The sequence below is a fragment of the Dendropsophus ebraccatus genome, chromosome 1 (genome assembly GCF_027789765.1).
Source record: "Dendropsophus ebraccatus isolate aDenEbr1 chromosome 1, aDenEbr1.pat, whole genome shotgun sequence".
NCBI lineage: Eukaryota > Metazoa > Chordata > Amphibia > Anura > Hylidae > Dendropsophus > Dendropsophus ebraccatus.
In genome coordinates this window covers 128046667-128623382 of record NC_091454.1, presented here as the reverse complement: position 1 = coordinate 128623382, position 576716 = coordinate 128046667, and the positions used below count along the sequence as shown (strand labels likewise).

At 40.2% G+C, this 576716-nt stretch overlaps 1 protein-coding gene across 14 annotated transcripts; it reads left to right on the top strand.

Annotated features, from left to right (window-relative positions):
• Positions 1-129414: 129414 nt before the first annotated feature.
• CELF2 (CUGBP Elav-like family member 2) lies at positions 129415-503995 on the top strand. 14 transcript variants are annotated; one of them, XM_069978742.1, is made up of 15 exons: positions 129415-129830; positions 265955-266151; positions 328425-328507; positions 384987-385035; positions 411547-411681; positions 428860-428871; positions 429042-429121; positions 452069-452227; positions 453615-453678; positions 468629-468763; positions 488130-488261; positions 492404-492601; positions 494938-495081; positions 499041-499212; positions 500681-503995. In XM_069978742.1, the coding sequence occupies exons 1-14, from the start codon at positions 129757-129759 to the stop codon at positions 499166-499168; spliced, it is 1590 nt and encodes a 529-aa protein (XP_069834843.1). In that variant the 5' UTR covers positions 129415-129756; the 3' UTR covers positions 499169-499212; positions 500681-503995. The 14 variants fall into 14 exon arrangements, with proteins under 14 accessions (XP_069834843.1, XP_069834847.1, XP_069834845.1 ...); XM_069978746.1 differs by having other exon boundaries at positions 129416-129830; positions 488130-488249; positions 492422-492601; XM_069978744.1 differs by having other exon boundaries at positions 129416-129830; positions 492422-492601.
• Positions 503996-576716: the final 72721 nt, after the last annotated feature.

Genomic DNA, 576716 nt, shown 5'->3' with positions numbered 1-576716 from the left:
CAACAACAACACAAGAACAAAGGGACACAATTTGATGTTATTGGGCGAAAGGTCAGAAACCATGTAAGAAAACATTACTGGGTAGTTGATGCTTGGACCAAACTTCCAGCAGAAGTGGTTGGTAAATCTACAATAACAGAATGTAAACCTACCTGGATAAACATATATCTATACTAAGGCTATGTTAATAGTACATTTAACACGGTTGGTCGGACGGTGTTAAGCTGACAGATGCCGGGCGGCGTTCAGCGCGTTCTTGCAGACGACACTGATATATCAGGTGCAAGAACATTATATTTTTACAATTGAATTGCTGCCACTGTTGGATGTGCCCGCAATTTAATTAACCTTTGACAAGAATCAGTACTAAGGGTGTTTTCACACCTACAGGATCCGCAGCAGATCTGCAGCAGATCCGCAGCAGATTTGATGGTGCAGATATGATGCTGTGTTCAGTTATTTAAATGAAATCTGCTGTTGATTTGCTACGGATCCACAGCAGAAAATCAGCTGCGGATCCGGTAAGTGGGAATGTACCCATATGATACACAGAGGCACTATACAGTCCAATAAGGTATTTAGAGCTGTGAGCATTGTGTACTTTTGTAATATGCATATGTTATACCTTAGGAATGGGTGGCTAAGGGATACTATATAAAACCTATTTAGATTTTATTGTAAAGGGAAAAACTGCATTTGCATTCAAAAGTGTGTCTAACATATTTATGTTGTAGGTAATATATGTAGTTTTAATACCATATGTGAATACCTCACAATATTATGCATTCATGCATGTAGCCCTCTTGTTACATAAAAAACAGTACTGTATGAAAATGTACACAGTCCAACATTTCCTATATTTCTACATGTGTTTAATGCCTAGCATGTCATAAATCCATGATGAAAGGGCGTATTACACGTAGCGATTATAGTTCCAAGATTCGCTATAACGATCGTTCACTAGTGATAACTAGCGATTTTTTAGCGAACAATTCGAAGGTTATTGCCTTCACTGATTACGTTTTTAACAATCGTTTTTACATTGCTATATGGTCGCCAATCGTTCTTTAGGACAGCCCACACAACATGTTTTATCAGCGAACGACTTATAACATGAACAAATATGTGAACGATCGGCGAACTACCAACAATAATTTTCCACATGTTGAAAGACCAAAATGAACGATTTTTCATTTGTCATTTCATCGTTAGGTGTTATTACACGGGCAGATAATCGGTCATTTCAATTGTTTTAGCAAATTTTTAAACTATAATCGCTCCGTGTAATAAGAATGCTTTGACACACCCAAAATGCAAAGTTTTTTTTATTGTGATGGAAAATTAAAGATATATTTTTACGGACCTGGAGAGTTTTTTTTTGTTTATGAGATAATCAATGTTTTCCAACTTACCTCTGACTGGTTTTAATTTTATACGTGTAACAGGCAGTACACTACCACTCCAAGATGCAGAAGCTGGACTTCTATGACTAGAGGACACCAGGTCCCAAGAACTATAAATTGGCAATACAAAGCAAAATGCAGACAAAATGAGCGTAGTCAGCAAGGTCAGACAGTCTGGGATGGCAGCAGGAGAGGCAAACAGTACAGAAAGGGTCAGATAGACAAGCGTAATCCAAGAAACAGGCATGGATCAGGATAAATAGGAAAGCAGACACAGGAACACACTTTAACTTAGGAACACAAGGATCCAACAATTCTTAGGCTAGAGAGAACAGGGGGAGGGATTTTAAAGGTGCAAGCAGAACAGTATTTTTGAAGGCAGAAATAAGTGGAGACACACAGGCCCTATAAATCCAAGATCAGCTGAAATGTGTGCACCCTAGTGACCAGAGGTGAACAGCCGGTGGATAGTAGCATTTCCAGGGGAGCCAGGGGTGCCAAGGAGGAGAGAGCAGGACCCAACCTGTGGCAGTGGGCAGCATGGGCAGGACCAGTACCAGGACAGTGGAGATTATGAGCATTTGGCTGTAATTATATTAAATCTGCAGATTTGACGTATTAGTCCAGTAATCTAGAAAGATACTGCCTAATTCCTTGTGAACGAATAAAATAGCATGTAAAAACTGTTAGCCTGTATGTATCTTGTTTAATCCCTCATTACCTAACATAAAATATATTTCCTATTAAACGTTACTGCCTTAATTATCAAATAACAGTTACTAGTTTTCTAGTATCTCATTATTCAATGGTAAATTGTCTTGGACATCCCTACTGAGGTTAAGAGCACACTTAGCGGTATTAAACCCATGGGGGGAGATTTATCAAAGGGTGTAAATTTTAGACGCATTTACCTATTCAGGTTGCATAGTTAATGTACACTTATGTCCTATCCCTCCAGGAACTCATAGTTAAAATTACACCTATGTATTTCTCCTAACAAGGGGCAAAGGGGTTAAGTTTCTCTTTGACGAGGGCATCATAAAGATTTTTAGAGACTTGGGGTCCTATTAAACAAAACCACTTTTAAAGGGAACCTGTCACCCCCGTGCTCGGGCAAAGCCCGGCCGACCCCAAGCTACAGACCCTTATACTTACCCCAGAGAATGAAGTCCCGCTCCTGGAGCCGCTCCCGCTGACGAGATATCACAGTCGGAAAACCAGTGCGCGCGCATCAGAGATGAGTCTGATGCCCATAGAGAATATAAATCAAAAAAAGAAGAAAGCTGGACACACCAAACAAGCGCACACCACAGGTATACAGTATGAAAAAATCTAAATTTTATTTAAACAAAACACCAAACACATGATTAAAAACATCTAAAACGTTCCCATGAGGAACACAAAGATAATCAAGGTTGACCCACATACATGATAAATAGTGGGTCTAAACCATACAGGGGGTTAGATGCACATAATAATGCAACCATGACAGGAGCTACCAAGCATGAAGACAAATAGTAAGCAGCACAAAACCTACAAATATATAAAAAATGTAAAATTACAAGGGAGAACCATGTAATGAACTACAATAATAAGTACTGAAATACTACCTGAAAATATATGCAAAATGCAAAGCAATTGATTATTGGCAATGGTAGCAAGAAGGTCTGTCGCCCAAATGGACTGAGACAGACCCCAGTGGCGCCTAAGGAAGCTCAGACAGTCATGGAATAATCACCCCTGGAAAAAGACTCCACGCGTATCGTCACCCTCCGGTGACTTCGTCAGGAGTGAGGATCTAAGTCCGGTGTTCCCATATATACCGTAATAAATTAGTGCCTAAATACATACATGATTATATGATTAAAGCGGCCCCATGATTTACCTGGCGGTTAGGAAGTGGTGCGACCCGTCACCAACATGGCCGCCGGTGGCGTGTGTAGATCTCGTCTGCGCATGACCAGTTGCTTTCGGTGTCGTCACGTGAACATACCAGTCACGTGCCCGATACGTCATAATACTAGCGCATGCGCGAGAACTTAGAGTAATGAAATAAAATAAAATAAAGTGAGGTGGACAAAAAAGAGGGGAATTACTAAATCTGGATGGAGTTTATAAAGAGACATCAAGCTACCAGGACCAACAGAGTTTATGTTCCAAAAAACATAGGCTAGATGGATCCATTACCGCGCATAACCTAAGGTTAGCGGTGTCGTCACGTGATCTATCAAATCACGTGTCAGACATGTCATAGTATCGGCACATGCGCGAGAACTTTAAAGCAGAAGGAAAGAAGAGAAAAGAGAAAATCGGCACATTCAAGCAATGAAAATTGGAGATAAGATATATAAAAAAAAAAAAAAAAAAAAAAAAAAAAAAAAAAACCGAGCTATACAACCTAGACATATAAACACCAGATAGGAAAAAGTATATGTATATCTTTGTCTGATCGATCATGTTCAAATGATATATGCAACACTGTCCAAATGGATGAAAAAGCTGATACTATCATACTGTAGTGAGGTAAAAATAAATATAAATATAAAAATAATAATACTAATTATCCATTCTATCATGAAATTAAGGTGAATTAAGATAAACTGAATAAACTAAAACAAAATGAAATACACAGCAATACCACATTCAAATAAATCCGTAAAATAAATAAATAGAATAAATACCAAAAAATAATCAATAAACCAAAGTGATATTATTCTTATTCATCATGATCATACTATATATACTGTGTAGACTAATAATAAATCTATCCTATTCTGTTGTATTAACATTACTTATTTATTAAAAAAAAAAAAAAAATTATTTTTACGTGTATATATACACCCATTAAATGATTATTTACAAATTTACCTTCATTAATTATACCTCTTATCAATTACTATATGTATATTCCTTATTATTTATTTTATTTTATATATATTTTATTTTGTTATTATTTAAATATTATATTTATTTATTTATATTTATTCATTATTATTATTAATTATTAATCATTTCTTATTATTTATTATGATATCAACCTTATATCCGATACTAATGAATAACATGACAGCGGGAAAATAGGGTATAGCCAAATCCAGTGCGCAAAGGATATATCTATGGGATATCACCCACGCGGTCAAATGACCACGTCAGAGAACCCAAAGTATAACGACCCAGCATATATAAATACTCAGAACAATACATAACAAGATGTCCCATATCAATAAACCCAATGTCATAAACATGAACCTAAAGTCCAACCTGAAAAGGAATATATATAGCATTAACAGTAAATGCTGAGTGGTATTGTTTCATCCCTAGACCAGTAAGTACATATCCTGATATCTAATACACACTAAAAAGGTGATAGTTGATAGTCCAGTTATGTTACATTAGTGACTATCATGGAACATACAGTCCAATACGTTAACCCATAAATAACGATCCAAGTCCAGGAATGATGTAGTCCCCTCTTGTATACGGGCTGTCATGTTATTCATTAGTATCGGATATAAGGTTGATATCATAATAAATAATAAGAAATGATTAATAATTAATAATAATAATGAATAAATATAAATAAATAAATATAATATTTAAATAATAACAAAATAAAATATATATAAAATAAAATAAATAATAAGGAATATACATATAGTAATTGATAAGAGGTATAATTAATGAAGGTAAATTTGTAAATAATCATTTAATGGGTGTATATATACACGTAAAAATATATATTTTTTTTTTTAATAAATAAGTAATGTTAATACAACAGAATAGGATAGATTTATTATTAGTCTACACAGTATATATAGTATGATCATGATGAATAAGAATAATATCACTTTGGTTTATTGATTATTTTTTGGTATTTATTCTATTTATTTATTTTACGGATTTATTTGAATGTGGTATTGCTGTGTATTTCATTTTGTTTTAGTTTATTCAGTTTATCTTAATTCACCTTAATTTCATGATAGAATGGATAATTAGTATTATTATTTTTATATTTATATTTATTTTTACCTCACTACAGTATGATAGTATCAGCTTTTTCATCCATTTGGACAGTGTTGCATATATCATTTGAACATGATCGATCAGACAAAGATATACATATACTTTTTCCTATCTGGTGTTTATATGTCTAGGTTGTATAGCTCGGTTTTTTTTTTTTTTTTTTTTATATATCTTATCTCCAATTTTCATTGCTTGAATGTGCCGATTTTCTCTTTTCTCTTCTTTCCTTCTGCTTTAAAGTTCTCGCGCATGTGCCGATACTATGACATGTCTGACACGTGATTTGATAGATCACGTGACGACACCGCTAACCTTAGGTTATGCGCGGTAATGGATCCATCTAGCCTATGTTTTTTGGAACATAAACTCTGTTGGTCCTGGTAGCTTGATGTCTCTTTATAAACTCCATCCAGATTTAGTAATTCCCCTCTTTTTTGTCCACCTCACTTTATTTTATTTTATTTCATTACTCTAAGTTCTCGCGCATGCGCTAGTATTATGACGTATCGGGCACGTGACTGGTATGTTCACGTGACGACACCGAAAGCAACTGGTCATGCGCAGACGAGATCTACACACGCCACCGGCGGCCATGTTGGTGACGGGTCGCACCACTTCCTAACCGCCAGGTAAATCATGGGGCCGCTTTAATCATATAATCATGTATGTATTTAGGCACTAATTTATTACGGTATATATGGGAACACCGGACTTAGATCCTCACTCCTGACGAAGTCACCGGAGGGTGACGATACGCGTGGAGTCTTTTTCCAGGGGTGATTATTCCATGACTGTCTGAGCTTCCTTAGGCGCCACTGGGGTCTGTCTCAGTCCATTTGGGCGACAGACCTTCTTGCTACCATTGCCAATAATCAATTGCTTTGCATTTTGCATATATTTTCAGGTAGTATTTCAGTACTTATTATTGTAGTTCATTACATGGTTCTCCCTTGTAATTTTACATTTTTTTATATATTTGTAGGTTTTGTGCTGCTTACTATTTGTCTTCATGCTTGGTAGCTCCTGTCATGGTTGCATTATTATGTGCATCTAACCCCCTGTATGGTTTAGACCCACTATTTATCATGTATGTGGGTCAACCTTGATTATCTTTGTGTTCCTCATGGGAACGTTTTAGATGTTTTTAATCATGTGTTTGGTGTTTTGTTTAAATAAAATTTAGATTTTTTCATACTGTATACCTGTGGTGTGCGCTTGTTTGGTGTGTCCAGCTTTCTTCTTTTTTTGATTTATAATTGATTCATTCTGGACATATAGTGGCACCCCCCATGGATTTATATTTGGGTAGAGCCTCCAAATTTGTTTGTTAGGTGATGCCCATAGAGAATGACTGTTCTATTCATTCTCTATGGGCATCGGACTCATCTCTGATGCGCACGCCAGTCTTCCAATGACTATATCTTGGCAGCGGGAGTGGCTCCAGGAGCGGGACTTCATTCTCCACGGTAAGTATTAGGGTCTCTAGCTGGGGGTCGGCCGGGCTCTGCCCTGTCCCGGGGGGTGACAGGTTTTCTTTAACGATTAGTGAGAAACTATCGCAAACTAGATTGTTTATTTCTAACCTGAAATTGTTCACCATATTACACAGATCAATAATCATTAGTTGCAATTAGAGATGAGAGAACCGGGTTCGGGTCGATCCGAACCCGAACGTGCGGTATTTGATTAGCTGGGGCTGCTGAAGTTGGATAAAGCTCTAAGGTTGTCTGGAAAACATGGATACAGCCAATGACTATATCCATGATTTCCACATAGCCTTAGGGCTTTATCCAAGTTCAGCAGCCACCGCTAATCAAATGCCAAAGCAAACAAATGTGGAATAACAGTAAATGATTAGCGAATGATTAGTGAACGATTAACAATGATTTTAGGGTGAGATTTAAATCAATGACAACGATCAACGACACATGAACGATTTTTCAATCGTTGCCTGTAATTACACAAGACAATTATTGTTTAAATTGGAATGAAAGAGAGATTTTCCATACGATAATTGCCCCCGTGTAATAGGGCCCTTATAGGCCATTTATGCTCTACTGGAAAGTTCAAGAAGAAAGGATATGCAAAACAGCAAGTTTATTTTCCCTTAATTGGGCACTGTCAATAAAAACAACTGCAGTTCTTGGATATTCTACATAATTTGCATCAAAATCACTACAAAAATTATGTTGTTTTAACACAATTACAGAAGTCCCAGTAAATGAATATAATTTTTGCAGTGGTTTTACTGCAAATGTTGTCCCGGAGGAGCGATCCACACATCCTACTCGGGCCGGGGTCTGCGTCGTAATGGTGCTGATCCGGGCTCGGCACTCGGTTGCTTCCGGCTGCAGCAGCCGGAAGCAATCGAGTGCCTATCTCATTGATCTACGCTGCATATCTATACAGCATAGATCTCAATGAAAGATCAGTGCACTTACTGTATATGAGAAGTCCCCCAGGGCGGCTTCTAGAAAGAAAAAAAGTGTTACTATTAATAAAAAGCCCTCTCCCCTAATAAAAGTTTGAATCACCCCCCTTTTTCCATGTTATAAATAAAAATAAACAAATAAATCAATAAATAAACATGTTTGGTATTGCCACGTGTGTAATCGCCCGAACTATTAATTTATCACATTCCTTGTCTTGCACGGTAAACGGTGTAAGCGCCAAAAAAATCCCAAAGTGGAAAATTGTGCATTTTTGATCACATCAAATCCAGATAAATTGTAATAAAAAGCAATCAAAAAGTCGCATATACGCAATCAAGGTACCGATAGAAAGAACACATCATGGCGCAAAATAAAACACCTCACACAGCCCCATAGACCAAAGGATAAAAGCGCTATAAGCCTGAGAATGGAGCAATTTTAAGGAACATATATTTGTTAACAATGGTTTGAATTTTTTACAAGCCATCAGATAAAAGAAAAGTTATACATGTTACATATCGTTGTAATTGTAATGACTTGAGGAACATATATATCAGTTTTATACATATATATCAGTTTTATACATATATAGTAAGTTTTATCCCAGGGTGAACGGCGTAAACAAATACCCCCCAAATAAACAGAATGCGTTGGGTTTTTTTTTCAATTTCACCACACATTTTTTTCTGTTTTTGCAGTGTACTTTATAAAAAAAATTCAGCCTGTCATTGCAAAGTACAATTATTGGCGCAAAAAATAAGGGCTAATGTGGGTTTCTAGGTGAAAAAATGCAACTGCTATGGCCTTCTAAGCACAAGGAGGAAAAAATTCTTGATATATAGATTGCTATTTATTGTTATATGAATTTCCTATCGTTGTAAGCGTACTTACTTGAATAACATAGATAACACGTCAGTTTAAGTGCAGGGTGAATAGCTAAAAGATTAACTTAGAGAAATTTAAAAGTGCTATGGCCTTTTAAACAATCGGAGACAAATACAAAAGTGAACAATAAAAAGTTGTTGAGGAGGGGAGAATGTGGTTATCATCTACAATATGCTTTTTGTGTGTTTTTCTCCCTATCTACAGCATGTGTGAGCTGCCCTCTATATATGATGTACTACCTCTCTACATATTCAGCTTTTTTGTCGTCAGTAAAAAAAAAAAGGATAATAAAATAACTAAATGTGACTAAATATTAAAATATTAAAAGTTTTTTTTGTTTTAAGAAATAATTATAATTAAAATTGCCATATTGTTACTCCTATAACAGTTTTATTTTTTAACCTATGGAGCTTTTTAGGAGCTCATTGCAATGATCTATAGTTTTTATTGGTACCATATTGGTGTATTTGGCAGTTATGAATAATTTTTTTATAAATGTTTTATTAAATGTGATTAGAAGAGATTATTACATTGCTTTTACCTATCAATGCTTGAGGCATACTTTATGAGAAGATTGCCGATTGGACCACATAGGTGTTACACCTCAGGCAGTCTAGGAAACTAGTCAACCTCCCAAAATACAAATAAACTAATGTTTTTCTCAGTGTTCAGGTGACAAATTGAAGATGACAACTGCATCCGATCAACTTATGCAGCCGTTCCCTGGTGTCGAGTGGGGTGGATCCACACGTTCGGCTCGGGCTAGGGTATGCGCCGTAATGGCTCTGATCCCGACTCGGCACTCGGTTGCTTAATCGAGTGCCTATTTCATTGATCTATGCTGTATTACTATACAGCATAGATCTCAATGAGAGATCAGTGTGCTTATACTAGAAGTCCCCCAGGGGGGCTTCTAGTATAAGTGTGTAAAAAGAAAAAAAAAAAGTGTTGTTAATAAAAAGCCCCCTCCCCTAATAAAAGTTGAATCACCCCCCTTTTCCCATGTTATAAATAAAAATAAATAAATAAACATGTTTGGTATCGCCGCATGGTATAGCCCCATAGACCAAAGGATAAAAGCGTTATAGGCATGGGAATAGAGCAATTTTAAGGAACATAAATTTGTTAAGAATGGTTTGAATTTTTTACAAGTGATCACGAAATATAAAAGTTATACATGTTATATATCGTTGTAATCGTAACGACTTGCGGAAAATATATAACAGTTTTACCCCAGGGTGAACGACGTTTCTGGTTTCGCAGTGTACTTTATGAAAAAATGCAGCCTGTCATTGCAAAGTACAATTAGTGGCGCAAAAAATAAGGGCTCATGTGGGTCTCTAGGTGGAAAAATGCAAGTGCTTTGGCCATTTAAGCACAAGGAGGAAAAAACGGAAATGCAAAAATTTTAATTGCCCCGGTCCTCTAAGGGTTAAAAGTTGTTTTTTAGGACAATAACTGCATCACCTGCCAAAAAGACCCCAGGACAGCTCTTGGATTAAAAGCAGCTATATGAAGGTACAAGTGGTTTGGAAGGCTCAGATTGTGGGTACAGAGTCACTTTAATATCATGTCTATGTTCACACTAAGTAAAAAAAAAAAAAAAAAGCGAAAAAGCATCCGCATTGAAGTAAATGTAATGAAGACTGCCCAATGCTCACAGTGCTTTAAATAACGGATGTTTTTGCAGACATCAAAATAATGGTCATGAAAATTATTTGATGACTTTGCAAAGAGCGGGCGGTAATTTTTGGTTGTTTACACACAGATTTTCCTTTTTCACCATCCTTTCACTGTCTTTACTTTTAGGCTATGTTCACATGCTGTACAAACAACGGCATGAATGGCCGCTGTTTAACACTACCTATGGCTGGAATTAATGACACTTCGCCGCACCTACTGATTGATTGAGTGAGACGTCAGGATGTCTGGAGCATGGACTTGTAATGTATACACCAAACCGTCGCAGGTTAAGGGGGCCAGCATTTACATACTTGCAGCAGGATTAAAATTCTGCTGTATGTAATCCTATGTAGGGTGACAGTAAGGGATTCGCAGCGGCTGGATTGACTGGATCTTGTTTTCAGCTCTGGCTGCAGTCCCTGAGTGATGTCACCATTTGTGACCCACCTCTTTACCCTAGTTCACCATACTCCTAATATATATATATATATATATATATATATATATATATATATATATATATATATATTAGGGAGTGTTGTGTGTTTAGAGCAAGGTCGGAGGCCTCTGATAAGCAGGCGATGCATTCTGAAACTTTAAATCCAAAAATAGTGCCACAAAGAACGCCTAACAGATAACCAACAAGATTCACTGAGATAGGGTATATAAAAGATCTAAAATGTAACTTTTAATAATCTTCATTAAAAATAACTAACCAAAAAATGAAAACCAGATATGAACCAAACAGTGCCGAAACTAGGAAAATATTTATCTTACCGCTCAACGGTGGCTGCTGAGTCGGGATAACTGGAGTGGCCGTGGATCATTCACATCGCCGTAGCTGTCCTAGATCTTGAATGAACTCCACGTAGGCGGCTGAGATCTCCCGGTGAGGTGAATGGGAGAAAACACAGTGAAGTGTATACAGAAATGGGAGATAGGGCAGCCGATCCCTGACACTGTCCTATTGCACCCTATTAGATCTGTCCCTCCAGACAGAGCTCCCGCCCTAAAAAGGGCGACTCCGCCACACTCACTCCTAGGGTCCCTAGTTAAACCCTATTAAAATACGTGGCTGCGTCCCAATGCATTTCATCTCCCGTAGGGGGAATCATCAGGGGATCCAAAAGATATTAAAGTGCCACTAAACAAAGAAGAAAAGGGAAGGGTAAAGACTGCACGTATGGTGCCAGCCGCGCGTATGGCGTCCCCTGATTTTCATTTTTTGGTTAGTTATTTTTAATGAAGATTATTAAAAGTTACATTTTAGATCTTTTATATACCCTATCTCAGTGAATCTCGCATTCTGAAACTTGTGGTACTGAGCTTTTGCTCATGAATTACAAAACTAAGAGCTCTAAACAAATTGTTGGTAGTTTCAGAACTGATATAGATAGGTAATCAATGTTATATGCTTCTGCAGCATGATTATTTTTTTTTTCCTGACGTCGGAGCACATCTTTTATCAAATTTCCTAAAGACTGTTGAATAATATTACACTGTAAATTGCTTGTCGAAAAGACGTATCATACATTAGAGTTTATAATATCCAAGTGACAGATACATTTCTTTCAATTTCTACTAAAATGTATTAACAAATGATCATAAAACAAATACAAAAATAAAATAAATTTAAAAATTAACTTATAAATATGGGCAAATGCTATTTTATTGGTATTTGTCACCCAAATGGAAACTGTTTTTAATGATAGAATAATGCAGTCATGGTTAAACGATAACTGAGCAATTAGTCATATGATAAGGAAATACATCATAGAGAAGTCAATTCTCATTATGATATATCATTATAATGGGCAATCTGCCCTGAGATCTTTTAGGCACTCCCATGCTAATGGACCTAAATGAAACATATTTGATTTTCTACACCACTGAGCACTGCATATACTGTCAGGCACATTATCTAATTATCAAGTAGCCAAAACTGTTCTAATACAAAGCTTTAAAACAATTTTGTGTTTGAGATGCTTCAAATATGTAAATGTGTTTGATAAATCATAGCATGCTTACTGAAGCAATGAATGTAACATGAAATATGCCTGTGATGTTTATGAAAAGGGCTAAAATTAACTATCGTATACTGTGTCAGCAAATAACATTCCCAAACATTGCCCAATCAGATCTGACATAAAAGGTTATCATGTTCTCTTGGGTTTAAATGATCAATATTAGTGATGAGTGATTACTAAAATGCTCGGGTGCTCATTACTCGAAAAGAATATCTCTCGATACTCCAGTGCTTGTTTCGAGTAACGAACCCCATTGAAGGCAATGGGAGACTCGAGCATTTTTACAGGGGACTCAGGTTCTGTAGAGGGAAGGTCGTGTGAAAACTTGTCAACCTCAGAAATTGATGGAAACACAACAGAAATGGACAGGAAACAGCAGGGGCAGCATGTATGCATGGCTCTGAGGCTGCCTAATAGCACCATTATGCCTAATTCTGTGCAACAGCCTGGTTAAAACAGAGGAAGGCATATGGACCACCCAAAAACTCAGCCTGACACAGCATGGCAGTGAGAACACAGGGAACCATTAAAACAGAGGTAGCATATCATGAACCAGCTAAAAATTCAGCCTGACACAGCATGGCGGTGAGGCCAGAGTGAACAAGGTAGAATCGGTAGCCAGTGAGCCTTCCAAAAATTATACCATACCTAGCATGGCAGTGAGCACACAGAGAACCATTAAAAGTGAGTGTGGAAGCAAGTGAGTCTTCCAAAAATTATACCAGACACAGCATGGCAGTGAGCACACAGAGAACCACTAAAAGTGAGTGAGGAAGCAAGTGAGCCTTCCAAAAATTATACCAGACACAGCATGGCAGTGAGCACACAGAGAACCATTAAGAAAAATAAATAAAAAAATTAAATTAAGAAAAAACTACAATATATATGTACATGGTGTCTTAGTAAGGGGTGGTGTGGTACATCATAGTGCAAATGTTTTTTTTGGGGGGAAGCATCCATCCTTCTAAACTATCAAAGTGGTAAAAGTGAACTCAAACTGTGCAATCAAACAACAACCAATGAAAAGTGAGATAAGTGCAGAACTTTAAACTTTTACAATGTGAACTATGAACTGAAAACAGTCACCCAACAATAGTGACATCCCATTCTCTAGTTGACTAATGTGACAATTCTAAGTGCTAACTGGTTTAAGTGCTAACAAACAAGCATGAGCACAGCTAGATAGATTTCTCTCTCATATGCTGCGTTTACACAAAATGATTATCGTGCGAATTTGCACGATAACGATCGAATTCGAACGATAATCGTACGTGTAAACGCAGCGAACAATCGAACGACGAGCAAGAAATCGCTCATTTTGATTTTTTTAACGTGTTCTTAAATCGTTGTTTGTCGTTCGCAAAAAATTCGCCAATCGTTCTGTGTAAACAGTCGTTGCGTGAAAGTCCGGCCGCCTGCAGCCCAGCCCCCCGCTCATCTGCAGCCCCCTGCGTCGGCTCGATCGCCACCCCCGCTGCCCCGATTGCCGCCGCCACTCTGATCACCACCCCCGCCGCTGCCGCTCCGATCGGCTGTCCATTTCTGTTGTGTTTCCATCAATTTCTGAGGTTGACAAGTTTTCACACAACCTTCAGCCAATCAATGCACGGCAGCACTGATTGGCTGAAGATGAGCTGTCTGAAATTCCCGGCTCCCCTCTTCAGCCAATCAACGCACGGCAGCACAGGTAAGGTATGCTCGTGGCCGGGCGGCGGTGGCGGGGGGCGATTCGAGCGGGGGTGGCGATCGGAGCGGCGGGGGTGGTGATTGGAGCGGCGGAGGTGGCGATCGGGCGGCGCAGGGGGCTGCGGATGAGCAGGGGGCTGGGCTGCAGGTGCGCGATCTTAAAACGATTGCAAAATGTTTTTTCCGTACGATATATCGTACCGTCTAAACGCTGATCATTTAGAAAAAACATCGTTAATCGGACGATCGGGCCAATTATCTTTTCGTGTAAACGTAGCAATACTGTGCAAACTTACAATATGTATATATCCCAACAAATTAAACTGAAGGGTAACCATAATTTCCAAATTTCTGACATGTCACCAAAATTGTTAAGGTCCAAGTGCTGACCCTAACCCTACTTGCTTAAAGGAAGGGGCAGAGGGCCCTCAACAGAGTGCGGCATCTGTTCCTTCCTGATCATCACTTCCCGGATAGACAAACAGAAACAAAAAGGTGACGACCTGACCACCTCTGCCCTATTTTGGCAACTGTTGGGGGCAAGGAGGCTGACATGTCAAAATGAAAGTTATAGTCGCGTCAGTTGTTCTATGAAGTGATAGTTACCCTCCCCTTTAAGGCACAAACAGCATTAACAAACTATTAACTGTGGTGGTGTGTATCCTAAACGTCATTTTTGTCAACTCCATTTCCTCACTCTTCTCCTCACTTTGAGTTACATCCATGACAACAACCTCACTGTCTGACAACCAGGTCTCATCGTCATCATCAGACACCTCTTCTAACCCCACTTGCAAGTCCCCACTCTCATCACCCACTCAGTGAGCTGCATAGTTTGGGCTTCAGGACAGATCGACTGCTCCGGTTGCTCCGAGTCAGGGAAGGGTCCAGAAAAGAGTTCCTGAGAACATGGTGGTGGATCTGAATCCCTTCTTTCCCTGGAGAGGCCAGGCTGTGGGGAAGGAGGCTAAGCTAATGGAGCAAGGGTTCCACTCCCTTGGGTAGCGTGGGTGGACTGCGTGGAAGACTGGGTGGTGGATAAGTTACTGGACACATTATCCGCTATCCACATTATCACCTGTTCACACTGCTGCGGTTTCAATATCGGTCTACCTTGAGACTCCGTAAGTTGGGCAAAGAAGCTAGGTCTGCGGTGTTCCACTGCTACCTCCTCAACAGGTGCTGTTGTGTCACCCTGCCCTGAACCATGGCCTCCGGCAACGGCATCGCTTGGAACCCCATGCCCACGCCCTCGGTCCTTACCCCCGGGATTCATAATTTTATGGACACCGCACAGTATGGAACTTAGATAGGCCTTGCGTATGAAATCAGAAATCAGGAAAAATACTTGTGCTTCCACAAGTTTTGGGGGGGCTGTACGGTACAATCTGGTAGTGGCTGGACCTATACACACTCTGTGACACCCCATTACAATGAGCAGTGAAGTGCTATGCAGGTGTACTATAAATGCCAGCAATACAGTGTAGTACCCACGAGTTTTGGGGGGACTCTACGGTACAATCTGGCTAGGCCAGCTGTCAGTCAGCATCAAGGGTACACCTGATGCTGCTCGACCGGGGGTGGTGAGGCCCCGGCCATGGCTAGACAAAAAAAAAATAGATAAAACAGCTGGTTGGCGGGGGCGCAATTGGCAGGCCCCCGCCAACCAGTCCCGCTCCTCCGCAGACGTAGTGTGACGTCAGAGCATGGCAGTGAGGACACAGAGAAGCATTATAAGTGAGTGAGGAAGCAATTGAGCCTCCCAACAATTAGGCCAGACACTGCATGGCGGAAGAAGACTTGGCTGTTGGCTGAGAATTGAAGGAAGAGGAGGAAGAGTAGGAGAGAAGATAAAAAGAATATTCATGTTGAGCTGCTTCTCCCGGGTGGACAGTTGAATTTAGGTGAAATGCAGGCTTTGTTAATTTTTATAAACATCAGCCTGTCAGCGCTGTCAGTTGACAGGCAGTTGGGCTTATCAGTGATGATGGCACCAGCTGCACTGAAGATACACTCTGAAAACATGCTAGCGGCAGGGCAGCCCAGCACCTTAAAGAAGCAGTTCACTTTTTATTTTTTTCGCCCCCCCCGGGTAGCCGCTGTCATGTATACTTACAGAAGATGATCGGTGTCCCGTTCCCGTCGGTCAGTTCCGTCCCGCGGTGCCGTTCACATCGGGCACGCGCTCACTTCCGCCGGCTGCTGCGAGTCCTCTTCTTTCCCCATTGATTATACGCCGGAAGTCACTCGCTTCCATGCATTCTCTATGGAAGCGCGTGACTTCCGGCGTTCAAATGACAAGGGAGAGAAGAGGAGTCACAGCGCTGGCGGAAGTGAGCGCGCGCCCGATGTGAACGGCACTGCGGGACGGAACTGACCGACGGGAACGGGACACCGATCATCTTCTGTAAGTATACTTGACAGCGGCTACCCGGGGGGGCGAAAAAAAAAAAAAAGTGAACTGCTTCTTTAAAGACGTAAAGCGCCAGTTTGGGCCACGTATCCAGCTTTGCAATCCAGTAGGTGTAGGTAGAGTGATCGGGAAGGACGTTGGCATGATCAGCAAGGTACTCCCTCACCATCTTCCTGAAGGCTTCCCCCCTACTCTGTCTAGACTGGGGACGGTTGACATAGTCTTGCTGGGGTGCCATGAAACTGTCAAAAGGCCTTGGAGAGTGTTCCCCTGCCCCTTGAAAAGCTGCCTGCTCCACCGCTCCTCTCCCCCGCTCTTTGGCCCACAGAACTATGTACTAGTGGTGTCAGATGGGAAGTACATTTCCGGCTTCTGCACCAGGGCCTGTTGATATTGATTCACTCTCATACTGCATTCCTCGGCAGGAATGACAGTGGAAAAGTTCGGTTTGTACCAAGGGTCCAGGAGGGTGAACACCCAGTAATCTGTGTTGTCCAAAACCAGTAGTCAACATGGATGCTAGTTAAGGTCCAGCCAAAAGGAGGCAAGGGCAGGCACACCAGTAGTCAACATGGATGCCCAGCAGTAGCCTTCTACCCCCAGCACCCTTTTGATTTTCAATTTGACTGTAGCAGTTGGGGTAACATTCCCTGCATATTATAACTACTCCCTTCTACCCCCACCACCCTTTCGATTTTCAATTTGACTGCAGCAGTTGGGGTAACATTCCCTGCATAATGGGACTCACCACCTCGCCCCCCACTAGTTTAGGGGGGGCTGTACCGTACAATGTGGTAGTGACTGGACCTAGATACACACTCTGTGATACCCCCTTACAATGAGCAGTGAAGTTTTATGCAGGTGTACTATAAATCCCAGCAATCCAAAGTAGTACAGAAGCACCATCAGCCCCAAAATCAAAAAAGGGTACACTGAGCACTTCTTAGGGGTCTGTATGCAACACCTAATGTCCCCTTTCTGCCAGCAGCCGATCACCACAATGTGCTGGTTAAATTGTGGTAGCAGCAAGTCCCAGCCAGCAGTCTGTAGTAATACTATTAAAAAACGCTTTAAGCCCTGAAAAGGGCTGTTTGTTTGTATTGCTAGTATTCCCTACCTACTGGAATGCTAAATCCTATACTGACGCTCTCCCTGAGAAGCAGCAGCTCTGTCACTAATCTCTCACAGCATGCATCTGAAGCGAGCACTGTCGGCTGCACGTTTTTTATGCCAGTGTCATCTGATCTGGCCAATCGCTGCTATCGAAATGTATGGGTCCCATGTGATCGCAGGATGTACCAAAGAGTCTCCTTCATGTTTATTGGCTGAGAAATAGCGTCCAAACTTACAGGAAATGGATGATGAGATTTTCTTGAGTATCGCGAGATGCTCGTCCGAGTAACGGGTACCATTGAGTACCCTAATACTCGATCGAGCACCAAGCTCGGACGAGCATGCTCGCTCATCACTAATGAACATATATTTAAGAACTTTACAGTCCCATCATGTAGTGCATGCTGCATGTGCATGTAGTACATGTATGTCATGTAGTATGTATGTCATGTAGTACATGCTGCATGCTGCATATGGTCCAGATCTACTTAAACTAATTCTTAATGCAAACAGTGCAGGATGGATAATCTTCAAATCCAGATTTATGGAGGTGATACATTGTAATTAATAAATCTGGGGTATCTTTAGGCTATTTTCACACACAGTATTTTTGCTCAATATTTTGCAACGAAAACCAGGAGCGGATAGAAAACACAGAAAGACTATGTTCACACAACGTAATATTTTAGTAAAGAACATAAACTGATTGCAATGGAATCAGCAACCATTTTTTTACCGCAGGGGCATTGAAGTGAATGACTTATTGATTTGTGGGCACACCCCACTGTCTTGGCAATTCAATGTTAAAAAAGAATGTTCCTGCAGCCAATAAAGAGGTATCGGCTGCAGGAAAGTCCTAAATGCAGCCCAGCGGTTTAACATAGCAAACGAACTCTGTTAAACCTAGTGTGAACATAGCCAAAGGCTATGTTCCCGCACTGTTGAAATTGATTGGATGGCCATCATTTAATCGCAAATAACATAAAAATGGTAGTTTTAAAATAACAACAAATATTTGTTATTAATTAGCGGCCATCTACTCAACAGTGTGTGAACATGGCCTTCCTGTGTTTTTGATCTACTTCTGGTTTTGGTTGCCAAATACTGACCAAAATACTGAGCAAAGATACTATGTGTGAAAATTGCCTTAGACTGTCTAGTCTAAGCTAAGACTAACTATTGACTTACTTTAACGCCATGTTCACACAATGTAAAATAATGACCACCATTTAAAAAAAAAAAAAAACGTTTTCATTCTTCAATGATTACCAATTTAAAATAATGTCTGTGGCATTATTTTGTGGCCGTTATTGCATGAACAGCGGCTATTATTTTCAGGTGTACTTTTTTTTTTAACCGTTCTTTCCTTTGTATTAAAATTAATAAACCTTCTTAATTAAATACACCCCCAAAAGGGCCAACTTTGACTGGTGTTTTTTTTTTTTTTTTAAATGCAGCATGGTGAGGGTTTGGCATTTTTTTCTCCAAACTATGGCATTTCTCTCCCATATTTCTCTCTCCAAATTCCATTGGAATTTCATCTATTAGGTTAACCCTTTCCAGACTGGTTTAGTGCACTAAGGACCAGAGCCCATTTTTGAGGTTATACCTCTGTGATGCTATAACTTATCCTAGCAATATTTTTCTTTAGGTGTTACACTTTGGTCGATATCTATACAATTTTTGTGTGGGAAAAATAGCTATATTTCATGGAAAAAAAACACAAAATTAGCATTTTTCTTTTTCTTTTTTTTTTTCTTTTCTGCAGTCACTGTGTGGGTTTAATCATGGGATAATTGTATTGCCAACGTCATTATGCACATGGTGATACTAAATATGGACTCAGGGAAGCCTCCTGTTGTCATGGCAACCATTGGAGCTGTGTGATCACTTTCATACAGCCCCAATGGTAAGCACAGGGGAATCCTTCCTCTCTTCTGCACCATAGCTGCTGCGATCACACTGATTGTAGCATCTATAGGGTTAACTGTCAGAATCAGAGCGCAACTCAAACCTGAAGTCAAACCATTCAAGCCTAAAGTCAAAAACACTTTTTTTTGAAGGCCAGAAAAACACCACAAAAACCTGTGTCTGAAGGTACCCTTAGTAACATGAGCTGCCTCTATATCGTGTGCCTCCAAGCTGCTATCATCCTGTTTTTCCGTGCCCCTGCAATGCAATAATGGGGGGCGGGGGGGGCGGGGTGAGGCATCATACTTACTGTCCCAGTTCTGTGAATGCCTGGAGAAATCAATCTCAGAAAACAATGATAAATGCAGTACATAGATACTGCATTGATCCCTATGAACAATCATGGTAATGCTCATAGGGGTTTCCTAGGGGGTCTGCAAAAAACTGCTAAACATAAAAGTGTGAATCACCCCCCTTTTCCCATTTTATAAATACAAAAATAAAAAAAGTAAACATGTGCTATCGTTGTGTACAAAATCGCCCAAACTGTTAAAATATCACATTTTTGATCTTGCGTGGCAAACAGTGTAATCACAAAAGTCCACGAAAGCACGAAAGTTTTTGGTCACATCACATCCAGAAAAACATAAGAAAAAAGTGATATAAAAGTCGCCTATATGCAAGCAAGCTACCAATAAAAAGTACAGATTACCTCAAATAGCCCAATAAACCAAAAAATAAAAGCGTTGTAAGGGTCAGAATAGGGCAATTTTAAGCACATTTAGTTTTTTTTTTTTTAAGGTTTACATTTTTTTAAAAAGAGTCAAATAAAATAAAAGTTATATAAGTTGCCTAGTGTTGCAATCATACTGATTTGAGGAGCATAGATAACATGTCAGATTTACCAGAGGATGAACAGCTTAAGGCTATGTTCACACTGTATGTTTCCAGTCGTAGTGTGAACCACGAATATACATACGTAGTTTTGAGGTTGATGCGTTCGCTTGAAAGTATACGATATACGCCCGCACAATGCACACTACGTATGAGCTTACGGCCGGATCGTATCCGGCGCAGTGAAAAATGAACAAGATCATTGTTTGAGGACGGAAATGTTGAAACTCACGGCCGTGGATTTTTATGCGGTCCCGTACGGAGTACTTATTTCAGCCAAATTGAACTTGATTTTTAGATCCAAAAGGTTCTGTGTGGTTTACAGGGCTGGGCAAAGATTTCCAAGTAAATGACCTGTTTCAGATCGCTTCGAAAAGCTAGGGAAGCATAACTGTACTACGGGCGTATGTTCGCGGTTCGTACGCATCCGGCCGCATGTCTATTTTTCCCACGCCTGTAGTTTCAGCCGCACATGTACGGCGGCGTACGAAATGCGGCCGGACTCATACGCAGTGTGAACATAGCCTCAGAATGAAACCCCAACCGCCCCCCACAAACACATTTAAAAAATGCCATTTCCTTGCACAAAATAAGTGCTCATATGGGACATTAGGTGAAAAAATGCAAGCAATATGGCCACTTATACTGTAGGTCCCTCTGCCTTTATCCCCATACTGCACGCTGACAGAGATCCGTGACTTGTCACAGGCAGCTCCCTGCCCAGACAACTAGTTGCCGCCCCTCTCCAGGTCTTGTACAGCATACTAAAACTTCTTTTTCACCTTTATAAAGCTACTGCTGCAGCTGCTCCTGGTATGCTCTGTGGGCTGCACAGTAGCTCTATACTGTGCTGCAAGGAACCATATCAGCACTGATCAGTTCTCTTTAATAGGCTATGTTCACACATTATTTCCGTCAGTCTTTTGGTCAGTCTTTTTTAAACAAAAACCAATAGTGGGTTGAAAACACATGAAACTGTGCACATCTTTCCATTTTAATTTTGCCCTGTCAGTTCCACTCCTGGTTTTGGTTGAAAAAAGACTGACCAAAAGACTGACAGAAATACTGTGTGTAAACATAGGGGGAGATTTATCAAAAATGGTGTAAAGTGAAACTGGCTCAGTTGCCCCTAGCAACCAATCAGATTCCACTTTTCATTCCTCACAGACTCTTTGAAAAATGAAAGGTGGAATCTGATTTGTTGCTAGGGGAAACTGAGCCAGTTTCACTTTACACCATGTTTGATAAATCTTCCCCATAGTCTTTAAGTGTTTGGTTTTTTTTTTTGGGTGTTACAGAACTGAAGTTAATACAGTGTTCATGTACAGTATATGGCTAAGTTCACATTCAACGGCCATCATTAACGCCAGTTATTTTGAAATTACTGACATTATTTAACCTTAAAATGACAGCTGACCAAAATGATGACTGTCAAACAGACAAAAATAGACAAGTATGTGAACCGATTCTATGTGTGAAACTGGCAAGAAATATGCCATTTGAAATAAATTATCCACTTTTACATATGCATCCTTGTGGTTACAACAATCAATTTCTGGGCATGTACAAATCAATACAATATATGCTTAATAAAGCAATGCTTTTTGTTTTTGTTTCTAATGTATAATACATTTGGATTTTCTTAGGGTCAATAGAAAGTGCTGCATCTAAAAACTAGCTGTGGGCTAATTAGAAAGATCTATTTTTCTCTCATGACAAGTACATTTGTTATTTTACATTTCTGTGCAAAGTAATAAATTTACATAAACAGTATTATATATATATATATATATATATATATATATATATATATATATATATATATATATATATATATATATATATTGTAGAAGTGTCACTGGGAAAGTGTTCGAGGGGAGGTACATCTCACCCAGGCTACTGAATATGGTGAGATGGTGAATCCATGAGAGATCAGTCACTCAGCAGTGTTATGCTGCTGAGTTGTTCTTCCTATTTTCTGGGCCTGGATTTACTGGAATGGTGGGTAGGTTGGTAGAGGGACCTGCCATTCCCTTCCCCCCGATCCAGTTCGGGTGTTGCAGTCAGGTGTGGCCTGATGAGCCTGCAACAAGTGAAAAGCTCCACAGAGCTACAGGGGATTGTTCTCAGCCAGGGGTGAACAGCCTGCATGCTGTGTCTCCTGGGAGCAAGGAATACTGCCACCGCTGGGGCCCTATTCATACCCTGCGATACAGCCTGTTGAAGCGTCAGATAGGAGACCTGTGTGTTAGTAAGCGCCCAGACGGGCAAGACCTTTTTGTTTTCGTTTTTGTTCCTAAACGCACAGTGTTGCTATATTTCTGTTATGATGGACTGTTTATGTTGCAAATAAACACCAAGCTGTTTTTATAAGGCCAAGTTGCTGCCTGAATTGTGTCCAAACACACGGTTGTGGGCAAATAAACCACGAGCGGTTGTGGGCAAATAAACCACGAGGCGGTTGTGGGCAAATAAACCACGAGTTTTTTTCACTATCTTTTGAGTGCCACAGAGATTCCTTTGATTATATTATTTAGCACCTATGGTCACAAAGGTGCTTTCTGTTTGGCACCAACCATATTTTTTTTAAAGGAGTGCTGCGCCACAGAATATATTTTTTGCTATATATATATATATATAGCACTCCACACAGAACTGTGAAGATGGTCGGCAGGAAAAGACCCCCAGGTACATCCAGTCTGCCTTTATATTATTTTCTTTCTTATTATCTTTGGATAGATGTTTTTCCCAGGCAGGTTTAAATTCAGTTACTGTCTTAACTAGATTTATTAACCACATCTGCTGGATGTTTGTTCCAAATATCTACTACTCTTTCAGTAAAATAATATTTTCCCATGTTCGGATCTTTTTTCCAACTTTTCTCAGATTGTGCCCTCTTGTTCTTGTGTTCATTTATTTAAAACTTCCCTCTTTAGGGTAAATTCACACGGGCGTCTCGCACAAGAAATCCGCAGCTAAACCGCAGCTAATCCGCAGCTAATCCGCAATACATTTATTATTCTTATTATTATTAATACGTGTATTGCGGATTAGGTGCGGATTAGGTGCGGATTAGCTGCGTTTTTTTTATGCGAGACACCCGTGTGAATTTACCCTTAAATTCATTTAGCAATTTACAGGTTTTAATCATGTCCATCTTTTCTTTCCTCTCCTTTCCTCCCGTACTATCTTATCATATACTATTGGATACAGTATTCCAGATGTGGTCTCATGAAGGTCCATACAGTGGGATCACAATCTCTCTCTTCATACTGTATGGCTAGGTTAACACTATATAAAAATGATTGCCGTCTTTTATAAAAATGTCAGTCATTGTGAGAATAACATCTGTTGTTTTAAAGGCCAGCAGGATATTGTCATGCATTAAAACAGGCATGGACTCTCAGGACAGGGATATAATATCACCGCTTTATAAAGCTTTGTTGCGGCCTCATCTGGAGTATGCTGTCCAGTTTTGGAACCCGATTCATAAAAAGGATGTTCTAGAGCTGGAGAGGGTACAAAGACGGGCAACTAAACTAATAAGGGGAATGGAAAATCTTATGAAGAGACTAAAATAATTAAATTTGTTTATTCTGGAGAAGAGACGTTTAACCCCTTTGTGCTGCAGCTAGTTTGGGCCTTAATGACCAGGCTAATTTTTCAAAATCTGACCTGTCTCACTTTATGCTCTCATAGCTCAGTGATGCTTTAACGTATGCTAGCGATTCTGAGACTGTTTTTTCGTGACATATGGCACTTTATGTTAGTGGCAAAATTTGGTCACTACTTTGTGTGTTTTTTGTGAAAAACATCAAAATATCATGAAAAATTTAAAAAATTTGCATTTTATGAACTTTGAAATTCTCTGCTTCTAAAAAAAGAAAGTCGTAGCACATAAATTAGTTACTAGGTCACATTAACAATATGTCTTCTTTATTCTGGCATAATTTGGTAAACATATTTTACTTTTTTAGGGTGTTATGGGGCTTAGAAATTTATCAGCAAATTATCACATTTTCGTGAAACTGATTTTTTTAGGGACCAGTTCTTTTTTTAAATGGATTTAGAAGTCTGGTATCCTGAAAACCCCCATAAGTGACCCCATTTTGGAAACTACACACCTTAAAGAATTAATCTAGGGGTATAATGAGCATTTTAACCCTACAGGGGCTGGAGGAAAGTATTCACAATTAGGCAGTAAAAAAATTGAAAATTTAAATTTTCCAATAATATATACGTTTAGATTAAAGTTTCTCATTTTCAAAAGGAATATGAGACAAAAAGCACCCCAAAATTTGTAATGCAGGTTCTCTTGAGTACAACAGTACCCCATATGTGGGCGTAAACCACTGTATGGGCACACAGCAGGGCTCAGAAGGAAGGGAGCGCCAATTAGCTTTTCCAATGCAGATTTTGCTGAAGAAGTTTCTGAGCACCAGGTGCGTTTGTAGTGCCCCTGTAGTGTCAGCAGAGAGAAAACCCCCCATAAGTCACCGCATTTTGGAAAGTACACCCCTCAAAGAATTCATCTTGGTGTGTGGTGACCATTTTGACCCCACAGGTATTACAGGAAAGTATTCAAAAGAAGACAGTAAAAATGAAAAACTTGAATTCTTCCAATATTATGTTCGTTTAGTTTGAAATTTCTCAATTTCACGAGGAACAAGAGGAAAAAAATACCCCAAAATTTGTAACGCAGGTTCTCCTGAGTACAATGGTACCCCATATGTGGGCATAAACCACTGCATGGGCACACAGGAGGGCTCAGAAGGGAAGGAGCGCCAATTAGCTTTTTCAATGCAGATTTTGCTGCAGAAGTTTCCGAGCGCCAGGTGCGTTTGCAGAGCCCCTGTAGTGTCCGTAGAAGAGAACCCCCCCAAAAGTCACTCCATTTTGGAAAGTGCACCCCTCAAAGTATTCATCTTGGTGTGTGGTGACCATTTTGACCCCACAGGTATTAGAGGAAAGTATTCAAAAGTAGACAGTAAAAATGAAAAACTCAAATTTTTCCAATATTATGTTCTTTTAGTTTGAAATTTCTCAATTTCACGAGGAACAAGAGGAAAAAAGTACCACAAAATTTGTAACGCAGGTTCTCCTGAGTACAATGGTACCCCATATGTGGGCGTAAACCACTGCATGGGCACACAGGAGGGCTCAAAAGGGAAGGAGCGCCAATTAGCTTTTTCAATGCAGATTTTGCTGAAGAAGTTTCTGAGCGCCAGGTGCGTTTGCAGCGCCCCTGTAGTGCTAGCGGAGTAAAATCTCGCCATAAGTCACTCCATTTTGGAAAGTGCACCCCTCATAGAATTTATTTTGGGGTGTGGTGAGCATTTTGACCCCACAGGTATTTGAGGAAAGTATTCAAAAGTAGACAGTAAAAATGAAAAACTCGAATTTTTCCAATAATATGTTCCTTTAGTTTGAAATTTCTCAATTTCACGAGGAACAGGAGAGAAATGTCACCCCAATATATGTAAAGCAGGTTCTCCTGAGTAGAACGGTACCCCATATGTGGGCATAAACCACTGCATGGGCACACAGCCGGGCTCAGAAGGGAAGGAGCGCCAATTAGCATTTTCAGTGCAGATTTTTCTGAAGAAGTTTCTGAGCGCCAGGTGCGTTTGCTGAGCCCCTGTAGTGTCAGCAGAATAGATTCCCCCCAAAAGTCACCCCATTTTGGAAAATGCACCCCTCAAAGAATTCATCTTGGGGTGTGGTGAGCATTTTTACCCCACAGGTATTAGAGGAAAGTATTCAAAATTGGCCAGTAAAAATGAAAAACTCGAATTTTTCCAATAATATGTTGGTTTAGTTTGAAATTTCTCAATTTGACGAGGAACAGGAGAGAAAACGTACCCCAAAATCTGTAACGCAGGTTCTCCTGAGTACAACGGTACCCCATATGTGGGCATAAACCACTGTATGGGCACACAGCAGGGCTCAGAAGGGAAGGAGCGCCGATTTACAGGAGCAAAACCGCAGCTAGTAATGGTTATTAGAATAGCGCAGTTACTAAAATAAGATAAAAAAAATTAGATTACAGGTAATGTGGGGTGGTTATGGGCAACCTGAGGTGGTTACAGGTAATCTGGGGTGGTTACGGACAACATGGGGTGGTCACGGGCAACCTGCTGTGGTTACAGGCAACGTGGGGTGGTTACAGGCAACGCGGGGTGGTTACGGGCAATGTGTGGTGGTTATGGGCAACGTGTGGTGGTCACGGGCAACCTGCTGTGGTTACGGCAACGTGGGGTGGTTACAGGCAACGTGGGGTGGTTACAGGCAACGTGGGGTGGTTACAGGCAACGTGGGGTGGTTACAGGCAACGTGGGCTGGTTACAGGCAACGTGGGCTGGTAACAGGCAACGTGGGCTGGTTACAGGCAACGTGGGCTGGTAACGGGCAACGTGGGCTGGTTACGGGCAACCTGCTGTGCTTACAGACAATCTGGGATGGTTACGGGAAACGTGGGGTGGTTACGGGCAACCTGCAGTGCTTACAGACAATCTGGGGTGGATACGGGCAACGTGGGGTGGTTACGGGCAACCTGCAATGCTTACAGACAATCTGGGGTGGTTACAGGCAACGTTGGCTGGTTACGGGCAACCTGCAGTGCTTACAGACAATCCGAGGTGGATACGGGCAACGTGGGGTGGTTACGCGCAACCTGCAGTGCTTACTGACAATCTGGGGTGGTTACGGGCAACGTGGGGTGGTTACGGGCAATGTGGGGTGGTTACTGATAAACTGAAGTTCTTATAGGCAATCTGGGGTGGGTACCTGTAATCTGACATGGGCACCGCAATCTGGAGGGGGTCATTGGCAATTTGGGGTGGTCAGAGGCGACGTGCGGTGGTCAGAGGCGACGTGCGGTGGTCAGAGGCGACGTGCGGTGGTCAGAGGCGACGTGCGGTGGTCAGAGGCGACGTGCGGTGGTCAGAGGCGACGTGCGGTGGTCAGAGGCGACGTGCGGTGGTCAGAGGCGACGTGCGGTGGTCAGAGGCATTGTGGCGTGGTCAGAGGCATTGTGGCGTGGTCAGAGGCATCGTGGCGTGGTCAGAGGCATCGTGGCGTGGTCAGAGGCAACGCGCAATCTGGGGGGGTTACATGTAATCTGGCATGATTACGGGGAACCTGGGGGGGTTATGTGCAACCTGGAAGGGTTACAGACAATCTGGGATTGTTACTGATAAACTGAAGTGCTTATAGGTAATCTGGGGTGGGTACATGTAATTTGGGGTGGTTACGGGCAATCTGGAGGGGGTCACTGGCAATTTGCGGTGGTTACGGGCAACGTGCGCTGGTTACGGGCAACGTGCGGTGGTTACGGACAACGTGCGGTGGTTACGGGCAACGTGCGGTGGTTACGGGCAACGTGCGGTGGTTACGGACAACGTGCGGTGGTTACGGGCAACGTGCGGTGGTTACGGGCAACGTGCGGTGGTTACGGGCAACGTGCAGTGGTTACGGGTAATCTGGGGAGGGGTTAGGGGTAATTTGGGAGTAAACTGCAATTATTACTATAATAAAAAGTGTGTGTTTTATTTTTTTGTATGTTTGTCACTTTTTGTACTTTACATATTCATTTTCACTGTATTACTATGATTACTGTGATATTTTCTATCTCAGTAATCATAGTTCAGTGACAGAGACCAAATTGGTCTCTGTCACTTTAAATTTTCAGAGTTGGCTGGTTGTGAAGCGCATGCGCACTTCATAACCAGCCAGGACGTCGAGGAGGAAGGAGCTCCGTCGATCCGGTGAGTATATGGGGAAGGGGGGGGTGACTGGGGGACGGGGGTGACAGGGGGGGTGGGGGGGCGACTTGGGGGGTGGGGGGACATCACTTTTTATCCCCTGTCACCAATCATTCATGGTGACAGGGGATAAAAAGTGCCGGGAGCACATGGCACAAGCGATCAGCGGTATATAGTATATACCGCTGATCGCTTGTACCGGGACCCCACAGGGGGGTCCCCGATGACTGCCCCATGCTCTCCGCTACCTCCGGTGGCGGAGAGCATGGGGCTTTCATTCATTTTAACCTTTTAATCGCTGTGAACCGACGTTAGTCGGTTCACAGCGATAGCGGCGGCCATCTTGGAAATGATGGCCGCCGGGGGAGGGGGGTTAGTTATCGGGGCACTAGGGGGGGCTGATCTGAGGTCTGGGGGATACTTATTTCATCTCCCCCCGCCGTAGATTCACGGCGGGGGGAGATGAAAGGTGGCGGCGGCACCGGTAATCTCCATTACCGACGGTCGCCGCTATAACGTTAATAGCGGCGATCGTCGGTAAGGGGGGGGGCCGGGACGGACCTCACACACTGCCCCAACCCCTCAGCTACCTCCGGTAGCCGGGGGGATGGGGTGGGGGCCGTCCCGGCCCCGCAGCCTTATTCTCTGCCATCGCCGTAAAAAGCTGATGGCAGCAGAATAAGGCCCATTAGTGACCGCCGTAGAAAGCCGTATCGGCGGTCACTAAGGGGTTAAGGGGAGATATGATTAACTTATTTAAATATATAAATGGCCCCTACAAGAAATATGGGGAAAAGCTGTTTCAGGTAAACCCCCTCAAAGGACAAGGGGGCACTGCCTCCGCCTGGAGAAAAGGTTCAATCTCCGGAGGCGACAAGCCTTCTTTACAATTAGAACTGTGAATCTGTGGAACAGTCTACCACAGGATCTGGTCACAGCAAAAACAGTAGAGGGCTTCAAAACCGGCCTAGACAAGTTCTTAGACCAAAATAATATAAATGCATATGTATAGAACCTATCATCATCCGCCCGCCTTCCCTGTATTTATCCCCTCCTTGTATACCCCCCTTCCCTGTATCCATCCCCTCCTTGGTTGAACTTGATGAACATGTGTCTTTCTTCAACCGTATTAACTATGTAACTATGTAAGTATTTGCATAATGATGCCCAATGTTATGAAAGACAGCTTTCATTTTTACATTGTGAGAACCTAGCCTATTGGTTATATCTATAGCTATACAGCCCAGCATTCAATTAGCTTTTCCTATTATCTGATACTGTTGACTCATATTGAATGTGCCAGAAATCACTACCACAAAATCCTTTGACTTTGAACTCTTTGCTAACACAGAGAATTCCTTTTTCCTCAAGTACTTTATTTTACATTTGCAAACATTGAACTGTAGTTTCTATCGTTTTCAGCACTTAAAAGTGTAGTTCACCAAACTATCTTTTTTTTAAATCAACTGGTACCGAAAGTGACAGAGATTTGTAATTTACTTCTATTAAGTCTTTGAAGACTCAAGATTTTTATCAACTGCTCTATGTCCTGCAGAAAGTGGTGTCTAATTTTTCGGTCTAAGGGCCTGTTCCCATTGTGCAAAGGAGGTTGAATTTTTGAGCGGAGTCAGCCCCTGTGGCCAAACAAGAAAGAGGAGTCAGCCCCTGTGGCCAAACAGGAAAGAGGAGTCAGCCCCTGTGGCCAAACAGGAAAGAGGAGTCAGCCCCTGTGGCCAAACAGGAAAGAGGAGTCAGCCCCTGAGGCCAAACAGGAAAGAGGAGTCAGCCCCTGAGGCCAAACAGGAAAGAGGAGTCAGCCCCTGAGGCCAAACAGGAAAGAGGAGTCAGCCCCTGTGGCCAAACAGGAAAGAGGAGTCAGCCCCTGTGGCCAAACAGGAAAGAGGAGTCAGCCCCTGTGGCCAAACAGGAAAGAGGAGTCAGCCCCTGAGGCCAAACAGGAAAGAGGAGTCAGCCCCTGAGGCCAAACAGGAAAGAGGAGTCAGCCCCTGAGGCCAATCAGGAAAGAGGAGTCAGCCCCTGAGGCCAAACAGGAAAGAGGAGTCAGCCCCTGAGGCCAAACAGGAAAGAGGAGTCAGCCCCTGAGGCCAAACAGGAAAGAGGAGTCAGCCCCTGAGGCCAAACAGGAAAGAGGAGACAGCCCCTGAGGGCAAACAGGAAAGAGGAGTCAGCCCCTGAGGCCAAACAGGAAAGAGGAGTCAGCCCCTGAGGCCAAACAGGAAAGAGGAGTCAGCCCCTGAGGACACTCTATACAGAGGTAGTACAAATTGTTAACAGATTAAAATGGCACTATATTATACCTAGAGTTTATTTCTTGTAACTAGTAAATGTTTGAGTCAACTATTTAAAGCAATTAAGAAATAAAAGCACCCGCTAGTCCAGTAGTGTCTATATATTGGAAAACACAAAACAGCTTTTTAAAATGAATTGTAAATTTTTAAGCATCATATAGTAATGCTCTGTTCTATTGTACTATTGAAAACAAATCTACATAGGAAACTTAGAAGTGTCTTTGCAGTGATTCTATGCTCCATTAATAAACATTCCCAAGACATGACACCATCTGATTAATAAATCCCTTTGTAGATCTTATATAATGATGTATGTGTGTGCACTTGTGTACATTCCTTTATTCAAGGTTTTCTCGCTAGTTTTGCCATTTTCTTTCCTTTAACTGTTTTCAATTACAAGCATACCAGTTAGGGATGGTCCGAACCAGATTCCCGCTGTCGGATACAGCGGGAGGAACACCTGGAAAACTGGGATACAGACTATGGCTATATCCCAGTTTTCCAGGCGGTCCTACCGCTGGATCCGCCCAATGCACGGAGCGGGCAGACATCGGAAATCATTGCAGAGGGTTCGGGTTCGGACCATCCCTAATACCAGTCATTAAAGGGGTTATCCAGCGTGGGGGCACTTTTTGGGGGGGACCGGGGAGGAGGTGGCTGAAATAAAAGACGTCCACTCAACACCCCGGTTCCAGCGGTGGGTCACTCATCGCGGCGCTCCGGTCCCCGGCTGCTTCCTGGTGTCTGACGCCGCCCGAGACGCTACGTCTCAGGGCCGCTCAGCCACTCAGTGAAGGAGGCGGGATCCGTTTAAAGTCCGCTCGGATCCCGCCTCCTTTACTGAGTGGCTGAGCCACCCTGAGAAGTAGCATCTCGGGCGGCGTCAGACACAAGGAAGCGTCCGGGAAACGGGGACCGGAGCACCGCAATGAGTGACCCGCCGCTGGAACCGGGGAGGTGAGTGGACGTCTTTTATTTCAGCCACCTCCTTCCCGGTCCCCCCCAAAAAGTGCCCCCCCGCTGGATAACCCCTTTAAGAATCTTCACACAATCAGTGTACAGTCGCTACTGTCACCCACCGGAAGATAGACGGCTGTGTTCACACAATGTTTTTTCAGTTCAGTTTAAAATGACGTCTGTCATTTTGAGTCTAAAATAACGGACGTTATTTAGCAGCCTGGAGAAAGTACGATGACAAAAGAAAAACTGTGTGAACAACTAATAAAAAAACATCCGCTGTTTGCAAAAGAAGTCCCAAAATAATGAACATGAACATTATTTTGACGTTTGTGGTAATAACGTCTGTTATACAATACATTGTGTGCCTTGGACATCTGTCTTTTCATTGACTTCAATGCATTGCCATTGCAGTCAGTTAAATCACAGCAAAAACAGACGTTATTTTAAATTGCAAAAGCGTCCGCCTTTTCTTTATTTTTAGCGTTATGTTTATTATTTTTAGCGTTTTGTAAACATAATTACACACACAGGTTTGGGATAAGGGAACGGGATAATCTGACAACTTAAGCTGCAGTAACAACCCTGCACCACAAAGATGTCACCTTATCAATAAAACAACCCACACCATATTTTTTAAACAAACAAACACTGGGCTTAGTTCATAAAAAGTATATATGATTTTTATTATGTATAAATATGTACCAAATACATATTACATTTCATCTGAATAAAGTTAAAAAAATGACCACAATAATTTAAAAAACAATATTAAAAAATGGTGTCAGCAGATATAATTTATCATGGATACTGCAGTTGTGATAATGTCTTGTATCTTAGCCTCTATCTTAGTATATTGTAAGGGGATATATATATATATATATATATATATATATATATATATATATATATATATAATCAGAGAGCTTAGAAGTTCCCCAATGTACCCTATATTTCAATCTAGTTTCAAAGACTATCACTACTACTACTATACAATGCTATTGCACTCACCCATGCTGCTAAAACACCAGAAGAGCCGTCGTGTGAACATAGCCTAACCTTGGATACAACCACCGAGTTTCGTTTATGATACTGAATCAAAATAGGGTTTATTTACAGAAACCCCCTGGCATGTTTGTATCAATAATTACCCGATCTTCAGGTGGCAGTATGGATGGTAAATATTTGGGTACAAATAAAAGTACTGTTTAACCCCTTAATGACCGACCTATTTTGGCCCTTAGTGACCAAGCAATTTTCTTTTTTTTATAGTGCTTGAAAAGCACTATATTGTAATCCATATTCTTCTTCTTCCGTTTCCTCTTCCAACTATTTTTCTGCGCGTAATACAGCCCGAACCGCTTTACACACAGACTCCTTTCAAACTGCGTTTCGAAGCCCTCGGCAGTGTGTGGTGTGCTATCTATTTTTTGTTTCGATCAGATTTGTCGTTTTTAAGAAATTTACGTTTAAAGACCCCAAATTTCCCATAGAAAATAATGGCCTATTGCAAATAATGGCCACACTCTAACCGCTAACAGCCAATCACAGCACATATGCAAATAGCTGAGATATAGCAGCCAATAGGAACTCTAAGGTCTCGTCAGGCAATGTCTCACACCATCCACAGTCACATGTCCACTATTGGCCAATAGAAGATGTAATACATGGAAGGTCCTTAACAATTTTGTCTCACTGACATGAGTAAGGTTGTCATGGTAACCGAGCAATGATCTTTACCATTATAAGTACCCAGATCGCTCTTAAAGGGACCCAGGTCGGCCTTAAAGGAACGCAAGTCGCTCTTAAAGGGACCCAAGTCGCTCTTAAAGGGACGGGAGCCATGTCGCTCTTAAAGGGACCCAAGTAGTTTTTAAAAGGGACCCAAGTCGCTCTTAAAGGGACGGGACCCAAGTCGCTCTTAAAGGGTCCCATGCAGCTCTTAAAGGGATCCAAGTCGCTCTTAAAGGGACGGGACCCAAGTTGCTCTTAAACGGACGGGACGCATGTTGCTCTTAAAGGGACCCAAGTCACTCCAAAAGGTATGGGACCCATGTTGCTCTTAAAGGGACCCAAGTCACTCCAAAAGGTATGGGACCCATGACGCTCTTAAAGAGACCAATGTCACTAGAGCGACCTGGGTCCCTTTAAGAGCGACCCAGGTCCCTTTAACCCCTTAACGACATCGGGCGTAAGTTTACACCCTGATGCCGGTAAGGGAGTTCAGAGCGGGGCCGTGCGGCGACCCCGCTCTGAACCGCGGCGGTCTCGGGTGCCACTTCTAGCCCGGGACCGTAGGTATTAGCGGGCACGGTCCGATCGCCGTGCCCGCTAATACAGTAATCAAATGCAGCTGTCAAACATGACAGCTGCATCCGATTACCGGACGCAGCGTCATCCCTGGTGTCTAGTGGGGAGATCGCTCCTCCGGGATGTTATCCCGGAGGAGCGATATCCGTTTCTGAAGCCAGCCGGGGACCGCTCCAAGATGGCGCCGTCCCCGGCTCGGCACTCGTTTATTTCCGGCTGCAGCAGCCGGAAGTAAACGAGTGCCGATCTCATGGATCTCTGCAGCATATCTATGCTGCAGAGATCTCAATGAGAGATCAAAGCACTTATACTAGAAGTCCCCTAGTATATATGTAAAAAAGTGTCATTATTAGTAAAAAGCCCCCTCCCCTAATAAAAGTCTGAATCACCCCCATTTTCCCAGGTTATAAATAAAAGTAAATAAATAAATAAACATGTTTGCTATCGCCGCGTGCGTAATCGCCCAAACTATTAATTAATCACATTTCTAATCTCGCATGGTAAACGGCGTCAGCGCAAAAAAATCCCAAAGTGCAAAATTGCGCATTTTTGGTCACATCAAATCCAGAAAAATTGTAATAAAAATCGATCAAAAAGTCGTATATGCGCAGTCAAGGTACCGATAGAAAGAACATATCATGGCGCAAAAAATGACACCTGACACAGCCCCATAGACCAAAGGATAAAAGCGTTATAAGCCTGGGAATGGAGCGGTTTTAAGTGACGTATATTTGTTGACAATGGTTTAAATTTTTTACAGGCCATCAGATACAATATAAGTTATACATGACATATCGTTTTAATCGTAACGACTTGAGGAACATATATAACAAGTCAGTTTTACCCCAGGGCGAATGGCGTAAAAACACATTTCCCCCAAATAAACAAAATGCGTTTTTTCTTTTCAATTTCACCACACTTTGAATTTTTTTCTGGTTTCGCAGTGTACTTTATGCAAAAATTCAGCCTGTCATTGCAAAGTACAATTAGTGACGCAAAACAAAAGGGCTCATGTGGGTCTCTAGGTGGAAAAATGCAAGTGCTATGGCCTTTTAAGCACAAGGAGGAAAAAATGAAAACACAAAAATCGAAATTGGCTCTGTCCTTAAGGGGTTAAGAGCGATCTGGGTCCTTTTAAGAGTTGAATATGTCCCTTCAAGAGCGAAATATGTCCCTTTAAGAGCGACCCGGGTCCCTTTAAGAGCGAAATGGGTCCCTTAAAGAGCGAAATGGGTCCCTTTAAGAGCGACCTAGGTCCCTTTAAGAGCGACCTGGGTCCCTTTGAGAGAAATGGGTCCCTTTACGAGCGAAATTAGTCCCTTTAAGAGCGACCTAGGTCCCTTTTTAAGAGCGATCTGAGTCCCTTTAAGAGTGAAATTGGTCCCTTTAAGAGCGACCTAGGTCCCTTTAAGAGCAAAATATGTCCCTTTAAGAGCAAAATTGGTCCCTTTAAGAGCGAAATTGGACACTTTAAGAGCGAAATTGGACCCTTTAAGAGCGACCTGGGTCCCTTTTAGGAGTGACCTAGGTCCCTTTTAGGAGCGACCTGGGTCCCTTTAAGAGCAAAATTGGTCCCTTTAAGAGCAAAATGGGTCCCTTTAGCGTGAAATGGGTCCCTTTAAGAGTGAAATTGGTCCCTTTAAGAGCGAAATATGTCCCTTTAAGAGCAAAATGGGTCCTTTTAAAAGCGACCTGGATCCCTTTAAGAGCGACCTGGGTCCCTTTAAAAGTGAAATGGGTCCCGTTAAGCGTGAAATTGGTCCCTTTAAGAGCGATATATGTCCCTTTAAGAGCAAAATGGGTTCTTTTAAGAGCGACCTGGGTCCCTTTAAGAGTGAAATTGGTCCCTTTAAGAGCGACCTGGGTCCCTTTAAGAGCGACCTGGGTTCCTTTTAAGAGCGATCTGGGTCCCTTTAAGCGTGAACTTGGTCCCTTTAACCCCTTGAGGAAGGGGCCCATTTTTGTTTTTGCGTTTTCGGTTTTTCCTCCTTGTGTTTAAAAGGCCATAGCGCTCGCATTTTTCCACCTAGAAACCCATATGAGCCCTTATTTTTTGCGACACTAATTGTACTTTGCAATGACAGGCTGAATTTTTGCATAAAGTACACTACGAAACCAGAAAAAAATTCAAAGTGTGGTGAAATTGAAAAAAAAAACGCATTTCTTTTATTTGGGGGAACTGTGTTTTTACGCCATTCGCCCTGGGGTAAAACTGACTTGTTATGCATGTTCCTCAAGTCGTTGCGAATAAAACGATATCTAACATGTATAACTTATATTGTATCTGATGGCCTATAAAAAATTCAAACCATTGTTAACAAATATACATTCCTTAAAATCGCTCCATTCCCAGGCTTATAACGCTTTTATTCTTGGGTCTATGGGGCTGTGTCAGATGTCATTTTTTGCGCCATGATGTGTTCTTTCTATCGGTATCTTGATTGCGCATATACGACTTTTTGATCGCTTTTTATTACATTTTTTCTGGATTTGATGTGACTAAAAATGAGCAATTTTGCATTTTGGGATTTTTTTGCGCTGACGCCGTTTACCGTGTGAGATCAGAAATGTGATTAATTAATAGTTTGGGCGATTACGCAAGCGGCGATACCAAACATGTTTGTTTGTTTGTTTGTTTATTTATTTATTTGCTTACTTTTATTTAAAACCTGGGAAAAGGGTGGTGATTCAGACTTTTATTAGGGGAGGGGGCTTTTTACTATAAACAACACTTTTTTTTTTTTTTTTTTTTTTTTTTTTTTACACTTATACTAGAAGCCCCCCTAGGGGACTTCTAGTATATATACTTTGATCTCTCATTGAGATCTTTGCTGTATAGATATACAGCAAAGATAGATGAGATAGGCGCTCGTTTACTTCCGGCTGCTGCAGCCGAAAGTAAACGAGTGCCGATCCGGGGACGGCGCCATCTTGGACGAGTCCCCGGACGGCATCAGTAACGGAGATCGCTCCTCTGGGACAACGTCCCGGAGGAGCGATCTCCCCCACTAGACACCAGGGAACGGTTGCCTCCGATTAGCTAATTAGCGGGCACGGCGATCAGACCGTGCCCACTAATAGTGGCGGTCCCGGGCTACACGCGGCACCCGGGACCGCCCCGCTTTGAAGTACTAATGCGGACATATGACGTACGGGTATGTTAAGAGTGAAATATGTCCCTTTAAGAGCGAAATATGTCCCTTTAAGAGCGAAATATGTCCCTTTAAGAGCAAAATTGGTCCCTTTAAGAGCGACCTGGGTCCCTTTAAGAGCGAAATGGGTCCCTTTAAGAGCAAAATTTGTCCCTTTAAGTGCAAAATAGGTCCCTTTTAAGAGTGAAATTGGTCCCTTTTAAGAGTGAAATTGGTCCCTTTAAGAGCGACCTGGGTCCCTTTTAGCGTGAAATTGGTCCCTTTAAGAGCAAAATAGGTCCTTTTAAGAGCAACCTGGGTCCCTTTAAGAGCGACCTGGGTCCCTTTAAGAGCGAAATGGGTCCCTTTAAGAGCAAAATTTGTCCCTTTAAGTGCAAAATAGGTCCCTTTTAAGAGTGAAATTGGTCCCTTTTAAGAGTGAAATTGGTCCCTTTAAGAGCGACCTGGGTCCCTTTTAGCGTGAAATTGGTCCCTTTAAGAGCAAAATAGGTCCTTTTAAGAGCAACCTGGGTCCCTTTTAGAGCAACCTGGGTCCCTTTAAGAGCGAAATAGGTCCCTTTAAGAGTGAAAATGGTCTCTTTAATAGCGACCTGGGTCCCTTTAAGAGCAAAATGGGTCCCTTTAGGAGCAACCTGGGTCCCTTTAAGAGCGATCTGGGTCCCTGTAAGAGTTTCCTGTGTATGGGGTCCTGGCCGGAGCTTATACACACAGTATACGCTCCGGGTAGGACCCCTAGCAGCATCGCAAACAACTGAAATGTCAGTTTTCTGCAGCAGCTATTCATAGCATTCAATAGCGGCCGCAGAAACCCATGTCAGTGCACAATGTGGAGCGAGCGGTTCCGTCCACTTGCTCCATAGTGTGCTGTGGGGAGTTCTGATGCAGGCACACTTATGCCCAGTCTCTTACGCTGTATGAAAATAGGCTAATAAAGTATTTTTACCACAATATAAATAACGCAATTTTTTGACGAGTGCATTTTTTTTCTACAATTGTGGAAAATAGGGATGGTCCGAACCTGCCGAGGTTGGGGTTCGTACGAACCCAAACTCTCGGCAATGATTCCCGCTGTCTTACTCCTCCGTGGAGAGGGTGGATACAGCGGGAGGACTGCCTGGAAAACTGGGATACAGCCATAGCCATAGGCTGTATCCCAGTTTTCCAGGCGGTCCTCCCGTCCTCCCACCTGCTGAACAGAGCAGCCAGACAGCGGGAATCTGAACCTCGGCAGGTTCGGACCATCCTTAGTGGAAAACACTGTAAAAATGTGGTATAATCACAATCTGTGAACACAACACTGTCCAGAGCAGGAGAGGCTTTCTATTGGGATTCTATCGGGAGTCGTAGTGCCTGCCATCTTCTTATTTGTTACTATTCCTATAGAAAGCCTCTACTACTCTGGAGAGTTCCTGTTTTGGCCAAAGATGTCAGCAGAGTGTCAGACTAAAAAGAAAACAAAATTTCCTGCAGGACACACAGCAGCTGATAAGTATGCGAAGACTTGAGATTTTTTTAATAGAATTAAACTACAAATCTACATCATTTTCAGACAGCAGTTTATTTGAAAGAAAAGGATTTCCGCTGGATAACCCCTTTAACTTTAGCTAAACCAATCTAAAATTCTTAGGCTATGTTCACACAATGTTTTTTCCTTTTCATTTAATAGGATGGTAAACAACTAAAAAATTATGTCCGCTGTTTGCAAAAGACGTCTGAAAATAATCATGATCATTATTTTGACATCCTTGCAGACAACATGCATCATTTGATACACTGTGGGCGCTGGACATCCGTCATTCCATTGACTTCAATGCATTGCATTTAAGTCAATTAAATCATGGCAATAACGGAAATCATTTTAAATCTTTTTTAGAGATTGTGTGAACATAGCCTTATCAGGTGTGTAGCTAAATTGAAGGATTATGCTAAAGATTGCCTGAATAAAATAAAGTAACAGCCAAAAAAACACTTGAAAATCATGCAATTTCTTTAATGCCCAGGTAAAAACACTACAAAAAAAAGTGTGAAGAAAGTCTTATGATTACAATGGGTTAATGATCTGAAAAAAGCAAATACAACTCAAAGGTAATTTCCATAAAATCTGCAAAAATCAGCAAGGGCTCTAGATCCAAGTGTATGCTTTTTTCCAATCATCACACGAATATTCTTTCATAATAACCTTATCCTAGCCATGAATATAAAAGTGAAATAAGCCCACAGGAGATTTGCGCTCATCTGACTCTGCATTCCTATTATGTTTAATAATGGCACTGATTTCTTGAAAAATATCTTTATTTTGTTCTCTAGATAGGAGCTAGTATTAGGAAAACTTTACATTCTGAATGAGCGTAAAACAATTACCAGTCTTATTAACAGAATTAGCTGCAGTAAATTACCAGAAGGAAACTGATGCTATTTAGCTCCTAATTACATGTCACTTTCTTTCACCAACCAAAGGATATAAAGAAAATAATTAAATTTATTGATACTGTGTGGAGAATTCCTATGGGCACCTGAATATTCTAACGCTTGTTAGTTTTGTTTAGTTTTTTTTTATTATTTTCAGGCATTCTAGAACGAGTATATAAAATTAGCCACACCAATTCTCTCCATTTTAATGAAAGCGTTCTTTATCTAATTACTCTACAGCAAAGTGAATTTTCAAAAATTTTTCGCAAAATGCCATAGGTGGGAGACGTGTTGTTGCTTTAAATAGTTTTGTGACAATTTAATTTATTGCTGCATATTTTCAATATCGCAACATCTAAGTTCTTAAATAAGTTAAATAACCACTGTTTAATCCATTCATTATTTATTTTATTTTTTTCATTTCTTCCTTCCGAAAACGGTGAATTATTTATTTTTCCATTAAAGTAGTTATATAAAGAGATTTGCTGTGGGAGTCGTTTTAAACATTATGGTTTTCTCTACTATATAATGTTTTGAAAAACATTTAGGCTATGTTGACACTACATTTTTTTTAGCTCAGTTTAAAATGACATTCGTCATTTTGAGTCTAAAATAACGGACGTCATTTAGCTGTCTGGCCTTCCCTTGTGCAATGACTGTTGGTACATTGTTCTAGTTTGGGATTACTAATTGGCCTTTGGGTGCGGCTTAATTGAAAAGTCCATTAAATTTAATAGTAAAAACGGAGAAAGAACAGTGACAAAAGAAAAACTGTGTGTGAACAACTAATAAAAAATGTCCGCTGTTTGCAAAAGACATCCAAAAACAATTTTCATGATCACTATTTTAATGTTCTCGGTAATAACGTCCGTTATTCAATACATTGTGTGCATTGGACATCCGTCTTTCCGCTGACTTCAATGCATTGCATTGCATTGCCCTGGGCTCCCGGCATGAGCATAGCAGCCGTTACTTTGTCAGGTGTTATAATATTTTGTATGTTTTTTTTTTTTTTTTGACTGGATAGTTCTATTATCATATTTTAATAGCCTCTGTCTATCTTTTTATTGCTTCTTTGGCTCCAGATCCCAACCTTAAAGCACCATCAGCACAGAAATTAAGAGCAACTATGTGTGAGTTGTGGGTAAAAGGATAAGCCCCTTTTCTATAGTATAGGAGCTCAACTTGGCCATTAGGAATGTGTCAGTTACTAAGCTTGTCATCTATTTTCAATAGCAGCCAGCAGACCTTTTCCTGCAGATTGTAGATTAAATGTAACCTGTCAAATGTTGTTGAGAGAAATACAGTATATATACCTTTAAAACATATGAAGGCTTAATAGCTGCATTAAGACTAGATCGGAGTCATTATTATTCATGAGCTAAATTCCTTATGTCACTCCTCTGACACACTTGTCTTAAAGGAATCATCTGAAGCACAACTGTTACTGTAAAAGCATTTTGGGCACAGGATTATTATTATTATTATTATATATATATTTTTTTTTAATAATCATATTTCCAATAGCACTTTTGATCATTTGTACTTCTGTTGCCTACATGAATTACCATAATTTGCAGATTGCTCTGTCTTGTGAGTGAAATCATTAAGAAGAGATATTGTCATATTGCAGAATCATAGCTTTCCAGACCATTCCAGCCTGCTTGAGGTGGCCTGGGTTGGCTGAGAAGCCAACCACGGCTGAAGTGGGTGAGTAACACAACTTTTTTAACTTCTATTGACATTACATAGATAGCTGGGAATGAAGACACCTAGTGGCCAAGACATCAAATTGAACCAGTGGTATTACAATCAACAGCTGTTACTACAACAGTAGTTGCACAGACTACTTCACAGGATTACTTCATTTAAAAAGTCGCCCAGATGTATTAAATTTTGTAAAATTTAAAACAGATACTGTTGTAAACCGCCCATAGCAGCCAATCACAGGTCAGCTGTCATTTTACCTGAACTGAAAGCTGAGTTGTGATTGGATGCTATAGGCATTTTACACCAGTTTTCTATTTTACAAACTTTGATACATCTGAGCAAATTATTGCCTTTTTTGCGTCAAGTTTATTCAGAGGAATGCTTGTTCCCTCTTACATTCTCCTCATAATTTGGAGGCGTTAGATTATCACAGCCCAAACTGACAAAGAAGTAGGAGCATCAAAGTCAATTAGTATTTTCTATATTTGCAATCTCTCTTTATCCGGACAGTTGGCACTGTGACCACAAATCACCTTAGCAAGTAAGCATGTGCCTGGAAAGACATGGTGGTGACCAATTCATGCTGGGGTTAAATGAAGCTCAAAAAGTAAATAACCCAAGGTAGGTTTGTCTTCATACCAGCTTAGGATAAAATGTTTTCAGTTCAGATCAACACATCATTGCATTCTGATTTGCTAAATAATTGAACGAAGCCATCTTTTGATCATGTCTTTTCATCTGGTCTCTGCCCTAGGTATAATTCACATTCTCAATTTCTTTACTTGTTGCCAGTGAAATACAGTTTCGTTTAATAATCAATGGAAACTAAATGCATTTAATATATAATAATATATAGATATTTATACACCAGGATTCACAAAATCCATGTTGCATGTTGTTCCATCTGTAGTTCCTTTAAGATTGAGTAAATCTTATTCACTCAGGACCCCTCCCCCTAGAATTTCTTAGTTAGGACATACATGATGCAGTAATCCAGGGGCATTGCTGACATCAGACATTAGCCCTGGATCTTTTTGCCCAATGACCTGGATCTCTGAGCGACTGTTTGCTTCGTATTGAAACTGCATTTTGAGAAAATGCAAGTCAAAAATGTTCATAATCGAGGGTCTGTATGCTGAAATCCCCAACAATTGAATACAATACAACAGTGAAACTGAGAACTGTCAGCTCCCTGCTACACCTTGTATACATGTAGGCCAAAGACACTTCAGGCCAGCAGCCTATGAGATGCTAGGACAGGGTCCCTGAACTAGCCAGTGATATGGCAGCAATGTACCTGTTCTTTGAGCTCTGTATGACATCTCACCAGTTTGCAGACATGAAAAGATGCAGAGTGGCATAGTTAGAATGGGGATAGGTGATTTTTATTTATTTATTTTTATTTTTATTTTATTTTTTTTTTGGGGGGGGGGGTTGGCCACAGTACATAAGGAGAACCATGGTGATAATAGTATTATGTTGAGGGCAATAAGTGGAACAATATTACTAAATGCGGGCAATAAGGGAGGCATTACTAAGTGGGAACACTGGGGAAGATCTTATTACCTAATGGGGGCACTAAATGGCTCATTATTACTAATAAGGGACCAGTTAAGGAGAAATTATTACTAAGTGGGGGCATCATTGCTACAGGGGCATCTTTACTAAGTGGGGACACTAAGAGAACCATCAGTTCAGAGGGGGCATCATAACTGGGTGTAAGTTCCACTCCCAGTATTGACAAAAAAAATAAAGCCCAAGAACATAGCCATAAAGGGCAGATTTATCATTCTGCCTGGAACCAAAACTGTCGGTTTTGCCTATAGCAACTGTAGACATGTCACTGGAGAAGTGCTCGAGGGGGTGTAGATCTCACCTAGGTTACTTCATAGTATGAGATGGTAAGTCCAGGAGGCATCTGTGCTCAGCAGTGTTATGCTGCTGAGCGATTATTTACTGTTGCCGGGCCTGGATTTACATGGAATGGCAGGTAGGTTTTGGTAGTGGGACTTGCCATTCCCTCCCCTCGATCCAGTTCAGGTGTTGGGATCAGGTGAGCTCTGACCCTAATCAGCCTGAGAAGTTAAAAGCTCACACAGTGTGCAGATGGTTGCTCTCAGCCAGGAGTGATCAGCCTGTGTGTTTGGTGGAAGCTGCGAATGCAGCCACTGTTGGAGCTTATATACACCCTGCGATATCAAGGTGAAAGACGCACTGTGATCAAGTGTCAGATAGGTGAAGAAACCTGTTAGTAAGCGCCCAGACGGGCAAGATCTTTTTGTTTGTTTTGTTCCTAAAAGCACAGTGTTGCTGTATTTATGTTTGCTGGACTGTTTATGCTGCAAATAAATGCCAAGCTGTTATTTTATAAGTCCAAGTCTGCTGTGAACTGTGTCCAAACACACCATCTCCGGGAAGATCCCTACACAACCAATCTTACCAATGAAGCTCTGGCAATATAAAAACTGAGTTGTGATGGATTGTTGTGGGCAAAAAAGACAGCTTGTTTAACATATTCCGCAGTGTTTTACAGCTCAGGGAATTATACTGTAAAAGACCAATTTATAGACTAGACTTAAGTTTTATAAAACAAGAGTGGACTCAAGAGTGCCTGAAAGCTTAAATTCTAGAATTTAGGCTAACAAACTGAAAACCGTTGAAAACTATGACAGATTTTTAGAATTTATAAAGCAACTGGACATTGAGCTTATCCAAAAATGAAAGGAAAAAAAGAGATCAGTGTGCTGAGGGCAAGAGGGCAAATCCCATCTAAATGCTAAGATCTCAGCAATTAATTTATGTAAACAGTGTACATCGAGAAAGACATTAAGCGAGAGACTTTTCACAACTAATTTCCTTCTAATTTATGTAAGAAATAAATTATTATTTAAATTCCCTAATAATAGAGCAAAAATCTTAAAGCAGATAAAATGACGGACCATGCTTAAATTAAACACATTGCATAATTTTTCATGTTTCATTGATTTGGTGGTCAGTGCCTGACAGGAAATGGCAAGTATATAAAAAGGCATCCCAATTAAATGTCAGGTATAGAAAACAGAGTTCATTACGTACTCACCTCAGCAATTATGCGGAACATGTGAGCTGCTGGATATTGGAAATCTAGTGACATGCTATAATTGGTGACAGCACAGTTTGTCTATTCACTTTTATATTGCAAAGTTTACTGCTGGATAAGAAAATAAAAGGAGTGGACCAGATGCCATCAAGCTCAATAGAGCTCAAAAAAGGGGAACCTGTTATCTTTTTCATGCAACCAAAACTGCAAGCCATTGGCTGGGCCTTGGTGGCTTCCCCTGCCCCAGCCTTGATTAATATATATCTTTCCCTGTTTGGGTATAAGAAAAGATATATCATTCAAGGTGGCCAATGGGACAGGCAGAATCCACCAGGTGCTGCCCAATGACAATGGTATTTTCATTTGTATTTTATTACCATTATTTCTAACAGTACAAATACACGCCGGATCCGCAGCGGATTTCAGGCTGCGAATTTACAGTACAATCCGCTGCAAATCCCTTGCCTGTGATTTCCAATAAGAAGACATCCCACTGCGAGTATGTGACAGCCCCCTTAACCCCCGCCGGCTGCAGCCTACTGTACCTGCTTCACAATCCGTCTTGCTCTGGATGCCCCATCAGGGGCTTATTTTGGGAACCCCCAAAGCAAGCCAGAGTGCGGAGCAGGTAATGCTCCAGCCGGCGGGGGTTAAGGGGGCTGTCACTTACATACTCGTATATCTTCTCAGTGTGTTTTGGTACTTTAACAGTGCATCTGCTGTCTTGGGGTCATGTAGATTGAGATAGGTCTTTCACTCTCTACATTCAATCACCGGCCGGAGCATTACCTGCTCCACGCTCTGGCTTGCTTTGGGGGTTCCCAAAACAAGCCCCTAATGGGGCGTCCAGAGCAAAACGGATTGTGGAGCAGGTACAGTAAGCTGCGGCCGGCGGGGGTTAAGGAGGCTGTCACTAACATACTCACAGCGGGATGTCAATCACGCTGTGCGTATGTCTTCTTAGTGTGTTTTGGTACTTTAACAGTGCATCTGCTATCTTGGGGTCATGTAGATTGAGAAAGCTCCCCAAAAAGACAAAAGCATATGCACAAAAAGGTAGCACATCATAATGAAACTTTATTGAGACAATAACAGAATATACAGAAAAATACCATAAACTATGCAGGGGTAAAGCAATAAGGGAGACAAACCCCAAACACTACCCTACATTAAAAACACTTAAAATGTCAACATAGGACCCGCCGGCGTACCAGCAAGGTCTAACAACCACTCTGACCCCGGACCATATGGGTTTAACAAAGCTGCCTAAGCAGTATCCCTATGACATATGACATCAAGAAAAATAATTAATATGAACAAAGGGTAGATTAATGAAACGATCACCATGTGTAGTCCAAAAAATAATAAGAAGCGGGTCAGATAGGCAATAGTCACCCCACGCGTTCCGCCGCCCAGCGGCTTCCTCATGGATGTGGGTAATGAGATAGGGACATATTTTATATACATGTGGAACATGTGAAAACAATTCCCAACCTTGATGAGACCATGTGCAGGAGAATCCGGCGTCCTGTAATGACGGGCGCCATCTTGGGGAGGCCGCGCATGCGCCGTAGGAACAAACAAATAAAGAAAAAAAAAATATATATATATATATATTTTGCGCAATAGAGAAATGGGCAACCAAGGACATGTACAGATAGCTGAAGACAATGGTGGGCGCCATCTTGGAGAGGCTGCACACGCGCAGTGGGTATAGACATCTAAGGACAGTGGATATGACCAAATAAAGAATTACAAAGATAAAAAATAATAAAGTGCAAACAGTCAATGAAGACCATATAATAGAAGAACATGTACATATCATGATATGCATATGATAGAATAAGTGCGCATCACAGTATACAGAAATTATAAAGTGGGAAATGCTATTGTAATAGCAACATCCACAACGACAATAATCCCCATGGGTAATGTCACAAAATAGCAGCAACCGCTGCTGTCCACTACTCCAACTATAGTGGGAAATGTCACAATATGGCAACATCCACTACTAGATCTAATGTAATAACAAGGTCCTATCGAATAGTATAGTATAGCACATCATAAAGCAGCCCACAAGTCACGAAACAAGTCCTAGCCGTTAGAATGCAATAAAGCACATAATATGCCGAGCATGCAGATTACAAATATGCAGGACATGCAGATACAATGTGCAGCATCTGTAGGACAACGCATACTAGAGCCTTAATTCAATGAAATGAAGTATCTTGTAGCGGTCTACAAAACCTATGCAAAGCGGCGTATAACAAGAGTATGAGTATGGCGTATGACAAGAGTATATATATAGCCCTAACATGCCGTGAACCACAATGCACAATATATAGTATGTGCAGAATGGCAGGTAGTCCATGGTCACAAAATTGGGGACAGAATACAGTGTATCATAAGATGACACCCAATACGGTCAGGTCAAGAAAGTGAGATATACATGCCTGAGGGTCAGAAAGTTCAGGCAATGTGAATAGCAATGGATAAAGGTACAGAGCTATATAAGCTCTATATAAACAGAGGCCAGATGATGAGAGATTACTGATGGTAAGTGGAGAGCACAAAAATATCCTGCTTAGTGCCAAAAGTTAATAATTACAAAGGGACAAAAAGAACCATAAAAAACAGCAACCAACACTGTGTCATCTACATGAAACCTATAAAATATGTATTATAAATGTGGATACCGAACGACAATGATATGAAAACAATCATGTAAAATGATTTTATTTTTTTTTATTTTTATTTTTATTTTTTTTCTTTCTTTGTTTGTTCCTACGGCGCATGCGCGGCCTCCCCAAGATGGCGCCCGTCATTACAGGACGCAGGATTCTCCTGCACATGGTCTCATCAAGGTTGGGAATTGTTTTCACATGTTCCACATGTATATATAATATGTCCCTATCTCATTACCCACATCCCTGAGGAAGCTGCTGGGCGGCGGAACGCGTGGGGTGACTGTTGCCTATCTGACCCGCTTCTTATTATTTTTTGGACTACACATGGTGATCGTTTCATTAATCTACCCTTTGTTCATATTAATTATTTTTCTTGATGTCATATGTCATAGGGATACTGCTTAGGCAGCTTTGTTAAACCTATATGGTCCGGGGTCAGAGTGGTTGTTAGACCTTGCTGGTACGCCGGCGGGTCCTATGTTGACATTTTAAGTGTTTTTAATGTTGGGTAGTGTTTGGGGTTTGTCTCCCTTATTGCTTTACCCCTGCATAGTTTATGGTATTTTTCTGTATATTCTGTTATTGTCTCAATAAAGTTTCATTATGATGTGCTACCTTTTTGTGCATATGCTTTTGTCTTTTTGGGGAGTTGTCTGTTACTTATATGCATTGGTTTAGCACTCCTTACTTTTAGCGGTGCCCACTATTCCTATGTAGATTGAGAAAGGTCTTTCACTCTCTACATTCAATCACCCGCACCCCAAAAACATCTTCAGTTTCTGACATTACGTTTATTCTGTGGGAACTGACAAAACTGTTGCTTTCATTTATTTAACCACTCGAATCTCTCACTGGTTGCTGTACCCTAAGCCAGTCACAGTACTGATTGCCCCTTTCTTGATAGAATATAATTTAACCCCTTTTTTTTATAATGACAACCATTAATAATAATAATCATGATCATTATCTATTGCCATCATTGTCCAAAAACACCCAGCAGATTTTACACAAGGAAATTCAGTGGTAAAATCTGCAGCATGTAATAAGCGAGGATTTCATCACAGACTGTTCTATGGATTTTACACCTTGTCCAATGGTTAAATTAAAATAAGATGAATATTAAACTTGCTAGTTACTGCAGATTTTACCTTGGGGCTATGTTTCCAAACAATCATAATGATGGTTGTTTAATTGTAGGGCTTCACTTCCTGGATAAAATGGTGACGACCCAACTCCCAGAGCTGTGGCTACTGGACAGGATGATGGCATAGGGATGCTTAGTGTCCCTCCAGTGCCCTGTGTCCCCCTGCCATCATCCTCTCCAGCAGCCACAGCCCGCACAGCTCTGGGAGTCGGGTTGTGACATCACCATTTTATCCAGGAAGTGAAGCCTTGATGCAGTAGTAAGTGCAGGGAAAAAAAAACTTTATGTGTATTTCCCGTAATAAATGTATATTGGTTATTTGTATAACTTTTGGGTGGGAAATACAAAACTTTAATTAAAAAATTTCGCTAGACTTCTTTAATAGTCCAAGCTATTTCACTTGCAGAAATACAAAATAGATATTTTTTTTTTATAAAACTTTAAAAAAAAACTGTAATTTGTAGCCCTATTGATTGCTCGTAGGGATTAATGCAGTACATATATACTGCATCAATCTATGCAATCGGCACTCGATTGCTTTAGGCTCCTGAAGCAATCGCCGAGTTGGGAACAGCATCAGAGCATTGCTGAGGCCCCGGCCAGAAAGTATGACAGATCACCTGCCTGTGATTATATTGCTGTGGTGTGGGAAGGGAATTCCATCACTAGACCACCAGACCACCATAAAATGCTTTTACAGGCCATTTAAATGCAACAACATTTGATTTAGCTGTGGTCCCTGAATGCTAATAAAGGCTGAAAGCAGCTAGGTACAGAGGGAGCTCACGCTGAGCCCTCTCTATAGCCTCTTAATGGCGGCATGACAGCTTTACCCTTATGTCATTAAGGGGTTAACCCTTTGAGGACCAGGCCCAAAATGACCCAGTGGACTGCGCAAATTTTGATCTTAGTGTTTCCGTTTTTCCCTCCTCCCCTTCTAAGAGCTCTAGCACTTTCAGTTTTCTATCTACAAGCCATGTAAGTGCTTATTTGTTACAGGAATAGTTGTACTTTGTAATGGCGTCATTCATTTTACCATAACATGTATGATGGAATGCCAAATATATTATTTATGAAGATATAAATTGGTGAAATCGCAAAAAAGAATGCAATATAGTAACGTGTGGGGGGGTTCCTGTGTCTACGTAATGCACTATATGGTAAAAGCGACATGATACAATTATTCTATAGGTCAGCCCGAACACAACCATATGCAGGTTACACAGATTCTCTAATGTTATAGATTTTTTTTAAAATGAAATCCTTTTTTTTGGCAATTAATTATAAATAAAATGGGACTATTGTGACGCTTATAACGGTTTTATTTTTTCACCTACGGGGCTGTATGGGGTGTAATTTTTTCCGCCATGATCTCTAGTTTTTATTAATACCATTTTTATAAATTTTTATATATAATGTAACATAAAATCGGTAATCCGCGCACTTTTTCCCTCTTTTCGTGCACGCTGTTTACCGTTCGCAATGACGCTTGTTATATTTTAATAGATCGGACAATTACGCACGCTACGGTATATTATATGTTTATTTGTTTATTTATTTTTATATGTTTTATTTATATAATGGGAAAGGGGGGTGATTTCAACTTTTATTGGGGGAGGGGTTTTGGGGTTGTGTGTTAGTGTTTTTAACTTTTTTTTTTTTTACACATTTGAAGTCCCTTTGGGGGACTTTTACATCCAGTACTTGGATTTCTACTCTGACCATTGCTATGCCATAGGCATAGCATTGATCAGTGTTATCGGCGATCTGCTCATTGAGCCTGCCTGTGCAGGCTCAGTGTAGCAGATCGCCGATCGGACCGCACGGAGGCAGGTAAGAGACCTCCGGCAGTCCGTTTTACCGATCGGGACCCCCGCAGTCACACTGCGGGGGTCCCGATCGGTAAGTGACAGGGGACTCCCCCTGTCACTTACACTTAAACGCCGCGGTCACGCCGCGATTGCGGCGTTTAAGGAGTTAATGACTTATTTTATAAGTATTCCTGGGCGTTAGAATAGTAGTGCACTCAGAGTATATATCCCCCAACACCTCCCATTTCCATAGTAGGGTGCAGCGAACATACACTGTACTGTACAAAATGACGGGCGTCATTTCAAATGGAGCTGTGAAAATGTTGTGTGAACATAGCCTATTAGTAAACATTGTAAACTTTGCAGATAATAAAAGTATCTGAGGATGTAATGTCTCTCTTTTGGTAGATTGTCAGGCAGTTAACAGTCTTCAGGAAGGCAAAAAGCAGTGACTTACTGTCATGATCGTACCTGAAAAGGCATCAGTGCTACCCTTTGCAGCGAAGATTCGACCTCTGCGTCAATGAATGCACTTTTGGCCTTTTTTGTTGTTTGCGGTTATCTTTGGTGATCCGTTCCCTGTTTCTTAGTTCTCCCTGCACCTTGCTGTAGCTTTCTCACTGATTTTCTCTGCTGTGTTCTGATGGACAGGTCTCTTCTCCGCTGGCTTTCTGTGTTTCTCTTGCTTAACCTACAGTATAAGCTTTGTGTCCGGGACTTGGTCTCCCTTATAAGCATCTCTCTCCTTTCAGTCTGGGCTCTTGATAGTATTGTGCAGCTTGCCTGTTCAGCTAGGTCCAGCCTTTTTGCCTTTCAGTCTGTATTCCTTATTTCCTGATCCCTTTGCCTGTTTCTTCCCATTCTTTGTCTTTTGGTTCCATGCCTCGCTTAGTCCTCAGTGTGCCTCATTTAGTCCTCAGTGTGCCTCGCTTAGTCCGCGGTGTACCTTGCTTTATCCTTAGTTCATCTTGCTACTATCTCTGGCATTTGGTTCTCTGTTTACCTTGTTGCATCTCTGTCTTTTGTCCTCCATTAGTTTGGTCCTCCATACTTCGCTCCCTTCTTGGTCCTGTCCTTCTGTGTGTCTTTGTGAGCTTGCCTTGTCTACTGCCAATGTACCTTGTTCACCCTCTCTGTTTTTATCTCTGGCTTTAGTACCTTGCTTATCTGGTATTCTCCTCAGCACATTTGTACATTCTATTTTGTGTCCTGTATTTTGTCCATCTGTGTTTTGCACTTATTTAACCCTTAGGTGACCCTAAACGTACCTGTACTTTCAGGGCCGCCTCCATGCGTTCAGAGCGGGGCCGCGCGGCGGCTGCCCTCTGAACTGCCGCGGTCCCGGGTGCCGCTCGAAGCCCGGGATCTCGGCTATTAGCGGGCACGGTCTGATCACCGTGCCCGCTTATACAATAATCTGATGCAGCTGTCAACTTTGATGCAGCCATTCCCTGGTGTCTAGTGGGGAGGATCGCTCCCCCAGGACGTTGTCCCGGAGGAGCGATCCACACATCTTACCCTGTCTGGGGTCAGCACTGTAATGGCGCTGATCCCGGCACGGTACTCTATTGCTTCTGGCTGCAGCAGCCCGAAGCAATCGATGTGCCTATCTCATCAATCTATGCTGCATATCTATGCAGCATAGATCTGTATGAGAGATCAGTGTACTTATACTAGAAGTCCCCCAGGGGGGCTTCTAGTATAAGTTTTAAAGTAAAAATAAAAGTGTTGTTTTTAATAAAAAAAGCCCCCTCCCCTAATAAAAGTTTGAATTACCCCCTTTTCCCATGTTATAAATAAATAAATAAATAAACATGTTTTGCATCGCCGCATGCGTAATCACCCAAACTATTAATCACATTCCTGATCTTGCACGGTAAATGACATAAGTGCTAAAAAATCCTGAAGTGAAAAATTGTGCATTTTTGGTCGCATCAAATTCAGAAAAATTGTAATAAAAAGCGATCAAAAAGTCGCAATCAAGGTACCGATAGAACACATCATGACGCAAAAAATGACACATCACATAGCCCCATAGACCAAAGGATAAAAGCGCTATAAGCCTGGGAATAGAACGATTTTAAGGAACATATATTTGTTAACAATGGATTGAATTTTTTACAGGCAATCAAATGCAATAAAAGTTATACATGTCACATATCGTTGTAATCGTAACAACTTGAGGAACATATATAACAAGTCAGTTAGGGTGAACGGCGTAAAAACGAAAAAAAAACAAATAAAAAAAAATGCGTTTTTTTTTTTTTTTTTTTCTATTTCACCACACTTTGAATTTTTTTCTGGTTTTGCAGTGTACTTTATGAAAAAATGCAGCCTGTCATTGCAAAGTACAATTAGTGGCGCAAAAAATAAGGGCTCATGTGGGTTTCTAGGTGGAAAAATGCAAGTGCTATGGCCTATTAAGCACAAGGAGGAAAAAAACGAAAACGCAAAAATTGAAATTAGCCCCGGTTCTCTAAGAGTTAAGAGCAGGGATTGCCACCCAGTTACAGACGGTCAGTAAGGACCTGCACTGCAAGTAGACAGGGACAGCGTGGGGGGTGCTAGCCATAGGGCCCAATTGTTCTGTGTCTCTTTGTTCCCTGGAGCCCTGACACTTACAGTATAGTTACCTCCAGTAGGTGACACTGAAATGCCAGGTTCTTTCTCGTCTTGTAACAAAGAAGGTAACGAAGAATGTAGTAAGAGGTGGCATACAGCTTTATACATAGAGTATAAATGTAACCTTAGCTAACAAAAAATGTTATTTAGAATCCAGCTTACTGATGAATGCAATAAAAAAAATTCTGGGCTCTCCAATATCATTAAGATATGTGCTAACTGTGCCCAGAGCTTCCAATAAAAATTTTGAGTTAAATAGTATCTTTATGGAAGTATGCTTTGAAGTATAAATGCAGAAACAGAGACAATATGAATTTCTTTTGACATAACTTGCTTGTGTCTCCACTACACATTCCTAATTTACTGGGGGCATTTGTCACAAAGCCCACAAATGTAATTTCATTAGTATTTAACTGGTTTCCATTATATTAACAGAATCAAGGATCCCACTGTTCATTTTGTTCTTTTAGTGACTACACAACAGTTTTTGAGAAGCAAGGTCAATTTAATTAAACCATGAGGTCATAGTCACAAGATTATGTAGAAACTTTGACTGGCGGATTTTTCTTTTTTACAGTAATATAAGTAGCTGACCTTCATGAAGAATCAATAATACAGCAGTTCCTGATTTTTTAATAAATTATTACCTGTAGAATTAAGGATGGTTGAATTAAAAATATAGTATTAAAACTCTTCATTAGTTACAATCAATACTTAGTTGGAATGTAACATTTCCACTGGAGATAATTGATGACTGTTTTTACCAGCTTTATTACACCAAGACTTTATCCTGTTAAGGGATGTTATTTTGTCACCAAAATGACTAAAATTGTAAATTACCTAACCATATTAGGTCCCCATTATAACAATTACCATATTCTTTGTCTTATTTCTGCAAATAACTACAAAGGTAAGTAAGTGGATCTTTTAAGCAAGGGGTGGGGATCCTCTGGCCCATGGACAGTGTATAGTTCTTCTCCTGCCCATCCCCTCAGGGCCTGCATGGTACATAGTATATGCCATACTGCATAATCCTGTGTGCTGTGCGTACGATAGCGGCCCACGATAGCGATAGGGGTAGCCACCCACCGTCCACATCTACCCTTCAGAAACATCCTCTGTAATGAGCCAATGATACATTATTAATGTACCTCTTGGACAGCTACACTGATTACAACCCTGACCGTGTTGCATTACATCTTATTTTATGGTGGGGGTTAAAATCCATGTAAGACATGTCCAAAAGTCTCATGTGGGATATAACCCCTACCATGCATTCATTTATCACAGACTGTGAATGATGTAAGTGTCCAAATGGCCCTTGGAGGAAAAAAAAAAGGTTACCCACAATTTCTGTAGGTCACAACTGTTCTGATGCTGACTAGACTGAAATGAAACTGTAAGACATCTACTTGTTCATTATTCATAATCACCCCTGCAACTGGTTTGACTATTTCAAGCAGTGTCGGACTGGCCCACCAGAGTACCAGCGGATCCTCCGGTGGGCCCCCAGCTTTTGAACCTGTAAAAACACTGAGTGACATATTGTTTCTCACTGGTTCTTCATTGATGGACCCCCAGGATCATTTTCTCTTGTGGGCCCCAGATACCCCAGTCCGACACTGATTCCAGGTAACACTTCTAGGCTGTGTTCCGAAGAATAGGCACTGATTTGAAGTGGTTGAGCAGAAAAGGAGTCAGGTGACATTACCTACTCGTAAGGCTCAACCCTAAAGGGGCTTCAGGAGTCTTCAAGGGATAGTTCAAATAGAATTCTTTGATAGAGGTGCATGAATGTAATCTTTAGCAAATAATAAATATTGGTTGCTGATGATGTTTGATGCAGCCCTATGGCACCCTGGATAACATGGATACAGCCTATGGCAGCCCTAACCAGAATCCAGCCCCCTATCCCTACTTATTTGCTGTACTGCCCTGGACGTCAGACCCACCAACTGGGTGACATTTCCTACGATGTTAAGTGCTGGGGTTCTTTGGGGAGTGAAGTTCATCAGTCTGCATCACAACTATAAGCCACAAATAAGAACCAGTCAGAAAACAAGCCAATGGTCAAAACTAAAATAGCAATTACTGTTAAACAAGCCAAGATCAGAAACACTGTGAGGAGCGAGGTACAAAGTCAAATTACAAGAAGAAGTCAGGAAACACAAGCAGAAGTCAGGAAAACAGGAGTCAGAACACAGTATAAACGTTGGTGATGCAAGGCAAGCAAAAACTATTATGGGCAGCTATGGAGCATCAGTTGCTGGTTTAAATCTCCCACCCTTAATTTGTATGGAACACCTGGCCGCTCCTGATTGGCCCAAAGCTCAACTGCTGCCCTGCCCCCCGCTGCTGATAGCCTGTTTATCTGCAGCAGAGAACCATTCCAACTCAAGTTATGTATGTAGTTAAGAGAAGCAAATTTTAAGGTTCAAAATGCTATCCAGTTTTATGTTAGGTTCAGGGGCCTCCTGAGAAAATTTTTTAAAAAAATGACAATGATAAATTAATAAGCCATGGAACTTTTGGACAACCATAGGACCTACTTTTCCAAGATTTATAGAAAGATCTCAGGAGATGACGTAGCTCAGAAATTGAAGTTCTGACATTTCTACAACCTTGTGGTGATGTCTGGTGTGGGTTTGCATTGTCCAAAGTGTGTTTATTGTTGGAGGCTTACTCCAAATAAAGGGTGAAGTTTTATGAAGGGTTTGCTAAGTCACTTCTTTTTCTCATTTATAAGGATTTATAAGGAACCATTAATGTTTAGATATAGCTATAGAGACATGCATTTATTCTACTGTTCTTACAACCCATAAGAGCTGTTTATGGTCTGTGAATAAAAATTACACACAATGTATATTATATTAGGTATTAAAATTTATTATTATTATTATTATTATTATTATTATTATTATTATTATTATTATTATTATTATTATTATTATTATTATTATTATTTATAGCTCATCAGAGCTGTGTGGGAATTTTTGCAGAGTGAGCTGACAAAAAAACAAACAAAAAAAAACACCTTTTTTAAAAAAAAATCACAGCGCTCACTGCGTAGGATAACTAATGGGGTATTTTAATTGTTCAGGCATTTCTATATACAAATACCAAATCCAGATTCCAATTATGTTTATTGATTTTATTTATATATATATATATATATATATATATATATATATATATATATATATATTGTGGACATGTCACTGGTAAAGTGCTCGAGGGGATGTACATCTCACCCAGGTTGATACATAGTGTGAGATGGTGAGTCCAGGAGGCATCTGTGCTCAGCAGTGTTATGCTGCTGAGCTATTATTTATTATTGCCGGGCCTGGACTTACATGGAATGGCAGGTAGGTTTTGGTAGTGGGACTTGCCATTCCCTCCCCCTCGATCCAGTGTGGGTTTTGGGATCAGGTGAGCTCTGATCCCAATCAGCCTGAGAAGGCAAAAGGTGGGCTCAGTGTACAGGTCCTTGCTCTCAGCCAGGGTGAACAGCCTGCATGCTGTGTTTCCTGGGAGCAAGGAGTTCTATCGCTGCTGGGGCCTGTTCACACCCCGCAATACTGCCGACTGAAGTGTCAGAGAGGTAACCTGCTGTGTTAGTTAGCGCCCAGACGGGCAAGACCTTTTTGTTTTGTTCTTAAAGCACAGTGTTGCTATATTTCTGTTATGGACTGTTTATGCTGCAAATAAACGCCAAGCTGTTATTTTACAAGTCCAAGTCTGCCGTGAACTGTGTCCAAACACACCATCCCCCGGGAAGATCCCTACAATTGGTGGAGGATGCGGGCAAAACGGTTGCTAGGGGCAACGGTGTGCATCAACTTGGCTACAGCTGCTTATGTCCTGGGTGAAGGCTGCGGCTTCACTCCAAAAACAGACAAGCAACATGGAGGAGATGATGAAGCAGTTAATGCAAGTGAGTTTGCAACAACAACAGGCATTGGCCGCACAAAAACAGGATCAGGCAGCCGCTAACCTTCGCCATGAGCAGGCTAATAGGCTGCAACAACAAGCTCTAACAGACGCTAACCTGCGCCATGAGCAAGCGATGGCTCAACAACAGAGACTTATTGAGCACCTGATAGCAAAGCAGGAGGCGTCTGCAGGTGCTAATCCCCAGCTGGTGGCAGTAGCCGCACCAGAGACTTTGTCTGTGAGAAGAGCTGTGCAGCGTGCGCTGCAAAAGATGACTGCTGATGACGATATTGAGGCCTACTTAACTGTCTTTGAGCGTGTGGCTGAGCGAGAAAAGTTACCTTCCACTGAGTGGGCAGAAGTGATTGCGCCTTATTTAACAGGCGAACCTCAAAAGGCCTACTATGACCTCAGTGAGCAAGAGGTCAAGGACTATGCTCGGCTAAGAGCAGAGATACTCGCCCGACTAGGAGTTACTGCGGCTGTCCGTGCCCGGAGGGTCCGCAACTGGAGCTACAGTCTGGACAAGTCAGCGAGGTCCCAGATGTATGACCTAATTCATCTGGCAAGAAAATGGTTGGAGCCAGACACTTCTACTCCTGCACAGATCCTAGAGAGGGTCGTGATGGACCGCTACCTCCGTGCACTTCCTGCCGATCTGCAACGCTTGGTGGGACAAGGCGACCCTAAGAGTGCCGGCGAACTTGTCAGCCTTGTGGAGAGGTTCCAGGCGACCGAGGACTACCTCCGTGATGTTCCTGTAGCACCGTCACCTCCCCGGAGTGCCAGACCTGTGCCGTCAGCTGGTAAGAGACTTCCATCTATTGGGGGAGTGTGGAGGGGTGCTGATAGAGGGAAGAGCGCTCAGGAGGCGTCTCAGGGGCAAAAGACTGGTGGTGGTCCCCGGTGGCTAAGTGGCCCTAAAAAGGACTCCCTGCCAAGGAGACCAGGCCCTATCCAGTGCTGGAGATGCCATGAGACAGGACATATGTCTGCCCATTGCCCTCTTACCACTGAGCCCATGGAGTGTGACGCTAGCCGGCGTCAGTCGCTATTTGCGGAGCCGTCTTTTGTTGCAGTCACTGGACTAGAGACTGAACCCCAAGTCTGCAACATTACTGTAAATGACTTCCCTGTTAAGGCGTTGCTGGACTCAGGAAGCCTTGTCACCCTGGTGCATGCCAGCCTGGTGACTGGGGACTTTGTGTCAAAAAGACATATGAGTGTGGTATGCATACATGGTGATACAAAGGTTTACCCTATAGTACTGGCTAATGTCGGGACTGAACTACGCACGGTACAATATGAAGTGGGTGTGGTTAAAAACCTTATGCATAATGTGATATTGGGGCGTGATTTTCCTTTGTTCTGGGCTCTATGGGGAAAACAACAATCCCCTGAAAGGAGTGAGGAGACCCCTAAGTCTATTGCATTACCCACGGTAAATGATAAAAATGTACAGGATGAAAATGATGCTTTTCCTTTGCAGGTCCTGGCTGGTGAGGAAGAGGCTCCTCCCACTGCGCAGAATGTTCCAGACTTAGAGGTGTCTAGGGATAATTTTGGTACTGCACAATTACAGGAACCCACTCTCAAAAATGCGAGAGAGCAGGTCACTGTTATGAATGGGGTACCTCAGGAACCAGAAGCTGAGAAAAAATTTCCACATTTTTCTATGACTAATGATCTCTTCTATAGAGTCACTAAGATTAATGATGAGGTGGTGGAACAGCTTCTGGTGCCTAAGTCGTACCGGCGTCAGGTACTCGACATGGCCCATAATCATGTCCTTGGGGGCCACTTGGGGACAGATAAAACACAGGAGAGAGTCCTCCAGAGGTTTTATTGGCCTGCGATTTATGCTGACATAAAAAAATACTGTGAGTCGTGCCCCACATGTCAGCTTAGCGCTCCATTGTCGCATTTTCGCAGTCCTTTGGTCCCACTCCCCATCATAGAGGTACCTTTTGACCGGATCGCAATGGACTTGGTGGGTCCCATTGTAAAGTCGGCTAGGGGACACCAGTACATTCTTGTGGTGTTGGACTACGCGACCCGCTATCCTGAGGCTGTACCCCTAAGAAACACTGCCTCTAAAACAATTGCACGGGAATTGTTTTATATGTTTTCCAGGGTGGGGATCCCCAAGGAAATCTTGACCGACCAAGGTACCCCATTTGTGTCAAAGGTAATGAAAGAGCTATGCAAACTGTTTAAAATCTCACACCTACGTACCTCTGTATATCACCCACAGACAGACGGGTTAGTGGAGAGGTTTAATAAAACCCTGAAACATATGTTAAAAAAAGTGGTGGAAAAGGATGGTCGTGATTGGGATCACTTACTACCTTACCTGATGTTTTCTATTAGGGAAGTACCCCAAGCGTCCACAGGGTTCTCTCCCTTCGAATTAGTCTATGGTCGTCACCCTAGGGGTTTGTTGGATATAGCGAAAGAGACATGGGAAAGTGAGTCCACCCCATACAAGAGTGTTATAGAGCATGTAGCACAAATGCAGGACCGTATAGCCACTGTAATGCCCCTAGTAAGGGAACACCTCCAGAGGGCGCAAGAGGGCCAAAGCAGAATTTACAATCGTTCTGCAAGAATCAGGACATTTGGCCCAGGTGACCGGGTACTCATACTTGTTCCCACGGTAGAAAGCAAATTCTTAGCAAAGTGGCAGGGTCCCTATGAAATTGTAGAGAAGATCAGTGAGGTCAACTACAAGGTACACCAACCAGGTAGAAGGAAGCCTTTCCAAGTTTATCACATAAACTTGATCAAGCCCTGGAAAGACAGGGAATCCTTTGTGGCGACAAAGCCTGTTGGTCATCTGTCACCACCAATCCCTCCGGTCAGGATTGGTGACACCCTATCAGTGTCCCAGAAGCAGGAAGCTAAGGAGTTCCTGCAGAGAAATAAAGACAAGTTTTCTGACCTCCCAGGGCGTACGCATCTCATTAGTCATCATATTGAAACTGAGCCTAGAAGCAGAGTAAACCTGAAGCCCTATAGGATACCAGAAGCACGGAGGGAGGCGGTATCATCCGAGGTAAAACGTATGCTTGACCTAGGAGTCATTGAGGTGTCCCAGAGCGAGTGGTCCAGCCCGATTGTGTTAATCCCAAAGCCCAATGGAACTTGGAGGTTCTGTAATGACTTTAGAAAGGTAAATGAGATCTCCAAGTTCGATGCCTACCCCATGCCCAGGGTAGATGAGTTGATAGAAAGGATGGGTAATGCCAGGTACATAACTACCCTCGATCTCACTAAGGGCTACTGGCAGATCCCACTCACTCCTAAGGCTAGAGAGAAGACTGCATTCTCCACCCCTGATGGGCTCTTCCAATACGTAGTGATGCCATTCGGGTTACATGGAGCCCCTGCCACTTTTCAGAGGTTGATGGACTTGATTCTGCGACCACATCGTGATTACTCCGCTGCCTACCTCGATGATGTGGTCATTTTTAGCCCGGATTGGGAAAGTCACCTCTGTAAGGTCCAGGCGGTGTTAGATGCCATAAGTGATGCGGGGTTAACCATCAATGCAGAGAAGTGTGCACTAGCCTTAGAGGAGGCCAAATACTTGGGCTACATTATTGGGAGGGGGTTAGTGAAACCACAACTAAATAAAATTGAGGCAATACAGAATTGGCCTCAACCCCTCACAAAGAAACAGGTCAGAGCTTTCCTGGGTATTACGGGCTATTACCGAAGGTTTGTGCCGAATTTTGCTTCAGTTGCAGCCCCACTAACTGACCTGACAAAGGGTGCGAAGTCCGCAATGGTGACATGGACTCCAGAGGCTGAGAAAGCTTTTCAAAGCCTTAAGTCTGCCCTGTGCCAACAGCCTGTGCTAGTTACCCCTGACTTTAGGCGAGAGTTTCTAGTACAGACAGATGCCTCTAACACAGGGTTAGGTGCCGTCCTCTCACAGGTCGTGAATGGCGAGGAGCACCCGGTGATGTACTTAAGCAGGAAACTATCCCCGGCCTAGAAAAACTACGCCATAGTTGAGCGAGAATGTCTGGCAGTGAAGTGGGCCCTAGAATCCCTGAAGTACTACTTACTAGGCAGGAGGTTTAAGTTAGTGACAGACCATGCCCCCCTAACATGGATGAAATTAAACAAGGAGAAAAATGCAAGGGTGACTAGGTGGTTTCTTTCCCTCCAAAACTTTAATTTCATGGTGGAACACCGGCCAGGGAAATTACAGGCAAATGCTGACGCCCTATCAAGGGTACACTGCCTGTGGGGACAATACGCTCAGCCCTCCGGTCTGAAGAAGAGGGGGGGGATATGTGGACATGTCACTGGTAAAGTGCTCGAGGGGATGTACATCTCACCCAGGTTGATACATAGTGTGAGATGGTGAGTCCAGGAGGCATCTGTGCTCAGCAGTGTTATGCTGCTGAGCTATTATTTATTATTGCCGGGCCTGGACTTACATGGAATGGCAGGTAGGTTTTGGTAGTGGGACTTGCCATTCCCTCCCCCTCGATCCAGTGTGGGTTTTGGGATCAGGTGAGCTCTGATCCCAATCAGCCTGAGAAGGCAAAAGGTGGGCTCAGTGTACAGGTCCTTGCTCTCAGCCAGGGTGAACAGCCTGCATGCTGTGTTTCCTGGGAGCAAGGAGTTCTATCGCTGCTGGGGCCTGTTCACACCCCGCAATACTGCCGACTGAAGTGTCAGAGAGGTAACCTGCTGTGTTAGTTAGCGCCCAGACGGGCAAGACCTTTTTGTTTTGTTCTTAAAGCACAGTGTTGCTATATTTCTGTTATGGACTGTTTATGCTGCAAATAAACGCCAAGCTGTTATTTTACAAGTCCAAGTCTGCCGTGAACTGTGTCCAAACACACCATCCCCCGGGAAGATCCCTACAATATATATATATATATATATATATATATATATATATATATATATATATATATATATATATATATATATATATGAAAGGTGGGTAGGACATACAATCACTTGTACAATACACTGCATCTGACTGGAAATTTAGCAGTATAAAGAATGAAAGAAATGGCTTACTATCATGGGCTCGCTGGCAAACTTTAGCCTGGGGGGCAGGCACACAGCAGTGGCCCATGAGTAGCCGACAATCGTCAGGGCAAATATGCTTAAAGGAGAACTGTTGCCAAACCTAAACATCCCAAGCAGGCAGAGGGGAACATAATAAAGAATCCATACTTACCTGTCCATGTGACCCCGCAGTGCTGCGTCTCTGCTCACAGACCAGTCTCCTGCAGCTTCTGGTCCTGCAACATCACATGCTGGGGCGAATGGGTACCTGCTGCCGGGACATGACAAGCAGCTGTAAGAGAGCTGGTGACCTTGTGCTGCAGGGGCACAGGGATGTGTAAGTATAGATTCTTTTTTATGTTCCCCCCACCCCTGCTTCCCCAGGATTTTTTATATAAGGCCAAAGTTTAATCTGCTCTGGATTGGATTGTACCTGGTATGGACATGGAGAACATACTATTACTGACCAAACCCTGTATACTAATATAACCAATAATACTAGTATACAAGGGACAAATAATACCCCCACACCATGACCACATACTATAATCACACAGTAACTACATTATAAATGGTTACTTAATAATACCATCACTCCACGAGCATTACTACTATACTAATACTACACTCCACCACACAGCGGACAATATTCCACCATACAGTAAACAAATAGAGGTGTAAGTTCAGTGTAGACACATCCAGTCACTCACAGGTGGCGTCTTCTCTGGTCAGGTTTCCTTTTCTTTTCCATCATGAAGACTTCTTCAAACCACAAATCATCACAGCAGTATCTGCCAGACAAACATCTTCAGCACCTTACTTTTACAGCACCTTTAACCACCTCCATACAAACTCTCCGTCAAAGTGCCCTTAAACAGTAACAGAGACTTCTATGAAGATCATTTTGTAGTCATTTCCCTTTTCTGTGCTTCTTTCTATACTTAGATCCCTTTTTATACCTGTATCTGTAGTTAGGATCCATCATTGTTTCCTCATCTGTAGTAAGACCCTTCTTTGTGCCCTTATCTGTTGTTTTGCCCCCTCTCTTTGCCCTCTGTAGTTAGCCCCCCCCCCCTTTAGCCCTCGTCACTAGTTGGGCCCCAACTTTGTGCCTCCACCTAAGGTTAGCCCCCCTTTTTGTGCTAAATAAATAGTACTCTTTTGTCCTAATAAACTGTACCACTGCCCCCTGGATAAACTGTGCCTCTTATGAACTGTGTTTATAATAAATAGTGCCACTGTCCCCGTATTATACTGTGCCCACAATGTTTGCCACTACCTACCTAATAGACTTTATTACTACTGCCCTTTAATGTACTTTACCACTGCCCTCTGTAATGTGCTGTAGCTCTGTCCCTTCTAATGTTCTGTACCACTGTCATCTCTAATGTACTGTACCACTAACCCCCCCAAATGTAATGTACCACTGTCCCCTCTAATGTACTGTACCACCGTCCTCTCTAATGTACTGTACCACTGCTCCCCTCTAATGTACTGTACCACTGTCCCCCTCTAATGTGCTGTACCACTGTCCCCCTCTAATGTACTGTACCACTGTCCCCCTCTAATGTGCTGTACCACTGTCCCCTCTAATGTTTTGTGCCACTGTCCTCTCTAATGTACTGTACCACTGTCCCCTCTAATGTACTGTGCCACTGTCCTCTCTAATGTACTGTACCACTGCTCCCCTCTAATGTACTGTACCACTGTCCTCTAATGTGCTGTACCACTGTCCCCTCTAATGTTTTGTGCCACTGTCCTCTCTAATGTACTGTACCACTGTCCCCTCTAATGTACAGTACCACTGTCCTCTAATGCAGTGCTTCTCAAACTTTTTCTACTGGAGCCTCACCCAACAGACCAAGGCAATGCCTGGGCCTCAACAGACTGACCAAGAGGGTGTCTGGGCCTCACTATCTGTGGTGAAAGTCCATTTAAAAGCTGAAAATAATGCTAGGGCTAGCTTTCACCTGTCTCCCAAGCTCTATTTACTAATAAAGTAAGTACAAAATAAATTAATAATGTTGCTAAAATGGAGATCTTTGCAAACAGCAAAAGGACTGTGCAGATCATAGTTACTTTTGTGAAAACTGGCTCCCCAGCTGGGCCTCACCAACAACTAGGGGGAGCCTCACTAGTGAGGCCCGCCTCACAGTTTGAGAAGCACTGCTCTAATGTAATGTACCACTGACCCCCGCTAATGTGCTGTACCACTGTCCCCTCTAATGTACTGTGGCACTGTCCTCTCTAATGTACTGTACCACTGTCCCCTCTAATGTACTGTACCACTGTCCTCTAATGTAATTTATCACTGACCCCCTAATTCATTGTTTTCCAATCAGTGGCTCCTCAGCTGTTCCTAAACTACAACCTCTATTATGCAAGCAGGACATGATGGGAGTTCTAGTCTTGTAGCGACTGGGGGATCACATGTTGGAGAACACTATAAGAAATAAACCTCCCCCCTAAATTATTGTTTCCCTACCAGTGGCAAAACTACAACTCCCATTGTACTCTGGTTACAGGACATGAGAGTTGTAGTTTGGTAACAGCTGGGGAGCAACTAGTTAGGAAGCAATAATTTATGGGCACCGTTTATTTAGTGTGTTTTTCTCCAACATGTGACCCTCCAGCTGTTCCTAAACTACAATCCTCATTATCTCCTGCCAGAAGGGCATAATGGGAGTTGTAGTTTGGTAACAGCTGAGGAGCCACTGTTGGGAAGCAATGATTTAGTGGTACAGTTTATTAAGTGAATTGTTCTCCAACATGAGACCCTCCTGCTGTTCCTAAACTACAATCCCCATTATCTCCTGCCAGAAGGGTATGATGGGATTTGTAGTTTTGCACTACAAAGGAGTCACAGGTTTGAAAACAATACTAAATAAACTGTATCCCTAAATCATGGCTCTCCAGCTGTTACCAAACTACAACCCTTATCATGTCCTGCCACTAGTGTACAATGAGAGTTGTAGTTCTGCAATAAATGGAGAGTGACAGGGTTTTCTGTGACCACTATTCATTGAATTGACATGTCAGTTTTCTACGGCGCCGCTATGGATCCCGGCCGGAGTGTATACTATGTGTATACACTCCGGCCGGGATTCCTTAGAAGGCAGCACAACGTACATGCTGTAGAAATCACGGCCGTTGTTACAACGGTCTTTATTACTACAGAACTTACGTAGTGTGAACATAGCCTTAAACATTAAGTTTTACTTATCTATTCTTACCTTACATCACATTACATGCACCCAGGACACACATATACATCTCATGCGCCCAGGACACACATGCACATTACATGCACCCAGAACACATATACACATTACTGTAACGCCTGGAGTCGTGGATCCACTGAATTGTCACTAGCGATGGCACTAACCTCACCAGGGAGCGGATTCTAAGGGGCCGCTGGTTTTCACCAGACCTCCAGGTCGCTACCCCTGGCTTGGTTGCTAGTGACGGCAGGCGAGGCGTAGCAGGAGCAGTAGGCAGGAGATAGTACAGGCAGAGGTCTGTAGGCGTAATCGCAGGTGGCGGACAGGTCTCAGGAACAATAGGAAGGCAGCGGGCAGGGACTAGGGACAAGGACAGCGGACAGGAACAAGGACTGAGGTCAGGAACAACAGGGAGCTGGGCCAAACGCTATGGGAAGCATGTAGAGATTCCAACACCTGTGGTGGGGCATGCTGGGATTAAATAGGGAGTGGTTGGTGCAACTACCAATTAAGGGCGGACTGGCCCTTTAAATCTGAGGCAGCCGGCGTGCGCGCGCCCTAGGAGGCGGGGACGTGCGCGCCGGCTGGGACAGACAGAGACAGGAGCGGGGCGAGGTAAGGCGTCCCCCGGGGCCGAACTAGTAGCAGCGCCGGGTCCCTGCACATGGACCCCGACGGCTGCATGGGGCAGGGGGAAGTTGCGGCGGCGGCCCGGAGCACGCCCGCAGCCATGACAATTACATGCACCCAGGACACATATAGACTTTACATGCACCGAGGACGTATATACACATTACATGCACCCAGGACACATATACACATTACATGCACCCAGGACACATATACACATTACATGCACCCAGGACACCACTAAACAGTCGCTTAGCAACCAATGGTGCATAGGTCGCCATGGTGACCGGGCCCGGCACCCAGTGGGTGCCCCGTCAGGCAACCACCCTCCCCTCCTACTCACCACTTCACTGCTCCTGCCCACTGTGTTTAATGATCTTCCCTCCTCTGCCGGAACTCTGCAGGACCCAGGCCCCTCCCTCAGGCTGGGGGGTGCAGGAGGAGAGGCTGGGGGGTGCAGGAGAAGAGGCTAGGGGGGTGCTTGGGGAGAGGCTGGGGGTGCTGGGCGAGCGGCTGGGGGGTGAAGGAGGAGAGGCTGGGGGTGCAAAAGGAGAGGCTGGGGGGTGCAGGAAGAGAGGCTGGGGGTTGCTGGGGGTGCAGAAGGAGAGGCTGGGGGGTGCAGGAGGAGAGGCTGGGGGGTGCAGGAGGAGAGGCTGGGGGGGTGCAGGAGGAGAGGCTGGGGGGGTGCTAAGGGAGAGGCTGGGGCGGGTGCTGGGGGAGCGGCTGGGGGGTGCTGGGGGTGCAGAAGGAGAGGCTGGGGGGTGCAGAAGGAGAGGCTGGGGGTGCGGGAGGAGAGGCTGGGGGGTGCTGGGGGAGCGGCTTGGGGTGCAGGATGAGAGGCTGGGGGGTGCAGGAGGAGCGGCTGGGGGGTGCAGAAGGAGAGGCTGGGGGTGCTGTGGGTGCAGGAGGAGAGGCAGGGGGTGTAGGAGGAGAGGCTGGGGGGTGCAGAGGGAGAGGCTGAGGGGTGCAGAGGGAGAGGCTAGGGGGTGCTGGGGGGTGCAGGAGGATCGGCTGGGGGTGCAGAAGGAGAGGCTGGGGGTGAAGGAGGAGAGGCTGGGGGGGTGCTGGGGGTGCAGAAGGAGAGGCAGGGGGTGTAGGAGAGGCTGTGGGGTGCTGGGGGGTGCAGAGGGAGAGGCTGGGGGGGTGCAGAGGGAGAGGCTGGGGGGTGCTAGGGGAGAGGCTGGGGGGGTGCTAGGGGAGAGGCTGGGGGGGGTGCTTGGGGAAGAGGAAGCGGCCGGGGAGCAGAGGCAGGTGAGGTAGGCCGGGCAGGTCCGCCCCCAATGCAGCTTTGGTTCTGGTGAGCTTCCGGCACACACTGCCACAGGCCGGAAGCTCACAGCTGCAGCACCGCGGTGCACGAACTTCTTTCCAGTTCGGCGCAATGACGTCATGTGCGTCGCTACCGAGCGGGAGAGAACCGCGGGGCTGCAGCTGTGAGCTTCCAGCCTGTGATAAAAGCAGTGTGTGCCCGCCGGAAGCTCACCGGACCCGAAGCTGCACGACCCCCGAACACCCCCCCCCCCCCCCCGGGGGCAGACTAGGCACCCGTGGTCTGGTGCCTACGGCGGCAGTGGTGAAAAATATATTTATTTTGTAATAAATAAAAAAACTTGTTCCCTGCGGGTGCCACCCCCCGGAGTGCGCCGCCCTAGGCACCGGACCACGGGTGCCTAGTGGCAAATACGGCCCTCTATATGTACAGTGAGGATAGCTCCCCCTCGGTATGATGGTATATGTACACTGAGGATAGATACCCCCCCTGGTATGATGGTATATGTACATTGAGGATAGACCCCCACCCCCGGTATGATGATATATGTACAGTTAGGATAGACCCCCCCCCCCGGTATGATGATATATGTACAGTTAGGATAGACCCCCCCCGGTATGATGATATATGTACAGTTAGGATAGACCCCCCCCCCCCGATATGATGGTATATGTACAGTGAGGATAGCTCCCCCCCCCGGGTATGATGGTATATGTACAGTGAGGATAGATAGCCCCCGATATGATGGTATATGTACAGTCCCCCCCCCGTATGATGGTATATGTACAGTGAGGATAGCCCCCGGTATGATGGTATATGTACAGTAAGGATAGATGCCCGCGGTATGATGGTATATGTACAGTGAGGATAGATGCCCCCTATATGATGGTATATGTACAAGGAGGATAGCTGCCCCCCCCCCCGTTATGATGGTATATGTACATTGAGGATAGACCCCCCCGGTATGATGATATATGTACAGTAAGGATACCCCCCCCCATATGATGGTATATGTATAGTGAGGATAAATACGCCCTGGTATGATGCTATATGTACGGTTAGGATAGCTCAAGCGCCCCCCCCCCGGTATGATGGTATATGTACAGTGAGGATAGATACACCCCCCCCCCCGGTATAATGGTATATGTACAGTGAGGATAGCTCCCCCGGTATGATGGTATATGTGCAGTTAGGATAGAATCTGTCTGGTACGATGGTATATGTACAGTGAGGATAGATACACCCCCCCCCCCCCCCGGTATAATGGTATATGTACAGTGAGGATAGCTTCCCCCCGGTATGATGGTATATGTGCAGTTAGAATAGAATCTGTCTGGTACGATGGTATATGTACAGTGAGGATAGATGCCCCCCGGTATGATGGTATATGTACAGTGACAATATTTGTTCCCTGCATAGTTTTCTGGCATCGCTATGCCTGTGTCTGTGTCTGTTAAAAACTTTTGAAAGGGCAGGGGTAACATTTAAACCATCATTACTTACCTCTCCCCATGCCTGCCCAGCGCTGGATCGACGCTCCAAGAACAACTTTTCAGCTGACATGACTTGGTTGATGGACTGCCTGCTCAGCCAGTCAGTCACTAGGATGGGACACAGCTTCAGTCATTGAATGGCTGAGCGGACAATCAATCAGCCGGGTCAACATTCCTCCCCACATAATGACATCAACAGAACCTGGGGAAAAATGTCTTCCGGCGGGCGTCCCAGGGCCTGTTATGTGGTGCTTTGAGGGCGCAGGGAGAGGTAAGTAATGACTGTTTATTATGTTCCCCCTGCCCCTGACGGCTGTCAGTTATTTAAAGTTGCTGAACTTCTCCTTTAAGCCTACAGCTTACCAGAGAGAAATAGGGACAGACTGAGATTGGGAGCCACAAGCCAGCCCAGCAGGGAGCAGACGGAAGGCAGGAAGCCATATCAGCCAGTCAGTGTATTGGGGACAGTCAGGTCAAATGTCCCCATTCCCCACCTATAGTAGTTCCAATTCCACATATTGATGGCCGGTCCTCAGGATAGGATATCAATATGTGATCAGGGTTCAAAAAACCCACTGATCAGCTGTTCTGCAGGGCTGCCGCAGGAGAGTCTGCACTGTGAAAAGGGCACTGCACTGCACTGTGAAAGGGCAAAAAGCAAATGATTTCCTTTCCTATATAGAGGCTATGCTGAGTTACTGCAGCATATATTGTATCAGGAGAGGATCTGCAGTAACTCAGCATGGCAATGAGTGGTGCTTGAAGTGGCATGGTATTGCTGGGGGGCCCAAGTTGACCTCTTGCACCATGGCCCATGAGACATTGGCTACGCCCCTGCCTATAAACATCACATGCACCCAGGACGCATACACATTGCATGCACCCAGGAGGCATACACATGACATGCACCCAGGGCGCATACACATCACAGGCAACCAGGAAACATATACACATCCCATGCACCCAGGACACACATACACATTCCATGCACCCATGATGCATTCACATAGAATGCACTCAGGACACCTATACATATTCCATGCACCCAGGAACACATCACATCACATGCACCCAGGAACACATCACATATCACATGCACCCAGATAAAACACATATACATATCACATGCACCAAGGACACATACATATCCCATGCACCCAGGGAAACATACACATTCCATGCATCCACGACATATATACACATTACATGCACCGAGGACACATATACATATTCCATGCACCCAGGAACACATCACATCACATGCACCCAGGAACACATCACATATCACATGCACCCAGAAAAAAACACATACAGATGTAGCCTGTGTTAACTTGATCACAATGACGCATTTAACTCGACACTCTAATTGACTTAACACAGCTCCCTGACACAATTGTTGCGTCAGGGATCATGTTAACCCTGGCTACATCTGTATACATATCACATGCACCCAGGACACATACACATCCCATGCACCCAGGGACACATACACATTCCATGCATCCAACACACATATACAGATTACATGCACCCAGGACACATATACACATTACATGCACCCAGGACACATATACATATTACATGCACACAGGACACATATACACATTACATGTACCCAGGACACATACACATCACATGCACCCAGGACACACATATACATCCCATGCACCCAGGACACACATACACACCCCATGCACCCAGGACACACATACACACCCCATGCACCCAGGACACATATAAACATCACATGCATCCAGGGCACACATACACATCACATGCACCTAGGAACACAGCACTTACTATAATTGCAGGGAAAATCTGTGGGGGGGGAGTGAAGGAATATGGTCCAAATCTCTGGTCCTCTCCTCACAGTCAGACTCTGGGCCTCTCCTCCTCTTCTGTCCCGACATCAGAGAACAGGAAGCAGCCAGAGGAGGTAGTGAGGGTGCGGGGGAGGGGCCTGGGCAGTAAGGACGGGGCCCTGCCTGTGTCTCTTCTGCCCTGGTATAAAGACAGTCAGCAGACAAACAGACAGGAAGCTGCCGGGCCCCTTACAATTCCGGGGACCCTTAAAGTGGCAGAGCGGCATAATTAACATCCGGCCTTTGCGGCTCTTGAGTGTACTGGGGGGACCGGCCCGTGGGGCATATGCCAACCGGCCCCCCGGCCCAGCCCGTCCCTGCTTACGATCCCAAGCATACCACATCATACAGTGTTATAACATTGGCATACATGGCCGCCAATGAAACTGTGTCATTATTGTTTATTAATAATGTTACTGTGAGTAGATGTACCAGGATGAATTCTGCAGTATTTACAGCTATAATTCCTGCTAAGATTAAGTCAGCAAACTGCTGCGGTTGTTGGTTGTTGAACCCCCGCCATTAAGATAATGATAGCCTATATTGAGGTGGGCCACCAATGTCCCAGAAAATCTTTTTTTTTAATACAAATAAAACATGCTGGGAGAAACTGAAAATGATAACTGAATCAACTTTTTAACGCGTATTCAAGTAAAATATCAATAGAACAATAATTTTAAATTTCTTTATATCGCTTGTTGAAAATGGTCTACTCAATAAAAACTATTTTTCTTTGGGGAAAAAAATCATGCTGATAAAGTTAGCCCCGCTAAATATTGTACTTCACATTTGTTAACATTTTCTACTGCTGTAAGTAAGTGTATTTGGATTGATTACTTTCTTCTAAAAAGAGAAAGTAATGCAGCCCTGGCTTAAAACATGCAGAGAAGTTATATGCATTTCATTGCTCACAATATGTGATAGTTAACCCACAGAAAGTATATAAGAAGTGATTAAATAATTATTTTATCTGTTTTCTTTTTTTCTTTGAGGAGGATGAGCGCAACATATTGTCTAAACAACGGTTAGATACCTTATAGAGATGAGCGAACCTCGAGCATGCTCGAGTCGATCCGATCCCGAACGTTCAGCATTTAATTAACGGTGGCTGCTGAACTTGGATAAAGCCCTAAGGCTATGTGGAAATCATGGATACAGTCATTGGCTGTATCCATGTTTTCCAGACAACCTTAGAGCTTTATCCAACTTCAGCAGCCACCGCTAATCAAATGCCGAACGTTCGGGTTCGGATCGACTCGAACCCGAACCCAGTTCGCTCATCTCTAATACCTTTCTAAGCAAAGAAAATTATAGATAACTCTGGATATGGAGTGGGGCTAGCTTCTGTGGTACTGGATATGGAGTGGGACAACGCTTTCCCTATGCACACTGCGTATATTGGAACACACATGTACGCTGATGCAAAGGATTTAATCACTCCCTTGAACACATGCCCCTAGATTGTATTCTATTATTATTTATTAGAGATGAGCGAATAGTATTCGATCGAATAGCTATTCGATCGAACACTGCACTATTCGTAAGATTCGAGTTTGATCGAATATGTGATTGAATATTCAAATCTAAATTAACTTTATTAAAACAGCTAAACAATTTTTTAGCTGTTTTAATAAAGTTTATGCTCCCTGGGAAAGCAGGGAAGCAGTATTACAGGGCAAGGTATTACCAGCAATTAGCAATTGCTGGCAATAATGCCAATCCCTGTAATAGTTAATATTTAATTAATAAAACAAAGTTTCGTTCTAAAAAAGCTATTTTCATTGTACAATAGCTTAATTAAAACGAATTAATGATTTTGCAATTAAATATACTATTAATAAAAAAATAAATATATATGTATAAAATAAATGTATATATTTTTATTTATTTACAGTATATTTAATTACAAAAGTATGTATTTATTTTAACTAAGCTATTGAACAACGAAAATAGCTTTATTAAAACGAAAATGTGCTTTACTAATTAAATATTAACTATTACAGGAAGCTGTATTCCTATTGCTGGTAATACACCTCAATGTAATAATTAATACTTTACTTTGATTAAAACAGCAAACGTTTCTTCTAATGATGCTAATTTTTAATCACAATAGCAACATTAGAATAAACATTTTGATTTATATGTCGGCCCAGCTGATTGGCTGAGCGAATATATAAAGAGCCGATCCCTGTCACACTGAGCTCAGTGTGTCGGGGACCGGTGAAGAGAGAGAATAGAAAAAAGAAGAGAGAAGATAGAAGACATCAGAGGGTGAGTAAAAAGCTCTGCCCAACCCCCTCCCCTGCACTGCACCCATCCCAGCAAGGAAGGGGGGTTACTCAACCCCTTCCTTGCTGGTACGGGTGCAGTCTGACGTCCGTCTGTCCCCCAAGGGGTTTATTGAGGACCCTTACTTAACCCCCTGGGGGCCAGATTGTTCAGTATGGCACCCAGAGGGCTAAGGGGGATGCAAAGCATCCTCCTTTAACCCCTTGGGTGCCACACTGTAAGCAGCGATCTGTAAAGATGCTGCATACTGTAAGTTGCACAACACCGCTCACAATGATGGCCCTCCCAAGCCTTAATAATACCAGCATGCTGCCGCCCAGTCCAGGGGCACCAATTTTGACTCTTCTGAACCAATGGCACCCGGCTCTTCCCAGAACCCCTGGTGGCATTGGGTACTGGGGTAATAATGGGGGGGTTAGTGTTAGCCATTTTATACCAGCTAAAACTAAGCTTTGACTTAGTAATAGATTCTGTCTATTAGACGGCTTCCACTACTAAGTCTATATAGTAAAGAAATAAAGACAAGACAAGTGAAAAATATTTTTTATTCAAATAAAAACACCCCCACATCCCTTGTTGACCATTTTATTAAAAATAAAAATACCAACAAGGAAAAAGGAAAAGTAAAAATACCAACAACCGTTGGTCATTGCTGTAAACCACCAAATCCGCTGTAATTTAAAGGATCCCGATATCTGAAAAAGAAAAAGGGAGAAACACAAAAAACACACAAACTAGAGCACAACACCCATCATTGTGAGTGGTGTTGTGCACCTTATAGTATGCAGCATCTTTACAGATCGCTGCTTACAGTTTGGCTCCCAAGGGGTTAAAAGAGGATGCAGTGCATCCCCCTTATCCCTTTGGGTGCCATATTGAACAATCTGGCCCCCAGGGGGTTAAGTAAGGGTCCCCACTTAACCCCTTGGGGGCCAGACTGATGTCAGACTGCACCCATACCAGCAAGGAAGGGGTTAAGTTCCTTGCTGGAATGGGTGCAGTGCTGGGGAGGGGAGGGGAGGGGGAGAGCTTTCTACTCACCCTCCAATGTCTTCTGCCTTCTCTCTTCATTTTTCTATCTTCTCTCTTTGCTGGTCCCCGGCTCCCTGAGCTCAGTGTGATGGGGACCGGCTCTTTATATGTCTGCTCAGCGAATCAGCTGGGCGGACATATAAATCAAAACGTTTCTTCTAATGTTGCTATTGTGATAAAAAAAATAGCATCATTAGAGGAAACATTTGCTTTTTTAATTAAAGCTTAACCCCTTAAGGTCAAAGCCCATTTTCATTTTTGCGCTTTTGCTTTTTCCACTTTATTTTTAAAAGGCCATAGCCAGTGGCATAGCTTCCATAGAAGCAGGGAAGGCATTTGCTATGGGGCCCGTGGAGGGAGGGGGCCCAGGGAAGATAAGAGCCTCCTGTGTCCTTTTGCTTAACCCCTTATTTACTGCAGTGTGTAAGTACCCAATGCTCTCTTACATGCTGCAAAACAAAAAGAAAGGGTTAATACAGAAGACAATTAGCTCTCTGCCTGACTACTCTGATAACCTCTGACCTCTGTTCTCTGAGTTCCTGCAGAGGTCAGGGGTTATCAGTGCAGGAGTAGCACTAGCTAATTGTCTTCTGTATTAACCCTTTTTTGTGTTGCAGCATGTAAGAGAACATTGGGTCACTTATACACTGCAGTAAATAAGAGATTAAGCAAAAGGTAGTCTGCTCCTGCACCTATGTATATAACCATAGGATTCCGCCTCTGGCCACAAGAGAGTTTTTTTTTTGCCACATCACTGAGTATATATATACATATGTATATTAGTGTGTAGGGGAGGGGGGGCCCCATACAGTTTTTTGCTATGGGGCCCCATGAATCCTAGCTACGCCCCTGGCCATAGTACTTGCATTTTTTCACCTAGAGACCTGAATGAGCCCTTATTTTTTGCGACACCAATTGAACTTTGCAATGACAGACTTTATTTTCCCATTAAATATGCTGCGAAACTGGAAAAAAATCATTTGTGCTGTCAAATCGGAAAAAAAAGGAATTCGTTTTTATTACAGGGAGTTTAGTGTTTACGCCGTTAACCCTGGGGTAAAACTGACTTGTTATGCATGTTCCTCAAGTTGTTACGATTACAATGATGTGTAACATGTATAACTTTTATATTATGTGATGGCTTTTAAAAAATTCAAACCATTGTTATTAACTATATGTTCCTTAAAATCGCTCTATTACCATGCTTATAGCACTTTTATCCTTTGGTCTATGGGGCTGGTTGAGGTGTTATTATTTGCGCCATGACGTACTTTCTATCGGTACCTTGATTGCGCATATGCGACTTTTTGATCGCTTTTTATTAATTTTTTTCTGGATTTGATGCGATACCAAACATGTTTATTTATTTATTTATATTTATAAAATGGGAAAAGGGGGAGATTTGGACTTTTATTAGGTGAGGGGATTTTTTATTAATTAAAAAAAAAATTTTACGTTTTTCTTTTTTTACATTATCTAGAAGTCCCCCTGGGGGACTTGTATATACACAGTACTGATCTCTCATAGAGATCAATGCTGTGTATGTACACAGCAATCATCAGGGAGATCGGTGATAGATTGCACTGGCCTGCTGCAGGCCACAGCAATCTATTGCCAAGCCGGGATCAGCGTCATTGCAACGCTGAGGCCCGGCACGGGCAGAAGGACAGATCTCCCCGCTGCGATCGCATCGTGGGGGGGGAATCCGACCCAGTAGACACCAGGGACGTGCCGCGCAAAACCTCTAAATGCAGCTGTCAGGTTTGACAGCTGCATTTAGAGGCTTAGTTAGCCGGCGCGGCAACAGGACCCAAGCCGGCTAATAGAGGCGCTCCTCGGCTGCAGATATCATCCGGGAGCGGTGCCGTTCAGAGCAGGGTCCCGGCGGTACCCCTCTGTGGACTCCCCCCGCGGCACCATGACGTATCAGATAGGGGTTAATACAACTTCCTGTAACAGTTAATATTTCATTTATAAAGAACATTTTTGTTCTAATAAAGTTATTTTCGTTGTTCAATAACTTAAAGGGGTAGTGCGGCGGTAAAAAATTATTCACAGAATAACACACATTACAAAGTTATACAACTTTGTAATGTATGTTATGTCTGTGAATGGCCCCCTTCCCCGTGTCCCACCACCCCCACCCATGTACCCGGAAGTGTATTGCTTTATACATACCTGATCCGTGCCGACACGCGTCCGCCATCTTGTGCCAAACGTCATCTTCGGCCGGCCGGCCCGAACACCTCTGATCTTCCCGAGTGCCGGCCGCGTCATCAGCTGCTCAGCTGCGATTGGCCGAAGATGACGTTTGGCACAAGATGGCGGACGCGTGTCGGCACGGATCAGGTTTGTATAATGCACTACACTTCCGGGTATACGGGTGGGGGGGGGGTGGAACACGGAGAAGGGGGCCATTCACAGACATAACATACATTACAAAGTTGTATAACTTTGTAATGTGTGTTATTCTGTGAATAATTTTTTTACTGCCGCACTACCCCTTTAATTAAAACCGATACATACTTTTGCAATTAAATATACTGTAAAAAAAAAATAAATATATATATATAAGCAAAGAAAAAATCCTGCAGCACTCCACGAATGTAATATAAGTTGGTGCCAAGCGGTAGGCACGAGAGACCAGTCGTGTCAAACGTATAGCAAAGTAGAAAACCGCAGCACTCCAGATAAATTCAAAAGAAAGTGGTATTTATTTTCACCCAAAAACTTGCGACGTTTCGCTCTCGCTGAGAGCTTTATCAAGCAGTGCTTGATAAAGCTCTCAGCGAGAGCGAAACGTCGCAAGTTTTTGGGTGAAAATAAATACCACTTTCTTTTGAATTTATCTGGAGTGCTGCGGTTTTCTACTTTGCTATATATATATATATATATATATATATATATACATTTATTTATATATTTATTTTTTTATTAACAGTATATTTAATTGCAAAAGCATGGATTTGTTTTAATTAAGCTATTGTACAATGAAAATGTTTTAGTATCTGGCTCTAATCAGTAAAATATATCCTAGGTGACACATTCCCTTTAAGGAATTACCTAAAGACAGCAAGTCTCAAGTATTCTTTCTCTTGTATGCCATCACCCTGCCCTGTGCATGCCCAATGGTGCCATGCCTATGTTCACACACTATTATAGAGCGGTCGTAGTTTACTATAAACAACGGCCACTGTTCCTGCAGCCAACTGTTATGCCTGCAGTGGTGTTCCCATGCTCCAAATTGCCGCCATATCCTCTCTTCCTGCCCAGCGCTGCTGTTGCTTCCCCCTCCTCCCAGCTCCTCACCTATCTACATCCTGCTCTGGCCGTTGCATGTGTCTGGCTCCTAGGGCTCTTGCAGATTTAAAGGGCCAGTGCACCCCTAATTGGTTACACCTTAAACACATCCTCACTATAAATATGTGGACCTGTCCTGCCCTCCTTTTTTAATACCTCTGCATTGCTATTCTTAGCATATGGTCCAAGCTCTACCTTGATTCCTCCCCTCTGTGACTCCTGCCCGTGATTCCTGATGTCCGTGACTGCTGCTATGGTATCAGCCTTGAGTCCTGCTCCTATCCTGCCAGCCTCCAGCTGTACCTGCCCACAGCCACTAGTAAGCCAAGCCAGGGGTAGTGACATGGGGGAACAGTGGATCCAAAACTCCCGTTGTTACACCAACACTGCCATTTCGGCTGCAGGAACATTATCTTCATCCCATTTGGATTGCAGGCACCTTTGGTTGTGTAATCCAATTAAACATTGAACAGAATGAGAAGTATGGCCGGCAGCTGTACTTTACATTGTGTGCACAGCTATTGTCTACAGCCGCTGTTCACCTAACTGTGACCATAGAAAAAAGACATGCTCATTATTAACTACAGTCGCAGTCCAACAACAGCCATAGTGTATACTGTGTGAATACACTTTGTCCGTTGTTGCATTGAAATCAATGCAAATGTATTAATTTAAAGGGGTATTCCCCCCAAGAGCTAAAAAATAAAATGCTCCTAAACCTAGCCAGTCTTATCAAGCCCCTCTGAGTATTTTGAGCCATCTCCCATCTTTCTAGCTGCTGCCTTTCCTAAGTTACAAGTTTTTCTAAAAAGCTGATTTATATCCAACATGGCCAACAACGGCCAGAAAACTACATTTCCCATTACCCAATGCTTTTTTCTGACTGGTCCATGATGTAGCAGAGCTGATATCCACAAGACATAGCAGAAGTGAGGTAGATGGGTAGCAGAGCTGAAGCAGTGAAAATAGCAGAGCTGAAGCAGTGAAATAGCAGAGAAAATAGCAGAGCTGAAGCAGAGAAAATAGCAGAGCTGAAGCAGTGAAAATAGCAGAGCTGAAGCAGAGAAATAGCAGAGCTGAAGCAGAGAAAATAGCAGAGCTGAAGCAGAGAAAATAGCAGAGCTGATAGAGAGAAAATAGCAGAGCTAAAGCAGGGAAATAGCAGAGCTGAAGAAGAGAAATAGCTACCTCAACTCTGCTACCTCACTAAGAGTTGACTTAGGTAGAAGAGTTGAGGGAGGGGGTTATTGGGGGGGGTTGCGGACCTGTGCGGGGTGAGGGGCACAGTAAGGGGGCTGAGCGCCGATGGGGATGCGGTTAGAACACCAGGGGGGCCGCAAGTGAGCACTAGGTGAGGGGGGGACCGGGGTGTTTGTGCGGCAGAGAGAGGTGAGCGCCGGAGGGGGAGCACAGTGCGGGCTTGTGGGAGGGGGGTATCCGCAGGTGAGCGCCGGAGGGGGGCGGTTAGAGCGCCAGACGGGAGGGGGGTTGGCTCCTGTGCTGTGACACTTCCAGCTCCACACACACAGCCGACGGTGACCGCTCCTGTGCTGTGATACCCACGCTGACATTGTGTAGCAGGGGCACAGCACAGGATCGGGCTGGCATGAAAGCTAGAGGGGGCACCGTCGGCTGTGTGTGTGGAGGAGGAAGTGTCACAGCATAGGAGCGGCCGTGGGATGACAGGAGCGGGCATGGTTGGATGGTGAGGGGGGATATCACAGAACAGGAGCAAGGCAGCTGAGAGGGACAGGCATTGTCGGGTGTGTGGGTCACAGCACCGGGAACAGGCACGGTTGGCTGTGGGGTAGAGGGTCCTAACACCACTGGAGGAAAGCTAAGGGAGACTGAAGCTATCCTTCTTCTCTTCAGTGGGCAGGGCCATAACAGCTAACCCAGGCCATTGAAGAGACGGAGGACACATGATGCCGACAAGGAGGGTGGGGGCCAGGAGCAGGGAGTGGAGACGGGTTGGACTGAGATTTGATGATTTGATGTGTTTGGTGGGGGTTAATGAACCTAGATAACAGCAAAACTAAGCAGAATGCATAATTAATTGATATTGGAAAGATGGAAAGCTGTGGGTGGGCAATGTATTAATGCAAAAAATATTTGGGGGGAATACCCCTTTAATTACCAACAAACAATCTTTTCACTAAAAAGACCAGCCGTTGTTAATTAAATTAATATGTTCTGTGAATATGGCCTGAAGGAGGTGCTGAAAGAAGGACCTCCACTAATCTCATACTTATGGCCATTCCTGGGGATAAGTTGTCAGCTTTGAAAACTTCAGATAGCCCTCTTACTGGTAACATACAGGTATGTCATCAGCGGTGTAGTCCCTGCAGCATGCAAAATCTCTTCATCGTTGTGATTGTACAGGAAATTTGTCCTTTGTCCATTAGAAAATGGCAGCGACTGTGCACATATTTTCTATTTTTATTTTGAGTTTATTTAAAAGTGTTGTTTTGTAAATGTGTTTAAAGATATAAAGTGTTGTTGTCCAAATCTACACAACTCCCTATGATAAAGTTAACCCATTTTTCAAACTGCATAGAATAGGTGACACAATTCCAAATGGAGGATTACTTACAACTAGGGCCCCACCATCACTCCACAGTCATATAGTGAAGTGGAATGAGGGGCTCATGACCCCTGTGTTAGTGATCACTAGGGGGCCTGTGAATAGGTGATACATGGGTTTAAAATATATTCCACTGAAAAAATTATGTAAATATTGGAACTGTGCACATTTTAATCCCTGAAATACCATGACATATTTGTATGTCTTCGATTACCCATATCAGACATTTAAAGCGACTCTGTACCCACAATCTGCAACCCCTCCCCCCCCCCCCCAAACCACTTGTACCTTCGGATAGCTGCTTTTAATTCAAGATCTGTCCTGGGGTCGGTTCGGCAGGTGATGCAGTTTTTGTCCTAAAAAACAGCTTTTAAACTTGCAGCCCTGTGCCAAACGGCCATGGCCTAAAGTATTTGTGCCCTAACCTTGCACCACCTCTCCGTCCCTTCTCCCCACCCTTCTCATCATTAGGAATGCCACTGGCAGGATTTTTACTATTCCTCTGCAGTGAGGAACAGGTGCCCTAATGATCCAGCCAATGTGCAGTGTTCACACAGCTGATAAATAGGAGAATACCTGCCTGGGGCATCCCTAATGATGTAGAGGGCGGGGAGAAGGGACAAAGAGGTTGAGCCAGCCTAATGCATAGTCACTCTAGGCCATGCCATTTTGACACAGGGCTGCAAGTTTAAAAGTTGTTTTTTAGGACAATAACTGCATCACTTGCCGAACGGACCCCAGAACAGATCTTGGATTAAAAGCAGCTATCTGAAGGTACAAGCGGTTTAAGGTAGGCAGATTTTGGGTACAGAGTCACTTTACGTATGAAGATTACATGGACACAGAAGCGGCACCTATGCGATCAACAATAACTGTGACTGTCAACAAGAGTTGTGCAATGACATCCAGGATAAGACAAACCTCTGATCCTAGTCCTTTAACCTCTTAGATGTTGCAGGAAATTGGGTGGTGGCACCCAAACAAAATACTGCACTGGATACTATCCAACCTAAGGCCATCCCTGGATGATGCCTAGGGGTTGGTGTGAGTTAATAGATGTCTATGTCTGTTCATGAGTTGAGGGCACACACTTTTAAAGTGATACCATCACCCCCTTATTCTAGCTTCATTTAATCGATTAACAACATCACCTAAAAAAAAAAAAAATATATATATATATATATATATATATATATATATATATATATATTTTTTTTTTTTTTTTTTGTTTGAATTTTCCATATTGGTATAGAATTGAAATTACATATTCATCTTGCAATGTTACAAGCATCAGTCATTGGAAGACAACAGTATAGTGACACAATAGCAGCTCTATACACACAGATGAACTATACTGTTATCAATATAAAAAGGTCATAAGGTTTTTGCTCATTATACTATCTTGCATTCTAAGGCCTCTTTTACATCATAAAGGATATGCTAAGGGCTTATATAGAGAAAAATATATAATGAACCTATAACTTTAGTGTACTAAGCATGCATAAAACCTATTGTAAAATATGTCATCCCTGTTGTCACAATGTGATGTTGCTGGGTCAGATTTAAAACATAAGGATGCTATGGATGGCTGAATTACAGCAATGTTTTATATAGTTCAACTAAATATCATGTTTATATGTACTAAGCTATTTTATTAGCATATACACAAAATATTTATCCTTAAACTGAATACATAAGTGAATATACTAAAGATTCAAACCAGGGCAAAAGAGTTTAAGAATAGCATTGGATTAGGCTAGAAATATTTAACTCGTTAATACCAAGATACAATGTCAAATTTGTTGTACAGAACATGCCCTAATGATTCAACAGCACTGAAGAAGTGAATTGTTGGCATAGTCCAACTACAAGGAAATAATTTATATGACAGCACCCTCAGATATAATGTAATAGAATGTGACATAACATTTTCTGCAAAAGCAGACCCATGACTGTTCTGAGAACTCAGATATTATATTAGAATAGTTTTCTGAAGGTCACTGCACTGCTGCCAAGCTTAACATGTTCAAAAATGCAATTATATGTACTTTATTGTTTGTTTGTTTGTTTTTTATTTAATTTAGATATCTTTCCAAAACATTAGGCACATTTATAAAAGTTATCTTAGACAGGATATTGTCATAAATGCCCTCATCAAATGGTACAGGCTTCTGTGACATATTCAGAACTCGTTTTAGTATTGCCGTGATTGGCTGGCAAGATCAAATGACCTGGGCATATAAGAATCAGGTCCCGCGATGCTCGCTACAGATGCAGGCTGGATGAGCATAGGCGTATTACATGCCATGGAGTACAGTGTCAGGGCCGTCTTACCCATTGGGAATGGTAGGCGGCTGCCCGGGGGCCCTTGCGTCCTAGGGGGCCCCTGCCCGCTGTGACATATTCCCTGTCCCCGGTCGCCAAGCAAGCTCCCTTGTAGGTATTGTGCCTGTGCTGCCATCAGCCGCTCCCTCCCCCCCCCCCCCCCCCCCGACATCTTCCTTGTCCCTGGTCTGTACGGCGCAATCTCCCCCTTGTAGGTGCTGTGCAGCGCCTGTGCTCTGAGTCCTGCCGTCAGCTGCATCCTTCCCCCCCGTGTGCGGTCCTCAGGCTCAGGACAGCAATAGGGAGAGGAGTCTGTGAATGTTGTACGCAGCAGCTCAGACTCCACCTCCTTCACGTATTAACTGAGGAGGACGACGTCAGGTCTCAGCCCATGAGGATGTCCGCCTGAGTACTGTGCAGTGAACAGGGAAACGTGGTGAATATATTTCATGCCCCAGATACAATATATTAGACATGTTGCTGTCCCTCTGCATATAAGCCCTGTTGTTTCCCTGTATACTGTATAATACAATATACAGGGAAACAACATGGCTTATATATAGAGAAGGCCAAAACAACATGTCTCATATAGACAGAGGGGCAACAACATGACTATTATATTATATATGAACCATGTTGTTTCCCTGTATACAGTATACAGGGAAACAACATGGTTCTTATATATAATAGTCATGTTGTTGCCCCTCTGTATATATGAAACATGTTGTTTTGCCCTTCTCTATATATAAGCCGTGTTGTTTCCCTGTATACTGTATAATACAGTATACACAGACTCCCTGTATTATACAGTATACAGGGAGACAACATGGCGTATATGCAGAGGGACAGCAACATGCAGTGGCGGATTAAATGTACCCTGGGCCCTGGGCTGTCCACCCAACCTGCCCCCCCCCCCAGTCAATCTGTCCACATTATGATCCGCTACTGCCCCCCCCCCCACGCTGTCCCCAAAAAACACTGCCTGCCTCCCCTCCCTGCTGACCCCAATAAACATAATGTTTGGTCCCTTGCTGCTACCCCCAGTAAGCATTGCCCACCCCACTTCCGCTGCCCCCAATAAACATATTGCCAACTCACCCTGATGTTGCCCCCCCCCCCAAGGTCACAGCAGCACAGAGGATGTCAGGAGAGGAGGGGACTGATCTTATAGGGGAGGTCACAGCAGCACAGAGGATGTCAGGAGAGGAGGGTGCTGATCTTATAGGGGAGGTCAAAGCAGCACAGAGGAGTTCAGGAGAGGAGGGTGGTGATCTTATAGGGGAGGTCACAGCAGCACAGAGGATGTCAGGAGAGGAGGGTGCTGATCTTATAGGGGAGGTTACAGCAGCACAGAGGATGTCAGGAGAGGAGGGTGCTGGTCTATAGGGGAGTTCCCAGCAGCACAGAGGATGTCAGGAGAGGAGGCTGCTGGTCTTATAGGGGAGGTCACAACAGCACAGAGGGTGTCAGGAGAGGAGGGTGCTGATCTATAGGGGAGGTCACAGCAGCACAGAGGATGTCAGGAGAGGAGGGTGCTGGTCTATAGGGGAGGTTACAGCACCACAGAGGATGTCAGAAGAGGAGGGGGCTGATCTTATAGGAGAAGTCACAGCAGCAGAGAGGATGTCAGGAGAGGAGGGGGCTGATCTTATAGGGGAGGACACAGCACCACAGAGGATGTCAGGAGAGGAGGGGGCTGATACTATAGGAGAGGACACAGCAGCACAGAGGATGTCAGGAGAGGAGGGGCTGATACTATAGGAGAGGACACAGCAGCACAGAGGATGTCAGGAGAGGAGGGTGCTGATCTTATAGGAGAGGACACAGCACCACAGAGGATGTCAAGAGAGGAGGGGGCTGATCTTATAGGAGAGGTCACAGCAGCACAGAGGATGTCAGGAGAGGAGGGGGCTGATCTTATAGGGGAGGACACAGCAGCACAGAGGATGTCAGGAGAGGAGGGTGCTAATCCTATAGGAGATGGCCCCCCCTTTCCCCCCCTTATAGATGACCCCCCTCTTTCCCCTTTATAGATGGTCCCCCTCTTTCCCCCTTATAGATGATCCCCCTCTCTCCCCCTTTATAGATGGTCCCCCTCTTTCCCCCTTATAGATGGTCCCCCTCTCTCCCCCTTTATAAATGGTCCCCCTCTTTCCCCTTTTATAGATGGTCCCCCTCTTTTCCCCTTTATAGATGGTCCCCCTCTTTCCCCCCTTTATAGATGGTCCCCCTCTTTCCCCCCTTATAGATGGTCCCCCTCTTTCCCCCCTTTATAGATGGTCCCCCTCTTTCCCCCCTTATAGATGGTCCCCCTCTTTCCCCCCTTATAGATGGTCCCCCTCTTTCCTCCCTTAATAGATGGTCCCGCTCTTTCCCTCTCTATAGATGGTCCCCCTCTTTCCCCCCTTATAGATGGTCCCCCTCTCCCCCCCTTATGGATGGTCCCCCTCTTTCCCCCCCCTTATAAATGGTCCCCCTCTTTCCCCCCCTTTATAGATGGTCCCCTTCTTTCCCCCTTATAGATGGTCCCCCTTTTTCCCTACTTATAGATGGTCCCCCTCTTTCCCCCCTTTATAGATGGTCCCCCTCTTTCCCTCTCTATAGATGGTCCCCCTCTTTCCCCCCTTATAGATGGTCCCCCTCTCCCCCCCTTATGGATGGTCCCCCTCTTTCCCCCCCCTTATAGATGGTCCCCCTCTTTCCCCCCTTTATAGATGGTCCCCTTCTTTTCCCCCTTATAGATGGTCCCCCTCTTTCCCTACTTATAGATGGTCCCCCTCTTTCCCCCCTTTATAGATGGTCCCCCTCTTTCCCTCTCTATAGATGGTCCCCCTCTTTCCTCCCTTAATAGATGGTCCCCCTCTTTCCCTCTCTATAGATGGTCCCCCTCTTTCCCCCCTTATAGATGGTCCCCCTCTCCCCCCCCTTATGGATGGTCCCCCTCTTTCCCCCCTTTATAGATGGTCCCCCTCTTCCCCCCCCCCCTATAGATGGTCCCCCTCTTTCCCCCCTTTATAGATGGTCCCCCTCTTTCCCCCCTTATAGATGGTCCCCCTCTTTCCCTACTTATAGATGGTCCCCCTCTTTCCCCCCTTTATAGATGGTCCCCCTCTTTCTCTCTCTATAGATGGTCCCCCTCTTTTCCCCTTTATAGATGGTCCCCCTCTTTCCCCCCTTTATAGATGGTCCCCCTCTTTTTCCCTTTATAGAGTGTCCCCCTCTTTATAGATGGTCCCCCTCTTTCCCCCCTTTATAGATGGTCCCCCTCTTTATAGATGGTACCCCTCTTTCCCTCCTTTATAGATGGTCCCCCTCTTTTTCCCTTTATAGATGGTCCCCCTCTTTATAGATGGTCCCCCTCTTTTTTCCCCTTTATAGATGGTCCCCCTCTGCCCCCCCCCCTTATAGATGCCCCCCCCCCTTTGCACAGCAGTCAGTAAATAGAAAAACAAAACACAACTCACCTGCCATCCGTTCCCCCGTCGATCCTCTCGGCTCCTGGTCTGTCCCCGGCTGCCTCCGGCTGATGTGCGGCTGCCGGGGGTGTCTCGTCCTCTCCCCGGCAGCGCGCGCATAACACAGCTCACTGTGCCGCCTGGGCCCTGACTTCCGGTACAGAGCGTCTCTAACGTGCGCTCTTAATACCGGAAGTCAGGGCTTAGGCCGCATCATCAGCCGGAGGCAGCCGGGGACTCCTGTGACCGCAAGCGAAATAATGCTTGCGGTCACAAGAGTGCAGTGGCGGGCCGGGCCGCAGCGGCGTGGGCGGATTATAATGTGGGCGGCGCGGCATGGGCCCCCCCCCCGGAGCCTCGGGCCCCGGGCGGCTGCCCAAACCGCCCACATTATAATCCGCCACTGGCAACATGTCTCATATATAGAGAGGGGCACCAATATATATTAATTAGAGCTGCTGTCTGTCAGGGAGAGTGTTAGGCAGCGAGTTAGTGTGAGGTTAGGCAGGAATCCGATACGAAGAACCCAACAGTCCTTCTAAGGGCTTAAAATTTTTAAAACATTTTTTGTTGCTACTATTGTCTGCTGGCTTGGACGTGCAGCTATCAGTAGTCAATTTGTCCTGTTGCTGACATTCTCTTGGCTGGCTTGGATCTGTAGTTCAGCTATACCTATCCTCACTGTGCATGCTGCCCCTGCAGTTTCCTGTCAATTTCCGTGTTGTTTCCATCATTTTCTGAGGTTTCCAGGTTTTCACGCAACCTTCCCTGTGCAGAGCTTTGGTCCCCAGTAATAATGCTCAAGTTTCCCATTGACTTCAATAGGGTTCGTTACTCAAAACGAGCACCAGAGCATTGGGAAATATTTGTCTCGAGTATCGAGCATCCAAGCATTTTAGCACTCGCTCATCTCTAGTTGTGTTTTATTAGACAGCTTGGCTATATGAATCATAATTTTGCCATATTCTAAAAGGTAGCTATAGCTCAGGCTGCACTAGACACTTAGCTTGAATACACCCTACATTACCCACCTAATGCCCTAGGTATGTCAAGGCAGCATTTAAGAAGTATGAAGTGGTTCAAAGGCTAAACCCACTCTATATATAGTGTGCGACAGCTGTTAACTGCAACTGGTATTGGAGAAAACTAATTACTCCCCTACAACACATTTACTATTTCTTGTGCTAGAAGCTGGAGGTCTACAGAAGAATACCTATTCTTCATTGTAAAATAGAAATATTTGACACTCAGTACTGTGTTAATATTAAGGTGTACCGGTCATCAAGGATGCTGCAGTTGTAAAATCAACTCTGCGACTGGAAGTTTGGATCTCCATGACTACAAACCCATCGAGACCCCCATTCTGTTCCAATGGGGGCTACATGCATTACATTCTCTCTGTGTTCATAGCCACATAGACCTGAACTTCTGGCTGCATGGCATGTGATTGCAAATAAATTGTAAAAAAAAGAGCTAATAAGTGTTTGGTCGTTTAAAAACATATATAATATTCAAAGCAAGAGGCTTAAAGACATACAGTAGCTGTGCAACATGATACACCTTTGCAAGGACATACTTAGCACTTAGAAACTCCTTTGGCAACAAGCATCTCAACACTTGCTTTCCTTATTAGTTTCTATCCTCATAAGTAAGTGCTTGTGTGAATAGATACCTATTATATATTGTATGTGAACCCAACTTTCTACTTGAGACTTAAAGGGGAACTCCAGGTAGAGGTTAAAAAAAATAAAACCTCTGCAGAAACATATAGCATTGATAACCTATCTATTCCATTTTTGAAACTACCCCACAGCACACTGTATTCTCTACCTGTAACACCACACATCACGCTGTATTCTCTACCTCTCTTCCGTTTAGCATCATTTACTTGTGTTACTGCATCATTTTTCTGAATACGTTACAGTACTGCAATGACACTCCAACATGTGTGAACACAGCCTTAATTTCACTGCACACTTCTGCACAATTAGAGATATAAGTGCAACACCTACTTCTAGTTGGTCAGAGATGGTGAATCACTCAGGGGATTGGGGGATCCAGCCAAGCCTCCTGGGATATCACACCCTGCCCCCTGTCTGCATCATCAGCCTGATCTCAGCAAACACACACAATGTGAGACAGAGGCATGGACGATTTGTCTCCTAAGCAGGGATAGCAGAAGGAGAAGGAGACATTTGCACAGGGGCCATTTTTTTCACTTCCTGGATTTCTATCAGCTAGATTTGGTAATACATTGTATAGACACATATATTTAACTTTTAATGTACTTTTAATAGAAAACAAGTTTTTCTTATCCGGAGTTCCCCTTTTATTATCCATGTGGTAATGCCAGTTGAATGTCCATCAAAATGTATCTAAAAGTAAACCCTTTTGTCAGTATCTCACAGCATTTTTCACTTAATGTTGAGATAAAGCTTTATAGGGTTAGTCTCATTTCAAATAACATAGTTAAAGCAGACCTCACTGAGTTTTAGATGGTTAAACTAAGTACATGGTTGTATAGTCTCATTTCATGCATACCTTGCTTTTACTGATTGAACCCTCCAGCACTAAGATAGCTATCTTTTTATTGATATGGAAATGAGCTCCAAAAGCCCAGAGGTAGTTGCCCCTGGGCACAAAGGCCTATCTATGTAAATCTCTTGGCTTGTCATGCTCAGAACATGCATGGTTCTATGAGCTTCTCCAAGCTGCCTACAGTGCTTGTCTGAACTGCCAAAGGCCCAAGCACATATCAGTCATTGTGGCTTCTAGGAGAAACTAAGAAAACCATTGGCCAAGCATGATTTGCAGAGTTATCACAGAGGGTTTCATCTCAGTCAATTTAAAAGTAGAGCCTAGTAAGAGCGTGCACAAGGGTGTTGCAGGCCAGCCGTCTGATGTACAAAGCTGGACTTTTGCGTTCAGTGAGAACACCCACGGTGTTCAAGGTATGCATGAAATTAGACTGAGAAGCCCTATATAACCATGCACTTAGTTTAACCACCTTAAACCCTGTGACAGATCCACTTTAAGTCTGGGTTCACACTATGTATATTTCAGGCAGTATTTGGTCCTCATGTCAGGTCCTCATAGCAACCAAAACCAAGAGTGGATTGAAAACACAGAAAGGATCTGTTCACACAATGTTGAAATTGAGTGGATGGCCGCCATATAACAGTAAATAACGGCCATTATTTCAATACCACAGCCGTTGTTTTAAAATAACAGCAAATATTTGCCATTAAATGATGGCCATCCACTCAATTACAACATTATGTGAACATAGCCTTTCTGTGTTTTCAATCCACTCCTGGTTTTGGTTGCTATACAGCCTCACAAATACAGCCTCAAATATACATAGTGTGAACCCAGCCTAAGAATGTAGGGCCGAACGAGTTAAATTTTTTTTGTACATACACATATGCATATTTATATTTACTATACAGTATATACACTATGGACCATCAAGGTATTTAAAATATACACTACTGTAAACTGCCCACAGCAACCAATCACAGCTCAGCTTTTATTTTACCAGAGCTGAAAGCTGAGCTGCGATTGCTTACTGTGGGCAACTTACACCAATTTTACACCCTTTGATAAATCTCCCTTATATCTCTCTATGTGTACACACTAGTGATGTCACATTACCAGAATTTTTATTTCGATATCGATACTAACTATCCAATTTCGACACCTGATACTAATTCGATACTTTAAAAAGTATTTTAAAAAATACACAAAATGACAAATTTTGGCCAGTTTTTCAACTAAAAGTGTTTATTGGCTTGAACCAAATAGGTTTCACGTTGGCAATAGTTGAATTAGAGTTTACTTTTCTAATACTTTCCAAAATGTTATTGCCTATGCAAAAAAAAAAAATAAAATCACCTATTGATGTGCAACTTACAAACAGGGGCCAGCTCTATGTGGGCTCCTCGCTGTGGGTTGCTGAAAAAAAAGTGATGGGTACAGGAACTGTGATAGAGCAGCACATGTGGGGCAGGGCTTACATGTGGGGTTGGTGTTGGAGCAGAGCATGCATGAGGATCACAACTTTCTGTCTGCTCCATTATCTCTATGCACACTCCGACTGCGACGGGGGGCGGAGGTTGGTGTTAGGTAGTTGGGCGTGTGAGCGATCTAGGTGAGAAGGACAAATCAGGGTGCATTTACATGACAGGCAGACACCGCCAATCCTCCTGAGGTCACTCAAGATGTAAGTATAAGTCTATGTTTGTATGTGAATGTGTCTGAATTGAAGTGATTGTTTTTTTTTTACAAATTGTATAAATGAGAGTGAGTTGTAGTGTGTGCTAGTTGAGAGAGTGTGGATGATGGGAGTTTGCATGGTGTGGATGATGAGAGTGTGCATGGTTTGGATGATGGGGGTGCCCATGGTGTGGATGATGAGAGTGTGCATGGTGTGCATAATGAGAGTGCGCATAGTGTGGATGATAAAAGTGCACATGATGTGGATGATAGGTGTGCGAATGTTGGGGATGATGAGTAATTGGCTGCAGGGACTGGAGAAGGCTGAAGACACAGGAGACCCAAAGGAAGACTCCGGGGGATTTCAGACAGATGAGAAAATCATGTTTTTTTTTACGTATGGCTGCCCTCTTGGCCACCATGTTTAAAAAAAACATTGTGATTCCAGCTTTGCTCATGCCTAAATAAAGGTATTTCTAAATCTGAATCAGCCTTCAAGTGCCAACTGAAACAGTTGATTCAACAGAATCAGCCTGGTAATCTATTTCAAAAGTTTTGCATATAGCGATGAGTGACCCTCAAGCATGTCCGCCTGAACCCGAACGGTTTGCATTTGATTGCAAGTGGCTGAAGAAGTTGGATGCAGCCTGAAGGAGAAAAACTCTGGAAAACATTGAATATTGAATATATATATATATATATATATATATATATACATATATATATATTTGATCACATTGCAAGTGTGCCAATTGGACCCTAGACCCTTGTGGCACTTGTCAATCAACCTCTTTTATGCCTTAAATTGTACCTGTCGTTATAACTTTTAAAATCTAAATCAACAGTAGATGTCATATAAAGCAAGTTTGGAATTTACATTCATTATTTTTTTTAGTTATGAAGAACACAGCACTTTCTGTTTTCTGACTTTTTTTCTCAACGAGTCAGAAAACAGGAAGTCCTGTGTTTTCCAGGCCATCTAAGCGCTTACAGAGAGAAGGCAGTCATGTAATTGATGGACACATTGAGCCGTGACTCCCTGTACTGGCTGTAATTCCTGTGTTTAGTCTGTTTTCTCAACCAGCACAAGTCAGAAAATCTGCCTTTAGGAGAATGGACCTCAGCTTTGTTTTACAGCATGACAAAAAAAAAAAAAATAATGAATGTATATTGCAAACTTGCTTCATATCTACTGTTGATTTAGATTTCGAAAGTTATAATGACAGGTACAATTTGAGGCTATGTTAAGACTATGTAAGAGAGCGGCCGTTCCGTGACCCGGCCGGGTCACAGAACGGCCGGTCTCTGAAAAGATCATCCCGGCCGGTATTGCAGTACCGTCTGGATGATTTTTAGCCCCGCAGAGTTCTGATGCTGGCTCATCCGTGCGCGCCCGCATCAGAACTCCCCACTGCACACTATGAAGCGTGCGGCCGGAGCCGCTCGCTCCATAGTGAGCACTGACAGGTTTTTCTGTGGCCACTATTCACTGAATAGCGGCCGCAGAAAACTGACATGTCAGTAGCTGGCACTTGCCATTTACTGTATGTAGTGAGCTTTGGCCCTGACTAGGGATGAGCGAACTTTTAAAAAGTTCGGTTCGATCCGGCGAATTTTCGTGTTTTCATACGGATTCATACGAACCGAACCTAAAACAAACCTTGCTATAACGGCTTAATAATTGCAGCAACAATAGTGGGAGTCTGATAGATATAGCTTTGTTTAGTTGCAGTTGGTATTACAACGAAAAAAATCAAATGCAATAATAGTGAAAAAAAATTAGCCAAGCTGTAAGTTATTACACGGGACATAGGACACAAAGTTTCTTGGACTCAGTAGGGTGGGAAACAAACATTTGACAGTGGAACCAGCAGCAGTAATAGTACTGTATTGAACCCAGAATGGTTGAGAACAGACAATTGATGGAGGAGGAGGAGGCAGTAGCACTTGATTGCACCCAGCCCAGTATGGTTGAAAAGAGACAATTGGAGGAGGCGGCACCACTTGATTGCACCCAGCCCAGTATGGTTGAGGAGAGACTATTTGAGGAGGAGGAGGAGGAGGAGACAGTACCTGATTGTACCCAGGCCATTATGGTTGAGAACAGACAATTGACAGAGGAGGAGGATGTTCAGCCTTGGAGTGGTGGCCTGGAAATCCTTGCTGATGATGTTGTTCAGCGCACTTTCTAGAACACGGATGAGTGGGATGATGACGTTGATCCCATAGTCTTGCCCGCTCACAGAGTCCTCAAAAGGGATCAACAATTGGCAGGACATGTTCACAGAAACCTGGGCACTATGAGGTTTATCACATGTGCCATACAAGGTGTATGACTCAGCCCTCCCTGCTGCACTGCAGAGAAAAGGTTCCTCCCTTTGTGGGCTACAACACTTCCCACCGTTAGTTGACCTTGGGTCAGCCATTCATATATCTCCTACCTGATGGTCCAGAGGACTCACAAAATGAAGGACAGCCTGGGAGCACCAGGCCTGACATCTTTGGTAAGACACCGGGGCAGGTTGGGCTGCAGTCAAAGTGGTGGATGGTTGCAAGCTGGTGGAGGCAGAACTTTTGCAGAACTGGCCCCCTAAAGCACCGGGGAGGTGATAGTGGCAAGAATGGGCTAACTTTCTGATGGTCTTCTGAGGGAATGTTGACCCAATGGGCAGTAACAGACTGTACTGCCTTTGTCCATGATTAAAGAACTAGACTTCAGCACTAGGGTGCACGGTCATGGACACCAAGAATCCCAAAGAGTCGCCAACATTTTTCTTCACAACTGTGCAGTGATGGGACAGCCGATGGGGCTTTTTTTTTCTGGAACAGTGATGGGACTTTTTTTGGACAGTTTTTTATTTTTTGTTGCGGCTAAACAGGGTTCTCGTATTTTTTGAACCTTTATTGTAAAGATATGAACTGAGATTTTGACTTAATAAAGTAGATCAGCTTGAACACTGAAGTTGCTTTCATGTGTCTTGGTTGATACTCACAGACAGCTGTCACATTACATTTTTGATTAGGCAGCACCCAGGTATATCTGAGGAGACTAATTTAAGGTCTCACTCTAACAGGGGTGATGGCACACATCTTGATATTCACAGAAAACCAGGATACAAGGGTTATTGTTATTTTAACCAGATTCGTTACAAACTTTCTCAAAGTTTGGTTCGGTGACGAACCAACATTTTTGCAAAGTTTGTAACGAATCGGGTTCATTACGGTTCGGTTATCCCTAGTCCTGACATACTCTACACATGTTGGATGTCATCAAGGTATTAAAACCACTGATAGATAAATTGGATAACACTGATTATCATGTTACTAGAAGTATGTTGAAAGCAAGGAAACTAGTCAGGCATAAGGATCTAAATTACTGTACTTTAACAAGGGCCAATATAATAGCTAAATAACTCGATTTGCAGGGGTAGTGTCAGGAATATGCAGTAGCCTGGTCTGAACTGGGCCTGGTGTTTTGCTTTTGTGTGCCACACCCAATTGCTTCTCAGCTTCCAGCAATGCAGGAGTTAAGCTGAGAAGCTTCTGGACTTGATTTTGCACCTGTCTGGTCTCTGTGATTGATGGGTCTCTCTGCCTGTCTGTAACCTGGAAGATCAGAGCGCTGGTCCAATAGGGATCCAGACCGGGCTCTTGGTCAGCATAAAATCAAAGCTGGGACTCAGTCCCAGCGCTGGCTATTTTGAGTTACATCCGGATCCCAGCTACCCTTGTCTATTCCTGCGCTCCCCATCCTAACTCCCTCTGCTTGCTCGTCTGTGTTACCTGACCTCTGGCTTTGACTTTTGACTATCCGACTGCTACTTGCTTTGTACTGCGCTGCCTGCTTGGTTTTTGACTTTACATGTTCGACTATTCTATATTGTGTTTGTATGTCTGTCTTGTTCTGTGTTGCACGTACTCAGTATAGGGAACGTCTTCGTGGTTGTCCACGGCCGCCTAGGGCCGATTGAGGCAAGTAGTAAGGGACAGTTGGTGGGTTCAGCATCAGGGCTCACTGTTGTGTCTGGTCCCTGCCTCCCCTGTCCTGACAGGGAGGTACCTAACACTGATGGTCCAAGAAAAGACAGGATGAGCTATCAAAAGCTTGTTAGTGGAACTCCAGCACCCATCACTCAAGCAAATCAGCTGTTTGGCAGAGCAGTAGCATCCACATACACAGTTATGCAGATAATCCTTATACATCTATGGTGGCTATGACAGGTTACTGCGTTAAAGCTCCCTTTTGTTTCAATAGCATGTGACAGCAAAAGGTTAGTGTCTGTGGTCAAATTCCAGAGGAACCTCTGTAGGACAAAACTGCTGAAAATAACTGGCTATGACAGAAATATGTCAGAAAACTCATTGCTTAGCATGTTGCATATGTGTAGGGCTGTGCAGCCACAGACCAGTCAGAGCTGTCCTTTGTCCAGCACCGAAAACATCTACTATGGTCAAAAGAATAGCATAACTGGCCAGTGGAGAACATGTTTTGTCTGTTTAACCATGTTTTCTTTCATGTCACCTCATTGGTCAGGTATAATGTATATGCATTACTTCTCAGGTTGGAGAGGGAACCAGGTGGGAAGAAGGCAAACCGGGGGAGGCAATTTGAGTTTTCGACAATACTCTGTAGGGAAACCTTGGGCCTACTATCCATAAGTACTTTGTTTTCGATGTGTACCACCTAACGAAACATTATTGCAGACAAAATTCATGGCAACAGTTATCCCTAATGGCAATGACAGCAGGATACGTGTGTATACATGGGGTTACATTGTGTAGGGTTGAACTGAGACATTTTAGACATTGAATAGTTGATCCGTTCACATGCTAAACCCATGAGATATATTATTTATTCCCAGAGAATCCGTTTTTGGTTAATCTGGCCAATAAAATTTCATGGGTCATTAAATCACCATGTGTTTTTTGTAAAATAACCCCTAAATACAACTAAATTTTTATGGGTAACTTTCATCAATGAATAAGTGAACTCAGATTGATAGTTCATAATAGGATAATACATAGCATGTTGATTCCATGAACTATGAGGCTTAGAAAGTAATAAGGATCTGGCACACAATATCTGCCAGGGAATGACTCCTCTGCAGATATATATTTGTATCTCTTATACTGTGGATCCACTGTTTAGATGTTACTGGTTTGTTTTATGTGAGGAAGAATAAATATTCATCATAATGGAAGAACTATTGCAGCTTTTTATGCTCGCGGAAGAAAGAGGTGTGAACTGTAGTTTAGTAAGAGACTTCATTACAAAACATCTTTTCAAGCTGAAGAGAGCTGTTAAAAACCTGTGAAAACTTTCATTCTATACAAGTGAAATAAAATGTCTCTTTCTTTAAGAACTGAAATTAGACATACAAACATATAGCAATTCTACATTAGAGCAGTATAAAGGGGACTCTTGACATTTAGCGAAGAGATTACAGTGCACTCTACAAGCTTATGGCTCCAAATGGAGGCTGATATTTTCCTGTACTGCTAGTTTGCTCCTACCATAATAACATATATACCTTAGGATATCATCTCTTGCCTGGGGGCATTTGGGATAAAATATAAGTGCCTCTGAGTCTGCTAAAAAGCTCCCCCAGCTGGTATCAGGCTAAGGTCCATAATGCCTGGCAGACAGATATAATGGAATTACAGTAGAAGATGTGACATAGCCATGATCCCAACATTCCGATCGATTCAAATGTCTGTCTAGTCTCCTGAGCACAGAACAATTGGGATACATAGTATATATAAATTACAGCTTAGTGCTCCTGCTCTAGGACAGCAATTATATAAAAAAAAGATCATAAATTGCCCAGGCTGCATGCAACACAAGAAGAATTTATTGCATTGCAAAGAACAATATATCATGAGGCTTATTAGGAGAGCATCACATAAACATAATTAACACATACTGAGCCTGTGATCAATAAAAAAGTCAGAGGTTCCAATTCTGTAACCATGACCTCCTTTCTGTTTCTTACATTTAACATATCCGAATGAAAATGATAAATGTCGCTTATTAGAACAAAAGCTGCACACAATTCCATAGGCATAAATATCCTCAGGACCCCCACATTCCTGCCATTGCTTTTCCGAATACATTTTGGGCTTATCAATGCTCTCCAATTACACAGACATATTGTATATTATATTGGAGCAATCATCTACATCATTTGTTATCGTTCCTATTTATTCCCTTATGGGTATTGGGAAAATTAGGACATGTAAAAACAATAAATACCAAAAGGAACCAAGGCCCCTATATGCAGCACACTGCACTAATGTAAATTATGGCCAGACAACATAACTTGTCACAGAGGATTATTTCTGCTTAGTGAGTCTGCAGGGGCCCCTTTGCTTCACCACTCAGCACTGACGAGAGAAAGCGAGAGAGAGAAAGAGGGAGAGGGACTAGCCATAGCCATTAGTAGCTACAGTGGCATTGATGTTTGAGCGCACTTCTGAACCGGCTTTTGTTGAGAATATCTGTGCAGAAAGCATGCGCTGTCCCAAATCTGCTGTTACTATGAGGAATGAAGAGCTGCTTTTAAGGTATGTTGTGCACTCCTTTGTTTTAACCGTTGCTTTTCACTTGTCCTGGATGGTGTTGTCCATACACATGCTGTGTAATAAGTAGCTCTGTTTGCTGTTGAGGGCTAAATTGTACTGCTTGCCTCCACAGCAAGAGCTGGTTTTATACCAGGGGCACAGAGGGCAGCATTAAAAGACCAGCTTCCTCTCCCTGTATCTTTCCATTAACATCTATTTGCTGTTTGTTATGCACCAAAATAATCCCAAAAAAGCTAAGGCTTCGTAATAGAGAGCTCTAAATACTGCTATAAGCTGGACTTAGCCTACCTAAACACCGTCATTAGGGTTCTGCCTTGTAAAGAGCACTATATCTCCATTAGGTCTATACTATGACTGGAGTTCAGCGAGAATAAAAATAGATTCTGGATAGATTCTGGAAATTCCTATTTAATTGGCTATAAATTGTATGTGATCTGGCAGCAGGCTGCGGAAAGAAAAACTGGCTTTTGTTTGTTTGTAACTAGACGTATCGTGAATGCATCTTTGGGGCTGACAATGGGACAGTCAAACAATGGAGCTGTCAAAGTAGCTTAATGCATGTCTGGGGCAGCTTTTTCTCCCCTCAACCCTCTTTTCATTATCTCACCACTTCTATAATCTTGTTTGTGCAGACTAAATGTCAGCACAGGCTATTAAGTATTGGCTGCTTGTTGTTATTATTTTTTTTTTTTTCTAATTTGCTCTCCTCTCTTAAACCATACTTTCTGTGTCGCATATTCATGTCTTGTGGAGTACACTACAGATTTATTGCTTACTTCTTCATTAACTACACGGAAAACTTATTGATTTCAAAGGTCTGTAAAAGAGGGGTATTAATCTGACAATTAGCTTGTTCTCTGAAATTACTCTGCCATTTCACATGGCCAGGATTTTAAGTTTGTCATGCTGTTAGGAGGACACAGAGTCTTCATTAATAATATGTTAGTGAACATAATGCATGGGTCATGTGTTTTATAGCTAGCAATATGTCAAGTCATACATCCGCTGTGCAAGGCTAATTTAGCATGGCACTACAAAAGTTATTTGGGAATCTGGTTTCCTAATAGTTAAGGGAAATGCTCATTCAGGCATCCTGTACCCATTTAAATAAAAAAATGCTTTGTGAAGAATCTGGAGCATTTATTTATGCTTCCGGCTTTTTCTAATCTGCACATTTTCACAGTGCAAGGAGACCAAGCATATACATAAAACACAGGAAATATAGATGAGAGTGTGTGATGACAAGTACAGCCTTCCAGTCCAACTGTATAACCCAGATTTCAGGAATTGCCACTTTAAGTAGGGAAGGAATTTATGGGCCTAATAAATAAAATATTCATCTAAAAATGTATTCATCTATTAAATAAATACAAGCGCTATCTATTGCAGAGATGGGTCAGGCTTGTAACATGTGTATATATTATGTGTGTATACTATGGTATCATGTGCATCAATTACATCCATTAGCAGGGACATATATTACTGCCATATATTTATTAATAGATATCCATCCATTGTCACACATCTTTCAGCTTTATTTCTAAACAGCTTTTTGAAGCTTAGCATTGTGTGCAATTTGAAAGATCTGACAGGGAAGCAGGGGAGCTTAAAACAATTCTGTCCCTGTATGACCCCAAAACAGTTCATGTTGTTGTCGTTGCTGAAATGACAGCTCCCTCGATACACAACTCAGACATTTCTTTCTTTCTTTCTTTCTTTCTTTCTTTCTTTCTTTCTTTCTTTCTTTCTTTCTTTCTTTCTTTCTTTCCATCAATATATATTTGTATTATTTTAGTGGTGTATGCATATATACTATGTGCACATGTATATGCTGTCTTATGTATGTCCTTATTTACACACCACTCCTCTTGGGAGTACAGCCAAAAATATATGAAAAATAATAATTATTTTAATACATTTTATCTGAATGAAATAATTTCTCTATGCATACATTGTGCCTTTTGTACAACTATACTGTATATATAGGCACACACACACACACACACACACACCAATACTCAATAGCTGTGATCTATATTGCTATAATTGCTTGTGTTTCCCTTGCACAGACAGTGCCTCATTTATTGCTAGCTAGCAGCTGCTATCATCCATACACCATTCCATTGCCACCTACTGAGAGGGCGTGCAAGGTGGCTCATTTTGAAGCCAAAGCAAATGCCACTTCATGAATCAGTCAAAAGATACTGCTGAGGAAGTGAGACAGCTGCAGATCTCTGCTAAAGACCAAAGTGTCACCTGTACCCCAGGCCTGTCTTACCCATTTGGAATAACCTGGACCTCAGCCCAAATCTAACTGCTTTACCATTGCACTGTGCATCTATTTAGCATCATTGTAAGGTTTTTGCAAGCAAATTTGTCTTAGTCAGGACTGATATCCATAAGGCCTGTGTGATTGAAGGAAATTTACACAATAGATGTTTGCAAGTGATGTGTTCACATAAAAGTGAGTATTCTCCAGGATGATAATGCAGTGACTGTTCTGCTGAATGCCATAGAAGTTTTTAGATGTCTAGGTGTCTCTATCCTTTTGTGCTCTTTTCTGTTCTTTCTCTCTTGAATGTGAAATCGTTCCATGAAGCTCTTAGCACATATCAGTTCATAGAAAGTACAGTTTTTATTGCTAAGCAGAGACGTGCACCCTTCTGCAATAACAAAGTGACCTTTCCAGCCATAAGGCGTGAATAGCAGAAATTGAAGAGCAAGGTGCTGGTCGGATGCTAGTAAGCTTGTCAATATCTGTTGTTATGAAGGCAATGAGTTATCCAGCTCAGAAATTGCAGGAAGTGCAGTGGTTGATCCTTCAATGATTAGGAGCGATGAAAAGTGAAAATAACAAACCTACCTGTGTCTGGGGGAGAGGGGAAATCGTCTTGTGTTAAACTAGGATTTAGGCTGCTGCACACACAAGCAATAACAGCAGTATTTACCATGGCACTTGTTAAATGGATGTGTCCAGCTCCGTTTTTCTTCTTTCCCTTCTTTTTATTTAAGTTTGCCCTCTCTGTGAGCTCTTGATCTCTTGTGGTTTATAGTGGACTAAATCTGAATGAGCAGTTGCTTTACATTTCGCCTCTAGCATATACCAAGGAGGAAAGCCAAGGCAATTTGGCAAGCCTCAGTAGTTTTTTAACCTCTTAAGAAACAGACATTTTGGAGATGTAAGCGGTTTAACATGTATAAAATAGGCTAATCATAGTTAACAAAAGAAATGTGCTTGATCGCTGACTATAGTGCTATAGGAGTTAATGACAAAAGGAACAATGCAACCTATCTATTCTTGTCATTCTATGGCTGGATTGATGGAAAATGACAGATTTAACCCATATTAACCCAACATAGTATTCAAAATGTCAAAATTCACACTGTCAATAATAAATTGTCATAAGTCACATTGTCTATAACAATTGAAATAAACACATTTTACCCAGCGATGTTCGGAATGATATGGAATCCTGTCTCAAGTTTTCATTCCCGTTTCTTTAAGTAATCTCCAATGCATCATGCTAGCAGTTTTCTATCATCCATAATCCAACATCATGCATTATTATCATCATGCCATAATGTATTCACACACTCATTGTTAAATTACAATAAAACTCAAGTGCGTCTGTTATCAAATTGAAGTGTATAAGATTGCAAACTATACCTTTGGGGCTCCCAAACAAAGAGGAACATCAAATTAATATTCATACCCAGAACTTTGCAGCCAGAGTAGATTGGGCTCGGATGCTTAGGAAGTCATTCAGGAGTGAATCAATACTAATTATTGTAATCAGCTGGGTTAATTAGCTGAAGATGTTGCTGATGGAAAGTTCATTGCTTATAGCCCGAAAATGCAGAACTTGACAAAACCTCAAATAAAATGGCAGGTGATATCATGATATAAAAAACAATAATAATGTCAATGTCCAAACCTGAAAATACTAGGTTCCTTCATGCTGCAGGTACATGGTGATATATGTGAACCACCACTTATGAATTACTCCCTTATTTTTCTTACATGTTTGGGATGCCAACTGAAACACTGTAGCACTTGATGCATAAAATGTCAAGCAATATTATAAATTACTCAAACGCTTACATCCACTGGCAGATTATGTGTCATCTAAGATCTGAATTTCTTTAGGAAAGGCATGTAATAAATAAAATAAAGAAGTATATCATAAAGGTAGCACAACTTAAGGAAAGAAAAGGCGTGCCATTTCTTTTTACATACTGTACTGCACATAGTGCCAGCTGTACCCACAGATGTCTACATTCAAGTGTGGCAGTCATGCCATTGCTGTGACATCCTGTTGAATTTGTAAGCAGCTTCCTCTCTGACCTACAGATATATTAACCCTTTCTTCTAGGTTTGAGGAAACTATTTCAATTCCATTTCCAAATCTCACACATTTTCCATTAGCAATAATGCTGTAGTAATTCAGCGATATGTCATCTTACTGCAAAATCAAAGCAACCTATAACCTTTATATAGTACACAATACTGAATGAAATGTACATGATAAAATTCACCAGGGATCCTGCTTTCTTAAAGAGTGAAAACAAATAAAAGTGCACGGAATTGTTGATCTTGTTTGCATCGAGGTATATGTCACGACCTGGTAAACCGATTTATACAATGCCATAAATATGTATAGCCATAGTTCCCATGGGAGAAGCCGCAAAAGTAAAACTGGGCCGTGTAAAACATTTTGTGATGTCTCTAGACGACAAAGCATCATTGTGTGCTCATTCAGTAAGGAGCCCTTTCACTATCCCAGTTTTTGTTCTATTGGGAGAAAGCCTCACTGTGAGTTCTCAATGGCCATCACAAACCACTGTTAAGTTAAAGCCTTTCTCATAACGTCCATTAGAATCCATGTGGCCAGACAGGAAGGAAATACCACTGTTATTATGTATGCAAACTGCATATATACTAATGGACATCTTTTCTTGTATTATTAGGATCTCGAGTTCTGATCAGACTGTGAAAACAGATTTTTAGGCCAATAAATATGACACAAAAGAGACCCTGCATTGCATCAATTTACATATCTATCGATATGTATCTATGGATATGTATTTTGCATGCCTTATATTGATCTATTTCAGATGCATGCCTAGTCCTTCTGCTTATATTCATCTGTCCTACCTGGCAAACATTGACATATTGTGTATCTCAATGGCTCTAGTGCAGGACTCCAAAAAATGGCGCAAATATGTAAAAATATGAAAATTAGCTATAGGCATTTCAACATGACATTATATAAAACCATAGTTATTCCTTTGCTTGAAAAAGAAACCTCTGAAAGCAGAAAGAAGACAATGTATTATTTTTTCCCCATAAATGATGGTTCCAAGGTTCTTAGTTTATTATTTAAGAGATACCAAAAGCTTTGCTGTTACACACATGCACAAGTACCTGTCTAAATGCACAAAAGAAAAATATGTCTCCCTTTTATAACATGATCATCCTAGAGAAATAGATGTTTTCATGGATATGGAGAAGAGATCATTTTTTAGTAGCACAGATATTGCCCATGCTAATATTATATACATTTTCTATTGTGTGAATTATTGCCCTGGTAATATGTCAGAGGTTTTGATCTGTAAGGTCCGCAGGCTGAGAATCATTTGATACCTGGCATAAGGGGTCATCTTTCATCTGTGATCTGATTTTCCGGTTCTCCTGGGAAAGTCAATCAGAGGGGTATACAGGCCAATGGAAAATGTATTGTTTATAAACCCCCAGAAGGAGCATAGTGCTAGGCTAAGTATTACCCCCACACACACACACACACACACACATCTTCTAGACATTTTCAGTGTGCACCTAAACTCTTATCAACAAAAACTTCTGAAGAACCAGGGAGATGTGTAAAAACTTTTACAAAATAGTATTAACTTTCTTGGCTACACAATTCCATACAAGCTTCTGTTTGTCTTCTTAAAGAGCAACTACAGGAAAACCTGCTTGCAATACAGCCTGCTATTGCTTGACAACTACAGTTCATAAAGGAAATGTCAAAATTTAGTGTCTGTATTTCTTTGTCCTTCCACAATTCTAAGCTTTGTAGTACTGTATCAACGATTATACTTTGTTTATAAAACCTATAAGATGGATCTGGAGACTTTATATATAGAATGGAGGAATTAAAGCGAATGTACCATTAGAATATACCAATGTACTACATTGATTTTAATACAGCCACATCACAGACCGGAGGAGATATGGTCCCACTGGGGGGCGGCGGGCCTGCCCCCAGTGCATAGAGCCAGGCCGGTGCACAGCAAACCGCAGGAACGGGCAGTGTTTTTAAAGAAAAGACCATGCCACTGCAATCCCAGCGCAAGAGCCGTACTGCTAATGTAAAAAAAAGGTGTACCTAATGGTACATTCGTACTTGTATTACATAGGAACCTAAGAGGCTTTAACTGACATTGTCTATAGGCAATGTAATAGCGGCTATTATGGTTGTCAAAAATACAAACAAGATCATTCACAAACAGTTTAATAAAACATGAGGAGGCTTCAAACAAAAGGACAAATCACAAAAGTCCAGGTCATATTTTTATTATTAATTATGTCCACTGGGGATCTATTCTACTAACACTTTATTTGATGTACTTCATAACATGAAAATATCAGGGTAGGTTGAATAGAATGACACATATATGTCTTGTCATATTTTAAAATACTCATTGGAAACATGCTTAAATTACAATAGGTTTTATATCTGGTTATATCTGATCTATAGGATAAGGAATGAGATGAATGTATTGCATGTTACTAGAGAATGCACATATACTTGGTGTTAAGGAAGTTGTAAAATGGGTTCTCATTTTGTTTACATACGAGATAAACTCCCTTTGAAACTGATATCACCCATCCCCATGCTGTCATGACAGATTATCAGCTGCAGGTGTTTCTTTCTGTGCAGTGTGTTCGCTGTTTACACATATTTATTTGTGTGTCAGTCCTATAATAGGTAAGTGAAAATGGCATCCAGTGAGAAAGCATGTCACCATGCTTGGAATGACATGTACTATATTATCAGGGCAGCATGGGTTTCTGGCACCTAGGCCCAGCTGTCCTTGACCTGTACAATGATGGGCTACATAGGACTGTGAAAAATCATTACAGATTATATGTCTGGGCTGGCAACTATACAAAAAGCTAAAACCTGGAAGCCTTTGCAATATGTCTGGAATGCACTTGCTTCAGTTTCTGGATGCTAAAGATAAGGCACTCGTCTGAATCGCCATAAATACATACATAGACCATGAATATATTTACCCTCTGTCTTGTAGACATGATGCAGTAGATAGATATATGATTTGGATTGCAGTGTCAAAGCTTGTCTTGGAGAGTAACGCTCATATAAGATTGGAGGAATCAGGATTTCATTCCTTTCATATATCTCCTAATTCTGCAAATGTAAATATGTCAATTTTTTTCCAATGTGGATGGAAAATGTATGGACCGATATGGTTTTTTTTTTTGTTTGTTTGTTTGTTTTTTGCATTAGCTATTAATTTCATTGAGTACATTGTTTCATTCACTGTTAAATGATGTCCGTCCAATAAAAATGGCATTTTATTCTTAAGTTGACATATCTGAGCAATCATTAAGAGAGTAAAAGGTTTCAAAATAAAGGGTAAAAAAGCATTAAAAATGATAGAACAAACCTAAAAACACAGTATACTTTATGGTTACAAATTCACATACGTCAAACTTGAATGGTACTCAATGTAACGGTTTTCTTAAGCAGTGCTTTATTAGGAGTGGGGACAATGCAATGCTTAACTTGTCCAACCAAAGTCAAGTTGCTCCCAGTGGCTCTGGATTTTCACTTTTCCTACTATACCATTGTGAGTCTCTGTGGAAGCTACCCCCTAACATTAGCCTGGGTGTCACTGAAAGCTACTTCCTAACCTCACCCCACATGAGTATCACTATAAGAGTTGTACTAGCAACTTTTTGTTGGTAGGCTTTGGCCTCCTTAAGGTTCTCTTGGCCATAAAGTCACTACCTGCTATAAAATTACTAACAACTGCACGACCTATGCCTCCAACTTGCAATAAGACCAATACAGAACAACTAAATTTCCTAAGGTCAATATCCACAGACCATAACAGCATAACACTGTATGGAGTAGCAATTTTTCTTCTCTAATTGCAGGTTCCTACCTCTCTGGTTAGCATCACAATGCATGCCACGTTCACACGGGACACACTCATGCCACTATACAGACCACAAGTTTTGCTGTCTTTTTTAATCCCACTTAGACTTTCCAGGCCCATTGACTCAAGTTTTGCCAGGATTTACTCAATCTACATACTCCCTCCCAGTCCTAGCTGTCTCTAGGGAAAAGCCTTTCCCATTATTTTGCGTTTTTTCCTAGATTCAGGGCTCCTGCTAGGCTCATAGGTAACTATAAACAGGTGTTATTTAGATGCTAGTCACTTGTTCTGACCTAAAGCCCAATGTCTTACAATGGACAAGCTGCTCTGGCCCCCAGTTTACCAACATTCTCACAATAGACAAGCTGCTCTACCCTCTAGTTCTCTATATTCTCATAATGAATAAACTCAACCCTTCTCTCTCAAGCCAAAGCAGGTTCTACTTAACATGGCTTCAAACATGGGGAGGAATTATGTTTCCCCCTCCCCGTTACAATCCTGGAATAATATATGTAGCACTATGTGGATTTTTTATGTCATTATGGTGAAATAATTAACAATGAAATAATGAAGAATAGTAAGAATTAAAAGACAAAGTAAAGATAGACAGTGACAAGAATGCAAAAATGTCAACTAATTAAGCTGAAAAAATGGCAACAGACAATTGTATTGTCTTTACAGGCTGATTTCTACAAAGGTTCTTATCTTTTTTTTAGGCAGTGAACAGATTATGGATAATCATTTTTTTTTAATTCATAACTCACACCCAATAACATGATTTGCAAATAACTAATACTAATTTGTCTCCTTTCTTTATTCCTGAATACAGAATTTACAGTTATTACACTAGTGGAACATGAAATGTAAAACCAATTCTTAGTTCATAGTTAGTTTATGTTCGCAACAGACATAATAATAAATGATAAAAAAATTTAAAAAAGGAGAATGTAACTTATTGACCCGTCCCTCCATTATTTTTTTTCTTGAAAAGTCATGTAACAACTCTATTTAACAATGCCCGATTATAGCATCTAACTAATCCCATCTTGTTTGTACTCCATGAAATACTATTACCTACTATTGGGTTATCTGCTTTATTTTTCTGGTTTATATACTTCTATGACAAATCAAATTTGCAGGGACATTTATAGGCACTACTAGCTTTTACTCCCCAATGTAAAACAATAACATTGTAAAAAGGCAACTAACAGCTCCCAAATATTTAAATGGATAGTTTGGCCAAGATCATTTATCATTTATATCATAGGTGATGAATTTTTGATTAATTCTTGCATTGCTCCTGAGACCACAATAAGGAGATCTGGTCCATATGCACACACTCTTGTAGTTTATGGTTCTATGTTACAGGGTAGGGTAGGGTTTACATCGGTTTACTTCTCTGAGCCCTGCACAAATGCAGTCAAGGCTATGTTCAGACATTTTTTTCTCTCTGTTTTTTAAAGAAAAAAAATTACGTCCATCATGGTGAGTTTTAAATGGCATTAGTCATTTCGTTGTTTGGCTGCCCGTCAGTGTAACGACGGCTGTTGGTACATTATTCTAGTTTAGGTAGACTAATTGGCCTTTGGGTGTGTCTTTAATTGAAAAGACCATTGAATTAATAATAAAACCAGTGAAAGGACGGTGACAAAAGAAAAACTATGAACAATTAAAAAATAACGTCCGGTGTTTGCAAAAGACATCAAAAAATAATTGTCATGATCATTAATTTGTTGTCTGCACAGACAACGTCCGTCATTTTATACACTGTGCGCATTTGACGTCCATCATTCCATTGACTTCCATCGATTCCAAGTCGATCACATTGTGGCAATAACTGACATTGTTTTAAATAGGAAAGGCGGCTGCCTTTTCTCTTTTTTTTTTTTTTTTACACTGGGTGAACATAGCCTTGGAGGGGTGAACTTTAGACCTGACTCTGCTTCAATACATTTACCATACCTGTGCTGCCAGAATGACAGACCCAACAAAGGAGTTTTCTTCCTATCCCTCTGTCAGTGCAGCAACTTTAGGAGTGTGAACTTAGATCAGAGCTTTATTATCTCACTATGACTTTATTATCTCATCGTTATTGTACATGAGCTAAGCATATTTCTGCACGCTTTTAAAAATTACTTAAAAAAATGAAATGCCCACCTGTGTACACTCCCCCGGTGTCCTCTTCTGTATCCCTGAGCCTCCAGCCTGCTCATCCAAATACTGGACTAACATGGGCCAGTGATTGGCTGTGTGCGCTGTCACTCTTCAGACAAGAGTGACAGACTGCTAAGTCACTGATTGGATGAGTGGGCTGTCATACTCATCTCTGGATTGGTTGTGTGGGCTGAAGGCATGGAGACACAGAAGAGGGCAGCAGGGAACGTGGACAGGTTACAAGTAGTACACCAAAACTGCACCAAAACAGCTAAATAATTGTTTATCTATTTCAGTACGGTTCATTAAGACTCAGCTCGCAAGTTTGCAAATTTTATGCCTCAAAATCGTGAACCTAGTGAACTGAATTTACCGAGCCCTGCATGGTCCTCATACTGCAAAAGGGCAAGCATATTGACTTTTATTCTGTTTAATTTCATGGAGGTGGAGCCACTCAGCTTAAAAGTCATGATGGATATTCCTAAAACACATCCATTCTAGCTTGATTGAATCATCACAAGCTCATTGTAAATACTGTGAGTTTCTAGTTCTGTGGATACCATACTGTGTTCTGTATGTGTGCAATTCCTCTATGTTGATTTTAGGCAATAGGGGTATACCTCAACTACACGTCCGGTAATACTCCTGAGTGAATTAGACGGTTTTAAAGTACCCTAAAATATTTTGGGACTCAACATTACTCTAATAAAATATCGTTTAAAAAAAACATTACTCTAGATCTAGAGTGAACTTATATTTGCCATTAAGAATTCCTCCCTTTTAGGAAAATATTCCAGCATCCATAACACCTAACATGTAATTAATTACTTCATTACCACAAATTCTTTAAATGCTCATTACACTACAGATATTGTCTAGTGGAATGGATTTCACAGGAAGATGTAGGAATCTATACATGTTAACAAGGAAAGAAAAGATTGTGTTAGAAAATCAAAACCACCTTTCTTATTTTATACCTTCTGTAATCAATGGTTTAGCTCATCACAACATTCATTACTCTGTGTACAGGTGCATTGACTTTTCTACTACTTATCAGTCTGGGTTGCACTGGTTAATTGTTTTCCTCTACTTGTAAAAAAAAATTTGACAACTCCTGGCTTGTTCTCCTGTGATAATATAACGCATTCAACGTTATGTATAGATTTGAATTGTCCATTTTTTTAAATAGTTGCATTTTTACGATAAAAGGAACATGTCTGTACTTAAAGGCTTTGGATATTACTACTGTATATAAGATATATTTAAATTAAAGATGAAAGGCTGGCATAGTCATAGAAGGCTGAACAGATGATCTACTTTTTTTTCTTGACAATTAAAAAAAATATGTTATATATAGTTTTATATACTATGAATTTAATTAGCATTCATTAATTCCATAGATTTTTCACCATTAGTCATTTTGTAGAGTCTTGCCACATTCAACTTTGTTTTTGCTTCTTCCATTGTCATATATATTATATATATTGTTATTACCTACACCTTTCACCAACATTGCTATGTATATTACAGAGAAATGGTCAAGAGAATCCAAGGGTCACGACTAAATATTACTACTGTAGATAGGTAAAACAAATCACCTTCCACCACCTTTTAAAATCACTCATAAAATACTGCCTTTTAAAAAAAACTCTCTTCAGTGATGTTTTCTGTCCTGTTCCACAATAAATATCTCAACATTTTCCCCATGAAAATTCCAATACTAAGTTAACCCTGGTATCCACCCTTCTCTTAAGTCACAGGAGTTCCAACGTTTATAGTTGACCCACACATTGCCCAGATAAATTACATGTTAAGACATTTTCTTTTGACATGAAGAATAAACTGTGGTTGCTGGTGATTACCCTTTCCTGATCAAATATTTGTCCCACCAGATCTAAATTCAGTTTTCTTATTCAAAAACTAATTATAATGAGCCACGTATTGTTAGTCAAATAAACTAAATTACATTGATGACAGTATTTCAGGAATGACCAAAGCAATAGAAGCAAAACCATCTATACAACACATGCGTGCCACCAAACAATGCTCTTTAAAACAGCTACCCAAAATTTTAATAAAAAAGATCTTCTAGAAGAAGGTGGTCCTGGGGAAGAAAATTCTATCATAGGAAAGCTGATCTGGGCAAAGAAGTAGACTTCATAAAGAGGTGGTTTTCTGAAAACGTTATCCTGTATCGCAGTTTTGTGGACTTGATTGTGATTGTGACATGGAAAAGATGGATATTGATACAAGCCATACATATAGAGGCTGGGTTCACACACAGTATATTTCAGACACTGTAAGTTTTATATGCTGTTCACCAGTGTAATCTCCATCTGGGCACACCTCCTATGTTTAGAGCAAGAACAAGACCTGTGTGTTTTAGTAAATAAATGTACTCCCCATTAAATAAAAAAATAAAAAATGTAACATCTATTCTTATATCTCTGGGATGTGCTATTTCTATGTTATTCTTACAAGAAATGTATGGCTGAATAGCCAACTAGGTGATATCAGTTGGGGGCATGTCCCTGGCACACTGTCAGCTCTGATTAGATAGTGACAGACTGTGTTGGGACATGTGTGTCAACTCAATGAAGTACAATAGGGAGGTTCTGTACTTTTTAATAACATCAAAATAAAGAAAAATCACTGACTGTTTAAACCTCAACCTTTACTAAAATTATGTTAAAAGTAAGGGGCCACATGAGACAAGCAAAACTACACCTGATGTCAAGGAATAGTGCAAGTTTTTAGATGTAAAATTAGTCATGGAGGTAGAGAAAGGGGTAGGAACCCCTGCCTTTTTGGGTGTCCATCCCCAAACAGGGTGGACCCAAACACAGTAGCGGTCCCTTACACCACTAAGTAAGGGACACTGAGTACATCAAGAAAATCAGACAGGCAAATCTGACCTACTATTCTCCTCTGTCACTTACAAATTTATTAAAAAGAACAAGACACAAAGAAGAACTTTGTGGTACACCACCTACTGTGTAACTAGTCCTTTCGTTATCTATTTAGACATCTAAGATTTCCTTACTAGAACTTGATAGATATATGTATTTTGTCGTCCATACTATGTAACTATGTAATTATCCAGTAACAAGCTATAAATCTACTGAACTATCCTATTAAGTTTACTTTTAACTATCTTATATATTAGCTCTTTATGTGGAGCCATATCGAAGGCTCCACATAGATAGATGATATCCACAACACCACCTTAATCCAGCATTTTTGTGACGTGTCAAGAAAATAAATGAGATTTCTCTGACATGATCTGCCCTTGCTGGTTTGGATCCATCAAAATGGTTGGTTTTTAGGTAATTTTTCAGGAGAGTTTAAATTATTTTACTATTACAGATGTCAAGCTAACTGGCCTGTAGTTACTAGTTCTTCTCAACTACCCTTCTTGTGAATGTGCACAACATCGGCCACTCTCCAATTATCAGGAACGTATCCTGTTAGATGGCTCTAGTTAAACAAATAATTTAGGGGCATACAATAACAAACTGGAATTCTTCAAGAACTAAGTGTTGTATTGCTTAGTTGTCCTTTTTAGATGAAAGATTCACCTAAAAAATTAGCCTCTATAACCACTAGAGGTGAACTAGTAAAAGAAATGCCGTGCCCAAACATACTATAATTTTAAAATACACCTTTTAAAATATTGATCAAGATGAAAAAGATTAATTAAGATGGTCAGCTACGGCCTGTTCCTTGACAATTTAGTTCTTTTCCCTATGGGTAATAAAGTTAAGTCCACATTTTTCTCTCCCTTTTTTATTTAACAATATACTTAACAAGGTTTTGTTCCCCTCCTCAGTAAAGGTGATAATTGCTTCTTCCTTCTGTTGCCTCTCTTTGTCTAATTGTATACAACTCTTTATTTGCTATACTTCCGATTTCTTTCTGTTGGTAATTTATTTGAAATTTTATTCAGTTTTCTTTAAGGAGCCCATAGGCCTACTGAGCACTCATTCTGCTGTTTTATTTGACACATTTAATACATTTTTCAAATGCCCCCCAATTTCCCTGAATATATATATATATATATATATATATATATATTTTTTTTTTTATTTTTATTTTTTTTTTTTTCTTTTCAAAATCTGTTCTTATGTCAAACCATGCATTTCAGTGCTCATTGGGACCCACTGAACCCAAATTTTCTTTCACCTAAACCCTAAATACCAGATCCTCATTTGTAAGTACTGAATCTAGAATGTTATCTCCTCTGGTTGATAACTTAACAGTTTTCTGAGCTATATTATTTAAATTTGTTAAAGCAGTGGGTTTGGTGCAGTCACATTGGCATGACTATTGGATAGATAGAACTCTATGTTTCACTTCCGAACTCATTTTCAAGATCATCACTCACATGATCCGTGAGACAAAATTTGTTCCACCTGAAGAAAGCTTCAATGCTGAAATTCATTTTTATACCATGAAATACAGTACATTTCTCAAGCTGCAATATAAATCACAAATCATTATGTAAAATGAATTTATGTTGAATTTGTGTAGGTCTTAGATCTTAAGGGAATATTCAAAGAGAGAATGATCATACAGTTCTGCCTGTTTAAAGGGCAAGGAACAACGTCCACTTATGAATCTACCACATATAAACCGCAAAAAACATAGCGTCTGACAGAAATCTAAAAGACTATTAACATTTTTGTTTTTGTTTTTTTCAGAATTCTGTTTTCCCCTGTACAATATTATGGTAGAAAATAGATTGTCTTGCCATTTAATTTTTTTCTCAAAGTGTTATTATTATTCATTTTCATTGGAATAGCCAGCTTTGCATCAGTGTCTTTCCATCTTTGAGTTCTATATATTTTTGTATCCTAACTTAGAAATATTCTTTAAAGCAGTAACCACAATAGGTTTATAAAGTTATCACCCATCTGTGGACATTCTGTAGAAGGTCAACATAGTTGATAATGGTTAATAGTATTCAATGTGTTTTATTCCCAAGGTTCATTTAGTAATGGAGTTCCTGCTGCTAGGCAACAGTAAGGAAAAAAAAAATATTTTCTGAGCACGATATCATCCCTTGGTTCTTTGTAAACCTTTTCCTTTTGACAGCCAACATTGTAAAACAACATATTATAATAATATATGTCATGGAAGTAACCCACTGCTGGAAAGTATTTAATACATTCTGTAAACATTTTACTTCATATAGTTGTCACTTGAAAATTTTAAAGGATGACAATAACATGTGACGTGTGATTATTAAACATCTAATAGCAATTTGGATAAAACAGTAGACATCAACAACAGATTTAGGCTAAGTTTTCACTACGTACTGATAGGCATTATCAATGGCCGTTGTAAAGCAACGGCCAGAATTAATGATTACGGACATTAATTCTGGCTGTTGTTTCACAATAATGGCCATTATTTGCATTTATTGGTATGTAGTGGCAACAGTTGACTTAAAATCCACCTTAGTATAGTGCCAATACTGTAGAATTGTGTGACCATATAATCAAAAAACATTCAATAAAGTAACATATTCAGGCATGCCCTAAAAAGTACATTGGAATGTGGCAACATTATTTTAGCTCATAAATCTGCTGTCCCTTTTGGCACAAAAAGGATTAGACTGCTTAGCTGAATACCTTTTCCATAATTACAGGTCAGTTACATGTGATGTAGCACAGTGATTTTCAACCTTTTTTGAGCCACGGCACACTTTTTATACTTTAAAAATCCCGGGCACAACACCAACCAAAATGGCACAAAATGACACTAAAACAGTACATATTATACATATAGTTAATAATATACATTCTAAATGTATTTATACTCACTCAGTGTGAAACCTGGGCCTGTTTTCTTTTCCCCCCTGTGCTTCTCTCCACCATACTTCTCCCCCCTACTTCTCTCCTGTGCTTCTCTCCACCATACTTCTCCCCCCCTACTTATCTCCTGTGCTTCTCTCCACCATACTTCTCCCCCCTGCTTTTCTCCTGTGCTTCTCTCCCCCCTGCTTCTCTCCACCATACTTCTCCCCCCTACTTCTCTCCACCATACTTCTCCCCTCTGCTTCTCTCCTGTGCTTCTCTCCTGTGCTTCTCTCCACCATACTTCTCTCCTCCTTGCTTCTCTCCACCATACTTCTCCCCCCTACTTCTCTCCACCATACTTCTCCCCCCTACTTCTCTCCTGTGCTTCTCTCCACCATACTTCTCCCCCCTGCTTCTCTCCTGTGCTTCTTTCCCCTATGCTTCTCTCCTGTGCTTCTCTCCACCATACTTCTCACCCCCCCGCGCTTCTCTCCCCCAAATGTCTCTCCCCCAAACTTCTCTCCCTCCTGCTTCTCTCCCCCATCCCCATGTTTCCCCCCCCCCTTGCTTCTCTCCCCTGTTTCTCCCCCATCCCCATGTTTCTCTACCCCATCCCCATGTTTCTCTCCCCCCTGTTTCTCCCCCATCCCCATGTTTCTCTCCCCCATCCCCAGGTTTCTCTCCCCCATGCTTCTCTCCCTGTCTCTCCCCCCCTGTTTCTCCCCCATGCTTCTCTCCTCCATCCCCATGTTTCTCTACCCCCTGATTCTCTCCCCTGTTTCTCTCCCCCATCCCCAGGTTTCTCTCCCCCATGCTTCTCTCCCTTTCTCCCCCCCCCTGTTTTTCCCCCATCCTTCTCTCCCACATCCCCAGGTTTCTCTCCCCCATCCCCATGTTTCTCTCCCCCATTGTTTTCTCCTTTTTCTCTCCCCCATCCCCAGGTTTCTCTCAACCCCTTCCTCCTCACCTCCTCCCACATGGTCGGCGCTGCTCTCCGCCTCACCTACTGGCCCCCCGTAGGGCCCAGACATGCTGCACCACGCTCCCAGTCTCCACTGATTGGATAGGAGGAGCACGTCCGGGCGCTACAGGCGGCCAGTAGGTGAGGCGGACAGCAGCAGCAGGGCCAGGGGCATAACTACCACTATAGCAGCCATAGTGGCTGCTATGGGGCCCGCCGCATCAGGGGGCCCCATGGCCTGCTCCTGCAATACACTGGGCCCCCTGAGCCGTCATCATTTGCAGCAACGGGTGGCCCTGCTGGTCTCCTGGGTTTTGCAGATGTCCCTTTAACTGCAAGCACTCCTGACCAGAGCTAGCAGTTATGTAGTTATGACTTCACTTGACCGTTTAGTGGTCAGTCGGGGGGGGGGGCAATCAAAAGTTTGCTATGGGGCCCAGCCATTTCTAGTTACGGCCCTGAACGGGGCGATCTGCAGGGGCACCATAGTTTGGGGAACTTTCACCGCGGCACACCCGACCATGTGTCGCGGCACACTAGTGTGCCGCGGCACACTGGTTGAAAATCACTGATGTAGCAGATAAAGAAAAAAAAATCATACATTTTCAAAGATTAAGTGTACTTTATATTTGTAACTCCTAACAATCTAAGAGCCATGACTCTTATTCTTCCATGTGTAAAGTCATAAGAGCTTGTTTTTTGCTGGATCATTAGTACTTTCTAAAGACACCTTCTTTAAAGAAACCCTTTAATGGTGCGTTCACACTTACAGGATCTGCAGCTGATTTTCTGCAGCAGATTTCTTTTAAATAACTGAACACAGCATCAAATCTGCTGCAGATCTGCTGCAGATCCTGTAGGTGTGAACGCACCCTTAGCGTACATTCACACTTACCGGATCCGCAGCTGATTTTCTGCTGCGGATCCACAGGGGATCCGCAGCAGATCCGCAGCAGATTTCATTTAAATAACTGAACACAGAATCAAATCTGCACCATCAAATCTGCCGCAGATCTGCTGCAGATCTGCTGCGGATCCTGTAGGTGAATCATCAGCTTATCCAGACCTAAAATCATCGGGCGCGGGCACGCATTGCTACATGTAATAGCGATACACTGCCAAGGCTGATGATTGCAGTATACAATAATAAAGTATTAACTTACCTTACCACATTCCCGGGTGTCGCCATGCCTTCCAGGGTGTCCTCGGAGGCCTTCCCTGGTCTCTTCAGCTTTGTCTTCTGCTCCCTTCTGTTCTGGTATCTGCACTGACAGGCCGCGACCGGTCAGCCAAATAATGACCCTGTCAGTGTGGAGACCGGAACAGAAGGCAGAGACCAACGAAGGGCTGAGGACACCAGAGAACATGGTAAGTTAATACTGAACAGACAAACGGACCTCACAGATAATTGGTAGTTTCAAAAGATAATACTATATAACAAGCTCAGTAAAACTTCCACACTAAAACTACAAAAAATATTGTTGGTCTCTTCCATGATTCCAGGCCCGAAAACATTGATCGTTTGTTGGTCTTTTTTTACATTCGAGATCAGATCATTTTATGTCTATTACTTCTCCAAATGCTCGATCTCAGCTCAATAAGATGTTTTACCTTTCTCAATATTCAAACAGTTCAGTATTATGATCCTAACCAGTGGCGTAGCTACCATGAAGGCAGAGAAGGCAACTGCTATGGGGTCTTTGCAAGAAGGGGGCCCCAGTAAGCCCTGCTCTGCCTTTATGTTAGGTATGCCATTGACAGCTGACCATCGCATCCCCCCTCCCGCAGAGGAAGAAGGACCCGCCACTGTACTCTTTAGCCCCGTCACTGTAGTGCAGGGTGAGCATGCTGCACATCAGAAGGAGAGGTACAGAGGAGCAGGACCTGGCAGGTCCTGTACGGCACAGAAGGAGAGGGATGAAGGACCTTATTACACTTGGGGGATGATTTCTCTGTATATGGTCTATTCATGGTGTATATGTTATCACTAGTGTAATCACATTCCAGTGTAAATGAGTATATGTCAGCAGTGTATTTGTATATATGTTAATGGTGCCTCTGTGTATGTATATATGTGCGTCATTGTGTGTGTTTGCGAGTTGGCTATGGGGGGTGGGGACGTACAGGATTCAGGGGCCCCATACTTTTTTTTGCTATGGGGCCCCATGAAGCCTAGCTACGCCCCTGATCATAACCTTTTGACAAGTACTAAAATATGAGGTGTAAAACAGAACCATGTGGGGCTACAACTGACCTTCTGTTACCCCTGAATTTGGTGATGTATGGCTATCAAATGTCTTACCCTTACTACGTAAGGTGTGTCAGTTAGTGTACTCGGCAGCCAAGCACATAATTCTCACAATAGCAATAGCAACATATTAAAAACTGCACTGAAATTAACAAATAAAACTTCAAAATAACAAGACTGAAATTATGTGTAGTGCTACGGTGCCCAACATTAAGGTTTCATGTATTTATCAAAGGCATTTAATATTCTTTAGAGATTAGCGAACCCCTAGAATGCTCGAGTCGATCCGAACCCTAACGTTCGGCATTTGATTAGCGGTGACTGCTGAAGTTGGATAAAGCTCTAAGGTTGTCTGGAAAACATGGATACAGCCAATGACTATATCCATGATTTCCACATAGCCTTAGGGCTTTATCCAACTTCAGCAGCCACCGCTAATCAAATGCTGAACAATCGGGTTCGGATGGACTCGAGCATGCTCAAGGTTCACTGATCTCTAATTCTTTTACTTTATTATTTTACACTTCTCTTTTGAGTCTATGTTCACACAACGTGAACGACCGGCTGTTCCGTGACCCCGGCCGAGTCACGGAACGGCCAGTCTCTGCACAGATCATCCCGGCCGGTACTGTAGTACCGGACAGATGATCTTTATGGCCGTAGTGTTCTGATGCGGGCGCATCAGCGCCCACCCGCATCAGAACTCCCCATAGGAAACAATGAAGCAAGCGGCCGGAGCCGCTCGCTTCATTGTGTGAACTGACAGGGTTTCCTACTGAATTCACTGAATTGCGGCCGCAGAAAACTGACATGTCAGTTCTTTGCAGCGCCGCACGGGATCCCGGCCGGAGCGTACACGATGTGTATACGCTCTGGCCGGGATCCCATAGAACAATAGGCTATGTTCCCTTTCGCACAAAGTACGGCCATTGTTGCCGTACCTTTACGTAGTGTGAACACAGCCTGACACTGTATGTATTTATAGTAAATCTGTGTATTTTAAATAATTTTGAACACCTTTTTATTATAAAAATTAGGATACTTTTTTTTTTTTGCAATTTAACTAATAACAACTCTGGACTACTAAATGTTCTCGTTTTACACTCAAAAGATGGCTTGTCCAAAGCTACAATAATACAAAACCTACAAAAAAGCTACAAAAGGACAATTTCAAACTGAAAATATATTACTTTATTGAATAACCATAAAATCATAACATATGGCAATGCATTGAAGTCAATGGAAAGATGGACGTCCAATGCACACAGTGTATTGAATAACGGACCTTTTTACCACGGACGTCTCAATAATGAACACGATCATTGTTTTCGGATATTTTTGCAAACAGTGGACATTTTTTATTCGTTGTTCACACAGTTTTTCTTTTGTCATTGTTCTTTCTCTGTTTTTACTAATACATTCAATGGACTTTTCAATTTAGTCGCACCCAAAGACCAATTAGTAACCTAAACTAGAATAATGTACCAACAGCCGTCATTGCACTAAGGGGAGCCCAGGCTGCAAAATGATGGACGTCATTTTAAACTGAGCTCAAAAAATGTTGTGTGAATATAGCCTAAACCTAAAAAAAATAGCAAAAAATGAGTTCCCACATAGCTCCATAGGTGGAATACATGGCTGTGCACAGATTTATTTATTTAGTATTTTATTATTACCTTGAAACTCCCCTGCACTAAATCATTGTACCTATGTTATTATAGCAAATAAAAAATAACAATATAGCTGGCCACATTGAGATTGGGAAGGTTATATCTGCTTTGAGCAGGTTCAAGGTTCAGCATTTCCTAGTATGGAATGCATGTTACCCATCCTTTCTATACTGCGAAGCTCAGTCTTTTCAGACCCTTTGCTGTGCCAAAGGCAACATATAGTTTTCCTAATACTGATTGGTGTTCGAGGGGAAAATCCAAGCAGTAATGTGAACTCTGGATGCACTGCCTTACAGGCTTCCTCTGAAATAAGCTTGTTCTGACACACTTCTCTGAAGTGACTCCACTTGCTTTTCAGTTAAATAATTAATACATGATTGATAATCAGAATGCCATCTATGGGGAAAGAGAATGTATCGTTCAAGGAAAATCCTAGTTTCTTTCCAGCAAGATGAATTGGAAAGAGATGGAATTCACTATGAATATTAGAATGTATGGAGAATATGTTTATTTCCAGCCTGGGTTATTATCTGTATTAAAATTCATGGCCCAGAATTAATACACGCTTCTGTACTACTACACCGACTGAAACAAACATTCACTGCAACAGAGAGCCATAGCTTTTGGAAAATCTGACTCCTTATACAATGTTAAATGTAAAAAGGCCTATTCATGTCTAGATCCACTCTTCAGAATATTATTTCTAAAGAATGTATTTCTCTTGTGTTGGGAAGTCAAGGAGTTTTTCTTTTTTAAATCCTCTTGCATTACCGTTTCCACAGTCTGAGATTTTTTTTTTCTCTTTCTGTTAATAACCACATCTGATCGGAGGCCTTTTAAAATTGACTGGTGCTGTATATCTGAACCTGACTCATGTTTATAATAGCCTGGAAAGTTAAAGAAATATGGTTAACGTTAGCATGCAAACACATATCAATTATATACAGTGCATGGATCTGTGTCTGTGAGGGTAAATGGGAATGATCCATGCATATACATCATGTGGTTGTATCCATTGCTATATATTTGCATATATATAGGTGCCCACTGTGTATTGTAACAGAGAACCGTTTTGCCAGATTTAAAAGGTATTCATTTCTTTGTTAGAATAGTGAATCAAATGTACCTTTTAAATAGAGCATTTCCATTCTATAAATCATATCCCATTGTGTTTGACCCTAGTCATACCATCTCCTTCAAATCTTAATAGCAAAGGTGAATTGAAAATGTGACACACTAGTTGTTAAATAAAACAGTAACCTATGCACTTGCAGTGCTTTCTATATGACCTACTTACATACTACTTCACCCTCCCTGTGGTATGATTAAAAGCTGCTTTGAATCCACCATTCCCTCAAGGGATTTGAGGCTAGAATTTAACAAACTGCTGAGAAGGCTTAAGTCAGTAAGAGCCTGGGCTTCCCTGCAGCTTCTTCCAGCTAATTCACATGTAATTAAAAATAAAATACATTTTTCAAAGAAACTCATGTTTTAATGTAGTATTTTAAATGTCCATATCTATTTCGGCATGGTAATCATTTCAGGTGTTCTCATTGGTACGACTGCTTTTTTATTGCTGGAGGTGCCATTCTGTCCAGCTACTTAGCTAATTTCTCTTTGCTACTTAGCAGGAAAGTAAACATTAATTAATCTCTAATAAGGCAATACAGAAAATGTAGAGAGCAGTAATATTAACTCCATGTTCATTAGAACTCTAATTTCCTATCATTTCCATCCCATCGATATTTTTAGAAAGACCTACATTTTTTTTTTTACCTACACATTACCTAATTGTTTATATAGTAACTATATAGTGAGAGGGACACTTTCACCAGCTATGTTCCTGAACTGAGAACATAGCCACAAACTGTACAGAGGCTTTATGATGTACTATTATTATTGTACTACTGTAGAGTAAAATTATGCATATACACAGCGAAACACTATGACACTCACCTAAAGTGTGAGAAATGGTTTTCTAGACAAGTGGTCCTTTGATACAGTCAATATAGGATATTAGGTGATTGAAAATCCATGACAATAAAATTTGGCCTAGGTATTCTAAAAGAGATGAACATTTAGGCTATGTTTACACACAATGGCTATGTTCACACAACCTTTTTTCCTGTCTGTTTAAAATGAAGTCCATTATTTGGCTGTTTGGCCGCCTGCCAGTCCAATGACTACTGTTGGTACATTATTCTAGTTTGGGGTTATTAATTGCCCTTTGGATGTGTCTTTAACTGAAAAGTCCATGTAATTTAATAGTAAAAACAGTGAAGAAGGTGAAAAAAGAAAAACTGTGCGTGAACAACTAAAAAATAACGTCCAGCGTTTGCAATAGGCGTTGGAAAATAATTAACATGATCATTTTTTTGTCGTCCGTGCAGACAACATCCGTCATTTTATACACTGGGTATAATGGACGTCCGTCATTCCATTGACTTCAATGCATTGTATTGAAGTCAATTATATTGTGGCAATAACGGATGTATTTTCCCTTTTTTAATGTTGTGTGACCATAGCCAATAAAACACCCACACTTACAATAGGAACACTTGTTTAAAACAATCACTATTATACATATGATACAAATGATATTCACCCATGAACTAGTACACCTACAAAAAATATCTGGTACCCCAAAAATTAAAGATAATACCAATTTGAAAACGATTTACAGATACTTTATTGTTACACCATCACAAAATACAAGATTAAAAACAAGACTTGGGGAAATGGGAGGCCATGCTACTGGGACTAGTCCTGTTAATACAGAGTGCTTGTGCATTAAACAAGTAAACCAATTCCCTCCAACAACATAAACGCATGTCAAAAACAACCATCATGCTAATAATATGCGGAACAGGGTTTTGAGAAATATTATAATACTGATACACTGATAATGTAAGCTGTTAGTATCAGTATAGAACCTTATGTCCCAGCCCAATGACCCCCTCATCTCACACTCCAAAGCTGTTTTGCTTCCTGATTCCTCGGGGAGTTTGTGTATAATAAAAGCTAATTGCAACTTTAAATAGGTTGTCCAAAAAACTTAATTTTCCCTTATTCACAATGTTTCCTACTGTAGGACAGTGCCCTAACCTAATCCTGGCCATACACCTGGAAAGCCGTACACCAAAAACACTCCGTCAGCCGACAGCCAAAAGACATGTTCACTCACCTCAGCAGAGCATGCATGTGTTTTTAATAGGGAAATGGATGTAAGTCAACTTTGGGAACATTGCCCTCTGCTGCAGCTAAACCGAAAGCCAGGGAACTCTAGTGTGGGTGGTCCCAGGGAACAGAGCATCTGTGCTCCTATGTATTGCCCTCAGAATTGTGTCCCCTTCCCCTAACTCCCGTGTCCCCGATCCCCAACACTCCCCACCGCCGTCTCTGTTCCTGTGTTTAGCACTGCACTGCATCATGGGAAATGTAGTTTCCTGGTCGGCTCCATCTTGGATATAGCTTTTAGAAAAACCTGTAACTCAGAAACGGTGTCAGCTGGAAAGATAAGAGACAGCTTAAAATACTCAGGCGGACTTGCTGAGCTAAGTTTGGGAGCATTGCATTTTTTAGCTCTTGGTGGGATACCCCTTTAAAACTTAAGTACTTTAAAAGTGGGTGTAATTTTTGACAGGTATTGCATTCTGAAAATCCACCACCACCACCACTAGTGTGGTGGTAAAGTTGGGTTTTAGTTTTGGCATGTGAAAAACCTATTAAATTTACTAAGGCTAACCAGACATTTTAATAAATCACGTTGGGAAGCTAAAAGCCCGATGTGTAGGATTTTTTCAGGTGGGGAGGTTCAGAGAGGGATCTCACCGCAATTCTGCTCTGAAATGCCTTGAGCCATGATCTCGGCTGCTTTCAGCAGCCCGGGACCGTCGCTATTAGCGGCTGCAGCAGATGGTCGCAGCTGCTAATTAGGACAGGTAAATGCAGTCATTAAACATGACAGCTGCATTTAAATGTCCTTTATAGCCCCTCCGCAGTGGTGTAGTGGCTGGACGCCCTTCCCCATACAAGGGGGAATCCATTGTACTGGCCATGTCGGGACTCAGCGTCGGAATAACTCGGTAATCTATAGATCTGGTCTGCAGCAGACCAGAGCAATAGAGCACTGATCTAATGGATCAGTGCTCTATTCAGTATATTACACTGATCTCTATTAGAGATCAGTGTAGTTGTATTAGAAAACCCTCAGAGGGACTTCTAATTTATGTGTATGTAAAAAAATAAAAAAATAAAAAGTTTTTTCATTAATAAAAAAATACCCTACCCTAATAAAAGTTTAAATTCCCTTTTCCTATTTTATAAATAAAAAAAATTTAAAATAAACATGTTTGTTATCGCTGTATGCATAATCACCAGACCTATTAAATTCTCACATTCCTGATCACGATAAACGGTGTAAGTGCCAATGAAATCCAAAGTGCAAAATTGCACATTTTTGGTCGCATCAAATACAGAAAAATAGTGATAAAAAAGGATCAAAAAGTCACATATATGCAAGTAAAGTACCAATAGAAAGAACAGATCATGGTGCAAAAAATGAGACCTCACACACCCCCATAGACCAAAAAATAAAAGCGTTATAATGATGGTAATAGAGGAATTTAAAGGAACATTTCATAAAATAAAATAAAAGTTATGCAAGTTGCCTATCATTTTAATCATAATAACTTGATGGACATAGATACCCATCCGTTTTCCCATAGGGCGAATGGCGTAAACACAAAATCACCCCAAATAAAAAATATTGCAGTTTATTTTAAATTTCACAGCACATATAATTTTTTTCTGCTTTCACAGGATATTTTATGCAGTCTGTCATTGCAAAGTACAATTAGTGACGCAAAAAATAAGGGCTCATGTGGGTCTGTAGGTGAAAAAATGCAAGCGCTATGGCCTTTTAAACATGAGGAGGAAAAAACGAAAATGCAGAAACGAAAATTAGCCCAGGAGGGAAGGGGTTAAATGAAGGCCTGTTTATATTACAGATGCAGCTGCAATTTTTACATTTGTTTGCTTGTTGTAGAGGAGTAACAGCCTATTGATTTTTTTACTGAACAAGTATAAGACTAGGGGGGAAATTTATTACGGGCTTTGCGCCTATTTTTAAGTGAATAATTGGGTGAATATTTTTTAGATACAACTTTTTTTAATCTGCCTGTTTTGAGTATTTAACAAAACTGGTGCAGGCTTACATCTGGTCAGTATCAAGTGATGCATTGAAGTCAATGGAATGACGGATGTCCAATGCCTATAGAGTATTAAATGACAGACATCTGTTGAGTCGGCAAAATAATGATCATGACAATTATTTTTGGACGTCTTTTGCAAACACCTGACGTTATTTTTTAGTTGTTCACAAACAGTGTTTTTTTTTTTTGACCGTCCTTTGACTATTTTTACTATTAAATTCAATGGACTTAGCACAAGTATACAATATATTTGTCTTTTCATAATTTAAATTTAAAATAAGCCATATATCTTAACAGTTCACATGTAAAAAACAAACAGGTAAGTAATCACTGTAGAGAAAAAAACAATAGGAGGCCCATAAAGTCTTGTATTTAAGTGACAGCCAAAGTCAGGAATGGAATTGAAAAGAGGTTTCAGTCTTTCCTTTATGACCTGTTCTCTGTTTACATACTGTTCCTGGCTTTGGCTTCAATGATCTGTCAGATAAATCTATGTGTTTGATGGACCCTGTGTGTGTTTGAGCCTTAATGATTCCTAGAAAGATAGTGGTTGGTGGTAGTCTACTGGGAAAGCCAATCAAATGCAAAATTTAAAATGGTCCATTAAAGAGGTAGTCCCATGAATGGTAAAAAATGGTAGGCATTGCCGCCAGCTGTTTCTGCTGGAAATCAGGAATGTCACGTACCAAGCTCCTGCAATAGCTATGTCACGGCCTGGCTATGCAATTGCCTGACCAGCCAGTGACTAGTCACTAATTGGCTGGGTGTGACAATCACTCATCCGAGGCTGTGCTATTGCAGCTAGCGGAGCTGAAGGACCCTGGCTGATGTGAACGTGACCCGGGAGTGACACTACAGAGGATGGGTGTTTATTTCTTCACCCACCCCCACCTGCCTGAAGTTTTTACAGTTTGTGTGTTTGATCTTTAGTGGACAATGTTTCAAAGCTAGTATCAGTGCTTTCACTACACAATGTGTTGTGGTAGTAAAGTCAGTACTGTCAGCTATGATGTCATCACCATTAGAGATGAGCGCAACTCGAGCATGTTTGAGTCTGATCGCTGAAATGCGTGGATACAGCCATAGGCCATGTTCCCACAGCATGAGACACCGGTGGTTCCGTGACCTGGCCAAGTCCTGCAACGGCCGGTGTCAGAGATCATCCCGGCCGGTATTGCAATACTGGCCGGATGATGTTCATTGCTGCTGAATTCTCCGCTGCACACAATGGAGCGTTCATTGTGTGCACTGACAGGTTCTCTGCGGCCGCTATTCAATGAATAGTGACTGCAGAAAACTGACATGTCAGTTTTTTGTGGCGCCGCTAGGGATCCGGGGTGTATACCATGTGTGTACACTCCGGCCAAGATTCCCTCAGCTGCAGCACAATATAAGTTCAGTAGTAATCACGGCCATTGTTGCAGATTTTCAACAACGGCCGTGATTACTACAGAGATTACATTGTGTGAACATAGCCATAAGCTGTATCCATGTTTTCCCAGACTTCCCGGGACTGCATTGATGTTTTTCAGCCACCAATATTAAAATGCTTAATGATCCGACTTGAGCATACTCAAGTTACGCTTATCACTAATCAGCATTATTGCACCATATGAACATATGTACTGTATAACAGAATACCATCAATCTGGTCTTTACCTCAACAGTGCTTTAATTCCCCCCCCCCTTCAAGATATAGAAAAGGGGCGGGGCTAAGTCACAATCATCACGGCAGGTGAAACACACCCTGTCAACCCTGTCAACACACAATGTCCAATAGCTGCTCAGTTTCTCCTCAATATTAAGGATACTGTGCAGCTATTTGACATTGTGGCGGGCATAGGTTTACTTCCAAGACGTAAGGAAGTGAGCGCCAGCTTGCAGAAAGCTTCAGGTGTCTTCTGCTCGCCAGACAACTTTTTAAAAGTCATTTCATACAATAAGGAAATTGTAGAATTGTAAATTTTTGGAAGAACATCTTGAATTAATCCTTTGTAAGGGTTATATCCTAACATTCATTTAAAAAAGAAACCGATGGTCACCAAGGCAAAATCCTATGTCAGATCAGCCAAATATAGATTAAAGGGGTGATCCAGCGTGGGGATCTGAAGGAGCAGACTTCAAACAGATCCCGCCTCCTTCACTGAGTGGCTGAGCCCCCCTGAGACGTAGCGTCTCGGGCGGCGTCAGACACCGGGAAGCGGACGGGAACCGGGCACTGATGCGCCATGATGCGGGACCCGCCGCTGGAAGGGGGAGGTAAGTGGACGTCTTTTATTTCAGCCACCTCCTCCCCGGTCCCCCCAAAAAAGTGCCCCCACGCTGGAGCACCCCTTTAAAAGTGATCAATAAACTGGTGCAGTAAATGAAAGCCAGAACAAGTGTTCTTACCTTTTAGTGTAGCCTAATTGACTATTAGAATATAGATCACACTAAATGGCTATGTTCCCACTACGGTTTTTTCTTCGCTGTTTTTGAAAAAAAAAAATGACGTCCGTCATTTTGAGGTAAAATGACGTCCCTCATTTAGCTGTCTTACCGCCCGTCAGTGCAATGATGGCTGTTGGTACATTATTCTAGTTTGGTTTGGGTGAGTCTTTACTTGAAAAGTCCATTGAATTTAATAGTAAAAACAGTGAAAGGACAGTGAAAAACATGGACGTGCGTGAACAACTAAAAAATAACGTCTGTTGTTTGCAAAAGACATCAGAAAATAATTGTCATGATCATTATTTTAAAATTTGCACAAACAACGTCCGTTATTTATTACACTGTGTGCATTGGACGTCCATCATTTTATTGACTTCAATGCATTGCAATGAAATCTATTAAATTGAATCAATAACTGATGTCCTTTTAAATAGAAAAAGCGGACACCTTTTCTGTATTTTAAACATACATAGCCAATGTCTCAAAATAGCTATGAAGGCTACGCTAGAGTCATTTTATCTGCATACATGTTTAATGTTATCATTATTAGTATTTACTTTCAACATAAATAGCCAAACCATAGTACAACGTAAGCCCTCATTTATTTAGTAGATTGACCTAAAATTCTTCCTCACCACTGTGTAAACTGCAAGCATTATTTTTGGGCCCAATGTGTTATTATGTTTAGACATGCAGTGTCTGGATAATAACCCTGGAGGGGAGATATTTCTTGTTGCATCAACTGGAGGTATGTCATAAAAACACTAATGGGAATAGAATTTTTATATGAAATGCCTTTAGCAAAATTTGTATTCCGCTGGAGTCTCAAATACTCAAATATTATCAGACAGTATAATTAATGTTATTTGACCCTTCACGCAGATATCTATTTTTAAGATTAGCAGTTAAAGGAGTAGTTCAGCAAAAAAAAAATTAAAAAATATTTCAGATAGACAGGTGCCAGAGATCTGTAATTTACTTCTATTAAAAATCTCAAGTCTTCCAGTAGTTATCAGCTGCTGTGTGTCCTGCCGGAAGTAGTATTCTTTCCAGTCTGGAGAGCAGAAGGGGTCTTCTATGGAGATTTGCTACTGATCTTGACAGTTCCTTTCATGAGCAGAGGTGTCAGAAGAGAGGACTGTGTCAAACTGGAGAGAATACACCACTTCCTGCAGGACATACAGCAGCTGATATGAACTGGAAGACTTAAGATTTTTTAATAGAAGTAAATTATAAATCTATGGCACTTTCTGACACCAGTTCATTTGAAAGATTTGTTGTTGTTGTTGTTGTTGTTGTTCAACTACCCCTTTCTCTTCAGTGACACAATATAAATAGGAATTGTATCCTACTTGATAGCAATCAATATAGCTATTGTAGTAGTGAAAGTATCCTACACTGCTTCAAAATGCCATGTTTCCAATGGATTACACACTATGCATTGTTGCTGTTTGTATGATATATGGTACAAAGTAGAAAGTAAAATGCAATCATAGCCCTGTAACCTATGTAATCTATGGTAGATGGCGTTTGGATATCTGTTCGTACAGTAGCTTGGACAGATTTGTTGGGAAGGATAATGTAGTAATCAACACTATTCATCTCATCAAAATGATAAATGTCACAATGGAATCCAACAGACCATGAGTCAACAGGGTCCATCCTGTGACCCTGACTTCCATCTTTTGAGTCTTTTGAGTCCAGCACTGCCGTATGGTTTACTTTATGGGTATAAACCCACACACCGTATACGCAGAGTATTTACTGCTGCGATACGCAGCAAATACGCAGCAAATACGCAGCAGATTAGATCTAAATAACTGAACACAGCATCAAATCTAAACCATCAAATCTGCTGCGTATTTGTTGCGTATCTGCTGCGTATATGGTGTGTGGGTTTGTACAAACACACACAGCAGATACGCAGCAGATACGCAGCAGATACGCAGCAGATTTGATACTGTGTTCAGTTATTTAGATCTAATCTGCTGCGTATCTGCTGCGTATCGCAGCAGTAAATACGCAGCGTATATGCCGTGTGTGTTTGTACCCTATAACAGAAAGCATGATGGTAGAGCAGACAGAGCTTACCTTTACCTGGTAGAGTTTATGTGTATAACCCAACTATTTGAATGGTTGTAGCAATAAGTAAGCAGTTTTACCTTTATCATCAATGTTGATATAACGGTCTTCAAGTAGGTCTGTGTGGAATTGCCAGAATGTATTATGTCTACTGAATTAGTTTCAAAGATTTCAACAAGCCATGTCTTGGGTCTTATCCCAAATCTATTTATCATTCAACTTTGACAGTAAAATAGATTCAGAAGTTGTTGAGGAATTCTCAGGGACATGACAGAGTCATTATACTGTTGTATCATGTGAAATGTGGGTAATTGCAAAGGACAAAGGTAACCATTGTCACTTTTATAAAGATAGGAGAAATATTTATTATTGTGAAAAGAATATGATACATGTGTTATTATTAGGACTATGTTGGTGAAACTACTGTATATGGAATGTAAAAGGTGCACCACCAACACATCTAAGACCCCGATGCAGCAGGTCTGGTTCCTTGGACTATGAATTGCATGTGCATAGTACTCTATAGGTAAGTAGAACGCTAAGTCTTAGGTTGTCAAAAAAATTAAGATTGTAGCTTAGGAGCACTGTAGCTGGCTAGGAATCCAATAATCTTTGATTTTTTTTTTTTTACTAAAAGTGAGTCTCCAATGTTAATGTTAAGGCATGATTTTGATGACAGCAATCTAATGCAATGTTTCCTAATTGGGTTTACATGAAACTCTGGAGTTTCATCACACCGATTTAGGGGTTTCCCCGAAAATAGTAACAGCAAGAGCTGTCTGTATAGCAGTAGGTTTGGTGTCATAAATACTGAAGGTAGGGATGTAAGTAGGTTGGGAAGTACTGATTTCAGGGATGGATGATAAGAGCTATAAGCAAAAAGGAGGAAGTAGGTAGGGCAGCCCTCCAAAATGCACATGTAGTGCAGGTGTGTTCTTCATGAAGAAGCTATTTTATGGACACAACCCACCTTAGATGCTCTAACTTCCAGACCAGCTATTAGCTGTTAATCGGTCTCCATAGATTTGTTAAAGCAGCGGCTACATGGGAAATACATCATTACATGCCGTCAGTAAGATTATTGGCCCACCCAGTAATATATAGATGTCTCAGGTCTGCCTTAGCATCTAACCGCTGCGGCTCATGCAGGAGAGCCCTTACTTTCATATGCCCCAATAACCCTAAGATGAGAAAAACCCCGTAGGCAAACAGTAGCCAGACATCAGTGGAGAGCTTCTGTCATGCAACACAAAGGCAGTACAAAGTTTTGGAGGAAATTTAGGTGCTAGAGTCCTTTTGAACCCTTTTAATACATAATTCCCCTTAGGTTCTATACATATAGTATTCAAAGCTCCTTTCAACTGTATCAGTCCCAATATGGTTGGATTTACTGATGTTTAGAGGTAAACTAAATCATGCGTACATCATTGGTGGTGGGGGTGGTAATTGGAGTTGCGTTGTCACACATTAAACATTATTTTGAGTTCTTGGTGCTTTTGACTTTAACCCCACACAAATATTAATGTACAGCACTGTGTAGGGTTATGTAAGCAATTTCTGTGTGTAATTCTTTGTGTATTTTCATCAATAACATTACATGCACCATGCTTAGAGAAACACCAACAGTGACTACTGCCCTGCTTACCACCACAATAATAGTGCCATAAAATTAGCATGTCATATTATCTAAAATACAACATTTAATCTCCTTAATTTTCTACACATGGTGTAGAAATTCTACTTGTCCACTCGGGAATAAGACATTGATGGAATGGTCTCATGGGGCTTTATACGGTTATGCTGCATAAATATCTTTATAACAGAATTATGGGTGACAGCAGAGTGTGATGTACTTGCAGGGCATAAGTACATGAATATATACACTTCTCCCTCTACTGGAAGGTACATACGTACATACATCATCCAGTGGATTGAGTCAACTTCAAAGCATGTACTAAACCAAGGCATCCATCTATCTACTACATAGGATGATGAGGCTCAATATATTGTATACATAGTAATAAAAGCGAGCACTAACAACACCTATATACTATACACTTACAATATATACACTTCTCCCTCTACTGGAAGATACATAGATGGGATGATCATCATCTAGTGGATTGAGTCAACTTCAAAGCATGTACTAAACCAAGGCATCCATCCATCTACTACATAGGATTATGAGGCTCAATATAATGTATAGATAGTAATAAAAGAAAGCGAGCACTAACAACACCTATATACTATACACTAACAATATATACACTTCTTCCTCTACTGGAAGATACATAGATGGGATGATCATCATCCAGTGTATTGAATAAACTTCTAAGCATGTAGATAAACAGGTTGATTAAACCAAGGTATCCATCAATCTACTACATAGCATGATGAGGCTCAATATAATGTATACATAGTAATAAAAGAAAGCGAGAACTAACGATACCTATATACTATACACTAACAATATATACACTTCTCCCTCTACTGGAAGATACATAGATTGGATGATCATCACCTATATACTATACACTTACAATATAGTCACGTAAACCTGACACTGGCATGTATGTTATATACTCTGCTATAATGCATGTATTCATTTGTGAATAGATAGATACATAAATATGTATATATTTATGTATCTATCATTCATCTGTACGCATATGTATATGTATCTATACACATACCAATCAAGTATACATGCACACACCCACACCTATAAATATATCATTTTAAAACCATATAAAGATATTCATATTTCCATAGAAACAGCGTATTATAGACTTTCATTGCAGTTATGCAACCTTCCCAAGCAGTTAAAGGCAATCTGTCTATGTAAATCTTCATCACAGTGCCTAATGGAAAAGTACTAAAGACTTCTATTGCATAATCCCAATGTATTGTAGAAAGCATGAAGAGAGCAGTGAGCTGGCCAGCATGTGCAGTGTGAGCTGAGAGAGCTCCCATAGCCCTGTCCTATCATAGCTAGGCACACAGCCCCCACACTGACCATGCCTGCTGCTGGAGGGGAGTGCTGCTGAATGCACTGGAGCTCCAGGGCGAGGATGCCAGGAGTGCAGGGGTTAAGTGGAGCTGCAGCAGGAGCGGAGCTCCTCCTCTCCTTTCAGCACCTGGTCCTCTATAGACAGTTGCCTCAGCAGTAGATTTCAGAAGGGATTGGAGGAAAACAAGAGGGGGAGAGAATGTGACAAGTGCCGGCTCTGGCTGCTGCTGCCTTGGGGAGGCCTCCTGCACCTGTCCCTGCCTGTCTTGTGGCCAGCACTGTTCTTCAGTCAGACAAGCAGAGAAACATTGTTATTTGCCAGAGCAGAGCGACGTGCAGCAGCAACACCATGACTTCTTCATTCAAGCTGGATTTCCTGCCTGATATGATGGTCGATAGCCGATTGCTAGTTTCTGACAGAATGTAAGTAGCCATGCAGTTCTTCTCCTGTGCCATGCAGTTCTTCTCCTGTGCCATGCATCTCTCCTCCTGTGCCATGCATCTCTCCTCCTGTGCCATGCATCATGCCCATCTGAGGGGGGCACCTCTACTTCCTCCAGGCTGCACACTTTTTTGTAGGAAGTCATCCATCCCACTTTGAATTTCTTCCTCATCTCCTCCTGCCTTCCTGTGATGATGTGATAAGACAGTGATCAGCAATGGATATGCTGCTGTATTCACTTCATGCTGTATCCCCCTAACCCATCTCCTTATTGTCTTTCTACATGATGCAGCTTGTGGATTGCACTAATGCAGTTTAATGAAATGAGAGGCTTCTTCCACCTTGTGATGGCTATGGAGACAAAGCTTAGGACAACACATGCTATTAAAGCCCATGCTCAAGTCATTTCATATTTATGTAAAGCTGAGAATCTGTGCTAGTTCCCCCACTGTTCTACTTGAATGGGATATGTGACTGTACTCAGAGTGACACTGAGTGCTGTGCTATGGGATATGATAAGCTAAACAGGGATTTCTGCTGGAATGTGTCAGCCGCCTGCATGTCTCATTAAGGTTTATGGGAAGAAATATATACATAGAATTTGTAATTGTTTTCTGCAAGTGTTATTCCAAGCAAGTTATTGCTATAAAAAGACACTTAGCTCACGCCGAGGGAAATAAATACAAGTATTTACCAAAGCCACATGTGCAAATTCACATCTGTTAACTTTTATACTGCTGTTCACTGTGGACTTGTAAGTTATGTTACCATAGCTCTATAGAGGAAAAAAACATCTAAATAGCAGACAGTTTGTAGGGTTAAAGTGTGACTATAAATAAAGGCAAGTATAGGCTCTAATAACCGCCAGCCATGATTCGTCTTTATGTCTTTGTGCAAAGAACCATTCTGAGTTTTATGATCAATTTTACTGGCAGCAAACTTTCCCCACCGGTGAAGCTGCTTTCCTAAGCACATTAGAAGTGGAGCCTCTGAGTGGAGAGGTTCAATACTAGTCTATTGTTTAAGCTGTTGAGCTATAGGGGGTGGGGAGCATAAGACTTTCATGTGCTGGCCAACTTGATTCATACAATTCTTCTGGTTAGTAAGGCGGTAAATTAAACCGCCTGTATAAAATGCACAGTTCACATCTAAGGGTGAGGAGTTCAAAACTTACTTATCTATTATAGTTCTGCCTTATGGGCATTAAAAAAAGCCCTGAAAGCTGTTATAGCAAGCCACATTGGGAGTTAGTCCACTAGAAGCACCTGAATGTGAAGGCCAGCAATGAAAAGGTTAAATGAATAAATAATTAGCGGCATGAGGTACATGGAGGTGAATATGAGGTCATGCTGGGTATTGTGTTTCCCCGTAACACTTCATTGTGTGTTCGTCATCTGGTCTTACACAGGTGTAACAAATACTGTACAACTGCAAGAACCTTAAGTTCAAAGTTCCCGAAAAGGGTCACCTGGTAGTCATAATATATCCTTGCCTTAGGTTATATCATAAAATTTTCAGTTTACTACCACATGGGTCCACATTATGGCTTATTTGCTACTATGTTTGACTATGATGGGCCATCACTGCAAATTATACCATCCAAAGTAGATGACTTGTATGTATTATTTCTGGATGGTTACATAATATTATCGCAATTGTCATGATTGCATCTTCTTAGCAAGAGATGCTGGAAAAAAAAATCTACCAGAAAAGAGAATAAAAAGCTTCAGCAGAGACTTACTAAACAGGTTAGACAAGGCTTATAGTGTTATCGATGCATTACAGCTTATAAGTACAGTTATTCTCCAAACCGTTATTTCTTTGGTAAAGGAGAGAGTTCTTTATAGCTGCAGAGTTGTAATGAGTATATCAGGAGGCATATGTATTATTAGTACTAGTCGTTTACTATGCCGACTTCTTCTAATGTTGTTTATCACGAAGGTTGTTATGCTACAGTGTACAGCTATGTTATTGTTAGCACGAGCATTAACATTTCATGAGCTTCTCGAGACATTCACACAATGGTGGCAAAATGTCTATTTCTGTTGTATTAAACAAACAATATAGATATACAGTAAATAGAAAGCTCATTGAGGTTACTATCCATAGATTTGGGGCCATACTGCTCTTAAAGGAGCCTTATCAAGAGTGTCTCTATTTTATTTGCTGTGTGTATAGGACCTTATGCTTTATATATGAAGAGTGGATAACCATCTGACACGTCCAGTTTAGTATGCCACATTGGAGAACTTCATCAAGTGACATTTGATGTAAATTATTAAAGCCACTATGTCATGAAATAGTGGAAATAAAATGACTTCATTGGAATGTTGTGGGCAAAGTGTGACATTGTCTATCTATCTGTATATTTCTATTCTATCTTCTATTTATCAACTATATATTGCAAGTTTCTATCTATAGTCTATAGCTACTGTATCTATCTATCTATCTATCTATCTATCTATCTAGATCTCTATGGATCTATCAACTGTCTTGACTATCCATTCATTCCTCCATCTATCAATTTATATTCTGTTGATCTATCTTTCTATTCATCTATTTATGTTTTATAGATCTACTATTTCTCTCTCTCTCTCCATCCATCTGAAGTCTACCTATACATCTACTGTATATACTTTTGGTCTACTATCTATCTTTCTATCTATCTATCTATCTATCTATCTATCTATCTATCGATCCATTTATATCAAATGGTCTATTTATCTATCTGTATCCTATCTATCTATCTATCTATCTATCTATCTATCTATCTATCTATGCATCAATATTCTGTTAGTTTACTATCTACCTATGCATCTCTCAAATCTATTTACCTATCTATAAAAGCATTATAGAGCTACACTCTGCATGTATGTTGGCTAAATGTAATAATGCAAATGAATAATACATACATAAAAGAAAAAATCTCAAATTATTCAGTGCACTCTAAAATGACACTTGTTTTCGTATAATTTATGGTAAAAAGTTTCCCATCTCCAGGATATCAGATATCACCCCTCCTTTCTAGAGTGATTAGTTTAGCAATAATTGGATTACATACTTAATGCTATAGACTTCACACTCATAGCCTTTAAACTGAAATGGTCACCTAAAATAAACCTCTCTAAAGAAGTTGTCCCGACACTAATGTGAACATTATACTTTGCTGATGATCTGAATTGCTGGGAAGATATATAGCTTCAAGGAAGGCTTCATTTGTCATCCGGACACACAACTGTGCTGACTACATTTGAAGCTTGGGATAATATACCCATATCATTAAAGGGAATATATATCGGTAGTTTTCTAGATTGTCTGTAGTGTTCCAGTGTTACCTTCTCATGACTTCCAATAAACTGGATGTTGAATGCATGTTAATATGCTATTATATGAGTGCTCTCTGAATCTGGTGGTGAGCGAGAGGTTTTAGGGATTAATTGTGGCATCAATGGGATGAGCATTGTTGACAGGAGTTGTCATCTGGATAAATGTAATTTGTTCTAGGTAGACACTGGTATGGATCATTAGATAGCTGAGCATTGGCCTTCGGATGTGACCTTTTTGGTATAGTTAGCAAGCAAAGTATAAGAAGTAATTATTTTTAGAATGTATTGACTGACAATTAGACCAACTAACAGAAATACTATATAAAGCCACATCATGTAATGTTAAGAAGTAGTAGGGATAAACGCCTAACTAATGGATATGTGTTCTGAATTACAAGACATTTTACGGTATTGGAAATTTCACTGAGCGTTCATAGGATCATATATGCCCTTCTTCAATATTTATTCACATTAACCAATGCTGAATAGCTTAAATAGAACATTCATTATGGTACCGCCTGATGCTATTGGGTTATTGACAGATGAATTTTACTTGACTTTGTTTCCTTATTACATAAAGCAAACATTGTGGCAAGACAGAAGAGAAAAATCTGTGTATTCATGCTAGTTAAAGAGGGAGCCTTCGGTAATTTGTGATCAATGATCAAATTATTAGAATTATTCTTTGTGTACATTTGCTTTAGTGTGTAATCGATCGGAATTTGCAACTTAAATCTTTGGGGTTGTTATGTTGCCATACACTAATATACTATGATTAAAAAATATATATATATCCTTAGGTTAGGTTTTGTTGTGTACTATGGAAAAGGTGAGACTGTGACATCATGATGAGCTGGGCCAAATGACCCTCAATCTGTATATATTGAATATATATTTCGACATGGTGTAAACAAAAGATGCTTTAACCTGCTATTTCTGACATACAGTATATATGTAAATGTGTATGGTCTCTGCTGAAATATTATGAGGCACTATTGAATTGGCAATAGTCTTAAAATAGCTACTGTTGATTGACTAATGCAATGCAGCTGATGCTCTGTATTATATGATTTGTTAGATGTTGCTTAAATTGCTTGCTTGGCATTAGAAGAAGTTGCATTGAGCTTGTGCAGGTGTTTACGTATGTATTCAGTTAAGCATTGTGAATCATTAGCTTATTTCTCTGGCCTTTCACTATCGGTTCTCAGACATGAGCGGGAATATCGAAGCTTTTTTACTTTCCTTTAGCAGGCGTAGTAAATTCAGTGGTATTGCAGGCAGCTGTTCCCTTCCCAAAAAGCCACAAATTATATGCCCCCTTGCTGATTTTCAAGCTTATATTTATGATGAGCAGGTTCAGAGATAAATATCATCGACTAAGCTTTGATTTACTACACAACAGCATGGCAAATTGTGGGAACAACGGATGTTTTTAATGGCCAGCTGTTCTTAGCGCTCATGTTCTATACTGTAGACAATATTTTTGTAATTGTTAGGGAGACATAATGAGGAAATAAGCGAATGCTCAAACATCGCTATAAATGATATGTGCTATTTTTCACATTGGCAACAGCCAGGGTGGAACAAAGCATAGGCCGAGTAGGCGGCCACATAGGGCAACATTAAGAAGCCAAAGCAAAGCTATGTCTTTAAATATATTTGTACAGCCAATTTGATACTTTGCCTATTCGGCTGATAATGATGCTGAAGACATTTGAATATGTATTTCTGACAGTAATCATGCCACACATCAGGGACCAAGAAGAGCAGTACTGAAAACCTTCCTTGTACACCTAGGAAGCCTGTCCCGCAACTGGAAACAGCCTTTTTTGATCAGGATAATGATTCCTGTTAAGCTATATTTTTTAGCCTTACTTAGTTTTTTTATCTATTCATAGAAATTTTCAGGCAGCTTTCATCGCACTTACAATTTATTTCACTATTTGGACCTTGAAACACGAGCAAACCAAGCGATTTGACCAAGGTTCCAAGATGATGATACTGGGCCTCCAGAACTCAGGATGAATCACTGAAATACAGTAGACCTCTTAAGACCTTCTGAGCTAATTCCTCATCTTTATGTTACCTTATTGTTTCTTGTTTGCTTGTTTTAAACATAAAAAACGTGTTGTTCCTCATCTATGACTCAAGGCAAGGATATTGTAGCATGTAAGGATAATCACAAACAGAGGTCTTTTCTGTTATGTAATTCTTCACTCAAGGGAAACTGTTGTAGTTTCCTCTCATTCCTTAAGGTAGTTCTGTTTTTATTTCTAGATAACATGTTGTAGAACGGTGATGATGGTTCTTGACTAACTCAAGTACATATCTGCTAAGTGCAAGTCTTTGTACCGCTGTATATAATAGAATGAAGGTAAAGATTAGGAAGGACAAAGATGTCATCAGGAATGTCCAGCTGAATGCGTTTTTAGAGACAAACATTTGATGGGTTCTACTAATTGGGATTTTTTTATTCTTTATCACTTATATATAGAGTGAGAGCCGTATATAGATAAAAGGCAAAAACAAGGTCTACCCATTGTTTTTCATTTTAAAATTATCATGACAGGTGTGTCAATGGATCATATATTTTTTCATTAATTTACATAATTTGTTATTAGTTCCCTTGTGATCGGGTTTATTAGAGGGGTAGTTGGGATCTGTTAATCCTTTATCCTTGACATGAGTGAGGATTGCATAAAGCTATGGAAGCTAATGTCATTTTATATTCAGTACTCACATGTGGGGGCTAAGATATATATATATAATATATATGCATTACATTTTTTTTGTACAGACCTTTTGTGATTTAATGCTTAACCATAGTCAGAGACGAGTCACTTACGGCTTTCTGTACATTAGTACCAGGCAGAACAGATTTTGAGTTGCATTACATTTACAATATGATGGATACACAACAGGTGGTGGTCACAAACAAGGTTTCCTGTGGCACTATAAAATATTATACTCTATTCCATTTAAAATAATTGCCTTTCAAATAATTTCACATGAACAGCTATGTTTTAATCTTTACTATTATTCTTATTATTTTCTATTTATTTTGATGTCACAAAATACCATTAGATCATTTTTATAATTAAATCATTAAAAAAAATTATTCAACCATGTTCTTTTATGATACCTGACTGGTTTCAATGGACATTATGGGGTCATTTATCAAGACCGAAATCTCATGCGGTGGTCCTAAATAATGTCCCACAGCACCAACTGCCTGTTCACTGGGCTAGTGTAGATTTCAGCAACATGCAGGCATTAATTGTGATAAATACGGTGTTAGCAGAGGCCACACCCCCTCAGCTTACAGCTTTGCCCAATCCCCCATCCCACCCCCTTCCTCACCTCCCTTAGTGTAGACATAAGGTTTTTCGCAATAATTGTGACTTTTTTGCCATCTGCTGCACAGCATGTTACCCCCCCCCAATATGGTAATTACTTCTGTAAAATAAAAAGTAATCACAGACAGTTCTTAGTGTTCTACTGTAACTGCATATGTGATGTAAAGCCATATTCTTTAACTTCAGTTCTCAAATTCCCCCACCAGCTCAAGTTTTAAGTTTCCTAAGGAGAGAACACCTGTGGCAGTTACTGATATATTGACCCCAATTAAATCTGCAATGCTCTATGACTTTGTAGGGCTACTTAGGTGCTGGAGTTTAAAAATGCAGTTACAAAGTATTTAACAGTATGTTCTAATATTCTTCAGAGCACTTAAATTTTCCAAATGCACATCCATTGGAGGCCTGCTTTAGTTTATATTGTTTATCTTGAACTGTATAGCAGACCATGCTAAGTTCAGAAATGTAATGGTAAACAGGACCCATAACCTCTCCTGAACTGTTTCAGTGCATACTTGTATTTCCTATGATCCCTATGAAAAAACAATTGTGAAACATCTTTTCTTAAAGTTGTGTTGTGCCATTCATATGGTATTCTTGGTAGAAATACATGACTAAATAGCCATCTGGATGTTAACAACTGGAACTGTCTTAGGGCCAGTTCACATTGAGTAAATTCGTCGGAATTCCACGGCGGAGCTCTCCACCGCAGAATCCCGCCTGCCTCAGTGTCGAGCGGAGACTCTATGGGAGGGCTAGCTCCTCTCAAAGAATTGACATGGTAGTTTGGTAGTGAGTCAGCTCTGGAAGTAGTTTTTTCAGAAGATACGGGAAGAAAAATCTAAATCAGAGCTGGTTGCAGTGTTTCTGTAGTTGCTTTAAGTAAACAAGACAAGCTTATAACATTAGTATATCACTTTAAGACTTGGCAAAGGGTGTAACTTCACATGCTATTTGGACACTTTCAAGAGCCAAAGTTTTAGAATTCTGAAGGATGAACTTTAATAACCTTAATGCTGTGGGATCAGACATGGAGTATACATTGCACTTCTTAGCGCAGATGGATACATCCATTGTGCTACCCCAGACAATATTTATGGCTTCTAATAAAATTATATAAAAGTTGGTCCATTATTTTTTACAAGCAGGCATGGTGGGCTATTTCTAGTATTAATGGGTTAGATATTTAAATAAGGGCATAGAGTCATGGCCAATTTGAGCCCAATGTAGACAGAAATCAATTATGCAACTTCTTTTTTTTAACTTGCTTTTGATGACTTGGCTTCAAAAATGCCAGAACCCTGATGGGACCCTGAGAGTTCGTATTAAAGTTAATGGGGTCTGTTAGGATTTAACTTCCGTTTAGGATGTTCCCATAACAGGTTTTATAGGGAAAAGGCGTCCGTATCAAATAATGATTATGATTGACCGCCACCTTTTCACGATAAAATCCCATTGTGTAAACATAGCCTGAAAGTGGATGTAGTGTAACAGTCACAGTATGGTTTTAAAAGTTTAGAAAAAGTAAATCTGGAACTTAATTTGTTCTGACAGGCTGCTCTAATGAAGATTTCCATCACTTGGACACTACTTTTGTCTTGTGGAGAAAAGAAATCTTAGGGACAAAAAAGAGTCTATACAGTACATGGATTTTTCATCGTAGGAAGATACTGGAAGTTTTTGGTGACCGGAAGTGCACAAGATCAAACATAGGGATTTTACAGCATAATGCAAAATTTCTTTTTGTTTAGAAAAAAAACAATGGATATTGTAGAAGAGAAGTATCCATGGAATGTTACCTCTCTAACTACTGGTGCTGGATATAGATCCATGTATGGATGATGTTATCTTATTCTATTCTCTATTGAAATACTTATATATTTTTGTTTGAGGTTAGTTCAGAAACCCCCATTGGAAAAATGAAGGTTATGTTGTTTTACAAGTGCATAATGTGGTTGTTCCAGTCTGCAGCATTACACGATTAGACTGAGCTTCCCCGAGGTATTTCAGAGGCTTTACCTATGTAGAAAAGTGTTCAATACTTCCATTGGGACTATAATTTCTTGGTTTTGTCACATAGGGTGGAGTAATTGTTTCTCACAAATGAAAGTGAGATAAAATGTGAAACCTAGGATCCAGGGAAACATACAGGGTAGATGTGACTGTATTATAAAATGTGTTAGTATATAATATAGTGGTGCAAAATATTATTGTGAGGGGGTTAGGCTATGTACAGTGTTCATAATTGAACTGTTATATAGATAATACTAGAAAATGTACCCGGCGCTGCCCGGGTATAAAGTGTCAGTGTGTTAATTAGATTTGTTCTAAGGTGCCCAGGAGGCCAAGCTAAAGGTATTGTTTCATCTGAGTTAATCAGTGGAATTAGTGTATACCTGTAGTGCATAGTTGGAGGGGTTCTGTATACCCACAATGTATAGTTTTTAGGGGTCTCGCATATCTGTAGTGCATAGTTGGTGGGGCTGTATACCTATAGTGTATAGTTGGGGGGTGGGTCCTGTATACCTGTAGTGTGCATTTGGGGGGGCTGTATACCTGTTGTGTATAGTTGAGGGAGGTCCTGTATACCTGCAGTGTACAGTTGGTGAAGGTCCTGTATACCTGTACTGTATAGTTCGGGGGTCCTGTATACCTGTAGTATATAGTTGGTGCTGTATACCTGTGATGTATAGTTGGTGGAGGTCTTGTATACCTGTAGTTTATAGTTTGAGGGTCCTGGATACCTGTAGTGTATAATTGGTGGAGGTCTTGTATACCTGTAGTATATAGTTCGGGGGTCCTGTATACCTGTAGTAAATAGTTTGAGGGTCCTGTATAACTATAGTATAGAGTTGGTGGAGGTCCTGTATACCTGTAGTGTATGGTTTGGGGTCCTATATACCTGTAGTATATAGCTGGTGGAGTTCCTGTATACCTGTGGTATATAGTTTTGGGTCCTATATACCTGTAGTATATAGTTGGTGGAGTTCCTGTATACCTGTAGTGTATAGTGTTGGGGTCCTGTATACCTGTAGTGTATAGTTTGAGGTCCTGTATACCTGTAGCATATAGTTGGTGGAGGTCCTGTATACCTGAAGTATATAGTTGTTGGAGGTCCTGTATACCTGTAGTATATAGTTTTGGGGTCCTGTATACCTGTAGTGTAAAGTTTGGGGTCCTGTATACCTGTAGTATATAGTTTTGTGGAGGTCCCGTGCATCTGTAGTGTATAGTTTTGGGGTCCTGTATACCTGTAGTGTCCTGTATACCTGCAGGGTTGTATTTACCCGTATGGCAGTGTTATTCAGTCACAGTGTGTCGGTATTGGTCATGTCTGGTATGGCGGTGTTATCCAGTCACAGTATGGCGGTATTGGTCAGGTCTAGTGTGGCGGTGTTATTCAGTCATGGTATGGTGGTATTGGTCAGGTCTGGTATAGCGGTGTTATCCAGTCACAGTATGGCAGTATTGGTCAGGTCTGATATGATGGTGTTATCCAGTCACAGTATGGCGGTATTGGTCAGGTCTGGTGTGGCGGTGTTACCCAGTCAGTTTGCCGGTATTGGTCAGGTCTGGTATGGCAGTGTTATCCAGTCACAGTATGGCGGTATTGGTCAGGTCTGGTATGACAGTGTTATCCAGCACAGTATGGCGGTATTGGTCAGGTCTGGTATGGCAGTGTTATCCAGTCACAGTATGGCGGTATTGGTCAGGTCTGGTATGACAGTGTTATCCAGCACAGTATAGCGGTATTGGTCAGGTCTGGTGTGGCGGTGTTATCCATTCACAGTATGGCGGTATTGGTCAGGTCTTATATGACAGTGTTATCCAGTCACAGTATGGCGGTATTGGTCAGGTCTGGTATGACAGTGTTATCCAGTCACAGTATGGCGGTATTGGTCAGGTCTGGTGTGGCAGTGTTATCCAGTCACAGTATGGCGGTATTGGTCAGGTCTGGTGTGGCAGTGTTATCCAGTCACAGTATGGTGGTATTGGTCAGGTCTGGAGGTGTTATTCAGTCACAGTATGGCGGTATTGGTCAGGTCTGGTGTGGCAGTGTTATCCAGTCACAGTTTGGTATACCTGTTGTGCCCTGTGTATACATGTACTGTATGGATGGAGTAGGGGGCCCTGTATATACATGTACTTTATAGATGAAGTAGGGGGCCCTGTATATACCTGTACTGTATGGATGGAGTAGGGGGTCCTGTATATACATGTACTGTATAGATGGAGTAGGAGGTCCTGTATATACATGTACTGTATAGATGGAGTAGGGGGTCCTGTATGTACATGTACTGTATAGATGGAGTAGGGGGCCCTGTATATACATGTACTGTATAGATGGAGTAGGGGGTCCTGTATATACATGTACTGTATAGATGGAGTAGGGGGTCCTGTATATACATTCACTGTATAGATGGAGTAGGGGGTCCTGTATATACATGTACTGTATAGATGGAGTAGGGGGTCTACCAGTTATTACTGTGGATGTTGTGAGGCAGCTTCCCTAGCAACCATTGCTCCCTGTGAAAATGAAAGCAGTAATCCTATTGGTTGCTAAGGCTCCAACTGCCGTGTCTGCTGCAGCTAATTATATCACCTGTGTTTGCAGTGAGGAGATTTTCCCATTCATCTCTATGGGGCGCCTCTCTTTCCCCTCCCCCTCCCCTCCTGTACATCTGGCGGGGACGGGACCTTCGCAATAACCTTCCCGGGCACCCAATGTATCTGTGTGCCAAATTTGGGGTCAAACGGTTCAGGCGTTTGGAAGTCTATAGAGGACAGACAGACAGAAGGACAGACAGACAGACAGACTTTGATTTTTATGATATAGATGTATTTTATTACACTTTCTATGTTTGAAAGACTAATTTTAGTCAATGTTGCTTTCAAAGTAGATTAGTCTTGCAAATGGGAAATCAGCTGTGACGTTTGGTAGAGCCGTACTATAATGAACCTTAATGAGACAACTAGGAATCCATTATATATTGTATATGGACTTACAAGTCAAGCTTTTTAAATTGAGCACTTGGTACTGAACAGGTACTGATCTAGCAAAGCTAACTACACTAATAGAGTAGTCATCATATATTAAAGCTGTTCCTAAAAATGACAGAAATGGTTTATCTTTAGAATAGGCCTAAATATGTGAAGTTTGTGTGTCACATCCCCCAAGACCCTTGCCAAACTGGTGGTGTGTCTCTCAAGTGAATGGGGCTGTGTCCAGTACTACTATGAAGCACTTGCAGTGCTCATCAAGGCAGTCATTTTGGTAAGTAGCTAGAGGGGCTGTCCTGGAATGACAAAACATAGCTGCACACGTTTTGTGTTGTATAGGAGCTCAGGAGCTTATCTCCGTTAAAGTGAACGAGTCTAAGCTACAGTACCAGGTACAACCCATAGGCCGGTGTGGAGCTATGAAGCAGCCATGTTTTTCCAATCTCGGAAAACCCTTTAAAAAGCAATCATTTGTCATAGACATAATGGAAAAACCTGTATTTTTAAAAACTGGACATAAAATATGGTGGGTTAAAATGCAAGGTCTGGTATGTCCCACAGAGGAGAATAAATAAAGGAGTTGTCCAAGATGGACTCTTTCAAGCAGTATACGGTGGGGAATAAAAAAATAAAAATAAGATGTCCTTATCTTCTGCACTGCCCCTGGTACTATTCTGCTTTGGTCTCCATTGTGTCCGCTTCTGGGTTCAGAGACATGACGTTGCAGGCCCACTCAGCCTGTTAGTAGCTGTAGTGGTGTCCCATCTTAGCCTCTGATTGGCTGAGCCAGCCTGCTACAATTCTTTATTGAACACGAATATACAATATACAAAATCAGCAAGACCCTAACCCAGTTAAAATATTTAAAACAATTCCATACTTAAGGGTCCCATTGTTTTAAATGTTGTTGATTGTGTATTTGTGTCCAATAAAGGATTTATTAACTTTCTACTCATTTTGGTATGCCTAGCGTTATATGACATATACGACAGCACTGGGCTGCATTCAGGATGTTCCTGCAGCAGATGTTTCTGTATCAGCTCCAGGAAGGTTCTTTTTTAGCATTGACTTGCGGGCACTATCGGGTGTGCAGGTACCATCTGGTGTGCCCACAAATCAATTAGCCATTCTCTTCAAATTAATGTGCAGCCACCACCGCACATTACATTGTGTGAAGAGGTATTATTTCCTGATGCTGTTCACTGAACAGCGTCCGGGAATAATAGGCAGGTACATTATTTTAATAACAATGTGTGGACACAACTGACGGCATTGCGTTGACTTTAATGCAATGCTGCCCCTACAGTAAAGAACAGATGCGGATTCCATTGCAATCAGCGTCCGTTCTTTGCTGAAAAAATATGTTGTGAGAACATAGCCATATACTGCCTTTTTCTTATAATATGTGCTAATTGGTGGTATGTCAGTCTAAGAGCCCCCATTACATGGTTGTGCAGTTCCTTTCGTACAGCTTTCTCAACGAGAACCCATCTACATAGCTTACTGGGTAGGAATTGTGATTCCTAGCCTGATATACAGGACATTATTGAAATAGATCACAGGACACACTGCTGAAGTGGAGAATGATGCATTTTGGAGGCAGTAAGTACATTACCTTTTACAATGAGAGGGGGGTAAATAGTAAAAAATAAATAAATCAGGCAACCGTTGCAATGCTGATTATTGATGAATGTGAAAACAATGCAACACATACTGTATGTAAATGATTTAGATTATTTTTCAGTTTTTTAGTTGTAAAAAAGCATATGCATTCATGGGATTTTAAATCCTTAAAAGCTAAAACTGTGTTTGTCAATTATTTCAATGATCTCGATCCGTTGCATGACATAGATTGGTTTAAAATGTCGTTCATATTCTTTAGTTCAGGGCTTTCTTTACCATCTATACAGATCTAATATTCTGTAAGTCAGGTTAAGATGATTAGAAAGTAGAAGTCATCTGTATTGAATTATCTGTGTGTCATTATGTATTGCTGAATGAACAATGCTATATAGATGTAATGTGATTAATTCTTCATTATGGCTTTATAAGAATGTAAGGACAGCAATTATTTGTTTGGTCATGGTCACTTCTCTAGATCAAGGCTTTTTCTATGTGAAGTCTGTGTTTCAGTTACAGGATAAGTCTACACAAGGGCCTGTCTGTCCAGCTGTATTCGCTGGTTTCTGAATATCTTGTCTGTCTTGCGGAGGCTGGAGTCACATGTTCACATGTGTATGCAGAGCACATGTTCTCATAAGTGCTCTGGTCACATGTATTTCTATGCATCCCAGTCACATGCTTTCACATGAATTTTGTTAAATAATAAGCATCACTCACTATACATGAGATATAAGAAACTTGAAATAGACTGGCATTCAGCTTGCTGCTATGGAAACACACATCTCCCACTTAATGTTAGTTGCTTCAGCGATAAAAATAAATAAATAAATAAAATAAATCCTCATTGTTTGGGGCATTGAATTACCCTTTCTTGTTGTTTTATTGTAAACTGCAACTCAAGGTTTTATTTCTTCCCATTGACTCTTGCAGTGTAATATTCCTATTTAATGTATCATTTTATATTCAATAAGATTACTGTCATTTCTTCCCTGTTCAGGAATATTTGCAGAGGTTATTACATGAAAAGTCGAGAATAACAATGGTAAAGATGGTATTGTCAGACTTTCTTCGATATTAGAATGGTACCAGTTATTTCCCCCCTTTTAACAGTTAAATGTGCCTCCTTTTCACATGCAGTTTATCAGAACTCACCTAGTGCTACATGCAGAATATTATCTGCTTGAATTGCCTTCACTTTAGCCAGAACATAAGCTTTGTTGTTTAAGGTGCGATTGGAGTGAATTTTCCATGCCCCATTTGTACATTGTTTTCTCGCTAGTCATGCAAGTATTATCTATAATTACATTTTCTAGCCAGTACAAATAGTAGGCTTTGTGGAAAAAAAACATACATAATGGAATGCAATTGCTTAAATTATACAATATGTATGTGCTCATGTCCCAAATCCTCATCAAAATGCCTCGCTTTAACTTCTAGCAGCCATGTTATTGTCATTTAAAATGCATTAAACATTACAATAATGATACCTCTCTATCATTGGGCACGGGTTGTCAGCATAGATAGATGACAGAGATCTCTTCATTACCTGGTTATGGTGACTATTCATGAAAGTGGGCAGGACAACTTTTCTATATTTCTTAAATTTAAATGAGGTGTTTTTTTTTTTTTAATAAATCCATAATCAAGATTTTCTATTACTTTTTAAATAATCAGTCTTCAAATAGTTCTGACATTTTTTGACCAAAGAGTAGCGTTTGGACATCCATAACTATTGTTATTACGAAATCTTTATCGGTTTTGGCCCCGTCTGATTGCACAAGGTAGGCAAGATGTAAATCAGTTTAAAGATACATTTGCAGGTGTTTTTACAAGTTGTATGTCTAAGAAAAAGTTTTAATCCTCCCACTCAGTGATGTCAAGTGTGCTCTGGGTGGTCCCATCTCTGCTGTTTCGGGGGCTCCTGGCAGTTAGTGCTCTGCAACTCCTCTCTTTTGCTTTGAGTATTGGCTGTAGTGGATGGATGCATGGATGGATGCCAAAGCTGGCACATAAGAGCTGAGAGGAGGGTTTGAAGATCATTCATTGTGGGGAGCCTGGTGCACTGTAGAAGAGCATCCACAATACATTTGCTGTTGTGCTAGTGGGATTAAAACTTTCCCACAATCTTTCCCCAACCTTCATGACTATCTGGACATAACTGATGTAATTGACTATTTAAACCCTCTAATCTTGTCATACTAAATTGTGACATCTTCCTTTACTGTCACCCATATGCCTGTTTAGAGGAGGGTAGGGTTTGAGCAGCATAGACTGGAGACTGTTATACTGCACAGTAAAAGACCATATAGAGATATAGAGGACTGTTGCTATTGCAATGCTATGGGGATTAAAACCCTTTACCCACAACTTTATGACTTGTGGGAGTGTAACTTGTGGGACATAACTGATTTAAAGGACTATTACCACCCCCCCCCCCCACACACACACACACACACACGCACACTCACCATTACATCATATCAACCTCTGCCTGCTTTACTGTTCCCTATATAGCTCTATTAGAAGTTTTGAGTAGTCAAATCAAACATGCACCCTTTAAGTTCAGCAAGTTTAGGTATTAGAGGATACAGCATCTGAGTAGATCCGACAGTAGAACATATATGTAGCTTACATTATGTATGTGGAGGGTTAGACCATAAAAGTTACCTTGGGGGATGACAGTACACTAATACAGTTGTTATAAGATCTAAAAAAAAATGTATTATTCGCTTTTGGCTGCAGCTACCAAGCCTCCTAGGGATGTTTTTTTCTCAGTTTATATTGTCCACACATTCCCCCCCCCCCCCCCCCGTACATCCTGCCTGTATCTGATGACCACCTTCTAATTAATGCACCAAGTGTGTGGCCACATTCCAGGAAGTGCTAAGATGTTTTGCGATAAACCTTAAGGAGTAAATGATAAAGAGGGTATCTATATCTCAGCAACTTGGTAATCAAGATTAGAGAAGCAACACCTACTTTGCAACATAGGTAGATTATAGCTGTTGTTTCGAGTGTCCCTTTTCCAGCATTAATTAGGATTATCATAGAGAAGCTTGGCTTGGGAATGTAGTTCTTTTATTGGATAGCTGCTAATGACATGTTGCCAATAAAGCTGCTCTTTCCACAAGCCTATGTGATTCTTTTAATAAGGAAAATAGGGAGAAGAAAAATGACAGTGCTTTCCACTAGACACCATCAGAGTCCGGTCTAAGTTTATTGCTGTTTTTGTTCTACGGATGCTGCAATATATCGACTGACATTGGAACGGCACCATACTAAGCCTACAGCACATACATGAAAGCTTTAGTGAATTAACCCAAGAATATTAGCAAAACCCTCTAGTATATAAAGGGAATAATTCCAATAGTAACATCACATTAGGCAATAGTTTCCTAAGAAATAGTTAATATGACTTCACTTTAAAGCTACAGATGATTACAAATTCTGTACAACATGGCAGCATGCTAGCATTTAGCTATATATCTTATAAAAGCAGTCTATGGAATTATGATAGAAGCCTATGAAGCATCTGGCAATTTTGTATACTGGAAGTTCCATAGGCTCCCATTATAACATACATTGCTTGTATTAGCAGTATATAGCAGATAAGAAGGGAAACGCTTCTGCACCTTTGTCCTAGCGATCGCCAGGGATCTCAGCACCCGAACCCCCATCAATACAAATTTTTTACATGTCAGAAGTTTTTATACATATTGGTTAAACTTTAAACTTTTAAGGATGTATTCACGATTTTATACCTTTTTTAATATCTACTCCAACAAACTTCAGTATAAAATTGATGTATGAAACTCCATTCTTAATACTTCTCCCCCATGGTATTTCAAAAATTCATTGTACATAGAGATACAGTTGAAAAATCTCGGGTCTTTTGCTCCTTTGCTTTTCTGTGAACTGTTTAGTTGTGATTAGGAAGCAGACATGCTGAGGGCTGTCATCTCAGTACGACAATTGCAGGCATAATTGTGATAAGTTATAGCTGCATTACTGTAGGATGAGGCACAATTGAGTAGCTCTCTCATAAATAAAAACATAAAGTTAAACTTCCCTTCTTTATTTTTGTAATGTATGAGTATATTTGCTTTGTGCTTTTCACTGGGAGTAGCTCGGTGCTATAACAGTCCAAGAAACTTTAAATGAATTCTTTAGATTTGTGCCTAACTGATTCTTATGCAGTTCAGCCACGAACATGTGTGTCTCAATAGACCATGTAATAGGCAGTGAAATCCAACGGAAGCACTTCCCTTTTCTAAATGCTTCTGTTAGGAGCTAGGAAAGGCAATCTAAACATATTTATAAAAGTGTTTCCTGGATTCACTTTGTCTTGGGAAAACCAGGCAATGTTTAGCAGTTGTGCATTAAAGTGTAGACAGGCCGCCAACACCAACAGCACAAAGCAGTGTTACACAGCTGCATTAATCCTATAACGTACCTGGCTTGCTGGTAAAAAGTCCAAAATAAACATGTACCAACCCTGTGCAAGTATTCTTCAAATGAAAAACTAGCATTGTTATAAAATATATGGAAGTGTTAAATTTTAGAGATTATTCCTTCGGTTGCACACACTAATCCTTACTAGACTTTCTAGCAGTATGTCTTTTAGGACGTTCCATTGTTTAGAGCAGTAGAGACCACAGGTGCTTGGCTAAGAGATGTTTGCCCTCCATTTGACAGAGGACCTGCTATTATGTCACTGTGTAGTGGATTGTGCTTTCATAACCTGGCACATTATTGTTTGCCAGAAGACAGGGAAATCATGTAGGACCAGGAAAGACGTATGCCAGGACGGCCATCAAGTTGACGAATAAGCGGTTGTCAGCCAAATACCTTCAAAGCGCAAAAAAAGTCTTCAGACTGATATCACCCACAGAAAATCATAGCATTCTGAAATTCACGCTGTGACATAAAGAAATGAGTGGGAAATCTTAAGTCTCACTGGTGTCTTCTTCTAGCTATGTATGCTACTGTCATAGACATAGCTTTCTTATCCAAACTTTTAATTAAAAAAATAGCATTAAAGGAAACTTCTATCTGTGGTCTCAATGCATTTTTATTTGCTATTAACTTTTCTTACATGGCCCAACAATAAATGACAATGTTTAAAATTGTATAACAAAACCAGAAATTTATCATTTCTATTCATTCTGCCCTGTGCAGAACGTATCTGGATTATGGCTGTGTGTATTTGCCAGATGATACCTACATATGGTAAAAAGGAGCTCAATACATTTGTATAGGCCATCAATAGCTGATAGAATGTAAGCATAGTGTATGGAGCTGGAAGCCTTAGCTCTATACATTGTATAGTGGCTGTGCCAGATTGCACTCACTTCAATGAAAGCTGAGCCGCAATAATATATAATAATTTATAGAGTTGTATTTTACCAGTATTGTACAGAGTGTGTACATCCAGGCACAATGGCTTGCCCCCTGCTGACCAGCTGTTCATGACCTGTCTAAAGTTTAGGCCATCAGTGATATTTGCCCAGAAGATGCAGGAGTAAATTTTAGCCATAATTTATGCCAAAGAGCAGCGGAAATTATGCAAAATTTTACACACTTTGAGGATATGCCTCGCCTCCCGCAATGATGTACCCCTCTCTGCCACATCCACATGGTGAATGACTTTTTTACAGTCTGCAGTAGGCACATATGGTCCTATACTGTATGTATAAAAGATGGGTTTTCCTTTTTCAATTGGAGTCATTCTTTAACATTTGATCATCTTGTTAAAATAAATTTAAATGTAACTATGTGCTACTTGTAACATCTGCTATAATGCTTATTGACAGACCAATGTTCAAAAAAAGATATTAACCACATATATTAACTGTTACATTTATAATATCTTGGTCCAAGCATAACTCATCACACTGCACTTGTTAGAGTCTATGGACCTTGACAGCTTTGTGTTGTTCTTAGACCAGGTGCCAATGTTCTCAATGTGCTAGTGAGTTCTGCAGTATGTCTTTCTCTTGATTTCAGAAAGATCAGTATTATTCTCATAGCTTGATGCAATTAACAATGAATTACTTTGGAGAAGTTCATGTTTGAAATGAATGCCATTAAATCTGTGCACAGACCATTACAAGTCAACAGTTTACAGACTGGTCATGACCGCTATCTTTTCCAAATGCATTAATGAGCTGTTTAATTAAGGGATAAGGAATTTTACAGCCACTGATCACCACTTTTGTTGTTTTAATAATGGCTAAATTTGAGATCTTTTATTTGAGCAACTTCATTAAAGATATGGCATCAGATAAGAATACAAAAATACTTTCCCCCTATCTTTCCATTTCAATTGAGGTATAATCATAAATTATTATATTTATTTCTTTATTTATATATTATTATTATTATGAATTAATATTGAATTTACCCATGACACTTTATCTAACATGTATAAAAGAAGGAAAATCCTCTCTTGGACAAATCTTGGTGGTAATAGTAGTATGGATAATTGACAGTCGCATTTTGCAGCCACACCCACTGTTAATAGGGGTACTGAGTGCGGGATATCATTTGTTTAATTGGGAGCAAAGGTTGTGATCATTTATTTGAGTAAATACATTTTTTTATTTAGACTCTCAAATCTTAACCCCTTAGTGACCGCCGATACGGCTTTCTACGGCGGTCACTAATGGGCCTTATTCTGCTGCCATCAGCTTTTTACGGCGATGGCAGAGAATAAGGCTGCGGGGCCGGGACGGCCCCCACCCCATCCCCCCGGCTACCGGAGGTAGCTGAGGGGTTGGGGCAGTGTGTGGGGTCCGTCCCGCCCCCCCCCCCTTACCGACGATCGCCGCTATTAACGTTATAGCGGCGGCCGTCGGTAAAGAGGATTACCGGTGCTGCCGCCGCCTTTCATCTCCCCCCGCCGTGAATCTACGGCGGGGGGAGATGAAATAAGTGTCCCCCAGACCTCAGATCAGACCCCCCTAGTGCCCCGATAACTAACCCCCCTCCGCCGGCGGCCATCATTTCCAAGATGGCCGCCGCCATCGCTGTGAACCGACTAACGTCGGTTCACAGCGATGAAAGAGTTAAAATGAATGAAAGCCCCATGCTCTCCGCCACCGGAGGTAGCGGAGAGCATGGGGCAGTCATCGGGGACCCCCCTGTGGGGTCCCGGTACAAGCGATCAGCGGTATATACTATATACCGCTGATCGCTTGTACCATGTGCTCCCGGCACTTTTTATCCCCTGTCACCATGAATGATTGGTGACAGGGGATAAAAAGTGATGTCCCCCCACCCCCCAAGTCGCCCCCCACCCCCCCTGTCACCCCCGTCCCCCCCCACCCCCCCTGTCACCCCCGTCCCCCAGTCACCCCCCCTTCCCCATTTACTCACCGGATCCACGGAGCTCCTTCCTCCTCGACGTCCTGGCTGGTTATGAAGTGCGCATGCGCTTCACAACCAGCCAAGCTCTGAAAATTTAAAGTGACAGAGACCAATTTGGTCTCTGTCACTGAACTATGATTACTGTGATAGAAAATATCACAGTAAACATAGTAATACAGTGAAAATGAATATGTAAAGTACAAAAAGTGACAAACATACAAAAAAATAAAACACACACTTTTTATTATAGTAATAATTGCAGTTTACTCCCAAATTACCCCTAACCCCTCCCCAGATTACCCGTAACCACCGCACGTTGCCCGTAACCACCGCACGTTGCCCGTAACCACCGCACGTTGCCCGTAACCACCGCAAATTGCCAGTGACCCCCTCCAGATTGCCCGTAACCACCGCACGTTGCCCGTAACCACCGCAAATTGCCAGTGACCCCCTCCAGATTGCCCGTAACCACCCCAAATTACATGTACCCACCCCAGATTACCTATAAGCACTTCAGTTTATCAGTAACAATCCCAGATTGTCTGTAACCCTTCCAGGTTGCACATAACCCCCCCAGGTTCCCCGTAATCATGCCAGATTACATGTAACCCCCCCCAGATTGCACGTAACCACCGCGCGTTGCCTCTGACCACGCCACGATGCCTCTGACCACGCCACGATGCCTCTGACCACGCCACAATGCCTCTGACCACGCCACGATGCCTCTGACCACCGCACGTCGCCTCTGACCTCCACACGTCGCCTCTGACCACCGCACGTCGCCTCTGACCACCGCACGTCGCCTCTGACCACCCCAAATTGCCAATGACCCCCTCCAGATTGCGGTGCCCATGTCAGATTACAGGTACCCACCCCAGATTGCCTATAAGAACTTCAGTTTATCCATAACCACCCCACATTGCCCGTAACAACCCCACGTTGCCCGTAACCACCCCAGATTGTCTGTAAGCACTGCAGGTTGCCCGTAACCAGCCCACGTTGCCCGTATCCACCCCAGATTGTCTGTAAGCACTGCAGGTTGCCCGTAACCAGCGCACGTTGCCTGTAACCACCCCAGATTGTCTGTAAGCATTGCAGGTTGCCCGTAACCACCCCACGTTGCCCGTATCCACCCCAGATTGTCTGTAAGCACTGCAGGTTGCCCGTAACCACCCCACGTTTCCCGTAACCATCCCAGATTGTCTGTAAGCACAGCAGGTTGCCCGTAACCAGCCCACGTTGCCTGTAACTAGCCCACGTTGCCTGTAACCAGCCCACGTTGCCTGTAACCAGCCCACGTTGCCTGTAACCACCCCACATTGCCGAAACCACAGCAGGTTGCCCGTGACCACCACAGGTTGCCCATAACCACCCCTCGTTGCCCGTAACCACCCCAGGTTGCCTGTAACCACCCCACGTTGCCTGTAACCACAGCAGGTTGCCCGTGACCACCCCATGTTGTCCGTAACCACCCCAGATTACCTGTAACCACCTCAGGTTGCCCATAACCACCCCTGGTTGCCCGTAACTACCCCACATTACCTGTAATCTCATTTTTTTTATTTTATTTTAGTAACTGCGCTATTCTAATAACTATTACTAGCTGCGGTTTTGCTCCTGTAAATTGGCGCTCCTTCCCTTCTGAGCCCTGCTGTGTGCCCATACAGTGGTTTATGCCCACATATGATGTACCGTTTTACTCAGGAGAACCTGCGTTACAGATTTTGGGGTACGTTTTCTCTCCTGTTCCTCGTCAAATTGAGAAATTTCAAACTAAACCAACATATTATTGGAAAAATTCGAGTTTTTCATTTTTACTGGCCAATTTTGAATACTTTCCTCTAATACCTGTGGGGTAAAAATGGTCACCACACCCCAAGATGAATTCTTTGAGGGGTGCTCTTTCCAAAATGTGGTGACTTTTGGGGGGAATCTATTCTGCTGACACTACAGGGGCTCAGCAAACGCACCTGGCGCTCAGAAACTTCTTCAGAAAAATCTGCACTGAAAATGCTAATTGGCGCTCCTTCCCTTCTGAGCCCGGCTGTGTGCCCATGCAGTGGTTTATGCCCACATATGGGGTACCGTTCTACTCAGGAGAACCTGCTTTACATATATTGGGGTGACATTTCTCTCCTGTTCCTCGTGAAATTGAGAAATTTCAAACTAAAGGAACATATTATTGGAAAAATTTGAGTTTTTCATTTTTACTGTCTACTTTTGAATACTTTCCTCAAATACCTGTGGGGTCAAAATGCTCACCACACCCCAAAATAAATTCTATGAGGGGTGCACTTTCCAAAATGGAGTGACTTATTGGGAGATTTTACTCCGCTGGCACTACAGGGGCTCTGCAAACGCACCTGGCACTCGGAAACTTCTTGAGCAAAATCTGCATTGAAAAAGCTAATTGGCGCTCCTTCCCTTTTGAGCCCTCCTGTGTGCCCATACAGTGGTTTACGCCCACATATGGGGTACCATTGTACTCAGGAGAACCTGCGTTACAAATTTTGTGGTACTTTTTTCCTCTTGTTCCTCGTGAAATTGAGAAATTTCAAACTAAAAGAACATAATATTGGAAACATTTTAGTTTTTCATTTTTACTGTCTACTTTTGAATACTTTCCTCTAATACCTGTGGGGTCAAAATGGTCACCACACACCAAGATGAATACTTTGAGGGGTGCACTTTCCAAAATGGAGTGACTTATGGCGAGATTTTACTCCGCTGGCACTACAGGGGCACTGCAAACGCACCTGGCGCTCGGAAACTTCTGCAGCAAAATCTGCATTGAAAAAGCTAATTGGCGCTCCTTCCCTTCTAAGCCCTCCTGTGTGCCCATGCAGTGGTTTATGCCCACATATGGGGTACCTTTTTACTCAGGAGAACCTGCGTTACAAATTTTGGGGTACTTTTTTCCTCTTGTTCCTCGTGAAATTGAGAAATTTCAAACTAAACGAACATATTATTGGAAGAATTCGAGTTTTTCATTTTTACTGTCTTCTTTTGAATACTTTCCTGTAATACCTGTGGGGTCAAAATGGTCACCACACACCAAGATGAATTCTTTGAGGGGTGTACTTTCCAAAATGGGGTGACTTATGGGGGGTTTTCTCTCTGCTGACACTACAGGGGCTCTGCAAACGCACCTGGCGCTCAGAAACTTCTTCAGCAAAATTTGCATTGGAAAAGCTAATTGGCGCTCCCTTCCTTCTGAGCCCTGCTGTGTGCCCATACAGTGGTTTACGCCCACATATGGGGTACCGTTGTACTCAAGAGAACCTGCATTACAAATTTTGGGGTGGTTTTTGTCTCATATTCCTTTTGAAAATGAGAAACTTTAATCTAAACGTATATATTATTGGAAAATTTAAATTTTCAATTTTTTTACTGCCTAATTGTGAATACTTTCCTCCAGCCCCTGTAGGGTTAAAATGCTCATTATACCCCTAGATTAATTCTTTAAGGTGTGTAGTTTCCAAAATGGGGTCACTTATGGGGGTTTTCAGGATACCAGACTTCTAAATCCATTTAAAAAAAGAACTGGTCCCTAAAAAAATCAGTTTCACGAAAATGTGATAATTTGCTGATAAATTTCTAAGCCCCATAACACCCTAAAAAAGTAAAATATGTTTCCCAAATTATGCCAGAATAAAGAAGACATATTGGTAATGTGACTTAGTAACTAATTTATGTGCTACGACTTTCTTTTTTTAGAAGCAGAGAATTTCAAAGTTCATAAAATGCAAATTTTTTTAATTTTTCATGATATTTTGATGTTTTTCACAAAAAACACACAAAGTAGTGACCAAATTTTGCCACTATCATAAAGTGCCATATGTCACGAAAAAACAATCTCAGAATCGCTAGCATACGTTAAAGCATCACTGAGCTATAAGAGCATAAAGTGAGACAGGTCAGATTTTGAAAAATTAGCCTGGTCATTAAGGCCAAAACTAGCTGCAGCACAAAGGGGTTAAATTGTTGTACATAAGTTTTCTTTCTGTACCGTAGACTTTTAATTAGAAGAAAAAGAACCATTTTCCATACTTTCTTATCTAAATCTTGAAGAGTCAGTGTATAGGATATTTTAAAGACTTAAATATCTCTAAAATGTTTATCTGTTATATCTATAACTGAACATATTACCTATTAGTAAAAATATACATGATGGTTTCTTATGGCACAGTCAGTTACATATTCGATAATAAAACACCCTCCAACTTTTTAGTATATTTTGTTTTTAGAAACTTTTTTTTAACTGTTTACTTGCATTCCATGAACGGAAAAGGTTTGACACCCGTGTAAGGGTGCAAGTGCAAAATTGAACACAAGACATTGACAACACACATCCTAAGTGATCTATTGCTGCTAAGCAGAAGTTTTAAGGAATAATTATAAGGTTCTTATAATTAGAAAATTTCTACCTATTAGAAGTTAAGAGTTACCTAGACTGATACACAGCAGCACTTATTTAGATCAGCGTAACTAAGATCAAGATAAAATAAAAACATTGAAAATATTGTAGAAATGAAACTCAAAATATATAATTTTTGATGACAATGGATAATCCTATATAGTATTTACATAGCGTAGAGCAATAAAATCCCCCAGTGCCCCAATATAGTAACAGTGCTCCTATAGAGTAGTAGTGGCCCCTGTGCCTCCATATAGCAATAATGCCCCCAGTGGATGCCACTTCTTCCACCTATACCTCCTTCCTTCATCCATCTTTTTCGCTCCCTTGCTTAAAGTTCATAGTCATGTGTCTTTTTTTTCAGCCATACTATGCCCCAATTCCCGAACAATGTTATATAGAAGCGGTAAGTTTGCCCATATAATTATTATGGTAATCTTGCACCTATCCACATTAGAAATGTCCTTGACAAAGGTAAATGTGTCCTTCTAAAGCTTAAGGTAAATATTGTATGCCATACTCGTAACTTTATACATTACAATGAATTTCCCCCTTGTACTTTTGAATGTTTATTTAACTTTGCTGCGCCATCGGGAGAGGAAACAATTCCCCTGAATGCCTTTTAACCTTTTACAATGAGAAAAGTCAAACAATGATTTTAAAAAGCTTTCTTTGAACAATGACCAAATTCAAACATATTCAGCTACAGCATTTTGCTTGGTAAATAGTAGGCCAAGAGGAGCATCCGATCATAGATATCCAATGAGGGAAGCAAACAGACTCTCTCTCTTTCTCTCTCTCTCTCTCTCTCTCTCTCTCTCTCTCTATATATATATATATATATATATATATATATATATATACACAGAATGTACAGGGCCAGTTACATCAAAAACTGCAATCCAGCAAACCACCCAAACTGTATAATTGTGTCTGTCTGTCCTAATGTTTCAGATCTATCTTATCTATCTATCTATCTATCTATCTATCTATCTATCTGTCTGTATGAAAGATTAGGACAGACAGACACACTAATACAGTTTGTGTGGTTTGCTGGATTGTAGTTTTACATTATTGACAAAATAAGGAAGAAAGCTATAAAGTTAATCTTCTGATCATTTCTGTAAATCTCCTCCAGTCTCCATTTTGGAAAAAAATAATAATAATAATAATAAATAACTTGCTCTGACTGATTTGTATGTTTACTATATTAGTATTAATACTATTATCAATTGGTGTATTATATTTATTATGCTGTTATGCTGATTAATTGTGCCATTTATTACCCTGTAGTAGTTATTTCACATTGAAATGTTCTATTCATTTTTATTGTTCACCCTCTTTCCAGAGAAATAGCTCAATGTTTATTTCTCATTAGCTCAATTTCAGTATCTGATTTTATAGTCTGGCAGAGTTCTGTGAAATATTATGATCATTCTTAAGATGTGTGAGTTGTTCTTAATCATGCACTATTTTGAGTCTTTATCTTTTATATGCTTTTAGATCTTGTGTGCTGATTGCTTTGTGATGATTTGTAATGGCTTTAATGGTTTATACAATGCGCCTGGAATGGACTTTCATTATTATAAAGTGTAATGTCATATCCCATTTAAAAATTATTATTGTACCATTACTTTGCCAGAATAATGTAGGTTTAGTGGAAAAAAAAAAAAAAAAAAAAATATATATATATATATATAACAATAGTAGTTGTCAGTAAAAACATTTTTAAAACAGCTTTTCATTCAAATATTGTTAGAAGGGAAACATGTTCATTCAAGAGAATGCAGTAAGGACCAGTTACACCTTTTGTCATCCTACACTTTTCATTGTTTCGCATTTATGCATTTCTGACATACAGAAAAGCATCGTCATAGAAACACTGGTATATTCTTCCATCTTAGGGTTCACTGAAAACCGTATGCACTGAGCTTGTATGGTAATGGACTAAAGCTGTATGGACAAATGGAGTTACTGTAAGAGTGCTTATACTTCTGTAGCTGCAATATTACGGCTGTGTACAACCCATAGGGATACTTTAGATGTCCTGGTCAGGTTTGAATCCAGGATCTCAGTATTGCAAGACAAGATTGCCCCTAACAAGTATGAGATATGCCCTAAGCAAAGCAGTCATATAAAAGTCATGCTCCCTACAATTCTCGCCAGTCAACAAAGGTTCTTTTACAGAAGCCTGTAACTGCTTTTCCATAGCGGGTTGACATACTGTAAATGTCAGCCTGCATTCTGCCATTCTGGAGACTGATTCATAGGAATGTGATTTCATCACCCCTTCCGTGCTTGTTTATGGGATCACTTCTGAATGTAAGGGGAGCTGTTTTGTTATTGGCTGCAAATACTGTACATGGGGTATATAGGGTAATTGTTATGGGTTGTTTAAACTGTTACTTTCTTTTAGAAAAACGTGAAGGAGACATGTCAAAAGTTGTGATCAGTCAGAGTCTTAATGTCGCCATTGAAAAAAAACTGCACTGCACATGCCTCACTCACCCACTTAGCACTCATTATGACTCAGGACTCTGCAAACCAGGGGGTAAAGTGTATATATCTAGAGATTATAGGCGTTTCAGTCCTGAAAACCCAACCGATAAAACCTTTTGTCATGTCCAAACTTTTTTTTAAATAACTTTTTAGCATCTTGTTTGTCTTCTACTGCTTCTTTATCTTTTTATTTTTGTCATTATCTTCTTATTTAGTATAATATTGTTATAAAAAAAGCCCCAGTATACTGTGTGACACTGAACCTTGCATAATAGATGGCCTCATAGATATACAAAGACAGAACGTGCTCATACATAAACCCGACAAACTTACTTTAAAAATTCCTGCACTGTATGCAAATGCGGGCCAACTAGTTATCTGGGCATTGTCTCTGGGCCAAGTAATCACAGTCACCAGGTGTACCAACACTGTAATCACACCCATGTGGTTATGATTAACAATGCTGAAGCAGCAATGTTACCAAGAGGTGGGTCTTCTAGTGCCTTATCATTCTGATGTCTTCATTGAGATGTACATGCACAGCATAGCGGTGTCCTATGCATGCTGTACTGTGCATGACCGCCGTAATGAAGACGTCAGAGTGCTGTCGCAATGGGAGGCCCATCTTTTGGTAACATTGATGATACACTGTCAATCGAGTCCATAAGTGCGTGATTACATTGTTGGCATGTCCAGTGACCGTTACTACTTGGACCACCAGATGACTAGTTGGTTTGCATTTATATACAGAACAGGAATTTTTTGAAGTAAGTTTTCAGTTCCTTTTAACAAGGTTTCTTAGCCATGCATTTCATCTTGCCTTCTCACTTGTTCTTCCCTGTAACACATGACTGCTATCCCATATGTCACTCACTTGATCCATAAATACCATCTCCTATTTCTAATCTGTACTAACACTTTCAAAGCGTGCTGTAATGTCTAAACTTCCCTTCTGCTAATTCCTATCATCAGTGTGACATATCCCCTTACTGGATCATTTAGCAACTGAAGCATATTTTCTTAGTGAACCACTAATTTGTCATGGTTTATGCATACAGCTAGCCAGAGATATCTTTCTATATATAAATAAAAAAAGGAAAAAGTAAAGTTCCCATTGATATGACATATATGGCAAATATTACATTTTATTAGCTGTATGTATATATTTGTCCAGAGAAAGAAAAGAGGTAGCCTTTTTGTCAGTACTTACAGTACAACACAAATGTGTAATTTCCCAAATCTTCCATCTCTAGTAAGGGTACCATGTCAAGAAGAATGAGTGTAGGTACTTCCAAAGTTTGACATGATATAACAAATAGCCACACTATAAGAATAGTTTCTTGGATTTGTTTCTCCTTGAAGTAACATGGAACCTAAAGGCGTATTTATGTAACATTTAGATGCATGCTTTTTTCAAATAAATTTGGTTCTCAGACATTATGGATAATTTAAATCTAATTGCTTACTCACTAAAGCTGTCGCTGCAATTGGCTGGCATGTAGTTTACCTCATAGAAGTAATTATACCTATTTCATGCCACTTGTCATTGCAATTTTGAAGCTTCATAAATTAATCTCTGACTGTTCAAGAGCCATTCTGAGTGCATTCTTGTTTCTAACTTTTTCAAACCGCTTACATTGTGCCCTTCAAAATATTATGACTCATAATATATGTATACTATATATTTATTGTATACATGTTATGTAATATCTATTGGTTAAAAAAAAATGTGGGTTTTTTTTGTTTAGAAATTAAATCAGCCTGTTCAAGTCAGAAACAGCATGCTCATCAGGGGAGATGCACAGAGCAGCTGGATACAGACACAGAGGTTATATTTGGTACATGTGTTTTTGGCTAATTTTCAAAGTGGTGCATTGACAATCCTATATCCTTTTAATTGCTAAGATTCAAAAGCAGCTAAAACCGTAGCCAGAGGATATTGTACTTTACGTGAAGATGAACCAATGTCATTATTATATCATTGGTTATTTGATACTATTAATATTCTTGTTTCCGCCCTACTATTGACAGTTGTTTTAGTTACTCTATACCTGGCTGGCTGCTACCTTCTATTTTGGAATATCTAGTCCTCACGAAAATAGGGGAGAAAATGGCACAGGAATACACCTACCGGAAAATGGTCTAAAGTACAAACCTATTTTGTAGTCCATTACTTCTTTTGCCGTTGTATTCATGCATAGAAGTAATGCTTCTAAGGCAAAATATACACATAACATACATTTTATTTACCCCCTCACCCATGAAAAAAACCCTGAGAGACCTTTCCATTCGCAGGACAGAAAACTTGAGATGATAAAAATGGATGCACTTCTCCATATCCCCAGTTCAGTTTTCCTGTCTTTGGAAGGGATAGCCTGTGAAACCCCAGTTCAGTTTTCCTGTCTTTGGAAGGGAAAGTCTGTGAAACCCCAGTTAATTTTTCCTGTCTTTGGACGGGATAGCCTGTGAAACCCCAGTCCAGTTTTCCCTGTCTTTGGAAGGGATAGCCTGTGAAACCCCAGTCCAGTTTTCCCTGTCTTTGGAAGGGATAGCCTGTGAAACCCCAGTTAATTTTCCATGTCTTTGGAAGGGATAGTCTGTGAAACCGCAGTTCAGTTTTCCCTGTCTTTGGAAGGGATAGCCTGTGAAACCCCAGTTAATTTTCCATGTCTTTGGAAGGGATAGTCTGTGAAACCCCAGTTCAGTTTTCCTGTCTCTGGAAGGTATAGCCTGTGAAACCCCAGTTCAGTTTTCCTGTCTCTGGAAGGTATAGCCTGTGAAACCCCAGTTCAGTTTCCCTGTCTTTGAAAGGGATAGCCTGTGAAACCCCAGTTCAGTTTTCCTGGCTCTGGAAGGGATAGCCTGTGAAACCCCAGTTCAGTTTTCCTGTCTTTGGGAGGGATATCCTGTGAAACCCTAGTTCAGTTTTCCTGTCTTTGGGAGGGATAGCCTGTGAAACCCCAGTTCAGTTTTCTTGTCTTTGGAAAGGATAGCCTGTGAAACCCCAGTTGAGGTTTCTTGTTTCTAGGAAGGGATAGCCTGTAAAACTGTAGTTCAGCTTTTCTGTCTTTGGGAAGGGATAGTCTTGGACAGTACCTTCCTCCTCTCCTGTTTTTTTCTTCCCTACACAGTGGAGGCTATGATCTAGCCATGTCTGGTTTTTATTATGCCTGTGTAAGCAGCTAAAATTTACTGTGTTTAGCCATTGTTAATCTATTGGAGACTTTTGGTCAGCTTCTGGTATGAATTTTAATAAAATTAAATTAGAAAATATAAAGCGCCTTTTCTAGCGCCTAACATTGGGCAAAGAGACTTGAAGCTCAAGAGGAGTCAGGGGTCTGCTTCAGTAAATTATAGCCTAGCCTAGACAGTAAAATAATACCAAATTACGGACATAATTTTGAGGTAAAAGTATGGATGTATTTTTAATGTGATAATGTGCTACGCTGAAGTCAATGGGAAGTTTGCCAGCAGTACATGCACAGTATAGAATAACGGCCGTAATTGATTGTGACCGTCAACTAATGAGCATGCTCATGCTTTGACCTACTTTAGCAAATAAAAATAAAAAAAAAATAAAAAAAAGGCATTAACACATTTCACTCAAAATTATGGCGATATTGAGGTATTATATTCATGTTTGTGAATATAGCCTTATTCTGATAGCTTTGGATGGTGAACTATATACATATCTGAATCTGACATACACATATGGGGGGCATTTCACTGGTAAGGCTAGTTTCACAGGTTTGGTTAATACTTTTGGCATTCATACTTCAAAAACACTGCCAAAGTATGGCCCAGACATGCAGCTGATAAATACCAGCCAAATATATGACAAAAGAACACTCAGGTGAATTTTTACTATACAGTACACAGAGATCACAGCACATCAGGCCAGATCCAAAAAGCCAAAGTCAGCACTTCTGTGTGTATATATCAATAAAAGGTGCAGTAAGGCACTGAATGAAAGGCTCCCAACTTTTTGGAAGTTGAGCATTTTCTGTTATCCTATATCTCTCTTTCTCTTTGTGTACAAAAGAGCTCTTTGGGAGATGGAAAAAATGCAGAGTTAGCCCCCAGCACAATGATTAACACTTCAGCAAATGTGTTTTTAATTCAGCAAGGACGACTGAGAATGTGTTTTTTTATGTCAGTGAGGAAAAAATGCTGCTTGGAAACTAGTGCAATAGAAAAACAGGGATGTGTATAATCTGGACATCCAAAGAGTTGTCAGAATGACTGTGATCATTAGACAAAAAATATAGCTAGTTCTCATCCCCTGAAGCCAAGAGACATTTTCCATGCAGCTGCGTATGTTGTCAGACTTTGAAAAATATGAAAAATGGAGAATTGCAAATTATGTAAGTAGATAAATAGGATTCCGAGAGCAGCATATTGTTTTTCAGATTTGGCACACAGGACCTGATTTAATTTTTTTCATATTATGTCTGTTAATGGTATGCTATTCAACTTTCCATATTTCATTCCTTTCTGCAAGCAGCATTTTTTTGAACATGTGGAGCAGCATTTTCTTATTGTGCAACTAATTTATATCAGGAGTCGTTTTATTTAGTTTTAAGACAATTAAAGGGAATCTGTGAGCTGCAATTCATGTTCCAAACTGCTGTTCTTGATAACTGTGGGGTCAAGGAGATACATGGTGCCTTTTATATATATGAGCCTGTGCTTTCAGAAAGTAGAAAATCTATTGATTCTCCTGTGCCAAGTGTCAAACAGGCTTTCCGAGGCTTCTGAAGCACTAAGGGCTGTAACGGGACAAGGCCGGAGCAGGAGTGGCCTCCTCCTGTGCCTAATTTATCAAGGTATAAACCAGGCAAAAATCTATACCTGCCCCAGAGCATGTCCCCCAATATGTATGCACAGTGCAGAAATGAGATTTAAAAGCAGGCCTCATCACTGGAATCTGACTGTCAATCAAACAGGGGTTAGGAACGAGAAGGCATTACAATCCTCAGTAGTTCAGGGGTTTGAGGGCTTTTATAAAGCCCCTATTCTGCAGCAAGATGGAGATTGCAGGGAGCCAGGGAGAGGAGCACTAAGCTGCATTGAATGATTCCGTATTTTTTTCAGCCAAAAAAAAAACAAAAACATTTGCCAATAAAGTCAATCTGTTAGATGCAATTCGCTTTTCAAACTGCTGACACTGTTAGATAGCTGTTAGTTTTAATATCTAGTGAAAGATATTCTGACACTTTTCACTGGAGAGTAAAAACATTTTTCTACATTCTGGAAGCACAGCTGGATGTATGAAAGGTACATTGGGTCTCCTTGACCTAACAGCTATCTAAGAGTGTGAATTGCAGCTGATAGATTCACTTAACTAAAAGTATTTACTTGTTTAAAGAGTGTTTCATGTTGCTAAAAGGTTCTGCAGATAGTCCGGCTATTAAACAAACATACCTGTCCTTCTAGGATTAAAGGCTCATGCATATTACAGCTCTGTACAACTTTTGAGATATACCGACCTGTAAAACAACACCCATTAAAATCTTTGGAAACCCACTGTCACCTACTATACCTCATATGGAGCCATGCCAAGTTATTTTTTATTGGATTTTAAATGAATGTGACAAAGAAAAAACATGGCCTACTCCATTAAATACCACATATTCTCCATTAGAGGCATTGCTTCACGGGGAAATTATGTTTGTAATACCATGTTGACTTGACCTGCAGCTGAGTGCTAATTCTAATTTACTGCCAGAATCATAAATACCCATTTGTATAGGAAGCAAATTAGTACACCACATTTTTCCATATGAGGGAACCTGATTACCCATAGGAAGCCCACATAAGAACAGAACAGAAGAAACATGTATGCACCAAACAGATGTAGCCTGATGAAATTCCAACTAAATGCTACAGAACTGCCAAAACATAATGCTAAGGGATATACAACCACCTTTGTCATGACTGTGGAATTTGCTGTTTGCTCTATATAATTTTGAAACTCGTAACTTTTTTTAACAAAGCAATGAGTTTTGAGGCTAACGGGCAAATCAGAAAATAGTAGAACTGGTTTTATGGACAAGGGATAGAACCAATATATGAACAGTACTTTCCGGCCTACCGCTGCATTTGTCTGATAAGCTTTAGTAAGAGGTTTAGAAACCAAGAAAATTTGAACAACTATAAGAAGGAAACACTCAAAGATGGAACAGCTGTCAGGGTTGAGAAGATGAAAATGCAAGGAAGTCTAAGATTAAAGAAGGCAAGGCCTTAGGCTTTATCTCTTATATTACAATGAAATTCCTTGGTCCTTTCCCCTCCATTTTGTGTATCCATTTGAGATGTGATTGCTTTGTCGTGGTATGTGAGTCTTGTTGTAGCTTGTTTATGGAAAGTGCACAAAGCTGATCTAATCTGATTAGATGTATTAGAGGATTTATCATAGTTTATTTGAACACAGAAGCATCAGGTTTATTGTTAAAAGGAAACACACACATTTTGAGAGATTTTTCTGAGCTACATGAACTTTTGAGCTTTCTTTTTTTTATTTTGTCGTCTCTTTAAATAAAAAACTTTTATATGGGTTGTCTGGATTAGTAAACACCCTTTTAAACACCTTATTAGCTACCCTAAAATGGGTATGAAGAGTGTCTTACACAGGAAAATTCCCATACATGAACGTCTCACTGATGGAAACTTTTCCACCTGTGGTGGAGCTGCAGAAGAATGTAGCACCTTGCTTCTGGGTTCCCACACAGACAAGGGCATAGCTAGGCTTTCATGTACCCGGGCCAAAGATTACATTTAGATACTATAGCTGCATGCAAGACTGGACACCTTCTGAGTATCTTGCAGGGATTCCTATTAGTGGGACCCACATACAATACTTACTGTGTATCAGACGCTTTTCTGGGCAACAGTACTACCCAGCATGCGTTACATTTCTCTGAATGTTTTAAACTGTACTTATGGTTTCATCCTGTGGGGTGGGGGTGTGTAATAACTCTATAGAGACCAGATTAGTCTCTAGCTGCTGAGGTCAAAGTAAGTGGGTGCCAGCCTGGCCCAACATATACTTTTATACGATGATATCAGTAAATTACTAGTGGCATCTTGTCTGCGTCATTTTTTTTTCTATTCACACCAGAGAATGAGCGGCACTCACTAGTAGATGCAAACTTTCTTTATTTCAGCATAAAACACAGGGCCTTACAGGACTGTTCCAATGAAGGGAGTGATGGCCATTTCAAAAGCTATCACATCATTCGGCTCACAGCAGAGCACTGCCCGGTTTGTTATTACATTCATCTGCTATTTGATGCACAAGTGCCTACAATCAAGTGTCCACCCTAACTAGTAGTGCCAGTGTTTCCCCACCTGTGTTGGATGTTGATTTATTTTTTTCTCTTTCTGGTAAAGGCTGTCATGACTTCTTCCATCTACTTCTCATCCCTGCACAGTTTGCTGCCCAGACATCTAAGACTTCCCACTTTTACAGCTTGTCCTCATCATTGAGATTAAAGGTCCCTTTACACAGTCACTGGCAGCAGAAAATGAGCTCCAATCGGCAAGATCAGACTATCTCGCGGCCCATTTAAAATCCGATACTGACTGAACATTGATAACGATAATTGACTCTATGTGTGTTGGCAGCGGTGGCCTTGTGTGAGGGCAACTGCTAGAGGTGTTAGCCATATGATTCACCCCTGCCCCAATTGCACCTGAGGAGACAGATGCCCCCCCTGCTCCATACAGCCTTCTTTTGCCTATGCTTATATCTAAGCCCAGTTTATACTTGCTAGGAGTTCCAGTAGTGAGACACCATATAATCAGTTATCATTATCCAACAAAAAAAGCATTTCCCAAAGTGGACAATCCCTGTTATTGCTTAAAATAATTTGTCTATCAAGCTATTCCTCCCATTAGACTTTTTGGGTGCTTTATTATGTTGTCACTCTTATTCTAGATTATTTTTTAAATTGCTACTGCCTTTTCTGTGACAGATCTACATACATCTTAAGATCTTTTGTGTAGCTATTTTTATTATTGATGCGTTGTTAGTTGTTAATGTATTTATGTGGATGGGAAGAATAAAACAGCAAGATGTGTATACAGGGTGAAGCCTCAACACCACAGCACATGTTTACATGTATGTGTACAGAGTGGCGGCCTAATCATATATGATACATGATAAGTCTACAAGTAAACACAATGAACCATTAACCTGATATTATCTTACAGTCTGCACAGACTTGTCATTAATGAGACTGTCACGATTCCTCACATTCCATGGATACCGTAACACAGGTAGATGCCTACATTGTGCCATTGATTAGACCCTCTCTGCCTCCTGATCAGAGATAGCTATTTATGGTAACAGCCACTCAGGGGAATGCAATCCAGAAAATGGAACAGTGAAAAAAAGATTCCAAATAGTCTTCTGATAATACATTGTCTAGATCTGTACTATATATCAACAAGGGGCGAGGGCTCTTATCTGTTTTTTTTTGTCATTGAAATATAGGGATACATAGCTTTCTCAATAAAAGCTTGTCACGTTAAAGCTGTATTCCTTTTTTCTCGTACCTTTCAGCATTATTTCACTGTCAGATGACATGATCTTTTTGTTTTAATCTCAATGTTAACAGTTTAATACTGCATAGATAATTATAGGAGGCTTTCAAGTCATTACCGTCTTACATTGTTAATGGAACTGGTAATTTCTGGTGAAATGCCCTTTCAATGTCTTTCCATATATTCATTTAAAGATGCAGAGATGTTATTTATTTTCAGCCCCGTACAAAGTACATGCATTTTGATTATGATCAGGTAAATGTTTTAAATAGATTATAACTGTCATATAAGGCTTGCGAGGAATGGACAGATACAGATCAGACCCTCCGCTCTCTGCCGAAAGAATTGACACAAATTGACAGAATTACATGAAAGTTCCTTAGGGGTACATTTTGTCCGATGTCCTTAAAATTTTCATGCCCCAATTTTATTGAAAAAATAGTAAAATTTGCATTTTTCTAACATTGAAATTCTCTGCATTTGCTGTGCAGGTTAAATCATGCAATTATTTTACTGCCTGCATTGTTACATACCTGATCGTCCTCCGTAGCCGAGACATTGGAGGCCTCAGTGAGGCCTCCAGTTTTCATGGTTAACATCGGGACTCTGATATCACTAGGCAGAGCCTTATTGGTCAACAGAGGGAGATTTCTCCCCATTTGAGCCCTGTTACATGCTGCGATCACACTGACCACAGCATCTATAGTGTAACTGGATCAGAGCACGGATCAGGTCCTGACAGTTGCATCGGGTGCCTGGCTTTCATTAATGGCTACAAATGGCATGGGCACACAAGTGTAAGCCCATGAGCAGGAATGCACCGCAAAAATAGAATCACACTCATTCCCTTGGTCCTGAATTGGTTAACATATTTATATATACTTTTTATTTACTGGATGGCTGTGACGGACACCTCTGATGGATGTTAACTATCTGCCATTCTGCACCCATAGGTGCCCATGTTAAAAAATGTATTTTGTTGAGGCACACCTGTATGTATTACAGGTGTGCCTCAACAAAAATACAAGTAAAGAATAAGAGTGATCACATCTGTATCTAGGCTTCAAGCTCTTCAAACAGTGTCATCCAGATCTAGAACAGGCACCTTAGAAAGAAGTAATTGGTAATAATTTTAGGGTATTTATCTGAGAAGTGACATTTTTGCCTTTCTTTTGCCGTCCACCCCATAGACCTGTCTCTGTGAATGTCCCTTGTAACAAAGGATTGAGTCACTCAACCAGATACATGCCCTTTTGGATATGGTATGCTATTTTGTATTCTTTATGCTGCATTTCAAGACCTTTCTGAAGGTGTTTGTGAAACTGTAGTTGTACATGACATAGAATGAAAAAAATAGGATAGTTAGTGTTATAAGAGTTGCTTACGTTCACATGTAGAAAAAAAGCTCTATATTAGAAATGATTTAAGGTAAAAAAAAAAGTCATATATTTTTCTAACTGGAACTATACTCCAAATTGTCAGAATTCATCAAGTGCTTTTTGTTCTCATTTCCCTACTTGTGTCTTCTACTTGTCAGTCTCATAGACAGGATCATGAAGGACAATCTCAATCATGTAAGGACTGGCTACTGGCTAGCTTCAGGGTTTTTTCTCGGTTTGCCTGAAATGACAGTCCAGTGACAGCAGAAGTTGTAAAGTGTCTCCTGAGATAGAACAGCAAGGCAGTTTTATCGAGGATTAAGTGTTACCCACTCTTTACTTCAGCAGCTCAACTCAGCATTACCTTTTATTACCAATAAGCTACTGGTGATTTTCTGTCTATGGGAGAGAGAAACAGCTATCAAGTAGTAGAGGGGTTCATTTAATTAGTCTCCGAGGACCTTTCTTCTTTCTCTAGTATAGTCTGTTCAGTTATAAGGCCAGAACTCCATTTATATAGCACAAATCCTCTTTAGTAGGTTTGTGCAGAGTTTAATAGTCGTAATACAAAATGATAATCAACTAATTTTATTTGTGATTATTTGTGATAAATAATAAAATTGCATTTTTCCTTGCAAGTTGAAGTGCCACAGAGTTAATGCTGTGCCACAGCATGCACGCCTCCTCCCCCACCTATCCCTTCCTTGACATACAAAGTTGGAGGCTCTTAAACATCAATCAGTCAAGACATGCAGATGAATCCATGCCCACATGAATGTACCCAATGGCTAAACCAATTTGGTGGTATTTTGTGCCACTACTGGCCACAGCATGCTGGCTTGGTTTTATCCCTGTGCAACAAATGCAACAATAGAATGCACCCTTTGGACAAGTAAGTGAAAAATAAAAAAAAACTCAGTAGTTATAGTTTCAGTTTGCAGAATTTCTTCAGAACATGCCTAATTTGCTTTACAGATGGCAGAACATTCAAAATTGTGTAAAATAAAAGCTGTCGCACAATGTACTTGTAGTGAAGAAAAAGGTATCATTTTACCTGCAGAGAAAAAATGTGCAAGTACTTGGAGCTCTTAAGTAAGATTGAATGTTTAATTGTATAATTGCTTACAGCTGCTAACATGCCGGGTTACTCTATTGGGACTGCAGGATCCTGACCATGAAGAGGAACAATACTGTACTCTCCGGTTTCCAATTTTCCCATTTGAGATTCCTCCTCTGTGCAATCAGAGATGATCTAGCACCCGCTTCAGTTTTTATTTTCCAGTGCATGTTTCTTAGTACACATTGCAGCTTTCTTCCTGTCAATCATTTTGATGGGGGAGTTATTCAGAGCACAGCGCTTCACATTTAAGAGCACTATGCGCGACATTTCTGCTGTATGAATATGCTGATCAGTTACTCACCTGCTGTTCATGGTTTCTTTCTCTTAAACTCATGTTCACGCAGGAAGGAGAGACATGTTTTCATTCTACATTTTTTAAATGGATCCTTATTAGAACAGAATCTACCATTACCATATCATTATTATACCATATTGTATATGTGTGTGCGTATTATATGTGTGTGTGTGTGTGTGTGTGTGTATATATATATATATATATATATATATAGTGTGTGCAAAAAATCTTTTACTGTACTGTTTTTCCCCGAAAATTAGACAGTGTCTTAAATTAATTTGTGCTCCCAAAGATGCGCTGTATCTTATTTTCAGGGGGTGTCTTATTTTAAAAGGAAGAAGAATATTCACCAAAGTCCTCAGTAGATGCTTGCTGTAGTGGGACCCCCAGGCTGACCTCGGGCATGCGGCATGATGCTTAGAGGGATATGTGGCCGGACATTCAGCGGGCCGTGACCTCAGGCATACGGAGTGACCTTGGGCATGTGACATGACATTCTGCGGGATGTGCAGCAGTACCTGACCTCAGGGGTGCAGCAGAACATTCGACGGTATGTGCGGCGTGACCCCAGGCGTGCGGCGGGGCCTCGGACGTGCGGCATGGCTTTTAGCGAGATGTGCAGCAGGACCATACCTCAGGCATCCAGCAGGATATTTGGCAGTATGTGCGGCAGAACATGGGGGCCATAGACCTGCAGCATGCCTGCGGAGGGGCTGGTGGTGAATGGTGGGGGATGCATGATTTTCAGGGGGGAGCCTTTTTTTCCACTATCCTGTAAATCCTCCCATGTGTCTTATTTTCAGGGAAACACGGTATCTAACAATGCAGTAGCGATTACATAGGTTGATCATTTCATCCTAATAGCATAACTGGACTAACATGGTTCTAATATCTGGGAGAAAGCACCCATCATCCTGGGCATATTAAAGTCACACTTGAGCCTCCATTACACTAGATTTCCGTGATAAGGATTACAGTTTTAAAGACTAAATCCATGGTGCTGCTAGGAGACATGTGTAGGGAACAGTGTAACCATCTTTTTTCCTGACATCTAGCTAAATAATTGATTGTACGAGTTGAAGTCTTATTGGATTCCATGGGTTACACCACTTTTTAAAATATACCATTTTATGTATGTGGTAAAATGTATATCAGGCAACATACCATGATAATAAATATAAATAGCCAAGAACTATTTTCTAGAGAAAAAAACAACAACCATAACTAAGTTTAATAGTAAACCAGACAGAAAAACTACAGTATACTTCTCAAAATGTACACTGTAGGCCATGGTTGCCATTGCCGTACATTGCTTCTAATTGTATACATTAAGTATATAGTAAATTGCAGTAGCTTGTATGTATTTATCCATTTTAGGCAGAATTGATACTAAAAAGTCTTTTTACTTTTCTGTGGGTAAGAAATGATATACTGTTCAGGAGTAATTACCTCTGTACCACTCTGGAGCTGTCATAATAGCTCAAGATGCTCACTATATAAAGGATAAATGTGTATGACAAAGGCTTGAAGATTATGAGTCATACAGGTCATTCAGTACTGGGCTATTCTATGCTATTTTTCTTCATGTTCAGTATTGCAGTACAACATTATTTAGACGCCTTGCTTTCTGTTTAACTAGGACTCAAGCACTTCCCAACGACTCTCGGGAGAGGGTTAATATAGAAACGCATGTGGGTCGAACTGGAACATTTATCTAGTATCTTGTGAAATTCAGTTATGCTGGCAAAGTACATTAGCTAGCACATACTTCTGCTATTCTGCCTCCCTTGTTTATTTTAAATATTAATGCTGTTCAGATTTTTTTTTCACATCATAGCATTATTGTTTTTCCTTTATTAAATTTTCACCTCTAAATGTTTTCTGAAAGAAAGATGGATGGAGATTAATAAAGTGCAATTGAAATATTAAGTATTATTTGTCAGGGAAACACACAATCAGTTACTTCCAAGCTAGTGCATTAATGTTGTTTATGGAAAATAGAAAAAAAAATGTTGTTAATCAGAAGCCCACATGCTGCGGTCCTTATGGTGAAGTATATGGATGAGTGGTTAGATGGATAGCTCAAATACAAATCCAGCATGGCTAGTTGTGCACAGTCTTTAAATGATAACATTTATTACTTTTAGGTTATGTTCACACACAGGAAAATAATACCAAGATAGGAGTGAAAACAAAACAGTGTGTGAAGAGGTGAAAAATGGCTGTTTTTTTTTTTGTAAAAGCAGGTCGTAAATACTGAGCATGTTGATTTTTTTGATGGTTGTAATCAACTATGGCATTCTCTACAGTGTGTGCGCTGCAAGCCAGTTTTCTATTGACTTAAATGGAGCTTGATTACATTGAAAATTAGGGCCATATTTTGGCATTATTTTACAATGTGTAAACATAGGCTTAAGAAATAGTCCTTAACTTTTTAACATGAAAAAAGCGTAACTTTATTGTAACTACCTCGTGGTAGTTCTCCTGGCAATGTGACCATTCTTACCCACTGGTATAGCTAAATTAAATGCACAGGGTGCCATGAAATGTATTTTTTGGTGCTGGCTGCCCAAAGACCCTTCTGTGTGTGTATACAGGAAAGTCCCTCCCAAATCTTTCTTTTTAGAAGAGCTTTCCTGATCACAACATATTATAGGGCACAAAACATACGGCTGCTCCATGGATGGAATAGCACAAGACATTGTAGGTCCTCACAGTACTCAGAAGTATTGTTGAGCAAAGAGGCCAAAGTGTTAAGGTTCTGCAACCATGTTCTCCAAACTCGAATGCTTGGCATTTGAACCCCCCCCCCCCCCCCCACACACACACACACACACCCTAGGGAGTTATGGAAAACATGGAATATAGACATAGTCCCTTTTCCAGGATTTCCTAGGGCTGTATTGTACTTTTGCAGCCGTGAGGAGTCAAATGCTGAGCATTCAGGATCAGAGAACAATGCCGAACGCAAACAGTTCACCCTCTGCACTCAAAAATACTTAGACATTTAAAGTGGGGGTAGTTGACTACAGAATTACCACCCCCTGGCAAATAGTAGTTAGTTATGTTCACACAACATAAAAAATTGAGAAAAGGTGGCTGATTTTCATATTTAAAAAAACGTCCGTTATTACTGCGATTTAACTGACTGCAATGGCAATGCATTGAAGTCAAGGGGAAGATGGACGTCCAATGCATTAAAAAGGCACTCAAAGGACTCATAGTAACCGCAAACTAGAATAATGTACCAACAGCCGTCATTGCATTAAGGGGAGGCCAGACAGCTAAATGACGTCCGTTATTTTAGACTCAAAATAAGGGACGTCATTTAAAACTGAGCTAAAAAAAACATGTGAACATAGCCGTTCTGAGACACAGCTCTTATATTAAAATAAATCAACCCCTTTAAATTGTTATGTAAGGGCCTTCCTTTAAAACAGTGTTAAAATGATTTCCACAATGTCATCTGTGATTCTTTACAGGTAGAACTAATAACCAGCAGCATCCTTTTTTCCTTAGTAGGTATGTTGAATCTTTATAAACAACCAAACCTATATCAGAAACCGCAAAACAAGAATGTATGAAATAAAGGTTTTAAATTGGTCCATCTTTTCTATGCTAAGCATATATTCTGTCTACCAATTATCAAGGATCTTGATATTTAGAGCATGAATGCCATGACTAAAATGTGCATTCAATTAGAAGAAGATTCAGACTGACCTACATAGCAGTTCATTCATGAGATAATGCGACCTGCAGTCACAGAGATAAAAGTCAGCTGATTGAGCTGAGCTGCCTGTGCGCACTGCGGAATCCATGCTGCTCGTCTCTCTAAAATTAGACAATCCATTCTACAGAAAATTGGGAATTACACTGTTGCATAGGTTGTAAAGTTGGAAAGAAGGAATATGTCCATCAAGGTCAGCCTTTGTTAGATGTGCTTATTTCTTTCATTCCACTTGATGACCTGCATATTCTGTTTAGTATATTTGTGATGAGCTTTTAATGAAATGCACAGCCCAGGTAATTCCCTTTTATGTTGTTATTTTATATTTTTATTACATTCCGTGTTTTCTTACATAGGTGCATTTTAAACTGTTTCATTGTTACACAATTTTTTTTCTAATCCCTCGGCTGTGTATCAACCACCATGTTCTGTGCCTAAAAGTTTCTCTATTGAACACAGGCTACAAAGTAGTATAAATATCATTAGAACAAGACATCAGTGTAATAGTCCTAAACCTGTTCATAGCTTAATGTTTGAAAATGTTTTATGAAATTGCCCATGAATAAAATGGTTTTGTAAATTTTGTCTTTTTTTCTGAATGGGATGCTTAGGATAATGATTAAAGATATGATATTTAATATATTTAATATTATTTTTTTTTTGTGTTCATCTTGGTATAAACCATAAAAAGATATACCTTTATCACTCCCCCAACAGCCGCCACTCTCCCAAAGCAGGACACACAATGCTTCTTGTATTTAGGGTAACCAAATGCACTGCCAAGACAACTGTGTGAAGCAGGTAATGTGAGTGCCAACCCAAAACCCAAGAGGTACTGTGCAATGGGGTTAAATCTGGGAGATTGACAGCAGTAGGAGGATGAAGAACGGTAGGTATATGTCTATTTTATAGTTTTTGCCAGGTGGTAAAAATTAAAAAACAACTCAGAATACACCTTTAGACTATGTTCAAACCACGTCAAAAATATTGAAAAGGCGACCGATTTTCATATAAAAAACGTCCATTTTTGCAGAGATTTACTGACTGCAATGGCAATGCATTGAAGTCAATAGGAAGACGGACACAGTGTATTGAATAACGGACGTTTTTGCCGCGGACATCAAAATAATGAACATGATCATTATTTTCGGACGTCTTTTGCAAGCAGCGGACGTTTTTTATTAGTTGTTCACACAGTTTTTTTTTCTACCCTTCTTCCTTAGTTTTTACTATTAAATTCAATGGACTTTTCATTTAAGCCACACCCAAAGTCCAATTAGTAACCCAAACTAGAATAATGTGCCAACAGCATTGAAACCAACGCACAATGGCCAGAAGTAATTGATTATGCTTTTTTTTATTTTATTTTCGGTCGTTGTTCAAAGCTTTTGTGAACAACGGCTGTTGTTTGCATTGACTTAAATGCAACACATTTCACTTTGAAAAGAACGTCTGTTGTTTTAATTGAAAACATTTCTTTTTATAAAATGTACATTGTGTGAACATAGCCTTAAAGGGAAGCTGTCTTTATTTTCTTGCTGCCTGAATCATGTGTCATCAGGGTGGTCTCCAGTGGCCTCCCCCAGCCCCAACACTCATGATTGATAGATCACTGACTATTTGGGACTTTATAGAAAGAAATCTATCAATCAAGGCGAACGGGGCAGGGAGAAGCTGCTGATGGACCACTCTGATGACTCTTGGTTCAGGAAGGATGACAGTGATGACAACTTTCCATTAATTTCATTTTCTGCACAGCAACAAAATGCCTTTTTGCCTCTTTTTCCTATAGTCCATTCCTACTTTTCTATGTTTCACTTACAGTACATTGTTACAGACCAAGTACACTACTCATGGTCATGCTATTCCTTAAAACCCTTTCAGGACCAAGGCAAATTTTATGAATTTGACCTGTGTCACTTTATTCATCAATAACTTGGGAATGCTTTTACCAATCCTTCTGATTCCAAGATTGTTTTTTTGTTACATATTCTACTTTATGTTAGTGGTAAATTTGAGTTGATAGCTTTAGAATTTTTTTGTGAATAACTCCGAAATGTTGTTAAAAATGTAAAAAAAAAGCGCATTCTCTACATTTGAAAGTCTGTGCCAATAAGGAAAATAGTAATACTACATTCATTATTTATTAATTCATATCTATAACATGTCTACTTTATTTTAAAAGCATTTGGTGAACATGCTTTTACTTATTTAGGATGTTAGAGGCCGTAAATGTTTAGTAGCAATTTTCAAAATGTTTGTGAAAATTTCAAACTCAGAAATTCTTTAGGCACCAGTTCAGTTTTGGAGTATATTTTAGAGGCCTGTATACTAAAACCCCCCACAATTCAACCCATTTTGAAATCTTCACTATTTCAAGTATTTAAATTTACATTCATTCAGTTATTTAACCCTTTCTGCATTTCACAGGAATAACTGCAAAGTAAGAGTGAAAAGTTAAAATTTGCATTTTCTTTCCAGAGATTCCAATGTAATCCTATGTGTTTTTTACAAAACCAATTACCGTTACTGATCCACCAAAGCCAGCAATTGCCGATGCTGGATCCCCTTTGGGGGTCCAGTGGCAGTTACACTAAACTGTCAGCTATCAGCTGAAAGTTTAGTTGCAGCTTCCGTTCACTGTTTTCCTAAACAGCGAGCATCTGAAGATGGTCAGTAAATGTACTGACTTTTGCTTGAAAGGGTTAATGGCAGTGGCCTCTTACAGCAGTCACACTGCAAATATAGTTAAGGAATGGTTTGAGAAACATGACAAAGAGATCGGGATGTTGGATTTATCCTCAGAATGTCCCAGATCTCAATATAATTGAGCATCTGTAGGATGTGCTGGATCTGCCCTGGAGATCCCATCTCACAACTTACAGAATTTACAATGTATGTGCACTTGCCCATCCAACCCAACAACCTAGGTGATGGGGGGTTACTAAATTCTGCATGCTACAGTTGCTATGGCAACATTACAGTCTGGGGACAGATTATTCAGAACTGTCTGTTTTACCTTTTTTCATTTACCAGAGACATGAAAGCTGAGCTGTGATTGGCTGCTGTTTCAGTTCTGATAAATCTGCCCCATCATGTCCACGTGGGTCATAGCTGTTTAGGCAGGTGGTTTAATGCAGTGGTGGATAGAGTAGTGAACATGAGTGCTCCTATATCTACTGCGTTCTTTAACGCTTCTTATCTACAGTCATTTCCTGTTATATGTATATATATATCTCCTATTAGATTTTAACTGTTCTATGCGTTCTGTGCTCATGGTCATTTGCATATCACTTGAAGTCTTTTTGTTACATCTCCCATATGTAATATACAACAAAGCCTCCACATAGTGACTCTTTGAAAGAATGATCAGTATTAATAATAGGAAATAGGGGCTTCATTACAGAAGGTGATTATAACATCCTCTGCCCACATGACTGTATCACTAATAGCCGAGTGTGACTGTGGTGTAGACAGTATTACAGAAGGACTGGGGATTTGTGGAAGGAAAGGAAACCATGCGTCCTGTGTTACATCTGCAACATGAACACCACAATTCTCGCTGAGTTTTAACATTTACAATTTGCCATCCTCTCCCTGGTTACCATAGCAATGTGTAATGTTTTCATGTGTACAAATGAAAGTTACCATATTCATTCCATGCAAAGCAATTTTACAGCAAATGCTATTTCCAGGGTTAACTAAAAGCCCCTTTTTTTGTGACACACTTAGTAGAATTACATTTTTCACAGTTCCTGGAATAGGCTTTCTGACACCAATCTATTTGTAACACTGTTGGTGGGTAGAATATCACTAGTTGAATACAGTATTTAACATTATGCTGCCACCTGTGAAACAAATGACATCCATGGTGTAGCCCGCACTTTTATGTTGCTACAACCTTGGTGTCATTTCGCTATTTGATATGATTTTGATAAATGACATTCGGGCCCCTGTATCTTAGGATATCCGTATGTGTGAGGAATTAGAAACTTGCAGACCTCTAGAATATGCTCTTATAGTAGAAAATACTGGGCTAAGCAATATATTGGTGTTCACAAGTGCCAAGAAGTGGTTACCATCTCCAACCTAGCAATGTGACCGCAATGCTTGCCTTCTTAAACACATCATCTGAAATTTTTTCTAAGACCAGATACCGTATCTTTGTAATTTCTCCACATAGCTATAAGGAGAAGCATTTTGCCTAGGGTTTCCACTAGGGATGAGTGAATTTACAGTAGGAACGAAGCAAAGTGCTTCGTTCCTATCTGTATTCTGCCCATCGGGTTGCGGGGCTTTGAATTGTGCTCTGCTCCGTGCTGCTTCTCCCCGGGAGCTGGAAAAAGATGGATCCAGTCCAGGGAAACTGGGAGAAGTTTCACAGGACGGGATCCATCTTTTCCCAGCACCTGGGGAGGAGCGGCTTGGAGCGGAGCACACGTCAGAGTCCCGCAGACTAATGAGCAGAAGCCAGCGTTTCACTTTGTTCCTACTTGGCTCATCCCTAGTTTACACCTTTTGTACTAAATAAATATCAGCAAAATGATTGAATGCACATTTAATGTCTGGTCTAGCCCGACATTCTTTCTCAGTGACAGTAGTAGTCCCTGCAACTAATATTGCTGTAACCCCTAAGATAGTGCTTCCCCACAGTGATAGCATATATGAAGGCACTGGTAGTCTAAGATATCCTCAACATTGTGATGACATTCTGATTAGTATAAGGGAATGGAGTGGGTGCAAATTACTTTTGCTTTCAGGGCCATGTGAAAAAGAGGTAAAAAGGAGATTTATTTATTCTTTTAAATAAACCTAGAAAAGGTTTTTATTAGAAGGGCGTAGTTTGCTGATATTAAAAAAGGCTGCCATTCTGACAGTATGTGTGAACATAGCCTTAGGCATTTTTTCTTGGACGGTCATTATTTAATGGCAAATAAAGTCTATTATTTTATAATAACGGCTGTTGTTTGTATATTGACCATCATTTTGGCGGTATGTGCACTGCAATATAAAGAGAGCAAGGGGGAGGAGTTATAGGAGGGGGATGCTTGCATTGGGCTTAGTTATAGAAAAGTGATACTGCAGAAGAGTACTGTAGGAGGCTGTGGCAGAGGAGTACAAATAAGTGGCTAAGCATGCGTAAAGCTCATTCTAGTTTTTTAGCCACTCCTCAGCCTGTGTTTCAGATATCTGCGTGAACCCTGTTGATCAGTTGTTTAGCGCTTGCACTACACAGTGAACGTGACCTGAGCTACAGTTCCAGGTGACCTCACAATGAACACCACACACTGTGTAGTCGCCATGGAGAAAAACTTTGTCAAACTGCTGATCAGTGACTGATGACCATCAGTCTATTTTGCCCTTTAAGTAATATACTCTATGGCAAGAGACTCTAGTTCCATCAAATGTGCCGTGGTTGATTCAGTGTTAAAAATCAGGACAGTAAAGCGTTTTTTCATCTTTATCATCTATTTTTGCTTTCTTGAGAGTTTTGCAAGTGATCAGCCTCCTTGACTGGTGTGATCTGACACCTTTTTAATTGTACCATTTGCTTTTCAACCTTGACAGTGGTGAGACTGCTCACAGTGTGTTACATCGGTAGTACAGAAAGCATGATACCGGTGTTGTTTTGAGATAAGCCAATTATTGTAATATATTATTATAAAATGTAAAAAAAAATCACAGTTATTAAGATAACCTCATAAATATTCAAGCTACCTCATTAGATCGTTGATTACTGAGAAAGCAGATATATTGGTTGCATGCATCTGACAATCAAAGGCTTATGATGAAATGCTAGTTGAGAACCATTATGCATTTGGGATATTCCTGCTCACTGATTTGTAAGCCTAGAGATTCACACAGCACAAAATAGTCTCACCCTTTTGGTAATATTTATTCCTCCTTTAGTTTATAAATTAGGCCCTATTCACACATCCTGTTCCTGTCCGCAATTGCGGATCCGCAATAATATAGGACCAATGTATTTCAATGGACCTATACACACATCCGTGTTGTGTACTGGGCTGCAATCCGTTCCGCAAAAAAAAAAGGACAGACCCTAGTACGGACAGTAACTGACACATCCAATACAACTCTATGGGGTCTGTATTTTACTGAAGCAATACGGATGCAATACGGATGCAATACGGATGCAATACGGACTGAATTTGCGGATTGTATACTGACTGAAATTTGCGGATTGGAAAAATATACTGACGTGTGAATAGACCCTTATGCTGACACTACCATATTTACCATATTTTACACTTACAAGTACTGTGCGCACAGCTTTATTGTATTGTTTAGTATTGGTGTTTTGGGCAAAAAACCCTGACCCTCACAATTCTAGTACACCAAACTAAGATCACCATAAAATCCAGTGGTTGGTTCATCCATTATCTAGACTACTAGCTTTAGTTCTTAAGTCTGCTGAACACATCGACCTCCTGCAGTTTAAATCCTGCAGATTGAAAATTGTGATCACCATAATGTTCTATGTTAGACATTCAGGTGTTTTGCAAATGTGGATTCTAAGATGAACTCTGAGGCTATGTTCACGCAACGTCTTTTTTCTGCCATTTTTTTTTTGTATGGCTATCATTTTTAGGTGAATATACAGCTGTATTTTGAAAATTAAGCCTGTTGTTATGACAATAAGACTGTTTTCTTACCTCAAAATGAGGACTGGCCAAAACTACATCCAATGTCTTAGACACATAGTCGGTCTAGGCCCTTATTAGCAAATTTGAACACCAAAAGTAATTATACCTATAATTTAGGAATGGGGGGCTAGGAAAAAGAACCCTTGATCTGTTGAATGACGGCTCCACCGGGATGCTATTGGCTTGGCTATGTTTTGAGACACATGAGGGAGATTTGTCAAACATGGTGTAAAGTAAAACAGGTTCAGTTGCCCCTAGCAACCAGATTCCACCTTTCATTTTCCAAGAAGTCTGTGAGGAATGAAAAGTGCAATCTGATTGGTTTCTAGGGGCAACAGAGCCAGTTTTACTTTACACCATGTTTGATAAATCTCCCCCCATGGTTCCTTCTATCATTTCAGGCTTTTCTATGTCCAAATGGGGTTTCTTTTATTTACAGCACCACACTGTACTTTGTACACTCGTACGCTGTACTATTAGTTGTGAGTAGTAGTCCAAGTGTTAGGAGACATCTGCCAATCACAGGCAAATGGTATTAGAGAAGTAACCAATATAGCTAATGATTGTATCTACTAGTCTGACACAGGTAAGCCTATGCTGCCCATGTACCATGTCTAGTGGGTACTCCACAGTGTGATGACAAGAAAACCAGAGGGTCATGTCCAAGCAGAACTCCTACTATCTTTTCCTAAGAGTCTAGTTAGAATGTAGTCAATCGTAAACCCTTTTTATCCTTGAGCTTGCCATATTCTCTTTCATGTAGGGCTACAAAAATCATCTGATTGAATTGCTCTAAACCAGGGGTGGGGAACCTTTTCCATGTCGAGGGCCGGTCGGGCATTAATAAAATCATTCGAGGGCCGCATACCGTGTGCGGCAGTTAGTAGCGTGGGTTTGCAGCACCCAGGGCAAGGCAAAGTATTGTTCCCCTAGTTCCCCTGCTATTGTAGTTAACCCCCCCAGTGATGCCCCTTGTAGTCTAGTTAACCCCCAAGTCATGTCCCTGGTAGCCTAGTTAACCCCCCCAGTGATGCCTCTGGTAGGCCTAGTTAACCCCCATCAGTCATGTCCCAGGTGGCCTAGTTAACCCCCATCAGGCATGTCCCTGGTGGCCTAGTTAACCCCCATCAGGCATGTCCCTGGTGGCCTAGTTAACCTTCATCAGTCATGTCCCTGGTGGCCTAGTTAACCCCCATCAGGCATGTCCCTGGTGACCTAGTTAACCCCCATCAGGCATGTCCCTGGTGGCCTAGTTAACCCCCATCAGGCATGTCCCTGGTGGCCTAGTTAACCCCCATCAGGCATGTCCCTGGTGGCCTAGTTAACCCCCATCAGGCATGTCCCTGGTGGCCTAGTTAACCCCCATCAGGCATGTCCCTGGTGGCCTAGTTAACCCCCAAATAAAAAAAATAAACATCCCACTCACCTTACCTCCGTTCCCACCCTGCCCATGTCCTCTTCTGTCCCAGGTCCTCTGTGCCGGTTTTTCTTCTGCAGGCGGCGCGCGATGAAATGACGTCATCGCGCGCGGCCCGCAGGAAACTGAAGACATGCGCCGCTCTGCTGGGGAAGAAGCTGGCATAGACAGCATCCTCCTGTGTCCGGCAGCTGTCACAGACACCGGAGGATGCTGTGTATGCCGGCTCCTTCCTCCTCCAGAGCGACTCACAGGGGAGCCGCGGGCCACATCGGGAGGTCTCAGGGGCCGGATGCGGCCCGCGGGCCGGAGGTTCCCCACCCCTGCTCTAAACCATGTGGGTAGAAAAGCTGAAAAAAGACTCAAGTACTCAATCTAGAAGGACCTATTATTATATATTATCTGTTGCTCCAGAAAAAGGAAACAAAAACACAGTCAGGGTTGTGATGAGGGCATTGTGAATGAATCTATTCTGTCTTTAATTGTTCCATTGTAAAAGCAAACTAATTTGAAAGAGTTATGATCGCATCATCATGTCAACATTTGCACTCTCCTGCCCCAATCATGGTAGACAGGCTTTAAACAGCTTTACTCTGCATTCTACATGGATACAGTAGGAGATAGCAAATAAAGAAACCCTGACCAGATCATCTGCAATCAGTTCAGCATGTTACAGCCAGGATGGACAGTAAATTTTACTGCTAGCTTAAATGACCTGAGAAGACATTTTATAGATACTCATTTAATTTTAATTCATTTTACAAACGGAAGTAAAACTCCAATATGCCCTTCTTCCCTCCTTGACCTAAAATGAAATTACAGGAGAGAAATACGTTAGAGGGGCTGGGAAGAACATCTCCATGTATGAACCCAATTGACAAAATAACTAGTTATATTCATAAAAATTAAATATGGAATTATATTTTTGCCTCCAGAGAATGTATTTTAAATGTGACTAGGATTGGCATTCCGACAGAGAAGAAGTAGTTTAGTATTAAAATAATTAATATAACATTTGTTGTGTAATGAGGGGCTATTTAAAATCAGCAGTGCCACTTAGCCAAAAGCTCCAGGTCGTGATGTGGCTCATAAGTCCTTTAGAATGCGGTTCCATTTAGTGCTTTGCTTGAGGCTGCCGAGCTGTCTGGAGTGGTGCCTGCATTCTGCTACAGTGTCCGCAAACCGTTTTTCTTACTATCTACTATATAATGTATAATAACTAGCATTATACCTTAACATTCTTTTCTTTATATTAAATGTATTTGAAACTAGGTTATTGAGCAGATTGCCAGGGTTGGCCATTATAGAAACAAGGCAGATCTGGAAATAGCTTTATATTCTCTAACGTATGCTACACTATTATATAACATGCTTTAGTATTTTAACATTTAGCTTTGTTTTTGTAGTTCTTCCCATGTATCTCTGCTTAGGTGCTGTGATTAGGTGGGTGAGAGGTCAGCTATTGACATTCTAGACTACAGCATGTGCCAACTGCACCTACGGCTTATCCATATGCTCTTGTTATATGAATAGAAAGAATCATTTCTTTGGTCCTTGCCAAAGAAAAAAAAGGACAAAAAGTTATTAACAGAAACCTGTCAATTTGAACAAAACATCATAAGGAGGAATTGAGGAAATTGCTAAGTATTGACTAACATTTAGAATAACTTGTACTGTATTTAAAAGTTTTAAAGCGAATGTACCACTAGGGACTGTACATCACTTTGTGTTTTTTACAGACTGTTGCTTATGCGGGAATGCCAGTGCTGCAGTCCTTTTTTTGAACTGGCTGGGCATGAAGCACTGGAGGCGGCCCCGACGGTCCCCAGTGTGATAAAACCTCCTCCTCTCTGTCACGTGGTTCCATTGGGGTCCTATTCCACGGAGCGATAATCGGCCGAATCGGCCCGATTCGGCAGATTATCGCTTGGTGAAATAGAGAAAACGATCGTCTGATCGTTTATTTTGGCCCAAACCTAAAATCATCAGTCACCCACGGTGCATCGCTTCGTTGAATAGCGGTGAGCGGTGGGTGACCGACGATTTGAGAAGCAGCATACATTACCTAGCAGGGCTTCTCCTCCGCTCTGTCTTCCTCCCTGGGTCCCGCGGCACAGCATCAGCTTCGGTGCGGCCTGACTGAGCTGTCAGACCGCTCAGCCAATCACTGTCCAGGCCAGTGATTGGCTGAGCGGTCTGACAGCTCAGTCAGGCCGCTCCAGGGTTGATGCTGCGCCACGGGACCTGGGGAGAAAGAAGGAGCAGAGGAGAAGCCCTGCTAGGTATTGTATGCTGCAAGGGCTGCAAGGACATCGGTAACGATGTCCCTGCAGCCCTTGCTAACGATTGTCGGGCCGTGGAATAGGCCTAGTAAACGTTTACATCGTTGATCGGGCCTTGCTCGGCCCGTGGAATAGGACCCTTAGAATCTTAGAGGGGAGATCGTCACACTGTGGGGCAGTGGTCCCCTTCCCCAGTGCCTCACGTCGGGCTGGTGCTTGGGAATAGACTGACGCTGCGTGCTGGAACTGGGCGCCGGTTCAATATAAGGACCGTGGTATTCATTCATGTAAAAAAAACAAGTGATTTACCTAGTTTTAAATTCGCTTCAAATGCCTGCTTATTGTGACTGTAACCTTCCAGTAAGCATTGCTAGTCAGTGACTGATGGTTCATACAGGCTAGGGTGTAAGTCTTTGAGTGATGCCACTTCTCAGTGGGGGCATTGTAGTGTGGCTCTTATTATAATATAATGTTGAAGACTTTAGGCCATTTGAAGTTGTTATCACTTCTGAGGCTAATGATATTGGATGAATTAATAGAAGCAGCAGGGAGGGTCCCACAGAATTGAGATTTGATACTGACATAGAAAAAGAGGGTGGCAGGGTATTGAACGACAAGATGTGAGTTAGCCACTATATCTGTGTTCTGTAGTTGATGAACACCCATTTTGTTGTACAATGCTAATAAAAGATATAGCTGGGACTGACTTTATGGACTGCCATTTTTCAGCAGCTCCAAGTGTAGAGATGCACTATGCAGGGGAGAGGTATCAATCCCCTGGACTGACTATTTTAATATAAAACTAGATATCAATCTGCTCAGCTTCTCCTGCTCTATCATGCTGGGGTAGACTGAACAGCATTTTCATGGCGACAGGTTCCCTTTAACTCTAGAAGCAGCACTTTCTGAAATGTTCCCTATTAGGTCTCCATTTTAGATACATCTGTGTTTACAAGATAGTCATGGATGTTTCCAAGTCTGTACTGGATGTCTTATCAGTTCAGTTTTTCAGCAAAATCTGTTAGTTTTTAGCCGTAATGATTTCTAATACTGTAAATTTTATGCCTGGTCCTGTTGGAATGTTTATTTACTTTCATGTATTCAGTACATAAGGAGCCAGGCTGAGTTCACACAAGGACGTTGAATGCTGTTGAAAATGTTGTTGCTTCTAATAAAAAGAAACTAAAATTGTACCTTCAGTTGAAGTGCAGCGCTGTAGGTGGAAAATTGTCAATCTTCCCAAAGTGCCCTCATTTTGATAACTAGATAATGTACTGCATGTAAAAAAAGGGCATAAATATTAGATTTTGTGTATATAAGACAGTAGGGAACATCCCCATAGCTTGTCAACCCTATACTCCATTATACTTCTATATCCCATTTTAAAGGGATTATTCAGGCTTAGAAAAACATGGCCACTTTCTTTCAGAAAAAAACATCACTTTTAGGCTATGTTACCACAACGTCTTTTTAGGTGAAATAATGAACGTTATTTTATAATGACAGCCGTAAATAATCATAATTATGATCATGATGGACGTTTTTTCACCTAAAAAAATTGTCGTGGACATATGGCCTCATTCTTAATATTGGTGTGGTTTTGAAGATCAGTTGTAGAGGTGAGCGAAATTACAGTTAAGTGAATTGCTTCTTTAGCTCGGCAGTCACCTTATCAGCCGGCTGCCTTTTAACTCAGTGCCGCTCTGCTCCGGGTGCTGGAAAAAGCTAAATCCAGTCCTGGGAAACTTTTTCCAGTTTCCCAGAACTGGATTCAGCTTTTCCAGTCACCCGGGGAGGAGTGGCATGGAGCAGCTTTGAGTTAAAAGGCAGCAGGCTGATAAGTCAACTGCTGAGCTAAAGAAGCAATTCTCTTGGTTATTACTTTGAGATTATAAACATTTCTAATCAGCATTGAAGTAGAAGGAGCTAAATTGCAATACCACATGCAGCCTGAGGACAGGGGTGGCACTGTTTTTGCAAGGAAGTTGCTGTGGTTTTTCTAATCCTGGATAGCCCATTTAACAGAACACGGTTTGTACAGAGCCATGATATAGCCAGTGTCGGACTGGGGTATCTGGGGCCCAGCGGAGCAAATGATCCTTGGGGTCCACCAATAAAGAACCAGTAAGAAACAACGTTTCAGTCAGTGTTTGTGCAGGTTCTAAAGCTGGGGGCCTACTGGAGGATCCTGGATAAGTCAGACACTGGATATAGCCACCTGTATGTGGCCTAATAGTTATTTTAAAGGTTACCATACTTTGTAAAGTTTTTGTTAAGCTTTGTTCACAATTTATTGGAGCACTCTCTCTTTTACATCCTTTATCTTCAATAGTAGGTTGTGACATATGGCACTCTATTGACACACGTCACTGATCGGAGCCCCTAGTAAATAAGTAAAAAAATATGTATAGTAAATTGTGTACATTTTTTCTTGTTTTTTTTTTTCCCTGCACAATATTCTTTGCAATGAAAAATGCATATTGCATATTGGTCTGATCTACATTTTTGGTTTAATGGGTACCTATGGATACATTTGGTGAATGGGCCATTGCTGAACATGGCTCACAAAGGAAGCATTATTAGAGCATAACCCTGCTCCATTATGTGTACCACATTACATTCCTTGCATGAAGTACTTTGATTGTCACTCTCCCTTTAAGAATTGAATTTCTACTGTGACAGAGAAATGGCTAAAGATAAAAATTGCAGCATTTCAAGTCCCTCTTGGTATATAAAATCTAAAACCAAAATTCCTCTGTGTAAATCTTTAATTGAAAATGTGTCTTGTGCATAAAGATAACAATAAGGCAGTTGCCAGGAGAGCCTTAAAATGTCAGTAGTTTTCATTGTACTTATGGAGAACTCAATAAATGTGTGTCAGAATTCCAGTGTGACAGTGCAGCATATTATTTATGTAACTTACATTACTACTGATAATTTATATTAATGTGAGGCACTGAATGGATAAATTCTGTCGCGGGACACAGACCAGGCAGAAATGTATGCCAGCAATTATTTTTATGGTCTATAATTCTGGTTACGCTAGAGAGAGAACTAAATGGCATTAGACTATAATAGACCAGTCACTAGGAAAAGCTACAACTGGAAATGGTAAAACAAGTGGATATTTCAACCACTAAATGGCAAATCTGGGAATGGGGACCAGGCACACACTTTGTTATCTGCTGAAGCTTGCAATTTAAGAACTATCTGAGCTATATGACAAATCTTCACCCCATAGTGTTCTGCCTCAATAAAGGCATTGTTTCTGATTCACATTGTGTTGTTTTTCTATTCTCATCTAGTGTCCTATCATTTTATCAATTGGCTGCTTCTATGGCACTCTGTATTTGTTAAAAAAAAGTCTTATGTATAAAAAGTAATAAGGGGGGCATAAAAGGGGAGATCATGCAGAAAGGCATTGATCGGGCATGGCCGCCTCACGTGCCTGATTTACCCTGATTTATGCCTGCAATCAGAGCTAGTGAAGCTGCTGTAAAGCTATTTTTTTTTTACCCAGACAACCCAGCTGTAAAGCAAAATTTTTTTCACCCAGACAACCCTTTTAATTGGCTGAGCTCTGCAAATACAGCTTAATCAGTGAGAAGTGAATCCAAAACATATGGTTATGCTCAGCCTCCAAGAGGACAATGATACTTCCCAAAATGAAGCTGCAACACTCGTATAGCATTTTATAGTCATCTCTTATAGCATTTGATTTCACATGGGCAAGCAAAAATACAGCCGGCAAATATCAGTGCAACAGCCTGCTGTATTTCTCGGGCCGGCCTAATAACCCCAGGTGAAAATGTTAAGCACAATGCATAAAGTCTGCAATATCCATTATATCCGTTTGTCTGTAGTTCTTTGTTATCGTGAGATGAATCATTAAATGATTAATTTGTTTCTCATTCTATATGGTGATCCCTTTAATGAATCATCAAATTAATAATTGCATGAATAATTAATTGTAATTATTTTATGTTGAACTGAAATAATTACTTGCCAGCCCTATCAAGTATAAAACTAAACTGGCTAGTACATGTTATACAATGAGAAATTCAATCTGATTGGTTGTTTTGGGCAAATACTCAATTTCTGTGTCCATAAAAGGTTTTATATGTAGGGCCCAATGGGCAAGGGTTTACATTCCAAATTATACAGCTCCTATGGAGCCCTTGCTATTGGCCCTCTTTGGACTATGTATGCTTCTGCCAATAGTGTCTGTTTTTGCTATGCCACTATATAATAAACGCAATTTGTATGTTAACTTGGTTATAATGTTACGAGGAGAATATATGCAGTAAATAATGGAAGGTATACAAAGCAGTAAGGTTGTTTACTGACCTCCAATCATGTTCTACTATATACAACAGAATAGAATAGAACTAAATCTAATAGATATTTAAATTAATCAGGTAAGAAAAATAGCAATGATTTGACTTAATGGGATAGTTCAGGCTTTATCAAGACAACAGGATAGCTGTTATATATATTTTTTTATATTTATTTGGTTATACAAGATACATCAGCATTTGTCTATATGACAGTGTTACTGATTAGAAAATTATGTTATGTAAAACCAATATAGAATACAATATATTCTATAGTGACAAGTGATTGTCACTTATCCAGATTATAAATCATCATTAGCTCTGCTTTAATCAGTAAATCTGCTGCTTTATAGTTTCCTACCAAAAATTGCCATCTCTTATAGATAGTTACATGAAATTACATGCAGAAACCAATAATTCTTACTGATTGCTGATAGCTAACAAATGGATACGCTTATTGCTGGCTGGATGAGTAATTGAGTGCATGATCATGATAAAGAAACCAATGGTTTATATGTTACTTGGAAATGTATAATGTATTTATGGTAAACTGTGGTTAGTGCTAATCATGTAAATGTTATATATATTAACAGTAATAAATGCATAATTTTCTATATTTCACATTTAATTTCTTTTTGAACAATCTCTCCCACATGTGGGTTTTTACAAGAATATAATTTAAGGATGTTGTCCTGTTCACTATTAGGCAGGGTACACACAGCGTTAAACACCGACCCTTCTGTGAACCGTTCGGGTCACAGAACGGCCAGTGTTAGTGAAGATCATCCCAGCCGGTACTGCAGATCATCCCAGCCGATGCGGGATCCTACTGCAGATCATCCCAGCCGATGCGGGAGAACCCATGTGCGCCTGCATCCCAATTCAACATTGCACACAATGAAGCATGCAGCCGGACGCTCCATTGTGTGAACTGACAGGTTCTCTGCGGTCGCTATTCAATAAACAGCCGCTGCACAAAACTGACATGTCAGTTTTTCGTGTGACCGGTTGGAACCCTAGCCAGAGCGTATACTATGTGTGGATACGCTCCATCCGGGATTCCATTTATTCAAATACGTATATTTTGCATACAGTGTAAATCGCGGATGTTGTTGCAAATTGCAACAACAGACGTGATTTATGCAAAACATACGTTGTGTGAACAAGGCCTTATAAATATTTTTAATCTATTATGTCTGTTACTGTAGTACCTTGTATATCTACATATGCGTATGGGTACATACTTTTTTAATCATACATAAACAATGACGCCTACTAAATAAACTCTTGAAGACCCTCTTCTCTTTTTCTTTATGATATAGCCAGCTAACATAAATGCAGACTTAATCCCTTTTATCCTCTTGTTTTGAAAGGCAACATCTTAAACTTCATGGTGACACATAAGAAATAGTAAAATGCATACACATCCCCGGTGTGCTAATCCATTATGTCAATGTTTTCACGTTAATGTCCTTAGCAAACAGAGTTTGCGAACCTTGGTCTATGATATCATCATGGCCAGTGGTGCAGAGTAAATCTCTGCTCCCTCTAAGGATTTCAGATATAGTCAACTTCAAATGCATGAGCAACATAATATCTCTTGTGAGATTAAATTAAATTGATTCTTGCTATTGTGGGGTGGGTGCTAATCTGCTATATAAGAGAAGGATTTGATTCACTAGGAGCAGAAGACAAACCAGACTTCTTATAAATAAAATTTAGCAATTGTAGTCAATCCAGAAAGTCTTTTCACTGATGAGTTAACTTGTTTCTAATGCAATGCCTTAGGGCTCGTTCCCACTGAGCAAAAGCAGCTGAATTTCTGCGCTGAATCAGCGCTGAAATTTCAGCCGTTAAAATAGGTGCAGAGCTAATTTCCATTGTGTTGAATGGAAATTCTGCTCTGCAGTTCACACAGTGGAATTTCCGCACTGAACTAATCCGCTTTCCGCCAGAAGAATGAACATGTTCATTCTTCCGCTAGCGGAAGCCTATACAAATCAATGGGGCTCTGATTTTCTGTTTCAGCGCGGATTCAGCGCGGATTCAGCGCGGAATACAAGCGTAATACAAGCGGAAATTACTCGCTGAATCAGCGCGGAAATGGGGAAAAGGGGGGGAGGAGGATTCTAGTATATGTTCTGGTATAGTCTAGTTTACTCACCAAATACTCGCTGAATTTCAGCGCTGAATGCATGCGGATTCAGCGCGGATTCCTCGAGTATTCCGCGCTGAATTTGTCAAGAGCTGATTACGAGCTGAACACTTTCCTAGCAGAATACGCAGGGATTCTGCTTGCATTCTGCTTATATTCTGCTCGGAATTCAGCGTCAGTTGATTTCAGGCGGAAATATTTCCTTGCGTAATCCGCTCCTTTTGCTCTGTGTGAACGTAGCCTTACACTATCCAACGAACCTCAAAGGTGGGGGTTATATATATATATATATATATATATATATATATATATATATATATTTATATATATATATCCTAAGGTGTTTTCTAATTCCACTCTAGAGAATATCGACATGTAAATTTCTGTGCTTGATGAACTTGTTCCACACTATATACCATAAGTGTCCCCTAGATGTGGACCCCCCTTTGGAGACTGAGGACTTCATAGCCCCTTAGCCTATTTGTGGCTAACGGAGGTAGTTGGGAAGTGAAGAACAGCCAAATCTAGTGAGTTATACAATTTGTATAACTCCCATTGACTTTAAACAAAGTTACACAAATGACGTAGCCCCACAGACATAACTCACTGGACTTGATGGGACCCTCATCTAGGAGACATTAATGGCATATCCCGTGTCCCAGATTGGTATACCCCTTTAACTTTTGGCTTTAATAATAGTTAAGTAAACATCATAGCAAAACAAGGGGGGGGGGGTACCCATTTATTCGTTAAGGCACACTACCATGTCACAGCTCCATACAATCCATAAGTTGTATAGATATGTAATACAACACTCATAGACATCTGTGAGTCCTACTATATTATTGTGTCTCCAATTATATACCATATCTGTAGAAAAGTGTAGTGTTATATTCCATCACAAATTATATTAAGGATTTATTCTCCCCTAGTATCATACAGAAGCACAGATGTGCCTACTTCTTTATAATATAGGTCCGCGGGAACCCATGAAAGCATTTGTGCCCATGGCTTTGCTGTTTGCATAAGGCTTTCGAAAGTGTTAAATTGTTGGGCAGATTGATAGTTACCTCGAGAAGACAAGACTGCTGGGGCTTTTTAGCAAATTTATAAGGTTAAATGGTATTGACACCATTAGTATAATGGTAAAAAGAAAAATAATCTTTAGTTTGCAGAGGACATGACACATGAAATGTCGAAATAAAGCTGTTTACATCTTTAAACTGCAGCGCAAAGTGAAATTTAAATTATAGGTTGCAAGAGACACAAAGAGTCAACAAGTAATAATAGGCATGTAGCTCTGAATGCAGGATGCACATATGACTGATCTTGTCATTGACCCTTTGAGAAGGGTAAAAGAATGACTTGTTCGTACAGTGGTATCAGTGTGAATAGATGTGTGAAGTTTCCAGAAGAATCAGAATGATTCATTAAAAAAAAACTGACAGCAGAAATTAATTCTTTCCCATCTCCGTACATATTCTGAAGTATATGAGATTTATAATAACAATCAAAGCTAGTTTGGGCTATAAGATGAATTTCACAGTAGGTTTACTGTATATTATTCACTCAGCCAACATTTCCGATAAATAACAATGGTACTGCTGGAGTCTTCAGTCTCCATCACACTGCCCTGTTGCTTTGCTTTCTTGTCTATCTCTTTTCAGGTTTTCTTTGTATAGAAGGAAAAGTGATGCATTTGAGTTTCAATTAAATATGTCTTCCTTGGATTTTATTGTTCTAAAGAGAAATATCAATGTTTTGTAGCTTTTAAAGATTTTGGACCAACGATGAAATGTTTTTAAGCTGGTGTTTGAAAGCTGAAAATGTTTTTCTTCTCCTTTCTTCTATATTATTTTTACTGGTTTCTAGGACTGTCATATTAGATTACATATATGTTTTGAAAAATTATATCATACTGTATTTTCCGACATATAAGATGACTTTTTAACCCTGAAAAATCTTCTTAAAACTCGGTGGTTGTCTTATACACCTGGTATGGTTGCCGCATACGGTGGAGGAGCTAAGAAATGCCCACATCTCCACCATATGCGTTGACCACTATAAAAAAAAAAAATTCCACTCGAATGTCACCCGTTTCTGGCAGCCGCACGTTTCCCCTCATGTGATGCAGAGGCACTGCCTGTGCCAGAAGTCACCGGGAGGTCACCAGGAGAATGGCAGAGGTGACGGAAGTCCCCAAAGCCTCTGTCATCCGAAGCTCACCCTGCAGCTGAGCATTCCCGGGAGAGCTTCAGGGACCTCCGGTGCAGGCAGTGTGCATCACACTGCCTGTGCCCGGAACATGACGGGAGACGCATGGCTACCTGGAACGAGTGACAGGTGACTTAATTGTTGTTGGGTTTTTTAGTTTGTTTGTTTTCAACTTCAGTTAACCCTGGCCTGATTGCAGCAGGGCTCCAGCTAGTAAACCCTGCTGCAATCAGACAGGGGTTAACATTTTCCGGCGTAGAGGCGAACCTCTGAAAATCTTCTTAAAAGTCAGGGGTTGTCTTATACACCCATTTGTCTTATACGCCGGAAAATATGGTAAATGAAATTAAGGTTTTTTAATGGATATGATCAGGTTCAAATTCTGCATATCATTTAGATTTTCTGAGATTTCCTATCGGATGGAAAATCAAAGCAACCTTTCAGCTAGAAATAAAATCACTTTAGGGTTAGATATAGATATGAAAAGCAATACTTGATTGTGAAAAATGTACTACAGTCTAAATCACGATAAAGAATGAGCTTAGTTATGTGCAGTATAGTCAAATTAATTCAACCTCCAGCAAAGTTTTCAAGATATAAAAATGTTTTGAGAAAAACTTAGCGCTGAGTAATACCCTGCAAGCCATATCATTCTGATTGGTGAGGACCTGCAGAACAATACTAGCCTCTTTCTATGTCACATCTAAAATTTGAACTAGAGGGTGATTTCAATATAAATAAAAATCTTTTTTGTAAAGATCACTTATACTTCATTTTGTAATGTATACACTTAAAGAAAAGGTGCCAAGGGGGGAACTAGCAGTACAGGTAATTTGCATTTGAATTAACCCACCGGTGATCTGATTGTAACATGCTCCCATTATTCTATAATCTACACTCCCTGATGAACTGTGGATATATTAAAAAACACAGAGAAACATGTTGGGGGTTTTATATTGTCAGATTTTAATTGTCTTGTCGGTGTAATCTTAGTTCTGCAGCATATTTTGTGCATGAGTATTATAGACTGCCAACTGTACATTATGATGTGATTTTTTTACATGTTGTGGTAGATTTTATGCAAGATCTTCATATATTGGCAATGGGTCACTATCATATGATCTTTTTGTATCTTATACTTAATTCTGTATCTGTATTCCCCCACTCAACAAGAGATGGTGAGAGAAAGGGACCCATGGAGGTTGAAGTGTGGCATTGCCCTCGGTACAGCGGGTGTCTTGCTGTATTAGGCAGGTTGATATTAATAACAATAGAGTTAGATAGTCCCTTTCAGTGTCTCATAGTATTATCATTGTGACATATCTCTCTACTATTGGCAAATATACCCTCTAATTTCACCTATTTATATCTATAGGTTTCCGGTTCTGGAGCTTTTTTTGTGTGTTCTTTATGTTCTTAAGTATATTTAAGTTTGTGGAAGTAAAATGAAAACGTGGAAAAGTTCAAGAAGTATACATACTTTTTCCAGGAGTGTAGATTTGACACAAAACAAGGGAAATATTTAAAAAAGATGATGTATTACATGGGGAATTGTGCAGAAAATGGCAAATATGTCCACTTATAACATAGGCTTAATTCACTGTTTAGCTGTATTGCTTTGCACACTATAATAAGCCTTTAATAAAAAAAAAATGTGCTCCATTAAACTCATTTACTTAGAAGTACCTTTTTATATGACTCTTGGGAACTTTTTCACACATATATTTTTTTTAGCGTTAAGTTGCGACTGTTTAAAAAACTGTTTTATCTTGATAGCCCATTTTTATACTGATGCTGATCTAGATTTTGTATTAGTTATGACTTACAAATTTTGCTTTTGTGACAGCTATACCCAGTGTACATGACATGTCTTTTGTAGGATGCACTGGATTACTAGTCGTGGAATTCTTTGAGAACTCCATAGTAGTACAAAATAATATTTAGGCTGGGTTCACACTACGTATATTTCAGTCAGTATTGTGGTCCTCATATTGCAACCAAAACCAGGAGTGGATTGAAAACACAGAAAGGCTTTGTTCACACAATGTTGAAATTGAGTGGATGGCCGCCATATAATGGCAAATATTTGCTGGTATTTTAAAACAATGGCTGTTGTATTGAAATAATGGCCGTTATTTACTGTTATATGGCGGCCATCCACTCAATTTCAACATTGTGTGAACAGATCCTTTCTGTGTTTTCAATCCACTTCTGGTTTTGGTTACAATATGAGGACCACAATACTGACTGAAATATATGTAGTGTGAACCCAGCCTTAGAGTGAACACTGTTAGAGGGACATTTCCCACTCACAAAGTTATGCCCCAGCCAAATGATAGGGTAACAAAAAATAATCGATGGGGACTGGACTGCTCATGTGAACAAACGGAATGGTTATATGGAAATATGTGTGGTTCCATTCATTCTGAGGAACGATTTCCTTCATTTTCATGATCGTTAGGGGTCCCTGCAGTCAGGCCCCCACAACCAGCCTGTTATCCTTATCATTTAGATAGGGGATAGCTTTCCATTTTGAGAATACCTTTTTTATCTATTGGATACTGCCTGCTGCTTCCAGGGTTCATTGTTTTCACTTTAAGTGTACTTCTATACTGCTACTAAGATTTAATTTGGGTAAGTTTTAAAAATAGGTATTTCCAATGAAACAAATAAATAAAAGGGGCATTTAAGTAAGGTTATGTAAGTGATTGTGCCCTGTATTCCCTATCAAGTTACACAATTATTCTTTAGACCAGAAAACTTGCAATATTGCATTGATAAAGGGGCCAAACCTTCCGTCATTACTTCTATTCAGTAAGAATGCTTGTTTTTAGTCAGCCTTGCTTATGGCATGATTTCCAGAGACTTGACTATTGGATACCTTGCTTAGAATCACCGTGTACTATAATCTTAATTTCTAATGGAACACTGGAGACTGGATTAAAGGGTCTACATGCAGTATTTGTAGAATGTGCAATCTGCAGACACCAGCGTCCCATTTAGTGATGAAACAGCATCTTCTGCAGAAGCAGACGTTAAAAAAAATCACAGTTAAGACAGGTTATTTTTAAATGAAACTTGAGAGGAAAAGGAAGTAAAAAGCATTAAATAATTAAACACTTCACCAAAATACATAAACTACAGATAATCTCATTTTCTTCACAGCCAATACAGCTTGTACGGTTGATTATGAGGAAGCACAATTTACTGTAGTATGGTTATATCCAGTCCCAGACTGTGTTGTTGAACTCAGAGGCAGTGAATGGCATTAGCAGTAATTTCTTAATCTGTCAGGGAATTAACGTGCCATTGCCAATAGATGCAAAGTGATATGCAGTCACTTGTAATTGTCCTTCAGTTGCTATGCATCAATTGTGTGCGGGAAATGCTGCGTTGGGAATGGCAAACTGACTTTGAAAGCCTGTTATGGTCACTGTCAGTCATTCGGATGAAATCTGCCTCCCTATAGCCATTTTATTCTTCCACAAAGTGTTGATTAAAATATATCACAGCTATTTTGCTCTTTCAGGCTGAGATAATGTGTGAATCCCATAGGAAAATTCACACCTCTGTGTGGTTGAAAGAGAAAAGCAGGTGTTTTTTCATGTACAAATTTGCTTTTTTTAACCTTGTGCCCTGAAGGCTTCAACACGTTTCGTACCTGGCTTCTGCTCCAAACACCATTTTATGTACTGCTTTGTCAAATATATTGTGACATCCACTTGCAAGGGAGGGAGAAATCCTTATTTTCATAGTAAAGAATTAATTGTGTCTGATGGAAATTAATATCTCAAAGGCAGATTTTCACCACAGTGATATTTGTATGATATTACAGCATATGTACTGTATTATATTAACAGTCAATATTCTGTATTGAAGTAACAGCCAATATTCCATATTGCTTAACATACCCCAAAATCTTATATATCAATCTGAAGTCTGAATGGGTTACCTCTTTATTCTATATTACTTAAACTATGCATGTAATTATGTGACTAGCTTTAGGCTAAGTTCACACAATGTTTTTTTTTTAAGGCATATTTTTATAATTACAGCTGTGAATAAAGAACATGATCATTATCTTCGGCTGTTATTATCAAAATACGGCCGTACCTTGGTCCCTTGACATAGCATAATAATTGGTTCGTAACTCTAGTCCATAACTCTATGGAACACTGGTAATTGGTTCCAATGTGTCCAAAATGTCATCCCAAAGTAAGAAATTATAAAAGAGGAAGGAGAATAAGTAGCAAAATAGCACATAGAAACTCAAGAGAACTTGATTATTTAAAAATTGCTACTTTTAGGACCTCTTTGGTCAATTTTCACCTCCAAAATGGTAATTTTATGGTTGTAAAAATGGGCAAAAATACACTGTGTGACCATGGCCTAAGCAAAACTACAAGATCCAGCAGGTCTTGAAGGATTTCCATGCTAAGACTTGTAGTTCTTTAGAACGGAGTAAAGTGGATTGATTTTTCTATACAGAACCTTTATAAGACAGACAGACACGCACACAAACACACAGGCAGACAGACAGGCACACATAGACAAACACACATATGGACACACTTTCTAGTAATACATTACCATGAAGGAAGAGGTCTCTTCCTTCATCAGCTCCCCTGCATGCTTTCTTCTGTTACTCTGCTCCCTAGCTTAAAGGGGTGGTGTCACAAAGAAAACTAGGTCTATACTGATGCAATATGTTTAATGCAACATATGTCAAATTATAATCATTTCTTAAAATGTATTGTTTGAGAAATGTAAACTGACTAATCCCCCATGTTCCTGCTTAGTTTCATAACCTGTTGTCCTTGGTTAAGGCCCACCAGGTATCCACTATGTTGGGTCACCCGTGCTCAGTTCAATTGCAATTACATGATCTGCCCCATTAGTACTTGACATTGGTTTTCACTTCACATACAAGCAAGGGGGATTGAAGGAAACAGCAGGGTCACAGTTCAAAAAGAAAACATAGGGAAAAAAAATGGTACAGCCATGTAGACTACTTTACTATAAACAGAACATTTGTTATTCTGTACAAATATGTATGTGGAACACATCTGATTTTATCTTCTTTACTTTGTGACAACGCCCCATGCCATTATCGCAGGTCCATAAACTCCAGTAGGTACGAAGCCTACACTGATAATGCAGGGCATCTATTATCAATTTAATCTTTGCCTAAAGTCCGTGCAGTTTGCCAATGTTGGGCACAGGCATGGCCCCAGCATACATCATGTAATATCGTATGTTGGGGACCACTACATTTTGACCTCAAAATAACATTGTGCCAACATAACCATAAAATCATGCTTGAGTTTCAAAGTTTCTTTTATTCACTTGGACTATTTATCTATGCAAAGTTTGCTGAAATGACAGTGGCTATTTAAATACGGCCAGATCCCTTCATCGCTGACTGAATTACCTATTCTGTAACAGTATTATGCCTAGTACAGCATTTGAAAAAGCAATGTAAGCGTGATGCAACACCCTCTCAGAAATTTCACTAAGCGGAATACAGTCAATTTTCCTTTGAGCCATTGCTGTTCAGTCAAAGTGTTCTGTCTATAAAGAATAATTTGTCCACAATATAATATTATATAACTTGCCTCGGGTTAAGTTAATAGCTCTTTTAATACAATACAATACAACCTACGACCAAAGTACAAAAACAAGTAAAAACAAGACGTTTGCTTTATTTACTGCACTTTTAGAGAAGACATAAGAGAACGGCTATCAAACCATTCTCTACACAGTCAGTACCTAAATTACACTTTCAAACACTTCCTGTGCTGTCTAATGAAACAGTAGTGGGAAGTTCATTGTGTCCGATAAGTTATTTGTTAGCTCATAAACATAACTGTTGGAGGAGTTAAACAAGCTAAAACTCCAATGCTTCTAATGCTTCTTGCCTTACCCGAAGAACATGCTGCTTGTTAGATTTCTATTCTAATTAGTAAAAAGGACAATTTTCAGTTTTCATGTTACATGCACAAATACCTAATTGATTTTTTTGTGTTGCCTATGCTGTATGAACAGCGCCATATAATGAAAAATTCTGATCACAATGTTCTGACTAGATGGCGTCTTAGCAGCAGTGCCCAACTGCCCTAAGTTGTAGGTTAAAACACCCATTGACAGTGCTTGCTTCTCATATACCAATGTGCTTCGTAGTAATAATTGTAATATAGTTGTTCCAGTATGACTGACAACATGCTGGAGCTGTCTAGATGCTTTATGAAGATGCTGTGTGACAGTGAAACATGTTGAAGGGGCTATGCTTTTTTATTTTTTACCACTTTTTTTATTTATTTATTTTTTTTTTTTCAAACAGAATTTTATTGAAAAGGTCAGTCAAGTACAGAGCATGTAACAAGTAGGAACACGCAGGTCCCATTCGAAACTTAGATTCAGAATAAACATTGAAAGTTACCTAATTTTAAAATTTTATGCTATAATGAAATATAATTACAAAGACTTTAAATTCTTAGAGACCTGGTATGCTCCAATTATTATAGGCTGAGATGACTAGAAGAAATAAAACTATAGAGTATAACTACAAACAAATGAAAATTGGTAGCAAGGGAGGTACCACAGATCACTGCAGTTCTTATTGCGTTAAAATGGCTACGTAGAATACAAAAGATGTGAAATTACTAGCAGGCTCTCAACTACTCATTTTTTTAACTGCTACACTATATACTGTAAATTATAACCAGCAGTGACATTAACTGTAGGGCTACAAGAATTATATGCAGCTTGCATGAGCATAAGGGCATAGGAGTATGTGCTTTTAGGCCGGGTTACAGAACGCTGGTGTTCGTGAAATCATCCCGGCCGGTACTGTTCTTTTGAGCATTTCTGTCATTTCTTTATGCTTCCTTAATTTACAGCAGCATAAACCTAGTCATACATTCCATTTAAAGCGGGAGTGCACAACCGGTGTGCCACTGATTTAAAGGAAACCTGGCTCATTAAACATGCTGTCACATATACACATTTACATTTATGCTGGACAGTCTGTATACAACAGTTTAAAGTTAAGGAGCAGCTGAGCAGATATATCTTTTGTTATTATGTATCATTGATTTAAATTCCTGCTTACTCTGACCTTAGAGTCCAGTGGGAGGAGAGACATAATGATGGATGGCTTTCTATAGCTTAGTGTAAATAACTGTCACTCACTAGGTAGGACCATTCACTGAACGCAGAAAGAGCAGGGATTTTAGTCAATATATTAGAAGTCATACTGAACTGTCTCCCACAGGATAGTACCGTATATTAATTTCCTCAGCAGCTCCTTCTCTGTAGCATGCACACAAATTCAACAGCATGGTCACCTTGACAGGCTCTCTTTAAATAAATGCAGGTCACTGTCAAGTGGCACTGTCAAGCTTTTAGTCAAAAAATATCTTCTATAATTATCACTCAAAATGTTATTAGAAAAGAAATATTAGATTTTCTTCTGGTGCTAATAATTAACCTGGGGTAGAGTCATTTAATTCATATTTATATTCATGTTTTTTTTTCTAGAATGTAAGTTGCTTAATTTACATTATGTATAATAAAATGAGCTACATGAATGCATTTAATCAAAGTACATACTGTTCTTTACCTAGACACCAATTAAATAGTGTGCTGAAATGCCAGTGCAGTATATTGTGCCACAATAGGTAGTTAACTGACATTAACAATTTTAATTGGTACTAAACTCATGAAAAGTAAGCTTAATTGCCTTTAATACATGTTTATGATAGACTGCATTCCTTATTGTGTACAATTATTATTCATCTTATGTTTAACTCTTCAGAAACTGCATTTCTAGAGAGCTATACTTTAAAGAAAACCAGTCATCACCTCCATGCTGCTTGAACTACAAGTCAACCGGGTGGTTCCTGGTGTCTTCTAACTGCCCCCCGCCCACTTAATAGATCTCCCCTATACCCAACCAAGCAAATATCTGTAAATTAGGCTACATGGGGTGGGAAAAGGCCACAGAGGACTACACCAATGATGGCAACAAAGTGATGATAGATTCCCTTTAATGGATTGCTCATGTAGGTGTTATAACACACGTGTTATGGTATAATGCACTAACTAAACTTGAACTAAAAAGGTGCAAAAATTTCCCTAAACAAGTCAAGATTGTTTAACTAGCGATAAGAGATGGAGCAGCCAACAATTCACAGTCCTTTTACATTTTATTTAAAGGGCAACTGATATAGATATTGATTTCCATGAAATTCACATTTTCCACACTGTTCTGCATATTGCGCAACACTTTTTTTCATAGAGAATTCAAATTCAAATTCATGTTATTTTGAAATAAATTATATTTATGTAAGGGGAATGTAACCTAGTTCTACCTATTGTCAATGCTTCTAGCTTCCCGAATTATTTAGAACACGTACTGACATATGTCTGGCCATAAAAGATGACAAAATGTCAAGAAAAAGCTATATACATAGAGTGTGAAAAATGCAATATTTCTTATATAGTCATACAGTATTTTACTTAACCAAATCCATCCTTTTGTGTAGATTCCTTGTAGTTTTTTTAAGATACTACTGTCCCAGATACTGTGTTTTGCAATTTTCTTTTTGCCTGTTTTAAAAGAGATTTGGCAATAGGGATAAGCACACAGCAACAATCACTACACATTCAATCAGGTTTGTTTCCATCTGTTGTGTCCACTAATCATTTTCTTTGAAGTTTTAACTAAATGCATCTGTCATTGGCATAATCTTAAAGAGACTGTCCAAAAATCTTGTAGGTCTGTATGTTGCAATCGATCCAAGAGGAAATTAGTGCTTTACAATTTTAGAGATGGCGGCAGCAAGAGACACAGCTTTAATCCAAGGTTATACTTAACAAAGGACACTTTAGACACCCATTTACCTGCATAGCAAAAGCCTTCTCAAACTGTCAACACCAGTGTCAGACTCTCTTCAGATCCTCACAGAAGCTTGCGGCCCCTCTAGAGCACCAATCACTCAAAATCATAGAGTCTGTTAAAACAATTCTCAGGTCTTATGGAAATTGACATTATTATGTTGAACAGAGCTTTTCTGAAGGTAAGAAGGACTTGATTATCTTGTGCTTCTTACAGCGAGAAGGCAGTGAGGCAACATACATGAAATAGAAGAAGCAGTTATTCTAACAGATAACAATGTATAGTTCAGGGTAAACAAAGCAAATGAAAAGACCTAGGTCAATTATTAGTACTAGTGGTTGATTCTTGGACTTTTATTTGGGAGTATATGTGTATACAGTACATAGGTGAGTTATAAAATGTTGACCAGTCTAAAATGTTAACAAAGTAATATGTTAAGATTTAACACTAAAACCACTGATTGTGAGAATGAAATTCATGCAGTGCTGATGTTGTGCTGAGTTCTTCTCCCCTGCTTTTGGACACCCAAAGAGTTTTTTGGCCACCCACCTGTGCAGGGAGCTGCAGCCATATCTATTTACCATGCTAGAGTTCCCTGCACAACTGGGTGGCCAAGGGCCACTGTGCAGGTGTACAATGGTGTAGGAGATGCAATTTTACACCAACACTTGACTATCTAAATTTTAATCATATGTGGAGATCCAGGATCCCCTACCAATTATAAAGTAATGACACACCTTTATGGCAGTATCTCAGTCAGGCATAGTCAAAGTAATATTGCTACGTAGTTAAAAACTTTACAGAGAAAAAAATGCATGTGATGTGAAACTGTGAAACATGCCAACCATGCTTATATAACATATAACATATAACATAGAAAGAAGATTCCTAGAACATTGCCAGCCTTGCTCACTCAACCAATTCTACCAGGTAGGGGTAAATGACAGACGACACCTGTCGGACTGTGCAGTGGTGATGTTGTATGCATTGCTGCCTGTACTCAATTTGCCAAGAGAAAATGCCCCAAAGTTTGAATTTGGACACGTCTTTTGTGAAATTGTAAGCTAAAGTGGTTCATGCCAAATCGATTTGCTCATGTCTGTTTTTCAGTCACACATTACATTGATTCACATGAGAATAAATCTAAATTACATAAAGGCCAGCATTATTTCATTTACAATTCAGAAAATTGTAGCTAAATGTAATTTCTTCACAAGTACATGTCTCCATATCATTTTACCAGTCATTTTGTGGGGGAGGGTTTTTCATATCTCTGCAATATTTCAAGAAGTGAAGAGTATAGTATCGCTTTTGGCATGTCTTGTTGTCTCTTAAAATGTCAAGTAAGCAATTCTTTTTAACAGCATTCAAATTGGGAAGCGATTTATGTCTTTGCTCCTCCAGAAGATAGTTTAACAGCATCATTTGTTCAATAATGAAAATCTATTTCTAAAGAAAGACAATTATTGCGGTCTGTAGTAGGCAGGTTAAGTGGTAGGTTGAGCCCTGGACCTAACACCAGAGGGGGGGTTATAATTTAAGGTATTTATGCAGGATAATTTAGACACCCTAGGAATATACATATATATATATATATATATATATATAAAAAATTTTTTACATATATCATGTTTACAAATCATAGATCTGTGTGCAATGATCCAAGAATATTGTAATAACATGTCCAAATACGTTTAGAGTGGATATAGTGTAAACCTTTCCCATGCAAATATTTTACTATGGGCAGATTGGCACTGGGCCACTAAATCCAAGGATGTGCTTCTTATGAAAGTCCAGTTCATAAGATAATAGCTAAATTATTTTTATGCTAATGAGTTTTTTTGTGCACTGCAGATATTCCTAGTGCTCCCAGTGCACCACCACTTCCCAGCCCACTAATGAAACTGCTTCATGAGTATAAACACTGTGAATGCCTCCAGTGCACCAAGAAAGCTCATTAACATAAGTGTTGCACATTGTTGGATTCAGCATTGTTGCACTGATCTGGCCATACCAGGTTTGCATGGACAATGTTTATGCTACATTTGCAATAACAAAAATTCTATCAACATATTATATATGTAGACATTTCTAAAAGAAATAAAGAATAGGCATAGTATATAACATAGGAAGGATTAAAGGTGCCTTCTCTAACACTTGGTTACAGAACTTGTAGCAGCAGTTGCAGCCTCCAGACAATTAAGTAGCTATCAATGAGCTTCCTGCACCCATCTGCTGGTAATTTCTTCTACTCTTCTCCAATTCTCACAAGTTTCTTTGCAATGCAAAGAATCTTTGCAATGCAATGCGACCGCAGTATTTATAGGGTTAAGTGTCAGAACCTATACGCGGTTCTGGTGCTGACAGTTGTGGCGGATCCTCGGCTATCACTGACAGCCTAGACCCGCCACGAATGACACTGGTGCAGCTTCTGTGCCTGTGTCATCTTGCATCGTAAATTAACATTGCTGCAGGCTTAGGCATAGGCTGCAGCAACATTAATTTACAGTACAGTGGCGGGAGGAGGTTAAGGTATGCCTTTTAATTTATAAATTACGTCTGTTTCTATTTTTACAGAGAAGGGCCAACACTCAGAAATGATGGCATTGTATCAGTGTTGGGTTGAAAGCTTGGGTTTAAAACTCAGCAGTGACCACTAGATCTATGTGAAGGAACATTGCAACACATACATGACTGCATTATATGTTACAATCACTCTTATCTTACTGTATTGTTGTCTACCAAAAGACCTAGTATTGTCATTACCCTTATGCAGGGATTGTGTTTTAATACTCAAGTCAATGCATTTTTGTATTATTAAATAACCCATAGCTTTCCACCATTCCAATATATATATATATATAATACATTTAAAAAAAAATGTTTCATGCTGTCTACATATCCACTAAAGAAATGTACAACATGAAAGGGTTAAAAATATATTTGCCATAGGGGTCATCTCATGCATTATTTAATGCTGGATTTACCTATAGGCACACTAGGCCTGTGAGGACCTTGGAGGAGAGGACATGCAGAGAAGTACAAAGGGAAGGCTGCATAGAGTGCACAGTTTTGTGAGAAACATATCACAATCTTCTGCTTCATTTTGTCAAAGCAGAAAACATTTCAAAGCCATCCATGAATTAAGGTGTGACCTAGTTGAGCAGAGTCTAAGGCATCAGACAGTCTGTGCCTACAGGCTCCTGAGGTGTAAATCCGTTACTGAATGCATTTAATGTAATGCCAAGGGTTCACCCATTGATACCATGTTGTGATATCACGAAGAGATGTGCCAAATGACAAACTCAGCTCTTTTGCATACATGAGAAATTGCATCTTCATTGAACTTCTTTTCTCTTATGAACAGTCTGTGAACCTTTGTATTCATCCGCTACCTGGAGCTAATTCCACTGCTTCAGTAGGACACAGATTGAAGACTTGCATATGAGGCAAAGAATCTGAGGCAGCAGCTGTCTGCATCTTTTCACAGAGTAAATTAAATCCAGTTGTCTTTAAAATCACACGATGCAATAAAAGAGCTGTTCTGCGCCGTCCTCAGATTATAAAAACTGTTGTTATAAAGAATGACAAGCTGATTAAGAGTCATTTTCTTTAGGGGAGGAGGGATAGAACAGGAGGGCCGGGAGAAGAGAATATTAGGCTGTCTGGCTGCTCCAGTTTTGGTCGATGTGCCTCGATAATTACATTCTTACAAACAGATGAACAAACAACCTCCAGGGGTGATAGACCTCAGTAACCAAAAGAAGGACGAAGAAGAAAGCCTGGTCCTCAGAAAACATGTAGCTGGCGAACAAACAATAGGATTCACTGGATAAATGGATTCAGTCATGTATGTATGCACTTTGTTCATATCACATGTGGCCAAGCCAATTGGCTTCTTGTGTAACACAAGGAATGTGTGTTTCTTTGAAATGTTCTGGTGCACATCTCAGGAGTGAAGCACATGGTTTCACTCCATAAATATTTAGAGCCATAGGCTAAACTCGAAACAAAGTCTCTTGTCTGTACCAAAGATGCTTTACATGTGCCCTGCTCATTGATGTGCCGGCAGCAAGGGAAAGCTACACATTGGAGGTTTTTATAGGCTTTTTAATCAGTGGATGATAGGGTTAATATTCTCCTACAGTTACATACACATGCCTGTCATATAAGAATCTGACCTGATTTCATGAAAATGAATTTGTCAGTGAGTAGATCTTAACTGGAAAAAAGAATTGTAATCAAATGTACTATTAAAGGACATTCCCCCCGATAGTAAAGGGGTTGGTCACTCTATATATAATCAAGGGGACGTTTATTAAGACTGGCACCCCACACAACAATCTTAATCCCCTGCTATCATCCAGGCATGCTAGATTTATGTAGTGGTGTACACATCTGCCTGTACCCCTTTAGTGAAATCTACATCAGCTCTAAGCTGATATACATTTGAGCCATGCAGAAGTACACTGTAGTCTATTCAGTGGATGAAGCTCCATGTTTATGCCATGCTATATCCCATCTGCCAACTTTCCTGGCAAGCCAGGAATAAACTCACCAATAGGTTGCAAATTTACTGTGTTTGCACAAAAGTTTGCAACCTTTCATTCAGTCAACATGGTGCAGCCATGGTAAATCTCCCCCACCCCATGTGTATAGAATTGTGGATAAAGGGAATACAGTGTATATGTAATTTACTCCAATATAAAGACTCCGTAGCACTCGTTTTCATATGCAAAGTGTTCAAACGTTTATTTACAGCGTGAAAAACGGAAAGGCCAGGAAATATACAATCATTGCAAAATACTTTGGGTTATGGCGACAGTGGACGTTTCGACCCTATCCAGGGTCTTTTTCAACGTCGCTAGGTGTTTAGAAGGGAGATGCGCTCCTGGCGCTGGTCCGTGGCGTAATTTACTCATCTGAAGATAGTTCCTGGGTTCCTGTGTTCTCTAGCACTGTGCTGTTCTCTAGCACTGTGTAGTCATGCCCACTTCTCATCCAGGCTTTCCCCAAGGACAGCCCTGCTGCTCCTGATCTTAGACATGGCCTTTGATGAAGAGTCGCATGACACAACTTCCTTCCATCAGCATCTCCCACCATAACACCCTCAGCTTATTCAAGTTTACTGGTGCCAAAGCACAGACAAAAGCTTGGTATAATACTTTCATCTGCACTTACGTGTCAGTAAATAATCGCAGGCTAGGCTAAAGCAACCAGGCCACACCATAGGGCTGATAGAGGACAATGTTATACTACATTCTACTCTCCAGTTGTTTCTACACTGTTCTCTCACACAGCATCTCCTTAACACAGTTGTAGTCTTCCCCAGGTATATTTACCACCACCCAAACTGCCTTTGGCTGATGTCGTTCATAGCCCTAGAGAGCTTGCATTTGCCTCACTGAGCGTTCTCATGGCTGAGCGTGCACTCAGCATATGCTGCCCTGGAGACAGCCCACTTAGTTCTACAAGAATTCCGCTTCTGTAACTACCCTAGCTCATCCCACTGATTTTTAGATTGCTAAACCTGCTTAGTAAGTTGAGTATTCATGTTTATGGCGAAATGAAGAGGAAACACTGTCTTATGGAAAATTTACTGTCTTCTTAAGGGATGGCATATGTGCTAGGTTGGTGGGGGTCTGAGCTCCAATACTACCCCCTTTAAAATTTTCCCTGCGCAGCCTGCTCGTAGCCAATCAGCTGTTCAGCTGCAGCCATTCCGCTTATATCCTAGCAATATACCATCACTTTATAAAATCTGAAAAGTATATGGCCACCTTAAGAATACTTGCAGCAGCTTATTTTCGTCCTCACTCCTTAGTATTATAACTAATACCAGGGAAGATAGGTTTCAGCCCATTCATTTGGATCCACGGTGTATCCGCCTATGGATAATTACTTCTTGTGCGTTTTCAGTTACGTTCTTGATCAGGCATGCACAGTGTAGGATAGGAAAGCACTTTATTGCCCTTGTCACATTTTAACAACCTTTTTTATACTGTTTACTTTTTCTTTCTCTTTCATGGCAGATCTTCTCCTTAGAGGACTGCTCGCATTTCTCTAATTCTCCTCTTGGGAAATAACATTGAAATAATGGTTTACTTGCTAATAACTGAATGTACATACTGTGACTTAAAAACCACATAAAAAGCCCAACACTACTAAACAGCCCTGCACATTATCTTTTACCAAAGGGTATTATTAAACATGTTTATGACCTGGATTTATGATTCCTTAGCTTTGGAAGGGGACAACTAATTTTTAAAGGGTGCCAGCTTTATATCCCTGATAATCACGGTTTTCCCACTCCTGTAAAGCAATTCCACATGTGCATGGTCGCTAAAGTTCATGTTTAAGTAAACGGGCAATGTTGATCTAAAACAGTTAGGATACGTAATCCTTAAAATGTGATTACCATGTGCCCCAACATATTTATGGCCATAAGGACTAAGCAGTAATACTACCCATATATACTGTACACCAAGTCTTATGTCTCACTTTCCAGTTTATTACAGCATGTACCGTATATTGGAAAGTGCGCAAACTATCAAAAACTATTTCACTTTACTTTACAGCCTGACGTTTGCAGTTTATGATTTGTCTTTTTTAGCATTTACAGAGGTGGATACATATGTTTGGCAACTGCATTTAACTATAAATATAAAATAAAAACCTATACAGAAGACACATATGCTACTGTATGCCTAGAGTTATGAATACAATTGTCAGCCATTTCCACACTTGCTTAGATTGCACCCACTTGGTAGCAAGACTTGCCAGGTGGGTATGAGGGCCACAACATAATGCCATGATGTAGCAGTTACCTTTGCTATATTTTGATTAAAGGTGTTTTAAGTGATTTTTTTGAAAACTGTGTGTTGTATAATACCTTCCTAAATAAAAAAAAAAAAAAAGAAAACATAAACAAAACTAAATTTCCCCAAAATGTGCCACTGCTTTGGTGTCATGTGCTGGCCCTGCTGTATTGACATCGTATATATTGTTCATGGAGGACACCCCAGCAGCAGCAGTGCTAGAGCAACTGGGATGGGATTTAGGGAGTAAAGCATTTTTAGTTTCAGGCTGAATATATAGCAAATATCCCATCAGGTACATCTCTTTACGTTTTCTACATGAACAGACTGACTTCAGCGCAGGGGTGCCAGTGCCCAGGTCCTTTATTTGAACTGCGGCCTGGTTCCCACGCACAGCATTGATCTATTCCCGGGCACCGGCCGGCCTGAAGTACTGTGTGACAGTCTCCCCTCTGTAATGGAGCTTCATTAGAAAAAAGGACCAGTCTATTCATGTAAAAAAAACTTAAAGCGATGTACCGGATGGTACATTCACATTAATAATATAACCGCAGTGGATTATTTTCCATCCATTTGCTCTCATTCTCCAGTCATAGTACATATACTCCAAACATGCATTTATAAAAATGTAGCAGGCTAAACAATACAGCTTGACAAAATACAGCAGGGAACAAAAAAAAATAGATCCTTAAGCCAAAGATAAAAATGTGCTTTTTTCCTGTAAAGTTTTAGAATTAAAGATATGCCACATTCAATGTGACAGGGGTTAAAAGGTATCTGCTCGAATGAGCTACAGGCTGGGGAAGATAACAGTGACCAAGAAGAGAAAAAAAATAATAAAGTTTAACAAAGGACATCCGTTGTGCAAGACGATTTCAAAACCACATCTCATTTCATTCAACCGGATCTGCTCATTTCATCATTTCTCACTGCTGAGCTATTTAGAGTGTTCCTGCAGTCGTGCACTTTGCAGAGAGCAATGCCATTTTTTTTAATTAGTAGACACAGTGGCTGTGGTTGGAAATCCAACTAATTGGGCCGAAACTGACAAATCGTATTAGAAAGGCTTGAAAGTGTTTCTATCTCTAAAAGAGGAACTTGTAGAGGGAGGAAGCCGTGCATTATAGGACACAACCTGGTTCAAATTTAACACTGGTGACAGTTGGAAAGGTACGTTATGTTTTACTCACTTGTTTCTTACAAATACTCGTTCTGGTTTTCTAAACCAATGAACAGAAATATTAACTGAACATGAATATCATTTTTAATTGGTAGAACTAGAAATGGAATGACTGTATACTTTAGTTTTGCTCTATAACACATTTATCATAGAGATGATTGCACAAGTTTAGGTAAGAAAAGTCTCATGAATCAGTGTCAGTCTTTTTCTTTACATTGAATTATAGTTCATAGATAGCTAGCTAAATAGATAGATTCTAGAGTAAATTATACAAGAATAAGAACTGTTGTATATTAACCACGAGTCCAGCATAAAAAGCAATATCACTTTTGTACTTTTTCACACGTTCTTATGTTGCATCTTATGGTCATGTGCTTGTGGTCTTCCTAGAACACTGGACTTATAATTAGCAATACCTTAGTATTACCAGAAAATTGAGTGCGTTCCAAAAAGAGCATTTCTTGGTTTACTACGATAAACAATTAAATAGGATCATATCATTAAAATAAAGGTGGAAATATAGTTTGAAGAGCACTTACTGCGAAGGACTTGAAATATCCATTGAACTCAAAGGATGGTCCATTGACCATCTATTCATATGACCATGTAGGTCACTAATAGATAACGATAGTGGATATGTCTGAAATACGCAGAAAGCTTTCTTAAAAGGGGGGAGGGGTAATGGTAATTTTTTAAAGGGGTAATGGCTAAATAATAGTAGTAAGAACTCTATTAAGTAGAAGTTCTGCTGTATTAGGCATAGGTAAAATGAAGCAGAATATTTATTTTTCTATTGAAAAAGTCAGTGATGCAGATCCTTTTTAGTACTTAGTGAAACTACTACAACTTTCACATTTCTACTTGGCTTGAAAGCAAGGATGAATGAATTCAAAGTCAGTGGAAGAACTGAATTGTTGCATTAAAATGCAAGTGGCATTAAATGACCTAACCCAACTAGTTATATGGCTGAGCGTTTGAAGAATTTGCCTTACAAAATCTCTAAGACTCTGGTGTCAGTATGAAGGAACTATGTGACTTGGATGCCAAAGTCAAGCAGCAACATACTGAAGGCCAGGGAATTCTTTTAAGAAACATCTAAGAAATCCTTAATATGAATGAGGTAACATTCTGCAGCATACTGTATATGGTTCATTGGGCTCACCAATTACAGCAGTTAACTTTTCATCATGCTTTTCATTGTAGGCAATGGGATTAATAATAACAGGATACATTGTAATGAAGTGCATCAGAAAGTACATCAAAGTTGATGACATGTGCTGTCTACTGTATCAATACTGGACAGTATTCGTACATTGCAAACAATGAAAACAGGCTGCTGTGAAATTGTTAGTGTTTCTGGCCACACTTAAACAGCAGAAAGATTGTAATCTTGTTAAAAAGGAGAAGTCCACATCTCCTTCCTCCTCAGAACCACTTGCAAGTTTCCCTATCTCCAGCTAGCCGGAGGGGTTTAGAGCAGCTGCTTATCTCAGGCCACTGCATGCCAGAATCAGTAGAAAAACTTTGACATTCACTGTCATGGGTAAAAACAAGCATAACCGGCTTAAGTCAGGAAAATGATTTATTAAACAGATAGATTTGTAATTTATTGGTGGGATTTTTGACTACACTGAAGGGTTACGGCATTTAGGTGATCTGTTACTGAAAGGGGTAGGGAGGCCAGAGGCCTGTGCTAAGCCGACAGTTTGCTGAATAGCAATCCTTTAACTTGTATTTTATACGGGATACCCTAAATTATAAACTGGTGTTTTCTTTTTCTTTACTTTCTATTGAAAAAATATAAATTGAAGCAATTTTATCTGAAGAATGCATAAGACAATCTATTTCCAAAGTTTGTGTGTAACCTATTATTACAACTCAGTTAAACATTATAAGTAGGGGGTTGAAGAATCACCATGGGCAGAAGTGAAAATTCCCCAGTTGTACAGATTTACCATCTGCCTGCATTTATATCGTGATAGCAGCGAAAACTATGTTGTCTCCTGTTCTGCTCAACAGCCTAACTCTATGTGTACAGGACATAGACCCACAGACGGATATATTATGGTTAGCAAAATAGGACATCCCCATGGGAGAGGAGCCGATTCTTACTTAATAGACTTACTGTTAAGCTGAGAAGTTACGGAATGATGTCTTCATACTTCCTGTTTGTGTAGAATTCTGTTTTCCTTTCACAAGTACTGCAAATGGTATGACGGTTATGGGATATTTCAACACAATATTCATGTCACTTTAAAGAAAAAATTATTAGTATACACATGAATGTTCAGCTTGGCTGAACGTTCCTGTGTTCTCTATGGGGAAAGGTAAACCACAGCTGCTTATCTCTGTGAGAACAAAGTGGCCGAGCAGTGAAATTCTATGACACCTGACCCCCGCCTCCACCAACATCATCTGTGGGTGGAGTCTTGGCAGAACCTAATGATGGCTGGCATGAGTATTACGTGTATGGGGAACTTATAACTGCCTCTTATAGTCTATAACTATCTATTACTGTCTATAACTGATTCCTGTAGTCTGCAGTCTGTAACTGACTCCCATAATCTGCAAGTCTATTACTATACAACCCAATTATAGACTGTAGTCTATAGAAACCAGCTTGCAAATGGTAGGCATTAGTTATAGACTGTAGATTACACTTTGGGTATGTTCCCACAAGATTGTCCTGTCTGTTTTTTTAAAGGAAAAATAAAACCTGTCATTTTGAGGTCTAAATGACGTCAGTCATTTTTTGGTTTTGCCTGCCCAATAGATGGCTGTTGGTACATTATTCTAGTTCAAGGTGTGTCTTTAATTGAAAAGTCTAATAAATTTAATAGTAAAGACAATGAAAAGACGCCATCAATTCATTAACTTCAATGCACGGCATTGAGGTCAATTAAAATGTGGTAATAATGTCTTTTTAAAGGGAGTCTATCAGTAGGTTTATGTTATCTATCTCAGGGTAGCATAAACTAGTGACAGAGAAGCTGAACAGAATGATCTATCACTTATCACATGGTTCTGTGTAGCTGATCCAGAGATATCCTCCTGAATAACGTTGGCAAGAAGTTGTCCTCTTCATTACTTGCATGAGCCCAGTTGTCCTGGATATTCATTAAAAGCAGAAAACTCCTCTCACCAGCTGCTGATTGGCAATTATCTATCAATGCTGTGTATAGGTAGTCAAATGTCAATCATGAGCGGAAGGGCAGGGGAGGGATGAAGATCCCATTCTTCATATTAGAAGAGTGGCCGAACAAGATGATTTAAAGTGACACTGTTACCCCCTTTTGGCATTCTGACTTCTTTACACAGGTGTAAAGGGTAAATTTAGCAGTTTTCATACCTTATTTTATATCATATGTCATGGTGCTTGTTCAAGTAAAAAGTAATCTTTTATCAACTGCAGATTTTGCTAAGTGGTTATCATCGGCACATAGTCCCCGCCCCTCGACGCCCATTGGTATGGGCCGACCTAGAGGGGGTGGGGCCTAGACTTTTAGGCCAGCCTGTTCCAATGGTCAGGGCGGGGCCTATGTGCCTACAACGTCACGGAAGGGCGGGGCCAACAATGTCATCATGGACGGGGCTAAGTGGCGCTGTTGCCGTGAAGCCCCGCCCACTTAGCACAATCTGCAGTTGATAAAATATTACTTTTAAATTGAACAAGCACCATGACGTACGATATAAAATAAGTTGTATAAACTGCTAAATTTACCTTTTACACCTGTGTAGAGAAGTCAGAATGCAAAAAGGGGTGACAGTGTCACTTTAAGTAATACCCTGTAATCTGTTCAGGATTTCTGTCACTACTTTTTACTGCCCTCAAATAAGGCAGGATAATCCTAGTTTCAGATTCCCTTTAAAAAAAAAAGTGGACACCTTTTCGTTCTTTTTTTTACTTAGTGTGAACATAGTCTATAGAAGCTAGTTGTATACTGTAGATACAGTACCAGTATATTGTAGAAACCAGTTATACCAGTATATTGTATAAACCAGTTATATATTTTAGATGATAGGATGTGATGTGATGTGCCAACACCTGGCAGCCATGTTAATCATCTGTTCAGCACCTGCTCTACAGTGAATTGGGTTGGAAACAGCTGGCTTCACTCACTGTGTAGTGGTAGCGATGCGTAACTGTAGCTCCACTCCCGTTAAGTTGACAAAGTGAACTGCTTCTGACCTGATTCACTGTGTAGTGACTGATCAGTGATTGATGACCAATCCTGTGGAAAGGCCATCAATCTGTTTTACCTGGAAAGCCCTAAAACTGTTTCTTTTAGTCAAAAGCATGGAGCCAACTCCTTTGATTTACAGTCTATAACCGGTTCCTATAATTTACAGCTTACTGTATGGCTAGCTTCTATAGTATAATCTACAATCTATAACTACTACAGTTATAACTACAGTCTATAACTTGCTTTTATGGGCACAGTCTACCACTGGCTCCTAAATTCTTCAATCAATACAGTTACAGTGATCGGGCAGTGTTTTTGTCTGTATGCACATTTATTTGTCATGCAGCATAATGTTATCATATACCTGGACTTTTTATGCTATGCTTCCCTTCTTTTTTTAAAAAAATAGTATCTCTAAAATCTCAAGGGATCGACCTTAGAATACTTTAGGACTTATCTTCGTGCTGTTATTCAAATGTCTAACATTTGTCTTCCATATGTATTAGCTAAAAACAGTGACAGCATTTTTACATACTTTAGGACAATATGAGCCCAAAGAACATTCCACAGGAAAAAGGCGACACTTGCTGCTGCGTTATTGATAACACATTTACTATATGTATGCAGGCCATATGTGTTTTAACTACTCATTTACTGCAATGATCAAACTATCAAAATATGATCTATTCTGTTCTTGAGTTTGTTTTAAAAATAATGCGGATATGTAATTTGCTTTCTCTAGTTTTTTTTTATATTTCGATCTTGCATGTCAGTGTAAGGCTATGTTCACACGAAGTTGTTTCAGCTCCGTTTAAAATGACGTCCGTCACTTTGCTGTTTGGCCTCCCCTTTGCAAAAGACGTCTGAAAATACGTCATGAACATTATTTTGACGCCCGCAGTGATAATGTTTGTTATTCATACATACATGCATTGTGTGCATTGGACATCCATCTTTCCATTGACTTCAATGCATTGCATTGCAGTCAATTAAATCGTGGCAATAACGAACGTTTTTTTAAAATAGCAATAGCGTCTGCCTTTCCTCTATTTTTGACGTTGCGTGAAAATAGCCTTAGTCAAGGACTTTTCGAATAATAAAAAAAAAATTTATACTGTAACCAGAAATTTTGCCAATTATTTTCAAGAAGATTTTAAGTGATTCTCATATTCTTCCATTAAGGAAATAAAAATAGCTACAACTTTCTAAAATCAATGTGAAATCCCAGCATGTAGTATGTAAAAACAATAAGTCACAAGTGACTCACTTGAGTAGAGCCATTATGTAGACATTAGCAAGCTACTTTCTGCATTCTTATGAACAGTGACGGCTTAGCGATTTTTTTTTTGTAGTGAGAGATAAAAAGACTAGGTGTAGCCCGAGCCTTAATGTAAAATAAAATGTAGACACAGTTTTAACAGATCTGTTGGTAGCTGTCAAAGAGCAGCCAAAAATCAGTTTATACAAAACACAGAGATCTCCGTCTTCACCAGCTCTGAAAATGAATGGACCTTTAACTAACCAGAGAAAGTCTTTTTGGGCAATAACAAATCAACATGCTACCAAGGGAGCAATGTGTACAGAGCTGCATTAGCTAATGTTCGTCTACCACTCGCTTTTCAGAGTCACAGAGAGAAAATAGAGTCTATTCTGCTTTACATACCCATGCAGCCTAAGTTTTCCCTTGTCTGGAATAATTTTGCTGAGTACAATCCTTTAGGGATCCAATCTAGTTTACTATTACACTTTTACTACTTCCCATACAGATATAATGATGCTCACTATCCTCGACAATTTGGATAATTGTTAAGAAAAAAAAAAAAAATCTCATCATTGCCGAGTCCTCCTTGAAAGGATTTGTTTCCTGGGGGAGAGATCTGGCTCCTCTCTCTGCAATTTAGAGTGCGTTTAATAAACAAAGGGAGCAATCCATTGTTGAAATCTGCCATAAAAGGATGAAAAAGATCTTTTGTTTGACAGATGAATTGAGCAAGAAAAGTAATAATAAATGGAATAATGGATTAATATATTTACAGTCAGTCATTTTTTAATCGTAGAAATTGAGTCATTTTGAATTGAAGACAGACAGTAACAAAATGCATAATGTTCTTTTAACACACGTGAACTATGCACTGGTCACACGTGTGTGCTACAAAGACATTTCAATATTAGGGCATAAAAATAGATAGCAATACGTGCTATGTTGGCTGTGCATTGCACATAGTGGTTGCTAGGACACTGAGATGCATTCAGTATCTGATTGGCAAAAAAAGTAGGGCATTATTGTTCTGCCAAATGGTTGTATCCTTCCACAAGTCCATATTAGCCACAGATAGGCATGTTCACACATAGTATTTCCGTCAGTCTTTTGGGCAGTCTTTATTTCCAAAATCGGCAGTAAAACTGACAGGGCGAAATTATAATCAAAAGCTTTCCACAGCTTTTGTGTTTACAACCCACTCCTGGTATTGGTTGAAAAAAGACTGACAGAAATACTATGTGTGAACATAGACAAACCCAGATAATTCACATAATGCAATGTTGTCATTCCTCTGTGAAACATAATGTGCGTGTCTGTGGCTACCAAATAATATGTAACACATTTTGTTGGAAATATGATTTTCTTTTTACTACCACTACCGGCAAGTTTTTTCACTGTGTTTATTTTTTGTACTACAATTGGGTAGTTCAGTTGCTATCTCTGTCTTGCCTATTACAATTAGTGTATTGGATAACGGATGTTGTTTGCACAGACGTCAAATTAATGTTCGTGACAATTATTTGAAGACATCATTTTTAGTTGTTCATACATTTTTTGGTCAATGGGCCTTCAAAAAGAACCACACCCAAAAGGACTTGAACTAGAATTATGTACCAACGGCCATCATTGTAGTGTCGACCTCCTTAGTATGTTCATGGTTCATTTTAAAAAACAGAAGTTAAAATAACGAAGTGGCGCACAGAGGGCAGCTTTGCATTAAATTCGATGCAATGCCGCCAGTGCAGAAGAGATCGGACGCTGATTTCATTGCAATCAGCGTCCGTTCTTTTAAAAAAAACAATAGTGTGGGAACTTAGCCTTACCTAGTCAGTTTAAAGGGAGCTAATGTGTATTATATAACAGTTACACCATTGTACAACTGAATTTTTCCTAGGTAATCATGGCTTATCCAATGGTTATATAGGCGGCAAAGATTGGTGTACCACAATTAATACCCCATCCCAGTGTGAATCAGGTAAAGAAACACAAGTAGCAACTCTTGATTCAGTAGACATTGACTGTCCGTGTAGTACCTGTATAACTATAGATCTGAGTGTAATACTGCACTTTCCTTGCAGGGAAGTATATAAGCATGTGAAGAAAAAAAAAACATTGGGATCCAATTATGGCTCTATTTGCCCACAAATATGGATACATGCCTTATATCTTATTTAATATTTGTTCTAGATTCCTTTTTCTGCTTTCCTTAGGAAGAGGCAATACAGTTGGGCTTATTGGAAAGGGGCATGGCCTAAAATACAGCATGAGTCATTTTCGAGCAAACTATTGGTGACGTAAGTCGACCAATTGGTAGTATAAAGTTAAACAAGAGTGTATAAAGATTCTTCAATCAATGGAACATACACTGTTAGCCTTTAATTACTGTTGGATTGTATGGGACTCTCCTGTTGAGACTAATATTGACAAAGCTTGACAAATTGGCACCAAAGAATTAAATGAGTTTTTAATGTCAGATCGTAGATTTCCTCTTGCAAATCTCTTTGCCATTTAAGCAGGACATTTTAAGGTCCATTCACGAGTTGAAGAACATGATCATTCCTATTGATTGCACCCGTCTGTAATGCTTTGATATTTTTTTTTACATATGCCTCAGCTAAAGGCTGCCTGTTGTATAGAGTTACAAACCCTTTATAACACAGATGTGGTAAAACAGTGCTTTTGTAAATCCATTCATGTGAAAGTTATAAGATGGTGATTATTTGAAAAGGAAAAAAAAAATTGGATGCTTTGAAACTCGATGGTGAAAAAATTTTGTTTGATGTAAAGGGAATGTGAGCGGTGACAGTAAGATCAATGACAGTATTTTCACTCAGTGAAGCATGAGAACCTGTGATAAGCGCAGTTAGTCAGAGGAATAGTGACGGACATTGCCCTTTTACGGCTGGCATTTGGTCTCCAATATTGATCTTAACTGTCACTGCCAACAAAGTATTTTGAAGCTACATCTGTGTTTAGACAATGCTATACTTGGTGCTCCACCAGTGGATCAGTGTGTATTGGCATGCAAAGAGTTAAAATTATTATGTTCTACATTTACATTATTGCATTTACTGCATTGCTGAAAGCCATTGTAATCCTGTACTGTCAATCATAAACTAATCCATCATATTCTACTTCATCATTCTCCCTCTAGCCTGTGCTGGGTGGAACAGATGTCCCTACACAGCAATTTAACTATGTCAACGCTGTGTGTAGATTTAAACAATATTACATGAAATCACTAGTAGGACCAGAAATAATTCTGAAATCCTTTGTATGTTAATAATTGATGAGACTGACTCAGTACTTTTTTCATTCACAAATGCTTACTGTTCCTTTACCTTGAATCATCCAAACAGTGTGTTAAGCCATGTGTAAGGACCCTCTATGGAGCAAATGGACTTAGAACTATAGGAGGCCATTAGTCATGTATCATGATCCCGATATCACTGATTCATAATTAGACCAAAAATGTTCCAAAAACAATCATTTTCAGAGCTGTAAGCAGCCCTACGAAACCCATGATTTCCCTTCCAATAATAATGCATGTCCCTTATTAACCTTTGGCTCAGTGGCAGTTCTGCCCTTCTTAACAGCAATCTGACAAACTGCTACAAATCTGCTGCCGGAGAACGTTGTTTAAAAGGTTGTATACTAATCTATCAGACTTGACTATGAAGTCAAGCTTAACTGGAACTGTAGTTGATAGGCAGTGTTTCCTTAGCAACCAATCTGTCAGACGTAACTTTAAAGTCAAGCTTAACTGGCACTGTTGCGAATGTAAAGAAATGCAAAAGCCAGTATTCTTTTGTGGTATCAAAAATTAGGTTGAGAACAACTTTAGCGAGCTTCTGCTGTTTCATACGAATATAAAAACAGTGTATAGTCCAGCCACGTAGGAAGCTCTTTGGACAATATATTTCTGTAGCGCTCCACCGCTGCCTATGGATCTAGATAATAAAAAGAAACATTTTATACAAAGTCAAACAAAAAATGAGTTAGAAAGGTAGACTTCTATTATTGCATTCCTTTGTATGTGCGGAGCTTTTAGCTCCACTGAAGATGATGTGAACGAGTTTATAGGGAATCCCATTTAGTTATTTTAGAATGCAGACTTTATAGTGCCATTAATCTTGGCTTCTGTTGTACTGTACCTACAGGTAGCTGTTCCAAGGTAGAAATTAATAGGAAGAAGAGACGGCAATGAGTAAATGTCCCATACCACCTCATACAGAGCTGCAAAGCTGCGAGAGATTTTACCCTCTATTAGTTATGATCATTGAAGCAGCACGGCTAATGATAACTATTGTTATCTGGTTCAGTCTCTGTATACAATGAATATATGCCTGTATAAAATGTATTTTTATAATACAACAGTATAATGGGGCACAATACAGTGATTCATTTTACATTTGCTAAACCAAATAAATCATAAGCTTGAACCTGTGCGGTCCCATAATTGCATTAAGAAATATGTTTACTCCAGAACCTGAACACTAAGCGAGTAGATATTGATTGTAATCAAGGGTTCTCCAGCGCTTTATTGGATGTCTGGCCTTGAAAACTCAAGTACTGTAACATTTATGTTTTATACTTCTGTGGGAAATGATTGAATGCAGCAAAACATTTCGCTTACTGATCGTGATATTTGGGGCCTGATAACTTAGATTTCATTTACTATTGGCAACGCTGAATAACTAATCTATGAGTAAGGCTAATTGGCATTAAAAGAGTTGTCTGCAAGAAAGGCGTGGGGGCAGATGGGGATAAAACAAAACAAAAACTCACCGATTCTCAACAGATGGCATCAGGGGGAAGAAGGATCAGGCATGTTGGATTTTAACTACCCAATTCTTTTGTTCCCAGAGAGATAAGCCACCAAAGGAGTCTGGCAACATCTTTTATACCTGTCTATATTCGGAACACATGAACATGTGCTAAGTCAAACATTTACTGTATGTCTATGGAGAGATTGTAAAAGATGATGTTGGGCCAACTGCTATCACATGTTTTTAGGTTCCCTAAGTCATCAATTCTTGCACACAGATCAGTAAGTTTTATTTATGGATTTGTATGGTAAATACAATTACAAGAGAATGGGATTCCTAATGAGGGGTAATATTTGCAGTAAAAGTCTTAATCATGAAGTAATACTATTTTAGTTTCAAAGTCCCTATTCTTCCCTCAAATTCATAATGACCATCATGATGTCATTTCTGCCACCTATTAGAAATTTGAGTATGTAAACAATTCATACAGAACTATGACATTTAGAAACTGTGACTCACCTTATGTATGTTGACCTTAAAATTTTAATAAGGTCAAAGTTCACATTGTCTTTATCCAAGTTCAGTTTTGCTGTTTGGACCAAAAAGTGACACCTAGTGGGTGTTCTGACTTTGTGCTTTTATCTGAGACATTTCTCTTGTTACATGCTGGTATTCACAGCTAGAGCCACTGATCTATAAAATGTGTCAATCAATACCCATCTTAACACAATGCCATTTCCAGCATCAGCTTTCATTCAGGCGCACATTCAGTTTGTTTCAGCAAGTCATTTACTGTGTGGCTGGAGACAGCTGGGGCATACTCCATGTGAAGACACTGCACAAGAAGCAACGTCTGGAAGATTCATTTTTCTTCCTGGCCATGAATAAATGGTAGAGGACCAGGATTTGGAACATTCATTTAGCACCAAAGCATGTCGTGGAATTTTAACTTGTAATCAGTGTGAGCTCAAATGTCTTTCATTCTCAGCAGGAGTCAGGGTAGGAGACATCTACGAGCAGATAACTGTCAATGTAAGTGAACTATATGAGCCTTGCTCAGAGCCATAGTGGGGAAGATTTATTAATACCGTCTTAAGTTAAGACAGCATAAAAGCAGACAAAACTGCTAGAAGATGTGCCACATTTACCTCAATGGCGGACACTGTGTGATAGATTCGGCAAAACTTGCTCGATACGTGTGAAACCTGTAAGATGTGGCACGCAGATTTACGCCTTTTTTTTTACACAATTAGGCTGGGTTCACACTACGTATATTTGAGGCTGTATAGCAACCAAAACCAGGAGTGGATTAAAAACACAGAAAGGATCTGTTAACATAATGTTGTAATTGAGTGGATGGCCGTCATTTAATGGCAAATATTTGCTGTTATTTTAGAACAACGGCTGTTATATTGAAATAATGGCAGTTATTTACCGTTATATGGTGGCCATCCACTCAATTTCAACATTGTGTGAACAGAGCCTTTCTGTGTTTTCAATCCACTCCTGGTATTGGTTGCTATGAGGACCTGACTTGAGGACCAAATACTGCCTGAAATGTACGTAGTGTGAACATAGCCTTAAAGCTATAACATTCTGGTGCATTTTGCTTATTAAATTCTCCATTTGTATTGTAATCTTAGCTGCGGCATTAATACAGTATATACGCTTCTGTCAGTATTCTTTATTGCCACATTAAACCTAAGTTATTGTAACAAAGAATAAAATACATGCTATATGGTTTTTAAGGTAGTGGAGGGTGCCTTCTTACTGTAAGGTTGTCCTTATTAAATTACAGTGAGTAAAATGTGATTATTATATAGATTTTATATTTACCATGAAATGGAAATTTCCATCTCCACTCATCTTCTTCTTAGTTGCCATGGTACTAGTTAGCCTTCTGTAAGAACGAAATACAATAACTTTTATTTTATTGTCTCACAAGTACAGTCAACTTCAAGGAATAATGCAGAAGGGAGGTGTAGGTCACATAGTTAGTTTTATAATTGTTTTCAAATATCATAAGGCCGTACTGCATAACCTGCAGATATAGCATGGTGCCTGCTTATATTACTTACAGTAGATTTACCTCCTGTTGTACAGTATGCAGCCACAGAAAACACAGTGGGGTGATTTATCAATCAATTGCCTATCAAACGCCTGCAAAATGTTGCAGACTAGGCAAACCAGATGCCGACTTTTTGCCGATATACGCCCTGCACATCTAATGGACAGACAGGTGGGTGTGGCCTCCTCCCGCACCTGGTTTATCATTATTTACACCTGCAAACAGGCGAAACTCACAGAAGAAATATGCACCAGCTCCCGAGCTGATGTAGCTTTTCAAAGCTTTCTCATAGACCTTCTAATTATCAATACACAAGATAATGCTAGGAAAAATCACGCGCCGCAAGGTTTTAAAGGAAACTGTCATCATTTTCATGGTGCCTGAGCCATGGTTGGTTGGGAGGGGTGGGGGGGCTGATAGCTTTTCTCTGCCCACCAGCCAACCAGGGAGATATTTATCAATCAAGTCTGGTAGGGCAGGGAGAAACTAAATGAATTGAAAATGATGATTAGTCAAGGATGATAGGTTCCCTATAAGAAAGTAGCCTCTAGAAAGATCCTGTGTCCTGTGATCATTATAATTAGTAGAAACTCTTTGGGGAAACACTTTGTAGGGAGAAGGAGTTTACATTGCAACGTTTCTTGTTAGATTTTTATATGGCAAACTAATGTACTTCTGAACTCCAATGTTTAGAACTTGCAGTTAGGTACATGGATAATACATCAGTAATAGCCATCATTCATCATATCCTTGTTAACCTCATGATCTGTGTGTAGGCTTCCTAAGTAGATCTGTTCTGAGTGATTACCATGTTCTTATGTTCTTGCGTAGTTATATACTATATATAGAGATAGATAGATAGATAGATAGATAGATAGGAGATAGATAGATATATGGATAGATAGATAGATAATAGGAGATAGATAGATAGATAGATAGATAGATAGGAGATAGATAGATAGATAGATAGATAGATAGATAGATAGATAGATAGATAGATAGATTTAGGACTAGTAATCAAGTAATTTTAGATAGCTACTTGACCCTCTTGCTATTTATCACCACTGATAGGTTCTGGTGTCTGTAACAGCTATTTTTAGAGGAAAGAGTAATATGAAATTTTTCCATGCACAGACCATTAGCCTATCCCATTACTGAAACACACTCAAAGCAAGGACTACATATTCATGAAGGAAACAGTCTCAATAAGAAAAAAATAAGATTATTTGTGATCTGTAATTTATTTAGAGTATGAAAAATAATCATTGCCTGATAAATTGCTTATTTTAATGCAGAAATCAATCAGCCTAAAACATTAATGTGAAAAATGCTCATGTCTAAAAAGACAACAGATTATGATTAATTACTGAAGACATCCATCAAATCATGTGTGAAAGCTCAAATACATTACATTGTTTCACTCCTTTACAGAATGATAGGAGGCAGAAAGCATATGCTGCTATGAGATGTGCACTTTTGTCAATCACCGGCAGGAACATTTACGCTGCTATGAATGCTGGTGTTACACATCTATTCCTTTCTCTATAGTGCAAGAACCACTAGGGCTGGAGGCATACTTATTGTAGCATTGGACACTTACCAAATCCTAGCAGTTTTTTATGTTTACTTTCTGATTTAGGGTAGCTTCACACGTACTGAGCAGCAGATTTGATGACACGCATCCGCAGCAGATCTGCAGCAGATTTGATCTAAATAACTGAACACAGCATCAAATCTGCTGCAGATCTGTATGTGTGAACGCACCCTTAGGCTATGTTCACACACTGTTTAACAGCGTCCGTTGCATAGCAACAGACGCTGTTAAACAGCCAGCCACTGGGCTACACTCAGCATGTTCCTGCAGCTGATACCTCTGTATCAGCTGCAGGAATGTTCCTTTTTCACAATTCATTTGCGGGCACCTTTGGGTGTTCCTGCAAATCAATTAGCCATTCACCTCAATAGAATATTGATATGTGAACACAGTGGGCAGTATTGCATTGACTTTATTGCAATGCCGCCCCTGCAGTAAAGATAGAGGATATAACTGTATTATGTACAGTCAGAAAAGGAGTGATCATTCTGGCATAAAGGCAGTGCCTGAGGGCTCAACATACCCTGAGTCAGGTGCCTTTAAGGGTCGGAAAAACATAACAACACATTGGATACACCCTACACTAAGGTATTGTGTTACCTTGACTAATATGTATTGTAACTATACTGGTTGGTAGGAGGGCCATGACCTTGTTGCCACAGACCATGCCTAATACGTCCAAATGTGTGGTCTATACTGTATAAACCACAAACCACCATAAACAAGACCACATATATACTTGATATAGATATCAAGTACTGTATTTATAGCAGCTAAACATTTGTCATCATAAAGTGCTTATGAGACTATTCAGAGATGTAGAAGTAGCATTTCTATTGCTGAAGGCCAGCCCACTGAAAGATACATTTGTAGACTTAGTATCAATATAAAAAAAGGAACTTTCTGAAGCCAATTATTTTTTCTTGCAATGCACAGCTCTTATTCAATTAATCATATTTTTGTAGTGTTGCTAATAAAAAATCCATTTCCTATTCATTCAAAGCATGGTTGGCCTTCAGAATAGTAATAGAGAGATGGTACAAAGCTCTTTGACTTGCTGCTTAGCAGCACTTTGTCTCGGCTCCCACACTGAATGTTACCGACAACAATTATTGGCCTTGTAAATTCTGCAAAGTGTTGTTACGCTGTTGAACAGGATGTAACAACAGGATGTGGGCGAATGTGACTCACTGCTACCTACTGCATCTCTTGTGCAGCCCACTGATGTGTTTACCTGATAAAGGGGATTAGGCAAACTGGTAGATAAGATTTAACTCATGTATCTGAAGCTGTTAAGGTATGTAAGAGCAGGCACGTATTCTGCAAAGCCCACTTGTCTTATGTGCACAAATAGCTTATACTGGTTATAAAACCCTGCCTGCAATTCTAATCCACTACAATAAATTACCAATATATGTTTCTTATTTTATGCCTTAAGAGGGACGGAATGAAGAAAGATGATACAAATGTATTGCAGTAAATGGAATACATCATTTTAGCACACAATTTAGAGTGAAAGGGGTGGATTGGATCCTAAAATACAAATCTCTCTTTTACTCTCTATCAACACGATTCTGTCAATGTCTGCTATCACAGCTACATTCACTTGAATGATTTGCATTTAGTTATTTAATATGTTTAATGCAATAGGACCTGAATGTACGTTGACAGGGAATTAGTAAAACACATTGCATGCAATGTTAATATTTTAAAAATGCAAAGATACATCATAGATAGATGATACAAAGACCAAATTTTCATATACTAACTAGAGACCATGATGGCGTGAGTGGTCACTATGTGACATACAATATACGTCTATTAAGTAGTTGTGTGCTACACTAAGGCTCTGTAGCTGAATTCTGTCTTACTTTTTGCTGAAGTTAAACTTCCTCTTCTTCAGAATACGATGTAAGAGAGGAAAAGTGTTGCTTCCTCCAAATAGTATTAAGACTGTATGTACTGACTCACTAGTAAGGATAGTGAGGTTGATCTGGTGCTTCATCTTGGCACAAATGATTTGTCCCAGAACAGAAATTTCAAAGTCTATGGCTGGGTTCACACACAGTATTGTGGTCCTCATATTGCAACCTCAACCAGGAGTGGATTGAAAAAACAGAAAGGATCTGTTCACACAATGTTGAAATTGAGTGGATGGCCGCCATATAACAGTAAATAACTGCCATTATTTCAATACAACAGCCGTTGTTTCAAAATAACAGCAACTATTTGCAATTACTGTATATGGCGGCCATCCACTCAATTTCAACATTGAGTGTGTTTTCAATCCACTCCTGGTTTTGGTTGCTATTTGAGGACCACAATACTGCTTGAAATATACTGTATGTGAACCCAGCCTAAGCCTGTAGCTTAGTATATTAAGAGACATAGCTACATTTTTAGAGGGTTTTGCCCATCTGTAATCAGGATAACAAGGCATGTTGTATCTCAGCATTTAATGTATGGTTAAGACAATGGTGTAAGGTTAAAGGTTTTTAGCATGTTAGTCTTGATTCTAGTAGGTGGTCTAATAAGGTCTAATAATGTACAAGAGAGGGGCGTTGCATTCATCACATTTGGGTTCACAGGTACATGATGAGAAATTCAGATTGTTTAAGATAGACAATTACTGTACCCGACCAATTAAAATGAATAAGTGTACTGGGATTTCTGAAAACACAGTTGTTGGTAGAGTAGTTGCATTTGGTAAAAAGAGTAAAATGTAGCATAGTAAGGATCTTTTTGTAATGGCCATTATATCTAGGGATGATCTGGGTCTAGTGAAGAAATGTAGTTCAAGAATTGTAATGACTGAGAAATACTGGGATATATTTGTACATATTTTGTATGGGTCCTGTTAATTAGAAAAAAAGCTCATGCTTGGAACTTCCTAGGTGTTATATGGCTGCCTCAGCAACTCAACTGCCCAAAGTGGACTGAGTCTCTTGATGCCAAACTTTGCAGGGCAAGCAGGAGGGTAACTCACACTTTAATGTATATTCCACTTGAAGTAGTTTTAGAATTTCACTTTCCAAGATTATTAACTGATTGTAGATGCCCAGTCATGCTCCATGCTCCAATTTGGAATTCAGGTGTCCTATCAATGTTTTAGCAACACAGAAATGATTCATATTGTATGCAGGATTGCTTGGTGCTCTACAGTTTCTTAGTCAATTGGAATGACTCTTTTTTTTTTACTCGAGACACATAGTACCTAAAGCAGCATAAATATAACCTTGGGACTGAATTAGTATTTTGAGGAAATAAGTCAGTCATGGTAGTGCTCATATTTACCGACTTAATATTTGTCATCAGTATTCTGATTCATGGTATGTTCTGACAGCTTGTCTGCTGTTGTATGTCAGTCTTTACTTCCAATACCTGTTGCCAAGTCAAAGGGCAGGGCTTTGAGCTTTCCTTCATCTCCGTCAGAATTCCTCTGGAGACTTTATTCACAGATAGAAGGTTTAAAAGATTGTTTAGTGTATCAGCAATGCCCATGAGGTTCTATACTAAAAGGTTAGCACAATCAGGTCAGACTGGACGGTGAGCGGAATCTTTTACAGTATGCCAGAAACGTTGTATATAGCCAGAAGACTAACACAAATTATCATTGATGGGTCCTGCTTCAAAAAATGCGTTTGCAATGTTGAAATTCATTAACTTGTTAATTCTAGAATCTTGGGGATCTACAAGACCTCAGCCAGAATGTAGGTCATCTTCTTATCAACAAACACTCCTCTTTGGCACTTTTCAAATAATATATTACAGTGAATGATGATATAAAATGTAATGGTGCTTTCCATGTCTGTATTACTGAGCTTGTCTAGGTTACAGCACAGCTATTATTATGATGCCTGACGAATGATTTCTTTTCACAGTTCACTTGTTTGTCTTGTAAATGAGCAGTAGTGCTTGAAATCAGGTCATAGTCTTAAAGAAAAAAGCTCATATACAGCCGTATATGAACTAATCTGGGAAAATCGCAGCTGAATTCCGGCACAGTACCACCACATCTGCATACATTTACACACAAAAAATTCACAATTCACAATCAATGTTTCTATTACCTACTGGTGTTAACAGTACTTCTATTATTAGAGCTTACGAGTAGGGGTGCTAGTACAGAATGCAGCTGAGCCGTGGAAGTTTATGCTTGGCAGAGAATAGCATGGCAAAAAACAGGCACTGTTACCATTAATTACCAGGGTTTTGCAGCAGGTAACCAGGACTTTTTAGGGGAAATTTACAGTAAACCATGTGCAGCTTTTGCCACATGGTGGATACTGTGTCTCAACCTCATTGTGTATGTCTACCCTCATACAGATATCATTTAGGCTATGTTCAAACACAGTATAACAACGTCCATTGTTATACTGGCTGAACAGGGCATGTCACTGCGTCAAACAGAGCTCTGACAGCCACAGGAACATTTATTTCCAAGCGGCCCATTCAGGGTGTGTATGAAAATTAACTAAGCATTGATTTCTATACACACCACGGATGAACAGACTTCAGCCGTGTATGTATGGAAGATTAGTAACTGATTGATTTCAATGCAATGCCGCCCAGGCTGAAAAGAACGGCTGCTGTTTGCATTAAAAACAGCGGCCGTTTTTTAAAAAAATAGGACATTGTGTGAACATGTCCTTAAAGTGAACATATCACAGGTTTTATGCTGCCTAATGACATCAACCTTAGAATTTACTTAGAAGGCTGATTCCCCCCCCCCCTAGAAACAGGGCCACTCTTGTCTATATGATGTATATGACATTGCTTTTCAGCTTTATTCGCTTACAGGAAACATGATACAATATTGGCTATTTCATAAAGTGTAACATACCATCAAGTGTAAGATTCAGTAGGAATACCACTCATTAAAATGAAATAAATCTATGCTTGGTTAATTTTTAACACTCTATATGCTACATATAGAACTAGGTATATGCATAATTAAGAGTGTATATGACTGAGACTAAGGTTTCATATATAAGCAATTCTCTAGAAGTCAATCACAAAGCAAACAGATTACTGATATACGTAACAAGCCTCACTGGGACTGTGTCTGTCACTCACAGCTTTAAACATTGGTATAAAATCATATATAATTTAGTTACAAATATTTTCTAGAAGAAAAGTAAATCAATTATAATTTTCTATTCCTTTATTCCCTTTTATTTATATACACACAGGAATGACTGTAGTTCATGAATTTCTATTCTGATTCTGACTTCACAATATAGAAAGAGTTTATCCTGGAGCAATGGCACTCCTACTTCTAATGATCCCAAAGGCTGCTTCTAGTCATTTTATGGCATCTTCTTTCTCATACTGGTCTGCATTACACACAATACAACCTAAAAGGGCGCTGGTTCATGTTTCCCTAAGGCTTGTGATCTCTTCAGACACATGCTTTTGGTCAGACCTGCACAAACTAGTAGACATTGTAAGTTAGCTGAAATGAGGAAGTTGAAACTGGTTCACTAGAAGTGTCCAGGCTAAACTCTGGTATCATATAGTTTAAAGGGTTTCTCTTAGAGGGAATGTGTCATCAGAAAATGACTTCTTGTTTAAATAATGTTTATATGTTAAACCTTTTTTTACAAATTCTTGGTGACATTTTTTCTAATTTTCAATTTATCAATTAATTTGTTGTAACGTGATTTGTACAGCATTGCAACGACATGTGTCATCACCAGAATGACCTCTTCAAAGGTCACAGAATATGCTTAGTAATGTAACACATTCCTCTCAAGGTGACATATTCTGTCTATTGTCACCTATGTCCATGAGTCATGCTGTAAAGCATGTCACTAAATTTAGTTATAAAAACGCTAAGCAAGATGGCAGCCCCCATAACAATGTACAAAAAGTGAAATTAAAAACAGAGTTAGGGTGCGTTCACACCTACAGGATCTGCAGCTAATTTTCTGCAGCAGATTTCAGTTAAATAACTGAACACAGCATCAAATCTGATGCTGTGTTCAGTTATTTAACTGAAATCTGCTGCAGAAAATCAGCTGCAGATCCTGTAGGTGTGAATGCACCATTAGAAAATAAAAACAGATTAGAATAAAAGAAATTTTTTTTGTATCTGACTCTAATTAGTAAAAGAAAATGTAGGTGATAGACTAACTTTATAAAACAGAGTATATAGAGTGTCCAGAGTTTGCAATATAACTTAGCTAGGCCAGGGGTGTTCTATACATGCACCTAAATACACCTAAACATGCACCTAAATACCTGAATACACCTAAATACAAAGCACAGTTTTTTAAAATCGGAGATTATCAGTTTATCAGGCTAGATTTAAACATACCGTATTCGCAGCAGATTTCACGCTGCAAGCTCACAACGAAATCCGCTGTGGATACCTTCACTGTCAGTTTCAGGGTATAAACACACACACCGTATACGCAGCGTATTTACTGCTGCGATACGCAGCAAATACGCAACAAATACGCAGCAGATTAGATCTAAATAACTGAACACAGCATAAAATCTGCACCATCAAATCTGCTGCAGATCTGCTGCGTATTTGCTGCGTATCTGCTGCGTATACAGTGTGTGTGTTTGTACCCTCAATGTGATTCCTTACTTGCAGCGGGATTGTCATCTTGCTGTGAGTATGTAAATGCCCCCCCCCCCCTTAACCCACCACTGCCCGGAACATACTCTACCTGGTCCACGCTCCGGCTGCATCTGTGGCTCCTGCTTCCCATAGTTGCCGCACTTCCAATCAGTGACTGCAGGGTATGGGTATTGATTCACATTGAAACTGACATTTAATGTATCCGCAGTGGATTTTACTGCGAACTCGCAGCGTGAAATCCGCTGCAAATACAGTATTGTGTTTCTACCCTCAAAGTATGTTTTACACTGCTAGGCTATGTTCACACATCTTTTAATGCAAAATAGCGAGAACGAGCGTTAACATAACACTGTGTGAACACAGTGGGCGGCATTGCATTGAAGTCAATGCAATGCCGCCCACGGTGTTCACAGAGTTATGTTAACGATCGTTCTCGTTATTAAAGAACGGACACTGATTCCATTGCAATCAGCGTCCGTTCCTTTCTGAAAAAGAACATAGTGGGAACATAGCCTTAAAGAGGTACTCCGGGCTGGAGTTATTTTTAGAGTATGGCCAGGGAAGGGTTGGACATAGAGGTCACTTCCCTTCTCGGTTCCAGCGCCAGGTCTTGGATCGCACCACCCTGTTCTCCCATCCCGCTGTCGTTTCCTGGTCAGAGCTCAGCTATTCAGCAGCCGAGGTGGGACCCCACTACGACCACTGAATGGCTAAGCTGCCTTGAAAAAGTCAATTCACAAGCCGCAGCTCAGACCAGGAGGCGGCAGCGGGACAGGAGAACAGGGCAGTGTGATCTGGGACCTGGCGCTGGAACCAGGGAGGTAAGTCATTAGCAGCCTCTATTTCTACCACTTCCCCAGTCATACCCTAAAAATAAACCCAGCCTGGAGTACCCCTTTAAATTATTTCTGTTTTCTGTCTGCCTCCAAGAAGAGAGCTCAGTGCCGGATCTGCATGCGCAGTCACTCACTGACTGATACAACACTACTGCAGCAGATAGTGATTGGCTGAGTGAGCATGTCCTGCTCTGAGCTCTCTTTTTGGAAGCAAGCATAAAACAGAAGCAGCAGATGACAGGAAGAAGCTGGGGACCAAGGTAAACATAGCCCTTTTTCTCTATATATTTTGTTGCCCAGCAATATGTTTTTTGTTTTTTTTATGCTGGACTACTCTGTTAAAGATTGTTCTGTAGCCAATAAAGGACCACCAAAAGCTAGCCCTGTAACCCTTTTAAGCTCAAAAATAGCAGGATATAATTTTTGAAAACTTGAAAGAAGAGGCATAATAAGAATTTTCTTTTTCCCAGTAATGTGTTTAATTTTATGGGTTACTGTTCTTTCAGTATTGATAGCTAAGAGCACTATTGTGTTAAATACACCCATCTGTGTTTTATTGACAGAACAGCTCTTTAGGTGAATCTGAACAGCGTACAAGCTTCCCTGACATGTCTCCTCTAATGAAGAAAACTGCTCAAATAATGCATACTGCTTAACAAATCAGTTTATTAACAGAGTACATCTGCTTTATATTACATGGAGACAAATTAAAGAGGCTTTTATGATGCTCCGAAATTGCCTGTTAAACAAAGTAGGAATTAATACTAAATAAATTACATTCTTTTTGTGCCGATTCCATCGAGCTGCACCTCTGCCTTGATAGTTTCATGGAAAAGGAACACAAATTATCTGTTAATTTTCAAGTGACATCTCTAAGCAATCAACAATCCATATTAGTAGGTACATCTTTCGTAGCAAGGTGGCTTTCTTCAGTGGAATTATCAGATAATGTCAAACGTTTTGCTACAATAGGAGATGCTACTGAAATAATGCAGACTTTGGCGGATACCTTCAAACTAATCTCCATGCTTTGGCCTTAACCTTGAATTATATATATTCAGTATTTTATATTAGGACTAGAGATGAGCGAACCGGGTTCGGGTTCGAGTCGATCCGAACCCGAACGTTCGGTATTTGATTAGCGGTGGCTGCTGAACTTGGATAAAGCTCTAAGGTTGTCTGGAAAACATGGATACAGCCAATGACTATATCCATGATTTCCACATAGCCTTAGGGCTTTATCCAACTTCAGCAGCCACCGCGAATCAAATGCCGAACGTTCGGGTTCGGATGGACTCGAGCATGCTCCAGGTTCGCTCATCTCTAATTAGGACCCATTACTAGTTCAGTAGTTAAAACAACTGATGCTTTCAAGATAGGTTCCTCTTCTGTACTAGAAATGAAATTGTTATATAGGTCTCCTAGATTTTTATTTACTTGCAGTCTCTGTGTTAAAAAATCACAATCAATTTCTAATTCAGGCCTCACAGCCTGTGGTCGGAAGTAGTACAGAAGTGGTTTACCGGAACATACAAGATACTTCATCAACAAGTCTTCCATACAAATAATAAACACTTTTAAATGGCCTTTCCAAGAGGATCCCATAAATCATATATACATTTCTTATATAAGATCCTCTACATTGTGCCAGATCTGTTCTATGACAAATCCATAAAGCACCCAATGGACCACAAAGAATTGTACTGGGTCAAGAAGGCAAATACAAAAAAAAAAAAAAACAAGGCAAAGCGCCTCATAGGGTATTACAGTCAATAAAGCAAGATACACAAATAGTAGTCGAAAGGGTGCACACTCCCCTGAAATGTATAGTACAAGAAATGATCCAATGGCTGGGAACACCAGGATATGTCCAAACTGCCAGAAATTAAATTCCAACAGAGTTGAATCCACAAATAGTAAAAATAAAAGATATATATATATATATATATATATATATATATATATCTAAGAACTTACCGAGTGAATACAGGGAGCTAAACCTTTTATTGAGTTCAACCATGTTACACATTTCAGGGCATATAACATTTCCCCCTTCCTGAGATATACATGGACAATTGTCTTTATCCATTATTTTCCGATTATGTTTCTTTGAACATTTCTTGGAATTGTATTGGATTTTCATCAGAAAACATAACAAAACCTATGGCGTGTTGATTGTGAAATAGTGTGAATGCAGTCACATGTAAAGCAATGAACGTTGCAATTGCAGAGGATGCTTGCAGTGATTGTTCCCATTGATATTCCTTTTTTTTTTACTGCATCACTAGCTTATTCCCTGCAATTAAACCTAAAGTATAACTGTAATCATAATTCTACATGAATTCTAGATACAGTATAAAAAGAATTTTCTCAGCAAAAGGTCTTGGATAAACCATGCCTCTGACTTGCTCCTATGAATAATTTCTTAAGACAAATTGCATGTTTCAAAGCCGTATGAATGTAACCAATTAAGAACACCTCAAGTAAGCTGGACAATGGCTCTGAATTATTTATCAATACACCATAAGCAATGGTATACAGCTGCACATACTGCATAAATATAGAAATTACATGAGCCCATATTAGTTCATAGAAGGGTTTTTAATCCAAGATCTAAACCAAAGATTTCTAGTAGCACAAGAGAATATGGTAATGACCATTTGGGGCAAGATTGGAAGTTATAGTTGCAGAATCACTTGTAGCTCAAATTTATAGGAATGTAGGCTGTGGTTCATATGTGGTGTATGGTACCTCTGTATGGCACTGTATTACCAAATATGATATTTGATGAAGAATAAGACAATTATATAGGGACCCAAAGACATCAAACTCAAAGGTTCTGCAAAGTTATCATGGGGTTACATGGCCCGATATTCCTGATAAGGGAGTGCCAATCTGCTAGATCATCTCTTGCTTACAGAGCTTATTACACAGCTTAATTTTTGAGCGGCACCCTTGTTGTGGTGTAAAATAATAAGGATACATACTTACCAGATCAAGAATCCCAGTTTCTTAGGCCTTGTCTGTGGGATTTCCAGGTCTTCGCAGCTGTCACTTCTGTTGCCACTTCTGTGACAGGTGACTCAGCCAATCACTGGTGGCGGTGCTGTCCCTTGATTGGCTGAGCAGCCTGTCACTTCAGAGATGGGGCCAGAGGTGAGAACTGAAGCTGTGGTGACTGGAGAATCCCACAGACAAGGCTGGAGGACATCGGGGGAGCCTGGACAGTTAAGTAATAGCGCTATTATTTTATACACACAGCCATAGGCCGCGTTACCTATTACATGTAGTGGTGTGCGGTTGGTGGCCGATGATATTTAAATTTGCCAAAAGACAACGATCAGCCAGGAATCAGCTCTTCAACTGATCTTTGTCTTTATTTCATGGAGTAATATCTGCCTGATTTAGCCAATTTTTACTCCATGTGATAGGGCCCTAAGCCCATAGACCTTCACCATAATCCTAAGGCTATGTTCACAATAATGTCTTATCTGCCATATTTTAGGACAGACGTCACTTTGAGGCAATAATACAGCTGTATTTTGATAATTACAGACATAAATTAAGAGCATGATCATTGCATAAACATACCCTAATTCCTAACCAATGCTATTTCACAACCTTAAACTCACTTAAAGGTATAGCATATTATATAATGATATATAATGTAAAATTAATAACCTCTTTCTAGTTTGCTGTGTTATCACTTTTTATCAATAAAGTTTTGGAACAAGGTATGCTCATATGCTCAAACATTGCAATTTCCCTTTAATGGTAGTTCAGCAGTCTGGGATAAGGAAATCTATGTATATACATCTCATCTTATGTGCCCATTTCTAGAACATTTATTATATTATTATAGACTCAGATACAAAAATTACATAAAATTTGTTTTTACTGTACTAAATCATTTCTTAAAAGTAATTGCTATATTAAAACTAAGATACAAAAACTCTGCATGACTTTTATCCTTTTAATGGCAGCCCTGTAGCTTTACTTTGTTTTCTGGCTTTGCCTAAATTAGTGATTAGGGATTTCATTAAAGGATAATCCGACCTATAATTATCTTATGACATATCTCTATGACATGGTGGGAGTCTATGAGCTGGGCTGTTCACAATGAAGGGGACTTGCCATTCAGTAAATGGTAGGTACAATTTTGCAGCTGAGTCTTTGCAGCAATTATTATACTAATTTTATAGATAATTAGAGTAGAAATTAGACTCAGCAGCCAACATTATTTTGTAGTTCATTATATAGATTTTCGAGTCAGCCATCACACACTACTGCACTCTATATTTTTGCTAGAGGAACATTCGCGTCTTAACACATAATGTAAACTACTTGTACCCTAGGGCTTTATGTCCTGCTCCTTACCCTGCAGTCATTCAGTGCTCTGTACACAAGTCATGTAGGGTTGAAGGCTCCTCTTTACGCTTTGCTGCATTTCAGCCCACATTTTGCACAAACTCACGCCAGGGTTTTTAATAAAATATGTGTAGTTTAGAGATAATAGGCGTCAGAGTTTTAGGTATGTATGTAAGAGTTTTCTATAGAACTCGTTTTTTTTAATGATTGTACAAAAAAAAAAAATAATAAGTTATGCAGGAATCAGTCCAAAATAGCAAGAAATAAAAACTGTCACCTTGATAACTGCTCAAGGAAACTGGAACCAGAGGACCAGATAAAAAAATGCTAAGGGAATAAATGTCACTGACAATGGACTTCAATGCTCAGTCTGGGAATATCTGCGCTGTGTACTTACTATGCTTCAGTTGAAGGCTAAGAAAGTGTTATTTTTCATATTTGCATGTTTATGGTTACACTTGGTCTGGACATTTACTGGCAAAAAAATCATGACTGTGTTGAAAAGAACATACGTAACTGAGAAAAATTCCCTACAATACAATTTAAACAGAAAAAAATGAAATATTGATTATAAGTGGCTACTGCCAGAACATGCAATGAGCCTATTGTAAGCAATCTCCAGACTGCAAATAGGAATAACATCACTTGCCTATTCTTCTTTAGTGTTACTTTAATAAATGATTTATTTTATTGATAACCAAGTTGCTAATTACTTAGACACCAAAGAGACAAAAAAAAAAAATATTTGTATTGTACCAGTTGCAATAGCCTACACTTGTTTCATGTATATAATATGAGCATATTACTGCACTATATTCACAACAACGTGACTTCTAGTTGCCTTTTAAACTGGGGGAACAATGTATTTGACATATAGACATCCATTCATACTCTATTCCCATTCTTCTTTAGTAACAGAGATAAATAAACGTAAATAGAATTATCAAAAAAGGTCATTCTTGTCTTTGATATTTCTAAAGTAGTTTGCCAGAAAGAAAACAATATAAAGTCAGGGTAAATAACTCATGATTTGTCTATGTGCTGCAGTTGTACTGTATGTATGATCCAGCTGTCTCACATATGAAACATTTAGGCTGCATTCACACGTTCCGTGTTCTCTCCATAAAGCACGGACGGCATGGGTGGGGAATGTCTGTCCTTGACTGTTTCCCCACACAGCATGATGTATCAATATCATGCCTGGAGCAAGAAAACGGTTTAAATCTCTGCAGCACTGTGGGGACCTGTAATGGTGAAAAAATACGGAACGTGTGAATGCAGCCTTAGAGTATGTCTACACTACAGAATCCCGGTGGATCACCCGCCGCAGATTCCACAGCTTGTCCCCGCTCACGGCCGTGTGCATCTCCGCTGGTCCCATAGGTTTCATTCTATGGTTTGGCAGATTCCGCCGTCTGCCTAAGGAATGAGTGGGTTTATTTTTCGGGCGGACGGTGGAATCTGCCAAATCATCGAATAAAGCCTATGGACCAGCAGAGATGCATGCGGCCGTTGGGGGCAAGCTGCGGAATCCATGGCGGGTGATCTGCCAGGATTCCTTAGTGTGGGTGGACATAGCCTTAGTGACCATGAAAGAAATTTACAAAATTTTATTTTACGACATAATTTTACATGCATAATTATAATCATCAATAATCATAAAGTTACACTGTAACTTTACTTATTCAGGAGGCACTAATGCTTGAAGGTTACAAACAGACACAGTTCTTTGTTACGATCCAAAGCTGGTTGATGGTTGCATTAAACTGAATATACAAAGCACATAGCAAACTGCACAACCCTGAGCAGTGTAATCCACTCTACTTATGTGTAGTAGTTTAGATAAGGGTGCAGTCTGTCATAAGGATCTAACTTGGCTCAATCCTTCTCAATCCTGAGAAAAAGAGAACATGCGCATGCATCGTCCCATGAAGGATAGATCGCAACACAACTGCAGCCTTTGGCCTCAGACTCAACATTTCCCAACTATTTATACCTGAAGATTTATAGCACATCCCATAAAGGTAATCAATCCTTGTTGTATGGAAACCCTGCCCTATACAAGAGTGTGCAGTCCAACCATGTCTGAAGGATAGGAAGAGGAGGTGAGAATTGTCAGCTTTACAGAAGATTACTTGGGGCATTTGCTTGGGCTGTGTCTGTGGAATGTTACAGACAGAAGCCAAATTGGAGGGTGTCCAAAGCTCTTAGAGGAAAGAAAGTGTTGTTCTTTTATATGGCAGGTGTTTGTAGGCCAGTGGAAGGAATAAAACAAAATAATAGTTGAAAGAAAAGATATATAATGAAGAAACCATAGCATAGATGAGTGAATTAGGAAATGTTCATTTGTCATACTAGACTGCATAAAAAATAACCTTAAGCCACCCAAAATAATAGAAAAAAATTTCACATTGAATTTCCACCTAAAATAAAGAAATCATCTGTACATATTCAGATTTTGGTTCATTTGTATTAGTTATATCCATTTTATCTTCATATGACAGCTACTGTTGTGCCTGTGTTGATTATCAGCCAGCTTTGAATGGCTTCTCAATGTTATATCTACCTAGCTATGTAGTGATATATCACCCGCTGCAATATTTCATCATAAATGACAGTGTTTCAATACAACCGTCTAGGTAAGCAGTAGGCCAAGGCCGGTTAATGCTGTTCTCTTCCCAGTGGTTACTGTACTGGTAATCCTCAAATTTTCCCATAAACAGATATAATTAAGAAAAAGTTGAATATACGTTTATAACATCTCAAGGATTTCTAGTTACACTAGGCAAGAGATATTGTTGTTCTCATATATTTTACCTGTGCATTTTCAACTGATTTCTTAGAGCTGGGTAGGTAAGCACAATCCAATGGAAGCTAAGACATTGCGTAAAAGCTGAGATATTCAGTAAAAGGAGTGACTGACCTTGGTGGTATATCTTTAATGTATCTTATAACTATTTGTAAAGGTTGTTTATGTGTATACCTGCTAAGTGAATATCAACAAATAGTTAAAACCTGGCTTTTGTTGAGGTTACCTAAGTGATGAGGAGACTGAAGGATGAATATGGCCTTCAGGCAGTGGCCATGTGTAGTGATGAGTGAATTTGTAACTAATTTGTTCAGACATGGTACGCACCAGGAAGGGGAGACTGTGCTTCTGTAAGATGTTTTTGCAGATGCTGACTTAAGTAAACATTTTTTGATTTCACAATTTTACTGTCAGGTCTTTATAGTCTGTTTTATTTTGTATAAACTGCTTTTCAGACAGACATAAACCAAAGTCTCCTGTGCCTTCTTTGCTATTACTACTTGTGGTTTTTCCTCCTTTTATATAATTTGTAGATCAACAAGTGCAGGCTATAAATAAAACCTTCTGTACTGTATCTGTACTAATGGGTGGCTAGTACACCAAGCATACTTGTCACTAATATACAGTATTTACAAAGCAGGTAAACAGCTATATACCTTATCTATATCATAACATTAGTCAGTACTGCAGTGTGTAGAGGAGTATTTAAAGGGGTTGTCCGGCGATAAAAAATTATTCACAGAATAACACACATTACAAAGTTATACAACTTTGTAATGTATGTTATGTCTGTGAATGGCCCCCTTCCCCGTGTTTCCCCCCACCCACGCTAGACCCGGAAGTGTGGTGCATTATACTCACCGCATATCGTGTCGTCCACGGTCTCCGATCGTCAGCAGTGACGTCTTCTTCGGGAGCTTGGCGGATCTTCCCGAGTGCCGGCCACCCTCTGCAGCGTCATCCGAAGCTCAGCCGCGATTGGCTGAGCATAACTGTGCTCAGCCAATCGCGGCTGAGCGGCTGATGACGCGGCCACGTCATCAGCTGCTCAGCCGCGATTGGCTGAGCACAGTTATGCTCAGCCAATCGCGGCTGAGCTTCGGATGACGCTGCAGAGGGCGGCCGGCACTCGGGAAGATCCGCCAAGCTCCCGAAGAAGACGTCACTGCTGACGATCGGAGACCGTGGTCGGCACGCGACAGGTAATGTATAGCGCACCACACTTCCGGGTACACGGGTGGGGGTGGTGGGACACGGGGAAGGGGGCCATTCACAGACATAACATACATTACAAAGTTGTATAACTTTGTAATGTGTGTTATTCTGTGAATAATTTTTTATCGCCGGACAACCCCTTTAAAGTGGTTGTCTAGCCCTACCAAAAATAACATTTTACAATTAGCTCAGGGTGGCATGCAAAAAGGGAAAAAAGACAAAAAAGTCAAACTCAACTGCCCCATTCCGGTAGCTGCAATTCTGGCACTTCCAGTCACTGCCACTCTCCATGGCAGCTTGCTGGTTCCTGTGATGTATTGATCCTGCAGAAGCTGCTCCCCCCCACCTCCATCACTGGTCGAGATAGGTCAACACCTTTTTGTTTTATGACTTAAAGTGACACTGTCACCCCGTTTTTTCAATTTTACATCATTAAACATTTGTAAATGGTTAATTTTGGATTTTCCATACCTTATTTTATATATTGTGTAATGGTGCTACTTAAGGTAAAAAGTAATTTTTATCTCGTCCTAACTGCGCCACCTGGGCGGGGCTTGTCCTCCCAAGCGCCACTTATCTCCGCCCACTTTGCCATAGTAGACTCCGCCCCCATTGTGACAGCATATCTTGCTGCCGCTCTGCCATTTCTCAAGTCGAGCCTCAGAGCGGACACATTGCTCCCTGCATCCTCCTCATTGCTGGCGCAGGCGCACTCGATCTGTGATGGAGGACTGTCCCAGGAAAGCTTTGCCTTGCGCTGGCACAGCCCGCGATGCTGTGCGGTGCTGGCACAGTGGGGCACAGATACTCCTCTCCTGATAGCCTTTTGAGGCGACTGTGAGTGCAGGCGCAGTACGGCATTGGAGCTGCCCTGCTCCTGCGTCCGGCCTGTGGTGTCATCCGACGAGGGGGCGACGTGGTCGGGCAGTGATGCTGCCCTGCTACTGATTGGCCGTCCCTCCCCCCGCATAGCTCCCGATGTCATCAGGCGTGGTGCAGGCAGTCGGGCAGTGATGCTGCACTGCTCCTGTTTGGCTGTGCTGGCGCCCGCTCAGCCCGCAGTGTCATCCAGCAGGGCGCACGCATAACAGAAGTAGGAACAGGGCAGCTTCAATTACCGATGCCCTGCCGGATGACACTGCGGGCTGAGCGGGCGCCAGCACAGCCAAACAGGAGCAGTGCAGCATCACTGCCCGACTGCCTGCCCCACGCCAGGTGATATCGGGGCCTTTGAAGGGGGAGGCACAGCTGAGCAGGCCAGCATCCCTGCCCCACGCCAGGTGATATCGCGAGCTGTGCGGGGGGAGGGATGGCCAATCAGTAGCAGGGCAGCATCACTGCCCGACCACGTCGCCCCCTCGCCGGATGACACCACGGGCCGGGCGCAGGAGCAGGGCAGCTTCAATGCGTACTGCGCCTGCGCATCACCACCACACCGATTCACAGGCTTTGCGGCCGCACTCACAGTCCCTTTAATAGGCTGTCAGGAGAGGAGCATCTGTGCCCCTCTGTGCCAGTGCTGCACAGCATCGCAGGCTGTGCGAGCGCAAGGCACAGCCTTCCTGGGACAGCCCTCCATCACAGATCGAGTGCGCCTGTGCCAGCAATGAGGAGGACGCAGGCGCAGTATGCAGGGAGCAATGTGTCCGCTTTGAGGCCCGACTTGAGAAACGGCAGAGCGGCAGCAAGATATAATATCATGATGGGGGCGGAGTCTATGATGGCAAAGTGGGCGGAGATAAGTGGCGCTTGGGAGGACAAGCCCCGCCCAGGTGGCGCAGTTAGGACGAGATAAAATATTACTTTTTACCCTAAGTAGCACCATTACACAATATATAAATAAAGGTGTGGAAAATCCAAAATTAACCCTTTACAAATGTTTAATGATGTAAAATTGAAAAAACGGGGTGACAGTGTCACTTTAAGGAAATTTTAATGTCTATGTGATATGACTAAAGGTTGAATCTGCACGAGCATTTCATAGAGCAGGAAGAGCATAATAAGCAAGGCCTTTTTTCCCTGAGTCCTGTTTGTGAATATTTTGAATGTTTAATATTGATTTTAGAATAGGAGCATTTTATTTTCATTTTGGAAAACACAATGGGGGAGATTTATCAAACATGGTGTAAAGTAGAATTGTCTAGTTGCCCCTAGCAACCAATCAGATTCCACCTTTCATTTTCCAAAGAGTTTGTGAGGAATGAAAGGTGGAAGCTGATTGGTTGCTAGGGGCAACTAAGACAATTCTACTTTACACCAGTTTGATAAATCTCCCCCATTGATTCCAGTTTGCATCATAGAATCCAATACATAAAATCATGATGTATTTTGTTCTAGTTGTTTTCAGATGGGTACAGCACAGAGCTCTGAAGCCTTTTTGTTTGACCTAGGTGTTAAACTAAGAAACTGTTAAATAAAAATGACTTACTAATGCAAAGACATTTAATCATTCCCTTTCCTAGCAAGGGAATTGTGCTTAAAAAAGACTGCTTTGCATTCGCTGCTTTCCTGAAAACAGGACAAGGAAAATAAATGAAAATCATTACTGTATACAAACATTTGCATAAAAAAGAACAAGGGAGACATATGAATATTAGAAAGGCCCGCTAGCCTTTTGCATCATTCAAAAAAAAACCAGTTTAAGAGCAAATTTTGGCTTCAAAAACATATTTATAGTTTGTTCTTGACAACGTAAATGAGGTAGAAGCTTGTTAAGTTATTTGTCCGGAAAAAAGTGCATTTATTGTGTTTTTATCCTTCAACTTTTTTGCCTCGCTCATTTGCTTTCATATATTCTTTCTCATATATTTTCATTTGGATTGCTTTAGTCACATTCACATATTTGTAAATTAATTGTAAGGTACAAGTTAATTTTCAATGTTGTCCAATCAGTTATGGAAAAAACTGAGTATTTTCCTATGCCCGGTGGTCCAATTGTACAGTGGGTTCCACTGATCTTCCCATTTCCTATATGAAAGGTATTATGGAGTATAATGTTGTGAGCCAAAGGGGCTGATTTTTCAATGTTTTTTCATCTGGTCTGACACTGTCAGGCAATCCTGTTGGCAGAATATAAGATGCAGGCACCTTTAAGTTAGATATTGGCTTGATAAAAAGTTTGTCTAAAGTGAAATATTTAAGACATTTGAAAAAATGGCAAAATATTCCTATTTTTATGAGCACCCTCACATGTTTGAATGGGTTAAAAGAAGTAGGCAGGGCTTAAAGGGGACTATGAGCAGGTTAGACAAATCTAACTTGCTGATAGCCCACTATAGTGCCCAGGATGCTGAGTAAGAAGGTATGTGTCCTAATTTCCAACTCAGCACCAGCCCCATGCTGTTAGTTGGCGTAATCTTCCTCCAGGAGCACTGTTAGGAGCAGTGCCCCGCCCCCGAAGTGTCAACCGGCCCGCCCACTCCATTGATAATCAATAGACTCTTCTAACCCGCTGTTAGTTCCTATTTAAGAATGACATGTTGCTAGTGTTCTTAGTCAGCACCAGATTCATCTGTAGAGTATGCAGCCAGTAGATGAATCCGGAACACACAGTAGTGGGAAGGAGACAACGCACTGACTTAGTGGCAGCTTGGAAATCAATAGAAAATGTTTCAATTAGGAAGATGGGGAGCCAAAGAAAGAGAAGATTGCTGATCTGCATAAACATTTACAAAGTCTTGCATACAATATTTAAATGACTTTCCCCCTAATGATATATAGCTGATATATAGCTTCATCCAGGTCCTTTAATGATATATTTCTGATCCTCACATTTGAGCTACCATCTCTCCCCTCCTTTTTTCTTTTTATTCTTTTTCGTATAGCGCACTCTCTCTTTATGTTGCTCATGACTAATAGAAAGGCATTGACAGGGAAATAGAGGAAAGTGGGTCACGTTTGATCCATGGTCTGAAAAGGCAGAGGAATATGAACCTGGATCATTAGTTTCTCTAGGTGAACACAACAGATCATTTATAAAAAGCCAACAGAGATAATGTTCTGATGGCTTTGCTACATGCTGGAAACAATAATTGGTGTTGTTTCTGCATGATGGCTACAAAATTAAAAATGCCCATTTGTCAACATATACTGTGAGCTCTGAGATTATAATTTGACAGTTTGGCTGCATAACTTTTCTTCAGTTTCCCAAGAAATAAATGGTGCATATTAGATGTACGTTTTGCAAGTAAGGCCATTAAAACTTTGCTGCAATGTTAGTCAATATTGCAGTCCACTGTAAAGCGAGCACTTCCATTCATCTATGTGGCAAGAGGAAACCCATTTATATCCATGTACATTTAAAGATTATTCACTCATGTGCTGCACAGAATTAACAGCCAGAAGCTGCTGGTTTAAAGATAACTATCTCTCTGGGGTGCCCTTTTCATATTTAACTCTAAGTAAGGTCCAGTAATGTACCGCGTTGTGTGATTTCTGCTGATTTACAAGCCAATTATTGGATAGCTTGAACATTATGTACCCCAGGCCATGGTTTTCTTACAATTATTTTCCTGTTAATGAAAGTGCAGGTATCATATATTCGAATAATGAAAACAATTTACCTAAATGTAACGATTAGTTATTTTTGTAGTTAACCCCCAAAAGTGAAGTAAAAGGAAAAATTTAGAATTTTTTTTAACTGTTAAAAATTAGAGCACAAAAGATGTATGCTGATATGGTAGCCTTTGTGAGTTGGCGGTGCAAGGCTGGATGTTGGGGCATGTGACCTGCTGAGTCTACACTTTATGGCAGTGCATCTGACAGTGTAATGTTGTCACTGTATGGTATAGTTATAGTACAGTTATTTGTACCTGTTTGCATTCTATAGGCATTAGCTGTCATACTGAAAGGCACTATATAACTAAAAACTGGCACTGTTGTTATCTGTTGAGCAGAGTAAAGCTGGTCATATACATATCATTTAACAGGAAAGGCAAATATTATGGTTTGTATCAGTAATTGGTAATTTAGTAGATGGAGAAAGTAGATTTGTCTTTTAGAAACAAGTTGTATCTCTTTGTAATTTTAATAATAATTCTGTTGGTCTATAATGAAATTAAATAGGGAAAATATTGGTAAGATTTTTTTTCCCTTAATAAACACAGCGATTAATTCTATAATCTTACCTTGTATGTCTATATAGAATGTGCATTGCACCTTATGCTCTCTTCTATACAGTAATATAATTGTAAATTCCCCATTAGCTGCTCCTCGTAAAGCTTCTCACAAGCGGATGTATTGCCTATTGCATCATGTACCTAGGTCTTGATGACAAGATTAGATTACAAGATATCATGCCTTTTCAGCCAGAATGTGCTGAAATTATTCCAGTAGATATCTGAAGTGTCAATACTTTCAGCTTGATGATATGTTTTACTTCCCAGTGTACTTTTCTCATCACTGGGTGTAATATGATCATAATAAATGTTGGATTGGAGAAAGATTTGAAATAATGTTTTCATAGCTATCAGACTATGAATAAATGGATATATACACAGTCCAACTTAGACTTCCGAGCTTTGTCAGGCAGCTCAAGTGTAGAATCTCTGCCTAAAACCGTGTAGAATCTGAATCGCATTTTGACAACTTCCTTTGAGGATTAAAGCTGATTTGCACGGCATGATTAATGACATGACAAACTAAACTGTGCTCTATTTGCATTGCACTGGTAGAGCTATATTGGACACTGTTCTATTAAAGGAGGCTGGATGCAATGAAACCAGGACAGTTAATACTCTCAACATGTAGGGAGTGGGGATCAATCACAATCACACTGACCATTACAATAATGGAATCTTAGCTCTTTCCAACACCTGCTTTAATTAGCAATAACTCAAGATGAGAGCCAGGTTCTCTCAGTGCAAATGTGATCTGTTTTCCAGGTGGAAGTCATTTATCACCATTGTGATAAAGGATGGACACAGATAACCCTTCCTTTTTTTTTTTTTTACAGTGAATAGAATATTTTTCATAGTCAGTCCCACGGGATACATTACCTGTATTTCTTTGGCCACAGACTATGCGCTCTCATTTTCATAAACCATTGTCAGGTGTGCATTTTCTTTAATTGTACAGATTGACCGCTGATTTATGTTTAAAAAGTAAAAAGAAAAAAAATATTACATTTTTTTTCCTAATCTTGGCAGGTCTACATTCAGGCTAGGGGAATTCTCAATTTATTGTAAATCCAGGATACCCATGCCACCGTGACAAAATTTCTACATAGCTCTCACATTCATAATTATATCATCATGTCACCAATTGGCACTGTCAATGGCCATCTGCTTTACCATTTACATTCAGGAATTATCTGACTCTCAGTCTCTTCTTCATTTGTGCATAGGTCTAATAATTCCAAGTAATTCATTGTTAGCAGTGTTGTACGGCTAAGGCTCCGTGCACACAGAGTAAAAGCGGCAGAATTGCCCTCCGCGGAATGCCGCCAGCCTCCCTGTCATAATGATGCTCTATGGATGGCTCGCACGCCTCTCTCTCCACGCTGAAGAATGAACATTTTCATTCCTCAGCATTGAGAGATGCGGCGCGAGAGCCTCCCATAAAGTGTCATTATGACAGGGAAGCTGGCGGCATTCCGCGGAGGGCAATTGTCCCTCTTTTGCTCTGTGTGCACGGAGCCTACGGCTAGATTTATATCACCTTTGAGCATTTCAGTTTGTGTATATGCCGGAAAATTCTCCTCACATATAATCAGATACAAAGGTGGGCATTGTTCCTGTCAATTGCTTTTATTGTCTTATTGTTTTATAAAAGGAAATAATGAAAAATGTAAAAGACTTAGGGCCAGTTCACACGGAGCAAATGCGGCGGAATCCCACCTGCCTGAGTGTCACACAGTGTCTCTATGGGAGGGCTTGCGCACCTCCAATTCCGCCCCTCTCCACTAAAAGAATTGACATGTCAGTTCTTTGAGTGGAGAGCAACAAAAGCCAAGGAATGTGAGCCCTCCCAATGACACACTGAGGCAGGCAGGATTTCCGATGTTTTTGCTCTGTGTGAACTGGTCCTTAGGGGAATACTTATCAAGCTGGTGGATGATTTAGACCGGAAAACAGGCATTATTCATGATAAATGAGATGCAGTTAGAGGCCACGCCTCCTCCAACCTTGCCTCACCCCCCTTCCCACTATTTAGGCACACAGGGCTGCGTCCGGTGAATACTTTAAAATAATCACCGGTCTGCAAAAAAAAATATTGTGACTATTTCCAAATGTTCGCCAGGCGCAGGGATGATAAATCTCCTTCATGGACCTTTATGAGCAATCCTAGGGAAAAAGGTTCGAAAAATGCATAATATTCTTATATACTACCCAATTGTTTTGATCATCTCTAAAGGCATTTTTTATATAACAAAACACACAGATTTCCCTATATATTCTCTTCTAAGCTTCTTGGAATTCCTCTGTCCTCTGAATTTTAACAGGTCTGTAATACCACTGTATGCATGATTAAAGGATTCTCCCATGAAAGAAGCAAGTTAATTACCAAGTAAAAGGAATAAGAAGGCATAAAATATATGTTTCTACATATAAGGTGGAATACATCATGAGTGAAAAATGCATAATGTTGCATTTAAGTAAATATGAAATGATGAATGTATATATATATTTATATATATATATATATATCTCCATGGACATAGTTCATTTCTAGTCTGATAACTAGCCATATGCTAATGAAAATAAGCTTATTATTTGAAGCATGGAGCTGCCTGTCAATGAAGCTTCATTAACACTGTTATCACTGCCTGACATTTATCTTATAATTTTCTGGAACTGGCTGTCGCATCTCCATGGCAACCCAAATTGCAATGGAAACAAGTAAGATAATAAAGGCATCCTATGAGATTGACAGTTCCTAAGCCTGACATTTGCATCATGAGATGAGCTGGTGGTCTAAGTATTTATAATTTCAACTAAACTTTAATACGCAGATCTGTTGCAACTTCTACTAGATTAGTAAAGAGAGTATAAACTGTATGGGTAATTAATAGGTAATTGCCTTTCTCCAAATTAGTTTGTGGAGAGAATGTGGATACAATATTTCAGTATTTTAGTCATGGAGATTTTATTGTTCCTCTGATCTGTAAGCACTAAAGATGAGTGAAGCAAGATTCACTGCAAATCACACTGTTAATTCACTTTATTCTGCAAAGCAAATTCACATGGATTTGTCAAGAAATTTGCAAAAAAACATGGTGGCCGCACAAGTTAGCTGTCTGGAGCATCACTGGGACAGAGAAAGGGATTAACCATAATCCCTAGCCCTGATCAATCAGCTGCAGGCCCCTCTGTGATGTCAGCACCTCCCCCTTTATATATTAGGTGGTGTGTTTCCAGAGGAGATTGCAGCAGTTAGAGCAGAGCAGGGAGAGACTAACGGAGCAATATAGGGACAGAGAGAAGAGGAAAGGATAAGATAGGACAGGAGGGCTGATTGATTATAGATTGTGGGTGATTATTTGTTTGAGCTGTCAACCAAGTGACCATTTTACCAAGTAACTGGGTGCCTATAGGAATCCACATCTCCATTTATTATAAAGCACTTAATGACTAGAGCTAAGTAATCTTACAGGTTTGAGCATACCCAAATGCTCAGTATTTGAATACCGGAGGCTGGAGAAGATGGTTGTAGCCCTCTAAATTTACATTGTAGCCTGTTAAAAGAATTCTAGTCCAGGGCATGTGTGACCACCTACACAGGACACATCTATCAGGTACTTGTCTGCCTGTGCTCCTGTGTTGTCCATTTTGTCTCCTGATCCTCCTATTGTCCTAGATACCCAGAATTTTTTTGGATGTTCTAAGAGGGATTTGAAAAACACCAGGGAGCACTATCACACATGTGTAGCAGCAATGTTCAGATAAATGCATTGTTTTTTAATGATTCCAGGTAAAATATTGTTTGTTTTTGTGTCATAAAACAGACTTGTGTAATATTTTATTGTGGGTCTAAAAAGCTAAACTAGGGACCAGTTTGGATCAGGAAACTAGCCTCTTCCCACTAATACTTTTTATTTCGTCTTTCTGCTTTAGAATCTACTGCATGACATGCTAAACCATGTTGCATTAATCAAAGCTATAGATATACATTTTTTTGTTATTTTTTTATTTATTTATTTTGCTTTGAAGCCGTTTTCCACAAACAAATCCCTGGGGGGAGAAAATATGAAATTTTTTTTAATAATTCACATGAGTTTTTTGTGAACACATTTTTTTCTTAAGATTTGTTGAGAGTTTTTTTAACTGTATTTTTACAGTAATGATGCATAGCCAATATCTTGTAAAGTTTTATGAAACCATTTGTAGATGGAGCACGTTTGGAAGAGACATTGTTAATGCCTGCGAGACATATGAAAAATCAGACACATTAGCCAAAGGTGACAATTGTCATCAATTGCCACGTCTGGATGCATTCTGCTCCTGTTTTCAAAGAGTTGTATGTGAAGAACTTTCACAATAACTGGAGCATTTGGCTTAGAATAAAGCAACTGCTTTCAGATCTCAGCTAATGGAATCCTGAAAAGAACTTTTTGTGCATCTGTCAATAAAAGATAAAATCTCTTTTATTTAAATTGTACATCAATACCTGTATAGAGTTTACACGAATAATACAAATACAACTCAATAGAAGAATGCTCTCAATAGCAAAACATGATTAAGTTCTGGGCAAAAATAACAATTAAACAGGAAACAAAGTGAAAGTTGAACCTTTCTATATTAAATTAAGTTATCCTCAATACATTACCACATATCTATGTATTTGTTTTTTAAAATTTCTGCATAGTTGACTCTAAGCATATGTTTACACGGAATTTGTACAAAGTGTGATCTTATTAGTAAGTAACACCTACACCTTGTTAAATACTGTGAAGATTTCTGAAATTTGCTAATATCAAATGCAAGTTTAGAAGTCATTTGAAGTATACAATTATTTTTAATTGACTGTGATATTTTTAATAAGAAGAAATTAGTCATTGTAAGCCAATCTTCTTACAGTTATGATGTGGATTTTACCATGAGACACCATAAAGGTCACCCTGACCCTGAAAGTGAATAAGTCACCTTGTTGGTTTTAGAAAAAGGATATGGTAAGGCTTCCTTGATGGTCAGTCTTACCTGTATCAATAGAACTTGAAGTTCATGACTCAACCCAAATTACATGAGAAGAAAAGAAACGCTGGCAGGCCTCCAAACTTCAATTAATCTGAAATTAATTTGATCTTGAAAGCTTCCATCTGGCTGTGTTTGGCTAAGGCAATAAGACAGATATATGAACAGATATATAAACAAGCTATGGTACATTGTTAGGGCCCCAGATGCACCGCATAGAGTAAAATAAAAACCGCAGTAAAATCATGACTTTAGGTTAACATTTAAAAAATATTTCACTTTTCAAATATTTGCTGATAATCTTAGGAGGACATCTGATTTCTATTTATTCAGGTGGATGGCTTCTGAAGACAGCAAAATTAACGGAGTTTTGGGGTGTTCACGTGCTAAAGTGAAAAACTTAAGGCTGTTAATACTGCATGCATAGAAAATGAAGTATCAATAATCATGGGGTTTCCCAGCAGTTGGACCCTCTGGAATCGGATAGTTGCACCCTGGTCCTTGTAATTATGCTGCTACTATTTTGTTTAAATTGTGTTCACTCCCACCTAGTAAAGTGGTTTTCCTGTCAAAATCTGTCACTGATCAATGGGATGCCCTATTCAAGTTGATAGGATTTGAGTTGTAGTTACAGATCGTCACCGCTACAAAGTGAACAGCGACAAACTGTTTCCAACTTTTCACTGTGTTGGGTGAGTGTCAAACAGCTGATCAGCACCCAGCCGATCAGTAACTGATGAGCTATCCTGTGGATAGCTTATCAGTCTATTTTTTCTCCTTTAACTGAATTGTCAGACAAACTATAAACCCTCATGTCTCAGGAACAGAAGGGCATAATATGAAACTGCACATAGGTTTGTAATCAGGGCACTTTAACTTATTTAATGACAATAATATAATTTTTGGGGGGTTGGCCTTGGGTCCTGTTTAAAGAACTTAATCTGTATAGTCTGAAGGAAAGAAATGGGAAAGGGGAACATGATTGAAACCTTCAAATATGTGAAAGGACTAAATAAGGTTCAGGATGGAAGTGTTTTTATTAGGAGACAACACAAGAACAAGGTTACAATTTGAGGTAGCTGGGGGAAAGATCAGAGTTAACATTAGAAAATATTATTTTATTCAAAGAGTAGTAGATGCTTAAAACTAATTTAAGAGATAAACATATATCTGTCCTAAGATAGAAATATAAAGGAAATAATATGAGGGTGTCATGCATGCTTCCATACAATAAAGAAGAAGAAGCATTTGTTTCAGCAGGGCCCCTGAGACTTCCATAAAGATGTGAAATTCAGCCAAGCCGTGGACTATACACAGCCAAAAAAATATCCGATCAACATTGGAGGATGACAGCATCAATCCGGGGTAAAAAAAAAAAAAAAAAAAAAAAAAAGCTTTATTCTTTCATAGTAAAACAGAATCAAAGTCTTTATCAAGATCGACTATAGAAGTTTTACCATACAAAAATAAAGTTTTGTTTTTATGCTATCCTGCGTTGTTGTTCCTCTATGTTTCTAGTGAGATGCTAACCAGATGCTTACCATGGCAACTATAGAATTTTCTTAAGAAATTGGCTAATTGTATTGTCAAACTGATTGGCGGCGACACAAGACGGCACACAGCCCAAATTATTACCCCTGTGTTCTATCATTAGCATACTATTTTACTTCATTTGTTTTTTATGTTATACTATAGAGGCAGTTATTGCATAAAGTGTAGTTTTATTTAGGAAAAGTTAAGTCAACGTATTTCACAAATATATTTATCTACCTGCTTTACTTCACCATGAAAATTTTCTATGCACATAATTGCTAGGCAGAAAAGGTCATTAGCCAGTTTGACTTTAGTCTGTGCTGAAGTGCTGCTGTGCATCAGGCATAATGCCACCATAGGCTGTATTTATAGTGGCAGGCAATTAAAAGCTATATATTGAGCCGTGACATAAAGTGGAATGTAGACAGAAGAAGATGGAATTCTAAAAATGCAAAAATAGCATGTACTATACATTATTCTCTGACAAATTATAAGTAAACATATTTTTATCATATTTCTGAAGGCTTAATAATCCGGCAGGAAAAAATCTGTAATTTTAAGCTGAAAGTACAGCCGTGTTTACTTGAATGGTAAATTGGCTTCATTGAAGTGAATAGTAGATTACAGCTGTGTTCACACATAGAATTTTGGCCAGTATTACCGTCAGTATTTTGGTCAGTATTTGTAGCTGAAATTAGGAGTGGCATTGACTGAGAAATTTGCACAGTTTGGCTATGTTCACACAAAGTAATATTTCAGTAAAGAACGGACGCCGATTGCAATAGGTGGCATTGCATTGAAGTTAATGCAATACCGCTCGCTGTGCTCACACATCGGTATATTAATGCCCGTTCTTTAGAATAGTGTAGAAATAATGTCTTTAGAAATAATGTACCTGCCTATTATTTCCAGACGCTGCTCAGTGAACAACGTATGGAAATAATAGCTGTTCACACAATGTAATGTGCGGCGGCGGCCGTACATTACATTGAAGTGAATTGCTAATTGATTTGTGGGCACACTCGATGGTGCCCACATGTCAATGTTAAAGAAAGAACGTTCCTGCAGCCGATACAGAGGTATCAGCTTGAGGAACGTCCTGAATGCAACCCAGCAGTATAACAGCCTCTCTTGCTATGGAAAAGACGCTGTTAAACGTAGTGTGAACATAGCCTTTCTGTGTTTCCAACCCACTGTTGGTTGAAAAAAGACTGACCAAAAGACTGACCAAACAACTAGGTGTGAACATAACCTAAAAGCTTCCAAAAAGTGAAGCAATAGTTGTTTTTCACCTGTTAACATCTTGTTTCATTTTCACTAAAAATTATGTCCATATTTTCGTGTTATTTTATAGTTTATGAACATAGCCTAACTATGTGGATGGCACATTTTTTTCTAGCACATATGCATTAACCTTTCAGCAGTTTGTGCCCAATCTGGCCTAGAAGCTTGTAAAGCTGCGGCTGGTTTACCAGTTCTGAAAGGTAGTAATGCCTGCAATCCAGAAACAATACACAAGACCTGCAGTTTTTTACATACTGATTTTAACTGTGACTATTGACCTTGTGAGTATGATCATTTTAGTAACAAAACACTAAGGGGGAGATTTATCAAAGGGTGTAAAATTTAGACTAGTGCAAACTACCCACAGCAACCAATCACAGCTCAGCTTTAGGCAGTGCTGAAAGAAAAGCTGAGCTGTGATTGGTTGCTGTGGGCAGTTTGCACCAGTCTAAATTTTACACCTTTTGATAATTCTTCCCCTAAGAGCTTTCTTGGATGCACATCTTTAGCAAACAACCCAAAATTTGGCTCAAGCAGCAGTTTTCTGGAAACATTGTCGGGCTATGTTCCCACTACAGGTCTGGGCTGGTACTGACGGCCACAAATAATGTTCACGAGTATTATTTGCTCCTAATTAGACGGACGTTATTTCCTGTAGTGGGAACATAGCCTAAATCTGGCTCCTGAGATTTTGGAGATGTAGACCTGGCTTTCTAGTCTTTCTAGCTTCAGCCCTCTACTGACAGTGTCTGAAGTGACAGGCTGCTCAACCAATCACTGGGACAGTGCTAAGCGGCCTGTCACCTCAGACACTGCCGGGAGCGGGCAGAAGCTAGAAAAGACATCGGGGAGTGCAGAGAGGTATGTATATGTCTTTTTTAACAGATTCATCAGCCACTGGCTGCTTATTGCTATTACACATAGCTGATGATTTTAGGTTAGGACCTAAAGACATGATCAGCTGATGACGATGTCATCGGCTAATCGTTGTCTTTATTACACAGAGAGATAATCTACTGAATCAGGCTGTAAAGTGCAGACTGCTTCCAAGAGGGGTTTCAGGTTAGGCTTTGCCTGCCTGTTGATTTCTTTAGAACATAATCCATTTGCATGGTAACATTGTAGCATTTAACAACATATTGTTTTGCATTTAATTCCACAATGTAAAAATGTAGAGCTGCAATGGTTTTTCACACATAACACACAGCTAGTTAGCAGTATTCTTCACTTTGCCATCAGCTGTATTGTTAAAGCCCATTCCATGCTTCATATATCATTAGGACATGGCAGGTTATTGTTCCATAATGCCAGGCCCTGAACACAAAAGATGATTTCTGAATTGTAGTTGAACATCCAGTTGCCATCGGGCAATGATTCAGACAGTAAAACATGGATAAAGCTTTGAACAATGTTAGCGGTTTCCAAATACTTGCCCCTTAATTTGGAAAACGCTCAAGAGTCTTCTTTGGCAGAGCATTAGCCTGTCATTTCTTATTGAAACAGAGCTTTTACAGATACAAAAATTCATGTCTTTTGTTTGCTGGCTGTACTGGCTCACAGGAAGGGCTTTTAGGGATGTTTTCCCGGACCCCAACACTGCACTTGTTAGCCCCTATAAGAACTGCTGTTCATAAGCTGCATGTTAATAGAATTTTTAATCTCCTGATTTAAAGAGTAAATTATTGATTTCATGAGACAACATTGTGCATCGGCTTAACGCCAAATAGCAGTCAGTGTTGGTGTCCAAAGGATGTCTAAGCAACGTAGACCATTGAACCAATAAAGTTGCAAAAAAATTTCTGGGGAAAAGATGAAGCTTACTCAGTGGACGTAAAATGATGGGTTTCTGCATTTTAGATGAATGAAATCCACAATTGTAGTGTCAAGCATGTACATAGTATTTTTGTGTAGTTAATAAGCAGCATGAGTTGTCAAGTTCGAAAATTTTCTTTGTAGCGGTCATGGTCCATTCACTGCTAGTACTCAATAGACTTCATTCATTTGGAGTGTTCCAGAATCCAGTATGCAATACCAGCAGGAAATGGAGGTGCATACAAGACAGTTATCACATAGAATCTGTAGCCTGTCATATTGAATATTTCTACCTCAATAGATCTGCTAACAGATAGAAAGCATTAGTATTTATGTACTCAGACCTGTGTACAATAATTGATTATATCTTGACATTCCTATTCAGACATATAAGATATGTCTTGAATTGCTTTCCTCATCCATCGCTCATTAAGTGTCACATTAGTCTTTACAGCCTCAAGTAAAGGGTAAGAAGCTGTGGCTTAGAATAGAATGTGAGGATTATGTGGAAGCATCACGTTGTGAAGGAAAGCATCTTGGAGGCAAACATTAACTACACTACAAAAGTTTATGGACATTTTAAAATTATATTCACTTAAGATAGATAGATAGATAGATAGATAGATAGACATCTCTTTCAAATACTGCAGGCACCAATAAGGAATTACTCCCGGTTTTGCTCCCATCAGAGCCTCCATCTTAGCAAACACTCCGTCACAGTAAGCTATGGGTGTAACTGAAAGGGCCAAACCTTATAGGAAAAGACTATGATACTTATTAGAAGAAGCAACCACACTCCTGACTATGCAGTTAGTTTAAGGGGTTGGCAACTTTATAGTAAAACTTCTCAGTGTACAGTATTAGTAACTGTACTCACTGCCCTTACTGACAGCACCTCCCTGTTTCCCTCATAAAGCTAATATCAGACTCCCCTCCTCCAGGCTGTGCTGTCCTGCTCTGTGGTGAAGCTGTCCATAAAATGGCCGACATGGAGGAGCATGTGACCATGCCGCGCCTTCAGTGTCCTCCATAGGTATATACAGTGGTGGACAATGGAGGGCTGGGCATGGTCACATGCTTCTCCATGCTGGCCATCTTATGGACAGCCTCACCACAGAGCAGGGCAGTGCAGCCTAGAGAAGGGCAGTCTGATTTTAGTTATATGAAGCACACAGGGAGCTGCTGTCAGTATATACAGTGAGTACACCTACTAATACTGTACACTGAACTATTTTAATATAAAGTGGCCAACCCCTTTAATGGTTTGAAAAACTGTAACCATAAAACTGTTGCTGTGTTTCTTTTATGCTGTGATGAAAAATATATTTGAATGATAAGCCACCACACACATGCTCTTATCAACAGCAGATAAGTCAGAGGATTTTTTTTGGGAAAATTGCCAACTTTTGTGTTTTGTCATGACTTAAAAAAAAACTGAAGTGTTTGGATGAAAACCTCATCAACATCATGCATTAAAGAACTGTCTGTTACGCAGACTTCAAAATGATGATCAGTGTAACGTTCTTATCTTTAGCTTCTCTGAAATATCTTTTGAAATCCCAGTGATGTTTTAAGTTGAAATGCCCTTCACAGCTCGCAATAATTCTATTTTTATTTATGAAACAGCAATGGCAACTATAAACACTGCTTTTAAGTCCATCTTAAACTTGCGACCAGTGATTACTACTGGATATTTGCTTTAAACCCTTAGATTCCTATTATTGCCATCTGTCATGTCATCTGACTTTACATGTTCAGCATAAATTGTTCTACTTCTCATTTTCAAAACCACAAGCGTAACTGCATCAAAACAAGAGAAACGGTTTAAACACAAGAAGTTTTTTTTTGTAAAATAAACAGCTTCCTAATAGTTCTCAAAGGAAAACTCTAAAATTAGATAGATAGATTATAGATAGATAGATAGATAGATAGATAGATAGATTTTTTTAATGCACTTATAATCCCTTTACTTTTATAGGCTATGTTCACACCGAGTAAAAATAAAAGAAAAAGGTATCCTCTTTTTCTTTTAAATTGACGTCAATGGAATGCATTTAAGTCAATGCAATGACGGCCGCCCAATGCACACAGTTTATTACATAACAGACGTTTTGTTTGCACAGGCATCAAATTAATGTTCATAAAAATTATTTACAGACATTATTACAGAAGTTATTTTGAATAATGTACCAACAGCCATCGTTGTTAAAATGTACGTCCAAACTGCAAAATGACTGACGTACTTTGGAAATCAAAATGACAGATGTCATTTTAAAAAATAAAAAAAAACGGGGGGGAAAAAACATAGCCATACACTGATCAGCCTTAACAATAATACCACATACTGTATATTTGGCTTTGGTAATAGTGATTTTGTGAGTTTTTTTAGTGCATTTTTTCATTTTCACTCCTTCAACTTCCTTTTCACTCCTTGACAGTTGCCAAGGTCATGAATTACAATTACCTTCCAGTCGTTTTATTGTTACGCTTGCTCATTGTACAGTATAACACCTCCACATACTGTATAACAACATTTATTACAGTGTTCCAAGACTGTACAAGCAACAGCATAGTATAAATACATGTAACTAGATTCCCACATCACTCTTCCTCTCCACAAGATGTTGTGCATGTGATGTCCAGTCATACAGTTTCTCATAACTATAGTAACTTCCCCTTTTGGGTTCTTGATATGTTTGATCAAGCAATGACAAGTATACTCTGTGACAGATATGTGACCAAAATTGTGAGTATTTCAACAGTATGTATAAAATACATTTTTTTTATCCATAGCAATTAAAAAACAGTATGTATAAAATACATCCATAGCAATTAAAAAATGTAGCCTGTTTCTGTTATGCAATACCTTACATTGAAGTCAATGGTACTGTTCTTATTTCTGGGTCCACTTTTTGCAGCCTCCAGTGGTGGACACACAAGTTCTGTTGCTGTCTCTTCCACCAGGTACACTGATACCTTTGTACATTTGTAAATCATCTACCTCCTGTGGTGGGACAGAGCACTGATTGGTTGAGTGGGCCATCAGTGATAGAATACTTTACCTCATCAAGGAAAGTTGACACCTCTAAAGGAATCACTCTCAAAAGACTCCTCCCTCCCCCCCCCCCCCCAAACTATAAGGTTTGGTTAGTGTGCTCTCACACACAGGTTGGGGAGTCCCGCTGGTATCACTCTAATGCTGAGTGCTTTGGCTGCCTCCAGTCACCAGGGGGAGCCATCTGTTGCACTTGGCTGCAGTGGAATGTAGCTGGAGAGGCAAAGGACCTGACAGTGACACGTCTTTGACAGTAGTTATGCAGATCTGTGTGTGTGTGGACCCCAGACAACATGGGATCCACCATGGGCACTTGCCAACTTTTGCCAACATAAAGAGAAGAGACCAGAGCTGCAGAGAGGTGAAGACAAAGAGTTACTCTAATAAGCAGGTTTTTTTTGTTTTTTGTTTTTACAAAGGATAGTGGTAGACAATTGGTGTGTATTATTTCAGGGCTTTTATTTTTATTTTTTTAAGCTTATTATAAAGTGTAATCTTATTGTTATGCTTAGTATGCAAAATGAAAATTGCATGATTTCAGAATTCAATTTTTTTGGGGCTAATATCAAGTATACCAAGTATTTGCACAGTGTATTTTTTTACACAATATTTATCAAGGCAAATTAGCTAGATTTCTCCTGTTTACACCACATTCACCTATTTTTTTCCAGGTTTTTCTGCACCCGGAGTAGGTGTGGTTTCAGATTATCTACCCCTTTCAGCAGATTCATCATTTGCAGGGTTTTTTTGCGTAGTTTTTTTAGTCAAGCTGTTTTAGGCAACAATTGTGTAAAGATTATCTATGCATCTATGCCTAATAGTAAATTTTACGCACAGTAAGCAAGAATATGCAGTGTGTAATAACTGACACCTATGCCAAAGCATTGGGAAGACAATACATTCCCTCGATAAACTTGACTTAAACAATAGCTTATTTTTATCGCACATGCCCTTTAACATAAACACTTCACATTATGCTTTTACCCTGTCTGGGGATGTAACTTCAATCGCCCTATTTTACCCCTTAACCTATGTTAAAGATCAGGTCTTGCTGAACGTGTTATTTGACACAAGTGTCAGTATGTTACCATCTGCAATCTACCATTTTCCATAGGACTGCATACAAACCTACTATAGTCCGCACATAGAAAGGCATGACAAATTCATATAGAATATACTGTATTGTTTCATGAACTACATTTTTTTATTTTATTTTTAAGAAAGAATGCAGCTATATGACTGTCCCTTCCATTGTAATAACTAGTTTACCAGCACCATAATCTGTGCTCCAGGCTCCTCTTCAATAATAAGATGAATTACCTTGTCAGTGATTAAAATGAAGTGTTGGTGGCTTGCAGGTCCAGTAAGCTAAATTGGACATTGACTCAAGCCTGCCACACACATACACATAGCTACTGTTGGATAAAGAGTGCTTTAGTATTTCTTCCATAAGTAATATCTCTGTCATGACATTAATTCCATCTGTTCAATACACGGCTTTCTTTTCTGAGCAAATAAATGAGCCTGCTCAGTTCTGAATACATGCAACAGTATATTGTTAATTGCCACCGAAAACCAAATTGCCTTTCAACATACTGTGTATGTGCATGGACTCATTATATAGAGATTTTGTATGGATGCATTTTCTATTCAGTACAGTTCTTAGGCAATGTTCACATAGCAAAATATGGCAGTAATAGTGTCCATATTTTAAATCTAATATTGTGTTACGTTAAAATCTATGGAAATAATAGTCCGCCTGTGCTCACATTTCAAAAAATAATGTTTGTTTTAACAATGTGTGTATAGATAGACATTTTCCCTCAGACATTAATGTAGCACATGAGTGTCAAACTGCCGACCCTCCAACTCCTCCCAAACTTAATTCCCATCATCTTTGGCTGTCCAGGTACGATGAAAATTGTGGTTTTGCAACAGTTGGAGGGCCCCCAGTTTGACAACCCTGATTGTAGCACATTATTAGGGTACGTGCACACTGCGGAATGGCGACAGATAACCCATTGTGCATTCCGCAGCTCGCACCCGCCAGCGGACTGAGGTAGGTGCGCGTGGCTCTGCCTGTGTCATAGACTCCATTCATCCGTCGTCCGTCCAAAGAATGAACGTGTTCATTCTTTGGACGGAGGGCAAAATCCACCCATGCATAGAATGGAGTCTATGACACGGGCGGAGACGGGATAACCCATCGTGCATTCAGCAGCTCGCGGGCGCGAGCTGCGGAATGCACGGCGGGTTATTCGTCACCATTCCACAGGGTGCATGTATCCTCAGAGATTTTTTCCTTACTTTCCAGCCATATTTTGTTTTTGTTTTTTTTCCATGTGACCATAGCCTAAAAGTGTGATAACTTCATACTAGATATTTAAACACACCTTTCCTATTTTTTATTTGACAGGTTCTCATGGAACAGCATTTATGTGTTAAACTGAACATCTGTATTAACTAAAAACTATGTATCAAAATGCTGACATTTGAAGAAAAATAGCAAATACGTGTAGTTTGAGTTAGTTTGGGGAAACCTAACATAACCTAGCATATTTGGGGGTGAGGATGGGGGATTTAGTAAAGCCATGTAAGTTATGGATGAGCATTCAATCATGCCATTCAAGAGCTGCTTACAATAATAATAAGTTTCTCTTCCTGGCACTTGACATTTGCGAGCAGGCAATGATGATGCGGCTCTGTCAATATCACAGATCCCTCTAATCCCCTATATATCTCTACCGCCCATATTTTCAGTTATACATATGTGCACTATTTCTTACCACTTCTTACTGCAGAATGTCAGAATATTTCCATCACTTTCATCCTTCTCCACTATTCACATTTTACCTCTTTTCCATGTAGACAATAAACATATGTACTTACAATGAACATAGAGTTTAACAATTAAAGGTTGACTCCATGGTTATTTCAGGCTTGTAGCCTCACATATGCATTTAATACAGTAATGACAACATTAACTAACAATATAAAAAATTTCCCATGATCCCTTATGAGACTCAATGTGTTTCCCAATTACAATATAGTTAGTGGCATACTGTGCTTGGCAATGGGAATAGAGTGTAGGAATCCACCCTGCAAAGCTGACAATCTGTGTTTTGCTGCCTTAGGCAAAGGGAGATAAAGTGTCTTGCCCATGTTTACAAGATGCTGACAGCAGGATTTTCACCAAGACCATTAGTTGGCATTGAGTCTGTGATCTTTCAAAATATTTTTTTTATTTATATTCAGTTTCAATTTTCTTCATGATAAAAAAAAAATCAGCAAAAATTGGGACCTGGTACTGTCAGATTTGTTCTTTAAAGGGGAACTAACTACCTGCTGATAGCCCCTTCTAGCTGCTGGGATGTTGAGGAAGGAGGTATGTGTTTCACTGTTAGGAGCACCAGCGCATCACCTGGCCAGCCCGCTCTATTGATTATCATTAGAAGGAGTGGCCCAATGTCATAGCAGTGCTCCTAAGTGCACCGGAGTAAAGATTACTCCAACTAACAGCGCAGGACTGGCGCCAAGGAGGAAGGTAACACACATACCTTCCTCCTCTGCTTCCCGAGCAATATAGGGGGCTATCAGCAGGTTAGATTTGTCTGACCTGCTGAAAGTTCCTCTTTAAAATGTTAGTCTTCAATTGTTCACCACAATAAGTTATCTTCCCATTTGTAGCCTTTGAAATACTATTACTAGGCTTGCTGCAAATTATACCTAACATACATTCTTTAGTGGATGTCCTAATAGCTATGACATAGGAAAAGCTATGCCCTTGCCAAAATGTTCAGTAAAGAATAGGGAACTGTTAAGACTGGCATCACAGACTATGTGCTTTTTTAATGGAAATCTGCTTTATTTTAAAACAATGGCATTAAGCTAGGTATATATTTTCAATGATTGCTGAGTATTCTCTCGGCTGACAGTTACCTCTCCGTTTTTCCCAAACACATGAAGGTTTGGTGCCAGTAGGTTTGCCTTCAGTACAAGGTGTATGAGCACATTTATGATTTTCTGCAAAATGGATAATAACACATTCATCCAATCCATCATGGGTCCTGTAAACCCCCTGTGAACACCAACATGAACACTGCCTTTCTTGTACAGTTGACATACAGGACACACAGGAAGAGGGGGCATGATAGGTGACATTGCTGCTGTGCACTAAAGAATATATTGGTTTCATTATGTTCATTATTTTCAGGGAATTTCTTCATAGTATAGCTGTTCGATCGTAAAAAGCTGAAAAAACATGGCATGAAAACTGCAAAATTCCCTCTCTGTACAATGTTACATCACAAAGGAAAATATAATAATTAGATATAATACATTACTGCCAATTTAAAGGGTTTATATAGTGCAGTTAGGAGCCTGAACACACATAGCATTAAGATATTTATAGAGCTGGGATGCTTCCTCTGCAAGAGTCTTAGAAATGTTATGGCTCGAGATTGCAGTGTAAAGATCCATGTTCCCAGCTTTTCTTCTCACAATAGCCGCTACTGCACAGTAAAATGACAAAGTAAGCTGAATGTGGAGATTATTATTTGTTTTCTTCTTTCTCTATGTGTCTAATAACAAGTATTCATCTAAATAGGAAGCTTGTAGGACTTTCTCTCTTGCAGCCGATCGATGGTCTCAATAACCTTAACCCCAATGGAAATCTTTGTTATAAACAAAGCTGGAGTCTAGAGATTGTCTAAATTGCCTAGATCTTGTCTAATAAAGAGCAGATCTTATGAAAACAGAGGATACTTGTCCTATTGATTTTTATTTTCTGTTCTGTACTATACAGTATGTGAAACTTCTTGTGTGTTCAAAGTTCTAATGCATTTGTATTTTTGTACGAAACGCTTTCCAAATTTAGTATTTGAAGAATATGAGGAGAAATTAAAAAGATTTTTTATGTAATTCTTGTTATGCAGATCTATTGTGTTCGTGAACAATGATTGGTAAATAGCTATATGTACTTCCCTGCCATCAAAAATTGCATTTTGTTATTAGCTTTTTACTATCTCCCACCCGCCAATACCATATGCGTCATTAGTCCGTCATTCTGGACATCTTTAACCTAGGTAAGGAAACAACTGAAGCATGACAAAGCAATGGTGTTCTCATAAGCCCTCTGGAAGTCTTTTAAGTTATACCCCCCATTTCTCAGTGGCTGCAGAGTATTTCTTAGGCAGAATCCTGGGTGACTCATGAACATGGTGTTTGAGATCTTTGCACTTTCTATGATCAAATAAAAAAACAAAAAACAGTTATGTTTCCATTTATCATATACATACAAAAATACACTTTCTTTGGAGAAGGAGATATCTGGTATAAATGTCTGAAAATTAAAGTGAATCTACTGAGATTTCTTTCAGTGAATTTGTCAGATTTAGTTTTGGATTTGGACCTTGAAGTGTCCTGATTGCCCTGCAATTACCCACCCAAAGTATCTACATGAGAAAGGAATCTGTCAAAGTCAGAAGTCCCTGTTCCTGTAGAGTAGATTATTTCTGATGGGTGCAGCTTATGCTGCACTTCCAGCACATGCTGCCCTAGGCTTTTGGACTGAAAGTACACCATGAGCCTGATCAGCTTCCGTAGCTATGGCACTGAAGGTCTCAAGGAGGACTCCGGTTGTCACAGCTACACTCAGGGCTGTGCCATTGCTTTTCACAGCCCCAATGGTGAACAGAGAGAAAATTCAAGAAGAGAATAGCACTGATCGCAGCATCTGTAGGGTTAACTGCCGGGATCCAATTGCAGCTATCCCTGACACCTGAGAACCGTCATTGATGGCACTGACACAGCTAACTGTACGTCCACGAACGGGAATGCACCGCAATAATTGACGTGCAATTACACATCCAGTCCTGAATGAATTATGGATTTATGGATTCTGTGTTGCATCATTTTTATCTTAGTCGTTTGTTACAAGAGTCCACCTTGCCTATGGACCATATAATGATGTGTTAATAAAATTGTATGATACTAATGGATATAGAAAACCAGAGGGTAAGGTAAATAATTAATACACATTGTATAGAAAACTACCCTACACCATTCAGTTGTCGCAACTAAAGAGTTAGTTCCATGTTCTAATCATAACATAGCCACAGGGGGGTCATTCCAGGTGGTGAGATAGCATGTAGCCTGCTGCTACTTAGTAAATAGCCTTAGGGAGATAGCTTATTTTTAATATGTCATACTTTGTTAAAGGGAATATTATTCTACATAAAACATACATTTTTTGCTATACCTTATTTGACTTACTGTAACAGGCTACGGCTTGACTTTTTCACGAGGAATGAATGTTCCCCCAACCCCCTTTCTTATATTACTTTGCTGGTATTAGCTATTTTTTGCTGTATTGTAGGTAGGAGGCACCTCGATGCTGTGATTACTTTTCCTAAAGTACATTGATGAATGAGGTTTAGGCTCACAGAATACATTAGTCATTGTATTTGAGATCTGTATTGTAGGCTACTGATGGAAACGGGCATAACACACAAGATGTATCACTACAGATAATGCCAAACATAAGTCAGTTTAATCAAGTAACAAGCACGGGGAAAGCAGCTGACATATAAAAGTAGGATAAAGAACTAGTAATTCCCAGTATGACAATGTATTGCCAGTAGAAATCATTTGTACTGATGATGACAAAGTCAACTAGGCCACTACGTACAGTTAGCTGCTAATGGTGTGAAATCATTGATGGGTGGCATCTAACAAGGATTTAAGTATAATCAAGAAGGTTATATAGTGTAGGAGTTTATATATAGCAATTGTGAGTCATTATGTATTTACTGGAATTACATGCTGAGAACTCAGATTGGGCAATGTAATATATAACCTTCTGTTTAATTATATGTCTCTGCCCATCAATAGCTGCAGTAGAGACCTAATGAAGTCCTAAGAAACTCCATATAATATATCTTATATTGCTGGCTAAAGTAGGTTTAACCTACTAGCAAATCTCATCTGTGTTTTTCTTCCTTTTATGGCTCTGTTCACACTGTTAAAAGAAAAAAGAAAACGCCTCCATTATTTCTTTTTAAAAAGACACCCATTATTGCTGCATTTTTCTTGACCTCAATGGAATACATTGAAGTCAGTGGAATGATGGCTGCCCAATGAACACAGTGTATTAAATAATGGACGTTGTATGCGTAGACGTCAATGATCATAACAATTATTTTCTGACATCTTTTGCAAACAACGGACGTTATTTTTTAGTTTCTTCTTTTCTCACCGTCCTTTTACCATCTTTACTATTAAATTCAGTGGACTTTTCGATTAAAGACACACCCAAACCACACCAACTAAACTAGAATAATGTACCAACAGTCGTCATTGCAGATTGCCAAACAGTGAAATGAGAAATGTCAGTCTGGACTAAAACTGACATAATTTTAAAAAAAATTAAAACGGACAAGAAAAAACGTGGAAACATAGCCTATATCTAACATCTTACAATACCATGCCAAATGAGATAATAAACCCATTTTTTCCAACATTTCCAACATTTCTGTAAATAGTAAAAACAAATAAAAAATACTGTTTATATTCAATGTAATATGCTTTCTATTAATTACTGAAATGAATAAAAAAAAAATTTTATATATTTTTTTTCTCTGAATAACTATATACTATATTGTAGCTAGCCTGCATGTGGACATACGAAGGAAACCATTCTTGTTTTTATCACATTTGATCAGCTATAGATAACAAAAAATGTTATGACCATAGCTCTGGGTAGTTAAACATGTACAGTAAATTCTTTGTAAGGCAAAAGCGCATAGGCCAGCTTTATGCACAATAATTATTTTATTGATCCAAGAAAAAACAGTCATAGATAAGCAAAACTACAATATATGTGGCTGAAACTAACAGCTTGGCCATAGATTGGTTTACTCTACATAAATTAATGCTTCTTTAAATAGCATGTGTGAAATTCCCCTGAGTATATCATGATGATTAATAGAATAGGAACCTATATAACCACCACCAACATTACTGGTGGCATGGTACTCTTATCATGAGGCACTGTGCTGGGCTGTTTGCATAACGCACCATAAAATATGTAATGAAGGAACAACTACTATGAAAGGCCAAGCTACATTTTCCTGTATACTAAGTGGTGAAGCACATGGTCCTGTATACATTGTTACTCACTTTACATTGGCTCATCTGTGTACAACAGCACCCACCCTACTGTAACAGATGTAGTTGTTAAGGATGTAATATTTTGTAAATTTAGTGAGTAAACTGGGGGCATACAGCATCACTGCTAATCTCTGGGCTGCCATGCAATTTCACTGGGCGACTCTTAGCAGCCAAGCACATTCCCTTTGCATCTCTGAGCTACCGTACACATTCAATGGGCATCTCTAGGCTGCTGTACACATTCACTGGGCATCTCTAGGCTGCTGTACACATTCACTGGGCATCTCTAGGCTGCTGTACACATTCACTGGGCATCTCTAGGCTACTGTACACATTCACTGGGCATCTGTGGGCTGCCATGCACGTTCACTGGCATCTGTGGGCTGCCGTACACGTTCACTGGGCATCTCTGGGCTGCCGTACACATTCACTGGGCATCTTTGGGCTGCCATACATATTCACTGGGCATCTCTGGGCTGCCGTTCACACTCACTGAGCATCTCTGGGCTGCCGTACACATTCACTGGGCATCTCTGGGCTGCCGTACACAATGTGCTAGTTTAATGTAGTACCACAGTGTTGCACTAATGTGGGCAGTGGTTACATCTGTTTATTTATATGTTGGCAGTATTGGTCAATTGAAGCCCAGAATGATGGGGCCTTGATACCAGACATTCTGGTGGTACTCAATTTTGATTCTGTTGCAGATTTTGTTTGCTTTCCATCATCAGTTCTCAGTTTTTACTCGTGTTGTATTTGATCTCTTTATCCAGTGAGATATGAAGTGCTGCCTACACTGAATTTTCTAAAGTGCATTTGCTTTTATTTGCATTAGCATACACTCTCTTCCTTCAACATAACATCTTAAAGAAAGTGTGGCATAATGGAGGCGTATTAGAAATGTTAACTGGCATTCAGGGCGTATTAATAGGCGAACAATAGCAGAATTCATCCCTGACAGTTAAAGTGCTCTGCCTCTGTGTGTCCCCATCTGTTTCACTCTTTCATTTTCTCACTCATATATATAGAGTATATATATATATGCCCAGCTGAGATAAAGCAATGTGCCATAGTTACAACTGATGTTCCTTGCTCACATGAAGCATTTTTCATCTTAGCGCACTGCTTTAAAAATAGTTTTGAGACAGCAAAAAGGTTCTCACACATCACATTTCAAACAGGATTCTGAAAGTTTTCTGCTTTCCACACTTCTGCTTGTGAATCGAAGCCTTTGTTCAACAAACAGTGGGCTAAATTTCTCAGGCTCACTCATTCCTTGCACAGAGAGCGAGTGGGATCAGATCAGCAGTATAAAGCCATTTCCAGCATTCTGGGGAAAGTTAGACTAATTTAATGCACACATGGAGGCTTCACACAATCTACAGATTCATCACTGGCATCTTGCATTAGTCATTTGACAGATTGCCAAGTGTTTCATATTCTTTTCATATGACTTTATTACCAGAACCGGCTTTTCTTTTATGCTGCCTTAGAAGCAAACTAAGGCAAATGCATTTTATTTCTTGAAGCTCAAGCAGCAGTATATTGCAATGTAACAACATGATGAGCTAGCTTTATACTTTGCCATAAGATGTCTAGTAGTTATTGAAATCTAGACTTGGCCACCATTTCTGATATTTCTGACATCTCCTCTGCTGATTATATAAGATGTAAGTTGGAGACTAGAAGATGTAACCTTCATTTACTTTTGAGGACCTTTCTCCACACAGCACCTGTTTTGGCCAGACATTTGATTTATACTGTCAGTTATAATAACTCTTTTATACTTCTTCCTCCTCCACAGTAACGGAACAACCAACAAGATGAATGGAGCTTTGGATCACTCAGACCAGCCAGACCCAGATGCCATTAAGATGTTTGTTGGTCAGATCCCACGTTCATGGTCAGAAAAAGAACTCAAAGACCTTTTTGAGCCTTACGGAGCCGTCTATCAAATCAATGTCCTACGAGACAGAAGTCAGAATCCGCCCCAAAGCAAAGGTAATGATATATATCTTCACATAACCGTGGCTTGTAGTCTGTTTCCGCTATATTTTTAGTGTATAGAGTCTGATGAACATGTGACAAAGGGGTGATCGTGAAATTGAAGTTTATTTGCGATTAGGCTTAAAGTATGAGAGACTCAGAGGTTGCGTAAAAGAAATGTACAGAGATTGTGTAATCTATCATAGAAAGACATGTATTCATGCTGACTTCAGACTCTTGAAAGTCTTATGCTGTTGTTCTTCATTCCTGAGTAATAAAGTGTAATACTTTTCATGTGACATTTTCAAACGGAATAGTTGCCAAAGAAAGAGCATTTAGGGTTTTCATTCAGAGAGGGTAAAAGCTAATGTTGTATTCTAAAGACGATCTGTTACAGAGATTAACACAAAATATTCCAGGTTTATTTCTAGTCCTAGTGCAATGTTTAGGAGGCAGCAGGGATGCTTTGTTTTTATAATTTACTGGTCATTAGAGATGAGCGAACCTCGAGCATGCTCGAGTCGATCCGAACCCGAACTTTCGGCATTTGATTAGCGGTGGCTGCTGAACTTGGATAAACCCCTAAGGCTATGTGGAAAACATGGATATAGTCATTGGCTGTATCCATGTTTTCCAGACAACCTTAGAGCTTTATCCAAGTTCAGCAGCCCCAGCTAATAAAATACCGAAAGTTCGGGTTCGGATAGACTCGAACCTGAACCCGGTTCGCTCATCTCTACTGGTCATGTCTTTGGTTTTCTGGTTTCTTTTAGAAGTTAGGATGTATGCCATAGGCTAGGTTTAAGTATGTGGAACCTGCACAGCAGAACAAGACACCTTAGTCTTGCAGGATTGGAGGGACACCAATGTCCCTAGAACCTCCAATACACTGCTGTCCCCCCTGCTCCTTCTCCCTCTATTTAGCCAATGGAAGCTGCGGCATAGGACTCTCAAGAACACCTTTAACCGTCTACAAATACTACATCTCAAGGAGCCATCAGCAGAATTCCTCTGCTAGCTCCTAAAAACTTCCATTGTGAGCTTAATTTATGTCACTCCCACTCCAGCCTTTCTTTCCTTTTTCCTCTCCTTTCAGCTTTCCCTTCCTAACTTCTGCCCTTCTCTTGTTCTTACTCCCCTCCCTCCACCCAATAGTTCTCCCTCTTCTTCCACTACTCCATCCCTCATCTGACTCCTTCATTTGTCTTTCTCTCCCCTGATTCCTCCATTTCTCCTCCCTTCTTCTCACTTTTCTACCCCCCCCCAACACACACACACCACCCCATATCTCTCTGCACGACTGCTTCCTCTCTTTTCACACTTCACCTTTCTACCATACTCTACAGTCTGCAGGTAATTCATCTGTTGCAGACAGCATATATTCCCATCCACCCTATGTTAACATACTCCAAATGTTCTAAAGTTAAAGCAGTCCTGTGCAAAACCTGAAATATTGTGAAATAAAAAAAAAAACTTTTTGTGAAATCACAATAATTTCAGTTGCAATTTAGAAATTTAAGTGATGCCAGTTTCTAAAATCGAAAATGGTTTGCTCCTGTGTACAGTTTTTCTATCTAGCAACTGTTGTGAGTGAATATCAGTTTTGTTTGTATTCTGCATTCATAAATGATCTCAGATTAGCTAGTTTTCCAGTCAGTTGTGTAATGCGTTGAGTCATGTGTTTCTCTGGGGTAAGGGAAAAAGGAAGAGAAACAATGCAAGTACAATGTGATCAACTAGAGCTTTAACATGTTCATGGCCAAAATGCAGTGAATTCTAGTAGTGGCCTGAAAGTGGTTAGAATAAAGGTGGAGATCTTATAGTTATTTGGTACCCAGTGGAATTGGATTTAGCTCTAAGAGGGCTTACATGGAAAGATATCTTGTCTCCTGACTGCAGTACCTGCATGCTCTTTCTCATGGATGACAGCCCTTCTTCATCCTGTTAGTTTATCCGGGAGATTAGGAGAGCTGCATGCTTTAGATATTGACATCTTCCATTTCACTTTCATGAGACTTACAAGGTCTGTTATCGTTCTTAGATCAGGCTTAACCTTGTTATTTCTCATTTCCATTTTAACCTAAGGAGCAGGAAGGGGAGAAATGAATGTGCCCTATAATTTCATGTGTCTGAGATAAAATGGAAGATGGCTTGACCCTATTCACTTGTTCAATCGCCAGATTTGGCTCATTAGAAGTCAGCATTAAAATTCAACGTTCATCCCTGGCAGCAGGCAAATCAGCACAAATGTAAAATACACACAACAGGAATAGTAGAGAAGAGCTGATTGATACAATAATACCACTAATAGTGTGTGCTAGTAGAGGAATAATGGAGCATAAGGCTGGTCAGAAAATACTAAATGTGCCCCGGCCTGCCTCCATGATCTGAAGCTGAATTATTTTGTCTTTTTCTGTTTCTCGCATAGAAAACAGTGGTTACACAAATGTTACTGCTTCTACAGGCAATTTAGTGATAGCACAGGGGTTGAGCACAACCTTGAAAAAATGATAAACTGAAAAACCCAATGGAGCATGGCAACCCACCTATATACCCTTACGAACAACATTTATTGAGCTGAACTGGATTAGCTGGATCCAAACCAGCATGGCTTTACTGAGGGCTGACAGAAGAAGATCAGAAGCAATGTGAGAAAATATTAGTTTACTGAAAGAGTAGTAGATACCTGGAACAAACCTCCAGCAGAGGTGGTTGGTAAATCTACAATAACAGAATTTAAACACGCCTGGGATAAACATACATCTATCCTAAGATAATAAGAAAGAAAATACTGAAAGGGCAGACTAGATAGACCCAGTGGTCTTTTTCTGCCGACAATCTTCTATGTTTCTATGTTTCTATGAATGAGAACAGTTTGCTTTTAAAGGGGAACTGTCAGCAGGTTAGCCGAATCTAACCTGCTGATAGCCCCCTATAGCACCCGGGACACTGAGGAGGAAGGTATGTGTCTTACCTTCCTCCTCGGTACCAGTCCTGCACTGTTAGTTGGGGTAAACTCTGCTCTGGAGTACCCTTAGGAGCACTGCTGCGTCATCCGGCCTGTCCCTTCTAATGATAAACAATGGAGGAGCAAGCCAGATGATGATGCGGGCAGTGCTCCTAAGCGAAGATTACTCTGACTAACAGTGCAGGACTGGCGCCAAAGAGGAAGCTAAGAAACATACCCTCCTCCTCCTCAGCGTCCCCGGTGCTATGGTTGGCTATAAGCAGGTTAGATTCGGCGCTGATGGTACAGATCGGCGTAAAAATATTTGCAAATGGTATTTTTGCAAATATTTTTCTTGCATCTGCCCCATCTGCACCACCTTCGCCAGTGGGGCAGAGAGGGGGCATTACGGGGGGTGTGGCTGCATGCAGAGGGGGCGCAGCCTCTGCATGCACCGCATTTATCATTTTTCTGGTGGAAAAATGATACTGAAATCCCGATCGCACGGAGCCTGTCCTTGTGAATATTTTGAGCTCCGGAGCTGCGGGGACATTTGTTAGCCCGGCGTAAAAAACACTGGACTTCATAAATGTCCTCCTATATGCTTTTAAAGGGAAATGCACCCAATGAAAACATAAACAGTAAGTTATTTAAAGTGAATGGGGTAAAAACAATGTCCGGTTTCTAGAAAAAAAATTCAAAGTGCTCACGTTGGTTTAAAGGTAAATTGTTGTTTGTTAAAACTTTTGACATGTCATAGAGATATGTCAAAGGTTTTTGATCAGTCCAGGTCTGAACACTAAGATCGGTAACAATCGGGAGAGTTGGGCTCCATAGACTTACATTGTGAGCCTGATTCTTTTTTCTAACACAGAATGGGAGTGGACCGTGCTACAGCGTGTTCTCTCCCACTTGTTCTACTCATAAGTACGAGTCTGAACACGGGTCTGTGACATGTCAAAAGTTTTTACAAACAACGGTACACTTTAAAAATAAAAACTAAGTTATGCTAACCTGCCCGATCCCTGTGCCGCTGCCATCGTGATGGTGCTCAGTCCTTGTTGGTCAGCTTTTCCTTCTCTATGTCTTGATACAGATGTGACCAGCCATAGCCAGCAATTGGCTGAGTAGCCATCTTCTGGTGTAAAGACATGGAGCAGAAGCCAAAAAGGACTGAGCACCATCACAGTGTTTATGTGCACTGCTCAGTGGGGACTGGTCTCCATGTAAATGGCAGCAACAGAGGATTGGTCAGGTAGTCAGTGTGAGCCTTTTGAGAATTGTTTCTAGTTCTAGACAACTCCTTTATTAGAAGGCTGGACCACAGGCTTTGCTTTCATTCTGTAGTATAAAGGAAGGTAAATGTGTGTACCGTTGTTCTTTGGTAAATTAAATGTAGTCTTTTTTTGTTTTACGTTCATATAAGTCTCAACCATGCTACCAGTAGCTGAAGTTCTATATATTCAGGTATCTCATAGTTATTCCTGTCCTTTTCACCATTCACCATCAAGTATTTATAATGCATTTTCTAGTCTAGACCATGATTTTTCAATTACTATGATTTTACCAAAGAGAAGTACTGTAATATAAAGCACTTTAACATTTTACTCGCATCAATTACCTCTGCTTTATATCAATATTACCTTAACTCACTCTTGGCCTGAACTATGAATAATTCTACTTATACAAGTGTGCCCGAACATCTGAAATAAAATGATCCGTAACCCCAAGTAAAATCTAAAGCTTTCCAACTTACTGTACTGTAGCTAATCGACTTTTTACCCTATCCAATGTTTCTCTATATCTAGTACTAAATATACAATAAAAATCTACTCTCTGAATATATAATAATAGTTTTATAGCCCTTTCTTCATTTATTTTTTTTAGATTTAGTTACTGTATATTGTCCTTTTGGGCCCCTATACAGCCAAAGGGGCAGATTTACTAATACTGTCTAATACGCAGATAGCATAAAGTGTAAAGATGTGCCAAATTTATCACAGTCACTCACTGAATCTTGCTAAACATGTTATCAAAAGTGCTTTTTTTTTTTTTTTTTTGGCCACTGCTGTTTATTTATGGCAGTAAAATAATAATAATAATAATAATAATAATAATAATAAAAAAAAATTGTGTGAATACAGCCTCATACTGCAAACCAAATGTAACATAGTAACATTTATATGGCTTTATTGTACAATATTGTACAATATTAATTTACCAGCTCAGTAAAAAAGGCGGAGCCCCGTCACGGACTCCGCCATAGGATCCCTCCTGCTTTAGTGTGTCAATGGGATACCACACGCACCTCCGCTCTCTTCTCAAAGAATTGACATGGCATTTCTTTGAGCTGAGATCGGCGTAGAGTGGAGGCACGTGACACACTGAGACAGGCAGGATTACGTGGTGGGAGCTCTGCCGCAGAACTCCGCCTGTTTTACTCAATGTGAACATACCCTTAAGCTTTGTTTACACGTCATCTTGATGTGCGAACATAGGCTTAGGGTGGAATTTGTCAAGACCAGTGTTTTACGCGCTGCTGTCATTTCAAATTACTCTGTTTCCACGCTGCTGGCTTTATCAAGAGGGGCAAACCTCAGAAATTTACTCCCGCCCCAAACCTAGATTTTGTCCATAATTTATGTCTGGCTGGAGTGTGAATTACAATAAATGTTGCACATAGGGAAGACACACCTCCCCCTGTGAAATACTGCACCCATTTGCACCCACTTGGCAAGCAAGGTGCAGAAAGTAAAAAAAAAAAAATACTGCACAATTGTTTTTGCAAGTCGAGGCTTTGCACAAAAATTGTGTTTTTTTTTTTTTTTTACAAAAATGTGTGCACTAGGCACAGACTTTGATACATGCCTCTTGTAGATTTGCAAAAAGTAACAAAAAAAAACTTTTTTATCATTATGCAAAATGTATCATTGATTTGCACTTAAATTAGGTGAATAAATGTCCGATACATTTCCTTTATCCGCTGGCAACATGATAAAGCATATCTATGCAATGCCACCATGAAATGGTTAAATCATCTGGATGATTTAACCTTTTGTTGCCATCTGATTTCCCCCTGGAGAATCTCTTTGTTTTCCAATTGATCTCTTAAATATATTTCATGTAAAGAAAATGGTTTGGCGTATTTTGGGTATTAAATTTCTATTTGGCATTTCAAATCACAACAATGGCTAAAGTAATTTATTTGAAAGTAAGTGAAATCCATCTATGAGAAAATAGGCTCGGCTCCCAAGCCACAGAAAAATTGTGCTTACCGAACTGCATTTTGTGTAATATGTTTGATTCGTTTAATTCCATGTCACTTGTTTTAATACATTTCACCTCTCCAGAAGATTCAGTGTGATAGCATTTATTCAGAACTGTAGTCCAATTTAGATTTTGAGCTACAGCAATTCATTTTTAGTAGCATTTGATATCTGGGTTAATGTGATATTATGTTCTGTATCTACATAACTATATTGTTTGAACTCTAGAGAATTATAGACAGAACCATTTCATACTTATTTCGGCTATACACATTGTTACTTTTTACATTACACATATTGTTCTTAGCTTGCAGTCTGAGGCTGGGTTCACACTACGTATATTTGAGGCTGTATGTTTGAGGCTGTATAGCAACCAAAACAAGGAGTGGATTGAAAACACAGAAAGGCTATGTTCACATAATGTTGTAATTGAGTGGATGGCCGTCATTTAATGGCAAATATTTGCTGTTATTTTAAAACAACGGCTGTTATATTGAAATAATGGAAGTTATTTACCGTTATATGGCGGCCATCCACTCAATTTCAACATTGTGTGAACAGATCCTTTCTGGGTTTTCAATCCACTCCTGGTTTTGGTTGCTATGAGGACCTGACATGAGGACCAAATACAGCCTGAAATATACATAGTGTGATGAAGCTATAAAATATAGCTATAAAATATAGGAGTAATATAAAGAACCTATAAAAAGGTCTTTTTTTTCCATGGGGATTCATCCTGCTAGGATTAAGACACTTGGATGTATTGGATCTCCATTTTGTATGGAGCCGCCCTAATAGATCACCTATAGAGCTACATAGAGCCTCTGTATATCATACAAAACAGAAAGAAAATTATGACATGCTTAATGGAATATTGCAGAGGTAGTCTCCTTCAAGAGGCCTCCTTTCCTGCATATGGTGCCCAACAGACTGCGATATGTGGCAGCAGCAGAACCCTGCAGCTCAAGCAGGGCTCAGTTTCAAGAAGCAAACAGTATAAAACAAGCAGTTTCAGAAAGTGATTATTTGGTGATATTCATGTCGTCTTTTTTTCTACTTTAGATTACATGAGAGACAGCTATGGACTACATGTGATTTGTTCATGTCTTGAGGCAAAATTTAATGTTTGACACGATGTAAAATATTGGATCTGCATACAGACAACAGCATATCTCCATTAGACATGTGACCAAACAGCTTGACTGTACTGTAAGGGTGGGGTAAGGGGGGTCTGTAGTACAGGCCAAGTATGTGAAATGGATTCAGAGACTTCTTTCAGTTATAAAAATAGAAATAAACTAAGAAGTGATGATTGAACATAAGCTTCTACAACCTACAGCAAAACTACAGCCCCCGCCATGACTGTTAGCAGGACATGGTGGGAGTTGTATTTCTATATGGTTAATCTCACTTGTCCTTGTTCCTGATATGGCCTTCTCTAGTCCTCAGTCCTGATGCCTGCATTCCCAGTCCCAAGGGTGGGTGAGAGGTCCCAAAGGGGTTAATGGTTGGTGCAAGGGTGCTGAGGTCCGCTGATGTCCGGTTGTGGGTATAACTGCTGGTGGTGGTGGAGGTGTATGTGTGTGTGTGTGGGGGGGGTCTCAACCAATCCAGAATTCCGGACGCTTTCCTGGTGGAAAGCATCCGGGATTCCTCTGGTCCTATAGACTTCTAAGGGGGCATCCGTGCCAGAATTCCAAACAAAAATAGGACAAGGTCTACAATTTCCTGACCTATTTTCCAGAACAGACACCCTTCAGTAAAAATCCTGAAGGGTGTCCATGACTAATGTACCCCTTGGAGTCCAGAAATTCATCTAGATTTTCTGATAAGAAATCCAGACAAATTTTTGGGACATTTAAAGGGGACCTTATAGTAAGATCCTCTCTGTTGCCGATAGAAACCAGACAAAACTCAGCTTTCATTTAACCAATGCAATGTGAGCAAATGAAAGCTGAGCTTGTTTTATGCATATATGCACCAGCAAGCTGTAAAAATGGTTTGCTGATGTAGACTGATGTATTGCCAGCAGGCCCATTAATTTTATTGCACCAAATGTAGTTCCTAAACGTATATTGTTTCTATATATAAACATGAATAATAAGAAGTTGCATGAATTTACAATCCTCAGCCCCCTTGTAGCTAGAAATGAGAAGAATGCTAAATTAAACTTTAGGCAGGAATGGAGAAGAAAACAGACTGACCCAGATATATAAATTTGCCTGAAACCGATCAGGTTTTGTCCGAAACAACCAATCCCAGCTCATCTTTTATTTTAGCAGAGATCATTAATGTATGAAAGCTGGTCTGTGATTGGTTGTTTTGGACAAATGTGACCATTTGGGTTTCAGGCATATTGATGTTTGTTAGTGTAACTAAAAATCAGTAACAGTAAAGTTTCTTAACTTTCTATTCAGAGTTTAGGAAAGAATTGGTTGCTTCGAAGTACAGTTTATGTTTTGGCAAAAAAAAAAAAAAAGATTAATTTATATTTTTACTTTATTATTACAATGTTATTTGTAATATTGTATCCACCATTGTAGGATTACTGGTCTTTTCCCATAACGTGAGTGTTGCATGGTCTACAGTATTTAGATACAATTACTCTGTTATTCACCAATGTTAAACTACATGAGAGTATGATGAGACCTTAGCAAGGCATAGGGCTAGCTGCTTATATGAACAGATAGGTAATTTATAAATAATTATCTTTAATACAAGGACTGAGGGGCTCAGTGAGCAGAGAATGCTGATAGGTCTTTACAGAATTAGGTTTGTCATATGGGAAAAAGTACCGACACTAGAGCAAAACTTAACTAAACTGGAACAGTTACTCGTGGCAGCCTATGAGATAAAAGCTTCAATTCTCTTAATTCAGATTAGGCAATCAAAGTTGGAATATGATTGGTTCCTATAGGCTATTGCTTCATAGGCTTCATTTGCCTTTGTTAGGCTATGTTCACACAACATTTTTTTCAGCTCCGTTTAAAATAAGGCCCGTTATTTTGAGTTTAAAATAACAAGCGTCATTTAGCTGTCTAGCCTCCCCTTAGTGCAATTACTGGTGTTAGTACATTATTCTAGTTTGGGGTTACTAATTGCCATTTGGGTGTGGCTTAATTGAAAAGTCCATTGAATTTAATAGTAAAAACAGAGAAAGAACGGTGCCAAATGAAAAACTGTGCGTGAACAACTAATAAAAAAAGTCCGCTGTTTGCAAAAGACATCCGAAAATAATGATCATGTTCATTATTTGGACGTCCGCGGCAAAAACGTCCGTTATTCAATGCATTGTGTGCATTGGACATCCGTCTTCCAATTGACTTCAGTGAATTGCCAATTAAGTCAGTTAAATTGCGGCAAAAACTGGCATTTTTTAAAATAGTGAAATTGGGCGCCTTTTCTCTATTTTTGACGTTGTATGAACATAGCCTTAATTTTTATTGCTCATTCACTTTTACATCGGTCCATCACACTTCTTTAAAGGAGTTATCCCTGCATGCAAAGTTGTTCCCTACCCACAAGATAGCTAGGGGATAACTAGCTGATTTGAGGGGCCCCAAGCTCTTGGTTCCTTTACCTATGATGGGGTATTTTGGGATAAGCCCTTCAAACCAAGTGAAACAAGAGTCACATGCTGTATGCAAATCTAAAAATTGGTATAAGCTTATTAAGGCTGGGTTCACACTATGTATATTTGAGGCTGTATTTGGTCCTCATGTCAGGTCCTCATAGCAACCAAAACCAGGAGTGGATTGAAAACACAGAAAGGATCTGTTCACACAATGTTGAAATTGAGTGGATGGCCGCCATATAACAGTAAATAACGGCCATTATTTCAATACCACAGCCGTTGTTTTAAAATAACAGCAAATATTTGCCATTAAATGATGGCCATCCACTCAATTACAACATTATGTGAACAGAGCCTTTCTGTGTTTTCAATTCACTCCTGGTTTTGGTTGCTATACAGCCTCACAAATACAGCCTCAAATATACATAGTGTGAACCCAGCCTTAAGGTGTATCATATATAACATGTTCATTTTAGGGTGTATCATAGATCTTATAATAGCAATATTAGATGGCACTGTTGAAAAGTAAAGCATATAAAGACTTTTTCAGAGATTGCAATGCAGAACTTTGCCTTTCCTAGCGGCTGAGTTTCTACACAACCAAAAAGCTGGAAAGCTGCCATTAGTAATCAGACAGCGTTCCCTGGAGACTTTTACTGTTTGTTAGAGTATTACTCAAATATTTTAATGGACTTTTTATTTTTATCTCCAACTACTATAGTAGCTTTATTCTGAGGCCAGGCAGCTGGAATTGATTGATTGTATTTTAACGAATATGACCACATATAATAGTAATTTGTCAGAGATTTCTATTAAGTTGACAGATTTGGTTAAGGGCTTCAGGAAGAAATTACCGCTCACATAACAAAAGTAGGGTAATTCAGACTACAGTAACTTGTCTATTGTAATTAACACAATTATGTATATAATCTTATACATGACTTTTATAGACTGGTACTTTATAAATAGAAAGACAACAAAAAGATAAAAAATAAAACAAGGTCAGACCTTGTAATAACCTCATTGTTTGTACATCATACCTACTTGTTCTTTTATTATTATTATTTGTTTCCATTTTCTGACTGTAATTTCTTTTATTTTATTCTTTTGCACATTGTACATTATGGAAACTGCCATCTTGCCTGAGTTGTTTTTGACGGCATTTAGAGATAGATTTTACTGCAAGCCCTATGGATAAAGACAACAATAGACAGGGCCTGTCCTTGAGATGAATGTAATTTATTACTAAGCATACTCTTTGGTCTTTGAGGCTGGGTTCACACTACGTATATTTGAGGCTGTATGTTTGAGGCTGTATAGCAACCAAAACCAGGAGTGGATTAAAAACACAGAAAGGCTATGTTCACATAATGTTGTAATTGAGTGGATGGCCGTCATTTAATGGCAAATATTTGCTGTTATTTTAAAACAACGGCTGTTATATTGAAATAATGGAAGTTATTTACCGTTATATGGCGGCCATCCACTCAGTTTCAACATTGTGTGAACATATCCTTTCTGGGTTTTCAATCCACTCCTGGTTTTGGTTGCTATGAGGACCTGACATGAGGACCAAATACAGCCTGAAATATACATAGTGTGAACTCAGCCTGAAGAGGTAATTCCACAGGGAGCTGCTATTGTCTTATACTGATGGGATCTATTTACTGGTTTCACCGGCCTTTGTAATACTGCAGGAACGTTAAGGCCCTATTCCACCAACAGATCTGAAGACAGATTATCTGCCAAAGATTTGAAGCCAAACCCTGCAACAGACTATAAACAGAGAACAGGTCATAAAGGAAAGGCTGGATTTCTCCTCTTTTCAAATCCACTCCTGGGTTTGGCTTCAAATCTTTGGCAGATAATCTGTCAGATCTGTTGGTGGAATAGGGCCTTTACCTTTTTACAATTGAATTGCAAGCACCATTGGGTGTGTCCGCAAATCAATTAACCATGACTACAATGTTAAGTATGGCCGCTGGCCGTACCTTACATTGTGTGAACAGCGTCCGGAAATAATAGGCATGTTCATTTTAACAATGTAGGCCCACAGTGGGCGGCAGTGAAGTGAATTCAATGCAATGCCGCCACTGCAAAAAAGAATGGATGCTGATTTCATTACAATCAGCTTCTGTTCTTTTCTAAGGCTATGTTCACACTACGTAAAACTACGGCCATAGTTCTCACCGCAGAACTGCGGCCGTAGTTTTGCGGGGTGGGATATAGCTTTATTTTTAATGGGATCCCAGCCACAGCGTACACAGATCGTATGCACTCCGGCCGGTATCCCGTGCGGCACCGGAAAAAACTGACATGTCAGTTTTCTGCGAGTGGAATTCAGTGAATTCCGGCCGCAGAAAGACCTGTCAGTTCAGACAGTGAAGCAAGCGGCTCCGGCCGCTTGCTTCACTGTGGGCTATGGGAAGCTCTGATGCAGGCTGAGATGATCCAGCCAGAGAATGGCCGGTCTCTAACGTAGTGTGAACATAGCCTAAAAAAGAATGCTGTGTGCATATAGCCATAGACTGCCATATAAAATTTGATTGATTGATTGATGCTTCATTGTTTGCCCTGCTGTAACCACCAATACTTGTGTCAGGAACTGCAGGGCCTTGAAGTTCACGATCCTCTAGTCCGATCAAGTGATGCCACACAGCGCTATACGGAGCAGGGTCCTATTCCCTCCATGTACTGTATATTTTTATATACAATATGGTGGGGGAGGCTGCCCAGCACTATAGAGGAGCATGGCAGCCTCTTTTAGTGGTTTAGTGGTTCTATAGTAGCTATTCTTTTCTGATCTTCTACACAGACAGCGCATTTTAGTCCAGTAGCTCCATCTTACATAGGTACTGTGCATAGTGCCTGTCCTCCATCTATTTTATTATGTATCAGGTTGTAGTAGAGATATTAATAGAGATAGTAGATAGAGATTCTTACACTGATGGATTTGAGAACACATGCATGTAAATGCCCTGAGACTTATTTTGGTCTATGACATTAGGTGCCAGTTACAGTAAATTTTCGGTTTTTAAATTTGCACATTTATAAATAATAATGTTTCTCGTAAGGTTCTGCATAAGTATGTAAAGTTAGACAAGTAAATGCAAAAAAATGCTGGTTGGCCTTCTTACACATTTCCTTTCTCCTGTTTTTCTTGTTGGTTACAGTTGCTAGTGTTTTAGGAATGATGCTTTATTTTGTGGCAGATTTGACAGTGAATGACATAATGGGCAGAATTTAGGTGGAGAAAGTTTGCTCTGCACCTTGTTTAACTAGTAGGATATGTGGAACTAGAACTTTGTAAATGGGTCACAAAAACATTCTCCAATATTTATGAAAAAGAACAGCAGCAATGAACTCATCGCAAGTAAACAAAAGCAATGACTTCTCCACTCCACTGTAGACTGTGTAAGCATGCTTATTGTTAAATTACAGAATATAATTTTGTGTGTTTTATATGAATACATGATTGAGCTTAACACTAAATTCACACTATATGAGCAGAAGTCACTTAGAGGCGGACAATGCCAGAACTTGAAGTAGATACTTTGTGTAAAATGTAGGGTTAATATTATACATGAAAGCTGATTGATCATGGATTGTATTTGCTGTTGTCTTATATCCATTACATATGCCATGTTGTTTCCGAATCTTTCAGTCACTATAATGGAGTACATACAGTATAGGGGAAAAGTCTTGATGCTGCTGACTGTTTAAGAGAACTTTATATCGGATGAGGGTATTTAGTGGTCGCAGACTTCTGTTTTTTCAACATTTATGGGTAAGTTAATGCCTAAATTAAGGTACATACTCCCCTCAGCTATACCATAACATAATGCTGTAGAAAGTGCACTGTACTAAACCTAGCTACACTATGCAGGGGGATGATTTACACAGTACAGAACTAGATGGCATGTGGGGGAAGAAGGGGTTACTAGTTCACTGGGTTTACAGGGTGGTAAACAGCAGAAATAGCATCAGCATAGCAAGGATTGGGTTACACTAAGGGCCCTTTTACACAGAAAGATTACCTGACAGATTATCTGCCAAAGATTTGAAGCCAAAACCAGGAACAGACTATAAACAGAGATCAGGTCATAAAGGAAAGCCTGGGATTTCTCCTTTTTTCAAATCCAGTCCTGGCTTTGGCTTCAAATCTTTGGCAGATAATCTGTTAGATAATCTTTCTTTGTAAAAGGGCTCTAAGCTAAAGGGAGGAGGGAGTGGGAGATCGCTCTGCAGTACTATAAACATACAGCAGTAGTTACCCTGGTATTAACACATAGGACAGCTGATCTGGATTTTATAGGCGGTCACAGATAAGAAGGAAGCCTTGACTGACCTTTCATGAACTGTGATGTTAAGCAGCCAGATAGAGCCTAGAGTCTGGGGCTGTGTATCTGCAAGTTAAGTCTCCCTTTCTCCTGCACATACTACATGCTATACTTCACACAGTGGTGGATTATAATGTGGATGGTTCGGGTAGCTGCTTGGGGGGGGGGGGGTTGTGACCGCAGAAACTCAGCCAGCATCTAATCTCACTGCAGCCGCACATTACTCCCCTGAGTGATGTGCAGCTGCAGGGCAATCCCAAGTTAGTGCATTAAAAACAAAACTCTCTTCCATGTTTTCTCTTCTGGCATGGGCAGTGTGTGTTACAGTGTGTTGCAGCAAATGGGGGAGTGGGGAGATCATTTTTTTCTTCTATTTGTCTACTTTAGGGGAGATGCATAGGGGACCAAGGATTAAATGAGGCACTACACAGGGGGCTGTAAAATACACAGGGGGGCCATTTACTAAAGGTGGGAATACTCAGGGGACCATCTACTAAAGGGGGACTACACAGGGAGCCGTGTACTAAAAGGGGACTACACGGGGACATATACTAAAGGTAGACTACACAGGTGGTCATCGTTTAAAGGGGGACTATAAAGGGGGCAATCTACAAAAGGGGAACTAAACAGGGGGCCATCTACTGTAGGGGGACCTACACAGGGGGCCATCTGCTATAGGGAGACCTACACAGAAGGCCATTTTCTATATAGGGATGCACAAAGGGCACTATCTACAATATGCAATGCACAGAGTTAGCCATCTACTATATGGCTATATATATGTACTGTATATATGTTCACACTACACATAAAAAAAAAAAAAAACATAGTATACCCTCCGGACAGGATCCCATACGGCGCCGCAAAGAACTGACCTGTCAGTTCACACAATGAAGCGAGCGGCTCCGGACGCTTGCTTCTTTGTGTACTGTGTGAAGTTCTGATGCGGGCGCGCGCTGATGCGCCCGCATCAGAACACTGCATCCCGAACGATCATCCAGCCGGTACTGAAGTAGTGTGCACGTAGTATGCACATAGCCTATAGCTGCATATGAGGTTAGTCAGCTCACGCGCTGATCACAATTCCTAGGTGCTCGGAAACCCTGAAATAGAGCTCAGTGAATGGAAAAGAAAGCTCAGCTCACTGATGTGAGCAAGCATGTCACTCTAGGGGTTGGTGTGCCCAGATTGGGTGGAAATCCCAGGGCCATGGGTAATGCTTTTTATTTTTATTTGTATAGCGCACCCAGATTCCGCAGCACTTTTACATCTTTCACAAATATACCCATTTAATTCAGCAACACGGTGGCTCAGTGTAACCACTGAGCCACCATGTTGCTGAATTAAATGGGTATATTTAATTCACCAGTACTCCACCCCCACTACCTGTATTTTATGATTATGATACAAAGAAGTAAGATACCTAGTGACCAAAATTTCTAAGCTTTTTTTTTTGCGGGGGGGAGATAAGGAGTTATTTTTGGTTAATGAAATGATTTACGAATATATTAGGAATCACAGGCTATCAAGTTCAGGGAAGTAGTCTGAAATAAAAGTGACCATTATAAGACGAATAATTTTAGACCTGTTAGGGAATGTCTACAATCTGAAGACTGTAAATGCGTTTGTCCTCTCTGCTGGGAGTTTAGACGTTTCCTAGCTCCTCTCAGACTACTACTGTCACACTTCACAGTACAGTACATTTGTCTTTTGCACATTTAGCAGAGTAGTTTACAGCTCTTCTATCCTGAAGCCTTAAACAAAGGTTGTTTGTGGTTATGTGACACCAGTCCTTGTTTACTGCAGTGATAGATCTTGTTTAATGACAACATGTTTTGATCTATCTATTGAATTTGTCAAATACTTTGGGAGAAAATGTAAGGCATCCTAAAGGATTAAAAATAGCTAACAATTTATGATTCCCTGTCTTTTTTATCTATGCTATCTGCATTGTGTTTGTTCCCTCTGCTTCAGGCTTTAGCTTTGCAGTAAACTCATTTTATAGGAATACTTTATCACTACATATTAGAGTTTGATTAATGTTTTTATCTCTCAGAAATATTTTTTTCCTAATGTTTCTAATGTATTATCTAATAGGAGAGATGTCTTTAAGGCCACATTCACACTTTGTAAGACAGCGGCCATTCTGTGACACGGTCGTGTCATAGAACAGTCGCTGTCTGTGAAGTTTACCACGGCTGGTACTGCCGCGTTCCAATTAACCATAGGAGACAATGTAAAGTATGGCTGGAGTTGTACTTTACATTGTCTGCATTCAATTAATAGCGGCCACACAAAACTGACATGTCAGTTTTTTTGTGCGGCCGCATGGAATCCTATACACAGAGTGTATACACTCTAGCCAGGATTCCATAGTAATAAATGTGATTGGCCACTGTCATTAAATAACGTTCATTATTGCAAACTTGCAACAATGGCCATTGTTTAATGAAAATATATGTTATGTGAACATGGCCTAAACATGGATTATTCTTTCATAAACATTCAAGGCTATATAATACTAGCAAAACGCAAGCCATACTTCCACCTTACTCCCATTGACTGCTGCGAATGGGAAGTTTCCTAGCCAGGCACAGTATGTTATGCTATGCAAAGTTTGGTTGCCATAGAGTACCTACTGTATAAGGGCTGGAAAAATATCTGGAGCTATGTAGATATGGGGACAGTTTGGGTTGTACTTGACTGAAGTCTTCAGAATTTCTTAGTGCCTAATAGAGATGAGTGAATTTACAGTCCTTCCTTAGGCTTGGCCATTGGTTTGTCAGCTGGCTGCCTTTGAACTCTGTGCCGCTTGCTCTGGGTGCCTAAAAAAACTGGATCCAGTCCTGGGAAACAGGGAGAAGGCACCAAGAGCGGAGCAACCTTGAGAAGCACTAAATTCAAAGGCAGCAGGCTAGCAAGCCAACGGCCAAGCATATTGAAACCTTATTAATATTACCACGTGCAACCTGAGGACAGGTTCAAGAAAGTAGCAACATTTTTTATTATCCTGGAAAACCCCTTTAAATTTCCATGTCAAAACTAAGATCAGGAATATAATATTCTAGATTCATTGTGGATTGCAAAATCATACACTGAACTATAAGACTGGAAACATATAAAGTTCACCAATTTATGACACAGAGCCCAAACAAATTCAATTCATTTGGGATCATATTCGTTAATATCCATGAATGTAACTTGTTTCCCAGGCACTCCAAAGAGTTGCATTTAGCAGAGCCTTTTGTCAATGTATTCAGCTGAGAACCACTAACAATATTGAGCAGAGATGCCTTGGTTCAATTACAATCAGCAGATATTTGCTTCTCCATATTTTGTGAACTCTGCTGGACTAATCTGGGCCCTGCTGTTGCACACAGAAAGCCTCTTTATCCGTTCCTTTAAGAGCAGTGAAATGAAATAGGTAGTCATGTAATCATTTACTTATCTCTTTGTATCAGAGCTTATGATGTCTGTAATGTTGGAAGCTGGCATTACTGTGTTTCAGAAACAATTATTTCACAGAACTGTATACTTTGTAGAGAGAAAAAAAAGCAACAAATAATAGCCCAAGCATCAAGTGGCTGATAGCATTAACTCCTTCCTACCTGTACATCTGGGTTATTAGTTTGCCACATGGTAAAGATGTTTTCATATGTGCCCAACCACACACACACCAAAAATGAAAGGTAATAATATTTATTAGCGTATATTTTCATTACAATAAATATTGTCAGTATAAAAATACAACTCCTCCAGAAAAAAAATAAAATGTTGATGGAAAAATATAAAAAGTTATCTCTCTCTGAATGCAGCAATGTCCAAACAAATACTTCCTGTGGCCTTTACACCAAAAATATGCTAATTTCTTAAAGGGGCTGTCCAAGTTTAGAAAAACATAGCTGCTTTCTTCCAAAAACAGTGCCACTTTTGTCGTCAGTTTGCATGGTATTGCAGCTCAGTTCTGCTGAGGTGAATTTAAGAAGAAAGTTGCAGTTTTTCTAATTCCTGCATTGAAAACTGGACAGAGGAGATATTATAGAAAGCCATATTGCCAGACCTATTGCTAGTGGTTTAACCAGTAAAAATTATGTTGTAAAACCTAGCAGCAGACATCTGCAGCCTTTCTATACTTGCCGTTACCCTTCAAGCGTCCATGTCCGAAGTACATTTTATGCTTAGCAGAAGAGAGTACTATGTTCTACTTACTTATAAGAGGTTTTTTTTTTTTAAATGTACTTTATCAGACCATTTTTTAATGGGAAAGATGATGGGAATGGGACTTGGAGAATTTGTAAGCCCTGCGTAAAAAAAAACGGCGGACTTCATAAATGTCCCCCATAAAGTCTGATAGTAATGGCTTTATATTTAAAGGTAACCAGTCATCTGAACCCTGAAGTCTCTACATTTGATTGCCGATAGCTGAAGACGTTAGATGAAGCCCTAGGGCTCCCTTGAAAACATAGATACATCCATATGACAAATAACAACCATATTCAGCTTTTATTTTATTGTATGTGAACTGTGCCAAAGGCTATGTTCCCATAATGTAAAAATATGGGGCGTTAATAATGTTCATGTTCATTAATAATGGCCATTGTTGTGCAACAATGGATTTTATTTGTTCTAATTTTTACATTGTGGGAACATCACCTATATGCGAAAACTATGGTCCTACACCTTTAGCCTATACAATACCTGAATTATTGATATTTACAAACAGAGCTAGTGCTTATTGAGTCTAACTTTCAGTATATGAGCATAGTAATTTCCTACACTATTTAGAATTCCATCTATAGAAATTCAGTGATGAAACTTATTGAACATAGGACTTGTGGGATGTGGGATGAAAACTGTGAATCTTAAGTTAGTCAATTTTTCTGTAATCGTTATATAAGACTAGAAATACCATTCACTGAAAGCATTGTCATTGTTCATTTTGTCATTAAATTGTATTTATACACTAGTTCTGTGACTGCTTATTAGAAGGCACTTTAGCACTTTGCAAAAGCCCTGCAGCTCCCCACAGACTTCTCGGCAGCATCATAGTAATCATTTATTACTAATGCTATACTTCAGATGCAAAGCAGTGTTCAGCCTGTCTTTGTGATTCAGTTCTTGCACAAAGTCTGGCTTACTGAGGCTATGTCTGACATGACTATTCTTTGTGGACTTGTACAGGTTTCTTTTCTTTTCATTATTAAGCATTGTTTTCTCCAGTCTTTGAGTAAACTGAGACTCATGAAGCTGTATGACTTTTATAGTTTAGGATCACTGGCATCCTAGGTGAGAGCTAGGTACCTTCAGGCAGTGAAAACTACATCACAGTGTTGAAGCCTCTTGCTGTATTTATCCATATACATGTTAGTCAGCCAATGAAAGTGATTTTAATGGAAAAAAAAAATTTGAGATAGGACTTATTTTTATTGAATTTCGTATAACATTACTTCATTACAGTTAATTTCCATATTGTGATTCCCATGTTGTTATATATACTGTATAGCTGTTTTGGGATTCCTGCCAGTCATCAGTACAGGATGGGGTGCTGACTTTAGTTAAAGGGGAACTCTGACATCAGGAGGTATCTTGCTTACTAGTGTGCTTTTTTGTAACTACAAAATGTGAATTGTCTACAGTTTACTGTATCCTCCCTCTCTTACAAGACACCCTCTGATGTCACAGGAGGCTTGGCTGGATCTTGTCTTAGAACTTTAGCCTCAACCCCTAAGTGGTCACTATATTAGGGAGAGTGAGGGGTATTTACAGTATGTTGCCTTGTGCTACAGAGCAGACAGACAAACAGCAGGTGCTGCAACCTCACTGATTGTGGCATTGTCTGCAGTGAAATTAAAGGTTCTGCAAAAGCTTTGGGCGCCCAGAGTGCTGGGGAAGGGGAGTAGGCAGGGTGGGATGGCTTTGATGAACAGAAAAGGAAAGTAAAACATTATCAGAATTGTAGTACTGAGCAACTGATAAACCAGGAAGTACAATCAGGAAATACAGAACTGAGACCCCAAACCCTCAAAACTAGGCAGACAGGTAAGCAATGCTATCTACATCTGCAGAAAGTTGTTTGTTTTACCTGATGTCAGATTTGGAAATACAACCACCTATGGACTGTCTTTTGTAACTTTTCTTGAAGGCAGTGCAAGCATCCATCTTCAATAATATAAGTATAGCCTTTTAATAAGCAGTATTTGTGACTATTTTGGTTGCTGCAGAGCCCATATGCTGCATTCATAGTGATTTTACTGATCCCTTGTCAGTGGCTGAGCCAATACTTACTAATTGGATTCACAAAAGGCTGCCTGTACAATTCACATGATAATTGTACTTGATATTCCAGCCATGTTTCTTGAGAATTATTTCTTCATCAATAAATATATGTTGAAACATTTATGAAGCTAGTTTGGATCTTTAATTCTTTTACATGTATTTTCAAGCTGTAATGAGCCTTTATACTGGCTATAGTTTAAAATTAATGGTTCTACATTTAAATACCTTCATTGTAAGATTTATAACATTTGAGAAATATTAACTAAACCAATATACATATGGGTATGATGGCTAGGCTCCCCTATAATTTCCCAGGTGCAGAGCTACAGCTCTATTTATTGTCTATGGGAGCTGCCTCGGGTAACCATTGCACTCAACAGCATCTCCATAGAGAATGAATGGAGCCACAGCCTCCATGCCGACCTTCTGCTCCATTTTAAACAAATATGAACCCTTTTTAGAAGATTGCGGCTTGGCCCAGCATTCAGACCTCCCCTGTAGGTAGGGCATATGTTCATCTAAATTGGTTTAATGAATGGTTTACCATGTTAAAGGGACACTTTCATCAGAAAAAAAGGTTTTTTGCTTTGTTTTTTTATGGAGATTTTTTTTCATATGTGTGAATATTTTTTAAATATTCTGGAAGTACTATGTAATTAGAAATTACTTCCTCATGATATTGAGCACCGCTCTGCTGGCAACGGATGGAGCACTGGGCACGCATGCATGGTGCACTCCTTTCATTGTGAGGGACATTTCATCTTCATTCTGGCAATCGGCAGGGTCCTACCAGTCAGACCCCCACTGATCACCTATTTACCTTGTATTCAGTAGATAGTGTATATTTCGAAATTGTGGAATAACCCTTGTATTAGAAGGTTAACAGTCACTCTATGTTGTGTTCAAAAGATTCAACACTATTAATTGTGGGACGGCAAGTGTCACTGCTTGCTTCTCATTTGGCTCTATAGCTGCAGGTTAGTCAGCATGACCATGCTGTGATGTTCACCAAAAGCACCTACTTAGGTACTTGAGCAGTGGATCTGGCCTATGAGGCAATGGTTAAAGATGGGCTGGTCTCTAAGTCATGTTTTTTTTTTCCCCCATAATGTGAACAGCTATGTGTGTTACTTCCCTTGGGAAAAAAATGGCACCAATATTTACTCTGGTAAAAAGGCGAGACAGTGGAGACAGTGTAATAGTATAGACAACATTATGCTGGGAAAACAATTGCTTAAAGAGATAATGTATCCACCAACCCACCCCCTGCAAACCGCTGGCACTGTTTATTTGATGAATGTAAGTCCTTTTTGGTCGTGTCTTTTAAAATGCGACCGTGCCTTGGTTAGGGTAAAAATTATGGCATTTCCTAGGATGTCCATGCCCTAGGCTTGCAGTGCCTCTCCTCTATTCCTCCCCTCCCTCCTCATCATTAGGAATACCCTTGGCAGGATTTTTTCCAGTGCCCATGTACTGCTTCCCATCGTTAAGGCATGCATGCTTTGTGTAGACACTTGATGAATAGGAGAATATCTTACCAGGAAGGACTTACTCTCATCAAATACCGATACCAGTGGTTTGGAGGAATGGGTTGGTGAATACAGTATCGCTTTATACCTTGTTGCAGGCTTAGTACATCCCTTCATAGTAACAGTATCTGTAATAGCAGTGGCCTTTTTCAACAGGATAACAGCCCTGTCACACCTGAAGTTTGAGGAAGAGGACAAAGAGGAGGAGAGAGTGGCAGAACCTGCAGAAATTCACAATGTCAATTACACAAAGATTTTTTCCATCAGTACTGCTTGTGTTGCTTCATAACCCAACCCGACAATTCCCCCCCCCCCCCTCCTGTGTAATCGGCAACTCCTGTTGCCTATCCAGCCTGTAATCCTGCGGCACCCCCTCCGGTGTAAGTAGTGCTGCGGCGCTGCTGGGCGTTCTATGTGTGGGGCAGGGAAGGGATCTTCTCTCCTGTCTCAAATGCAGAGAGCCCGTCACCTCAGTACAACACTTTCCTGCCCCACACACAGAATGCCCGGCAGCGCCGCAGCACAACTTACACAGGAGGAGGGGCCAGAGGATTACAGGCTGGATTTCATAGGAGAAGTCGGGCACTGGTAGTCATTACAATGGGGGGCAGGGGGGCTGCGGCGGGGGTTACCGGAGGAAGTACCAAGGGTTGTCAGGCAGTGGTGGTCATTATGAGGAGGGGGGGTAGGGGGCACCAGAGGCAGTACAAGCTCCCCGAACCACAAATGAGGGGCGAGAAAGCACTTACAGGGCACACACAGGCCTACCATCTGCAGCACATACATACACTATATCTGCTGCGGGCAGTAGCCCTATGTGTGCTGCGGGCTGCATCCCTGTAGCTACCAAACGCAGCATCACATACAAACACCCCTGACATAGAGCCTCTGCTGGCACACAGACAAGCATGAAGCTATACATATCACATCACATACAAAATTACATACATCAGGTACAAAATTACCTGTCCTGGACTCCTCACTGATGGTTATGGCGTAGTACACTTACGCGACTATGCAGTGGCACAGACGGGTTCAGGACAATCACAGCAGGAGGTGGGCAACAGTCTGGTGACGGGCTGGGCGGCTTGCCAATAGATTTTTGTTTTACATCATGCACAGGCCAATGCACAAGCCAAAAAAATGGCTCTGCGGGCCAGATTTGGCCTGCAGGCCAGAGTTTGACATATCTGATCTAGTGTATGTGAGTTGTGTTAAGTGTCCTTATATTTCAGTTATGTAAAGGATCTTCAGGACACCTCCAGAGATTCTATGCAGTTCATCCCTCAACAGGTTAGAGCCTTTTTGGGAACCCAATGTTAGATGGGTGGTTTCCATGTTATGGCTGATAAGTATATAATTAAACTGATAATGCGTAATAGCATAAATACATTGTCCTGGATATACATGTGGGACCTGCATACAGGACATGCAACCAACCCATTTCAGTAACCTTTTCAAGTATGCTAGATTGAACTGGACGCTACCCTTTCAATCATGTGCATGCATACAATAACTTTATGCCTTAGGTTTCAATAGACTGATTTATCTAGCTGGCAGCAAATACAATTAAGTGAGCTTAATGTAGTGGAAAAGAATCCTGGGGCAAATCTACATTTCAAGGAAAGTTAGAGAAAATGATTGCTAGAAATAGATACAGGTGTGCTGTATTTTTGAAAATTCTGTCCACTCTGTCATATCTAGCATGTCAACCAGGATATGTTTGTGGATATTTGCTTCATTCATTCAATTGTTTGAGAGGAGAGATAATAAAAAAAAAAAGCATTTACAGAATTCACTGTGTGTTAAAGTGTCACTGTCGTGAATTTTTTTTTTGTAGAAATCAATAGTCCAGGCGATTTTAAGAAACTTTGTAATTGGGTTTATTATCCGAAAAATGCATTTTTATCATGAAAAAGCAGTTTGAAGCTCTCCCCCCTGTCTTCATTGTTCTCCTATGGAGAGAGCTAAAGAAAAGACCAAAACAGGACAACAAAGAGTTCATCTACAAATCCCTCACGGGATATCTCCTGTGACAGTCACCAGTGACCTGTCTAAGCTCGGATTACAGCTGTCACCCAGCTCCGTGCCTGTAATCCTCTGTTATCTGCTTTCTGCTGCCGGCTAACTCCCTCCTTCCTCCTCCCCCCTCCCCTCTCCCTAGAACAGACAGGGTATGACTCCTGCAACAAGTCACAATTTTCAGATTTTTCAGAGTGGATGAAAAAGAGGAAGGAGGGGGGGACCTGGGAAAAGGCTTTTTACATGCAGATAATGGCAGATTTGGCTAATAAACCCAATTACAAAGTTTCTTAAAATCGCCTGGACTATTGATTTCTGCAAAAAAAAAAAAAGAAATACGACAGTGACTCTTTAAGTATCATAATGCAGTTACATAAAGCTTCTAATTTTCTAAATTTTTCACAATGATAAAGAATTTAATATGCAACAAGGTGATCTTTTCTTTAAAATATTTTATCATTTTCCAAAAATATTTAATTTCTTTTTTTATCTTTAAAAAACTTAAGGGTGCCTTCACACCTACCGGATCCACAGCGGATCTCCCTTCTGCAGATTCGAAGCGAGAACCGCTGCGGATCCGGTATCAATTCACCTCTATGATAGCACATATTCGCAGCGGGATTGACATCCCGCTGTGAATATGTGCTTTAACTCCCTGGTGCCTGCAGCCCCTGATATAAGACAATTTAATACTTTTATATTGCAGTGTATTATGTTTGTCAATCTAAAATGGACAGGTAGCCTGTTAGGCTTAATAAATGTACTAAGATGACAGTCCTGGGGGCCATTGTTAAGCCTTGACTGTTTTTGCCTAACCACCCAGAACTCATAGTGATTATTGACTATTACTTCCATCCATTAGCAGACCTGCCCCTGGCGCTGATCCCACAGGTACATTGACATCACCCATGAGATATTGGGTGACAGATATATTCATCATAAAGCAGGAACAATCAGCTGTCACAATATCTATAGGCTTACTTGATACAAACTTATTGCAGTAGTCTTCTTTTGTCTCCCTTAACAAATGCTATAAAAAAACACACAATTTTTTGTATCCTTGATAATGCAGTGATTGTGTTGCTTCCTCCTAGAATAGTGTGCACTAATAATTTTTTTTTTTTTTTTGTGGCATTAACTACTTTTTTCTGAATACAAGTCATGTGACTTTTTGATCATGTGATTTGGAGATTTGCATCAAAGAATGAAAGAAAAACACAACACAAAAAGCACAAACACGCATTTCTACTTATCTTTTAATGTGTTTTTGTTTGCTTTTTTTAACCTATGAAAGTATATAGGAGGAAAATTGCCATAAACTTGATGCATCTTGGGAAAACTGCCACTAATCCAAAAAATACCATTAAAAAAAGCATTGTAGGTACAGCATTTTATATTTCCTGACACTTAGCTTACACCTGAAAGCAGCATTTCTCCAGAAAGAGAGTCCAAAAGCATTTTCTGTGGCTTTTGTCTGTTCATTTGAGTCATCAGATCCGTGTTGAGATCAAGGGCTAATGCACACATCCGCAGAATTCCTTCTATTCATGGGCGGTGTTCTATGGGCTGGACCTAGTGTACTGACACATTTATGCGGCTGTCGCTTACTAATGCCGCTCAAGGGGTGGTATTTACCAACGTAAAACAAAGAAATGTGTGGTGAGTGATTTACATGTGCTGCACCTTTTTTTAAGGTTGCCCTAAATTTTGTGATAATTTCTGAAAAAGTTGCATGCAGCAACAAGCCCTTGGCTTCAAAAACATACAAGCAGTTCACTTATTAATAAAGTGCATTTTCAATATACCAATCTATTACTACACTGCAGCAATAGACCACAAACAAAAAAATACCCTGATGATAAATTCCCTCCATATTGTTTATATACTGTATAAAATATATAAAATGTATGTGTCTACCAACCAGACCACTGCTTTTAGAGCAGAGAGGTGGTTGGTAACCTAGCCGCTCAGCCAATCAGTGGCTGCAGTGGGACAGTGCACTGGTTGGCTAAGCGTGATGTCGGGGAGCCAAAGAAGCAGGCCGGAGCATGGACAGGTAAAGTATTCACTGGGTTGTGGCGGGCTCAGGGGGAGGAGCAGGGGATGAGCAGCATACAAAATGACAGTAACTGGAATCCAAATGGATTTTGCTGCGAACTTGCAGCGTGAAATCTGCTGTGATTCAACTACATGTGAAGCTACCCTTAACTATATATGTGGATTCTGTGATTTGTTGTTTTATTGCATGTTTAGCTAAAACCTTATTTTTTATCCTTCTATTTATCTCTTCTTCCTACAGGAAATAGGCAGCTTTGGCATGTATGCATTTTCCATCTTTTTTCGCGTCTCTTTTTTTTCCATGTAATTACTTTGTTTCAGTTTTTAGCCCTTAACTCAGTGTCTCACCTAGATGTTCTTTAACAAAAGATAATCAATAGTTTTTTAGCCTCTGGCTGGCATAACATTATATCTGATAATTGCTTGTTTTTCATTTCCTCCACTATCTGAAAACACATTTGCTGCAGAAAGTAGCGTGCAATAAAGGTTACAATGAGGAGGGGGAAATAACTTTTTGGTTGCTTTATTTTCAATTAAATGACAGCTGAAGTGAGAGATTATCCTTGAAAAGATATACTGTCTGGATCATTGTCTGTATCTCTGCATTTCTGGAATGTCTAATTTGTACCAAAGGTGGAAGGTCACGCTGAGTATGGGGATATACATAACAGCCTTACATTGTTCTGTTCTCCTTGTCTCAAACAATATTATAAGAAATATTATGAAAAGTAGGAGAACTAATCTTCCTATGATAAGAAACAAATCTGGGTCATTTTCTTGGTCTGCTTTATTTACAGTATTCCGAATATTCACAGAATCCAGGTAACTTGTGCACACGGCAATATTACTACTTTGTTTTGTGTAGAACACTAATAGGGATCCAATAGAGTTACATGGGGCCTGTACTGTGCCAATCTGACTCTTATTTTATAGAAAACAAAAGTTTTCTGTATAAAGGTAGTAGAAGGATCACCCCGGCACTCACCAATGCTTTAGTGTTCTTTTATTAAAGGATCACATAGTACAGGTACATCAGTATAAAGGTGTCAGGAAAACAAATGTAGGGTATAAACCCACACACCGTATAAGCAGCGTATTTACTGCTGCGATACGCAGCAAACACGCAGCAAACACACAGCAAATACGCAGCAAATACGCAGCAGATTAGGTCTAAATAACTGAACACAGCATCAAATCTGTACCAACAAATCTGCTGCGTATTTGCTGCGTATTTGTTGCGTATCTGCTGTGTATACGGTGTGTGGGTTTGTACCCGTAGAATTCTCCATTGTCTCTGTGTATCTAGACATGGAAGCATTCTCTAGAAGCATCTCTCCAAGGGCCTTCTAGCTTAAAATATATGGCATCTGACAAATCATGTAGAGCAGTACAATGAGAATGTTCAGTTTCATATTGTCCACTACAGTATAGGCTCCATAAAAGCCAAGGAGTGGAGTGCTCAACTGTTTGTACATCAGGTAGTTTTTAAAGGTTGCTGCTAAAACACAAATTTCGTCCATCCAGCATTTGCACAGTACATTAAATTTATATGTTGTCCAAATTATTCCTGGACGTATGCTTTTACTTTGTAGAACTTTAAAGTGCAGTATGCTTGTAGTCATTTGTAAACTCCAATAAATACAAAACACACTTGCACAGAATTTGTGCCACAAAATTTCTTTGTATTCTGAAATGAATAACACCGCCTTACTTTGAAGATAATATCCCCCCAATGTGCATAGTGCTTATTAGCAGGTCATTTGTATACTACTGTATGTTCAGATATTAAAGAGTACCCATCACAAAAGTATTATTGGTCAAAGTTTGAGTGTTCAGATCCGGATCGATCAGTAGAATGAGCTGGGGAGGACCCCTGGGCAGTGTCATCCTTCCCCTACTCTATGTCAGTGTGAAGGTACGTGCCCTATAGACTTATGTGTCCTTCTCCTCAAGTGACTGCGGGAAAGGACTGTGCTCAGCGTAGCTTCTCCAGGTTTTGTTCTTCTGATCAGTCATAGTCTGAATATACAAACCCTAACCGATCGAAACTTTTGATATGTCTCTCTGCCATATCAAAAGTTTTTTTCTGGTAACAGTGCCTCTTTCAAGTGAAACTGTAACTCCCCCTCCCAACCAACACAAATCTGATGGTAACATTGTGCAGATTGTAATAAAAGCAGTTATACCTTTTCAAGGCTATGGTAACACACCATTTTCTTTCTGCCTTTTTACGTACATCTTTTAGCGCGGCCATCATTTTGAGGCCAAATAATGGCCATTATTTTATAATGATGTTATTTGTATAATGCAAGTCGCCATTCTAAAATATGATGGTTATCTGAACGATGGTTGTTCTAAAAGACACAGTGGGACACTGTTTATGATGGATGAGACTAAGTGTATTGCCTCATCTTGATCCCTGGCACATTAAGATATTTTTGGATTCCTGAAGTTGAGATAAGTTATCCTAGCACATTACACAATCCTAAGTTTAAAGGGAATCTGTCAGCTGCAATTCATGTTCCAAACTGCTGACTCTGTGAGATAGCTGTTAGGTCAAGGAGACACATGGCCCTTCTCATATATCTGTCTCTAGTTCCATAACATAAAACCATACTTTTCTTCTTTGGTGCAGAGCGTTAAAGCAGCTTTCCAAAGCTACTGAAGTGCAGCAGGCTGGAATGCATCCTCGCTCCCCCTCCCATTTCTATCCCTTCTTGATTAACAGTCAGGTGAAAGGTTAACCCCTAAGCAAAGTCAGGAATGGGAGGTGGGGTGAGAAGGCATTACAGCTTCAGCACTTAGGGATGCCTCATTGTACTGAAAAGTAAAACCATTTTTTACCCTATGGAAGCACAGATAGATACATGAAAGGTACGATGTGTTTCCTTGACCTAACAGCTATCTAATTGTGTCAGCACTTTGGAACCTAAATTGTAGCTGACAGATTCCCTTTAACATAACTCCTCAAATACTGACTATCTTGATCCCTGTTGCATTAGGACATCCCAACACAACACACTGCTGTGTAGGGCTAATGCGCTGAAGATCCCCATGTAATTCCAGTGGACAATTAAATTGAATAGATAGGTGTTAGAAAATCTTGAGTAACAATTTTAACATTCATATTCTGGCTTTCTGGCTGCATAGAGCAGTAAGCTACAGGTATTACAATTTTGAAAGCTTGGATGTCATTATAAACTTACATTGGTCATGCATGGGAAGTTTAAAAAGAGAAGAAAATAACATTTGAAATATTTAGCTATAATAAGAGATATCATGCATTAGAAAAGAAAACATAGGTATATTGATTTTATTGGGTGGCCTTCTACATACAAGCCACAAGTAACAAACAACAGGCAGACAGCACAGTACTTTAGAAGCATTAGAGTACTTCATAGCAACAAGGGAACATGATTGCAGAATGGAAACTGCGTTGTATAAAGGAGCACATAATGTGGCCACAGCATGAAATTAATCCATACATCAAGGAGGTTTATACAAACACAACAGTGCCATGGATGCTTTCCAAAACAACAAGGACTTTGATAATGATAAATAAGGGTATTTTAAGTTAAATGCTCCATCAGATATTTTCTATGAAAGTGGAATAGAGAAAATGCCCTGAAGAAGAAAATGCTTCATATTTATTGATGTATTTCAAAGGCTACAAAAGGCTTCTCAGCTGTCGTTGATTTTCCAGGTGGCCTGTTGGAAACAACAAATGAAAATTAAGAGACTATTAGCAGTTTGTTGTTGCAGAGAATAGTTCTGCCATGTTATATTTCCAGCAAAGAAAAACACATTTTGGAGATCTCCTGGATCAGTGGAAGACTTTGTAGCAATTAGAGGCACTAATTAGGATTTTCCTGAATACAAGTCTACATGGTTTGTAGCTATGAAGTTGTGCAGGTACACGTCTCTGCCAAATCAATCTCCTTCTGCTGCTTGAGGCACAGCACAGGTACAGAGGAGGATATATTGATATGGACTTGCTTCATTAAGCAATGCAAATAATCTTCTGGAGTTTAATAGCAAAGTAAATTTACTATAATGGATACTGATGTCTTAAACAAACAGGCACTGTCATAGAAATCTGCATTGTGAAGCCTAGGGATAGGGGCTTTTAAAACTGCAAAGTCTTAAAGAGTCCAGTCCAACTCTATAATATAAATGTTGCTAGTCCATCCTTCCTTTACATGGTCATTTGTATCCTTGGCATATATTCCCAGCTGTACAGTTTGGGCTTGGAAAAATGATAGGATCATGTTTTCTACAGCACCAGACTAGTGATGTTAAAACCCATATGAACTGCAGGTATATTTACAAACAAATATTGCCTGGAGAATTTTTAACCCATTTAGGACCAATGACGTAACTGTACGTCCTTTTTTGGGGTGCATTGCCACTCAAGGACATACAGTTGCATTCTGGGATGAAACGGGCGCAGGAGGTACACCCGTGCCATCCCACGGCGGCTCCTGGCTGTCAGTGATAGTCGGGCACTCGCCACATCTGCAACAAACGCAGATTGCGGGAGTTAACCCTATAAGTGCTGCAATCAGGCCGGGAGAATCTTCCCTCTATTCCCATCGGGGCCGTGCAGTACCAGTTTAATCCACAGATTAGGGTCTTAATACAACTCTATGGGTGCCGCTGCACTTATTCCACTGGTGTGGTCCTTTTTTTTTAATCCACCACTCAGTTCCCATAATTTGATCTGATCTGCGCTGTTTTCAGTATATACAAATGGGGATGCTTGGTGCACTGGAGGCAAGCCCAGCACCCCCAGGGCACCATTATCCCCTCCCCAAGGTGATATGCGCCTTTTGAATCAAGTTCGGCCCCAGCCTGGCTCTGCCTCAGCGCGTCACTCAGTAGAGGGGATATTGATGCACTGGGGGTGCTGGGTTCCGAGTTACCTCATTTGCATGTTTACAAAATGGCCAAGATTATGGGAACTAGGTTGTGGAATAAAAAAAGGACCACACCAGCAGAATCAACATGGTAGTGCCCGTAAAGTCCTAATGAAAGCTTAATATGGGGATTGAATTGGTACATTTGCTTTAAGCTTCTAACGTGCAGAAAACTGGCATAATTACATTGCTGAATATACATTATAGTTTATAAACAAAGTTTATGCTGCAACGCAGGATAGTGTCAAAATAAATTATAATTAATTATACATTTTGTGGGCCCTTACGTTTTGCGCTTCTGTTCATTCTACTACAGACGGCAGTATTTGCTTTACTTAGGTAGGAATTCCCATTGCCTCTTTCTCTGTATATCCCTATGTTACAAATCCTTTTCCATAATGTGTGCAGCTTAATTCCCTATGCAAATGTAAACAGGCCTTATTGACGTACCAACGTCAACCTTGAGTTCAACCCTGATAGAGTTGATATAATGTTGTGAAACTCCCTTCCCCATTTATAGATGCCTTCTACAAATTATGGACAGGGGATTTTATTTTTGCCCCAACCCCTTGGTAGACCAAATTTCAGGTGCTCCTGGATTTTTCCCTTTGAGACTACCAAAGTAGTACAAGCTTTTCGGGACCTGAGCATAGTTAAGGTCTGGAGGGAGTTGTCTTGTCATAGTCTGGGTTACACATATTTCTCTCATACTCCAGAGTAAATCTTTTCCTTGCCCCACACCCTTCCACAGTCCCTGATTATGGTTAGACCACAACATAATTCTGAATGCCATTCTGTTTACCTCTATCCCTGCCAAGCCTTATCCCTGGAGATTAAATAAATCTTTGAAATCCTTACGCAGCTGACCATAACACTTATTTCTCTTTTAATATTTCTCTCAACTTCTTTCCTGATTGTAAATGATTGGCTTATATGGTTCACGTGCAGGTCTCTCTCATGGGTCTGGATTCTGCTAAGAAGAAAACTAAAGCAGTTCAATCAGTGCTTGACATAGACTGCCCTTGCTAGAAATCCATAACCGATGCCTTCTATCCAGTCATGTCACTAAAACACAGAAAGGGCCTTGACTTGAGCCACTTACTTAAAATATGCAAACAAATCAGACAAATTATTAGCCAAAAGAAACTAAGCAAGAGCTATCAGTAACACGGTTTCTAAAATTCACCTTTCTTCGGCAATGCAACAAAAGTTATGCACTCTGTCATTAATTTGTCGCATTGTGAACGTTTTCCTGCTCCTGTTTCAAAAATACAGGCTTTATTTTTTAAAATCTATGCAAATTTCAATTGTGTTGGGTATTTGGGTATTCCCGGGAAAATAAAATAGTTTTGCAATATGTCATCAGACTAGTGAGAGTCCAGAAAATGCCTAGCCACCAATCTTACTTTTCCTGTAAAGATGGTCTCAATCTCTACTAAAATTGCAGCCACTTTGAGGCTTCCATAACAACTATTCATTGTACTGGAGAGTGTCATTCTGATGATAGACATTTAAGCATGTTTTTACTGGAGAACCCTTTATCTTATAACTTTTTACAACACTAGCAGTAGCCATAATAATAATGACCACAAAAGTATTACCAAGATCATGATTAATTAAAAAAAAAAAAAATGTAATAATATTCAGCCATTATTCATGTGTGTTTCCTCGGAGGAGGAGGCATCTGTACAGTGTTTTTGTTCTATTTAATAACACAATACACAAAAGCTCTTTGATGTCCTGAGCACAAATCTGAAGGACCCATATTATTCAACACTTTGCTTTAAAAATAAAAGCTTTAAATATTTATTTTCAGCACTCTAGAGACCTCCCATGATCCATACTGTTTAGACGCAATCGCAAATGTTTTTGTTTAGAGAAGATTGTAATTTGTACTTAAATTCCAAGTGTCAATTCACAATCAATATTCACAATTCCACTCTCTCTCTTTTTTTTTTTTTCAATTTCATTTTACATTTTTAAAAGTAGAGCTGTAAAATTTTCACTCAGCATTTTCCGATCCATCTTTCTGCAATGTTGCTTTTATTCTCCTTTTACCTTTTCTGGCTCTGTGGATCACTGATGTATTTATTATGTATTTAATATTCCACAACTATTTCAGGCTTTGAATCGTGTAAAGGAAAGGGTTATATTTTGCCCGCTGCTTAACCATGTTGCATGTGCCCAGAATTTTAATCTGCCGTACAATTCTTATAAACAACTTTGTCATTTTTTATGCAGATACACCAGTGTTTTCCAGTGCTCGCACATTAGCAGTAAACTTTCTATGTATTATGCATGCGGCACTGGAGTTCAAGATTCAGCTAAAAGCTGCGATTGTCCTACTGTATATGACAAAATTACATTAAAATTCTTCAGATACATTTACAGCCATTAGATGTTTAAAATTGCTTACTGCAAGTGGCTTACTTCAGAGAGAAAGAGAAGCAGACTCTAGCAATTTTGTCCTTGATATCTTTTCTATCTGTGTCGCACTTTCTGTGGAATTTACATAATAATGATAGAAAATGTTGCAGCACACGTCCCAGTGTTAGTTACTCTCCCAAAAGGGTAAAAAAATGCAGGCGATTTAAGCAATCTAGGTCAAAAAAGACCTCGATGTTACAGCGGAGGACATTTATACAGAGCATTTGTATTCACTGGAGAAGTGGAATGACAGAGTGAGTCTCTTCTAGTAGAACTCCCCAGTGCAACCAACGGCTGACAGCAAACCTGGACTTGCGCCCAATTAACAGGCATGCAGTCATAGCGTACAAGATTCATAGACAAAAAATTGTGCACTGTGGGATGATTCTTTAGTTTTAGATACTCAACAGTTGCAGGCCTGAGAATTGCTGTTATCTTGATGCAAAATTTATATGGTGTTGGGATGACAGTAATAGCATCAAAACCTATTAAGGAAATGTAGTATCTATGGCACATTAGGAAGAGAAACGTAAACACGTATTTTAGTTATCTTATTGTGGATAGAAGCTGTATTGTTGCAAAACGGCAGCCACTTAAAGTGTCTTTTATCACTTGGCCTTCTGCCAGACAGTCATACTTCCATTTAAACATCTGGATGCCATTAACTCTTAATGCAATAACATACACTCACCGGCCACTTTATTAGGTACACCATGCTAGTAACGGGTGGTCTTCTGCTGCTGTAGCCCATTTGCCTCAAAGTTCGACGTACTGTGCGTTCAGAGATGCTCTTCTGCCTACCTTGGTTGTAACGGTTGGCTATTTGAGTCACTGTTGCCTTTCTATCAGCTCGAACCAGTCTGCCCATTCTCCTCTGACCTCTGGCATCAACAAGGCATTTCCGCCCACAGAACTGCCGCTCACTGGATGTTTTTTCTTTTTCGGACCATTCTTTGTAAACCCTAGAGATGGTTGTGCGTGAAAATCCCAGTAGATCAGCAGTTTCTGAAATACTCAGACCAGCCCTTCTGGCACCAACAACCATGCCACGTTCAAAGGCACTCAAATCACCTTTCTTCCCCATACTGATGCTCGGTTTGAACTTCAGGAGATTGTCTTGACCATGTCTACATGCCTAAATGCACTGAGTTGCCGCCATGTGATTGGCTGATTAGAAATTAAGTGGTAACGTGCAGTTGGACAGGTTTACCTAATAAAGTGGCCGGTGAGTGTATATTGCGGTAGGTGATAGTGTTAACTGTTTAGTATACATTAGCTTGATATTGTATAAATCACTCCGTACGTATGGTTTTTCTACTTTAAAACGATTACAGTTTTTGCACTATGCTATTCCCAGAGAGATCACAATGCATGTTAATTGTTATTGTAATGGATAAAATGTAATTATGGAGACTTTGCAGACTATTGGATGTCAAGTTGAACAATGTATATACAATGTTTGGTTTTAAAAGTTTCCAGTGAATCTTAATCTATTTATTTCTAAATGAGTACTGTGATTTTATTTGTCAGATTCCTTAGCCACCAAGAAGCCAGTATTATTATTACACAAAGTATAGGTCTAGATCATCAAGTAGTTACAGTAAATAGCATGCCACTGCCCAGTAGCTGGGGCGTCATCATCCAATAGATGAATAAAATATACTGTACAGGGAGCAAACTCTCTTTACCCTTTACACCATCCAATCACTTATTAGAATACCACTATCTATTGAGTGTCTCTCCTGTTCTCTGTTCTCTCCTCTGTATATAAATCATCCAGTAGCTTGCACCATACTGATAAAATACAAGATTTCCATCCCTTACAATGTAACTCCATTACTTTATGTGTATGCTGCAGGTTTATTGTGGATTTTCCCACTAACTTTAATGGAAGTTAAAATCTTTATTATATCTGCAACTGCTATTTTTAAATACTTTGGCCAGAATTATAAATTATTATTGTGATTGGCTACAATGACTATGACAGAAAGGTGAATATGCAAAAAAGAGAGCCTGTGGAGCCTCATTTAAGAGTCTTGAAACACAAGACTAGCCAGACTAGCCTCCAGGAAGGATCCAGCCAAGGGATGGCTCCTGTAGAGAAAACCACCAAAACCACCATATTAAGTTGCCCTATAAGTCAATGTAATGACAAGGGAAAAACCAAGGCCAGGTATCCATCCACAGACAGCTGTTTCGGGGTGTTGCTCCTCATCAGTGTGGAGCAGGATTTTGGATAATTGGGAGCAATGCCTTGTAAAGTATTAAGAGAAACAGATCACTGATCTCAGGGAGACCAGACAATACACCTAGGATTTCACTGCATTAAGCGCTTTAACCAGCAGCCAGCAGTGTGATCTCCCTGAGATTAGTGATCTGTTTCTCTTATGATAGAAAGGTGTCAGAATACAGAGAGTGTAGACTGCAGAGCACTGTATGGAGCTTTAGATAAGCTGAAGGCTCATGCTGATCCCTGTCTACCATTGAAATCACCTTCAGTGGGCACATGAGCATCAGAACTGGACTATAGAGCAAAAGAAGAAAGTAGCCTAATCTGATGAATCTCATTTACTTTTACATGATGTGGATGGCCTAGGGCAAATGTGTCACTTACATAGGAAACAAATAGTTATGTACGTACTATGGATGTACTATGGGAAATAGGGAAGCCTGCAAAGGTAGTGTGATCTTCTGGGCTATATTCTGCTGGGAAGCCTTGGGTCTTGGCAATCATGTGGATGTTATGTTGACAGGTACCATCCAAATAATTGTTGCAGTACACTCCTTCATGACAATGGTGTTCCCTAATGACAGTTGGCTCTTTCCTGCCACATTGCAAAAATTGTTTAGGAACGGTTTGAGTAACATGACATGGAGTTCTAAATGTTGACCTGGCCTCTTAATTCCCCAGATCACAATGTGATCAAGAACTTGTAGCGAATGTTGGAAAAACAAATTTAATCCAAAAATGCCCCTCAAAATTTACAGGATTTAAAGGCTCTACTGCTAATGTCTAGGTGCCATATACCAAAAGACACATGCAAAGGGTCAGTGCCTAAAAGGGTGAGGGCTGTTTTTCAGCATGAGGGTGATCTACATAAAATTAGGTTGTAATGTTTTAGTTGATCAGTAAACAGTAGTAGAGACAGTGTGACATCAGAGGCAATGAAGTGTCTATCATGCAGTGGGTCTGCTAAATAATTTTTAGTCTCTCAATGGGTTATTCCCATATCAGCTTGTTACCCCCTACCTACAGTATAAAGCAGGGATAAGGAACCTTCAGCCCTCCAGCTGTTGCAAAACTACAATTGCCTTCATGCCTGGACAGCCAAAGCTTTAACTTCGGCTGTCCAGGCATGATGGGAATTGTAGTTTTGCAACAGCTGGAAGGCCGAAGGTTCCCCATCCCTGGTATAAAGGATAACAAGTATATCGCTTGGGATCCAATTGTTGGGACCCCCACTTATCCCAAAAAGTTGTACCAAGCCTTCCTACGGAATAGAGCGTCAGGACACGCATGCACTTTGCTGCTCCCATTGAGTGGAATAGATAACAGAATGCTGTAGTCATTTATTTCCAACAGCTCCCATACAGAATGAATGAAGCGGCAAAGCACATGAGACTTGGGGCTGGAAGGGTACAGGGAGTATAACGTTCTGCGTCAGTCAATGTGTGAGGTGCATTTTAGCTGTCACCTTGTGGGGGCATCTGTGACTGTTACTGCATGCACTGTGACTGTATATGTATGAGGATTATTGTAGCTGCCACTAGATGAGGAGGATTTCAACTAGCATTGACAGGTACTGGAATGTGGGGCACTGTGACACTCAGGATGGGTCTTTTGACTGACACACCTCAGCTACTGCAGAACCTCGTTCTGAAGAGCAAAATATTAATGTTAATAATTATTCATAGCAATAACATACTGTAATTGAGCTGGGTCTCCTGTGATCACAGTAATGTCTTCCTGAGGCAAGTAAATTGAGCAGAGACAGGCACATGTCAGAAAAGGTCACATACAGCATATGAACAATTGAAATAAATGATCATTGTCAGTATCAGAAACCTATGAAATACGTTCTTCCATGACTACAGTAATGAAATGATCTCTGAATACAAAGCCATTTCCGATTTAGCTGTATACGTAGATGTTTTATCTGTGAACTGATGGCTCCTTAAAAAAAAAAAAAGAAAAAGAATACAAATGAATTCTAAAATAGGAGCAAGAGTTAAACATGAGATCAGGATGAAGCGATTGTAGGGATCATGACAGAAACAGATGTAACCTTCCACCTGCAAGTGAGTAATACAAGCTGCCATAGCCTCTGTGCACTAGAAAAGATTTATAGCCAGCCCAATGAGGGCAGAGCTCCAGGGAGAATTACAGTAGGCACAGTAATGCTACAACAATCAACACCAGGCAGGCGGGCAACTCACCTGCCAATTCAAGAAATGGACATCATCTAGTTTGCATTTCCATGCTAGGAGCTGGGGTCACTGTGCATATTAACATAGCCATAGAAGTTATCACTTCTTAACCTGCTGATATACTGGCTTCAGCCCTTTTAAGTTTCAGCTTCCCAGAAGTCATTCGTTTTCATAACCCACTGAAAATTAGCACACTTTGTCTTTCTCTTCCAAGCTTTGTTCTCAGATAAATGTGTGACATGTTAACATCCTGGGCAATAACTTCCTACAATACATAATACTAGTCTGTCTATATATACAACGACGGCTTAGTTTGGAAGAAATATTCATTTCCCAATCAATGCGGAGACAGAAATGATGTCCCTTTCTACGTGGATGCTTATAAATAGTTCTGCCTCATACATTAGCATTGGAAGATGTTCCAGAGGAATTAGATTTCTTTGTGAGCACACACAGTTTTATAATAGACATAATAAAGGTCTTAAAATTCCTGCATTAGAGCTTTAACATATGAAAAAAGAAACAATATGAATAATACAATATATTTTGCTATTACCCTTTATTGTTGAAATAAATCATTTTACAGTATGACTGCAAGCCAGGTCTTATCACTCTGTGAGGAACAGATTAGAAGTGCCTGCAGCAGAAGGAGCTAATGAGGTGACTGCCTGGGGATTGAAGGGATGGGGATGTTTAGGAGAAGTTTGAAGCCAAGACTGAATCCTGGAAAGGGTTAAGCCATAATCTGCATAAAAATGCAATCTACATAAAAATGGGATAAATAATTGCTGATAAATCCATAGCTGATATTGCAGATTTCAGTAACGCAACCTACTCTAGACACAAACAGATATCAATAGCATGCCATGCTTAGCTATAGGATGAATGGGCTAATGATCATGTGAATCACATTATACCATGAACAGGCATAAATGAAGGGTAATTTGAGTAAATGTTTGAGCAACGTGGGTGCAAAATGATTGATTGAGGGGAATCCTGTTGGCACATGTACTGAAATATGCTGACCTGACGTCTCCAAGGCAAGCGAGTTACGGAATGATAAAATTAAATATGTATCTTGAGTGTAATTTCAGCTTAATTAAAGGCTAGTGGAAGTATCGCTATGTATTCTGGACTCAGTCTCCAGCTGTAAATTTTATGTTGAATGGTAATTGCTGAATTGCAAGTTATGTTCTCCTAACAGATTGTCTGTGTAATCTATGCAGTCGCTCTGAGATAGGTACACAATTATCTCCCATTTTCTGTGCCATTTTCAAAATTAAATTGCAAGATGACTATGGTATTATTCACACTAAGGAAAAAATGACATAATGCAGCTACAGCCATAGTCTACTTGTATCTGAATATACATACAAAAAAAATGTTTACACAAAAAAAAGACTGTTCTTCATGGATCCAATTTCACTAAGACTTCAGATTATCATGCACACAATTTTATTATAGCTTTGTAAACCTCCAAGTTCTACATAGTAGAGATATGGCTCCCATTGAGGTCTTTAGGGCCTATTGTTATTCCATATGCCTCTGATTTCTAATGGGACTTTTTTGTGAGCCCTTACACTGTGGAGATAGATACATATATTCATGATACAGCACAGTACAGGGCACCATACAGCAGCCTACAGTGCCAATGACTCAGAATATATTCTACTGTGTGCATGACTTCTACGCGTCATGACTATTATTAGGTGGATTAATGTTGCCAAATATCATTTTGACTATTAGGAGTCATCAATGATGGTGTTCTAATTGCTGTATCCTTAGTTCTCGAATCAAAAGAAAGAAAAAAGGTTGCTTACCTCTAATCATGTAAATCCTTGACTAATTGCTACTGACTTGACTTCAACAAATGTCAGTGGCAATGTCAGGGTTGTAAAAGCATGAAAGTTTTGTCTGTGTATATAGCTCAGGGTTTATTTTTGTGTTTTAGCAGAATCGCAGTAGAAAAACATGGTGTAACAATTATTCCAACTTTTGTCCATCATGCTGTCTAACGGTTCATAGAATTAAAGTAAAGCACCTATCATCAGTTTATAGAAGGGTTTTAAAAAGGTAGAAAATAGGCTACCCATATTAAGGCTGGGTTCACACTATGTATATTTCAGTCAGTATTGTGGTCCTCATATTGCAACCAAAACCAGGAGTGGATTAAAAACACAGAAAGGATCTGTTCACACAAAGGTGAAGTTGCCATTTAATGGCAAATATTTGTTGTTATTTTAGAACAACAGCTGTTGTATTGAAATAATGGAAGTTATTTACTGTTATATGGCGGCCATCCACTCAATTTCACCATTGTGTGAACAGAGCCTTTCTGTGTTTTTAATCCACTCCTGGTTTTGGTTGCAATATGAGGAGCACAATACTGACTGAAATATACGTATTGTGAACCCAGCGCCAAACATTTATAAAGCCTGTCTGGTATATTAATTATAGGTTAGGTTCTCAATCTGTGTTACCCTAAGATTATGTTCACACGCAGAAAAAAAAACAAAAAAACAAAATGTGGTTGTAATTTTGAGTGAAATGTGTTAAACAGGTGAAAAATTGCTGTATTTCGTATGTCGTAAATAATGTGCATGTTCATGATTTAGATGGTCATGATCAGTTACGGCTATTATTCTATGTTGGCACTGCTGTCTAATTTTCCATTAAAGGGGTTATCCAGCACTACAAAAACATGACCACTTTCTTTCAGAGACAACTCGACCGGTGTCTTCATTTCAGGTGCGGTTTGCAATTAAGCTCCATTTATTTCAATGGAACTGAGCAGCAAAACCCTTCCCAAGCTAGAGACAAGAGTGGTGCTGTCTCTGGAAGAAAGTGGCTATGTTTTTGCAGCGCTGGATAACCCCTTTAACTTCAATGGAGCACCTTGTTATATTAAAAAAGTTACTTGGTACTAGAGGGTACTTGCATTGTCCTTACCCTCTGCATTTAGTAAGTACAGTTCAGTGTATTAATATTGCCTTGGGGTATGCTGATGTACAGTAATTCTGTGGATGGAAGACACATTGTTATTTTGGAAAATGGTTGGTTCAATCAGTAATGACCACATAGAAACTTAGCTAGCATTGGTTTTGTATCGGTTTGCCCATTTAAGAAATAGAGACTCCATGCTTATAAACTACAGCTATAGTCCCTTCTGTTCCTAATTGTTTGCCAAGCTGCCAAATATATGGTAGAACTAACCAGGGAGCAGATATAAAAGAACGTTAATAACAAAGTTAGTAGAGTTAAAATATATATATATGTATATATATATATATATATATATATATATATATATATATATATGTCCATCAAGTTCAACCAAAGGCAGGGAGAAGATGTGGATCAGCATTCCACAACTTGTAGCTCTCATTATGTTGGGAAAACCGCAACTGGAACCATGCACTGACAACCAATGGGCATTTACAAAAGACTTTCATTAACCGAAGAAAAAAACAACTTGGTACTCACAAGGCATAATAGGCGTTTAGCAACAGCTGGAAAGCCCCAGATTGATGAACATGTGGGTGAATGGTAGGGGTATGGATAACTTTAGAACTTTCCCTATGAACCCAGAATAAGGAAGAAACAAATATGCCCTAAAAAATGAAAAACTCTATTGATCTCTAGTGGTGATCAAACTGGATCCACATTGATCTGCATAGAAACTAAATACATAAAATGGTAGGCTATTTTTAGTCAAAGCAGTTTTTTCAAGTTGCTGAATCTTTCATGCATTGGAGCTGTAAAATTGTGTGCATTGGTGTATGTATCCTTTAAATAAACTATAACCAGGCGGAACATTTTGTGGATTTGGAAATAACAGCTGGTTACCAGTTTATATTATTGGAAAAGACATAATACATTGAAGTACATACACACTGTACAGCTTTTTACAATTTTTCTCATTGACTATGAGAAATACTGCTAAAGGTTTGCTTTTGATCTTCTAAATAGGAGGAAGCACCTGGTATAACTGGCCTCTTGCTTGCCTCTCTTGAACTGCATTGGATTGACAAGATGACAATATCCCAATTGAGATTTCAGGCTCGTGTGAAGTAGACACCTGATCTGCTTGCAAATGCATTTACAAAAGACTTTCATTCACAGAAAAAAAACTCAGTAGGACTTTTCTCATTTAGCCTTCTGGGGATGCAGTCTCTTGATCTGTCAGCTCTTAAATCCTACTGCAATGTTAACCTGTGTGATGCCAGAGGGTTCTGCTACACAGTGGGTTATAGGCCCCTCTGGCAGCGCATGGACTAACCATCCTTTCAGTTCACAACACAAATGTATCTTGCATTGAATCTGTCAACTAGGATTCCATTACTTGCTAAGAGAATACAGAACCCTGTCATCAGATAATCATAACGTCTGTTTTGAAGTGCTTATTTTATTAGCCTAGAAAGTAAAGCAGATTTCAGACTTTTAAGCCACGGCAGGCTTTGAAAGGCATACTGATGTATGTTCTCACGTCCTGTGGTCAGGGTTCAGATCTTGGCACTAGATGATAATGCTCTCAACTATAGGAGATCTCTAAATTGATGTTTCGTCCCTGCTTAAAATGAACAACACAAAGTGGCATGCCTTTCAAATGAGGATAAACCAAACATATGTATGCTGTCACTGCTGCCTGTACATTGTTAAGGCTTCTAAAGGCTGCTTTTTTCATAAGGTCACACAGTTGAGATACTGAAAGAAAAGGATAACATTTGATATTAAAACAAGGCACCTCGGTGGACTTTGATTAGATTATTTCTTTATATGTCTGAGAAACTCAGAGACCTTCCCTCTGCGAAGGTTACACTGACAAACCCAATCAGGTAGTCTAAACAGGTGTTCCAGGATCTAAGCCTACATTGCTGTGCCTTTGGATGACAGCAAAACCATCATGACTTTGCAGGAGGATCAATATTATCTGAAGCGTTCTGCAATGAGTTATGGGAGTGAGATGGGTAAGTATACACATTTTTTAATTTTTACAGCAGTATCGTCATGACAAATGACCAGACCGCTTCTTTAAACAGTAATGGCTTGTAGTTATGGAAAAGTCATGTAGACTTTCTATGTGCCTTTGTAAGGAGCCTGTCATTCTCAATGATAAGTGCTAGCTGTTTTGCTTTGTACATTTAAATGTATTTTACAAGACTCAGAATTGAAGGTCTAACCATTGCACTCAACAATTAGCAAAAAGCAAACAGACCAACAAAACTTTCTAGACTGTTCTCTTTCCCCATAAAGCGTTATTATAATTCATTAAAATACCTACACCATTTTTTGGCATAAAAACCCACACATTTTTGTGCAAAGGTCATTTGCACAAAAATGTGTGACCTTACAGCAGGTTTATACCACCCTTGCCACTTTTGACAAGGATTTGTGTAAAATGTACAGTGCTAGAACATTTACTTTAGAACATCTACTTTACTTCATGCCAGTAACTGGGGTAAATAACAGCAGAAATCTTTGCCAGCTAGTATCTGGCAAAGATTTGGGTTTGATATTCCAGTCTAAATAAATTTTCCCTGAGGCTATGTTCACACTACGTAAAAGTACGGCCGTTGTTGCCATCGGCGACTCTACACAATGTCCCCCTAGACGGACCTGCTGAGACATGCATCTGAACACATTGCCATGAAGGACATTGACAGGGACAATTCCAGGGTGTTGTAAAACATTCATACACTGTAGATGAAGGAGAACTCTGGAGAAAATAATTTTCTAGGAGGCAGAGGGGAAAATAATAAACAAGTGGTACTTACCTCTGCCCGTGATTCTACAGCACAATGTCACAGGCTCTGGGACACCCACCGGAACCCATTTTCCCCAGAGTTGCGATGTCAGAACACTCCTCCGAGTTGCGATGTCATCGGGAAAACACCGACCCAACTGAAGGATTGCCTGCTCAGCCTATCAGTGACTGCAGCGGTGTTCCATCGCAGTCACTCACTGGCTGAGAGGGCAATCCATCAACTCAGTTTGGATGTCCCCTGAGAAGCAGATCCAGTAGCCCGGTCTGAGTCCTGGAGTAGTAAGACAGTGCTGCGGAGGCAGGGGGAGAGGTTAGTAGAGATCGTTTATTATTTTTATCCCTGCCTCCTGGAAAAGTATGATTTTCTACGGACTTCTCCTTTGAAATCAAATAAAAAAATATATATGTATATATACACCATAAGAGAAATAGACGTTAGTAAAATACAGAATAAGGGAAAATGACTTACTTTGTGGTATAAAGAAGTTCCAGGCTTCTCTCTAACTCTAACTCTTGACACATATTGCAGCTCATGTGGACCATTAGAAGGAAAAATATGTTCATTTATAATTTAGGTCAGATTTAGATTTTGCTATATATGAAAATGTCAAGTTAAATTCAAATAAAGTTTCTAAAATGTCCAAAGCTATCGCTTCCCATTAATAAGTCACAGTTAACCAACATCTAATGTGCTCAGGTTTCATATCACAATAATTCTAAAACCTTCAAGCACGAAATTGAAACCAGGAGGTTTGTACAGCTTAACACTTCTCTTAGACAGATCCTACTAGCGTTCCTTAAATCCCTATTACACACGTAAATCCATACCTACTGTATGTTAAGTTGACACAATAACAAAGAAGTTTTTTGTATCCTTAAGTCGAAATGCCATTCTGATCTTTATATAAAGCTGTCAAGCATTGTTATAATCTTAGATAACTATACTATTAAAAGACTTTAGCCACCAGTATACCGCCAGTTTATCTATAGTTGGAATATAAAGAAAAAACACAGTTAAGAAAAGTCCATAGGTAAAGTTTAGCTGCTGTTACAATGCCAGCTCTTCCACCCAAACTACTGTATGTACAGTGGTCCTTCAAGTTACAATATTAATTGGTTCCAGGACGACTATTGTAAGTTGAAAATATTGTATATTGAGATTAAAATGGAAAACTGATAATTGATTCTGAAACCTCTTAACTGTCATTCCAAAAATAAGAAAAAAAAGATTTAAGGGAAAAAAAAGAGATTACTTTCTACTGTATCTAGAGGACTGGAGTGTTTTCAGGCTCCTGTACGGCTTTGGGAGGCTCTGGAAGTACCCGAAGCCTCTGTCATTCTTCCAAAGGTCTCCCGAGCAGCCGAGCATCTCCGATTAGACGCTCGGCTGCTTGGGAGAGCTTCAGGCATCCCCGGCGCAGTCAGTGTATGTCACACTGGCTGTGTCGGGAACGGGAGCAGAGAAGAAGACGCGCAATTGTAACAATTGTAACAATTGGTTTTTTTTTAAATGGTGGCCCCATACGGTGGGGATGCGGGCCATTTTTGAGCCCCCCCCCCACCGTATGGGGCGACCATACCCAGCGTATAAGATGACCCCTAACTTCTGACAAGATTTTTCGGAGTTAAAAAGTTGTCCTATACGCCAGAAAATACAGTATATATGTAAAGCTCATGCTATGCCGACTTGGCCTGAGACTGACTGAGAATGTTATCTCTGTACCACAAATCTTTTAATCAGGACAAATAACTTTGGATGCCTGCATAAAGCTTGAAAATTAATTATTTTTTTATTTGATACAGGCAACACCCCTAGTCAAATGAGAGAATAAGAAGGGAACTCTGTGATGCGGCATTGGGCATTGCAACGCTTTCTCTTGCTATAAGAGGATATGTCCTTCATAGTTAAATACTGCTGGGTTTAGCAATGCCTGTACTGTACTACAATAGTATACTTACTTTTTTTTTTTGGGGGGGGGGGGTGTTGCTTTTCCATGTCCTTTATGTGTAGATTGTGTTTTGGAGGGCAAGAAACTGGCCTTCATTATACTATATTTGTATGAGACCTCTCATTGAGTTTTTCTGGGGCGTAGGTATGGACTTAAAAAAGACCTCTGAAGATGTCTGCTGGTATATGGCACCAAGAGATTTATAGTAGATCCTTTACGCTCTGTTGTGAGATGCGGCCTATATAGATCTTGTTTTTCCATCACATCACATAGATGCTCAATTAGATTTAGATCTGGAAAATAAGGGACACCTTATACTCTTAGTCATGTTCCTCAAGCTATTCCTAAGTTTATCAGGATGCATTATCCTGTGGAAAAGGCCATTGCCATTAGGTAATATCATTGTAGTATTGGAGTATTTGGTCTGCAGCCGTGCTCAGATGCTTAGATGGTACAAGTCTCAGTAATATACACATGAATGCCAGGGTCTTAGGTTTTTCAAACAATTCTCAACACATCATATTAAATCTGCTTGCTTCGCTTCTTCCCATAATGCATCCTGCAGTCATCTCTTATCTACTTGACAAAAGAAAACGGAGTTCGTTACCAGGCCACCTTCTTGCTTTGCTTCCAGTTGTGATGCTCACTTGTTCTTTGTGGTAGACAAGGGTCATTATGGGTACTTTGACTATAAACCATATGTGTAATCTGATGACTTGCACGGATTGCACAAAGTGACTTTGTGTTCCAATGACATTCTGTCCTGTTTATAAGTGGTTCTGCCAAGACATAAGTTTGTACAGTTCCTTCTTGTTGTAAATATTCTTATGGTATGAACTGAAGCAATCTGTAATTATGGTGGATCAGTTATAAAGTATGTTAAGCAAAGATCATCCGTTAAATATTAAACAAATGCTTGTTTCTCTATATTGAGAAGTGTTAATGACAAACAATAACTAATAGGCGCAAGAAACACACTTGAAGAAGATCTTCCTCATATGGTAAAACCTTCCTGTACTTCCAAACTAATGAATCATCTCTGGTGAATCCATCTATGAGCAGAACGCTTGTACACAAAATTAGTTTTGTGAGAGACAGAGTATTTAAATAATTTTGTATTAGGAAAACATTCCCCGCATCATCTGTTGAGGCTTCGCCTGTAAACAGGTTATCTCTGAGAACCTGATAATCTACAGCTATACGCAATGTTCTCCAGAGGTGTTTGGGAAAGATTTCCCTGAGAAGAGAAACAGATGTGATTTGAAAAGATTTGCTTTGATCCAGATGGGTTTCTTTACTGTGAATATATTCTATCATTTAAAATGAAAATATTTGTAGTAGTCACTATTTTCCAGAAAGATTTGGAATTCTTTGTATTGTAGATATTTCACAGTAAAATTAAAATTGCAATGCAACAGCACTCCCCACTGATAAGCAGGACCTGACAGGTAAGTACAATTCTGTCTGCTTCCGAACAGGGCTTAAACTGCTTTTAGGACTTTCTGTAGTATCCCCGTAAAATGTTATATATATATATATATATATATTAGATTTCAAATGATACTGTAACCAGCGGTAAACATGTCTTATATTGTAATTAGTTCTGAAAACAGAAATGGTTGGGGGATTTAATAAGACTGTCATTTCATACATTGGTCTCAAATAATCCCCCCAATGCATGGGTACACTAGATTGATATAAAGGCTTGCTTAGGAGTTCAATAGATTGCAACTACAATGTGTACCTACAATGCTGCACATGCCAGGGCCATGCCCCTCCGTACTCATCAATGTCACCTTGGTGATTGTGACACAGACCAAGCAAAAAGTTGCAAACGTTTGAGCAAATTATACTTTGCTGGGTCTGCACCTGGTGCAGGGGTGACAAATTCACCCAGTATGTCATAGCATGTAAAACTATCATGTTCATTTGTACTATTATAGACTGAACAGGGAGCTGGGAGGTGCATAGTAGGGGAGCCTATTGATGGATTGTGGGTGAGGCACATAATGCTTTATATCGAATGAGAAAAGAGAGAATCAATAAGAATATAGAAAGGAAGGATCCCAAAGGCTGCATTCCATGTGGGAGAAAATAACTGGATGAGCTAAGTTGAAGCCATGTTCCCATTTAGGCAAATGGTTCTGTAAAGATCCACCTACCCATAACAAGTATAATTGAAATATACATTATATACCTCTTTACATGTGACCTAGATCTCCCCTATTTGCACTAGTGCTGGGAGCAACAGTGTTGCTGTGAGTGCTATCTACAACAGGGTGTGAGCACACACATTCAAGCTAGCAGCACTGACATCACCAGAGCACTACTTTCCTGAGCTGCCAATCATATCAAAGCGTTCCACCCCCCACCCCCCACAAAAAACAAAAAACCCAACTCTTTGGTGGTGATACTCTAGTTGTTATGGGCATCATGTGTATGTGTGTACGTGTGTGTGTGTGTGTGTGTGTGTGTGTACGTGTGTGTGTCTGTACGTGTGTGTGTGTGTATTTCCCAGTTTTAGTCTATAACTTATAAATATCAGGGCTTCTGACCCTACTAAGCTGAGATAACAGTGTCATGAAATTATTGATTTCATGTGTTTAGGTGTGTCCATCTAGTTCAATACGGCTCATAATAGGGAGGCTATACTGCAATTTAGTGGATGTGAAAACTACATTTATGCTGCGCAATAGCAAGCCATCACAGCTCAGCTTTCATTTTTCAAAAGGAATTGTGATTGGTTGTTATCTGTCTGAAAAAAAACAGGCACATGTTAGTCTTATACAGGTTATTACATCTTGTGCATTGCATACACAATGTGGTTTGTGGCAGGATCTGATTTTTTGGCCTCCATCGAGGTGGTATGCTTTTGCCATTTTTCTTTTTTTCACTGTATAGAGAACACAGCGCACTGGGCATTCCTGTACAGTGACTCACTGCAGAAAGAAATATAATGTACAGAGTGCAATGTATTTTTTCTGGTATAACCACAGGCTGACATATGCCTGTGTATAGATATTAGGTAACAACCCTAATATATACTTATGACATGTGCTGGTAATATAAACGGGTACTGCAGCATCCTAATCAATGTTATATGCAATAAAGGTGATTTTCCTTTGATGTCAAAATTGGAACACCAGTCAAGAATAGCATTAGTTTATTATTGGTAATGGTTTGACCAAAGGGATTCCAAAAATTCACAAGAATGCTGATGTTGCACCTCATCTCCTTCACAATTTACCCTACAGAGGAAAAATGTTGTAGAGGAGGAATTACTAAAGTGATGGCACATTCTAGTGAGATGCCATTGCTTTATCAGATGGGAATACCCAAGTAATATAGAGTTGTTCTGTAGTCTATAAGTGTTATTGACATCAAACGATGGGAGGAGAGAAACTTTCCAATATAACTAGAGTACAAAAATATTCAGCATTAATATGTTACATCCACCTTGAAATCTTCAATCTACAGCAATCTAAATAACATATAGATTAAAGAGAACCAGTCACAAAGATAAGGATTAAGAGAAATACGTCAGTCACTGGGAGCAGGGTAGGGGAAAGATAAAGAAGCCATAAGACATATATAAGACATATCTCAATCTGTGAAATAATATTACCTCCAACCCAGTCTATAAGACACTAAAAACACAGCAGCTGTTAAGAAAATACAATAATAAAATGTGAGTGTGATCTTAAAACTAAGTGTGCAGGTTATATAAAGCGTTAACGCCAGCTTAGAGTAACTACAGAATATCAAATAAGGATTTGTGGCCTCTTTATGTTGTGTGCTACAATATCTTGGTGCCATTGTACATTTTCTGGAGCAAATTAAACTCTAGGTATTGTTCCTGTTACTTTTAATCAGCATCATAAAATAATACTGTTTATGGGAAGTGAGTTCAGATTATACAGTTCCTAAATTGATTGGGCAGGTTGAGGAAATGATCGTCGTAATAATAATTTGCATTTATATTGTGTCATTTCATTTGCCTAAACCAGATCCATTTTGGTATGCAGGAGGATTTGCTCATAAATATAATTATTCAGGCTCCCCTTTTCACAAGCGGGATTCATGCAGCTGGTTTATTTGAAGGGTCGAGAGGGAAAAAAAACGGATCTTTCAATTATTAGTTTTTCTAGATGTTTTAACCTGTTAAGCACAAGGAAATATTGTGCAGTGTACAGCTGGCAGTCTCTGTAGATTTGAATATTTCAATGCTGAGCTTCTCCACATCTAGTTTAATATGATGCTTTGGAGAAAACAAATCTTGATTCATATTTAACAGACTTGGTAATCCTTTTACTGAGGATATGCTGTTTTAAAATGAGAGTTACTGCTACAAAATGCATGCCTTTTATATGCTAATAGCTAGCTGCATGCTTATTCTGGTTTCAACCTTGGAGTAAGTTTATTGGATTTGTACAGGCACAAAACACTGCTTACTTCCTACAGTCTTTTAAAGGTTTACCTGCAGACAACTACTCAATTTACTATATGAGCAAACTAGACAACTATCCATAGAAGTACAATTTAAAGGGTACTTCAAAGCTATTATGGTTTCAACCTTAAAGTTAGTATATTGTATTGGTATGGGCATAAAACACTGCTTACTTTCAGTACAGTCTTATAAGGGTTTACCTTCAGGCAATACCCAATTTACTATATAGGCAGAAAAGCACAATTTAAATTTAAAAAAATAGGGAGGGCATGGGGTGGTGGTAGCATAACAATAAAGTTATACTTAACCATCCCGGTGCCCTTTAGCGCAGCTGTTCTTCTGTATCTCCCTATCCTCTGAGATTATGGTCCCAGAAATGCCCACTCAGCCAGTCAGTGACTGAGATGGGACACCCTTTCTTTCACTGACTGGCTGAGCATGCAGTTCTTATGGTGTTATGATCACACAGAAACCATGAGATACAGGAGACCAGAGGGTGACAGTGAGAGGAAGTGCTGCAGCTCTGGGTGCACCAGGATGGGTAAGTATAATTTCATTATTTTGGTACCAACACCACCTGCCCTTTAATTTTTTTTATGATTGTCTGGAGTACATCCTTCAAGTAGTCCTACACAGCTATGGTTTAAGCTTAGGGCTGGTTATTTGTACAAGCACAAAATACTTTTTAATTCCTATAGTCTATAAGGGTTTACCTACAGGCACTATACAATTTACTAAATATGTATAAATTAGAGAAGCACATTTCAGGGGTACCACATATAGTGAACACCTGTTCATTTTACTTCTTTCTTTATTTCTTTTAATTTAACCACCACATTTTGAGGTGTACCTAGAATCTCCTAGGCCTTATTAGATGGTTACATGTAGTAGGGTTCTCATCTACTAAGTTCCATTAATGATTACTGTTATCTTGCTTTAGGACTAAATGGCTCATGAAAAGTGGATTGGAAGCATTTAGGTACTATGCTATTTTATGCTGATTGCTTTTACCCAGCACTGAAATTGGAGGATATTTTGATTTTTGTTATAGGACCTGGACAAGTGGTAGGCAGGGTAGACACCCACCTAGGCATTCACTGCCTACCCAACCCAAGTAAGTAGTGGGATACACTTGCAGCTAAAAAGCAAATGCTCCTGCAAGTGAAATCCTTTAGGACATTGCTGGTTCTTTGCTCCTGAAGGCCACAAGCTGCATTGAGCCTGCTGTCTATAGGAGGCCGGGAGTAGTGCAGGACCTTGCCCTGGCTCCAATGCACATACGATGATGTCACTCATTGTGCAAACGTCTACTGACAGTAGTGGGAGGAGAGCAGGCACTGCTGCCGGGTGAGCAGAGAGAAAGTAACAATGTAGTGTTTATTATTATTTATTTTTTTTGCTGAAGGGGGAAATGGATTACCAGGGGAGGTACTTACTTAATAGGGGACAAATATCTGCTGATGGGCACAAATCTAACTATGGGGAACCTGGACACCTACTGGGAGACAATTACATGCTAGAGGCCCCAGCCATCAACTTTGGACAGCTACCTACTTGTGGTCACCTTGTTTTCCGCAGGGGAACAATTCCCTACAGAGCTGTATCAAGTGTGTCTACGGAGGGGGGGGGGGGCTGATTTATTCACTGGAGGCATATACTTACTAAGGGCACATCTACCTACTGGATGCAGCTACCTACTAGATTTGCCTATCTACCTACAGGAGACAACTGACTATGTACAGGGTGACAACTAACACTGAGGAGGCATAAATGTGCTGGGGGCAACAGATATCTACATGGGGCAGGAATACATTTGGCTTGTTATCCTAAGACATCAGACATGGTCAACTGTTTTCTAGATAATGGCAACTATTGATATCACCATATATATGAGACCTGAACTACATTTTGCACATGAATCTTAGGGCCCTATTAAACAGAGATGGCTGATTACAGTGCAAATAAAATAATGAAGATTATACTTACCTGTCCAGGCTCCCCCAGTGTCCTGCTGTCCTTTCCCTGCTTACCGCAGCTACCACTGAAGCTTCTGAGACTGTCTCTGAAGTGACAGGCCCTCAGCCAAACACTGGCACTGACCCATCTCAGCCAGTGATTGGCTGAGGGGCCTGTTACTTCAGGGACAGTTTCAGAAGCTTCAGGGGTGGCTGCAGTGAGCAGGGGAAAGACAGCAGGACACTGGGGGAGCATGGACAGGTAAATATAACATTATTATTTTGTATATAAAGCAAGGGCTGCACAGACATCACTTAGGGTATGTTCAGACCGAGGAATTCCTGTGATCTCTTACAAAGATAATTGGACCATGCCACCCTTAGTGTATTTGGAAACTTAGAGCAGTGTTTTCCATGCTGCCTTGTGCCAACAGCCATCTGGCTTCCGAAGATTCTTCTGTCTTTTGGAGAGCTTGCAGGCATATCAATATCTGGCATATGTGGTTTGTATGATGAGTTCTTGGTGTGATGAAAGGCCTGTTTTGTGGTGCAGAGGTTTAATTTTCTGATAATTTCTACACCACTCATCTACTTTCTTTACAGTTTGTATTTTTTCCCTTTGCAAATTTCAAGTGCGACCCCCTGATGTCTTTCATATTCTAAACCATTTAATCTTTGTACTGAAGCGTATGGCCATACAGTAAACTTCTTTCTCTTGAATGAAATTAGCATACTGCATTTATCATCACATAGAAAGATTTTAATCAGCTTATGCACTGATCTGTAACTGACCCCATGATACCTAAATGAGTGAAATAAATTTGATTTTAATTTTTTTTATATACTCCATTTTTAGTATATTAAACTATGAAATTGAGTTGGTCTGTGTTAATACAAAGGGGACCTTTAATATCTCTAGTGCAATTACTTATAATTATGGAAACTGCCGAAATAGTCTTTGTGGAAGAAGGTTTGTGACCTGATTAACTCTTTCATTATTAAAAAAAAAAAAGAATGTCATGTGACAGGAATTAACAGTATAACAAGCTGAATACAGTAGTCCCTTGCTTAACAATTGTTTTATTTCCAGTGGCTCTCTGAATAGTCAGCGTGTACTTAATTCACATTGTCTCCAGTACTTTGACCTAATCACTGGTGGCAGCAAACAGCTGAAGGGAGATGTACTTATTGGGACTACAGCTTACTGGTACTGAGTTTCTTCAGTTCTATAACTAGAAGTGTAATTTGAAACTTCTGAGCTTCAATGAAAAGTCTCTAAGGTTCTCCATATAATTTAGTAAATAGATGGCCAACCACACAGATTATGGTGGGATTGGCCAACTCTCTAATGTGTATGGTGCTTGTACATGCTCTCAATATCTACCGCTTGGACTAATAAAACATCCCCCTTTCTAGCCTTTCATCTAACACCTTTGTTCCCCTCCAGTCTAGCCTTAACTCTGCTGCATGACTAATCCACCTCTCTCCTCACTCTGTCTCTGCCTCTCCCCTCTGCTGACTCCCTTCACTGACTCCCCATTGTCCACCAAATTAAAATTGTTGACAATGAAATACAAGGCCATCCACAACCTGTCCCCACTGGGTGGCATGGCATGGTCCACTGATATCCCGCTACTGTCCCTCATGCAATCTTTGATCTTCCAATGACCTCATTTTGTGCTCCCCCTTGTTCATACTTCACACAACGGCCTCCAAGTCTTTGCACGAGCCTCCCCCTAACTCTGGAACTCACTATTCAGATAAAGCCAACTCTTACCCACCATCAAGACCTTCAAAAGTAACCTTAAAACCCATCTCTTCTAACTAGGCTACAACAACCTAAAATAATTCTGCATCACACTTTAACTAGCTGCACTTTACCTTCTGTCTCCCTTACCTTACCTTAGATTGTAAGCCCTCACTAGCAGGGTCTCCCAACCGCATGTACTAGTCTGCAATTTACCTTATTTATGCAAAGTATTTTGATCTTGTAATGCTTCTGTTTGTTAACCCCTATTGCTTGTATAGCACTTTGGAATCAAGGGTCCTAGTGCAAACGGTCAACTTGGGCCCCCCTTCCTCAACTAAGTGACTATATATATATATATATATATATATATATATATATATATATATATAGTATATATCCCCCTATGGCCCCTTGTCTCACCTCACATCCATTTGGGTATTATGACGTAGAGCAGTGTAGCCCAATCTTTTTTTTACCTCGGGGCACCCCTACCAAATAATGTTCAACAAAATAAAAGTCATACAGTGACTTACAGGTGACCTCTTCTTTGACCTGAGGTGTCACTTTCCCTTTTCCTCTCCATTTAGTCCAGACCACCATGAGGATTTCTTGCAGCTGCAATTCATCTCTTCACTACCTGCCAGACAAACATCTTAGGCTCCGCACTTTTCCAGCAGCTTCCTTCCCTTTTTCCTACCCATAAAGTCCCAAAGTAGTAATTCCACTTTTTGGTGTCATGTGCAGTAAAGTGAGTAGGTAAGTGGGTTGCCACTTGTATGTACAGTAAGATCCCCTGCTGTGCCCCATATAGTAATAATTCTCCCTGCTATGCCCCCATATAGTTATAATACCCCATGTGCCCCATATACTAATAATGCCCCTGTGCTGTGTCCCCATAGTAATAATGTCCCCTGTCCTGTGCCCCCACAGTAATAATGTTCCCTGTGATGTGTCCCATAGTAATAATTCCACCTGTGCTGTGTCCCCATAGTAATAATGCCCCTGTGCTGTTCCCCCTATAGTAATAGTAACCCTTGTGCCGTGTTCCTATAGTAATAATACCCCCTTGTGCTGTGACCCATAGTAAAAATGTCTCCTGTGCTGTGCCCATATAGTAATAATGTTCCCTTACATTGCCCCAACAAAAAAACAACAACATTATGCTCACCTAATCCGGACAGGGAGCTGGTCTCACACCTGAACCATGGGGGGGGGTTACTCAGGAAGGGAGGCAGGCAGGCGGCACAGGGATAGGTGAAGGGAGGGGAGGGCAGCGGCACAGCACTGAACAATGCTTTGGGGGGGGCAGGGATGAGTGAGGTGGCAGGCCCAGTCGCAGTTATAGCTACACCACTGTTACTCCCTATTGTTATTCCCCTCTCTTCAACAATGATGTGCCTGAAGCTTTCTTCATTTTATCATCTTCATACTATAAAACAGAATATGAGGGTTGATTATCCCTCTCTTTTAACAATGATGTGCCTGAAGCTTTCTTCATGCTGCCATTTTTGTACTATAAAACAGAATAGGTTGATTACCAGTGCACAGAATAACTGTGTATTATGTTAACATTTATTCTGGTATTCATATTATTATTCATAAGGTATGAGTACTTATACCTATATATAATTTCCAACCTGTTTTTGCTCCTAGGGTCCCAGCATGTTTACTGTTTTCCTGCACCAATGGCAAGCACCCCTGAGCAGGGTACTTGTTAAACTGACAACACTTATTAAACTGCTGTTGCTGTCTTTTAACCCTTGACTAGGTTCCAGGTTATCCTAGCCATAGATTAGTGGATTACGTCTAAGATAATGTGTATTACTTAGTACTTACTGCTTTTTTAATTCAGTTTTATAAATTTATGTTTTAAAAGGCAATTATTAAAATAATCAGGACATATACTGTAACACAATGATTTTGCTTCGGCCATAGAAAACCTGTTTTATATTCTACTGTACAAATTATATTCTTCTGTTTAGGGTAACCATTAGCTCACTTAAAAAGGGGGGTTTCAAGCCAATGTAAATGAAGCTGTATTTCTATAACTGCATGGAATTGTGGGAAATCACCTGGGATTTCAAGTAATTGCTCCTTATGTCTTACTATATGTCAGTGATCATAAAGAATTATATGCAGCTGCTGCTTCAGCACTGACCTAGTAAACAGGCAGCTTCAGCTCACGTTGGTCTAAGAAAACCATGCATGTAGATGAGATGTTCTATTTAAAATGATGGCATTGCCAGTCAAACATCTACTGAAGAGCTATAACATTTAGCTCATGAGAGCCACCTTCAGGAGCACAGGGCATAGCAATACATTGTGGGCAATGAGAAGCAGAATGGAACAATAGAAAACAGATGCAATCACATATCTGTACGCCTGTCATGTAAATACTAAATGTACAGTATAGTCAAATGACATATTGGCTATTTCTGCTTCATATCAGTTTCTATATAACACAACAGCGAACAATTGTATATTTAGTGTAGTGCATTATTGGATTTGTTCTGCTCAGTAAGTTCTTAACCAGATTACTCTTTATTTTTCAAAATATCATAAAACCAACATGGAAACATTGAACAATCATCTGTTTATTATAGTGTATCTTTGGCAGTAAAGTGTTACCTCTGATGTGTTGGAGGCTACCTATTGGTACATTATCAAAACATTGAAGTCTGGGCCTGATAATTCTTACCTATACAATACACATTTCTTGATTTAGTTGCTATTGGACCATTTGACGTTTCTTAAGGCCACATTAGTTGGTCACAGCTACACGAGTTCTGGCAGTGGCTCAGATAAAAGTGCTACCATGGAACCTAGCAGGACCAGAAATCCAGATGTATAACCAGGTTAAAAGATCTTGCAAAATCTTCTTTACGTGCTGTAACAGAAAATCTAATAAGAGATTGAGCCAAGAAATGCAACTGTCTGCTGAGAGAACCTAATCTGACAGTTTTCAGTCTGCAGGAGATTGCATGAACCATTGAACTGTCAGAGCTGCAGGCTTTGCATATTGAAAACAAAGAGACTGCATCAGTGGTATGGAATAGAATTTGCAGCGCTTGTGAAAAGATGAATCGTGTTATAGCTATGTGAAAGAGTACAACCTTGGAAAATTAAAGTAAAAACAAGGTAATAGCTTAAGTGGAGAATGCAAAAGTTTATCTCATGGCTGAAAATACAGAGACTACCACAGACACAAGAAGCCACTACTACAGCCACAGCCACTACCCCCAGGTCTGCAATTTTGGTACACTTATATTAGGCCATGCCAGAGGCATTGCTCTAACAGGCATAACACTAGTCCCTGGCAGGACTAAAAAGAAAATCTAAAAAAAAAAAAGTCTCAAAATTTTAACACACCAATGCCCTGCTGTGTGCTTAAAAACCAAATGTTATGGAATTGATGTCTACTAAGAGAGTTATTAGGACATTGGAACAAACTCTAGTCTCGCGCCCCTCCGTGAGGACTCTGGGCAAGCTGATTGCCGCTAGGGCACGTTTGAAGGAAATGGCCTTAGACAATGTGGAGCGCTTGCTTCTTTATTCTAAGCAGCGTTTCTATGAAAAGGGTAATAAGGCTCACACGCTCTTAGCACGTATGCTTGCCGAACGTTCAGCTGCCCGGTCTCCCCAGGTGGTGCGCGACCACACGGGTGCTTTGAAATTTCACCCCAAAGATATAGCTTCCGCGTTCCATAGGTTCTACTCTAAATTGTATTCCCTCCCTTCCACCCTGCCCTCAGACCCGGAGGCACGGAATGCACGTATCAATGCCTTTTTGGCTGACTGCCAACTTCCCTCTCTCCCGCCTCAAGCAGTTGAGGAGCTAAATTCTCCCATTACAGCTGAGGAGCTTGCGGAAGTCCTTAAAGATCTGCCCTCCGGTCGCTCTCCGGGTCCAGACGGCTTTACTTACTTGTACTATAAGACCTTTTCCTCTGAGCTATCTCCGCGCCTACTTTCACTTTTCAACTCCTTCCTTCAGGGCTCTTCTATTCCTACTCACATGCTTCATTCTTACGTCACCCTGATCCCTAAGCCGGATAGAGATCCCCAGGAATGTGGTAATTACAGGCCTATAGCCCTCCTCAACTCTGACCTTAAGCTTTTCACAAAAATACTAGCTAACCGCTTGAGCTACTGGCTCCCATCGTTGGTAGACAAGGATCAAGTGGGCTTTGTTATGAACAGGCAGGGAGGAGATAACACCAGGAGAGCGATTGATCTTATAGACGCGGTGAATCTGCAGTCGGATAGGGCCTTCGTCCTGAGTCTCGATGCCGAAAAGGCGTTTGACCGCCTAGGGTGGCCATTCCTGTTTAACACCTTAGCCCGTTTTGGGCTCTCAGGTCCCTTTCTTACTGCAGTTCAGTCTCTCTATACATGCCCTACGGCAGCACTTAAATTTCCACATACGCTCTCTGAAACCTTTACCCTCTCGAATGGCACCCGTCAGGGATGTCCTCTATCACCCCTGTTATTTGTGCTCTGCATTGAGCCCCTTGCGGCTGCCATCCGAAATTGCCCTGATATTAAGGGAGTTTTGGTCAGAGGGAAGGAATACAAACTTATGTTATTCGCGGATGATATTCTCCTTACCTTGACGCAACCCCTCACCACTCTGCCTGTTCTACATGACTTGCTGACGGCTTTTGGGACTCTCTCCGGCTATAGGGTCAACACGGCCAAGTCTGAAGCTATGCCCCTTAATATGCCTGATGATATGGTGGCCCGTCTTAAATCTTCTTTTAATTTTCGCTGGTCTTCTTCCTCTATTAAATACCTAGGTGTGTGTCTGACTCCCACATATTCTGCCCTGTATAGCGTAAATTATCCCCCTCTCTTTCGTGAGTTGAAATCCCTGCTGACTAAGTGGTCGGGCCACTACATCTCCTTTCTAGGCCGCATAGCGGCGACCAAAATGTCTATCTTGCCTAAACTTCTCTATTTTTTTGAAACACTGCCGGTTAAGATACCCCTGTATGAGTTGAAGGCGATGCAAAGTGCCATATTTAAGTTTATTTGGCACTCAGGTAGACATCGTATCCCTAAAACGGTGATGACCAGTAGTAAGACCCAAGGGGGGCTGGCGGTACCGAACATTCTCCACTACTACTGGGCGACCCATTTGAGGCAGCTCACTGCCTGGTCGAAATATCATGCCTACAAAAAGTGGGTGGATATTGAGAGGATATGGTTCGCCCCGTTTCATCCCAATTCATTCCTGTGGCACGCTACTCCTCCTTCCTACTCCCACTTATCCCTCCTGGGTCCCATGCGTTTTACCCTCTCGGTTTGGGCCTCTTGCGCTGGAAAATTTGGCCTCTTTTCCTCGGCTTCCCCCCTTAATTCTTTTTTGCTTTATCCGGATTTTTCCCTAAGTATTGACTCGACTTTAGTGAGGACTTGGGGAGCGCGGCAACTGTTCCAGTTTGCCGATATAGTGGACCCGGTGAGTCGCGTTTTACTCCCCTTTGACACTTTGGTGGACAGGAGGGGGCTTATGGAGGGGGACAGACCCTTTTATTCCAATGTCCGCCAATTTATGCTCCAACGCTTGGGCTCGCTTACGGTTACCAAACCGACAGCGTTTGAACAACTGGTACGTATGGGCACTTCCACCGCGGGTCTCATCTCGGCCATCTATAACATCCTTAATTCCCCTGTCACAGATACCCCCGTAAGACATAAGTACATGGACAAATGGGAGGCAGCATTGGGTAGAGAGATATCTCCTGAGTGCTGGAGCATTATCTGGGACAGAGCGGCTACCTCCTCTATATGCACTACTTATAAAGAGACACACTATAAAGTCATGATGCACTGGTACCACACCCCTGAGCTCCTCCACAAGCTAAATAGTTCTATCTCGCCCTTGTGTTGGAGGTGTCATGGTAATGCAGGGACTTTGTTCCATATATTCTGGGAATGTCCACTGATCACTGGGTTCTGGAGAGAGGTTTGTCGCCTTGCCAGTAGGATTATCGATTATTCTATTAGTATGGACCCAGTAATCTGCTTACTGAACTTGACCCCCAAACAGCTGAGGAAAAAAGCTTCGAAGCTGCTTTTGGTGATACTGACTGCAGCCAAGTCCTTAATTGCTAGGTCCTGGAAGCAGACTTCCTCTCCATCCCTTTCCTGCCTAATTACCAGAGTAAAAGAACTAAGGTCCTTGGAGCGCCTTACTGCTTCACTGAACAATAAAATGGAGACATTTGACCAGGTGTGGGCTCCCTGGGATGAACATTACCCCCCAACTCGATTATAACTGGATGGGCTCTGCCATCCCATTGTGCTTCCCTCCCCGTTCTACCCTTTGTTCCCTCCTCCCCTGTCTTGTTCGTCTGTCCTTGTTCGGTCCTGATATATGTTCTGTTTTGTCTGGTTGCCTGTGGGTGTCTATTTGTTGATTTGGCGCTATCTCATACCTACTACAATGCCACATATGGCCCAAGCGCTGGTTTATACATGTGATTTATGCTCTTTTTTTTTGGGGTACTGTATTTTAATTGTATGGGTTAAGCTACATTGCTATGCTGGAACTTTTTTGTACTTTCCTATGTTTATACTGAAAACTTCTAATAAAAATTACATTTAAAAAAAAAAACAAAACAAATGTTATATGGGAAATGTTGCACAGGTGCTAAATACTTGTGAGCAGGCGCTAATATGTCTACTATTTATTTGGGGGGTGGGGGTCTCTAGAGCACCAGTCGCACAGATATATGTACAAAACCAGTCTATTGGTCTTTTTTCTGTGATTTTAACTACATTTAATGACATTTTCTATAGATTGTTTGTAAAGGTAGAGTAGGGTCTTCATTAATTAATAAATTATTATTTATAACAGTATGGTGATTTCATCAGTTGAGGAGCAACATACACTTGCTGTAGTGCTATTGTGCTCATTAAGGGATGCAACAGTTAGGATCCTATTAGACTGGCCAATGACAGCCCGATCAATTATATAGACGAGCGTCAATCTGCTAGACGTTTACTGAGCCTATTACATGGCTTGATAATCATTTAGCAAGGGCTGCACGGACATTGTTTCCGATGTCCATGCAGCCCTTGCCCTAAACCGTTAATACATTATGTTTCCTTACTCCCGGTGTTCTTCTGCCCTACGCTCACTTCCTGGAGCCACTGCTGTAGCTTCAGAGCAGGTCTCTGAACTGACAGGCCATTCAGCCAACCACTGGCAGGGACCACCATGGCCAGTGATTGGCTGAGCAGCCTGTCAGTTCACAGACCCACTCTGAAGCTACAGTGGTGGCTCCAAGAAGCAAATAGAGGGCAGAAGAACATCGGGAGCATGGAGAGATAATGTATACAGTTTACACAATCATCAGCCATCGGCTGCGCGTTTGCTATTACATCTAGTGATGCGCTGTCGATGGCCGACACAACAATTGTTGTTTTTGCCTGATTGTCTCTATTAAATCGGCTGAATCAGCCTTATTCGTCTTATTATCGCTCTGTGTAATAGGGCCCTTAGTGTAGTGCGTGGCTAGTTGGGGAGTGTAGTGTCACACGCCAGAGTGGTATGCCAGCCAGTGTCCATTGTGTCCTACACCTTATTTTGTCAATTAAGTTATTTCCATGATGTAATGTTCAAGTGAACTGCTTTGACACTCATATGATACCTTATTGCACGGTGTACGATAGACATGATCACAACATGGAAGTCGGCAGATTTCTCACACTGGTGGAACTATTAAAGGGGCTTTCCAAGCAAAATATACAGATGTTCTGTGGATAGCTCATTAGTAAATTTTGCCTGGAATGCCCCTTTAAATAAATGGAGTAGAAAAGAAGATTCTTGAGCAGCATTAGATTCTCTAGCTGGTAAAAGGTAGAGATGCCAAGGTAGATGCAAACGTCCTTCTGGTGTGGACTGCAACTGCCGAACTCCATCAGTGCGGATGGAAAAGGACTGTAATGGCACCGCGGTAAGCACACTTTAAATGGGATTGAGTAACTGGAGGAACAGCTAGTTTATAAGCTTGACTATTCTATTATTGACTTGACTATGTGTACACTTTTCTGACCTAAGACCTGCAGACTTAGGTCCTTTCCTGTTAAACTGGGGGGGGAGGGTAGGACTAGAGACTATCTCATTGGCTGAAAAGCATCATATGACCAAGTTCTTTTACTGTTATGAAGAAAATGCACAGAAATATGAAAACTCTGCACTAAATATTCACCTCAGTATATGCAAGAAAAAGGAATGCATTTCATGTACAAATGGTGGCATCTAACTGTAACTGGTTGCTATAGGCATCTGTTCTGCCTGTGCACCACTGTTGGTTCATCTCCCCCACAGAACAAACAGCCTTACCATAACTTGTAACTCTTCACTGTTATTTTCCTTTTTTTTTTTTTAATAATAATAATTTTATAATTTTGATGCAACTGGGAGTAAACTGACTGGCCACTTGTATGGCATTTAGTATCTCAAGATCTGTTAGTACAGGAACATCAATGTATCTCTTTGTACTGTGTTGTATGATCTAGCAAAGAATGGGTTCATAAATCCCTTCTTTCACTGAATTTATCATCATTTTAACCCATGTCTGGAACCTATTTTAGGGCATTTCTTAATCCTCCTCTCTTTCTGATCTGCAGGTTGTTGTTTTGTAACGTTTTATACAAGAAAAGCAGCACTGGAAGCACAGAACGCATTGCACAATATTAAAACTTTACCTGGGGTGAGTACATTCTTCTTCTGCTTGACACTGTGTCATGATTAATCGTCATTTATTTGTTCTGTTTATTGCTAGAGAATAGCTCTCTTTCCAACTAACCAATGAGTACATGATAAAGTGTGTGTTGCTCGGAATGACTGGCCAGCAATGGAATGGACTTCTGATGGTGTTGGGCTAATCCCTTAATTGTCTCAGTCAGATGGCTTTGTGTACAGTACACTGAATGTACTTTAGGCTTTATCTGGGAAACAAACATTACCTCAGTACCTCACTGGTATAATCCAGTCTACTTTGATTTTTTTTTTTTGTCGGCTGATGTGTATTGAGTCCTTTTTTTTTTTTTAACTATTAAGGCATTTATGTCTTTAGGTAATACACAGGACATGTAGTTAAGTACCAATGCTGCATGTTTTTCAAGGTAAAAGGAAGAAGGAATTTAATGTATTAGGACTATTCATGAAAACAAGACTATTTGAATCCTAACTTAGTTTTTATGGCATATATTACAGTGTATATGCAGCATCTGTGTTCTTGTCTTTAACTGCTCCCCTTTAGTGTATAGTGTAAACTGTTATCCTCAGATTTTGCTCTATGGCACATTAGAATATACAATTCCTTGTGGATTTACTGAAAGTAGAGTATGTTCTTCAGATAAATCTCAATATAATGTCAAGATTGAGGTTTCAGTAGCCATAATTTTTTGCCTTAGCATAATTATTTAAGGGAATGTGTCACCAGCAAATGATCTATTGTTTAAATCAAGTTATATGTTAAACAGATTTTTTTTTAAAGTTTTTGTGCCATTTTTACATCAATGTCAATTTAAAAAAAAAATCATAAAATCTTCATTTTGGATCACTATCCAGCAGACATCTCATTATTGTAACAGGCAATAATTTGAGTGTATACAAAATTATACACAGTGGGGGAAAGAAGTATTTGACCCACTGACCCACCTACAAAGAATGGAGAGGTCTGTAATTTATATCATTGGTACACTTCAACTGCTTGAGGCTGGACAAAATAAAATCCAGAAAATCCCATTGTTTGATTTTTAAATAATTTATTGGCATTTTATTGCATGAAACAAGTATTTGATACTATAGAAAAACAGAATTTAATATTTGGTACAGAAACCTTTGTCTGCTATTATAGAGGTCAGACATTTCCTGTAGTTCATGACCAAGTTAGCACACACCCACTCCTCCATACAGATCTATCAGGTTTCGGGTCTGTCGCTGGACAACATTGAGTTCCAACTCCCTAAAAAGATTTTCTATCAGGCTCAGGTCTGGATACTGGCTAGGCCACTCCAGGACCTTGAAATGTTTCTTACACTCCATAGTTGCCCTGGCTGTGTGTTTTGGGTAATTTTCATGCTGGAAGACCCAGCCAAGACCCATTTTTAATATCCTTACTGAGGGAAAAAATTTGTTGGCCAAAATCTTGCTAAATATTGCCCAATCCATTATTCCTTCAATATGGGGAAGTCTACTTGTCCCTTTTGCAAAAAAAAGCACCCCAAAGTATGATGTTTTCACCCCCATGCTTCACGGCTTGGACTGTGCTCTTGGGGTTGTACTCATCCTTGCCCCTCCTCCAAACACAGAGAGGGGAGTTGACACCAAAAAGATCTATTTTAGTCTCCGCTGACCACATGGACTTTTCCAACGCTTTCTCTGGATCATTTAGATGGTCATTGGTTAACTTTAAACGGTCTCGCACATGTGCTGGCATAAGCAGGGAGACCTTGCATGGGCTGCAGGATTTGATCCATGATGATATACATTACTAATGGTAATCTTTGAGATTGTCCCAGCTCTCTTCAGGTCATTAACCAGGTCCTTCTGTGTATTTCTCGGCTGATTTCTGACCTTTTTCAGAATAATTTTTACCCCATGAGGTGAGATTTTGCAAAGAGACCCAGACTAAGGAATATTAACAGTCATCTTGTGTTTCTTAAAAACTTGGGTTTTTTAAAAACTGTGCCAATAGTAGTTGCTTTCTCACCAAGCTGCTTGCCTATTGTCCTGTAGCCCACCCCAGCCTTGTTAGGTTTACACTTTTGTCCATGTTGTCCCTAGACAGCTTTCTCTTAGCTATGGGTGGGAGGTTGGAGTGTGGATTATTGAGTGTATGGACAGTTTTTTAATACATGTATCAAGTTCAAACAGGTGCAATTAATACAGGTAAGGAGTGCAGAATATGGGGACTTCTTTAAAAAAAATTAAAAAAAAACTAACAGATCTGTGTGAGACAGGATTCTTGTTGTTTGGTAAATAATCAAATACTTATTTTACTAAATAAAATGCAAACTAATTGTTTGAAAAGGGGATTTTCTGCATTTTTTAATAGATTCTTTAAAGTTTTTTTTTACAGTTGAAGTATACTTAAAATAAAATACAGACATTTTCATTCTTTGTAAGTGGGAAAATTTGCAAAATTCTTCAGTGTATCAAATCCTTTTTTTCTCCACTATATATAATAATTGCATATAAATATATCTTACACGATGGTCATCACCTGCAAACAAAAACAATATAAATGCACAGGTGCATGCTGTCATGACTGCAAGTGCAAACATATTTTTACATGTACCGTAAGTATAGTAGTAATGCAGTTCAAAATATTACAGATTCCTACATTAATCTTATATGTGTTTGTCTCTCTTCATACAAAGAGTTTTATGACAAGGAAGGTGGAATGATGAAAACACTGGTTGTCATTCTAAATATAGTAATGATCTTGATTTCCAACATATTTTTATTATTTTTGACATCTCATTTTTCTCAAATGGCCTCTAGCATTAATATTACATCTTTCAAATCTCCAGATAGTGCCCAATTGTGCCTTCCAGTGTCAGCATACCTCACTACAATTACCTTCAGTGCTTCCAAGATAACTGAGGTTGATATACTGTAGAGCAGATATTGCACCATGCAATTCCTGGGCAGCATCTCTGCTCATTTGCCTCCTGACCAGTAGCAGCTCAGTCAGTAAATGTGGCAGTCTTTCAGAATAGATGCCATGCACAGTATCATTTAATTGGATAATTTAGCATGAGCTGCATTAATTGGGTTAGTAAGCCTTTGAGATATTAAAACCTGACGCGTTCCCTTGGAGAATAATTATCATCTAGACAACAAAAATGCACAGAGAGCTTTTCTTAGTCCTGCAGCATTACAATATTGGTCTTACTTGCGGTGCCAGCCTACTAAAGATATAGAAACAACTGGCATACTCCATTCCTTGCTTTATTCTTTCTTTTTTTTTCTTTAATAAAAGAAACTGGAAAGAAGGCATTTTGATCTGTCAACACAAGTTCAGAATCCCTTCAGGATTTTCTGTGTACCAGAATGCTGTGCTTATCACTTTGATGTAGACTACTGAAATGGCTACTGGCAAGTTAACACTTCATATCTGTATGTATATGCATATATATTTATATATTAAGTCTGCTGACAACTATGCTACAGACATGAAGAAACAGTTCACCAATGTGAATGAAATTCATCATATAAAGGAACATGTCCACACTAGTATTTTTGTAGTATGTTTTTGTGAACGTGTCCGGTCATAAAAGATTAGTTGGTTGTCATCTTCATTTCTATGGGACAAACTACATCAGTCTAAAGTAATCAAAGAACATACTACATAATAGTGCAGGCGCATGTGATTACCAACACCAGTGACTGGCTGCAGTGTTTATAGTTTATAGGGACATCATCCGATACTTCCAGCAGGAAATCTGCAAAGCGGTAGCACTGGATTTAGAGCGAGCGTAGGGGGAAGTATGGGATTTTTTTTTTTCTTGCCCTTGCCTACCACTAAGTCATATTTTTTAAGGAGCAGGAAAACCCTTTAATTTTGGAACATGACATATCTGACAAATGAATAGGCTCATTAGTGGAATGAAGTCATACTGGCAGATTTTTCAGTAATGCTAACTACCAGGAAAGTTATCGATCTCTTTTTAGGAAACCTTTGCATATGAGCAGAAAACCCAAGATAAAATAAAGATTTTATTATCAGTGAAGTGTGTATAATTTGATGAACAACACTAGAGGGTGCATGGATCTGTATAATTCAAATGTTAAGAAGCATGAGATTGCAGAAAATAAGGAAGTAGCTCCCTGATCAGGTGCAGTTGTTTCACATAATACAGATATTCACATGTACACTGAACTTCCACTCCCTCAAAGGGGTATTCCCAAAGTGATGGCATATTACTGGAATATACCCTTATTTTATCATTAGTTAGGGTCAAGTCTGTGGGAAACCCACTTATCCTGACAGTGAAAAAGCTGCTGTGCTGGATTTAGCACTCCCATGCAGCAATGCCTTATTTAAGTGAATGGGGCCAGCTGCAGTTTCCTGAAGGGATGGATGGCCAGGAACACCACTGAACAGGCAAAACATAGGTCAGTCCCCATCTATCTTAAACTTATGATATATGCTACAGCTGCATTGCCACTATATAATATGGGAATAAGCCTTTAAGTAAATTATCAATGTGCCTTGTCTATTGTTAACACTTATCTAAGAATTTCATCATACTTAGCAAAATCAAGAAATATTAAAGGCCATCTGTCTGTAGTTTTCGGCCATCAAAACTGCTGAAAGTCATCTATAAAGGACTAGAAGAGACGTTAAAACTTAGGATTTGGTTATGCAGATTGTATAAATAAAATGTCTTGGGCTCTGTATTAGTGGGCCCTTCATGCTAAATGCTCAGAGCTCTGTGCTTCTCCTTTTACTTTTAAGTAACAGCTCTAGCGGTCTTCTGGTTATATACTAGAGATGTCATACAGAGCAGGGCCAGTCAAGTGCTCAGAATACAGACAAAGCACAAAGACCCACCCCTGGGTAACTATAATAGCAGTGCCCAGGACACTAAAATGTGTTTTTCTCAGGCAACCCCTACATAGGACTAACAGAAGTTCAAAGGGCCCCAGACTGCTGGCAGCTTCCCTTTAAGTCTTGAAAAGTTTTCGACATGAACCTGTGGATAGTAAATAAAGCACAAGAATGGAATCATAGCCTTCTTGATTATTTATGGTGTTATGGTAAATAATCTTTAAAACATACCAGGATGCAACCTATAGGTTGGTAATTTCCACCAGCACTCAGGGCCACGAATAGGTCCCCACCTCTCATCAATATAAAACATTAAACTAGTCCTAGGTTCACTGACATTTTTTCTTTGGCCATAGAAGGTATTGTTTGCAATGGAGTGAGGTCATCAGCTATTGAACCCAAATCAATGCAAATTACATTGCATAGTTATTATGAAAATTTGTCTTATTTGCCCTACTGCTGTGTCAGTTAGTCCATTTTGATACTGTATCTAAGTTGCTGAGTTGGTCACCTCTTGAATCAACCACATGCGTTGTGCCACTGTATGATCTTCACTCAAATGTCTGTCCATGGTTCATCCAGTCTTGTTACACTATTGATGTGGTTCAGTAACAGACAACAAATGCTGCTGTTTCATAAATACTCGCAGCACATCTCCAGGCCCTAACAGTTAAAGGGGAACTATCAGCATTGTGCACAGGCCACCAAGGAGGAAGGTATGTGTTTTACCTTCCTCCTCTGTGCCGTTCCCATGCTGTTAACAGTGTATTCCTCTACCCGGAGCACCGTTAGGAGCAGTGTTCCATCCCCATAGCGCCGATGCATTGATTATCATTAGAAGGAGTGGGCCAGCTGGCATTCTGGAGGCGGGACAGTGCTCCTAACGGTGATCCAGACTGAGGATTACACTGTTATTTATTAACATTGTTATCATATTTATCTATGACTAGCAAATGTTGCCTTCTGTTGTGCAGAAGAGAGATGAACATGCTATATGATAGCTTATGTCAGGCACCAACTGTTATTTATGCAGTGAATGTTTGATATAGGTAGATAAATAGTAATGAACATTTTATGGAGAAATTAAATTAGAAGACAATTTTTTGATGAAATCTTTATTTCTTGGAAAAAGGTACATATTTTGTCTATATGTATATGCAGTCTTTTATCAACCCTTCTCAGAAAATATAGTGCAAGAGAGCTTAAAAATGTATATGGAGCATGTGTGGTTTTACCTGTCTTGTTACTGCAACCTACAATATAAGCCATAGTGTGTAAAAAAAAAAAAAAAAAAAAAACAGTGCATGGAATATTGCTCCTTCAAGACCTTGATACAGGATGTATTCAAATCAATAGAAAATGTTTTTGCAAAACTAGGCCCCAAGGATGAAACAAAGCAGACTTTAAATTCACAGGCAAAGCCCAGAGTAGGTTGCAAACAAGTCTTTTTTTTCCCTTCTTTTTATATCTTCTTATGCTAAGCCTTTCGAGGATGCTGTAACAAAAATGCTGTATGAATGGGGATTTAGGCTGACAAGAGACAACAATCAGAGCAATAAAATATGCTGTATGCATGTTTACTTGTCATTATTTTCCCTTATTCTTTTCCTCAATCACAGTTAAAGCATTCTCTCATTGCTTATGTCATTGTATCAAAACATGTTTACTTAATTGTCTCACTTGAGATTTATGTTATTTTAGATAAATTAATAGCTTGCTATTGTTTGAGAGTCCGTAGTGCAAAACCAGTTTCTTGGGGGTATTTGGGGGAATAATTTCTTATGTTCCGAGGTATGATATAAAGGATAAATACTGTATCGTTTTGACAAACTTTTGAGTAATTGGATGAATCTGAATTGAGTGAATCTTAATTGTGTGAATTTCAATGAAATAGTTGCTTGTTTAATACATAACAATAAATAAATAATAAACAAGAGATATAGAAGGCTTACCACTTTCTTCGTTAGGTAAATCTTAACTAGTAAGTTTGGAATGCATTGTCTATTGTAAGGTTAATTAAAAAAGCAACTATTTTACTATTTTATTGCACATTCCTGCGAGTGTGGTATCTAGATCACCTGCAAACTTCATCCAAGTGGACAACCAACTAATGTCGGTCAGTGTAATTGAGATCCCCTTAAGATGGTGGCATATGGTCTGATTACTTAGTTTATTGGACCAAGTGAGCAAGAACCAAGCTGCAACCAAGTTGGCTACATTGAAGGCCTATGGTGGTTATTGTACCCTGTGATGCTGCGTTTACACGGAACGATTATTGTGCGAATTTGCACAATAACGATCGAATTTGAACAATAATCGTATTGTAAGCGCAGCGAATGATCAAACGATGAGCGAGAAATCGTTCATTTTGATCTTTGAACGTGTTCTTAAATCGTCGTTCATCGTTCGCAAAAAATTCGCAGATCATTCAGTGTAAACAGTCGTTCATCGATTTTACTTATGTGTGAGATAGGCTTAAGCGATTGCTAAACGATTTTTCCGTACGATATATCGTTCCGTCTAAACGCTGATCGTTATAAAAAAAATTGTTACTTCGAAATTGTTAATCGTACAATCGGGCGAATTATCGTTCTGTGTAAACACAGCATGACCTATTCCTATTTATTTGCATCCACAGACTTTTGAATGTCAAGGTTTGATGAGTAAGGGGTTTTGGTTCTGATCGGTCAAGCACCTGGGTGATGTGCCTGATTGTTGTGTTTCTTGTTGGACCATTCAGAATAGTTTTGAAACTCCCTGTGTACCTCATAGAGCAAAAAACAGACTCCCCTCCTCCAGGCTGCGCTGCTTTGCTCCGTTGTTAGGCTGTCCATGAGATGGCTGACATGGAGGAGCATGTGACCATGCCCCGCCCCCAGTGTCCACCATAGGCATATACAGGATCAGTGGTGGACACTGGGGGGGTGGGGCAAGGTCACATGATCCTCCATGTGAGTTACACAGAAAGCAGCTGTCAGTATATACAGTTAGTACACTTACTAATACTGTATACTGGACAATTTTACTATAAGATTGTTTTAAATATACAGTAGTAAGTCTTAGAATAGTTATATCACATAGGATAAAAACGCAGAACACATACAGTAAGCTTAGATGAAGATGTGATGTACATGACAGGTTCCTCATGAGGTTCTGTATGATATCTGATATATATATTACTTTGGTATAAATGATATATTTCTTAATATAGTAACGTTTCTAAGGTTGAATATAATGTTTCCGGAGTTCATTATGACTTCCAGCTAAGATATTCACATTCAGTAGATATTGTTGACTTCTTTTAGAAGTCTCACCATGTGTTAACCTCTTCTGTTTTCAGAGCTTTCATGTTTTTACAAATGGAGGAGCACATCATGTACTCTGGTATCACACGATCTTTTGATATGAAACATATTCATTGTCCTATCTTTTTTTTTTTCAGACCATGCATAAACTTTTCTATAAGATATTTTTTATTACATTCATTAGTTCTCATCAGGTTTTCATTTACCCCTACAGTTTTCACCTCCTATCTCAATAAATGTATCCAGCTGGACTAAATTGTCTCATCATTTAGTTAACCCTTTTGTTATCTATGTGATGGCACACTGTTAGTGATGACCAATGTCACTATATGTAGGCAGAAAAATGGACATTGTACAAATCTCTCTCTCTCTCTCTGTATATATATATATATATATATATATATATATATATATATATATATATATATTGTGGGAATTAGCGTCACCAGAGGTAGGCACAAGCAGGCTTTGGATGCAACTAAAAAACGTTTATTGGTAACAAACCAGAAAAAAAATAGTCCAGCATGAGGCTTTTACAGCAGCCGTTCTAGCTTCAAACACAAAGCAGTTGACTTTCAGGAACATTAACAGAAAGCATATACACACCACCGTGTAGTTATGTCCTTATTCAGACCAGCAAGTCTGTAGCAGCTCTGTTGCAGGGCTTCTCTCTCCAGCTCCTGTCTGCCATATTCACTGTGGATCAACTCAATCAAACACTCTCAGCAGGTTGTCTCTCCACACCTCATGCACCAAGTCAGAGGCTTTTAAAAAACCCAGTAAAGCCTGGACCGGAATATGGGAACGGCCTCCCACCCACGCTACAGCCGTTCCAAGTAAGACAGCCCATTTTAGCCACACAGCAGCTATACTAAATAGCAAATGTAAGTAACCTATAGTTACTGACCACGAACTGCTGTCTTTCCCCCACAGAGTCCCAGGACCTCTGTGGCCCATACATTGTAGTTCTCCTGCTGCAATTCAGGTATGTGGAAAGTCTGGGATGTACAAGCGGACTGGCAACCCTGAACTCCCTGAAACTTCCATACAGAGCACAATAACCTGCTTGGCACATATCTACCTTCCACTATTTTTCCTGCTGGTTGCCTACATATCCCCCCCCTCTGCCCAAGGCCAGGAGACTGGGCACTTGATCCCATCAGACAATGGACCCTTGACAAGGCATCTGCATTTATATGATCTTTCCCTGCCCTGTGTTCTACTACAAACTTAAAGTCCTGTAATGCCAAGAACCACCTTGTCACCCTGGCATTATTACCTTTATTTCTATACATCCACTGTAATGGAGCATGATCTGACACCAATCTGAACTTCCTACCAGCCAGATAGTACCGCAAGGACTCCAGAGCCCACTTTATGGCCAGACATTCTCGTTCTACAATAGAATAATTCCTTTCGCAGGAAGTGAGCTTCCTGCTCAGATATGTAATGGGGTGCTCCTCTCCATTTACCTCCTGTGACATTACTGCGCCCAAACCCACTTCTGAGGCATCCGTCTGCACAATAAACTCTTTAGTAAAATCAGGGGCCACTAACACTGGTTGACTACAGAGGGCTTTTTTCAGGGCCTGAAACGACTTTTCTGCCTCCTCGGACCACTGAATCATTATTGCCTTTTTCCCTTTTGTTAGGTCTGTCAATGGTGCAGCTATGGAGGCAAAATTTGGCACAAACCTACGATAGTAGCCCACTATCCCTAGGAACGCCCTTACCTGTTTTTTCGTAAGAGGCTGGGGCCAACTCTGAATCGCTTCTACTTTGTTTATTTGGGGCCTTATTGTACCCTTACCAACAATATAGCCCAAATAGCGAGCCTCCTCTAAGCCAACAGCACACTTCTCAGGGTTAGCAGTAAACCCAGCTTCCCTGAGTGAATCAAGTACTGCCTGTACCTTGCTCAGATGGGATTCCCAGTCACTGCTAAAGACCACAATATCGTCTAAATAGGCCGCTGCGTACCTGGTATGAGGCTTCAAAACCTTGTCCATTGCTCTCTGAAAGGTAGCTGGGGCCCCTTGTAAACCAAACGGCATCCTAGTATACTGAAATAGCCCCTCTGGGGTGGAGAAGGCAGTTTTCTCCTTTGCCTCTTCTGAAAGGGGAATCTGCCAGTAACCTTTGGTGAGGTCGAGAGTAGTAATGTACCTGGCTGGCCCCAACCTTTCGATTAACTCATCCACCCTGGGCATGGGGTAGGAATCCCACTTAGAGACCTCGTTTAGTCTGCGGAAGTCATTACAGAATCGCCAGGTCCAATTTGGCTTAGGGACCAATACAATGGGGCTAGACCAACCGCTTTTGGACTCTTCAATAACCTGTAGGGCTAACATGCGCTTTACCTCATCAGAGACAGCTTGTCTCCGGGCCTCTGGAATTCGGTATGGCTTAACGTGTATTTTCACCCCAGGGTCGGTAATTACCTCATGTTGAACAACATCTGTAGTACCTGGAAGGTCGGTAAACATATCCCTATTACGCTGTAGTAACTCCCAAGCTTCCTGTTTTTGGGGTTTGGACAGGGCATCACCAATGGTAACCTTCCCAATATCTGAGTGAGTGTCAAGTTGGGATGTCAGGGACACTACCAAGGACTCTCTATCATGCCAAGGTTTAATTAAGTTTATGTGGTACAGTTGAATAGGTTTTCTTTTCCCTGGCTGATGGATTTTATAATTTACCTCTCCAACCTTCTCCATCACTTTATAAGGACCCTGCCACTTTGCTAGGAACTTACTCTCAACTGTGGGAACAAGCACCAGTACACGATCACCAGGGTTAAATTGTCTCACCCTAGCTGCCCTATTATATATCCTGCTCTGGGACTCCTGGCCCCTTTTCATGTGTTCCCTCACAATGGGCATAACACTGCTGATGCGATCCTGCATTTGGGTGACATGATCTATCACACTTCTGTAAGGGGTAGCCTCACTCTCCCAAGATTCTTTGGCAATATCTAGCAGACCCCTGGGGTGTCTCCCATATATCAATTCAAATGGGGAGAAGCCCGTGGAAGACTGAGGGACCTCCCGGATGGAGAACAGGAGGTATGGCAGCAGACAATCCCAGTCCCTCCCATCCTTTTCTACTACCTTTCTCAACATTCCTTTCAAGGTTTTATTGAACCTCTCTACTAAGCCGTCTGTTTGAGGATGATAAACAGAGGTTCTAAGCTGTTTAATTTTCAGCAGTTTACATAAGTCCTTCATCACCCTGGACATAAAAGGCGTACCTTGGTCAGTTAGAATTTCTTTTGGTAAGCCAGTCCTAGAAAAAATGTGAACTAACTCCCGGGCAATGCATTTTGAGGAGGTATTTCTCAGGGGAATGGCCTCAGGGTACCTGGTGGCATAGTCCAACACTACCAAAATATATTGGTGACCCCGGGCAGACTTTAGCAATGGGCCTACCAAATCCATGGCTATCCTCTCAAATGGTACTTCAATTATTGGTAGGGGGACTAAAGGGCTCCGGAAATGGGACATAGGAGCAGTTAATTGACACGTTGGGCAGGACCTACAAAACTTCACAATCTCCTGATAACAGCCTGGCCAATAAAACCTTTGCAGGACTCGCTCTTGTGTTTTTTCTGCCCCCAAGTGACCCCCTAGCACATGACTGTGTGCCATTTCTAGTACCATCCTCCTATAAGGCACTGGCACCAACAATTGCTCTATTAATTCTTCCCGTACCTTATTGACACGATACAACAAATTATTTTGGACAGAAAAGTGTGGAAACCTTTTCTCAGCATCAGGCTCTTGTGGAACCTCATTTAGTACTGTTACACTTTCCCAAGCATTTTTTAGGGTGAGGTCTCGCAACTGAGCAGTTCCAAAATTCTCTCGTGATACCTCTAGTTCAGGAACGTTTTGCTCAGAAGTAGACATCTCACCCTCATCCCCAGCCAACACTGCTAAGGGAAAATTGTCCGGTATATTAGGGGTCACCCCTACTGCATCACTTTGGACATCTTCATCTAGGGGAATCGGACTGAGAGATTGGGGACACAAGACATTTTCAGACACACCTTGGGGCTGAGACCAGAGTTCCCAGAATAACGGAAAGTCCCGGCCCACAACCAGAGGATGTAGCAAGTCTTTCACCACACCCACCTCATGGTTTAGTGTCCTGCAGCCAGTCTCTATGGTCACTTTAGCAAGAGGATAGTGCTTAATGTCCCCATGAATGCAAACCACCCCCACCCGTTTTTCTGGAGATAACAGAACATGGGGAATAGAAGCTCTTAAGAGGGTGACCAGACTGCCAGAGTCCAACAGGGCGACAACACTGACCCCATTTACCCAAAGTTGGCTCTCTTGGGGGCCATGTTCATGCAGGGGTGTAGCGCTGCAAGCAGGATGGGCAAACATGGAGAGGCGACGGGTGGCACCACACTCCATTGGTTCCTCTTGCTGAGGACAGTGCGCTGCAATATGCCCCTGTTGCTGACACCTCCAACAACGTACCTCTGCTCGGCTACCCAAGGGGACTTTAAAGGGTGAGGGTACCTTTCCTGGGCCAACAAACCTTTCTCCCTTAGGTGTACCACCCTGAGTTGGTCGGCTGGCTCGGCTCTCCTGGTCAGCCGAGTAGGCTTTGGCATTTGTCCTCTGAAAGCGATCCCCGGAGCGCCCCATGGAGTGTTGGAGTTTACCTTCAGGCCCCAGATAGGTCTCTGCAGTGGTATAACGTTCCACTAAGGAAATCAGCTCGTCCAGTGACTTGGGGTCTCCCTGGGAAACCCAGCGATTAATGTCTCTAGGAAGTCCACTTGTGTAGCGGTCCATAACGATCCGGTCAACAATTGCTGAGGGATCCAGAAACTCTGGTTGTAGCCACTTGCGCACCAGGTGTAGCAGGTCAAACAACTGAGAGCGAGGCGGCTTATGTTTCTCAAACCGCCAATCATGGACTCTGCGAGCCCGAACTGCTAAGGTGACTCCCAGCCGGGCCATAATCTCAGCTTTAAGGAGGTCATAGTCCTTGGCTTGCTCTGCAGTCAAATCAAAGTATGCTTTTTGAGGCTCCCCAATCAAGTAAGGTGCCAGAACCTCAGTCCATACCGCAGCAGGGAGTTTTTCTCTTTCAGCAAGTCTCTCAAAAACTGCCAGATAAGCCTCTACATCAGGGGTGGGGAACCTTTTCCATGTCGAGGGCCGGTCGGGCATTAATAAAATCATTCGAGGGCCGCATACCGTGCGCGGCAGTTAGTAGCGGGGGTTTGCAGCACCCAGGACAAGGCATAGTATTGTTCCACTAGTGCCCCTGCTATTGTAGTTAACCCCCAGTGATGCCCCTTGTAGTCTAGTTAACCCCCAAGTCATGTCCCTGGTAGCCTAGTTAACCCCCATCAGGCATGTCCCTGGTAGCCTAGTTATTCCCCCCCCATCAGTCATGTCCCTGGTAGCCTAGTTATTCCCCCCATCAGTCATGTCCCTGTTAGCCTAGTTGTCCCCCCGCCCCATCAGTCATGTCCCTGGTGGCCTAGTTATCCCCCCATCAGTCATGTCCCTGGTAGCCAAGTTGTCCCCCCCCATCAGTCATGTCCCTGGTAGCCTAGTTGCCCCCCCCCCATCAGTCATGTCTCTGGTAGCCTAGTTGTCCCCCCCATCAGTCATGTCCCTGGTAGCCTAGTTGTCCCCCCCATCAGTCATGTCCCTGGTGGCCTAGTTGTCCCCCCCCCCCCATCAGGCATGTCCCTGGTAGCCTAGTTATTCCCCCCCCCCATCAGGCATGTCCCTGGTAGCCTAGTTAACCCCCATCAGGCATGTCCCTGGTAGCCTAGTTGTCCCCCCCCATCAGTCATGTCCCTGGTAGCCTAGTTGTCCCCCCCATCAGTCATGTCTCTGGTAGCCTAGTTGTCCCCCCCATCAGTCATGTCCCTGGTAGCCTAGTTGTCCCCCCCATCAGTCATGTCCCTGGTGGCCTAGTTGTCCCCCCCCCCCATCAGGCATGTCCCTGGTAGCCTAGTTATTCCCCCCCCCCATCAGGCATGTCCCTGGTAGCCTAGTTAACCCCCATCAGGCATGTCCCTGGTAGCCTAGTTGTCCCCCCCCCCCCCATCAGTTATGTCCCTGGTAGCCTAGTTATTCCCCCCCCCCCCCATCAGTCATGTCTCTGGTAGCCTAGTTATTCCCCCCCCCATCAGGCATGTCCCTGGTAGCCTAGTTATTCCCCCCCCCCCCCCATCAGGCATGTCCCTGGTAGCCTAGTTATTCCCCCCCCCCCCCCATCAGTCATGTCTCTGGTAGCCTAGTTATTCCCCCCCCCCATCAGGCATGTCCCTGGTAGCCTAGTTATTCCCCCCCCCCCCCATCAGTCATGTTTCTGGTAGCCTAGTTATCCCCCCCCCATCAGGCATGTCCCTGGTAGCCTAGTTGTCCCCCCCATCAGTCATGTCCCTGGTAGCCTAGTTGTCCCCCCCATCAGTCATGTCCCTGGTAGCCTAGTTGTCCCCCCCCATCAGGCATGTCCCTGGTAGCCTAGTTGTCCCCCCCCCCCCCATCAGTCATGTCCCTGGTAGCCTAGTTGTCCCCCCCATCAGTCATGTCCCTGGTAGCCTAGTTGTCCCCCCCATCAGTCATGTCCCTGGTAGCCTAGTTGTCTCCCCCCCCCCATCAGTCATGTCCCTGGTAGCCTAGTTATTCCCCCCCCCCCATCAGTCATGTCTCTGGTAGCCTAGTTATTCCCCCCCCCATCAGGCATGTCCCTGGTAGCCTAGTTATTCCCCCCCCCATCAGTCATGTCTCTGGTAGCCTAGTTATCCCCCCCCCCCCCATCAGGCATGTCCCTGGTAGCCTAGTTGTCCCCCCCATCAGTCATGTCCCTGGTAGCCTAGTTGTCCCCCCCATCAGTCATGTCCCTGGTAGCCTAGTTGTCCCCCCCCATCAGTCATGTCCCTGGTAGCCTAGTTGTCCCCCCCCCCATCAGTCATGTCCCTGGTAGCCTAGTTGCCCCCCCCCATCAGTCATGTCCCTGGTAGCCTAGTTGTCCCCCCCCCATCAGTCATGTCCCTGGTAGCCTAGTTGTCCCCCCCATCAGTCATGTCCCTGGTAGCCTAGATGTCCCCCCCCCATCATTCATGTCCCTGGTAGCCTAGTTGTCCCCCCCCCATCAGTCATGTCCCTGGGATCCTAGTTAACCCCCCAAATAAAAAAATAAACATCCCACTCACCTTACCTCCGCTCCCACGCAGTCCAGGTCCTCTTCTCTCCCAGGTCCTCTGTGCCGGTCTTTCTCCTGCAGGCGGCGCGCGATGAAATGACGTCATCGCGCGCGGCCCGCAAGAGACTAAAGACACGCGCCGCTCTGCTGGGGAAGAAGCCGGCACAGACAGCATCCTCCGGTGTCCGCCAGCTGTCACAGACACCGGAGGATGCGGTGTATGCCGGCTTCTTCCCCAGCAGAGCGGCGAGCATCACAGGGGAGCTGCGGGCCGCGGGCCGCATCGGGAGGGCTCAGGGGCCGGATGCGGCCCGCGGGCCGGAGGTTCCCCACCCCTGCTCTACATCATCGTCCTGGGTCATCTTTTGCAAGGCGCGTTGCACTGCCTTTTTCACATGTATGAGCCCAGATAAGTCCTCTGTCCTCTGAGCAGAAACATTGTCCCTGAGGACTGCAATTTGTTCCAGCAACAAACGATTTGTTTCTTTCTGGGCAGCATTGGCCTCCACCAGTTGCTTGCAGAGCTCCTCCATAGCAGGGGACTGGCTTGGCAGAGTTGCAGCAGCTTTTACCCAGGACATATGCTGATTACTGAATTCACCAAAATCATGCAGTTGTTACCATTAGCAACCAAATGCCCGCATCCTCCACCATGTGTGGGAATTAGCGTCACCAGAGGTAGGCACAAGCAGGCTTTGGATGCAACTAAAAAACGTTTATTGGTAACAAACCAGAAAAAAAATAGTCCAGCATGAGGCTTTTACAGCAGCCGTTCTAGCTTCAAACACAAAGCAGTTGACTTTCAGGAACATTAACAGAAAGCATATACACACCACCGTGTAGTTATGTCCTTATTCAGACCAGCAAGTCTGTAGCAGCTCTGTTGCAGGACTTCTCTCTCCAGCTCCTGTCTGCCAGATTCACTGTGGATCAACTCAATCAAACACTCTCAGCAGGTTGTCTCTCCACACCTCATGCACCAAGTCAGAGGCTTTTAAAAAACCCAGTAAAGCCTGGACCGGAATATGGGAACGGCCTCCCACCCACGCTACAGCCGTTCCAAGTAAGACAGCCCATTTTAGCCACACAGCAGCTATACTAAATAGCAAATGTAAGTAACCTATAGTTACTGACCACGAAATGCTGTCTTTCCCCCACAGAGTCCCAGGACCTCTGTGGCACATACATTGTAGTTCTCCTGCTGCAATTCAGGTATGTGGAAAGTCTGGGATGTACAAGCGGACTGGCAACCCTGAACTCCCTGAAACTTCCATACAGAGCACAATAACCTGCTTGGCACATATCTACCTTCCACTATTTTTCCTGCTGGTTGCCTACAATATATATATATATATATATATATATATATATATATATATATGGCCAGTATCTATATTAACCACATATCTTAGCATGTGCAGCTTGCTGTTGCACCTTTCTGTTTTTGTATCAATATATACTATCATCATCATTATAGACAGGAAAGATCAATGAGACTGAAATTTAGAGAAAGAGATGAGGCAGCACAAAAAAAACATACAGCACATTTATATTTGCTCATTTGCCCAATAATGTGTGTAAAAGGGTGGGGAGAATGAAAACCTACCTATAGTAATGTATAGAAAAATCTGACCCACTGACCCCTATATGCTAAAGCAGGTTGAGTTTCTTACATTGATCTAATCAGTGCTTAACTGTTTACAAAGTGATGAGGTGTTCACTACTAACTGTATACTTTTACGTCATCCATCATACACAATTAGCAGGTAGTTATTGCATTTTATGAGCTATAGCCAGGAGATTGTGCTCCAAATGTGTCTCAGAGCCATCCACAGGTGAAAATCTAAAGCTTGGTTCACACGTACAGTATTAAGCTATGTTCACACAATGTATGTTTTGCATAAATCACGGCCTTTGTTGCAATTTGCAACAACGGCCGTGATTTCTACAAAACATACATACGTTGTATGTGAATGAATGAAATCTCGTCCGGAGCGTATACACATAGGGGGACATGTATGAAAAGGTGTAAATGCTTTTTTAGGCACAGATGGGGCATATCAGTGTAAAAATATTTGCTAAATGGTATTTTTGCAAATATTTTTTTCGCATCTTCCCCATCTGCGCCACTTTCGCCAGTGGGGCGAACAAGGGGCATTACGGGGGGTGCGGCAGCATGCAGAGGGGGCACGGCCTCTGCATGAGCCGCATTTATCATTTTTCCGGTGGAAAAGCGATACTGAAACCTACGCCAGCTCTGAGCTGGCGTAGATTTCAAGATTTTCGCACGGATGGGCTCTGTGCGATCAAGATTTAGGTAGAGGCAATGTGCTGGACTTCATAAATGTCCCCCATAGTATATTGGCTTAAAAATACTGACCAAAATGAGGACCAAATGTTAGTAAATGTGTCAACCCAGCTTGTTGGGTATTTTGGTGGCATTTCCACTTCCTACATTAACATTTTTGAAGTTTGGTTGGTTTAGTATTGAAAAAAAAGGCTTTACAACTCCAGTAGGAAACAAATACTTCACCATGGAAATTAATTATTTCAACCTATGAAAAACATAACCCTTTTAAATAACAGCTCAGTAATGTCATACTCAAAATGTATTGAGGAAAGAAGAAAAATGGCAATGCAAAAATTGTAATATAGTCTTCCAGGCAGCTTTATTATTTCAAAATAAAATCTAAGCTCTTAATCTGCTGAATCTATCAATCACAGATGAACTGTTAAATCATAATTTTGAAATGTCAACAAATGAAAAAAGGTCGCATCCGCACTAGTTATGAATCTAATGATGCATTTGTAAGTGGAATAAATATCCTGGCTTTTAGTGAGCAATAAATAAATGGTAAAAAAACCCTAAAACTTCTGTAAAGCAAATATACCATCAGGTAAATCGCTTCTTTTTTTTTTTTTTTTTAACTGTAATTCATTGGCCCTGGTGCGGGGATGGTGATGACGCTGTTCTTTTTCTGAAACGCTGCCCATCACCGGTCTTTTCCTTAGCAGCGGCCTACACCGAAGCACTGGGGGCAGGCCCGCTGCCACTAGTTTGGTGATAGCCCCTTCACTTTGTAACGGGGCTCCACTAGGGTAGGCTAGTGCTTGGGAAAAACCGGCGCCGAGCGTGGGAACCAGGCAGCATATCAAAAAAAGGACCATGCCATCGGCATCTCCACACCGTCACTGATTGATTAAGGTAAACAAAAAGCAGCGATGTACGTCGTGGTACATTCGCTTTAAAAAACATAGCTGCAGAGTGCAGTACTCTGAGGAGGTGCTATCAAAATCTCATCTTAAGACTCTGTTCACATGGAACAAAACTGGTGAAATTCCGCTGCGGAAACCCACCAGCCTCCCTGTAATAATGACAGTCTATGGGAGGCTTGCGCACCTCCTCTCTATGCTGAAGAATAACATTGGACAATTTCGCCGGGGAATACCACCAGTTTTGCTCCTTGTGAACGGAGCCTAATAAAATGTACATTTAAAACATAGGTACACTAGGCCCTAGTTACTTTAGGTTTCTTTGGTCTGAACTTGGTGAAATTTTTCCTTGCTTTTATCTATATTATCTATTTTGCAAGAATTTTTTTTAAACTTTTGTTAATATTTTTTCTATATAATACTAAGCACAACTTTCCACTGTCAAAGTCAACATCAAAACATATTAGATTTGCCTTTGATTTGTTTTTGTTTTTTTTCCCATTCATGATGGACGCAAAATAAAAGGGGGGGGGTATAAATGATTAATGCAGATTTCTTGGAAGAAAATATTGCAGGGTGCCGTCCTTTTGATTACAAGCTTCAGAATTAGTCAACATTTCCATAATTCTAAACCAATATACACCTGTTTCCCCACTGTGATGTGAAGGCACAACTTAATTTAACAGATGCCCTGCTGTGCTAAATCTCTCATTAAATACCAAGCTAGTTCTGTAATTTAAAGTTACAGAGCCATGGTTTTAAAAGGATTGCTTTTGTGATATGGAATTAATAAGAAGTTAATGATGCCCTTTTGCAAGAAGCCTTCGATTTCCAACATCAAAAAGGTAGAACACATAAATAGTAGCTGTGTGATACCTGTTATTTTTCTGAAACTACAAATGTTAAATTGTACTGAGCGCATTTATTTTCAAGTCAATGGTCATTGTATCATAAGCAACAATTCCAAGAGAGGTCACCAGCCGTGTTATTTGTATTTCACATAAATCCCTTTAGTGACCACATCTAATTGTTGTTTACTAGCAAAAAATAAAGGAATAATAATAATAATATATAGCAAAAATAAGGAAAGGCCAATTATTCTTGTTGCTGTTTAAGCTGTCAGGCCAAAAAAAGATAATTTCTGCTGATGTTTTCCTGTACATTCTCAACACACAAAAAAAACCTATTTGTAATTTTTCAATTAAGTCCCATGCAAAAAATGAATGATGGTTGGCATTTTTGTAAAATAGTTTTGACCACTGCAGCAGAAAATGTGCTTTTTTAACCAGTGCCAAAAGTAGATTTGAAAGGTACAAAAAAAAGGTGAACTTTAATCCAATCATTATACAAAATTTCATAAAATTTCTACAGATATAACAATACTCATATAGTATATAGTCATGTAGTTTTTGTATATATATCACTATATGGCTATGTTCACACCGCGTTTAACACTATGCAAGGGACGCTGTTAAACTGCCGGCCGCTGGGCTGCATTCAGGACATTCCTGCAGCCTATACCTCTGTATTGGCTGCAGGAATGTTCTTTTTTTACAATTGACTTGCGGGCACCGTCGGGTGTACCCCCAAATCAATTTACCATTTAGTTCAATGTAAAGTGCGGCGCCGCTGCACTTTACATTGTGTGAATAGCTATTTTTTCTGGATGCTGTTGACAGGCGAACAGGCATTAAAATAACTATGTGTGGACACAGTAAGCGGCATTGCATTGACTTCAATGAAATGCCACCTCTGCAGTAAAGAACGAATGCTGATTCTATTGCAATCAGCATCTGTTCTTTACATGAAAACAATGTTTTGTAAACATAGCCTATGGCTCACACATTCACACATTCCCCCCCCCCCCCTCTGTTTTTTAAATGAAAAAATTACATCCTTCAGTTTGAGCCTAAAATGACGTCTGTCATTTCATTGTTTTGCACTGACTGTTGGTACATTATTCTAGTTTAGGTGGACTACTTGCCCTTTGGGTGTGTCTTTAATTGAAAAGTCAGTTGAATTTAATAGTAAAAACTGTAAAAGGCTATGTTCACACATCAAAAATAAAGAAAAAGCGTCTGCTTTTGAAATTTAAAATAACATCTGTTTTTGCCGCAATTTAATTGACTGAAATGGGAATGCATTGAATTCAATGGAAAGACAGATGTCCAATGCAACAAATGTATTGAATAATGGACATTTTAACTGCGGACGTCAAAATTATGAACATGATCATAATTTTCAGACGTCTTTTGCAAACAGCAGATTTTTTTTTTATTAGTTGTTCACACACAGTTTTTCTTTTTTTCTCTGTTCTTTCTCCGTTTTTACTATAAAATTCATAGAACTTTTCAATTAAGCCGCACTCAAAGGCCAATTAGAAACCCCAAACTAGAATAATGTACCAACAGCCATCATTGCACTAAGGGAAGGCTAGACAGTTATATGACGTGTTATTTTAGACTCAAAATTACAGATGTCATTTTAAACGGAGCTGAAAAAACGTTGTGTAAACATAGCCAAAGCATGGTGAAAAGAGAAAAACTGTGTGTGAAGAACTAAAAAATAACGTTGTGTCATGATCATTATTTTGATATCCAGGAAGCCAGCGTCTGTCATTTTATACACTGTGTGCGTTGGATGTCTGTCATTCCATTAACTTTTTTTACGTTATTTGAACATAGCATAAGAGTATTATTGTATGTATACAGGGTATTATTTCTAATGCACTTTTATGAATTTTTGTATAATTAATTGGATTGAACTGATTGAGCATTGGGGAAGGAAGTATCTAACTATATATTGGATATAAATATGCAACACTCTATGGTCATCAGCTTCTAATTAGTGTGTGTGCTGCACTGGTGTGCATGCCTGTTATTACCACTGCGGCGTTGCTGGGTTGCCTCAACCACCACCAGAAGGATGGAATCACTGCACGGCAGATCATGTGACTAGTCAAGTGCACAGGCCCAGGCGTGATGGCGTCATCCCTGGGAAGGCAATGAGGCAACCCACGGTTACATGTTATTACACACAGCATTGCTACTGGAGGCCTTGCGTATTTTATCTCGATCCTGCTGGGATGTCATCACCCCCAGACGAAGGACTCAAAAGGCACTGCGTTGTGGTGGTAGCATCCCTTTTTGTAAATAAAAAAGAATGCAGGTGTATACTGTCTATATATTTTTGATGGAGTTGTCCAAAAAGTATACACAGTAGATGAATATGATTGGTATTTTCCTGGCTTACCTGTGAAATGTATTAAAGTATACAGTTATATTATGTGTCCCACTATTTTTGTCTTCACATGGATCCAAGGATAAAGTTACAGGTTGTGGCAGCTGCACATGTTGACTATATGCAGGTGTGGTCTCATTCAAATGCAACTGCTGCAATACGTGGCTCTGCCTTATTGTATGTCTTTTTAATAGAGTAATTAAGGCAAATATAGTATTTTCCTGCATAGAAGACTACTTTTTAACCCAGGAAAATCTTCACAGAAGTCAGGGGTCCTCTTATACGCCAGGTGTCGTCTTATAGAGCGAGTGCTGAAAAACTTTGGAACCAGAATGGAGAATCTGAGATCGCTGCTTATGGTATGAAGGACAAAGCAAGCTGCAGGCGTCCCAGGGTATGGGAAAAAAAAGATACAGTAGAGTGGGCTGTGCCCATAAAAACACACCTCTTTCAACCATCTGGCTGCCCTTGTATCCTACCGATATCATTGTACCTCCTTCTCTGCCTCTCAGATCGCCCTGCTGTCTGATTTTTTTTTGGTGTGTATTAGAAGACGGGTAGTCTTATACGACGAGTTTATCCCAAATGCTCTAATTAACAGAAAAATTGGGGGTCGTCTTATACGCCCAGTCATCTTATACGACGGAAAATACAGTAATTTTTTTCTTAGACACTTTGGGATAAATACTGTTTCATATGTTTGAACTGATTCTTTGCGGATTCTTTGGATAAGGTTCTTGGACCTTTACATGTAGTGTTAAGTTGTTCTCTGCATCTGGGAGCATATAGGAAGGGTTCTAGGGCTTCACTTCTAGGTGTCATGTCTTCATCTCATTGTCATACACAAGCCTATTAGAAGTGAAACCTTTATAGCATGGATACTAAGCTGTTAACATGTAAACGCTCCTTTATAATCTCTTTGTATAGTTTTCAGTTTCTTGGATGTATATCTTATGTGATACAACAGCAAAGCAGAAGTCTATTAACAGAATACTACCTCACCTTGGAAGAGATGCACTACTCTCTCTACTATGTACATTGATAGAATGTATGTGCTGTTCTGTTTGATTAAACTTGCTGAATAGATGAATGTCTCCTTTTGTACAGTATATATAGAGGATACAATTTACTATTAGGATAACACCTTTAATAGATTGCTGACACGACTGTCAATTGAAGATCATGAAATAACTGGATCTTTGTACAAGCTACTCAGTTGTGTTTCCCTGCAATCAGTCCTTGTCACAGTAAATTGATAAGGTGAAGACGATTCACTATTTGATGGATGTTGATTCTTTAGTAAAGCTCTGAGCTGTTTCTCTGTATAGAACCTTCTAATGCAATGTGTTCAGAAAATGACCGGTTTTGTATGGAAACTGAAAATTCCATAGGGTCAAGGTGCATATTGTTCAGCGCTGCACATCTTTTATATGGGTTCTTTGGGTATGTCTCTTTCTATTAAATGTTTTCTTTTTACTTTTCCCTACAAATTGCATTTTACAGTTTGTCGAAGTAAATTCAACCTTCTTCATTCCATACGATGTACTGTAATTGGAAGAAGATGCATAATATTGCTTATGTGTTTTACTAATATTTCCAGTGATATTTTACCAGTATAGACCTGACCTGACTGACCCTTCGTAGGTGAACTATTCTTCTGTTTTGTGGGGGAACTCTCAGTTCTACTATCTACAATAGCTCTTCTGTGGGAGATACTGTATAATGTATCACACGTGATACAGCACCACCATTGCTATTCACTTAAAGAGGGCCTGTGGCCTCCCCTGACCAAGAACATCTTTTCTAATAACACTTTGTTGTGCCATTCCTCTGTTACTCTTACTAGATATATATCACTTAAAAGCCAATAGTTGTCAGGGAAGCCCGAAGCCTCTACTAGGCCTCCTCTGGCTGCCTGACTCACTAGTTGATACAGTCTGCCAACAGCACAATCATGACATAAACTGTTAAGATATAATGCATCAAATTCACATGGTAAATGGCATAAACATATATAGAAATACCAAATCCCTGAATTGGGTCTTTATGCAACCATGGTTCTAATGAAAACTACAGATTATGGTTCAAAAAATCCCAATACAGATCCATAGATGATTAAAAAATAAATAAATATATATATATATATATATATATATATATATATATATATGGGTTAGAAAATGCCAAATTATTGTTTTATTCTTAAGTTTTAATTTGTTTTTAAAGCTATAAAACCTTATGGAAGATATACAAATGTAATATCATTGTAATCATACCAGCCTGAAGGATAAAGATAACATGTCAATATTACCACACAATGAACGGTATTAAAATGCCACAAGTTGTTTTCCTGTTTCACAGCATAATTTATGTCCTTGATTTATAAAAAGAAGGGTGCAGTTACTATGTACATTTGGTCCTACAAAAAACATCCCTTTGTATGGCTCTGTAGATTAAAAAAAATAGGTATGGCTCTTAGAATGAAAAGAGGAAGAACTAAAAGTGCAGAGTTTAAAATTTCCAGGGTACTTAAAGTGACACTGTCACCTCCTGTCTGAATGAGGACTTTTCTTCACAGCTGTGAAGCCTAAATTCTGCAGTTTTCATACTTTACTTTATAATAGATTTCTTGGTGCTTGGTCTAGTAAAAAAAAGTTTTTTATTGTTGATGTATTTTGCCACCTGGGCAGGGCTTCACGGCCCTATGCCACTTTCCCTGCCCATATGGCCCCTGTAACTTCCGCCCCTCTGTGCTGTTAAGACCCCGCCCCTCGGCAGCCATTGCAATGGGCCAACCTAGACGGTATATAAAGTTGGGCCTAGATGGTATATGTAATGTAGTATTTATGTAATCCAGGAATACAACTCTTAACATGTACATGTGTGCTGGGGTTTGTAGTCCTACAACAGATAATAGATTAAAGAAACTAGTTTATTTGATAATATAAGCAATTGGCAGCCACTGAGCCACCATTCTGTCTAAAAGACACTTGTAGGAAGCTATATTCAGAGAGGACAGGTGGAGGTATAGGCTTGCAGAGCTTTGTCACTGTCACTGCTGACCCCTGTGACCTGGAAGTTCTTTATGTAAATAAACCCAAATCTAAAAAGCAGCAACAGAGGAGGACACCCAGGTACACAGAGGAGAAAAAAGATTAGAGAAAACCACTAAGGGACAGATTACAAATTATTCCCTATTCCGGAAAAAAATGGTGGACAACCTCTTCAAGGGGGAAAATTTGACATGTCTGTATTTCATGTATAGCATATACAGTAAAAGGCTATGTTCACACAATGTATATTTTGATATCGGCAACACTGGCCGTACTTTTTTACGGAAATATACGTTGCCCACCCCTTTGTGGCGCCGCAAAGAACTAACCTGTCAGTTTTCTGCAGCTGCTATTCAGTTAACAGCGGCCGTAGAAAATCATGTCAGTGCACACTATGAAGCGAGCAGGTCCAGCCACAAGCTTCATAGTGTGCTGTGGGGAGTTCTGATGCGGGCGCGCACTGATGCACCCGTATCAGAAGTTTGCGGCATCAAAGATCACCCGGCCGGTACTGCAGTATCACCCGTGATGATCTTTTTTAGAGACCGACCGTTCCGCGACCCAGCCGGGTCACAGAACTGCCGGTCCTATACGCTGTGTGAACATAGCTTAATAATAAAAGCACATTAGAGGTCCTCATTTTAATTAGCAAAATGGGGTATTATTGTTAAAGAGGAAACAAGCCTAACTTAGTTTCATGTGATACGCTGTCACCTAAACAATATGAGCCACCTATCTGTGAATATTTTCTACAGACCTACAGTAGCTTCCACTTATAGTAAACAACAACACTGAAGAGCTGTGAGTTGGATATTAATCTGTATGCTTCCATTTTCATTCTATTTCCTCTGCAGAGGGTATTCATTGACCTATCAAGGAATTTATATCTTCCTGGTGTTTTTGAATTCCAGATTTTATGTGCCGTTTACAACTTGGCGTCTATTGTCTACAGGGACAAAGCAGAGTGCATCTGGATCATAGCCAAGACTGATACACATTATCAGCCGAACAAAAAACTAATTCATCTGTGCCTGGCTGTTTTCAATGGTGTCATTTTTTTCTTTGCCTTTATATTTCTTTACATTTTACATTTTCATTTAGTTTTTTTTTTTTTTATTATTATTATTATTATTGTTTGCCAACCTTTCATGTAAACATCATTTACAGATTGTTCTAACTGCACTTTCCCTATTTGTAGGAATCATTTATCATTTGAGATTGCATTTATTTTGGTTTTGCATCTTGCAGTACTTATTTTTAAACTCTTACATTTTCGACTGCATTCATGAATTTGTTAATTTATTTGATATATAAACTTCAGCTTATGTCCTGGATTGATTTACAGACCATTGTGCATATGTGTCTGGGGAAAAATAGCCCAGAATTATCTGTAAGATGGCTTATGAAGTTAAAAGTGGTGAGAAGTAGTGTGAGCTGCCTTTTGTGTTCCATTTGTCTTTGATAGCCCTTACATTGTGGCATCATTATGTCTCTTCAACCTGCTGGCTTTACATACATTTTTCCCCTTTTTAAAATTCCTTTGAAACAAAGTCATCTGGGGCCCCTTTATCTGCTGTTGTTGACAGTATAGTGCCATTAATCTTAAAGTCTGACACTCAAAGGCTGTGTCCCAAATGCATTTTTTTCCACTCATTGCCTCATAACTTGAAACTACCAGCTACTTATAATGTATTTAATTTACCACACACATTAATCATTTTTATTATGTAACTCCCCCCAGATTATTAGCACTGCTCCTTATCCCTATATTTACAGACCTCCTTCTAGTAATCATGCATCTTAATTAAGCTTTATTAGCAAGCTGCATCCGATCAACGTTTTCTTATATCCATGATTTTCATGTGCAGATCTTAGATAATGTATAGCATGATATTGCCCGGGGTTGTTTGTTTGCGTTCTGCTTCAGAATATTGGTGTATCCATGGATATCCATTTTTATTCTACAGCTTCGCAATGGCTTATCCCACTAATTTTTTCAATACAGCATATAAAGATTAGGTTTAGGCTATGTGCCCACAACGTACTAAAAGTCTAAAAGAACACCGCCCAGAAATAATGTTCATGGCCATTATTTCTGGCCGTCATTTAACAACAACAGCTGTTGTTTTCGATCTTTAGAACATATTGGGAACATAGCCTTAAAGTGGTTTTCCGGGCTAAATTAATTGATGACCTGTCCTCAAGATAGGTCATCAATATCTTCTGGCTCCCCAGTGATTTGCTGATTGTTAGCCACAGTGCCTTCATGATCAGTGTTCAAAATTGGGGGTGGGGGATGCAGTTAGGGTATACATTTTTATTGCTGGAATACCCCTATAATTTTTCAAAGGTGGTACAAGAATAAAATCTGTGCTGTAGTTGATTGCTATGGGCAACAAAGACCAAAGCCACTGAGGTAATCACTGATGGGATGGCACCGGACACCAGATTGGCCAGGGACTGGCTAAGCAGGCAGGTAGCAGAAGACAGAAGCATCAATATACTAAAAGAAGATTGTATTGTAGGCAAAATCTATTGTTAAATTCATGGGCATAGCCTTGGATTTTCGCTGCAGATTTTCAGTGTGTTTGCTGTTGTTTTGTGCAAGAGATTGGATGCATTTAACCCCTTTCACTGCTTTTGAAATCTGTTAGTACAAGAGACATGGCACAGAAACAATCAGCCCATACTCAGTGTACTGGAGTCTACTCCTGTATTGGAGTCTTGGCTCCTGCTGACGTTAAAACGACTCTGTACCCACAATCTGCCCCCTCCAAACCACTTGTACCTTCGGATAGCTGCTTTTGGGGTCCATTCAGCAGGCAATGCAGTTGTTGTCACTTTTAAACTTGCAGCGCTGTGTCAAATTGGTGTGGCCTCAAGTGTCTGTGCCCTAGGCCTGTGACGCCTCTCTGTCCCTCCCCCCCCCCCCCCCACCATCCTCTTCATCATTAGGGATGCCTCTGGGCAGGATCTCTCCTATTCATAACTTGTCTAAACACTGCACATGGGCCTTAAAGGTTTAGCACATGTGCAGTGTTCAGACAAGTAATGAACAGGAGAAATCCTGCTTGGGACAGGACAGATCTTGAATTTAAAGCAGCTATCTTTGTGTCGCAAAGCTTTACTGTGCGCCTGTTCAAGGAGAGATGAACATAGATGCTCTGAGCCAAAGATTGGGGTGGGGGGGGGGGGGGGGGGGTTGACGGCACCTAGACCCCCAGGTATCAAAAAGTTTCAATTGGCACTATGATATTCTCCAAAATGACAGTTACAGACACATCTGATATAATTTAGATTGTATTGACCTCAGCTATTCCTTGGGTCATAATAAGGTATAATATACCCGTATTCTAAGGCCCGGTTCACACTGAGCAAAACTAGCGGACAATTCCGCCGCGGAATGCCGTTAGCCTCCCTCTCATAGTGGGAGTCTATGGGAGGCGCGCACTCCTGCTCTATCCACGCTGAAGAATGAACATGTTCATTCTTCAGCGCGGAGAGACGCTGTGAGAACAGCAGCGCGCGCCTCCCATAGACTCACATTATGAGAGGGAGGCTAACAGCATTCTGCGGCAGACAATTCCGCTGTGGAATTCCGCTAGTTTTGCTCAGTGTGAACCCGGCCTTAAACAAAGGTATGTTTTCTGCTCTCTACCCATTTTTCTGCTCACGTTTAGTAAATTTGTGTTATAATACTTGAGGGAATTAAACTGTTGATTCTATAAAAGTGAAGTATACAAGTATACTGTGAAGTGAAGTTATTAGCAGAAAAAAAGTCTTGTTAAAATCTGTACCAAATTGCAAAAAAAAATACTGTGTATCATAAAGCATAGTCTACTGACTTTTGAAAGCTAATCCTGAGCAGGTCAGTGAACAGTGACCTATCATACAATTTCTCTTAACATGCATTCATTTGTAGAGCCATGGGTTCAGTGGTGTTTGTCCTTGTTAAGAAATGTGTGACAAAATCCATGAAGTTCCAAAGGTCATTGGTAGCTTTGTCCGTAGTCTTTTTTTTTTTTAACAGGATTGATAAAACTGCAACAAATTGACTTCTTTCTAATGTTACTGCATTGTATGTTAACCCTGTGATTTATAACACAGGAGATAGCTTAGAGGTGAATACACGTCTACGTGCCTGTGTCTTACTACCTTATATTTGCCTATTTTATTAAATCTATAGGCAAAACTAGCTATTTTATAAAAATAAAAAATATAGCAGGCATACCAGTATACCAGACAGAACTAAGCTATGGGGGTAACTTAAGTTGTGGTATAAAATTGTGTTTTTGCGCCAACATTTTAGAGCTGTGCAAAAACTAATGCAAGAAATTTGCCACTTTTTACTGTTTTGTGGTAGAAGCATTGATAAATTCCCCTTTATATTTTTTTAATTAATAACAATTGCCTAATACGCATCTTCCTATAAACGGAAAATTGTGACAGTAAAAAACATAAATTTTCCCACAAAAAAACAAGACCTCATATGGCTATGTGGGCAAAAATAAAACAATTCTTGGAAGGCGGCAATGAAAAAAAGGATGAAAATGGCTTGGTCATTAAGGCCCAAAATAGGCCGATCATTAAGGGGTTACCTTGATATGTTTACTATAGAGGAGTGAACCTCCATTACTTATAGAATAGCAAGACATTAAAAAGTTACTTTTAATACAAAGTAGATGGGCTTAAAGAACAGCACTTAACATAAATGTAAACACTTACGTCGCTTTGCTGTTTATAGTATGCTATATACAGGTTGTTGTTGTTGCTTATATAAAAGTATTAGTGCCTCTTCCTCTATAAACCTGTGCATCTTATATATCACTGTATATCTGACCTGTTTGATATTCTAATGATACTTAAAATAACCTCAAACCCTGTAGCCCTTACCATTAATAACTAGGAAGCCTTCACTGTGATTTAGAAAATCTGTGTTTTAGCTGGAATTAATACTGACTGATGGATGGAGAAAAGCTTTACACCCAATGGCATTGCCTTTGTGCATGCCTTTTCATCCAAATGCTTTCCTTGCATATCAAAGAAAGGTGCCAATTAAGGCTGAATAATTTGAGAAAGTTAGGCAAACCTCCCGCACAGTAGTCATATACTGTAATTAAAATAGGCCATGATGTATCCATAATAATATTTATAAGGATGCTTGTTAAAAATTCAAGATAATTCATAGATGCTTTTTCATGTAAAGTCTTCTTTCTGTCTATAAATATTTTATAGTAGAACAACTAACATTAACCCCTTCCCCCAATATGACGTCCAGGGACGTCATGAAAAGCAGTGGCAGAATGCATCATGACGTCCCTGGACGTCATGCTTTCCCTGCCTCCCCCCTCTGTCCCTGGGTGAGATCGGGCAGCAGGAGGAGGCTGTGTCACACAGCATCCTCCTGCTGCCACTGCCCGGAGGGGAGCCGCGCTCCCCCCCGGGCAGTTAACCCCATAAACGCCGCGGTCAATGCGACCGCAGCGTCTATGGGGAGATTCAGTGTCCCCCGCCGATCGGGCGGCGGGGGGAGGCTGCAGAACGCTGCCTCCCCCCACCGCCACTCAGTCTGTGTCCCCCGGCCCCCTCCCCTCGTTCTCCGATACCGGCGGATCGCCGCTACTACCTCTTTAGCGGCGATCCGCCGGTACCGGGCATTACCGGCGCCGCCGATAGCTTTCATCTCCCCCCACCGTGAATCCACGGTGGGGGGAGATGAAAAATGTCCCCTCAGACCCCAGATCAGCCCCCCGATCAGACCCCAGATCCCCGTACCCGGGCGGCCATCAGATCCAAGATGGCCGCCCCCATCCCTGCGATGTTTGTTCGCAGGGATGGATATAAAATAATGATCAAAGCCCCATGCTCTCCGCCACCGGAGGTAGCGGAGAGCATGGGGCAGTGATCGGGGACCCCCCCCGTGTGGTCCCGAAGCAGGCGATCGGCGGTATATACTATATACCGCCGATCGCCTGTTCCCAGTGCTGCCGGCACTTTTTATCCCCTGTCACCATAAATCATTGGTGACAGGGGATAAAAAGTGTCACCGTGCCCCCCCCCAAGTCGCCCCCCCACCCCCCCAGTCACCCCCGTCCCCCAGTCACCCCCCCTTCCCCACATACGTTACCTGATCCACGGAGCTCCGTCCTCCTCGACGTCCTGACTGCTTCTGATGTGCGCATGCGCGTCAGAAGCAGTTAGCTCTGAAAATTTAAAGTGACAGAGACCAATTTGGTCTCTGTCACTGAACTATGATTACTGTGATAGAAAATATCACAGTAATCATAGTAATACAGTGATAATTAATGTATAAAGTACAAAAAGTGAAAAACATACAAAAAAATAAAAACACACTTTTTATTATAGTAATAATTGCAGTTTACTCCCAGATTACCCCTAACCCCTCCCCAGATTACCCGTAACCACCGCAGGTTGCCCATATCCGCCCCAGATTGCCCGTATCCACCCCAGATTGCCCGTAATCACCGCACGTTGCCTATAACCACCGCACGTTGCCCATAACCACCGCACATTGCCCATAACCACCGCACGTTGCCACTAACCACCGCACGTTGCCACTAACCACCGCACGTTGCCACTAACCACCGCACGTTGCCACTAACCACCGCACGTTGCCCATAACCACCGCACGTTGCCACTAACCACCGCACGTTGCCACTAACCACCGCACGTTGCCACTAACCACCGCACGTTGCCACTAACCACCGCACGTTGCCACTAACCACCGCACGTTGCCACTAACCACCGCACGTTGCCACTAACCACCGCACGTTGCCTATAACCACCGGACATTGCCTATAACCACCGCATGTTGCCTATAACCACCGCACGTTGCCCGTAACCACCGCACGTTGCCCATAACCACCGCACATTGCCTGTAACCACCCCAAATTGCCAGTGAGCCCCTCCAGATGGTCCGTAATCAGCCCCGATTGCCCGTAACCCCGCATATTGCACGTAACCACCGCACGTTGCCTCTAACCACTGCACGTTGCCTCTAACTCACACACGTTGCCAGTGACCCCCTCCAGATTGCCGTAACCACCCAAAATTACATGTACCCACCCCTGATTACCTATAAGCACTTCCGTTTATCCGTAACCACCCCAGATTGTCTGTAACCACCCTATGTTGCCCGTAACCACCGCAGATTGTCTGTAACCCCCCCAGGTTGCCCCTAATCACATGTAATTCCCCCCAGATTGCCTCTGACCACCGCACGTTGCCCCCGACCACCGCACGTTGCCCCCGACCACCGCACGTTGCCCCCGACCACCACACGTTGCCCCCGACCTTCGCACGTTGCCTCTGACCACCGCACGTTGCCCCCGACCACCGCACGTTGCCCCCGACCTTCGCACGTTGCCTCTGACCACCGCACGTTGCCCCCGACCACCGCACGTTGCCCCCGACCACCGCACGTTGCCCCCGACCACCGCACGTTGCCCCCGACCACCGCACGTTGCCCCCGACCACCGCACGTTGCCCCCGACCACCACACGTTGCCCCCGACCTTCGCACGTTGCCTCTGACCACCGCACGTTGCCCCCGACCACCGCACGTTGCCCCCGACCTTCGCACGTTGCCTCTGACCACCGCACGTTGCCCCCGACCACCGCACGTTGCCCCCGACCACCGCACGTTGCCCCCGACCACCGCACGTTGCCCCCGACCACCGCACGTTGCCCCCGACCACCGCACGTTGCCCCCGACCACCGCACGTTGCCCCCGACCACCGCACGTTGCCCCCGACCACCGCACGTTGCCCCCGACCACCGCACGTTGCCCCCGACCACCGCACGTTACAGGTTCCCATCCCAGATTACCTATAAGCACTTCAGTTTATCCGTAACCACCCCACGTTGCCCGTTACCACCCCTCGTTGCCCGTAACCACCGCAGGTTGCCCGTAACCACCGCAGATTATCCGTAACCACCACAGATTACCTGTAATCTCATTTTTTTTTTGTATTTTAGTAACTGCGCTATTCTAATAACCATTACTAGCTGCGGTTTTGCTCCAGCAAATTGGCGCTCCCTTCCTTCTGAGCCCTGCTGTGTGCCCATACAGTGGTTTATGCCCACATATGGGGTACCGTTGTACTCAGAAGAAGCTGCGTTACAGATTTTGGGGTACGTTTTTTCTCCCATTCCTCGTGAAATTGAGAAATTTTAAACTAAACGAACATATATTGGAAAAATTCGAGTTTTTCATTTTTACTGTCTTATTTTGAATACTTTCCTCTAATACCTGTGGGGTCAAACCGCTCACTGCACCCCAAGATGAATTCTTTGAGGGGTGTACTTTCCTAAATGGGGTGACTTTTGGGGGGGTTCTCTTCTGCGGACACTACAGGGGCTCTGCAAACGCACCTGGCGCTCAGAAACTTCTTCGGAAAAATCTGCACTGAAAATGCTAATTGGCGCTCCTTCCCTTCTGAGCCCGGCTGTGTACCCATACAGTGGTTTATGCCCACATATGGGGTACCGTTCTACTCAGGGGAACCTGCGTTACAGATTTGGGCATGCAGCTTCTCCCCTGTTCCTAGTGAAATTGAGAAATTTCAAACTAAACAAACATATTATTGGAAAAATTCAAGTTTTTCAATTTTACTGTCTTATTTTGAATACTTTCCTCTAATACCTGTGGGGTCAAAATGGTCACCACACCCCAAGATGAATTCTTTGAGGGGTGCACTTTCCAAAATGGGGTGACTTATGGGGGGGTTCTCTTCTGCGGACACTACAGGGGCGCTGCAAACGCACCTGGCGCTCAGAAACTTCTTCAGCAAAATCTGAACTGAAAATGCTAATTGGCGCTCCCTTCCTTCTGAGCCCTCCTGTGTGCCCATACAGTGGTTTATGCCCCCATATGGGGTACCGTTGTACTCAGGAGAACCTGCGTTACAAATTTTGGGGTGCGGATTCTCTCATGTTCCTTGTGAAATTGAGAAATTTTAAACTAAACGAACATATTATTGGAAAAATTCGAGTTTTTCATTTTTACTGTCTAATTTTAAATACTTTCCTCTAATACCTGTGGGGTCAAAATGGTCACCACACCCCAAGATGAATTCTTTGAGGGGTGTACTTTCCAAAATGGGGTGACTTTTGGGGGGGGTTCTCTTCTACGGGCACTACAGGGGCTCTGCAAACGCACCTGGCGCTCAGAAACTTCTTCAGCAAAATCTGCACTGAAAATGCTAATTGGCGCTCCTTCCCTTCTGAGCCCCGCTGTGTGCCCATACAGTGGTTTACGCCCATATATGAGGTACCGTTGTACTCAAGAGAACCTGTGTTACAAATTGTGGGGTGCAGATTCTCTCATGTTCCTTTTGGAAAGGAGAAACTTTAATCTAAACATATATATTATTGGAAAATTAAAATTTTCGATTTCTTTAAGGCCTAATTGTGAATACTTTCCTCCTGCCCCTGTAGGGTTAAAATGCTCATTATACCCCTAGATTAATTCTTTAAGGTGTCTAGTTTCCAAAATGGGGTCACTTATGGGGTTTTACAGCATGCAAGCCTCCTAAATCAACTTAAAAAAAGAACTGGTCCCTAAAAAAAAATCAGTTTTGGAAACTTTCACAAAATGTGATAATTTGCTAATAAATTTCTAAGCCCCATAACAGCCTAAAAAAGTAAAATATGTTTCCCAAATTATGCCAGAATAAAGAGGACATATTGGTAATGTGATTTAGTAACTAATTTATGTGCTACGACTTCCTTTTTTAGAAGCAGAGAATTTCAGAAGTTCATAAAATGCAAAATTTTCAAATTTTTCATGATATTTTGATGTTTTTCACAAAAAACACACAAAGTAGTGACCAAATTTTGCCACTAATATAAAGTGCCATATGTGACAAAAAAACAATCTCAGAATCGCTAGCATACGTTAAAGCATCACTGAGCTATAAGCACATAAAGTGAGACAGGTCAGATTTTGAAAAATGAGCCTGGTCATTAAGGCCAAAACAGGCTGCGGAGGCAAGGGGTTAAAGGTAGAGTAAATAATATGCAAAAAAAAAAAAAGTATCGACCTGGTACATATTATTCTACCCCATAACCCTACATTGTGTAACAAAGCCACTTAATATTGTTTACTAAATTGGTTTTGCAGATTTTAAACACTGTGGGTAACAGTGGGGTTCTTAACCCTTAGTGCAAAATCTGTAGCAGGTGCTCCTCACATTACCGTATGCCATTTATAAAACTGATGTTTTCATATGTGTCAGATGGGTATGTGGGGTGACGCAAGCACCCAGTGTACAGATGCAACACAGCTACAGCTATGAATATTAAACATATAGGGGAAAGTGTATTATGCATCCTTGCCTATGGTTTGGCACAGAAAAGTCACAAATGTTCTGCAAGATCTTGGTTTGGTTTTGGTAGCACAAAGAGACTCACACTAGGGATGGTCCAAACCTGCCGAGGTTCGGGTTCGTATGAACCCGAACGCTCGGCAGCAGATTGCGGAGCGGGCAGACAGCGAGAATCATTGCCGAGGGGCAGACAGCGGGCAGACAGCGGGAATCATTACCGAGGGTTCGGGTTCGTACGAACCCGAACCGAACTTGGTTCGGGCCATCCCTAACTCACACAATACTAGGCAGGACATTTTATGTTGAAGACATTTAGGGTACATTTAGTACACTACGGATAAAATACAATTAAGAAAAGAAGTTTTTATTTAAGAAGAAATAGCTTTCATATATCTAAATCATTGATATTTAATCTGAACACCCCCCCCCCTCCATCTCCATCTCCACCATTATGGCTTTATCAATTCTATAAATCTAATGTATCTGAGGCTGCCATATGAAAGTCTCAGCAATCTACATCACCTCTGAGCTGGTGTAGAAGTAACTATAATTTATGCCTGTGTGCAGGGAAGCAAACCAGTGAAAGGTCACAAACTTTATGCGTATGCACAAAGATTTTTGTATATTCGCCAGTCTGCCCTTGACAGGTGTCCCCATGGAATTTCTAATATTAGTTAATGATGTACAGTTACACTATAAATGAAGCCAACACTTTAACGATTACACCAGTCTTAAATAAAGCCCTCCTTCAATTTACCTGTCCAGATTTACTAAGATGCACACACCTCTTAGTAAAGCTGTTGGGACCTGCACCTGTCATGGGCTTATGCTGAAATCTACAGCTGGAGCAGGTGTAGATTTCTGCATGGTGTACTTCTGTTTCCAAGCATAAACCATGATAACGTAGATACGGAGGGAGGCCACGGCCCCTCCCTGACTTGCTGTGCCCCATTAGACAGATAGGGGTTATGGCTGACACATGACATGTTAAAGGTAAGAATCTGGAATACACCAGTGGTGCAACTTTGATAAATGTACCCCTTTCTTCTCTTCTCTTCTTCTTTCTTCTCCTAAGTTGTAACCTGTGTTAGGCTGTGTTTCCACTTCTGCAGTCAGAATGCGTTTCAAACATAGAAAACCACGCCCCCATTTTTCATTAATTGTGGCTTTTGGTTAAGACATGGGGGCTTTCGGAGGCGTTTGGAACACACGCTGAATGCAATTGTGGTAACACAGTCTTATAGTTCGCAGCTGCAAGTGGTTAGGAGAATTCAACTGTGTAGGCTGCAGAATTTTCACTGCTGCTCTGGGCTATACAGGCAGTAATTCATGAGCAGTACATGGCAGTACATACAAACGTATACATTTTTATGTCGATTTTTTTCTACAGATAAAATTATGTAATATGCTTAAAGTGTCCCTGTCATTTAAAAAAAAAAATTTGATCGGTCCGGGTCTGAGTGTTTAGATCCGTACGGATCAGGAGAAGGGGCGGGGAAGCAGCATGTCCTATACCTGCTCTATGTCATTAAAAAAAGAGTTGAGCTCCATAGAGCTCCATTGTATGCCCAACTCTTTTTTCTAACAGAGTGGGAGTAGACACGCTGCAGCATGGTCCTCTCCACCTCGTTCTCCCTTTTGGTACAGGTGTGAACACTCAGACCCGGACCGATTAAAAAGTTTGACATGTCTTTGACATGTTTTTTAAAATGACTGGTACACTTTAAAATTTACGTCCAGTCAGATGACTGTTCTGACACTCTAGTATCTGAATGTATTTTATAATATGTGTATTCCCATCTATTTAAAAAAAATTCTCAAAAGACACTGGCAGTGCTATATATTTTTATGTGTTAAATACACTTTATTACAGAAATAGACATCCTAGCACATTTCTTTGTAGCTTGGTTAATGCATGACATCTTTAGTTGGATCTAAGATGAACCATGAGATTAATGTAACTGCTCTCTCCAATATGCAGTAGGTCAAGTGCCCCTAGACTTAATAAGTCAAGAATAACTTCTAGATCCTCTCCATTCATGCTTTAATAGAACAATATCTGCTACTACAGTAGTTATGAGAAAAAAATAATTGCTTGGACATTGATAACATGGTGTATCTAATTACAGAAGGAGATAGGAATGGGCTTCCATTGTTAAAGTTCAAGTGTACAGAGGTCCTGGATGATGCTGAATGATGAGAAAACAGCTGGACTTTGTATAATAATGGTGTTCTCTTGAGAGCAATTGAGAAGCATCAGCAAGCCTCACGGAGATTGCATTTTAGAGAAGTAGTTTGACATTAAATGTAGAGGTGCACATCTAGATTAAAACAAGAAGATAATCACATGCTAAGCAACTGGAGTCATTTGTGTCATTCAAGGCAGATGCAAGGAAATTATTTTAAAGGCATTATACAATCTCATTTAAGCTGCCATTTTATTGGCTTCTCTTTATATAAGAGGACCAGTTTCGTTTGAAAGGTGTTATGCAATGACATTCTATATAAAATAATAGTTTACAGATGTATCTGACTAGTTATATCGAAAAAGAAATCTGAAATTGACATTTACAGCGTGGTAATGCAATTATTGAGAACATTTCATCTACCGTATATTACCTTTAAAATAAACTTAAAGAGGACCTATCATTCAAACAAGTGTGTATCGGTGGGAGTCTGGGTCTTAATACCCTCATGATTGCTAGAAGGAAGAGGCAGATGAGCTGTGTCTCTTCATCTCCCCTCTACACTGCTAATAGGAGCAGTCTATGGTTATAATAAAAGCCTATGGAACTTCCGGTAGACGAATTAGCCTGAAGTTCCATGGACTTCAATTATAATTCCATTGACTGCTACTTATAGTAGTTTAGAGCAGACATGAAGGGACAGAGAATGTGCTGCTGAGCATGTCTACCTCTTTGTTCTGTCGGTCAGAAGGGGTCTCAGCACCCAGATGACCCCACTATAATACTTTAAGTAATGTGTTCACATATGTGACAGTTTCATCCTAAGTTAGCTTAGGAATACATTGCTGTAATGTAGTGTGAAAGGTTCCTGTCATAGAATCAGTTAGTAAGTTTGATTTAGTTCTTTGTATAAGGAAATATGGCCAGGACATGCAAAAAAATGAGGAGCAGATACTCACATAGGGGACATAACTAATAGTGACCCAGTATTGTACTCTAAAGTCTGTTTTGTCAAGCAGTTTGAATAGTCAAAAGATTGCAGAACATTTAGGTTAAAAGAAACCTGTCATCACTTTAACGCTGCCTGAACCACAAGTGATCAGAGCGGTCTTCAGTAACTTCTGTCAGCCCTGCCAGCCTTGGCTTCTGCCAGCCCTGCCAGCCTTGGCTTCTGCCAGCCCTGCCAGCCTTGATTGATGTATCTGTCCCTATACCAAAACAGACAAACATCTATTACTTAAGGCTGGTAGTGTTGACAAAAGCTACCAGGGACCAACCTCATGCCTCCTGGTTGTGGTTCTGGCAGCATAAGGCTAGGTTCACACTATGTAACTGTGCGGCTGTATTTTTTATGCAGCTGTAAATGTGCGGATGAAACTACGGCCGTGGGAAAAAATAGACATGCGGCTCAAAACATACGGTCATTTACTTGGAAATCTGGTTCAACTAAAAATAACAAATAAAATCTTAAGAAAGTGATGCAAACACCTCTGTAATGCATCTGGGAAAGCAGGGAAACAGTTTACATGAATTGCTATTACCGGGGTTTGCGATCCTCTGCAGTATAGCCGATGTCTCTCATGGTTAATATATTGAATTAATAAAACACATTTTCGTTGTAATAAAGTCCCTTTCATTGTTCAATAATTAAATTTAAACTAATCCATCATTTTGCAATTAAATATACTGTTAAAATAAATATATATATAAATAAATGTATTTATATATATATATTTATTTTTTGACAGTATATTTAATTGCACAATGATGGATTCGTTAGAATTAAATTATTGAATAATGAAACTGAATTTATTTCAACGAAAATGTCTTTTCTTAATTAAATATTAATTAGTACAGGAAGCTCCATAAGCCGTTAATTCATATTGCCGGCAAAAGAGCTTTCTGTACTAATCATCACTTTACTTTAATGAAAACATCAAATGTTTCTTCTAATTATGTTATCACAATAGCATTATTAGAAGAAACATTTAGAATTATATGTGCGCTCAGCTGATTGGCTGATCGGCTCAGCGCACATATAATTAGCAGGTTGGCAGCACAGTGACTTCATTGTGCTGCGGACCAGCGAAGAGACAACATCAGGGTGAGTATAGAGCTCTCCCCACCCCCTCCCCAGCACTGCACCCCTCCCAGCAAGGAAGGGGGGTCACTTAACCCCTTCCTTGCTGGGATGGGTGCAGTCTGACATCAGTCTGGCCCCCAAGGGGTTAAGGGGGATGCAATACATCCTCCCTTAACCCCTTGGGGCCAGACTGTAAGCAGCGATCTGTAAAGATGCTGCATACTGTAAGGTGCACAACACCGCTCACAATGATGGGTGTTGTGCTCCTGTTTGTGTGTTTTTTGTGTGTTTCTCCCTTTTTGTTTTTCAGATATCGGTATCCTGGGGATTACATCGGATTCCGTGGACTACGTCGATGACCAGAGGTTTTTTGTTGTTTTTTTTTAATAAAATGGTCAATGAGGGGTGTGGGGGTGTTTTTATTTGAATAAAAAAAATTTTTAACTTGTGTCTTCTCTTTATTTCTTTACTTTATAGACTTAGTAGTGGAAGCCGTCTAATAGACGGAATCCATTACTAAGTTGGGGCCTAGTGTTAGCCAGTATAAAATGGCTAACACTAACCCCCCATTATTACCCCAGTACCCAATGCCACCAGGGGTACTGGGAAGAGCCGGGTGCCAGTGGTCCCAGAGCGTCAAAATTGGCGCTCCTGGATCGGGCGGCAGCAGGCTGGTAAGATTTAGGCTGGGGAGGGCCTAAACCAATGGCTCTTCCCACCCTGGTGTTACCAGGCTGCTGTCGTTTGGTTTTTAACCCGGCTGGTTATAAAAATAGGGGGGACCCTATGCGTTTTTTTTTTTAAATTATTTATTTATTTAAAAAAAACGCATAGGGTCCCCCCTATTTTTTTAACCAGACGGGTTAAAAACCAAACGACAGCAGCCTGGTAACACCAGGGTGGGAAGAGCCATTGGTTTAGGCCCTCCCCAGCCTAAATCTTACCAGCCTGCTGCCGCCCGGTCCAGGAGCGCCAATTTTGACGCTCCGGGACCACTGGCACCCGGCTCTTCCCAGTACCCCTGGTGGCATTGGGTACTGGGGTAATAATGGGGGGTTAGTGTTAGCCATTTTATACCGGCTAACACTAGGCCCCAACTTAGTAATGGATTCCGTCTATTAGACGGCTTCCGCTACTAAGTCTATAAAGTAAAGAAATAAAGAGAAGACACAAGTTAAAAAATTTTTTTATTCAAATTAAAACACCCCCACACCCCTCATTGACCATTTTATTTAAAAAAAACAACAAAAAACCGCTGGTCATCGATGTAGTCCACGGAATCCGACGTAATCCCCAGGATACCGATGTCTGAAAAACAAAAAGGGAGAAACACACAAAAAACACACTCCCCCGCTCCCCCTGTGCACAACAATAAAAGCCGGATGGTCTGAATACACTGCTGGTGAGTGCCTCCTTTTATCCTTTATTCATTGTTCATACAGCATGTTTATTTCGGATTGAGCACCACCACATACCGGACCCAGCCTGAGATAGTGCCATCTAGTGGAGAGCCAGGCAGTGCCATCACTTTTTTCTTTCTTGTTGGATTGTACACAAAAAACACACAGGAGCACAACACCCATCATTGTGAGCGGTGTTGTGCTCCTTACAGTATGCAGCATCTTTACAGATCGCTGCTTACAGTCTGGCCCCCAAGGGGTTAAGGGAGGATGTATTGCATCCCCCTTAACCCCTTGGGGGCCAGACTGATGTCAGACTGCACCCATCCCAGCAAGGAAGGGGTTAAGTGACCCCCCCTTCCTTGCTGGGAGGGGTGCAGTGCTGGGGAGGGGAGGGGTTGGGGAGAGCTCTATACTCACCCCGATGTGTCCTCTTTGCTGGTCCGCAGCACAATGAAGTCACTGTGCTGCCAACCCGCTAATTATATGTGCGCTGAGCCGATCAGCCAATCAGCTGAGCGCACATATAATTCTAAATGTTTCTTCTAATAATGCTATTGTGATAACATAATTAGAAGAAACATTTGATGTTTTCATTAAAGTAAAGTGATGATTAGTACAGAATGCTCTTTTGCCGGCAATATGAATTAACGGCTTATGGAGCTTCCTGTACTAATTAATATTTAATGAATAAAACACATTTTCGTTGAAATAAATTCAGTTTCGTTATTCAATAATTTAATTCTAACGAATCCATCATTGTGCAATTAAATATATGGTCAAAAAATAAATATATATATAAATATACATTTATTTATATATATATTTATTTTAACAGTATATTTAATTGCAAAATGATGGATTCGTTAGAATTAAATTATTGAACAACGAAAGGGACTTTATTACAAAGAAAATGTGTTTTATTAATTTAATATATTAACTATTAGAGGCATCGGCATTCGGCATCATTGCCGGCTATTTTTGAAGTACTCCGTACGGACCGCCTGTCAATCCACGGCCGCGTTTCCAGCCGCAAACAATGGTCTTGTTCATTTTTCACGGGTAGTTTACGATAGGGCCGTAGATTCATACATAGTGTGCACTGTGCAGCCGTATATCGTATACTTTCCAGCGTACGTATGAACCACCAAAAATACCGCCGCACAATTACAGCCGCAAATACAGCCGCACACTTACATAGTCTGAACCTGGCCTAAAGCTGACGACAGGTTCCCCTTAAGTAGATGGTTTTATATCTTTTTCTCAAAAAGGGTACAAACAAGTGAAGGTTACAAAGCAGACGTTATGCCTAATCCTACTATGAAAGGCACAGTATGGTTGGTGGTTGCAGATTGCTTGAACACTTTTAACAACAGTTTATGAGTGGTCCCTAACTGGAGCCAAGTACTATCAGATACTCCACAGACTCACCTCAGTTGGGTTGTACTCACAGTGACCGCTGTATTTCACCTGTTCTCCTGTTCTCCTGTACTGTTGTGGGTCAATGGAAGATAACTCCCTGTCACAACCAATCCTGTGTAGGAGATACTCTTGGGGTTGCAACAGTTATTTTATTTAGGCAAGGCCCCAGCCTCCATGGATATTCATGACTGGTTAGTCACTTCCGTACATGGACATGCCCAGATACCCTTTGATGTGAGTGTACCACCATATGGGTAATACAGTCCAGTCTCTAGTCCTTGATCATTGTAGGACCATATGTCTAAGGACTTCTTATTCTGGCTTGCATCACAACACTGTACTTCAATTACAGCAGCAAATTTTATCTTCACAAGCCAATGTTATTTTCACATAGCCCACAGGTCAGATTTCCCTTCACTCCAACTACTTTACCTTGACACAGTTGAACTGGGCCCTAGGCTAACCTCATCCTTTAAGCAGAACACAGCAGACTGGATCTACTAGTCTTTTTTATAGGCCAGAGTGGAGACAATGTGGAGAACTATGTAGCATAGTACAATGAAACACATTCTACACAATATATATATATATATACAGTATATCTATCTATCTATCTATCTATCTATATATATATATATATATATATATATTTATATATACACACACACACACACACACACATACAATGAACAAGTCTTAAAGTGAAATGTATTCTTTTTTTTAATGTAATGGGGAGGATATTATCTAATTACCTTAAATGTGCATGCCTATTAAAAATACAACAAAAACTTTGAGGGAAATTTATCAAGGGCTTTGCGCCTATTTTTTGGTGAATAATTGGATTTTTCACCCATTTTTGGTCTAAGTTCTATTTATGAACCAGTATTTTTTAGATGCAACTTTTTTGTAATCTGCCTGTTTTGAGTATTCACCCAAATGTTCACATAATCTGGGATTAGCGCCCAATTTATCATTTTCGACACATGGTTTTGGCTTAAAGTACTGACTATACAGTGCATGGAAATCCTGAGCATTTACAGTACATACCGAAATCTGCAGCAGAAAATCCATACTTAGTCTACTGTATGTTCCCACTTCGAGAACATAGCGGGGCAAGGTGGACATCAAAACTTCCCATGTTTTCCAAAGTCTGCATCAGGTACATTCAGTGGATGTGTGGCATCTGCAAGTGCCGCATTTACCACAATATACAATAAATTGTAGCTGAAATCTACACCAGCTCTGAACTGCTATGGAATTCAATGATGAAACCCATGCAGCTCAGATGTGCATGGATTTATGTAGAGGTGTGTTTCACTACATAACTTTAGCACTCCCTGTGGGAAATAGTACTAGTATATGAGACACCATACTTAAAGGGGTTATCCAGTGCTACAAAAAGATGGCCACTTTCTTTCAGAGACAACACGACTCTTGTCTCCAGTTCAGGTGTGGTTTGCAATTAAGCTCCATTCACTTCAATGGAACTGAGCAGCAAAACCCCACCCAAGCTGGAGGCAAGAGTGGTGCTGTCTCTGGAAGAAAGTGGCCATGTTTTTGTAGCGCTGGATAACCCCTTTAAGAAATTCCCTGCTACCACCACCACCCAAATTTAGTGATTCCGTTTTCTAATTAAAAAACAGGCGTAGTTTATAATGGAACGTAAAGTATGAAAAAATCTTAACAAGACCTGAACATGCAAGTGCACCTTTTAGGCGTGTTTGTTCTTTCAGTTTTTAGATGCAGTGTTTGAATCCACAGACAACAATGGATTGAGAGTAGCCTCATTTTTTCATTTACGCATTTCCTCGATCAAAAAAACGTGGTAACACACCCTTAGGAAAAAAAGAAATATTGATTTTCATTTTTTATATATTATAGTACATTTCAAAGCCTGTAAACCTGTTTTTTTCAATGATCCATGCTGCAGCTTTAATAACTCAGTCTCAGTATTTTTTTTTTCATTTATGATTAGCCATGACCCCATGGCTCCACAGATAATTCTGACTCCAGCCATAGAAGCTGAAAGCCCACATTGCAGAGCTTTCTTCATATTTAATGAACAGCCGGCTATATATGACTTAATTAAGCATTAATTAGTAGGTGGGAGATAAGATGACACCTGGGACAGGCTGCCTCATTTGCAAGATCTTCTTTGGTAGTGTTATCTCACAACAGCACCTCACCTCTCAAGTGTCGGCTTGCTGTTATCAGAGTGACAGAATAATTTGCTGTTTTGTGTTAAAAAGACTAAAATTAACAGAGCAACATATACATTTTAATTGGATTTTTCGCACCTTCAGTGCTTATCAACGTTACATCCAAGGTGTGTTTTTGTTACTTTTGGTAAAAAAGTCCACTGCCACTACAGGAGCTTGTATCAAACCATTTTGTGAGCAAAGATCATCAAATACCATACTGTTCTATTATTCTGACTGCATGGTTCTGAGAGATGCACAAAGCAAAGACCCTGCAGATATACTGTATGGCTAATGGTATGCACACACCTGTATTACGTATTGAGTTCTGGTGTTTTAGATACACCCTCTGCAAACAGGTGCAGAAAAGCAAGCCATGGGCTCCCCCTAGACAACATTGGCAGCGGTAGGATTGTAGTAAAGAGCTTAGTGGCTTTAAACATGGCACTGTCATTTCTGATTTACTAGATACGCCTCAGTTAGCTGTAAGTGCTATTATTGGGAAGTGAAGGTGTCTAGAAGAGACAACAGCTCAGCCATGAAGCAGCAGAACATGCAAATTCACAGAGCAATGGCAAGTGCTAAAGTGCATGGCTCCTATACGTTACTTTTTAAGCATTACTTTATACATTTTTACATTACTAGTTTTAAATTGCCTATAGAATTGCCTATATCAGCACAAGAATTGTGTGTCAGAAGCTTAAAGGGAAGCAATAAGTATCTAACCTGCTGTTATGTCCCTTTGCACGGGGCGCTGAGAATGAAGGTAAGTTTCTTACCTAAACCCTTAGTGCTGTTCTCAGGATATTAGTAGTTTTATACATATGCTAATGAGGTGGGATGGGATGGGACTACCACCCACTGGTCCGCCCTGGTCAGCCCGCCCCTACTAATAAATATGAGGGCGGTCGCTCTGCAGTGACACACACATTACTGCAGTGAACACAATCATTACTGCAGAGTGCTGAATAAAAATTCATTAAAAGGCTGACTAAGTCAGAATGGCGCACTGAGAGAGGTAGTCCTACCCTCAGTACACCAAACCGCCTCACTGGCATATGAATTAAAGGGGTACTGCAGGCAAACATTTTTTTGAGACAATTGCACTGTATGTTATAAACATTGTAGCAACAGTGTGGAGATGGGTCTTTGCTATGTACAAGATAAGGTCCATAAATTTTCAAGGTTTTTATAGTGTAAATGATTTTGGGGAAAAAATATTTTAGGCCATAAAGGTATGCCTCCCTCTAAGGGTGCCTTTACACGGAGAGATTAATCTGACAGATTTTTGAAGCCAAAGCAAGAAACACTTTAAAAAGAGAACAGGTCATAAAGGAAAGACTGAGATTTCTACTCTTCTCAAATCCATTCCTGTCTTTGGCTTCAAAAATATGTCAGAGAAAATCCTCTATGTAAAGGTACCCAAAGAAGTCAGGCACTCGTGGCCACCTGACTTTACTGCAGCTGGCCTGATTCACTTGAGGGAGCTGTGCTCAGGCTCCCAGCTCAGCCAGGTGCAGGCAGGGAAATAGAGTAAAGAGAGAGAGACGCTAAACCAGTACAGTGTCCTATTGATTTTCATAGGTGGTGGGGAAGCCCAAAGGTTGCACTGCCACTGATCGTATTTTAATGATATATTGGGAGAGTTTTGCCACTAAAATATTGGTAGTTGTAATTTTCTTAAAAGTTCTCATATGTTAATATATAAAATATTATTACATTATACTTTTTCTTTTTTTTTTCTGTTGAATTTAAATTGTAGTCGAATCCCCAGTGACAACCAGAATTCTCCCCCTTGACTATACAGCGGAATCATTCAGAAAGCTTATGTAAGGAATAGGACATAATTGTTAATTTTTACTTTCAGTCTGTGTTCATCTCAACATCAGATATAGCCGCAGCGATGAGATGAAGTCACAGATGGGATTGTGCTATGTCATTTGACAGCCAATTAGAGCAATCTGACAGAAATGATGAATTAATCACCACAGACAGGCTCACAATTCCCAGATAGAATTCCACCCAGGTTGAACCAGTTTCTCAGCTCTATTTTTAGTAGAAATAGATTGCAATGTTACCGTTCTCTCCTAAGAATTCTAAGCATTGCATTACACGTTATAATATTTAGAGGCACTGATTTCTTTTTGCTTATTTAGTTTTCTTTCTTGTATGTGTGTATAAACAAATTGAAATGCAAAAAAACCTGTAAGGCTGCAGACAGATATGCATGCATTTATACTGCATGCAATTCAATGATGTGTAGTAATAATTGTTGCTTTATGTTATAATAATATAATAAATATAATAGGTGTAATATACATTATTATTAATAGTTTGCTTTTTAGGCTGTTTTCAGCTTCTCATTGCAGTACTGTCGCTGTACTGCAGCCTCTTCACAGAAGTTATGCAGTACTGCAATAAAATGACACAGTTCTGTAATTAAAAACTGCAATGTGTGAACACAGACTCAGACTATAATCACACAATGTTTTTCAGCTCCATTTAAAATGACGTCCGTCTTTTTGAGTTTAAATAATGGACGTCATTTAGCAGCCTGGCCTTCCCTTGGTGTTTGCACATTATTCTAGTTTGTCCATTGAATTTAATAGTAAGAAAGAAAAGTGACAAAAGAAAAACTGTGTGTCAACAGCTAATAAAAAATGTCTGCTGTATGAAAAAGACATCTGCAAATAATTGTCATTATAATTCTATTGACATCCACATTGATAATGTCCATTATTCAATACATTGTGTGCATTGTTTGCATTGCAGTCAGTTAAATCGCTGCAAAAACGGATGTTATTTTAGGCTATGTTCACACTACGTATCTTTCCATCCGTAGTGCGAACCGCGAATATACGCACGTAGTTTTGAGGTTGATGCGTTTGCTTGAAAGTATATGATATACGGCCGCACAATGCACACTACGTATGAGCTTACGGCCGGATCGTATACGGCGCCATGAAAAATGAACAAGACCATTGTTTGAGGACGGAAATGTTCCAACTCACGGCCGTGGATTTCCATGCGGTCCCGTACGGAGTACTTATTTCAGCCAAATTGAACTTGATTTTTCGATCCAAAAGGTTCTGTGAGTTTTATTGGGCTGGGCAAAGATTTCCAAGTAAATGACCTGCCTCAGATCGCTTCGAAACAAGCTAGGAAGCATAACTGTACTACGGGCGTATGTTCGCGGTTCGCCCGCATGTTCGCAATCCGGCCGCATGTCTATTTTTCCCACGGCCGTACTTTCAGCCGCACATGTACGGCTGCGTACGAACTACAGCCGGACTCATACGTAGTGTGAACATAGCCTTAAACTGCAAATGCGGCCGCCTTTTTTCTATTTTTGACGTTGTGTGAACATAGCCTTAGGCACAAGCTAGGCATTATTACATGGTCAAACTACCTAAAACATGTAGCCATAGACTTTAGTTATTGTTTGTATCCAGCATGGTGCCCCTTTGATAGCAGTTTTAACAGTTGTGTCATTTTTCCTCATGGAATCTTTTGATGCCGCGCCTGAAACAGACCTTTTAAAAAATCAAAAATTAATGAGCAAACAAGAAGTTTATGCAAAAATGTGTTACTATTTTCGGGGTCTGCCACACATTAGCTAGGGGGATGGAAAGAAGGATGTGGCTGCATGTGGAGAGGCCATGGTTTCAACATTTGCCACATGTATTAAAATGTACACCTGTACACAGGCTTAGGCTGGGTTCACACACAGAATATTTCAGTCAGTATTTGGTCAGTATTTTGCAACCTCAACCAGAAGTTCATTGAAAACACACAAAGGCTCTGTTCACACAATGTTGAAATTGAGTGGATGGCCGCCATATAACAGTAAATAACTGCCATTATTTCAATACAACAGCCGTTGTTTTTAAATAACAGCAAATATTTGCCATTAAATGGCAGCCATCCACTCAATTTCAACAGTGTGAACAGAGCCTTTCTGTGTTTTCAATCCACTCCTGGTTTTGGTTGCAATATGAGGACCACAATACTGACTGAAATATACTGTGTGTGAACCCAGCCTTAGGTCGGGTTCACACTACGTAAAAAACACAGCCGTATTTCAGAACAACGGCCATATTTACGCTGATTGCACAAATGCGGCCATTGTTGTGAAATGTGTTGTGAAGTGTGTGGCCGTGTTTTTTACCTAGTGGGAACATAGCCTTAAATTGTACCTTAAGGGCTTATTTCCACCTCCTGTATTTTATGGATGCTACAGATGGGGAAGCCCTGTAATGGAGTGTTTTCCTGTGCGGCAGTGTCACTGCAGTACTGCAAAGATTCAACTAGTTTCCCTGTTTCCGGCATGATATTAATTCATATTGCCAGGCGGGGAAACACTCCACTACAGGGCTTCCCTGTCTGTGGTATCTGTAAAATATGTGGGAATAAGCCCCAAGTTTAATAAATGTCTGTAATGCTGGGTTTACACGGAGCGATAATTCGCCCAATCGTACGATTGACGATTTCTAAGTAACGATTATTTTTCTTTTATAACGATCAGCGTTTAGATGGAACAATATACCGTACAGAAAGAAAATTTTCCAATCGTTTTGCGATCGTTTAAGCCTATCTCGCACATAGGTAAAATCAGTGAACGACTGTTTACACGGAACGATCAGCGAATTTTTTGCGAATGACGATTTAAGAACAAGTTAAAAGATCAAAATGAACGATTTCTCGCTCGTCGTTCGATCGTTCGCTGCGTTTACACGTACGATTATCGTTTGATCGTTATCCAGCATAACAGTGCATGGGCAGCTCAGGTGTGCCTAGATTAATGCAGAGAGATGTGCCTCTACATAAATCCAGTGAGCCTGTGTGCTGGCAGAGGAAAAGTTAAGACAGGCCTTTAAGACAGGCGCTGCAGCGTGTCATTAACTCCTTAACGGTGCGGCCGCGGCGTTTCAGTTTTCGTGACTGGGAGTCCCCTGTCACTTACCGATCGGGACACCTGCAGTGTGACTGCGGGGGTCCCGATAGTTAAAACGGACCGCCGGAGATCTCTCACCTGCCTCTGTGTAGTCTGAACGTCGATTTGCTCACTAAACCTGCACAGGCAGGCTCAATGAGCAGATCGCCTATCACACTGATCAATGCTATGCCTATGGCATAGCAATGATCAGTGTGAATAATCACACAAGTGTATGTAGAAGTCCCCCAAATGTGTAAAAAAAAAAGTAAAAAACATTATTACACTACCCCAAAACCCCTCCCCAATAAAAGTTCAAATCACCCTCCTTTCCCATTATATAAATAAAACATATAAAAATAAATAATTAATATTAAAATATAACAAGAATCACTGCGAATGGTGAATGGTGTAGACGAAAAGAGGGGGAAAAGTGCGCGGATTACCAATTTTGTTACATTATATTTAAAAAAATAAAAATAAAAAGTGATCAAAACGTCCGATCTTCACAAATATGGTATTATTAAAAACTAGAGATCATGGCGGAAAAAATTACATCTCATACAGCCCCGTAGGTGAAAAAATAAAACTGTTATAAGCGTCACAAGGCCCATTTTATTAATAATTATTTGCCAAAAATATGGATTTCATTAAAAAAAATATATAACATTAGAGAATCTGTGTAAACCTGCATATGGTTGTGTTCGCACTGACCTATAGAATAATAGTATCATGTCGCTTTTACCATATAGTGCATTACGTAGACACAGGAACCCCCCAAACGTCACCATATTGCATTCTTTTTTACGATTTCACCAATTTATATCTTCATAAATAATATTTTTGGGATTCCACAATACATGTTATGGTAAAATGAAAGACACCATTACAAAGTACAACTATTCCTGTAAAAAACAAGCCCTCACATGGCCCTGTAGATAGAAAACTGAAAGTGCTAGAGCTCTTAGAATGGGTGAAGGAAAAAACGAAAGTTCAAAGATCAAAATTTGCGCGGTCCACTGGGTCATTTTGGGCCTGGTCCTCAGGATAGCAGTCTAAATAAACACCCCCATAGAGTCTATAATATAAAGAGAAAGTCAAAAATTGTGAATCTAATTAAATAGAATTACTTCAATTGATAGGCCTATAGGTCTTAGAGGAAACATGTTGAGGCTCAGTTCACATTTTTTCTTGCATGTATGGCTAAAGGACCAAATCTTGTGTTGAACATGCTAAATGCATTCATACCTAACATATGTCTAAAGATTATCATTTCATGGTAAATAGCTGTCCTAAACAAACAATTTAGTCATAGATTATGTGGTATATGTTTTAGCTTCAAGTCAATAGCCAATATATGTCAACATTAGCAAATATAGGCTTACAATGGCATATGTTCAAAGCTACTGTCAGTTACATGTCGGGTAATGCTTCTAATGAGTTGTATAAGGCTATATTCACATGTAGTATTTCCACCGGGCCAGTCTTTTTTCAACCAAAATCAGGAGTGGAACTGACAGGGCAAAATTATAATGGAAAGATTTTCACATTCCTGTGTTTTCAACCCACTCCTGGTTTTGGTTGAAAAAAAGAGTAACCAAAAGACTGATGAAAATACTATGTGAACTGAATGTGATGTATAGCCTAACTGTGATGGACAGTAAAGCAAAATGGGAGTCTTGTGATGGGGTTTAAAAAGTATACAATATACAGTATGTGGAAAGTGTGCGGCAAACAAAGAAAAACTGCTTCTGTTCTAATTTATGTAATTGGCTATGTTCACACAACGTTTTTTCAGCTCTGTTAAAAATGACGCCCGTTATTTTGAGTCTAAAATAACGGACGTCATTTAGCTGTCTCGCCTCCCTTAGTGCAATGACTGGTATCTGTACATTATTCTAGTTTGGGGTTAATAATTGGACTTTGGGTGTGTCTTAATTGAAAAGTCTATTGAATTTAATAGTAAAAACAGAGAAAGAATGGTGGAAAAAGAAAAACTGTGTGTGAACAACTAATAAAAAATGTCCGTTGTTTGCAAAAGACGTCCGAAAATAATGATCCTGTACATTATTTTGACGCCCACGGTAAAACGTCCATTATTCAATGCATTGTACGCATTGGACGTCCATTTTCCCATTGACTTCAATGCATTGCCTTTGCAGTCAGTTAAATTGCGGCAAAAACAGACTTTTTTTAAATATCAAATTCGACCGCCTTTTTTTTGTTTTTGACGTTGTGTGAACATAGCCTATAAGTGACATTATGGATAATCATAGTTCACAATGGCAAAACTTATATTGAGGAAGCACTCCATCGTAACCACCATTAACGTCGAGTTTCCATATGTTAAGGTCGTTTCCATATGTTAAGGTATGGTTATCACCGTGCCCTTTTGATCTTTTTCCTTCCACAGCAACTCTTCTGCTTTCTTTTCTGCCCTCCCAGCAGCAGGGCTCCATAGCAGTGGTAATGCTTGCTACTCTGGTTCACGGCCCTATCTTAGAATCACTTAATAATATATAAGTAAGTTTTAACATAATTTCTCTATGCCATTTCAGATAGAGTATATGAAGATTTACAGAGGTACCTAATACAGTATATTTTGTAATATAATTCACACAATGTATGATAAAAGAGTGGGTTTAAGACTGTACACTTTTGTATTTTTCTCATCATTTGAAATAAACTATTTTTTTTTTTTCTATCAATACTGTAGTATACTTCAAAGCAACCCACATCTTTGAAGTAAGAAATATTTTAATTGAATTTAAATATTTTGTTCACTTAAAACCAAACAATACAGAATAAATAAAACTTTGTTTACAGCCCTTCAACTGAGGATTTAGTTGTTTTTTTAGAAAATCAAGGTTGTTGTTGTTTTTTTCCATTTTTTTTTTTTACTATACATAGCTTTTAACTCATAAATGGTCAGATTGTGACCTGAAGTACAGTAAGATATTAAACTGAGTGAAATAGATTGTTGAGTATCAAGGAATCACATAGTATTATCCAGCAAGATGCTCACCCCCTGGGACTGCAGGCATGACAGGACATATTATGAGTTCAGAGCCTATAAAATATTTAAAGGTTGTGAAGGAAAGAAAGAATCTGTAATGGAGGTGGCACTGAGAAAGAAATTGAAAAAGGCAATGGAATAAAAAGAATACACCCTTACACATTTAGGTAGGTATGCAGATAGATGGATACATATATACATAGACAGATATTATCTTGTTGCATATTAAAATTTGCACTTATTGGCTATGTTCACACAGTATTTCTGTCAGTCTTTTTTTCACTCAAAACCAGGAGTGGGTCAAAAAGTTGTGCAAATCTTTCTATTGACACCAGTTCCACTCCTGATTTTGTTCGAAAAAAGAATGAAAGAAATACAATATGTGAACAAAGCCACCAAGTTTTAATCACCATAAGGGTGCCTTTAAGTGGATTTCACTATGCGAATTTGCAGCGAAATCCACTGCGGAATCCAGAGCCAGTTCATGCCTATGAGAATACATACTCGCAGCAGGATTGACATCCCAAGTATCTAAGTTAACCTCCCGCCGTCCGGAGCATACATCACCTGCTCCCCAATCCGGCTTGCTTCAGGCACTGGCACTGGATCCACAGGGGATTTTGCAGCAATTTCGCATAGGGAAATACGCTGCGGATCTCGTGTGTGTGTTAAGGCACCCTAATGGTGCGTTCACACCTTCAGGATCTGCAGCTGATTTTCTGCTGCGGATCCGCAGCAGATCTGCAGCAGATTTCATTTAAATAACTGAACACAGCATCAAATCTGCACCATCAAATCTGCTGCAGATCTGCTGCAGATCCTGTAGGTGTGAACGCACCCTAAATGGGGTTTTATCACAAATCGCACCAGCAAATGTTTTCTTTTTTTTTATTTCTTAATTCTTACGCAGTTGATAACTAAGACATACTAGCCTGATAGAGTGAATATTTTGTCCAATACTTTAAATACAAATACCAAAATAATCACGGTTAATAAAGATTTGACCGGTAAATACTCTTTGGTAATTACCACTACTTCTGAAAATTTGGCACAAACATTGTATATTCACCTAAAAATAGGGACAATACCCTTGATAAATGTCCCCATTAGACTAATTTATCTATACTAAAATATAGGCACATAAAAGTTTGTTTGCAATGTTTTTGCCTGTATAGCCAGAATCTAGAAATACAGTCTATGGCTATGCTCACACAATGTCAAAAATAGAGAAAAGGCGGCCGATTTTGATATCGAAAATAACGTCCGTTTTTGCCACGATTTAACTGACTGCAATGGCAATGCATTGAAGTCAATGGGAAGACGGACGTCCAATGCACGCAATGCATTGAATAACGGATGTTTTTACCGCAGACGTCAAGATAATGAACATGATCATTATTTTCGGACGTCTTTTGCAAACAGCGGACTTTTTTTTATTAGTTGTTTACACACAGTTTTTCTTTTGTCACCATTCTTTCTCAGTTGTTACAATTAAATTCAATGGACTTTTCAATTAAGACACAGCCAGAGGGCAATTAGTAACCCCAAATGAGAATAATGTACCAACAGCCATCATTGCACTAAGGGAAGGCCAGACAGCTAAAGGATGTCCGTTATTATAAACTCAAATGAAATCAAATGCTGCACGCTCAGGTTTGGACAAACTCGAGCATGCTCGAGACTTGCTTATCTCTAATACATATGACAATGGTAATGTTTAACATGGGTAAGAATGTCCAACAGTCAGGATTTTAAAACATTTTAGGGGAGATTTATTAAACAATCAGCTTCCACTTTTCATTTTCCAAAGAATCGTTGAGGAATGAAAGGTGGAATCTGATTGGTTGTTAGGGGCAGTTCTATTTTACACGTTTGATAAATCTTCCCTTTTGTAAATAAAAGTTAACTATTAAAGCAAATATTGCAGAATAGTCATAGACAATAGTTATAACTGAACTATACTAATATATATAAATTATTTATTCAAATTTTTCCTTTTCTACATGCACTTTTTTTTCACATGGTGTGTTTTTTTCCCCAGCACATAGTATGTTCCAATAGAAGCTTATTTGTACTGTTTTAGTCTATATATGGGTTTTTGGGTGTTTTTTTTTTGCATCCATACATGTTTATAAGCAATATAAAAAACACAACAAATATGGATGAAAAATTGACAAATTATTACAAAATTCTTAGCAAAAACAAATATAATACAGAACTATATATGGTCTATATTACTCACCCATATTAGATTTGTATGTTCGTATGAAAGAATAGTCATGCCCCATAATGTCTCATGTAATAGAAGGCATTGTTACCTTGGGTTGATAAACTACTAAATGACCAGTGGTGTTTTCAATGGTCTGTCTTGTCACTCCTTTTATTTATAGCAAAGGTTGTATCTCTTGCTGTGTCAGTGAATATATTTATTTCCAGATGGTATTACAACTGGGAGAAATGCAATCTCTGTACTGTAATTTATTCTGCTATGTTAAACATCTTGATCCTTATTAGACTTCTTAGCATTACTATCTAGACTCTTCTGAGCACAGAGTGCTAAATGTTTTTGTTGCACTCAAGGGGTTAAACAGTTCTCAGAGCAGTTACTGTCCTGAATTGAATTAACCTATTTAACTATTGTGTACATATGAATTCATTGTTTTTTACTTTAATCACATGAATTTTTGCAGTTAACCTGTATGTGTGTATAAAGAATATGGACAGGTACTTGCAGAGAAATACTTTAGTTATTTGTCTTATCTTCTTTTAGTTTTCAGGTATTATTTAAATTTGGTCTGTTATTTTCTGAAGGAAGATGCACACAAGATGTCACCACAAAAAAGCACAAATACATGCATTTAAGTGTGACGCTAATAAAAAACCAATGTGTTTAACATCAAGGCTATGTTCACGCAGCATTTTTGTGGCAAAACCATAACCATATTTTGATAATTACAGCTGTAAATAATAATCATTATCAAAACACTGCCATATTTTTACCTCAAAAAACAATGTGGGTAGAGATAAGCAAATATTCCAAAAGTTGGCCAAACTTGGAAGCAAAGTTTGGGTATGTCCTGACCTCACCTTACAAGAATTGCACTAAAACAGCATGTTTTCATTCTTATGCTGCTGTTGGAAATGAAAAACAGCAACATTAGAATGAAAACATGCTGTTATAAAGAAATATACACAAAAAAGCTGGAGGGAAGGAAGCAATCGGCTTACACTGGGATTGCGTCTATGCAAAGCTAGCATACAGAAAACTAACTTATGCAACTGCTTACTCCTCTAAAATAATATTATTAAGCAGTTGTATACAGTTAGTTTTCTGTATGCTGGCTTTGCATAGACACAATTCTCGTGTATGCCGATTGCTTTCTCATCCAGCTTCTTTAGTGTATATACCAATGTTGCTGTTTTTCATATCCAACAACATATGTATAAAAACATGCTGTGATAACTAAATATACTCAGAAGAAAATGTATGGGGACACTGGAGGCCCATAGGAGAATGCGCAGGAAGTGAGTATGGGTAAGCATGGGCTCTTTTTTGGGGGTTTTTTGCACAATAAATTGTGCATCCCCCATCTTTAGGAACTCGTTACAAACTTTGGGGAAAAAATTGATTCTGTAACCGAACTTTTTGCAAAATTTTTCACAGATCTTGGTTCATAAAGTTCAGTTTGCTCATCTCTAGGGGGCATTCACACGTCCACAATTTTGAGGACCTTATGGATGGGGAAGGTGAGTAATGGATTTATTCCCTGCCTGGAATGATGTGTCAATATCATACCGGCAGCGGGGATACTCTTAGAATCGCTGCAGCACTCTAATGATATGCTGGGCAGGGAATGAATCCATTACTCACCTACCCCATCCGCAATGTCCACAAAATTGTGGATGTGTGAATGCCCCTTTAGAGGGAATGAAGAATGGTATTTTATGTCTAAAAGAAACAAAAAGCATACAAAACAGGGCTCTGTGTTTACATAACTATTAATATAACATAATAAATCATATATTTTTTTCTTTCTTTTTAGATGCATCATCCTATTCAGATGAAGCCTGCAGATAGTGAAAAATCAAACGGTAAGTTAGTTATTTCTTACAATTATAACTGTTTATATGATAAATGAACAGTTGGATAGTTAAAGCTAAATAAAGGTCTTGCAGTAGACCTGACACTGTTAGGCTATGTTCCCACACAGTATATTTTGCATATTCCTGTTTCCCAGGGGGCAATGCACCTCGGACTTCACTGCATTGAGCGCTTTCACTAGCAGCCGGCAGTGTTGTCATTTGGCTTGTCTCCCTGAGTTCAGCAATCTGTTTCTCTTATGGCTCTACTAGGCATTGCTCCCACCTAGCCAGAATCCTGCTCCACACTGATGAGGGGCAACACCCCGAAACAGCTGTATGTGGATGGTTACCTAGCCTTGGTTTATCCCTTGTCATTACATTGACTTATAGGGCCACTTAATATGGTGGTTTTGGTGGTTTCCTAACAGGAGCTGCCCCTTGGCTGGGTCCTTCCCGGAGGGATATCTGGCTAGTCCTGTGTTTTGAGACTCTTCAATGAAACTCCACTGGCTCCTCTTTTGCACACAATATATTTGCTCAGTATTTTGGTCAGTATTTTGCAACCAAAACCAGGAGTGGATTGAAAACACAGAAAGGCTATGTTTACACACTGTTATGAAATTAAGTGGCATTTAATGGCAAATAATGGCCGTTATTTCAAAAGAACTGTCATTGTTTTAAAATAACGGCAAATATTTGTCATTAAATGGCAACCTAATATTGTATTACTTCACAGTGATGTGTAAAAAATGGTTTTAGTAAATGTTGAGCAAATCGGGGCACCAAAATACTATATTATCTTTCTTTGTTACCCATGAGCTATTATGTTCTAATTCTGTTGACATGCATAGAGCTGTAAAGCCAAAAACACTAACATAGCACATATTGATGTATGGTGAAATTGTAATGGTAAAAGGATAATAATGGCAGGCTGCCTATTATGTTAACAGTGATTAATTATGGAAATATATGTATTTATTATTTGTTTTTTATTCCTCTTCTCGGCACATAATTACATTGTATTTTCATAAAGTAAACATTCACAGAAGATTCCATTACCCATGATACTATACACAACAGCTGCCAGTAGTAGCTGTGATAAAATGTGAATGATAACTAGTAAGCATTCCCATAAATTCAATTAATTGAACTTTGTAAAGAAATTCCTGCAGGTCATTACAGCCAGGAACGGTTCTGTATAAAAGAGAAGCTCTTAGCCTCATTAATTAGTAACCAGGGTTTTCAAAGATCTGCTGATCTCCCAATGCAAATCATGAATGCCTATAGTTCCCAGTGGGCTTTTGTTTTGCTTCTAATTTTAGAACTCGTATTTAACCAATTTCATTAAATGGAGAAATTCATAGATGAATCAAATAGAATTTAAGAGCAGGATATAGATGTATAATTTTTATTAAAATGTCCGCTTAGTTTCGTTCTGGCATCTCTATTTCTCATTCATTTTCTGTCATGGACTGTTTCTGGACTATTACTGTACAGTATGTTAATCTGTAGTCAGTACTATCCATTCTGAAGTTGTAGGCTAAGCCATTAATATTTTCCATCATTTGTCCAATCTAAGTCTATTGACCTTACACATTGATGGCCAACCTTCTTTATTATGAGAGCCCTTGGTTTCTCCATCACTTGTACCATAGACAGTAAAGGAACGTTTTTCCCCCTTCTGCTTTCTGAACCATCCAAATAGGAGAAGCTGTGAAAAGTTCTTCTCTATTCTCTCTCATGATCAAGCAGATAACATATCGGATTGTTCCGAGTGATGAACACTAATGAACACTATGAACACTAATTCAGCCAATAAGCAGCTCATGTGAAAGGGTCATACCACAATACCTGGGCAGTTATATATTTATACCCAGCAGGATATATGAAAAGTGTGGTATATAAGACAACTGACCATATCTTATTTGCCCCATTTTCTGTACAGTATGTCCTACTGTGTATAAATATATGACTCTTTACATATTGTATTAAGCCATGCCTGATGAGAGGACTTTTTTTTTTCTTTTTAATTTTTGTTTTTCCAGCTAGGATTTCTTTTTTACCTTTGTGCTTAGGCAGGTAGAAAAAAACACATAAAGACATACTGTCCTTCCAAGTTCCCCCACCGCAATGCCTGTAACAGAGCTCCAAACCCGTGCCATGCTTCTGGGATTGTGGCAGTACAAGACATTGCCACCAGCCAATTAGTGGCTGCAGTAGTGTCTTGTTTTAGCCTCTGAGTGGCTGAGTTGGAGGGTCTTGTGTCAACTGTGATCCTATTGCATTGCATAGCAGGGGAACATCAAAGGTATGTTTTTTGTTTTTTTCGACTTGCCTGTGGACAAACTATTATCTTCAGAACTTCTGAAATATAGTGACAAGTCAGATGTTCACACTAAGTAAAAATTACCGCATCACCATTATTACAGCATTTTAATTGACGTCAACAGAATGCATTGAAGTTAATGGAATGACGGACGTCCAATGCACATGGGGTATTAAACAAATTAAATAACAGATGTTGTTTGCACAGATGTCAAAATATTGATCATGACAATTATTCGTGGATGTCTTTGGCAAACAACGGACGTTATATTTTAGTTGTTCACACACAGTGTTTTTTTTTTCATCCTTCTTCCACCGACTTTACTTTTAAATTGAATGGACTTTTTAATTAAAGACACACCCAAAGGGCGATCAGTTCACCTGGACTGGGATAATGTTCCAGTCACTATCATTTCACTGACAGATGCTGAAATACTCTAAACTGTCCATTCTATCAAACAACATATCAAACAATGGCCAGAATAGAACACAATGTGAACATAGCCTTAGGCCATGTTCACACTACGTAAGAGACTGGCCGGGTCACGGAACGGCCGGTCTCTACAAAGATCATCCCGGCCGCAGTGTTCTGATGCGGGCGCATCTGTGCGCGCCCGCATCAGAACTCCTCACAGCACACAATGAAGCAAGCGACCGGAGCTGCTCGCTTCATTGTGTGAACTGATAGGTGGAGATGAGCGAACCGAGTTCGTGTTCCAGTTGATCCGAACCCGAACGTTCGGTATTTGATTAGCTGGGGCTGCTGAACTTGGATAAAGCTCTAAGGTTTTCTGGAAAACATGGATACAGCCAATGACTATATCCATGATTTACACATAGCCTTAGGTCTTTATCCAAGTTCAGCAGCCACCACTAATCAAATGCCGATTGTTTGGGTTCGGATTGACTCGAGCATGCTCAAGGTTCGCTCATCTCTACTGATAGGTCTTTCTGTTCTGTCAGTTCTTTGCGGCACCCCATGGAATCCCAGCCAGAGCGTATAATAAGTGTATACGATCCGGCCATGCCTTAGTTACATATATTGACTCCATTTCAGTTAGTAAATGCATGTATGCATGATTATTACTGATTAAAAATACAATTAAGACAAGATATTCATGGTTTATATAAGATTATTAACCTAAGGTCAATCTCTTCGCTCGCTCTCTGTTATTAGTTGTTGTACATGTATTTCAGTTTTTTTCAAATTCCAATAGTCAATATAAATAGATTGAGTGTTAAATAACCTTGCACTGTTTAAGCTCTACTTCTTCGAATTTTCCAAATTATCTACTATGTAATGAGCATTGCAGTAACAGTTGAATTCCCAGTTGAGCATTGATAGACTTCATTATTCTCACCAAGTGTACATTTGTTTAGTAAAATATCAGTGGTGTTGTACTCTTTACAATAAAAGACAACATGATAGGCCAGTGGGAAAATGGGAATGGTATCTATTTCCCACTAGCTATACTTTAGTACTGGAAATATTACAGATACGGATATATTTAGAATTGATGAATCTCCTAGACAGTAGAGAAAGCATATAGAATTCTTTACTGGAGAGCTAGTGGAATAACTAGTAGGAGAAAGGAGATTCTGATCCCACTTTATAGAGCCCTACCAACACCACATGGAATACTTTGTATAGTTATTTGCTTATTTTAGCTGTTTTTTAAAATGCAAATATGTTCCCGAATAACCTCCTATCTAATAATAAATATATTCCTCCATAGACAATGAATAGCGCAGGGTGGGAGGGGTGTGCTAATCAGTTGCACCATACAAAACAAAGGAGTCAGGACTCTGTTCTAGAGATTCCATGACTCTCTGACCGCCTACCAGGCTGGTGGCATCACTGGATAGATATCAATAAAGGCATCCAGAACAAACCTTTGTTACCTGTGTCTGTGTTTATATTCTCATAAAAAAAACTTTATTTTGGGCTGTGAATCGTGTCAAGACGACACAGCCTAAAGTTCCCTGGGACTTAGCACCACCAAGCCTCACTGTGCTATATGTACAGTGTTTGCCGTTGGTTATGCAAAGGGTCTGTTAAACAGTACAGTACAGTGGGGTTTTAGGGACCAGCGAATGATGGACTCCTCTTTCTTGAAATTATTCACTGCCCAAACAAAGGATTTTTTCCCCCTGAAATTAAAAACACAGACACAGGTAAGTATATTTAAAATGCATTAATTGACATCTATCCAGTAGTGCCGCCAGTTCAGTGGGCGGTTAGGCGGTGACTAATTAGCCTTAAGTTCATTTAAAGGAGACCTGTCACGCCCCGTGCCGGGGTGACAGGCTCCCGACCCCCAGCTAGATCCCCTTATACAGACCTCATCTGGCCAGAGATATCCCGGTCAGAAGAATACCCATTTAAAGATGCCCCCCTTTGTCCCTACTGGTGTACAGTAACCTATCTTGAACATTTCCCAAATATAGTTAAAATATCAAATGACTAGTGCTGGTTACACTATAAATAGTATGTTGTTTTTGAAATTCTGCGTATTGAGAATGGTAAGATGCAGGATTTGTAGAATTCTGCAAAACATTGATTTTATTTCCTGCCACAAGTTATTAAAATGAGCTGGAAGGATTGTTATATTTTAATGTGTTCTTGATGTTTAGGGACTGCACAGAGCTCTTTAGATGTGTAAATGAGCCAGGACTTTACTGACCTTTGAGACAATATAAATCATTATTTATCCAATGTTAGATCATTTACACAGACCGTGCTATAGTAAGGCCACTTAGCTGTACAGGAGGAGAGTAAAGTATTTTAAAGTTTGACTTTTTGACAATTGAAAAAGCTCTCTACTCTCCGTCCATCTCTCCAATTATGTTTGTCAGTTACACACACACACACACTTCACACACACTCCCTCTATTTTTTTAGTCTGTACCACAGTGGTTTTAGTGATCAGCAAAAAAAAAAGGGAAATGTTAATTTTTACATTTATTTTTTTTTAATGTGTAAATCCGTAAGCTCTTTGTAACCAAACCTGGAGCGGAGCTGTCAGATTGAAAACTATTAGGGTATGTTCACATGTAGCAGATATACATCATACTTTAACCAATGGCTTCCACACACAGCAAGAAAAATCCATGACAAAACCACAGTGGATTTGCAGTGCAGATAATGGTTGTGTGAGTGTTTTCTACTATTCTTCTTTTTTTTCAATCCATGTTTTGCAAAAAAAGAAATCTATATATTAATAATAAATGCTATCTTAATAATAAATAATATGTCAAATACTGCACCAGAAGCAACACTGTATGTAGACAGCCTTAATTTGTAATGACATCTCTACAAAGTGTTCGATTATTAAAAAAAAAAAAATGAATGTATAGGTTTTTACCACTTTGTTTTAGTCAGTATTCTTAAAGAGGTACTCCAGGCAAAAACAAAAAATACAGTGCGGACAGTTGAGCATGATAGATCTGTCCCTGACCCCCCTTAGCGCCCAGTCAACAGGCTCCCAGACCCCTTCCAAATATCATTATTGCCCGGCTTACTGCTAGGTCGCAGCCCAGGGGCTAATGGATTGCCCACTCAGCCAGTCAGTGACAGCAGCAGTGTCCCAACCCAGTCACTAACTGGCTGAGCAGGGCATCCATTAGTCTTGTCATGTCATTGCAGGAGGGAGAGCAGGAGGATGCTAGTGGGGGGCCAGGTGCGGGGATGTGATGCTGCAGGGGCACGGGGACTGGTACGTATACATTCTTTACTATGCTCACCCCACTCCCTGTCCACATTGTATTTTTTGCTTTTGCTCAAAGTACCCCTTTAAACAAATTGTGGTATGGACACTAATAAGGGATTTCTCGTTATGGGATTTGTGAAAATATAACCCTGTATGAACACAAGCTTGGATATGGGCTTATAGATTTTCATCTGAGCCCCACCGATCTGTAGTATGGTGTGCTTGTGCTTGAGGCCTAACTATATCTGGACAACTCAAATGTGAGTTACATATTATTGTGATAGCTCAACAGCAATAAAAACTTAGTTCTGTTATTAGTTCTTTAACTGTTTCACCTTAGATAAGACCTATTATGCTTCATTCAACATTATACTTTGTCACCATCTGACTTCCAAGTGCAACAGACTGTAGGATGACTTCAGCATTTGGTTTTTCTCCCACTCACTTTCTGCTGAACACTTGGTAGAGAACATCCCTTCCTATGTTTTTGCTATATCACTTACAATTAAGAAAAAAATCAGGACATTCTGTTGATCACAGGTTTTTTGCTGCACATTCCAAGTGTATCCTGTTTGGAGGTGTATGCCAAAAATGATAATTGTAACCCAGTTAGCTACAATTTATTCAGATCCATAGAGAAAGCTTTACTTCCGAGTCACTATGGATTTTGGCATATAGCATAACATTATGCATTTACATTTGCGACAACACGTTCTTGTTTGTATGTTTTTTATTCAAAAAAGATTTGTTCTTGTACCAGATGCTTATGGGTATGTTCACACTGAGTAAAACAGGCAGAACTTTCCGCCTATTTCAGTGTCCCAGTGCCCGTCTATAGGAGAGCACGTGCCCCTCCGCAGCCGCCGATCTCCGCTCAAAGAAGTGACATGTCACTTCTTTAAGTGGAGAGCGGTGGCAGCGGAGGAGCAAGTGCCCTCTCATTCACTCACCACGGGACATTGAGCATGGTGGGATTCCACAGCGGATCTCTCTGCCGTATTTGCTCAGTGTGAACATACCCTAACAGAGCAAATGAGTAAATAGATATCTAGTTACTAATGTTATGGATTAAACACTGTATAAGTAATGAAAAATATTTTTAGATAGAATCATTGGTAAATAGTTTTACTATATACTCATTTATAATAGGACATGCAGACAAACTATAAAATGTTTTGTTTTTTTTTAAAGGCAGAAATTTTGAGATTATAAACAGCATGTATCAGTAGAAAAATGATTATTTGAATGCAATCCAAGCTGAAACAGATTACCTTTCTAGTCAAACACCTCATGTTAAAGTGTACCTGTAATAAAAAAAAGTTAACATGCCAAGGAAACACCCGCACTTCTAGTTTAACTCGATTCTGATCCAGCAGCCAGTCGTCATGATAGGTACACCTATGGGTGCCTTGACAAATAGCAAGTTTGCAGTAGATTTCAAGCTGGAAGTTTCACAGAGAAATTCATTGCAATACTAAGTACTTTTATAATCTATGGCCTTGCATTCTCACAGCAGATTTTCATTCCACTGTGAAAATGTAGTAATAGCCTTGTTTAACTAATTAGCTTCTGTGCCATTAAAAACAATAAACAGTCTATGCTTACCTGCCCACGCTCCTGCATGAGTCTCTGGGTCCCTGCTTACTGACAGCTAGCTTAGCCAATCATTGGCTGTCAGTGAGCAGGGACCCAGAGACTCAAGCAGGAGTGCAACAAGGGAGCACAGGCAGGTAAGCATGGACTGTTTATTATTTTTACCAGCAGCTAATTAGTTAAACAAGATGTTTACTACATTCTTGCAGCAGAATAAAAAACTGCTGCTAGAATGCAGAGCAATAGGCTATTGAGTATCACAGCGGATTTCAGTGGGAAACTCACAGCCTAAAATCTGCTGCAAACTTGCTACATGTAAAGGCAATCTAAAAGGAAGCCAATTTAAAAGATAAAAGTTAACAGCCTAAGCCTAAAAATCTGGTATACACTCAGACTGTGAAGTCTAAGTTAAACTACCTAAGGCAGTTTTTATTTATAGCCATTTTTTTTAAATAAAACCTAAATTTGTTAGATGTCACAGATTATTTCATAATTTCTAATTATGTCGTACTTATTGACCAAATCTGTGGGCAGAAGATTGTTGGCTGTGCAGATTGCAGCTGTAGTCAGCTATCATTAATTGAAACTATCATAAGACACAATATTCTGTACCCAATGATTTTTACAAGGATCGCATGTTCTCCTGTGGGAAATAAGGAAGAAGTTAATTAGAGCACGTATCACAGAGAAATGCTTAGTGAAGCAAGGATGTCAAATTTCAAGAACCACAATCTGTAAGATTTGGGGATTGTAGACCAGAAATGGCATTTTAATGCAGAATATTGATTTTAATCAAGAGCAGTGTGTTGAAGAGTGCACATCTGGTCAAATAATGATTAGCTAGTGTGCTGTGTATAAAAGCAATATATGCTAACTCACTTTATGTCACAATGTGATAATGACCTGGCTGAACCTAAGAATTTCTGTTTGTCACATTGTTAACAACTGTGTTGTAACAAAATTAGCGCAAGGCTGACCACCCTGGGTCACAGTGCCACTGACCTGATGTATGCTGACTGTTAAAAGCATGTAGCTGATTCAATTAAAACTATGCTTGAGCTAGTGACAGCAACAAAAAGGATTCTTGAAAAATAATATAAGATACAGTATTGTTTAACCTTACAAGCCTTCAAATGGGGCTAAAACAAAATGTTGTTTTTTAGTAGCTGTTTATAGGTATATTTAACAAACAAGTTAAAGCGTACCTATCATTTGAACTTCTGACATTTTATAGCAACAGGTCAGAGGTTTGTATAGGTCGGGTCTGTGTGCTAAGAACCCTGCCGATCATTAGGATGAAGGAGCAGACGTTCGCAGCAGCACTTAGTCTGTCTTTTCATCTTCCTCTCACTGCTAAAGTAGCAGTGGACGGAATTATAATAGAACCCTATGGAACTTCCGGTACAGCACCACAGCGACATATTTGAGGTTTGTATCAGTTGGGTCCAGGTGCTTAGAACCCTGCCAGTAATTAGAATGAAGGGGAAGATAGGCGTAGCAGCAGGCGCTGCCTCCTCATCTCCGTCTTACTGCTAAAGTAGTGGCAGTAGTTTGTTTAAATGATAGGTACGCTTTAAGTTTTCATAGAAAAAATATATTATACTCGTCTCTGAATTATGACCCTGCTGTTGCCATGCAACAGTATAGACACTTTCCCACAATTCCCCTTGCTGCATGTAAGGTAAAATAAACTGCCAGTACAAATTAAGCAGGTCATGTGATTGGGATTGAACTGAGCATGAGCGTCTGAAGAAAATGGATGCCTGGATGGCCATTACCAAGGGCAACAGATAATGAAACATCAAATTACATTTGAGAGATATAGGCTCTCATTAGATACATTTTAAAGGGTAACTACGGTGAAAAGCTTTTTCCCATTAATTAAAACACATTACAAAGTTATATAACTCTGTAATAGGCTTCAATCACCTATCTGCCCCTCTACCCTATCCCCCCCCCCTCAACTCCCCACCAGGAAGTGAAGTAAACTCATTCTTACCTAATGACTGTTGACCCCCAACAGTGAAGACACCAACTGGAGCTTCAGTTCAGTTTTTTTTTTATCAGCACCGGAGTTGTCCTTTAAGAAATACTTTGAAATTTGGAATATCTTTCATTTAACATAATGCTTCATTTAACATTATCACTACAGATACCACTCCTTTACGCTGTACCACAGAAAAGTGGTGTGAAGAGACTTTCACTTGTTCCGTTTATAATAAACAACAAATAATTTAATATTATTGATCTTTGTATCAGAGTATATAAGATTTTTGATTTCAGCTAATGAATAAAAATGTAGAATGTACAGAAATGTATGCTATCATTTCTTTACCATGTATTTGGTTTCATTTGGGTGATAATAATGTACACTTAAACTTCCAGCTAACTTTTATTCAATGACCCTTGCTATTAACGTGCTATTAAGTGCTGTGCAAAGCAATGAACTTATTTTACAGCATTTTCCTTTATAACCAGAAGGCTGCATAAATCGTTTATATATCCCCTTAATGGCTGTTACAGTCTTTAAAATCAATAAAGCACTTTGGGTAAGTCAATAGAATTTCCACAGATAATTTTGCAGTGAAGCTGACCAAAGATCCATAGGTAAATCCATAAAACAAATCTGCACCAAATCTACAGTATTGTGGATTTACGTCTGCTGTTTCAAACTGCTAATTGTCTAAAGTGGCAAGGCTTCTATGGTCCCCTGTCATTCTCTACCAGTGATCTGCTACAGCAGTCACATGCCACATCATTGTTGGATGGCACCAGCAAACCCAAAATAACAGCTGGGGCACCTTCCATCTCTTAGCTAGAAGCTAGCTCATTGCTTTTTCTGCTACCAGTGACCATAGTGTAGTGTAGTGTAACAATACTTCTTTCCTACTCTTGTGTCATTAGATATCTACTTTATATTATTCTATCTCTGAATATCTATCTCTGAATGCTTTGGGAATCTTTCCTGTTTTTGGTAGCCTGTCCTGTTACATTGTTATTTATTGAATTGCCTTCTACATCACTTACTTTAATATAATATCTGTAATTATAATGAAACATGACTAGTCCTATAAATCCGATGAAAAACTGAGTTGTGGAATAGCTGTGTTTTGTTTACAATTATAATAAAAAAGATACAGTTTAAAAATTGATTAAAGAAATCTTTGGTTGTCTAATTGACTGTATCAGCACCATGGGCAGTTCTGCTTCTATCCAGCTTACTGCACTTGCACCTTAATATTCATTGCCATACAGTCCCCATAGGAAAATAAAAAAAAAATGGAAATAAAAAAAAAGAAGAAAAAAAAGAATTCATTATTGCATTTTGTGCACAGCATAACTTATAACTATAACTATAAGAAGAGCTATAAAGACTAAATACAGATTCAGAGTAGGAATCCAGCTCTACAGATGGAAAAGATCCAATATACAGTAGTGTCACCACAATTCATACAATTTTAAACTGGTAAAAATTTCCATGACCCTGAGAAGTATTGTTATGCGACATATACAAAGGCACTGACAGTTTTCAGTTATATTCCGAATTCTTCAAAACCCCTACTTTCTTCTTTAAAACCTGGGCCAAAATTCTGCTACATTATTCAGAAAGACTCACAGGCTTGTGAGCTGGTAATAAAATGTCATGCTCACATTAACACATGGAAAGTTGTTAATGAATGCAGGCTCAATCCTGAGTTTGCTTTGAAAATCACAAGCAAAGTGTTAAAACATGTACAATAGAAAATATGTTTTTTCTCAATTAAAAAGTGTAATTAAATTAATTATTTACAAGGAAAGTAGGTGCACATTTGAATCTCTACAAAAAGGGCGGCATTTCTTTGTAAGACACTAAATGCAAATAGGTCGCTGCAGTGTTGTCATTTACCTACTTATAAAGAAGTATACATTTATCCATTTCTAGCATGTCTAAAAACAAAGAAAATGTCAATATCTTCTATTCACGCTAGTGGGATACAATATAGCCGCAGCATAAGGGCCGAATAATAGTGGTTTTAAACTTTTCTAGCTGAACATATGCCTATATCATTGCATACATCTGGATAGATGATCCCAACCAGAACCATCTGGGATAAAGGCCCTTCTGTTCGGTTCCAGAAGTATTATGGTTCATACAAAGGTCATAGTTATATAAGTTAATTTATTTGTAAGTACTGCATGCCTGAAGAAGGCGCTCATGTAATATAGCACCAAAACGTATTGCGTTAATAAAAGTTTTTTATTTTTTGGTTCACACTCACGTTTGGTCTCATTGCTGCGGTTGTAGCTGGCCTTTATAGGGTCACCAACCCAATATGTAACTGCTCAGAGGGACACTCCAATACCTGCGCTAAGTCCATACAGAAGGTCCCAGATGGTCCTGGTTGGGATCATCTATCCATATTGTTTAGAGTATCCTGGAGCAAGCTGCGGGGGAGTAGGTGTATGTATGTTGCCTATATATCTGCACAAATCCTCTAGGTGAGTGAAACCGCTCATATCTATTGTTTTATTGACTGACTAAGATTTACTACACCAGAAGGCACGCCCCCGTCTCTCTTTTTCTTTTGTTGCATACATCTGTCATTGCACATTTTGTTCTGGACATAGATGTATTGATAAATGTAGTTGAATGTGCTTTTCAATATAGTATAGGCACAGTTCCCCTCAATATACAGCCAAATATTTAGCTGTTCAGCTATTAAAGGGGTTGTCCAGCGAAAATATTTTTCTCTCAAATCAACTGGTGTCAGAAAGTTATATCGATTTGTAATTTACTTCTATTAAAAAATGTCAAGCCTTCCCATACTTATTATCTGCTGACATCTCTGGCCGAGACAGGAACTGTCCAGGGCAGGAGAGTTTTTCCATGGGGATTCATAGAAAACTGAGACAAAGTTGATTTGAACATAAAAGATTTTCGCTGGACAACCCCTTTAAGCTGTTAAGCTGCATTAGCTATTTATTGTAGTACGAGGACACATTTTCGCAGTACAAGCTGTATTTTAATAACACCATTTATTGTGCTGTGTACCCCAGGAATGCCTCAACCTAGTAATAAAGTGCACATCCCCATCTCTTATATAATGTAGCTATAAGGGATCTCTGAACCTAAAATACTATAAGCACATGTAGATATAAAACTTCCTATACCACTACTGATCTTTGTGCTTCACAATCATCCTCTGACTACTATTTGCTTCAGTCAGATTAATTGATAGTATGTGTGGTAGCACATCTACTCCTTCATCACAATATATTGGCATGCTATTTGTGTTGTCTATACTGTATTTTAATTGTATGCGTCTTTTAGTTAGCTTGTTGAGTAAAATAGTGGAATGAGCACAGATAAAATAACATGTTAGGCAATTATTTGCTTTTATTGACACTTGAACTTACAACCCACTTTTATGTAATGGCTTATGCTATTAAGTTTTGTTAGTCTTAATGGCAAACAAATGTTCCTACTTACAGTATTTTTTAGAAGACTGCATATATCTTTTGCACCTCCAGTTAATGGCTTTTGCAGTCTTCGAAATCAATAGAACACATTGTGTGTCATGTCTTGTAATTTGCTGTTTCTGCCACACTAGCCTATTGCAAATATTTAACCCGTGCACAAAGATTTTATTTATTTAACCTGTGTGTATAGTATTCCAGTCGGAATTTGTTAATTCCTCAACACCTCCAAAATATAATTGTCCAGTGATGCTGCAGGCACAGGATTAACACCTACCCTATCAGTTGTAGGGGATGGCTGTACTATCTAGCTAATACTCCACTTTAATGGCCAGGATAATGAGCATAGTATTTAAAGCAGGCCTGCTGGAAGCTAAACAGGTGTAAAAATCATCCAGTGGCTAGATGGAGCTTCTCATCAGGATTCTGGGCATACAAATTTTGTTTCCATAGACCTTTTCCAGTGCCAAGGCTTTTTCATAATATGCAAATGAGGCTCAAGTGCCCAGAGTGGCAAGAGGTTAGGATTAGCCAACCCGTCTTCTCTTATTCACCCCCTCCATGCTCTCCTGCATAGGTTAAACCTTTGATCGAGAGTGGACATGAAATTGGGAATAAGAGGAGATGGGCTGGCTAACCCTGGGCTCTGCCCTCACTAGAGAACGCCCCCCAGGATACTTGATTTTCAGTGCAACACTGAAATGTATTATAAAAAGAGAATTAGGGCTATACTAAAAAAGAGTAACAAAAAAGTACAATAACTTTAAAAAAATGAACAAAATCTTAGTACAGTATAAAGCCATGCTCACACAGTGTGAGAACATCGGTCGTTATTTGACACGGCCATGTCAAACAACGGCCTATGTCTGAGATGTTCACCCGGCCAAAACTGCAGTATCAGCTAGATGAATTTGGATTTGAATTGGAATGCGGGCACATTTCACATTATACATATTTAATACATTATCAGACATGATATGAAAATAAAAATGGTGGGAAGATTTGTCTCAGTAGCCCCTAGCAACCAATCAGATTCCACCTTTCATTCCTCACAAATCCTTTGAAAAATGAAAGGTGGAATCTGATTGGTTATGAGCATGGTTAATTTTTTCCTGTTTATATACAGCTGTGTCCTTCCTTACCTGTGACCAGCTTAAAAAATGTTGATGATTTTGCAATACTCTATCAGGGAATGTGTATGGTATATGTGCCTCTATTCGGCCACCCAGTGGTCCTGATGTGAGTTGTAAGCTGTTGAGCATTTGTACTATTTTCTAAACACATGAATAACCATTTCCCCATTATTGCTTTGATACAAACCCTTGGTAGCTACACTTAAGTGCTTTACTTACACCAGCACTAAATGAAAAGCCCAAACACCATGCATTCAACAGAGATGCAGACTAACACTTAGAAACCAGAGCTTAAACATGTACACATTATTCTCATTTTAACTGACTTTGTTATAACAAAATTATTTCCAATATCTAAGTGAATTGGCCTTTTCTAGGAGAAAAAAAGGAGGCCTTTTACCAAACGGGAATAAAAAAAAACGCCACAAAAACAAGAATGGAAATACAACAACTCTGCTTAAATAATTTGCACAATAATAAAAATAAATATATGTGCTGGAAAGTCTCATGGGGGAAAATTCTGACTTCGTAGCTGTACTTCAAAACTGGCTCTGACAGCCTGCTCATTAACAATGAATTGAATTTGCATGCCATTTAGAGAGTAGATAGAATAAAACCATAAAAAGGGGAATTCAGAATATTTTAAGCATTTTAAAACAAAAAAACGAGATTTCAGCTTGCATTAACTGTGCATAAATCAGTAGTTACCAATTCACATGTACAGTATAAGGACAGATTTAATGCAAATATAACAACTCCTTGCAGTGTCTGCTTCAGTAAACGCACAGTACATAAATTTGGTAGAAGCTGGTTCTCACTGTTCAGTTGTGGTGGTCTCAATTCTTCTGCCTGTTAGCACCATAGAAGAAGATAACCCACTGATAGCTCAAGAGCATCTGCTTCTTTTCAAACCAATTCAAGATCATTACCAATCAAAGGATTAGCTTTTAGATAGCACTATGTACTTCCCATATGGAGCACTTTTCACAGAATGATGTTTAACCACCTCAGGAAAAATGATCAGCTTGGATAAATAAGAGAGAGTGAAAACTAGATAATATCATGCTTCTCTATCCAATGGCATCTCATTCAGGAAAATTCTACCTTATGTCACGCTGACAACAAGACAATAACATGAAATTCTGCCATTATCACTTAATTCATTCTAACACAAGTCCTCAAATGCTCCTTCTGGATTGGCTCTTCATTGCAATGCTTTTATGTCATTATAGCACATAAAGAGCTAACCCCCATAATACCACAGTGTCAAAGATCATGCTAGGAATTTGGTTGGAAACTACAATGTAAGTATACTACATGTAATAACCTTAGAAATCTTAACCGACTTATTCTTATATTCACTGTCTATACACATTCAGTGGACACACGATTAGATAAGTCTAAGATTCTAGTCCATATTAATAAGAAAGCAACATACAATCCACTGCACATTTTACTGTGAGTAACCTCCTACACTACATTTTAAGGCTGGGTTCACACACAGTATATTTCAGGCTGTATTTGGTCCTCAAGTCAGGTCCTCATAGCAACCAAAACCAGGAGTGGATTGAAAACACAGAAAGGATCTGTTCACACAATGTTGAAATTGAGTGGATGGCCGCCATATAACGGTAAATAACTGCCATTATTTCAATATAACAGCCGTTGTTTTAAAATAACAGCAAATATTTGCCATTAAATGACGGCCATCCACTCAATTACAACATTATGTGAACATAGCCTTTCTGTGTTTTCAATCCACTCCTTGTTTTGGTTGCTATACAGCCTCACAAATACAGCCTCAAATATACATAGTGTGAACCCAGCCTAAAGGAGTATTTTAAATTAAAACACTTATGCCCTATGTGCAGGATAGGCTTAAATGTCAGATGGCACGGGGGTCCCATTACTTGCCCCCTTCCCTTATTCCAAGGACCCAAGTAGTGCTTTAGAATACAGTGGCAAATTATGCAGGCAACATTGCCAATTCATTCATTTTTTATGATGCTCCTAGAAATAGTACTGGAGGTGTATAGGTCTCTCTTAAATGACAACAGACAAATGATGTTGGTGGTGATAGGGACTAGACATGATAGAAAATCACTGTCCAACTCCAGTGTACAAGGGAGAGATAAGCTGCAGTTCGAGCGCTCTGGCTACAGCTTACCCCTCCCTATAAAGAGTTCAGGATTCCTCGGCCCTGCTGCACATTCCTGTGTCTGAGGAGGACTGGTGGTGGGCAGGAGAGATAACTTATGGCTGAATGATCAGTTATTGAAGGTTTATGCCCACCTTTAGGCTGCATTCAAACGCAATTGTGGGGGGGCAATTGAGGAAAGGTTATGGACCCATACATTTAAATGGCCATTATTGTAGGGCTGTTCATGGCTACGGGTCCGTGGCTACATACAGCTCTACGGATATGTGAATGTAGCCTAAGAATTTTTGACTGCAGACCATTTACAGACACTGGATCGATTATCATGTACATGGCACCAGCTTGAAATGTGTGCTAATTACATAGCATCTTACTGAAAATAGCTTTTAGAACATTTGTAGACAAAGACAATGAAGGTCGCCCGACCCCCCCGCTAGAGCCCCAGATACTTACCCCTTCTCTCCAATTCCCGCCCTGGGGCCGATCCCGAAATGGAGATATCCCCGTAGAGAATGATTGGAGCCGTCATTCTCCATGGGCGTCGGACTCATCTCAAAAGCGCACACGCCAGGCTTCCGACGGGGATATCTCTTGGAGCGGGGGGTTGGGTGGCCTTCACCCCGGCACGGGGGGTGACAGGTTCTCTTAAATTGAATTGGTAATAAAATGTGTGCCAAGGAAACATTTTCCTATTGCTAAACCAACAAGGATTCATTTCCTTTCCTTATTTGTCAGGACTTTGTCAGGACCTGATTTGCCTTGTTTTTCCAGTTTCAGAGTCTACAATTTTGGTCATCTTGTTTTATAGTTCTAAGCTGTCTACACTAGTTAAAATGAGTCCAAACCCGCCTATATTGTTAGGATCATGTAAAGATCTCATAAGCATAGTAGCCTGCCAACTGTGCAGTGATGGCAAACCTCCATGTGCCAGGATTTCAGCATGCAGGATTCTTTGTTCTACAGTAAGAGGGGTCTGGCAGCAGTTTATAATCCTGATTGGATGCCACATCTGTCAATTAGAGTTAAGAGGTGCAGTCAGGGAAAGGATCAATGCACAGAGCTCTGGGAACTTAGCATGAAGAGCCCAGGTCTCCTCCTCAGCACTTGTGACAGGAGCATTAAAAGATTAGGTTCTTGTTGATGCAACCAGCGTGACCAAAATCCTAGGTATGTTTTTACTCCTTTCACCAGGATGTCAGCAGAGGTCACGACACTTGACAGCTTCCATTTAATTAATCCTGTAGTGACAGTGCAAATTACAACCTTTTGTAAGGTATACTACTATTGAGTTGGTTTCATACAGATATAGTGAAGTTGGGCCATTGGATGGCACTAGAGATGAGTGAATCACTTGGAAATTCATTTTGCAAAGTTTGCAAATATTTGCGCAAATTTGTGAATATTAGCAATACGCATACTGTACAAACGAATCTTCATTAAAACAGGCATACTATAGTAGCTACAACAGATGGACTATTACAGAGTAGCGATTTGCTCAACAGCTGTTGCTGTGACAGTGTCAAAATTTGGAAAATGTCAACTTTTTTTTAAATGTCAATCAACTTGTCAATCAATCAATTTACCGGCATGGACAGTAGTGGATGTACTGTAGGTGGAAAAGCAGCGCAATATCAATTTTCTCCCAGGACAGCAGTGAACATATAATGCGCACCCAGTGACTTGGTATAATGAACAACAATCACCCAGTTACTTGGTATAATGCACACCCAGCACCAGTGACTTGGTATAATGAACAACAATCACCCAGTTACTTGGTATAATGCACACCCAGCACCCAGTGACTTGGTATAATGAACAACAATCACCCAGTTACTTGGTATAATGCACACCCAGCACCCAGTGACTTGGTATAATGAACAACAGTTACCCAGTTACTTGGTATACTAGACAATGGCTTCACTGCTCCCAGTAAAAAACACCCACAATCCACCCCTCTATCTCTCCTCTGTGTCCCTATCTCTCTGTATTTCTCTCCCTGCTCTAACTTCCTTCTGCAACCTGCTCTCCACTATACACAGCTGACTGGCCGCCTCCAGGAAGCCAATCACCTTATATGGAGGGTGAGGAGGGGGGGTTGCTGACATTACTGTGGGGTTTGCAGCTGATTGGATGGGTGCAAGGGATTATGGATAATTCCTTGCTGCTGCCTAAAGACAGTTATGTAAGATAATGTGCAGCTGCCATGTTTAGCAAATTTGAAAAGCGAAACAGAATTCATTAGATTCACTTCACTCATCTCTAGATGGAATCCTACTGTTCTCACCCCAACCCCTATAACTATGTGACTATGACATTACAGTTCAGTTATACTTTATAAAGAAATTATAGATTGTGTTTTCAGCTGGTCTCAACCTCTTGTCTCCCATTTCCTCTAAAAATTATGTCCCTGCTATGCATGACTGTTCTATTAAGCGCTATAAAAGTCAAAATATTGGTAAGCAAAGCCAGTCCATATGTACAAAGTATACAGATGAATACACACTCTTTTTCAGGTCTCCAAATGATCATGTCACAAATGTCACTAATTCTATTTTCTAAATTATCACAGGAATCCAGAGGTTACTTAGGCTAGTGCAAACAGCTGGCGTTACATAAGAGAGCTGGGAGCAAATTGTTATAGTGCTGTCTGTCCAGCAGGAATATCTGAACATAAAACCTTTGTGTCTGCAGATTTTTAGATTATGTTCTCTAATTGTGTGTCATTATAAATATTCTGCCAGTCTTACAGTACTTTAGGCAATTATCTTCTTACTGAACCCCAGGCCAACAGTTGCCAGGTTTCCGCTCCAAATTACGCAACTAGAAAACCTAATGTGCATTGAGTTGCATGTTAAATGATGATGCTGCGTGACATTTCTAAGTTTGGCAAGTAAAGAAGAAAGAAATGATTGTTCATTCATTTGATACAGATCATTTGCTAAGAACAATTATGCCACTTCAAACCTTCAAGGAGTTTTTGACAGAGAGAAGGAAGCAAACTTACAAGCAACTAAGTGAATTTATGCTATTAAATCCTCAGTTACTTATCCTGTCTATTTAGAGGCATACTTTAGGTTACAATTAGCAGTATAATACAGGTCAGGTACTTTAGCTGGCTTGTGCAAAAGTCATACTATTGTTGAAATGCTATCAAGCATAATCTTCATATTTATTTGGGGCCAGCAAACATAAGCAACTGAATGGAACTGTAATGTGAGCATTGGAAAATTGTTATGTGCCCAATCTCTGACAAAATAATGAAGCACAAAAAAGAAATTGTGGCACTCACTAGTCCTGTAATAAATACAAATTAATCTTTATTTCATGTCCAGCTGGGTTGCGGACGCTGACCAGTGTCTAGGTTATGGCCGTCTGTGCCCTGCACATGTGTGCGAAACCGCCATAGCCTAGTTACTGGTCAGTGTCTGCAACCCAGCTGGAGAGGAAATGAAAACTAATTTATATTTATTAGGGACTGGTGAGTGCCACAATTTCATCTTTGTGCTTTATTGGATGACTCGGCTTACATTGTTGAGCAACACCGCCTGAAGTGGTGCTGAGGTCTCCTGTTAGCGGCTTGCAGCTAATACACCTCCTGTTCATACGTGTTGGCGGTGCCGGGAGTTTTCTATTGCATATATTTCTGACAAAATAATTTTATGGCAGAATTAATTTTAATGTGATGTGTTCTCTGTGGTTTATTCACTGTTCTTCCAGTACTATATAGCATCCAATATAGCATATGATTATATGAAGAGTAATAGCAAATGCTACATCTGAATCATGAGTCATAGTATAATCTTAGGCTTTGTTTACCACATTGTCAAACTCCTTTTGGAGACTCTGTTAGTAGTTCCTTTAAACCTTACTGAAAGAAAAAGTGCACCATGCACTATAATGGATGCAATATGGGTCATTTAAAATTTTCATGTTCATTTGGGTTAACCTCAGGTAAAGATGTGGCATGGCTACAACTGTCACCATGCAGAAATCAAGCAAGATGCTACATTGAACATCTTTATTTGAGCTTATTAGTGATGAGCAAATACTGTTCGATCGAATAGATATTCGATCTATCAAATATTATCGAATAGTTCGCCGAATATTCGATAAATATTCGATAAACGTTCAAATCCCCCAGCTTCTGTTTTTTACCTCCAAGTGGTCAAATAGATGTTTTTCAATAATTGAATACTTGTTCCCATTGACTGTACTGGGATCGAATATTCGATCGAATAGTTGAATATCCGGGAGATATTTGTACGAATATCGAATATTCGAATATTTCACTATTCGCTCATCACTAGAGCTTATCCCATGCATAAGGAGGAAATTGACCACACTCATAGGCAACCCGAACTGACAGTCTGTCAAGCTAGGCAAAAACTTGTTGGGCCACCCTGGATGTCAGCCAGTGGGCCACTGAGAGTTTGTGTGCAGCATTGTAAAAATTGCCCATCTTGTGATTTCAACTTGAAAGTGTGCATGCGGTGGCCCTACTGTAGTACCACACACATTTCCCTCCTGCTTATACAGTAATAGTATTAATTATTTCCGGTGTGAGCAGAGCCCAGGAGGACTAGTTTGTGCACAGAGTACGGCCGGCACTGCAGACATTACACACTGCCAAAGAAGAGCCTCACTGTGGGGCTGATGTGCTTTCTCTTTGTAGTGTAAGCTGAACCTCAGTTAGTGTCTCTGTGTCTCCTGTGCTTGATCCTTCCCCTTGACATTACACGCCTTCCTTTAGGTATGAATTTATGCTGATCACTGGGGTTTGAATTTATTCAGGGGCCTGAGATATGAATGTATTTAGGGTCTGAATTTATTTCGGGGACTGCTGTCATATTGACTGTCTGTTCCAAATGACAAGTAATAAAGTTTTATCTCATGCCCATGGAGAAGAATCAAACATTCTGTTACACACTGATGGTCAAAGTGAATCTTGTTTATTCAAAGATGGCAGTCAGTTTATATAGGGGGGATTCTTCTACTAAGGCTTGTGTCAGTACTTCATTGACTGATGTAAGCTGTAAGGAATGTGAACATCTCTTTGTGTTTAGAAGAACAGTGCCATATTGTAATAACTTCACTAAATATACACAATATGACATCCTCGACTTAGGGTATGAATTTATTCAGATGTTTGTGGACAAAAGTTTTAAAAATAGGTAAAACACTGACGTGTGAGCATAGCCTAAAGTAAAATTTGCTGCACTATTACACTTTGTGATATGGGGTGGGAGGTACTATAGTAAGTAAGTGGTGTGTATTGTGTGTCAGGGCAGCTTTTCAGTTCCAGTCCATAGGTGATGTTCAGTAAAGTTATCTCAGTGAGGTGCTGCTTTTTTCTGCTTTTGTACATCTGCATTGCGTACAGTCACATAATAGGCCCGGCACTAGGTAGAAACGAAGCTGTGATGAGAACATGTCCATAATCTTACAGTGTCAAGAATAGATATATGAAACTATTCTACTTTTCAGGTTGCATAAAATAACCCTTCTATTTTGTACATTATTTATGCTTTCCTTTGTACTGAAGCAGAGTTAGCACATTAGTAATACATGTAAAGTGGAAAGTCTAGCAGGGTATTCTCTTCAGTCCAAATACTATTACTTGAAATGGTGCAAACACCGTAATATGAAACTTTGGTTGACATTTTGCTTTACACTGCTTTTGTTAGATATGTGGGGAGATACATCTTATTGTATGACAGTAACGGATGACCACCAGCATTAGTTATTACCTAGTTAGGAGACATAGGTGAGGAGATAGTCCTCCAATGGTAGTAACAAAGAGAGAGCATTTTGACCTTATAAACATAATATTTTAACAACTTAAAACATGGTAAAACGTAATCTCTGAAAAAAGAGAACTAGCCTGTGTGCTAAAAAAACATATCAGCATGGCAGCCTGGTTTTATCTCCAGGTAGAAATGTAGTGCACTTTCAAGCTCTTCACATAATTTCACCGCAAGAGTGGCTGCACAAATGTCTCAGCTGTATACTTTGGTTTTGAAAAATACTGCAATTATTGTGGCTATTAATATCCTGCCTATAACCTTCCTTGACTCGGTGAACAAAGCTTGTTCTGTGGAACCAGATATGGTGTATCAGAAGGTCATATTTGATATGTGTCTAAAGTTTCAAAGTATGTGTAACTCCATTCCTGAGATTGCTGTGAAAGTATTCACAATTATCCATGATGTTCCCCCTTCCAGCTAAACTGGGATTCTAACAAAGACAAAATGATAGCTGCTACTGCCAGCAGGCACCACTGCTAAAGAGAATGGCTGCAATTAAAATGAAAACGCTTTTCCTTTGGTCATAGAAGAAAACAGTAAATCTTTGCTAAATCAATGAGTATTTCCAGGGGCTCTTCTCTAGTGATAACAATACTCAGCAAATATTTCAATGTAAAGCAGAGTCGGAAAGAAATAGAAATAGAGACAACTAGAATGTGAGCATTAATGTACTCACTACGTAACCATGCAGTCCTATCAGTTGTAGAATACCAGGTCTAATAAAGGAAGCGCCTATCGCTGTCTGGGGCAAAGTTTGTCTTCAGTAGGTTTCCTGTGGATTTGCTGTTTCCTAGATAATAAGTTGAGCAGTAGGACTAATGATATAAATGAAAGCTGAGATTTCCATCCACTGTTTCCTGATGTGTCTATGTGCCTCGTATCATCAGAGGGAATCTCTAGGAAGAGATTATTTATGGATGTTGTTTATCTGTTCTATAATTGAAACAGATCATCTGTCATTCAAGCTTTTAAATAAGTTTACATTTTGTTTTGATTCTGTTGATATTTGCTACAATGCATTAGCATTAATGTGTTTAAGAAAAACTACATCCGTCACATAATATCTTGGTGCAAGGTACTTTAAGCCATATACTTGAAGATGCGGTGGATGATTAGAGTATGTACACACGTAGCAGATTGCACATGCGGCCATACCAAATTTTTTTTTTTTTTATTTAATATTTAATTTATTTAATATTATTTAAAAAATAGTAAAGGGGGAGAGTTAAACTTTTAATATGGGATTTTTAACAAAATAAAAAGTTATCTTTTTTTTTTTTTTCATTCACACCTATGTGCTGCATTGATCGATGCTCTTGGCATTCGATTGCTACAGGCTGTTGAAGGTAGTCTGTAGCAGTCGCCAAGCCATAGCAGCATCCCAGGACTAGCAGAGGTCTAGGGCTGTCTGTGTAAGAAAATCTACATCTGTGACATAAGATTGGTGGCAGGTTCAATGAGCCATATATTTGAAGATTCATTGGATTAATAGAGTATGTATACATGCAGGAGACTCCTATTTTATATTTCATAATAGGGTTGTTTCTCCGACATTTACATAGATTTCTTTGAGCCTGTTTAGGTCATATTTGTGCAACAAATAACCAAATCCCCGATTAAGTGGACTCCAGTATATGTTCCACCAGGGCATTACCAACTTCAAACTTGACATTCCAATAACAAATGACTCATTTTGGTCAGTACTGAATTCTACACTGGCAAAATGTATTATTAAAAGATTTACACTTTTTTCTGTGTTTTGATAAAAATACTGAACAAAATGAGTTCCAAATGCTGACCAAAATATTGTTTGTAAACCCAGCCTCACAGTTGTCTGTGTTTTTTACTCTCCTTTTTTAAAAAGAAAAATGACATCCGTCATTTTGCGGTTTGGCTGCCCGTCAGTACAATGATGGCTGTTGGTACATTATTCTAGTTTAGATGGAATAGTAAAAACAAAGAAAGGACAGTAAAAAGAAAAACTGAGTGTGAGCAACTATAAAATAACGTCTGCTGTTTGCAATAGACGTCTGAAAATAATTGTCATGATCATTATTTTGATATCCGCACAGACGTCCGTTAGTTAATACATTGTGTGCATTGGACATCCGTCTTTGCATTGAAGTCAATTAAATTGCGGCACAAACGGATGTTTTTTTATATAGCAAAAGCGGATGCCTTTTCTGTTTGTGTTTTTTTTTTACATAGTGTGAACATAGCCTAGAAATGATACACTACTTTCTGGTCTGTTCAAAGATGCTAAGGTAATAATAATAATAATAATAATAATAATAATAATAATAATATTTTTCTCAGTGGATGCTTTGAATCTAATGGGAAAAGGTGCTTAGTTCACACACCATTTAAAGGGTTATCCAGGATTAGAAAAACATAAGTGCTTTCTTTCAAAAAAACTTAACACTTCTGTCCTCAGGTTATGTGTGGTATTACAACTTTCCATTCACTCCATTCACTTCATAGGAACTGAGCTGCAATACCATGCATAAACTGAGGACAGGAATAGCGCTGCTGTGAAGGAACCTTAGCTAAAGCATGAGTAGAAAGAAGCTCTGAAAGGAGGAGCCCCCAAAATGTATTTTTGTTTTATATGCAATTTGGAAATGTTGTACTTTGTTCAATATATCAGCTTTGCTTAAACCACTGAAAAATTTAGTGGTACCACCTCCTCAGAGCCTCTTTTCTTCTCTTTCCATTGATATTGTGAAGGGTTCTGCCTTAAAGGGTACCTATTACTTTGTACAGGGACTCCCGAAAGTGTTGCATTGTAAGTGCTTGCTTATGTCTGGAGAGACAGCCTACCTGTCTGCATTTCACAGTGTATCTTGCAGTACTGACAAAGTGATAGGTACACTTTAAGAACATTCCTTCTGGGCTCTACATGGCATAGCAGCCCACTCCACATATGCTACCCCAATTGTGTAAGTAACAGGCACACTTGTGTCTTATATAATGTGAGAGACCATCCACATGTGGGACACCCATATGATGGGAATCTCGTTCCTTTTGTAACAGTATTACGCGAGGTGCTATACTACTAAAACTACTAGCTAAAACATACTTTAACAAACTTTAAGCTTGATTGTTTAAGATGAATTGGCCCGGGGCACACAGTTTATGCTTCAGGATTTGCTCTTATAGTTTATTAGAAAAATTTGTATCATATTGTGCACCTTTTTTGCAGGTTTTTTTGAAGTACCAAAAATTAATGAGAGCCATAACAACCAAATAGACAACAGATAGATGTATATATGGCTTCTTATGAGATTGACCTTGTATAAAATGAACTTCCATCTTCACTTCACATCAGCAATAATGCTCTGCTTAATGGGATACAACTTCAATTTCAAAATTTCAATATTTCAAGAATATATGAACAAATACTGATACACAGTCCACAAATCTGATTTTCTTGTTATTGACTAATAGAGATAACGGATATAGCTTTTTTCTCTTCTGTTTTCAACTTCTGGCTTATTGGTAGTATTTTCTTTTCTAATTCTACCTCTGTTACCCTTCCTCTTCCTTGTTTTTTTTAACTATTCAACTGTTCTAAGCATAACTGCCTCATAGTTTCTCCATAGTGTGTTAAAGTAAGATTCTGTTTTGTTCTTTATACTTGGGTTGGCCGATTAAAAGCAAGATTTAGTCTATTATTGCTCATGGCCGTTTACTGATAATGACTGCTGTAAATATTGTTCATGATCACTATTTGAAGCTGTTATTATCATTAGATGGCTGCCATTTCTTAATAATATACCACAGTGGGAACATAGCCTTAACGTGACATACCTAATATAACTGAGACAACTAACTTTATTATAACACATAATAGCATTATCATATCATTTGAATAAGTGTTTAAAGTCATAGATAACATACATTTTGCTAATAGATATTCTTTATATAGGTTAACCAATTAAGTGATTAAAATGAAAACCAGTGTGAATTTGATGTAGTTGGAAAGTTTATTCATGGCCATATGATCACTGCTGCTATTTCTAGGATTTACTAAACTGCAGTGTGCCCCATAGACATAAAATGACTGGAAAGTGACTGGAATAAATGTATCTGGATGAGAAGCATCTTCTTATCATGCTGTGAGCTGTAGTAGCATCACAGCAAAAGAGAAAAAAGAAAATAACAAGGAAGAGAGAAAATAAATGTGAAATAAAGAGTAAGCATTTGCCTTCCTGGGACCTGTGTAAAGCACAAAGAAAGACTCACATGATCGCAGCTGGTTTTGATGTGGTAATGAAGCATTGATCACAGGAATAAAAAGATGAAATGGCCTTTGCTCATTCATTATTTTTATCTCCTAGCTGTGGAAGACAGAAAATTGTTCATAGGCATGGTTTCGAAGAAGTGTAACGAGAACGATATCAGGGTGATGTTTTCTCCATTTGGTCAAATAGAAGAATGCAGAATCCTACGGGGACCTGACGGGCTGAGTCGAGGTGAGTGTGCCGTTTGTAAAGACCCTTTCCTTAACAACTAATTGGAGCAATATGTCACAGGCAGCAGATGTGTTGGGCCAGAGGTCACTCACGATTTCTTCCCATGCGATGCTGTTACCCAGATGAACTTTCCAGAAAGATGGAAAGAAGTAATCACTTTTATTTATAAAGTCAAAGAGGGTCTCTATGGAAAGCATGACTTAGTAAGTTATCCATTACAATGCAACATGAATGAAGTAATTTATCTTCATTCACTTGTGTGTAAAATGATTGCAGCTCTTTAAAGGAGTATTTCCAAGTGTAACACTTACAGCTCTCAGTGTTATCAGTAAGGCCAATTTCACAAGACAAGTTAATTCAAACTACTCAGGGATTTGTAGCCTTTAATTCCAACATTTTGAATAAACCCTTCCTGTCAGGGCCCAGCTGGGTAGTAGAAGTGTATAACCAAGTATATTTTTTAGTGTGGGGGTTACAAGGGATGTGATAACAAATGTGTTTTTATGGTATTCAAATATAGTTGTAATAGGAAAATTACTTGAATGGGTAGGCCAAGCCAATGCTTTTTTTTTGTGGCTAAAAATGCTATAACCTACTGTAATTAAAGGAGTAATACTCACCTGTTTCTGCCAGCCTCTGCTTACCCCTTTCCAGTGATGACCTGTCGACACAACATGTGACTGCCTGCAGCCAATCACTGACTATAGTGGTAACAGTACTGAAGGCCAATGATAGGCTGCAGCAGTCACATGTCTTATCCACACATCATTGGTGGTGCTGGCTGATTAGAGGCCAATGGGGGACTGAAGCATCAGGGAAAGGGTAAGGTGACTAGTATTTCTTTTGTTATTTTACAGTAGTTGAAGTTGTTTGTGAAACAAAAAAAAAATGTGATGGGTCTTGATAACCTATTTAATTATTGCAATGGTCTTCATTAATTAAAAAAAAATTATAAAAATATTAAGTCCCTAATATTCTTCCCGCACTCTGAACGGTGTAAACAAAAAAGTAAAAAATACCAGCATTGAATTTCTTATTACATTCTATTAAAAAATTTATAAAAAGTGATCAATACATCAAAGCTACACAAATATGATACTATTAAAAACTAGCGATCATGGCGCAAGAAATGACATCCCATACAGCCCGTAGGTGAAAAAATAAAAACTTTATAAGAGGCACAATAGGGCCATTTTAACCATACCTATTTGCAAAAAAGTTTTTTTTTAAATGTTAAAATGTATTAAAAAAATAGTCAAACATTATAAAAGCTATATAAACATGCATATCGCTGTATTCAGACTGACCTATACAATAAAGATATCAAGTTAGTTTTACCGTAAAGGGCATTGCATAAACTCAGAACACCCTTTGCAGAATTGTATTTTTTTTCCCAATTTCACCCAATAAATAATATATATATATTTTATTTTTATTGGGGGGGGGGGGTCACTAATTTTATGGTAGATTAAGGACAGTTACAAAGAACACTACCAGCATTTCCATAAAAGAGTTATAGCTCTTAGAAGGGGAGGAGAAAAAACAAAAAGGCAAAATTGAAAATTGTTGCGGTTATTTTAGGCTCTGTCCTTAAGGGGTTAAATGAACTGCATTATGAAGGATATATGCTATGGTCATAATTTCACATGAGCACAACCTCTTTTGACAAACACTACAGGTATTTGTTTGGTTGGGTATTACAAGGAGTTTTCTGAATTAGAAAAGCTTACAAAAACAGTGTCACACCTGTCCTCAGGCTGTTTGTGGTATTACAACTTGGCTTCTATTAAGAGTACCAGTCATTAAAAAAAAATTGCAAAAAGATGCTGATTGACCTCAGGGAAATCAACCAGAACACTGCAGAGACACCATCATGTGTCTCGTCAGTGTATTACAGAACATTGCCCCCTGGGAAGTCAAATATGCAAAGGAACACTGCAGAGACACCATCACATGTCTCGACGTCAGTGAACTAGCCAGACCTTCCTCCGGGAAGGAACAACCAAGCCAAGGAATGTCTTCAATCAAGGAAACCACCCAAGCAATGTATCCATCCACAGATAGCTGTTTCGGGGTATTTTCCCCTTATTAGTGTGGAGTAGGTTTCTGGCTAGTGGTTGTTTCCTTGGCTTGGTTGTTCCTTCCCGGAGGAAGGTCTGGCTAGTTCACTGACTTCGAGACACGTGATGGTGTCTCTGCAGTGTTCTTTTGTACTGTAAAAAAAATTGACATATCAGTGCTGAAGCTTTCCATGGACACATATATGAGTCCATACATCACTCACACCGCTCTATGAGAAGAGCCAATCGATCATAAGCAGAAAAAGTGCAGTGTTTAGCTGCCCATTATTTAGGCAATAAGTAGGGGTCTCAGCACCCGGACCTCACCAATCAAAACATCTGTCATACTATTACATGTTATTTATTTATTTTAAAGACTGGTACCCTTTAATTATGTATTTACATTACTAGGGGTGATAACTAAGTTATTGTGTTATACAATTACTAGCCTAATAGGTAACACACAATAAATTTAATATTAAAGAAATGTTCTAAATTGATTTTTGTGTGTGTGTAAAGATAATGTGGCAATATTTCTCAGTGTGTTATTTCTCGGTCATCAGTCATGCTGTCATCAGTTACATGCGGCCTGAACCACAGGCAGCATGAAATACATGAAACACTGCCAGGCTCCTTTAGCACAAAGTTGTATCATTTACTCAGAAATGCTGCAGTGTTTCAGAGAATTCACAGTTATAAAACTGGCTTAGAAAGTGGGAGTGACCAGGGCCTTCCCTGGCAGCTTCGTAACACCCTGATAGCCTTGATTGATTGATAGTTTTCTATACCGAAATAGGGGCAGATCAATCCAGGCAAGCGAGACAAGAGGGAAGCCATTGAGGACCATCATAATGACACAAAGCTCTTCCTGGCCAGTTATATACCAATGATTCCCCTGAAATGCTCCAGTATTTGAGTGTGAATAATACACCCTGTTGTTCAGGCAGCATGCAACTGATGACAGGTTCCCTTTAAAGTTGATCTATTCACTGGATATGCTGCTCTACAATACTGTGCAAAGGTTTTTGGCCGGTAGGGAAAAATGCTGCAAAGTAACAAAGCTCCATAAGGGAAGCATATGAGTAGCTTCATATGTTAATTCTTCAGCAGGACAACAACCCCAGACACACATTATGTATTGCTTGGGCCACAATGAAAATAAAAAACAATGGGGGGCTCTGTCTTGGAATTAGCTGCCAGCATAACCAGCGCATAGTCGATAGTCGATAGTCCTCGCCGGGGAAGCCCGGGAGGGGCCAAGGTAGATGAGTATGCATCTCAATTGCAGCCCCAGCAGTGTTTTTAAAAAATAGTATCCGGAATACCCCTTTAATGACATTGGCTGTATGGGGTCCTTGTCCTGCTGCAGAATAAAAATTTAGAGCCAATCAGACACTTCCATGGTCAGAGTCACTTTACTGTACAGCTTTTTCTCCACACCTGCCGAAAATATTTGCACAGTACTGTATGTACAAGCAGCATATTACAGCAACACAAAAAGTTTGTGTCACTCAGCTAATAGGAGCACTAACAGACAGCACACTCCTAGTTATGAGCTCTCCCTCTTCTCTCTCTTCCCTTCACCATGATTGACTGGCTAGTGAGTATACATGTCAGAAGTCTGTTAGCCAGCATGGGAAGATGGGGGGGGGGGTGCTCCCCTAAAACAATATCACAGATTCCCAAGTATGTTTTATTTTACCATATTCAAGATTTCTGCCTGGCAGTGAATAAAAACACTTGTGTTTGTCTACATGCATAGGCTGAAAGAAACAATACAGACCACCTGCTTTTTAAATGACAACTGTATCTAGTCTAAGCAATGCTCTATGAGTCTGTAACGTAAAAACAATAGCAGCACAAATAATTTACTACAGTTTGTTAGAGTGTGCAAAACACATTAGCCTAGAATGCATAGCTATTGGGCTCACAGAGGACTGCCAAGACTAGAAGCAGTCAGATCCGCTACCAAGTCCAGGTGGATTTTCAGCTTTTTGATGTAAACAATATTTTTAGTTTCTGACATGTAAACGAGATTTTGAAGATGGTGAGAAATTGAAATACAAAATATATCAGGAAACTGTGGAACTTTTATTTATACAGCGACTAAGCTTTATTTACATAAAACTGAACTCCTTTAAGAAAATTCCTGTTTCAATTTCTAAGATCAGTCACACTTTATAAACCCAACATCCAGGATGGCTACATCTAAATTGTATAAACTCATATTTGGGTGTGGAAATGAGTTCTTAGACTGCTCTCAATTTATCCGGCTCTTCCTTTCTTATTACTGTAAAGTCCAATGTAAACAACAATATAAACCCAGAATATCCACATCTGGCATTCATAGTAAAACAATCAACTAACTACCAAAACTGAAACAAGCATTGGAGATCAGACCTTGTTTATATGAGAAAATTTATTCTTTCTTGTCTCCCAAGATTGCAATATTCTTTCTTCTATGTGTTAACAAATGGGGTAAACAAGATCTTTTAAATGTATTGGTTTGTGGTTGACCTTGTATTGTACAAAGATAAGAAACAGTATTGTTTTTTAGAGACAACTTAAAAGTCTAAATCACAACAATGTGTTTTTGATGATTGATTTATGATCATTCGTGGTGGTTCCATTTTTTACTTGATGTTCATGGTTTATGCATTTACTAACAATACTTGAACCATACTTGAAGTGTGCAGTTGATTGCAGTTTCTCTGTAAATTGTGTTATTCCTGAGCATTTCAACAAATAAGTCTGATTGACTGCAACATAACGCATAAAAGATGAAGCTTGATAGAAGTGGGTGTATTATGTGGTTAGAAATGATTCTTGGCCAGTTCATAGTGCGCTGCGGAGAAAGCGGCTTATGACGGGATATTTTGTGGTCTGTATTCTGCACACATACAGTTTTATGTGTAGTGACATAACAAAGGTGTGCTACAAGGAAGAGGATCTCAGGAATGCATGTAACAGCAAAATTGATTGTGATCCTTAGCATCTGTTCTAGAGCTTGTTTAGCACAATCCTTCAGAGTGTAGATCATGTTGACTGTACATGGAGAAACCTTTAATTGGACCAACCTAATAGTTCAGAGATGAAGAACAGAGCTTTTAAATCCCTATAGACTTCTCCTTTCATTTGTGGATTACACAGATAAAATGAAAACAATATGGACACATTTTTCATTTTCCCCTGAGAGGATCAGTTCCAGGCACACTGAGCAATTTGCTGGAATGCAAGATGACGAGAATCCAAAGAGTAAAAAGAAAATAAGAAAAATACATTAATTCTACTGACATCTACATTGTGAAATGCATAACGGGCTTTGTTAACTAAGTTGTATTTTAATGCAAGCAATATTCTTAAAATTTTTATGACCTTGAGCTTTATGTTCCCATAGACAAATAGTAATATACTGTACCAGGAGCATTCACATGTTAGCATGCAGACCAAAGGTGGACATACAGAGCTTTATATCATCAATTTTATGATTTGTGGCTTTGATAAAAAGTAAAACATTTTCAAATACATAGATACATTTAAGACAATGCAGAGCCCTAGACCTAGCATGAAGAAGACTTGTGCCTCAGTTATGAAGCCACATGAGACTGTATGATAACTGAGGTGCAACTTCTTCACAAGGATGTTGTAAATAAAATAAAACTAGCATGAGAGATGTCACTTATGATAAATCCTACCCCTATTGGATCCTATTTAGAGATGAGCGAACCTTGAGCATGCTCAAGTCCATCCGAACCCGAACTTTCGGCATTTGATTAGCGGTGGCTGCTGAAGTTGGATAAATCCCTAAGGCTATGTGGAAATCATGGATATAGTCATTAGCTGTATCCATGTTTTCCAGACAACCTTAAAGATTTATCCAAGTTCAGCGGCCACCACTAATCAAATGCCGAACGTTTGGGTTCGCATCGACTCGAACCCGAACCCGGTTCGCTCATCTCTAATCCTATTCTTTTTTGTAATGACATAACAACCATAACAACAAGCCAGTCCTTTCCACTCTACTCTGCTTGTATTAAAAGGGTATTCCGGAATTTTTTTATAAAAATAAATAAAAATGTCTCCACACAATAAAGTGCCCCTTCAATCACTGGCTGGGATGGAACACCTTTCCAGGCAGTGCTTATCTGAGCAGCCACAGGGATAGGCTATGTTCACACAACGTCAAAAAAAGAGCAAAGGCGGACGCTTTTGCTATTTAAAAAAAGCATCCGTTATTGTGATATCCGTTATTTGTGATTTAACTGACTGCAATGGCAATGCATTGAAGTCAATGGAAAGAAGATCGTCCAATACACACAATGTGTTCAATAACGGACGTTTTTACCACGGACGGCAAAATAATGATCATGATCGTTATTTTCGGACATCTTTTGCAAACAGCGGACGTTTTATATTAGTTGTTCACACACAGTTTCTCTTTTTCACTGTTCTTTCTCCGTTTTTACTATTAAATTCAATGGACTTTCAATTAAGACACACCCAAAGTCCAATTAGTAATCCCAAACTGGAATAATGTACCAACAGCCGTCATTGCACTAAGGGGAGGCCAGGCTGCTAAATGACGGCCGTTGTTTTAGACTCAAAATGACAGATGAAATTTTAAACAGAGCTGAAAAACATTGTGTGAACATAGCCATAGTCAGGGATTGACTAAAGTTTGCGGGTGGGGGGGGATGCTTACCCAAACTGAGCATATCTACTTACCGGTGTGCCCTTTAAGGGTCAACCTTCCTGCTGTTGCTGTTCCTAAGAACTTTATACTGGGAAGTAATAGCTTTCTGATAACTAAGACATTTTAAACTGAAAAAAAGAAAAAAAAGGAAGCTTGTCTAAAGCTGTAAAAGACACAGAGTGACCTTAATAACATGTTGGGCAGGACCACAAGTTCTGATGTAGGCTAAAACTGAATAAGAAACTAACAATTACTTGCATTGTAATGCAGACTCAATCATTTCTGGCATTTTCATAAATTGGTAGAAATCAGCAGTGCATAATTACCTTCCATTTCTCTATACATGGAGCGAGAATGTAGAATTTAGAGATGGTACTTTATAGCGAGCTGTCTGAAATCTTAAATGCTAAAGAGGAAATGCCTCTGTGCTATTTGAAATGGCATGTATTATTACCTGTATAATTAGAGAGTAGGCACAGTAACAAAGTTTTATTTCACAACATGGCATATTCTGAGAGGGGCTAATTCCTACATATACACTAGATGAACTTTGAAATTATATAATCATGCACACAGTTCTCCTCACATTACAGAGGGAATATATTCATTTTCCTAAATGCTTTGTGAAAAAATGTTGAAGCATAGGTTTAGGATAAAATGACTGTATTTTAATTCTTCCTCATATGGGGGATATCTATATACGGTATGTAAGTATTCTGTAATATGTATGTATCGGTATAGAATCAAGCGAAATATTCTCTGAATAACAAGTTTTAACTACTTTTTGCATTGAAGACTTTTTACATAGAAGACTGCCTGCAAGGCTGAAACAGAATTAGGCATACAACAAAGGCGAGTAGGTAGTTGTGACAGCAGTATAAAGTATTTAAAGAGATCCCCTTACTGTGTACAGCTCATGCATCAATCAAATCCTTGTGTGGTAAGATCCTGCCTCTAGGCTGGGTCACATTACAAAAGCACTCTATGTCTGTGGTATACAATGGCATGCCGACAATACAGTACGCCAACATATGTCCCAGAGTACCTGTGGCAGGACCATTTACATCATATGGTACAAATGTGATCTATTAATGACTATGTTTAGTCCATTTCCCAAAAATATCCGTGTAGCACTTAAAAACTTGTCCCCCTGCACTTTTTAGTTCTATAAAATAAAAATATAAGTTCAGAAACAGAGAGAAAATAGTACCTAGTAAACTATGTTCACTCCATTTAAATAAACAAGCCCACGGCAGACTCACCATGAAGATGGACTGATCTACAGTACATAGACGCTGTATACAAAAACTGTTAGGATACTTCTACAGGCCCTATTACACGGAAAGATTATGGTGTAAAAAATCGCTATATCATTTAAATTTAATCTGGTTATGACACTTTAAGCTTACTGCTTGCCATCAATTTCTAATGCTTATCTTAGATATGTAATCTTCTTGTTGACTTAGTCTTTAAAGTCAATCATGCTATTTTTCATCCTAGAGCTTCCTGCTGGAAGATTTATTATCGTTTTAAAAATATGTTGTATGTATGTATAGGGAAGGACACTTGGGATACATCGTTCATCCATATTCATGCTGGGACCTCACAAACAAACACTACTGCCATGCAGCACCAAAAACTGTCAAACACAATAAATATTGCTCCACCTATAGTAAACCAACAGTACAGTGCAGAAATAAATACTGCTCCACCAGCACCACAGTACATCAGTTCCATAATTTATTAAGCTGACAACCCAGGAGATGTTGGTTGAGGAGGGACAGGAGCTCTCATCTCTGCCCAGGAGATGCTGTAGACAAGATGCCAGGGACAGGAAGGGACCTCCAGGTTTACCAGATGTGCACCCTAGAGCCCTAAAACCTTCACTACGGATAAAACACAATAGTTCATTGCATTAAAGAACTTAATTCAGGCTGTATACCTTATCTTATAAGCTCTAAATGTCTTATTCCACTCATTGCACAGTCGGGCTACAAGGGCGAGTCAAAAAGTATCCACATTCTGGCTGAAGAATGTATTTTAATCCATATTTTTTATTTAATATCCCTGCTTTTCAATACGAGTTGTCTATCTGTTAACAAGATTTAGTATTCCCTTATTAGAGATATTTTTAGATGGGCACCACAAATGCATTGCTGTCTTCACCTCAGACGTTTTTCTCCATGATCTCTTATGGCTTCTTTCATGGGACCAAACAGGTGATAGTTCAGGCTAGATAAGGACTTAAGGGAGGATGCTTTAATACCTCAAAGTTTTGGAGAGTGTTGACAGTTTGGGCAGTGGTGCGCGGACCTGCATTAATATCAAATCAGAGGTACTGGAGTGCCGTGTAGTTGCATACAATACTGTTGGTGATATCTATATATCCAAAAATGAAGGAAAGATAAACTCACGTTTCAGTTGCTTTACTCTGTTTGTTTATTTCAGCAATTTCAGCAATATTCGCATGGTGGATCCATGCTGGTAGCTAGAGGGCTCTCTCAGGTGTGCATAGAACGGAGTGGGCGTTCCTTACTGCCGTGACGCCTTACTGCGTCACGGCAGTAAGGAACGCCCACTCCGTTCTATGCACACCTGAGAGAGCCCTCTAGCTACCAGCATGGATCCACCATGCGAATATTGCTGAAATTGCTGAAATAAACAAACAGAGTAAAGCAACTGAAACGTGAGTTTATCTTTCCTTCATTTTTGGATATATAGATATCACCAACAGTATTGTATGCAACTACACGGCACTCCAGTACCTCTGATTTGATATTATTGCGTGTGAACGGGCTAGTGGCGGCCTGCAAAGCTGGGAGTGCACATCACCTGTGCGGACTATTGATACACAGAGGACATATGAGACGCGGTTCACACTAGACACTTGTATTTTTGCGCGGACCTGCATTGTCATGCAATAATACAACACTCTTTGATGGCGTTTTATGAAATTTTTAGGCTTCATTTCCCATGAGCATCTTACTATAACAAGCACTGTTGGGTGTTTCTGGTCTTGCTCGAGTATCGGGCCTTGAAAATCCCAGAAACTGTAAGCATTAATTTTCCATCTGATAGTTGGCTTTTGAACTTTTTCTTGATCAGTGATTGAGGATGTTTCATGGACGGGCTTCTGACTCCTTCTTTATGGCTGCTACATGTGCTACCTTCCAAGAGCCTCTCTATCCATTCCATACACACTTTTTGCAACAAAACACTTTTTCCATAGTGTACACAAAGGGGGAGATTTATCAAACATGGTGTAAAGTGAAACTGGCTCAGTTGCCCCTAGCAACCAATCAGATTCCACTTTTCATTCCTCACAGACTCTTTGGAAAATGAAAGGCTGAATCTGATTGGTTGCTAGGGGCAACTGAGACAGTTTCACTTTACACCATAAATCTCCTCCAAAGTCTCCACTAAATATTGGCACAAGACATACCCTCACACCACAAAAGACCAATTACTACATATTGTAACTGGGACAGCCATTTGTTTGTTGCACTTCAGTCTTAAATGAACTGACGTAACACAGTCAAACCTGCACAGCACTATGGAGACAGCGAACTAGTACAGATAACAATACATTTTAAAGGGAAACTGAGAACTGATTAGACGACTTTCTGACATTCCAGACAGAAAGGGAGTTCCACTCTACTTTTCATGTTCAGCATTTAAACCGCTACCAGAATAAGTAGGGTCACTTATTTCTCATATGACTAAAGCTGCCCTTGACAAGCCAAGAAGAAAAGAAGGTAATGTTAGTAATAAACAAGAATAGATTTATTCTAAGGGCTATGTGAGATAAAGTAAATGGTGCAAATATTTTTTGGACATGCCAGTTCAAGTTTCTCTATTCTGAAGGGAGGAATAGATTGTAATCAGGTGTAGAATAAATCCCTCATAATCTTATAAATTAATATCTAATCCAATATGTCATCAGTATATGTTTAGAGGGCCCATCCTCAAGGACCCTTACAAACCCTAAGGCTGAAGGAGGCACTGTGATAGTTTAGCACTTTTTCCCCTCTACAGTAAGTTTTCCCTTCATGCTGGTGGTCCTGCCCACCCTGCTGTATAAGGAACCTAATTTACTTTCCTCCATAGCTGGGTGTCCATAATGCCACTATGAATGGGAAGAACAGTGAAGGGAATGTAGTACTATGCTAGCAGCACATTCCCTTCATTCTCGAGATCAGTGGGGATCTCAGAGATCTGACTCTACACTCAATATAAAGTGATGCTATACAAAAGCGATATGCCATTACTTCATTGTATCTGAATATCACTTTGAAAAAAGACATGGCAATTTGTCAACCCATTTTTGTCCAGTTATATCGTCAATGATCCAACAGCACTAAGCGTATCAGGGCAAGTTAGAAGACAAGTCACGCCATGATGTTACTATTCATGTGTATAGCATTTTTCTATCTACAGTAATGATAAAATCAAATATGCCTCTGATTCATGTAAAATACAGGAAAATTGTTATCGAAAGGAGATTTAAGCAGAACATAACTCCAACTAAAACAAAAAAATCAATGCCCGTCACTGTATTTGAAGCATACAAAACAGATATCTGTCCAACAGACCTACTTGAAAAGCAATTACAAGATTTTCAAATAGAATTTGGGAGGCGCTATGTATTTCATTTGACGCTAAAAGGAATACTGATTGATCTGTAAATTAAAAAGACATACACTTTTGAAAGGCCTTGCTTGTTCTCTGGCTGGCATAAAAAGCATCTTCATTGTTCAGCTAACACTTTGACTATTTTTCACGAACAGCTAATTGCAACATCTCTGGGTAACTTCTCTCCAGCTTACTGCTACGGCTGCTGCTGAAAATTGTGGTAAATGCATAAACTGTGCCTTATTGATTTTTGTTGACATTTTACATGCCTCTTATACATTCTTAACCTCTGTTTAGTAATTGCCAGTACGGAACCCACTCATAGATAATAAGATCAAATTAGGTAACTAAAAGGATTCCTTGGCAACAAAGTGCCATGTTTCTCAAGAATGCAGTATATGCATATAGCACTATAAGATAATGATGTTCATATTTAAATCAGTAGCTAGGAAATGGAACCTCTAAGTGCCATATCCTGCATTAAATTAAAGTACCTGCTTGGTCTGTTAAACTGACAGAAATATATACTTTATTTAGCTTATAATACACATCTATTTGATTTCTAAGAAATTGCTTCAATCACAGAGTGCTGTAAAAGTTTTTTTTTTTCTTGGCTGAGGGTTTAACTCTGAATCTGTCCTTAAAATCATATGCAAATCCCACAATAGTTTTAAAGTTGTTACTTGAACTTAGGATCGTTGCAGGTGCCATTAGAACTAGAATGTTCAGTCTCCTAACATAATAGAGCAATTGGACAGTGCTCTGGGTATACTGACTATATATTAAACAGATTGTTTTACAAAAAGTTATTTTCCTCCTTTCTGTGGTTGCCGCCAGTGGGGTATGTAGAGGATGATGAGTCTCATAGGTACCTAGGACATTAGAACACTTCTAGACACCTGGGGAAAATAGATCCTGGTGGTCCCAACATGCAGATAAACTGTAGGCAGAGCCCATGCTATTTCGTTTACACAGCATCTCAGACTCTCACACTTCTCTACCTACAATGCATAGAAATAGCAATACATACTCATCATGTAAATGATTGGCGATGAATACACATTGTCAGTCACTCATAGTTATAGTGGCACCCCCCACAAACGTCGTAGAGCTACAGAAACTAAGTGGAACAAAAAGTTCTGTCAAAATCTGGGAGCCCCCTGCTCCACTTTCTAAACATTTAGGGATGGTTTTAGTCAAACTGTGGCCCTGGGCAAAAATGTATATGTATAGTAGAGAGATAGTCAGATAGATAGATAAATAGAATAGAATAGATAGATAGATAGATAGATAGATAGATAGATAGAAGATAGATAGATAGAAGATAGATAGATAGATAGATAGATAGATAGATAATAGATAGATAGATAGATAGATAAATAGAATAGATAGATAGATAGATAGATAGATAGATAGATAGATAGGAGACAGTTAAAAAGTTTAGATTGGTCCAGTTTATCAAATGCCTAGAACTGTCAAAGTAATTTATATCCTCAGTTTTTTATTCATGCCATATTCCATAATAATAATAATAATAATAATAATAATAATAATAAACTGTTTATCAGCTTAACTAAATATATTTCTAAAAACTTCCATATTCGTTTTGTAGAGATATTAGTACAATTTCATTTATTTATTTATTTATTATATCACTCTCTTTTCCAATTTTAGTAAAATCTATGACTTGACAATATCATCGGCTGCACACAGGGGATGTGGAGAAGCAAAATTAACCATGCATTTTTCATCTTACTTTATTTTTTTAGCCAGCTAATTGATTTGGCCCTGCCTATGAATCCTTTATTTGCTGGAAAGTCTAAGAAATAAATAAATAAAGAATAGTTTCATTGTCTTTACTGGCCACTGGGGCAGCTGATAAATGCGCGATGCCAAGAACAGGATTTTGTGCATTAGCTTCAAAATGACAATATGCTGGAACCACTCAGTGTTTAGATTTGCTTCATTTGGAAATCTTTTAAGTAGTAATAATAATGTTTTGAGGAAATTGAGTGGAACACTAAATTATTCTCTGAAACCCGAGTTCAAACTGTGCAAGGCTAAAGAAGCTGAAAATCAATGCACTTTTAAAGTCATTAGAGAGCAAGAGTCAAACATGTCTGTGTTGCTCTGGCGAAGCTTTTAGTGAGCCATAGTATTATTACAAAATCAGCCAGAATCTGCATTAATTTCACAGTCTTTTTCTTCAAGATACCCAAGGGTGCTTGATGAATAAAATGGAAATTTCAAAAGGCAGTGTTTTTATTAGTTAAGGGGGCAATGAGCCTTGAAAGTGCTGCATTTGACCCACACAGTAGCCAGTGCTGGCATGAGTAGTATTAAGGGATTATGTATTCTCAACGCCAGAACCCTGTATTTGAAGGTATACAGTACATACCAATAAGAAATAAAGTCAGGGATGGCTAATTTAGAAAATATGAACCAACCTGAAAACAGTTACTGTTTCTTGTTTCTCATCTTTCATTATCTTGATATCTTGCTGCACGTATCCATTGGATAGGTTGATAAAAAGCACAAGAGATTTGCATTATTTAAGACGACCACCCAGTTGCTTTTTAACATAAAATAACAGTAATATAGTCGCCATGCTGGGTGACTGCCTTGGTTTCACAACTTGAATATTAAAATTCTATAAATATTATATTACAGTAAGTTAATGATGATGATGAATATACAGAATCTTTCCGCTTTGGATTATTCTGCATTTTAAAAAATTCATCTTCATGTTTTATATCTCTGTATTGCAGTGTACAGAAGGAGGACTAAACATTACACCTTCTTTAGCTATAAGGCTATGTTTCCACAGCTTAAGAGACCGGTCGTTCCGTGGCTGGCCGGGTCGTGGAGCGGCCAGTCTCTGAAAAGATCATCCCGGCCGATACTGCAGTACCGTCAGGAGGATCTTTTGGGCCGCAGAGTTCTGATTCAGGTGCATCCGTGTGCGCCCGCATCAGAACTCCCCACAGCACACTATGGAGTGAGCGGCCGGAGCCGTCCGCTCTATTGTGTGCACTGACAGGGTTTTTTACGGCCACAAGTCATGGAATAGCGGTCGCAGAAAACTGACATGTTAGTTGTTTGCGGCGCCGCTAGGGATCCTGGCCGGGGCACATACTATGTTTATACGCTCCGACCTGGATCCCATAGGCAGCAGTGGCCCATATATTTTCGTATAAATCACGGCCGTTGTATAACGGCTGTGGTTTTATGAAAATATACCTTGTGTGAACATAACCTAAAACTGTGCCTAAATATTATAATTAAATTACATGTAGGAAGGCTTTATATTTTAACCCCAGTCCACCATAGTGCAGGTAGGGCTGCACAAACAGTCAACAGAGGGTCTCACGTCTTTGGAAATCTGTAGATTTACCTTATGGTACAAACAAGGACCTACCAGACTGGGTTTACACCATTCTGATCCTATTGTTTTTTTTTTTCTCTGAAATAGATATTACAAATACTTATCTCCTACCCCTGTTAAAATGACAAATATATTTGTATTAATCAAAATGTACTGAATGGTTGATAACAGCCATATACAGTAGGCTATGTTCACACACAGTATAACACCAGCTGTTGTTATACTGGGCAAACATCGGACAGTGTTCGTCATGTTCCTGCGGCCGTTAGAGCTCTGACGGCCGCAGGAACATTGTTTTCCATAAAGCACATTAGGAGTGTGTATGGAAAGCAATTAACGTGTGCATGGAAACTTAATAACAGCCACCAGCGGCCATTTGTTAATTGACAAGACAATTATTCTGACGGCGTGAGAATACGGCGTGAGAATGGATTGGGCAGCATCGCATTGATTTCAATGCAATGCCATCCAGGCTGAAAACAGCAGCCATTCTTTACATTAAAAAGTACATATTGTGAATGTACCCACCCCCACATTGCAGTACACAACAGCCTTGAATTTAAATGTTAAGAGTATGTTAACTCCATGCCAAGATCTGAAGCAGGAGACAATATAACTGTATACAGGACTGGATAAGGATTTGCTAAATTAGTACATATCTTACTCAGATATTGAAGATTGTATTGAGAATTGAGCTTTATTAGGCTAGTTGACGCATAAACTGTATATTAGGATGTTGCAACTGAAATAGTGCAGGGAATACAAATTCATCTTTCTGCCTTCCTGGCTACCATCAGGAAAATAGAGGTCCCATTCAATGTGTCTATATTCTCTGCATGAAGAGTGGACTTAGCTGAAATAACATATGGTTTTAAAGGGCAGTTAGAATATTATTATTATTAATATTATTATTGTTGTTGTTATTAATAATAATGAATTGCTACAAAAACACTTTGTATTGATTAAACTCAGTTCTTTTTTGTAAAGTGAGCTTTAAAGTCATGTATCTATCAAATGTAACTAGGTATTTTATGTTCTGTAATATGTTAAATCTTTCAATTTGGCCAGACCAGTTATGAACGTTGCTCCACTAAAAAGTGATGATTGCCAAAATGGTGTCGTGTATGCTGAAATGTGTTCAACCACAAAGGAAAAATCTTGTTTACCTCATTTGGTACATAATAAAGTGAAATCATCATGAAAACAGTCATTGGTCTATAATAAAAGTGAAACCAGATTCAATGAACCAAAGAGAATGAGTAATCCCCAAAAATTGTAACTGGGAAGCAAAACCAGTGTAACTAGTACATTATACACTGCGGGGCGTATTTATCAATGTGCACCCCTGGTGTATTCCACGGTAAAGGGGCAGATCTTGGTGAAAAATTTCATTTTAAAAGAAACAGTTGTGAGCATTACAGAAAAATTATAGCAGCAGACACGTTCTAATACAACATATTATGTATGGCAGTGTTTTTTAACTCCAGTCTTCAAGTTCTCTTGTAGAGGTCAAGTTTTGAGGATTTTCTTAGCATTTCACAGGTGATATAACAAAAGTCAGTGCATCGGGTAGTACCACGGGTGTTCTCTATATAGGATATCCTCAAAGCATGGCCTGATGGGGGTAATTGAGGACTGGAGGTTAGAAACACTTATGTGGTATAAGTACAATGCATTTTTGATACTGAAGACTATTTGTTAATGAGAATTCAATAACAATTTCAGTATAAATTTTCAGTCATAAAATGTACTACATTGCATTCCTTTTTTATCATCCGACATCCTCACACTAAAGGATGCAAAAGGAGGAAAGCTATCTAGCCAAAACAGGAAAAGGAGAGTTACTTTACATCAATTGCCCCATGGAGCATTGCTAGTAAATAGGTCTTGATATCCTATAAACACCCAGGGGGAGATTTATCAAACATGGTGTAAAGCGAAACTGGCTCAGTCGCCCCTAGCAACCAATCAGATTCCAGCTCTCATTTTCCAAATAGTCTGTGAGAAATGAATAGTGGAATCTGATTGGTTGCTAGGGGCGACTGAGCCAGTTTCACTTTATACCATGTTCGATAAATCCCCCCCCCCCCCCATCCTCACTAAACAAATGTATTTCTCTGAAAAGTGGTCAGAATTACAGAGCATGAGGTTGACATTCTTTATGTATTCAAAGATACTTAGTTGTTCCTATTATCTAACACATCAAAACTACAGTGTACATAGAATTTGCATACTACAACTCATATATGTATCTGGTATCAATTATGTGAAAATGAAATGATCAGTGACTGAATATTTGTAGCGCTCTCTCTCTCTCTAAATATTTGTGTCCACCTGTGGCTGAAAAGAACACTTCCCCATTTTGTTTTTGTTTTGTTTTTTTTTCCTTTCTTCTATGGTCGGATTAGCAAGTCAGCACTGTAAGTACCAAACCACTAAAAAATTCCAGGAGTTGTTACTTTTATGTACTACTGAGAACAGTGTCGTCTTGTGGCCGTTCTCGTAGATTGTGTTGGTTTAACAAGCGTCCAACCCTTTTGTCTTGTTGTTTTTTTTGTCTTTCCTGCCCCCTGTCCCCTTGTCCCCACAGGCTGTGCGTTTGTTACATTTTCTACAAGGGCAATGGCACAGAATGCAATCAAAGCCATGCACCAGTCTCAGACCATGGAGGTACTGTATCATCTGCCCTTTCTTTGTTTTCTTTGTGCAAATGATTGGGTAAAACGAAAGTCATTCTCTCTTGTTCAGACTGTTAACATGACAATCACAGATGTAAAGACCCCAGACTTGTCTCTAACACTCATTACACCATTCACTGAAGCTTTTTCATTGCAAGTGATAGGGCTGCCAGGTCACATAGAACTGCATACCCAAGATTAATTCAGGTGCAACACTTCTAGTCTGCACATTCATTTTAAATACAAAGTAGTTGGATATTAAAGGCAAATTAATGTCTCATAAAACAGAATTATAGCTGTCTAGAGTAGATTTAACAGTTCATATACACAGTTTCCATGCCCCATTTATGTAGCTAAGGCAGTGTTAGTTAGAACCTCTAACTAAGATAGGGCAGGGAAGACAAATATTCTTTACAAACGTACAGTAGAAGTTATATTATTTTGAGACAGCTAAGGCTGGGTTCACTATAGGTTTTTGCCATTCATTTTTTTCATCCGCAAAAAACGGATGGAAAACTGATGAAAAAAACTGATGCAGTTGTGTGCATCCCTTATGATCCTATTTTTTTCATTGACTTCCATTATAAGAAAAAAATGGATCAAGACAGATCCGTTTTTTTTTTACGTACACAAAAACAAAGTCGACCTCATTTTTGTGTCCGTTAAAAAAATGGATCCGTTTTGATACTTTTTTTTTTTTTTTTTATAATGGAAGTCAATGAAAAAACTTATCAAAATGGATGCACACAATTGCATCATTTTTTTCATCAGTTTTTCATCCGTTTTATTTGCAGAAAACGGATAAAAAAACAGATTGCAAAAATGTAATGTGAATCCAGCATAACTGTTACTGTTAGACAGATGCTTAAGGAAACAGTAGACAGGCGGAATTACTAGCTGTTTGATCCTTTGATATTCTTTACCCCCTATTAAAATAACATAAGTCAAATGTATGTAATTTTTCATTTGCCCAGTTTTCTGCCTATGTAGTCCAATTGTAACAAAACTGAAATAGAAGGTGCAATACCATCTACTAAATGACCTTCTAAAGTGTCTGTTGATGGGTAGAAGCTGTGACAGCCAATAATATGTGACATCCTGGTCACCCGTTATGTATTGCACTTAATCTCCATAACCAAGTCAACAGAAGCCTAGTGATCTCTTGTAGTCTTCATACATAGGACTTGAAAAGACAATGGTTGATTAATATCAACCCTTTTCTGTCAAGTAACCTTGCAATTACTAGTCTGGAGGTCAACTTGGTTCAACAGCCCTAAATCAACAGCCAGCAGGCGGCTTCTCCAGAGAGCTTCCTATTTGAAATCACCAGTGACATCTAGCCTTCCACTTGTGGTTGCAGGACTCACTAGCCCTTATATTCTAGGCTGAACATTGAAGACTAATTAGCTGTAGTCTTAACACTATATGTGTTTAAATGCTAAAAAAGAACCTATGTTAATCACGATAAAATTAAATGAGCCCCCAAATAAAGATGAACTGAGGGATAAAAATAAAATACCATTACAAAATTAGAACTTGACACAATTTATGTGCTGGAAAAGTAAAAAGAGGAATAAATCCGATTTATGTTTGTCAGTTAACTTAACGTCTATTGTTTCTGGAGCATGTCATATCAGCCTTGAGACATTTGAAATATGGTGTTAATTTAGATCTTAATAAAAAAAAAAAAAGTCTACAAATCCAGTGCCGCATTGCTGCAATACCACCTGTGCTTGTGGCGCAATTATCCCAAACATTAAAAAAGAAAGGTTGGTTTTGAAACAGAGCACTGACTTCTAAAATTACAGCTTGGCCCGCTGCGGCCGTGCAATTATATCTTTGAAATCCTACACAGAAAATTGGTTCCCACTTTATCAAAGTGATATTTAAGTTGTCTAAGCTAAGGCATCTTTTTAACTACTTCAGCGGATGAAAAAATCTTAGATTTAAGAGCTACAAATATAGAAACACAAAGCCTATAATCCTCAAGACAAATTACTCTAATATTTTTCTGGCATTGTAGCGTGATCTTGTACATGATGCAGTTTCTCATTTGATGAATTTTCATTGTATTCAACATGTACATTGCAGCAAAGTAAAATACACAAAGGTAAAAAATAAAATCTCACTACAGTGACGTGTCTAGTAAACCTTCACAGGCCATACCTAGCAATAAAACCAACCGTGAAAATTCACACTTTCTAAGACAATCAGTTATGGGGAAGGGGCATAAGAGTCATATGCCTTTTGACTCTTTTTTGGCCGTTTGACAAACAATTATTTGGACTGCCATCATTTTGCATCCAAATAATTTCCATTATTCCTCAAATAATGGCCGTTCTTTTGAAATAACGTCTGTTAATTGGCACAAAATGATGGTCATCCAAAAAAAAAGTCAGTCAAATGGCCAAAAAATATGTTGTGTGGTCGTGGCCATGTTCCACCAGATCCCTGGCTGTGCTTAGATTTGGAGTGTGCTGCTTTCAGTGATCAGAGACAAGATGATAAAACCTAGTACACAGGTTGTTAATACATATAAATATAAGACATTTTAGAACAAATAGAGTTTATTTAAGATAAGAAATTAACAGTGAAATATCTGCATATTAAAAGTGTGAGCAATGTATTATGGTTGCTCTGTGACAGGTGCATTCCCTAGTTTCACATGGCTCATGGTGACAATCATGAGGCAAAGTTAGTTGACCCTTGTAATCAACATTCACTCTCTATGCGCTGACTTGAGATGGGCAAGTTGTTATGCAGTTTAAGGGTAAATTCACACGGGCATCTCGCACAAGAAATCCGCAGCTAAACCGCAGCTAATCCGCAATACACATATTATTCTTATTATTATTAATATGTGTATTGCGGATTAGCTGCGGTTTAGCTGCGGATTTCTTATGCGAGACGCCCGTGTGAATTTACACTAAAGTGTACTTTAAAGTTCAATTCTTATCCAGGGACGTAATTGCCCCACAGTAAATGGAGTGCTCAGCACACCTGGCAGGCACCGCAATGGGGGTTCATTTATTCTCTATGGAGCTGCCAAATGGTTCCGAGTTCAGTGCTCAGAAGTGTTCATAGGGGATAGACTATAGAAAGCCCGGGTGAGAATACCTTAAAAGTAACTCATAAAAAGAGGTAAATAAGTCGGAGTAAGAAGTAAAGAAAAAATGTGATTGCCTCTATAACTGACATTCATTAATAATAATAATAATAATAATAACTTATTTATTTAGCACTAATATACATTACTTCTAGAAAGAAATCAGACAAGCTATGAAACATTATATTGCCTTCAGGGTGGTGAATAGCTCTGATATGTTAAAAAAACAACATGCAAAAGACTAACACAAATGGAAAATAATTGCATCACATTGTGAAGGAATTTAAAGGAAAAGTCCAGCAAAAAATTTTATTAAAGTATTGTATTCAGTGGTGTAGCTACCATAGAGGCAGAATAAGCAGTTGCTATGGGCCCCGTGCAGAAGGGGGGCCCGGGGGAGAAGGCAAGACCGTGTGTCCTTCTGCTTAACCCTTTATGTACTGCAGTGTGAAAGTGACCCAACGTTTACTTACATGCTGCAACACAAAAAAGGTTAACAAGCAGAAGACAGAGATCTCTGCTTCACTGCACTGATAACCTCTGACCTCTGTTCTCCAGCTGGCAATTAAGTAGGAAAATGTGCAGCGCTCCATGCAGAGGTCAGGAGTTATCAGTGCACCACCAGTAAAGCACAGAGCATATACTGTATATCTATATGCGCAGTGCTTTGTGTTGTGTGTAGGGGAGGGCCCCCTTAAAAATATTTTGCTATGGGGCCCCATGAATCCTAGCTATGCCCCGATTGTATTGCCCCCCAAAAGTTATACAAATTACCAATATACACTTATTACGGGAAATGCACATAATTTTTTTTTTCCATACACTTACTATTGCATCAAGGCTTCACTTCCTGGATAAAATGGTGATGTCACGACCTGACTCCCAGAGCTGTGCGGGCTGTGGCTGCTGGAGAGGATGATGGCAGGGGGATGCTCAGTGTCCCTCCAGTGCCCTGTGTCCCTTAGTGTCCCCCTGCCATCATCCTCTCCAGCAGCCACAGCCCCCGCACAGCTCTGGGAGTCGGGTCGTGACATCACCATGTTATCCAGGAAGTAAAGCCTTGATGCAGTAGTAAGTGCAGAGAAAAAAGCACTTTATAAGCATTTCCTGTAATAAGTGTATATTGGGGATTTGTATAACTTTTAGGGGGGCAATACAATACTTTAATAAAAATGTTCTCCTTTAAAGCATTCAACACAGCACACAAGTAAAACCTATTTTCCCACATGTATAAAACACTAGCTTAAGCATTATATAAAAAGATGATAGTCATGCATTCTGGCATCCATAGGTCAGGTTCATGCATCCATAGACCAGGTTCTACTATTTTATAATAACATTACAACATGTATCATTACTAAACTCAGATTCTCTGCCATCTACAGGTAAAGAGCATAGCCATACTGAGGATACTAGATTTCAAAGCATAGCATAACACTAACATATACTGTAACATATATAAGCTACAAGCTATAAGCTATAAGCTGTTAGGGACAAGCACTTCAAACACAATTTAGTCTGTGATTTTGTCATGGTTTTTCAGAATTTTGCACAAAAAACAGTAATATTGCAGCTTATGTTACTGATTGATTTCTGCATGCATGTATACTTTGTTGTGTATATTGTAATTTTGTGTATAATATTTTCTTGGTTATGACATTGTGATGTTATGTGCAATGTTTTGAAATCAAAACCTGTCAAAATACTTGCATTTCTTCTCTTGCTTTCTTCTTTTTATGTATGTTTGTTTGCTATGCTAGTCTCTCCCAGAGCATGTTGGGTACTATATCATCATTATGGCATCATGTTGTGACCCATTAATCTGTGGCTTTGTTAAATGAGAGATGAAAAGCACAGTGCATGAAAAATGTCATAATTTAATTGTTTTCCGTTTTCCAGATGTAATGAGATTGCCATCGTAAATCTATCTGCTTTTTGTGAGCAGCACTTTTGAACTTTGGTTGAAAATCTTCAAGTTGTGCTCACAATTTTTTCTTCCAGTGTTATACCTTCATGGTCTTAGAATACAGATCTTTTTCAAGAATCATCCACCTGTTATGGATGAAATTAAATATTTATTAGAAAGCCCATCTCTCCATTATTTTACTTACATTAGATTGTATGAACAATTCACTGTACAGGAATGGATTTGAAAATTCCTCAGAAACCATCTAATATTCACCAGCGCCAGAACCTATATAACCAATAATACCACCATACAGTAATTGCATAGTGGTAAATACTACGAGCAGTCTACTGTCTTTATTATCACACTACAGACTAAACAGAATTATCCAGCACTCATCAGATGCGGTGACAGGTAGAATACATCACTATTACATCTGGCTGACTCCATTTTTTTATTCATGTGTTTCAGACCAATAAGGCGACTTCTCCTAATCACTAACCAGACCACAAAAATGAATCAGACCCCAGACCAGGCTACTAAATTAATTACATTACAGGTCAGGCTCCCAAATTAATTACATAGTTCCCAACAATAATGAGAATAAAGGGTTCAAAAAATAAATAAATAAATAAATATATATGTGTGTGTGTGTGTATATATAAACTCTGCCATTTGCCACTTGTATTGACCAGATGCAGTACCATATACCTTCACCACTTACACAGATGTACTCGCATGCACCTTTACCATTTAGGGACCTTTAGATGGACCTTCGAGTTACGCAGCCCTTCAAGTTGATAAGCTGCCAATAACTATGGTTTTATTGGACAAACAAAAGATTAAATCAGCTGATGAATGAGCAGTAACTGTCTGGAGCTGCCACTTTAAGTGGAAGCAAGTCCAGGTACCTGCTGAAATTATGAGGGAATCTCAAGCACTATAGGCTAGCCAGCTAACACACCGTTAGCCACTAGTGCTGGAGATTCCCTGATAATTGCAGCCTGCACCACTTATGGAAGCAACTCCAGTTGCAATGCCGCTTACAGAGGCTGATTATTGGGAATGAGCATTCCCCTGATAATGGGTCAGAGGGAAAAGGCTCTTTTACAGACCTACGCGCACACACTTACCAGTTACGCAGACGCACTGACATACACAATTGCCACTTATAATGATAAACACACCTTCACCACTTACAGACATACTAAACTTTACCATGTATACAAAGTCAAATACCTATATACACAAACAAATGAAAAACTTAGTGGCTTTACCTTAACTGCTAGTGAAGAAAGACATGACAGACATGGCATTACTCCAGGCATTATAGGTTAGCTCCCATCCTCCCCCACAGTCCTCACTCCTCTTCTATTGCAGCTATTGCAGAAATAAAACCTGATATTGGTATGGTACTGGGCTGGTTCTATGGCTGAGATATAGCAGTCATTGCACCTTGGCCCTGGAGTCTGAGGGGGCCTTAAAGTCCCAATGCTATATAAGAAGACATCAGGTTTATACATATTGTATTTGGTCAGGCACCCTTTTACTTAGTTTGCATTAAGGCTCAGGGGCTTTAAAGGGGTACACGAATTCTGCTCAATGCAGAGGACAGGGCAGCACACAGTTTATATTGTGGTTATACAGAACTTCTTCTGGTAAACCATGTACAAACCATGTAGGAATAATGGGTATAAAGTTCATTTTAATAACTTTTTGTTTAATTAGTTTAATTAGTCTTTGCCTAGAGTACACCTTTCAGAACGATATATATATATATATATATATATATATATATATATATTTCTCTACGGAGAATGTATATTGTGTGGTTGAATGTATGCTCTTATAGACCTGATACTTAGCTAAAAGAACTATGATTTCTTTTAGAAATCACAGTTTATAAAACACAGAGCCAGTCTCCCAGGCATAAAACTGTCTCCAAGCAACACATAAAAAAAGAGAAAAGAGGGTGAAGTGAAAAGAAAACTATCCAGACCTTGTATTAATTAATACTATTATGTTATTAGCTGACAAAAAAAAAGCAAGAGGCATAATAGCTATCTTCTCCATACTCTGATTTTATTCTATTTATTTTAAGAAACATTTATAAACACCGATACAATTGCAAAAACTTTCCCCCAAAAAATGACACATAACCTTTGAAATTCTTTCATTTATTTACATTAATAAGGGTAGTTTTACAGACATAGTCTATTGTACTTAGAAATTAAAGTTAGCAGATTACACCAGTCACCTCTCAAGGAAGACATTAGGACACAATCTTCAAACACTATGGGAGAGATTTCTCAAAGGGTGTAAAATATAGATGGGTGTAAACTGCCCACAACAACCAATCACAGCTCAGCTTTCAGCTCTAGTAAAATAAAAGCTGAGCTGTGATTGGTTGCTGCGGGCCATTTACAACAGTCCATATTTTCCAAAATCCGACATGGAGAGAGAAGAGCAGCTGCACATCACACCTATGGCTGATACTAATGCTGCTAAGCCTATTTTAAAAAAAACAACTTCAGGATGTTGGAATATGAATTGATCAAGCCATATCGCCCCTTGTACCAACGTGCAGGTCTCCTGGTTCACACAGGTCCCTACGCTAACTCCACACCATGTCGGTCAGTGACCGCCATCCCCGCAAAGCGTGCATATGCAGGGAAGGGAGGCCATGGAATGGCCCTGCAACCCCCATGTCACAGGACCAAACCCAAAGTGCCCCCCCCCCCCCCAAATTTTACACCCTTTGATTAATCTGGGCCTATTTTTTTTTATTTTCAAGAAGGCTCACTATAAACTTTCATCATTCATCATGAAGTGTGAATTTTGTGCATTTACCATTTTATAATTTTTTCAGAATGCCCTGTTACTTCAGGAATACTGGGTACCTGGATTCCCAAATACATGTCTGTTCACCAATGACAAGCTTTTCTAGCATATGTTTCTAGTAATATAGTCATTAGATCCTTAGATTATTAGGTTATGCTTTTGGTTTGCTTTTAGGTTTAAAAACTACAGTAGCTTGTACATAAAAGTAAAAAAGAGCCTCACGATTCCAAACATTTTTTTAAAGCTTTTTGTGGCAAAAAAAAAAAGTTTTAGGCAAATGTGTTTTAGGCAATTGAGATCTTTGCTTGCAATTATCAAGCAGTTTTTGTGTTTATGCACATAAAATGCACTAAAATGTATAAAAAATTACTCTATAACATCCAAAATTAGTATGTCAATTTTTCCCTTGTTTGAAGATTGCAGAATTGAGAATGTTACAGGATGACTTAGACACACTGAGTTTTTGGGCGTCCACTTGGCAAATGAGGTTCAATGTGGATAAATGTAAAGTTATGCACCTGGGTACTAATAACCCGCATGCATCATATGTCCTAGGGGGAGTTACTCTGGGAGAGTCACTGATAGAGAAGGATCTGGGTGTACTTGTAGATAATAGACTACAGAACAGCACACAATGTCAGTCAGCTGCTTCTAAGGCCAGCAGGATATTGTCATGCATTAAAACAGGCATGTACTCTCGGGACAGGGATATAATATTACCGCCGTATAAAGCTTTAGTCCGGCCTCATCTGGAGTATGCCATCCAGTTTTGGTACCCGATTCATAAAAAGGATGTTCTAGAGCTGGAGAGGGTACAAAGACGGGCAACTAAACTAATAAGGGGAATGGAACATCTTAGTTATGAGGAGAGATTAAAAGAATTACATTTGTTTAGTCTGGAGAAGAGACGTTTAACCCTTAGACGACCCAGGGCGTATAGTTACGCCATGGAAGTCTGTCCCCAGACGACCTAGGGCGTAACTGTACGCCCTGGGTGTATCTCCCGCTATGAAGCGCGCTCCGGAGCGGAGCGCGCTTCATAGCAGGTGGGGGCCGGCTGCAGTGAGCAGCCGGGACCTCACCGGCAATGACACGCTGCAGCGATCGCGCTGCCGCGTGTCATTAACCCCTTAAACGCCGCGATCGCGGCGCGACCGCGGCGTTTAAGTGTAAGTGACAGGGGGAGTCCCCTGTCACTTACCGATCGGGACCCCCGCAGTGTGACTGCGGGGGTCCCGATCGGTAAAACGGACTGCTGGAGGTCTCTTACCTGCCTCCATGCGGTCCGATCGGCGCTCTGCTACTCTAAGCCTGCACAGGCAGGCTCAATGAGCAGAGCGCCGATAACACTGATCAATGCTATGCCTATGGCATAGCATTCATCAGTGTAAAAATCAGACTAGTGTATGTAAAAGTCCCCCAAAGGGACTTCAAAAGTGTAAAAAAAAAAAAGTTAAAAACACCAACACACTACCCCAAAACCCCTCCCCCAATAAAAGTTGAAATCACCCCCTATCCTATTATATAAATAAAACATATAAAAATAAATAAATAGATAAACATATAATATACCGTAGCGTGCGTAATTGTCCGATCTATTAAAATATAACAAGTGTCATTGCGAACGGTAAACGGCGTACACGAAAAGAGGGGAAAAAATGCGCGGATTACCGATTTTATGTTACATTATATATATAAAAAAATTAATAAAAAGTGATCAAAACGTCCGATCTTCACAAATATGGTATTAATAAAAACTAGAGATCATGGCGGAAAAAATGACACCCCATACAGCCCCGTAGGTGAAAAAATAAAACCGTTATAAGCGTCACAATAGTCCCATTTTATTTATAATTAATTGCCAAAAAAAAGGATTTCATTAAAAAATACATATATAACATTAGAGAATCTGTGTAAACCTGCATATGGTTGTGTTCGGGCTGACCTATAGAATAATTGTATCATGTCGCTTTTACCATATAGTGCATTACGTAGACACAGGAACCCCCCAAACGTTACCATATTGCATTCTTTTTTGCGATTTCACCAATTTATATCTTCATAAATAATATATTTGGAATTCCATCATACATGTTATGGTAAAATGAATGACGCCATTACATAGTACAACTATTCCTGTAACAAATAAGCCCTTACATGGCCTGTAGATAAAAAACTGAAAGTGCTAGAGCTCTTAGAAGGGGAGGAGGGAAAAACGGAAACACTAAGATCAAAATTTGCGCGGTCCACTGGGTCATTTTGGGCCTGGTCCTCAAAGGGTTAAGGGGAGATATGATTAACTTATTTAAATATATAAATGGCCCCTACAAGAGATATGGGGAAAAGCTGTTTCAGGTAAAACCCCCTCAAAGGACAAGAGGGCACTGCCTCCGCCTGGAGAAAAAAAGGTTCAATCTCCGGAGGCGACAAGCCTTCTTTACCATGAGAACTGTGAATCTGTGGAACAGTCTACCACAGGATCTGGTCACAGCAAAAACAGTAGAGGGCTTCAAAACCGGCCTAGACAAGTTCTTAGACCAAAATAATATAGATGCATATGTATAGAACCTATCACCCCTCCCCTTTCCCTGTATCCATCCCCTCCTTGGTTGAACTTGATGGACATGTGTCTTTTTTCAACCGTATTAACTATGTAACTATGTAACCCCAAGACGTATAACTTTCTAATAGAGTGTGCTGACTACAGAGGCATTTGTGTGCTTCCTCCCTGACAGGAAATAGAAAATAGAGTGACTATAAAATGTGCATTGTCTACAGCTCCTTCTCTGAGTAGACAAGACATCATCTTGTGATATCACAGATAGTTTGGCTGGATCTTGTCTCTGAGTTTTAGTCACACCTTGAATAATGACCCCATCTCTGACCAGCCCCTCCAGTTTGCCTGATCTCTCTGTCATATACACATATACATACATTAGAACTTTAAGTGAGAGTGAGGTGTGATTATAACATGCTGCTGTGTAATGAATGATGAAGCAGCTGCTGCAACCTCACTAAATGTCCAATGATCTGCAGTGAAATTAGATGTTCTGCAGAACTTTGGGCAGTAACTATCAGGAGTGCTGTGGGAGGGGAATAGGCAGGGTGGGAGGACTGTAATTAACAGCTGAGGGAAATGCATTCTGGAACTTGTAGTACTGAGCACCTGCTTAACCACAAAGTGCAACAAGAAAATACTAAACTAAGACCCCCAAACAAACTGATTTTTGGTGGTTTCAGAACTGTGCAGACAGGTAGACAATGTTATATGCTTCTGCAGCATATCTAATTTTTTTACCTGATGTGGGAATACCCATTTAAGGCTATGGATCTATGACTTCACAGTATTGCAGTAAATGCTGTGTAGCCTCATCTCACCCAACACAAATCAGACTTGTTTGTTAGACATGAAATTTTGTTGTTGTAAACATCATGAAGACATGATGTTTTTCTAAGAAATGTTGTGCATGAAACTAACATAATAGCTACCATCTTCAAATATTTGTAAGTAAAATCATCTCTCAAGTGAGAGCGTGTACACACTGATTCCGTGTCAGTACAATGCCATCAGACCATCAGTTCAATAACCATCAGGCCATGTTAACTTCTTCCTGCCGCAGGAATTGTTTTTTGTTACCTTTTTTTCCTTTCTCCTCACCTTCTAAAATCTCTAATGCTTATATTTTTCCATTAACCCCTTAACGACATCGGGCGTAAACTTACGCCCTCGCGCCCTGGTACTTGGCGCATCAGGGCGTAAATTTACGCCCGATGTTTCCCCGATCGCTGCGTGTTCACACACAGCGGTCGGGGAAGATGGCCTGCTATAAATCATAGCAGGCCATCTTAGCTTCACGGCACGGGGGGTGGTTAACACCGCCCTTGCTTACGATCGCCGCTATAGGCTGATCAATTCAGATCAGCCAATAGCGGCGATCGGAACCTTTCCGGGTCATCGGCGACCCGATGACCCGGAAAAAAATGGCGGTCGGTGCTGTCCGAGGACGGCACCGACCGCCATTACTGTAAAAAGTAATGGTGTTTGCCGTGCCACCGGCCCGATCGCCGTGAACGGCCGGCCTGCCGTTCACGGCGATCTGGCCGGTGGCACGGCGATCAGAGTCCCACAAAATAGTAAATACCTGCCCTGGACCCCTCAGCTAGGCAGCCGAGGGGTCCAGAGCAGGTATTTGTACATTACTCACCTGTCCCGGGCTCCTGATCGGCGTCTTCCGGGTTCGCGGCATCCTCGTCTTCGTTCGGGTCTTCGGCTTCTTCCGTGACGTCACGTTCGGCTTCTCTCGGCTATTTTCGGCTCCAGCGTCGGCTCTTTCCGTATTTTGCGCTCTGCTGCCCTCTAGCGGCTGATATGTGTAATACACTTATCAGCAGCTACAGGGATGTTCAGAATGTAGAAATTTTTTTTTTTTTTTTTTCAAATTTTTTTTTTTTCTATTTTCCGCACCCTATCGCCGCTGAGTGTTGATCAGCATTGCACGAAAGTGCGCTGCTAATCAGCAACTCCTCCTTTTTGGCGTAGGGTGTTTTTTTTCTATATTCTACTGCCACAGTCTGCTGATAAGTGCCGTGCATAAGTGCGGCATTTATCAGCAACTCCTTTGTTGGCGTAGGTTTTTTTTTTATACTTACTGTAAAAAAACACGTAAAAAACACTACATTACACCACACTACATTGAATAAAGTTTGACACTACACCACTACATACCCCATATACCAATCCCCGTATAAAGATGGCCCCCCAGGGTGTTTTCGGCGTCAGAGGGATACGTTATTATTACCTCCGACACCGAAACAGCCAGTGAGGATGAATGGGGGGATCCTTTGTTCCTCCATTCATCCTCATCCTCCTCATCATCCAGTGACGTGTCTGGGGGTAGCGTAGCGTACGCTGCCCCCCAGACACATCTTTTCCGCCAGTACCGTCCCAATAAGAGATGACGGTATGGCGTGAAATTCTACAAACTCTGTGAGCGTACCTCTGGGTACACTTACAGATTTAGGGTACGTGCACACTGCGGAATGGCGAAGGATAACCCTTTGTGCATTCCGCAGCTGGCACCCGCCGGCGGACTGATGCGGGCGCATGTCTCTACCCGTGTCATAGACTCCATTCTATGCACAGGCGGATTCCATCGTCCATCCAAAGAATGAACACGTTGGACGGAGAGCGGAATCCGCCCGTGCATAGAATGGAGTCTATGACACGTGTGGAGACGTGCGCCTGCATCACTCCGCCGGTGGGTGCCAGCTGTGGAATGCACGAAGGGTTATCTGTCGCGATTCCGCAGTGTGCATGTACCCTTAGAGTGTATGTAGGAAGGGACACCCGAATGCAGCCCCCAGATGCCCCCCCCCCATCCTCGGAGTTAGTGGGAAGATCGTCCGGGAACTGATCTTCCCACTGCTGGATAAAGGTCACCACCTGTACGGGGATAACTTTTATACCAGCACCCCCTCTTCCGGTCCCTCGCTGCCCTGTAGCTTGCGGCACGATCCGAACATATCAGAAGTAGTAATAGAGCCCTAATATTTAGCAGCCATGGAGTGGACCCAGAGCTTCTGGATATGAAGGACCCCGTACCGCACCAGGACAACATTTTCCAGGTGACGTCCCCCACACTGGAGAAAGGGAGACCCCAGAAGAAGTGCAGAGTGTGGCGTAACAGGGGGATCAGGAAGGACACCATTTTCCAGTGTGACACCTGTCCTGATCCCCCCGTCCTCTGCATACAGGATGGCTCCAAGGCGCACCACACGTCACTGGGGTTCTACATATTCTAAATTCCGTCCCTTATTCCTATTTCAGGGGTCACGCTGATCTGGGGATTGTTCTGATCGCCGTTATGGAGTCAGGAAGGAATTTTTCCCCTGTGATGAGGCTACTGTCGTCTGCCTTACGAGGGTTTTTTTTTGCCTTCCTCTGGATCAACACAGGTTGAGTTTGATGGACACCTGTCATTTCCAACCTTATAAACTAATAATTGGCCTAATACCCCCAAATAAATTAGAATTGTCCCTTTTCCCCAGCTAAATAGGTATGGCCGCCATTCCCATTAGAGGATGCCATGTCGCATTTACAGAGCCCTCGTGCAGCCAGGACAGTAGAAACCCCCCACAAGTGACCCCATTCTGGAAACTACACCCCATAAGGAATCTAAGAAGGGGGGCAGCGGGGATATGGCCCCCTGGTGACGGCCACATTTGGGACGTGAAAATGAAAAAAATTGTATTTTTTATTTTCTCGGCACATGTTCTACGTAAGTGCCCGTCACCAGTGGGGTCCATATGCTCACTGCACCCCTTGTTAGATTCCTTATGGGGTGTAGTTTCCAGAATGGGGTCACTTGTCGGGGGTTTCTACTGTCCTGGCAGCACAGGAGCTTTGTAATTGGCGACATGGCCTCCATCCTCCATTCCAGCCTCTAAATGGCGCTCTGTCCCTTTGGTGGCGTGCCCTGTGCCCATATAGCACATTATGTCCACATATGGGGTATTTTCGTACTCAGGGGACACTACCCTACACGTTTTGTGTTCATTTTCTTTTTTAACCCCTTGTGGAAATGGAAAAAAATCAATGCTAGACCAACATTTAGTGTAATTTTTGTAAAATTTTTACTCTAAATCATTAATCTTGTCATGTTTTTTCATTTTCACAAGGGGTTAAAAGATAAAAAAAACATTTAATGTGTAGAGCGATTTCCCCTGAGTACGGAAATACCCCACATGTGGACATAAAGCGCCATGCGGGTGCAGGGTAAGCCTCCGAAGGGAAGAAGCGCCATTTGGTTTTTGAAGGCTGGATTTGGATGGAATGGATTTCGAGGGGCCATGTTGCATTCAAAAGGCCCCTGTGTTGCCAAGACAGTTGAAACCCCCCACAAGTGACCCCATTATGGAAACTGCACCCCTCAAGGAATGTAACAAGGGGTGTAGTGAGCATATGGACCCCACTGGTGACGGACACAAATGTGGAACAATGTGGCGTGAAAATGAAATATTACATTTTTTACACTATAATGTTGGTTTAGCCTTGAATATATCATTTTCACAAGGGGTTAAAAGAGGAGAAAAAAAACAAAATGTGTAGCGCAATTTCCCCCGAGTCCGTAAATACCCCACATGTGGACATAAAGCACCATGCGGGTGCAGGGTAAGCCTCCGAAGGGAAGGAGCACCATTTCGTTTTTGAAGGCTGGATTTGGATGGAATGGATTTTGAGGGGCCATGTTGCATTCAAAAGGCCTCTGTGTTGCCAAGACAGTTGAAACCCCCCACAAGTGACCCCATTATGGAAACTACACCCCTCAGGGAATGTAACAAGGGGTGTAGTGAGCATATGGACCCCACTGGTGACGGGCACAAATGTGGAACAATGTGGCGTGAAAATGAAATATTACATTTTTTACACTATAATGTTGGTTTAGCCTTGAATTTATCATTTTCACAAGGGGTTAAAAGAGAAAAAAACACACAATATGTGTAGAGCAATTTCCCCCGAGTCCGTAAATACCCCACATGTGGACATAAAGCGCCATGTGGGCGCAGGGCAAGCCTCCGAAGGGAAGGAGCGCCATTTGGATTTTGGAGGTTGGATTTGGCTAGAATGGATGATGAACGCCATGTCGCATTTACAGAGCCCTCGTGCTGCCAAAACACTGGAAACCCCCCACAAGTGACCCCATTCTGGAAACTGCACCCCTCAAGGAATCTAACAAGGGGTGCAGTGAGGATATGGACCCCTTGATGACGGGCACATTTGTGCCATGAAAGTGAAAAAATGACATTTTTCCCTTTCACGTCACATTGTTCCACATTTGTGCCCGTCACCAGTGGGGTCCATATGCTCACTGCCCCCCTTGTTAGATTCCTTGAGGGGTGTAGTTTCCAGAATGGAATCACTTGTGGGGGGTTTCCAGTGTCTTGGCAGCACGAGGGCTCTGTAAATGCGACATGGCCCTTGAAATCCTTTTCAGTGAAATTCAGCTTCCAAAAGCCAATTGGCGCTCCTTCCCTTTGGAGGCTCGTCCTGCGCCCCCTTGGCACTCTATCGCCACATGTGGGGTATTTCTGTACTCGGGAGAAACTGCGCTACACATTTTTTGTCTTTTTTTGCCTCTTATCCCTTTAAGAAAATGAAAAATTGAAGGCTAGAACAACGTTTTAGTGTAAAAAATAAATTTTTCTTTTTTCACGCCATATTGTTCGGAAAATCTGTGAAGCACCTGTGGGGTCCAAATGCTCACCGCACCCCTTGTTACATTCCTTGAGGGGTGTAGTTTTCTAAATGGTGTCCCTTTAGGGGTGTTTTTTAGGTTTTGACACCCCAGAGCCTCTGCCAACCTGAAGTGGTACAGTCAGAAATGACCAAATATAACGGAGGCGTTGAAATTCACTAGGCGCTCCCTTATATCTGAGGCTTGTGGTTGCGTCAAATAGCGCAATAGGGCCACATATGGGGTATTTCTATAAACTGCAGAAACGGGGCAATAATTATTGGGGTGCATTTCTCTGGTAATAGGTTTATAATTATGAAAAATATTGGATTACAATAAAATCTCTGCACAGAAAATTAAAATTTTCAAATTCCTTACACACTTAGCTTTTATTTCTGTGACTCCCCTAAAGGGTTAAAACACTTTCTGGATGTGCTTTTGCAGAGTTTGGGGGGTGCAGTTTCTGAAATGGGGTGCTTTGTGGGGCTTTCTAACATACAGGCCCCTCAAATACACTTTAAACCTGAACAGGTCCCTAAAAATATCTGATTTTGAAATTTTACTGAAAATTTGGAAATTTGCTGCTAATGTTTTAAGCTTCCTATCGTCTAAAAAAAATGAAAGATAGTTTAATAAATGCCGCCAACATAAAGTAGACATGTTGCTAATGCTATTTAATATATAATTTATGTGGTATAACCACTTTCTGTATACGCAAAGAAGTTTCAAAGTTGGAAAAATGCATTTTTTCACATTTTTTCACATTATTTGGGTTTTTTTCATAAAGATTTGTTATGAGTATCGACTCCAATTTACCAGAAATGTAAAGTACAATATGTCACGAGAAAACAATCTCAGAATCAGCCGGATAGGTAAAAGCATCCCGAAGTTATTAATGACTAAAGTGACACTGGTCATATTCATAAAATTTGTCTCTGTCATTAAGGCCATTTCAGGCTCTGTCCTTAAGGGGTTAATAGAGCCCCATGGGTGATTATTGTTTGCAAAAACAAAATTATGACACTTTTAATTTGAATACAATGCACTGTAAAACAAAAAAAGTATACAATGGATAAAACTGGAAAAATGCAGTAAAAATAATGTGTTAACATTATTCCCTGGTGTCAGTGCTGTGACCTCTATAAATGAAGTCACTGGCTGTATCTATGCTTTCCTGGTCTCCCTAGGGTTGCATCCAACTCCTTCAGCCACCAGTAATCAAATACCGAACAATTGGACTCGAACATGCTTGAACTGCGCTCATCTCTAGTGGTAGTATAAGAGCTAGAAGACCACAGTTCCCCCTTGTTTGTGCAGTTTAGCAGGACTGGGGTGTGAATTAGGTTATCACACATAAAATGATTGGCCATGACAAATACTTTAGAAAATGTGGGGGTTAAAAAAAAAAACACAGCAAATAGAATGTCTGAACATATGTATTGGCTGTACAATAGCCATTACATGAGACCATACCTTCAGAAATGGGGACGTTCAATTTGTTAATGATATTTCCCCCAAGTATTAGGAATTGGTCATTAAATTGTCCATGTGCAGAATGGTGTAGCATTTTCTCCAGAACGTTCTGCCTTGTATCTATGAGAGATCAGGAAGTGTACAGTCTGGCTAACAGGGAATTAATTAAATGTGTTTACTGGTGGCATTTTTGTAATGTGAGGCACTAATTAGTATTGATAATTGCAGTGACTAATACAGAACTTGTAACCCCTTGGAGCCTCGCCATTTCCCATTAAAAGTGCTTTGTGTCCGAATCGTGCCTGAAAAGTACTTAGTCTGTCATTTATCCTGATGGCAGGTTTGCTTCCTGAGATAACAGTGTACACGTCCCTGTGTGATTTTAACCTTGCTGGTATTTTCTGTGTTTAATACCATTGTAAACTGTGTAGCCTCTGCTCTTTCTATATGGAGCACATAACAAATGAATACACAAAAGTAATAAATGCAATACACCAGTTAAATAAAGATTCCATAGCACCAGCAAACAGTGCAGTAAGGTACACTAGCACATTTTTTTCATCATATAAGTGGAATCAAATTCTTTTTGATAAATTACAATCAGACCACCTAAGTAGGTCAGACACTACCTATATTATTATAACTATTATACCAAATAAAAATATATGCATCGGCCAAAGTATGATGATAAAATTCTGTCTGTTACACCATTTTATTTTTTTAATGCTATCACATTTCTTGTATGCTCATTAAAATGAGTGTAAAATATCATTACATCATATCACTTTTTTTGGAAGACCACTGTACATAGGTCATAGAAAATACCAATTGCCAAAGTGTTACTTCTGCCATGTATCCGGTTGTAGCAATTAAACTACAGTAATGGATATCGCATTAGAGGACAGCTTTTCCTTAGTACCCCATATATTAGCGTATCATCATGTTTATGTCAGTAGGAGAAAAAAAGGTTGACGCAAAATTGTATCAACCTAAAAATGGCATTTAATATATCGGAATCATGCTTATGTTAGAGCAGGAGGAGCTGAGTAAATTTATATTCTATATTAATTGGTTTAAAAATATTTAGTATAATGTAGGAGTCCAGAAGCACTCCTATTCAATGAGCAGGCATACAGAGATATCAACCACTGTGTAGGGCCACCCCCTGACTTCAATGCATAGAAAAAGCTAGGAGCTTTCCCCCAAAACAACATTTTTCACCTATACACATAATAAATGATAAATGTCTGAATGCAAGGACCAGGCAAGGTTGCCAATTCTATCTTTTCTGGTGTCTGAAACTAAACAGTGCCCCCAGTGTCTGTATTATATAAATATTAACATATTACCATTGTGCTGCTAACACTCATCTCCCATGAATCTGTTGGACAAACAGTTTAAAGTGTCACTGACATTATACCTTTCAAAATCTAAATCAACAGTAGATATGAAATAAAGCAAGTTTGCAATATACATTCATTATTTTCTGTTGTTACTATGCTGTAAAACAAAGCTGAACTTACCAGAAATCCAGGTCCAGTCTCCAGAAGGCCCAATGTGTCCAGCAGTCACATGACTTTCTTCTCTCTGTAAGTGCTTAGATGACCTGGGATACACAGGACTTCTTGTTTTCTTACTGTTTCCTGTTTTTTTTTAGAAAAAAAAGGTCAGAAAACAGGAAGTGGTGTGTTCTCCGTTATAACTAAAAAAACATCATGAATGTAAATTGCAATTTTGCTTTATATCACATCTACTGTTGATTTAGATTTTGAAAGTTATAACTACAGTGACACTTTAAGCCCTCCACTGTTCCAAAGCCATCCTCTCCTTTGCCTTTACAAAGTTTTCCAAATAATGCCCCCCCTGGTTGGAAGATGCCACTAATAGGTAGATAGGTGCCCCTCAGTAAACAGAGTTGCTTCACAGTAAAGTGAGAGAGTAGCACCTAGTAGATATAGCTGACTCCTAGTAGGTAAAGTTGCTCTCATAAAGTAGAGCTGCATCTCTATTAGGTAGAGTGTTGACTCTCCATCAGTAGAGCTCCCTCCTAGCAGGAAGAGTTTCTCCCAGGGAGATGGAGTTGCCCACATAGTAAGTATAGTGCCCCCGAGTAGGTAGAATGCCCCCTCCAGTAGTTAAAGTTGCTCCCTAGTAGGTACAGGACCCTCAATAGCTACAATGCCCTCAAAGGTTGTATAGTTGCCTTCACAATGGGTAAAGTGTTTCCCAACTTGGCAGAGTGGCCATCCAGTAGGTAGAGTGGTCCCCTCAGTAAGTACAGTCTGCCAAATAGGCACAGTGCCCACCCACTAGATTGAGCTCCCTCAGTAGTAGGTAAAATGCCCCCCCCCAAGTAAGCGTGTGGCCCCCACAAGTAGGTATAGTTGCTCCATGAATAGGTACAATGCTGCCTAGTAAGTATTGTCTCTCCTTCAGTAGGTGCAGTGCACCCCAGTAGATACGCCTTTCCCCTAGTGGGTACAAAGCCCCAAAATTGGCATGGCTTCCTATTAACTAAAAAAAAAAATACTACACTAGATGACTGACATCATATTGATCACGCTGAGCAGCTTCTGGCCAGAGGAACAGTGTGATGGTTCTCCTACTCACCGCTGAGTGCAGCATCACTGTTGTTACACTCCAGTTACACTAACAGCCCCACCACCACCATCACCAGAGACCTTGCAGTCCTCCCCCTTAGGCAAGATGCTCATCTCTCCTCATAACACATGTGGCCTTGGCAGACAACCCTATCACTGAAACCCCCAGTATTTAGACCTCCACCAATTACCAATTACCGCGCTTTGACTGTGGTAACAAAGCATTCGCATGAAGCAGCGGTCAAGCATGCACACTGCCGCTCTGTTCAAAGTTAATGGAGCTGACTAAAACAGCCAAGAGTGATGAGTGTTGTTTTTGTGAAAACCACTTAGTAAAAATAGTTAGTTGGGAGTCTGACCAGTGTTATTCTTATTGTTACCAAGAGCACATTTTCGGATGTAAAGTAGCATTAGCATTGGCTGTTGGTTTTCATGTGCTGACATACTGTAAATGACCAAATTAATTTCTATGGAAAGCTTTGGTGCATTCTCTCTCAGCTCTTGGAGTCCCTTCATTCTTTGCAATAGTAAGGGTCACAGAAGTAGCCCCTCATGAAACTTTATGGGACAACCCTGTAAAGCTCATGTATAACATTTTATCACCATTGTTTTTTTTACCCACAAGCTAAATAAAAATCCATCATGATATCACTGTTCCAAGCTGTAAAGTATGTCCTAGGCATGGCTGCTCTATATTTCATCTCTCTAAACAGATTTCATTCAACAACAAAACACTTTCACATGTCATTACAATTCTGATAATAGCATCTCCTTTTGAAATTCTCAAACTTGTGAAATATGAAGCAGGCAGAGAAAAATGAATAATGATAGCTATACAATGAAGAAAATGTTTTTATGTGCTGCATTGAGAGGGAGCTCCTAGAAATGGGATGTCAGGTTACAGTCAAGATATCAAGGCAAACTGCTTTGTATTTCACTTTCACGTATTTATGATGATTTCTTTTGCTTCGTTCTAAAACAGCCCCATCTGTCTGCGATCAAACCATAAGATAAACCTCTTTTATACCTTATTGTACTACATAATTACTGCTGGTTATGTCAGCCGGCGTACAGAATAGATCATTCATAGGAGATGATTTCCTGGTACAAACCCATTGATTCCTTAGCTCAAATTATTTCACAAGTGGCAGGTCTCTAATCGGAAATATTTACTTCAATATATTTCCTGAACCTGCAAGTGGTAGTTATATTGGACGGCCTATAATAGTAGAGTGTTAAAATGCTTAAAGTGAATTTCAACAGAATATCTATGGATATGTGAATCCGTGTATCAGTGTAGCATTACGTTGTTTACAGTCTGTTCAGACAATGTATGACCGTTCTCATGGCCGTACAATGTATTGAGGTCAATGGGTAATTTAATTGCAGGCACATCCAAAGGTGCCCGGAATTCAAATAACTATTTAACAATGTTCCTGAAGCCAATATGGCAGTATAGGCCTCAGGAACACTCAGGAAATGCGCCCGATACTGCGCTATAATACAATGACTGTTGTTAAACAACTGCCATTGTATTACAGTGTGTGAACATATCCTTTATCTGGTACCATGAGATAAGTCCATAGGCAGATTGAGTTTTCTTGCCAAAAAATCTAAGGCATTGTTCACACGTTGCATTTATATGCAGTACTGTCACAGTATGATTGCCTTTCTGCTGCAGTTTTTCAAAATCAAAGTAAACATTGTGAAGTTTAAGGTTATGTTCCCACACCAATGTTCCCACATTAGGACATCCATCAATCTGAAACCAAATAATGGTCATTTTATAATTAAAGATGGACGTCAAATGGCCCAAAAAGATGCTGTGTGAACATAGTCTTACTGTGTAGCCTTATTATGCAGCCTGGTAACATGTCATAGCTTTTATACAGATTTCAGGCATTCACACTAAAACATAAGAAGATTATGTTCCCAAACTGTCTTTTTTTGGCCATTTGATGACTGTCTTTTAGCACGGCCATCATTTTGAGACCAGATAACAGCCCTTATTTCACAATGATGGCCGTGAGTGTACTAATTATGGACATCATCATGACACAACAGCAGTTTTTATGGCCATTAAATTGATGGTTTTCCTAAAAGACGGTGTGTGAACATAGCCTTAGACTGTACTTGGCCTGACTTCCTCAGTCAGTCCTGTGCTCTGTTGTACTTTCAGTCTTCTGTCCTTCTTTCTTTCTCATTTTGCACTTCTGTTCTCTTTACCATGCAACATTCACCCACCCATGGCCATTTAAGCATGCTCAGCCAACCCCCTGCTTGTCATGCACATTCTTTCTCTTCCTTTCCTACAATGGCTCCACCACCTAGTGGTAAGTGCCACTTATGCCCGGGATCCCATTATTCTCTATGAACCTACAGTGGAGTAAGTTTGCATTTGCTTCTTCTTGGGGCAATGATGCTGAACACATTGTATGCCAGTACAACCAATGGCAAATCCACCGCTGAATAGGTCTGTTAGTGAAAGTCATGTCACAGTGATACTTTACCAGAAGACCTCTAATCATGCTTTGTTTCCAGTTACTATACCTGCAATATAGACCTACAGAGTGGTATACAGTCAGATGTAACCTGTTTATTGATATATGCAAAATGTTCATTACATATACTAAGGTACTTCTACAAGATACCCAGCACTAGGACATGTGTAAGATTAGTCATGTGGACTCCAGTAAGTAACCTAACCTACATTACATGTAGAAAAGTCAATGCTGTATTAGTTGTTATATACATTTTGTTGTGGTCTGTCCTATTTTAGGGGTGTTCTTCACCAATAGTGGTGAAATTTGCTGATACACAGAAAGACAAGGAACAGAGGCGTCTACAGCAACAGTTAGCACAACAAATGCAACAGCTTAATACTGCCACATGGGGGAACCTTACTGGACTAGGAGGACTTACACCACAGTACTTAGCAGTAAGTAACTTTTATAGATATAAATAAGAGCAATTCTGTCTGTAAAGTTTTGCATGCCTCCTCTGTGTCTCAGCCCTATCGGCCTTAACCAATTGATGCCCAGAGCTCACTGCTGGAAACCAAGCCCTATACATCGATAAGTCAAGTCGGGGAAGGGTGGGGGAAGGAGTTGGCTAACATATTACAGCTCAGCACAGCCTCCCTGACACTTGGGCATGATATAGAGCTTTTAATGGATTCCCTTTGAAAGCGTGTGGTCTATTGTTAATTCTCTGTACAGACTGGGAGGATAAGCAATGTCTGGACTGGATCACTGCAGTGTGTTCATCAAGTGGGGCTTAGAAATGCCATAAGAAGGAAAGGTTTTTTTGTACATCTGATTCAGATGACCCCAATTCTAAATGATAGCCAGCAACCACATAAATTCATAACATAAAATTTACTTTTCTCTTTCAAAGAAGCGATTATTGGTACCCTATTGTGTAAGATGTGTGATATGCATACCACATATATTATACATCAGTTAAGCCCAATTAGTTGCCCTTCACCCAAGAACATGTGATGCACCGTTAAACAAAGGTACATAGGTTGGAAAGGGTAAACCATTTGTCACAACTCCAAAAGACTGCAAGACTTTTGCCTACGCATTCCTTGTAACAAAGAAACACCTCCAGATGTTCTACCTGTTTATAATTAGCCTGCAGTCCTCCACATGAGAAGGAATGGAAAATTATAACAGCGGAATAACATGGATGCGGAACAACTAGTTTTCTGCAACACTGACATTTAATGAGTAATTAGTTTTTAACTCAAGGGGCCTTCAGGTTTATTAGTGTAAATCATAGTTAATGCTTCTTCAGTATTCACATAAGAGCTTTAGAAATTTCTATGGCTAAAACTTTCGAACATGTAATGACATAAATGTATGCCTGTACGTACCGATCCGATGCTGCAGAAGCCCGCATCTCAGTCTCTTTCTGGGAAGAAGACATTGAAGGAAGAAGGGGGAAAAAATGTGACTAATCTTTAAAAATGAGTTATGGTAACTACAATACTACGGAGGGCTTTAATTAGTCGCGCTGTGTCGGTTTAGATGTATTTAACACCTGGCTGTTAAAAAGACTAAATTGATTAATTGTTTTTAAAGCAGTCATTTTATTGAGTCCCCCTAGTGTGTGTGCCTTTCTGTAGAGAGATTAGACATTGATATAGATTTACAGCTCCGACCCAGGGGACAACCTGTCCATCCGTGAGCAAAAAGTCTTTAAGAAATAGAATATATGAAAAGGGAGGGAAAAAAGCCCTGTGTGCAACAACGCATATCAAGCAGCCAATTTGTCTCATTGTGGATGTCTCATTGCTTGATTTCTTCTTCTTTTATGTACAGCTCCTGCAGCAAGCCACCTCCTCCAGTAACCTGGGTGCATTTAGCGGTATTCAGCAAATGGCCGGTAAGTGGAGAAAAAAGCATTTAATTTTAGCCAATTATGTCCTATTTTCTCCAGCTCTTAAGTTCTTTTTCACTAATGATGTTCTGTTAAAAAGGGACACCCCTCTGTTAAATTCTCAATTGAAACACTTGCTCTCTTAGAAATGGAAAATTGAACCAACTGCTCCGAGGTTGAACCAGTAGTTTATCCTGCATTAGTCACCCGCCATTTGTCCTAAGCAACCAATTGTAAAAGGCAGGAGAGCTTTTAGTCCCTGCAGCTGCATCATATTCTAATAATGGTGACGACAAAACAACCACAGGACCTCGGTTTAACTTCTATGGAGATTGCAATGTCCTGGCAACCCATTTAGTGACAACGCAGGCATTTTACAGAAAGCAGGGAACGCTGGGAAGAAAAATGTTCTGACCTTCTTTGGCAGAAAGTAAAATTACAGGCATCAAGTCGATACAGGATTAAAATCTGTTTTAAAGCTTGCCGAGTGGACTGGTTGCAGAGAAAGCCCAGGCAACAAAATTACACAATTAATATTTATTTTTCGTTCCTCTCCCCCCCTCCGAAATACAAAATTATCTTTTAGTTTCCAAAAATCAAAGCTCGCCTCTATCTGAAAGGCTGTGAGTTGAAGAATTTCTCTGTAATGAGCTCTGCCTGTAGTAGCTGATGTGTAGTGATTAGTGAAAGGTCATTCCCACTGTGTGACCTTCCATGCTGATATTCTAACTTAACATGGAGCTGCAGAAGGCAGGACGTGTGGTAAATCAGAGCTTGGATGCCCATTATGCCTGCCGTGAAAAACTGCGAGAAAGCTTTCTCTTTGTTTGATGCAAAAGCAAAACAATTTGGAGCATTAATGTGGCTGTATTTTATTTTAATCATGACCCCCACTGCATCAATGAATATGTAATCTGCACAAACAAGGACAAAACGTCCCTGTTTTTTCCACCCTGGACTTTGTCATTCGCTGTTTTCTACAGTGCCCTGCCTACTTAATATTACAGGCTAGGTACAGCCTTTGTTTGTGGAGCAGGCTCTTTTGTCCTTGCCATGCAGTACTTTTACATGGTTTTCTATTATGCTTTGTATTGTACAAAAAGCATTGCCCTAAAATAGAAGACTCTTACTCAAGAGTTAAAATTAAGTTAGCGAGTGACTGAAAGAGCTATAAATGTGAAAGGAGTCAAGTTGTTGACATAAAGGAATAACCGGGTTCAAACTAGAAGTAACTTACATCTTAGAGCAATGCTTTTGTATACCATACAAATCACATTGTTGATCCATATTCAGGCTTTATTGATTTTAGTAGTGCATTGGTGAATATTTCAGTGCAGCCACTGAGTTTGGCACTTGCATGATGCTACATTGTCAGACATAATTGGACCGAACACATATTCATTACAGTGATGTCTATACGTATAGTCAACCAAGTGCTGTCAAGTATTTGTTGTAGGGGTTTGTTCAGCTTAGTAACAAAGACAAGAAATTCAGTGCATAGTTTTGTGTTGACATTATGCTTGTTGACTTCCAATCCGACCTGTGCAACAATTACTGTACATAGGATATGTCATTGGCACCCAGTCTAAAATGACGATGGTAATAGTTCTAGTGATATTAAAACATATTCATGAACTGAATAACTACTCTGCTTTTGATGACAGTCTTTTGCATTTGTGAACCATTAGGATATTTTGCTGACTATTCTGAAGGGAAATGTAAAAAAAAATAATAATAATGCTATCATGCCACTACTGCTGGCATGTTAGTGCCTACTGTGCTGCACTTTCTTGTGTTGCTCTTAGTACATGGACCTGTCTGCTCAACCAATCACTGGCTGAGGTGGGATATTGCTGTGGCCAGGGGCTGATGGGCTGAGCAGGCAGGTCCTTGTGCCGACAATAAAACAAGGAAGTGCAGCACAGCAGGGACCCACACTGCAACAGCACTAGAGCAATGTATTCTGGTGCAATTGTAGAGTTGTAGCATCTTAAACCATGCACCCCTTACCGAAGCAATACCCCATTGTAGAAGCTATGTCTTCTTGTCAGATGAAGTACAAAAAGTGTCTAAAACACATTATGAGGCTGGGTTCACACTATGTATATTTCAGTCAGTATTGTGGTCCTCATATTGCAACCAAAACCAGGAGTGGATTAAAAACACAGAAAGGATCTGTTCACACAATGTTGAAATTGAGTGGATGGCCGCCATATAACAGTAAATAACGGCCATTATTTCAATACAACAGCCGTTGTTTTAAAATAACAGCAAATATTTGCCATTAAATGGCAGCCATCAACTCAATTTCAACATTGTGTGAACAGAGCCTTTCTGTGTTTTCAATCCACTCCTGGTTTTGGTTGCAATATGAGGACCACAATACTGACTGAAATATACGTAGTGTGAACCCAGCCTAAATGTGGTGCAAAGCAGGTTTTTGGTGCAAACTATGCCAGAATTCTGGTGATTTTTCAATAGTAAATCATGGACTCTAATGTCAGAACAGGTCAGGATACACAAAGATAATACAGAGATAAATGCAGTCCTGACACCATCCCACTGTCCCTGCCTGCTTGTCTCAGTGTGTCCTAGGCAACACGGGAAAACTTGGAGCCCCCCCCCCCCCCTATGCTAAAATAGGTGGGACAAGACACAAGACAAATACAAGGCAAGGACAAAAAATACACAATAGCAGGTGGTAAGCAAGCTAGAGGCAAATTCTTGTACAAAGTTGCTAGTCAATAAACAGAGTCAATGAGGCATACCAGAGTAAAAAGAAAAATTAGAGGACAAAAATACAGACCAAGTCAGGAGACAAATACGTAGTCAGGGACACAAGCCAAGGTCAGGTAACCAATTGAACAGGATAGCAAATCACAGGGTATAAAGCGAGTATAGGACCACAAAGTATACACTATAGCGGGCATCAGAGATTAGTGGGAATAGTGAATGACTGGGTTTGAAAAGAAACAAAGTCCCAGTCTCACAGGTGATTGGGGCAGACAGACAAGAACTTAGACAGGAGGATAGGGCTGTCAATCACCGGCAAGGCAAGGAGTGACCCATTTAGGTGCTGGTAGAATTCACTCAGAAGAATCAGAATCAACCCATGTTCACATTAGGAATGTACAGAATCCTCCCAGCTGTGTTGTCCATAAGGAAGGACGCCACCAGGGGGAGTCCTGGAGAGGAGAAGCAGATGGAGGGACACAGGAAAGGCTGCTCTCCAATATATTAAGATTCAAAAAAATTGGAACTCAATTTTATAGATATCAGCTTAGAATAAAGTGAAGACTATGTGATACCAAATGTGTTTTACTGTTCATGTAATATTCCTACATTAATTTCCTTTGCCTGGATTTCCTTTGTTGTTGCATAAATGACACGCAGCATGGTGTAAAATTTTACAGGAAGCAGAACATAATATGTGGAGTATATAATGCTACCAAGTCAATCTATTCTTAAACATTATGTTCAAGCTATCAGCACATGCATCTGTGTTTTACAATACAACTGCTACTCCTGTAACAATACGGATACATATCCATCCAGAGTAAGAGGCTGCTTCTTTAAATGTGCATGACTGTTTTCTAATGGGAGTTTCCTGTTGGAAACAAGAGTTTATCACTTGAGGGTTTCTCATCTGTGCGTTTTATTGTTTTCTAGATTCTAACTTCAGTTCCAATAAGACTTTCAATATTTTTACTGGTACAAGTCTCTCCCCACAGATATTCTGTGATCAGTTGGTACAGCAACTCATTATTGAACTGGCATCTTTGAGTAATCTAAACCTGCTGTCTGACAATATAAATTGGCCTGGAGATGTAAAGATCACTGAATTATTTTCTCATCTTAACACCTGCTGGCTGTTGATTTTTTTCCCTTTCTTATTTTTTTCATATTTACTTTTTATCTAATATATGAGTAAAGTCAGGCCATGAGGCCCAAGAATACAGAAGGCATGTTGGACAATATTTTATGTGGCTTAAATAATACATTTAAAAGTACCCCATAAATGCCACTAACTTTTTCTAGAAGTCATGCAAGTTACACGTATTATATTTGTACATAAAAGAGGTTGTCTAAGTATATCTTTTAATATGTAAAGGGGTGGGGGTGGGGGGGGGTACAAAAAAAATTTTCTGCCAATGCTGTTCTACCTGTGTTGTCCCAGTTGCTATGAGCTTCTTGTTTTATTTCCTGACAAATATGAAATACTCAGCCAATTACTAGCCACAGCGTTAACTTGCCTTAGCCAGTGATTGGGGAACTGAGTGTCTGCGTAAAGAACAGGAAGCACTGAGCAATGGGAATGAACAGCAATGGTGGGGGATCAGCAGCAGGCCTTGTAATTCTAGTATATACCAGAATTAGGCCTTGTGGTACTGTGTATACTGCTGTTTGGTTGTCCATTGTGTACAGTATATCACAGATATAGAATTTCTCCATGGTATGTTATGTCTACTGATGGCGCTTGCCACAGTATCTTTTTCCTATTGGATTCTACCTGAGAAAAAATAGACCTAAAACTAGGTGTATACAGAAGTATAGTAGAAGAAGACTATAATATATTTTATACCAAATGTTTCTAATCTGTCTCTTTTACATAAGATAAATGGATCTTATACTGCCCCCTCCAGCAGTTGGCTTCAGTTAGCATCTGTTCCGACAGGTTGGTTTGTTACTTTTACTAGCCAAATTTTGTGGTCTGTGACTTTTCTAATCAGTAAAAAAAAAACATGGAAACAATCAAATAAATATATTTCAGTAACAGAAGCCATAAAAGCTAGAGAATTAAAAAAGAGAACATGAGAGAACATGTAGAGTGCAAATTGCCATGTTTGGAAACCAAGAACAGATACACAGGACAAGGTGTGAGAAAGCAGCAAGCATATAGCTCACAGATTATATATGTATTGCTTCTATAGTGTAGTATAGGTGATAATTAGAGTATAATGTAGAGGTTCTTGTGTATACTTCGTGCTTACCTGTTTTAGCTGATGTGTCAGTCATGGGTTTTCAGCCAATCCTACAGGTAAATGATTTTCATGCTGCCTACAGTCTCTGGCCTTTTAGCGAGGGGGCATGGGGTCTCATTGCTTTAGGGTAATTAGACTGCTAGTGCTGGAGTTCACACCGTTGACCTGATTCGAGCTCACTCTATGGCAATCTTCCCACTTCTGGAACATATCAGGAAAGATGGTTGCTAATAATGATCATTATTACTGGCCATCTATTTAACAAGATGGCAGCGTTTGTCTGATATGTTCCCAAAGTGGGAACATAGCCCATGTCTATCATTTTAATGTATTTTCTTATTAAGGCTATGTTCCCACAATGTTTTTTATGCAAAATAACTGCAGTTGTTTTTAAAATACCAGCCATTATTTTACAATGACAGTCATCGTTATCAAACAACGGTCGTTATTTTGCCTAAAAAAAAAGACATTGTGGGAACATAGCGTTAAATTGCATTTTTTTGAGAAACTTTGCTATTAGGTGAAAGTGATTTGACCTATAAACGCAATTGAGGTGTTTTATGACAATTTAGAGCCTTTCAGCCTATATTTCTAAGTTGCATTATTACCACATTTGCTGAATTTTTCCAAAAACCTGTTTATAAAATGATGTGTTTTTACCACAATTTGCGCAATCATAATTAAGTATCATGTAGCTCACAAGGACAGACCACTTCCTCTGAGTCATTACCCAGTTAAAGTAATGAAACGCAAGGATGTAGCTGTGCTGGAATGAAACAGATAGCACTGTTGGATGTAATGATCAGCATGTTATATACAGTGGTGTGGGGACCTGGAGGACTACTTACTCATACTGATGTCTGTGTTAGCTCTCGGCGGCAACATCTTGGCATGTTTAGCAGTCCATTCACTTATACTATGCAACCATTTATCATGGGTCTCCTTTCTATCCTCTTGGCCTTACAATTTAAGAGTGCTGAACATGAATGAGAGGGCCTGTGCCCAAGGCATCAATTATATGGTATTAGAATTCTGTAAATAAAAATTCTTTACCCGTTTCTTAATAATAGTCCCTGGAGCTGTGTAAAGCATTGTAACATTGTGTAAACTAAATACCATTGAGGCAAGAGAAAATTGCCCGGGCTTTATATATGTATAAAAAAAAATTCTAATGAATTCTATAAAGTGAACACATACTGGTCGCTATTCAACTAGTTGACCTGGCCACAATTCCCACTGCTGTCAACAGTTGTTAACAGCAGAAAAAACATCTGCTTTACTCCACATATAGAATATGGTTTTGTGCGGTGCTTCCCTGATGTTTTATTTAAAACCTGTTGTGCTGTTTGCTTCAGGTTTACAGCTGGGAGACTTTGATAATAAAAGCAAGTAGCTTATATAAAGTCTTACTTGGAGGTGAACATAGGTTAACAAGGGCAATACATAACTCCTGTCACTATGGTATACTCTACGTCAAATCATTCAGGGAGAGGACTGTATAAAACAACATCTCATAAAATCATTTATCATGACATTTTTATGCAATTTAAACATCAAAATTGTTTTAATTGGATTTTTAATCAAAGAAATCTGTGTTGAAGATGTGAGCTGTTGTGCTGCTGAGAGTCATCAAAAAGGATTCAGGTTAGATTGAGTATAATAAGGGTGCTTAATAGATGCATAGACTACATCTTTTTTAACTCCCAATTCTGCACTTTTTCTGGTTTTGTTTTTGGGAAGACTGTCATTTAAAACAATAAACAAAATATAAGACAGCGCTCCATAGCGTAATTCAGACGGGGCAGAAGTGGTGAAAGAAAGCATATAGAACTCACCTGAGTAGGTTGTGCTGGTCTAAGGCAAAACTCTTACTGATAGCATGTGAATGAACCACAGCCACTCCCGACGAATCCCCAAGACAATTAGTGTCTTCCTCCACTCCAAGGTGGGTACAACAGGTGCAGGTCCAAGAGGTAGTAGCGATGTAAAATGTCATAAAATTTACTAAAAGAATTTTGCCATTTGCACAACGTGTTTCGAGACCAGTCTCTTCAGCAAGTGTCAGAGGAAGATACTGATTGTTTAAAGCAATACGTTTTTATTCCCTTAGATACCAGTTTGAAGTACTCTTACATGAGGGTTTATTTATTGTAAATTCCTAATATTTTCTTTAGATATTTTTATAACTATGATATTCTGTCATTTATCTATTTTTACAGTATAAACAGGCAAGTGTTACAGTATACCTCAGGACGGCCCTAGGCGTTTTACCCCTAACCTGGGTTGTCCACATAAGTCATCTTATTACTAGTTCTGTTGGTTTCTAAATGCAGGCATTGCTGGTAACATATTACATATACATGTTTACTATAAATAACAAAATTATGCTGTTTAATTATGAGCAAATTTACAGTAGGAACGAGGTGAAGTGCAACATAAGCTGGCAATTTGTCAGGTTGCAGACTTTGAAGTCCGTGCTTCTCCGGGTGTCGGGAAAAGCTGGATCCAGTCCTGGGAGAAGGAGCGTCACTGAGCAGCATGGACTTCAAAGCCAGCAACCTGACAAGCTGCCAGCTGATCCTAATGAAGTACCTCATTTTGTTCCTAATGTGAATTCGCTCATCCCTATTGCTGTTATACAGAAGTGGAAGCTGCAAACTATTTGCTTTTAGCAATTCCTTCTATTTTGACAAAACTAGATTTTATAAATAGGGCCTAATTTGGTTTTCCTAAGGGTTTTTCAATATTTTTTGGTTTAGATATAATTTATGTGAAATATTAAAGACTTGCCCTTAAACCTGCATTTATTGAACTTACTAGACATAGAAGACTGCCAGCAGAAAAAGACCACCTGGTTCATCTAGTTAGCCCTTTTAGTATTTCCCTTATTTATTATCTTAGGATAGATATATGTTTATCCTAGGCATATTTACATTCTGTTACTGTAGATTTGCCTACCACATCTGCTGGAAGTTTGTTCCAAGCATCTACTACTCTTTCTCTCATTGCCTCCCATTTTCCTCCCAATATCCTCAGAATTCTATTTCTTACATTTTTACATGAAGTAACAGCAGTAGGGGCATGTAAGAAACTGCAGGGCTCCAGAAGCCCTGCTCAAACACATTTACATATCACTAGCACTGCTACATGCTGCGTTAAGAATACAGATCTTCCACAATGTTTGTTCTAACTAGAGATGAGCGAACCTCGAGCATGCTCGAGTCGATCCGAACCCGAACTTTCGGCATTTGATTAGCAGTGGCTGCTGCCCTAAGGCTATGTGGAAAACATGGATATAGTCATTGGCTGTATCCATGTTTTCCAGACAACCTTAGAGCATTATCCAAGTTCTGCAGCCCCCGCTAATCAAATGCCGAACGTTCGGGTTCGGATTGACTCGAACCCCGAACCCGGTTCGCTGATCTTTAGTTCTAACGCATGTAAGCATTAGAATAGACATTAGGCTTGGGGAAGCAGCCTGTGCAGCAGCCGTATCTGGGCGAGTAAAAAATGACACTTATCTCTGCGCACTCTACCACACTGTGCAGCGCTTGTGATACAGGCTGCTTCCCCACGTCTAATGTATTTTTCTATGCTAATTTGCATTATAATATACATTATGGAAAGCTCAGTATTGCTAATACTGCATCCAGCAACACTAGTGAGATGTAAGTGTGCTAGGACAGACAGGGTTTGTACAGCTCCTCAGCTTCCAACACAGCCATTATTGGCAATAGAAGGGCCATGCCCCCCATTATTGTTGCCACACAATGTAAATTCTTTAAAATAACGTGATTAAACAAAAACAAATAACTGGTATACCCCTATAACATATTTAAAGGTTTTGAGCATTAATAATTATTAATAATAAAGCAGGACATTGTTTATTTTACACAGTCACTTATTCTGTTCTATTATAACAATGGTGTGCAATTATTCAGTATCTTATGCCTTATATTATGTTCTGTATTGGGTCTCTGTACAAAAAAATTATTCTTACTTGTCATGTTTACTGCACATCACTGGGAAAAGCATGTTAATGTGTTAATGCATCATATTCTATTGCTTGTCATATTCTTGGAGATTGTTCAACATGTTTTACAGTGAACAAAACTTTTTTAATAATAGACTGCAGGGTAGATTGTATGGCATAGTAAATTATTTCTATTTTGTCTAAATTATCACAAAATTTTCTCTGTGCTGGACCTAATCTTCTTAAATCGCTTGGCTAGACAGTTGTCTTTTAATATGTTAAAAGTGGCATACTTACCTGTTCTGCTCCCCTGCCACTGCCAGTTTCCCTGATCTAATCTCTGCCACAGTCCTCTTCTGTAGTTGTTCCTGTGAAGTTCCATGTGGGCAGGAGGTGACTGATCAGCCACTGATGAGAATTGATAGAAAGGAGATCAGTAATTGGGTGGGCATTTTCTGTCTACAAGGAACATCAGTAAAACTAGTAAAGAGGAGTGTGCCACAGAGTGAGTGTTTGGGCAAATGGAACTGCTTGGAGAGTGAGCTGGGTAATTGTTTTTAATCCAGCCTGGGCCACATATTAAACACACCCTCCCCCCAGAAGTTGTAATAATGTTGTTTCTTCCTGTATGTCAACTTTCAAAAGCCTGTAGAGAGCACAGGTAGAACAACAGGAAGGAAGCCTGTGGAATGGCTTATAGTCCCCACTATGATGACAGTAAATGACTCATTGGATGCTATGTCTCCAGGACTTCCACTGGGGTGTCTCACACTTTGTAGGCTGTCACAGTGATGCTGGACTAGAGCAAGCCCCTTGCTTCCCTCTGGAAAATAACTAGCAGTCTATAAATTTGAGATGGGTGAATGTATAGTAACTTCAGTTTCACACAAATGTGAACACTAAATATCTGAATCCCGGTGGCTAAAGAAAATGGATACAGCTAATGTAAGCTCATATCACATGGCTCAATATTTAAAGTAAGCTGCTACGGATCTGCTAGATCAGTGCTCACTTACCGAGCCTATTAGGCGGCTCGATGATCGTAAAGCAAGGGCTGCATGGACATCGTTAACAATGTCTGTGCCAACAGCATGGGCGGTGAGTCAGGAGAAGCTAGAAGGACATCGGCATGCATGGAGAGGTAGGCATAAACGTTATTATCTTACTTAACACGTTCTTCAGCCACCAACCCAGCATTGCTATTACATGTAACAATGTGGCAAATTTTAAACATATAAAAGACAACGATCAGCCAATGGTTTCTTGAGCTGATCACGTTCTTTATTACATGAAACAATAATCTGTCGAATTGGCTTTACTGTAAGTTTATTCATCTCTTGTGTCCATGTGTTAACCCTTTCACTGCTCTTAACCGTACTGGTACATTTCAGTTGCAAGACTAAGAACAGTACAAATCACTGTAAAACATTAGAAAATAGTGCTATCTGGTACAACACAATAAAACAACTTTGAGCATGGGACTTATCTACCTATAATTTTTAGCTTCCCAAAATACCCCTTTAATGTAAGAATCCCTACAAAGCAATATACTTGAATTCATCACTTGTTTGTTTACAGAATGTCACATTGTAGCATTTTAGTGAAACATAATAATTATGAATACTATTGGTAATTATTGCAAATGAAATCTACTATTGCCATTAATAAGATGAGGATCAGCATATAGAAAATCTGCTGATAATTTGTACAAGAATAATCACTTCTATTTACAACACTTTGTATGCCATAAAATCTAACATGCAGGAGCAGTCTATTCTTAATAAAGTCTTGCTTGCTGTAAATCATGCCGAACAATCTCCTAGAGAAATTGACAAACACCAGATTATTATACATTATTACATTAACATGCTTTTCTCTGTGATGTGCAATAAACATGACAAGCAAAAATAATTCTTAGTACAGAGACTCATGCATAAAATAATATGGAGCATAAGCTATACTGATTACCAACCAGTATTATTACAGAATAGTGACTGTGTGATGTGAACAATGTCCTACTTGTTTATTTACCTACAATTTTATCTCCCTCAAATACCCCTTTAAATTTGAGACCATGTTCACACTAAGTATAACACCGGCCGGTGTTACTGAAGATCATCCTGGCCGGTACTGCAGTTCCGGCCTGATGATCTTCATTTCTGCTGAATTCACTGCTGCACACAATGAAGCGTGTGGCTGGAGCCCCCTTTGCAACAACGGCTGTGATTTATATAACACATAGGTTGTGTGAACATGGCTTAAAGTGTAATTGTCATTTCAAACAGCTGTGCAGAAATCAATAGTGAATATAAGAAAATTTGTAATTAGGGATGAGTGAACTTACAATACTAGCGAAGCACTGCTTTGAACTCTGTGCCGCTCTGGGTGCCTGGAAAAGCTGGACCCAGTCTTGGGAAGCTTCTCCTAGTTTCCCAGGACTGGATCCAGCTTTTCCAGGCACCCGGGGAGGAGCGCCACTGAGTTAAAAGGAAACCAGCTGACAAGCTAACCTCCAAGTCTAGCGATGTGCTTTGCTTTGTTCCTACTGTAAATTTGCTCATCCCTATCCCTGTAATAGATCTTCTGAGGAAAAGATCTTTCTTCTGTAGTTTTTTGGCTGTAAGTTTTTGTAATGTTGCTAATATACTGTACTGATGTTAAAAAATGAAAAAGTATGCACATGTAATATTTGAAGAAATGAAACATGCATTTTTAAATTTAAACCACAGACTAATATGAACTAAAAATATAATTAATATGGATCCATTGGAACCTGCCATGCATAAAATTCACCTATAAAATGGATCCATATTGGGGGCCTAAAAATAAGCCCATAAATTCAGCCTGTAATATGTAGCATGCACATATCGCACTTGTAAATAGGTCCTTATTTTCACAGAGCGGCATCTGTGAGTGTACAGACAGCAGCATTTTTTTCTCTGAATGTGCTAATAGGCCTTGTGAGAATGTTTTTATAACCACCCATCTGTCACTTTTTAACAGGCCTGATTGGCAAGCGCTCATAACAACTGACATCTGTTCCTGCTTATTGATATGCAGATTTATGATAATGGTTATGAACAATAAGACAAAAAATACCTAAGGTGAATGTTAAAGTTTTAACTTGCCAACCCTAAAGAAAATAAATAAATCTTTAAATTAATAAATCTCATTGTTTAAACCATTGTAAAATATATGCATTTCTCACAAGATAAAACATTAGCTTGAAATTGGTTGTAGCTCAGAAAATGTGTAACACTGTTAAAGAGGAAAAATATATTCCCGAAAATCCAAATATGCAGATATCAAGGCGAAAAAGTAAAACTATAAAATATGTAACTCATGTGTTATATCTGCATCATACACTATGTTATATTATTACATAATATATCACCTATTGTATTATAGTTCCATTATTACACATACAACATTTATTGATTGATGAGTGTGTACGCATGTAACTCTTTCAGTTTTAAGCTATGGTCACACATAATCGAATAAAAGCAAAATACGACAGTAAAATTGGTATACAACTCATCTGTATTTTTGGTCTAATAACGTGCTACTTTATAGTCTGGTATAAGTATGGTATAAGTATGGTGAAATGTTAGTCTGCACACATTTAGGAAAAGCATGTGTTTGTGTGTGTGTGTGTGTGTGTGTGTGTGTGTACGGCTGTTTTTCCATAGACTTTAATGTAGCACATGATTAAAATACAAATATGGATGCATTTTATATCTATTTTACACACATATTGCTTACTTTACTGAGTGAACATCGATTTAAGAGAAAGTTTTATGCTGGAAAAGTACTTTTGCTTTTGGAAAAGTATAAATGTGTCAATAGGGCCTTGATCTGGGTTTTTACATGTAGGTATAGCTTTGTTAGGAGAGATGGGTCTAAAGATTGCTGGACTTTTGCAGCCCAGGGGAATGCCCTATAGGCTTTTTTCTAAAGGGACGTATTGAACTATGAGTTACTGTATACCTCCTGGTTCAGGGTAAGGCTATTTTCACACACAGTAAAATTATACTAAAACACAGCCTTCATTTTGAGGTAAAAATTCGACCAAATTTTCAATGTAATATTGGCCTCTATTGAAGTCAATGGGGAATTCTCCAAGAGTGCAAACAAATTCTAGAACTGGCGTGCCAAATTGCACTCCTACAACTGTTGCAAAACTACCCATCATGCCTGGACAGCTAAAGCTTTGAGTGTCTAGGTATGATGGGAGTTGTAGCCTTGCAACAACTGGAGGGCTACAAGCTTGACATCGGTGGTATAGAATAACGTCTGTAATCCATTACCATTATTTACCACCCATCTTTGCCAAAAAATGGCCTTTTTTTTACCAGTTCACACATAAGGCAGGGCATTCATCACACATTATTATTGTGCCTGGGAAACATGAAATTCTAAATGTAATTCAATTTTGTAAAATAATACTAATACTAATACTGTAGGATGAAAACTATATCCATGGCTAGGGCATCTTCATTAGTAAGGTCTGCCCTAAAACCAGTGTAAGCTGGTACAAGCCAAAGTGAGTGCAAATGTGCATATCTTATAGGTGAATCCAATGTAAGGCCATGTTCACACAACGTTTGTTTTACATAAATCACGGCCATTGTTGCAATTTGCAACAACGGCCGTCATGTATGCAAAACATATGTTGCATTTGAATGAATGGAATGCCAGCTGGCGCGCATACACATAGTATATGCTCCAGTATATGCTCTTTCTGCATGCTCCATTGTGTGCAGCGGTGAATTCAAATGCGGGTGCGCACTGGTGCGCCCGCATCCAAATTCAGCAGAAATGAAGTTCATCTGGCTGGTACTGCAGTACCAGCCGGGATGATCTTCAGTGACACCGGCCGTTCTGTGACCCGAGTAGGTCACAGAACTGCCGGTGTTATACAAAGTGTGAACATGGCCTAAAAAAGTGATGCTACATGCTGGTGATTGCTAAGCAGCAACCTAAAAAGTTCCCCAGTTTTGTTTATTTTATTGTAGATTCTTCTACCTTTCATGTGCCATATTATAGATATAATAATTCAGCAACAAAGGTGAAGCAGAAAACACAACATACTGTATATTCAGTCTCTGAACATTGCATGGTTTAACGTTCTATAGGAGTTTTCCCATTTACATATTTTACATTGTAGACATAAGTGAGGGATAGGGAACCTTGGCTCTCCAGCTGTTGCAAAACTACAACTTCCATCATGCCTGGACATTCAAAGCTTTAGATTTAGCTGTCCAAGCATGATGGGAGTTATAGCTTTGCAACAGCTGGAGAGCCTAGATTCCCTACCTCTGACATGAGTAAATGGTGCATTGTGGCCTAAGGCTTTTTTCCCAGTTGCATAGCTCCTGTTTTATGGGATCTATGACATATATGGTACACCTATTATGGTGAGATTTATTTTCTTTTCACATATCCCAACACGTCCTAGTGACTAATCTGTCCGTCAGAATGACGTTTTTTTAAAGGATCACATAAAACAGCATGCTGTGTAATTGTGACCATTAAAAAGCAACTAAGACCTAACATGAGAGGATACTATAGCTTTGGTCCTGGCGATTTCTGCACAATGATCACATCTCCATTACATCCATTACTGCAGTGGGGGAGCACATATAGTGTTTGGTTATAAAAGCTATATTTATGACACTGTCTAGATCCCCTTTTAAATTCAATAGCACCGACTAAAATGAAAATGCCTGTGGTCCATTTCATACTTTTTGTGAATATAATTTTTTTTTATTTACCTTTGGCACATTTTGTAGTTAAATAGGATCTGAAGACATGGTTATGTATCCTGTGTTATTGAAATGGACTGATAGTTAGAATTCCATTAACTCTGTGACACTACCATTTTCATTAGGTCTGACAATTTTCAAATTCCATCACAATGAGCAAAGCAGGAAGCCTACTCACAAAGCGGAGAATTCTTTTTTTACATTGTCCCTGAAGGTTTCTTTTGTTTCCTACACAGGCATGAATGCTTTGCAATTACAGAATTTGGCTACTTTAGCAGCTGCAGCAGCCGCAGCCCAAACCTCTGCAACCACCACCAATGCAAATCCTCTCTCCACAACGACTAGCGCATTGGGAGCGCTAACAAGCCCGGGTGAGACGTGTTTTCTGTCTGTCACATAGAACATTCTTCCAGGATGTTCAAAGAAAACATTTGTGTCGCCAATTCCATCTATTTTATCATTAAACAGTATTGAGGGGAGGGGGTTTGAAGGATTCCTATTTTTTCATGTATTCATTGTTCTTGTTACCATTTCATTTTGCCTTTTTTTCATTCCTCATCCTTTTGATGAATCTAATGTGGTGATGATACTCTATGTGGTGGCCTGGCTGCAAATACCATGGGTCCCATTTATATATACTTGTACAGGCCAAATATGTACGAAACTCGTGCTAGTAAAATGAAAACTGAGTTGCAACCGGTTGCAATGGCCTATACTCATAGGCACTTGGACTGAATACACCCTATTAGGCTCATTCCACATGCATCAGAATGTTATCATGCAGATCTGCAAAATGTAGATTTTGTCGTGTATCTCACCAAAATACACAGATAGTGATGAAACCAAATACAAATCCACAACATAAGGAGCATACAGTACTTCAGCTGCAAATTTTCAAGTAAATGTCAAATAGGGATGGTTCGAAACTGCCAAAGTTCAGATTCGTATGAACCCGAACGCTCGGCATCAGATTCCCGTTGTCTGCCCGCTCCATGCAGCGGGAGGATACAGCGGGAGGACCGCCTGAAAAACTGGGATAAGCCTATGGCTATGGCTGTATCCCAGTTTTCCAGGCGGTCCTCCCGCTGTATCCACCCTCTCCACGGAGAGGGTAGACAGTGGGAATCATTGCCGATAGTTTGGGTTCGTACGAACCCGAACCGAACTCAGTTCGGACCATCCCTAATGTCAAAGTAATTGTCACTTGTGGATTCAACCAAAGGGGGGTGGGGAGATTGGTTATTCCTCTATACCACAGCATGGTGGCAGCAGCTATATGAAAAGTATTTATCCTTTTTTTACTCACTTAACCGCTAGGTACAGGCCCTCAGTTGCCTTGTGGCAAGTTTAGCCCTCCCTATACCTCTAGTTTTTGTTTGTGCTGGGTCGCGTACATGGTTTAATAGATATGAATAATGCCACAATGTGCATTATATGATAATATAATTTTGCATGTCTGCATGTCCAAATAAACGCATCTGTAGTGCATGCTATCTACAGCCTACCTGTGTGTGGTTATGTTGTGCTACTTTTTCCTTTGGACAGTGTATATAACACATTGCAGTTCAGATAAAAAGCCTCACTGTTTATGTGGACTTTAATCTACACTATTAGTGAATTTTTACTTATATTTGTATCCTTTGGATCTTGCTATACAGTATATATTTTTACTGCCTTTTGTGGAAACAACACAGCAGTGTTTTCTTCAGTCCTATTTCAATGCCACCGATAATAACTGTGGCTTGCTGCCCTCAGGAGACTGAGCCAGTGCCAAATTGTTTATCAATTTTATCCAACTTGTGTCCAAAAGACCCCAGTGTAGGTAAAAACATAGCTGGTATTGAAAATTGGTAATTTTTTTTAAAGTGTTTATTTTTATATTTTTATACACCCTTTGGATGCCATTAAGTTTTCTGTAGCATATACAGTTTTTTAATAGTATATAATAATATTATTATTAGAGATTAGCCAATTTACAATGATAACAAAGTGAAGCGCTTCCCTTTGTTATCTCTGCAATCCGCTCATCGGCCTGTTTCCTTTTAATCGACTGCCGCTCTGTGCCGCTCCTCCCTGGGTGCTGAGAAAAGCTGGATCGCATCCTGGGAAACTTCTCCCAGTTTCCCTGAACTGGATCCAGCTTTTCACAGAACCCACTGATTACTAATTATTATATTATTATATAATATGCATAGGTAATATGTAATATCTTTTTATAAAGGACGATCATATTAATCTTGTTATACGGCCATAACTCGGCTTTAATGGTAGTTGCTGCTTTTAATTTTAACCCAACTTTAAACAAAACTTACAATATATCACACAGTGTGAAAAAACAGTAACTCTTTAATTTTAAGGATTTTGTCACTTTTTATTTCAATAGTTCGATCTATAAATTGTATACCATGAGTTCATACTAGATTAGAACTGAGCTTTAAACTATTTCAAGTGAATTTTATCGGTCATAACCATTTGATGGAATTTAGCTGTAACTAATTGGCTAGACCTCACTTTTCAGTGGGTTGATAGTTATTAAAGGGATTTTCCAGCCAACAACCGGTATTGGCACCAGTCAACTTTTCAGTACCCTCACTACACAGTGAATAGGGCCAAAAGCTTCAAATAAACAGCTGAGCTGCAGTTACAGGTCACTACCACTGTGAAGTGAGAAAAATTCATGGTGTAGTTCACATGCCAAACAGCTTATCAGTGAGTGTGCCAGGTGTCGGCAACCTGCTGATCAGTGACTGATGAGCTATCCTGTAGATATCCTGTATATTGCTTGGAAAACCCCTTTAATGGTGAAATTTCATACATTATTTTTGTGGCATTATTATTTTATTTTATTATATTTTTATTTACTATGGTCAGATGTTACTTTAAATTCTATAATGAAATATTGAACACATCTACATACAAAGCATTTTGATTTGGGTTGTTTTGTTGTATTTTTGTGGTCAGTGGCATGTTTTCATTCACAGCATGCTCTGGGTATGAAATTATTTCTCTATAAAACTTGAAAAATGTTAGGAAAAATACATGTTATGTTAACAAAAAATATAAAAAAATTATTGCAATTCCTGGCTTTTTTACAAGCACTTAAAGCCACAAATAAACAGTGTGTTATGGAGCCCTTTATCCTATTGGGTTCATTCATGTAAAATTGTGAACGTTTAACCATGATTACCAACAATCATTGGGTATTGTAAGCACTGTGAAACAAAAGTAATGAGAATAGACATGGACTTTATGACATGCTTTACTCAAGAGAACCAATTATCAAAGGAACCGTGAATAGGTCCAATGTCAAACCCTTTTTTACAATGCTTTTGCTGACCATGCATAGTAGATAAATGTTGTCTAATCCCATTGATCTTACACAAGTCTCTACTATGATCAGGCCTGTAGTGGCAGATGTCAGGGAAAAGAAGGCTCCACCATGTAGTCTGGCAGCTCCTTACACTGCTTTGTTGTTTTAAAAATATGCAAATTCACCAAAGAACATCCATATTTATGAGGAAAAATAACAGTTGAACAGTTTTAGTTTATTGGTGAAATAACCCCAGTTTTCGTCCTGTGTTATTTATTCTTGCAAATGTGACTGGTTGGCAGTGACACAGTTCCATTCTAATGAGACAGAAAAACAAAATATTGCAAGCGTCTGAATGACACCACATCTCTGTATTGTAATGCGTAGGCAAGGCCTCTATGTTATAATATGGTATTGGTTCACTTTAGTATAGAGTTAAGCTGAAGTTGAGAATTCATCCATAGCAATTCCAAACTCACTTTTTCGGTAACAAAGCATTGGTTCTTGAAAACGTGTGTCTTTGTTGGAAAAATGGTGTCACTTTGGCCTCTGCAGATTTGTATTTCTATGAGAGAATATGCCAAACACCACTCTGTATCGCTCTTTCTATTAACAAAAAAAAGTTCTCGTTTAACAAAGCTTTTGTCATAATAAAAGCTTAGTGTCAATATCAAAAGCATTCTCTCTGCTGAGTCTTGCAGGTTTCACTATATCTTTGAGCAGCTTCCTTTTGTATTATTTGAGAATCCTTGGTTTTCAGCAGTGTCCTTTGAAAACTGCTTGTGTATGGAGTGCATTTTTCTTTACTGTTGTAACAAATATTTACTTGAAGGGTGGTCACACTTCCTGCGTGTTTGAAAGGTCCAATATCTAATGCTGTCTAAGGCTATGTTCATACAACGTTTTTTCAGCTCTGTTTAAAATGACGGCCATTATTTTGAGGCTAAAATAACGGATGTCATTTAGCAGCGTAGCCTCCCCTTATTGCAATGACTGGTGTTTGTACATTATTTTAGTTTCACTAATTGAACTTTGGGTGCGGCTTAATTGAAAAGTTCATTGAATTTAATAGTAAAGACGGAGAAAGAACGGTGGAAAAAGAAAAACTGTGTGCAAACTACTAATAAAAACGTCCACTGTTTGCAAAAGACGTCCGAAAATAATGATCATCATCATTATTTTGACGTCCGCGTCTAAAACGTGTGTCATTCAATACACTGTGTGCATTGGATGTTCATCTTCCCATTGACTTCAATGCATTGTCATTGCAGTCAGTTAAATCGCGGCAAAAATGGCCGATATTTTTAATATGAAAATCGGCCGCTTTTTCTCTATTTTTTACGTTGTGTGAACATAGCCTAATGGTGCCATACCAATGATTTGTAAAATCATTAATCTAATGATAATGGATAGATGATGGTAGAATTAACCACAATATGCAAACCACTGTACTGAAAAACTGATTGTTAATACATGGCTAGATGGAAAACTCTTTGAGACCTGTAATAATGACTGTTGATTTTTAACCCCTAGACGACCCAGGACGTAGAGTTATGTCATGGAAGTCTGTCACCAGACAACCCTGGACGTAACTCTACGTCCTGGGTGTTTCTCCGGCTATGAAGCGCACTCCGGAGCGGAGCGCGATTTACAGCAGGTGGGTGCCGGCTGCAATCAGCAGCCGGGACCTCACCGGTAATGACACGCTGCAGCGATCGCGCTGCCGCGTGTCATTAACCCCTTAAACGCCGCGACCGCGGCGTTTAAGTGTAAGTGACAGGGGGAGTCCCCTGTCACTTACCGATCGGGACCGATCATTAAAACGGACCGCTGGAGGTTTCTCATTTTTCTCCGTGCGGTCCGATCGGCGATCTGCTACACTGAGCCTGCATAGGCAGGCTCAATGAGCAGATCGCCGATAACACAGATCAATGCTATGCCTATGGCATAGCAATGGTCAGTGTAGAAATCAAAGTATTGAATGTAAAAGTCCCTCAAAGGGACTTCAAATGTGTAAAAAAAAAAGTTAAAAACACTATTACACTACCCCAAAGCCCCTCCCCCAATAAAAGTTGAAATCACCCCCCTTTCCCATTATATAAATAAAACATATAAAAATAAATAAATAAATAAACATATAATATACTTTAGCCTGCGTAATTGTCCGATCTATTAAAGTACAACAAGTGTCATTGAGAACGGTGAACGGCGTTGACGAAAAGAGGGAAAAAAGTGCGCGGATTACCGATTTTATGTTACATTATATATATATAAAAAAAATCATAAAAAGTGATCAAAACGTTTGATCTTCACAAATATGGTATTAATAAAAACTAGAGATCATGGCGGAAAAAATGACGCCCTATACAGCCCCATAGGGGAAAAAATAAAACCGTTATAAGCGTCACAATAGGGTCATTATATTATTAACTAATTGCCAAAAAAAAAAGGATTTAATAAAAAAAATATATATACCATTAGAGAATCTGTGTAACCTGCATGTGGTTGGGTTCAGACTGACTTATAGAGTAATGGTATCATGTCGCTTTTACTGTATAGTGTATTACGTAGACACAGGAACCCCCCAAACGTTACCATATTGCATTCTTTTTTAAGATTTCACCTATTTATATCTTCATAAATAATATATTTGGAATTCCATCATGAATGTTATGGTAAAATGAAAGACGCCATTACAAAGTACAACTATTCCTGTAAAAAACAAGCACTTACATGGCCTGTAGATAGAAAACTGAAAGTGCTGGAGCTCTTAGAAGGGGAGGAGGGAAAAACGAAAGCGCAATGATCAAAATTTGCGCGGTCCACTGGGTCATTTTGGGCCTGGTCCTCAAAGGGTTAATGGAAATTGAGAGGCAGATTTCTTTAATGTAATTCTAACCATTTCCATAATACTCTGGCCGCTCATAGAAAATTACCTGAATAAATCTAATTTTTACCATTTTTACATAACCATTGCTCAGAGTTGATGCCAGATACCCTGCTATAGTCCCCTGCTATAGTCACCATGGCTATCATATTGGAATATAGATTCCCTACAGTGCTATAAACTAACAGAAAACGTCCACATGTAAATGTAGCTGTTAATTCTGTATTCTGGTAGACGTGTGTACATTTACCCTGGGTGAACTTGTACTGTATGTCTGCCTTAAAAAAAAATAAAGTGAAAATGTTTATTCTAAGATTCTAAATGAGACTGAGAACAACTGGTATCTGTCAGAAGCTTTTTAGTGACACATTATTTTCTGTTACCAAATTATTAACACTGTTTTGGGAGATTAAAGGGGTAGTGCGGCGGTAAAGAATTATTCACAGAATAACACACATTACAAAGTTATACAACTTTGTAATGTATGTTATGTCTGTGAATGGCCCCCTTCCCCGTGTCCCACCACCCCCACCCGTGTACCCGGAAATGTGGTGCGCTATACATTACCTGTCACGTGCCGACCCCCGTCTCCGATCTTCAGTCAGTGACGTCTTCTTTGGACGGACAGCGATCAGCTCCGACTGTCCCGAATGCCGGCCGCCCTCTGCAGCGTCATCCGATGCTCAGTCGCGATTGGCTGAGCATAACTGTGCTCAGCCAATCGCGGCTGAGCACAGTTATGACGCGGCAGAGGGGGGACGGCGGCAGCGATTCGGCCGGCCGAAGATGACGTTTGGCACAAGATGGAAGACATGCACGACACAGATCAGGTAATGTATAATGCACCAACACTTCCGGGTACACAGGTGGGGGTGGTGGGACACGGGGAAGGGGGCCATTCACAGACATAACATACATTACAAGGCTAGGTTCACACTACGTATATGTCCGGCCGCATATTTTTCGCGGCCGGACATATACGTATGAAACTCCGGCCGGGACTTTACGCAAGTTGCGGACGGATACGTACGGACCGCTAACTTACGCCCGTAGCGTACTTACGCTTCCCGAGGGCTCTTCGTAGCGATCTGACAGCGGTCTTTTACTTGGAAATCTTCGCCTAGCCCCGGACACCCCACAGAACCTTTTGGATCGGAACAAAAAGCTGGCAAAATGAAGAAATCACCACTACGTACGGGACGCTATGTTACGCTACGGGCGTAAGTTACAGCATTTCCGTCCGGAAACAATGGTCTGGTTCATTGTTTACGGCGCCGCATACGATCCGGGCGTAAGTTCGTACGTAGTGTGAACTGTGCGCCCGTAGATCGTATACTTTCCATTGTATGCAAACTACGTAAGTTTCCGGCCGCTTATTCACGGAACGCGCTACGGCCGGAAACTTACGTAGTGTGAATGTAGCCCAAAGTTGTATAACTTTGTAATGTGTGTTATTCTGTGAATAATTCTTTACCGCCGCACAACCCCTTTAAATAAATGTAGCTTCTGCTTTTCCAGTACGTTATCACTGCTTTAAAAACACTTTCTAAGACTTTCTCAATGTAACACATCTGTATATAACACAAACCCCAATCCTCCAGGTTCTGACTCACCAGAGAGCGGCAGAACCTAGAAAAATAGGTAAACGTTTAAACTGAAATGATGACAACAGTGCCCTGATTATTTTCCTTTTTTTATTCTACGAAGTACCTCCCAGTAGCATTCCCTTAAGTGATCCTTGGTAACTTTGTGCGATAACTTAAAAGGTGAGATTCCCTTTGTTGAAAAGAACACCTAGGGCAATAAGCTGTTTCCTTTGTTTCCTGGCCTGAAAAATTAGAGTGGAATATTTTCTAAATTGCCTTTGGATAAGTAAATGTCCCCTTTAATTATAGCAGACATGTAAGGACAAATACAGATATATATAGTGAGAATAAAATACAAACAATTGACAGAGAGGCAAAGATACAGTCGACTTCTTTTACTATACAATATATATATATATATATATATATATATATAATCCTGTGAGATAATGTATATTCTGCATAGGTAAAATGCTCAGTAATGGTAGGCACATAATTGCTGCTTTAAAATTATGATGTATTGGCAATGAAAATTGAGGCTTAAACCAATATAATGATCCTTGGCATGTAGAAGAGACGGGCTCTATGACTCTTAATCCAGTCTGTTATATCCTTATTAGTTAATAATACAGAGCCCTCTTAATAGCCACTATCATTCAGAGATTTAGAAGGGAGGAGGAAGGACTGCGTCCCTAGCAAGGCATGCCAAATGGCAAAAACGTCAAAGCTTTACAACAGCAGTATAAAAGGCCTCATGCAGCCATAGTAGTTGTTTTATATGTTACATTTTACCATAACTTCAAGGGGTTGTTCTCCATGGTGAAAAACATAGATGGGTTTTTGCGTGTATTTTGGTATTAAAAATATTTAAAATAATTTTGAAAGAAAGCGGCCATGTTTTTCTAGTGATGGACAACCCCTTTAAATGGAGTCTCCAGTTGTACCTGTTTTTGACAAGGCAGAGGATGGCTTTGGTGGGATCTGTCAGTTGGGATAGCCAAGATGGTAGCCAAAGCAAACAGGCATCCCAGCAAGATTTTGGTTTAGCTTTAGCTTGTTTACTGCAAAAAGAGAAAATGAATAGGACTGTAATATGCATGTGCATTCTAAGCCTTTATTCTTAAAGTGTCGTGTCATTATGACATAGAAAAAGATAAATAAGATGAAAGGATTAGTCAAATATTTGTGTGAAATGCAAAATTTTTAACAAGCCACTTCATCAACTTGATGTCTGAACTAACAAGGTACAGTATGAACTGATTTAGCCCATGATTACCCTGTTGGGCTATGTTCACACATAGTATTTCTATCAGCCTTTTGGTCAGTCTTTTTTTTTAACCAAAATCAGTAGTGGAACTGACGGTGCAAAATTGTAATGGAAAGATTTGCACAGTTTCTGTGTTTTTAATCCACTCCTGGTTTTGGTTGAAAAAAATGACCAAAAGACTAACATAATTACTGTCTTCGAACATACCCTAAAAAACCATTTGTTTCAAGAACATCAATCCAGGTTTTCTTTTTCTGCAAAATGTTTAGGCACCAGCTCTTATTTGTAAATCCTTAGGAGAACGTAATAAGCAGAAATTGGTAGATTTATCTGAACCTAGCTAGAATGTGTCCTTTTTTCTATATTTCTTCACCTCTACTAACCAAATTAGATCAGTAGAATTTCAGACTACATGACAACGTCCCAGCAAAATATAGGGTCACTGCCTGGTAAATTGCTTGAGATGTGTGCAGTGAGTCACAATGATGACAGGTTCACTTTGTATTGAGCTTGCCTATTGCCAAGTGTCCAGCACAGTGACCTGTTGCTCCTCTGGGAGATCTTCAATACGTTGTTTCACTGTACAGATCTTGTTATTAGAAAATTTGGAAAAGACGTAATTCACCATATATATCAATAGGTACCATAAAATAATGTTTGCAAACTTTTTATTTTAAAGCTAACAGAAACCATCTTTCCTCCATTAAAATGAGTCTATATTTTGAGTTCACAGTCCAAGCGTTTGCTTTTCTGGGCATAAGATGTGGCAGCCCTGTCTACAGATATAAAAGGTCATACAGAATTCTGAGCTGCCTTTGTTTGAATGAGAGACAGTAGCCATTAGTTTTCTACAGCCTCAGTGACATTTATTTTAGAGATCAAATGTATTGGTGATTTGGCCCTGGGGTGATATAAAAATAGTAGATTTTTTCAGGTGAAAGTACATGGCTGTCAGTTTTCCTAACAATGAGTAAGTGCAAGGCTGCTTCACATTAGTACAATGCAATTTCCCATGAAGAGAAATTTATTTACTATATGTGTCAGTAAACAGCAGGTATAAGCATTTCCCAGCGAACGCATGTACTGTACCTGGTGTCACCTGTGAAATGGTTCTGGACAGTTTAATGATATAGAAATGTGAACGTGCAAGAGATTCATGGCACAGAATGAAAAGAGAATCAGGAGAGATTGCCAAGGCAAAGCCAAGAGAGCAATCAATTTACAATGGGTCGTATCCCTATGTTATTTTACTGTATTTGTGATCCATTTGTAGTTTTCCACCTAAATTCCTCTATTTAAATGGAAGTCTTAGTGCATTTGTAAGTAACCTGTAGTACTTTGGGGCATGCAACATTTACATATTTCATTTGTTACATTAAATTAGTAATAATTTGAGAAAAATGTCTATCTTAGACTTCAGTTGCCCTCAGAGGTTTAATAACAAGGACCAGTAGGTACTACGTCTAATATAAAATGCACACAACCCCCTTTTCCTTCCATCCTGGAAAGCATGGCCAAAGCATTGTTCCCCTTACCCCCCTTCTGTGTTTTCAGGGTCCTCGGCCCTTCAGTTTGGGTGACAAAAGGAAAAGGTCTGACTCCTAAAACAAATTGGTCTCTGCTGTGATCTGTACAGTAGCAGCAGCCGCATACTATTTCCTTATGGCAAGTACCCCATTAATAATATACCTAAGGACCTCTTGTCTTAGGTATTGTCCCCCAATCCGAAATTACTTGTGCAATATAAGAGTTAACATTTTGCTGCTAGGCAGAAGCAGAGTGATGAATTGGGTTTCATCCACTGCATTTGTGAACTATTAGCGCCCATTCCAAATGTACATGAATGTACATTATAACTTTTCTCGTGAGGAAATATTCTAGAAATCCACATCTATATAGAACACTTAAATATGGGGAAAATGTACTTTATGAGGTATTTAAAATTTTAAAGAAGAGTGATCATTTCATTCAGATGTCTTCATGTTCTCTTCCTTCTGCTTTTCTCCCATTAAGTCCATAAATTATTCAGCTTAATGAACGTATCTACATCTGCAAAATGTTTTGGATCATTGCGGCCCTGTATAATTGGTCTTAAAACTATCATTGCTGTAACTATGCTTATTGTAAGTATTTGGCTTCTTTTCAGCACGATCCTTAGGAATTTAAATGTTATTTAAATCAGGACTTTGATAAAGAATAGGTGTATGATACCAGTGCTTGAATATTCAAGTCAAGCGAAGATGTTTTAGATATGCCGGCATTCCTCTAGGGTAAAAACATAATGTATTATTTACTGTTTACAAGGAGTACATGGTTCAGACATGGCTGCTTCTAGGGTGGCCATACAGAACATACAGATGTGTCCTTTCTCAGTTTATCGCTAAATTTAGCATATCCTGAGATGTATAGTGTAAGTGTTTGGTGAATTAATTGGAGATTAATTGAATTTATTACATACTTTACATAAAATTCTGACTTGATCTAATCCGATATGCTGTATGCCTGGCTGCTGATCTTCATAGGAATATACTTATCGCTCCCTATTCATGTCTGTGGTCCAGCCATGTAGATTCTATGTAGAGCAGAGTCTTCTGCCATTTTGGCAGTGAGGGTTGATTGGCTATGCATCAGTACCCATGCAAGTACAGAACGATATGTTGCATCGCCACTTAACTCCTTATACTCCATGAACTAGGCACTCTGCACCTAGCACAGGAGGTGTAGGGCTGAATCCAAATTGGATTTCAAATGCAAAATATTACAAATATCAAGATTTTTACCATTTTTAATAACATACACTGAGATATGAATGCCTTGTTTGTCTATGTGTGAACACCCACCGATTGTTATGTGAGTGAAGCCTTCTGCGTGTTTTCATACCATGCTGTGACATTGTGTTGCAATGGTTTCATGGGAAACTTGAGTTTTTAAATAAAGATAGATGGATAGATAGTAGTAGCAAAGACCTCATAGGGTCCATTCCAAACTGAGCATAAGTATGTAGAACAACATCATGGGGTAGATTTATCAAACATGGTGTAACGTGAAACTGGCTCAGTTGCCCCTAGCAACAAATAAGATTCCACTTTTCATTCCTCATAGACTCTTTGGAAAATGAAAGGTGGAATCTGATTGGTTGCTAGGGGCAACTGAGCCAGTTTCTATTTACACCATGTTTAATAAATTTTCCCCAATGTGTTCAACCAAGTGAAATACTTTGGGGAACATCTTTTTCTAAACTTATTAAACGCAGTCTCTAGTCAGTCTTCACACCTACAATTTAAAATGGCCCTCTATAACAGCCATGTATATAGATAAAGAGTTCAGAGGGATACTGACTATGAAAGAACACCAATAGTTCCCCTGAACAAAGAAACAAAGCATAAATGCATGAAATCTTTATTAAGCTATCCACAAACAATATGTTAAAAACAACCCAATAACTAAAAGCAAATGAAGGTGCAAATATGGGGTCCCACCAATCCATGTATAATACAGTACCAATACATAAATAGTCAGGCCAGCAAATAAAGGTAATGGTATACACAGATACAAAGACAACAAGGTGCATACAGTATTGCATAATGTCCCAACCCTTATCTAGGCCATCTAATTAATAAATGCCCAAGTGGTACATAATAGGTATGACAATACAAGGGAAAAAGGGGAAAAAAGTGTTTAATACTAAAGTAGCTGGTCACATTATGTAAGAGATGTGGACAATGAGGACCCCACCTCAGACCCACCTCAAATTAAGTTCAGACATTTCATCCTGTCATATTCCATACTGTCTAGGGCCCCTAGTATTAAAAATAGTTTAGGTTGGGTGCCACAGCTATGTGTCCTAAAACCATTTCCATAGCATAGCATAACAAAGCACTCTAAAAAAAAGTAGGCCGACAGAAGGTACGGCAATGACACCAAACTAAGCCATCCCAGCTCAATAACATTAGCTGTGAGGCAAAAACCACAAAATTATCACAATACGTAACACATAACACAACACAGAATGAGTTGTGGAGTTAACGACTAAGTTGTGACTTAGAGAAATCAAAAATGTTGTCTTGTCATACTGAGATAACTACACAAAACGTAAACTTTTATAATACTGTCACAAGAAAAAAAAATCACTGCTTATTACCCCCGATTCCCCCCCCCCCCCCCACACACACACACACACACACACACACCACTTCTGTCAGATTTGTATAACTATTGAAAAGAAAGATAAAAGTAAAGGTTGTGAAGTGCACACTATTGTTGATATGTATAGACTAATCAGAGAAGTAGTAGGGTGGAAGTTATATAGCATCTTACAGTGAGTGTTAAGAAATATTTATCCCCTAGGTTATGCTGGTCCTCATCAAAATGTATCCCAGACATTGTTGAATGCTATTTCTCTCTGAGAGGCGGAATCTACTCTTCCCTACTCTCTTACCAAAGGGGAAAAAAAATAAAGAGCAGATTGAAATTAGGAGGTGTGGTTAGCGGAGAATAATTGGTCCCCACGGGACAGGAAGCACTTGGCATTTCTAATGCCCAGGGGTTATGATTATCTAATAATTATGATACCTTTGTCATGGCTTAATTATTTCTCTCCATCTCAGTGTGTATTCATATCATATATTGGTTTAAAAATGAATGTACCAGCAAGTTCCATACAGTATATCACAGTTATTCCATTGTCTTCCTTGGTGTCTGGGAATAGGAGAAGAAACAACTAGCAGTGCATATAGTAAAACTGTTATTGTTTTGTTAAATATTATAACAGAGGACGTGTTCCTCCAAATGAAGGTTTCCTGGGAGACCACTTGTTTCACCACAGTTCACTTCAAAAAGGATAAATTCATGAAGGGAAAAGGGAACTTATTCCTAGAAAAAGTAACAACTGGATTTCTTAATTTTAGTACAAGATGCTCATATTTGCCAGATTGAATAATGCCATAATTCTGCATCTATTTGGATCTTTAAACATTTGGCAAACTGGGAGGAAAACTGTTTTGTCTACTAGAACTCTTAGCTTAAAGAGTGTTAATGGGATTATACACAATTAAAAAAAATTACACATTGATGTGGAGATTTACCTACATAACAAATAGAGCAGTAACAAGAAAATGTGGCTGTGTTCCCTGTTGATATCTACATACCGAAATAAAAATCAGAAAGGCCCTTTCGTGAGTTGTATTTGGAAGCCCAGTGGTAAGGAACCCCATTTTAACTAAAACTTTGTATTGCATTAAATATTTACTTATGCAAGGATGAAAATTAGCTTTCCACCAAAAAGGAGAACATTAACTCACACTAGCCGAAACAGAATCTCCTCTATAAAGAATAGTTATCAATGAGTAGACAGTAGCCATTTCAGGGTTCTTGCCCCTCGTCAGTACAGACTAGGATTCTGATTGAGTAGAAAAATTCCTTAGGGTCGCCTTTAGACAAGCAACCCTATGCACAATATGTGCGCTGATCCAGTAGATCAGTGCTTCTTGAAGGAGCCTATTGCACAGTTCAGTTATTGAGCTTGCTTCTTGGCTGATAGCTGGGTCTTTTGCATGAGGCAAAAATCAACAAGTTTAACTGGTATTTGCCCCATGTAAAAGATGCAGCTTTAGATGCAGCTCAGAGGAATACTGATTCCCAGTTCTCATTTGCATAGCAGTGCTGCATAGAATGTACATTTCCTACAGTTTTCTAAACCCATGAGGATTTTTATGATGTTTGCACATGTTGTCGTAAAGGGTTGTCATTTCACATTGTGTAAACCTACCCTTAAAGTTTACCTCCAGTGTTTGTCTCCTGTGTTCTGAAAAGATCAGTGTTGGGAGACGCAGCTCACACTGGGAGATACAGTTGATAAGGTAAACCATCTAACATACAGTGCTGGGCATCAGTCCAGTCCATCAAAACAGGGCTTGTACATGGAACTTAATGGGTACCAGAACGGGTGAGAGACCAAAGTTGCAGGTGTACTTAAAGAAAAATATGACTGTGGTTCAATAGAAGCAGCAGATCAGTGGCTGTTTAAAATATGTTAAAAATACAACTATATTTGCCATAAAAGTTATATTTTTAATACTGCTGAATAATATGTTTCTTTTGTTCCCTAGCACTTTCATTTTGTATGGTTTATTTTTAATGGCCTACTATTTTCTTCTATAAATTTCCATACAGTTAAACCTGATTTTGCTATATTCCTCTTCTTGTGTCTAAATATAAGAAGAGTGCATCAACCATGTACATATTTATCACACTGTGTTCTAAAAGTACATTAAGCAGAGTGAACAGTTAAAGTATGAAGCGCAGCAGACACATTTTATAACATTCACATCCACTATTTCCACTTCACTTTGTTCTTTTCAATTTTTTTATACTTCAGTTATAAGATAATATTTTCCTCTTGGTATCTGAAAGAGAAGCCCTTGGGCAATGCTTTTAACAGCACTCATTCCCATTAACCTATTTTGTTCTAATGATACCTTTGCTAGTTCTCTCTTTTCAATTTTATCGTGTTCTTTCCTTACATCCCAGGTTTTTGTTTTTTTTTAAGTTTTGCCCTTGTTCTTCTCCCCTGCTAGTTCAAATATCCTTTTCCTATCTTTTTATTGCAACAGCGTTAATAAGTCAGATCCATTCCAAAGGCTGCAATTATGTCCTATTGATTCCGGGGGTGTTTATTGCTCCAATAGGTAAATACAGATTACGCCACATACATTTTCTCACTTATTATCTAAACCTTCCATACACACTTCTTGTTCAGTCTTGATCTTAGTAAATGCGTGGGCAGAACACAAAGGGGTCCTGCTAGTTTGTTCCTTAATAGTTTGCTCTCCAAAATCGGAATGCAATGACTATCAAGATCTATAGATCTTTCGCCATTCTGCATTATTGTCTAAGCCCATTCCAGGGTTCCCCAGTATCCAAAAATGAACATGGCAGGTTATTTAGGTAGTAGTTCAGTTTAGAAGCACACAGCGAGTGCCCATTGCTGCAAAAGAATGGTCAACAGTATATATTAGGCTATGTTCACATGACTTTTTTTTCTTTCCTTTTTTTATTTTTTAAAATGACGTCCATCATCTTGAGTTCAAAATAACATCTTTAATTGAAAAGTTTATGGAATGTAATAGTAAAGAAGGTGAAAGGACTGTGAAAAAGAAAAACTGTGTGTGAACAACTAAAAAATAACGTCCACTGTTGGCAAAAGATGTTGGCGAATAATTGTCTTGATCATTATTTTGATGTCCATGCAGACAACTTCTGTTATTTAATAAATTGTGTGCATTAGGCAGCCACCATTTCATTGACTTAAATGCATTCCACTAAGGTCAATTAAAATGTGGCAATAACAGACGTCATTTTAAAAAGAATAAGTGGACGCCTTTTCTCTTTTTTTACTTAGTGTGACCATAGCCATAGGGAAAATCTGCCACTCTTGAGCAGATGAATGGGGGCAGTGGCACCTAATAAATACTGGTTACCCTCTTCTAGCAGCACTGGGTGCATGCTGCATGCTTCTGCAGATGGCAGAATATAAATTCATTTGTTTTTATTCATTAACACTTTTCATATTAAAATCCATAATGGCAAACCATAATAAACCAACTGCAACAAACTAAACAAAATCCATCTGGCGTACAGGAACCCTTAGACTGTCAGGAGAGGTGCTTCCTTTTATTTTCCCCAGGACACATTTGTTTTGATTTTTTTTTTTTACATGTATATGAGGTCCCATTTTGTTAAAATTTCCATGTGTATTTATGACTCTACATAACCTTTATTTTATCTGAAAATAAAAGTCTTGCCTAAAGGGGTGATCCAAGATTAGAAAAAAATACCGACTTTCATCCGCAAACATGAGAAACTTCTAAGCATACTTTTTGATCATTTCATATATGTTTGCATTCAGACATGATTCACTGATGATATATTATGCATGGCAAATAACAGAAAAATGTTCCCCTGCATGACAAAAAGCATTAAAAATATTCTACTTATTATATTTCCATCATTATTAACAGAGTGGATGGTAAAACTGCCATGAATAAATATTGGGATCTGTAGCGGCCACATATTATAGGGAGCACAATCCAGTCCCACTGTGTCTCTCCGGAAATATGCTAGGAGGTTAGGAAATTCGTACTAGGCACATTTCAATACAGTTATGTACGTGTTGGCTTGTGTCTTGGGAGCTACTGGAGAAATGCAATTTAAAAGTTCTGCCATTGTCCAATCTTAGTGTGTCAGTGGGACAAGAAGCACAATAAATATCAAATAAAGACATGCAGAGATAAGCTGCTAAAGCATTGTCATTACATCTCCAAACTGCACAGCCCAGAAACCTCTTTGATTACACCAACATATGTAGGTTTCTCAGTGGTAGACAACACCACATCTGTGCCAGCAGAAGGGATAAATGGGCTTTATTACTCAATGCCTCACAGCAGATTAGTGCTTTATTTTCCATACTGTATATTTCATTTCTTTCATTTTGTGGGCTGATAATATTGATGTCCCTGCCATTCATTGTAACAAGTAACTGGGTTTTTTCTTATAACAAAAATGTTACACACTAGAAAAGCTGCTTTCTTTTTTCCTTATTACAGACATTTTCCATCTGGCTTGGTTTAGCATCGATAAGAAATGGTTTTAATAGATTTGTATTGATATTTCAACACTTAACAATATAAGAGGCAAAACAATAGTATTACAGCTGAATGGGAGGTCAAAATGGGGACAATTATGGAGGATAAGGTTAATAATAATATGCATTCACATGGTCGTTTACAGAAAATGTGCTACGGACAAGATTCATGGAACTCCCCAGTATAATAATTCATTATGATGCCGGGAGCTCTCAGTTTAAATCTTTGTGCTACTGTACTGACAGTCGAGCAGCTGTGTCAGTAAAGTAACACAGAGAATTAAACTAATTCGGATCTCCCAGCATCTTCATGAATCATGATGCTGGGAGCTTCACATTCCGTTACACTGCACATTGTCCACATATACGGACCGTGCAGGGAACATGTTAATGTCCCTTTAGTGTTGGCCCTGATGCAAATACTTCTTTATGTCAGTGTTAGCACAAGAACCTCCCGACTCCTAGAACCTAGCCAATTAGTAACTAAGGCATGATACCGCTGCAGCCACTGAGCATGAAGTTCCTTGTTTGACACATACACAGGGAACTGCAGAGTAGCAAAACATTTTAGATAACTAAAAATGATTAAATAAAATTGGTAGAATGAAACAGTTATGGTTGATACATTATAAAATACCTTTTAAAAGCTATTGTGGACACTTGCAAAAAGCATTTTCTTTTCTTTTTTTTGTGTTTTGTTCTTATTATGGTACAAGTGCACTTTCTTCATATGTTTACATAAAAAAAAATTGAGAAAATGTCATCCTCTCTTGTCTCCTGAGCCAACTTCTAAACTGATTTATGACCAGATCAGAGGTCAACTTTGATGTGGTCATAAATCAGCGTAAAAGCAGAATATCAAAAAAAGGCTGATAAGAAGCCTGTCAGAATTGCTTTTCTGAGGGACCTTACTGATAAAATAAGCTGTTAAACACAAACTAAACTTTTCTTTTTAATAAATACCTATGGATAAAATGTGTTTGTACCATAATAAGTACAAATCTACAATAAAAATGCTTTACAAAGCTGTCCAAAACCTTTACAAACTTACCTGTGCTTACTAGACCATAGACATAGTATATACATTCAAGTCCCCGTTCTCTTCTGACCCTCCAATAGCTATAATCTCTGAAATCACTTATCCTGGTAAACAAAATTTTGTCCTCATGGTTTAAATGCTCATTGACAATTATTTTGATGTCTATGACAGCAGCCTTGCTGTCTCCTGATGTCTTCCATTGGGGAAAGTGGATAGAAGAGAAATGACCCCAACCTGGCTGATAATCTTATGTTAATAATTAGTTTGATAAACCAGATTTTTTCTATTGCCAGCTCTAGGTATAAATAGGGCTGGCATTTTAATAATAAAGAACCTTTTTTGTAGTTTTTTTTCTGGTTTCTTTTAAATACCATTCATGTGTAAAATGTAAATGTACACTTATAACATCTAGGTTTTAACTATATAACATAATATTTCATATTTTATTAAATATTTCACAATTTTTCAAAAAAGTAAGTTTCACTCACAAAGCTTTTTCAAGGGAACAAGGGAAAAAAAACTCTACTTCCAGAATAGATAGGGGTAGATCTATTAATGTCTTCCCTTTATGATGCTTGAAGGGCAAGACAATGATAAGAACTGGAAGATGAAACAAGTGCCTGGCTCTAGCTTCATATTCTCTGTGAACGGTACCTCTGGCTTCATGTTGTCAGAAGGGAGCCTTGCTTTATTATGATATTACATTTTCTGCTGTGCAAGCACCTCTCTTTCACAGATTCTCATTTCGGTTTGTTCAAATGTTTTGCGGTTTGATTTCATGTACAATATGTTTTGTACAATCCTGGCCAGAATTACAGATACTTCTGGCAGTTCACAGTTTAACTCATTCCTTTCTAGAATACCATGTACAATACCTTACTAAGCCTCATTTGGCATCCCCTTTTGGCAAAATATATATAACATATTAATGTTAAACACAAATCAAATATATACATAATAAATACAATAGGCAATACTAATGATTAAATGTTTTTTCTTTTTTCTAGTGGCTGGATCAACTGCAAACACCTCTGCTGGAGCTGCCATGAATTCTTTAACTTCTCTAGGCACTCTGCAGGGGTTGGCTGGGGCCACCGTGGGATTAAATAATATAAATGCACTAGCAGGTACCGTAAACAGTGAGTATTTAGTGCTGTGGTGGATGGCATTTTCCATTGAATTTCATGTAATTTTATTGTTGTACTGTTTAAATTACAATATATTATTACCATAAAGATGTAGTATGCACAAAGGTATTCTTTATACTTTAAATCCAGTACACAGCAAGATGAGGAAAATTTAAAATAATACTTGGGGCTGAATCCTTCGAAATCAAACTGCTTGTTAAATGACCTTCTGTACAATATCATGCAAAATACACAACCTCTAAATTACAGAATTTTAGAGAGCCATTAATGTCCATGTACAGAAACCTCCCATACATGCACAGTCTTCAGGATGTATATCTGTGTATTCTAAGATATTTTCAATGGATACGGTCCATTGATAAGTATGTTATTATTGTAATGTCTTACATCTACAATACAATCTATGTACTTATTTAACAATATCTCAGATATACATGTTTATTTGAAGTTTGGTGGGGTTTTCAATTGTGACTGTGCACAAGCTCTGCATAGATTGGGTTTCAAACCTAAAGACAGCTTAGCTGGACCCCTACACTGATAAGTTTCAGTTTCTAGCACTTATCAATGTTATAATATTTGTTTATTATCTAAGCTTCTGTCTCCAACCTATATGTTAAACCAGAACTCATGAACAGGCTGTTTGAAATGAAGTTGGGTGTGTTTGAAATTATAATGTGATGGTTGCTAGTCTATAAAAAATCTTTTGGGAAAGATTCCCAAATGTTATGAAAATGTTCCCAGAAACATCATTCATCCAGGGAGCATTAAACATGTATGAAGAGTTTGGTCAACTGTGAAAGCCAATATGGATGTTTAGCTAGAGGGGGTAGCAGTCACACCTGAGCCCTAGTCTCAGATAACCCAAAGGCCCCTCTGATACATAAGACACCAATATTATAAACAAAACAAGATTTGCCAGTTGGGACCAAGAACTCCAAATTATTCTTCTGAGAGATTGTATAGTCTATTGCCTTCCTAATCTAAAGACCATACATCCATCCAGACTATGCGCCTACAAATATCGCTTTATTATTGATGCTATTTATTTTTATATTTACATATCAAACCCTTATTGGATGATATGTATGATGATGGGATCATAATAAACATAATGTAGCTTACTCCAAACTTACTCCAATTGAAGTCGCACTGAGGCTATGTTCACATGGCATTTTTTTCTGCTCGTTGTTTGATACTTTAAACAATGGCCACTGTTTAGAGTATCAAATAATGTCCATGGTTTGCATGTTTCAGGGGCCATAATTTCATTGACGTCAAATGAAATACAGTAATAACGGACATCATTTTAAAAAGAAAAAGCGAACGCCTTTTTGCTTTTTTTTTTACTTAGTGTTAACATAGCCTGAAATTGTATTTGTACTCTAATATTGATACAAAGCAGACAGTGAGTATACAATATAGGAACATTTATATGTTATCTATTTTGGAACAATAGAAAAAAGGATCCTTAAGTTAAAACATATTCAATGAGAGATTTGTATACACACAGAGAACCTAAAGTGTTCATCATAGTCTGCTTTGCAGCAATTGCATTATTAGGCTATGTTCCCACAACTTTTAAATAGAAAAAAAATAAAAATGATGGGCTGTTGGTACATTATTTTAGCTTGGGTGGACTACTTGCCCTTTGGGTGTCTTTTTAGTTGCAAAGGACAGTCAAAAACATGGTGAAAAAATAAAAACTGTGTGAACTAAAAAATAACGTCCTTTGTTTGCAAATAATTGTCATGATCATTATTTTGACATCCACGCAAACAATGTCCACCATTTAATACACTCTATGCATTAGACATCCGTTATTCCATTGACTTCAATGCATTCTATTCAGGTCAATTAAACTGCTGTGACCAGAATAACCAAAATCAGTGGAGGTGATTAAAGGGGTTATCCAGCACTACAAAAACATGGCCACTTTCTTTCAGAGACAGCACCGCTCTTGTCTCCAGTGTGGGTGGGGTTTGCACCTTGGCTCCATTGAAGTGAATGGAGCTTAATTGCAAACCACACCTGGACTGGAGACAAGAGTCGTGTTGTCTCTGAAAGAAAGTGGCCATGTTTTTGTAGCACTGGATAACCCCTTTAACCTGTTAACTCCAGGCAGTAAAAAGACCAGAAAACCCCTTTAATGTATGACTTAGATATGTTTTTAAAAAAAAAGTTGTTCATTTGTATAATTTTTGTCTTTTTACAATAAAAGTTCATACACAATCACCTTAGATTAGCTACGATATATAAAACATATAAAATCTAGATATAATCAATGTAGTTAATGGAGGGGGCTGAAATTCTCTTTCAAAGATCCAGTTGAGATCCAAGATTTAGTATGACTAAACTTAGGTGCATTCTATGCCTATTTCATATTAATATAAATACATATTATTATTACTATTAGGCTATGTTCCTACAACATTTTTTTTATAATTTTTTAAAATTTCTCCGTCATTTTGAAGTCAAAATGATGTCCGTTATTTTGAGGCTTGGCCGCCTGCAGTGCTTTAACAGCTGTTAGTACATTATTCTAGTTCATGTGGACTGATTGACCTTTGGGTGTGTCTTGAATTGAAAAGTCCACAAATAATTGTCATGATCATTATTTAACATCCATCTCAAAAGATGTCTATGATTCAATACTCTGTGTACGAATCATGCCTATTATTCCGTAGACTCCAATGCATTTCATTAAGGTCAATTAAAAGGCTTTTTTTTTAAAAAAAAATGGGACGCTTTTTTTTAGCTTAATGTGAATATAGCCTTAGGCCATGTTAACATGGCATAAGAAACTGGCTGTTCTGTGACCTGGCCGTTTTGTCACAAAACGGCCGGTGTCAGAGAAGATTATCCCAGCTGGTACTGCAGTACTAGCTGTATTTTTTCCACCGCAGCTGAATTGGGATTTGGGCGCATCCGTACGCGCCCGCATCCCAATTCGCCACTGCACACAATGTGTGCACTGACAGACAAAACTGACATGTCAGTTTTTTGCGGCGCTGCTAGGGATCTCAGCCAGAGTATACCATATGTATACACTCCGGCCGGGATTCCATAGAGGGCAGCACTAAGTAAGTTCTGTAGTGATCACTGCTGTTGTTGAAAATCAGCAACAACGGCCGTGATTATTACGTAACTTACATTGGCCTTAAATTAATCACCTGCACAACCACCAGTGATCAGATGTTTACAGGTCAGATGACAGTTCACAGATGCCCGATTAAATAAAATCCAACATGCCAATTACGTTATTCCATGGTAATACCTGGTACGCCATATTAGTCAAGAGTAAGCTGAACCCAACAACTTTGACGGGACCAGCCAACTGGCTGATGTGTATGGGATCTCCTAAATCTCTTCTGACAGATGATGTCTCACTGCTAAAGTAGCAGTGGAAGGAATTATAATAGAGCCCTATGGAACTTCCCGTAAGCGTGTCTACCGGAAGTTACATAGGCTCCCATTATAATTTCGTCCACCACTACTTTAACAGAGAGACAGACATGAAGAGGCATAGCGAGGGCTGCTGCGCGCATCTGTCTCTTTGTTCTACCAATCGGCAGGGTTCTCAGCAGCCATACCCTGACCGATACAAACTTCTGACATGTTGCTATAACATGTCAGAAGTTTGTTAAAATGTTAAAATGAAACTTTAAATGTAAATTTCACAGATCATTATAAAATAAAAAATAATATCTTAAATAACTAATACAAATTGTAGAGCATCAGTAGTATTTGTGACTGTGGCATCCAATTGAAATGAATTAGATTTTTAGTAATAGTTAATAGTATAGTATAGTTAATAGTATAGTAGTATAATAATATATAATCCTTTATTTTATCATCAACTGCTCAAACTAGTGCATGACATGTTTTCTACAAAAAAAAGGAGAGAAAAAAAAAAACCCAATAAGACAAAATGACACTGCCTGCTTTAAGAAATGTGCATGTCTCGAGATATTACTTACCATTGTTTTACAGTGATGTTTCAGTTCTTACTTGTCGGAGTGATCATATTATTGCATGCAGTGCAGTCATTTTCGGTGTAAAATGGTCAATAATTTTTAGAAAGCACTAATGAACAAGTGCAATTTTTTTTCTCTATTGTTGGGTTTTTTGTAAAGTTGCTCAAATGCTCTCAGGTATGGCTGCTCTGAATGGAGGACTTGGCGCAACAGGCTTGACGAATGGTACAGCTGGTACAATGGATGCCCTAACCCAGGCCTACTCAGGAATTCAGCAGTATGCCGCGGCGGCACTGCCAACACTTTATAGTCAGAGTCTGCTACAACAGCAGAGTGCTGCGGGCAGTCAGAAAGAAGGTAAGAGTATACTGAATTTAGCTTTCCAAGAGCTTTCCATCTTATCAAAAGTGCTGCTAAAGAGAATGCTGCATAGGGAGATATTTGATTGATGGCTTCCAAGATTACTGAATTTTCATTAAGTTTATTTTCAATCCACCTCTCCTGAGAAAAATGACTCTGTCATATTTATGAGCCCAAGTTGTGTAATAAGAAGTTATGGGACACTAGGAGACACAGCACAGTCCATTCTGTGGAATGGTTGGTACTTGGAAATGACATTACCTATGCCCAATATGCTTTTGCAGGCTTCAGTTTAGGCCTGAATGCTGCAATTTTTCAAAATGTAATGTCTGAGAACTAAACACATTAAACAAGATCTCATTTAGACCAGGGACCTCATTTTGTGCTGTCATCCCTTGTGAGGTCACTTGATATTGAAGTTTCCTGTGATGTTTGCACCATACCTGTCATTTTTAAATTAGTGATATGACAACCATTAACACATTAGCGCCTGCAGGACTTTATAAACTCCCCGGCTTCCTCCTTTTAAAGTCACATTTTACAGGACTGATGTTATACCATCGCCAACACTCTGCACAAATATTCTTAGGAAATTAGAAGGTGCAATAATTAATTTCTCAGATGCAGATTTAAGAAGATGCAGATTCACATTTATTCCCTATTTTTGCCTGTAAACATATCTGATAAACCTCATAAACCTCTCTCCATAGTTAACAGAGAATACAAATTAAGATTTGCATTCCCACATAACATAGACTATACTGCAAGTATGAAAGTAGTATCTTACTTAAGATGTACAGATTTATCAATATGGTGTTGTAGATTGACATTTAACAATATGGCAAAATATGCATGGACCTCCACAGCTGTTTATACACCATCTTCATTAACCCCTTCAAGACAGAGCCCTTTGATGCACAAAAGTCCAGGTCAAGTAAATGCAATGTTCCTCCCCACCTTCTAAGAGCCATAGTGCTTTTATTTTTCCACCTACAGGGCTTGTTGAGGTGTTTTTTGCGCCATGATCTCTAGTTTTTATTAATATCATATTGGTGTAACAGAAAAATTTTGATTGCTTTTTATAAATTTTTTTGTGATATATAATTTAATAAAATCAGCAATCCTGGTGCTTTTTTTTTACCATTTACTCCGTTCACTGTGCGGGAGCAATAATGTTATATTTTAATAGATTGGACATTCCCGCACACTACGATATGTAATATATTTATTTATTTTTTTATATTTTTATGTTTAAAATGGCCATGGGGGTCTTTTAAACTTTTATTGGGGAGGGGGTATAAGGGTTTTTAATACTTTTATAAAACTTTCGTATTACACTTGTTTTTTTTACACTTTTATTTACTGTAAATTATGCAATCATTAGATTGCATGTACTGATCTATAGCATAGCATAGATCAGTGTTATCCGTGATCTATGTATAGAGCCTGCATGAGAGCAGACTCTACACATAGATCGCCGATCCGACAGGACGGAGGTAAGGAGCTTTGTAGTTAAATCTTTTAGAACACATATAGCATTTAAAGAGGTTCTCCGATTAATACTTACTTGTCCCCTATCCACAGGATAGGAGACAAGTAAAGCCCCTATTACACAGGCCAATGGTGAGAAGCAAGGGAGAGCATAAACCTGTCAAATCAGTGCTCGCTTGCTCCTCATTCCCCGCTTGCTGCTGGTGTTATTTCACGTGCCGACAGCAAGCCTTATGAGCAGGGGGCCACAGAAAGCTGATGTGGGGCTCCCTGGATGATCTTAGATCAGCGTACCATTGTTATTGTTCAAAAATCTTTTCACGTGTTGAATAACAAGGATCAGCTGAAATCATGCATATCAGCTCATCGTTGACTTTCAACAGGAGCTATTACACCAAGCGATTATCAGCGGTAATCGGCCGAATACGGACAATAATTGCTTGGTGTAATTGGGCCTTAAGAGATTATAGGTGGTCCGACCTCTGTGCCCCCAGGCGATCTCCAGATTGACCCTGACTCTATTCATTCTCTATAGAGTTGCCAGAAATAGCTTAGTGCTGTACTCAGCTCTCTGTGGTGGCTCCACAGAGAATCAATAGAGCTGCGAGTCACGTGCCGACCCTCGGCTATATTCAAAGCAAAGGACTTGGGTAATCTGAAGATCGCCAAGGGGCATAGAGGTCTCCTTTATGATAACTAAAAACATTTCAATGGTTTTTATTGGATGTTAACAATGTTTACTGCAAAATATAAGAAAAGTTGGACGTATTCATTTTAAAGCATGGTTGAAAAGAGTTTCTAACTATAGTGAAGTCAGGCCTCTTTTTTTTCTTCCCCTCAAGGCCCAGAAGGAGCAAATCTCTTCATTTATCACCTACCCCAAGAATTTGGTGACCAAGACATCTTGCAAATGTTTATGCCTTTTGGAAATGTAATCTCTGCTAAAGTCTTTATTGACAAACAGACCAATCTAAGCAAGTGCTTTGGTAAGTTCAATAAAATAAGAATATGAAATGTTAGATCAGAATTAGTATCTATTTAATTTACTAAAATGTATTATACTGTTTTAACGCAAAATATTATTAGTATGGGTATGCTGTATTATTAGCCAAACAACACCACAAAAATATTGTGCCATATGGCAACAAGCACCTAAAGGGCACCCCTTCTTAAAAAAAACTTTTGATATGTATTTTTAGGGAAGGGGGTACTATTCTTGCAAGAACAGTGCAATTTTTGCAGTCCAAAATTCCATAAACCCAGTATGGAACAAGGAATGATTGTAATTTATTCAAAGACAAACACATCATAGCTTTCAGAATATTATCAAAAAGCCTTAGGCCACAACCCCATGTCTTTTTTTTTTTGGCCTTTTGATGACAAATTCTTTGCACATTCGTCAATTTTGCACCCAAATAATACCCTGAAAGTCATTATTTATGGAACCAAAAAAGTCAAATGGCTAAAAAAAAAACAAACACAATGTGCAGTTGTGGCCTAAGAGTAAGACTTTGTTGTATGCTCTAGTATTATATTCCAATTGTATTCATAGTGTATAATGGGTAGAAACATGTCTATAGAGTTCTTCCTGATGACACTGGTACCATCAGCAACTTTAGGCCTATTGACTAATTTAATATTTCCACATGTTATAAACACATTTTGAATAACTGCATCATCTAAGGTGTACTGCTCTTTAGTGTGTGCAGGTTGCTCGTCTGCCAATTAAGGACAGTATATTAGTTCCTTTTTTTTTTAATGTTGTACTGTTTAAAATGAGCGATGCATAGACACAATAGTTCACAAAAGGAAAATGAATACAAGCTGACATGTAGACATAGCGAGTAAATGAAACTAATTACTTTCGGTGCAGGCGAATGCTCTTCCTATACTATCAGCATGTCACTTCAAGAATACCTAATCGTCCTGCTTTGTACTAAAGGCAGGCACACCACTTACCAGGTAGCTTTGTCCCTATCGTTTCGGCTGTCTTTCTGGTCATATGCTTCATTGTGACACTCTGGTTTTTGTCTTGGGAAACATTTCACAAAGCCTTGACTCAAGCACTTACAAGATTCTACTTAACTCCTTGTGCAATAAAAGGCTAGAAACAGTGGATTTAATTGACATTCTGCATTCTTTTCTTCACTGCTGTTTTAAATAAAAATGAGTAGCCCATTTTTTTAAATAACAAAAGCTTCTGAAAAGTTAAAATCCTTTTAAATATGGCACAACTAATACAAGAGAGGCTATGTTCACACAACGATTTTTACTCTCCGTTTAAAATGACGTCCGTCATTTTGCTGTTTTGCCATCCGTCAAAGCAATGACGGCTGTTAGTACATTATTCTAGTTTAGGGGGACTCATTGGCCTTTGGTGTGTCCATTACTTCCACTTTAAATTCCATTGAATTCAATGGTAAAAATGGTAAAAGGACAATGAAAAAAAGAAAAACAGTTTGTTAACAACTTAAAAAAAAACTTCCTCTGTTTGCAAAAGACATCCAAAAATGATTGACATGATCATTATTTTGACATCTGCACAGACAACGTCCATTATTTTATACACTGTGTGCATTGGACATACGTCATTTCATTGACTTTAATGCATTACATTGAAGTCAATCACATCAATACAGTAATGGACATCTTTTTAAATAGAAAAGGCGGACCCATTTTCTCCTTTTTTGACGTTGTATGAACATAGCCAGATACTGTTTTTATTACTTTTAAGTGCAAGAAGTTTATGTGTATTATATGTTATACTGGATACATGTTAAAATAGGGTTGTCAGATTATTGCAATGATTTTGCAATTACACTGAATCTTTTACTAAGTTGGTTTTAAGAACACCCACTAGCAGGTCAAGAAAATGTCATGTTTTCCTTGCTTTTTTGTTTTGTATTACTGAAAAACTCATTTTAAAGATTCACATTCTCATATTATAATGTATGTGTTTTCTAACTGTGCATTGCAAACATTTTGTGCTCCCTGTATTCAGTGTTACAGTATAATTTCCACATTAAATTCCCATACATATAAAGATGTCTAGCTGACACTCATACTGAAGGGTCCAATTTTCCCCAGTTATGAAAATCCCAACTGTTTATGAAAATATATCAAGCTTTCCCATATTAAAGGCAAGGTTGATTTTGTGTTTTGATATGGATGCTATTTTTCTGGAAAGAAAAATAAGTATACTTAAAAAAAGAAAGAAAGAAAGATTAAACTGTATGCTAAACATATGCTCATTATGACAGCTCAGTTGGAGGATATATACTTGGCATGCTTTAAGCAGGTGCATTTCATTTGTAAAAAATTTCAGTTTAATTGAAGTGAACATATTTTATTACATATTTTTCTTCTAAAAGAAACAAATGTACATAGTTGAAGCATATGTAACAATAACTCTTTTTGTTTGGCCACATGTATTTTCCATGATAAGAGAAATAGATGCTTTAGGGTGCCTTCACACCTACCGACTTGCAGCGTACATCTCATTGTGGGTCTGGCAGGTCCTGGCAGTTCCCTGTCACTGTCTGAACGACCGCTGCGAGTATGTAATTCTGCCGGCCCCTTAACCGTTTCGGCTCCCGCCCTGCTGTGTCTGTATATACGTTACCTGTCCTCGCTGCACGGGGTCCCGATGTCCTGCTCTCCCGCCCAGCCAATCAGTGGCTGCGGCTGGGCAACACACTGATTGGCCGGGCGGGAGAGCAGGATGGCGGGACCCCATGCAGGAGACAGGCATATACAGACACAGCAGAGGGGGAGCCGGGCGGGAGATGAAGGGGTTAAGGGGCCGGCAGAATTACATACTGGCAGCATTCGTTCAGACCACTGCGAGTGTGTAGTGACAGTGAACTGCCAGGACCTGACAGACTCGCAGCAAGAGTCAGTAGGTGTGAAGCTACCCTTAAAGTAAGTCTGTCAGTCCTGTACCAGGTATGGCACTGCATAGCCTGGCAGAAAGGTCATAGAGGGATAAAATTAACCACACCTTTACAAACAGCAATACTAAAGTAATAAAAGCACCCATCACTATCAGCTGAAGAGTTAGGCCTTATCCACATGTCCATAGTTCTGTCCACAGTTGCAATTGTGGACAGAACATAGGACCAATGTATTTCAATGGCCCTGTTCACGCGTCCGTATACTGTACGTGTGTGGGGCCGCAATCCATACTGCAAAAAAAAAAAAAAAATGTTGTAGTGTGGATCGCTTCCTGCTGGGAAGGTGGGAGGGGTCCCAAGGTTGGGGGGAGTTGGTCAGCAGGGAAAGGGGGGGGGAATCCCAGTTCACAGCTCTGCCCAGGAGCCCATTATGCTGTTAAGACGGCCCTGGATAAAATTGCTGGTTATAAGACCCTATTTAAATTCCTGCAGTGCAAATGCATCACACAATTGTAGCTTTAAATTACTAAGTAACTATTTGAGATGAACCACTAACATCAGTACCGATATCATGATACTTGTAACTTACTTCCAACACATTCTCTTATGTATCTAGCCTTTTCATCCTAATGCCAAGCCAACTTCTTTGTTGAAGGTATTCAATATTCACAGCATGCCCCAACACTTTCTTTCAGTACTTTGTATGTTCTAAGCAGCAACAGTGAAACAGCACAGATGGTTTATTTTATGAAATACAGAGTTAAAGGTTCTTTAAAGCCAAACAGCCAATTCTCTGCTTAGTGAACAAGAAAGTGAGACATTTCACCAACTTGTAATTTAGCATACTTATTTTTCTATGACTATTAAAGCGGAATTTTCTGAACCTGCAAAGTTACAGATTATTGGACTACTGTGTATTTCTAGACAGTGTTTGTATTAGGTATGTTTATATGTAGTCTATATTGACTGTCTATGTGAAGAAGTATGATAAAGGATGATTTTAGATATTTTTCTGTGCTACAACTTTATAATGTCCTTCCTGTTCTTTGCAGGCTTTGTTAGCTATGACAATCCTGTTTCTGCACAAGCTGCTATTCAGGCTATGAATGGCTTTCAGATCGGCATGAAACGTTTGAAAGTTCAGCTGAAACGCTCCAAAAATGACAGCAAACCGTACTGATCTTAAACCCAGAAGCTTTCTGCTCTTATTTTAGCTTTCTTAGGGTAAGTCCCATGAGCCAGCCTATTCTCCACTGGGGGCTGAGGAGGAAAACATTGCCAACACTCACCAAGAGAGAGACAATAATTTTTACATTTAACGCTTCCATTCCCTTCTACCCTGAGCCCCTGCTCTTGCCATTTACTCTGGCTATATTTTCTTACCCAGAATGCAGCAAGTTGTTTAACAATGTTTTGTTCCAGTTTCCATTTCCCTATATTTTTTGTATGACATCTTCAGATTTACAATAGCAGCGAAACAATGTGCAATTAAACTCTACAACCACTGGTGCCATCAAAAGAAAAAACAAAAATACTGAACACACGTTAAAGGTTCAAGGACCTGGTTGTATATTAGTGACACCAGCAGATAAGAGGCTAGTGTGGTGGCCTAACATGAAAATAGTGGCCAATCTACGCATATTTTTTATTTCTTATTTGTTTGTTTACTTAAGGAACACACTCACACAGACAAAATCCTTCCAATGCGGTAGATTGGTTTAAAGTATTCAGGACCAGCTATTGCTGGTCTATAGGTTGTTATGATACTTAATTCAGTTTGTTTCTTTGTTTGTTATATTATGTATGTTGTTATTTATTATTATTATTATTATTATTATTATTATTATTATTATTATTATTGTTACTAATCTGTTTGGACAAGATGTGTCTTACAAAAAAAAAAACTAAAGTCTTAGAGAACTGTTTCTAAAGCTACAGGGTTTCAACATAACTAAAGTGAGTGAATATACTTGATGTTTCTTGAGAGATAAATTTAATAATAAAGGAAGCCACAGGCCTGTAAATTTTATTTGTAAAGAAAAAAAAAAACATTTCTATTTTTATACAAAAATTTTTACTGCCTCAGAAATAATGGGAGTTATTTATTGTTAACTTATTGGATACATAAAGAGAAGTTCTCAATGCTAGATAGATGACTTTTGAAATAGACTCTAGAGTAACAAAATGATTAAAAATAATACTGTTTTATTTTAGTTGAAACACCCATTATGCACAAATCACTCTCTTCCGTTTCTATGTTTTGTTTGGTTATTTTTGTTTCCATCGCGTAGTGAAAGATTTGTCCTGTGACTTATCTGTTGTTTGGCATTTGTTCAAAATGGCCACCTTTCCCCTCCTGTAACCCTACCTTTCCTACCCAAAGCAATCCATCTGCACTAACTCTAACTAGATGGTTTCTTTTGGGCTGTTCATTGTGCTTTGTGTTAAAATATATTCTATATATTTATAAATAAATGTGAACTATGGAATGCATATAGATTCTAATGACTAAAAAATTGCATTACATTTATTCTTACACTGGTTAACCTATTCAGTGCTGGAGGGGACAGAACTGCATTACCTTCGAATGCGCTACTGATAACACCAACACTGATGGGCTAAAAAAGTGATTTTTGTTTCTGCTGCATAGATTCTGTGTAACTTTATACTCTTCCTTGTTTTTTTTCCCTAGAACATCTCCATGCCTGTTAGTTCACCGTTTGCCTAGCATGTCCCTGTGGCGTCTGTAAAAAAAAAAAAAAGTTTCATCGTCCCGTCATTGTTTCTGATGTCTTTCTGACCTCACATCATATTTGATCCTCCAACTGACTTAGTTTGACTTCTGAAATTTGCATGTGATCTCATCTAGCTATGAATTCTGGAAAAAAAACAAAAAAGTCAATGTGAAAAGCGTTGCAGCGTTCACGCAAGACTGAAATTTGCTATAAGATAAATTACAGAGAAAAAAAAGACAAAAAAACCTGTGGCAAAAAAAAAAGTTTTCTCGTTTTTTTTCTCTTTAAGTTTCATAACATAAACTGACTTGAAAGTATTACACAGGGATTAGCATTCTGTCTGGTCACTGTTTCCTAAAGCAATATGTGTCCAGGAATGCAGAATGTTGGTTTCTAAATGAAGCAGACAACTTCCAAAACAGTTTGAGAAAAACTGTCTGATTTTAAGTCTCTAGAGCTCTGTAATAGTTTTTACATTTTTCAGGCAGTGTAAAGTTTTTTGATAAGGCCATTTTAGGTGGCTCACTTTCTCATTAAATTATATATATAGAACCACTTTTTTGTAGATTAGTATAAGAAAATATTTACCCTGTTTTGGGGCAAATGCTACCTAGTTCTGTCACCTTTTGCTGAACTGACTCACAGTTAGACAATCCATGGTTTAATGCACATGAAATTACCTATATTTTATACTGTTTCAATGTACAGAAAAGAAGGTAAATGTATACCGTGTCACGTTGGTGCTTCTGTGAATTTAGTTGTGGCTTCATTAAGTCTTAAGAGTCTTCAATGTTCTATGTTTAATAAGTTTTAAAAGTAAAAAAAATTGGTTTACTTGAACAAAAATAATTTTCAGAAATAAAAGTCTGTTTGCTATAATTTCATGTGAAACAAAAAAAAACTATTCCAGAAAAATAAGTTTTGTGTTGGCTTGTAAAGCATCGATGTTCTTATTTTCTATTGTGGGGAAACTTAGATGTGTTTGTGTTCAGCAAAATGTGACCTGTTTTTTTTTCTTCGAAAGAAAAAAAATCAGCGAAAATAACAGTGCCAAATTCCAAAGGTACTTCCTGCCTAAAGCTTCAGTGTATTTCGTGTACGAAGTAATTTGATAACATGGGTATTTTATTATGTGTTTTGTATAAATCCCTTCTATTTAAAAAAGAGATTACAAAGTTTGTTAACTTGCTATCCTGTGGTCTTGTTGCCTGAAATTGTTATTGTTTGTTATATCTCTTTGATGTTTTTGGTAAAACATTGTATACAGTAAGTGCCCATGTTCCACTTTTTTAACCACTCTGCACATCAATCCTGTGAAAGCAAACCTCACAACTGTACTTTTTTCATGGTCTGTGAAAGTCTTCATGGTGAAGAGGGTTGAACTGCTACTCCTTTTAAGTATAGTGTCCTAAAGAATCAGGGTATATAAAGCACACATAAGCACATACATGGTTTATAGAGCACGTGCATGTTATCTATGTAGAACCACCAAGTAATCCATATTTCTAGGATGACAGTATGAACATCACTAAGCAAAGGAAACTCATTACTGAAATGCAGTTATAGAGCACATGACGTCCAACGTGCCATACATGTTTTCGATTACTCGTCTCCATTGTTTGTATGTCAGCAAAACTTGGACCTTGTATTTAATGTTTCCACTTTTCCTAGCTGGCATTATGTCTGATGGCACAAATTTAGGGTTGGCCTCCGTCTACTGCCATTATTCCCTAAATGGCCATAATGTAATAGCATTTGATTACTAATACAGTGCCTCATTTCTAGACCTCAGCAAATGCTATTGATCAACAGTAGTCTGATAACAACTCCCCCCCCCCCCCCCCTTCCCCATGTACAGTGAAATTTGTTAAATTCTTAATCATTTATATATAAATATATATTGGTCCTTGCTGGTGTTTACTTCTCTACTCCTGGGTCCTACCAGAAATACTTGAGGGCTATTTTTGTATGAGAAATGCACAAAGATTATGACTAAATTATATCTAGATGCCATTCTATGAATATATGTATAGAGATATATATTATAAAACACATATTTTTGTTATGTAGATTTATGCAGATTTGGATGCATCTCAAAGCTGAGAGAGTACAATTACTAGTCTGATGTTGTTACAATGTGCTGCATATAAACACATGCATTCACAATGCACAATCCCATCCCCCAATTTACAGTTGGATGGCTGAGTCTCTCAAAAGCAGATATTGCAAGAAGAGCTTGTTCTATCCTGTTACTGGGTGAGAGGAGTCGAGTGTCCCACTGTACATAGAAAAACATGTTTAGCACTGATGCAGTTAAACACAAGGTTCGCACTGAAGGACATTGCTTAAAGGACTAATATGTTCAACTTTCTTTTCACCTTAAGATTCTAGTTTTTTGGCTTGTGTAACTCTGAAGTCATTTTAACTGTTCTGTTTTTATTATCTCAAGTGCTAAATACAAATAAGAAAAAAAAACTTGTAGTTTCATAACACTTTAGAACTACATCTTACAAATGAAATGTATTTGTGTTTATTTTTGTGCTGTGAGAATTGTCGTTTGTAGATTAAATAACAATTAATTTTGTTTCGAATTACAAATAGTTTTTGAGTATTGTCTGAGAAAAGCCAAAGTTACTGCAATTTTAGTGGAAACTGTAAGATCATGTAATGTTTATGTTTTATTGATGCATTTTGGTTCTGTTGTGTGATGGAATTTGAGCCAAAAAGAAAAACAAAAAAAACAGGCTTTCCTATTTCTACTAACTGATTGTACTTATGCATTTTGTACCAGTGCAACATTTTATACTGGAGATTAAAAAAACAAAAGGAAAAGTTGTGGCTTACTCTTGAAGGCCCTACCATGACCGATTTTGAGTTTGATTTCTGACTGTTTAAAAGAATGATGGTTTTGCTTTCAACATTTAAAAAAAAAAAACTTTGGCTTGCTTTTTTCCTTTGCTTATACCTAACATTAAGATTATGTCTAAATGGACAGCGGTAAGTTACACTTTTTATTATGTGTTGTGCAGTTACACACTAAGGTATTTAGCGCTAGACGTACACAGTCACTTTAAGTGGATAAATGTATTAGTAATAACTAAAAGAAAAAAAATCTAAACAAAAAAATGGGGTTTGCTTTTTGCCGTTTAGAACAAAGGTTTTTCTGACTTTTCCGTCTTCATTGTGAACATTACTGTGTAGTTAAAACAGTCAAACTTATTTTTGTAACGTATGTTATTGTGTGATGCAGTTTTTTGCTTCTGTCTCCAATATTAAACCATTTTCCTAATACTCGTCTCTTTGTGTGTTGTGTTTGTTGGTGCTCATCATGTGGTAAAACATTGATACACTTCACTGTTTAACGTCTGTTATTTTCTTTTTTTTTTTCCTTTTCTGTGTTGTGTATAAAAGCTACAGTCAATTCCATTTGAGAGAAAAACCCATTGCAGACAAAAAGGAGAGGAAAACAAGGAAATACCCCTCCTTTTTGTTTCTTACATATCCCATTGCAATAGGGTTTACATTACATGTAAAACAATGTGTTTCTAATGTAGTTCTTGTTTTAAGGTAAAAAATACATAAAACATTGTAACTTGTGATGTACCTTAATGGTCATGCAAGTTATGGGTTGTTAAAAGAATATGATATTAGTAAATACTTTCCCTAAGTAACAAGGGCAGGCAATCTCTGTCCATTGATGCCAAAATTATGAATGATGAATAATAGACTGAATGTGACTTCCATGATCTCTGGAATGACCTCTTTAGCCAGGAATGGTTTATGACGGTCCAGGCCCATGGCAGTATCCAAATACATATTGTAGTTTCTTATCCCCTTTAGGGCATTAGATATAGAAAACTTACATATATTTGTATTAGGATAATCATCATTTAAACATTTAATACAGAACCCAAAGGTGCCCACCAAAACACAACAATGGATGTCCACATTATTTAACTCTAATGAATATAAGGAACTTATTTTTCTCTTGGATGTCTATATTTTCTGCTTAAATGCTACTGCATAAAGACCTCAACAGTATTAATAGATTGTGCTGTAGTTTCAAAACTTTGCCTTGTACGTTACATATATAAGACAAGTACTCTTCCTTTTTGGTAAGAAAACCACATTAAACATAACATGTCACTGTCGTTATAACTTTCAAAATGTAAATCAAAAGTAGATGTGATATAAAGCAAGTAGGGATGGTCCGAACCGAGTTCGGTTCGGGTTCGTATGAACCCGAACCCTCGGTAATGATTCCCGCTGTCTTCCCACTCCGTGAAGCGGGCGGATCCAGCGGGAGGACCACCTGGAAAACTGGGATACAGCCATAGCCATAGGCTGTATCCCAGTTTTCCAAGCGTTCCTCCCGCTGTATCCGCCTGCTCCACGGAGTGGGCAGACAGCGGGAATCTGCTGCCGAGCGTTCGGGTTCATACGAACCTGAACCTCGGCAGGTTCGGACCATCCCTAAAAGCAAGTTTGCAATTTACAATTTTTATCATGCTGTAAAACAAAGCTGTACTTACTTGTATCCAGGTGCAGTCTCCTGAAGGCAGATTTTTAGTCTTGTGCTGGTTGAAAAAAAGAAACTAAACAAATGAAGTCCTGGACAGTACAGAGAGCCACAGCTCAATGTGTCTATCAATCACATGACTGCCTTGTCTGTGAGTTCTCAAGTGACCTGGGAAACACAGGACTTCTGTTTGGTCTCTTGGGGGAAAAAAAAAAAAAGTCTAAACACAGGAAGTGGCATTTTTTCCATGATAACTAAACTACAGTATATCACATCTACTGTGGATTCAGAATTTGAAAGTTATAACGACACTGACACTAAGATGAGCTAATACGTCCAATCCAAAGCTTTTTTTATATCTTAAATTAGATATGTCTATAAAATTTCCTTATACCTTTTTTCAGCACCTAGAGACCAATCAGAGCACTTATTTCTTTAGTTTACACACACAATATATAGTTTTATTAACTGTAAATAGCTTACATTACTTATATTGGGCTGATCCTAAGTTATAATCTATAATATAGTCCACAAATGTATTTATAATTTTGCATTGTATTTAAAAATTATTACATCATTTAAGAAGATTATATTAAATAAATGGTGTGTGCTCCACCATGTTTGTGTATGGGGAACTACCACATGTCCTTGGAGATCTACTCCTGGGAGGGAAATTAGATTGGGTTGATTTCCATTGTCATTCCTATTGTATTCCTTCCCAGATAAGTCGATGACAGTTTTCCATTCTATTCCCCACTAGAGAGTAACATGCACAGTCAGTATAGCCAAGCATGTTTATAATAAAGGATTTAGGATAGAAATTACCGGCCAAAATAATTTTTACTTCACAATGAGGTATAGCCAGCATGTCAACTACATTTATTAAGAAATTTTAAATTTACATTGATTATTTACATAAAAAATTTACATTACATTATTTTGTTAGATATCTCATCAGTTTATAATTGTGCTGTAGGCATTGTAAGAAATACCAAGAAGGATGACAATTTACATTAGGAACAATTCGTTTCAAATATGTATTTAGGCATTTTTGTTGTCATTTTTCTATTTATTTGTTTGTTTGTTTATTTATACTAAAACACAGTAACTGTCACTATATGTATGGACCAAACATTCATCAGATTAATTCACACTAAGTACAATAAATTGTAAATGGGATATTTTATCAGCAGTGAAGCAGTGGTCAGTATGCCAAGAGTAAAAGGGTTCTTTGGGACAAAATAAAGGGCATAGTACATAGTAACGCTTTGATATATTATATTTAGCAATATCTGGCCCATAAAGCTGATCCTGGGATCACATCTTCAGATGCCATGCACATAGCTTGCCCATTGATGAGTAATGTGTTTATAGGACCCTAGGAATACACTCTACTTCGTTGGACATGTCCCATGTAATAAGCAGTATACAGTAATCCCTCAACTTACAATGGCCTCAAAATACTATAGTTTTAGCATACAATGTTCCTTTCTGGCCATCGTAACTTGAGACCAGACTCAAAATACAATGCTACAGACAGTCCAGATCTGCGGAACATGTGAATACCTACTGTAGATGATCAACCAATGAAACTGGCCATTTTACTAGTAAATCCCAGTATAACTGAAATGCATACACTGGTTGGCTGTCTGGTAGTGATGTATTGTGATACTACATGCCAGCTTGAGCTGCTCCTTTGGGCACCAGGTGAGGACGGCTTCATTTTATTTTCCTGGGACCCTGTTTGAGCTGTACAGGACCCTGAAAATGCTCCTATCTTTTACTAAGAAAGAGCTACTGGAGACTGTAAATTACTTTCTGACTGTTATATGTAAGGATTTGCTTTATTCATATTAGTTATCTGCTTATTTTTCTTTAAATCTTATTTTTTTTCTTATTTTGGGAGGGCATTTTGGGAATTCAGAACCAATTACCAGTTTTCAATGGAATTTTGGTCTCAACATACAGTATTTTCAACATACAATGGACGTCCTGAAAACAATTAATATTGTATGTTGAGAGACCACTGTACTGAATGTGCACATAGATGGCAAGATCTCATAGACAAAACTGCTAGAGACTTTTTATGAAAAAGTGGGCCCCTCTATACAACATATTAAGAATAAAGACACAGATTCACGTACAGTTCCTGTGTAGTTTGCAAATGCTATTAACTGCCAACTGGTGGTAGAACTAGTATATTGCATTTCCATTGTCTGTACATAATGTCTGACCAATTTTAATGCCATAAGCAAGTATTTGCTATATTTCTCCAGCTTGTGCCCTCTAAACCAGTTATCTTTTTACTGGTGTTTTTTGCTGCTGTTTTCATTCTTACTGAGAAAAGTGGTGCTAGGAGGAGTATATGGCCACTCACTTGTATCTACAAACTATTTAATTACTAGTGTGAACATGCATATTATAAGAGGGATCAGTGCTCTTGAGTTGCTTGCACACTTTCTTACATATTATGCAGTGTAACTGCATTCGAAGGAATAATTTATACCATTTATTAATCAATGTCCTGTGCCAGTTACACGGTACACATCTCAGTATACGTTTGTGTTAGTAAAAGGGGTATGGCCTATGTGCTAAAGAGCAATGGCAGCTACAACCTGTTCTATTAGCATACAAGGTATTCACCAAAACGTAAGCACTGTGTTGGGAAACTGACTGTGCACTACAGTAGTGTCGGGGCTAACCCATTTAAACAATTCTGATAATTCCTGGCAACTCCTAGGGAATCTCAATTTTCATAGTGAAAGCATGTGAAACTAGGCTATACAATGACTTTTATAAGGTGTAATCATAGATATACATTAGTGATGAGCGAATAGTGAGATATTCGAATATTTGATATTTGTACGAATATCCCGCGAATATTCGATCGAATATTCGATCCCATTAAAGTCTATGGGAACAAGTATTCGATTAGTGAAAAACATCTATTTGACCATTTGGATGGTAAAACCGGAAGCTGGGGGATTTGAACGCTTATCGAATATTTGTCGAATATTTGCGGGATATTCGTACAAATATCGAATATTCGAATATCTCACTTTTCGATAGAATATCTATTCGATCGAACAGTATTCGCTCATCACTAATATAGACTTTTGTTCTGCTCAGGAAACATAAGAACTGTATGTGACACATATTTTATGAGTTACATTAACTTCACATTTTGAGATGGTCTGATGAGTAGTATTGTCATCCCACATTTGTGAGCTCCGTACATTATAGGCTCAGTCAAATTTTCACTTATTGACTTTTGTTCTTCATCCCGAATGTAGTTCACTGTTATTATTGTGCTTTGTTTTTGCTCTTTATCCAAAAGATGACAGGATTTGTTTATCTTGGTACAAAATGACTATAAAGAAATTGAAATATAATATATACATGGTCAAACTATGCACTGGTTTTCAAGAACACAACAATGGATGTCTATGAAGAAAATGGATAATAAAATAAAACATAAAAAGAAACAGTTGTCTCTTTATATTGAATATTCCTAGAGTTAAAATTTTATTATTTCAGACTGAAATTAATGTTGCACTATATACTGAAACCTATGAAATGGAATCATAAGAATCCAAACCAACCATATTAAACTACCCTAGGTTAAGTAAAACAACAGGAAGAGGAAAAAAGATAAGGATATTGATCAGGCATAGAAAATACATTGACGTGAGTTATTAATTTGCTATTAGTGAAACGCAAGATTACACTTATGAAAAGACAAATACTAAAAGTTAGACTAAATGTTCTTGTCCTGTGGGTCTTCATTTTTCAAAATTTAAGCTTTATTCATACGTGTATCTTTCCAGCACATCTCTGCTGCCTCTAAGGGTATGTTCACACTATGGAACAGATAAGGAATTTCAAGTGGAATCTGCACCGCGGATTCGGCTTGATATTCTGCCTGTCCTTTTGATTCAGTGGATTTTCTCAAGTACAATCCGGTTGATTGTGTAAATTCCTTGCCTATTTCGTAGTGTGAACATACAGTACCCTAACTGTACTATTGCAAAGTCAAAACACACTATGGTATTTATGTTTATTTATTTAATTATTTTTCTTTTTTGGGATAGGGGGTCATTTTAATATTTATTGGGAGAGAACGCCGATCGGACCGCACGGAGGAAGGTAAGAGACCTCTGGCGGTCCGTGAAAGCGATCGGGAGCCCCGATTCGGTAACTGACAGGAGCTGTCATCAAGGGGTTAATGACGGGTTAATGACAGCTGTCATTAATGCTGAGGGCCCGGCTGCAGCCGGCCCCAACCTGCTGTTAAGCACGCTCCAGAGCGTGATTTATAGCTCCCTAGAAACCCAGGACGTACAGTTACATCCAGGGTCATCTGGTGACAGACTTCCAGGACGTAACTGTACGTCCAGGGTCGTCTATGGGTTAAATTACATTAAAAAAACATGATTACAATGTTCGATGAAGTACAATCACAATATTATGAGCTTAATGCCTAATAAACATTAAGAAAATAAAATGATCACTTAATTATAATTATGCTTTTATTTGTACAGCACTACTTTTTTCCATGGCCCTTTACTTCAGTTGTGGTGCTTGTCTCCATTAGGGCTCACAGTCTAAATAAGTGTATGATTTGGAAGAAAACCAAAGTCCCCAGAGGAAACCCACGCAAATACTTTACAGATGATGGGATTTGAACCCAGAACACCAGTGCTGCAAGGCCACCATGCTGCCCACTTATATAATAATGACACGGAATGTAAACAAGCACTAAATTGATCAAGTAAAAGGTCCACTAAACCTAGCAGAAAGCTTATAAAAGTGCATTATAGAAAACAAGGGGCAATCAGAAGTGAAGCTCGTGAAAGACTGGCCCACGCCAAAAAAATGTTCTTATGCTTGTTATTGGCCCCTGGATTAGGCAAGAGTATATATCCATATATGTTCCATATTTTATCAATTATTTTTCCCACCATTTACTTGGTGGTAAATATTGTACCCTTGCATAGCCCATGCATACTTCTCATAGTTGCAGAGTAGTGTTTAAGACTATTGAGAAAGAAAATGTAAGTGTTCCTACAGAGCTGATTTAGCTAGCTAGTCAAGATTCTATGTACAGTATTCTATGTATAACACAAAGATGCTCCCCTAGTGACTGCACTGCCATAATTTTCTAGCACAGTAAAAAGCCAAGTCAAGAAATGATAATAGATTATTGTAGGTAAAATAGTACTTACACCTATAAGAATGGAAAAATATATGTGGCTATAAGAACACCAATCATGGAATGTCACTTACTGTACGTAGGGGAACCATTACTTTGTTTTTAAATCACATTCTATGTCACCAGAAAGTCATGTACAGCCTGTCCCTAATGAAATATAATGTGAAAATAGAAATGTTAAATTGGTATCTAACATATTACAAAGGTTTGAAACATGCATTGGAAACCCAGGGAAGTACACATAACTTTGACAAAAAATATCTCTGAATCTTAATAATGGATCTTGTGAGAATTTTTATTTTCTCTTTTTTTATTTTTAAACTCAAAAACTCAATACTGTACACACTAATGCGTAACTGACTTGAAGGATCATCCGTTCCATTTGAAGGCTCATGTACAAGATTCAGGTTCACCAGGTACAGTATGTGGATAATAACCTCATGACTGCTGTCAAATGGTGCTTGACACGGCATACTAAAATAAGTAATGCTCTGGACTTGCACAGGTGAATCAGCCTATACGAAAACACTCATACATAACAGAAGCCTATAAAAATAAATGCTTCACAGGACATAGTAAACATGGCAATTGCTTTGTTCATAACACTGAGTAATGCATTCTGGAGTGTGCAGAATTGCAAAATATAAGACTCTTACAACAGCCTATGACAATATTTGCTCAGGCAATGAATGGTTCTACAGTAACTATTACAAACACACTACATTTTTCCATTATATTTCTTAGTCTTTTTAGGGTTTAGCATTATAAATTAAGAAAACAGGGCCTCGTTATTTTATTATATAGCAGAGGGCGGTAAGGGTTTTACCTTTACTTCTGCTTTATATTTTGCACAGTATAGACATATATTAACATATCATGCACACATAGGCTATGTTCCCACTTCGGGAACATACCAGGGAAGGTAACATAGACAGCCGCTAATAATGATCATGATCTTTATCAGCTGCCGTCTATTTAACGAGATGGCCACATTTGCCCGATATGTTCCCGAAGTGGCCATAGGGTGAATTATTGAACAATAATGGTCATAAAACCCCTGTCTAAAAACCATATCTTAATCTATCCTTGCTATCATGTTAGCCATCTTTATGTTTATAAACCTTTATGCCTTAAAGGGGTTGGCATCTTTATAGTAACATCGCTCAGAGTACTGTATAAGTGTACTCCCTGCACTTACTGACAGCAGCTCCCTGGGTACCTCATAGAGCTAAAATCAGACACCCCTCCCCCAGGCTGGGCTGCCCTGCTCTGTGACTTTGTCCATAAGATGGCCAACATGGAGGTGCATGTGACCATGCCCCACTCCCCAGTGTCCACCATAGGCATATACAGGCTCAGTGGTGGACACTGGGGGGGTGGGGCATGGTCACATGTTCCTCCATGTTGCCATCTTATGGACAGTCTCACCACAGAGCAGGACAACACAGCCTGGAGGAGGGGAGTGTGATATTAGCTCTATGAGGTACACAAAGAGGTTTGCTGTCAGTGCAGAGAGTACACTTACTTATACTGTAGACTGAACAATGTTACTGTAAAGTGACCAACCTCTTTAAGTGTGACTTTTTAATAGACTTTATTTAACAACAATAGCAACAAACTAGACTTAGTTTAAAAGATATGATTACAGAACAAGGATCTAAAACAGATCTAAATAGGTCACCAAGTAAATAAGTGGGATATATCCTCTCTCGTTGGTAAGGGGTCATTTAAATACACCAGGAAGTAACATGTTTCATTCCGAATTTCTTTATTTCAAATAAGTACTGCAACATGGCACCTGAATTGATTTTATCATTTAAAAGCTAATGTTCAGAGTGTAAATATGTTGCCAATATTGGGTTCTAGTCTTAGAATCAGGAGTGCATAGTTGCAAGTCCTGCTGAACACAACCACAGCTTAATACTCTGTTGGCAGCCGTGTCTATTGTAGGCCCAGACATATCTCTGACAACCAAGGTGGTTGGAAAAGGTCTGAGCTATCATGCTTGGTAGAGACAAAAAGGGTATTCCCTAAACACGTGGCAACAATCTTATGCCAGAATGGAACCTGAGGAAGGCGAAAGGAGCCCATAGAAAGGGGGAGGGGGTTTCTGATAATGATAAAGAGATAATTCTGAGGTATGATGAGAAAGGGGGCTGTTGAGATGCCTGCTGGTTGAGATCAGAAGCCCTATGACTAAGCAGATAGAGAACCAGATTGTACAGAGGAGCCTGCAGAGCAAGGTTCCTGAGCAGGGGCATAACTAGAATAGACTGGGCAGCATCGCAAACCCACCCTGGAGTATCAGGATGTCTAAACGGACCCTTATCCACATACACAAGAAAATATTCCATGTAACACTGCACAATACTACAATACAATAGACACCACTATAAAATGAGCAAAAGTTATCACCATACATCATCAAACATCAAACATGCAATATGTGAATACAGCCTCAAAAGCTGAAAAAAGGTCTAATCACCAGTAAAGGCAAGGGAGAGAGAAGCACAGCTGAGACTTACACTTGAGTCTGTCTCAGTCACATGGCACAGAAGCAGGAGAGAACAGATTTAGGGCATTCTGCATCTCTACATCTTCCTGCCTGTCATAATCACTGCCTCTGTCACTGTGACTGGGATGACAGGCAGCAGTATAGTGAGTAACCGGACAACAGAACTTCTAAACATGGAGGCTGGCCCAGCGGGGTCCCCTATTGTGCTTGACCCTGTAGCAGCTGCTATGGCTGCTATAGTGGTAGTTACGCCCCGGTTCCTGAGTGCATTGCTCATGCAGCTGAAAAGCAGACACCAGGTACTGGGTGGGTTTCCTACCTACTGAGGGACATCCTAACTTACTCCAGACCAAACAGGAGTAACATTGCAGGCTGCAAGATGGCAGACATTGCTTGGTTCCCTGACAACAGACTGAACTGTGACCCTAAACTGGCCCTGCCCTTACAGGGGTGTTCCGGAGGAAAAAAAAAAAACATTAAAGGGGTTGGCCACTTTATAGTAAAATAGGTCAGTACAAAGTATTAGTAACTGTGCTCACTGTATATACTGACAGCAGCTCCCTGTGTACCTCATAAAGCTAATATCAGACTCCCCTTCACCAGGCTTCCCTGCCCTGCTCTGTTTTGTTTCGGTCCATAAAATGGCCGACATGGAGGAGCATGTGACCATGTCCTGTCCCCTGTGTCCTCCATAGACACATACAGGCTCAGTGGTGGACACAGGGGGGCGGGGCCTGGTCACATGCTCCTCCATGTCAGTAATCTTATGGACCAAAACACCACAGAACAGGACAGCACAGCATGGAGGAGGAGAGTCTGATGTTAGCTCTATGAGGTACACAGGGAGCTGCTGTCAGTAAGGGCAGTGAGTACACTTACTAATACTGTACACTGAACAATTTTACTATAAAGTGGCCAACCCCTTTAACGTTTCAATAAGTTTTTATTTTACATTTTCCAGAAAAGTTTTTTCCATACAAATAAGTAAATAGTAATCAACACATAGACAAGTATAAAACAAGGCTAAGAAACAGTGGTATACAGAGCCAGGAACTAAAGATATTCAGTATCAGGAAGCAATGATAGTCATGGTGACTCATTAACCACATAAGGCCACAAGTATTCAATAGACAATAAACAGAACAAACAATGAGTAAAACAATCAGAAGGAAAACAAATAAGATAAAAGAACAAATAAACGACAAGTACAGGCACTTGAGTACTGGAACGCCACCTACGGAATAGGGTTAGATAGCAACTGTGAACATATCCGGTATGATCATTATGGGAAACCAGGATGTCAATGACATAGGGCTATAGAGAAAAGTCTTGTTGCCGCTAACAACAATAATATAGAGTATATCAAGAGAACATCAACCAGAAGCATCAAGTCATGTTACATCTGGGGGGATTCTACTTAATGGTAGGACTTGTGGGTCGTCGGGTATATGGAAAGAGCTATTCTCCCAGGCGGACCATTGAGACGAAAAGGACTTAAGAGTCCCTCTTCCAAAAGCTATGTATCTTTCTAAATTGTATATACGTCTAATTTCAGGAAGCAAGTGGTATGCCACAGGAGGTACAGGAGATTTCCATTTTCTTGTAATGGCTAAACGAGCAATAGTGAGTAATTTGCAAACTAAAGGTATATGCTTCCTGGAGATACAGTCTAAGTCAAGGTATAGTAAAGCCATGGCGGGAGTTAGTTTAAGGTGTGTATGGAAAAATAAATTTATTGATGTGCTGTACTTGTTCCCAAAACAGCCTAAGTAAGGGGCAGCCCCTGCCAACCCCTTTAAATGAACTAATGTTAGAAGGGTATACTGTCACAGGAGAGGTTTTCTATGGCAATCTTCTACTGCTCTAGACAGTTTCTGCTCTCTGGGAAACCATGTCAGACTAGACAGAATACATCACTATCAGAAGGACATACAGGGTTTTTCAACTTAGGTAATTAAAAAAAAAACCTGTATAAGGGTATATTCACACGGGCGGGCTCGCAGCGAGATTCTCGCTGCGAGCCCGGCAGGTCCTGGCAGTTCCCATAAACTACATACTTGCTGCTGTCTAAACGACCGCAGCGAGTATGTAATTCTACCGCCCATAACCCCTTCTGCTCCCGCCCGGCTCCCCCGCTGTAAGCATACATTACCTGTCCTTGCAGCACGGGTCCGGCGTCCTGCTCTCCCGTCCGGCCAATTAGTGTGTTGCCCAGCCGCAGCCACTAATTGGCCGGGCGGGAGAGCAGGACGCCGGACCCGTGCAGCAAGGACAGGTAATGTATGCTGCTTACAGCGGGGGAGCCGGCGGGAGTAGAAGGGGTTAAGCGCGGTATAATTACATACTCGCTGCGGTCGTTTAGACCGCAGCAAGTATGTAGTTTATGGGAACTGACAGGACCTGCCGGGCTCGCAGCGAGATTCTCGCTGCGAGCCCGCCCGTGTGAATATACCCTAACTGTCTGTGTTAATTTAAAAACAAAGTAAAAAATCCCCCTTTACCCAAGGTGCTGCACCCCCTAGTAGAGATACCCTGACCCCCTTAACCGTTGCCACCCTGTAATTCTCTGAATCACCCCAAAAAGCTCTTTCCACTTTGTGGACCCCCTCTCCATACACAAGCAAAATGTCTCTGATACCTTTTATTCTCCCAGCCCCAAACCACTGTGTGTAACAGTAAACTGTTTTCTCAGATCTTCTCAGACTCTGTATGCCCATGCTCCCCCAAAAGAAAGCCACATTGTAGCCCCTAAACTTCTGCTCCCCATATATCTCTTTTGCTATTTGTCCTCCCTGAATTGCTTTTTTATCAACTTTATCAACAAAATCCTGTGTTAAAAACTAGCATTGTATCCAACCATGTCATAGACTGAAACTAAACAGAGACTACTATAAAGAAAGTAAAGCAAGACACTATTGAAAGCAGGTCAGAACTGATGTGTTTTCATAGTAGTATATTCTGTTTTATATCCCTAAAGAGATTCAAAGGGACACAAGGACATAGATGAAACAGGAAAGTAAGGGATGAAGAAAAAAAGAAAGAAAAATAGGTGGGGGGGGGGAACAAGGTGAAAGAAAAGGGCATCATTCCAGAGCGCCTTACTATCATGGAGAACACTGAGTGATAATGTTATACCATGCGGTCCCTTTGAACATGTCTTTCACTGTGCGTTGTGTACAGGTTTTGTAAGATCCTTCACCTGCATCAAATCTTGGATTCTAGGGAACCATTGGCCAATAGTAAGAGTGTTCGTTTGATGGAAGATTCACAGGATTATTGCTGATTATGAAGAAAATGAGTGACTGAGGCAGGTTATGAGGAAATGCATCACACCTCACATCAATGTATCTATCTCTGTTCCACATGCTCTGCTAGATTGGGAGACTTTGAGCAATAGCTAATGGAGTCTTTCTGCATTCGGTTCGCAGTATCTGGTCCTCCATGTTACTTTCTGCAGACCATGACAGAGTTGTGTACAATGGATACTTGTATGATTAGTGTAAGCCAGTGTCTGGAGTATATGCAGATGTAACGCTATGAAGGGGATTCACTAAGACCCGTGTCTCACACACTAATCCCCCACCAGCACAGAAGGCACACTGGATTCATGTAGAAGCACGTAAATCTACATAAATCCCAGTGCATCTAAGACTGCCCGTGCACCCTCACTGAAATCCTAGCTGGTGTGGCTGCTCCAGCATGATGGAAATTTATAGTTTCAGAACAGCTGTAGGGCCCTGAATATGACACCCCTGATATGGCCACTAGAACTTCCTAAACATGCACATTACAGTTGGACACCAATAAGTAACATTTTTATAAGCAAGGCACAACAAAAGGAATGAACATGACAGATTTTTAACAAATTATTATTATTATTATTATTATTATTATCATTATTCATTTTTAACAAACTGTATATTACATTACTGGCAATTCCACTCACATTCTGTGTATACTGGTGCAATTACCATGGTGCTTAAGAATTCCAGCCTCATGCACCATGCTGTTGATTGTAGATAGCAGGGGATAGCATAGGAGAAATACACTGATCGTGGAACTGAGCAACTTTGCAAGAATTTTGATGGCTAGACATCGGAGTTTGAGCTTCACCTACCTATTTTGCTGAGTAAGGATTCCCACACGTGGCAATTATATTTCCTAAGAACAGTGGCCTCTATCAGAATGGTAATAGTAATGGTAATAGTCCCTATAACACTTGAAAATTGTTTTGGAATGGTTTGGGACCTCTCAATCTGTTTGAGCATCTGTGAGATGTGCTGGATAAACAAGTCTAATTCATAAAGACTCCACCTTGAACTAACATGGCGTAAAGAATCATGTAATACAGTCTTGGTACAAGATTCCTTCACGGATCAAAACTGTTTTGGTGGCTACATGGTATTAAGCAGGTAATTTTAATATTATGGATGATCAGTATATATGACCGTGTGCCTAATGTTAAGGGACAAGTCTGGGCAGGGCAATTCCTTGTAAAAGTGGTGGGGAGGGGGAGGCTGAAAGAAATCTCATTTACTGTTAACTGACAGACCAGAAGACCCTCGCTTGGTTGAGGTACGGCACTATAGGCAGGATAGGGGAACCAAGAACCCCCGCGGCTTACATTGCAGTCCATCAGTTATAAGGACAGAGGGCAATGTGCTGAGATATGACCTGGGCTATGACACGTCCTACAAATGACAGGGCAAGGCTGCTTCCCTGGGTAAGGTTGGAGGTCCACCGCGTCTTGAATACATCACTCTGAAGAGAGTCTGGCACTTTTTGGGGGGGACCACTTTGGGAACGCTCAGAAGAAAACCTTTCCTTCTGGGCTTGTCTTTATTATATGCCCAGTGTTGCACACATTAGGCTCGGACGGCCAGGTTTACACCCAGACAGGCCAGGATCTCCACTTTCAGTGTGTACACGCTCTCACTTGAGAGATGATTTTACTTACAAATATTTGAAGGTGGTAGCTATTATGTTGGTTTCTTGCACAACATTTCTTAGAAAAACATCATGTCTTCAATGTGTTTTTACCAGCACTTTTATATTTACAACAACAAAATTTCATGTCTAACAAACAAGTCTGATTTGTGTTGGGTGAGATGAGGCTACACAGCATTTACTGCAATACTGTGAAGTCATAGATCCATAGCCTTAAATGTGTATTCCCACATCAGGTAAAAAAATTAGATATGCTGCAGAAGCATATAACATTGTCTACCTGTCTGCACAGTTCTGAAACCACCAAAAATCAGTTTGTTTGGGGGTCTTAGTTTAGTATTTTCTTGTTGCACTTTGTGGTTAAGCAGTTGCTCAGTACAACAAGTTCCAGAATGCATTGCTTTCCCTCAGCTGTTAATCACAGTCCTCCCACCCTGCCTATTCCCCTCCAACAGCACTCCTGACAGTTACTGCCCAAAGTTCTGCAGAACATCTAATTTCACTGCAGACCATTGGACATTTAGTGAGGTTGCAGCAGCTGCTTCATCATTCATTACACGGCAGCATGTTATAATAACACCTCACTCTCACTTAAAGTTCTAATGTATGTATATGTGTATATGACAGAGAGATCAGGCAAACTGGAGGGGCTGGTCAGAGATGGGGTCATTATTCAAGGGAAGACTAAAACTCAGAGACAAGATCCAGCCAAACTATCTGTGATACCAGTCTTTGGCCTCTGGTAGGGGTAAATCAAAATAGACATTCTGAGATTCCCCAGTCAAATAAGAGTCAATGTCCTCTTTCCAATGAGGAGCTGCTTCCTCTTTCCTCTGGGATGTCTCAATCAGTGCGGCAAGCTGATGGACCAGGAGATGATTGGTCTCCTGCTGGGCCTGTATGGCCTCCATGTGGGCTCTCCGCTGCTGGGTGCTGCTGGACATTAGCCTGCACTAAATGTTTTAGCAGCTCCTCCATGTTAGGAGATCTTGATTGCACCCCTACCACTGCTTTAACCCAGGACGTGCAAAGTCTTTATAAACTCTCTGTAACTCTTTTGGGAGCACTAGGTGCCTGCATCTTCCACCACTTTTCTGGGTCAGCTCCATCACAGGGATCACAGACATACCAAGTAGTAACAAAAACAGCTTCTCTTCAGCAGGGTGCAAATAACATAAAGATAACCTTGCATGAGGTCTGCAACCTTGCCACAAACAGTTTTTAGGCTATAGCAGTTTCTCCAGCTTCTCTGCATGGAAACAACACAGCAGAACCTCCAAACAAGCTCCAGCCTTGAAGTTACACACCACACACAGGCCACCTAATTTCCTGGTTATTTTAGGCCAGGGAAAACCTGGGAAGGATACAAGGGAGCAGTCCTCCCACCTAACTCTGAGACTGCTCCAGTGGAAAGCTGGACCGGAACACCTGCTTGAAAACAGTTATGCTAAACTTAGAAAACGTGTTAGCAACCTATGGTTACTGACCAATTCTATCTGGCCTATTTCACTGATGCCTTGAACCATGGTGACACGTAGCGGTCCTTGACCACTATAACTTGTGTCTTGTCACAATGCAAACTGTGCAGCTGTACAAGAGCCCAGCTTACAGTATATCATAAGCCGATAAAGCGGTACTGTCAAATGTAGTAACTTTTGACATGTCATCAGATATGTTAAATGTTACAGATCTCACTGATGACATGTTAAAAATGTTAACTGTACATTAGATTGAATGGAAGTAATTGCATCCATTTCTCCCAATTTCTAATGAACAGGCAAAAAGGAGGAGCTTAATGTTTGCACTTCTTCCTCATCAATTTTGCAATTGGAATCATAGTGGTCCATATACTGTTTCACCAAGGGGTTATCTACATCTGCCCTGCTTTAGGTTATATTCACATGTTTAATATAAACTACATGGAAAAACAGCCGCAAAACAGCTTGCAAATCAGCATGGCTTTTAAAGCACGGGCATTTTTGCATGCTGTGTTTTTTAGGTGGGTTTTCAAGCTCCCATTGATTTCAATGGATGCTACCAAGAAATACTGCTATGTAAAAGTAACACAAGTATTACAATAAAGGCTGAAAACCATGCTTTTTGGGATCACATCTTGCAAAGCACTCTGATTTGGAGGCTGTTTTTCCACATGGTTTATACATGTAGTTTTTGTTAACCATGTGAACATACCCTTATACTATGAAAGCAGCAGATATAATATTAATTGTATCATTGAAGCATTTGTACATTATGTAGGGTAAATGATATGTAATCTAGAAAAACAGGATCCTTATACAATTTTTTCCAATATACAGTACATCATGTATTTGTACAGAAAACAGGAAATACACAGCTTGAACCAATCATATGGGCAGCGTGTTATTAAGAAGATAACAGCTTCCTTCTATCAATTATTTTTAATTGTGGCAGAATAAACAAAAGGGCTGTTGAATAGATGACAGAAAGTCAGCTCTGTCATAAATTAGCATGATGCTATTCAATGGAAGTGACATCTGGTCTCAAGGGCTTCCAACCACATTTTTGGTGCCAGACACGGGGAGGAAATGATCAAATAGAATATATTGGTATTTGAACAAGGATTTCCCTCTTCAATAATAATAATGCAGTTACATGCCTCCTTTCAGTTACTTATCATTGGTCTTTTACTCATCCTCTATAAACATGCAGTTTCTAGGGAAAATATATATAATACAAAACAAAAAAACTGTGTATGAACAATACCATGCATAAAGATCATAATAAGCAATACTATTTATAGTCTAACAGTAATTCAAAATAAAACAGATATATTGCATTGGCAAAATTGGAAACCTTATATGTAGGAATGAGCGAATACGATTCGATCGAGATGGTATTTGATCGAATATTGCGGTATTCGAAAGATTCAAATTCAATCAAGTAGTGTGGCGAATACGCGGGAAATATTCGAAAGCCCTCCTATTGCAGTTGGCACTTTTTTTAATCCAATCACCATGCAGGGAGGCCATGAGGGACCTTGGGAGTACGCACACAGCGCGAAAACAGCGTCTACCCTCATTGGATAGCTGAATCACATGACCTTGAATCTTAAATACTTGGCTCCCGCCTCTCGACCGCAGATGCGCTTTCAACCTAGCCAGGGAAAGATCTTGGAGCAGGGAGAGATAGGTTTTAGTAGCCTTTTGGTTAGGCAGGCTTACTACAGAACCCAAAAGTCCTTTTCAGGGCTAAGATCAAGCGAAAAAGTCATCTCTGAATCCAAAGCACTTCTCAGTGCTTACAAATAGATTATATAACAGCAGCAGCAGCAGCATCAGCAGCTGTATTCATTCCAGTACCCTGTGTATACAAGTTACTTATAGTGTCCCTGGTTTAGCCCACTAAGGGCACGTTAACGTTATACATACTGTTCCAGTAGCCCACTAAGGGCACGTTAACGTTATACATACTGTTCCAGTAGCCCACTAAGGGCACGTTAATGTTATACATACTGTTCCAGTAGCCCACTAAGGGCACCTGATATATACTGTTCCAGTAGCCCAGTAAGAGGCACAATAAACATATTGTTCCAGTAGCCTAGAAAAAGGCACATTATACATACTGTTCCAGTAGCCCAGTAAATGGCACGTGATACATATTGTTCTAGTAGCCCAGTAAAAGGCATGTGATACATATTGTTCCAGTAGCCCACTTAGGGCACCTGATATATACTGTTCGAGTAGCCCAGAAAAAGGCACGTTATACATACCAGTAATGTTCGTACAGCATGATGCCTGATACGCGCGAATAACATGACGCTTTACAGACGCACATTGGAATCATGCATGTAACGGTGCGCAAGAAATACGAACGAAATGTGTGAACATTGCCATAAACGTTCATAAAGCGTTCGCAAATATTTTTTCTTCGCAACTGCGGAGAGTGGCATTATACTGCGATTTTGGGGTGTTAGGTGCACCGAGGCATGCTCTTCCTAATGTCCCAGTGTCATTCCGGAGGTGTTTGCATCGTTTAGGGAGGTTTCACGGGGGACTTGGTGACCTCCAAGTGGTCGAATTTTGATTTCCAAGTGGCGAGAATTTTTTCCCATAGACTATAATGGGATCAAATATTCGTTCGAATAGTCGAATCTCGGTGCCTATTCAATTCGAATTCTCGAAAGTCGAATATTTCACTACTCGCTATGGCATAGCAATGATCAGTGTATAAAAAGAAAGTAATGAATGTACAAGTCTCCCAAAGGGACTTAAAATGTATAAAAAAAAGTTAAAATCACTAACACACTACCCCAAAACCCCTCGCCCAATAAAAATTGAAATCACCCCCCTTTCCCATTATATAAATAAAACATATCAAAATAAATAAATAAACATATAATATACCGTACCGTGCGTAATTGTCCGATCTATTAAAATATAACAAGCGCCTTTGCGAATGTCGGACGGCGTAGCCGAAAAGAGGGGAAAAAGTGCATGGATTACCGATTTTATGTTACATTATATATAAAAAAAATCAATAAAAAGTGATCAAAATGTCCGATCTTCACAAATAGGTGAAAGTAGGTGAAAAAATAAAACTGTTATAAGCGTCACAATAGGCCCATTTTATTAATAGTTAATTGCCAAAAAAAAGGATTTCATTAAAAAAATATATATTACATTAGAGAATCTGTGTAAACCTGCATGTGGTTGTATTCGGGCTGACCTATAGAATAATGGTATCATGTCGCTTTTACCATATAGTGCATTACATAGACACAGGAACCCCCCAAACGTTACCATATTGCATTCTTTTTTATGATTTCACCACTTTATATCTTCATAAATAATATATTTGGGATTCCGTCATACATGTAATGGTAAAATGAAAGATGTCATTACAAAGTACAACTATTCCTGTAACAAATAAGCCCTTACATGGCCTTGTAGATAGAAAACTGAAAGTGCTAGAGCTCTTAGAAGGGGAGGAGGGAAAAACGAAAGCGCAAAGATCAAAATCTGCGCGGTCTACTGGGTCATTTTGGGCCTGGTCCTCAAAGGGTTAAAGAATTGCACCAAATATATTGGCAGACATTTATTAAGTCAGACGTTTTTTACGCCGGGTTTCCAAATGTTCCCACAGCTCCGGAGCTTAGAGGATTTAAGTAGAGGTGCATTGGCTCTACATAAATCCCGAGCGCACGGAGCCTGTCCGTGTGAATAAAATGAAACCTACGCCAGCTTAGAGCTAGCGTAGGTTTCAATGTAATATTTTTATGCTGATCAGGCCAATCTGCGACTAAAAAAAGGCATTTTAGCCTTTTAATAAATTTCCCCCATTGTGTCTAATAATCTGGCGTATGTTATTACAGCAGATTCCCATATTGCTCCTAGTTTGTTCAATCAGTGAGAAACTAGCCTGTAGGAATTAGATAAGAGGTAGATTTTGGCTATAAAAAAAAAAAAAAAACTGATACCTAAGTACACTAAAAGTTAGGCTATTTTCACACTAAGGGCGACATGTATCAACCCAAAAAGGCGTACTTTCCTGCGGAAAGGGGCGATTTGCGAATATTATATTCGCAAATGGCCGTTTTGCAAATAAAATATTCGCAAATCACCCCTTTCCGGGGGGGGGGGAACGGGGGGGGCGCGGACTCAGAATCTGTGCGATTTATCATTTTTTAAACTAAAAGATACGCCGAAAACCTACTCCACCTTTCAGGTGGCGTAGGTTTTCGGCTGTGCGCACCGACGCGCACGGGATTTATGTAGAGGCAGTCCGCCTCTACATAAATCTACGTAGTGCTGGAGATGCGGGGAAATTTATAAGTCCGGCGTAAAAAACCTCGGACTTAATAAATGTCCCCCTAAGTGTAACCCTGTCCGTTGCATAGCAACAGATGGTGTTATACTGCCAACCATCGGGCAGCATTCAGCACATTCCTGCAGCCAATACTGCTGTATCAGCTACTGGAACAATATCTTTTTACAATTAACCATTGACTACAATGTAATTTCTTTACATTTTGTGAACAGCCATTGTTTCCGTACTCTGTTCGGGGAACAGCGTCCAGAAATAATAGGCATGTTCATTATTTTAATACCCGTTCTAAAAGAACAGACGTTAAAATAACAATGTGGGAACACAGCGGCAGCATTGCTTTGAATTCAAGGCAATGTCGCCGCTGCAGAAAAGAACGGATGCTGATATCATTGCAATCAGCATCCGTTCTTTTCTAAAAAAAAACAAAAAAAAACATAGCCTTAAAGTGACTATCAACCTGTATCACATTTATATATAAATATATATATATATATATATATATATATATATATGTGTGTACCAAATTATTTCTTAAAGGGAGCTTGTCATATTGAAAACTCAGTCTCTCTCTCTCTTCTGGCTTCTTCCCATCCTCTTTGGTAAAGGACATTAATAATGCCATTAGTTCTGCAACACAACAACCAGCACTATATTTGAAGACAAGGAGGCACTAGAAGAGAACTATGAAAAAAAAAAAAAGCTTTTGCACAAAGTCAGACCAAAAAAATGCATTCGAAGCCTCTAAACAGATTACAAATATGGGGTATGTTCACACTACGGAATAGGCAACGAATTTCGAGTGGAATTAGCGCTACGGATTCCGCTTGAAATTCTGCCTGTCCCATTGATTCAATGAGATTTCTTAAGCGCAATCCACAATCCAACCAAGAATTGACATGTCTGCTTGAAATTCCTCACCTATTCCGTAGTGTGCACATACCCTTAGGGTATGTTCACACGGAGTAAATCAGGCGTAATCCCGCCTGCCTCAGTGTGACACTGCTTCTCTATGAGAGAGCATGCGCTCCTCCGCTGCTACAGGTCTCCGTTTGAGCGGCGGCAGTGGAGGGATGCATGCCCTCCCATAGACAGACTATGGCACACTGAGGCCAATCGGGAACTTTCCACTGTAGAATTTCGCCTCATTTACTCAGTGTGAACATACCCTAAGTATGTAAAATAGGAACTGGTGTAAACTGCCCATAGCAGCCAATCACAGCTGAGTGCTGTATGTGATATTTAACAGAATTGTGTAAAAAAAAAATGTATTTGCAAACTTTTGGCAGCCAGTTGCAAACCTGCTGTAGTGTGCCAGTGCATCTAGCTAAGAAGTGTTCCAGCTTGAATCATACCGGTATATTCACCAGCTTGAATCCCCTCATACCCAGTCCAATGAAGTACAGTACTGCATACCTTCCTACTTTTGCTGGGAGCAAACCATTCACTATGCAAAGACCAGTATTCTCCCGTACGTTGACCCATATAGAGGAAGAATATCAATGGTACATAGGTTCTGCACACCATATTACAGTGATTACAGTGCACTAGTAGGTAGCAGAGTAAGAGATGAGTGGAGCAGTTGTGGTAGCAGGGCACAGTGGTGTGGGGGGGGGCAATGTGCCAGGTCCTTACTCACTCTGGTGACGACAATCTGGCTTTGGGGTGTCACTCCTGCTCTTTCTTCTTCCTTTGGTGGCGGTCCCAGGGTCTCCTCAGGGCCTTATTGCTGTGGGAGGATCTCTCCTGTGTGCAGGCGGCCGGGGTAAAGTGGAGATCCTCTGCAGGGCTGGATCCAGCGGGGGCAGTCTCCCGGGGCTCATCCAGCTGCAGCCGATTTTAAGTGAGCTTGGAGCTGCAGCTCGAAGAGCCACAGTGGCAAAGACTTCAGAAGAGAAGGATTTAGGGGTAGTGATTTCTGACAGCCTTAAAATGAGTCACCAGTGCATCCAGATCGTAAAATTGTATGCTGGGCTGTATAGCTAGAGGTATAACCAGTAGGAAGAGGGAGGTTGTGATCCCACTGTATAGAGTTCTAGTGAGACCACATCTGGAATACTGTGTCCAGTTTTGGAGACTGAACTTAAAAAAGGATACTGATAAAATAGAAAGGGTCCAAAGATAAGCTACAAAAATGGTGGACAGTGTTGGGCGTAAAAGATATCAGGAAAGACTTAAGTGTATAGTCCGGAGGAAAGAAGGGAAAGGGGGGACATTGCTCAGGAGGGAAGTTTTTCTAGGAAAAAACTAAACTTAAGAACAAGAGGACAGCAGTTGTGGTTGGTAAATCTACAATACCTTCTGCCAAGTGGTCTTTTTCTGCCAACAATCTTCTATGTTTCTGTGTTTCTATGTTTCTATGATATACTGCTGCCTAAACTTACTCTCTGGAGTTGGTAGCCATAGTTATGATAGTTACCATTATACAACATAACCTTGTAAATATAAATTCTAAAACAAATTGATCCAAATGGTAACAACTAGTGAAATTAGGTTAATTCCATTATTATTATTATTATTATTATTATTATTTTATTATTATTATATTTTATGAATTATCAAATGATAAGAAGTTCATGTATTTGTACCTGGACATTTACGCTTCAAGAAATTTTCGAGTATGTCCTACCTACCTTTGTCATAGTCACCTTAAAGCGACTCTGTACCCACAATCTGCTGTACCCACCCCAAACCACTTGTACCTTCGGATAGCTGCTTTTAAACCAAGATCTGTCCTGTGGTCCGTTCGGCAGGTGATGCAGTTATTGTCCTAAAAAACAACTTTTAAACTTGCAGCCCTGTGCCAAACTGGCCTGTCCCTCCTTCCCGCCCTCTTCATCATTAGGAATGCTCCAGGCAGATTGTCTCCTATTCATCAGCTGTGTGAGGATGGCACATTGGCTGGATCGTTAAGGCACCTGTGCAGTTTTCACTGAAGAGGAATAGGAAAAATCCTGCCAGTGGCATTCCTAATGATGAGGAGGGTGGCGAGGAGGGATGGAGGGGTGGTGCAAGGTTAGGGCACAGATACTCTAGGCCACGCCAGTATGACACAGGGCTGCAAGTTTAAAAGTTGTTTTTTAGGACAATAAGTGCATCACCCGCCGAACGGACACCAGGACAGATCTTGGATTAAAAGCAGCTATCCAAAGTTACAAGTGGTTTAGGGGGACAGATTGTGGGTACAGAGTCACTTTAAAAACGAAGAAGGGAATAAGCTACAGAAAATGAGAGATTTGGTTACTAAACTTACAAATGTGCTTTTGTTTCTTGCATCATTCACTATACAGTCTGCATGGCTAAATGTATCATATGATGACTGACATTTAGTATACGATGCTCTGTAAAAAGTCATATTAATGGGCCAGTAACAATGAAGCTAATTACATTTTTGTCAGAGTTTTTAAAGACAATTAATAGATTTTTAATCATCTGAATAATTTTTATTAGCAGCATCCTCACATTCATCACATTTATCCAGCAGATAAGAAAGAAAGGATTTCTAGCAGTATTCTCTGTCATTCAATGTCTGAAGGGAGCATCTGGTTTGAAGAGGAACGCACAGTCTGTACATAATACACTCAAGCATATCGGTAAATATTTGTGTTCTAGCCCTGGACTGACAGCGAAAGTAATAAACAGCACTAAAGGCAGTCTAAATTATTATTGCCATGTTAAACACCGATAAATCAGTATTCCAATGAGCAGTAATGTGTGTGCCCACTCCATTACTATTCACATATTCATTTTCTCATCTCAATGAGCAGAAGTCCTTGGATCACAGATCTCCATCATTGCTGCATTGTAACGATGGCTTGTGGATGCATTCCCTCAGCTAATATTTTCAGGTTGCAGAGTTCTGGATAATTGTACTGGCTCTCGGTAAAGAGGAGTGCACACACTGCTAACCTTTCCACAGCACAGCAGTACCTTATTATAGACTGTGACACTCCGTTTAGACTATGAGGATAGAACATTTCCTAAGCGCATGAAAAAAGATTAAAAGTACAAAGCATAATTACAGTAGAAATCAAATCATGCAAAGAATTGATCATTAAATGAATCATCTATAGCTGTTGCCATCAAATATTTTTCAACATTTACAGGTAATAACTCAATTTTGACATAAATGTTTGGTGAAAGGGAACATGCCACAACCATGAACCATGGGCAGCTTTGAAATAAGGAGAGGTGCTTCTTTAACAATAATTAATGATTCATTCTGAATGGTGGTATCATAGTAATCTGAGTAATCATAGTCATATCTTCAGCCAGAAATGGGCGTCCAAATCATCTGTCCCTATACACAAATAGAGAAAGATCTGCCAATCAGGACTATGGACCAACCAAATGCCTCAGAGCCCTGTTCCTGGCTGAATCGTTGTGAAAGGAAAGCCTGTCAGAGTTTTATGCTGCCTATGGTGAGGGTAGCATAAAACTAGTGGCAGGGTCCCTTCAAACACACATTGTGAAGAAATTCACAGTTTTATTTATTGTGCAAAAAAAAGAAAAAGGTCCAAGGGTTGAGCTAAAACTAACCTTTTTTTAAGTCGGTGTACCTGGATCCTGGTTCTATACATAAGAGTATGTTCACACTGAGCAAATGTGGCAGAATTCCCCCCTGCCTCAGTGTCAAACGGCGTTTCTATGGGAGGGCTCAAGTGTCTCCGCTCTCCACTCAATAAATTGACATGAGGAGAGCGAGCCCTCCCATAGAGACGCCGTTTGACATTGAGGCAGACGGGACTCCACGGCATAGCTCTCCACGCAGAATTCCGCTACATTTGCATATCCTTTTGCATACTCTTAACATACTTTTAGGGTAGCTTCACACGTACCGTATCACAGTGGATTTGTTGGTGCGGATCCCCAGCAGATTTGAGCTAAATAAATGAACACAGCATTAAATCCGGACCATCAAAAATGCTGCAGGTCCTGTACTCCTGTATGCACCCTAAAAGGGAGTCTGTCAGCTGTAATTTATATTCCAAACTGCCGACACTGCTAGATAGTTGTAAGGACAAATAGGCACATGTACCTTTCATATACCTGTCTGTGCTTCCATTGTGGAGAAAAATACTTTTATTCTTTGGTACAAAGAGTCAAAGAGGCTTTCCCAGGCTCCTCAATGCAAGCTGGAATGCCTCCTTAACTCTTCTTATTTTAAAATAAAAGCTTTTTCTTTACATTCCGGAAGGACAGCTGGATATATGAAAGGCACCATGGGGGAGATTTATGAAACTGCTGTAAAGTAGAATTGTCTTAGTTGCCCCTAGCAACCAATCAGACTCCTTTCATTCCTCACAGATTCTTTGTAAAATAAAAGGTGGAATCTGATTGGTTGTTAGGGGCAACTAAGACAATTCTACTTTACACCAGTTTGATAAATCTCCTCCCATGTGTCTTCCTGCTCCAACAGTTATCTAATGGTGCGTTTACACAGAACGATTAACGTTTGAATTTTTGCAATACCGATTGCGTTTGAGCGATAATCGGGTCATGTAAACACAGCGAACGAACGAGCGAGGAGCAAGAAATCGTTCATTGTGATCTTTCAACATGTTCTCAAATTGTCATTGGTCGTTTGCTAAAAATTTGCGGATCGCTTTGTCTAAACCATCTTTCACAGATTTACCCTGTGTGTGAGGTGGTCTTAAACTATCTTAAAATCGATCGCAATAACGAATTTTCTCTTTGCCTAAACGCTGATTATTATAAAGACCAAATCGTTGCTTCAAAATCGTTAAACGATCGACTGGGCGAATTATCGCTCCATGTAAATGAACCATATCTGTCAGCAATTTGGAATGTAAATAAGAGCTGACAGATTCCCTTTAAAGTACAATAATTAAAAGGCCTTTATGGTTAGCAGAAGTTGGCTAAAGCCTTTTGCTCCCTGGCACTATGTTCCTATATTTCCACTTCTCAAAAACGACATCATGCATATACTAGACATAGTATGCGGATATGGATTCACTTGCACAAAATAATCTTGATATACTCCTGCACCTCCACATGTCAGAAAGTAAACTTTTGAGATTTGGAATTACAGAAAGTGAGTGCCACAGAGCAAGGGGCTAGTTGAACAACCCCTTTAAGTTTAACAAACATTTTTTTCCCATCCTTTTTCTATCCTTCTGCTTGCATGTGCATCACATACCACCATACTTAATCAGTGGGCAGGAACCTCTTAAGTGTGATATCAAAGCTGTGTTGTGTGCTAGAAGCCTTACCCTGTAGCATCCCATCCCATTACACTACCTCACCTGATTTTGGTGAAAAAAAAAATTCATACCAAAATACAAACCAAATACTGCATGTGAGCCTAACTGGACACTGACTGAGGATCTGCAGCCGTATCCCATTCCATTCTTCTATGTCCTCTTTGTGACTGCAAGTTCCTATATGGTGGGGAAAATAAAAAATAATAAGATAGATATTTTTATATATTGTCATATCTCTCAACTTTTGAAGAATGGAAAGAGAGACACAAAAGGTGGAGCACTGCACACCATATTCCATTAGTTGCTGCTTTATCCAGATCCTCACACTCAGTAGCGTAAGGCCAATTTGGTGGATCATCGCTCGTGTAATAAAGACAACAATCATCAGCTGATCATGTCTTTAGGTCCTGACGGCCGGGCATGCATCGCCACATGTAATAGAGATGCGCAGTCGACGATTGTTTAAAAAAATAATAAAGTTCATACATACCTGGCCACGCTCCTGGGTGCTTCCCCCGTACCTTTCTGTCTTCTGCCCGATGTCCGCAGCCGACAGTAAAACTGCAGAGCCAAGCATCTGAAGTGACAGGCAGCTCAACCAATCACTTTATTTTTACACTTTTAGGGTAGCTTCACACGTACTGGATTGCAGCGGATTTCATGCTGCGAGTTCTGCAGCAAAATTCGCTGTGATTCACGCTACTGTTATTTTCTGTAGCTTTACATACTCGCAAAGGATTTTTCATTACTCTGCGAGTATGAAAGCCCCTTCCCAGCTAACCCAGTGCTGTCCAGCTAATACGTTACCAGGCCGCACTCCTGTTTGCCTTTCAGGCTCCTGATTCCCTGGCGTCCCACTCAGCAAATCAGTGGGCTGCACGGATATTGCTAACAATGTCCGTATAGCCTTTGCTGCACAATGGCCGAGCCATGTAATAGGCTTTGTGAATTAATGCCGATCTAGCAGATTGATGCTTGTTTACATTATTGATGGGGCCATGTAATACAGCCCTAACACAGAACCCAAAAAGTAAAGGGAGCCCTGGAGACAGTGGTTGAGAACCTAGGCAATGAGCTATGAACTATAAGGAGGCCAAAACTAAGCAATTTTTCTAGAGACCTAGGCGACCTGGGGCCTAGGCCTCCAGGTGATCCCATTCTGAAGATGTCACGGAGGGGTAGAGCCAACAGTAACAACATAGACAGAGGTTTGGGGCAAGATGGCCGTGAATCCCTGCCCAGAAGGCACTTTCCACCAACCCTAATATTTTTGAATGGAGAGACCATCAAAAAATCCTTTATACAGTAAGATAGGAAATGTCCAGAATATAAGCTTAAAGAGAACCAATCACCTAAAATTAACTGTCCCTATAATAAAAGATTCTCTCTCCCTAAATCTATTCCTGAAGATACAGACTGCCTGTGCAGTCTGTATCTTATGCTTTTACCTAATCCTGTAAAGCGGAGCAGTAAGGACGGGGGCGGCCATCTTGATGACGTCACAGTGGTGCGTTCCAGCGCTGGAACGCAAGGGACGTAATCAAGATGGCGCCCGGCTTTACTGCACCGCTACAGAGGACTGGGTAAAGTATAAGATACAGACTGCAAAGGCAGTCTGTATCTTCATGTAGTTTATTTCTGAAGATACAGACTGCCTGTGCAGTCTGTATCTTATACTTTACCCAGTCCTCTGTAGCGGTGCAGCTAAGCCGGACGCCATCTTGATTACGTCCCTTGCGTTCCAGTGCTGGAACGCACCAGTGACGTCATCAAGATGGCCGCCCCCGCCCTTACTGCTCCGCTTTACAGGATTAGGTAAACGCATAAGATACAGACTGCACAGGCAGTCTGTACCTTCAGGGACATACTAATAGGCCCAGTTAGAATAGACATACACAGTGATCTCGCGCTGTATAGCGCGGGATCACTGTGTATTTACAGAGCGGTTGCAAAGGCTCATGGGAGCCCTTCCCGCCGCTCGGCATGCCGGGAGCTTCCTGTCTCGCGCCGGCTCTTTTGAAAAGAGCCGGGGCGAGACAGGAAAAGAGAATGTGTATATTGTAAAATCACGGGCATAAAAGTAAATAATTCCAATTACAAATATTAATAAAATATTAATTTACAGCTAATTAGCAAAAAAAAATTTTTTTAATTTCGGCCATGATTGGTTCTCTTTAAGAATAAGCTGATAACTCCTAATATAGAAAGGGGGTGACAATATTACTCCTATACTGCAGCCATGTAAATTTATTGCACAATCCAGGTGCAAATATTAAATGGTAAGTAATGTAAATGGACATAAAAGTTTAATTACAAAATCAGCACATATTACTGCCATAACGTCTGATCTGATGACCTGATGACAGCTGTCAATTTAGGTCATCACACCCATAGGTGGACTTGAAGCTGCGGCTAAAATGCATCCGTATTACATTAGTGTGAAACTGGCCTTAGGCTATGTTTCCACACAGTATTTCTGCCCAGTATTTTGGTCAGTATTTTGCAACCAAACTGGGGAGGGGATTGAAAACACAGAAAGGTTATGTTCCCACACTGATAAAATTGAGTGGATGGCAGTAATTTAATGGCAAATAACAGCCATCCACTTAATTGTAACAGTATGAACATAGCCTTTCTGTGTTTTTAATCCTCTCCTGGTTTTGGTTAAAAAATACTAACCAAAATAATGAGCAAAAATTCGCCTTAATCTGCCTTAATCTGTAAATCTATCCCCAGAAGATGTTTATTTCTGCAAGGCTGCAAACCTCTCTATGTCTAATAAACTATGTACTATAACAAATACAATGCTGAATACTGCACTTTAGTCAGTGTTAATGATTCATAATAGAGTTGTAATACTTGGGAGGTCATTTGAATTGAAAATATCTGTTTCTCATAAAATGTTCTGCCTTAGAAAAATATGTGATTTTGCAATTTTTGTTTACGTAACCAAAAAACAAAGAATATTCCAAGTAAAGTGCACATGTGGTTAAATAATAATTTACTTGATGCCATCAAACAAAGTTTATTACAGTAATAAAAACTAGAGAATGTTCATGTGATAGAAATCCAATTTTCATTTTGTTCCAGGTTGTATTATTAGAGGAACATAAGAAAGCGATTACAATATTAATTTGATATCACAGCTTTATTCTGCTTACATTTATATTACAAATGATAATGAACATTCTAGTAAAGGGGCATTAAACAGAAATAGATGCAAATGACAATAGGCAATATAAAAGTAATATAAAACGCATGGGCCATACTCATGTTCTTGCTCACGGTAATGGGACATTGCTACTTTTATGGCAACATAAACATGAGGTGCTTTATATTGTCCACTAATTCTGGTTCCAACTGAGACGAGGTTATAGCTGGATGGTCTGATTACTACCCGACAGAGTAAGCCATTCTCATACCAATAGTGTTCTACTCTGTTAGAACCTCTGCAACTTAACATTCATCATAAATAATGATGTCCATATATGAAACCTAACTTATGACAAATGCTCCAGTTATGGATAACAATTTTAATTGGCTGAGGTCATATATTTAGTTTCCCTAGTAATGACTGAAAAACATTGAGCCTACATCCTCATGTCACAGCCCAATTATAAATCTGTGTCCTACACAACAGGGGACATTAATTATTGTTGTACCCTTGGTGTACAGCTCAGGAAAGGCACTGATTCTTACGTTCTCCATGGTATATGTGTCACGGCCGCGGCGGCGTCCCATGCTCCGGGCCGCCGCCGCGACCTCCTCCCATCTTATGCAGCTGCCGGGGTCCCGGTGCAGGGACCCGGCGCTGCTACACGTTCGGCCCCGGGGGGCGCCTCACCTCTCCACGCTCCTGTCTCTCGCTGTGCCGGCCGGCGCGCGCGTCCCCGCCTCCTAGGGCGCGCGCGCGCCGGCTGTCTCAGATTTAAAGGGGCAGTGCGCTCCTAATTGGTAGTTGCACCAATCACTCCCCTATAAATCCCAGCATGCCCTGTCCCCTGTGTTGGAGCCTCTACATGCTTCCCATAGCGTTTGGCCCAGCTCCCTGTTGTTCCTGTGTCCTGTCCGTTACCTGGTCCCTAGTCCCTGTTCCTGAGTCCTGTCCGTTACCTGGTCCCTTGTCCCTGTTCCTGGTTCCTGTTCCCCTGTCACTCCACCTGTTCCTGTGTCCAGCCAGTCACGTGCTCTCTCATCTGCAGACTATTGCCTGTGCCATCTCCTGCCACGCCTCGCCTGCCGACACCAGCAACCAAGCCAGGGGTAGCGACCTGGGGGTCGCCTGCCGCAGCAAGTCCATCCCGCCTTGCGGCGGGCTCTGGTGAAAACCAGCGGCCCCTTAGACTCCGCTCCCTGGTGAGGTTTGTGCCATCGCTGGTGCCGGTCCAGTGGATCCACTACTCCGGGCGTTACAGTAGGCTCCAACCATGGATCCCGGCGAGGTGCCCGATATCCGCGAGGTAGCCCGAGTGGTCGCCCTACAGGCTCAACAGATTCAGCAACAGTCACAGCTGATTCAACAACTGACTGCAGCCGTTCAACAGCATACCACAGCTCAGCAGTCATCACCTCCGGCAGCCTCTTCAAAACTACGACTGGCTCTCCCAAGTAAATATGGAGGTGACCCCAAGTTGTGCAGAGGGTTCCTGACCCAATGCACCATGTACATCGAACTTTTAAGCAGTCAGTTTGCCACCGAGCGCTCTAAAGTGGCTTTCATTATCAGCCTATTGGAGGGAAGAGCTCTGGCCTGGGCCACGCCACTATGGGACCGTAATGATCCGGTTGCTGCCAATTTTCGAATCTTCCTGGACGAGTTCCGCTCGGTCTTTGAGGAACCTGCCCGTGCGTCTTCGGCTAAGACTGCTCTCCTCAATTTATCCCAAGGGACTTCCTCCGTTGGTGATTACGCCATCCAGTTCCGCACCCTGGCTGCGGAACTAGACTGGAATGAGGCCGCTCTGATTGCCACCTTTAAAAAGGGCCTGTCCAGCCAAGTGAAGGATGTGCTCGCTGCCCGGGATCTGCCTACCTCCTTGAACGATCTTATTCTACTGGCTACCAGAGTCTACACCAGGTTTTCCGAGAGAGAGGAGGAGGTTCGGCAAGGACGGCGTCTGAGTCTGCCCCGTCGCCATCCTCGGCTGGCACCGGTGTTCCAGAATCCTGTTGCTCCTATGTCCCAGTCGCTTCCAGAGGTTCCTATGCAGGTGGAACGTGTTCGCCTGACGACTGATGAGAGGAACCGTCGACTGGACCAGAATCTCTGCCTCTATTGCGGTGGCGCGGATCACTATCGACAGAGATGTCCCCAACGCCCTCAGCGTCCGGGAAACGCCCGCACCTAGGTCCGGTGGGAGAGGCCTCCCTAGGTGTGAATGCCACCTCTCCAAGGTTGACTATGCCCGTCTCCATCCAGACACCCTCTGGGCAAGTTTTCCAGACTACTGCCCTCATCGACTCTGGCTCTGCTGGCAGTTTCATCTCTGCTTCGTTGGTCCAAAGATGGCGGCTACCCGTGATCCAGCTAGCCCAACCCCGGTCTATCTCTTCGGTTACGGGGGAGGTTCTTACCGAAGCAGTGTACAGCCAGACGGCACCCCTAGTCCTCCAGGTGGGAGCCTTACATCAGGAGAAGATCTCCTTCTATGTCTTGCGCCATTCCTCTTCCAACCTCCTGCTGGGGCTTCCTTGGCTGCAAATCCATACCCCTAAGCTGGACTGGAGAACTGGGGAGGTTCTCAGCTGGGGTCAGGACTGTCATAACCGGTGTCTGAGATCTCCTCAACCCAAGTGCTCTACAAGGTCACCTGCTTGTGTCAAGCCTCTATCCGGGCTACCGGAGGACTACCAAGACTTTGTCGATGTTTTCTCGGCCAAGGAGGCGGACTCACTACCACCCCATCGGGCCTATGATTGCCCTATAGACCTCCTTCCTGGGTCTTCTCCTCCACGTGGTCGAGTATACCCTCTCTCTGTGCCCGAGACTGAAGCCATGTCCTCCTACATCCAGGAGAACTTACAAAAGGGCTTCATCCGCAAATCCACGTCTCCAGCTGGCGCCGGATTTTTCTTTGTTCAGAAGAAGGACGGTTCCCTCCGCCCATGCATAGACTATCGGGGTTTAAATAAGGTGACCGTTAAGAACCGCTATCCTCTTCCGCTTATTCCGGAACTATTCGACCGTCTTCGTGGAGCAAAGATCTTCTCCAAGCTGGATCTCAGGGGAGCGTATAACTTGGTCCGAATTCGTAAGGGAGACGAATGGAAGACCGCTTTCAACACCAGGGATGGGCACTACGAATATCTGGTCATGCCATTCGGCCTATGCAATGCCCCAGCGGTCTTCCAGGAATTCGTGAACGATATCTTCCGAGACCTCCTCTATGTCTGCGTCATTGTTTATTTGGACGACATTTTGGTCTTCTCCCCGGACCAGCAGACTCATGTGGCACAAGTGCGTCAGGTTCTACGAAGACTACGGGCCAATCATCTATACGCCAAGCTTGAGAAGTGCGTTTTCCATCAGCGCAGTCTTCCATTTCTTGGCTATATCGTCTCCGATCAGGGCCTACAAATGGATCCAGCCAAGCTCGCAGCTGTCCTTCAATGGCCACGCCCTGTGGGACTTAGAGCTATCCAACGTTTCCTGGGCTTCGCCAACTATTACCGGCAATTCATCCCTCACTTCTCTACCCTGGTCGCACCCATTGTGGCTCTCACTAAAAAGAAGGCGGACCCCAGACGTTGGCCTCCAGAGGCCGAACAAGCCTTCAATAGCCTCAAGTCTGCCTTTGCCTCCGCTCCTGCCCTAGTCCGCCCGGATGTCTCCAGGCCGTTTTCTCTCGAGGTCGATGCTTCTTCTGTGGGCGCAGGAGCCGTTCTCTCGCAAAGGGACACATCAGGCAAGACCAGAACCTGTGGGTTCTTCTCTAAGACTTTCTCCCCTGCCGAGAGGAACTATACCATTGGGGACCGTGAACTCCTGGCCATTAAGTTGGCACTGGAGGAGTGGCGTCATCTATTAGAGGGGGCTAAACACCCGGTTAACATCTACACGGACCACAAGAACCTCCTCTACCTCCAATCGGCTCAACGCCTCAATCCCAGGCAGGCTCGGTGGTCCCTCTTCTTCTCTCGGTTCAACTATACCATCCACTTCCGTCCAGCCGAGAAGAATCTAAAGGCCGATGCATTATCCCGAGCATCCGATGTCATGGGGCAAGAGGAATCTCCTCGTCACATAATACCTCCCGACCGCCTAGTACCAGTTGCCACTTCTGCTCTGCAGAGACTGCCTCCCGGGAAGACTTATGTGCGTCCCGCACTCCGTAAACGCATCTTGAAGTGGGGGCATTCCTCTTTGGTAGCCGGGCATCCAGGAGCCCAAAAGACCGGGCAATTGATCTCCCGTCATTACTGGTGGCCCAATCTCCTCCAGGATGTCAAGGATTTTGTGGCTTCCTGTGCAGTCTGTGCCAGGAATAAATCTCCCCGTCTAAGACCTGCCGGCCTACTATTGCCCTTGCCAGTCCCGGATCATCCCTGGCACCACATTGGGATGGATTTCATCACTGACCTACCTCCATCTGCGGGCAATACAGTTATTTGGGTGGTGACGGACCGCTTTTCTAAAATGGCTCACTTCGTGGCCCTTCCTGGTCTGCCCTCTGCTCCTCGTCTGGCTCAGTTGTTCTTCCGACACATCTTTCGCCTGCATGGACTTCCTCTTCACATTGTGTCCGACCGAGGCTCTCAATTTGTCTCTAAATTTTGGCGTGCCCTATGCTCGCAACTCCAAGTGAAGCTGGACTTCTCATCGGCCTATCATCCTCAAACCAACGGGCAAGTGGAGAGAGTCAATCAGATTCTGGGCAACTACCTACGCCATTTTGTTTCTAGCCGCCAAGACAACTGGTCCGATCTACTCCCATGGGCAGAATTCTCTTATAACCACTTGGACTCGACTTCCACAGGCAAGTCCCCTTTCTATGTGGTCTACGGGCATCATCCTCGTCCTCCTCTGCCTCTCTCTCCATCCTCTGAAGTCCCAGCCGTGGAGGAGTTGTTATCTGACCTGCAATCGATCTGGGAACAAACTCGACAGTCCTTACTCAAAGCCTCGGAACGCATGAAGGACCAGGCTGATAAGAAGAGGAGACCTGCCACGAATTTTCTCCCAGGTGACAAAGTCTGGCTCTCGGCCAAATATGTCCGACTCAAGATCCCCAGCTACAAGTTGGGCCCTCGATTCCTCGGTCCTTTCTCGGTGCTAAGACGCATCAACCCTGTCACCTACAAACTCCGCCTACCCCCCACTATGCGGATTCCGAACTCCTTCCATGTTTCCCTCTTAAAACCAGTGGTCCTGAACCGGTTCTCCGATAGGTCTTCGTTCTCTGCTCCTCAAGCCGTCTCTGACGACGTCTACGCTGTTAAGGACATTCTGGCTATGAAGACTGTCAGAGGTAGAAGGTTCTTCCTGGTGGACTGGAAAGGATTTGGTCCTGAGGAGAGGTCCTGGGAACCCGAGGCTAACATCCTGGACCAAGATCTCATCAAAAGGTTCCTGCAGGTTAGAAAGAGGGGGAGGCCAAAGGGGGGGGGTACTGTCACGGCCGCGGCGGCGTCCCATGCTCCGGGCCGCCGCCGCGACCTCCTCCCATCTTATGCAGCTGCCGGGGTCCCGGTGCAGGGACCCGGCGCTGCTACACGTTCGGCCCCGGGGGGCGCCTCACCTCTCCACGCTCCTGTCTCTCGCTGTGCCGGCCGGCGCGCGCGTCCCCGCCTCCTCGGGCGCGCGCGCGCCGGCTGTCTCAGATTTAAAGGGGCAGTGCGCTCCTAATTGGTAGTTGCACCAATCACTCCCCTATAAATCCCAGCATGCCCTGTCCCCTGTGTTGGAGCCTCTACATGCTTCCCATAGCGTTTGGCCCAGCTCCCTGTTGTTCCTGTGTCCTGTCCGTTACCTGGTCCCTAGTCCCTGTTCCTGAGTCCTGTCCGTTACCTGGTCCCTTGTCCCTGTTCCTGGTTCCTGTTCCCCTGTCACTCCACCTGTTCCTGTGTCCAGCCAGTCACGTGCTCTCTCATCTGCAGACTATTGCCTGTGCCATCTCCTGCCACGCCTCGCCTGCCGACACCAGCAACCAAGCCAGGGGTAGCGACCTGGGGGTCGCCTGCCGCAGCAAGTCCATCCCGCCTTGCGGCGGGCTCTGGTGAAAACCAGCGGCCCCTTAGACTCCGCTCCCTGGTGAGGTTTGTGCCATCGCTGGTGCCGGTCCAGTGGATCCACTACTCCGGGCGTTACAATATGGCAGCCTGATGGGCGGGGGGCACAGCAAGGCAGTGAGGGGGTGTGGCGTCCTCCCGTGCCTGATTCACCATGATTTACACCTGCCAGCAGGTAGAAATCGTGGCAGAATTTACACCTGCTAGGAAGAAGGTGTAGATTTCTGCACCCGCTATGAGGCAGGCGCAAGTCCCACTGGATTTACAGTACCTGTTTAGAGCTTTAACTTAGAGGTCTGGTCTATAATATCACTTGCTTTATATCACATCTACTGTTGATTTAGATTTTGAAAGTTATAACGACAGGTACACTTTAAGTCAAATCTCAGACCAGACCCCCAAATTCAGTACTATTGATTTCTGCAAAAATGTCTTAAATGACAGTTACACTTCAAGTTTAACTATATTTGAACTATATGGGAATAGCGCTACACAGCAACTTTTTGTATTATTGAAAGATTGATTTTAAAGGAAAAATTTAGAGAAATGCAAAAATACCGGGCAGGGGATGGGGAAGTATAATAAAGAAGCGATTGTCATGATCGCGCCTGAAAAGGCATCAGTGCCACCCTCTGCTGCGAAGATTCGACCTCTGCGCCAAAGACTGCGCTTTTGACCATGATCCGTTCCTGGTTTTACTGTGTTCTCTGCTTGTGTCTGCATGTTTTCTTAGTTCTCCCTGCACCTTCCTTGCTGTGGTCTGTTTTCTAATTGTGTCTGCTGTGTTGTGATTGACAGGTCTCTTCACCTCTGGTTTTCTATGATTCTCCTGCTCCACCTATCAGCTTGCAGTCCTGGACTTCTGTTCCCTTATACTTTGGTCTCTCCCTTCACTCTTGATAGCTTTGTCCAGCTAGTCTGTACTGCTACATCAGGGGGAAGTATTTGACTCAGTGACTGTCGTAGCTGCTGCATGACGTTACATCTCTAACAGAACTGTGGACTATCACAAACATTGAGCTATAATATTATTTCGATGCAATAAAAACATTTAGCTCTGTATCATGTTACATGTTAAAGCACATGGCAGATACTTTATATAGTACTCAAAAATTTTAATCAATTTCTTATACTTTTGAATACCATCATCATAAATTGCAAACTATCTATTTCACATAAAAAGCACATTAGGAGTCATTGCAGGTTAAATAAAATGCAATTTCTTTACATAAATGCAAGCAAAAAAATCAATTTTAGTTTGAAAAGTCAGAATGAAGGAGTATATTCTATAAGAGGTAAATGTGATAAGAAGTGACCACAGAGAGACAGGTTTAAAAATTGCTTCATGGTAAAAAATAAAATTAAAGGTTAAGTATCCATCAAAGACAAGGTCACCAGGATTCTTCTTTTCTACAGTATAAAATCCAAAAGGTGGTTATCTGAAGATTATGTGGTGCCTCATATCACAAAAAAGATGAAAGAAGAGAAGAAAGGTGAACAAAGTCAAATCAAACTAGGGCAGAGGTGAAGATTAGGTCAGGTGACACACTGTAAAGACAAAAAAAGAAGAGATCAAAGAATAGAAATCCAATTAGATGATCAAAGAATCAAGAAACATCTTATGAAATACAATGGCAGATTGGGAGAAATTAATATTTCCAGGCTCTATGAAGGCTTGGCACACACACACATACATACACACACATGCATTTTTCTCCCGCATTCACATAAACCAGGAATGATGATGTTCCCTCATAAAGTCCCATCTTACACTCCCTACCTGTTAGGAAACCTGCCCATCTTTAGTGAGTATTCATACTAGTTACAGTCAAACAGCAGGTCTTCCATGCTGGGCTTGGACAAGGTATTTCAGTGCCCTAGGCTGATTGTGCCAATATTACCACCTCCCAGTCATGTGACCTCTGATCTGCCACCATCTTGACTTCCAGATTAAAAATTGCATCCTCTCCCTTTAAAATCCTTTAACAGTGGTGTAGCGACCACGGTCGCAGCGGTCGCCACCGCAAACGGGCTGCTACCAAGGGGGGCCCGCGAGGCCACCCTTGCCACCGCACTGCCTCCCTTCGACTCCCGCTTGTGACCGTAAGCAGTGTTTTGCTTGCGGTCACATGAGGCTGGTCCTCGGCTGCCGTGCGGTTTCCCGGCTCTGTCCCCGTCCCAGTGTTACTTCCGGCACAGAGAGCGTCTATAACAAGCGCCCGCTGTGCCGGAAGTAACATCCCTGGCATACACAGAGCTCAGTGTGTGCAGCCGGGGACGGGACAGAGTCGGGGAGCCGCACGCCAGCCGGGAACCGGACTGCAGAAGAGAAGATCCACGGCGGGGGAGTTGTCAGTTGTCAGTGAGTTGTGTGCTGTTTTTTTTATCTGCTTTGCAAAATAAGGGGGCTAAAATGGGGGGGGGGGCAGCAAAAGGGGGCTAACATGGGGGGCAGCTAAAGGGGGCTAACATGGGGGACAACAAAAGGGGGCTAACATGGGGGACAACAAAAGGGGGCTAACATGGGGGGCAACAAAAGGGGGCTAACATGGGCGACAATAAAAGGGGGCTGACATGGGGGACAGCAAAATGGGGCTAACATGGGGGACAACAAAAGGGGGGTAACATGGGGGACAACAAAAGGGGGCAAAAAAAGGGGGCTAACATGGGGGACAATAAAAGGGGGCTGACATGGGGGGACAGCAAAATGGGGCTAACATGGGGGACAACAAAAGGGGGGTAACATGGGGGGCAGCAAAAGGGGGCTAACATGGGGGACAACAAAAGGGGGTTAACATGGGGGCAGCACAAGCAGACTAACATGGGGGGACAGCAAAAGGGGGCTAACATGGGGGCAGCAAAAGGGGGGCTAACATGGGGGGCAGCAAAAGGGGGCTAACATGGGGGACAACAAAAGGGGGCTAACATGGGGGACAGCAAAAGGGGGCTAACATGGGGGGCAGCTAGAGGGGGCTAACATGGGGGGCAGCAAGCAAAAGGGGGGTAACATGGGGGACAACAAAAGGGGGCTAACATGGGGGGCAACAAAAGGGGGCTAACATGGGGGACAATAAAAGGGGCTGACATGGGGGACAGCAAAATGGGGCTAACATGGGGGACAACAAAAGGGGGGTAACATGGGGGGCAGCAAAAGGGGGCTAACATGGGGGACAACAAAAGGGGGGTAACATGGGGGCAGCACAAGGAGACTAACATGGGGGGACAGCAAAAGGGGGCTAACATGGGGGCAGCAAAAGGGGGCTAACATGGGGGGCAGCAAAAGGGGGCTAACATGGGGGACAACAAAAGGGGGCTAACATGGGGGACAGCAAAAGGGGGCTAACATGGGGGGGCAGCAAGAGGGGCTAACATGGGGGGCAGCAAGAGGGGGCTAACATGGGGGGGCAGCAAAAGGAGGCTAACATGGGGGACAGCAAAAGGGGGCTAACATGGGGTGGTGGCAAAAGGGGGCTAACATGGGGGACAACATAAGCGGGTTAACATGGGGGAGGGGCAGAAAAAGGGGGCCAACATAAGGGGGCTAACATGGGGGACAACATAAGGGGGCTAACATGGGGGGAAACATAAGGGGGATAACATGGGGGCATCTATAAGGGGGACAACACAGGGGGTCATCTATAAGGGGGAAACATTGGGGGCCATCTATAAGGGGGACTACATGGAGGGGGGCTTATACAATAGGGCATGTACTATAGTGGACCACACAGAGGAATGCATGTACTATAGTGGAATCACATAGTGTCGTGGCTACCCACTAAATGAGGGTGTAAAGGGGCCAATACATATGTGCAGTTTGTAGAGAGATGAGGATGGTGACAGAGTGAGAAGCCTAATATGTCTGTCTGGCAGATTCTGTGGATTCGTGGCTCGGAGAAGTTCTCATGATGGCCCAGGGCAGATGGAGAAGATGGAAAGGGAAGAACGCCGATCAGAGAAGACGACCCCTGTGAGTCACTGGTTATAAATGCACTGTAATGTATATGGTGTACAGAGCCTGTGTAGAGCGGGGGCTACCTCTATATGACTGGATGCTGTGATAGTGAGCTGTGTACAGTGGATTATTTAGTAGCAGCGGTGGCATTAGTCAGTATGCGGTGGTAGTATTTGTTACTTGTAATCTGGTACAGTGTTTTATTGGATTTTGTATACCGGATAACAATATGGTGGTGATGGTAATATTTGCCCCTTGTGTACTGGTATTATTGGCAATATTGGTCTCAGTATGCAGGATTTAGTTAGTGACAGTATGGCAGTAATATGTATGGTGATAATTAGAGATGAGCGAACCGGGTTCGGGTTCGAGTCCATCCGAACCCGAGCGATCGGCATTTGATTAGCGGGGGCTGCTGAAGTTGGATAAAGCTCTAAGGTTGTTTGGAAAACATGGGTACAGCCAATGACTATATCCATGTTTTCCACATAGCCTTAGGGCTTTATCCAACTTCAGCAGCCACCACTAATCAAATGCCGAATGTTCGGGTTCGGATGGACTCGAGCATGCTCGAGGTTCGCTCATCTCTAGTGATAATATTTCCAATATACTGGTATTATTGGTAATATCGGTCTTGAGATATACCAATAGCATCGCTTTGTCAAGGAAGGGGGGGCCCAAGTTGACCTCTTGCACCAGGGCCCAAGAGACATTAGTTACGCCCCTGTCTAACAATGCCATGATGTATCAGCATAGCTTCACATGGACAGCTAAAACTAGTCCCATTTCTCCCTGCTGACAGGGCAGCGTAATAATCCTCCTTTCTTTATATCTCTAAATAAGCTAAGAGGCTAGAAGTATAGATGTAAATATAGGTTGTAGATTGTAATCCATCATAGGCAAAGGTCCTCTGTCCCTATGTAACAGTCTGTCATTTACTTTATTAATGTAGTTTTTTCTTGATTTTATGTTAGTCTGCATGTGTAAATGGTGTATATTAACCCTTATCATTTGTACAGCACTTGGGAATCAATTTAAAAATAAATAATAATAATTACCCTTATCCTCAGTGCCCTGTGCAATATAGGGAGATATCAGCAGGTTAGATTCATCTGTTTCCTTTTAATATGTTTGTGACCTAGGAGAAGGTTTGATAGTTAAGGTCTGTCTGCTGATGACAAAAAAAAAGTTGTGCTAGGGCAACTATGTCCATGAGGCCCTGTATTTGTATGTATGTATCTATATGTGTGTGTGTTTATCTGTGTATCTGTGTGTATAGGAATATGTGCCAGCAGTGTGTGTGTGTTTGTGTATATCAGTGCCTCAGGCGATCGACAGGTTTGCTTCCAGGATATTCTTCAGCAGCTGCTATTTATGCTGAGCACTGTTCTTTAGTTGTAAGTCCCCTACCCCATTACACATGAGACGTTTCCACTATATATTACCCCACACCCATTTTGTATTTATCAGATTGACAGGTCTGCTTCTAAAGAGCTTCTGCAGCAGCTGCTATTCATGCTGAGTTCTGATTTTAATCGTATGGTCAAACTCAAATACACAGTGGGCCAAAATTAAAAAATTGGACAATGTCGCGGGCCAACCTTGATAATTATTGAAGTGCGAATGCAGCGGTTCTGGCACTGTCAGAGCAGCGTGTGGCGGTCCTGGCACTGTCAGTGGTGTGCGTCTCCCAGCATTGTGCACTATGATAAATGACATGTTAATTGCTATGATATCATTAAACCCCAACCCATATAATAGCCAATCCCCTCAAAATTGCCCCTCATATTAGCCAGCCCTTCCAATAATGCCCAAATAGTAGCCAGCCCCCCAAGTGTCCCATATAGTAGCCAGCCCTCCCTCATAGTCTCTTATAGTAGCTAGCTCTCCCCCATAGTCTCTTATATAGTAGCCAGCCCCCCAACAATCTCATATAGTAGCCAGCCCTTCATTGGAATTTTTTTCGTGTTCTCCTTGAGTTCAGTGATTACTGTGTTTTGTTGGTTGATTTTTCATTGCCCCAACTAGCCAGAATCCTACCCCACACTGACGAGGGGCAAAAACCCCGAAACGGCTGTCTATGGGTGGAAGCCTGCCTTTGCAAGCCCTTGTCATGATCGCAATACTCGCACCTTGAGTTAGACATTGACAAAAGGGGCCACCCTGTTGTTTCCCTGTCTATGTTCCAATACTCGCAACCGAGTGGGACTTAAGGGGTTATTTATCAGGGTGGTGTGGTGCTCTCCCCATCATGGAGGCACCCCGTTGGTAACAGGCTAGAGATATCTGGCTATCCCGTGTTTTGAGACTCGTAACTGAGGCTCCACGGACTCTTGTTTTGCATATTTAAATTTTTGGGGGCATCAGTGGAGACTCTTGATTGAGTACTTCATTGGAATTTTTTTCACTGTTCTCCTTGAGTTCAGTGATTACTGTGTTTTGTTAGCCCTCCCCCATAGTCTCTTATATAGAAGCCAGCCCCCAATAGTCTCATATAGTAGCTAGCCCTCCCCAATAGTCTCTTATATAGTATTTAGTCCTCCCCATAGTTTCTTATACAGTAGCCAGCCCCCCAATAGTCTCTTATATAATAGCGAGTCCTCCCCCATTGTCACTTATATAGTAGCCAGTTCTCCCCCATAGTCTCTTATATAGATGCCAGCCCTCCCCCATAGTCTCTTATATAGTAGCCAGCCCTCCCCATAGTCTCTTATATAGTAACCAGCCCTGCCCCATAGTCTCTTTTATAGCAGCCAGCCCTCCCCCATAGTCTCTTATATAGTAGCCAGCCAGCCCTCCCCAGTAGTCTTATATAGTAGCCATGGTGGGCCAGATGTAATTAAAACTCTGAATTGCCTGGCGGGCCAAAAATAATGGCACCACGGGCAAGATTTGGCCTGCGGGCCAGAGTTTGACATGACTGTACTAGAAGGTGTCACCCTCGATATACGTCTGCTGTATAAGTCCACTTCTAAAGATGTTCGGCAGCAGCTGGTATTCATGCTGGATTTATTATTAATCACAAGAGTGTCCACCACATGTCAAAGAGACCATATAAAGGGTCCCTTCATGTAACTCTAAGGCTTCGTTCCCACTGAGCAAAACTAGCGGAATTCTGCGGCGGAATTGTTCGCCGCGAAATGCCGTTCGCCTCCCTCTCATAATGGGAGTCTATGGGAGGCGCGCGCTCCTGCTTTGTCCGCGCTGAAGAATGAATTCCGCTAGTTTTGTTCAGTGGGAACGAAGCCTTATGGAGAAAGAATTCCAGGTACTCCCTTGGCATCCTGATAAAAGAAGGATGCCAACAGGCAGTATACAGCAGTCAGGTGGTAAGGAAAGCTAATCCAAACATATCTAAATTTTGATCTGGAGTACCCCTTTAACACTATATAATGTGTGAGTATCTATCCCTGTTAAGCAGAGATAGTATGCCTGTCACATACTAGTGCTCTGTCTCTTAATACCTAGAAGTGGAAAGAATCTGAATTACTGAAGCATTAACTACTGTGTACTTACCACTTTATGATCTTAAGAGCTGTTAATCATCATTTGCACAATAATATTGTTCTGTTCTGAGGAGCTTATTATAAACTCAAGTGCTTTATATACACCTTGATGAATTCACTGTTCTTTTGTCTTCTACCACTATTTCTACTTAAAGGTTTCCCATCTCATTTATTAATTGCAGAGCCATATTAAGTCATTTTTATATATTTCTATGTAGGTTTTAGCAACAAACATATAAAGGGATCATGCATTTTACATGTAGTGGAAAAAAATGAGGAAGTGGATAACACCAATAACTTAATATACAGAAATTCAGAAATTAGCTAAGGTACTATGAAATATTAACCCCTAGACGACCCAGGAAGTACAGTTACGTCATGGATGTCAATCACCAGACAACCCTGGAAGTAACTGTATTTCTTGGGTCTTAAAGAGGCTATGAAGAGTGCTTCGGAGTGGAGCGCGCTTCATTGCAGGTGGGGGGGGCGGTTGCAATCAACAGCCGGGCCCTCACAGTTAATGACAGGCTGCAGCGATCATGCTGTAGCCTGTCATTAACCCCTTAAATGCCACGATCGCAGCGTTTAAGTGGCAGCTTCTGTCACTTACTGATTGTGACCCCCGCACTGTGAATGCGAGGGTCCCGATCGTTTTATCGGACCGCCGGAGGTCTCTTACCTTCCTCCGTGTGGTCCGATCGGCGCTCTGCTGATTGAGTCTCAACACCTAAAAAAAGAAACAGGGATATGCGATCTAAGGAAGCACTCCAGAGAGGAAGTAATACAATGATACAAAAGAATTTTATTGAAAATACCTAGAAAATTTAGCACATACTGACACAAAGGTTAGCAGAGGAAAAAAAAATCCCTACACATTAAAAACAATTAAAATTCCCAAAGGAAAAACACACATGGTGGGACCCACACAATATAAGGGCCCCCCAGGGTGAAACCACGGTCCTACAGTATAGCTCAACTGACCCTCATAAATCAAACACAATTCATATACCACCTATTGATGTGAAAAAATTGGCATAAGAAAGTATTAAATCAGTGTAACTGTGTGCGTGTCAAATAATTGGTGATCAAAAAGAAAAAAATGGTAAACAAAAATGAGTGTCAAAAGGAGATGAAAAACCATCCAAAGAACATCACCAAATGAAGAGGGAGAGGAGCGATCCGTGGCTACCCATGATGCCCCTACGCGTTACGTTCCACCGGAACTTCGTCAGGGAGAAGGATGTGCTGTGTAGGGATCCTATTTATACATGTACTAATATCAGGAGACACCTGTAGCTAGTAGTCTATCAGAGCACTCACCTGTCTCTAGTGATAAATCTTTTAGGGTATGTGTAACCATGGCAAAATGGCGCCTGCGACGTCCCCGTGCATCAGCTGCGCATGCGCAGGAATGTATGAGTGCAAGGCGCCGCCGGAAGCCACGTCATATGGGCATCTCTGTATTCACACTGCGCCTGCGCAAAAATGTATTGGCACAGAGCGCAGCCGGAAGCCGCATCAAGTGGGCAGACGTCATCAGGTAATCATATCTCTCAGCCAATAGAACGGCAACAACTGTATAATAATAAAAGCGCCAAAAAAATCATTGAGTATGGTGCAAATAATAAACAATATCTAATCAGCCTATGGAATGAGCAATCACCAGGTTCAATATCAGATACGGTATACCTAATATATAGCTACATCCATTAGCGCATGCGTAAACAAAACCCAAAGTGTTAAAGTCCCAATGCATATGTGGGAAATACACATACTTAACGCTGGGTATCTCTACATGTTGTCGGCGCATATCAATATAGGAAGAAAAATCAAATAAAGTATAGTACAAATAATAAACAATACCAAATCTCAATATACCTACTATATACCTAAATCCATTAGCGCATGCGCAAACGAAACCAATAGTGTTATAGTCCCAATGCATATGTGGGAAATACACATCCTGTTGTCATTTACACGCGAACTTAACACTGGGTCTCTCTACATATTGTCGGCGCATATGAAGAAAAAATCAAATAAAGCGCACAGCATCATTATCAGCGTGCGCATATGGAAATAATCGTATATGATATGTAACTACAATATCCATAGGTAATACCAATGTCTAAAAACTATCATAACAACACATCACATTTTAGTATGTCATCAAATAGTCCATTTAGCTGTGTTGATAGTCGACACCAACAAAAGCAATACATGCGCATGCGCCAGTTACAATCTCAGAAAATATCCCTAAGCACTAGATTACGCATACATCTGTAGCAAGGCGGAGAAAAATACTCGTCACTGTGTATATCTACATGCAAATATCAATGCCCAACCGCGCCAATAGTAACCACTGTGTGTGTCAGATGATCACAGCTATGTTCATAGTGTACCACAATTGGACACCAATACAACCAGTTACCCCTGCCATGGTACACATACCCCGAGAAAATACAACATGACCATACAAATATAATCACTATTTAAATATTACTTAACAGTAAAGCTATCCCATGTTTAGCTATGTAGATCAGGCACTAATCATAGAGTGTCCATATCCCAAGCTTCATTATCGGTGGCAGCCTAGGTCAGAAAGGCAGTGATAGTTCAACATTCAGAGGACATTATATTATCAGATTATCAAAGGGGCAGGCATAGATTTCTCAACGTCCAAGTCCCTATGTTGCGTTGTGTCAAATCCCAAAATCGGTTTCAGGACAAAGGACAGGGGGCACAAAAAACAAAGTGTCCATGATACACCTGGCCAAAGTCCTGATTGTATCATAAAGTAGACTTCTTGGACGGCTTCCCAGGGAAGAAGGCCAAAAGATATCCAGATATGCATTTACTATTGTCATCAGAAGCAAAAAGCATCCATTCAGCAGTCAAGCAGAGACTCAAGGGCCCGAATCAGGCTTCCGGCGGCGCCTTGCACTCATACATTCCTGCACATGCGCAGCTGATGCACGGGGACGTCGCAGGCGCCATTTTGCCATGGTTACACATACCCTGAGAGATGTATCACTAGAGACAGGTGAGTGCTCTGATAGACTACTAGCTACAGGTGTCTCCTGATATTAGTATATGTATAAATAGGATCCCTACACAGCACATCCTTCTCCCTGACGAAGTTCCGGTGGAACGTAACACGTAGGGGCATCATAAGTAGCCACGGATTGCTCCTCTCCCTCTTCATTTGGTGATGTTCTTTGGATGGTTTTTCATCTCCTTTTGACACTCATTTTTGTTTACCATTTTTTTCTTTTTGATCACCAATTATTTGACACGCACACAGTTACATACATTGATTTAATACTTTCTTATGCCAATTTTTTCACATCAATAGGTGGTATATGAATTGTGTTTGATTTATGAGGGTCAGTTGAGCTATACTGTAGGATCGTGGTTTCACCCTGGGGGCCCTTATATTGTGTGGGTCCCACCATGTGTGTTTTTCCTTTGGGAATTTTAATTGTTTTTAATGTGTAGGGATTTTTTTGTTCCTCTGCCAACCTTTGTGTCAGTATGTGCTAAATTTTCTTGGTATTTTTAATAAAATTCTTTTGTATCATTGTATTACTTTCTCTCTGGAGTGCTTCCTTAGATCGCATACCCCCGTTTCTTTTTTTAGGTGTTGTGTATCTTTATTGGTATGTGAAGAAGCACCCGTGTTCCCATTATATTTGGGTAGTGCATGCCCCAATTTTGGTCATAAAACTGCTGATTGAGTCTGCCACAGGCAGGCACAATGAGCAGAGCACCTATTACACTGACCAATGCTATGCCTAAGTATCGCATGTAAAGTCCCCCAGGGGGACTTAAAATGTGTTAAAAAAAAGTAAAAATGTTTTTATAAATACACCAAATGCCCTTCCCCAATAAAGATTAAAATCACCCCCTATCCCATTATATAAATAAAACATATAAAAATAATTAAATAAATAAACATATTATATACCGTAGCATGCGTAATTGTCCGATCTATTAAAATATAACAATCCCCATCACGAACGGTGTAAACGAAAAGAGGGAAAAAAGCGCCAGGATTGACTTTTTTTGTTATATTATATTAAATGACATTAATAAAAAGTGATTAAAACGTCCGATCTACACAAATATGGTATTAGTAAAAACTAAAGATTATGGTGCAAAAATACAGCCCCATAGGTGAAAAACAAAGTCACAATAGAGCCATTTTATTAATAACTAATTGCAAAAAAAAAAGGATTTCATAAAATAAAATTTATAACACAAGGGAATCTGTGTAAACCTAAATGTGATTGTGTCTGGACTGACCTATAGAATAATGGTATCATGTCGCTTTTAGCATATAGTGCATTATGTAGACACAGGAACCACCCAAAAGGCACCATATTGCATTCTTTTTTTACAATTTCACCAATTTATATTTTCATAAATAATATTTTTGGGGTTCTATCATAAATGTTATGGTAGAATGAAAGATGCCATTACAAAGTACACCTATTCCTAAAAAAAAAAACCCTTACATGGCCCTGTAGATAGAAAAATGAAAGTGCTAGGGCTCTCATAAGCGGAGGAGGAAAAAAGGAAAATGCAAAAATGAAAATTGGCACGGTCCACTGGCTCATTTTAGGCTTGGTCCTCAAAGAGTTAATTGTCTTGCTTGAGTATTATAAATAAAGGTCTTTTTATTAAACTTCTTCAGCCAAATTTTAATGTTGCAAGATACCTTAGCACATGTGCAAGTAGAATTAGTAGGGACTGCTATGCTCATTGCCAGAGCATAGTAGTAGAGAAGAAAGTAAAATATGCTTCGGGTTGTTGTCCTGCTGGAACACTATGTTTTTCTTTTCATACCCATAGAACTCGAGTGTATTAAGTAACTCATCTTGTAGGATACTCACATAAAGCTTAGCATTGAGACCACCATTGATCCTGGTCAAGTATCCAATTCCTTTGGCTGTGAGACAACCCTATATCAGACTTCCTCCACTGAACTTGACAGTTCCAATTTCTCAATCCATTGTTTCTTCCAGACTAGTGATGAACGAATAGTGAAATATTCGAATATTCGCTATTCGTTCGAATATTCGATCCCACTACAGTCAATGGGAACAAGTATTTGATTATTGAAAAAAATCTATTTGACCACATGGAGGTAAAAAACGGAAGCTGGGGGATTTGAACGCTTATAGAATATTTATAGAATATTCGGCGAACTATTCGATAATATTCGATAGATCGAATACCTTACTATTCGATCGAATATCTATTCGATCGAACAGTATTTGCTCATCACTATTCCAGACCCATCTGCATCCATCAGAGCTCAGTCTATTGACTTTCGTCTCATCACTTCAAGTTACCCGCTTCCAATCTTATACTGTCCACTCTTCATACTTTTTTGAAAACTTGAGCTAATTCCTATACCCATATTGATGTAGAAGCTTCCTCACCTTTTTTGGGCCACCATTCCAGACTTGTGTAATGTGCATCACACACAGGACTTGCATGGAACGTCGGTGATCCCCACTATTGTGAAGTATACAAACCACCTCCACTGTCATCTTTGTTGCACCATAAATGTTAGACCTTGTGACTAGCAGAGTTGACTTTGATATTTTTACTGGATGTCCATCCATTGGCTTTAGAATGGGCTTTATTTCATATTCTTCTAACTGTTCTGGCACTCACATGATGCAGTTCTTGGCCAAGAGACCGCTAACTGAATGATTCCATTTCTCTTCTCTTGGGAAATGTTTTGTCATGGCTGTTCCTCCATTCAAACTAGTGACTTTTCGCTTGGGATTCAGCCTAATAACACACTGAGCTATATGGGAATGTGAGAACAGATTGTAATTTGTAATATACAAGAAGAAAAAGAGTGTTCCACCACTAGGATCAAAACAGTAACAATGCAGTTACATGGCAAGAATCTTCATAACTAAGCATATGCTAAATAGTTGCAAGTCAAATTTACATGTGCGATAGCCAAGATGATTGTCTATAAAATGCTAGTAGTCTCATGTTCAAAGCTGTAGTGAGGTGGCGAGGTATGAAATCTAACACTGTTACCCTTTTGCTTGCTGTATAGGTCAAAGTATGGACTTGTGTGTGTGTAAACAAACATACACTATCTATAGTCCTGCATGTAGTCCACATTTTATCTTGAGGACCAAATAGTACTTAAAGTATAAAAACATAGTCACATACTGATATATAAACTTTACAGATGATCACATCATGTAATTTAGAGTCGTTCTCATATTTTTACCGCAAAATTCAGGAACTTGTTTTTCTTTTACTTTGAGTGTTCTGACATGTATATTAGCCAGACTGCATCGATTATGGGAGAACAATATGACCTGTGGGGTCATAGGAGAGCACACAAGAGCTCTAAGATGATATGTATAAATATAGTAATATACTTCAGTTATTGAGCAGGGTTTTGTAGAAGCTGTCTCCAAGTTACATGGCTCTTTGCTCTAGAACTGTGCAGAGAGTGGGATTGCATTCTGTTATTTCACTATAAGCAGTTAACTAGGTTAGTATAAAAATCAGTATATTCAAATATAGCAGATTTGTGTCAAATTTACGGTCCCATTTACCAGGGCAGTGGTGTAGTATGAGTCGCAGGCATAGCAGCTGTGGTTGAGAGACAGCACCACGGCCAGTCATTGGCTGAGCGGGCTGTCACTCTTGTGAGTGGCTGTGGTGCTGTCTCTCAGTCAATGATTGCCTGAGCGTGCTTCTATAGACACAGAAGAGGAAACCAGGGGAGTGCGGAAAGATGAATAACCTTTTTTAAGAATTTTGTTAACAAACTTAAAAAATTTGCTAAGTCAATTAAACAAAAGCTTCGCTTGATTCACTTAGCTTATCTCTAATAAACATATCTACATTTGTTTACATTTTGTTTGAATAATTTAGGATTAAGGAATCAATGCTATATTTATGAAGCACCTTCCATTTTTCCAAGAGGTTGCCCTTTACAGAACTTTGCCGTTACTTTTCATGCCATTGTTTTTCCATGCAACCGATTTATTAGTAGGTCATTTGCAAATCTATTGAATGCAGTGGGGGATGGAGAGAATAACTATATAGTGATCTGGTATTGATTAATCTCCAACATTATATGCAGATTTTGGTGAATTTTGAAACCCTGCTACTCTCTTACTCTGATACACTGTTATTTTGTTTCAGCCAGCTCCTGAAAGCCAGGAAAATGTTAGCATTGTGCATTGTCAAAGTTAATAAGCAGTTTCTAGAAGAAAGTTCCGATGTGCTCAAACAACTTGGATGCACCATTACATTACAGAGATGCTTTCTTATGTGTCTACTTGAAGGGGCAATTTTTTTTGCACAATGATAACACAGCTGTGTTTGGTAAGAATGCTGACACAGCAGCTGCTTCTTGATGAATTTAACAATATGTTTGGGGCAGCCCAAGTCCCTATTTTAGCCTTCAAAATGAAAATCATATTCAACAGGTCTGGAAAAAAGTGTCACCATTTGATTTGTAACAGTAGAGTGAAGGCAACAGTGTAATTACCTCGTGACTTAGTATGGTTAAATTACCCTTCGCTTCCAATGTTATGAGCTTCGCATTTCACAGCATACATAATAATTACATTCCGGAGTTGCCAGGTCATTCAAACTGTAATTATAATGTGATTTGTATTGTTTATTTCATAGCAACATAAAGAACCTTGTACAGTAATTACTTTTTAAGTGCTTGTTCTTGATAATTGTAAGGTTGAATTGAGGAATGCGTGGATGCAGCTAAATTTTCCATGGGGCTGGTCTCTTTCCCACCTCTTCCTTTTCACATAACTCAGGGCCCCGGAACAAAGTGCTAGCAGGAAATCAATATGCAATTTAAAGAACATTTCACATGCACTTTTATTCAGATTAAAATTGATATCATTGTGTCATACTCTTGTACAATGCCATTTTTAATACTGGAAAATCTAACGTTAAAATGTCTGAAGGGGACAAACAAACTGTGCAGAACATAATAATATTGTGAAGGATGGAAAAGATCCATACAAGTATGTACAATGTACAACAATTAAGCACCTGGTTTTACTCCTGCGCTAGGATTCCTGTCGGAGAAACAATTAACATATTGAAATGAACATGGCACACCAAGCCACACTGCCATTAGCATCCATTATTTTTACTTTAAATTGCATACTTTGTTTGTTTGAGATTCATTTTGATTTAACACATTTATGTATGACTATGTTGAATTTTACGGGAAGGAGAACATGAAAGAAAATAGACACATTGCATCTCTATCTACAGGGCCATGTAATGGCTCGTTTTTTTGGGGGGTGGGGGCCTCAATATACAACTCCACGGTGGACACCTTGGTGGCAACTCATTTAGAAGCTGGGAACAACATGGACTCTCCCTTAAACTTTGGTGATAAGCAGCCATCGATCCCCAACTCATAGCCTTCAGATCTGGAGGGTTGGGAAAGGCTTGTTGGTGGTTCAATCACCTTTAAGAGATAAAACCTTTTTTTGCTATAAACCAACAGATCCTCCAGCTCTCTTTGTGTGGTAAACTGCATGTATCCCAACCAGGGGCATAGAAAAAGGCTCATGTACCATTTTCATGCGACTTCTCTTCCAAGTCACCAGTCTACACCTGCTCACAATTTGCAGCTGCATTGCTATCTGTGCTTCTCCTAGGCCTTTGTAGTGAATAAGAGGGTCAGTTACATACTTAGACACTAGTCCTTCTAAGTCAAAAAATACAGATCAAATAAATAACTATACTACAGCCAAATATCCAAACACACTGCAGCCAATGTCTGGCCTTAGTGCGTGTTTGAAATGTCATCAGAAAAGCTGGGTGGATGCATCATCAGCTAACGTAAATAGATGCCCAAGGAGGGACCACAAGACCAGTGCTGGACTCAGCAGGTGGCTTTTTACATCAGAAAACCCTTTAATATTAATTGACCAGGTGCTCTAAAACAGTGAGATGGTTAACATAAGGATCCCTGGAGCCCTGGTTGGGCATACTGGATTAATGTCAGAATACCTAAGGTAGTAATGTCAGTGTGGGCTAGTGTCAGAATCCAAGATGATCTATGGCACTGGAAGAGTTAATATATATTCCTGGGAGTCTGGGACAATGGGAGGATTAAAAGGGGGGGCTGCTGGGGTAAGACAGTAATGTACAATTACCTATCCCATTCCCCTGCAGCTTTTGAATCCCAGGCCGCCCACTCTGCACTGCTGTCAGCGTTATAGCAACATCATTCTGCTGCCCCTAAAAAAAGGCCAGTCAGCATAGACAGTGTAGAATCTATACTGACCAGCCATTCCCTATTAGTACTAAAAACTGTAAATCACAAAATAAATAAATAAATAAAAATGTTACAGGTCAGAATTCAAATAGTATTTTTTTAAATGTTTTAATGTCTAAATGACCAAGCCAATTTTCATTTTTTGCATTTTTGTTTTTTCCTCCTTGATTTCTAAGAGCTATAGTACTTTTCTTTTTCTATCTACAGGGCCATGTAAGGGATCGTTTTTTTCCAGACCAAGTGTATTTTGTATTTGCACCTTTCAATCTACCATAAAATGTATGACGGAACCCCAATAAATATTATTTAAGGGGTGAAATTGGAAAAAAAAAAATATTTTGTAACTTTAGTGTCTATGTAATGGACTTTACAGATAAACTGACATGATATCATTATTCTATAAATATATTTTTTAAGTAACTTTTTTTTTTGCAAATAATGATGACTAAAATTGATGTATTGTGACTCTTTATGGTTTTCGTTTTTTACCTACAGGGCTGTATGGGATGTAATTCTTTACGCCATGAGCTCTAGTTTTTATTAGAATCATACTTTTTGTAGATCTGCACTTTTTTGATTTTTCCATTTACTCCATTCACCAATCAGACAATTTTGCGTGCTACAATATATAATGTTTATTTATTTAATTGTTTTTACATGTTTTAATTGTATAATGTGAAAGGGGGGATTTTAACTTTTATTGAAAAAGGTGCATTGGAATATAAAAAAAAAAAAAAACTTTTTAAGTCCCCCTGGGGGATTATTACATGCATTAATTGGATTGCATATACCGATCAATGCTATGCCATTCTATTCTATGCCCCATCATTAAGTGACAGACGCTGCTGTCTGTAATGAACGGTCCTCATCCGCTCAACTCCTAAGCTCACTTCATAGCACTACAGGCCCCTAAGTGTGCCATGGTATGTCATGGGTCGTCTGGTGACAGGAGCCCATGCCGTACCCTACCTTGGGGCGTCTATGGGTTAAAACCTTTAGTTAGAAAAACAATCAAAACTGGTCACACAGAAAAAAATTCTCTGTAGATGGAAAAGTTCTTAGAAGGTGAGTAGATAAAAACATAAAGTGACCCAGTTCTTAAAGGGGATCAGTGTGTTATTGTAGTGAGAGGGGCCCAGTTACTGTAAAAGATTGGTATACAGTGGGGAAGAAAGTACTTTTCCATACTTTGCTGTACACTGCCGATTTTGCAAGTTTTCCCACCTACAAAGAGAGGTCTGGAATTTTTGTAGGTACACTTCACCTGTGAAAGACAGAATCTAAAAAAAATTCTCATTGTTAATTTTTCAATAATTAATTTGCATTTTATTGCATGAAAGTATTTGATACAATAGAAAAACAGAACTTTTTGGTAAAGAAACCTTTGTTTGCAATTACAGAGGTAAGACGTTTCCTGTAGTTCTTGACCAAGTTGGCCATATATTACAGTTTTCGGGGCTGTCACTGGGCAACATTGAGTTTCATCTCCTTCTAAAGATTTTCTATTGGTTTCCGGTCTGGAGACTAACTAAGCTACTTCAGCACTATATAGGGGGCTATCAGCAGGTTAGATTCGTCTACACTGTGGCTGTACCCATGTTTTCCAGGACTCCCAAGGGTGGCATCCAACATATGCAGCCACAAGGAATGAAAAATGTGGGAGTGTTCAGGTTCAGCTAATGTAGTGACAGTATAGTGATTCCAGTACAGTTACATCCAGTGACTCACAGGAGACATCTTCTCTCATCAGAGTGGTTCACTTTTTTTTTTTCTCCATTTAGTCCAGGCCATCATGAAGACTTCTTTTAGCCATGAATTGTCCCCACATCATCTATCAGACAAACATTTTAGGCTCCATGTGTTTTCAGCACCCTCCTTCAAGTGGTGATAATTCCGTCTCCTGTGCCCCCAAGTAGTGATAATCCCCTCTTCTATGCCAAGTAGTGACAATCCCCCTTCTGTGCCCAGAAATAGAAATAATCCCCCCTCATGTGCTCCCCAGTAGTGATAATGCATCTTCTTGTGCTCCCCAGTGATGATAATCCCCCTACCTGTGCACCCCAGTAGTGATAATGCCTCTTCCTGTGCTCCCCAGTAGCAATAATGCCTCTTCCTGTGCTCCACAGTAGTGATAATTCCTCTCCCTATGCACCCAGTAGTGATAATTCCTCTTCCTGTGCTCCACAGTAGTAATAATTCCTCCTCCTGTGCTCCCCAGTAGTGATGATACCCATTTCTGTGCTCCTACTGATAATGTCCCTACTGTGATCCCCATAGTGATAATCCCCTCCTGTGCATACCCAGTAGTGATGATCCCCTCCTGTGCTCCCCCAGTAGTGCTTTTACCTTTCTGTGCTCCCCAGTAGTGATGATCCCCTTCCCTTGTGCTCCCAGTAGGGGCAATCCTCCTACTGTGCTTCACCATAGTGATGATCCCCGCCTGTGCATGATTAGTAGTGATGATCTCCTCCTGTGCACCACAGTAGAGAAGATCCCCTCCTGTGCATCCCCATTAATAATAATCCCCTCATGTGAACCCCCAGTAGTGATAATCCCGTCCTGTGGTTCCCAAGTAGTGATTTTCCCCTACCGATGATCCCCCTTTCCCTGTGCTCCCCAGTAGTAATGATTCCACTTCCCCTGTACTCCCCCAGTAGTGATTTTACCCTTCTGTGCTCCACCAGTTGTGATGATCCCCCTCGCCTGTGCTCCCCCAGTAGTGATTTTACCCTCCTGTGCTCCACCAGTAGTGATGATTCCACTTCCCCTGTACTCCCCCAGTAGTGATTTTACCCTTCTGTGCTCCACCAGTTGTGATGATCCCTGTCCCCTGTTTTCCTACAGTAGTGATTTTACCCTCCTGTGTTCCCCTTAGTAGTGATGATCCCCCTTTCCCTGTGCTCCCCAATAGTGATTATTGCAGTAGCAGTTTCCCTTCCTATGCTCCCCAGTAGTCATAAGCCACCCCCACCCCCCAAATCTTCTTTGATGTAATAAAAAAAACAAACACACTACTCACCTCTCATTTAGTTTCCACACTGCTGTGTCCCCCTGGATGCTTCCTCGTTCAGGCTGCAGGCCGATCTAATGGAGCAGACATAGCTAGCTGCTCCAGATCACTTCTAGATCTCAGGCCTAACACAGCCAGGGATCTAGATGTGAGACACAGAGCAGTGAGCTGATCACTCCCTGCTCTGTGCCTCCTGTCAGCTGTGTTGGTGCCCTTACAGGACACAGTTGACAGCAGAAGCAGTCAGTACAGAAGAGTCCCTGATTCTTTACGCATATTCGGTTTAGCGGTAAGCTATTAGCATAGCACACAACAAAATATGCATACAGAAGCAGAGACATCAGTCTATTGCCAATTTCTCTGCTTCTGTACTGCAATGAGCAGTTATGCATATAATATATGCATGGCTGCTCACCGTCTCCCCCAACCCTTCAGTAGGCTCCCTACATTGCTGACACATAGGTCTGTCAGAAGATTTTAAACTGACAGGGGCGCTGTGTGTTTGTGGGGAGGATGGCGCCCCCCTTAGCCTTGCACCTGTGGCAGCTGTTCTCCCTTTGCAATACCCCTGATACATTTAGTCATCCATGCTATTAAACAAATGCATCTACTCTTCTGTTTACAGATACTACATGATGTCTATGTCCCTGCTCACAACGGGATATGGATGTTTCAGAAGGGGTTGCTGAAAGACTTCCATGTTTTTGTTTCATACAGATAAACAGTACTTGTAACTGAATAAAACAGACAATAGAAGCAGTTTAGCAATTTGTAAAGGGCTGCATATAATGAATGAAATCAAACTAAAGAGCATGTGCTCTACCCCAAGCTTTGTACATTCAGGATGATCGAGCTTGATAATCCGCTGCTCTAAACCTCATGTGATGTCAGACTCTAGCTGAGCCAGGCATACACATTTAAAAACAGCAGGATAAAAGCAAGTTGTTAATATTTAATAAAATAAATGTGAAGACATAATGGAAAATTCAGTACAGAAAACCATATGGTGTAATGTCATGCAGCTCAGAGAAGGCTGCAAAAGTGCATCCCCTGCCAACTTTAAGAGTCTGCTCTTGTTTAAATCTGTCTTAAGTTTTAGCCTTTGAGTTATGAACAGGGTATGCAGATAACCACAGCAAAATGTTACATCCATGTGCTCTCTAAAGATTCATTCTGCAGCCTTACAACCATGTCCCTGCTAAGAACACTCAACCTAATTTCCATGTCTCATTGAACAAAGGAACTGTAGGTAACTGCTCAGTGGAGATGCAAAACACACGTCTGTTCTGTTGAATACCTTACAGAATTTATTTTTCTAGGCTTCCTAGTGTAGAGTCAGTACTAATGTGCATTGTATAAACCTCAGCATACATACGCAAATTGAAATCACGCACCCAGTGAATTGTATCTGATATCTTAGAAATACCATTTATATTGAACATATATTACATATCCGCTGCGTCATGTCGGTGTTTATTTTCTTATGCTTTGTCACGGACATTAAATGTATAAACAGGTACATGATGGCTATATTCCCAAAGAGTATTTTTGCTCAGTATTTTGCAACCAAAACCAGGACTGGATTGAAAACACAGAAAGGCTATGTTCATATAGAACGTTGATAAATGTGGTAATGGTACACCCCTTAACATTGAACAACTCTAAGAAAGAAAAGTCAATATGCAAATGATGAAAAAATTAAGACAGATATTGTAGGACCTTGGTAGTATGGTAGATTATGCCACACAGGGAGTAGCATCAGCAACATGCAGCCTGGCATTGCCATGTTGAAGAATGGCTCCTTTAGAGAAATGGCTGTCCCACTTGTTCCACAACCAAATCAATGTAACACCAAGCTGTTAATGTACCTGGAATAAAGACCGGCGTAGCCTGGCTACTGTACATTTTGCCACTCCACACTATAATTACGGGTGCCAGATGAGTTTGATGTGTTGCCCATAGAAGTCATTAGGGAAATTTAAACATACCAGTGCCAATAGCACCAAGCTCGGTTTTACCATATTTAATAGATCCTATGGCAATAGCACATGATCCAATGGAATAAGTTGACTGAGATATCTCTTTCATCTTTAATGCCTAATCTAGAACCACCAAGAAATGAATATTTGAATTCATCACTATCTTTACAACGCATCCATTTTCTCCATATGCATATTATTCAACATACTTGCAGAATATTCCTACGCGCCCATGTAAGATGGAGGGAACTTACATGGTTGGAACATCTCACTGTTACCAGAGCCATACAAAAACATAAATTGCTAAAGTTTGTTACACCTTTGCTTCAAACAAAATTGAGTGGAGTACCAATATATATACTCTCATGGAAGATGGAATTGAAAAAGAAGTTCTCAGATGCTGATCGGCAATAGATTTTACGAAATAGACAGTTTTTCTAGATGTGTAATTATTAAAGAAAATCATTATAAGTTATTAACACATTGGTACAAGACCCCAGAGAACATGTTTAGAATGGGTCTAGCACCATCAGATAGATGTTGCAAGTATGAAACGGGTACATCACTACATATATGGTGGTCTTGGCCAAAAATAACGTACTTTTGGAAAGAGGTGGAAAGGGAAATAAATGGTATTCTGGAAGTAGAAGTTAAGATATCGCCAGAAATGGTAATACTGGGAATAGGTACAAAAACAATGCCGATGGGGAAAAATATAGAGATGATCGAACAGCGCTGATGTTCAGGTTCGTACAAACGCGAAACCATCGGTATTTGATTCCCGCAGTCTTCCCGTTCCGTGGGGACGGTAAAGACAGGCCGAGTCCCGCCTGGAAAACAGGAATACAAAATATGGCCCAGGCTGTATTCCTGTTTTCCATGCGGGACTCGGGCTGTCTCCACCTTCCCCACGGAACGGGAAGACTGTGGGAGTCAAATACCGATGGTTCAAGTTCGTACCAACCAGAATATAAGTGCTGTTCGATCATCTCTAGAAAAATACACCAATAGCACAACTAATAGCAACAGCAAAGCTTTTAGTTCCTCTTTATTGGTTAAGTGAACAGATTCCTACAAAAGAACAATGGTTGATGAAGATTAATCAAATTAGTAGATTAGAGGAATTTACGAGTATAATAACACATACTTACCCCAGGTACCATAGGATTTGGACCCCTTAGAGAACATATAGACCCATAGATAGATCTACAGATATACAGACTTAGGATAAAGAAGAAAACATATAATATCTGTCTAATAGAGATATGGTATTGCCCACTACATTCCTAAGTTTTTTATGTGCTTTAAAAATCATGATATTATATTTAACAATGGAAAACGCTAAGATGAATTATCTATGTAACTCTTTTGTGTAAATATGTTAATGTATAGTATGTTTTTGTATTAGGAAACTGTTAGGACTCGGGCCATGCCTTTGGCTCGGCGTCCATAGCAGCCAGACTGCTTCTCAGGTTTTGCTCTGCTCTGCTATTCCATGTGGTAGCAGAGCCCAGTGTTTCACTCTCTGGCTGATCAGCATAGGTGTTTTGAGTGTTGACTGATTATTGACTGACAGCTGACTTACCAGTTAGCTGTCTGTATCTGGGCAGGACCTGGAGCCTCAGCCCCAATCATGTCAGGGGCTGGGGCTACAGGGTGCATAAGTATCCTCACTTGTCTCATGTTCCTTGCCTGAGATAGAGCCTATTTCATAGTGTTCCTTGATCTAGAGGTTTTCCCTGCATTGTATTTTTGGTTACCTGACCTTTGGCTTTTGGACTTGACTATTCTGCTGGATTACGTTTTGTACTGCGCAGCCCTCCTGTTGCTGACTTGGCCCTCTGACCTTTCTGTATTGTGTTGCGTTTGTCCTGTCTGTTGTTTTGTGTTCACACTATATAGGGTAGGGACCGCCGACAAGTTGTCCGCTGTCGCTAGGACTGCTGTGGCAAGTAGGCAGAGGCAGCGGGGCGGGTGCCAGTGTTAGGGCTGCACCTGTCCTTTGTCTTGCTGGTCCTATATATCCTGACAGAAACCTAATTACTGTTTTAGCTACTTGTTGTAATGGAAGATAATTTAAATTAAATAAAGAATTGTTAAAAAAAAAAAAAGATGAGTTTGATGTGTGACATTCCCTTCTGAAGGCCTCTTCAGATAATGTGGTCTCCAGATATTGGCCTCCGGCTATCATTGCATCAAAAGCAGGACTCATCACTAAAGGTTAGAGACCTTGATTTAAGCCTCCATTGCCATCTAGCTTTGCACCATAACCTTAAAAGTTTTTGGGGGGCAAAATGGACTGAGGGTCTAACCACAGAATAGCCCATTAGCCACTGAACAGCAGGGTGTCGACACCCAGCCTACACTCCAAGTTTGTATACCTACACTGTGTAGCAGTGGCGACTTGCAACTGCAGCTCAGCTCCAATTTACCTAAACAGGACCACACAGTTACAGGTTGCCACTAGAGATGAGCGAACCTCGAGCATGCTCGAGTCCATCTGAACCCGATCGTTCGGCATTTGATTAGCGGTGGCTGCTGAAGTTGGATAAAGCTCTAAGGTTGTCTGAAAAACATGGATACAGCCAATGACTATATCCATGTTTTCCACATAGCCTTAGGGCTTTATCCAACTTCAGCAGCCACCACTAATCAAATGCCGAACGATCGGATGGACTCAAGCATGCTCGAGGTTAGCTCATCTCTAGTTGCCACCACTCCTCAGTGAATGGAGACAAACTACTTCTGGCCCTGTTCACTGTGTAGTGCAGGCCCTAAACACATATTCAGTGAGAGTGCTTCTTGTCAACACGCCGCCAGCTATCCTGTAGATAGCTCATCGGTCTATTTTGGCCAGAAAATCACTTTAAAGCAAATGTAGCGAAAGCAAAGTTCTTCATATGAATACACAGATGCCGATGCTGCAGTCCCTTCTTTGAACAGAGGCCTGGTTCCTGCGCATGGCGCTGGTCTACTCTTGGCCACCGGCCCAGCCTGAAGCACTGGAAGCAAGCCTGCCCCCAGTGTGATGAAAACCCCTCCCCTCTTTGATGCAGCTCAATGGATTGTAATGGAGCCGCGTCACAGAGGCGAAGGGGGTTTGTCACACTGGGGGCCAGCATGTAATTTCAGTGTTGAGTATTATGGCATGAGGTTACATAATGTGCAGTTGCCAGATACCTCTCGTTTTCCTTCCAGGTACGCTAGCAGCTCAGCATTAAAATGATTTGGTTGTTGAATCAGTGTTACAGACATAGTGGTACAGATTTCATGATCATAGATAATATTTTTTGTTTTACTTAGACAAACAAATTTGTAGCATTTTTAAATTCAGATTTAGCAGACTACAGTCTAAGGTATGTTTTGCAAATACGAGTCTGAAATGTTATTGCATACTAATACATGTTTTGTTTGTACTTGGCGTCATACTTAACATTTTATTTTATATGAAGGCATGGTTTTTATAACACTCTGCTTTGAATGCCATAGAAATTAATCTGCAATCTGATTAATAAAAACATTACAAAGAATATTTTTATTGCATAAATTAACCAGTATAGTTTTTGCTGGTGATTTTAATTATAGTGGGTTATTTTTCATAACTGCCATACATATACTGTTAGATTTAGCACATAAAGGACCTTTTTACCTAGGGTGATAATTGACTGAACAAACGCCCATTCAGTGGCTGACTGCATCTATTATGTAGGCATAAATATGATTGTTTGACAGCAGCATTTCTCCCCGAGTAAAGAGGGGGTATACTGCCGACAATAATAGAAGTGAACAGCCGTATAAACAATTCACTCCTGACAATTTGGGTTGTGTGAATGGTGCCAATTGATGCTCGTAAGGGCAATGATTTGCCTGAGTAAAAAGACCCTAAGTTGTATAGATAATGAGATAATTATGTGAAAATAATAGAATATATGCAGATTATCAAAACCATGTGGTGAAGAATATAATTGTATTAGATCACTTGTCATTATTTGAAATCTGATTACTATGGCATGAAGAAATGAGAGGAAAAAAGCTATCTGAGTGCCCTCATCTTGATGGCAGGTCACAGGCCCTTTGGATGACCACTATGTTGTTTTAATTGAAATACGTAAAAGAATCTGTGATTGTTCCAAAATATTTCTTTTGGTTGGAGCTCAATGTTTCTGACACAAGGCTTCAAATATGCTTTGTAGAAATAAAGTTTAAAATATAACTCTGGTAGCAAAAAGCCTCCATGAGGGGGATATTGAGAGCTCGCTGCAACAGAAAGCCTGTATTTACTAGAACTGCTTAATACTTAAACATTGTAAACTAAGACTAATCATTCTATTTACTGTTTTATGTTCATTGTACTTATGTTTGTGTTATGATAGGGCATTTAGAGCCCTGTATAATATAATATTTTATATATTTTAAAGCCAACCAGCATAGAATGTTTGGCCCAAGCTATGTTGATCTCAGATTGATGGTTAGTCATTGGCAGAAGTAAAGCCATTCAGCAACAGTTCTCAACAATGACAAAAAGCAAAGATGGAAACTTCCTCCATACAACCACCTTCAGTTATTAAATGGAACCTGTGAGGGACCTTACAAACCAACCCTGAGACCGGACAGATCAGCCCTTCTGACACTGTTCTCCTGGTCGATAATCGTTTGATTTAATAGCATCTGTTAAAAGAAAACGATCAGTCAACATGCATCGTGGTCTCTCAAAAAGTAAAAAAATTTAAAAATCACAATAACGATAGCGGCAGTCTGCTGCGTGTCACTCCATGTATTATGATCAGCAGCAGCAACGAAGTATACCCACCCCCTCTCTGCTATCTGTCTGTGCGCGTAGTAGCAAGGACAATGAATGGGAATCAAGGAGGAAGCGAGCACTGATCTGACAGGTCGGCACTCGCTTCCTCCTCACAATTGCAATGTATAATACAGCTCTTCACCGCTCACTGTGACTGGAAATACCAGTCATGGCCACAGTGAGTAAACTTCATTTTTTTTCTGTTCTGCAGGAGTGCAAAGCATTCAGGTGAACGATGTTTAAAGGGGTTGTCCACTTTATAGTTAAATAGTTCAGTGTACAGCATGAGTAACTGTACTCACTGTATATACTGTATGTGTTTTAGTCTATATGATGGACGACATTGCGGAGCATGTGACCATGCCCTGCCCTCCATTGTCCATTACTGAGCCTGTATATGTCTAAGGAAGACACAGGGGGCAGGACATGGTCACATGCTCCTCAATGTCGGCCATTTTATGGACTGAAACACCACAGAGCAGGACAGGCCAGCCTGGAGGAGGGGAGTGTGATATTAGCTCTATGAGGTACACAGGGAGCTGCTGTCAGTTTATACAGTCAGTATACCTACTAATACTACACACTGAACAATTTTACTATAAAGTGGCCAAATATTATTCTCCTGACCTACCAGTTCCTGGTTTGTGATGCCCCGCAGACCTGACAGTTGTGTGTGTTTTTTTTAAATGATAACTATCATGACAACAAACTTTCCATAAGTCAATACTAGAAGTTAATGTAAGAAACTGTATAATATATATTTTAGAGAAAATGGCTTCTTTCTTCATCTGATCATTCTGCTTAACTTTCAATCCCTCTTAACAAACATTTTTACTCATTTTTACTTTGTGTTTATTATTCTTTTGTTCAGCCCACAAAATAGATCCATCAGCAGATAGTAAAATGTTCTACTTACAGAGGAGAGGCGCTGGTACTCCAGGACTATCCAATCCAGGACTGCATTACAATAAGGAAGCTTTGAGATTCCTTGCAGACACAGCCTGTTTCACTCAAATAGATTTTGATCCCTTCCCCAAGTTAGAAAGGGAATATGCAGAATAAGTAACATTGGGGTATGCTAATTCTATTTTAACTAAACAAGAAAAATCTTTTCTGTCTGTAATGTAGCTCACCTGTTCTCTTAACATGATCCATAAAAAATCTTAAGGATCCTACTGAGCACCCTATAATATCAGGGAATTATAATGTAACTGAAAATGACTTTAAAGTGTACCTGTTGTTTTGCAAAACTTTTAACGTCATAGTTTTACCATCGTTTATGCCATAGACATGTCAAAAGCGACATGGAGAGAAGCTGCTGCACATCACACCTATAGCTGACACTAATGCCGCTAGGCTATGTTTAAAAACCAACGGCAGGATGTTGGTATATAATTTCTTCAAACCATATTGCCCCATGTACCACGTGCCGGTCTCCTGGTTCACATGGGTCCCTACGCTAACTCCACACTGTGTTGGTCAGCGACTGCCAACTTCGCAAAGTGTGCTGATGCAGGGAAGGGAGGCCATGGAATGGCCCTGCAACCCCAATGTCACAGGACCAAACCCAAAATGCCCCCCCCCCCAAAACCCAGCCGGCACCACCAGCGGAGAACGCTGCCCCCAAACAACACGAGTATGAATATGGTATTGCACTCACCATTACTGCTGCAGATAGAATGGGAAAGATGGGAGGTACTGACATGTGAGCACAGGTGTATCCTGCTAATTTGAGTCATGTGGGTCTTATGAAGGGGAGTGCCAACTGCTCAGAAAAGGGAGAAAAATAAAATGTGACATGGAGAGAAAGGAGCTGCTGCACATCACACCTATGGCTGACACTAATGCTGCTAGGCTATGTTCAAAAACCAACACCAGGATGTTGGTATATAATTTGATCAAACCATATTGCCCCATGCCGGTGGTACCAGCTGGGTTTTTTGGGGGGGGGGCATTTGGGTTTGGTCCTGTGACATTGGGGTTGCAGGGCCATTCCATGGCCTCCCTTCCCTGCATGCGCACGCTTTGCGGGGTTGGCGGTCGCTGACCAACACAGTGTGGAGTTAGCTTAGGGACCTATGTGAACCAGGAGACCGGCACCTGGTACATGGGTTTGATGAAATTGGTTTCATGAAATTATATACCAACATCCTGGCGTTTGTTTTTAAACATAGCCTAGCGGCATTAGTGTCAGCCATAGGTGTGATGTGCAGCAGCTCCTTTCTCTCCAAGTCGCATTTTGTTTTTCTCCCTTTTCTGAGCAGTTGGCACTCCCCTTCATAAGACCCATATGACCCAAATTAGCAGGATACACCTGTGCTCACATGTTAATACCTCCTATCTTTCCCATTCTGTCTGCAGCAGTGATGGTGAGTGCAATACCATATTCACACTTGTGTTGTTTGGGGGCAGCCTTCTCCGCCAGTGGTGCCAGCTGGGTTTTGGGTGGGCATTTTGGGTTTGGTCCTGTGACATTGGGGTTGCAGGGCCATTCCATGGCCTCCCTTCCCTGCATCTGCACGCTTTGCGAAGTTGGCAGTCGCTGACCAACACAGTGTGGAGTTAGCGTAGGGACCCATGTGAACTAGGAGACCGGCACGTGGTACATGGGGCAATATGGTTTGAAGAAATTATATACCAACATCCTGGCGTTGATTTTTAAAAATAGCCTAGCAGCATTAGTATCAGCCATAGGTGTGAGGTGCAGCGGCTCCTTTCTCTCCATGTCACACACGTCAAAAGTTTTGATCGGTCGGGGTCTCAGTGTTTAGATCCATACCGATCGGGAAAATGAGCGGGGAGAATACACGCAGCAGCACGTCCACTCCTCACTCTGTGTTAAAAAAAAAATTAATAATGCAAGTCTATGGAGCACTTTTTTTTTTCTCAATCCGAGCAGGAAGAGGGTGCACTTGCTGCTCACATGTCTCTATGTGATACTTTACTTTTAAATATTTTTACCTACAATACTACAGATCAATTGCCCAAACCTAGCTTTCCTTTCTGGACTTGTTTTCTGCAACAGTGGACAAAATAAAACACACATATAAAACATTTTAGCCCCACATCCAACTTTAAGTTTATGACATGTATAGGCTAAGTTACTAACATTCAAATAGAAAAATAAAATACCCTGTGACTATCTTTGTAGCTATGGCCACCTTGCCTTCTCTTCCCAGTCGGGGTACCTTGCCATCAAAGGCTACATCAAAGCTGCATTCTTCCTGCCATTATGAAACCTTACTACCTGGCTTGCTTTTATGAAGTGACCCCAAATGGGCAGGGGAGAGTAGCCACTTCACCCTCAGTTTTATTACACACCAAGACTCGGGGACTGGGATGAGTGCACAATTGGTGACTTTACTCTGCTTGCATCCACACTGCACATCCTGCCATGCACCACAGCGGGTCTGCTCCTAATCGTAGACTAATTGACCCTTGTTTATTTGACCTCCAGACAATCATAAGGTGGATGCCCATTTGTAAATCCAGGCGCTGTCATCACACAACTCAGGCAGGCATCAAGGAGGGAGGTCTGCGGCTTTACATCAGGCCACTCATGCATTCTTAGTTCAGTTATGTTACTGTTACAATTAGTGTTTATGTTCATTTAAAATATGAAAACACAAAAGACAAATTAGGTTACTACTTTTATTTGCATGTACAGTACATAGATTGTGGAGGGATTTTGTACAGTCGGCGACTAAACAGAGCTAATGTCATGTCATAAAAGACTTACCTGTGGAAGGCAAACAGTAAAGTACAGGTGGGCTATTCCTGCACTGTTATTAAAAAAGACTATAATCCACAGCTAAGCCTTAACACTAAATAACTGTTATGAATAGGTTTTCTATGACTACAAGTCAAATAACTGAGACCTGATTTAAAAAAAACAAGTACAACCAAAATCTAGATCCGACTCCCTGAAAATTGCAAGATTGTTTTAATACACTTCTGTATTTGTTGCTTGTTCTTACCACTTTGTAAAAAAAAAAAAAAAAAGATCCCAACAAGGTTTTTCCTAATGCCAGTGCCATAATTACCATTAGGACACTAATGCTAGCTGTGTTCTCCTCCATCGCCCTTATATACCAGTGAAGAAAATTACTTACAAATTACAGCTTTCAGCAAGGTTGAGTGGCAATTACCCAATTGAAGAGTAGTGGGCTGTTAAATTTAAAGCAGATATGAGCACTGGAGCTATTGGTTATTTGTTGCAATAAAATCTTTTATGCAAATAGCTTTGACCCTGGCTTATTTGAAAGACAGTATAATAGACATGTTTTTGGATGTAAGCATTATGTCAACTTATGTATTGTTAATTGTGAAAACTCTGCTTTTCATTCTGTCGTAATTTTTCATTAAGATACTGTTAAAGAAAAAAACATTTCTGTTTACACATTAGATAAAAGGAGTCACACGACATTAAAGGACACTGTTTATCCTGCAATCTATCATAGTTTAATTGTAACATCACTCAAATCCTACTGTATATCTGTGCAAGATCTTTGTATGGACTTTGGAAAGGAACTGAGTGCGAGACAGATGTTTAAATACCTATAGAATCAGATATAAATATGTTATTAGGAACATGCTGTTCAAACTGTGGAGAGTATGTTGTGGAGCAGAAGAAGCTGAACAGACTCAAATATATTTAGTGGCATATGTAGAAGAAAGGGAACCCTATAAAAAGAGTTAGAGCAAGATCGGTTGGGGTATCAGTGCTTTTTTAAGTGGGAGAGGCATGCAGAAGTGCACTTCACTCCCTGGTCAGCACTCTGATTACAGACGGTAGGCTTCATAGACTATAATGCAGTCTGTCTCCTGTATTCAGCTGGACTGCAAGCTGAACTGGGCAGTGAAGTACACTGCTGCATGCTTCAACCAGTTATATCTAATGATAGGAGGGAATCTCAGCAGATATTCCCTGCTTTTTTGCGTTTTGTCAATACATTAGGGCAGTGTTTCTCAACTCCGTTCCTCAAGACCCACCAACAGATCATGTTTTGCGGATATCCCATACAATGAACAGCTGTGGTAGTTACTGGTGCACTGACTATAATTATATCACCTGTGAAATCCTCAAAACATGACCTCTTGGTGGGTCTTGAGGACTGGAGTTGAGAAACACTGCATTACACTCTGAAGATGCCAGCTCTATGGGGAAGCTACTTTTGACAGCTCAAAAAAAAAGAGAAGAGGGCCAGCGGTTGTAATCAGGCTAAAGATATAGGGAGGTTGCTTTCTCTTCCTGGTGTCTGCATCCTGCACTCTGCGCTGCACCCAACCAAGGGAGCAAGGGGTTAAACCAGTAAGTCAATTAACCCCTTTCTCCCTGGGCTTGGCACAGTGGAAGATACATGCACAGGAGAGAGAAAGCAATTCCCCTGTGCCTGCATCTTTAGCTCACATTCTGTAATAATTTTACTTATAATTTTACTTGCAGCACGCCCCAGGGAAAAAGGGGTTAAGGCCATTAACCCCCTTCCTTCTTGGGCCGTGCTGCAAGTAAAATTATAAGTGTTGCATACTTATTGAGTCAGGTGTTGCTGGTCTTTCTGAGATCCACCACTCCATCTGATGCACTGGCTTTCTTCTGTAAATGCTAATGGAGATGTCTGATGCACTGGGAAGGGGCCCAATGCGCAAAAACTCCTCCCTTCATTGGGCCTGCCCCCAGTGGGACAGACCTGTCCATTAGCATATGCAAAAGAAGGCCATAACTCAGAAAGGGAGACGGCAGGAAAACTGGCACACCGAGAATCAGTGGGAGGCCCTGGGAAGAAGAGATTAAAGCTATTAAGCCCTTTCTTCCCTGGCTTGGGCTGAAGATTTGGGCACAGGGGTGCTGCTTTCTGTCCCCTGTGCCTGTATTTTGCACTACTCCCAGCCTGGGGAGCAAAGTGTTAATTAACTTGACCCCTTCTTCACTGGGTATGGCAGGATGCAGGCACAATGAAGTTGCTTTCCCTTCACTGTGCCTGCATCCTGCACTGTGCCCTGACTGTGGGAGGGGGTGGGAGTTAGTCAGTTAACCCCTACTTGCTTGCTAGAAGCAGTGATACACAGCACAGAGGAGAAAGAGCAACTTCCTTTTGCCTGCATCCTGCCTGATGCAGTGAAGAAGAGGTTAAACAGATTTTTTCATTTGAGGTTTCTTGTCTCCTTGTCCACAGGGCACGTATAAGATTGCGAGGGGGGGCGGCTTGCAACCATTCTAAATTGGCACCCGGCTTCTTAGTTTTGGATGAAGCTGCAGGTCGTCGCATGAGCCACAGCTCCATTCATTCTCTATGGAGCCACTTGAGAGAGTTGAGTACAGCACTGTAACCATGGAGCTGCTGGTCATGCACTGACCAGCAGTTCCATTCAAAACTAAGATCTAGAGAGCCCCATGGGACACAGAAGTCTCAATTTCAACAGTGTGTGAACAAACTCTTTCTGTGTTTTCAATTCACTGTTGGTTTTGTTTGCAAAATACTGACCAAAATACTAAGCAAAAATACTGTGTGTGAACATCGCCTGACAAATAACCTTTAGAAGTCACCTAATTAGTACATAGAGTCCACATATATGTCACTTCTTCCCAGTATAACTATAGCTGTTCTGTTCTGGCCTCAGAGGTTTGTTAGAGAACATTAGTAATGAAATGGCATCATGAAAACCAAGGAGATTGCAAACTGGAGAAGCAGCCAAGAGGAGCTGCAAAGATCCACAGCTCAGACAATCTGTCCACAGGACATCTATTAGTTGTGTACTACACAAATCTATTGTTCTATACATTTTGTATGTCTACCCATCTATCTAAAATGTACCTTGGTGAACTTATACACCATTGCAATATTAGAGATATCACTGCAGCTGTGGGGGACTCATTTTTATGTGGATTAGGGTGGTTTACACTACGGAATCCGCACAGATAAGTTCCATCAGATTCCGCCGCTCATACCCGCGCATCTCCGCCAGTGACATAGACATCATTCTATGGCCGGGCCGAGTCCACCATCCGCCAAAAGAACTCTGACGGCGGATGACAGAATTCGCCCGCCCATACAATGATGTCTATGGGAGTGGCAGAGATGCGCGCAGCCACGAGCAGGTAGGAGACACAGAATCTGCTGGAACGTATCCGCACAGATTCCGTATTGTAAACCACGGCTAGACTGCAATAAACTGACGGGAAATCCATCAGCTTCCTGATCACACACTTCACACTAGGGCCCATTCACAGAGAGTAAAATTTGGCTGCAGAGAGATAAATAGGCTAAAATGGTTAAAACTATGCTAGATGGTTTTAGGGCCCTATTCCACCGGACGATTATCGTTCAGATTATCATTAAATCGTTCAAATCTAAACGATAATCGTTGAAATGCAGTTAACGATTAATGACCAAACGAGAAATCGTTGATCGCTTTATAAGACTAGACCTATTTTTATCGTTGCTCGTTTGCAAATCGTTTGCATTGAATAAGACGTCGTTCGCAGTAGAACGGACGCAAATACGATCATAAGTAACGATTATCGTTCCATGGAAATGAGTGAACGTTTTCAGGTCTTTCGCAATAGCGGTCGTTTCAGATCGTTAATCGGTAACGATTATGCAAACGATAATCGTCCGGTGGAATAGGGCCCTTAGAATGGTGGTTGGTATGACTCCTAACTTCTTTTTTTTTAACCATTTTGTGGCAGAACCCTTTTAAACTGATTTCCTACTGTGTAGCTTTAAAGGGGAACTCCAGATAGAGGTTAAAAAATGAAACTTCTGCAGAAGCATATAGCATTACTTACCTATCTAAACCAGTTTTAAAACTACAAAAAATCCATTTGTTTTGGGGGGGTTTGCTCTGTATTGTTTCTGTACTTTCCAGAATGCATTGCTTTCCCTCAGCTGTTCGTCACAGTCCTCCACCCTGCCTATTCCCCACCCAAATCTGTTGCAGAACATCGAGGCTGTGTTCACACATTGCAGTTTCATTGTGTTACTTAATTATTTGCAGTACTTAATCATTTCATTGTGGTCCCACCCACACATTATGCTGTATTCTCTACCTGTAACACCACACAGGACACTGTATTCTCTACCTGTAAAGCCACACAGCACGCTGTATTCTCTACCTGTAACACCACAGAGCACGCTGTATTCTCTACCTGTAACACCACACAGCACGCTGTATTCTCTACCTGTAACACCACACAGCACACTGTATTCTCTACCTGTAACACCACATACAGGTAGAGAATACAGTACTGTGTGGTGTTACAGGTAGAGAATACAGTGTGCTATGTGGTGTTACAGGTAGAGAATACAGCGTGCTGTGTGGTGTTACAGGTAGAGAATACAGCGTGCTGTGTGGTGTTACAGGTAGAGAATACAGCGTGCTGTGTGGTGTTACAGGTAGAGAATACAGTGTGCTGTGTGGTTTTACAGGTAGAGAATACAGTGTGCTGTGTGGTGTTACAGGTAGAGAATACAGCGTGCTAACACCACACAGCACGCTGTATTCTCTACCTGTAACACCACACAGCACGCTGTATTCTCTACCTGTAAAACCACACAGCACACTGTATTCTCTACCTGTAACACCACACAGCACGCTGTATTCTCTACCTGTAACACCACACAGCACGCTGTATTCTCTACCTGTAACACCACACAGCACGCTGTATTCTCTACCTGTAACACCACACAGCACGCTGTATTCTCTACCTGTAACACCACATAGCACACTGTATTCTCTACCTGTAACACCACACAGTACTGTATTCTCTACCTGTAACACCTCACAGCACACTGTATTCTCTACCTGTAACACCACACAGCACGCTGTATTCTCTACCTGTAACACCACACAGTACTGTATTCTCTACCTGTAACACCTCACAGCACACTGTATTCTCTACCTGTAACACCACACAGCACTGTATTCTCTACCTGTAACACCACACAGCACGCTGTATTCTCTACCTGTAAAACCACACAGCACACTGTATTCTCTACCTGTAACACCACACAGCACTGTATTCTCTACCTGTAACACCACACAGCACGCTGTATTCACTACCTGTAACACAACACAGCACGCTGTATTCTCTACCTGTAACACCACACAGCACACTGTAATCTCTACCTGTAACACCACACAGAACCCTGTATTCTCTACCTGTAACACCACACAGCACACTGTATTCTCTACCTGTAACACCACGTAGCACCCTGTATTCTCTACCTGTAACACCACACAGCACACTGTATTCTCTACCTGTAACACCACACAGCACACTGTATTCTCTACCTGTAACACCACACAGCACGCTGTATTCTCTACCTGTAACACCACACAGCACACTGTATTCTCTACCTGTAACACCACACAGTACTGTATTCTCTACCTGTAACACCACACAGCACGCTGTATTCTCTACCTGTAACACCACACAGTACTGTATTCTCTACCTGTAACACCACACAGCACACTGTATTCTCTACCTGTAAAACCCCACAGCACACTGTATTCTCTACCTGTAACACCACACAGCACTGTATTCTCTACCTGTAACACCACAAAGCACGCTGTATTCTCTACCTGTAACACCACACAGCACGCTGTATTCTCTACCTGTAACACCACATAGCACACTGTATTCTCTACCTGTAACACCACACAGCACGCTGTATTCTCTACCTGTAACACCACATAGCACACTGTATTCTCTACCTGTAACACCACACAGTACTGTATTCTCTACCTGTAACACCTCACAGCACACTGTATTCTCTACCTGTAACACCACACAGCACACTGTATTCTCTACCTGTAACACCACACAGCACACTGTATTCTCTACCTGTAACACCACACAGTACACTGTATTCTCTACCTGTAACACCACACAGCACACTGTATTCTCTACCTGTAACACCACACAACACACTGTATTCTCTCCCCTGTAACACCACACTGTATTCTCTACCTGTAACACCACACAGCACACTGTATTCTCTACCTGTAACACCACACAGCACTGTATTCTCTACCTGTAACATCACACAGCATGCTGTATTCTCTACCTGTAACACCACACAGCACGCTGTATTCTCTACCTATAACACCACACAGCACGCTGTATTCCCTACCTGTAACACCACACAGCACACTGTATTCTCTCCCCTGTAACACCACAAAGCACACTGTATTCTCTACCTGTAACACCACACAGCACGCTGTATTCTCTACCTATAACACCACACAGCACGCTTTATTCCCTACCTGTAACACCACACAGCACACTGTATTCTCTCCCCTGTAACACCGCACAGCACACTGTATTCTCTCCCCTGTAACACCGCACAGCACACTGTATTCTCTACCTGTAACACCACACAGCACACTGTATTCTCTACCTGTAACACCACACAGCACTGTATTCTCTACCTGTAACACCACACAGTACACTGTATTCTCTACCTGTAACACCACACAGCACACTGTATTCTCTACCTGTAACACCACACAGCACACTGTATTCTCTCCCCTGTAACACCACAAAGCACACTGTATTCTCTACCTTTAACACCACACAGCACGCTGTATTCCCTACCTGTAACACCCCCCACACACACACACTTACACACACACACACACACACACACACTCTACCTGTAACACCACACAGCTTAATCAGCGAAGTTACAGCACCTGCTTCTGGCTGGGCAGAGATGGTGAATCACTCAGGGAATTGGGGGATCCAGCCAAGCTTCCTGTTACATCACCCCCTGCCCCGTGTCTGCATCATCAGCCTGTCCTCAGCAAACACACAATGTGAGCCAGAGGCATGGAATGTTTGTCTCCTAAGGTGGGAGAACAGGGGGTGCAGGAAACAATGTGAATTGGCTTAGGGGCCATTTTCTTCACTTCCTGGATTTCAAACAGCTGCTAGTGTGGCAGAACGGTACAGATATGGTAATACATTATATAGACACATTTTT

Bases quoted from the DNA above. Each gene is read 5' to 3' on its own strand.
- CELF2 (XM_069978742.1), top strand. From the start codon at position 129,757: ATGACTTCTTCATTCAAGCTGGATTTCCTGCCTGATATGATGGTCGAT. The intron at 129,831-265,954 runs GTAAGTAGCCAT...CCTCCTCCACAG, and splicing joins TTGCTAGTTTCTGACAGAAT to TAACGGAACAACCAACAAGA. The intron at 492,602-494,937 runs GTAAGAGTATAC...CTTCCCCTCAAG, and splicing joins TGCGGGCAGTCAGAAAGAAG to GCCCAGAAGGAGCAAATCTC.